At 46.0% G+C, this 576,716-nt stretch overlaps 14 protein-coding genes and 1 long non-coding RNA gene across 23 annotated transcripts in view; 9 read left to right on the forward strand and 6 right to left on the reverse strand.

Moving 5' to 3' along the window:
• The first annotated feature begins 11,826 nt into the window (after positions 1-11,826).
• Positions 11,827-73,800, forward strand: LOC126533501 (HEAT repeat-containing protein 5B). Of its 4 annotated transcripts, none has more exons than XM_055071936.1 (42): positions 11,827-11,927; positions 13,148-13,284; positions 14,146-14,360; positions 15,740-15,848; positions 17,318-17,467; positions 18,556-18,727; positions 19,503-19,657; positions 22,694-22,940; positions 24,244-24,393; positions 25,777-26,027; positions 26,651-26,762; positions 28,278-28,430; positions 30,031-30,130; positions 30,644-30,753; positions 31,765-31,928; positions 35,293-35,325; positions 36,100-36,174; positions 39,816-40,022; positions 41,106-41,174; positions 41,686-41,807; positions 42,448-42,607; positions 43,476-43,665; positions 44,664-44,833; positions 46,545-46,686; positions 49,365-49,604; positions 51,105-51,359; positions 52,559-52,662; positions 52,770-52,847; positions 52,960-53,028; positions 54,366-54,539; positions 54,867-55,077; positions 56,093-56,377; positions 58,511-58,673; positions 60,579-60,694; positions 62,767-63,066; positions 63,335-63,580; positions 64,398-64,421; positions 66,594-66,742; positions 68,587-68,809; positions 70,002-70,147; positions 70,863-71,064; positions 72,945-73,800. In XM_055071936.1, the coding sequence occupies exons 2-41, from the start codon at positions 13,156-13,158 to the stop codon at positions 71,037-71,039; spliced, it is 6,345 nt and encodes a 2,114-aa protein (XP_054927911.1). In that variant the 5' UTR covers positions 11,827-11,927; positions 13,148-13,155; the 3' UTR covers positions 71,040-71,064; positions 72,945-73,800. The 4 variants fall into 4 exon arrangements, with proteins under 4 accessions (XP_054927911.1, XP_054927913.1, XP_054927914.1 ...); XM_055071937.2 differs by lacking the exon at positions 11,827-11,927 and adding an exon at positions 12,152-12,290; XM_055071938.1 differs by lacking the exon at positions 64,398-64,421.
• LOC126533499 (MAP3K12-binding inhibitory protein 1-like) lies at positions 73,607-78,211 on the reverse strand. The gene is made up of 9 exons (XM_050180669.3): positions 78,081-78,211; positions 77,884-78,015; positions 77,260-77,340; positions 76,862-76,970; positions 76,712-76,777; positions 75,869-76,027; positions 75,696-75,793; positions 75,361-75,420; positions 73,607-73,936 (listed from the first exon to the last, which is right to left on the reverse strand). Exons 1-9 carry the CDS (start codon positions 78,123-78,125, stop codon positions 73,829-73,831), a joined length of 858 nt encoding a protein of 285 aa, XP_050036626.1. The 5' UTR covers positions 78,126-78,211; the 3' UTR covers positions 73,607-73,828.
• Positions 78,212-79,587: 1,376 nt separating this feature from the next.
• On the reverse strand, positions 79,588-136,372 carry LOC126533502 (uncharacterized). The gene is made up of 31 exons (XM_050180674.3): positions 136,210-136,372; positions 132,046-132,134; positions 131,792-131,897; positions 130,717-130,786; positions 129,139-129,422; positions 127,858-128,024; positions 126,523-126,604; positions 125,753-125,824; positions 125,580-125,666; positions 123,487-123,633; positions 121,222-121,363; positions 118,380-118,492; positions 116,954-116,992; positions 116,414-116,554; positions 113,974-114,099; positions 113,640-113,816; positions 113,177-113,365; positions 111,693-111,802; positions 109,831-109,911; positions 108,174-108,287; positions 107,734-107,806; positions 105,271-105,411; positions 103,132-103,230; positions 101,365-101,538; positions 99,961-100,059; positions 98,488-98,688; positions 96,584-96,789; positions 94,194-94,263; positions 91,466-91,571; positions 88,701-88,870; positions 79,588-86,958 (listed from the first exon to the last, which is right to left on the reverse strand). Exons 1-31 carry the CDS (start codon positions 136,255-136,257, stop codon positions 86,575-86,577), a joined length of 4,107 nt encoding a protein of 1,368 aa, XP_050036631.1. The 5' UTR covers positions 136,258-136,372; the 3' UTR covers positions 79,588-86,574.
• Positions 136,373-137,227: 855 nt separating this feature from the next.
• Positions 137,228-159,417, forward strand: LOC126533496 (2-oxoadipate dehydrogenase complex component E1). The gene is made up of 22 exons (XM_050180665.3): positions 137,228-137,493; positions 138,330-138,444; positions 138,512-138,647; positions 138,736-138,846; positions 139,004-139,115; positions 139,207-139,304; positions 140,751-140,814; positions 140,881-140,954; positions 142,075-142,331; positions 143,469-143,544; positions 144,131-144,322; positions 148,011-148,112; positions 148,380-148,511; positions 148,598-148,718; positions 150,213-150,364; positions 151,049-151,205; positions 153,104-153,204; positions 153,707-153,808; positions 154,782-155,027; positions 156,430-156,493; positions 157,258-157,343; positions 158,766-159,417. The coding sequence occupies exons 1-22, from the start codon at positions 137,391-137,393 to the stop codon at positions 158,868-158,870; spliced, it is 2,706 nt and encodes a 901-aa protein (XP_050036622.1). The 5' UTR covers positions 137,228-137,390; the 3' UTR covers positions 158,871-159,417.
• Positions 159,418-164,257: 4,840 nt separating this feature from the next.
• LOC126533491 (amino acid transporter heavy chain SLC3A1-like) lies at positions 164,258-184,798 on the forward strand. Its single transcript, XM_050180662.2, has 13 exons — positions 164,258-164,421; positions 166,299-166,533; positions 168,993-169,251; positions 170,771-170,941; positions 171,124-171,266; positions 173,182-173,304; positions 174,215-174,289; positions 175,583-175,689; positions 176,570-176,765; positions 178,701-178,832; positions 179,849-179,911; positions 182,613-182,801; positions 183,578-184,798. The coding sequence occupies exons 2-13, from the start codon at positions 166,348-166,350 to the stop codon at positions 183,743-183,745; spliced, it is 1,812 nt and encodes a 603-aa protein (XP_050036619.1). The 5' UTR covers positions 164,258-164,421; positions 166,299-166,347; the 3' UTR covers positions 183,746-184,798.
• Positions 184,799-186,763: 1,965 nt separating this feature from the next.
• Positions 186,764-193,576, forward strand: Lipt1 (Lipoyltransferase 1). Its single transcript, XM_050180664.3, has 3 exons — positions 186,764-190,496; positions 191,023-191,130; positions 192,287-193,576. The coding sequence occupies exons 1-3, from the start codon at positions 190,011-190,013 to the stop codon at positions 192,866-192,868; spliced, it is 1,176 nt and encodes a 391-aa protein (XP_050036621.1). The 5' UTR covers positions 186,764-190,010; the 3' UTR covers positions 192,869-193,576.
• A 1-nt stretch (position 193,577) lies between these two features.
• LOC126533490 (tRNA N(3)-cytidine methyltransferase METTL6) lies at positions 193,578-197,061 on the reverse strand. Its single transcript, XM_050180661.3, has one exon. It carries the CDS (start codon positions 196,862-196,864, stop codon positions 195,989-195,991), a length of 876 nt encoding a protein of 291 aa, XP_050036618.1. The 5' UTR covers positions 196,865-197,061; the 3' UTR covers positions 193,578-195,988.
• Positions 197,062-197,217: 156 nt separating this feature from the next.
• On the forward strand, positions 197,218-239,597 carry LOC126533489 (dyslexia-associated protein KIAA0319-like protein). Of its 2 annotated transcripts, XM_050180658.2 has the most exons (22): positions 197,218-197,316; positions 197,944-198,139; positions 199,767-200,123; positions 201,752-201,818; positions 202,088-202,169; positions 202,916-203,116; positions 204,008-204,182; positions 206,378-206,566; positions 207,788-207,880; positions 211,505-211,637; positions 212,041-212,105; positions 212,892-213,052; positions 214,422-214,681; positions 215,583-215,731; positions 221,393-221,544; positions 223,658-223,867; positions 224,762-224,856; positions 226,211-226,359; positions 227,500-227,622; positions 229,247-229,337; positions 231,913-232,007; positions 232,883-239,597. In XM_050180658.2, the coding sequence occupies exons 2-22, from the start codon at positions 198,052-198,054 to the stop codon at positions 233,035-233,037; spliced, it is 3,090 nt and encodes a 1,029-aa protein (XP_050036615.1). In that variant the 5' UTR covers positions 197,218-197,316; positions 197,944-198,051; the 3' UTR covers positions 233,038-239,597. The 2 variants fall into 2 exon arrangements, with proteins under 2 accessions (XP_050036615.1, XP_050036617.1); XM_050180660.2 differs by lacking the exon at positions 199,767-200,123.
• Positions 239,598-239,942: 345 nt separating this feature from the next.
• On the forward strand, positions 239,943-420,114 carry ttv (exostosin glycosyltransferase 1 ttv). Its single transcript, XM_050180657.3, has 6 exons — positions 239,943-241,648; positions 368,147-368,468; positions 405,101-405,349; positions 412,025-412,234; positions 413,332-413,492; positions 413,893-420,114. The coding sequence occupies exons 1-6, from the start codon at positions 240,735-240,737 to the stop codon at positions 414,257-414,259; spliced, it is 2,223 nt and encodes a 740-aa protein (XP_050036614.1). The 5' UTR covers positions 239,943-240,734; the 3' UTR covers positions 414,260-420,114.
• A 3,031-nt stretch (positions 420,115-423,145) lies between these two features.
• Positions 423,146-443,361, forward strand: hpo (serine/threonine-protein kinase hippo). The gene is made up of 12 exons (XM_050180656.3): positions 423,146-423,473; positions 424,108-424,234; positions 424,616-424,750; positions 427,229-427,291; positions 428,507-428,671; positions 429,788-429,955; positions 431,328-431,465; positions 432,323-432,442; positions 434,642-434,819; positions 436,505-436,698; positions 439,446-439,886; positions 441,701-443,361. Exons 1-12 carry the CDS (start codon positions 423,460-423,462, stop codon positions 441,857-441,859), a joined length of 1,902 nt encoding a protein of 633 aa, XP_050036613.1. The 5' UTR covers positions 423,146-423,459; the 3' UTR covers positions 441,860-443,361.
• A 3,340-nt stretch (positions 443,362-446,701) lies between these two features.
• LOC126533541 (uncharacterized) lies at positions 446,702-457,921 on the reverse strand. The gene is made up of 4 exons (XM_050180708.2): positions 457,754-457,921; positions 453,590-453,777; positions 448,948-449,028; positions 446,702-448,422 (listed from the first exon to the last, which is right to left on the reverse strand). Exons 2-4 carry the CDS (start codon positions 453,746-453,748, stop codon positions 448,342-448,344), a joined length of 321 nt encoding a protein of 106 aa, XP_050036665.1. The 5' UTR covers positions 453,749-453,777; positions 457,754-457,921; the 3' UTR covers positions 446,702-448,341.
• A 41,694-nt stretch (positions 457,922-499,615) lies between these two features.
• spri (Src homology 2 domain-containing protein sprint) lies at positions 499,616-548,934 on the reverse strand. 2 transcript variants are annotated; one of them, XM_050180655.3, is made up of 19 exons: positions 548,649-548,934; positions 543,997-544,102; positions 538,298-538,359; positions 535,675-535,815; positions 530,987-531,174; positions 530,476-530,567; positions 526,967-528,480; positions 525,075-525,219; positions 524,926-524,998; positions 523,465-523,567; positions 520,795-520,884; positions 519,734-519,849; positions 518,642-518,717; positions 514,381-514,512; positions 512,629-512,686; positions 510,874-511,112; positions 510,538-510,685; positions 510,370-510,444; positions 499,616-508,227 (listed from the first exon to the last, which is right to left on the reverse strand). In XM_050180655.3, exons 2-19 carry the CDS (start codon positions 544,025-544,027, stop codon positions 508,094-508,096), a joined length of 3,417 nt encoding a protein of 1,138 aa, XP_050036612.1. In that variant the 5' UTR covers positions 544,028-544,102; positions 548,649-548,934; the 3' UTR covers positions 499,616-508,093. The 2 variants fall into 2 exon arrangements, with proteins under 2 accessions (XP_050036612.1, XP_050036610.1); XM_050180653.3 differs by having other exon boundaries at positions 538,173-538,359.
• Positions 548,935-549,809: 875 nt separating this feature from the next.
• LOC126533475 (uncharacterized) lies at positions 549,810-555,201 on the forward strand. 3 transcript variants are annotated; one of them, XM_050180647.2, is made up of 2 exons: positions 549,810-549,827; positions 550,626-555,201. In XM_050180647.2, exon 2 carries the CDS (start codon positions 551,208-551,210, stop codon positions 554,985-554,987), a length of 3,780 nt encoding a protein of 1,259 aa, XP_050036604.1. In that variant the 5' UTR covers positions 549,810-549,827; positions 550,626-551,207; the 3' UTR covers positions 554,988-555,201. The 3 variants fall into 3 exon arrangements, with proteins under 3 accessions (XP_050036604.1, XP_050036603.1, XP_050036602.1); XM_050180646.3 differs by lacking the exon at positions 549,810-549,827 and adding an exon at positions 549,855-549,990; XM_050180645.3 differs by lacking the exon at positions 549,810-549,827 and adding an exon at positions 549,999-550,163.
• Positions 555,202-559,746: 4,545 nt separating this feature from the next.
• LOC126533482 (uncharacterized) lies at positions 559,747-572,192 on the reverse strand. 2 transcript variants are annotated; one of them, XR_008612900.2, is made up of 7 exons: positions 571,568-572,192; positions 571,411-571,479; positions 571,159-571,276; positions 570,459-570,728; positions 569,662-569,797; positions 567,331-567,450; positions 559,747-560,628 (listed from the first exon to the last, which is right to left on the reverse strand). It is a non-coding gene; the product is annotated as an uncharacterized lncRNA (long non-coding RNA). The 2 variants fall into 2 exon arrangements; XR_007600002.3 differs by having other exon boundaries at positions 567,331-567,431; positions 571,568-572,186.
• A 501-nt stretch (positions 572,193-572,693) lies between these two features.
• The window catches only part of LOC126533524 (uncharacterized), a 5,977-nt gene continuing 1,954 nt past the window's right edge, over positions 572,694-576,716 (forward strand). The window contains exon 1 of the mRNA XM_050180693.3: positions 572,694-576,716. This exon is cut by the window's right edge and continues 1,954 nt beyond it. Coding sequence (XP_050036650.1) covers positions 576,027-576,716 — 690 coding nt within the window. The 5' untranslated portion in view covers positions 572,694-576,026.

A 576,716-nucleotide genomic window follows, 5' to 3' on the forward strand; every position in this document is an offset into this window, starting at 1 on the left:
CCCATCCACCAGTTGTTGAACGCGACGTCGGCACATTTACTCCAGCACTAAAATGTCGGGGAATGGTTACCCGAAAAAGGTCGCGTGAGCCTAAGAAGCATTCCTCTTGTGCTAGAAAAGCAGCGAGAATATTTTTTGGTTATATTGCCCGAATATTCCTCCGCCTGTCTAGGGACTCGGCTTTGTGTGTCGAATTCGATGGGAACGAGAAGAAATGGGGTTAACTGAGGGGCCCGATTTTTATTAATCGTATCATGAGAAGCCGACAAACGAAGGCACCAAGGAAAACATATGGGAAATTACTTGTGCTTACTCGTTTAATTAAAGAAATGATAAAATAATGGCAATGAAAGTGGATGAAAAAGCAACTTGCCGCAGATGGGGAACGATCCCACGTGTTCGCATTAAGCGTGCGATGCCCTAAAGCTCAATGGGAGGCGCAACCCTGACGCTATTAACAGCAGACCAGTATCTATGGGCGTATGTTTTCTCAGACTAAATAGGTAATTATGGTTCCGGTATAGAAGTGCTGCGACTGAGGCTATAGCTCGTTGCGCATTGTAAATGTTCAGTAAGTGAGCTGTTTTGTAATGCACGACTTGAAACAAGAAAGTGAATGAAGCGCGAAATAACTGTAGGTTTCAAAGATAGGACTGCAAAAACGAATTACTACACAAAAAAAGTGAAATACGCTGCCTGCACTTTTGATGAATCTCAACACAATAGAACTAGAATTGCGGTTTCAAGAACTACACAATGAAACTTTAGAATTTATTTTTCTCTGCGTAAATAAATCATTTCCATTTCAGACGTAACCAATCACCACGCTACCTTTATTTCTTTGGATTCGCGTGAGTTTTGGTGTGAATATGCGCATTTAGTTTTCTTTTTCTTGCCCTGGCATTCATATGTGCTTCCACATTTAGTAGATCATCTCGCGTTTGCTTCCATCGCCGATTGCATTGCACTGAGGGGGCTGTGACAAGCTGCACTTAGAGGCAGCTTTTGCCCACAGCCTCTTTCATTCTTTTTATAGAAATAAAATTTTATTGTATTGCATTGTATTGTATTGTAGAGTATTCTATTTACATGCGAGTCACATACACTCAAAACAGCACACTCAGACATACAGAAAGCTTCCTGGCTCTCTAGATTATAAATAATAATCAGTCAATCAATCAATCAATCTTTATTTTGTTGGCCAAGAAACCTCCGGACGCCTAAATGCAGGCGCACAAAGAAACAAAACAAAATGTCAGCAGATAAAGCAACTACGGCCAAATGGTGCGCGATGAAAAATAGATTAAAAATTAAGCAGCAGAAGAAGACAAACAGGTACACACTCAGCAACAATCTAGCAATAACACAGAATTTAGAGACAGAGTACAGACGTTCACAACAGGTCACGCAACTAATAAAGGAGCTTGAAAGCCAGAGGTATCTTGCATAACGATAGTAACAAGGGTACTGTAGGGTAGTGGTTGCAGAAAATAAATATTGTTAGGGAACTCCATAAATGTTGCTGGGACATAGACAAGCCTAATATTTTTACCAAATATCGTTTTACAGTTCTGTACAACAAAGCTATAATGTTTTGCTTTGTTTTTTTCGTAAACTGTATTTGGCAAACCGTATTTCGTTAACCGTTTCATATTCACGTGTGAACACATTTCCAGAAGGGCTGCAGAACTATTGTTTGAGTAAACAGCGATTGAAAGAACGGCCGTACCGAAGAAACAGGACAAATTCACGCTGGCATCAAAAATATAAATTATGGGGTTTTACGTGCTAAAACCACGATCTGATTATGAGGCACGCCGTAGTGGGGGACTCCGGAAATTTGGACCACCTGTGGTTCTTTAACGTGCACCTAAATCCAAGTACACGGGTGTTCTCGCATTTCGCCCCCATCGTGCGCTGGCATTTGATGAATGGTTGGACGTAATAGGTTGCGACGCACTTTTTTAAATATGCTATCAATTCGATGCTGCCACCGCCAAGAACAAAATGGGATCAATATTATGTCATATCGCGGGACACTGCGCACGAGAGCATGCGTGATGGTGGTCTTCACAGATGTTGGTGCAATGGTTTTGCATGTTGTAAAAAGCAACCATCTTCAGTAGGCACAAATTAAGGACCATAAGCTAACACTATAGAGCGTTTCAATGCGACACCGGCGTTTGCAAAATGGAGGACGGATAAAACAGTTGAATGACCAGCCAGCAAGATCCCATTGAGTTAATATGACCAACTCTGGACGAAAAACTTCCCGTAGCGCCCATGCACTGAAATCGGTTACCGAAAGGCATCCTGGGCCGGAATAACGTGAAATTGTTCCAATATGACAACTATTAAATGGCGCCTAGGAACAGAAACGTCAAAACTACCGAAACCACCCGGAACCACTGCCCGAAACTAACGGTACATATATATATATATATATATATATATATATATATATATATATATATATATATATATATATATATATATATATATATATATACGGGTGTCCCAGCTAACTTGAACCAAGGGTTTAAAAATGAAATATTGGAGTCAGGAGAGTGAAACTAACTGCATATTGGTGATAGGCATTTGGCGCACCACGGGAAATTTTTTGTATCGCAATTACTTAACTAGTAATTAAGATAATTTTTTTAAATTTTTTAATATTGACTTTAGACACTAAATGTGATTCGCAAAGTTGGAGAGCACTTTCAGAAACCCGCATTCCATTATTCGCCATAAAGAAAACCTTACGTGTACCTCTTTTTCCGAGCTCGAAAGAAAGCCCGCGAAATACAAAAAAAATCACGTGACGAGCACATTTGCGCGTCGCGATCGTGCTGCTCTCAACCGTGCTTTCAGTGAACGAAATCAGCTCCGGCCTTTATTCGACGGCCCCGTTGCAGCGGCAGGCCGATATCTTGGCGGGGGTTTTTCGTCCGCGTCAGCTAGTTGGCACCCGGCGACGACGACTTAGTCCCAATCTGATAAGATACTGAGATGGCGAGTCTGCTTTGTCACTCAGAAGCAAAAGAGAAATACAGGGAATAATGTTTCGCCGCGAGGTGTTGGCGGCTGTGTGTTGCAGTTTCCTAATGAGGATTTTGAAAGCTGGAAGCAGCGGTGAAGCACAGTTTGTCGTGTGCTCTTCTTATGCCACTCTCATGCGAGACTGAATCTTTGGTGTAGTGATTACTAGCACTGCAGACATGCCGTTTACAAATGAAGAGAAAGCAGACATGGTTCTGGCTCTAGGTGCATGTCATGGGAACAGAAGGCGCGCTGCAGACCTTATGCAACAATGGCACCCAGGCAGGCGGCCAAGTTCAGTAACGATCCTGCGTGCCTTCGAGACGCTGCGACGGATGGGCAGTTTTACGTCCACACGACACAGAGCACCTGTTTTTGACGAGGACTTCGAGACGCATATTTTATCGCTGTTCGCTCTGGAACCCCAAGCAAGCGTGCGCAGCGTGAGCGAGGATACCGGAGTCTCCAGGTCATCAGTTTGGCGAATACTGCGCAAACACCGCCTGCATCCGTACCACGTACAGCTTCATCAAAATCTGTTGCCACGGGACTTCCAAAACAGGACCGATTTTGCTAATTGGATTCTGATAAAGATGCAGGACGACCCGGATTTTTTGAACAAAGTGATATGGAGTGACGAAGCTAGTTTTTCGCGCAATTCACAGGTGAACCTGCACAATGCTCATTACTGGAGCGATTCAAATCCCTACTGGGTTTTACAGACGCAGCACCAGTACCAGTGGTCATTTAGTGTTTGGTGTGGACTTTTCGACGGTAGTTTGATCGGGCCTGTGTTTTTCGACCAGACGCTGACAGCAGATCGCTACACCAATGATATCCTCAGAGGACCCGTTGACGACTTCCTTTCGGATCTACCGCTCGCCAGGGCCACAAATGTGTGGTTTCAACACGATGGCGCCCCCGCGCACAGCAGCGCCAAGGCTCGGACCTGGCTCGACGCAGCGTTCCCGCAGAAATGGATAGGACGACTAGGTCCCGTGAACTGGCCAGCCAGGTCTCCTGATATGACACCTCTGGACTACTTTTTGTGGGGTCATATCAAGGACAAGGTGTACAGCACACCAACTTCCACACCGCAAGACCTTAAAGACAAAATAACGGAAGTCTGTTTAAACATGCCTGAGGCTGTCATACGAAATGCAACGGCTGATTTGGTTACAAGATGCCATAGCTGTATCGTCGCACAAGGTGACCTATTCGAGCACTTTTTATAATTGGTAAGAAACCGAAATGAAATGGAGTCAGGACAACCGCATGCCACGGCTGTCATCGCCGCACAGCCAAGCCATAAACCGCCACTTTTATTTTCTTTGCAACTGGCAAATAAAACTCCTCTCATTTGAAAACTTCGAGCTTGGCAGTCTTTATCGCGACTGCAAAGCGCAGCGCACTCGCTGCAATTTACACCGTCACGCGCGAACTGGCTGACACGGCCGAAGAAACCACCACCAAGATATCGGCCTGCCTCTGAAACGGGGCCGCCGAATGAATACCGGAGCTGATTTCGTTCACTGAAAGCACGGTTGAGAGCAGCACGATCGCGGCGCGCGAATGCGCTCGTCACGTGGTTTTTTTTGTATTTCGCGGGCTTTCTTTCGAGCTCGAAAAAAGAGGTACACGTAAGGTTTTCTTTATGGCGAATAATGGAATGGGGGTTTCTGAAAGTGCTCTCCAACTTTGCGAATCACACTTAGTGTCTAAAGTCAATATTAAAAATTTTAAAAAAATTATTTTAATTACTAGTTAAGTAATTGCAATACAAAAAATTTCCTGTGGTGCGCCAAATGCCTGTCACCAATATGCAGGTAGTTTCACTCTCCTGACCCCAATATTTCATTTTTAAACCCTTGGTTCAAGTTAGCTGGGACACCCGGTATATATATATATATATATATATATATATTCGAGTGCCGATTCGAAGTGCTCTGGCAGTGCTTCAAAACTTTTGTAACAAAGCTATTTTAAGATAATGGAGGTGAGGGGGGGGGGGGGGGGGCTCCCGCCTATGGGAACAGCATGATGCCGTATGCATGGCTTTTTAGCACCGGACAGCTGAACAGGTGGCGCCACCTCGCGGAACCACCGAATAGCCTGGGTATGGTGGCTAGTCAAATGCGTTATATATTTCCAGCTAGAGGCGCCGTAGTAAGCGATATTTCGAGCGACAGAATATAAATACCTTAGTATATGGATAAACGAAGGCAATAGATATATGGAAACACAGGAAAAGACAGTAACAGTGAAGGGGAAGAGAAATTCAGCCATAATGAAGCACAGAGCGTTCTGGGGATACAATAGGTACGAGGTGCCCCGGGGTACGTGGAAAGGTGTAATGGTTCCAGGACTTACGTTTGGAAATGCGGTTGTTTGCTTTAAATCAGGGGTACAATCAGGACTCGATGGGAACCAAAGGTCAGTGGGTCACCTCGCATTGGCCGCTCACGGAAAGACTACAAATGAAGCTGTGCAGGTTGATATGGGCTGAACTAGTTTTGAAGCGAGGGAAGCTTGCAGTAAAATTGAGTATGAAGAACGACTGAGGAATATGGAAGAAAGTAAATGGGCTGGGAGAATGTGGAGGTATCTGTACAGGAAAAGCATTGATTCACAGTGGAGGAAAAAAACTAGGAAGCTTACCAGCAAGTATGCGGTCTGTAGGGTGGGAAACACAGGAACAAAGGAGGTCAAGCGGAAAGTCAGAGAGGCTGAAATAATTTCATGGGTGGCGGCAATGGAAAAGAAACCTGCCATGAGTAAATACTTAAGAGGAAAAAACCAAATCAGGAAAGAAACAATTTATGATAACTCAAAGGGAAGCTCATTACTTTTCGAAGCGAGATCGGGATACCTTAGAACACGCACATATAAAGCGTGTTCCAAGGAAGAAGCAGCATGTGCTTGCTGCGGTAAAGCTAGGGAAACTATGGAGCATGTTTGATTGGAATGTGAAGACGCCTACCCAGCGGTCAATTTAAGCTCCACTGGCCTCCTTGAAGCTCTTGGGTTCAACGGGAGCAGTGGCAAAGCAAACATGTCCGCAATAGGCATTAGTAAGAGGCGATTGGAGGATTGTTGGAAGAAAAAGTAGGGAAACGACAAGAAACGGAGACGTACAAAAGAACAGTTCGCAATAGGGGATCAGAAAATTTGGTTGTAGGAGTTCATAGTGTTTTATTATTATTATTATTGTTTAACCTAGGTAGGCCATTGGGCAATATAATAGCAAGAGCTGGGCGGCGCAACCCACTGCCCCGTTCCAAAGGGGACGCTCATAACATCCATCCACATCCATCCATCCACTTTTAACCTACAAACTAGAGTGTACTAGACTACTACAAACTTTCTCCTACACTAATAGAAGCTTTTTTACTACATGACGAAGAGTACAAAATTATGATTCATAATTATACGTTGTACTCTTGTGTACTTACACTGTTCCTTGCTTTTGTTTGTTCCTTTTTTTTTTTGCCATTATAAACGCAGAATAACGTTCAGCATCATCGACCACCCACGTGACCTTTGGCCCTGGATTCAGATTATGCTGTGGTTATTTATTGTATGGTACTAGACAATGATCGAGTGCCTACAATGGCGCTCTCCCGCTGAGGCGCCGCGTGTGGAAAAATTGTGCGAGGGCGCTGCGAACGAACTGAATTGGGGCGGAGACGCGCTTCGCGGCATATTAAATATAATATCTCTGCGGGCACTCAGACCGATTGCGCGCGTACGCTCCTATAATGGCGCTTTATTTCAACTGCAAAGTTATACTGACACCTTTTTGCTACGTATACATATTTTATGCATGGGTTATGCAACATGACATCTTCGATTTTGCTGTCGTTGTCAAGTTCGTCGTCTGCTAGCGAGCGCGCCTTCGTTGCACGGACGCCCAGTTTTTTTCTCGTAGAAAGTCTGTACAGTAAATGTTTTTATAGTTTTACTTGCTTCAGTTCGCCCACGACTCTTGTCTGCCGGTACCAATTGTAGATTTAGCGAGCTTAGCTGCTATATTTCACACTGTTGTCTAAAAGTAACACGTAATTTTTACCACAGAAGCCGCCTACCGGCAACGTGAAGCTACGTAAGAAAGAAGGGAAAGTGACCAAAGATAACAATATCATCGGGAAATAAACCAGGTTTATTAACCGCGTGGCGCAAAGAGATGCCTCAAGACCTCGAGCGTACCGGAATCTTGGAAGAACGCTAACATAATCCTAATCCATAAGAAAGGCGACGCCAAAGACTTGAAAAATTATAGACCGATCAGCTTACTGTCCGTTGCCTACAAAGTATTTACTAAGGTAATTGCAAATAGAATCCGGAACACCTTAGACTTCCGTCAACCAAAGGACCAGGCAGGATTCCGTAAAGGCTACTCAACAATAGATCATATTCACACTATCAATCAGGTGATAGAGAAATGTGCGGAATATAACCAACCATTATATATAGCTTTCATTGATTACGAGAAAGCGTTTGATTCAGTCGAAACCTCAGCAGTCATGGAGGCATTGCGGAATCAGGGTGTAGACGAGCCGTATGTAAAAATACTGAAAGATATCTATAGCGGCTCCACAGCCACTGTACTCCTCCATAAAGAAAGCAACAAAATCCCAATAAAGAAAGGCGTCAGGCAGGGAGATACGATCTCTCCAATGCTATTCACAGCGTGTTTACAGGAGGTATTCAGAGACCTGGATTGGGAGGAATTGGGGATAAGAGTAAATGGAGAATACCTTAGTAACTTGCGCTTCGCTGATGATATTGCCTTGCTTAGTAACTCAGGGGACCAACTGCAATGCATGCTCACTGATCTGGAGAGGCAGAGCAGAAGGGTGGGACTAAAAATGAATCTGCAGAAAACTAAAGTAATGTTTAACAGTCTCGGAAGGGAACAGCAGTTTACGATAGGTAGCGAGGCACTGGAAGTGGTAAGAGAATACATCTACTTAGGACAGGTAGTGACTGCTGATCCAGATCATGAGAGTGAAGTAATCAGAAGAATAAGAATGGGCTGGGGTGCGTTTGGCAGGCATTCGCAGATCATGAACAGCAGGTTGCCATTATCCCTCAAGAGAAAAGTGTATAACAGCTGTGTCTTACCAGTACTCACGTACGGGGCAGAAACCTGGAGGCTTACGAAAAGGGTTCTACTTAAATTGAGGACGACGCAACGAGCTATGGAAAGAAGAATGATAGGTGTAACGTTAAGGGATAAGAAAAGAGCAGATTGGGTGAGGGAACAAACGCGCGTTAATGACATCTTAGTTGAAATCAAGAAAAAGAAATGGGCATGGGCAGGACATGTAATGAGGAGGGAAGATAACCGATGGTCATTAAGGGTTACGGACTGGATTCCGAGGGAAGGGAAGCGTAGCAGGGGGCGACAGAAAGTTAGGTGGGCAGATGAGATTAGGAAGTTTGGAGGGTCAACATGGCCACAATTAGTACATGACCGGGGTAGTTGGAGAAGTATGGGAGAGGCCTTTGCCCTGCAGTGGGCGTAATCAGGCTGATGATGATGATGATGATGATGCAAAGAGATGCAAATGACCAATCTGGGTAAATTTTACTCGCTTTGGGCTGCCTGCGACTCTTGTCGGCCGGTACAATTTGTAGTTTCAGCCAAGTGAACTGCTATTTTTAACACTGTTTTCTAAAAGTAACGCGTAATTTTTACCGCAGAAGCCTACTAAGGGTACATAGGCATATATATCCACGACATATATGTAAGAGAAAAATTATCAACTATTTCAAATGCGCTGATTGAGAAAGTGACAACTCCCGACCGGAATAAGCGTGTTTTCATAGAGAATGGTGTTCCTTTTAAAATCTGCACCAGCCCCAGGTGAACCGGTCGACTTTCCGAGAAAAGGAATCAAGGTAGTGGATGTTAATATGAGCAGCAGTGTTAGAGAAAATATATTGCCTATGTACTCAAACTGAATCGGGCAGACCGGGAAGTCTTTACTAAAGTAATCTCCGTGGCTTAATTGTCTGGCGATCTACTTCAACGTGCCAACAGGTGAAATGAAGTAGAAACATATAGTCTAATCGAATGGTATTTGCTATTTAGATCGTATTCGACTTCAGTATTCACTATTAAAAATTATCGAATAGCCGTTTCCATTCGAATGTAACGCATAACAGCACTTTTGAAGTCTCGAAGGTGAAAGACCGATGCAATTGAGGACTCTGATTCCGAATGATTGTGCTGCTGACTGTCATGGCTGTTGCGCAGAGGCGCACCAGTTCGTGAGAGAATTGAGGCGCGGGTGCTAATCGGTTCCGCTGAAGACGTTCCTAGCTGTCATCCAATATAAACGCTCCTTTTTTGGGGCATCCTGTGAATCTGCTAACTTCATTCAGGCAAGGAAAACATTTTGACAGCCTCCCCATATCTGTAACCCATTAAAACTGGGCGCCCAATGTGGTACCACACTTATCTTCTTCAACGAACTCAGCAGCTCTACAAATATGTGCACGTGTATGTGAAGCATGCCGTTCCTTTAATTGCTTCATTAATATCCTTATGATGGTGCCCCTGATAACCGAAAGCCACCGTTCATAATACAGAAGCTGCTTAGTTGAACGGTCGTACAGTTGGGAACTGCATTTCATTTAGGTATGACATATAATAAGTGTAATATGTTTTTCTCAGAAATCAGATTAGAGAATAATTTCATTCGTTTACACCCCTCGAAAAAAGCCGAAAGCCGCAGCTACCTTCTTTATATCTTTCTTTGTTTAATTAAACAAATTCTGGCCTTTTACGTTTGGCGATATGACTATGAAGCTCCCTGTTCACTTCTCACCGCCTGGGGTTCTTTAACGCGCAGCTGAACAGAAGCACGCGAGTGTTTTTCCATTTCGTTCCCGCCGAATTCCGCGACCTGGTTTAAACCGTGAGCTCGAGTTAGCAGCGCAATGCCATAACTACTATGTAGCCACTACCACGCTGCCTCTTTTTCTTCTTCTCTTTTTTTTTTTTTTTTTTTTTGTTAAGCATGGACTGGATAAAAAGTTTCAGACTGCTTACGGGCCAAAGATTAGCATATATATAATGGCTACCTAAACCTGTTTTCGACGCCCGAGGGCCGACCGCAATAAAACGCGAACCGATTACTCCGCATTCTGTTACGCGAGGAAGACACAAACATGAATGCAATGTGGCACGGCAGTTTCTTTTTTTTTTTTTTTTAGTAAGAATACTTCCCGCACAGTACAGGGCGCCGGATGGGGTAGATATGCCTTATTTGTTTGAAGCGGCAAGCAGGCAGTTTACATATTTCTTCCCTCTGCATTTCGCAAGACCTATTAATGGAAAACTATATGCGCAAAAATATACACGAGGGATACACACTGCTTGAAGAACATGAAAAACTATTTGTTCTCGAAAGGGAACCATACAATAGCATAGTAGAATGAAAGCCGACACTGCGGCCGCAATGCACGCGCATTCACCGGGAGGTGATTACAGAAGAGAAAGAAAGAAGAGAAAGAAAGGCATCTATTCCGGAGGCACAAATACATGTCATATGCAATTATAAACACCGTTTGAGCGGTCTGAACGCAGAGGCCAGCGCGCCAAGTAATACGAATGACCCTTCCGAGAAGTATCGCCATGGTATCGCCAGCTGTTTCGAACGGCGCGACCTTGATGTGGCCCAATGCACTTCGATTGCGGCGCCGCCACAGTATTTTTCGTCGTCGCGCGCCAGTGACAAACTCTATCTCGTTCGGCTCACTACAAAGCATGCGCCGCCCCAGCCGCTCGCCCCACTCCATAATATTCTTACACCGTGGTCCCACTTAACCGTATTCTAGTTATGGTCCCTAAAATATTGCTTAGTCTACCGTCCGCGCGCTGCGCTGTATGGAGCGCATAGAGTTTCCTTCAAGGAAACTCTATGATGGAGCGGGCGGGGCGCTCTTCGGATGAAAACGCAGATGGCAGAGAGCGCTGCGAGCAGTCCTACTGTACATTCATCCATATATCCTGTAGGATATGTGGACGAATGTTATGATCATTTTCTTTGAAACGGAGCGGTGGGTTGCGCCACTAAGCTCTTGCTATTATACTGTTTAATGTTCTACCTATGTTAAAGAAAGAAAAAAAAGCACTATGAACTCCCACACCTCAATTTTCTGATCCCCTATTGCGAACTGTGCTTTTGTACGTCTCCGTTTTTTTTTTTTTTGTCGTTGTCCTACTTTTCTTTCATTAATTGTAGAGTTACTGGTAGCAGCGCCACCGTCATTCAACAACAGTCCTCGCTCCCGTCGGCGGACGGTGAAACTAGCCAATACGCTAGGGCATATGTTCTAGGGACCATAGAGTTTCCTACAAAAATTGTAGGAAGCAATATGCTAGGGATCATATTCAAGCATATTTTAATGGTGACCACCATAGAGTTAAGTTAGTAGTCAAACTCTATGTACTGCCCTCTCTGAAACGCTGTTTTCTGCAGCTGACGGCAGGCGGCGAAACAAGTTTGTGCTTGCGCCGTCGCGGCAGCAGCTTGAATTCCCATAATCGCAGGCAAATTCGCCCTTTTTTCTTGAAAACCAGGCAACTAACTCTGCCAAGTGTCTTACTAAAAAAAGTAAACGCCAAAATTTGATCGTTCTGCAAATTTTGAGCGAGAACAGTGCAGCGGTGAGCAGCGCAAAATCTATTTTCGAACACGCCGAACAGGACCCCGTAAATACAAAATTGAACACTAGCGCCATTATTATAGATTTGAACGTTTTGCACGACGGGAAGCCATGTACCGTCCCAAGCAAAAATGGACTCCTTAAGTTGCTAGCTTGCTGTACCGTTTAGTTTAATTGTTGCAATTTTAATTTTACTACCTCTATAAAAGGTATGTCTCGTTGACAGTCATTGCTACCGCATAGCTTGTATTTGTTTCGGGAACTTAGATGAAAGCTAGAACAAATTGCCTGGATTATAAACAACGATTTTGTTAGTTGACGTTCGAGTTGCTTATCACAGATGGTAGTCGTCTGCATGTGTGACATTAATAAACAAACAAAATTCTCGCAAACGTTAGCCAGAGGATTGCCGAGTGTCCGCTGGCGCCGTTATTTTGACTCTTTATAGCCATCGTGGACACCAACGTTTGTGAATACTCGTGAAGTTCGTGAGAGGAGAAAATCGTTTCTCGAAAGCAGAGCGAATCGTCACACCTGAGATGCGAAGACGCCCACTGAATTTTAGCAAAGGCGTAAGAAGGCGTCATATATGCGGTCGTAGTTGCATGCTTTCAGCACGATGATCGTAATAAGTGCGAGGTCTCTGCATGTTGGCCACGGATCGTACGATTCGAACCGAGCTTAGCGCATGCTCTTGCCGGATGTCGAGAATATATTTCCTTAAATTTGGCCTCATAGCCCAGGTAGCTATTATAAGTACATCCTGCATCTGGCCAGACGTTATTTGTAGGCTGTTCTTGAGTAGGATAGTCTGCTGAGCTTGCTTGTTCGCTGCATGTCCGCGCGGAATTGATCGGTAGGACTCGGAAGCAAGCGGTAGATATTTGACAGCTCTTTTCGGGCGATGTCGCCGCTAACCTGCTCATTGTGAGTCGTAATTGTCAGTGGCCTTAAAAAAGAAGAAAAAAAAAAGGAAAGGAATCCCGGAACTGTTGCCGAATGCAAATCAATGTGCTCGTCTGCTAGCTTGCGCTTCATTGGCGTGTCGTCGATGTCTCAATGTCGTCGCTTTCAGTTAACGCAGTGTCGATGTATTTGCAATGGCCACCGCACTCGGAACATACTTTCGGTATCGCCATTCGAAGCTGTGTGTATGACTTGGCCGAAGTGCACTTAAAGCTGTAGTGATTAACTCTGGCGTACGCCAATATCACCATTCGAAACTGTATGTTGAAGGTGGCGGAAGTGCTACCAAACCATGCAGCTTTCTTGCCCCGTTTATTGCCACTGGAAAAACGAATATATCTTAAGGTGGCTTGTACGTTGAGCATGCAGATATTAGCTGGCTGAAGAAATATTTGTTCAATAGTGGCAAACGTGCTGTTACCGCACTCAAGCTTTAAAAACTGCTGCTGCTTTCGCTTCGCAGAATTCAAGATGATGGAACTGTCTCACAGCCTTACCCTCAATGAAGAGGTCCTGGCACAACTTCCTGAAGTCAAGCGACCAGTCTTTGTCTTTGAATGGCTACGTTTCCTGGACAAAGTGCTTGTGGCTGCACAAAAGGTATCTTGGTGCTCTCCACCAGCCCTTGTAAAGCACCCTGCGTTTTGCAGTGTTTGAGCATTCTGCCGTTACCATTGTGGGACTCACTTCAATAACTGTAGAGTAATTCTTAAAGTGAAGCACGGTTGCCTGTCAATGCTTGTATCTTGCATGTTACATGCAAGATACAGGTAATTTTAGTTTCACTTGATGATCATCTCATCCATATCAAAAGGCTTGGATTCTTACATGATGATGGCACTGAGTTTCTACTTCCATGTGCTTCTTCACTTGTCCGAGTGATCGTTGTGTAGTTTGCTGACTCAATAATGTCATGCATAGAGATCACAATTTCAGAACGTATTAGCATGAGAGCATTTATTAGAGATAAAAGACAAAATTATTTTAAATTACATTTCTGTGTCATCATTATCTGATGTTTACGATCGGAAAGGTTGAAGTGGCTGGGAGAAAAAGCTTTTTATTACCAGCTGAAGATGGCACTGACCTAATTCAAATCATCTATGTATGCCATGTTCACTTCTTGACTTCTCTCACATACAGCGCCTCTTTTGTGTACTTGCGAAATGACAGTTTGAGGTAGCGGGATGAAAAAAAAGAACCTGGCATCGTAAAGAATGGAGCAAATTAATGCACTTTCTTTAGTCTAGCAAATGGTAAGAAATGCAGCTTGGCAGATGCATCATAGGTATATGAGATTGCTGGAAATGAATGTTACTAGGATCGTACATCATGTGCACACATTGCGTAATTTGTCATGTACGGTACAAAACTGGTCACGTATCGATGTGCTCATGTTCCTTGTCTCGCTTAATGCAAATATCCCATGACACGCTTTTACTTTGCTTCTTTTGCGGCTAGTCGGACATCAAGCAATGCCAAAAACAGCTGGTGGAGCAACTTGTGCGGCAGATGCGTGAGGGTTCGCCTGGTCCCCCAACGCGTCGGATGCTGGGCCGGTGCCTGGCAACCCTGTTTAGCGTTGGAGACACTTTTTTGCTGTTTGATGCCGTCAACCAGTGCAATGACATCCTGCGCAACCGAGATGATTCGCCCAGCTATTTGCCTGCTCGCCTGTGAGTGCCTCACCTTTCTTCTCTAGCACAAACCCACTGTGATCATAATGGATTGCCCAAGTTTTCAAATCAGTAATGCTTTAAGACAGAGCTTTAGCTTGGGTTCAAGTCTGATTTCCTGATTCAAAAACATGTGAAATGCAGAAGTGCTCTCTTTAGACTATGCCTGAACTGATATGAATATATGAATTAAATTTGTTGTAGTATTTCAGAGAGAGAGAAAAATTATATAGTACATTGTAGGAAGCAGCATATTGATTTATGGCTGCAGATTTTTTCAAAGATTGTCTAAATTTGGTAAGCATATTTCTTCTTTTTTTGTGGTTGTTGTTGAAGCACAATGTTTCAGATTTGATAACTCTGCACAAAAACAGATATTGCAATTCTGTAAACTGCATCTACTAGAGTGCTTCAAGGAAACACGTATGATGTATTGGTTCACAGGTTGTGTTCACAGCTTCTTTATGGGGGTTTTGCAAAAACTTCTGTTTATAAATTATCGATACATATCAGGGCAGTGTGTAATACATAAATTTTCTTTGCTTTAGATGTTCCAATAGGTGCAGTTTACAGAATGGTGATACAGTAAATTGAACTTCCTTTAAATGCAGTAAAGCTCATCGAATTTGGTTAAGTGAATGCCATATGAAACAACTTCTCTGTTCACTTGTATTTAGATAGGAGTGCCCATTGCAAAGCCTCCTCCTAGAGTAATGGCTTCTTTGCACACCTATAGAAGAGATGGTGAAGGATCGCACAGCAGACATGTTATGACACAAGCATGGGTACTGTCGCTAATAATGATATCTAGTTAGACTTCCTGTGTTAATATACCAGGCAAAATTATTTAAGAAAGCTTGTATCATTTCATCGAATTTCTTGGCAGATGTTGCAATGACGTCATACAGCTGGGTTTGAAAACATCACTGGCATGCTTTACATATGATGGGAATATGCACAATATGAATACTATATGTTTGTTCCTGTTCTTGTTTCACACTTTTTATTTGTGTCTGTAGGATTACTTGTCATCCGTACAATCGTCACACAGTGAGTAATACGAAATGTTTACCTTACTAGTCGAATGTGAAGCGCTCCTCAGAGGTCTAGCTGCTATGCATACTTCAGCATCTATTTGTTTGAGTACTTCTCTTCCATGTTTTATGGTCTGGTCTGAAACACTGGAAACTGCAGAGAGCAGTCACGGATGGCTGTGCTTTTCAGGAAGGAGTTTCAATTAAGTGATGTAACTGTGACGTGTATCAGCTGAAGCACATGAGTGGTTCACTGTTCGCACTGCGTCAGCTGCACCAATCCTAATCAGAAACTTCTCCTGATGCCCATAATAAATGTGGTGCCACATGTCATTATCTTTCAAGGGCCGCCATTACAAGCACGGGTGCTATGTACGAGAAGTTGGGTCGGATGATGGGCCGCAGCTACGAAGACACAGTCCACATTCTGCTGAAGTCGCTTAGGAATGCTGAGGTAGGATCGCTGTTTTTTCCCACACCTGTGAAGAAAAAGCATTTCTGTTTTGATGATTGAGTTTGTTTAACTGCAGTATTTGCACTTGTAGTATATGCACATCTTCGTTTCTTTGCTTCGTGCCATAAAAGATTTTGAAACTCGGAAAACGTCTTGGTCTGGCCCACACCACGGAAGCAGCAGAAGTAATGATAATTAGTTGTTAATACATATGCTGAAAGTTTGGTCACCATCTAAACAGACGTGTCGTGGAACAATATCATGTAGCTGCTTGTCTTTCGCTTGTTGTGTGCAGTTTATTTTGTTGCTTGTGACATTTAGCACTTGTTTCTTATTGTTTGCCTTTGTTTCATTTTGCTATGCTGCTGCTGCAGCTACAAATATTTTATCAGCTCTTACATGTCTGATTTTGTGTTCTTGGTGTTCACTGCTACACACGTTGCCTCTCTATAATATTTATCTTGCTTTATGTTTATGTATTTCTCGTATTGTTAATGCAGAATATTTTGTTATTATTAATTTACATATATTTTCCTTTGTCCATCAAGTCATTCTTATATTGCCTAGTGCCTCACACAGGCCTTTGAAGAAAGTTAACTGAATCACTTGATTTAGGGACTGCAAATGATTGAATAATTGAGAAATTATGTTCCCGAAACTGTTTGTTTGGCTCACATATTCGGCATTCTACTTCTTCTCATGCAATGGCTTCCAATCAGTTGTCACAGGTCAATTACTGTGTCCTGTGTATGATGTTTTTCAGTGGGCAGTGTTACTCTTTTCTGCATTTCTTCTTCTTGGAGTGTTCTGTTGGTTAAGTAAGTCGTAACACATAGGTAAAGCATACAGCAGCCATTTATACTCATTTCTCTACTAATGAAGATCACTAAGTATAAATTCGAAGGTGAGGACAGAAGTAGAGTCAGGCAAGCAGCATGAATGCTCATTTCTGCATTGTTCCTAATTTTTGAATTCGTTGTCATTAATTGCATCATTAATCATGGGCTAGTTGTCTATTAAATAGCTCAACAAGGATAGAACTCCTTGCCTTGTAGATTTCTGTAGTCTGATTGCGGTCCTTTGAACATAGCACCAGAGTTTGCCCTCAAAGACTGCCTTTGTGTAACGACAGGCCTTGGTGTAACGACAGGCCTTTGTGTATAGGACTACTGGCCGACCAAAACTTCAAAAGAAATTTGTTGTATCTGGGACAACTGTGCGTTAGTTGCACGCACATCATAAACAGCACATACTTTAGCAATTTTTGTTTGTCACATTTTTGGTAGTCAGGTACTAGGGCCTTTGCACTTTTTCAAAACCCCCTGCATCACCTTTCAATGGTAAAATCTGTGCGGCCTCCTTACATGTTAGTGGAAGCTGCATGCTGTGCTAATGAAATCCTGGGTGTGGCCAGTGTCCTTGGCCCACTTTGAACTTTGGTGTGCTCAAGAGTGCTCCCTATGGTACAGTCACAGTCACGCTGCGAGACAATGCACACCATGGAGAAGATGGTGGCAGGGATGGGCGTGGCAGCGAGTCCCGTGCACAAGGACATCTTCAAGGCCGTGCGCCACTGCATGACTGACCGGGTGCTGGCTGTGCGCTGCGCTGCTGCCAAGGTATGAAGCACCTGCCACTAGTATGGCGTTTCTAGAATTTACCTCGGCGGGAAAATGTAGCGCTAGCATCCATCTGTGTTCAGAATGCAGCACGGATCAGAGACTAGGCATGAGTTGGCCACGTTTTTTGTTAAAATTAAGGCAAAAAGGCATGCAGAGAACAAATAGTCATGTGTTTGTTGTTTCGTGTTACTGTTTTCTGTCTTTTTTTCTGTTTCGTATCCCTGTTTGGCTTCCTGTTTTCTTGAAAGACTAAAAAAGACAAAATGCCTTTGCACGCAAACATTCATTTGCATTTTTGTTGCCCCTATGTCTTGAAAAACCAGTAGTTAAACCCTCTGCTTTCCTCATTCAGCTTACACACCCGCTTATTCTCATCCATTAGGGTTGGGTGAGAGTGGTAAATGCTGTTAAGGAAAGCAGTTGTTACCCTTGTTGAAGACATGTTCACTTGTCAAAACGTTGGCTTCATTGACATCCCTTATTCAACCACTGTCGATCATTTCAACATCTTTTTAAACATAGTGCAGGTATTGTGGGAAGGTTAGTTCGGAGCAGCCTTAGAGTTAATGTAGTGTAGCGCTTCGGCTATTTGTCCCTCACAGTGTCACGCTGCCCGAGGCAGTTCTGTCAGCCAATGAGTGTTGCTTATGCAGTGTATCAGCCAGTCCTGGACACTTCGGTGCAAAAAATAAAAGAGGACCAGTGGGCACAGGTAAGGAGCACTGTGAAGCGGGGTTTGGCCTGCTGGATGCTCATTTAAGTTCATGGTTACGATGATCACTGAGAAAATCACTTGCCTTGGCTGCAGTGGATTCTAAGCTGTTAGACAACTCGGTACCATAGGTCGCCAAACTGACTCACAAGTCGACTTACTCGCTCAGACGGACCCAGGAATCTGAGATAGGCCGGCTGAGTAGAATTCTGGTGAGTCCTAAGCAAAAAATGTACTTTGTGAGTGAGTCTGAGAGATTTGCCAAACCAATGCTTAGTACTGTGTTTCAAACATGACTTGGCTTGACTTAAGTTGTGTGCCAGATGCCGTGTTCATCTATGTAAGTAGGATGACCTTGTACTCTCCTATGCAGTGCTTGCTGGAGATGGTGTGGCACGCTCCCTTTCTCTACACAAGCGACTTGGAGACAGTGGCCTCCATTTGTTTCCGGGCCTTCGAAGGCTCCAACTATGAAGTACGCTGCACTGTAGCGCGGCTTCTTGGAACTGTGGTGGCCATCACCCAGCAGGCCTCTCAGGCACAGGGTCAGTTGATACACCCAAATTGCTTAAATCGCCTGCACAGTTATCCTAGAACAGCACTGATTTGATATCAGCCCCTTTTAGTCAAATTTTACATCACGTCTGTTCAAAAAGCTTGTATTCAAGTAGCAGCTGGAAAAAGCGTTCTGTCACAATGATTTTTCAAAAATTTTCAGTAACAGACAGGTGACAGGCATGTACCTTTTTTTTTTTTTTTCAGTGCTTATTCTCACCTTGGTACTGCTCACTCACTCGTCTTTATGTTGCTGCAAGAATGCGCCAAAGCCCTTGTCATAATATAATGCTGTTTCTTTTCTGCTTTTTGCTATGGAGCATTACACTCCCAACCGCAGTGGTGCAACGCACGGTTTCCCACATAGTTGTTGAGATCAGTCACAAAGTACCTTTGCAGCAAGTACCGAAACCATAATGGTATCACCGAACTCCAATTCATGTGTTTTGTGCCACCATTGCTATTGGCTGAACTTGCACGGTTCCTGCAACACATTGTGCAGTACTAGCAGTTGCCGTACATTATCATGACTATTACCTGCTTACATAACATACTTATTCAGGGTTCCTTTAAGAATGAAGTGTGGGGTCGAGTTAGTAGATCATGGCAACAAATTTACACTGCGAGCAGAGGACAAGGACTCGAGGGACCCTTTATGTATTGCCTTCAAATATACCACGTTTATTCATGACACATTGGCTCATGTCATCTTTGAGTACTCACTCTTCCTTTAATCGTGTGGTTGGTTGTGGCTAACCTTTGCAGTTGGAAAGAACAGACTGGCCAGCTTGGATGAGGTGTTGGGCCTGCTTGCCTCTGGTTTCCTTCGTGGTGGCATCGGTTTCCTCAAAGGCAGCGCGGGCGAGATGATCAAGGGTGGCTCATCTGTCAGCCGTGAGATACGAGTTGGCGTCACTCATGTGAGAGCTCACTGTCTTGGTTATCTTTGTGATTATGTGTGGCTTGAAGCCTTTCGTGCATATCGCTCCGTTTAACATATTTTGTATCTACATGCTGCTAAAGTTTCACATCTGGATATGTTTGAACTTTTTGGTTTACACTTATGAAACGGATTATTCAGGCTCGGCGGGGATCGGTCGAAAGGCTGAATTACTGGCACCGCCATAAGGCAAAATGGCGACCGTGAATTGGGGTGGAAGGGAGCTCCAACGCGCGGAATACGAGTTATATCCCGATTTTGCCTTTAAGTGTGGCTTCACGGCAACGCGAATTTCGCCTTATAATGTGGCTTTGCGGCACGGCACTGTAAACAGACGCATTATTGTGTCCGCATGGATTTTTGTGAACTCTTTTGTGCCTGTTGTTTATGCTGTTTAAATGTTAAGTGCTAAATAAAATTAACCGACTTGCCCATGCCATCATCATCATCATCATTTATTACTGGCACCGCCATAAGGCAAAATGGCGACCGTGAATTGGGGGGGGGGAAGGGAGCTCCAACGCGCGGAATACGAGTTATATCCCGATTTTGCCTTTAAGTGTGGCTTCACGGCAACGAGAATTTCGCCTTATAGTGTGGCTTTGCGGCACAGCGTCGCGCGCTGCCGTAAAGCCATACTGCGAGGCAAAATTAGTGCTGCCGTGAAGCTACATTATAAGGTTAAATTCGCATTGCCGTGAAGCCACACCTAAAGGCACAATTCTTGTGTAAGGCAGAGGTTAACTTCGAGGCTGAAGATCCTGGGGGAAAACCTCGTATTATCTTCAAATAAATACAGTAGCTAGAAAGTAGCAAAATATTTCTTTTTCTGAGTAGCAAGCGCTTTTGTGCAGTCTGCTTGTAAAGATAGTAGTCTAAATAGTAGTAGATAGTAGTGCAGTCTGCATATAGATAGTAGCTCATAACATTGAGTAACTTAGATGTTGTTAGCTTTTATATTTACTTTATGCAAAAATGTACGGCTTGCAACAATGGGATTGTCACCATATACCTGTGGCAGTGGTCAAATTTTGCATATGGACAAGCTCTATTACAGGGCAATGGGCATGAAATGAAATTTATTTGCCAAATTATACTAATGTATAGATGTGGGCTGAAGTCACCACCAGTGAATCCCTTAGCATACCTGGCGATTTGGCTTATGATTTTTCACAGCTGCCTTATCTAGGCTGACACCTTTGTACTGCTCAGCAGCTGTGAAGAGACTGGGCATGTCATGGCACAGATTGTATAGCTGTGCCTTCTGGACTTCTCGTCACAGAATTGAAATTGTGGGTCCAACATTTCAAACAGTGGGCACGAAGGAAATCCTAACATTGTAAACAGACGCATTATTTTGTCCGCATGGATTTTTGTGAACTCTTTTGTGCCTGTTGTTTATGCTGTTTAAATGTTAAGTGCTAAATAAAATTAACCGACTTGCCCATGCCATCATCATCATCATCATTTATTCAGGAAAAAGTTATCACACAGAAGTGTATTCAAACATCCAAATTCCTAACCAACAGCTAGATGGGACCCATTCCATGTTTGCACTGTGGTAAAATACAGACAGGCTAGTTATCAAGCTACCTGTGTTGAAAGTTATCATTTTTTGCAGCTTTTACTACTCTACTTGATGTACTTATTGTTTAAAAGGCTAAAATACCGCTTTTATTCCGCTTACTTCATCACTATATGGTTCTTCCCAACCTTGAAACAAAGGCTCATGCAGAAAGCCCTGGCATCCTATTAAGTGCGCCCGTTAGGCCATGCATTCTGCCAAGATGTCAGAAACACGTTCCACCCTTGACCAGTGGACATTATGGAAAACCTGCAAGTGCACTTTTCAACGCTCCTTCTTTGACGCACCCAAGATGGCAGACCTAGGGCTAGAACAGTAATTGAAGTATCAACATGGGGGTCATTGACATCATCGTTTGTTCCCCGCACCATCCAATGTTTTAACTGCGCAGTTTAGCCAGAATGCAGCCGTCTTGGTTAGGTGACAGGGTGACGCGTGACAAGACCGCCGCATCCAGCTACCGCCTTTTTTGGCTCACCCTCGCACGCTTTCCCTCGCACCTACAGCATACAATACACGGTTGCAATGTTATCATACGTGGACTTTATACAGAACATCATGGAGACACCAACAACAATGGTGGAAATTCTCCTGGGGTGTCCATATAATTGGTATCGCAATAATATCTTCCAGACCTTCATATACTAAAACTGAGCTATACTTGGTTCTGGCATACTAATTTGCAGTTCCCTTCAATATGAGTATACTGTACTGTATATCTTGATTTCTATGTACCTACGTTACTGATAGCCTGCTACATTCTTGTCATGCAATGCTAGTAGACTCCTGAGCATGGGCAGCACCGTATTTTCTTGCCCACAATTTGTAAGCCTTAAATTCTGTGAAAAAGTTTCTGATATGTGATTCAATATGTTAAATTTTTTTCTTGATTTGATTCTAAATTTACTATTTTGGTATTCAGACATTCCTACTTTCAAGTGTTTGTCCTGCTGTATCGTATAATGAATTATCTGCAGCATGAACTAGCCCACCCAAAACAAACTTCTGCACCTTGAAATCAGAATCAACCTTATTCACACCATATCCTTCAAATGTGTCACTGGGCTAGTAGGTAATTTTGGGTAAAAGTGGAGACACACTTGTGGGAGAGTTAATGGAAGAAATTTACAGCAGAAGGAATATGAAGGCTTTTATCGGCTATAATTTTTTGCAACAGTGAACACTTTCTAGGAAAATGACTGTGATTTGGTTGTTTATATATGTGGCTGCAAATTGACTGCGATCTTTCTACTTAGGTGTGAGGCAGTCTGCACCCCATCCTTGCTTCTTCATAGATTTAAATGTGTATTGTCAACGCCAGATAGACTTTAGTTGCAAGTTAGCATTTGTCCTCTGCTTTCTTTCGTCCTGTGTGCGTTTATTAAGCCTGCAACCACTGCACCCTTCCTCCTCCCCCGACTACTGGTGCAGGCATACGTGGTCCTGTTCCAGCGGCTGGGTGGCCTGTGGTTGGAGCGCCATCTTCCAGCCGTGCTGAGCCACCTGCTGGAGCTGGTGGGCCATCCGCGTGCTGTGCAGACACACGTGGATGCCGTGTACAGCCGCAAGTGCGTCTCGTTTGCACTGCGCTCAGTGCTGGGGAAGATGCTCGGAGACAAGGCCCAGGCGGCGGCCTGCAAGGACCTCGTTCAAGTCATTGTAAAGCACCTCAATTCAGGTGAGCGTCATTAGTTCAGTCAATTGCTGTTTGGTTCCTTGTTGGCAGCCAATTAAAAAATACTGCTCATTGTGTGTTCACCACCTAGAGGGAACTGCGTGTTTTATGTAAATAAAGCTAAAATCGACATGAGCCATGTCTTGCAAGGAAATCTTGTTTGCAGCTGTGCATCCTACGCAGACTAATGTTGCCCCGAAGTTTTGTTGCTGTTGTTGTTGTTGATGTGCAGTAAGAGTTGAGTAACAAGTGGTTACAACAACAAAATCTTGCTCCATGCTGCCTCATTGCCTATCCCTCACCCCAGTGGAAGCTATCATCTGCACGTCTTGTTGAAGCCCTGAGTCACAGTTTGCACTATTTTTGTTTCTTGTTTGTGCTATGTGATAAGCATGCCCTTCCAGTTACGACATTCTTTCAGTGCTGTGTCACCACCAGCATTGCCAGCTGCCACAAAGTTCGTCACGAGGAGCAGAATGATTCCACCGCAGATGTATTCCATATTAATGAGAGCACTGAAACCCAGTGAGGTGGTTCAGTGGACTTGGCATTCCTTTACTGAGCTTGAATTTGCTACGAGTTTAATTTCATGATGCACGCCATTTTTTGGCCACATTGCAATTGGGAAATAAGTGCAAAAACACTCACATGCTCATGGGCGCACATTAGGGAACCCCAGGGGGTCAAAATTTTTCTGGGGATCTTCACTACCACGTCTTTGGTAGCTCTTGTGTTGCTTTTGAGTGTTAAGCCCTGTCAATCAATGGCGTCACCGAATGGTTGCAGAAAATCATTTGGTACCGATTGTGGTTACTCGGTAGTCGGGTGTCTTCAGCATTCCACTGCTGAACATGGGATAATGGGTTCAACTCACCAACTGACAAGGAAGACTTTATGCAAAGACCCATTTGTGGTCTGTAGAATGGCTGTTGCCATTAAAGAAAAAAACTTGTGCACCCTGTTTAGGTGCATGTTAAAGACAATGTTAAACACCAGATGGTCGATATTGAGACAGAGCCTTCCACTGTGATTTAGCATCACCATAAATTAAATTAAACCGATCACTGATGAGCCACCTGTTTGAGCCACCCATCTGTGCAGTAAGTAAAAGACTGTCACAAAACACAGGTACACTATTAAAACTGAGAGCCTCATTGGAATTCAGTAGTACATAGCGTCACTACTTCATTAGTTTCAGAAGAAAAAAAGTGCACAGGCTTTTGCTTGAAGTTGCGATAGCAGTCGTCTGTTTGGTGCCTCTTTAGAGCGAATGTTTAGAACACTGTGTGTCCTTCTGCCCCTTCAGATGCAGTGCTAGAAAACAACAGTGGCAAGGACGGCCAGCAGGAAGTGGCGCTGAGCCAGCACATCCTGGTCTGCGCCCTGCAAGAACTTGGCTGCCTGGTCGAGACCCTGGGCACGACTGCTGTCTCAACGCTCTCCGACTCTTCTATAGGTAAGGCCTCTGCTATGTCACTTGGCATTTTCATTTGCTTCATTGTTTTTAAGCTAAACACGTATAGGTCATTGTCTTTTCTTTTTTCAGCATTGTGCTATAACGATATTATGCAGTGCTCAGCAGTATGATAAACAAGGCTTGTTGGTTTCCGTTCATACTGTCTTGTGCTGTGCGTTAGATGTTACGTGCTGTGGGAGACGGTACAACTGTAATGCTAAACAAGATTTTTTTTTTTTTTTTCGGTAGTGTGTGATTTAAAACTTATTCAAGAAAACTTCCACTCTAGAATCTTCCATGTGACTGGGACTGACAACCACATTACACACCTTGCTCATAATTACCTCTAGAACATTTGTCGAAGAGCTCAGTGAGTTCAGCTGATTAGAAAGCTCAGGAATATTTTTAAACATACTACAGATCTTGACTTTTTAAAACCCAGCCACTCATACAGAATGTCCAATGCTTTACTCTAGTAAATCCACCTACATTAAATCAACATGCATCTGCCATGTTACATGCACATTGATGCAAACTACTATAATGGAAGGTTAGTTATGTAGAGTTTTGCAGTGCAAGAACAACTAAGGTTGTGATGGGCCGCACTGTAGAAGACTTCATACCGTTGCTCGCAACTGAGTCTTACCTGGTCATTATTTTTGTGCAAGTATTCTTAGCCTTTGCCTATATGGAAAATTAATCACTGGACCCAACTGGCAGCATAGGACTCAACTTGAGACTTGCGCTGTCACTCGGCAACTCCGGGCTTGAGAGAAGGCAGACACGCCTTTCACAGCAGTTTGAGGGCTGCTTTCGCCATGATTTGAATGTAGTAAACATTGCATAACCATTTGATTGAGGGCAGATATTCACATAGGGCCCTGGCATGCTTGGGCTTAGGGGAAATGGATGGACATGGAATCCTCAGCAGAGCTAGAAACGAAAAGTTAGTGTAATTCCCCAGTTCGGTTGGTTTAAGAGCCTCTGTTTTGGCACGTTTGCTTTGAATTTGGACCTTAAATTCCAATTAAGTATGTGTTGTATAGTTATGATATATCAGAAAAAGGTAGGTTATTGAGGGAGGTGTGGGCTTCACAAGTAGTGGGTCTATGCTGTTCAAAATTGTATACGCTCTAAAGTCTAATTCCACCACTCAACAACAGTCATTGTGAATATTGTGTGCTTTCTTTCTCTTAAACTGCACACCATGCAATTTTTGTCAGTAATACCACGAGTGTCTTGGCATTCTTAATATTATTGACAAGAAAATACCCGGTACGCACATGTTTGATGACGAAGGACGTTTCGCACCAAAACTCTGCCTTAGGGGAAGTGGCATGCAGTTTTTAAGAGTTCAGTGATGCATGACTGGCTCCATTGCAGGCTTGGTGGAGACAGTGGTGTCGGTGCTCATTCACACCAGCCCAGCCGCACGCTTGGCGGCGGCATGGTGCCTCCGGTGCATTGCGACTGCGGTGCCCGCTCAGCTGACACCACTACTCGATCGCTGCCTCGACCAGCTGGAGTCTATGAAGTCGTCACCAGACGCAATCGCTGGCTACTCGGCGGCGCTTGCTGCTCTTCTTGGAGCAGCACGTCACACGCCGCTGGGTCTGCCCCACAACAAGGGAAAAGTAATCTATGACATTTCCTTTTTCTCTTGCACCGTTGGCTTTTATTGAGCTAACAGCCCTAACAGAGCAGGGAGCACCTGCATATAAAAATTCTGGTAACACAAAATTCTGTAACAGCCAAATTTACATTCAAGAGGCGATGGTAGTTTAACATTCACATAGAACATAAAGGTGTTCTACAGGACGAAACGTTCAGCAAGAAAGCTATACGGTGTGTACTCGCAGCAAAAGTTGAACTTAAGCTGATTGAACAGGTTGAACTGATTGGAACATAAAGGATGACACGCTTTGCTTTAGATACATACAGTTCAGATTGGCAATAAGCATGTATATTTGTCTCCAGCTTTGATTTTCATTAAGCGTCTCTCCATGTATTGAGCTTCATTTCATTCTGTACTGCAATTTACAGTTATCTCACGTCATGCTTATGTTTAACATCTGTGCTAGCAGCATTCATTAGTGCATGATAATGCAGGTCCTGGAACCTGTGCTATGCCGTCCAAATTTTCACTGGTGCCGAGTGCACAATGCATTCATGTTAAAATGGTATCTGTGCCCCTATTGTAGACAAAGATGGGAATGACGTATTGCACATTGTGATAGCTGCCATGGTAAATGTCCAGATGATCTTCAACTTGGCTGAAGACCTGCTGCGAAGCGCTTCGCAGAACAGCCGACTGTCTCTTCAGCGCACGCAAGCTGGCTGGCTCATGATGGGTGCCGTAATGACATTGGGTAAACTGCCAAATTTGATAACTTGACATGCATTTGCTTTCCTCCTTCTGCTATCTCTCTGTAGTGCCTTCACTGCATGTTCCAGAACAATGATGTCCATGTCACATTCGCACTTTCAGCAACCATTGAAACCAGTTGCCACAGAAAATTCAGGCAATGGCCATTCAATCAATGGAGCTGATGCAATGGAGCTCTGAGCTCGCAGATTTCAGCAAGCATTGTTTTGAGTAGTCATTAAAAATGGTCATGTGACATGGGTATAAGAAAGCAATTCTGCCATGAAGTGTGACATCTGTGTCACATAGAAGTTTTGAAGTCATCTGAACTAATTGCTAATGAAGTGCCCGTATTGTTGACGTTAACAGCCATTATCCCCGTAGCCACTATTTTCTAGCTCACGCAATGTGCTCATGTGATGAGCTCACAAGTGCAATAAAAGCAACTGTAAAATGTGAAAGTCATTAAAAAACAACCATTCTAAAGAAAAAAAAATTTTTCACTTGCTTTGCTATAGTACACTATTCGCTTTTGGTTATGCAGAAACTGTCACTGGCATAGGTAGTAAAGTGTACTTGGTCTAGTTGACACAATATCATTGTGACTATCAGCTTTCTTGTGTAGATGAGGCAGTGCTGTGAAAATTGACAGAGTTTCTAAGCCTTAAATGCCATCATCTGTCTTCTTGTTGATAATAACTGCATGACACAGTTATGCTATCTCTACGTACCTCATTTAGTTATGCTAATAATCGTGCACCTTCACTGTGTGTCGTCATTTCTTGCATTAACCATTGAAAAATTCTCCATCTATGTCACACATGTTACATGATGGGCCCAGAATAAATATTGCTACTTATACGTGAGGAAAAAGTACAGGTTTCTGTGTAAGGCTTGATTTCTATGATGCTGTCAGCATGTCATTCACTCTGTTGTACTACTGGTGGTTGTAATACTCTTTGACCAGCATGACATTTCCGGCTTCTCCTTCTCCTTTTTTCTTTCTTTTTTTTTCTTTTTCTTTTTGCTTCAAATTGAGGTCCAAGTTTTACAGCCCTATAAGAAAAAAAGAACACTGGCGAGCGTCATAGTACACTAAATAATTTACTCTGATAGTCTTGTTTTTATGAACTAGGTTCAATTTCTGTGCTAGGTGGTGGGTACATCATGACATCATGATATACTCATTTGTTTAAATCTGCACGTGAGCGCACCCAGAAAAAAGATACGTGGGGCACACTCATTGTATTTTTTATATGAGCAACATCATCGTACCTAGCCTTATTGCTACACGATGTTAACAAATCTTGCTCTCTGTCAAGACGTCAGTGACACCTGGTGAGGTGCTTAGACACCAACTTTATTATCAAATTAAGCTATCTCAGAAGTTTCCCAATCTTCACATTCACTAAGTGCCATAATTTACGTGCGATAAGCATGTAGTAGAGTATATGCGACTTTGAAAGTACATGCCAGTGTTCCTTTAATTTGCGAGCTGTCGCTCTTGTTCGGTGTCCAGGCCCGCCCGTGGTGCGCAGTCTGCTGCCACGAATGCTGCTGCTGTGGAAGAACTGCTTTCCCCGTTCCACCAAGGAGCTCGAGTCCGAGAAAGTGCGGGGGGATGCGTTCACCTGGCAGGTGACCCTTGAAGGGCGTTCGGGGGCACTAAGTGGTAAGTGGGAATTCTCTTTTGGCACGCGTGTAGCAGTGTTTGTAAGATTTTACTTTTTTTAACAGTCACCAATCGTAGCCCCAAAGCACTCCATCTTTTAGCAAGGAGTTGCTAAGCGATGATGATCACTTGCTCAGAAGTTTGTCTTTAGGTTTCCGTTGTTCCCAGATATCGTTCTTATTATTTTTTATTCTATAGCATTGAATTACCTTCTACATTGGCGAGTCAATGGTCAGAATGTGAAAAGGAAAAAATAAGTCCGATCTTTTCTTTTCTTTTTCTTCTTTTTTCTTTTTTTGATATATGGTATCAGATCTCAAAATTGTGCTTTGCCTGGAGAGCAGCTTTCATGCACCCAGATGGCTCACTAATAAGCTCTTAAATGTGTTTTATGCTCTCTTTGGATATGAAATGGGGATGTGGCATTGAACTTAGGCAGAGTGTCTGGAGAAATTTTACCTGCACAATTTACTGGCTATTCAGATCACTAAAAATAATGTCACTAGAGCTCCAAAGAACTAATTAAACTTACCAACTTTCTCGCTGAGTGGTCGACCTCGGTGTGTAGTACAGTAAAATATCATTACTTCGACCTTCGTTAACTTGGCAAAATAGAATAATTCGAACTTGCCCTTTGGTCCCAGCAGGCGTATGCATTATTTAGTGACATCAAACTCTTGTTAATTCGAATGTATTTGGCTGCACACCGGTTAATTCGGGCAACTCTCGGAGCGCAGAGCACCCCAATTGTGCTATGCAAAAATGCAAAAGCAGCACTCTTCCCTAAACATTAAATTATAGGGTTTTACATGCCAAAACCACTTTCTGATTATTAGGCACGGCATAGTGGAGGGCTACGGAAATTTCGACCACCTGGGGTTCTTTAACGTGCACCCAAATCTAAGTACACGGGTGTTTTCGCATTTCGCTCCCATCGAAATGCGGCCGCCATGGCCGGGATTAGATCCCGCGACCTCGTGCTCAGCAGCCCAACACCATAGCCAATGAGCAACCACGGCGGGTAGCACTCTTCCCTGAACTCTTCATGTGTATTTGTGCATTTATACATTCACCGCTGCACGTGACACGAAGTTCACCTCGTGCATGTGCCAATACTACCATGGCACGCACTCTGCCATCAAACCCGCGGCAACATCGCGATGGATGGACAATCTGTTGCCAACCAGCTCACTTCCAAAAAAATAATCAGGGTGTGTGCACATTAGTGAAAAGCACGTCTACACGAATGAAGACTTGGGTCTTGCGCCGCCGCCAAACGCGCTGCGCTGCTAAGGAAGTCGTGAGGCCCTCGCCACTGCAAGCACTGATCAGTGACGAAGTGTTGAGAACTGCCACTTCACTAATTCTATGTGAACCAGAAGCAAGGATTGTGAATTTATTCATTAAATGAAGGTGGATTGGGGTAGCAAGCATTTCTTTAGTGTTTTCAGATACCCTCAGTAATTTGACACTGTGATAATTCGTCCGCTTTTCTTCTTTATTTTTCTGTTCAATGAGATCCGACTTAGCCAAGGCTTTACTGTAGTTCCTTTTCTTTATTCATTTCAATGCAACCATTCTTTCTTTTTCATCCTGCAAGCTATGGCAAGCTTCCTGAGACATTGTAAGGAGCTGGCTTCTGATGACATTGTGCGAAGAATATTGTCTCCTGTCGAGTCTGCATTGCTCATGCTATCCGGGTAAGACATGACGTGAAAGTCATTTTTGTCCGTTGCGTGGGGCTGACTTGTCTAGCTGCACGTTGTGCAGTAGTTAAGTCATTGTTATGCTAGTGAGGCAGTCCTGGAATGAATGTGTTAAGGAACAACGAACCATTGAAACATTTTACTCGTTTAGGTTCTGGGCAACCAAATTCAAAGTAAAATTTTAAAAATAATAACTAAGAAGAGATCATCATCGTGTCAGTGTTTTCAGCCTAAACATATTCATCATAAAAAAAAGTATCACCTCATCGGTCAGGTGCACTGCATACAATGCAGGCAAGAGGAATGAAAGAAAATGTAGGGACTAGGGAAAACTAAGAAAGCAAACTACATAATTGGTTTATAAACATCTCGGAATCAGCAATGTTTGTAATAATGTCAAGAAGACCATTAAACGCAATAGCTTGTGGCAGAGTGGGTGAACTAGACAAGTCTTATTGAAATAATTATGGGACTTCCATCTTGTGTTCTGTCTTGCACTTGGCTTAGGATTGGCCCCACAATCAAGTCATATGGCCAGCACTTGAAGGCCAGTGCCGCCATGGTGCGACTGCGCCTCTACGAGACCATGTCCTTGCTACCAGCACAGTCATACGAAAGTGAGCATGTCGACCTTTCTGCCCGTTGCTGCCCATACAACTTGGACACATTTGCATGGTCGCCTTGTCTGTGCTTCATACATTCATTAATTTGTCTGATTATGCATTTATTCAGTGCTATATCAATCAAACCAGCAGTGTTTGGCCTGAGTGAGGCCATAAAAGCAATATGGTACAAAGCACATGTAAAGATGAGGGTAATGCTTCTGGTCTGATCAAGTGACACAATCACAGATGCTAATGATCAGCCTGCTGTACGGATATGGCATTTTTCACATGACCTGTCTTAAAACAAAGAAACCCTCAACCTCTTCATGGAAAGCATTGAGTAATGTGTCTTGTGCCGTAGGATTATATATAGAATAGTCTCCCCTAATCTCTCAAGGAAGGAAGCTCAACCTGATCTATGGGCTGGTGGAGAGGATGGCATCTTGTTGGCCATTGACACCATAAAATCGCTGAAAGTTGATTAATACAACACGCAACTGGCACAACAGAAGTGTTGTTGCAAATGATGCAATCAGGTCAAAATAAGAGTGGCATATTAATGAAAATTGTTTCGTTAACAAATGTTCAAGGATAGTTTAGCTTCCATATGCAAGCCATTTTCGCTAAACTCGCAGAGCATCCTCTAACATGTGTCAGCAACACAGTTTCGTTTGGCATCTTGCATTTACTTTGGGATGTTGTCCAGTTGACAACTTCGGCAACAACCGAAGTGCTGTTGCGGATGACGTATTCAGGTTAGAAAGTAAAATCAGCATACCCATCAAAATTGCGTTGTGAACAACTATCGAGGGATCTCTCAGCTTCCATGTGGAAGTCTTCTTTTTTTTTTTTTACTAAACTCACAAAGTGTCTTTTGTAACACAAAGCGTCTTTTTTTTACTAAACTCACAAGCGTCTTTTTGTGTCACGAACAAAGACATCTTCGGTGGGTGTTCCGCTTCCGTTTTGCCATGTCGTCGTCCAGTTTGGCGGCTTGTCCAGCCAGTCGTGTCCCACTTGCAGGCAGCTACAACAACCTGCTGCGGCTGCTGGTGGCCGAGTTCACGTTGACAGAGAACCAGGCCAACACGACGACGTCACTGCTGCGCAGCCTGTGCCACTCAGACGACAGCGTCATCTTGGGCTCCTGGCTCCAGGAGACTGACCACAAGGCCATCGAGGACCAGGTGGGACGACATCCCTTAGAAGGGCTGACTGTTGGAATAGGCTCTTGCGTTATAACTATACTCGTGGAAGACTTTTTGTGGCAATGAAGGAGAAGGTACTGGGGCAGAGCTTCTGCGCATGTGTTAATGCACCAAGTGTCCGGCAGCATTCAACGGCACTTTTGATTGCTTGGGAAAGATACTGGAATCAGCCTAGCTCCCACACACGGTGGTTTAGCATTTGACCAATCACGGTAGAGAAAAGCAGTTAACTAAGTCATATTGAACACTCAGTGGTGTACAGCCAACATCCCAATGTTTCTGGCTTCCTAGGAACCTCGGAATGTTCCAGCAGGTTTGCCAGCTTCTGTGAGTGACAGCACGTTATTGGGCAAGTCCAGGTCCAGAACGGTTGGGAGGGTCTGGCAAAATTAACTCAAATTGAAACAAAAACAATAACAGATATTAGCTGAGCTTCTTGAGAACAGGGTCTAAAAGTTTACCTTGTCTCCCTCCCTGTTCATGTTTAATGTTTGCTCTTCCTGTTCGTGTGTTCCTTTGACTGCATACACATTTTGCCACCACTAGGGCTTCACTATTTACTTACCCATTCATTTGCTGCTGGCTCATTGTTGACAGATTTCTCGCCAATTCATTCAACTTAGTACAGCCGCCCGGTTTTTCGGACATGCCCGATAATTTGGACGCCTTTGCAGCACAGCCATGTACCCCATAGGGTCAATGTATAAGAACATGTGAAATTTTGGATGCTGAAACCCTTCGCCGTCCGATATTCCGCACTCTTTGCCGTGACCGCAGGTTCGAAACGGCATTAATCGAAACCACCACCGCCGCCGTTTTGATTATCTCGCAGCATCGAACCAACACTCCCACATGCAGATCCTCTTGCCACATCAGCAGCAAAGCTACGCCCAGCTGCTTCGACGTTCGCTACCAAGCTTTTGTTTTTCATTGAAAGAATTCGCCACTGTCAGTAACGGCGCCGACTCCGCCTTTGTCGTCCTCGCCGATTTCTTCAAGTTGCAGAAAACGCGGCAAGGGTCAAGCGTTGCGCAATGCCGGTTCCCTAAAGTCAGCTTCGCCGCAACACAGCGGAGTTACGCAGTGAAGCATACGCGAAGTATTGCGGTGAAGCATATCAAAAGTTGAAGGGGGCCGCCGTCACGGGGCACAGTATGTGGCCCTTAATTATGCACACTTGTGTCTGCCATCTCCCGTTATGTTAAAAGCACCGACACGCATAAGAAGCGTAGTGGCAGGCCTTTATATCTATGTCAGATGTCCCTGTGGTGATTTGAGCCCTTAGGGGTGGTAAAAGGCATGCGTTCTTGTGGCCCCTAGGGTGTCCAAAAAATCGGAGGTTGACTGTATTGACCTGCTTGTCCTGCACTTGTTTATACCCCTACTTTTTTTTCTGGCTTTCTCATGTAATTTATTTGTTGTGAATTGCAGTTTAAGTTCACATATTCAGTGACGCACCTTGTTCTTAACTTCACAGGCGCTTGTGCACATGATGCATGGCACAATCTTGTCAAAAGTTTTTACGCTACCACGCAAAAAAATGGGCATGCTATTATTAGGCTTCGTGCTAGGGTCTCTGCAGAACTTTGTTTTGCTACAAAGTGTCAAACATTGAGAGATACAGTGGTCGGGGACACTGTTCAGTTGTCTCAGTGGAACAGTGTACCTTAACTTCGGCACATGACATGCATCTTGTAACAAGGCCGTTTGCCACGTCGTGTCAGTTGTGAAGTATCCTCGTAACTTTTGCCATACTGTACACACAAGAATTACATGTTTAGAATTTAAATATACGTGGAACTTTAAAAAAAAAAAAGACTTTTGCAAATGTGATTTTTAGAGAACTGTTTGTGAGCACCAGATGCATAAAGCAATTTCAGGAGAAAAAATGTTTGAAGCTGGTAAATAATTCTGAAGAGAGATGACTAAGCTAGATGATTACTTTTCAGAATGTTTACTCTTCGACTTCACCTGCTGTACCCGTAAGTAAAGTGCAAACAGCAAACATGAGGTGCTGTATCCTGCAGACAAAGAATTTGAGTGACTATGATTGTCGACTACTTGGTATCCATAGGCCGACAAGTTTGTACTCTTAAAACTGCACTGTTGCCTCCAACTACAGTGGAACCCTGATTACGCGTCCCATGATTTTACGACATCCCACTTCTTATGATGGATCAGTGCAGTCCCGACAAACTCCTCATAGAGATAATCCATTAAAAACCTTGACTATTATGTGAGGTTACATATGTCCCGTCGCTTACTGTAGGCATGTGACGACCCGCGCAATGCAGCGAACCCAACAACAGACACATGAGAAGTGCCTCAAGCCTCAAGCAGCTTCCTAGTGTCACCATTCCCTCCGTCTAGAGGAGAAAAGCGCACCTTCGCATGCAGAAAGTTCCGACTGCTTTCCGGGTTCCCTCTTAGTCTTTCTTTTTCCTTCCGTTTCATTTCCTGCCCTCTCATTGTTCATTTCCCTTCCCTCTCTTCACATTGCTCAACTGCCACTTGCCTTTGTCCATTCGTTTACATCTGATTGCGCTTTCTCTCTCTCATCATTTTTTATGTTGACTGCCCACCCAGGCTCCTCCACGTGTCTTCTCAGCAGCGCCTTTGCTGTCTCATCGCACTTTCTCACTCTTGACGTTTTCTCTCGGCAATACCGGCTCCTGTCACCGAATTCGTCCATGTATACGGCCGACAGCGTTTTTAGTACTGTGCCAAGCTCGCTATCTTCACACAGTGTCAGTTCCCAGTCTCGCGAAAGTGAAACCACCTCTGAAAATGATCACCCAGGAATACTGCCTCAACGCTTGTGGAAAATGCGATAGCATGTGCAGAAATCGAACCGATTAGCTACCAGAAGGCATGCAGATTGTATCAAATATGTCTGTAGGTGACAAAAGAAAACATTTTGTCATGCTGGGAGGCACTGATCGCCGTGCACGGTACGCTCAATCCCTCCAATAAAGTGTGATCGACAACTGCACTGCTGCATTCTTTTCGCATTTGCTTCTTTTTGCCTCTATTGGTTTCTGAGTGCTGCAGGGTATCAGCCTATAAATTAAAATCGAAGGTCCTTGCAACTCTGTCACACAGAACTATGTATCACAGATATAATTTTTGTGGCTTGGATTATACAATGTTTCCACATGGCCCCAAGAAAGTCGTGTAATCGAGGTTCCACTGTAGTTTGTAAAGATCTGTACTGCTTACCTAAACTTGCTAAGCTGAATCATGTGACACCAGGAGGCAAACAGCTGTGTTGAGCAGGTACATATGTTGTGAGTAACGCTAATACCACTGGGAAGAGTTTGACCAATTGAATAAAACTTTGTAGATGGAACCCCACAGGAAGTCGGACAAGTCCTTTGTGAGTATTGGCCGATTGCTCGCCAGGCGTGCCCCTGCTAGTCGCCGTCCGGGCCACTGGGACAGCATGTGGTTCCCTGCATTGCGCAAGCGACGTGGATGCTGTGTTGTTGTTGTTGCATGTGCCATGCATGCTGAACAGGCTTTTTTGCACATAACGTCACAAACCTTGTTGTAGAAATGCATTTTGTTGTTCGCCCTGTGCCTCCTGACAGCAGCGAATGATGCTGCTGCTTTGCGATAACCATAATTAACTGAGAAAGCGCTTGGTTGTTTTCTCATGGCCTGGTGTCATGCGCATTCATGTGTTTCTTTTTTTTTCTTCTTTTTTTAAAATCTAAGTGCAGCTCCTCATTCTACTGTGCATCCTGCAACTTGAGCTAAATGTCAGTGCGTTTTGTTGTTATCGCTGTTGGACCATTTAGCCTGTAGCATTTCGCCAAATGTGTAAATGTGGTATGTGCTGATGTTTTATCATTGTTTCTTGGATGCTTATCACAGTGTCTTTCTGCTTTGTTGCGGTTAATGTCTGATGACAGTTGGTTTCTCCTTTTAGTTCCAATAGGAACAGATTACTAGGTTATATATCTTTGCGGTATTATTTGGAGTGTTAGTTCCTGCGTTCTTTTTATCTGTCTGTGATGTTACATGATAAGTTGTCAGAAGGCACAGTTACTGCACTGCCGGATGAGGCAAAGATGCATGTGCGAGTAGTTTCCTTTTCTTGCCTTAATTTTCTGATTCCCAGCTCACCTCTTGTGTTTTTACCTTGCAGTTGCAGCCGAATAGTGCTTCGGGATCAGGGGCTTTGGAGCATGACACCACTGCACTGTATAGGTCGCTTAACAAGGTACACTCTTCACCCACCACTGCATGCAGAAGTTCTTATGATGTGGTGACATGAATGCATTCATTTACAGTTGACTCATATTAATTCAAACTTCTGGGGCCTTTATTTAAATTAGCATCTAAAACTGGTTAATAATATTTCATGAAAACAGAGTTATGGGCCAATATACCAGCAGATATACCGCGTAGATGGCTTATAACGCAAGTTGACGGAGTCGCGAATATCCGCATTACAAGTGGTGCTGCACCATAAACAAAATAACATCTTCAAAGCCAGCGGCATGGTCAATACATGTAAACCAAGCAGGCCGTGTGTATCTGACAATCGAAGCATGCGACTGGGATGTTTGCGTGCTTTTTAATTTGTGAACGGTGAAAGTTTACAACCCGAGAACTAGCCTTTACAGACGGTTGTCGCATGAAGCAGTTGAACATGGAAAAAGAATGCAATAGAGAAAAAGTACTCGCTTTCTGCACACAAACTAAATAAACCAAAGAGTGACAACGCACAGACATCCGGTTCGGAGTTTGGCGCTGAGTGCATGCTGCCTACAAGCGGCCACAGCAGGGCATGGCCTCTGAGATTGGTCCATGTGCATAAGCTTGATCTCAGAGGCCATGAGAAGAGCCTTCCTCATCGGCTAGGCAACTTCCACGCGTCCACTTCTGCAAAGCACCTTGTACTGCGTAACATACAGAGTCCATACATTCTGGTAGAGTGCGCTGTCGCCGAGGCAGGCAGGCAGGCACACTGTATTGTTAATTTTCTTTTTTTGTCTTTTTTCGTTTGCTCCACGTGTCCTCTGCTTGCTCTGGATTGCCCTAGTCGCTCTCCCGTCCACTACCAGCGCATCCCCTTGAGAAACATGCCCACTGCCTTGCTTTCTGGCGAGATTTTCCAGCACCCACATTATAACCAGTGTCTTGTCATGCGCGGCTGCACTATCACTGGAATGCATTATGTGTATACACTAATTTCTTTGGAAGGGTAAGAGGGAGTCGGAAAGCACCACGTTATATCTGGTCCTGCACTATAAGCGGCTATGTTATAAGAGGTCTGAGTTGTGCCCATAAAACATTGGAGGTAGCTGGCCATGGCTGGTTTCCACGGTAGAGGGAATATGCTTGCATATCCAATATGTCAGAGCCAGAAACACATGACTGTGCTGGAAGTACCTGCTCGCAGTGGCAACAGCAAAACATCTCCAGCAACTTGAGTAGTGAATGTGGGCACACTTTGGCTACTAGTACATTATGAATGTACGCTCATGAATCGTTTTTGACTGTGCCTGTCTGTCCAAGGAATTCAAAAAGTTGGACTGAACTGAAAGTCCTCTTTGAATTGATCAGTTTTAAAAATAAAAATGCATTGAAAACACATCGGGGGAGCCAATGTTTAAGACTTATTCTTGTAAATCACGAGTCAGCTGTAAGTGAATTGCATTAAATGTTAAAGGGACACTAAAGGCAAATACTAAAGTAACGTGGACTGTTTAAATGCCATTCCAGAAACCTCGCAATGCTTGCTTTGTGCCAAGAAGAGACTTAGTTTATGAGAAGATTGCATCTGAAGGGTCCAAATACCTTTTTTTGAAATTCAAATCTCCGCCACGTAACTGTTGCATGGTGACGTTGCATATGCCATCACCACCCTTTGCTGCCATCAGTGAGTAAAACAGCCTCCGACAGACGGCGATACCGAGCCACGACAGAATGGTGGGCTCGCCGCTGCAACTGCGTTTTGGTCAAGTGGTGTGGACCGTTTGGGCATCCCGCAACATCACATGGAAGTTGAATTCTCTGCTACTCGCAGTTTGTGCGAGTTTAGTGAGCCAGCAAGACCAGCGCAGCACTATGCGATAACGGAACTACTGAAACGCAAAAGCGCGGCAGCGCGGAGTCTAGCGAAAACGGAACCTTTCTACTGCCCACGCCGTTGCCAAGGGTAATTTCATTGAGTTCTTTTTTGTAAAAATAAAATTTTATTTCGTCTTATAATACAATATAATGATGTTTTCTGCAACGAATGGTTGAGTACTAGTGGCACAATTTAATTGAGGAGTGCTTTTGTCACCGGGCAAGTACTTGAACGTCTCTGGGGAGTCTATAATCATGTCCTGCATTTACCTCAATTTCTCGATTATTAAGGCTCTGTTCATGATAATATTGATGCCTTAGAGATTCTCGAGCACTAATCTATCACTTTAGCTTGACTTAATATTTGCCTTCAGTGTCCCTTTAAAAACAAGTCTTGTTCACTCCCTCAAGTGTGAAATGTTTGTCACTTTGTTTTCGCAAGCAGGTGACCCATGTCAATATTATTTCAGGCAGCTCTTCATTAACTCCAAATAGCTGAATAACATCGGCACACTACATGCAGTTGAAGCTTCAGAGGCTATGGTGAATCTCTTTGAGTACACCATAAACTACAGTAAATGTTGGGCAGGCAGTAATAATATCGGTTCAGGTTAAAGGGGAGAAATAATATGGATAATTGCTAAAGGAGTATGGGTTGAGTAGAACAGCCATTGTTTATATTTTATTGTAAAGCCTGGTACCTAGGTATTTGCTGCCTTGGGATTCTGAAGGTGATGTCAATAACCACCTCTCACCACCAAGTCACCTTCTGACATGCCATACGTTAGCTTTGTGTAACGATAACTGAATTGCCATTTCAACCTGCCATGGCGGCACAGTGGCTGTGACATTGGCACTGCTGAGCCTCAGGGCGCGGGATCAAATCCCGGCCTCGGCAGCCACATTTCGATGGAGGTGAAATGCAATATCGCCCGTGTATGGTGCATTGGATACACGTTAAATAACCCCAGGTGGTCAAGATCAACCTGGAGCACCTCCCCTCTCTCTACGGCATATAATCATATTGTGGTTTTGGCATGCAAAACCCCAAAATATTTATTTTTTTAATTGCCGTTTCAGAGGCATAACCCACCGATCGAGCCTGCCTTAACACTTCTTTTTATTGACCACCACATCAGCCACGTAACACCTCTCTAACGAAGTAGGAAGTTGCAGAATGTTTAGAGTGTGAAAGGCACCGCATCTGAACCACCAGTGTCATGAAAAACCAAAACCAGCTCGTTGCTCTCTTTAAGTCATTCCTGGCCTTTCTGTTATTCCTGGCATCCTGCAAGCCATAACCCTTCACAAACATGCGTAATGCTCCGCCCAACGATGTGTCAGCTCTTTTCTTTCTCTCTCTCTCTCTTTCTCAAGTACCAGGTATAGCCACTACTATGTGCACTACTTGCTGCCCTCGATCCAACACAGTGGCTCATCAGGCTGCGATACGTGCAGAGCACTGGAGACAGTGGAACACATACTTGCTGCTTGACCCCTTTGTTAACATCACTTACCAACAAGCCATTGAGTGAAAAAGTATTGCTAGGCATTTGGTCAGACATGATATCAATGAAGCAAGCCATCCAGGCTCTCTTGAAACATTTAAGTAACACAGGCTTCATTTAAAGGCTGTGTTACTTCATGGTCCCTTCGGACGTGAACGTGTATATAGTTGCATACCTCCTGCCTACCTTCACTGCTCGGGAATAGAGAAATGAATAGTGAGAGAAAGATGACATAGGGGCTACTCCTGGAGAGGTGACATAGGGGTTGGTCGCACAGGGTGATGCTTTGCCGGGCCCGCTTCCCTTGGGAGTGGCAGTGATCGACATGTCGGTGGTCTTGTACGGGTTGGTGTTCCCCCACGTGGCGTTCAAGCATCGTCTGCAGATGCTGGACCACTTCTCTGAGTGTGTGCGCCACAGCAAGGCCACCCGCCAGGAGGCCGTCCAGATCAACATCTTCACTGCGCTGCTGAGTGCACTCAAGGTCCGTATGCCACTACACATACGCTCTCTGATTTTACTAGGAATAGCCTGCATATGGCCTTTGACAGCTAATTATCCAGCTGTTAGCAACATATCGCATCTTGTGTTGATGATGAAGCCTCGCTCAATATAGATGGCTCATCCGGTGTCACAGCCCGCTCATTTATGCTCGTTTCACTGTGAATTTTGTTGAATAACATCTGTGCATCAAATATCCACCTGTTTCACGGAGAATAAATCTTGAGTACATGTTTCTGAATGAAAAACATAGATTTCGCCGGGGAAGGGAGTGGGGCATTGTCCATCCAAGGAATACGAAATGCTCGCTCTAACAATGCGGAATGTGTGACAGTTTTGCCATTTGGACGACGGACTGTACCATTCTGCCTTCCACTTGGAAAATAGCCCGACATTGCCGCGGAAGATAAACAGCTCTAATTTATTCTGGACTAAATGGGGACAAGTACTGCAAGTACTGCATAAATTGCGGGTGTTGCTCCTAGTTTTTCGCTCCGTTTCAATTTCTGCTTCCTTATACATGCATTTTGTGTAATCTTCTTAAATTACTTTTGTTTGTAGGACTTGTACAAAGCCCCCCCTACTCATGCCTTATATAGGGGCCTTGTAAGATATTTTTAAGTACATAAATAAGCATGGTACTAATGGAAAAGAGCCTGCTCATATAGACACCCTGTACAAAACTTGAGTACAAACAACATGGAAGCCTAACCAGAAGAGCACATTACACTGGGGACTCCTTTGTTGCATGCAATACTATTCAGTATAAGCGTAGCACAAATAGAAGCCAAACAACATGGTAGATTGGTGGTGCCATCTCTGAGGAGACGTGCAAAGTGGCTTGATGAAAATGTTGTCAAGCACAATTATGACAGTTACTTTTCCCCTTCCCGATTACTTGTATTAGACTAAACAGCCATCCAATAAATGAAACATTTATTCAGTGAATCAGTCAATCAGCCAGTCAATCAATCAATAAATGTGGTTTCTCATGAAATGTTCTTGTTTTTTCTCACATGGTCCCACGATGCTAGTACTACACAGTCATTTTGGCAAACCTGTGCAGGCACTGGCCGAAGCAAAGACATCGCTTGGTGGTGAAGACGTTCGCAAGGCAGCAGTTGGACTTATCCATGTAAGCTGAAACTAAGTGGTGACAGACGCTGCTTTCATAACACAGTACTTTTGAGAACTGGGCAATAAAAAATGTATCTTAATTTTCTTTTTTTTTTCCAATGCCATGCTGCTAACCTTCAATTTGTTTTCTAAGCATCATTATAAAACTTAACAAAATGGTTTGCACCAGCTTGAAGGAGAAGAAAAAGTAGTAGAGCTTACATTTGTGAATGGTGCAAATAAAATGAGGAAAGTACACAGTGATTTGCTTAGGAACATAGTCTGGTCAAAAAATTCACTGCAATGTTTGCATATGATCAGAATAAGTGACTTAGTGCAGGATTACAGAAATCAGAGAATTCTCTCTCATGCATGTGAAAGTTAAAAACCCTTAGCCTTTCTTTTTTTCAGAGCTTTCAATTCTTATAATCCCAGAAATTCATTGTTCTTGTAGAAAAGGAGGATCCGAGTTCGCTTGTCCTGCAGTTGTTGCTAAGAGTGATGCGTTGGCTGCTCTGGTCTCGCTGCAGGGCGCTCTGAGCCATCCAAATCCAATTCTACGCTGTGCTGCTGGAGAAGCTCTGGGACGCATGGCCCAAGTGGTCGGGGATGGCCGCTTCGTGGCCGAGATGGCTCAGGACAGCTTTGACAGGTCAGTGCAGAGGGCAGTTAGCCAAGGGCCCGTTTCACAGAGAGCAGCTGTGAACACGAAACGAGTCGTGTTGAGCCGGCACCATTTGCCATAGGGGGTGCTGACCCGCCAGCCATTTACTTTTGCTTTTCGTCTGTACCCCTAACATCTGCTCATGTTGAATAAAGAACTGTTAACTCTTGTTATTATCTACATTACTGCTTTCTTCTTGCATGATGACACTTATTATTACTGCTAGAAACACTGCACCCTTGTGATTTGAAGGTACTGATTTGAAGTTTAGGGTGGCACAGAGGAAGACCAGCTTTAGGAGGACATTGAAACATTCAAATTAAAAAGAAAAAGAAGTGTTGATAGTGGGTCGCCACTGGTTGCGTTGTCGTGCATAGCAGTCTGAATGCAGTTAGAGGCTTCAGTGAAAAACCTTGAGTGCAGTGAGACACAGGGTGTAGTGCTGTTGAAGCAGCCATAAGCCTGCCTCGTGCGAGCTTTACACCCTGTAAAAAATTAGAAAAAAAAATAAGTAAGTGCGTGCCTCACACGAGCAAACACGTTAGTCTACGAGAGTTCTGACATTATGTGGCGTTCTGGGCACTGCAATTCTGCCAGTACGATGAAGAGAGAAGGGCTCATGCTGCAGGCTCAAGACTGCCCGAGACGCTGTGTCACGCACGGGTCACTCCCTGGCACTTGGCTGCCTGCACCGCTACGTCGGCGGCATGGGCTCTGGCCAGCATCTCAACACGAGCGTCAGCATCCTGCTTGCTTTGGCGCAGGACATGAATGCCCCCGTGGTTCAGGTAGGGCTTTGTAGCATCTCTTGCACCTTTGCATTCTGGCCTTGCCTCCATGCAACATCAACGTTATGTACCATAACCAACTTCTCTAGTGTTTCTAAATGCATACCGTGCTCGCAGATGGCTGTGCACACTACATATATTCACCTCTGACTGAAATTTAAATGTGAATCGACTGGTCTGCAACTCGTTGGTTCTGTTGTCTGGTGCTGGTGCACATAACACATTGTGCATCGCCAGCTGAGTAGTGCAGCGGAGATACAGACATAGGATGACAACATGTGGCACTATATCCACACTCAGGCACTTGCTCCACAGTCATCATTTTGATCTTTGTACACTTTTTTATATTAGACATGCTGCACATAGTGACATATATTCCATGACATCACACTGAAGGTGACACTCAGGCATGAAAATTCAAGGTCAGTTCCTTGGTAAATAGCAGTGATATGAACGCAGTACTTACACATTTGTCACGTAAAGTTAGTATATCTTTACCAGTCCAATTATGTCATGTAGTAGGCACTCTCTAAATTTGCAGCCACAACATTGATGAACTGCCAGTGACAGTACACCAAGAGCAACTAACACGCAAGATAATTAGAGTGGCAAAGGTCATACTCAACTCGGGTGATGAATGTGCGAGCACTGTTTTTGTATTATTATCTACAAAGGAGCCCTTTTCTTGAATGTTCATGCACTTGGTGCCATGTTAAGTGATTTCACGTCTGTCCACCACATACAATGTGTGGTGCACAGACATTGAAATAAAGCAGTTGGAAACTAGCAAAGCTTTAGTATTGTGACATAGCATCTAGCCTAAGCTGTTTCTTTGGTTGGAGTATTGGACCATCACACGTGTTTGCAGGTCTGGGCATTGCATGCCCTGGGCCTCATTGCGGACTCCGGAGGGCCCATGTTCCGCAGCTATGTGGAGCCGACGCTGTCACTGGCACTCAAACTTCTGCTCAGCATGCCACCCACTCATGTTGACGTGCACCAGTGCATTGGGAAATGCCTCTCGGCTGTGATCACTACGATAGGCCCCGAACTGCAAGGTGCGTTCACTGGCGTATTTATCTCGGGGATGACCCCTGGTCTGACTTCATTTCGTTCACTTGTGCTGTGGGTGTTCATCAGTCTAGGCTTGATTAGTTCATTTTCACCTGTACTTGAGCCATCGTGGTGGCATAGTGGCTTTGGCGTGGCACTGCTAAACATGAGGTCACAGGGTCATATCCCGGACATGATGGCCATATTACGATGGTGAAATGCGAAAATGCCCATGTCCCATGCATTGGGTGCGCAATAAAGAAACCCAGGTGGTGAAAATTAATCCGGAGTCCCCCCGCTACAGCATGCCTCATAATCATATCATGTTTTTGGCTCATAAAACATCAGAATTAGAGTTTTCTCCTGTTTTGGAAAATAAGATATAAGTTTCTGTCATTTCTGTCAATGTATTGGCCTTCCTCTGTTTAGTTCTGCACTGATCTCTCAACATATACAGTCAAACCTCAATATAATGAACATTGATATAATTATCATATCTAATAAATTACTTCTAAAATTTTTCTTCTGATATCAGCATATAATGAAATTATGTGATTATAAGAAATATCGAATATAATGAAATTAGATTTGTCAGATGCAACATCATTACGACAATGTTGAACTCTCGTAACAGGAGTTGTGGAGGTCTCCATTCCTTTCAGGTTTAGTTTGCCCGGAGCAAATCTCTGCTAGCAAATATTTACCATTGGGGTTTGTTGTATGGTGAACAAAACTGTACCCCACAAAATCATGCTTGACATCCATCATGTCCATTCTGTCATTTACACTTGCATTTCTTTTCTTTTTTTTTTCTTTTCTTTTTATAATGCACCTCAATTTTAACGTTTTCATGGTTATCCGAAAAGTCCAGATGGAGGCAACGTCCATGGAATGCCTGGTATCATACCCCTCTCATTTAAGGGTGCCACGCCTTGTGCGTTCAACTCGGCGGAAATTCGGTGAATTTAACTCGGTGGTGACCCTGTGCTCCTTCCGCACGCAGGCAACACCAACTCCATCAGCACAGCTCGTTCTTCCCTACTGGTCGCCTGCAGCATCATGCAGGACCATGGCGACGCATTGGTGCAAACTGAAGCCATTTCCTGTCTGCAGCAGCTGCACATGTTTGCACCTCGCCACGTCAACCTGTCGTCTCTCGTCCCTGTGCTCTGTGTAGGTGCTTTCCCATGTGTCATGACTGCGATGTGTTGTCAACTCACTGGCAACTGGGACACCTTGCAACATATCTGGAGATAAATTGAGGGTCAAAGTTGGATTAGATAGCAATAACTTCAATTTGAACATTTGTGCTCATCAAGGAGCTGCGATGCAATCAGAAGGCACAGCGATTTTCATTACTATAAATGCCTGCTTGTGCAAGCTTGGCATCAAGTTTCAGGGCCACTTGTATAAGTAACTTTCTCTCTCTCTCTTGCTTAATTAAGAAGATGCAACAACTTGTTATGGAGTGCCTGCTCTCTTGTGTAGTTCTCTTTGTCTGTATTTTCAAAGTGCAACAAATAAGTAGTAGTTGTGTGATGAAGATAAAAGTGTTCATTGGCCTACAATATGACCTACATAAGCTCTTGAACCCACATTGCTACATCTCATTTGTTCTTGCAAAAATTATAATATGGTTCCAAAAAAAAAATCCTTCATTTGAGCAGTGGTCATTCAAGAAAAATACTGAGCTAGATCAATAGATTATTTATTATTTTACCTATCATCATTTTCTGTGTGTCATTATACTATAGTGAAAACACGGGAAAGGCCTTGAAGAAGACAAGTCCGCTTGTCGAAACGTTGGCTCCTGCTTTCACCTTGTTCTCGCTTTTGCTCATTATACTACACTGAAATCTCATTAGAACCCACTTAATTCAAACTCACAGTTTATTAGAGCTGACACTGTGGTCCTGTCAAAACTATGTGTAATTCAATGTGCAGAAAGGCCCGGTAATTTGAATGTGCTAAGCATTTGCAGTGGTTAATTTTGAATGTATTGTGCTGGCGATCGTGCTCTCAGCAGCGCGAACTCGTGCAGCAGTGCCTCTGACCCAGCAGGGCAGCTGTGGACCAGCTGCTGCTCCCATCTCCCATTGCAAGTACCGTGTTTTGGAACACTGACAATTTCAAAAATTTCAAATTCGCGATGCGGGTTGTATGCAAATTTTGCCTTGAGGTGCTGCTTTGTAACAGCACGCTTCACGCTTTCATGAAGCCCCCCATTTGGAACTCGTTACTCATCTGTTAGTTCAGTGCACACACGCTGCCTAACACAGCGCTGCACATAAGTCCTCCATTCAAGAAGCTTCCTTTAATTCGAACTTCATTCAACTCGAACAAATTTTCGGGCCTCTTCGAGTTTGAATTATCGCCATTCAACTGTATTAGTACTTTGTTGCATCGAAATTTGCCGCTGAAGGTCCTGTTACTGCATCTCAATTTGAACTGCCTGCACAAAAACGGACAAGTGGACATAATCTCCACTGCTGACGTCACATGAGAGGGGTACCACAGTCCACAACAGGTGGCAAGACTGGGGTTTTCCATTTTCATCATTCTTGTCACTTACAAAAGCTCTGTCCTTGCTACGAATGATCAGTTCATTACCACAGAAGCCTAATCTTTCAATCTAGCTTGACCTAATATTTTCCTTTAGTATTGCTTTAAGCTACATGACTACTTAAAGGCTGCAGTTGCTTTAAAAATAACCATATTTGTGTCAGGGACAGCCACTTCTCTTTATCAAATTTCAAAGCTCTCACTCGGGATACTAAAAGAAGTGAAGAATGGCTCTGTCGATTTGCGATTTCTTTTCAGCAAAGTGCGAACGTCTAAAGGAGTTTGTGTTAAACTGAGCAGCGAAATTCTTTCACTTCCCCAGAGTGCCCTCAACTGCCCGCACCTGTTGCTGAGGAGGGCAGCCGTAGCATGCCTGAGGCAGCTGTCTCAGCGGGAGGCCCGAGAAGTGTGCGAGCATGCCAGCTCTTGGGCGAAGGAGAATGCCACACTCAATGGTGGTGCCGGTGGGTTTTCTTCTTCATTCAGTCACTGAAAAAAACATTTCTCTTCGCTGTATAAACCAGGGGTGGCCAAACTGCGGCTCCTCGCACGTACAAGTGTGGCTTGCAGCTCTCTGGCATCTGTGGCCCCCTCTCCCTCATATATCTACCTCTAAAGACTAGCTTTCTTTATGTTCTAGAAGTGACGCGCACATAGGCAGCCAAACTTCAAGGTGCTGGCTTTGCGAATGGGCAAGTACAATGAGGAGGCACACTGAGCAATCGCTGCATGACTGGCAAACATTATTTTTTTTATACCTCTTTGCGTATGCAACTTGCATGCCTGGCCACCCCTGGTATAGACCATAATCTGTAGCACTTGTAGGTGGCTGTCGTATTTTGCTGCAGCTGCGAGAACTGGCAGGATGAACAGCTGTGATAGCGCTCGGCCTGTTCTTATCGCACGCTTGCCGCCAGGGTTAACTCGTGATAGCTTTTTCATCAGCTGCCCCATCACAATACCGCAGCCCCTGAGCGAGTCGTAGTGACAGGGGACGAGATTAGGCACGCTTCCTGCAAATGTAGGTATGAGAGTAAAATATTATGATCTATACATTCCCATGATTGCTGCACCTACAACTTCGAACTGAAAAAAAAAGAAGAATTCGAAGGAACATTGAAGGATTTTACTGGCATATGAGAAACAGTTCTAACCTTATGTGTCGGGAGAACTTCTCTCTTCATGTGCAGGAACAAGGTTAAGTGCTAGGTTCGTTGACACACAATCAGCTACCACAAAAACTGACAAAAGAAATTGCACAATATACAAAAAGTGTGCAGTATCAATGCTAGACTTAACAACTTCATCGTGTTGATGACATAAACTTGCTCGGTAACAGTCCTTGGTCGGGGGGGGAATGCAAATAGCTAGAGGCATCAGTGGGATTGGCTGGTCTGCCTGCGTCAAACTTCGTTAGATCTGCCATCCTGTTATTTGTTTTTTTCCTCTTTGATGAAGTCACAAGTAACAGGACTGAAAAATAGGCAAGTTGGTCTTGCTACGTATGAAACTGAAGTGCACTCAAGAGACAATGAACAAAGGCATCATTTGTGCGTGTCCCTTTGTGTGAAAGGCATCTTGTAATGAATAGCTAAAGATAGCCCACACTGCAAGAAAGCCTAAAGGGACACAGTAAGAGCAACAAGGTTGCTGGCATGCGTACGTAGCCAAGTGTTAAATGTGTACCATGATCACTGGCTCTGGGAAGCAGAAGCTGCTGCAAGCTGAGGTTTTACGCAAGCCCTCCTGGTGTTAGTAACAATGGCTCAATATTAAATTCATGCCAATATTCTTAGCTTATGTAAAGAGACAGCTTTGATTTTGTTGTCAACATAACATATTTTGCCTGTTTAACCAGAATGCTAAAGATTCTCTTGTGTTGTATTGCAGCCTCTCCATTGAGGCAAGCATCAGGTGCTTTAGTTTTATTACATTTAAAAAAAGTTTTGGCAATATACTTCTTCTTGGGCACTTCCTCATTTCTTTTCAACCTTTCTGAAGATAACAGATTTTGACTTCGTCATATGTTATAAGGTTACTCTGCGATCACCGCACAGATAGTGCACCGAACGCAGGGTATGAACTACAGGGTTTGCAGTGATCCTTGGATCTGTTGAAAACCCTCGAATGAGAAACTGCCATTTTCAAGGCCTTGAAAGCCCATAAGTTTCACAAAGTGCTTAAAAATCCTGGACTTTGGGCACCCGCACACTCCTCCCTTCCCGGGAACAAAATAGCGCACAACCTGGCTCGAGAACTGACAGGCCGAGCAGGTGACACGCAACAAATACTGGGAACGGAGAGAGACCGGATGACCAGCTTTAACGAGATCACCAAACACTATAAATTGGGAAGGGCCCATTTCCCCCCGGCACACTCCTCGTTAAATAGACGGCAAGCGACGGCATGGCGCCTCTTACAAACAAATACATATCCGAACCCGGTGGCCTACCACCGCTACTACCCGGACCTTTACACGGATAGATGTAGATTCTGTGAAGAAAGGGCGGACCTACAACACATTGTTTGGGCTTGTCCTCGTACACCCATACAGAATAAAATAATTAAGACCAGAGAGCAGTGGGAGACCGCGTTGCTCAGCTGTGCACCGGAAGACCAACTCAAGGCAATCCAGCAGGCCGAAGATGCCGCCAGGGCCCAAGGGCTCGAGGCCGTCATTTAGGTAGAGGCCTAGGTCTCAAATCTGCTGTGCACAAATAAAGTTTATTCCTCCTCCTCCTCTTGCTTTCGGCTAAGCTTAGTTGATTTAGTTGTGTACCTGAGTGCAAGGTTTATGCAAGCCAATCAGCCAATCTAAACCAAGTCAAGCTAATCTAAACTTATAAGCATGTTTGTGGTGGAGAGCCACCTTATTTGTAGTGGCTGTTGACGGTCTTTGCAATAAAAGGCTTGGCGAGCACCTTTTTCTGGTTCCATGTGCTATAGAGAAAAGCATTTGCTCTTTCTTTTTTTTAAGACTTGTTTTGTATTCAAGCTGTCATCTGTCACGGTGCTTTATTCTTTATAAATGCTTTGTCAGCTTCTTGGTATTCCTTGAAAAGCCTCGAACTATTTCTGCAAAAGCCGCCGCAAACCCTCGAACAAGTCTTTAGACCTTTGTAATTTGGCTCCTTGCGTGCAGGTAAAGGTGGCTCCAACCAGCAGCAGCAGAAGCAGCAGCGTCAACGTTGGGCAAGTGAGGGGGCACCGCTGCCCTGGGAAGCCGAGCTGCCTGGCGTGCTGTTTGCACTGCTCGACCGTGAGACCGACCCGCGGCTGGTGTCCCACCTGCACGACTCGCTGACCAGCATGCTGCAGGCTATGCTGGACGACAGCCTTGGGCAGTGGCTGGGCCTCTGCAAGGATGTCCTGACAGCTGCCGGTAAGGTGACCGGCGTCCCTTGAGAGGTTTTGATTTCCCTGTATGTGCTTTGTGTAGGACAACAGCACCAGCTGTGTTAAGAGTAACATTAAATGGAAAAATAGCGAACTGAGTCATTTGACATACTTCTATTTCTAGAAAAATTAGAGAAGAATTAATTACTGAGATATGGTAAACTTCAGTTTTGATGCTTGCTTAGCTGTTCAGTGAGTCAGAAGCATGCACCAAACGGTGCCGCAGAACGGAGGTGTTAAAATCACCTATTGGTGTAGGATGACTTGTGGAAGCTTCTGATCATCTCTGGCTTGCTCCAGCACTTTTTGTTCATTGCTATACCAGTAGTGATCATTCTAAAGGCTTCCAGTGACATTGCTACAATGCTGAATGACTTGAGATTGTCTGAATACTGAATGGCTGAGTGAATGACTGAAGTTGTTCTTTCAATTTAATTTTTCTTTTCCTTATTATTTCTACTTTTCAATTATAAAGTACAGTTAATTTCCCCCTGTGCTTTTCTTGGCTTCATTGTCTCTTGGCTTTATGTACAGTCAAACCCACTTATAACAGTTTTCAAGTGCCATGAAAATACCATTGTTATAATCAATATTTTTTCATAACCAGGTTGCTCAAAAAAAGCAGTGAATACAAACATTTAAGCATTTTAATGAGACAGAAAGAAGTGCAGCAGAAGCTATCTATAGCGTTACTGGTTTTAACAGTATACTACTCTGATGTAACAATGAGGAGCTGCTGCACTGTGAACATTAGTGTCTGTTCTATGGTAAACTAAACCACTTACTACGATGTTCCCATGCCTAATTATTGGTTATAACAATTAAATCTGGCTACTGAGTGTCTCTACTAAAAAGAAAGAGAACCCGATATCCAGGAAAAGAAAAAAAAACGCAGCCACTTCTCCACACCACCCTTTGTGCCACGTTCCCTGCAGGGCAAGCCTCTGTTTTCTTTTTCTGTTTTTTGTTGTTTTTGTTGTTAAGGCAATGTGACAGAGGCATGCCATGTGGGGTACACAGCACAAAGACAAGCGTGGCAATGTGGCTGCTTTTTTTTTTTTTTTTTTTTTTTTGAGGGTTTCGCATTCTTTTTCCTTTTGGTGCACACACCCAGTAGCCACATGTAACTGTTATGGCCAATAAGGCGACATGGGAGCATTGTAGTAAGCAGTTCATTTCGCCAAAGGACACATAAAATTTTAAGTGTGCATGGACTGCTCATTGTTATATCCAATGTATTATTAAAGCCAGTATCACTATAAATCAATTTGACTGTAGTTTTAGCCAACAAAAAAAACTTAAGAGTTTCTTGGTTCCCCTAATGAAGAGAGGAAACAGGCTTTACTGATATGCTGGAGATCTAGCTCTAGACTTCAACAAGAAGTATGTCTCGTTTGTGTCACACCAACAAAAGAAGCCTTAGAATTGGTGCGCGTGTGGTGACGTACGCCCAACAAGCCACAATGCATCTGAGATATTGCTGCAGACACAACATCAGCATCTACTGTCGCTGCCGCACCCGAGCGGGAAGTAGACGCCGAAGGTGCGGACGAGTTTGACGACGACGAAGAAGCCATCAAAGCGGGTGAGGAGCCAATCTCGCACCCCGCCGTTGGGCCACGATGGCCCACCAAGGTGTTTGCGGCCGAGTCACTGCACAAGATCATCACGCTCTGCGAGGGTCACAAGGCGCACTTCGACCTTGCCCTGGCGCGCGAAGAGCGCTCCCTCAATCCGAAACGTAAGCATTTTCACACATGCTTCAAGGTCTGCTGTTAATCAAGTCTTGTGTCTGTTCCCGAAATTAAACAGTGGAAGATCATTGTATAGTGGACTCCCTTTAAACGGACCAGGGAAATTGGTTCCGTTTATCAGGAGTTCCATTTGCTGAGAGACGAAGTTCAATACAATTGCATGAGTACAGGACCGACCAACCACAAGGATGGGGTTCTGTTTAAGAGGCAGTTCCGTTTAAGCAATTTCAGTTTATCCCTATCCCTATCCAACGCAAAAATACCTTCATTATTGCCAATATTCGTTACATGCTGATACTAGCGAGAAACATTTTTTTATTTAATTAATTATATGTGACATCTTGTTATGTCCATGTACATTACATCGAGGCTGAACTGTATATGCATATCAGTGCAGCCATTTGAGTACTTGTTGCTTTATTTACGTATATTACATTGGACTCCTTGCTTGGTTGCTTCTACCAACTAAAGTCAAGTGAAAAGCAGTTAATATAGAACACAGGAGAACAAGTAGAGATGCTCTAGGATATGTTGGATTGAACAAATAAGAGGCCACTTTTGGTCACAATGAAAGAGAGAGAGAGAGAGAGATTGCACATGTTCAGGAAAAATGAAACTAGAGTGGGAATAATGTTATTTGACATCAAATTAATGGAAACATCCCATATGTGTTCTTAAAAGCCTGTACACAAAGGTTTTCGTGATTTTGTTTACTGTTGATGTGCATTGCTTTCTATTTATTTATATGTATATATATATTTTTTTAATGTTCCCTGCAATGTCATGTTGCAAGTTTGGAGTCTGCATTCACCAGTGCTGGTTATGTTGTTTTTACTTTATTTGGGAGGCTTGGCTGTAGCATGTTACCTCATTTGCGCAAACTCACACTTCAGTTAACAGTGTGCTGCAACTTCAGAGTAATTTGTATAACATATTTTTCTTCTTCTTCTTCTTCTTCTTCTTCTTGTGGCACGCTTTCTAGTTCACGGCCTACCCTATTACTAATCGTAAAGCGTACGACTCACAGTTTTGCCTTTGAGATGGCCAATGCCTGCACTGTTTCTTTGTCAACACAGCCATTTTGCAGAGTAGTCTTCCAGCAGCTACAATATGCTGAACTTTCTAGGTAATCTCTGTAAAGTGCACTGTTATCTTTGCCAACAAGCATTCTCGATTTCATTTGCAGAGGACTTCTTAGTGCTCCACCTCTCCGACTTGGTCCGCATGGCATTTATGGCTGCCACTTCAGACAGCGACCCGTTGCGCCTGGAAGGGTTAAAGACGTTGCAGGTTAGTGGACGTGCCATCTGGTATTCTGAATGGACTCAATTCCAGCATGCTCGTAGTCATAAAGATAACCTGCCTGACATGAGCACGGTTGTACTTTGTTCCCAAAGCTCATCATTGACAAGTTCTCGCAAGTACCTGAGCCAGAGTTTCCTGGTCACGTCATTCTGGAGCAATACCAGGCACAGGTGAGTCACTACCATGCATCACTAGTGCCAAGTCTCGCTCGTTTGGTGATGACCGACATTGACTCTTTACCCGTTTCTGTTTTTGTTTTTTTGTTTTAATGTTTGGCAACAGGTTGGAGCAGCTCTGCGTCCTGCATTCTCACCTGAGACACCGTCTCACGTCACAGCCATGGCTTGTCAGGTATGCTATAGCACGGCTGTGCAATACATCCGTGAAAGGAAGAGCTTGATGTAATGGCTTCTTTCAGTGGAGTTGAGTCTACTTTCAGTTATGCAGAAGGAAACAAATTACATGCATAATGTCTAATGCATTTTTAACATGGCCCTCACATTCCTGTCTTCGTTTTGCATCTTCTAGTACTGATGCGCAAGCTTCTGTGATAGCACCACCATGTCAAGGTTAAAAATAAAATATAATAAAAATAAAACTTTCTATAAACATGTACGACAGATGGCAGAAACGCGCAAGAGTGGTGGCCTTGTGCTGCGGTGCGAATATTTGAATGGAAAATCACGACAGCAGCGGTGCACAAAGTTCCAGTAGCCATCCCTCCCATCTGTGGATGCGCGTTTCGCAGTGCACTAACAAGAACCCAGACTGAGCAAACCCAGAGAGATGCAAATATGAAATATAAAAACAGATGGTGGTACTATCTCGGAGCTCTCTCGTGTTACTCCGCCCATCCAACTGGAGGGAGTGGAGGACGTACTGGTACATCAGTGGCATGGCGAGACAGAAATGCAGAAACGTACTGGTTCATTTGTGAAGCTGAAAGGGTTACGTTTTGGTGAGCCTCCTCTATTGGCCTCCACGCACGCTCACTGTTCTTATGTTGTCTTAGTCTTATCATGCTTTCGACGTTGATGCTTCGTGCATGGGGTTGGTTTGGAAACTAACTTTGGAATCATGGAAGTATGTCAGGCTACTGCTTACATTGCAAGTGTCTTTTTTGGAAGTATGTTGCTTTGATCAGGCCCACGCAGGTGAGGCAGGCTCAGTGTTGTAGCCACAAATTTTTTTTTATATTACCAATTGAACAAGACCTTGCAGCACACTCTTGAATAGTGTAAAAACCAAAAGCAAGAACTCTTAAAAAAATTTCAGAAGACATCTATTCACTTAGGATCACGGTTACTTTAGCCATGTTCCTCGCCTGTAACTTGAGATTTGCACTTGCACATTTACATGGTACTGTAAGCCACCTATTTAAGCTTAATGACCTCTTGGTTGAGCGCACCCCTGTGTCATTGTGCATACTATACTGGACGATGAAGACGTTGAGCGCAAGAAGAGGTAGAATTTCATTTTCTTTCAGAAAGATGGCAGTATCCTTGGACCCTGATCAAGCTCTGCTAGATTACTGAAACAGTATTGTGTCTGTGTAGTGCATTGTGGCACAAAATGTGGCACAGAGCCAGCCGCAATGGTGATGGCAGCATGCAAGGACCCACTCATGAACACTAAGGAGTGAGAGAAAAGAGAAGTGCCTTGAGCCCCCATGCATTGTCCATGTGCAGGTTTGCAGTGCCTGGATTGGTAGCGGTGTGGCACGCGATCTGAATGACCTTCGACGAGTCCACCAGCTGCTGGTGTCATCGCTGACCAAACTGCAGAAGGGGGCCAACTCGCTGTTGTACAATGAGGGTGCTTCCACCCTCGAGAAACTGGCCATCCTTAAGGCATGGGCCGAGGTGAGCTGGCCCAGAGGCACCAAGTTTACCGTGGTAGTTGTTACAGATTTTTCTCGCATCAGTGTGTCTGTTCATTTGCTGTGCCGAAAGACTAGCACGATCGCTTTACCTTGGCAGCGATAAATTTAAATGTAAGATATCAGAGAAAGGAAGTGCCACGTATATTGAGATTGAGCCTTTAATGTACCTCTAATTTTACTGTTCCTGGTATGCTCCTGAAAGATAGTTCAGAGCCAAAAAATGCAGCTGGGAGACTAAGTATTCACTGCATGGACCATTTACCAAAGACACTAATCGCTAACAGTGACCTCTGTGATGTCTTTGCAGGTGTACATAGTTGCCATGGAGAAAGAGCATGAGAGAGGGGCACCCAAGCGTACCTGTGGCGATTCGAGTGACCAGGAGGAGTGCGATGCGAGTGAAGACGACACAGCAGGCAGGGAGTCGCTGCTGAAGCTGGTCGCCCCCGAGCTTCTCTGCCTGAGCCGCTACTGGCTGGCGGCACTCAAGGACCACGCTTTGCTGTCTCTTCCCGCGGGTGAGCCAGCTGGTGTCACAACTTCGCCGAAACGGAAATGCGGGCTAGCTTGTCTTGCAGATTGGGTAAACCGCCGTGGGTTAGACAAGGGACAACCACAGAAACTAGACGCGCAGGGCGCTAATATACAGCCGCACTGTGTGTTTCGTTTCTGTAGTCGTCCCTTGTTTAATGCAAGCTGGTGTTGGCATTCTTGAGCGATCATTTTCCGGGATGTGACCGCTTTCGCAAGATTGCACATCGTTTGGCACTAGACGCGTTGAAGTATGCGATTGACTGCATTCCTGGCACTTTGTGAAGATAGTGAACTTGGTGCAGTGACAGAAACACCATCAGCCATATAGCGCACCGATGCGTCCTGTGCCAGATTACGGGAAACACAATTGTGTATAAAGATCAAAAGTGTATACAGATTAAGAAATTTTGAGCAAATTTTGTCATGAGGGTGTAAATACAATGTACTTTGCTGTGACAATATGTGCGGGAGGGCAGTACACTGCACGCAACTATTTCCGGCCACTTGTGGAATTTGCGAAAATGCGCTTGTTCTTAACAAACAAATACACCAGTGGCAAGCTTCCTACAACAATGTGCTGCACAATACCCCACCGGTGGAGAGCTTTTGTGTCGCCCTCCATAACCAGAATCTTAGATAAGTGCCCGATTCAGACCACAAATAAAAGCTGTCAGCAACAGCTCACAGAAATGCCAGGCCTGAATGCTGCAGTAGGTGGTGTCCAAATCTATGCCGCAGTGGTGGCTTCCTCTTAGCAACAGAAGCGGATCTCAAAGGCATGACTTTTACTGGCTACAGGAGCCAGCAGAATTTGCACAGCCGAAAACATGTCATGGCAGCCATGTTTTAAACACTGCCTGCAGCATGTGTTGCAAGGAATCGTAAGGTCGCTTATGCAGGCAACACAATGGGCTCACAGATATTTTGGAGCTGTGCCATAGAGGCCAACGCCACAATTCTTTCTAGATATTTTAGAAGACACGATCTCGTCTTTCGCAGAATTCTCAAGCCAGTTGCCTCATGATGGCGGTGCTTTCTACACCTCCGACACGGTGGAGTCAGCAAGACCCCACTACCGGGACGCATGGCCGCCTATTCTGCACGCTGCATCGTTGTGGCTGACACAAGGTGGTGGCTTTGAAGGTGGTCTGCACCAAGAGGCGCCACCGGACGGCCTAGGGACAGGAGGACTACGCGGGGGAGCATCATTCCTGCACCTGTCTCGCAGTTCACAGTCTCAGACACCCCAGGAAATCAACCGTGACTGGTTCTACCTGCTCTTTGGTAAGTCTGCGGTTTACTTGCTTACACCACCTGACACGTTAGAAGGCTTTGAATAGGGCTTGGCAGCGTAAAGCTTTAGTATGGGCTGGATCTGAACTACGGTGAGCCCGTAATAATACACTGCTAGACTGAACATGTCGGCATAACTAATAATCTGTGAGCTCATAATAAGTCAAACGATTAGATTAAACATGTTGGCTTGACTAATAACAGTGCCATGTTATTCTGAGGCAACAACAATACACGCACTGCATTAACACATAAAGAAGATAAATTCTTTCTGGTGTGCATGCGTTTTGCAGCTGCCTTGATCCAGCGCTACACGCACCCACATTGTTTTGTACAACTTGCTGTACAAAACGGCTCCTTTGGAGAAAGACAAAGTCATGGCTGAATATTGCATGAATCTTTATTGCATGCGAAACAAGTGGCCTTCATGATCTTTTTCCTACATCACCTGCATTGTTTAAAAGTAACGCTATGTATTTTACCTGTGTTTCCTGATTATAATGTACTATAGCGTAGAAGGGGTTATGAAAACTGCAGATTTTGAAGAACAGGTAATGTTGAATATGGGTGGGTAAAGCTCGACACAAAGAAAGTACTGTTGCTCTCATTGACAGCACTAGGCTTACAGCTTATCTTGTTCTGCACGTTTGTGCCGTAGGCTTTTACTTATTTACGAGTTCAGACCAGACGGGTTGATTGCGCATTTGAAATAGCATCCCTTAAACTTCTCTTACTAAAAGGGGAGCGTAAATTCAACTGTTGGGGTTTAATGTCCCAGAGCTGCACAGTGGGCTATGGGGAGTCCTTAGTGAAGTCTTTTAATTAATTTTAACGCGATAGCCTTAAGGGCCCCGGTCACATAAAAACCTAGTGTTGGCATCGGACGTCCCTCCGGCAAAAAGATTTTCAAACCACCTATACCCAGGCCCTCCATGTGGGGCAAGGAACCTACTGAACTAATTGCATTTCTCAAGCTAAAATACGTAGAAAATCATAAAGTACAACTTACACACAACCTACAGACATGATAGCTCTCAGATTGTAATTTGAATATGCAAGAAAACATCATTCTGTTATGCAAAAACTCAAACAAAGCCCTTTTTCACCGTTTCTACAATTCATAGACCGCCGACAACATCCACCATTTGCACGCACCGGCACGTGAATATCTTGATGTGTGAAGTCCATGTAGTGGTGCCCCTACTTCCTTGAAACACTTCCAGATGGTGCTCGCCTCCACCGCATCGCAACCCATGCAAGAGGCTGCATTTTTACCAGAAAGCTTGCCTTTGTGCATAGTGTTCGCCTTGAGCATTTCCCGGTAAACATTACAGTTACATACATTGCAGTTGCCGGGAAGTGTGAGAAGCAGTCAGGGTTCTTTGAATGCTATCGCGTTCCACTCTTAAATTTGACGCTTAAGCGTCCTCCAAATTTTTGACCAACTGGTGCACATTAAAGACGTCCTATCTTTACGTGCTCTGAAGACATGGTGCACAAGTGTATTTGCGTTCAGCCCCCGTAGGAACATGGTGGCGGGGAGTTGAACCCGCAGCCTCACGCTTGGCAGCAGAATGCCATGGCCACTGAGATGCTGCGGTGGGTAGCGAAAGTAGAAATCTGGTTTACCTGGAGAATAAGCAAATGTAGAAGGTGGATGGTGGCATAACCTTCACTTTCAAGTTCCCAAGCCTGGTGACCTCAGATATTGTGGCATTGTGACCAGCTGATGGGAGTTTAGTTCCTATGGGTAAAAATAATTCCGATTAATCAAACAGTACAAGTAAGAAAAGGATTCAACTTGGCCACTTTTGCAGGCTCTTATTGTAGTACAGGAGCCCAAAACAAGGATGAAAAGAATGCTGCTATGACGGTAAAGATGAGGTAAATTCAAAAGCTTCGCCTCAAATTGCTTTCCTAATGGTATGTTTTGTTTTAGAAATGAATGTGTCACCATTATGTATGAATCTAGCCTGATTTGCCTGCAGTGTCCCTCTAACGGAAAATGAAACATAGGTAGTGCTTTCTTTCAGCCTTGTTTGGTTTTGATGCCGACTTGGGTCCCCGTGAAGCAGCAGCAGATGCTTGCCGTGTTGATGCCTTGTTCTCTGTCGTCTCTTCCAGGCATATGCATGGAGGCCCTGTGCGGGCAGCGAGTGTCCGACACGCCCGAGTGCGTTCCCATCTGCCTGCAAGCATTATACCAGCTTCTGAGCCACCCCTTGCCAACTGAGATCCTGGGAAAGGATCTGCAGCTCTCGGTGGAGCTCTGTCACGTTCTCCACAGGTGTGGCTCTTCACACATTGCAAGAATAGAAAACTGGTAGCAAGCTGGATTGCGTTTGTGATGTGGCAGGACAAATAAGAGACGCAGACTAAAACGAATGGACGGCACAGGTGCTTGTCTTACCCCTTTTTTTCGTCTGCGTCTATTATATGTGCCGCTACATCATGAATGTTCCAAGGGTCTAGCAGGAGTCTCTGTGGTTGTGGGCCATGGAGACATGCAGTCAGGAGCATCAGAAGTGCTTGCTGGCTGGAGAAAGGGTGGGAGAGAGGGAGAGGACAGTCTCTTTCTACTTGCCATCCGTGACCTGGAAGTACTGGGCACACAGCATTAGAGAAATGAAAGGCATGCAAGATAGATGACGATTATTGTTTTGGGACAAGGTGTGCCCTAAGTGGTGTAAACTTCAAGTTCTCTGAGTGAATGGGAATCATCCATAAGTTCTAAGCCTACCAAAATATTTCCTGCAAAATTTACTGCAGGGAACTGTAGCAGTGCGATCATTCAGCAATCATGAGAATGACAGGTAGTACGCATAGATTTGTCTAATCATCATGCTTCACACATTATTGCAGCATTATTTATTATGGTTTGTGTTCCTAAATTTCACAGTAATCATATTTTTTCTAAATGCATGAATCCAGTAAGACGCTGCACGCAAATGCATAACCATTGTGAGTTGTTGCATCTGTAATGCTGTACTTTGTCAAAAATGATCAATTTACAAAGTGACTATGTAGTTGTAAGGCAGAGGGATGAAGTGTGGGATGTCTGGCGCTTGCGTCGACCGGAGCTGCAAGTATGGCGGTTCAGCATGGCAATGATTGACAGTCCGTGGATTTGATAAAACTTCGTCTTTCTGATGTCAGACGGCTGCCTTGCGACTTTGTAAATGGATCATCTTCAACAAAATATTGCATTCTGTATGCAAAAATTCACTACGGTTATGAATGTGCACATACTAGCATCTTACTGCCTTCATGTGTTCACAAAAATAAAATTGCTGGAAGACTTAAAAACACAAATTGTAATAAATCGTGCTGAAAGAATGTGTGAAGCCCCAAACACAACAATTGGACAAATCTGTATAATACGCCATCATTCTAGGCAGCTAAATGACTGCATCGCTAGAGTTCCCGAAGGTAATTTATTGCAGGCAGCCCCTGCATCGCTGCTTACAACTCACTGATACATATAGACTAAATAGTAAATAAGAATTGTGGATGTTTAAGTGTACCAAATCTGTGCTGGGCTATGACAGAAGCCACAGCAGAGATCTCTAGATTAATTTTTGTCTACTTGTGATTCCCTAACATGAACTCGGCTCTTGAGAAATAAGCAGTTTTGCATTCTGCTCCAGTTGGACTGTCGCTGCCCAGCCTGAATGTGATTCGGCGACCTATTGCTGAGCAGGAATGTCACAGCCACTGAATAGTCGTGGCAGGAAGCACACACTGCCGTTGTTGCAGGATCTGTGAAGCATTACTTTTCATATAGCAAGGACAAAATCCTGTGAATACCTGAAATTGCCCTGTAAATGCTCTGTTAACAAACATCTCACACAGTTCTTTGAATTGCTATATTATTCTGCCCTTCGTCATTGATTAAATTTTAGTTATGTGCACATAAGAATTTGGCTTCTATCTTCCCGTTTTCATCGCAGGAATTGTACGTGTAGAAGCAGCAAGCCGGGAATGTGTAAAATCGATTTCGTTCCGAAGGTCTTTGTGGCCCTCATAGGGGTGTAGATGCGTGCTTACAGCCATGCTGCTCATTTTTTTCTTTTTTTCACTCTGCACATTTTCTCTGTGTCAGAAGCTTGCATAGATGTTTCCGGTTCATTGTTGAAATTGTAAAGCGCGGTAATTGCTTTTGCTTAGCATGCATCTAACCTTGTCACTGCAGGATGTTGCTTGCCAGGGACAGTGCGGAGTGTCAGCTGATGGTTATGAAGATAGCCAAGCTCATTGTGGCGGCCTGGCAAGAGTCTTACGATGCTGAACGAAAGCAAAAATTGAGAGGTGAGAGCTTCCACCTGCTGCCTTGTTTTACCAGTCGGTGCTCTAAATACTGCAAAAAATGCCCTTGTTCTCGTTTTTCGCACTGTTGCCGCACCTTCCAAGCTCGAAATATTGGAACGCCAGGTGTCTAAAATAGAGTAGTTTCACATTGGACTATGTTAATGCATCATCTTTGTTGCATTTTGTGGTGGTTCATGAAACATAGAATTTCATTGTCCACAGCTTTGTTTGAGAAGGTGCGGTTTGTAATGCCACCTTGTGAGGTGTTAGCTCCATCTGTGTGGCATATCAGAGTGCACAAGGCAGCATAAGCTAAGTAGTGAATGATGCCTGTTTGTACTGTGACCGAGACTGACCCATTCACACCAGTGTGGCAACTCTAGAGGTAACTACACTGGGAACAAAGGAACTGTGTGGTACTGAGAGCCTGTGTTATTCTTTTTTTCCCCACGAGCAAAAACATAACCTCAATCACTTGTCAAAGGTGAAAAATGGAAAGTACAACGAAACACACGAGTCAATATTTTATGGTACCTTCAAGCAAGACAAGTTCACTGGCAGATGGAGTCTTCAAGTGATGGGCAGTAGTCAAACAAGAAATGACGCTAGAGCCAGTGTTTCAACAAGAGATTTAAGTAGTCCGTGTATGTGTAGCTCAGGGGGCGAGGAACGCTGTGCTGTGTTTTGTACTGTGATAGGACCTCAGTGACTTGACTGTTTCAGTGCAACAGAAGGTAATCTCAGGCCTGTAATTAGCACACAACTGAAGAAGAAACTGAATTTGTAACAAAAGCTGCGACTTCAAAATGTTTGTATGGTCCTTGGTCAGGGCACCTTATGGGGTAACAAATCTGTGACAAATAGAGTAGGCATACTATCTATTGGCATTTTTTACATTGTACTTACAACCAGTCATGGCTATGTTGTTGAGATAATCAAGATAATTTTGATTATATTACAATTCTTATTACAATCCTTTTCATGTTTTGTCAGTGGTCTAAACGGCACTCTGTTCCCATTATCATGATCAGCTGGTAGAGGGTGGTGAATGATAATAAAGCAGTAGAGTTTAATTGAGGAGAATCCTTGTATTATTCCCACCCTGCATTATACTGCAAGAGTGGATAGGTAAATGAATAAGAACTGACCACCTTTCTCCAGAACTGCAAAGACATGACAGAGTTGGATATTCACCCTGGTAGTATTATGTGCCATCAGTGTGAACGACATAGTCCCTCAGTGAACTCTTTCGGCCATAGCCACTGCTGTCAGACGATTAAAATCAAAACACCCTACTGCCTCCTCCATGTTCAGTCCCTCTTTAACAAGTATGTGCTGATTAATGTTTCACATTTGCCTAAGTATTGTATTTACTCTATTCTAATGCGCATTTTCTTTTTTCCTTTTTTTTTTCGTAAAACATTTGCTAAAAAATAATTTACACGTTTAGTGTGATTACGAAACAGAAACTGCTTTACTTGCAAGCTATCACCATTGGCATTTAATGTTTCTGTAATTCCAATCCAATCCACACATCACTGCAACTGTGGAAGCTGCAGTAGCTCTGTGCCTTTTCCACAAGTTTGTTATGCTATATTATTTTCTAAACACTATAGTTAGGCTGCCATGGTATTCAAAGCATTTAATTTAAGAAATACAGTATCCCAATTGCTACAAGCAGCACCGAAGACGAGAGGCTCTGGTCGGTTGGTAGTGATAAGGAGGACTTCAAGAGCGACAATAAGCAATGTTCATTCTACTGTAGCCCAATACAATAAGCAAATGAAAAGAAGTTGCCATTACTGTCTCTTAACATAAAAAGAGTGAACAATGAAAGGCATCGCATTTTGAATTTTTCTTCAAGTACGAAAACCGGGGTGCGTGCTACAATCGAAGACTGCAATTTTCAGTTGTAGCAGTGAAAATCGAACTCACGTCAGAATCTAGTAAATGTAAGTGCATTTGACATTATTACCTTGGATTGCATGTTCAAACTGACAGCATAGCACTAACCAGTTTTTTGCCACATAACGCTGCAGAAACTGAAGCTGTTCGCAATTTTTCACTTGCAGAGGTGGCCCCGGCGAATCAGGAGCCCCGCGGCCTGGCCGAGACAGTGCTGGCCACTGTGGGCGAAGGTGGCGAGAGTGGGGAGTTAGTGGCCGGCCAGTCAGTGGTGCACGCCCTGCTAGAGGTGTGTCTGTGCCTGCTGGTGCGGCAACTGCCCCAGCTCAGCCCGCAGCTGTCCTCGGCGCTGCATGGTGTACGGCACAGGGCGCTGGGCTCCCGGGCACTCGACTCGGAGTCGGGTCAGCTCATAGCTGCCGCTCTGGGAGTCGTCGCAGACCTGCCCCAGCTCTGCTCTCCTGCCGGTAAGGTTTACGTGCCTCCATCAACATTTGTGATTTAAAGGGGCCACAACAGCGCATTTTCCAGCTTGAATTACGCATTTCATAATTGCATAACAAGGTTTGATTGCTGTATTCACATAGCCTACAATTCGTATGACAAGTTGGGTGCAATGTTTTTTATTTATTTATTTATTTATTTATTTATTTATTTATTTATTTATTTATTTATTTATTCATTTATTTATTTATTTATTTATTTTTTCTGATCCCCTGCCTGGATGTGGCGCAGGCTGCATGACGGTGGTTCCCACCATCCTGTTTCTTCTGACGAGTGTGCTCAAGGAGGTGGCCGTCCAGCCCGGTCAGCCAGTCTCCACGGGGGGCCTGGTGGTCACCATGGCACCTGTGAACTCAGTCCTTCAGGGGCTCAAGGCTTTAGCCCTGCTGCCTCTGCACCAGAATACCGAGCACTCCAAGCAGTGGGTGGCTCTCTTGCGAAGCACCCTGTCCCGCATCATCGACTTCACCAAGACCAGTGAGCTCTTGGGCCATTCCTTTTCCTCCTCAACAAAACGCACTTGCTGTTTTACTGTATTGAGCACCGAATATCATATGAAATGAACCTAGTGAATGCAAACTCTTGTGCAAGATGAACAGATTGGGAACTGTTGTGCAGTTCCTGTAGATGCTGTATACATCAGTTAAGCTGAGTCTGTGATAAGCCAAGCAGATTTTTTTACATTTCTGGTTCCTTCGTGTCTGTACTAAAGGGAGTGTAGTAGATTTAGTATCTTGGACAGCGCAAAAGGATGATGATAGGAAAGATGCGCAACAAATGTGCTGTATCATGCTTGCCTTCACAGTGAATTGCTCAACATGCCCTTTTGCACCTTCGGTGCTTTTGCTGTGTGTGTGTTCTCCATATTGGCTTTTTTGTGTAGAAGGTGTATCGTCATGTGTAGCATTATTAACTGAACTACATTTTATTGATAATGAGCCATAACATATGTATGCTAAGATTCTAGGCTATGCTTCAGAGCTCCCAGTCGTGTCAGGTTACTTGTTCATTTATTGTGTATTCACTATTTATTGTGTGTATTAACCACAACTGCTTGTTATTAGCTTAAGAATATCGCACTACTTATAAACAAAAGGCAAATGAACGGCAATGAATGCAGAGTCAGCATAAATGTGCGCCTTAGTGCCGTGTCAACATCAATTCGAACGCATTGAGCCCATTTATTCATACGTAGTACCAAGTGCCACTTTTGTGAGTGCCCCTGCCTCTTCTGTGTTTAGAGCATGTTGCACCTCTCATTTGTTGCATTGTGTTTTTTGCATGCTGTCTTAAGGAATTGAGCTCAGGCTCAAAATGGGTAAGCAGGTTTTCTTCAACCAATGAAACACACATCCAAGCGTTTCTGTAATTGGCAGATCTTTTGTCACATAGAGGTGGAATTTATTAACTTAATGGAGCTGCAATTAATTAACGAGCCAACTGGATGCTGGTTAAGGTGATTATTGCATGCAGAAAACTTCTTAATCTCCTAACCCTGTAGTGTGAACATTGCATCTATCTGCCCAGTGGGTCTATGCAAACTATACCAGCTCTTGTATTGCTGTGATATGAAAAATACTGAATGACCCCTGTGGTATCATTCTGCCTAAATTGTACAGTAGAACCTCGTTCATACGTTTCCGGGAAAAATGCGAGAAAATAAAAATGTACTAACCAGGAAAATGTACAATCAAAAGTCACTAAAAAAATTGACTCAACTGTGGTTGACATCTACGCAAAGCGAAGCGTTGCACGAATCATTTCACCGCAAGATACCAACACACACCGAGTTGGTGTGTAGTCTGATATGCGCATTATCAGCAAGCTTACGTTCGCACTCCTCGAATTTGGCCTGGCCGGCAGATTCTTCAACTGGGACATTTTGGCAGGAAGTTTTGTCGGGCCCACTCACGAATCACTGCGGCACGAAACGCCGACACACGTAGTGGAGGCCAAGTGACCCGAGACGCTCATTATTGTTTTCGTATTATGTGTCATTTTAAGATGGCGACGTAAAACCGAAACGAAATCGAGCTGGTGGGCAACTAGGGAATATGATGCCACCAGAAGGAAACATGACACTTTGTGCCACCAGTAGCAGGGAATGGCAATGCGTTTGGGTTATCACCTGTTAAAGGCATGCAGTAAGCTATGACACTACGCCCCACTCGCTGTGAAACAGATGGGTTAAGATGCTTATCGTAGTAAGGCCGGCGGCGATGGCTGTGAATGCGATGTGCAATAAATCGCGAGGAGATTTACTGGTACCGAACTAGGAAACTGAGTGCGCGCCAGCATTTTCACGTGAGATGGGCGGGCGAGTATTGTGGGAAACTGCTATGGCAGGCGACTATCGTTCTCGGTCGCGTGCGCCTTGCACCTTTGCTCATATACATGGGACCTAGCGGCCAGGAAACATATCACACAATCACACTTTGGCAACATACTGAACGTTAGTGCCGAGAAACTTTGTTTTCTGGGAACATACAAACTGGTTAAAAAAGGCCTAATTGTACTAGGCCATTTTTCTGTGTTCTCAATTGCAAACATTGGCACAGAGAAATCGTACATAATGGGATTGCATCAACGAGGTGCTACTCCATATATATGCATACCAGTACTCTTTAAGCACAGCCATAACTGTGAGGCTCAGCAGAGTTTCAGCAGCTGCTGATTCCTGCTGTTCAATATCAAGCTTGACAGTGACTTGCAGCTCCATTTGAGGATCCGTGACACAAATGGGCATGATGACATAATACATTGCTCACCCAGCTGGTTGTATAACAAGAGTGAGCATATGCAAGCAGAATACTAGATAAACACATCTTAGCATGCATTTATATTTATTTTTTGTTTAATAGACAGTTATAGTTTAGCATACACAACTATAGCGTACGCTATAGTATAGCGGATGCTAAGCAATGCACATTTTTGGAAGCTTTAGCTGGCCTGCGAGATCCTCAGATATCAGGGGTCATGTGCCATCGTTACGGCTATCTCCCGACTGTAGCGATAGGTGGCGCTGACATCTCAAACGTTTCTTTCATTAGGCTTCGACTCGTTAGAAACGGGAAGCGATCTTGAAAACACCACAGGGTTATCCATAATACTCTGTCGTCTAAGCAGCCTGAGACTAAGCGAAAGCCGTTTACACAGTCATCTGCTACGAACGAAGTGCATTTTACAAAAGCAACGCCAAATTCAATTCGAAGCAGGCAGCCTGGACCTCCACCATGTTTCACGCAAACTCCACAAACCATGCAAAGACGCTAATGCTAAATCTGAGAAATAGCGTGCGTACGCTATGCGCTTTGGGTCGTTTAGCGTTCTGCGCTTACGCAGTGATGACCCGCTATTTTGTAGCGTTCGCAATGGTATACCATACGCTAAACTAAAACTGTCTAATGATGTCTGTGGTTGTTAGGGTGATAAGGAAACGCAAGGCACTATAGCCACCATCATGCAAATCTGCGTGTCATGTTGGGCACAGGTGAGGAAACGGGCAAACTGGATGACATCTCTATGCTGCTGGCCATCGCTATGTTTGTGCTGAATGCACCCAAAGAAGTGGTTCAAGTGGCCAACCTCCAGTACCCTTGCATCAACCTCTTCAAGCACGGACTGCTCAAGGAGGACATGGTGGGTTCCTTTGTGTGCTTGACAGGCTTCAGCCCCCTTGTGCATTCATCGTGGGTCTTCACATAAGCACCATCTCAGCCTACGTTTGCTTTTATAAAAGACTTTGTTGCGGCAACGGGCTTATACTAGTGTCTCGTTTCTCATGTTCGGCTCGTTCGCTGTGAACAATCCTCCAACCAATCCATGTGATGACGTGTGTCATTCCACTTCCCTCCCCATTTCCCTCGTATCCCTAACTACCCTGTTCGAGACAACTGCTGGACCAACAGGAATAAAATTTGCCACATTTGAGAGAGAAAGGTAAATAATATAGTGACTCTGGGAAGCAGAATTTTGATTAAGGGCTTGGAATTCTTTTGTTTTTGTTTCTTTAATTCCCTAAAATTGGTAGGTTTGAAAAAAATTGATGCACGTTGTTTGCAAATCTGTAATTGTGCGCTAAAAAAGATACCGCAGTTCTGTAAACTGCATCCATTAGAGCATCTAAAGCGGACAAATTTTATATATGAATTTACAGCTCACTTCAAACAGTTACAATGATTATGAGAGCTTTGCAGAAGTCCTGCTCACAGATTAGCTATATATTTCAGAGTGCTGTATAATACATCAATTTTGCCTGCTTTAGATGTATTATCGGGTGCACTTTATAGAACTGTGATGTTGTGTTTCATTGCAGAGTTACTGAGTTGTAAACTTGGTAAATTCTTGAAATTCTCCAATTTTCAAAAACTTTGCTAAGATAAACTGGCAGCCTAAATAAAAAATCTGCTTCCTACAGTCACTAGATCTCAACTTGTTCTTTTAAATGCCAGAAGCTTTATCAAAATCAGCACGGTGGTTGCTGAGAAAATCAATTTCTTTGTTCCCGTAGGAGTTCCCATAGTTCTCATAGTGCGATAGGAGTTCGCAAGCTAAACCTTCCTCTTAAATGGCATCCCCTTAAAGTGACATTAAATGGCAACAGCAAAGCTTACTCTATGAAACACTTTATGTGGCATCTAAGTGACTTAAGCTGCCATACTATGCTGGGCATAAAATGTTTAATTATCATGGTCTGATTAACTCTCCTGCCTGTTAGCGCTGGTGTTTCTTATTGGGCTAGTCGTTATGTAATCGTGATGACTGAACATATAAAAAAAAAGAGGAGAATATTACAGGAAACAAGAGACACAAGATAAGCAGTATTTTGAATTGTATTCATCTTCCCTTTCTTGCAATCCTGCTTCCCCACCCCCTCACTTTTGAAGATCAGCATTGAGATTGCCAAGTTATAGCTGAAAAGCCATGTGCGACTTCACAAATTCACATATACGTTTCAGCTAGCAACACAGTCCTGTAGTAATTTTCTACTTCAATTTCGCACGTGCAGCATATCTATTGAATGAGAAATTTCCCGTGAACTCTCGTACATTTGCTTGGGAGCAAAAGATTGAGGGACTCAAGACTCGGCTCTCATTCATTTTTCAAAGTGCTTGTTCAGAAGATGCTGTAGTTATGCAACCGAAGATAAGAAAAGCACAACATGCTTCAGTTAAATGCTTAAAGGCAGGATTGCTGCGGTTTTAATTTTCCTAAAATATTCATGGGCTGCATGTTATTACTTTCACTGCATTCGCATACTTCTTGGCATTGCGTGGTGCACAACACGTTCACAGACAGGTGTTGCCATCCAAGGTCCTGTCACAAATCACAGCAGTACATGTGCGGCGGTTTGCTGTGCTGTGCTATGCATTTCCATGCTATGCTACGCTGCAAAGCTATAAAAAAAAATACTCAATACAATGGGATTCCCGCTGTAAGTGATGCTGGAGCTACAAGAACTGTTCGTTCTATGTGATCCCTAGGTCCAGTTATGGTGCGTCCAGACCCTGCGGTCCATCTTCCAACACCAAGATCGATCAATCTCAACGCCATACATCCATAGCCTGGGGCCAAGAGTGGTGGAGACGCTTCTTCACTGTGCAGACAACCTTGGCAGTTCCACAGGAAGTGACCTACGCCTCAATGTTGCGCTGGAGTGCCTTCAGACCCTGGAGACGCTCCTAGCGGCGGCACCGACCGACGGAAGTGAGCCCCCCGATTCTTTTGTTCCTTGAAGTAGAGGGTCATGCCACACAATCGTGTTAGCTCATCCCCGCATGAACGCTTGGTGCAGTGATGCTGGAGCACGGTTTGGCATTGGTACTGCACGGGTGCAATATAGTACTTGACTTTCGTGCAGTAAAAACGGGAAAAAAAGAATTGTTCGGGAACCATCGACAATGATTGTCAGTGTCAGCTAATAGCCAAACGCTTTAGAAAGCTATTCATTTTTTAAAAGGAATGACGGACTTGAAGGCTTTCATTTGTTGCAGTGAGGACATTTAGGTAGTGCTTGTTTGCTGCAGCTGCCACAAGGGCAGAGGGCAGTGGGAGAAGACAAGGAGAATCCTTCCCGAGTGCTTCACCACAGCACCTTAACTTTCAGGTGCCCCAGAGCGCTAGCGCAACAGTATGTGCCGACAGGCCCAGCTATTCACTTACACAACTATAGACGATGTTATGAAGGCATGTCTTCAACGGAGAGAAGTTATACTTCCACACTGTCGTCCGTTTCTGATCTTCACAACCTTCCCAATAACCGTGGATTATTTAATCAAGTTGGATGAATTGGAAATGATGCAGCATCATTAGCATACATTAGCATATTAGCATGCTGATAACGCTTTTCATTCAGTGGCAAATCAGTTCTGTGGCAAACTCTGTTCATGAAGTGAACATTCAAAAGTTGTTCATTTAAGAAATATTTGTGACAAGAATTTTTTTTAATTACCAGACCCATTTCACGCCTTTCACAAGAAGTTTTGCTGGGGTGCCTTAAAGGCTAGGTTGCTTGTACACACAAATGCCCATGACAGTATGGAGAATGATGGCCACCGCTGTAGCTCAATTTCTAAAGCACCGCATGCACCATGTGAAATTTACGAGTTCAGTAGCTTTGGTGACAGGTTGCATTTGTCTTTCTTTGTGTTCAGCCCAATGTAAACCAGGAAGGTAAAGTCTGCTTACAAACCAAACACACATTATTTGCCCTTATTTATCTCGTGCTCTCCTTGGCTTCTGGGGCTGTCGGTTTCCTTGGCGCAATTTGCATCGCTTTTTGGGGGGAACGTCTTTCATTTCATTTTCATGTGGTTTGCGTGACAAGTTTTGCCCTTTGTCAGTATTTTTGAACCACACTGTTTCTAATTGTAGATCGGCTCTCCTTTCTGAATTGCAGAGGCCCACATGATGCTGCTGTATGTGCCCGTGCTAGTGAACTTGCTGCTGGACCCTGTGACTCACCCAGCTGCCTCAACCGCCAGGAGGAAGCTTCACCAGGCAGCTCTCGGCCGTCTCACTCGAGTCGGACCCCAGTATCCACAGGTACAGTGGCACATCTTTCCAGTAATTGAGGTCATAGTACTGAATTGTCACAAGCCAGAAAGACAACAGGGCGTGCACTACTTATTCATAGGGCACCTCCTGTCATCTTGTTCGTTTTCAATTCAGCACTACGACCTCAATTACTGCAACGAACCAACTAAGCCAAAAATATGTACTCCTGCACCTCTTTCCACCCGTGTCCTTTTATACACATTTAACCCTGTGTTGGCTGTTGGCCTCCGAAATTTTGTGCAGTGTGGCATCTCTGAAAGGGTAGGATTTTTATGAAGCCCGAGTACGCATGCTGGAATTTATGCAGATGTTCTAATGCATCCCCTTTTACAGTTTGTGGGGAGCACGCACGAACCTCTGCACTAGTGATAGGTAAAGGCATTGTGAACATGGGAAATGAGGCAAAAAAAAATGGAGACATAAAGTCATGAGAAGTGTGTTTAGATTAAATTAAATGTACATTCCTTTTATTCTTTATATGCATTTCTCAGTGTCATGTCTACATTGAAATTTCGGCGAAAGGAAGCATGTACATAGTATTATTGCTGTTTATGGATTCTTTTGTAAACAACGCTAAGTAATTTCAAGAAATCAGTGCTGTTGCTCGGACAATTGGCATATTTTATTAGCTGCTTGTGATTTTGTTGCATCATTGTATAAGCACCCGGCACTGCGAACAAGTCAACCATCATGGTTCTTGCAGGAGTTTCGCGCAGTCATTGGCCGGTTGCCCCAGCTGAAGTCCAAGATTGAGAGTGCAGTGCGGTCTGGCAGCAGAGGTCCCGAGGGTGAAAGACCGGAGACACCGAAGACAATCCCAAACAACCAAAGTGCTCCCAGCATCAAGCTGAAAACGGACTTCAGCAACTTCACTGGCTGAGACATGCCGACACTGCGCATGACAGGTGCGATAAGAATCATATGAAGCCAACAGACAATCAAAAACATGAAAAGCTTAGGGAAAATTATTTCTTTTTTTTTAAATTGAAATGTAGAAATGATAAATCGGGGTTTATTGGTCAGTTGCCTTCACGTACTGTGCAAGTTCATGTACTATGCAATGCCTGCTGTAGAAAGGATGTTCTACATCCGTCGCCATGGCCGTGCGTTGTGGTTCTGGCTAACAGTTACAGGCCTAAATCTAGTACACGTATAATACCCAAAAACGTGGACAGGAAAACAGCGCTATAGTAGTTCGATTGGTCTGAGCGCCGCACGCATGAAGCGAAGACTTGGATTTCAGGTGGTTCACCTGCAGCAAGTTTTCTTTTGTCCACTTTCACTTCTTTTTATCTTATCATTTCTACATTACAATTTTAAAAAGCAAGTGCCTTACCCTACGCTTGCCTTGGTTTCATTGCATGTTGGTTTCATATGGTTGTGATTAACGAAAATTTGGCCCATCGGTACCCCTTCTTCAAGTGCGATAAGAGAGTTTTGTTTGTTGGCAAGTTGCTGACTTAAGACTGGCTGCTCTCGCATCCCCTTTCTTTTCTATTAAGCGAGCCTTTGTGCCATATTTTGTGAATACGTGGGAACTTGGCTAGACTTCAGGGGGCATTGCTTGTTAGGCTTTAGCTGGCCTAGCTTCAGCACAGCAGAATGCAGGCATTAGTATAATGCCTTTGCAAGGACATTAATTACAAAGACCATGTCATTGAAGTTACAACTGAACGAATTTGCTTAGCACACATCAAAGACATAGAAGCATATTATGCCAGTAACTATTTCAAGAACCATCATCTGCATATGTGTTCTTAACAGCATTCATTCAGAGGAATTATTGCAAGCACAAGATATCAAAAAGCCTGCAATAGAAGTGGGCGTCTGGTTTACTGAGCACTACTTATGCTTCACCTATAACATAACAATGATTGTTGCTGGGCTACTTGGTTCATCTTATTCCCCGAAGTTAAGATGCATCTAAGGGAGAAAAAAATCTTTAGCACAGGAAAGAGCGTCACTTGCAACTAGTTTATTGAAAGCAGACAGGATCATATCTATAGGTGAAGGTGGCCAGGCGTGCACATAGGCTTGTGCACAACACTCAAACAAGTTTGCTTCATTATCCAATCATACAGTGCAGAAACTGTCATTCAGTGCTACATAAAGCCACAGATGTATCGCTGACATAGACGTCACGTTTGATGTTCATATACGTATTGATAACTGTATATATTTCATTCAAGCTGCATTCATACCTTCATGCCAACTCTCCCAGTTCTTTTGATAGTTTATGAATTTGGGCTCGTTTTACAATTTTGTGCATGTTGGGCCAGTATTTACGAAAGAATAAATTCTGTTCGCGAAAAAGTTATGCTTGTCAGCCTCTGGACTTTTTGTTGGAAGTTTTCATCTTCTGGTAGTGAAAGAACGCAAGAGAGCTACTTGTTTTGAGAATGTTTATACAGACAAGTTCCTGAAGCAGGTGAAATGGGCAACAGCAAAGTCACTGAGTAAGCCACTACAATCTGGGGATGTGCTGCTTGTCAGTCTTCGTCGTTGCGAGTTTGCTGCTTGTAAAGGTAAATAGTCGTTGATAAAGTTCACGTGTATCCCTCAAAAGAAATGTGTTCAGGGCATGCTTGCAAGGATCGTCTAGTCATTTGCAGTATCAGTTATTTCAGGGGCAACTGTATCCAGTTATTAAACATAGGTGTTTTGAATATCTGTTGTGTATGTAACATGTTTTTCAATCTGGTGAGCACGTAATTTTCTGGGCAGCAAACTATGACATTAGAACCATGTATAGTACTTCAATTGATCAAGCATTGTTTCATTTCAGGTGCGCTTCATTGGTGCAAGCAGAGGCAAACTATCTTGTGCTAGAGCAATAGTAGTGCCAACAACCAAGAGCTGTGTTATTTGTGGCTAGTCCCAAATGGCAACAGTACCATTGGAGAATTCCAGTGGCACCCAAGCAAGACCCTTGCAAAGCACACAATTTTAATTTCCAAGAGAAAACTTGTCTAGGCTTTTGAAGATGACCACAATCGTCTTGTTTGTTCCTGGTGTACATCCTTCACATTTGCAACTATATTACAATACCTAGAATGACGTCTATATAATTAACATACATTGGTCTGCTGGTCGGACACATTTGTGAAATTTCTACACTTTTGTGATGACATTTTTCTAACCTTTCAGCCCCTTTTCATTCTCGATGTCTCATGATCTAAAAAACACCCTCGTGGTTTTTTTTTCAACACTGCCTCCTGTAACGTGTGGTGTGTACAACACGTTTTTGCTGCTTAGCATTATACTAGTTAGTTTTACATAACTGATATACATAATGCAGCTTTACTGTGTTTAGATCCTTATAGGTATGAATATTGCAAATGTTAATTCTAGAATATATCGTAAATGCGTGCCACTTTCACCCAAAATATACTTCCCCTTTTAGTTATGTCTTAGAGCCAGTCCCTAAAAGAAACCAAACCATAGATGTTCTGTCTGTTGCACATATTTTATTGTGGTAAACGTATTTGGATTTATTTGCAACTAATGTAGGCTGTTACGCAGGTACACTGGTGCTCAAAAAGGGCCTCCTAGCATATCTCTGTTATACATTCTCTGTGGCTAATTGTTATGAAAGATGTATAGAAAATAGAATAAATACAGTGTCACAAAACTGTACAGAATGACGTTTCCTGTCTTCGCTGCATTGAATCACAGTGCCATAGATGAAGTGGATGGCTCCGATGCTGCTTCTGCCTTTTCTCTCAGGCGGCTCTGGAGGAGATTGATCCTGCTTTCAATCTGGGACATGCTCCAATCCTGTTTCCAAGGAAAACAAAGAAAGAACTAAATTCTGACTTGTCAATTACATATGCATGATTACAGCCTAAAGCATATATAGTGGGACTGAAAAATATGAAGAAATTAGCCGAATGTTGAATTATCGAGGGCATCAAGAAAAAAATAAACAAATGCTTACTATGTCAACACGTTTCCATTTACTGAATGAATGAGCCAATCGTGTCTCTATTCTGTACAAAAGCAGTCATTTCGTGGCTGATTAGCCCTTGCAACTTCCTTCACAGCGCAGCCGTAGCGTGCGTCTTCATCCAAGACAGACCTTTTATACAACCCACACATTCCGATTATTTTTTCGCCTGTGAGCTGGTCGTCATACATCACGATGCAGCCGGCTTCCTTCATCCTCTAAAGCTTATCAGAATGAAAGTACCGTTTGCCACAACCACTGTGGATGAAACCGCGGCCGACTAAGCGGTAAACGCAAGAATAAAGGCTTTAGAGGCATAACTAGGCATGAAACTTTCTGGTGTTGTTGTCATTCACATACGATTTTCAATGATGACTATGGCAATGCGGACTTCGTTGCTTCGTTTCGATGGACGCTAACGCTATTTTCGCTCTTTTGCATCACACATTTGCGGTGCTTTGGCGCTCGCCGAGCTCCGAGAGTTATCCGAATTAACGAGAGTTTCATTGCATTAAATAATGTATACCCCTGCCAGAACCAAAGGACAAGGTTTTACTGTAGTAACTATTAGTTTTGGACTCCCGCCACTCGAGGTGCTGTCAATGTTTATTGAAGGAATTTCAAGCATAATCAAAGCACACAACTGCTGTATTCTCCATTTCAGTGCTTGTTGAAAAGACACATCTGGTTAGCACAATTAACCTTCTACTGCACTTTAAACAGAAAAAGCATTTAACAAATCTTGGCTGTGGCTGTTAATAGTGCACCAAGTTTGAGGATGCTAAGAAAAATGTTTAATGTGTTTTGGGAATCTCAAGTGCACTTGAAAGCAACCATAAAGAAGCTCTCGACTGGCAGAATGTTCGGTGCTCTTTAACTGGTTGGAAAAAAGGCAAACTGCTTAGAAAATAAAAATATAGTTCTCTTCATTCACGTCCAATAGCGCAGTGTCTCCGTGAGTGGTGCAAAAGGTCTCAAACCATCGTTAGCAGGCTAACAATGCACAATGGCACAATGGGCGCGGTACGCAAAGAGTTTTGAAAAGTTCACCTGTAGCACTGAAGTTAACAAGACACTAAGAAAACATCTCAAGACAAATTTCTAGCAGAAAAGCCAAGATTCAATTTGAACAACGCCCACACAGAAAAATTTGCATGTTGCATGTAATCTGTTGGAGCACTATTGTTTGGTGATACTGAATCTGCATTCACTGTGAATATGAAACAAACTAAGCTTTTAATGCATGTGGACTCGCCTCATACTGTCTTGAAGCGTCACTGGACTGACTAGCTTGAGCAGAAGGCGCCATGTGAGCCTGCAAAATATCATATACAAATAACAGCAAGTTGGCTCACTTAAATAAAAACATTCACAGAACAATAACAAAAGGTATGTCAATAAAGAACAAGAGACTGGCAGGTAACTAAGAGTTCAACAAATACACAAGACAGTTGCTAACATATCTCTTTGTTGCAACCTGCAGACAATTATGACAGCTCTAGACTTTCAAACTTGTCTTTTCATTGCTATCAGGTTCCACATGACGTAATACGCATGATGCCAACCACTTCATCACTAGCATAGCCTTACCGTCGTACTGAAGTAGTCTGGCGATATTCCTTCAAGGTACAAGATTCTGTCCTCCAGCTGTTTGAGCCGAGCATAGACGTCATGGGGCACAGCACACCCTGTGAAACAAAACAGTTTACAATGTGGGTTGTGTTGGAAATCGAGCAAACATACCCAATAAGCAAAAGACCTACCAGATTTCAGCTTCAAGTGGGACTCCATGTTACGCAACCTTTCTTCGATTCCTTCTGGTATAGTGGCCGAATGCTCTTGTTTAACGGGGCATTGCGTGTGGCTAGTTGTAGGCCTCATGAGCTTAGTCATCGGACCCCACTGGTTCACAACCCTGGAAACTGGAATCGGGAAATATTCATATCTGCTGTTCTAGGAGCTTGTGCAATAAAGGCTGCATTTAAAGCGATGCTAGATAAAGATAGGAACACAAATTGGATGCATTACATTTCTGAAAGTGGTGGTTTGGCATGTCAAAAAGCAACACCAAAGTAGAGAAAGGCGTTGTCACCATTTTGAATTTCTCGCACCAACTCCTCATGACAGCATACAGTGGGGTACTAGTTAAGGGCAGTCAGTTTACTAGTGAACAGGTAGCAGCACTGCTTTGAAAAATATATGAAAACTTGACCTGGGCCAGTATCCCTGGCTAATCACCTTTAAGAACACTTTCACTTGTACAACATATAGTGTGGCACCTAATTGGAGTGGCAGATATCAAGTCAAACGTGTGTGATATCCCAGGAGTGATAAAACTACAGTATAGACCCACAAGGCGTCTCCCATGCTAAATACATTAGCAGTCCACCAAAACCTTGCTGCACAAATAGGGTCCGAATGTGCAAAAATGCTGCGAGATCAGCAATGTAAAACTGATATCAATGGTGCACCTTACGCATGCAATTAAATTGCAATTCAGGTTCATTTCCTCCTCTAATAAGTCATCTTCCTTTTACTGAAGGAATGCAGATGGACTTATGAAAGAACTACCAACATATCCCTCGCTTTAATAAGAGTAGCCCAACCTTTTACATGGCTGCTTCCACCAGACCTGGGCACAAAGACAGAATCAACCCGGGCACAACTTTGTTCTGAAAAATGAAAGTCCGATTTCAACAAGGTGCAAAGCTGCCAAAGTGAATATTGACTATTAAAACTGAGAAATATCACTGAACCTGCATCGCCGTCGACTTCGCCTGCTTTTGAGCAGCAGAACTCCTGGACATTCCATTCATCAACTTCCTTCCGTTTTCTGGTTATAAATGCTTCAATCCTATCGTTGATCTGCAGCCAACAAAGAAGTAATTCATTTTATTCCAACTGCTATGCTTGTCACTTATGGCATATTTGACTGGTTTTTTTAAAGTGCTCCGACAACTCTAAAAAGGTCGCTAAAGACAGCTACCAGGCTTTACTACATGCATAAACATGCTCCAGTGGTGATGTCAAAGCTGTATTATTGCAACTAGATTTACTTAATCTCCTAATATAGCTTTAAAGATTTCTTTCACACTTTCCTGGTACTGTCAAACTCTATGGGATGTACCAGTTGTGTGTGCCATTAGTCACTTACCACTTTCCGGTCAACCTGGATTTGAACAATCTTGGGATCAACTTTCGGGGTGGGCTGTTGGGTGTTGAATGGTAGACTGTCCTGTTCAGAAGGAAAGATGCAGACAGAAGACCTCGTGTGCGTGCATTTTTTTTTCTCTTTCAACACTCAACCAATCTGCATGAGTAAACCCTTGGTTGTATTTCTTTTTGCAATGATATATTCTCAAAGTGAGACCATGGTTCTGCATCTTCTTTGTTCAGTGCGTGTATGCGCTCTGACGACGTACGAGTTTGGAAGTTAGCCTAGGCACTTTCCCATGTGAATGCCATAAAACCATAAAACAAGAGTGCACTGAGAGGCACTTCCTCATGCCAGGCGGCCCCTATCGCTTTCTTGAGTCTTTAATGTGCACAGCGCCCGCTGTGATGGCGTGCGGGAGCTTTCTTTTTTTTTTTTTTAAACTACTAGTGTTGTGCCACACACGTGAAACGGACTAGCATTAAGTCACGAAACTTCATTTGTCCGATCTCCTTCACTATCCCATCATACATCGCAGCTACACGTAAAACTCAAATAAGCTTCGCGTCATTCCAAAACGGCGTTGGATCTGCGAGTGTTTGTTTGAAACGCCATTCGTCATACCCTGTACTCCTGAAAGCGACGAATCAGCTCGTCTAATGCCGATCCCAGAGAAGCGGAGCATTCTGTTGACGCTTCTACACAAGGAGTGTCGTACTCGAAGCGAAACGAATGCAAAACGCCGGCCTCTAGGAGCTAGAAAGAGAAGGCATGATGCAGTGGGTAATGCTCACATCATACGGTATGTACCAAGTACTTACGGCTGAAAACACTTTCGTACACTGCTTTAAACAGGCTTCCACCATGATGTTTGCTTATGACAGCGTATCGATTACCCACGGCTAACGAACACGTCAAAACACACGTGCGCATTCGCTTGTAAACAATCAAGCAGGATTAGATTGCTTTGACTAGGTTCGGAATGACTTCGGCATCATTTCTCGCACGACTTGTTTTCGGTCTTAACAAAAGCACTGTTAAATTTTACCAGAAAGTTGGTATAAAGGGTCTTGAAATTGAAGATGTCTAAATAGTTCTGCTTTTTCTTTTTTTTCTGCCAACATAACGTGCGCTTTGACCGAGTTTGTGACGTCATGAGGCGGCAACGTCAAAGCATGTCAAAGTGGGCGTTACGAAGTCAAAGGTTAAGTCCGGTGTTGCGACCGCCTGAAGCGTGCCTGACAGGCCAAGTCTGGCATTCTAACGTGTTCTAAAGTCATTCCGATTTCCCTCTGTCGCTGCCACCCGCACCAGCGTTTGCTGAACCCAACCTCTGAACATGCACAGACAGAGTCACCGAAGATCTCATAGGGATAGAGCGCAGGCTGGCGAACCTCGGCCGCAATACAGGCCACCGCAGCAAGGTGCCGAGCTGAAAAAAAGGTACAGTGATGCATTTTCTTGGCGAGTCCTTGTCGCGGAGGCTGTCGAAGCTCGGGTGCGGGAGCTTTCGTTTTAACCTGTAGCGCAAAATAAGTGCGCCTTCGTGAAAACTGTTTGCGGGGACTTTCCATAGAAGCTGCAGAACTTCGTTATAACGAGGTTTCACTGTACAGCCCATAAGGTGTTGCGTGCGATCGATAGTACTGTAAATCTGTACGGTGCCTTTGTGAAATTTCTATGCTACATTCCCTGCCTTCCTGCTCCACTAATCGCCGAGTGGAGGTCCCGCTATGACGAATTTTCTCAAACTTCTACGAACACAGAGATGTAAAAGCTCGCAGGAATCATGGCTGTTTTAGATAGTGCGACAGGACAAAGACAAAGCAGGCGTGAACTGAAAGGACATGAACTGTCCCGTCACCTCTCTCAGTTGGAGTGCATTCGTGTATATGAATCCACTCAAACTCGCTCAACTTTCTATTCTTTTTTGCAAAGCTCAGCCGAGTTTGATGAGCATCATCCACGAGAAAAAATTTGGTCTGGCAAGTCGTTGGTGAAATGTGTTCTCTGCACTGATCCAGGTTAAATAACAGGTAACATTGATCTTTAGCTATATGGCAAACTTTGTCTTCAATTGGACCAGACATCAGCATCCTTGTTTACAATGATAATGGACTGTGAATGACATAAGCTGCATGTGAAAGGTAATCCTTGCAGCTGTTTGTTATGGTCTTAGTTGGTGTGTGTGTGTGTGTGTGTGTGTGCATGTGTGCGTGTGTTTGTGTGAACACTTGCTTTACTTATATTACTCTTTTTCTTTTACGAATGCAGTCATTTCACTGAACTTCTTTCACAAAGAGTGCCATGACATTAAACAGAACACTGTTCAGACCACAGAAGACTTTTATTTGCTGTTCATTCCTCTCAGAAGACCCAAAGCATGAAAATACATTTAAAAAAAATCTTCAGGCAACACCTACAAGGCAACGAAGTTCTCTTTCTGAGCTCAACAACTTAATTCTCACACAGGCTTCTGAAAAGCAGAAAACGTGACAACCAACAAAACTAACGACAATGAGCTGTACATCTATTTACATATAAAATCTAAAATAAATGCAAAAAACAAATGTATAATGTGAAGCTGTCATAAATAACATGATTTGGTCAAAAGCTGAAGCAGACTGCAGCCTTGAGAATGAAACGTTCAGGCAGACACGCATTATAATCTGCATCACAAGAAATGTTTGACAGGTCAACCTGATGGACTACACAGGCACAATGCTCAGATGAGAGCAGTAAATTTCTTTGCTTCTATATATGTATTAAGCATATTAAGCACAAGGCTTTAGCCAGCATCACAGCAAGGAATCAGAAAAACTGAGGCACACCACTGAGAACAGCACTTCTAAGCTATAAGAAAGAAAAAACTCCTTACTCTTCGGAGTCACTCACATCTATTGAAGTTGAAGGAGCCCTTCCCTATTCAAAACGTGCAACTTATGGCAGTGATATATTACCTCCTTAGGAGCGCTTTAGAGGTCAGGAGAAGCCACCACGAAATGGTGCTTCCCAATGCTTCGAACCTGCAACACCGCAAAAACCATAACACTGCCTGTTCATGTGATTACCCTGTGAAATCAAATTGAATTAAATGGAAAACAGTCCCATCGAAGGACCCAAAGCTGTCAGCATTCAGCAAAAAGATCACGCGTTTCCACCAGCACAAAAAAAATTAGTCTGCCATTCAAGGAAAGCAAGCACTAACCAAAAGATCATTGCATAGAGTTGCTGTAGACTAAAGAGCGCAGACAACCCGAGGGGGGGTCCAAGTACACTTACTAAGCTAAACAGCAGGCACAAGCAGGCAACTGGTCTAAACTTGTAGCACTGTGCGTTTCCTATAATAAATTACATTTGTTCTACGGACACTCACTACAGGCTGACTGGTATGCTTACTGCCTCATAATACACATACAGGCACAACCTGGAGGAAGCTGTGGGCAGTTTCGATAAATGCAGTGCAGACCTTTGTTCACAAAGCAGTGACAAGCTTACAACATGCACGCTACTACACATACTTGACTTTCTGAGTGTAGTATCTCCTAACTGCATAACATTAACACATAGCAATAGCCACAATTAATATATCTTATTAATATAGCAACAATTGGCAGACCCTCAGACAAGGGAAAAGGGGCAGGCGACATCATCTGTGCGTATCGCTTCATCTCTAAAAATAGCAAGAGCAAAAGCACGACACAACAGTGTCAGCCTGATATACTGCACTTTCACTAGGGGTTGATTTGAATAAAGTTTGCATTTTAACGTCAACAAATCCTGCCTTAGAAGTTCCATGAATTGCAGCCAAATCACAAGAATGCTACAGTACAGCAGCACCTATGTCACTTGGCAAAAGATATGGAAGGACCTCTAACCGGCTTAGATATTTTGGATTTCCCAGCCACACTTTGCATCAGGAAGTGATGTCTCTACAGGTAGTGTCCAAAACAAGCACACCAGACGTTTCGTCACCAGCAGCGCCTGGGGCATTACCAGCATATACCGGTGCATATCGCTGCATTGACACATTGATGTCGGCAAGTTTTGAGGATTGCTTTTGAAAAGCTGTGCCTTTGATGCTGCAAAGTTTATGCAGTGACAAGAACTCTGCCTTCACAGTGCATTGAAGCTTATGAACAAGGCGTTTTGCCCATAAACGGCAAGCAGTTGCAGCCATGGATGTCAAAATTCTGACTTCTAAAGGTCCACCAAGTCAACGCTAGGGCAGCACCACAGTGCTGCAATCCGAGGCCGCATGGAACTGTAGCACTTGGAAAGCTACACCATGCTGTTACTAAGTCCGAAACCACTTAATAAAAACATAATGCCACTCCCTGGCTTGTTTCACTGTTACGAACTTTCTGCACGTTTGAAGCTACCTGCATTAGGTTTACCTCAGATGCAAGAGCCAGAGGCTGCTTTGTCCAGTTTGGACGCCAGATATTTCTGCGGCTTCCACTCGGCCATCAGTCATGCGGGACTCTACGGGAGTTGGTGCTGAGCTGTCAGCATAGTAAATGCGAGACGCAAAGAAAGAAAGGTACACATACACAGTACTGTTTGTGTGCGTGTGTTTTTGTGCACTGTACATAGAAGATCCTGGATCACTCACTTGCCTGAGCCACCGCCCTATAATAGCAAAGATTGAGAAGAGTGCCACTGAAACGTTGGGCTCACATGAACACTTTCATTTCTGTAAACTCTTGTAGGTGCCAGGCGCAGGCGGGTGTGAAGACAAGTACTAAGAGAAAAGCATATGCAACAGTGCAGAGAAAAATTTTGTTGCTTTGAACCCCTGTCACTCGTGGACACACTCCTGTCAATTGCATACAGACCAGGCCTGTTTGTTAAAACCAACTGCACAGATTGTGCAACCACACTCGGCATAGCTTTGTCACAACAGTTTAGAATATTAACTATATTGGCAGCAGATGTGCAACAAGAAGTCGTAAGTACCGTCTCAACATGTTATACAAAGTCAGACCTCGATATAACGAAGCCGAACTTACAGCGAAGAACTTTTTTAGACTGTGAATTTCATTTTAAAGTTTCAGCAGTAAAAATAATTTCATAGGTTCCCAGAACATTCCTGGTAGGTAGCATCTTGTCAGTGAGCACTTATAAACAAATCGCAGAAAGGTCATGCCATGACTGCGCGATTACGAGCACAGGCAAATGGAGTGCACATTGTACCAAGAGCAATGTATCGATATGGCTCATGATATGCAAGATGTGCAATTGTTGCATCGCGCACCGATGTAAATTTTGGACACCATTGTTAAATGCACTTAGTGCCCATAGCTGTCATTCATACAGAGATTTGTTCCCTCTGAGATATAAAAGAAAAGTCGCTGTTTCGTCTGAAAGGTGAAGCACGATAGCAATACCAAAGCATTAGACACCTACACGAACTAAGGTTCATGGATTTACCGGCCATACAAATTGCAGTAAACGTTTGCTTACTAATTAAATTAACAAGCATGGTGTCACCACACACACAAACAAACATGAACAGATATCACTTTATCGCAACAAACGCTTGCTGTCACAATTTTTGCATGATGAAGAGTGCCGGTAACAGGGAGCAAATGCTTTGTGCTGCCTTTAGCTTCACCATGTCTCGCAAACTTGAGATTACATGGCCTCCAACACTAGGTATGCAGGAACATAATGTGCGTCAAGGTATCAGTCATCTCGGCTCACCCTTAGCCTTTGCACCACAGATTAGCTCCCAAGATATGGTGCGAGGCCCGTGTATGCACTTAGCCGTGTGGACTGCCATGCACAGCCACATGGCAGGGCCAGGCTAGAAGAGGTCGCTCGCAAGCTCACCTGCCCCTGCCACCCCACCTTCTAGCGCACCTTAGCACATGCTTAATCATGTTTCACATGCTCACCTTCCTCCCCCCACGCTGTAGGAACCATTGCTGGAGTGAAGCATGGCTGACAACACATGCTTATGGCTCTAAAAATTGCTTCTGGTGCTTTTAACATACAAAAGCACGACCTTCGAGATTGGCTACAGATCGCAGCTGCCTTCACATGGCCTTTGAGATTGGCTACTGTTACTTAGCGCTGCTTGCGTGCCTCACGGTCTCCTCACATTCTTTACCAACCCGACATGGCACAGCAGTGTTTCCTGTATAACTGCGCCACTGCGTGCATGCTTTGAGGATCCCAATTATCAGGTCCCTACAACAGTGTTTTTGCTGCTCGAGCTTTTCGTGCGGAAAGATGCGTGCAAGCGATGACTTCAGCTTCAGCCAACATTTTTATAGTTTTCTGCAAAATTTACTAGCCAAAGAGCCTCCTACTAAATGCTTCAAATGGCCAAAAACATTGTTAAATCAAAACAGTGCCATGGAAATACTTCGTTAAATTGCAAAAAAATAGATATGTAGTTTTCAATGGAACTAACATTGGGAAACGAAAATGTTTCGTAACATAGGGAGTTTCAATAAGTCGAGGTTTGTTATATCGAGGTCCGACTCCATAAGATGGTTAGCAAAATAAAAGTTTGCAGCCACGTCAAAGTCAGCTGATATGAGCAGCAGATAACATGCTTTTATGACATGTTGTGCACCATCTTAGCTTGTTACATAGCAAGCAACAAAGAATATGCAGCAATAAAAGCCTCACCTCGACTTTAAATTCTCTGTTATCCTGCACAACAACACTCTCACAACACACATCAAAGTAAGCTAATTTTCGTTGTGGCAAAGTAATGTGGCTTTCCCAATACAGGGCCAACTCATAAGTGTGAAATGAACACAATGCATGTCTGAACACATTGTTCCTTGCAAGTGAAAAATGGTGGCGCAAACTTAAAATGCATGAAAAAAATAAATAAGTAGGTTCAGCTAAGAAACACATATACACTTGAACAAACACACAAGTAAAGGCACAGGAGAGAGGGGGGGGGGACTGTTGTCATGATATGGTTCAGTGCACACTACAAACCAACCTTGCACCTTTCTTTACCGGCATGCTTGTATTCTATAAAAAAAAAAAAAATTCCTCCCCTCAGCTAATCGGAGGAAGGGCATAACCTTGCACATAGTCAAATGGCTCAACAAAACAAGGGTTTGCATGAGCATGAATTGCACCTTGCCATTAGTTTACAAAGCCAAGGAGCCAGGGTGCAAACCTAAATGAACTTGATAATTGGCATTTAATCTTAACCATAAGATTAGGCCATTCATTCAAATCATCTCACTCTTAGCTCGAGACACAGGACACTTCAGTGGCCAACACAACAGATGGCTTTTGACGAAGTTTGGCAACAACCCGGAAACCAAGGCACTAAAAGGCTGCTCCAGTGTCTCGCTTACCTGCTGTCTAAATCAAGAGCTTTCACAACATAGCAATGAACACATAACATGTGCAGTAGAATGAGCCGACTGACGAAATACACACAGTATGTCACACATAAATGAATTGTTGAATGTCTTAGGAACCGTAATGAATGCAGCTTTTCCAGAATAAATTGTGACCTTGAAATTAAGGATATTGCCAGTGGCCAGGCCCTGCTTCAATGTTTCCTGAAACTATTATGTGCCACTAACTTTCCTTTTTTATCCAATGGAGAAGCCACTTCATTCTAGGCACTGGGCTTCACTAGTTGCAACACTTCCTATCTTTTGCTTCCCGAGTCCACGTGCACATATACATTCCCAAACTTGTACAGCGCTATGTGGGATCTTTAATGTAACAGCCTAGGATGCTACACAATTTCAATACAAACAGCACGCATTCTGTTCTGCCTTGTGCATGTCTTTTACCAGTGGTATCAAAAAGCTAATCTTTGATTGGTGCGTCGCACATTTCATGAATTTAAAATCTCTAGTTCAGCTGTTTTGTGATCACGGATAAGCTCACCGTGCCACGCAAGAAATGGCGAGAAATAAAAGAGCAAACGCCAGTTCTTGCATTACAAACAAAACGCACTGCTTAGGCACAAGATTGTACCACATAGCGCGTTGTCATTTCACGCACCTACACATATTTTGATTCAGAAGCATACGGTGCCGTGACGTTTTGATCTTGAAGCTTTAGACACTTACTGTGCAACAGTTCTCACTTGAAAATGCTGAAAAACAGCAAGCAGCCACATGGTATGAACAAACGGTGATAACCAGGCACTGCATTCTGTCCCAACAATGACAAACAGTGTTACCGTTGTGTACCTGCAAATTGTGCATTTGTTGTCAGGCGTCACTGCAGATTAGATGCACTTCTTAATTATTCTGGATGAGCAGGGCAGATAATGCACATAAATGTGATACTACACTGCATCTACAATGAAATGCCACTTCTGTTGCAAAGTTCTGAAGGTAAATGAGCCAGCAGTTTAAGCCAGAAACGTTGCACATTATACAAATTACAGCCACCACAATAGGCATGTGGCTGCTGCCACAATTTGGCAGGGCATATGTGGCGCATGAAGGCTTACGATATTATGTGATTGGGCATCTGGGTTGCACAATACGGTGAACCACGTCTTCCTTGCTGTCTAGTGAAAGATATTTATCGGCCACACCTCGAAAAATTGAAATAAAATGTGTCCCTTGTTTTTGTCTATGAAGTAAATGTGTGCACAGAACGTGGGTACAGAAATTATTCACTCCTAAACGGCGGTCGGAGAAACTGTGGGATCTGGATATAAGAACCAAACTGCATGGTTGATGCTTTGGCGCAGTGTGGAAACTCTCTTAAACCAGTACGAACAAAGAACTTCAAGTTGCTTCATTTCATTTTTTTTTTAAGTAGCTGGGTGCGTACTCTGTTTTCTGTTACACCTTAATTCAGCTATGTACAAACTTTTCCGAAGTTTCCACCATATATGTTTATTAATGCTTTGTTGTGGTGAGCAAACCTGTTATGCAATTCTTCACTAGTACATCACCGACCGTTTGTTAGCAGAGGTGAAATTGCTTGAGCCCAAAGTCTCAGTGACTCCCTTATGGATGCTGCACCAAAGGGGTGGACATTACTCTCATCATATTAAATGATTATTTCACTCGGGAGTTTCCTTGCAGCTGCAAGGCTCAACATGATAGCCTACTTCAAGTATAAACCACTGGGTTTTTAGACTTCCAAATAAGTGCCGAGTGCAAGCAGATGCCAGGATTTCAGCCGTTCACTCGTGCGCGTTAAGCATCAACACTGCAGCTGACACTGATTTACACAGCACACAGTTGTGCAAATAGTGATGATAGAAGCTGCTCTAAACAAAAAAAAAATGGCTTCAGCGGCAATCAATAAAGTAGCAGGAAGAGGAAACACAGCCACATGTGCCCAGCTAGGTCACCTTCAGACACAACCATACTCGTACCAAACAGCGTTTGCTCGTTTCTCCCGGCTGCCTGGCTGATTGGCGTGGTCAGTTGAGCTCTGCGAGGCATCAAAATCTGTGTTGTCATCTAGAAGCAGTTTCTCCTGTGACGTGCAAAGCCTGAGAGGGGCTCGCAGGCCAGGCGAATTGCCGACGCCACTCCCACGCAGCCGTGAATACATGGAGTGTCGCAGAGCAGGAGTGCGCGAGAAACCATGTGGTGTAGATATGTGAGGCTGTGCCGTGGAGGCCGGGGATGCGGCAGCAGGCTCCGAGGCATTGACGTGAGTCACCAGGTTCACCGTGGTGTGGTTCTCAACGGTGACATGTGGGGCCGGCAATGGCAGTGGGCTGGATTGTTGCTGTAGCATGGCAATAAAATAAAAGAGATGTTTTGCATGAAAGCGCTTAAAAAGATTTACATTGTTCCATGTATTTGTCCTGCATTTACCAATGTGTAAGGAATGCATTTTGATATAAGGAAACTGTAGACTGGGTAGCAGAGAACATGAAAAGGGGGACAAACACAAGCGCTAACCAGCACTCATATTTGTACTATTTTTCATGTTTGTTGCTGGCCACAGTCTACACGACCAAACTAACTAGCCCAAACTGTCACCTTGCAAGGCAAACCACCTTGTTTGGCAACCTTTATTAAAGGGTATCCAAGCTTCCAGCCTTGAGCACAAGAATATCCAAATCGTCTTGGAATGCTTCAAGGAGAAATACTCTCCATCACCTCGTTCAATGTTATGGTACAGCTAAATAACACTTCGCGTGCATCGACGGTCTCCAGTTCACTGTCTAAAGGGTTAATATCAACCTTTAGATGGCACACATAGTCTCCTCGCAAGATCAGACGGAAATACTACAACACGCTTTCGGCTGTGTAGCTGACATCCGAAATATGGAAGACACCCCCGACATGCTCACTGTAGAGATAACAATGATTGTTGAAGCCCTGCGTGTGAGAAACCAAAACTGCCTCCCTCTTTTGCACTTCACATTTTCACGGACGGCCAAACAGTGATGTGGGCGTAAACATCAGCTAAAGGAGCGACGAGTCATCTGACCCACTGAATCAAACAAGAATGACAGCTGTTGATAACCAACAGCAGTATCACAACACGTGTATCCCAGGGAACAAGGTGGCACATGACATGGTGAACGAGATTCTAGCTATCATCTGATGTGTTGACGACAGTCCCAGTCTCTGCGCCTGGATTCCTTATTTGTAGCATACATACCTCAAAGCTGTTATCGGAAACACATGGCACATATACCAAATGACCCAGATCTACTGCAGCCTGGACTAAAACTAAATTTTGCTACAGTATAGCAAATAAAGGCCTTGCATAAAAAGTTCGGCAGCATGTTGCACTCCTGTAACACGTGAAGGCGAAAGCCTGCTGCACACATGGTAATGAACTAAGTTATATGATCGGAGGGGTCAGGCTTCTTGCAAGACATAACGAGCCGCAGTGTCGAGGTCGACCCCCTCAATGACACATGTGAGCATTTAATGCACTACCTAAAGGTGCAGCATGCTTGTCGCCAGTAAGTGTTACAAATGTGGAAGACTAGCCAAACACTATTACGTTGCATCCTCTCAGCAGGGGAAAGCAGCACTCATGGTCGAACTTCTTGCACCTGCCACTTTGCACGTCGCACCTCATTTCTCACTAGGCGAGCATCCTCGGCCGTAGCATACTTCAGAGGCCTACTGCACAATCCACTAGGCCCCGGGTGAGTGTCCTCCATCGCCGTCTCTCTCGCTTCGCAGTCGACTGTCGCCACAGCCACCGCTGCATGACGTCAGCGATTGAACACTTATTTTTCTGTCCGCATGCTCATTTCCCTCTTTAAACGCCGCTCACTTGAAGAAGGTCACTTTTTTTTTTGTATCACTTAACTAGATGTCGCATTTTTGTCAAGGCCATCGTGCAGCGAGCCACTTGAGGCTTTTGCCTTAACTTGTGATGCAATTGCTTTTTATGCAGTCTCAACTCCCAGAGAAGAATAATTGATTCAGTACATGTCAATAACGGCAGCTTCACAGCCATCATTCCAACTGATAAAGATGGAGCCTACAATTTGAGCTTACCTTTGGCGTGCTTAAAGGCGTTGAGCAGGTCGGCGGCGCATCCTGAAGCACACAAGAGTTGGAAAAGTGGGCGAGGCTGCTTTCAGGCGACGAGCCGTGGCAACGGGCAGATTGGGACAGGGGCCCAACATCACGCACAGGAATTTGGTCATCTTGAGGCGTGCTCCCTGCTGACGGGAAACTTGGTGTCACAAGTCAGTACTTTGCAAACACAGAGAGCCATTTTATATAAAACTTTCGCTTAAAAGAAGCTCTGGAAGCGAAGCACCTCTTTATGCTTGTAACTTGCTGGATGCACCTAAACTGTACTTGGTTAAGCTTGCCAAGTATTCCTGTGCCACAAATCTTTAAAAAGGAGTCAAAAATTTCATCTTTATAATTATACCCACCTACTTTACCTAGAAACATGCTTTGTCAAACAATGTAGCGCTCCTCGGGTGATCGAGCAGAGATTGTTACTGCTTCATGTGTTTGCACAGGATTCTGACATGTACTCTTTTCTACTTTTTCCCATAACGTTCAGCTCAATACGGCAGCAGACACCTTGGAATCAAAGCTGCGCTAGATGACCTCCGCAAAAGTGGGGCAAATGGAGATGCTATAGGGAGCCAGCATTGTTAAGAACGGCCAGCTGCAGTGCAAGTTTGCCACCCAGTTACGACTACGGCGGCAACATTCCGGGAGCGTCGCCGCCAACCTCTAGCCACAGCATGACTAAATCGACTTTGTGTCGGGGAACAATACGCGCATCCTCCACTCTCCGTCGCTTCAGCTAGGATGCGTTCGATGAAGCAGGCTTTGTGCTGAAACCGCCGCCAACCTCTAGCCTCATCGCCGTTGTGACGGAATGAGTTCGGCGGGCCAACTATCGTTACCAAACTCCCCAACGCGGACCTGATGTGCTACGGGTGCGCGAGTTGCCACGGGAACACCGTTTTGCACTCCTTCCCACGCACCGACCAAGACGCAAGACAACGCGCTACCCAGAACGGCTCAGAGTTCTATGAAATTCGTGTGGTGTCGGTTTCAAACCATAAACATGTGTGTGTGTGCATGTGTGTGTGTAAACCGTCCTGCGGAGAGGCGGCTAGTTTGCGATGACTAAACGAACGTTCGCATCACCTTGTATCGCGGGAGGACCGAGTGTTTAAAAACTGCTGTTGTGCGGATGCTCGACACACTTCTCTCAAGCAGTCATGTTAGACTGATGTACTTTCTCAAACAGTCATGTTAGACTGATATAAATACTGTAAATAAACCCATATTCCTCGTTTTCGATGAGAAGCAGTGCTTCCCTTCATCAACGTCCTAAGCGTGGATAAGTTGGACGACTGCATGGGCCAGCTACCTTCGAATTCATGCCGGACTCCAATCTTGACAACGGATCACGAGCGATGGGATTGAGCCCCCAATCATAACAGCATTCACAGGAACAAACAGAAGCGTACAGGGATTGTTGTGCTAAATTTAAATAGAACGCCAACTCCATTGCTTGTTTAGGATAGCCTAAGCAAAGGCATGCAACCAACCTCCTCTTCTCACCTTGCCAAATGCTAAAAATTACCACTGGCTTCAATTGCCCATCTTCCATGACTTGGACAGCTTCACATGATCAAGAACTCTCAAAGCATGGTAGCACTTATTAACAGCTTTCCAAGTGGGCAGACGCATATGCTGAAGTTGTGCCATCATTGTAGACTCTCCTCAGATACTTATGACCAGATGCACGCAGGTCAGTACTTATAAGGTGTGGCGGTGTAACTCTCGGCCCAAGCATACTCTGTTTTGAATACAGTTCAGAAGGCAGCAACCAAAACAAGCACTGTGGTGTAAGTGTGCAAAAATACACAAGCCTAACAATGAGAGTATGGTACTGGTTTGTCACGGAGAAAACCAAATGCCCCTGACTATCCTGTTTTAGCTGAAAGAAGAAATTTCATTGACCTACAGTCACCCCTTCAAAAGTATTCCGCTGGCTCGTCAACAAGAGGGTGCCATAATTATTCCAGTAAACACAATTTCTTTTTAAAGAGCAGCAGTTGTTTTCACCTCTTTACTGTGCTTAAGTGAAGGGAAAATTACATCTACAAAAAAATATCTTAAAAGATGTGCACAAGTAAATATCAACCCTAGAAAGAATTTCACTCATTCTCTCAAACTGACTTTGCTTCTACTAAGGGTGTGCCTGAGCTTAAGGACACCAGATCACCCACTGTGTTGACTCAGTTGCTATGGCACTGTGCTACTGACCACAAGGTCGTGGGTTCAATTCCTAGCCGCAGCAGCAACATTTCGATGAGGGCAGAATGCAAAAAAAGATACACTTCTGCACCATGTTTTGGGTGCACGTTAGGGAACCCCCAGGTGGTCAAAACTAATCCAGAACACACTGTGAAGTTTTAATTTAAAATTAATTGGAACATAATTTAACTAGATTGATTATGACCACAAGGACAACAGCAACAGGGATGCCACAGCCAGAGGCTGTATTTTGTAACCATTTATTTTCAATTATTCTCGCCCTTCATCATTGCCTCGGCCAACAACAACCATTACTGCTCGGATCAAGCACTGAAAATGTTGGATGATAAGAGAAAAACAGAAAACGAAAAGAAAAGGATGCTTATAAATATGGCCCCAGGAATTCTACCTACAACTTCAAGCCACGACCAGTAAACCGTCACAGCAGACGTCCCATCCTCTACTAGCATTCTTATGTTTCATACAGATATGTCAATATCAGTACTATAAATGCACTGGCTTACCCCAGGGATTTCGGCCATTGTAGTCACCGTACTCGCTTTGAAAACGGCTCTGAGTGCACAGGCCATTGCCTATGGAGCCAATGGGCACACCGAGGACATCACTCATCTACGCACAACAAAAACAAACACACATGTCATCAGAGGTCTTCATACAGGAAGGTTCAACGCACAAGTGAACAACTGCGTTTGAACAGTACGACTTAGTTAAAGGGACACTAAAGGATAATATTAAGTCAACGTGGACTGTTTAAATGCTGTTCCAGAAACCTCTCAAAGCTCGCTTTGTGCCAAGAAAGGACTTAGTTTACGAGAAAATTGCATCTGAAGGGTACGAATACCTTTCTCGAAATTCAAATCCCCCGCCACCCAACCGTGGGAGCAGTGACGTTGCATACGCCCTTTGCTGCCGTCAGTGAGTGAAACGGCGTCCGACAGATGGTGGTACCGAGCCATGACAGATAAAGTCAGAGTGGCGGATTCTCCGCCGCAGCTGCTTTTTGGCCAAGTGGTGTAGACCGTTCGGGCATCTCGCGACATCACATGGAAGGTGAATTCTCTGCTACTTGCAGTTTGTGCGAGTTTCGCGAGCCAGCAAAACCAACGTAGCACTACGCGATAACTACTGAAACGCGAAAGCATGGGCGGCACACAGCCGAGAGAAAATGAAACCGTTCGACCGCCCGCGTCATTGTCAAGGGTGATTTCAACGAGTTCTTTTGTCTAAACATGAAATAGAACTGGACAAGTAGCATTTTATTTAGTCTTATAATACAACAGGAGGATGTTTTGTGCAATAAGTTGTTGACTACTAGTGACAGAATTTAACTGAGGAGTGCTTTCATCATGGGGCAAGTGCTTGAATTTCCCGGGGGAGTCTGAATCGTGTCATTCATTTACCTCAATTTCTCGATTATTAAGGCTCTGTTCGCATTAATATTGACGCCTTAGTGATTCTCGAGCATTAATCTATTACTTTAGCTTGACTTCGTATTTGCCTTTAGTGTCCCTTTAAAGCATTGAGAAACTACATAAGACTTTTCTTGGAATAGTAATGTAAAAGTGGCTAAATACAAGTCATGAGGCATGTCGACCTTTGCACACTTCACAACATTTACAATGTGCATATTTGCCAAGTTAAAAAGAGTGGGCTGGATGAAAGTAGGGATGCACTACAGTACTTGGTGTCAACCTAAGATTTTAGTAAAGGCTTCTTCTACAAAACCGCACTCAACCAGCTCTACCTGCCCTCAGAGTCTAAAGCATCGCTCCCCAGATACAGCGATAGTTTCCACATAGTAAGGGAGCATATTTCATATTGTTGGTATTCTCTGTACAGTCACAAAGTCAAGGCACATAGTTTGTAAGTGCCTGCAGATTATCCACCAGGAAAACTATGCTGCTGTAGAATTTCAAAACAGCACAGCGCATGATGCAACAGTTATGTTAAATATATGATGAACAAAGCTGTTTAAAGCGTAAGGAATATAGTAGATTCAGTCAATGAGTAGTTAAGTAGATACATACAGTGAATTCCATGATTTTCTGACAAATTTGTGTACAATAGTCAACCGATATGAGAGGCACACATGGTATGTTGCACTTTCTTATACGGGCAGAGCAACCATAGGCAAAACACACAATCACAGACGTGAGCTTGTGGCGACACCAAGGCAAAATAATCGCAATATATTCACTACATCAAAAGGCAACTTTCATGAGCAAAATTCATGAAAGGGAGGATATAACAAGGAAATCCAAAAGAAAGATTAAACATATCGCATGTGATAAAAAAGCATCATTTGATGAAAATGAAATAACTTGGGAGAGAAGGCTATCTCACTCGCTGATGGTAAGTACAAAAAAATTAAGAAATACATCAACACTAGAAGGAAATTCTCTTATTTTTGATACGTAATCCTGTCTTCGAGATATATATGTTGGTGCAATAAGGTATTTCTCTATTTGAATGCCAACTTTGAGATGATAAATATGATAAGAGTAAATCTTAGGTTAGGTTACTATGTAATTGTGTGTACACGAACACAAGAAGTCTTACAAAACATTTGGCAGCTCTCAGTGTCTTTCAGTGTCACAGACAAACCTGTACACAAGGGCACCATGTCATGTTAAAGTTTGTTTTTCCTGTGATATCGTGGAGATGACCTAATTTATTTGGCTGGTGAATTTTGATAAATTGTCTAACTGTAAGTTTATCAAGTACAACAGTGGCAAATTCGCTTCTGAATTCTCGGGTTACCACCAATTACTGATTTGCCTACCACTCCAAAGTGCAGCAAGATCAACAGGCAATCATACCAAGGGTAGGGTCACCACTATTGGCGCCACTGTACTGTCAGCTCAGATGTGTTAGAAACTGAGAGCACATACACATTGCCAAATCAAAAATGCTGCAGGATCATGCAAAACATTGTGGATGTTTAATTTAATTTTTATACCACATCTTGCATTAATACAAAAGTGTAGAATTAAGGACACAGTGAACCACTGTTTACATATCAATCGTTTCTACTGAGGAGAGTTGCATTAAACTTCATAACTGCATGACCGAGATTGGATTTTAAATTGCAGACCACCTTATAAGCATTGCTGCAGTAGGCTACGAATGGGAATGAAACTTCAAAAGAAATTCAGGCACAAATACTAAGTAACTTAGTCACTTTAATTGACTTTTTTTTTTCATGTAAAAAACAAAGGTACGTACACTCACTTGAGACACATTACAGCTCAAATACCCAGATCTTGACTTTGAGAGAGATTCTTTTGACAGAGATAAGTTCCTGAAAAGAAAGGAAAAAAGTATATTAAATTACTGCGCAAGTTAAAACATGTTGGACAATTCATGGCACACAGAAAGCGACTGCCAAAGGCACTTGAGCTACAGCTAAATAACACCCCATGAGCAAAATAACCATCAACCATTTAATGTCTTAAAACTTCCCGCATCCACTTGAAAGCTGCAGAAAGCTAGAAAGGAAACCTGTGCGGGTTGCCCAGAAAGAAAGCTTTGTTTTTAAAAGAAACTCGTTGGGGTCCAGGAAATTTTCATCCCACGGAAACTACAAAGAAGGAAACTCACCCCGCAAGAACTTGAGTTTCCTTCCTAACTTTCTGCTGCTTTCAGGTAGATGCCAACTTTTCCTTTCATGAAAGTTTTTCTACTCTAGCAGTTTTACACAGCACTCATATGGTGTGAAGCTTTTCAACATCTACAACACTGCGTCACTGCATGCAACATGGCACAATATACAAGGGCAACGTGTTGCTCAAAGAAAGCAGCGCACAATACCAAAGGAGCAATTCTGAAATCTTGACATGCAGCAAAGCTTTATAGTAGGCCTGCGCAAATGCTCGAATATTCGTTTTCGAATCAAATAGTGGACGTTCCAATAATTCAACTTGCAAATCGAATATCTACTACTGTATTCTATTTTTCGAACATACGGTTTTTCGAATATTCAGTGAAAGACCAGGCTGTAGCTTGTGCCTCGACGGGCACAGCGTTCCCACGCTTTGCTATCTCTATCGGCACAAGGTTCGTTTTAGTCAACGAAACCGATTGAAACTAACACAGCGTGGCGTAGACAGAGGCAAGAACAAAAGCAGTGCATGTGAAAAGTCCGAAAACATGTGCAAAGATTGGGACATTTAGCCACCGGAAGGCAGACAGATTGTATCGGATACACATGTTCAGGTGTTCAAAAACACATATTCAAGCAATTCGGAGCTTTTTACCCAGCATGCTAAAGTACACAGATGAACTTTGCATGAGAGCATGCTCGCAGTAGTTACCAGCTGGTCGCCCACGGACACAAATGCCGAACACCGCTATGCATGATCTCATGAACAATCACTGATTGTTCATGAGAACGAATGAACGATCAATGAACGATCACTGTAGGAACATATTAGTAACAAGCTTTCTGCGACGGCTTGCAGCCCATTATCACGTCGGTTGGCGGCGAATTTTTGTCATGGACGCCACACTGTCCAGCCCATTAGGCCTAATCGGAGTTGCATCGTCAGGTGTTGGCAACTAAAGCTGCGGTTTCAGACCTAATCAACGCAGATGAATTCACGGTGGTTGCACGAAACTCTGAAAGCCGTACGGAGGCCCCTTGTTATGAACGTTGTTCGTTTGTGCACATCAGTCTCTTCTCACAAATTCGAGCAACCAGTCACATGACTAGCTTTGGATTTACGTGACAAGCTTGAAAATGTCATGCTACTAGTGTGCTAACCCTTAGTTGCAGATGCATTTATGTGGCAAAAGAAAGGGGGGTCGCGTCACGTAAGCTTTCCGTGGACCTCCCAATTTGAAAACCTACGGCAGGCAACAAACGATGGCGAAACCTAAAGTTAAAAGGCAACCGCGTGTTACTGTCGGTGCTGACCACAGTCAACCTGTGCGTCGCCGATGACAGCACAGAGCATGATGTGCAGTCCCCGTTTAGCCTGTCGTGCAAATTCACTTAGATAAGCCGACAATAACCCACAGAAAAAACATGCCATACAGATGGAAAAACCATTTTGTTTCCTCAAATATAATTGAAAAGCAAAACTTTCTAAGTAATACAAGACTGCCATTAAGCACAGCACAGCCCACTACTAAGTTGAAAACCTCATTGGCATTCAGGACAACATAACCTCTTTATTTCTTCAGATTCTTTATTTTTTCAGATCGTGGTATTTAACAGACATTCTATCAATAAAAAATATTTCTCAGACCTTCATATACAAACTGAACTGTTATCAGTGCTGGCATACGTCCATCTTGATTCCTAGGTACGTAAGTTACTCACAGCTAGCAACATTCTTGTTATGCAATGTGAGTGGCCACTTGACAATGTGCAGCACCGTGTTTTTTTTTTTGCACAACATTTGTAAGCATAAAGCTTTGTGTTAAATTTTATGATATTAGAAATTCGATATTCGGCTTTCTTATCTTGCTTGGTTCGACTGGCTTTTCGATTCAAAATCTACTATTCTGCGTTCGCACAACCCTACTTTATAGCACCGGCTGAACACAGTATCACTGACAAGCTGACATGTAAAATAACGTGAGCTGCAGAAAGCAAATTCAGGAAGGTCAATGCTCACCCATCCAACTTCCGTGCATAATCTCGCAGGCGGCCTTCAAGGTCATCCCTAAGCGACTCAAGCTCGCGCAGAAGGACCCTGTCCTCTTGTATTCCGGGCAGTGACGATTCAGGCAGCACATTTCTGCAGCGACTCAACAGGGACGAGATTCCAGACAGGAGCCTCCTCCTCTCATCCTGCAACTCTCCTTGGGCCTGTGCAAGCACCTGCACATGGCATTCAGTCTGGTTACGCTAAGTTCAGATTTAGTGAAATCTCGCATTATGTGTCAAGCTGTACTGCAGTACTATTCAGCAATCCCACTTCGATGGGAGTGCGATAGTGCAAGTTATGTGTACTGGAGTGAGTACAGCACTACTACTTCAGTGGCACGCAATGATGCAAGTCACGTGTACCAGAATGAGCACAGCATTACTATTTAGCACTACTACTTCAGTGGGAGTGCAATGATGCAAGTCATGTGTACTAGAATGAGTACAGCAGTACTATTAAACCTCTCAGGGTCAATGACGTAAATATACAGAAGGCTGGATCGGCCAATTGAAGAAAAGACAGTCTGGTCTTTCCGAGCAAATGTGGTTAGAAGGGGGCTGTCATTGAAGGCGTTGTCCAAGATTGGAAGGACGGATTATGCATGGCCTAGCCGATTATAATGCCTGCGACATTTTTAGCACAGATGAGACAGCCTTCTTCGACAAAGCCTTGCCAGATATAACCATCACATTTAAGAGGAGCCCGTGCGTTAGTTGTAAATGCAGCAAAAACAAGATAGCTGTTTTGCTGGCCGCCAATGTGACCGGCATGGATCAGCTACCACTGTTAGTGATCAGCAAAGCCAAAAAGCCAAGATGTTTCAAAAGCACCAAGAAACTTCCCATAAACTGTCACGCCAATCGAAAGGCATGGATGACTTCGGGGATATTTCAAGCCTGGCTGCCCGAACTGGACCGCCACTTTACTGCAAAAGTACACAACGCACTAACTGTTTTAGATAATTGCGGTGCACACAACAATGTGTCGGGGCTCAGAAACATAAAGATGCTTTTCTTGCCTCCAAACATAACGGACTTCCTGCAGCCTCTGGATCAGGGAATTATTCAGCACGTGAAAAGTGGATGCAGAAGACAAGTGCTAGAGCACACGTTGCTCATTGTGGATGCATGGAAAAAATATGACGCAACTCTCCTCAGTCCAGTGCACATGGTGGCACATCTGTGGGGCAGCACGCCGCATACAGTAATTGTGAACTGCTTCCTTAACACAGCGGTGTTGTCCATGATGCTGATGCCTTGGCAGCTGAGGATGTGGATGTTTAGGAAAACAGCGAGGAAGAGGACAGTCGCTTCAACAGACTCCTGCCTCCAGAGGTCTCGCTGGGTAAATACATCCAGATCTATAGTTACGTTGCCGGTCACCTCAACGACAACGAAATACTTGATGTTGTACTCAGGGATGAATACACCAACTCTGATCGCGAAAATGCACCCATTGTGGATGTGTGCGATGAGCTGCTGCACCACACTGCTAAATAGGCCGATGACACATTTAATGTTTTGGAGGACATCTGTGTCGTTTCTCCCGGCAGTCTGCGCGCACTGCACCATATACAAGAACTCCGGAAAATTGTGCTTTCCATGCAAATTTCTCTGCCGGAACAACCAACCATAAGCAGTTATTTCAAGAAGTAAAGGTATGTTGATAAAGGTAAAGTAAAGGCATTTATGTTAATTTATTAATTTGACATTCAATTAATTCGGTCATTTTCTCCAGTCCCGTTAAATCCAAATGAACGAGGTTTTACTGTAGCATCACATCATGTTCATAAGCTGGTTGAACAGTACAAAGCAGCAGCGTTACTAACGTTTCGCGAGGCCATGTTCCAATTGCATCACTCATGCACTTGCCTCGTAACTGGCAACCAGTCGTGAGAGGTCCACCCGCGCTGCTACAAGGTCGCTGCGGCTCTCCTCAAGGTCCCCACGAAGGCGGCTGTGGTCTGAGCGCAGGTTGCTGTGAGACTCCTTCAGTGCCCGGTGCTGAGTCTTCAGCGCATCAAACTCGGCACGCAACTTCTCCTCAGCTTGTCGGGCAGCATTCAGCTCCTCCTGGAGGTTCGCATGCAGCAAGACAGACAGTGGCTGTGGCATTCTGCTGCTTAGCGTGAGGTCACAGGCTCAATTCTCGGCAGCAGCAACCGCATTTTGACGAGGGCAAAATGCAAAATACTCGTATATGTACTTAGATTTAGGCACACATTAAAGAACCCCAGGCGGTCGAAAATTAATCCGCAGCACTTCACCAGCGGCATCCCTCATAAACCACAGTGCGGTTTCAAGGCCACATAATTTAAGACAGTTAAACAATCGAGGTTCACCTAAATGGAGGCCAATCCAGTACTGTAAATGCTCAACCCCCACAGTAATTGTGCAGAGAACGGCCATGTCATTGGGCGAGGCCCAGAGCTTCATTCAAGCCAGTACTTTTTGATCCTTTCCCAATCATTTCAGATTTTTCATCTGTTTTCAATCAGTATTGCACAGCACTAATAATATATCCAACATTTATAATCAAACTTAGTCAGTGAGGAGTTCTCACTGTGTGGGCTCAGCCTGAGAAATGGCAGCGAACTATTGAGGAAAATCTTACAAGCCAAGATGCTCAGCAAAGGCACAAACACATGTTGGGGCAAACTGCTGTTGTACAATAAGAAAATGCTGTTGTACAATAAGGACACTTGGCATGCATGTGTTCCTAAATTTAGGCAAGGTTTGAATGGTATGTTCCACCTCATGTTAACTGTATTATATGGACATGTTGCATCACATATAAACTGGTGTTAATAATAATATATTTAGTGTCTGAAATGGTCATAAAAGTCAAGTGAGAGAGAGTAGCTTAATTCAAAGAGTGACATAATTAGTGTTATCTACTGAGATAATAATGTTTGTTATAAGTGTATATTCGTTGCACGCTAACATTAGCAAGAAACATTTTATATTCACTTCGTTATATCAAACGATTCCTTATATCTGTGTTCATTAATGAAATATTCAGGTTTGACTGTATGTCAAAAGCAAAAGGTCCATTATGAGCTGTGCACTTCCGTCCTCCCCACTCACCCCCCCCCCCTACACACACACATACACTCGTGTTGAAAATGCAATACTGGCAGCTCCTACACATCACACTTCCATCTAGCAATTTTCGTATGAGTCTATACGGGTGAAATCTCAAGCTCGTGTGTCTTGCCCAGCCTGAAACAGTCCCACCACAATGAAAGGCGAACAGCATCACAAGTAGCTGTGCATGAGAACAGAGCCAGCCCCTTTACAGCTGCATCTAAGTACTCTGCAACATCGTACAAAGGGTGCACTCGCCTTTAGTTTGGAGTTTTCAGAGCGCAGGTTTTTTGCCACTGGTTCATCTTGGGCCAGCCGGAGCACTTCACTTGAAAGGGTCGCATCCTCGAGTTGCTCCTAGGAAATTAATACCAACACTTGCATTATAGCATCCTCAGATCCCATGTCCATAACCATGGACACATGCTTTTATCCTTTTAAAAACAAAGCTTAAGCTTAAGTGAAAAAACATTGCTTTAGCTTGAAGGCATATGCATACGGCACGATGAACCAATGGTTTAATCATCTTGTTTCTACAGGTTTTTTAGATAATCTGATACTACTTTGTGTGAGACCACTGTATCATCACCATTGACAAAAAGCACCCATTCAAGTAATGTCAGATGCCACAAGATGACGCTGAAGTGAAAGATGGAATATTGGAATAGTGAGCCACCACATGTCAAGCGGATGTAAAAGGCTTTGCCAGTCATAACCAAGGGTTCAATTCCTGGCCAGGGAGGCGGCATTACGACGAAAACAGCATGCAAGAACGCTAGTACGCTAATCATTGGGTGCACTTTAAAGAACCCTAGGGGGTCAAAACTAACGAAGAGCCCTCCACTGTGGTGTGTCTCATAGCTCCTGTGTTGCCTTGTGACGTTAAGTCCATGAATAGTATATAGCTCTTGACGTCGCGCACACAGCAAATACATTCTTTTGCATGTTGTTCAATTTCGTTTTCTGCTTACTTGGAATTTGCAACTTTCATAACAAAACCCCCAACAAGTTGTCAATGCTGCCCTTTCCTACCAAAGCTGCTCATCAATGCCCAGAGACAGATGTGCATGTGGTAAAGCTTTCTTGGGCCTTGTCATGTAGGCTCCATGTCATGTAGGCTCTATGTCACGTAGGCTCCATGTCAAGCATCAAGTGCCTGGTGTGTTCTATTTGAATTATAGCTCAGTGGTCAGCGGCAGCCGAGGCTTGCATCCAGACACTGTGGCCTGGATTTGTACCCTGCCTCCACCAGGAAGCAGGCTTAACTTTGGTTGCTTAGCAAATGGATGGCACGTTGACTTTTAATGGACTCCATTCACTTTTCAAAATAACTTGTTGTTGGGCAAGTTGGTTGATACTTGAGGAAGCCATTGTAGCTCAAATAACAGACACAAAGAGCAAAAGAAAGGAGAGCAGGGGTGCTACACTCATCATTTGTGAGAGTAGCGCACCTGCAGTCCTGTGTTCTGTTCTTTGCGTCTGTCTTAGTTACGCTACAATGGCTTCCTGTGTTGTGTTGGATATGTAGTAGCACCTCTTGGGTTGCAAAAGAGCTTCTCCAGGATTTCAAATGACTTCCATTTGGTTATTTTTTCTCCCTCCCAAGCATCTACCAATGAGCTGGGAGAATGAACAGCAAGTAGTATGGCAAGCATCGCCCACCTTGAGGCTTGCATTTTCCTGCTTGAGCAACTTGCACGAGGCCTTGACGCAGCTGAGGTTTGACGCCAGGGCCTGGTAGTCGGCCGACAGTTGCTCATGCAGCTTTTCCAGCACCTGGTGGTCACGCATCAGGGCCTCCTTGCTCTGGCCAAGTTCCGTCTTCTCTACAGAGAGCTGGATGCAAACAATCGTATAGCACGTCACTACACAACACTTTGCTCCTCACCTTTCTCGAGGGCTGAACAATTTCTGGGCAATGTTCGAAGTCTTTTCACAACAGTAAATGACACACAAGGCTGCTCTCAGACCCCCGTCATGGCCATAAAAACCACGTCCTTCCTTTCCTAAACACTTCACACTCTGTGGGTGCCACTCATCCTATTGCACAAACTGCAGTAATGCTCACAACATTTCTCACTTCAGTTAGTCGCACATTTTACAGAGATAACTCTAGCCTACATCTCTTATAGTACGCTCGACTTTTCACTTTTGAACATTCTAGAAAACTCTCGTGGCATGCTCTACATTCAGGTGGTCAGAATCAAACACTCGGAACACATTCGCATTGTTCATTCACAGCACCACACTCCAGCTGTGAATGCTCCAAAGCTCACTGACCTGTCACACGACTGCTACAATTTCAGCTGTTGGGCAGGGCATATACTGCAGCCTTTCTGACATAATTTTTCCTGTGCGCGTGCCTTGTGCATCCGTTTACTAAAGGAGCAGTGCTGATGTGTTCCCATTGGCTCTCTCGGGGTGCTGTGGTGAGCAATCAAACATTTGGCTTTGGCAGACTTCCTCCAGTTTTGATCTCTAACATGCTACATATCATTCCAATTCATATCGTAGCATAGTAAGAACCAATCAAATGAAGCATTACAAGTCAGATTCCTGATCCTGACGCTTTTCAACCATGATGCCCCTGCACCATAACATTGTTAATAATCCTTTGCCCACAAACATTCAATGAACTCCATGCACAATTTCTCGTTTTGGCTGAGTAGGTAAACGAGACGGGCATAACTGTGATTTCGCTGTTTTGTTCCATCTCTTTTACCTACTCAGCCAAAACGAGAAATTTTGCATGCAGTTCACTGAATGTTTGTGGGCAAAGGATTATTAACATAATCATGTTTGTGCTGTTTTGTTCCTAGTTTCTCAGTAAGGCTTTCAGAAATTATGTGCTCCATGGCACTTCAGAGCAATGCTTTATTTTCTATTCAAATGCAGAGGGGGTCGGCAAAGGCATTGGCGCAGTTCTGCTTATAACTTAGCACAGTCTATCTTTCACTGTTTTCCCATTTTGTAACCCTTCCCTCTGTCTCATCTTCGCACTGTGGAGGCTCATTACTACCTCCTGGGACATCTGTGAATGCATAGGAGATCACAGTGGCACTCTGGTCGCACTGTGCCCTAGTATTTCATGTAAGACACATGGCACTGGCACAAGGTAACTTATTTTAACAATATAAAAAGTACAAAGTATGGAATAAATAACTGCGCTGGCCTAACATTACATTAAGACATGTGAATTAGAAGCTACAAATTGACGGCTGCACATTCCACTAGTCAAGCGATTGCGCGCCTTTCTATAAATATAGAGTTTGTTGAAAGTGGGAACAATTGCACTTCTGTAGATGGCGCGTGCAATATGGTTAGTTCCCTATGCATTTTCATGTAGTAATATGCCTACACTGGCGTACATTTTAGCGCAACCTGAGCAAGACACAATGAGAGAACAAAAAATCAATAACAGCATCCTGCCTGATCTCGCTGAGCCTCTGCCTTCAGCAGCTGCTCCTGGAGCTCTGACACTTTCTGCTGCAGAGCTGTGTGCTGTGATCCTAGGTAGGCTGCCTCCACCTGCACAAACAGCACAGTCCCATGCCAACGTTCGGTTTAGACACCAACAGCCTCTGAATCGATGCTGCTCTGAGCAATGCCAGACCATAGAAGACCTGTTATTCATTTGTGACTGGCTTGTAGTATCCTGATTTCGCAAAGCACTTCCGATCGTGATTGAGAAATTCGATCCCGATTGGGCTGGGTACGAGCTCGACTGAGATCAAATTTCTCAACCACACTGGCTCGATCGCAATTGAACATGTACTATGTTTCTGGGGCATAAAACATAAATGACGCTTTCCCAGTGCAAGGTTTAACAGCCAAGATGGTTCAGCAATTCTGCTCAATTAGTCTAACATGTAATATGCTTCCCAGCAGTGACATGCTGATGCATCATTGCTGCAAACAAACAGTTGAAACTAGTATCATGTATATTTTTCACTGAACTCTTCTACAGAAACAAAATACTTCACCCATCGCACAAGTTGTTGAAAATGCAAGAGCACTCCCACAATTTAGCATCATAGAATAAATATTGGAGGGAGAACTGCTGCTGTTGCTGGTACCTGCAAGGGACTCCACTATGGCAGTTAAATCAGCAAGAGTTTGTTTCTTTGTTTGTTTATTGATTTCTTTTTTTTCTGTACATCAACAGAAATCGAAGCAAAAGCAAAAGGCTATACAGCCTGACAGAGGCTTTTGCTCCGAGATACAGTTCAGCACGCAGTCATAATACAAGTAGAGAAACAGCAACAATATGCAATAATTAACATAAGATAATCAATGAACAATCTAAATTGTCTCTATAGATATATAAAAACAAAAGAAAGCAGAAATATCACAGAGTACATACATACGACAGACATATATTGTGACAAGCAGCAAAAAAAGAAACAATGTATGCTCAGTTCCCGACACAATTACAATTAGGCTCATTCTCTCAATGTTTTAACTTGCACTGCTTCTAGAACTTTCAACAGAAGAAATCACCTAAAGTAGTAACTTTCCTGGAAACCTCTTTGATACTTGTATTGATAAGCCTCAAACCATAGAAGTAAAAGCTCCTTCCGCGAGTGTTACTCTTGAAATGTCTAGATCTAGCAACACGCATGCATTATCTGTCACTTAATGCACTAAAAATTCTGTCTGCTGTAAACAGAATTAATTCTGACTATTCAACACTTTAGATGCTCTAAGGAATGCCGTGTAGTAGACAGACTTAGAGTGACAGCCTAAAGGAAGCCACAAAACAATTCTCAGACAAGGTAATGGCGAAGTAGAGTTGCACTGGTTTGTTCCTTGAAGTGCTTCCCTGTGGTGGAGCTGAGAACACCTATCGGGCAAGCACTCAAGAAACTGGAGTAAGTCGCAAGTTGCTCACTAAAACTGCTAGTCTTATTCTGGCTTTGTGGTTCTCACGGCCATTAAGCATAAAATTGATTACTTTAGCAGTCTTTCAGTGTTTCTTGCAAATGAAATTCATCTAAACTTTCAACTAGTCTTGATGCAAAAACTTCCATGTACAGTCGACTTCTATTAATTCAGCCCTGATGGAACCGACGAAATTGATCGAATCATCTGGCGTTTCGAATTAAACAAGATGCAGAAAAAATACCAAAACACGCCAGTCGCTGCCACTAAAGCGGCCGCTATCGCGGTCACCACAGGGGTCAGGTACGTGCATGCTGACCAGTTGAGTTTGAATTATCCAGCAAAGGCCAATTTTAAGATCGAAATAACGAAATTTTGGGCCCATATAAAATGCATTGGCGAGGCCAGGACCTTGGGCGGAAAATGAAATAGCCAGTCGAATTAACTGTGCTTATAAGTCTACTGTACTTATATATAGAGGCAGATTAAAAGAAAAAACCTGGTGGTGTAAATTAATCTAGAGCCTTATACTGCGCCATCTCTCTGACACATCGTACAGTTTCAAAAATCCCTCAATAGCTATTTGTTGAATGAGTGCAGCAACTCTTCTATTAATATCTGCAAGAAGGTTCACGGACATCGGCACTCATGCCGCATGTCTGGGGCAACGGGATCACACATACACACCTGTAGTTGAGCATGCTGAGCCTGCAGCCCCAGGTGGCGCTGCTCTCCGCTCGTTGCTCGCCCTTGCAGGGAGGCTGTGTGTTCCTGCAATGCTTGCAGCTGGCTTCGCAGGCGCCACGCTTCTTCCTCAAGACAGCCATTCTAAGCCAGAGCACAGGAGGTCAGAAAGTTAGAATAAAGGTCAGGTGAAAGCAAATATTCTGATCAAACACGGTCGAGCCTTCATACAATGAACATAGATATAACGAATTATATCATATGATGAAGCATATCTAAAATGCTTATTGCCAATTTCAGCATGCGATGAATATATATGCTTACAACGAATACTGGATATAGTGAAGGTATTTTCATGTTCGGCGCAACTCCGTTATATTGTGGTTCGACTGTATGAGAAAATGTACTCCTTTACAAGCAAATACCACCACTTTTCAAAGCAACTTTGAAAATTTCTGCAAGCATGCACTTTTAAGCATTTCTGTCTGGCTGTTTAGGCCTCTATGCCTTTAGGGGAAGCCAGCAGCCAATAACCACAGCATTTACACCAGCCACCTTTGCCACTTATAAACAGGTGGTACTTGTTTGCTTAAAAGTAAAACAAAAAAAATAGAACGTTCAGCTTTAAAACTGCCAACAAACCAAGAATACCAACATTGAATTGGTTAGGTTACAAATTAGTGTATGTTTCTATGTGTGCCCTCACGCAATAGGTGCCACGAGGCTCCCAGGACCGGAAAACTGGTATTCTCTAAACTCTTGATGGCAAAAGCTCTTTGGAGCATGTGACTGTGACAGTCATATCCAATGTATCTGACCCAGAAATGTAAATTTTCTATGGCTACCGACCTATAACACTTCCACATCATGCAGCTAAATTCTAAGCGGAGTGGTGAAGTGGCAGGGAAGTTAAGCTTTTTCAGGACTTTCGAGGTCTGAAAACTTTTGGAGTTAGCTGTACATTACACCTTCAAAACAAAAATATGGTGCCCATACCTTGACACATTTCTTTACTGAATTGAACTAATCTTATTCGTAACAATGCTGTGGGAGACCAGGTAAAAAAGCTGAATAAACAGCTTGAGAGGACCTGGCCCACACACACATCGACATAACAATGGCTCAGGGAAAAATATACAAGCTGATACACTGTTGAGTAAATACATATTCCACAGGCACATATACAGACGTAGATATAGATGTGCATACGTGTATATACCAGGTGTTTCATTTTAATGTTAATAGAGCTTTTAAAGCTTGCCTGCAGCATTTAGCACAAATCTAATTATTAAGCTGGAATACTGAAATAGGTATACATTGCTTGTACTGAAAATCAATATGCAAAGCTGTCAAAGTAACAAGATTTCGCTAATTAACTTCCAAACCAATTACTTTAGCACACATTTTGCACTCCATGAATTGAAGCCAGTTATTTAACAAGGCAACTAGCACCCGTTTCGATATAAGTGCAAACTTGCTGTAAATATGCACTGTTGTTCCACTTACTTTTCTGAAAAATGCTTTTTATGCAGTGAAGCTTGAAAGTTACTGGAACATCAATGCATTTTACACAAACCGGGAATGCATATCTAGAAACTGGTGTCATCTTCAGAATTCATTCCAAGTTGATACGAATTTAAAAGTCACCAGCTGCAATTTGTAAATTGCAATATGTGGCATAAAGTAATTCGTCTGAAAGTTAATTAGCAAAAATTTGTTAATTCAAATATTAACTTTCACTTTTCTTGCAAATAATGGCTGTCTCTGAGAATAATCTAGCTCAAGAAACAGAATTGTGCTACATGTCACAGGCATTCTTTAAAAGTTCTGTTAAGGTTAAAATGAAACACCCTGTATATACGTACATAGTTACGCAACCAACACTTCTTATGTACTGTGCTGCCAAAATAAAAAAAGCAAGAGAGCAAGAAACAGTGGGAGCAAGCATAAGCACAAATACATTTATAATAATGGTTTCCTTTCCAGTAATACACTTTGTAGTCCTTTCAGTGAAATTGTGCGATATTGAAAAGCTGTTCCCTGCTAATTGCATTTAGTAATTTAGGTAGCCGAAACTGAAGTATTTGGTCTTCATAATTATAGTGGCACTCTATGTGCTAATCTTCCAGTTTGCATGTATACTACTTTGTTACATTATTTTCTAGTCAAGTTAGTGTTTATAAGGCAGTAATATTATTCACTAAACCAAGTTTGTATTAGTAGCACAAGTTATAACTGTACATGGAACTAACCTGAATAATATAGTGCTTTAAAAAGGGATACTTGCAGAATACCATGTTTTAAAAAAAAGAGTACTGTTCCATGCAAGGTTTACTGTATTGAATTAGGCCACAGGAGTAAAAAAAAAAAAGCATCTGTCTTTAACAATTGCTGCACAGCCATAATGTACAGCAAACTACATTTGCTGATTTGGTACATATGAAGAACACCTACATGCATACGTACCTTCTTTTCAAGAGCAAGAATGCTCTCCTTTAGTTCCAAGACTTTCTTCGAGATCAGCTTGTCTCTGTCCACACTGCACACACAAATGGTCTCCTTGCACCAAAAGTCAAGAGTCTGCGCAGGGTACTCAATACTGTGATAAAGATTTGCTCAACATGTGTAGAACTTTGCAGTGTAATCTCTAATACAAAAATTTGTAGCAATTGCTTTTTTTTTTACTTTCAGTACAGCACTGTGAATGAGTTTCGCTAATGAAATTTGAGTAAGCAATCAAGTAACTTGTCTTTCCTCTTGAGTAGGTTAAAGCAGAGCTGCCACATCCTTTTCTTCAATGCAAGCAAATAACGCATTGTGACGATCTAGCTAAGGGAAATCAAATATTAAGGAACGTGATGCTGGTTGCGATAATGTCACTCCTTCATAACTGCTGTGGTCCATACCTGTTGGACAACTCAGGAACACATTCAATCAGCTCGGTACTTTTGGGCAGGACAGCCTCTCTGTCAGCCTTGGATCGCTTGTCTTCTGCACTCACGCTGGACAGATTCTCAACCCTGAAATAATGAGTGGCATGTCAGTTTTTTTTTTTTTTTTTTTTGAAAACTTCTTTCAAGTTATAGCACAATGTGCTGACTACATGTAGCCATGATGAATAACATGTTGCAACAATTTCAAGCATTAATTGTTACAGCCGTGCATGCATTCTTTGAAACTCATGCTGAATCAGCACTGGTGTGTTCACAGGTAATATGCTGTCGTGGGAATTCGCATAGAGCAATCAGTTCTGAAACCCTTGATAGTAAGAGCAACAAGTTCTTATGGTTGACCATGGCTAGACACTGCCACGAAAGTAGGCACACCAGCAAAGCCAAACATCCCTCCACTGTGAGAGGGAACTACTATCACTTCTGCAATGTCTATGCACAGCTTTTCACGTTTATGTGAATCAATATATTGCCGAGTCATTGCTGTTTAACATCACTTGCAAGTTGCAAGACTGAGCCTTCAGTTCCCATTTTTTTCACTTCCTTCATGATGGAAGACTTCCGAAGTTGTCTTGGTTTTAGTTTTTCCCAATGCAGAAACCTAGCACATGGCTTAAGCCACAAAGCCACCACATTTATTTGAAAGGACATTACAGAAATTAGGAGATTTTAGACAACTGCACCCTTGGGAGAGCACTGTATTGATAAACAATCAAGTCATGCACAACAATTGTTGCAAACTGTAGCGTACAGTGTTAAAGACAGATGCAACATGCACAGAGCCTTTAAGAGTGATTTTGTTTGCTTCTAGTAACCTTGCATGGCTTTTTCTTTTCTTTATGCACCTGCGAAATGGTTTGCATGATAGAAAAAACAGTTCACTCGCCATCCCGGCCCTGCGAAAGCGAATGTCCAGCGAAGCTGTTGCAAAACCACCACTACAGTTATGGGGAGAAGCGGGGGGGGATATTCAATGCTTTGATGGTTCGGGTGCTTGTTTTAAGCTTGTTCTGTATTGAAACGTACGCTGTTCTGCATGTTGTATGGGTGATTTCAACGAATGTAGGCACTGTTTGCTTCACTTTGCTGAGCGCTTGTCGCCTCTGCATTACGGGGGTATGAGCCATTGCATTTTTTTGCTTGCTTACTGGGGTATGAGCCATGCTGATGATAATAGATGCTTGTTTTGAGCTTGTTCTCTATTGAAACGTATGCTCTTCTGTATGTTGTATGCATCATTCCAAAGGATTTAAGCACTGTTCGCTTCACTTTGCTGAATGCTTGTAGCCATCACGAGGGGTATGAGCCATTACATCTTTGTTAGCTTAGGGGGGTATAAGCCACTGCTACTGATAATTTTTGTCCACACACAAAATACACCGACCACCAAGAGGCTCACAGCTTCGCTCTAAAAAAGCACACTAGCAGACTTGCCAACGTCAACCATCACAGATCATCATCAACTATTCATGACTATGTTACATATTGTAGACTATCTTTTATCTAGAATTTTTATTTTTCATATTTCATTTATCTTTGTTTAACTCTGTTGACAACACTATGGCACTCGGACAGGAATAGAGACTGCAAAATAATAGTAAGAGTCACATACTCTTCTAAGACAGCCTTGGTCTTCTCGAGGCAGAAAAGAGGTGTGAAAGTTGGTTCCCTCGGAGACTCCTGTGTTTCGCGGCTGAGAACAAAATAAAATTTGCACATCAAGACATGAACATCGCGAATGCCACACACTACAGAGGCAGTTGCCACAGCTCGTAGCTAAGATGGCTACAACAACATTTGGAAATTATGAAAAAGCAAGCTTACGATATGTATGTAAAGGTTTATTGCACTGCTCTTCCAGAAAAAAGGGTGACATAAGAAGAGCAATGAGGGCACATGACTGCATGACGTGGCATGCGCAGTCATGTGTCCACTGTTTTTAGTGGTGCCTTTTGTTCTGCAGAAAGGCCTAATAAAACTGAACCAAAACTTAGCCACTGCTGAAGCCTACTGAGGGTTGTAAGGCACAGATCTAAATCACCTAGGCTCGAAATTATAGCGTGACACACCATGGCAAGCCCAAAACACAAGCATTGTCAGTGCTGGAACACAAAAATCAGCACCAGAACACACGCTTCATTATGAAGTGCTCTGCCCTCAGTTACACAAGAAACTTAGCAGGAGCTGGATCCAGCAAAGAAAGAACACGACTCCATAGGAGTCGTGTCATAGGATTTATGTGTTCCACAGGAGCCAGAGGCACCCAGTTGCCGTGTAGCAAAAACAGAAGAAAAAAAATCATGAGCCATTCCACTCTGTGAAGTTGGATGACCAGCAAAGCTGTTCAGCGCACGACACAGAGGTGACACTGAATTTTGAACAAAGGTACGAACTCATTTTTTGTCTTGATGGGTGGTCATCATGACGCAAGGTATGCACACACATATATTGTCTTGATCGGTGGTCATTATTTGTCTTGATCGATGGGTCATTATTTTTTGGCCATGATGGTGGTGACCATGGCCTTGTGGCCACTATGGTACGAACTGAGCAGCTCGGGTACAACTTTGGACACATTCTTAGCATGAGTCAAATCTATGCACAACCGGTAGTGAGTGGTGGGGTTTGCACACACACCCTACAACTGAAACCAAAGTGTCTATTCAGAAAGCCCTTTGAAATTTAGCGTAAGCTCTTTTAAAGTTTACCACTTTAGCGGCATGGTACCAGTGTCTTTTTGCTGCGATGTGTGCTTCACAACGTTCGTCGTATTGCATAGCTCGCCGCTTGCGATCCGCTTCTCCAGCGCGATCTTTGGTGGTGTTTGCCACCCGCCGCTGCCATTAACATTCCCGTTCCTGTTCCCTCTATCTTGCCTCGTAGGCAATGTTGCTCTTCGGGAGTCCTAACTATATGTGGCCTTCCCATAGCAACTGGAGAACACAAATGAACTGCGCAGCTCGGCAGCTGCTGGTTTTATTATTGTTCTCCAGCATGAACGACTACCGCCACCTCGGGGAGCCGGAGGAAACTAGCCACGCTAGTGATTGGAGCGCAGACAAACAGAGAGCGCACTGTGTTCTTATTGACAGAGAACGAAAATATGCGGAACCCTAGCCATATCAAGCTTCGCTGTAAAAGAAGGCAACACGGCGATGCAATGTTCTGGCACAAACACATTTCCATAGAGGTCAGTGGAGGCCAGAGAGAGACTCGATGCTGGTGTGGCTAAGCATGTATAACAGTAACATTCAAGTGCTGAGGGAAAGGTACACCAGAAAACAAGAAGAAATTTCTTTTTCTCCTTCTAATATCTGCACCTGTGCTATTACTGCAGTTCTTTAAAGAGTTCCTGTAAGAGAACGTTCCTTATTTAGTGCCTCAGAACTGTCACCTCACGAAGTTTGGCTGACTGGAGTTCAGGGTTCGCTTGAAGCGGTAAAAAAAAAAATGTGCTCTTTCTGCTGGGCTTACCTGTTTTCTCTCTGTGTTTTCCACAGGCTTGTCGTCAGCTCCAAACTTGTGGCAATACGGTCCAGCTCGCTAGTTAGCTGTTCATTGCGTAATTTCTCTTCTACCAGTTCCTGCAATGTGTAGACCAATTTTAGTAATAAGTATGGTGGTCTCATCTTTTGTCTATTATCAAAGTCAACATCATCTTTCTTTTTCTTCTTCTCTGCATCCCCCCCTCCCCCCCCACTTCCGCGGAACTCCGTGTCTTCTTGCGAGTTTAATTATAAACACTAAAATCATCTTGAGCACTATAAGCATCATTCGTCCACCCGGAAATGAAACTGTGCACTCTAAGGCTTCTCACAATGTCTTAAAAGGAAGCTTCAGCTCGGTTACTCCTATTTAAATACTTAGTAAATGAGAAATTGTTTTTCCTGGTAACTGTTTATCGAATTTGATGATTTCTGTTACATTTAACAAAAAAAGTTAATTAATGACTGCAGGAAGCAAATTTTCAATTCTGGCCGTCAATTTCTTAATAAAAATTGTTGAAAACTGCCAAATTTGAACAAACAAGGCTATCAAGTTTATAACTGTAACCCAGCAATCAAAGGAATGCTATAAAGATTCTGTTAACTGCATCTTAAGCAGACAAAATTAATATATTATACACCGTTCTGAAATATACCACTTTGTGGGGATAACCTTTGCAAGACCACTGTAAAAATAGTGACCAATCCATATATATTGTAGATTTATACAGCACATTTTTCTGCTTTATATGCTTTAACAGATGAAGTTTACAGAACTGAGATATCCATTTTTGGTGCAGAATTATGATGTGTAAACTTCATTTTTCTATTTCTTATTACTTACCAATTTAAGGTATTTCCTTTAAAAGAATTTGAGCTCTAAATAAACATTCCACTGTCTACATTGACTAGAATTGAACTTTAATCTCTTATGTGCAAGAAATTTCATTAAACACAGCCAAGGGATTATCTCAGAAAAGCACATGTGCATTTTACATGTATCTGAATAGGCAGGATCACAGTTGGCCTCAATATATCGCTTTCTAGAGCACTATATTAATGCTTATGTAATCTTATGTATCTTTTGATAAGCAGTGAAAAACATATCAGGAAAGTTGTCTACTGAATTTTCAAGATGCCTTTTGTAGGCAGTGGGGTCTAAATACATAAAACCTGAAATTATTATATTAATGCAGGAGTGAATTGGGTGTACACAATTATCAGTGGTTCTGTTAATCCTGCTGCTCATGGATACCATGCGATAACAATTACGCATGTACCTGCAAGTCACAAGCCAGAAATTGTAATGCAAGTGAACTAGGGTGAAAATTGAGGGTCACGATACCGGTTTCCATATCCGAGTGCTTTTTCCTGGCCAAGTAATTATAGGCTAAAACTATACTGAAAGCAACACTATAGATAACTCCCGAATCACCCCGAGTTAGCAGCACCCAATCCTGCACAAATGCGCACCTGTCGTAGATCACTGACAGCCTTTGCTTCCAGCGAGGCCTTCTGGGACAGCTCTTGGCAGCGCTGCTCCAGGTCTTGGGTGTGCGCAGCTGCAGCTGCTGCCTTCTGGGCCTCCCTGCGTAGCTGCTCGTTCTCACGCTCCAGGGTGGACACACGCGAGGACAGCTCATCCAGTGACTGATCCTTGGCCTGCCAAATTGATAAAGTAGTCTGTGCAGGTGATCACTTCTCGCATGGCTGTGGCTCTTAATGTTACAGCAGTTTTCACATCAGTTCAGAAGGCGTCGAATCATAGCACTCAATTAGCTTGTTGATGGTGCACCTTGGACCATGGCAGCTTTAATTTAGCACAGACGCTTGCGAGCGTCGTTTGAGCACCTACTTCTGGTACTTATTGGGAAACGCAGGTTATACAAAACTTCCAAGTTGGCCCTGTGGTACGACGTTAAGGATTGTCACAAACCTGAAGCGATGACCGAAGCCGACTTGCTTCGCGATCCAAGGACCGGCGCTCCTGTTCAACCCGGTGAAGCCACGTTTCCAGGTCTGCGCCTTCCAATTCAATGCTGTGCATCCGTTGCAACTGGCTCTTGAGCGACTCCAACGTTGACTGCAGCTTCGCGTTCTCTGCTTCTGCCGCCTGCAGCATGAGCACCGCGTTACGAACAGGACTGAAAAACCCTCGCAAGTCATGCAAGGTTCGCTGACAATGACTTCACATTTCTGTACTAGGAAAGTTCCCAATTACAATGCAAATGCTGCAAATTTCATTGTTGTAAAGGCTGTTGCTGCCTTACCTGAAGCTCGGTCCTACATGAGGACAGCCTGTTCTGTGATGCATCGAGGGCCTTCTGCAATCTTTGCGCTTCCAAATTTGATGCCAGGGCAGCCTTTTCGAGTTCTTCCATTTTTGCGCACTCGCTCTGAAACAAGCAGCAAATATTAGACCTCGCATATTGCAAAAGGGTGCAACGTTGGGCTAATTGGTTTGTTTTACACCTGTGTCAAATAGCTACTTACGATCACAACCGAGCCCAATCCAAATCAAATTTCTGGGCCACAATTGGCTCCTTTCCACAGCTTCTGTGGAAAGGAGCCAATAGTGATAAAAATTCTTGATAGCGATCGAAAGTGTCCCGTGTGACACCAGTATTACAACTAGTAGGAACGGTGCAAAAAACAATGGAGACAAGATGGATACATGCAATTACTTTGCCTCCTCCATCATCATATTTTTGTGCTGCTCCTATTCCTCCTCGCCTATTGGTTTACATAAAAGACATCAAAGCCTAGCAAGGGTTTCATATGTGGCTTTCCTTTAACATGTTTTCCCAAGATTATTCAACACGGCAATTTATTTAGCACTAGCTGCATTATGCCAAAAATGTGGCATCAAGACTGTGCTGTTAGTCCAGGGAAGAGGCCTCCAAATGAAGCCTTGAGCTGCAAATCAACCATACAATGCCTAATAGTGTGGCTAGCATTTCCTTCTGTCTGGTATTATGCTTTCACAGCAATACATTGTAAGAAACATGCAACAAGAGTGTGGCACTATCCCACCAGCCATATGTTCAAGTGCACACGTAATAGCTGAAGCAGACAATGGAAAGCACCAGCAGCGCACACACTGTGAAAGAGGTATTGCTTGTACTGTCATAACTGTGCTGATAACTGAGACATTACTTAAACCACTGTAGTAGCTGAAAGAGGAGCCAAAACAGTAATTGGGCAGTGCTTCGAATTTTTAGCAGGCCTTGTTGGATGCGCACAAAACACACGCAGAAACTGTGTCGATTGATTGACTGTTGGAATTTAACGTCCCAAAGCAATGCATATGGCCTATGGGAGACATACTGGGAAGGGGGGGAAAGGGGGATGATTTAATTTTGACCATCTAAAATCAACATGCACCCAAAGTACTGTACATGAGTGCACTCTTCACCCTGACAGGCATGCTGCCACACTGATCAGCAATCTATTCGGAGATCTCACACTTAGTAGCAGAATGCCACAGCCAACTAAGCTATCTGGCTGGGCACAAGCTTTTTTTGTGTAATGATTATATAATGGGCAGGTCGGGTGCTGCTTTGTTTTCTCAATTACATCTTCAGAAAGCAGAAGGCAAAAGCGTTACTCGCATGTTTGATCTTTAATGTTCTTTTTTTGCTTTTTACTCTTCTCTGAAATATTTTTATCCCCTCCTCCTCCTCCCTATAAAGAGTAGCAGGTCAGGGGTCACATGTATGCCGGCACAAATATCTGCCTTCCAATAACAAAGCTTCTTTTTCTCATGCTAAACAAACTAGCATTTGGATCGCTGATTTAAATCATGCAGCCTCAAATGCTAGCTAGTTTGGCAAATAGGATCTGTGGAAATCCAAGAGAGTTATGAAATGAAAACAACATAAACTGTCCTCCAACCAAGAGCAACGCAAAGGTACAAAGGAAACCTACATGTGTTTTCCCGAAAGCTTTGCAGTTGAAGAAAAATTCGTCCTGGGTCCAGGATTCGAACCCGAGACCAATGCCTTACCAGGGTGGTCACTCTACCATCCACGCTAGCCAGGAGTCTAGCAGATCGCACAGTGAGGCCAAATTTAACCGACAACTCAAAGCGCAGAGACATTGAACATGGCAAATCAGTTCTGCAGAAATGCATAAGGCAGAGGTTTGATGAAAGAGAAAAAATTACATCCACCTGACAGTAGCAAAAAGCTGCAAAGCGACAGCCCTGAAATGAGTGACCAAGGAGGGCAACGCCCCTGAAAGGTTCCAGGTTCCAACTTATCGACCAGGACAAATTTTTCTTCAATTCCTTTGTGCCTCCGTGCTACTGTCAGGTAGACGACAATTTTTTCTCTTTCATGCTAGCTAGCTAGTTCGTGTGCAATGTTACGTGAACAGTTGTTGGCTAAACTTGCACCGACAGTGCCCAACTAATTGTGCACTTAGGAACTGTGGTACCAGTGAAGTTGATATGCTGCTGGCATAAAATAGATGATTTTGCTCGGTGAAGCTGTTTATGGCCCATCACAGTTGATTTACATAAACTCAACCTTCACAGGACATTAAAGGTTGCTTCAAATAATCCAGAATTAACAAGTGCATTGAAACAAGCATGGATGCCCTTTAGAAGCCTTGAACGTAGCTAAATTGACAAATAATAAACCATGTCAGTTCTTTATTGACACCACTACACGTCATCAGAAGGCCACATCGAAAGGACAAGAAATTCACCTTGCTGATTTCAAGCTGACGCTGTAATTCTATTTTTTCTGATTCCAAGCCTGCTATTCGATGACGATCGGCTTCTTGTTGCTGTTCTTTTGTTGCGTTTTCTTGTTCGAGTTGTTCGAGTCGCTCGTTGGCCATTGCACACTGAAAAAGAATGACATTAAGCTACCAGGCCTGACATGATAAGATGTGAGTGGATACAAGTAGATTATATCTGAGTAAGGAGAAAGCAAGCCATGAAACTCAGAAATAAAATTAGAGCACAAAATAAATTATGAGATAAGATTATAGTAGCTCCAGTTGTAATTCACCAAGTGGCCAACACAAAACTGTATTAAGAAGTTGCACAACTTAATGCAATGTTACGAGTTTTATGTGTAAAGTTAGAAACTAATATGGAAGTTTTTCTGCAAGTACTAAAATTGAACAGTGTCACTGGAGTGACTACTGCTGTATCTGTATCTTTTACCTAATTCGTACAGCATGTTTTGCTTGTTACAGCCACTTTTTCAATGAAAAGTTTGCTTGTAGGTGTTCCCTTACCTGTGTCTGTAGTTCATTCTTTGTTGGACTCTCTTCCATCTACACAAGTACACATGCAAAAGGAAAAAAGGAATACTCAGTAAGGAAAAATGCGACCTGATTATACAGCCAAAATGGCACCACACCAAGTTGATGCAAGGCAAGGGAAGTAATTTTGGTTAATGCAAACCCAGAATTGCAAGACATTATTAAACCAAGCGTCGTCCTGCTTTCTTCGCTCAGATGCAGCTGCAGTTACAGACCAATTTTTCTGACTCGTATCCACACAGGGTGGCAACACTTGCTGGGCAACAGAGTTGAAAAAGATGGCATGTTTTTTTAAACGTACAGACAGCGTCGTAACTATACAGCACCGACGATTTGGGACTTATTTGGGGCGCCATATATTTTTACATCTTTGACCCTTAAAGGGTCATGAAGCGATTTTGATTTAATCCACAGCCAAAGCGAAGACTTTCGATCATGTGCAGTATCAAGATTTGCGCTCAAGCCATGCAGGTCAGAATTTTAATGAGGGCAACCACACCTGCTTTTTTAGAGTACTGCACCGTCGGCTCGTTCAGGAAATCAGACTGGTGATAATGTGTGCACATGCATAGCTGGCAGGTGCCTTCGTCTTATCGTAAACGACGTGCCAATGTGCAGCACTGCACTAAATGTAAATTGGATTGTGTGCTCTAAAGGCACAATGGAAAAAAATCTCGAGCACTGTTGCCAAGCTCTGAAATGAATTTGTGGACTGTTGGTGAGGTGTACTCGGGCATGTTACGAAGACCTCACTTTGACATATCTGCAACAGCATGCATTGAACTGTGCACCAGAGAACCTGAAACTAATGATTAACGAAGAAATTTGATATTATCATGCTTTTTAAGTGTGTTAACAACCTTTCCAGTTGTTGATGGAATAAAATGCATTAAAAAATGTGTTTTTGTTGTTTTGTTTTTTTGGACTGCTTGATATATTAGACACTTTCAGTCCCCCTTCTAAGTCTGAAAATCAGTCAGTTGCTGTACCCGTATCTGTCACTTTGCTTAAAAGAATTTTCAACCCTTCAGTACATTGATATTAAAATAACATGAAGAGTACAATAAAAAGTGGGTATAAACATGAAAATTGTCACTTTCATGAGCATGAAACACACAACACAGGGCACCTGGATGATATACTGAAGGCCTTTATCATAGCGCAACTGACAGTGGACACAAGAGTGACACAGAACACACACACATACACTGTGCGTGTGTATTCTGTGTCGCTATGCCTGAAGCCTTCAGTGTGTCATTCCAACATGCCCGACGAGCAACCTTAGTCAACCTGGATGACGTCAAGCACGTACAACAGCCCAGCTATGACTGCTGAGCTAAAGGCAGGTCACAAGAAAATTGCTTCCTCATGTGAACTCCAAAACAAAACAAGAACAGACCTGTGCTTTCATCTCATCAAGAAGGACTTGCAGGCGCCTGTTTTCCAGCTCAAAATGCAATACCCTGGTCTCAGAATCTGTGTTCAACTGCTCCAGCAGGCTGTTCTCTGTGCCTGCATGAAACGGAGGGCTTCTAAGTGCAAAGGAATTTTTTCACATTGCTGGTCAGGTTCAGACTGCTCCACAGACATAAAAGAACATAATTTTGTGGTTAAGATCAAAAACCACTCAGCTGTAAGCGATGAAATGTTTCATAGTGGCCCTCACTAGCTTTTATCGTCAATATGGCACACCCCTCGCGCAATGGAAGCAACCGACTGTCATTATGGTGAGGCACGCATTGTTTGCGAAACACAGCAGTTCACTACAACTTCGAATTGAAACAATGAAGTAGCTGTTTACAGTGCAAATGACAATGCCTAAAGTATATTCGAGGCACTGCTTAGGCTGCCTTGAAAAGGAAAATTCAAACACATTCTGCCTCGCCATGTGTCAATCCTGTGTTGTTGAATTATACAAACTCTGAACTATTTCCTCAGGGAACCACGCATACCAGCCTCAAACAAGACACCACAAGGCTCACATGAATTCACTTGACTTTTTACTTCTACTGGAGAATAATGATATCTTCAATATGTCCCACACTACTAATGAATGAGGCTTCGGCTTCTAGGTGGCTGCAGCCATACGGTCCAAAAGACATATTTCACTCAAATATTTCGCCCCAGCAGCCTGCATCAGTCCTCCAAACAGATTCGTCATGTCTGCTTCTCAAGCAAGAAGCACTAGTGCTTGCAATTGCACCAGCAATTGGTCAAGTAAGTTGAACATGTAGCACGGAAAGGGAATAAATATTGGTACATTCCTTTCCATGTGCTACAAACAGCTATAAGCCTCAATCAGCTTTACTTCCAGTTACCGCCACTTAAAGGGCTCCTGAAACAGTTCGGACAAATTTTGTAGACACATAGGGTACAGCTAAACTTAATCATTCGTGCCACAATTTGTGTGAAACGTCTCATATTAAGAAAGCTACCGATTATTACAAGTTACCCTCCTCCACAGTCAAGCATTTTCTCCTCAATTCGTTCACTGAGTGATCAGAGCTAAGCTCTGCCTTCACTGGCTCTGCGTCATGATGGCACGTCGTGTCGTCGACTTCCGGTTCTCTAGGAGCGGGTGCGCGAAGCCTCTCCAAACTCTCCGCCAGCTGCTTGGCAGTCGACCCTAAGTGAGAGCTATCAAAGCAGCGTGCGTTGCGAGCATTCTGTTGCAGCGCCAAACGTGTCTGGTATCCTGGTAACCACTGGCTAGCTGAGCGTTTCGACAAAACAGTGGAGGCATAAACTCAAGCTGATGAAGGAACTTTAGCGTAGACGTACCTGAGCTGCCTGATCGGTCTCCACGGTCCAGCCACCCGTTGGAGCAGAGCTTAGCCAGCCAACCAAAGAGCTAATATTGCTCTAACCAAGTGTAAAACATTTTAAACATTTACAAAAGCAATGTGTTAATGATTACACTCCTGCAGAAAATTTACACCAGCAGCAAAGTAGAACACATTTTGTTACTGCTACTGTTTGTGGTTAAGCTCTGTGCCACCAGGTGGCTGCACCGTGCAGACCATTCACATTTGCGCTTCTGTTCATCCCATGAAACGGCACGCAAGGGACACGGCCAAGCCCTGTCCCCTTGCGCTTGCGTTTACCCTAATACTGGACTCACGAAACGCTATTGTGTTAGTAATCTTCTGGTGTAAAGTGACGGCCGCAAACACGCAAATCCTGGCGCCGATCGGATAGCGGCAGTCCGATGTGCTGCAGCCAGTCCGCTCATCTGCTGCCTTACAGAGGGACACGATGTCGCAGCTTGACATATTGCCAGTCGCTACGTTTGCAGTCCACAATGCAACAAAGTCGAATCATAGTGCTCGCGAAAAGACTGAGACCAACTCTGACCGCGGAGCTCTCGTCAAAATGGAGCATGCTGTGACACAAGCAGACAACGCTTGCTGTGTGCCGGAAGTGCTTAAGTGTAGTGAGAAATTGCGCTTGTGCATTCTCTTTCTGTTACTTTCTTTTTATAAAAACAAATTAACTAACATTCCAACTATTACGAGCATCATTTGTTCACCATAAAGGTGGAAAAATTATAGATGACGCGCCCTGGGCAGCCAATCAGATAGCTCGCCCACATGACGTCAATTGGGTGATTTACGTTATGTGGGTAGGGGCGGCTGAAAATTCCACCGAGCAGTGTGCTGCGATCGGCAGCGATGTACATATTTAAAACCTTATAATAAATTACACACTTTACACGGAGCACTTAGATGCATCAATTAATGATCAGATGGACCTACTCTAACGACTCAGTACACTTGTAGAAAATTGTCAACATCATTTCAGGGTCCCTTTAAAATTAACCGGTGAAGAACAGCCTAATTTTTAGAAGCAGTTAAAGATGCAAGTGTTGCTGCCAGAATCTAAACTGCAGCGTTAGTCAAGTTTGTTAGCAAAGTGTAGATCTACTCATGAAAAACATGCAATGGGCTGGTCTGAGCTCCTTCAAGTGGCATATATTGTCATCTAGGAAATAAGCTCCTTGAATACATTTTCGCAAACGAAGGTGTCGTAAGATATATATTTGAGAGAGCCGTCATAAGTATACAAGCATAGGGAACGAGAGTGAACAAACAAAAACACTGCAGAAGGCGCCCAGGCACCGCCCAAACGGCAGCAGACGACAGATGCGAGTCCGTGCCCTGACGTCACGTGAGCGGCACCGCAGCACCCCTGTAAGTCGTTCTCAAGTCTAATAGCTGAGCATCCATTGAAACTTCACTCACGTGGCGATGTGGCCTGTGCTCGCAACCTCTGCAGCTCCCCTTGGAGTTGCACATTCTCGTCCAGGGTAGCCTGGTGCTCAAGCCGCAGCTGTGCATTTTGCTCCAGCAGCTTCTGCACCTGGCTCCGGTCCAGATCACGCTCCTGCCACAGGGCACATCATTCCTTCACTGCCTGGCATATCATTGTCATCATCCACACCCCGACAAGTACTTCTATGAATCTGCAATTTCGCAATACCATTCCATGCAAGCAAACAACCTACTGGTACCTAATGTCACAGAGGCATTTGTGTTTTTTCCTGTGGTGCTGTGTGGTAGTGAGTCATGGACAATGCAGAAATACGAGACGAAAGATTGTGTTCAACTTTGGTGCTTGTGTAGAGAGCATGGCTAAATGAATCAACTATTCATACCTAAGTGAGATAAAATATTATTAAAAGCAAGAGTCACAATACACATCTTAGTGAGCTGAAGGAAGTCATGACCGATGGTTCCACTAGAGGTCAACTATCCAAGGTGCCACCAGAAGTCAAACAGGATTTGATGGCAGCTAACAACAAGCTAGAGCCCCATGTTTATGCCACTAATTTCAGACCTTTTAATTCCATTGGGCACTATAATGACTAGAAAGGCTTCAAAACAAAGCTAATTTATACAAGTAATTTTGTAAGGTATATACTCACTCATACTCACACTTGTCAGCACTCACTCACATTCCTACTCATGCTCACCAACACTCACTTGCGTGCATAGTTGCTTCTATTCATACTTACCAACACCTACTCATGCTCATACTCGTGTCAACTCCTACACACCAGCGTTCACCTAAACTCACCGACAGTCACTCACGTTGTACGTACATCTGCTCATGCTCCCCGCCACTAACTTTTGTTCGTACTCGCATTAACCTGCTGCACTGACTCCTGTTGGTACAGTCGATCCCAGATATATCAAACTCGGATATAGTGATCTATTGTCCATATCGAACAGTTGAAAGGTCCCCTTGAAAATCCCGTGCAAAAGCGTACCAATGTACTATGCGTATATTGAACTCCCATTCACTGCCACATTTGATATATTGAACACTACGGCCCTGCAAGTGCGCTTCTGACGAATGCGCGATCACTTCTCGCATCGTCGTAAATATTTAATGCTGACAAATTTGAAATGGCACTATCTTGGGCGATACTGTGAAACAAAATATTGAATATTGATATTATAGATATTGATATTGGACTTTTTAGGATGATCGAGAAGCAAGGATAACTGGTTCCAACAGAAACTCAGTTCCAAAACCTGACACAACAGTGCGCCTGGCTCGTTGCCCATATATGACGACCTGCTGTTTAAACGGCACATATTGCAACAGACACACGGCCAGGCATGTTCACGCACGATTTGCAGTACAAGTGCACTGATGGCGGCACAGCACGTGTCCATACAGGCTAGTTTGCTTCCGCCGTGTGTCAATTTTTTATTTTCTGGGACAAAAATGCATAACAAGCACTTCGACGTGTGTGAGGCCCACTGTGATCTTGCATCCGGGCGACATAGGCTTTTAGGGTTAGCGTTGCGACAACCATTCCACAGCGTGAGCGACTTGAAACGTTCATAAGCATAAAATAGGCCAACTTTTGTGCCATCAGCACGGCCTTGGAGAAGCAAATCAGCAAGTTCCTGCTTTTCACAATCTCGGGAAACTGTCCAAGACGTGCGGAGATCTCGAATAAGCTTAAGGTATTCATATTTTATATTTTGAATTATCGATATGTCAAACTATTTCATGATCCCCTTCAAGTTCAATGTATCCGGGATTGACTGTACTCGCATCCACTTAAACTCATCAGCAGTCACTCCTGTTCATACTTGCGTTAGTTCACACCCTTTGTCGCTCGCTAATGCTAACCCTTGTCTCACACTTGTGAAATGGGTGTGGAGTGTATATTGGACAGTGTACTCGTGAGTGAGCATGCCAACCTATAGGTGCTTCCAGGGCATACAATTGCTACCACATACAGCAGGTGAGAGCAGAACAGTATAGTAATAAAGATATTCTATACCAAAACACCTTATGTATCCTGGTGTGGCTAAACTTATTGTCTGTAAGTGGCTGTAAACAGAATTTGCGACTGGCAAGGCCATATTCCAGACAACCACCAGAGACATTTGTGGTCATACGTGGTAGTTGCGTGAGACCACGCTTTCCGAACAAACAAACTAGCAATCAAGCACACAAACAAGGGAGAGCGAATTGACTGCTCATACCAAGGTGCATTCGCTGAGACGAGCACGAGCCTTCAGCAGCTGAGCTTCCAGCTGTACAGCGTGCTCCACACGGCGCCGACTGCCTTCCAGTTGTTCCTCCAGCATGGCCTTCGTTTCGCCCAGGATGCGCTTGTCCTCGCGCAGTTCCTGAGTGCACCCACAGATTCTTAATCACATCACCATGACATAGCTTAGCAAATAGTCGGCTACATACAGCCTCATTGTGCATGCAAAAAGGAGCAGATAACAACACTGGTACCTCTCTTATTTTGCTATGCGCTGCTCTGAACAATAATACTTGCCACATAATGTTTGAAAGTTTAGCCTCATATATTAACTCTTTGCATTGATGTGTTAAGACCCTCTCGACATACGAAAATACTTGTTCTGGTCAGATGTTTGGAAGTGCAAGATATGTGCATACACTCATGTCAGCTGGTTGTTTCCTTACATGTTTGTTACAGCACCTCTTGGAAACTTTTGCAACTGTTGACAAGTGCATTTCGCAGTGTCTGCGTACGAGAGCAACAATTTTTTGTCAGCACACTTCAAGGAATTCACACACTCTTCTTGTGGTGCAAAGCACCAAGGATGGCAACGTTTCCTCTGTATCCGTCTTAGAAAAGAAATCTAGCTTAAGTTTAGCAAATTTAGCTGCGAGGAGCAATATAGCCTACCATCAGACAACCAGCAAACGTCCTCAAAAGAGAGCACTGGAGAAAAGTGACGTTGAGGACCCTAGAGAAAACAGTTCCTGTTTTGATCACCCCCTACGTGATGCTAGCTGGAGGCTGTACTCTTCGAGATCCTCAAGAATAAAGAAAATGTTCTAAAATAATTCACTTACTGTATGTTTGCTCAGACGAGAGCTCTTTCTGTGCAGTGTCCAAAACACTTGAAATAGTTTGTGACCGGAACAACCGCAAATAGTGTAATTTCTCTTTAATTTGTCATTTCTACACTTCAATTAAAACTGCCCATGGCTTTCCCTGTGCTTTCCTTGTCTTCATATGGTTGCCCTCCAAGGGTTATTCTTGCATTCCAGGAAAATTCATGCCAGTATAGTTCCTCTTTTGCTTTTTCTGCTTGCACAAAATGGGGAACACTGCCACCAAACTGTCATGATGCCATGCTCTGAAACTTTATTGCTTTCAAAAGTCACATCTGCATCATGCAGTACTAATGCAGTTGCCCTGATCTACTCATAATCTAAAATATTTCTAAATATTTATAACTTGTATAAAAGCCTACTTGTCTTGCTAATATGGCAACTTGCTAAATGTGCTATAACACACATGTGAATTACAGCCTTGCAATACAGGCAAGTTAAGCATAGCGTTAGATTAACAGAACCATATGTAAAAACTAGAAAGTAACATTACCCAGGTCAAAACAACAAAAGCTTCACACTGTATACCTGACAGCAGCTGCCAACCTATCTTCCTTTGAGCAGCGAAATAGCTTCGCTTTGTTTTAGCAAGAAAAAAAAAGGCCAAGTGTCACACACGATTCACAAGTGCATCATAATGGCACACATTATAGTTGGCTTACTGCCTGCTGGTCTATCACATTTACCAGCACAACTATTTACGCTGGGCTGCTTGCTGTGAACTGGCATGTCATAGTATGACATGCCAGTTCACAACAAACATGACATGTATGGCATGACTCTAAATTGTGACACTTCCTGAGCATGCCCAATTATATACTGCTCTTCCAGTGACAGTGCGGTAGAAAGCACAGTGATATGCCAAGGGAAAATAGCATACTGTTGTGTTATTGGCCTTAATACAATCACAAATTTGACGTGCTGAATCTGCTGAACTTGCTTGCATAAAAAAATGTTTGGCATTTTTTTCTTATTCACTACTTGAACAAGACATTAAGTGGGCAACAATGTCCTCTTTGTGTTAGAATGTCGTAAGTGTGAAATAACATTCACTTGCTGAAAAACAAGCAAAAATGGACCATCAATTACTGGCAAGTCCATCTGATATTACACCAACTCCACCCAGGGCAGAGTCATGCTGAACCCTCTGCCCTACCTTCTTTCTCCCCCCTCCCACCATACGAAAATGACGTCTTCCACTCACCTCCACTCTACTCCGAAAGAAGTCGAGTTCGCTCATCTTATCTTTGTACCTCTGTATTTCACTTTCAAGCCTATCCAGCTTCAGCACCTGTAGGGAATACAAGCTTCACTCTACAGCTGTTCCACTTCCCACAAACATTTCTTTAGTCAAAACAGTCCCACAAAAATACAGACCTTTTCCTTGAGAATGTCAATCTCATCCCTGTAGGCCTTGGCTGTTCTTGCATCTTGTACAAGTTCCAAGTTCTGGAACATTAAAAAAAAAAATATTCATTCACAATTAGTTCAGTTCTCAAGAAACTGAAGCTCAAGAGTAGAAAGACATAAGAAGTCTTCATGCAGGCCTCTGTTTTTACCACAAAGCAAGGCAGCCAAGCATCCTTGCTGACCAGGGCTATCAAATAATATGGGTGTCACACAGTGCATTTTCAATAATGATCGAGCCTGATTCGGATCAAATTTCTTAACCGAGATTACCTCTCTTCCACGGCTTGCGCAAATGAGCCAACTGCGATAGAGACATTTTATCCCGATTGGGCTCGATCCCAATCGCAAATGCACCAAGTGACACCCGTATTAGGTTGAGCCGCAACAGCGTGGTAACACTTAGCACACACCAAGACCGCCACATGTGACTTCAGAAGTAATGTTAGTTTAAATGCTACAGGTAGCTTGGGCACACAAGGGTTCTAAACTCGGCTAGTTGTTTTGCGTTTAACATGACAAAGAGTGTAGACAGGTGAACAAGCTGGACAGGGTGCATCTGCCCTGTTTGTTCACTTGTCCCATTGTCTGCGCTGTTCACCATGTTCAGCTTGAGAACTTCCCACCCTGCATGAATTCCAAACGCCCACTAGCACACATGTATACTACACAAATTCCCTCAGCTCCTTTACACATGACAGAAGCGTCAACAAAGAGGGAGAAAGAACATGACTGGTTACCTCTTGTCGCAACCTTGCAATCGCCTCCTTCAGCTGACTGAGCTCCTCTTTTTGTTCGGACAGTACTTCGAGCTTCTCCTCCCTAAAGCACAAAATTAATTACAGCTCAAAGCATGTGCCAGGTAAAGACCATCGATGAACACTGTAGAACTCTCACAGAAGACCAGGACGAAACATGATTCAGCGAGGCATTGCAAATGCTTGGCTGCCACTTTTCCTCTATTAACCAGAAAGCACATGAGTATTTGCCAGGAAATGGTGTTTCCACCTCAGCAAAACCAAACAAGGAACAGGAATAAAACACAGGCAGCACACCGGTCATTTGTTATATGGCCTGCATATGCCCAGAACACAGTGAGGCAACAAATAGCATAAAGATGATGCAGAGTAATATTAGAATAACTGCTTCCATGAGAACTAATAAATTAGTTGTTACCACTCAGCATTCAGGGTTACAATACCAAGTTATCCACAAGCCAGCATTTCTGCAAGTTGAAAGCAAGCTGATTGGCCAGCAACCAGCTGCCAACCGGAAAAAGCATTACAATGGTCAAGCCAGTTTGTTTGTGGCTATGAAAAAACTGGCCTTACAGAGAAAAACAGTGACAACTCGCATGTCCTAGCAAACTCAACACCACACAAATTCATCACAAGTCATGAGGTTTCAAGGGAATGAAGACAGCCAATGCGTAATACATTGACGTTTGATCGTCATACAAACTTGGGCATATGTTGCAGCACAGAAGAAAGAGATCACGCAAAAAAAAATGTAGTGTAGTAAATAGCTTTTTCAGCTGCTGGCAAAGACAGTATGTTGTTTTCTCCCTTCGTTTAGCTAAATCTGTTTTTTTCAGTGCCCAGTTTTTCTGACACACTTGACCCCTACCATGCCACGTTAACTGATTATCCCGAATTCTGATCAAAAATGGTCAAATATTCTCACTGAAGAATCTTTCACAAAAAACAATGCTGACAATATTTTAGGTGCTCATTTTTACAACATGTCAACCATTTATTGCAAAAGTTAAGCTTAACAGTTCCAGCCAAAAAAATAAAAAGAAGATTAAGCATATCATTGATAAGCAAATCCAAACTGCAAGAAAATTAAAAATATCAACAAGCTGAGCTCGTCCTTGGCTGTTCTAACCAGAAACACATGGACGGACCCAACTTGTCCATGGCAGGGAAGGAATTAAAGCACTAATGGTACTAATGAACTAATGTTACACACTAATGGTGTATACCAACATAAAGTATGGAGTAAAGATCAAGGGTACATTTAGCTGAATATCTAAGTGGCTATGAGGTCAAAAAGTAAGAGGGTCGTAAACTCACAGCTCCTGTTGACAGCGGCGAAGCTTGGCCTTGGTGTCGGCTAATTCCACGCCTAGCCTCGAGTCAGCCGCCTGGGGTGACGCAGCATCAGAGCCACCCCATACCTGATCGCCCGCACCATCGACACTGCCACTCGACTCCTGTTCCAAGGTCAGGTTCACAAGGCGCTGGAATGTCAGACAACGTGATGTGAGCTGTATGTTTGGGCAAGTTGATCGGAGTGGGCACCAATGCAGAAGACACGCAAAGTACAAATTACCCACATGGGTGTTGTGCAGGCGACCTGCATCTCACATCTTCGATTTGCTGCAACTACTGTAATTAAGATGCAGGCAACGAACTTTACTACTACAATGGCTACGAACTACCAATGATTTGTGCCGTCACTGATGAAAGCCCGATGAGTCTGATATTCAGAGGAATTGTGGGTTATGATGAAATATGATTGTACAGTTCAATTTCTCAATAAAGCATCATCATCGTCATTTTAAGTTATGCCGCTAACATAAAAATGTGCATGAGGGTATGCTTACGAAGCACAAATGATCAAAAATCCACTCAACAATGTTGTGGGCACTAATTAATCTGGCATGCGGACATACAAATGGTGTGTGTGTGTGTGTGTGCGTGCGTGCGTGTGTTTGTGTGTGTGCGTGTTATACAGCAGATGGAGGAAAGAAAAGCACTTTTATCATGTGTAGTGCATATAAACAATAAAGGACGCAAACTAGAACAGATAGCATATATAAGTCAAATTTCAAGAATTGAAAAGTTCAATGGTTCTAGTGTTAAGAATTAAGGTAGCAGTTTGTTCCATTCTTTTATTGTTTAAGGGCAAAAGTACTAAAAAGATATTTGTTCTTGTGCCAGACGGGACAACAGGCAGCATGTGGTGATACTATTTGGTTCCACATTTGTGGAACCACGACAAACTCTCTGCTCATTTACTTGCCAGCAAAGAGGAAATGGAGTTGCCAAACCTTGTGCTATTCTAGCAAGGTTTCAATGGTAAGCTATTTCATGATAGCTGTTCATAATAGCAATAATTCAGTACTTGAAGAAAATGAAACGCAGCAGTAGAAATAATCACGGAAAGCTGCAATTTTCAATACTTCAACTCGTAATGTATGACCACATATACAGTACCCCAAAGAAGACACAGTGAGCATTTCAGTGCCCATTAACATTTTCAAAACCAGCAAAGGCGTTACACAGCATAATGGAAAAGGCAGAACGAGCAGTCAAAGCAGTCAATGCGCTAACTCCACTGCTCAAACAAACCTGTGCTGCGCTGTCTCGTTGTCGAGAGAGAGTGGCTACGTGACGGACTAGAGTGGCATACATGCGCGGCCGGTCCGCTTCGGGCAGGGTCTCCAGTCGGCCCCAGTCCCGTGTCCAGACTGAATCCGGATTGTCGGTGATGGAGGCGATTGCTTCGGCCAGGGAGGCCTGGGTGGCCAAGTCGAGCCTTCGAATGGCTTCAATGAAGCGTCCTTTACGGCCACACTGTACTGCACAGCCCAGCATCAGCAGGAGCAGACGACTCAGCTCCTGCTCACTGGTTTCTGTAAAAGATAATTCCACTTGCATTACGCCTCACTTCCTTTCGCTTTCACTTGAGATGCACTCTACTGCCGCAACTGCATACAGGTGCAGCACACTCCCGCTATAATATTGTTCTTTGCACAAGATGCTTAACAAATTTTCTTAGATTGTTGCAAGATTTAGTTTCAGGCATACTGCGCAATGACAATGTAGAATACTGAAATAATGAAAGCCATCTTAAGTCCTAAACTTGGCAACCACCAAATGCACTTGCTGCTGTGGCCACCACGATGTTTTTGTATGCGCACGCAAGTTCGAATAATAATGATGATGATGATGATGATGATGATGATGATGACGACGACGAACGACGATGATAAGCTCTTCATGGCCTACATTTTGCCCCATGAAGATGTGCGATATGGGCCTTGGCAAACAGTAAACTTCAGTTGGAAAAATTGCAAATCGCCAACATGAAGTGTATAAAGTTTTACATATAAAGTGAAATAAGCCTCCATGAACTGCACATTGTGAAAGCAACATAACATGTGGTGTGTGCACTAATGGCATGTTTGACTGGCTGCTATCACACTCTTTGGGCCACAACAATGCGAAACCTGCTCAAGATCACGCACGGCTGGAGAAAGCCTGCCCAAGCAAAATGGGCAGCTGCTCGCCAGAGCAACTGAAACCGGGAAATGGAAACACATCACTGCAACTTCTGCTGTAAAGAAACAGGGTGGACACGCAAGGCCCATGCATAACTCCCACCTCGGACACCGTCGCAACAGAAACTACAGCAGCCATGTGACCGAAATTCTATGGGGTATTGGTCGCATTACCAGGATGAAACTTGGTTTGGATGAAACTTGGGAGTGCTCCAAGCATTCAGTTGGTACTAGACGAATGTAGAGCACATTGCAAGAGTGTCGTAGGGTGCTATGAAATGACTAGTCACATGTGCCGTGTGTAAGGGTTTAAATTGTGCCCATGACTTAAGCTCCTACACATTTTTTTTCCTGCTGTGCAGCAATCACGGAGATTCACCTCTAAAAATATTCAGCTTATCTAACTTTCTGAAAGACCCATCTTCTTTGGTAGTAGTCTTCATCTGTACCTTACATCACTGAAAGAAACTGGGACTAATATTGGCTTTTTTTTTCAGTACTTCCTGGTGCAAAAAGAAAAAGAAACGAAGATCAGTAAACACCTAAAACATGACTCATTGATACAAAATTTTTTTCACTGTGTTAAAATTTTGTTCACATGTTCTAGAAGGTAACGATACTGAACAACATCTCGGCTGTCACCTACCATCAAAGGTTGCTTTGGCAATGCTGACCACATTAGGCAGGTGCATAACTAGCACTTGTTCCAGGACCTCCTGCACCAATAAACAGGGTCATAAGGTTAGGCGAGCCACTGTTGCACAAACAACAAAATATCTGTTGAATTAGTAGTACTAGTAAATTTTTTTTATATACGCAATATCGAGGTAAACATAGAAAGTTCTGATGCATTAACACAGCTGCTCAATGTGGACACTTAACCTATTCTACAATTTTAAACGATTCACAACTCATTGATGCACAGCCTGTGATGAAATATTGATAAAAGGATGACAGAAGCTTGATAGAGAGCTTTATTATATCGTAAAGCAGCAGCATGCAACATGCAAAGTAACATTGGAATCCCACAGTGCTGTAACAAAATGCGGAGCTAGCTTTGTGCATTGCTGGCATCTGCAATGTTGAGATGTTAGTGACAAACTTTAATGCACACAAACATTTTTAGTGGGCATACTGTTCTGCTCAATAATCTCAGAAAAATGTTGGTAGCACTTGCTTTTGCTTCACTTAAGAAGAAAGTATGTGTGCTAATTTAATGCTCTTCGTGACATTTCTTTTTGATTGGAAGCACTTCAAGTCTGATGAAGGACATGTCGCCCTAACTACCGTGACGCAGGATGGCACGAATGAACTTGTCTTCGTACTATTTTTAATATGAATTATTCTATGTAGAAGCGAATACTTTTTTTGAGATTCACAATTTTGGTACCACGACTGGCAATGATGAGACAGCAAGTTATTTTGTATGAGCACACAAGAGTATTTCATTTCGCTGTCACAAGATATGGCAATGTAATCTTTTGCAACCTGCGACATGCAAAACTACACTAAAACTTTCATCACTAGTGCTTGAGCTTGGGCTTATAAAGCATTATGATGACGGTCAAACGAAGTGCTTTCCTGTCGCACTAAAAACACTCTGGTATTGGCCGCAGTGGGAACGAAACAGAGGAGAGTTTTATACTCTTCTTAAACTTGCGGCATCTACACTGCATCCTAGCTTTGTGTCAGTGCTTTCTCCAAGAAAAGTGAAGTCTTACCTCGTAGAACACTTTGATGTTGTGCAGCAGCATGTTGAGATTTCGCAGTCGAGCAGTCATGTCAGTAGCTGGATTTATTACACCGGAGTACATGGGATGGGCGTCACTGCAATGTGAAAGATGCAAAGACAAAAAGAAAAATTGCCTCAATTTCCCCTCTCCCTCGAGTCCTCCGCTCAACAAGCATTACGCCTTTTGCGGCTACTTTTCCACTAAACACAGCAAGAATAAAAGAACAACGGTGAGCTGCTTACATCTGCAGCCAGACGGTGTGCAGAAAGACGCCATCACAGAGCTGCTTGAAGTCCAATGGCTTTCCATCATCATCGTAAAATGTTTTGACCTGCAACACAGAAAACAACAGCTAGCTTGTGATGCTTGCACTGACTATAGGCTGCCTTCCACAGTTATGATGAAGCCACCTGATTATATAAGGTGGCTTCAATACTCTCCTTGTTACGAGCTGACCTGCAAGGCCATGAAAACATGTTGGCCTCTCGTAAACACTTTCCAGTAAATCAAACGAAACTGGTGCAGTTCCGAAGTCGTCGAATTAACAGATGTCTTGGTTCTTCAGAAAGTCTTTGTAACACATCTGCCCTTCAAACCTTGACTGCAAACTCTTAAGGGCAACAGCTTTGATAACACGCTTCCAGTATAACTGATGTGCCCCCACCCACGATACCATATCACCACCAAACTTTTATGCACCAGTGGTGGTATTCAGATTTCCACTTCCACAGACACTCCCTGAAATGTGCACTTTGACTCATTGAAGCAGCAGGAACAGATTACCTGGTTCAATTGTGAAGACAAGCATTCATGCAGAGTCATAAACAAAGGAACAGTGGTCTCAGCTGTCATATTGTGTGTCAACTTTTGTGTGCAATTGAATGTGACATTGCAAAGTAGACCTACTGTAGTTGCGTAGGAGCTACAGCTGTAAAGACGATTGTAGAACTCCTTTCCTCTTTTTCATTTTTGCACATATGCAACAGGTGTTTGTAAATCTCAATTAAAATATGTTTGTTTGGGAAGTGCTTGATTCCTAACCTTAGTGCATAACAACCACTTATACAGCTTGTCAGCAGGGAAGGAATAACACTCATCACAGCTGATTTGGCCCAACACTTTATCCTTGTACAAAGCAGCAAGTTACATGTACATGAACATGAATGTGTACTTGCTGTAGTGTCACATAGCTCTATTAAATTGCACAACTGGATTCATATTCAAAGGGGATTACTTAAGCAGAGTGAGCATAGCAATGTCCTCCATAATTAAGCTATGAGTAACAGTGGAATGAGAATTTCATAGTTTTTATATGCAGCATGTCTTTGTCCATGGTCTCCTTCATAATACTGTTACATGCCTTCCACTTTACCAAAAAAACATCAATGAAAGACTGCATGCAGGCATGAAAAGTGTCTGGAATAAGAAAGTCTGACTCAAAAGCAATGAAATACATTTTTGCACTCTGTTGCACTGCAGAGCTATAAACTCAAGGCATTTTCACTTTTATGAAAAGAACATTAGATTGACAAGTCCACAAAAAAAACTGAAAACAATAAATTTCTCAGCTTCAATTAAGTGTTTAGTAAAGCTGACTGTATATACCAGAACAAGAACTAAAGCAAGGCCAAGATATGCAGTAATAATTAGGCTGTGATAAAGGTTGTCGGGATTTGACCTTGTTAATTCAGCAATACTATTGCAGCTATTGCTGTATAACACCCTTGCCACTGGACGGCATAGCTTTACATATGTACTGTCAACATCGAATTTTTATATGATGCAGACTCTGCGAAAAAGTTATATTTCTCCTCAGTTCATGCAGCCTTTAATTGAATGAAAGTGTGTGTTGGTTGCTCTCAGTTCAGACTGCAGCTCCGAATTTGGGGCTATGTTCCCAGACTTTGCAAAAATTCCACCTTTTTGTAGATTCTAGCACTGTAATTTTTTTATGCCAATATTATATTGCAAGGAGAAGTAATCAAGAGCGGTCAAAAAAGGGATTTCCATGGAGCTAACCCTTCGACAAGGGAATTGGCTTCGTCAAGGCCCTGAAGAAGCCACGCCCCCTTGTTGAAACATTGACTCTAGTGAAATACTCAGCAGACTTGTTTCTGGGCAAGTTGGTGTGGGTTTCTATGCATTCTTTTTAACGCCACAGCACAAAAAGCAGACATGACGCAGGTAACACAACACATGCATGCACAAACACACACAGATGCTTGTGTGTGTCTTGCTCTCTCAGAGGTGTCTGCCTTTCAGGCCATTAAACAGCGCATAGAAAATTCAGCGACATCCCTTGTTTGGTCCAGTACAGCATCTTCAACACCACTAGCTGTGGCCACCTCCAACACACTTAAAATAACAAGACTGTCTTCCCACCTTACAGAGTGAATTGGCAGTGAAGTGCTTTAGCAGTCATTTGTAAAAATTGCTCATTTCATCTCTTTGCTGTCTTTACGTTCAATAAGTTGCTAGCCCAACTTGGTATGTAAACTGAACAGCTGCATGGCAAGTTGGTTCATGATACTTAAGAAACCAAACATTTGAAAAAAAAAAATATATATATATATATATATATATATATATATATATAAGAGAACAGAGAAAGTGCACGATGTACCAATGCTGTCGTCTCTTTTAAGCATCCCATTTTCTTTTCTTCTCTCTTTTTTTTTGTGTGTGTGAGTGCTCCTTTAACACTCAAACCTTGCAAGTCGCTCTGATCATGTGCCCTGGCACAACGACATGCTGCAGTCCCAAGAAAGAATGAGAAGAAACTTTTAAAACCCACCAATAGCTAATTTCATTGAGTATCAAACACTTATCTTCTTGACACAAAAATTTATTTCTCTTGAAAATTTCAAGCAATTTTTACCCAATTACGTTGTTGGATACCTGTCTCAGTTTTATCATCACAAGGCTGGGCTGATGCCTTCCACCCACACGCAATCTGTTGAGACGATGAGACATTCAATCATATTTTTTTATTGTGTCCTCGTCTTCTCTATTTTTCTTTTTTCATGTTTAGGAAAAACCTTCCGGAAGCATGGTTTGGACAACTTGAGCAAATTTTTTCATTGTGGATATTTTTTCTGGCAGCCTCCTCTCTTTGACACTGACGGTTTGGACACCTTGAGTAAGTCTTTTCATTATGGATATTCTTTTTCTGGCAACCTTCTCTATTCAATGCTCTCATAAGGATGTTTGCTCAGCCGTGGATAAATTTTTATTAGCTTGAAGGCTATTTTCTTGATACGTTGTTCATATGTTATTTTTCAGTCCTTCAATTTTCCTACATTTCCGCTGCCTTTAGTGATAGCTAAACGAATTTTCTAATGCCATATCCGACTTTTGGCCAATCCCCCAAAGTAGTGGTTATGCGCCATCAAGAAAGGAAGACCAAACAAAACCGCGAGTGGTTCAGCCAAGCGTAAACTTAACCCAGGCGTAATCCACCGCCTAGCAAGTGACCCTTTCGCTAACTCATCGGTCGGAGACTCGCGTTGTCTTTAAAGAAAAAAAAAAGAAGAAGGCGGCCCTGTAGCTCGGAAAGTCGCGTACCCAACTTAACCTGCTGGGTACCGAGGCGTGTGAAACGGCGCAGGCAGGCATCCGCTCGCATAAGCCAAGAACACTGTCTAAAAACTGCACATTCGACCGCTATTTATTTTTATTTTTTTCACAGCATTAAAAGGCAGTCCAAACGCACGTCTGCTGCATAAGGAACAATCGGTAAAATGCATCAGCGAAAGGATAGCGCAGATCGCACCGCGGAGAACGAAGGCGGCGAGATGATCAACTGGAACTGAAAGTTGTAAACGAAAGGAGCGCAGCGACCGAGCTCGACAAAGGCATAAAAGCCTGCAAAACCCGAAAAGCACCATGTGCTTGTCGCACACCTACGGCAAAGGTGCCTTCAAGAAAGAAAAGAATAAATAAAAACCACGCCTGAAAGAAGCCATTGTTTTAATTGTCGCACCACGTCGGTAACTCGGAACCAGCTCCTTGTGCAACTACACCGACCAGAAACAGAGCTCCGCATACATAATCCCGCCCGGAGAAGTCAATGCTGCGCTCGTTTCAGTTTCTTCTCACAACTCGCACGCGTAGCTCAAAGGAGAAATAATGGGTATACAACAACATAAACAAACCCTGCACCTGACGCTAAAGTTGACAGCCCGTTGTGACAGGAGCAACTTGCTCTAGTTTATAATCGCGGCCACAGACGTTGAAGAACTTGGTTCGCCAAAGAAGGCATTTGTTCCGACCTCAGGAGCACAGAAGGTCTCGATTTCGATCCCATGCGATGTTTTTTTTTTATGTACTTTCTTTTCGCGAACTCGAGCAGCAGCCCCCCGAGATCGCGATCGTGAGACGGCACCACGCAAAACTAGATCACTCACCCACGCAGCTAGAGGGGACTGGAGGAATAGTTCTTCGCCATTAGCCATCCTGAACTTGCGGTACTTTTCCACCTTTCAGGCTCAGATCGATGGCAAGTAAACGCCAATTTCGTCCCTTTTTGCTGAAACCGTACTGCCATCGTCCATGTTGGCTGAGGAACCGACAAGTAGCGCCAGTGAGCGGCGTCCGCAGAACCATAGTTTGTGGAGAGGAGGATCGCGCCGAAGTCGTACGGATTGTACGGCTACGGTAGCTACGGTATACGGACGTACTACGGAGATGCAGAGCGGAGCGACGATTTTTGAGTAGAGTTCGTAGTGCTAGCGAAAAAGAAATGAGCCGGAAAGAAATGACGCGTGCTGTGTGGTTGTCTTGGTTCTTTACCGTGTCATTCTTGCGCTGCCACTGTTAGGACAGTTGTGTATAGAATTCATATGATTAAATGTTTCTTCTTATTTCATACTTGCTACGGGCGTTGCCTGTCAGGTCAAAACGGTCATAACAAACGTGACGCCTGGTCAGTTTCTAATCGCAGCTTTTAAATTCTGATTGCGGCCGTAGAAGCTCGCGTGTGCTGACGCTAACCGGTCCTTTCATTCGGTTGACCCGCTAATAAACCCGTTATGTATATGCAGCCTATCGTTCGCCTACGAGCAGCCGCAAGCCCATTTTTTCCCCGTTGTATATGAAAATTGTGGAAGAACTCCGGCAATCATGAATACATGCGCCGAACATCATATATCTGTGGGTGCCCAAGTTATGGCGATGATATGCAGCTGTAGAGGCTGCTGCAGCCCGCCGCGCCGTTGAGCGAGCGACCGCAGACAATGGAAGCCCACCTGCACCCTCGGGGGCTGAAGTTTCAAAAGCCACAACGCAAATAAAGATAAGTGCGCTGATAAGGTTCGTCCCGATCGCAGGACAAGAAACGAAAGCTGCGGCTTTCCGCACTGGTTGCGCGCTCCCAAGGACGCGTCTCCTCCTGCGGTAGTATACGTGTGTGAGAGGGAAAACGAGCCGTGTAGCGGCGGCGGCGGCCGACGACGATCGTCAGCTCCCGTACTGCTGGTGGTGACCGACTCCGCGGCCGCAAAAGAGGTCGTTGACGCCGCGCCAGGACTTCGCTGACCAGCCTGCTGAAGCGACTTGGAATGAGCCACTGAGTGATCAAGCAGTCATCATGAACCGATTCGTGCGCCTAGACGTGGCAAGCAGACGATTTCTGCGATGGCACGTTTTCAGGCTGCAGCGAATGAACTACACGGGGGGCTTCTCCAAAGATCGTACGTAGAACACCTGCAACACTGCGTATATCCGCCACGCGCGTTTATGGACGCGTGCGCAACAGGTGTCACGTATGTACCGACATGATGTGCGAACCGCGCGGGTTCGCGAAGCACTGACTAGCGCTTCAAAATTAATGACCGATCGTGCGACCTTCCCGCCGGCGAGAGGCACGCGGCGCGCTTCGTTTGTGGGCGGCATTATATGTTGCGCCTCTTTCTATAATGCACCTGTCGTGAGAAGCACAGGTGAAAAGCATGTATGCGTAAAAAACGTCTGTATTATTGCTAATTAAGTTCACGGATAGAGACCACAAGAGAATGAGCAAATTTATTTCAACTTTTTCGCAGAGTGCTCCGAGTAGCGTGTACTTGTAGGATTCTAGCTCCAAGTTAATTGGCACACACACACTACTTTCATTCCCAACTCATATTGCAGTTTATCTTGCCACCGCAATGCATTATTGATTTCTGATCTGCAATATTCTTTATAGTTCAAAGTTGTACCTGGGAAACACAAGTATATACATATAATATGCATAACGTGTTAATTAGCTTTCATTCTCACTATTTAAACGAAATGTTTTTATGAAAAACCTGCTGCATGCATGGTGCAATATATAGCACGCTTATACTCCAAGCTTTGACAGTCTCACATTTTCAAGAACATTACACTTGTATAACCCATTATATGGCAATTAACTCAGTTCAGTTACGCACATTCATGGTTTAAAGCAAATGTCGCTATACTCACTAGCTTGCTACAAAGCTTAAAAGTGCTATCCAGCTGTCGTTGCTCACTTCAGCCTCGTTATGTACTCCATCTAACTTTCCAGTTGTAGACACAGCTGCTAAAGAGGATCAGAGGATCTGTGCACTCATCAATGCATACAGAAGGCATGGCCATAAAATCGCAACCATCAACCCCATTGACACAAGACCTTCAACACAGTAAGAGCACCTAGCTTTAGCATTTGAAATGTGTTTATGCTAACTGCGTACATTATGTCTGGCCTAGGTATGTCAAGGATCTTGAACTGCAAGCACACAACCTCACTCCTACGGAAACTGTATCCGGACAAAAGGTTGAGAGTATTGTGGAAAACATGAGAGCAGCTTACTGTGGTCCACTTGGCATGGAGTTCATGCACATGGTATGTGGATATTTAATTGCAAGTGAAAGTTGCAAATTAAACGAGCTATGAATGTATGTTCATTCGTTAACCGTTATCCCTTGCTTAGGAAGAAGAGAGAAGAACATGGCTTGCAGATCGCTATGAGAGTCTCGTTAGTCAAGGAAGACCGCCTATTGAAAGGCGCAAAAAAATGGCAGAGATCTTGCTGAAGTCACAGGTAATGTGCCATTGATGTTACTTCATTTCGTTTCATGTCATTACCTTAAAGACACCCTAGAAAGGGGGTATTCCATAAGGGGCATGATATGCAGAGAATAGAGATACACAGATATTCCCATAATACAGTACATTGAAATTTCTTTTCAACCTTTCAGGTCTTCGATAATTTCTTAGCAGCAAAGTTTTCGACTGTGAAAAGGTACGGTGGAGAAGGTGCCGAAAGCATGATGGCTTTCTTCTACGAACTGTTTTGCCAAGCACCAAAAAGTGAGAACCACTTAATTAGTTCAATCTTGCAATTAATCTTGTTGAGAAAGGTCACAGCATGGGCATACATTGTGGCGTTTAACATTTGCAGCTGGAGTAACAGACATCGTTGTGGGCATGCCTCACAGGGGTCGGCTTAACTTACTCACAGGACTCCTGAACTTCCCACCTGTACAAGTGTTTCAGAAGGTATGAAGTGTCCAGATGCGAAAAGCTATTTCTCATTCCATTTGCCATCGCTCAATACATTCAGTTAAAGCATAAACCCCATGCAAATGATCTTGCATGCGACTGCGACAAACGATGTGATGTGTCGCCTACAAGTCCTACCCACTGCGGGTGATGACTTGGAGCGACGTCTTCCCGGTGTTGCCGATGTGAGGCTAGCAAATACGCGCCGAAAATGCCGTGATGCATGCTTTGTTAATTTAAGTTGATGTGTTTTACTGTAAAGAGCAGCGTAAAAAATTTCTGAAGGTCTTACAGTAGGTTCTTATCCTTGCACATATCAAAATTTAGTTGTTTGCTCATTCTGTGCGACAATCGATAGTACTTGACTGATATACATCTAGTTCCGGCTTCGCGCTGATGGCTAGTCGCTCATAGCACTTCCAGGTGACGAACAATGAATTCTAGATTTCCAGAACCGAGCGATCGAGAGACAAAAATGAGCGATCTGTTCACGCAACGGCCTGTTTTGTCGCTCAAAGCCGTTGCACATCGCCGTCGCGCACGAAATTGGTCTCATGGGGTTTGGGCTTAACAGCAGTGAACAAAAGGAATGTTTCCATGTAGCAATACTGTTACGAAGTAACATAACATCCTGTTATGCAAAATCAAAGAAAGCTTCATCACAATCTAACAATACCATCACAGAGTCATTAATGGTGGTTTCTTTTACTCATAAACTCCTGAAAATGTTTGCTGAATTTATCACTGCAACTTTGTTGTGAATAGGGCATGACTATAGGCAGTGGCCTTGGAGGAACAAGATATCAGACTTGAGATCGAAAAAGAAAACAAAAATAAATTATTGCGTTGAAGGCATCTGCATTCATTTCTTACACTGCATTTAGATAGCAAGCTTCTTACTATTCCTTTTGAACAGCTATTGAGACTGACATATGAATTATATTCCATGTTACTTGGAAAACCCCTCTCCATGCTTGCCTTTCAGTGGTGCAGGCATAGGGGTGGCGGAGTAAGGAGATGTCACTCCAAACCCTTCAGAAATACCTCAGGCTGCTACATCTGATCCATATACATTAATTGGATGCAGGCAATCTGCTGGAAAACTGCTCCCAAAATTTTCCTATGCTACTGTTGTCTTTGCTCTCCCCCCTCCCTCCCATTCTTTTTTCTTCTTTTATCACATTTAAAAGGAATTCGAACGTAGCATAGGTTGATGTTTATATCATATTTAGTGCATAGCTTAAGTGATATACAGACATAATACAGGAGAAGGCCAGGAAAAGCTGTGTACATGCAGATTTAATTTTCTGTCAGGTTATAAAATACTTACTACTGTTTTTCAGAAGAACAGGTCTGTGTACATGTGATCATCTAAATGTAGTGCTATTTGCATGTCATACTTTTCCTTAACTCCTCTCCCCGCACCTTCCTATGTTTTCACAGATGAAAGGCATGCCTGAAGTTCCTGCTGGCATCAAGGGTTCTGGAGACGTACTTTCGCATCTGAGTAAGGCGTCAAAATTGAAGGTGTGAGTCTTTGATTTGCAGAAGCAATGTTTTCCATTCATTGCAGGCACATCTGTGGATTTGCAAGGTTACCCTGGTCCCGTCCACGCGACTCTGTTGCCAAACCCATCACATTTGGAGGTAATCTGAAAAGTTATCGGGACTAATGCTAGCATGTATTATGTGTCTCTGCGGTGCTATTCAAGTACTGTGAACGTTTGCCCGCATGAAGGTATTTGTTTCTTTTTGTTTTTTGTTTAGCATTGTTGTAGAAGCACTATTATCACCACAAAGGCTGTCATAATGAGTAGGAAGACAGCTGTATTTGAATTTTTTTTTAGTTTGTGCCAACTAGTAACTGCTAGCACCCGAAGCATTGCTGCATTTTTATCTCTCTCACATCAGAGCTTGAAGGTTAGGAAATTGGTAAACACAGGTCATTGGGGAAATGGACAGTCTTAGCCACATGACTTTATTTTTTGTTTGTTGTCTTGCTACGCTTCTATAGTCTGAAGAGGAGTGGCATCCTCCTGTACTTCATGCCACATAAAAACACTACCGTAATTTCACAACAGACGTACCAAGTATTGTACCTGCCAACTCTCCCGAATTTTCCATCAGCTTTGAAAATTTGGCCTCATTTCGTGAATGTTGCACAGCTTTAAGAAAAATAAATTATGCTCACGAAACCCTCGGTTTATCGGTCCCCAAACTTTCCATTTAAAGTCTTCTGGGGGTGAAGGAATGCCAAAGGGGCACTTGCTTTGAGCAAGTTCATACAGAAAAGTTCCTGAATCACGCAAAATCATTAACAGCAAGGTTACTAACACTGTTATCTAAGAACAATGTGTTCCTTGTCAGGCTTTGTTGATCCATGTTTGCTGCTGCTTGAGTGTTGCATGTAGAAGTAAATTATCGTTAATAATGCTTGTATGTGTCCTGCAAAAAGTGAGTGCTCAGGGTAAGCTTTAAGGAAGAATGCTAGCTATTCATCTCCTCGCCATTTCCCCTGCCACCCTTGATTCATTCCACGGGCTATTTACGAATTTTAATGTTCACAGATTGGCAGGTATGCAGTATGACAAGCACTTGTAGCCGTACCGGCAAGGAAATGCATCCAACCTTTTGCACCAAAGATTTGTCAGAAAACTTAACCTGAACATGCCTATCATCTTATGCCTATTATTCACTTCATTTCCTCCAAACACCATGCCCATGTGTGAGCACAAATCGCTACATCCTTTTTCTCACTGTGGATCAGGGTGTGAGTCCCGTGGCAGTGGGAAAAGCACGAGCCCGCCTACAAAGTTTGGATCCCGCGAAGTACGCCAAGGCTGCCTGGGGCGGCAACTTTCCAGCGCTGGCCGTCCAGATCCATGGCGATGCTTCCTTTGCCGCCCAGGGCGTCATTATGGAAACTGTGGCCATGTCACGGCTGCCAGAGTTTACCGTGGGAGGCTCCGTTCATTTGGTGGTCAACAACCAGATTGGATTTACCACACCGGCCTCCTATGGCAGGTGACTGGCTTCCTACCTTGTGAGGTGCTGTGGAAATTGCTCTGGCTTATTTGTTCTCAGTGTAAGCCACAAACGCGGATAAATATTAGGAAATAGAGTGAGTGAAACAGCGGTAGAACATTGTTGCTTTCATAATTTTCATTATTGTTAGCATTATTGTTTATTTATTTATTTACTTATTTATTATTTTTTTATAAAAGTACTGTGACCATGAAGTGCAAGCAGGGAAGGTGTTACAAAATACATGAGTTGAACAAAACTCTGTGTAAATAAGAATAGATACAGTTTTGTATGTTACAGATCACGGAGCTATGCTTCAGTCAATTGGTTCCAATCTGCTATCATTTGCAAGAAGAAAGAAAGCCTAAATGCATCTGTTTTGGTGAGAATCGGTGCAAGCGAATGAGGGTATAGTGGTGTCTAGTGTGCCTGGTTATCATGGGTGACAGATATAGCAAACAATCTAAGGCTGGGTAGAATCTAATGTGTAATCTAATGTGTTATGTAATGTCATGTGAATCTGATGTGTAATGAGCAATCTAAGTGGTGAATGTAATGTGGCCTAGTGGAGAACAGCGCAGGGGACTGATAACCATATAAATGGTGCCGCTAGCCAAGTGTGCATTGCAGCCGACCAACCTGGTTGTCAATCCTACTCCAGGAAGAACACTAATAGATTGCAGGGACAGCTCAGCTGCCCACAATGCTTCAGAGCAGTTACGAGACCCACATGCAGCCCAAACTCTTTTCTTTTCCCTCCACTGTCATTGGCAAAAATAGTCGGAACGTGCTTGCATCTTGGCTAGTGTGTCGCATCAGGAATGCATTTGGAACACATGCATGTGAACACTTGGATGAGCAAGCTTGTAGTTTTGGGGATTAGCATATTCTGAATTGGAATGCAGAGCCGCTATTTTATAGTAGCGGTGCCTTTTTCTATGCACTTTTTCACTTTTGTGAGTGGCCAAAGAGACGCTCTGCCTGGGGCCAAGCCTTGCACGCAACCATTCACGAACGCGAGTAGCGCGATAAGGTATTAGCATAGAATAAGGCAGCGCTACAAAATAGCGGCCCAGATCTCCTCGCATTCTGCTATGTGCCCTGAAAACGACTTTCTTTTTTTTTCTTTTATGACAGGTCGTCAGCTTATGTCAGTGATATCATGAAGATGATTGATGCTCCAGTTATACATGTAAATGGAGATGATCCAGAGGTATGCACAACTTTTCCAGCAGTCTCAGAAACAAAAAGTTTCAAAGGGCCAGACGAATAGCCATTGTTTAACAAAAGTACAGAGCTATTTGTACAGGCTTGTGTCACATATGTGTACGGGATACATTTTTGACACGAGGTGTGATGCCATTTACAGTGCTTCACATCAAAATTCCTGTTGCCGTCTTTGAAACTGCAGGTTCAGATCCCATGGGTGGTGCATTGTTGTTTCTTTGACTTTCTGTCCATTTTTCCATGACACAATTATGAACATGATCATGATCACCATCATATGAGCATCTTTATTGAACTGAGATGGTGTCACTGGCCACAAAGCTTTTCTCCTTTTTTTCTTCTTCTTTTTTAACCTTTATGGCATTTCTTACCATTTAAATAATTAGACTTAAACCCTTTACAAATAAAGTTACTTCAAATCACCTATACTTTGCTTGGCTGTTGACTGCCAGCTGTTTTCTTAGTTACTTCTCTTCCCGGCCCTTTTGCAAGTAACCATGCTCATTGAGTGAGCTCTAAATTTCCTAGCACTGCTGCCTCAACAACACCATTATGAATCTTTCCAATTGCAGGCTGTGGCCTTAGCAACCCAGCTGGCCATGGAGTTTCGACAGAAGTTTAATGACGATGTTCTTCTGGACATGTTGTGCTTCCGGCGTTGGGGGCACAACGAGATGGATGACCCCACGTTCACCAACCCACTCATGTATGACGCAATTCATGCCAGGGACAGCGTCCCAAACGACTATGTGAAGCAGCTGCAGGTGAGCCATGTTTTGTTTGGACAAGCACGCAGGAAAAAACAGCTCTCTCATGAGTACGTGTTTTTGTGTGCCTGTTCTTTCTTTGTCCTGTGCACAGAACCATTTCATCAAGAGAAGGAACCTCTGATTGGAGCACCATGAGAGTTTAATGTTATGTAGAGCATATAAGAGCACATAGAGAAAGACACGGATTAGGGAGGATTAAAAAGTTACGCTCATAGTTGTGTGACATTGAACTTGGAGATGCTCAGGTTTTATTGTGACCATTGAAATGTGTTGACATCAGGAAATTTTCATTTCAGCCACTTCATGTGATGCTAGCACACGACGCATTGCGAGTCACTCGAGGCATGCTGTCGATGGCCAGAAAGCAGTTCCTATACTCATATTTTTCTCGCTATGTGGCTAGGACTATTCATGTGGGCTTCACCCAGACTAAATAGGCAAAATTAACTTGTGGATAGGCTGCACTTGTCAATGTCACAAGTGCCTGGCGATTGGGACCTGGCGTTTCCCTACACACAGACCTAACCACACGAAGTCAACAGATTTTGAAGCCAAAGCATAGGGGAAATTACCCGTGGCTTTTTATTGAAATGTAGACTTGATCAGGTAAAGGAAAATAAATGTCTGCAAGAAAAACAACTTGCTGCTAGTGGGAGCCAAACCTGCATCTTCCACATTTCATGTGCTAGGCTCTACCAACTGAGCTATGTTGAGAGGCGTTTTCACATCCTGGTTGTTTGTGCATGTGTATGAGGTTTGATTGTGGGAGTGTTACCCAGTGCAACTCAGCCAGTGCCACCATCAGCTGAAGTAAAACATCTTTTTAAGCGCAGGCATCATTCTTATGTTATAATTTCCACATTTCAATTCACTCTTTCCTTACCATGGGAAAATTGGCCATAATGATTTATTAAAATAGTACTATCATGGTTACAATGTCAGGCTATATATCAACCAAAAGCTAAATAACTAATTTCTAAATATCTTAATATTAAACAGAAATGTTAGGGCATAATATGTAATATTATTTGTGAAAAAGATAACTTATTGAAAAATGAATAAAGCATTTGCATTATTGTGTTGGTAACATAAAAAGAATAAACGAGGGAATAAACCTGAACCATAAAAAGTGTTTTCACATCAATTGCCTATAACACAGGAAAGTCATAAGGAATATGAGTTACAAAAAAATGTTTTCTGCCTAGTGGAAACTGCCGAGTAGGTCTGAGGGTCTCCTCCGTCGTTCGAACCAAAATCTGATGAACTCCATTTGTCCTCAGAGTCCGCTGCTAGATATATTCAAACAATCATTTGAGGATGCAACAGAATCGCGAGAACAGCTTCGTTCGCGCAAAGGTCTGGCGACCGAAACGTTTGCCATCTTCACAATCAAGTGATATGAACCACTCTCTTTGTACCCCCATTAAAACTTGTCGCCGCTTGGAAAAAAGAAGTACTACTCAGGAAACAAAGATTTAGTTCTTAGACAATAAACTAGGTGGAAAAGCAAGTCCATAGGAGTGCCAGTAAAGGGCCTGACCCACTTGTTATCGAAGTGGCGAAAGGCATTTGAAGTGAAAATAGGCTATTTCAGAAACACTTTGCCGCAAAAAGTACTTCAATTCATTCAGCAGGAGCGGAGTTATTGTCAATGAAACACGGCCGTCTCTGTGATCTTGTTCCTTTTTCAATGCCTTGCACTGCGAAGGCTACGGCGCAGTGGGGTGTGCCCACAACGCTTCGCCTTCTAAATGTCACCGTGGCGCGCAGTTCAAATTTCAATTTGGATGTTAGCGTAGATGCCACAACTTCCGCCTTTGGTGCCTACGACATGCTAAACATAAGCTAAACGGGGTTGACCTCAGCAAGCCACAGTGCGCTTAGCCAGTGAACTCGTGGCGGCACCCCGCGGTGGCAGCAGCATCTGTGCCATGTAGCCGACCGCAGCTTGATGTCAGCTATTGGCCAATAGCAGCTGTCTAAGGGAATGACAAATTAGTGCATCCGATGGCAAAATAGTGTGTCTAGAAGAGAGTGAGGACAGGGCCTTCTGTTGAAAAGAGCGCTTTTGAGAGAAAGGTGACTTTGCAATCTGCTTGTGAGATCCTTGCACCGCGTATGACAGCAAAACTTGACTGAGATGTTCACAGCAGCGTATGCTACCCGTGGACTATGTTATTTCACCAAGCCCGAGGAGTGGTTCAGGGCCCGTCTAAATTTTCGCACCGCGCATATGGGACATATATGACCCATACTCAATGGGCATGGTAAGGAAGCAGTTAAAGCCACAGTTGATTTCCCCTTGGCTTAATTGTCTGTTGCTTTCGTAAGATTGCATCTAAGAAAAATAATTGAGCCTGTTGGTTCCCCTGCTACTTGTGGTGCTGATCAGTGCTTTGTAATACACATGGTTAAAGTAAAAGAGCCCAGCTCAGTAAAATTCTAGCTTCTTTTACATAGCGACGTGACATATCCTTCACAGATGTAGTATGCTAATCTGAGCAACTGCTACATCGAAGACAGGAAAGCTGTTTAAGGGAGTCCTGCAGACACTTCATCGGAAGTACCAGGAGTCTGTTTGCTGGCTGTTATTAGTGATGGTTCGTAGTTGACGCCGCCTGCCCGCTTTCAACAATGGCCCAGTCATGTGGCCACTTCGGGGCTCCACACAGTTTGCATTGCTGGCTGCTCTTCAATTGACATTTAACGCTGACCACACCATCACCATGCCGTCACCTTTCGCCACTGCATCCACACAAACTCGTAGCTGACCTCCAACGTGGATCCTGTGAAATGTGGTGTGAGAAACAAAAATTATGGATTGCTGGCTAAAAGAAATGCACAACGGTGGAGTTATGTATTTGAGCTAGGCATACGCGAGGTAACTTTCATTGTATAATCATTGATGATAATGTTTCAAAGCACCGATTCAAGACTCTGACACAGGTTGCATTGCTGGCTTGATACCATGCATGCCACCACATGCCGTCCTTCACAGCTGCCCAAAAACTGCTGCAAAACTCCCCTTAACCATTTAATGATGGCCCTTGTAAATACCCCAAAAAAATATTTTCAATCTAAATGTGCAAAAAATGTCAAAAATAAGCTTAATCAACGAAAAGAAAAAATATTTTGCCCAAACTTTTTCAGCAATAGGCGGCATACTCCAGGCAGAAAACTGGAAGTTGGCTTCACCCCAGGCCATCTATGGCCTTGTTTGGAATTTGTACAGAAGGCTCTCATTGCATGTGAACCATAGGTGCACATTTCATTCATTTTACATCACGTGTGTGACGCCACTGCAGCCGGATATTTTGCATCGGTCCGTCTCTTCTGACTGTGCTTTCAAAAGAAAGCGAGTCACATGCCAAACTTCTTCCTCGTCCTATATTTCTGCTATAAACGAACAAATGACGCTTGCTGCCTGTCATTCAGTGTTGCCCGAAGACGTGTAGCAAGAAACCTCTTACTCAGTACTGAAACTTGGCAAAAAAAAAAACATTTTTCTGGTATTTTGCCTGTAGGCAACACTCGTCGATCAAGGGCTAATATATTCGCTGTAGGAAGTATCAACATTTCCTGCATATTGAAGCTGGCTAGTGCTTAGCTACATGTATTCACTTGTTGCTAAATGAAAACAGCGCCCTTGAAGTCAGTTCCATGCTTGCTTCCGCTGTTGCAGGAAGAGGGGAGCCTCGATGCCTCTGAGAAGCAGCAAATTGTGACCGACCACATGGCATTCCTGGGTGAACACTTCAAGCTGATTGAAAGTCACACTCCGCCGGTACGTCCACCACTGATCACTGCGTAGAGTGATTCACTTCATTGACAAGTTGTTGGAACATTCCTTACCTTATATTTTACCTATTTCATGTAGCCAAGTACTACGTTGAATGATACGTACCATAAAATTCTATCTTGCTGCATAACTTGAGCAAGAAGAAAGCAGTGCTAGGAGCAAAATCTTTTTTGATGGCACACATCTATGTATTTGAAATATGTCCTTAACTAGCCTTATGGCACACGTTTGTAAACCACCTCTTATGTTTAGTTCAGCAGGTTTCAAGGCAGGTGGAGTGGCATCTCTCAGGCTCCTTCAGCTGTCACCTATTGGGACACGGGTGTGGACCCAAATGTGCTAAAGTATGTGGGTGCAAGGTCCGTACAAGTGCCTCCTGAAGCAGTAAGTTTTAATGCCATGAGCAAACGTCCTTAGTCACTGCCTTCTTTCATAATTTCTTATGAACGCCTTGCTTTTATTTCTTCCAGACAGTTCATCCTCACCTTGTCAAAGTTTTCGTCAATGAACGGCTTCGTAAAATTGAAGAAGGCAGAGGCCTTGAATGGGCCACTGCAGAAGCGCTCGCTCTGGGTTCCTTGCTTTATCAGGGTGGGTTTCTGAATGTTCTAAAAATGTTTAAGGACCTCGCCAGGTTCCAGCATTGCAAACAAACAAGCGCAGTGTGTAGGTTGCACAGCCATGATCGTGTCTGCAAATTATTTTCCACTAATGTTACACGCAAAGACAGCTAAATATTTAAACGTTCTCGTGCCCTTGTTTCGAGAGCAGTCAACCTCCTTGCAGAGATGACAGTTCTTGCCTTCACATTGGGAGTCCTACCTACAGTACACGAATTGTTAGCAGCAACGAAAACTACCTCGGGATTTTCGTGAAATGTAGAATGTGCAAACTTTGCCGGAAATGCATCGTGTGGCAAAGAAAAGAGAGGAGAATAAAATGAATGCTGGGGTTGTGTTGTAAACATCACGTGGACTCTTAGCTCCAATATGAGAGAAGGCAAGGAAATGATGTTCACTTGCAGGCACTGGTCAAGACAGTGAGAGCAAGCCTGTACTGCATAGAGTGCAGCTTGGATGCCTACGCCATTGCCTAGCAACATTTCATTTGCTTCTGTCTCCATTGTTACTTAAGCCCTTCTTTAAAGCTGTTGCAGTAGAACATTTTCCATGGATAGTGCTGTACAGCTTTCTATGTACTACGACGACAACTTCAAATGGTGTTTGTTGAGAGATTCTCTAAGGTGCAGTCGCAAGCAAAAGTTTGAGGAGCACGGTATCGGTAAAAACCTAAATTTCTTCTAGCACAGCTCCGTAACGTGCAACTGCTTCAATGCATTGCATTGGTCGAACACACGCTTGTAGGCTGCACCGCTCGATTTCAGCTAGCATGCCCAGGCTGCGAAGAAAAAAAAACATTTTCATGGCATTTTTGGTTTTCAAGCTTTCGCTTGCGACTGTACATTTAATCTACAGTGGTGCACTTGCTCTAAGTCATAGCTTAGCATAGAAGTTACACAGAAGGAAAAATTTGTGCAAATAACAATATTACATAATAATGTTGTCGGGTTTTCAATGATGAAGTTCTCCCTGGGCCAGGATTTTGTAGGAATGCTTTTTCCCACGATATTTCTTTTTACGCTTTTTGCGCTTCGTCAGTGGTCAGAATGACGCTCTGCCCACTTTATCACTGGGATCAGTAGTAACAGCAGTAGCTTGTTGTAAAGAGGACCGAAGGGGACGAGAAATGAAGGTCCACAAGAATCGTAATTGTCTGGCTTCTGAGTGGACATCTGAACTGTCCTGTGCCTGTGAGAAAGATGCAGGTGAAGAGCAAAAACAGGGGATAGAAAAGTTTAAGTAAAAAATCAGCCGGCCGTGAACAGTAAGAGTGGCGTAGAATCGAGCAGAAGGCATGGCTACTAAATCACAGCCCTAGAAATTTCCACTTCTATAAAAAAGTCCATCCAGAACTTTCAAATTTATGACACAAAGAGCCTGTTTGAAGTGGCTTAATCCTCTTCAGCAGTAATCATTTGTACACAGTTATCGTAACAGTGCTGCCCTTTACCTTCTCTGCTGGCAGGTTTCAATGTTCGCATCTGTGGCCAGGATGTCGGTCGTGGCACATTCAGCCAACGACACGCCATCCTTGTTGACCGTACCAACGAGCAACGCCTGGTTCCCCTCAACAACCTGAACCTCCCACCTGAACGTGGTCCACAGGGGCATTACGAAGTAGGGCGTTTTCCTTTTTATATTACCATAAACGCTTTTTATTGCACCACAAACATGGATAAAGGCAAAGATGACTCCACAGTGCTGATTTATTGAGAAGCATGATATATATATATATATATATGTATATTTTGCTGAACCTTAAAAAATTCTTTTAAATCTGAAAATTTAAGTAAGATTTAGGGCTTATGCTAATTTTGTTAATTAGTGTAATTAGTGTTTCTCAGGCGCGATGTCCTCTTTGTCGCTGTTATTATCCCTTAAACGCACTTCATTATCAACATCGATGTCCTCTGAATCAGAGGTCATAATAATAATTAAGAAGCCCTTGAATTTCTGCACAGTTAAAAAAAAATGCGCAGGCTTTTTGCGCTGGTCCGCCATGTTGGAAAATGAGATGCAAGCAACACTGACAGTTGATAAGCTTTCTCAAGCTATCTGTCGTATAAAAAACGTAACCTACAGTAAAATCTTGGCTTAACCAACTTTTGAGTAAATGGTGCAACGAGTCCGTGGATGTTTCACATACACGAATTATCTTGGGGACGACCAGCAGTGTGCATTGGTGGCCAGATGGGTATATACTCGGGCATGCCACGTAGCTAAGACAGAGAGCTTTGCATAAGCAGCTCAAAATGCAGCAATTATGCGGTAGCTCCCAGTAAGATTGCTTCTGTTGTGCAGGTTGTGAACAGTCCCCTGTCGGAGGAAGCAGTGCTTTCCTTCGAGTATGGCTTCAGCCTGGAGACTCCAAAAACCCTTGTAATATGGGAAGCCCAGTTTGGCGACTTCCACAACAGTGCACAGGTCGTCATTGACACATTTGTTACATCCGGTGAAGGTTAGTTCAATATCATCATGTCGTGGGGAACAGTACATGTAAACTGGGGTATTTTTTATTCATTTTTTTCTTGTCAGTTTAGGGTGGGCGTCAGAGGAACTTTGCATCTTGGACTGCTTTTCATCTTGACGTATCAAGCAGAGCATGAAAACACGACACAAAGCAGCAAAATAAATGGACAAGGTAACCACTCTACTCACAGATACATTTTATTTCGAAAAAGCAGAGTTGACATACAGGCACGAAAGCACCACCAAAGTGTCATTTTTGGAAGACCAGCAAAAAAGGTAATAGAATCGCTTTCGAACAAGAATATTTTGTTCCTTTTCTGCCAAAAAGTGCCATTTGTCATCGCACCATGGTGCTCAGGTTCGTGTGTGTATGCTAACTCTGCTTTTTTTTCAAAATGATTTGTAGTTGCGAGTGCTGAGGTTTTCTCATCTGTGCATTCTGATCCTTTGTGTCGTGCTTCCATCTGCTGCTTCATACATCAAGATGATTGGTCACCAACTCGTCCAACTGTCAACTTTGTTAGACTGCTTTGTTTCAATATGTCATGAAACCAAAACAAAATAGGGTAGTTTGTTGCACCACTCCCGTGTTCTATCGCGCATGCATTTTCCCTGCATTCATTGTTTCATGGCTAACGAATACTCTTAAATTCACGGCGAAAAACATGTGGTAGACCTCTTGCACAAATGACAAGCTTGTCTTCTTCGCAGAGACCACCTTCCTTGACACGGTTGCATAATCCATTCGTAATGTAGACACTGAATGCACACGTGTTTGTTTTATTTTGCTTTTGGTAACAGACAAGTTCATGTTCAATCCGCGAGGTTTCTCATGCTCATCTTCAGTGCACCATTACTACTTATCACAGTGCCTCGCGTATAACCCACACTAACGATTCAGAAACTGAAGTGCAAAGTGGGGTGCAGATTATGTGTAATGTTTGCTTTCAGATAGGGTTCATGAGAATAGAGATTGTGTTGCCAAAAAGCCAAATTGTAAACCCACACCAGAATTGTTTTCTAAGTTAATAGAGTTAGGGAAGCCAAGATCTAAAATGAAACAAAACTTACATTTTTGCAGGGGGATGACAGATTAATCCCTGGAAGCCTGTTTCAGATAAATGAAAATTAAAACAACTTGATAACCTTCATTTCTGGTCATAGATAATACTATATTCATGCCAAAAAACAAAACAATAAAATCGTATTTAAGTTAAAAAGTTATTAATAAAGTAATTAATTACTTTGTAATTGCCTTGCTGAGCCACCCATAACCAAAACTTCATTCCAGTATGTCAAATGCTACTGCAGCTTTTGTTCTATGTTTCCCACTAAAACAGCTTTTTGAGGTGTCAAACTTTCCACATCGAATAATGTATGTTGGGTGTTGTGGTGTTAAATTGATACACGAGAGAAGAGCTGTGTTGTGTTTAACAGATACACTAAAGGTTATTTTTCGAATAAGGAAAAGCGTGCCAGAATAGGTCTTTCTATACTTCAGCATATAACCCTAACAAGCTAAAGTAATTCACCTGCTGCGGTGGTGCAGTGGCTACGATGTTACGCTGCTTAGCTTGAGGTTGCAGTTTTGATCTTGGCGGCTGCATTTTGGTGGGTAGGAAATGCAAAAACACTTGTGTACTTCAATTTAGGTGAACATTAAAGAGTCCCAGGTGGTCAAAAATTAATCTCCAGACCCCCACTACGGCGCACCTCATAATCAGATTGTGGTTTTGGCACGTAAAACCCCAGAATTTAATTTTTAAGCTAAAGCAACTTCTCTCTCTCTCTCTCTCTTATTCATTCCAACCTCTACAACATCAGTGAATCAAGGTTGTTCCAAGTATAAATGAACAAGCGCTTTGTGGTGTTGTCATCTGCTTTCAGCCAAGTGGTTCCTGCAAAGTGGAATGGTTGTATTGCTGCCACACGGCTTTGATGGAGCGGGCCCTGAGCACTCGTCATGCCGCATTGAGAGGTTCCTACAGGTAGAGTGCATTTAATTTATTTGTGGAACTTAAATTGAAAGTTTTTCGTTACGCTTTATTGGCAAAATGGAGCGTACACCATTTGTAAGCCAGCTACTGCAAATTCTCTCTATTTAAGCACAGATTGGTACGCAAAGCACTGGTGTTATCAATTTTATTTTCTTCTTCGGAGGTGCGTGACACTTGACAGAAAAGTGCACTGAATTATGCTGATAGCTTTTAGTAAAACAATGAATAAACTCTAACAGCAGGATTGTACCACAGTATGTAATGTTCAGAGAAATGCGGCAAGAGTGACATTCTGCTTTCACACAATGTCACAGTGCGCAAAAGCAAAAGAAAAATTTACAGCCCCAAATCCTAAAATCTGCAACACTTCTGCCCAGTCGCACAGCAGCTCGTTACAAGTGTAGCACAATATTTTACTCATCTCTGTCACCGCTGCCGGCCTTTTCAGTGCCTTCTGTGCGGATTGGCTCACGGCTCGCCTCTGTCCTTTCAGATGACTGACAGTAAAGAAGATGCCGTGGACGGCGATGATATCAACTTTGGTTTTGTGAATCCCACAACACCAGCTCAATACTTCCACCTTCTGAGGAGACAGGTGCAATAACTAACTTTTTAGATGTTTCCACTTTCTTTCTTTCCTTTCTTTTTTTATTTTGTGAACATGCATTTATGTGTAGTCGCGTGCAATGTCCCAACTCCTGTCACAGCCTATATGAAGACTAGAGCAGCGCATTTAAATGAACGAACCGGAGCCAGAGCACGCGCCAGAACATTGCGATGCCCTGCTCCCATGTGACGCTTCCGTATCATGATGTCGCGCAACTCACACACATCTCCTGCAAAATGAAATCAAAAGTGATTTGTAGAAAGTTATATTGAATTATTTAAGGCCACTCTGAGGGCTGCCATATTATTTTTTTCTGGGGTTTTTGAGGACCAAGACAGTCATTTCACAAAAGAAAAAGAATGAAAAGTAATAAATGTCATATTAGTACCCCTTTAATGTGATTTTCGCATAAATAACAGTCAGGTCAAACTAGTACTATAGAAATAAACTCGTTTGCCAGATATGGCAGTGATTCCACGCTGTAGTACTAGTAGTAGTAGTTCTTATTTATTTATCTACAAATACTGCAGGTCCTGTTCAGGCCCAAGCAGGAGTGGTTACATTAATGGTAATAAACAAGACAAGAAATAGCAAAAAATTAAGAAATACAGAAAATGAAAAAATATACAGGGGCATCAGCATCTGCAGTTTAGAATTATCAACTATAAATATGTAGTACTAGTAATAGTAGTAGTAGTAGTAAACTTTATTACACTATTAAGAGGTAAAGAACCAGGTGGAGAAAGTGGTCTTCACCTGCCGATGAGCCAACTCCTCAGCCTAGAAGTCCAGCAGCAGACAGCGCCCGTCGTGCCCATTCCACTAGCCATAATTGATCGTGCAAGCTTGAGCTGAACAGTGCTGCTTCCCGCTGGTCTGTGTATGGTAGGATTAGGAAGCGATTGCAAGTTTAGAGTGTTTGACTCCAAGCTGTAATTGCATGGTCTGGTGCAATCTGCAGATGGTGAGGAACTTCCGCAAGCCCCTGGTGGTGGCTTCTCCAAAGATTCTGCTGCGTCATCCCGAGGCCACCTCCTCCCTGGAAGACATGGCACCCGGAAAGACGTTCAGGCCTGTCCTCTCGGACCCGGAGCCCAGGCTGAACGCCTCCCGAGTCTTGCTGTGCAGCGGCAAGCACTACTACGCGCTGGCTAAGCACCGGGCTGAACTAGGCAGAGACAATGACATTGCCATCATCCGGCTAGAGGTAAAAAAAAAAAAACAGCAGCGTTCCGTTGGATTTTTGCTCGTGGTAACCTGTACTTGATCTTTCATCCTGAGTAACCGATTGCCATCCATCAGTAGTGTGACAGCAGAGCCCACAGAAGCAGAGAGTCTCAGATGACTGGAGTGTAGCAAGAGAAACAAAGTACCGTAATGAAGGTGCATACACTGCTACAAGCTTATGTAGGTGTGGAGAAACGAAACATCTTGTGATAATCTTGAAAGGACAGCGCAAGACGTCGAAGACAAAAGGCAGGAAACTTACAGGACAGCGCTGGTGGAAGGACTTGTCAATGACATGGTGGGGTGACTTGCCACAGCACACGCTCAACTGTCAAGGGGCTATAACTTTAACGTAACTATTTCCTCACTGCAATACTATGTCTGACTGTTACAGGCTTCCTGTTATGTTTGTTTTTATTTATTATTGTTTAGGAGAATACTAGCTGCTACAAATACTGTGATATCTCAAACTTTAGTCTAGTTGGCCACACGAATTCAATTCAGCGCCGTCCTGTGTGTTTCCTGCCTTCTGTTTTTGTCGTCTTGCACTGGCCCTTCAAAATGTTCAACCGGTACCAATTCGCCCAAATGTCGATTTTTCAACATCTTGTGAGCCCAGCCGCTGCTGCAAGCCACAACAAACCAGTCTATGTTTGAATTTACGGAACCAAATGGGAACAAAGTAGAGAGCAGCCTTAGTATAGTGACTGTGCTAAATGATTTTGCTGAATGACCGAGCAGCTTAATAGTGACCGCGCAGCTGTTGTCCTTGACAAGACAAGCAGCAGCCACAGTGGAACAATTTATATAGGCTCCCATCCCTTAGGAGGAAAAATTGCGGAGATGGTTAAATGAGGGATCGGTCTGGGTGCGCAAGGTATTATGTGACATTAAAATTTAAAACAGCCCCAAAGGTCTTTTCTCTTCTTGCACCTAGAAGATGCTCTTCTGCCAAATCTGTTGTCTGCAGCCCTACTCTGCTTCCGTGTGCCTAAGTGCCCGCATTGAGTTGTTGTGATGCCACTGTTTTAGAGCTTGTTCCATTCACTCTAACCGTTGAACATTCATTCTAACCATTCCACATCAGGTTGTCGTGAAGCCACTGTGTTACAGTTTGCTCCAGTCAGACCAACCAAAGTGGAACGAAGACCAGGCAGTTTAAGTCAGGCTGTCCTCTTTCAGCCTTGTCACAAAATTTGCCTAATGATACGAAATAGCTTATATCATGAGAGAGTTTGTTGTAAGTGATGTGCTTTTATTGGTGGGCTCGACTAAGTGAAGGAAACTTCTGCAAAGCGAACTTGATGAGGTGCTGTGTTCTGAGAGCAAGTTTAACTTGTAGTTTGTTTCACCAACTTTATGAATAAGAACTTTGCTTTCAGGCTCTGTGCCCTTTTCCGGCAAAGGAACTCGCGGAAGAGCTTTCCAAGTATACTCAGGCAAAAGGTGCGTACACACATAGATTTGCTTCCTACTACAGTACCTATCTAGAATGCTGACTTGCCACAGCACATGCCCAACTGTCAAGGGGCTGTAACATTTACTGTAACTATTTCCTCACTGCAATACTATGTCTGATTGTTAGATGCTTCTTGTTATGTTTGTTTTCTTTGTTATTATTTGAAAGGATACCAGCTGCAACAAATACTGTGGTATCTCAAACTTTTGTCTAATTGGCCACACGAATTCAAATGAAGCAGTAATAAGCACCATGAAGGCTTTCTGAAGTCTATTTATGAAAGCTTCAACAAGGGTTAAAAAATTATGAGAGAGACCATTTGTCATTTTACAAGAAAAATGACAGTTTGTAAAGGCCAGACTACCATGGAACCCAGTTTTGTTGTGTGTGCATTTGACCTTTTGTGCAAAATTTTTACTTTGTGTATTGACGTGGCATGACACTTTTCACTCTTTTCTTTTATATTGGTCTATTACTCAAAGGCTTAGCCATGACACAGGAATGATCTTGAGCTCCTTCAATTTGTTGTCGCAAGCTGCCCAGGGCAATTCAAGATACTGATTTCAGCCAATGAGTGTTCGTTTACGCAGCATTGTGAATAGTCCTGGGCAGTTCAGGATGACAAATCGGACAGAAGCTCCAACGTTTGTTAGATTTGAGTAATAAGAAAGGCCAGTTTACTCTGATTTGTACAGTTCAACATGCTCTTTCTTCCAAGTGGAGCTTTATTCTTTATCAATGACCTGTGCAGAGTTCATCTGGTGCCAAGAGGAGCACAGAAACATGGGGCCATGGTTTTTTGTGCAGCCACGTTTCCAGAATCTTCTAGGGAGGCAGGTATGTCCCCTGGGCAAGAGTAAAAGGCTGCAAATGTATGTACAGTGTGGCCGAGTGCCTTTTCACCAGAAATCTTCGGCTCTGTGTGTGGTAGATTATGAGAGTTATGAGAACAGTCTTTCTGCCAAGTTATTTGCAGTGGTCCCACCTGCAGCCAATTCACTTGCAACAAATTGTACTGAATTTTACAGACAGAAGTGTGGATATGGTACTTGTGACACGGCTAAGTAAAAAAGTTGTCCTCAAGTGTTTTTTCGATGTGCCTGAAAGTTGGCTTCTCTGCAAGAAGGGGCTTTGTGGTGGAGAAGCCCACTTCACATTTTCCCATCGTTTGCGTGCAATAGTTCGTTATACATTGGAACTATATGTGTGTATGTGTAACCAGCATAGATACTTGTTATGTATTTATCATTTTAAATCGATAGCTAAAACAAGGGGCATCAGCTGGAACAGAACTATGGCTCGTTTCATTCCTAGACCAGCACTCAACTGATTGGGCCATGAAGACAATGGGTTGCCAAAAGGACATTTATAGAGAGTTTTAGCTCGTCCTTGAACGTTTTATCTTTTGCGAAATATTTGCTTACGTTCACGGGAACAGCCACACTGGTGGCACCATCTGTGGCACGCTCTTTAACCAGATGGGCACAGAGCTATTAGTTGGTTTGACTTGGTAATTAGTTTGACTGCTGTTGTAAGGCATCTGTAACAACATTATCATTAATATTCAGTCCTTTTAAATTTTGTTTGATGAGAACGCCTGCGAAACAGAAAATATTTTCCAACACAGTGTAGTTGGACAAAGCATCACAAGATGTCGCTACCTCACTGCTGCTCTGTAGGGCGTAGGGGGTCCTCAAGCTGCATTCGGCAGCTTTTTCCCTTCCGTCCTCTCTCATTTCTGTACTTTGTTTTGAGAGAAATAAATATCTATCTATCTATCTATCTAACATTGCCACTACTGTCCATGGCTCCAGTAACCTGGTATTCCGTAAAGCTCCTATCTTTATGTATAGACCAGAATACTGGTGTGTGCATTGCGTGTTGAATGCTGGTGACAATTTCAACATCTAGTAGCAGTGCGGTTGGGACAAATAATGCACAATGGCACTGGCTAGAGAGAGCACACATTTCAGAACCTTTCCAAGGGAACTGTCCTCGTCCTCTTGTGCAGCCATTTATGGCTTGACTGCATAGCGTGATGCACTGTCTGCCAGCAGTGCTGCTTACAGTATGTGCCAGAATGTGCTCGCATTATTTCGTGAACAACTTGCATTACAACACTACTGATTTGGCTCTCATCACAGTACAACCATGTTATGACACGAGCCTCTTTAGATTTCTAGGATTCTGACTGTACTGACAAACTGTGTATTGCAATTTCTCTTTTTCTTTCTTTGTTCCCCCCCCCCCCCCTCTCAGATCAAGTATGCTGGTCGCACGAACTTGGGTGTCCCTGCAGTAGGGGTGGGTCAAGTGCACCAGAAGGAGTGCCAGGAAATCTTGCAGAGGGCTTTCGCCAGCTGATGTGATCGAAGCTTAGTGCAATGCTCGGCGTATGTGGCATTATGTTTTGACAGAACTTGCGTGACATTACGCGAGCCCGCATTCTTCTCACAGTCATTCCAAGCACCAAGTGCCTCGACACCCTGTGCTTTAAACGTGTGATGCGCAAGAATTCCTCCTCATTCTTCGCCTGAGAAGAAACACGTCTGGTAAATCAGTACAAAGTTTGCGCAGCTTATTTTGCAGCTTTCAGAGACTCAGTTTGTCTTTGGAGTGTGCCATTTTATCCTGTGCCTGTGTGTTGGGCAGTGTGTTTGACATGAAGCCTACACATTGCATTAGTGAAAAGCAGTTGAAATAAAAATATCCAGTAGATCAGTGCAAACTTTGCCCGATCGATTTTGCAGCTTTTAATGGTAAATCAGTACAAACTTTGCCCTACTGATTTTGCAGCTTTTAAATAATTGCTTTGCCTTTAGAGTGGGCCATTTTATCTCATGACCATGTGTTTCCATTGTTTGGCATGAAACCTACACGTTGTGCTAATAAAGAAAGCAATGAAACTGTACCTTGATTCGTGGAGACTTTATGCTTAGCATAAGCTAGAACACTATGTTACATTGCAGGGATACATGTTTGGGAAAAGGTGACGAGCTGCAGATGCAAAGCTGATGTTGAGGCAGAAAAATTACCCGCAGAGTGACTATTTAGCTTAGCCAATATACTACTGAGGCCCGGCAGGAAGATTTTGGACTACCATATTTTGGTATGACCTATTACAGCTTGAGGAGGCGCAGCCGCCATCAGACTTAACCCAAACAACGGACGCATCAATAGCACTTTAACTTCAACAAGTGCTGGCTACGAGGTGGAAACATTGAATGCTTTGAAAGGAAGACTCACTACACTAGCATGCACAAGGCACCCCAACCAGAAATATCCAGCTCCAACCGTAGGAGAAGCGAAAAAGTGCTGAGTTAAGGAGTGTTTGGGATACGTATGATGCCAACTGCGCATACTTAGTTTTTCAGTAGCAAGCCATTTGATGTGATTTATGTTTCCTGCCTTAGGATTGGGAAAGCATGCAGCTTTGCACCTTATGATGACCCCTTTGTTCACTGCAGTGTGTTTTGCGACAGCACAATTGCAAATGAATGGTGAGAATACAATAACATGAAAGCGGTTATTTGTTTATACACGTTTTGTTTGTGCACCTAAATTATCAACTTGCATTTTTCTTTATCTTTCACCTTTTCTAAGTTTGTATGAATGTTCACGCTTTCTTCTTTCGATGACCTCTGAAAGTCATGAATTTCCCCATGCAATAATAATCAATGCCTTGATGCCGCTGCACATGTAATGGCTAATAAATAATTGAATAAATGAATAAGACTGCCGATACAACATGAACAGAGATGCAGTCTCTATGCTAATGCTGTTCCATTCCTTTCATAATTATGTTATGTATCTTGTAAGATTATATAGCCATTAAGGATATTTGTGGATGTATGCACAGCACAGTCCTCTTTTAAAACGAACATGTAAATGTGTCTCTTTTATATAGCAGGTGTTCCTGCAAAGACTTTAACCAATCTTTAAACATTGCCTGTGGCAGATAGCACAATTCCGATCCTTGAGCTGGATTGCTCAAACAAGCGGACATTATTTGCACAAGAAATCAAAATGCATAATTGACTCATTAACAAATAATTACCAATTATATTTTAACTAATTATCTTATGGAACATATACTAATTTACCAATTGTAGCTGGGGCATTTGCAGGGCGGATCTACTTGGAATGAATTCTCAGGGTGAGACCAGTTTCAGAAATTTTTCAAGGAAATACATTGGCAGTACAGTTACTTTTGCATTTGAATTCATAAAACAGTGTTTTGTTGAAAAAGTAAGCGGAATGACCGTGCATTTTAAACGCACATTTGATGCCGAATATCTGGGGAAATGGTGTCATTCACAGAGTTCTTTTCAAGTAGATATGCCTTGCAGTCTCACCAGCTGTAATTTATGAATTACAATGTGTGCAATAAGGTAATTAGTTAAAAATTTAATTCCTGACTTTTCTGTTCATTAGTCGATTATGCAGTTCAATTTATTGTGCATGTTTGCCTTTTCGAGTGGACCGGCTCAAGGACTAGAATTGCACTACCTGCCACAGGCGATTTTTAAGTATTATTTAGCCTTTGCAGAAACACCTGGTATATTGAGTGTGCTTCATGTGCAGGCAGAAGCAGTATGATTCACAGGTCTCATTGGGAAACAGTACCACCTACTACAATTAGCTTGCTGCCATGGGTTTTCAACACTCATGCTATCTCATTGTAGCTGTGCAATTATACACACCAACTTCCACCATCTCAGTAGCGTCATGTGGGGAAGCCAAATCCCAGACGACACAAGAGCCAGGCGGCGAAGACAAGCATTAGGGGACAAGATAGTGCCTAGAATTCCCAACACGTGGTTCTCGTACTGTAGAATCAACAAGACAGCCAGGGCTAGCCATGCTGGTGTGCCAGAAATTGCTACACGTTACCATTGCATTTACAAGTAAACAATCATACAGTTCCACTAGGCAAATGATGTGAGGAAACAAAGGAACACATGTTCTACTCTTGCTGCAGGTCGTGAGGTGCTTAAAATGCAGCAGGTTCATCAGGCCATGCTCTTGTTTTAGACACTCTCAACTGACCTATAAAGACAGTGTGTCCAACCGAGTCTGTCTCTCTTTCAAGCTATATTCGCTCCAGCGGAAATTGAGACATATCAATTGCATACATCATCGTTATATCATCATTTCAGCATAAATGTCTTGTGATATATTGACATTCTGGTACCACCATATATATTGATATTGTAGTCTTGTGATATATTGATATATGATCATATTTTGGCACCATGATATCGTGGTGCAACGACAGCCTGTTTTGAACTCAAATGTTCTTGTACATTTGTGGTCTGGACAGTTCAAAATTCATGCAGTTAACACCTTCTCACATGAATTGCTGGTGAAATGGTATAACTGTTTAAAACAGGGCTGTGCAATATATGACCCACAAACTGGATGTGACCCACAGGCAGATCTTTAGCAGCCTACGCAATATGGTGTGCTGGAGCTACAATCAGTGTGTCGCAATATGAGAAAAATTATTTTTTTCACCGCACACAATATATACATGCCATGAACTGTTGGTGGCCTCAAACACAAGCAAACAGATGTGGGGGTGTGGAATCTTCCTTTCGAAACAAATATCCAAGAAGGGCGCAGGACCTCCGAACATATTCGTCAAGCTACATCTAATTGCAAGACTACAGTACTGGGGCAGCATTCGTAATTAAATAGAATGCGTGCTTTCCCAGCATATTGAATGATTGCAGGTGGTAGTGCCTGCAAACCAATGCTTTTGATTGGCGAGATTACCTTACTTTTCAACCTTGGCAAATGTTTGCTCACAGAGCAACACATCTGGAGTGTAAGTGTCAATCAAGATCATTTGTATATAGTAACATTTGCGCAAGCAACATCATTTGAGGCTTTGTACGAGCCCGATAAAAACAGCATGCCATTCTTCATTGACACAATTTAGAAATCCATCTCATGCTTAAAAACTTAAATGTAAATGGTGTTTTTTTTAAGTGAAGCTTTCTATGCCCCCACCCCCCTCTGGGTTCTCTCTTCGGTAGCGTCTATGTGTGTGAGCAGACATTATGTTTGGTGTCCCTGAACAAGAGCAGTCTTCTTTCTTCAATAACTGACGTGATGTTACAACACATGCAGAGGACAGCAACAAGTGCAATGACGCCAAACACAGACTGCCTTTCCGCAAGCAAAAGTTGCAATGTTAATTGTCACTGAAGTATGTATGGCAAGAAAAGTTGGTTTTGGCCCTCACTGATTTTTTATCGTGTAGCCCTAGTTTAAAGGGACGTACAATTAAGTAGCTGGCCATGAAGAAGATCATGCTCGGAATGTATAGCGAAAACAAAATCTTTTGCATGACTACTGCAGAAGTTAACCAGAGGAAATGGCCTTTATGTAAATCTGTTGATGTGCCCATGCTTCCATGTGCTTCAAGTATGAACATGCAGGAACAGCTCATGGGTGAGCAACATCACCAGTGGTGAGGCCTTGCAAAGAAGCAGTGGCAAGTATAAATATGTAAAGTTTCTTTCTCCAGCACAATATGTACTGGTATATGCTCCATGTAACCTTGTGTATGTGCTTGTGTACATATCAGGCTTGCAAAAACGTGCAGGCAGCTGTAATCCACTGTGCAAGACCTATAAGAGCTGAAACTTGGGTGAGTTTTTGAGAGTGCATACTTGACTTGAAGCGCAAGAAAACATGAGGACAAATGAAAGGAAGACCAGACAGGCCGAGCACTATAGCGCTCATCCTGTCTGGTCTTCCTCCCCATATTTTATTGCGCTTAAAGTATGCAGTCTGGTGAGGCTCAGAGATTATTATTTTTTGTCACTTGTTATCGCTAGAATTTGTCAAAGTGTAAACTATAGGTTCAGCGACTCATATTTGTATATAATATGGTAAGGATGAGATATTTTACCTGCAAGCAAATGATTCTGTATTATGAGAAGTATATAACCATGCTTCATAGTAAAGTTGACTGTATGTGAACGGTAGTCATTGCAGAATCCCGCGACTGAATTTTCTCGGCGCTCGTTAGATGCTACGACCGTTTGCTCTGTCGACAACACGGCGCACCTTTAAGTGGTCCACTTAACGACAGGTGCGTGTACGCCGGGAGCTGCGATAGGGTTTCTGGTAGAGCTAACGCCGGGCCATCGCCCGCTCGTACTCGAATGACCGGTGATAAGAAGCACGCTGCATGTGTTCCGTGATGCCTCTCACTAAAAGCGTGCAGTGTGGGTCGAACCGCCAAACCCGCAAGGCCAGCCTCACGCGCTGAGGGGTCGTATGCCAGTTATTCGCGATAGGCGGTGACCACGATAAGCCGCTGCCCAATAATAATGCGATTTTATGCAATGTGAGGCTGCCCACCGATCGACTCACTACAGGTGCTACAGGCGGCTCAACATCATGTCTGCAGAGATGCACCGTTTTCGCTCCGCGGATTTAAAGAGGTTGTTTCCGCTTAGTTCCCTAGATCTCGGACTCTTGCGGGGCGACCACGTGCGGTACTTATTTTAGCATTTTGCCGTTACTTCACGCCGTTGGCTCGAAAAAAGCATCTCGCCATGTTGTAAATGGCAATGCGCAGTTGCAACGGCCGTCGTAGATGTGTACTACATTTAGTGATTTAGTTGCTTTAACAGGTTATATGCATTCGTTGCGCGTAGCCTAGTCGGCTAGGGAACTTTTGGCGCTGACGATTGCATCAGACGCCGGGTGTGCTCTCATTCGCGTCTCGCTGCTGCTGCTGCTCTCCCCCCCATCTCTCCGCCTATCCGCCCGCAAATCCGTGGGTTGTCTCCGTGGCCCTCGTAGACGGCTGTAGACCTCGACTGGTTCAGGGCGGCCACCGGCTGGCTTCAAAGCGAGGTCGTACTTAAACAAGCTTAAAGATCTACCTGCCGTGGTGAGTGCGCCACACATTTCCGCGCTTTAGCTTTTTCTTTGGAGCTAAAGATGGTACCAGTGATGTTACCAAACCGTTATAATTACGACGATCGAGCCGTAGATGTTAGGACTTGCCCCTGAAGTTCTCCGAGCTTCCACACGCCCGTGCTCGCGCATATATGTTTGTTCCGAACGCTTCTGTCGCATGCAAATTTCGTAAGCGCAAACTTCATTGGAGTATACGCAAAGCTAAGACCAAATAAGGTCTACGCCCTTGGAATGCATTGAGGTATGCCGGGTTCAACCGATGGCTTGACTGAAATGTTACATTTATATTAAAAAGAATGACTATATCAGCTAAAAGAGCTCCACTTGCAGTGTAATCTTCCACTTTAGGTTTTCTTTCTTGCCCGTATGCCTCGCTAGAGAGCCATCCAGTTGGGCAATATGTGCCGTCTCGTGACTGGGTGCTGCAATGCTTCTCTTTTCTTTTTCTTTTTTTCGTCTCTTTGCGCGTGCCGACTTTGACGTCGGTTGAATTGGCGTCGAATTGACCCTGTAAAACGGAGAACAGCTGCGTAGTACCTTTGCACTCCCGCACTGTAGCATTAAAAAAACGCAGACGGGACCAATATTTTAAACCTATTCAGATATAACATGCATTTCATAGATTGAGTGAGTTGGAAATTGAGCATGTCATTCCTTCAGTATTTAATTTTGTTTGCTGGTGAGAATGTTAGTGAGGTTGGTTGATATCTGTATCGTTGGCCCTTGTACCCACGTATGTGGCACTTGTGTAGCTGTAGAAACTTGCAGCATTCAGCTACTGAACTACCTGATCAAACGTTTCCAGATGGTGCCAGATAAATTTTGTATAGTCATGTGGTTCCACAGAGAATCTACTGAGTTAGGAAAGCTGCAATCGGAGAAAGAAAATTGGGAATTTTGAGCGCATGCTTGTATAAAGCGGTAACATTAGGTTTGGCTAAGATATGGTTATTTTGTTTGAGCACTGTATTTATGTAAATGTGACCAGCATTTGTATAAGCACCCAACGACATGGATTACAAACATCTTAGGCCGTAGTGCACCTTTCAGATTTCTACACAAAAAATAACTTGCATTCTTGTTCAATGTATGTTCTTTACTGAAAGCTAAAGGAATTATTAGTAGACAGCACAAATATTCCTGTGTGCCACGTAACATCACCATTACTGTACACCAGTAGAAAATTGTTAAATGGATGGTACTCTTCCCCATCTGCGATTAGAAATTCTGCACAGATGGGCACAGTTACTCTTCTATCTCATACTGAAAGGCAATAGTACGGCAGCTAATCAGCCAATCCAACAGATGTCGGGACAGGGCATTTGTAGCTTGGGAATGCAGGAATAAGATTCTTAAGTTCTCACCAGACAGCTAATTCACATGCACATTGCAGGCGAGTTTAGCATATATGTGTACACCATTACCTATAGTGCAAGCCATTCTGGTCAGTAAAGGTGTAAAATTTAAAAGACAAAAGTATTTAATGTGTAGCGTTATGACTTCGTGTTCATATGACTTTTCTCTCCCAACATTTGCAATGAACCATTGTGACAACTTTCCAACAGAGCAACATACCAGGCTAGTTGGTGCTTTACCATCCTGAGTGCATTATGCCTGTATGTATTTGTTTCTTGTCTATTATGGTTGCATTATTTGTAACGAAAAATAGCTACTGAGCAGCTTTGTGCTATGTCAGTTGCGCCATTTGTGAATCCTAGACGTCTTTGTGATCTGACCTTGAAATTCACAAATCCAAAGGAAAATGAAGTCGCTCGCTAGCTGCCAAGTCAAAATTTGAAAAAGATTGTGCTTCACCTGTTGTGAAAATTATCTTCTTCTTTCCCGCAGTAAGTGCTGAATTGCTAGCTGAGGAAATTTGCGTGAAAAAGCAGACATCATGGAAACAGTTGAAAACGAGAACTATAAACCGCCCCACGCCAACGAGGATGGCCTCGAGAGGGACGAAGCGGTCACCGAAAAGCTGGTGGCCCAAGGGGATGGCACCAAGATCACCTTCACCAACAGCAAGGCTGATGGAAAGGACCGAAATGGCGATGCCAAGATTGACATTCAAGGTGTTGAGGTATGAACAACTTTGTCAGCCTGCAAGATCGTGACTCATTTGCATCATACGATCACTCCCACATCATACATTAATTTCTTTTGCTGGGAGGCCAAATGAGACCCAGTGACTGTTTGCAGCTGTTGCTTTATATATGTGTGTACTGGACAAATGAGACTGCTGTCAGTAAATTTAAAATTAGGTTTATAGTTGTTTCCAGCATACTTGACGAGAGTTGAAGCATGTGGTAAAATATGTGTTGCCACAGCATTTGAAGCTTAAGCAACCTAAGCCTCAATTGAAGCTGAAATCATAGTGTGTGCTGCTGCCAGACCTAAATTACGCAGGTCAATGTGCAACTGTAGTAGAACTTTGTGTGATGGAGCCCATGTTATGCAACCTGTATTAGGTTCAGATATTACAGAAGACTTTATTTAGTGACCAAGGATATAATTATAGTATACTATGTGCACTTGCTTTCTCTGTTTTTAATGTTCTGCATATTCACATACAAAAAACGTTTCTATATGTATCTGTGCACAGTACACCCCTTATGCAATAGTACTGCGACACTTAAGCCTGTGAGGTATCCTAAATTAAAAACATGCCATCGTCTTTTCAGCTTGTAAAGTTTTCAAGATCTCACAAAATGTGCCTCTGAGCTGTGTAGTCAGGCTCTTTCTGTTTATCCTCAACTCTAGCACTACAGGACGAGAAGGCTTGCTGTTACAATAGACGTCTGTTAATTCGACCCTGACGTGACTGACGAAATTAAATTGATCTAATTATCTGGCAGGTTGAATTAAGCAAGGTCCAGGAAAAAAACCCAAACACACTGCTGATTCATTTGGCAGTATTTGCGCGATTTTAACATGCCTTCAAATAAAATGCCAGTACACATGCCTTATATATGTTGAAACTAGAAAACAACGTTCTAAATGACATTATAGCAACTAAACAAAGTATAAATCTAATGTGCACCCTATATTTTAGTAAGAAAAGTGGGCAAGGGTGTAATGTCAGCTGCAAAATGGGGCCAGTCTCCTAAAGTCAGCTTCACCGCAATACCTAAATTTTATGCGGTAAAGCATACAAATGCCGTGACGGCAATTTTGGTTTCATATCAGAATGCCAGTTTCGGCTCACTTTTCCTCGGGAAAAAAGAAGGCTGTGCATTGAAATTGGCTAAATACCTTAATCAGACATTGTGAGCTACAGTTATTGCTAGAAAATCTGCTTAGGGCAGGCCGAAAATAGGCACTTTTGATGGGAGATATGTGTTCAAAGCATTGACTGTCCCCTGCGCACCGCTGACGCAGAAGCTGCCACTAAAGGGATCACTATTAAGGTCACCATAGGGGTCTGACGCGTGTGTGCTGACTGGTCAAGTTCAAATTTTCTGGCGAATGCCTATTTAGGATTGAAATAACAAAAGTTTAGGCCCGTAGAAGTGCATGGTCACTGGCCGGGACCTTTAAATGAAAGATCAATTTAACTGGAGTTGAAATAATGGAAGTCCACTGTGTAAGCTTTGAGAGATGAGCAAGGCCTCAACTCTTTCAAGCACAGAAACTTGCTTCCATAATAAATCCCAATATTATTGCAAACTCAGTGAGAGACTGCAAGAAGCCCTCCTCGAGTAAAGATGACATTTTTCATCAGGAGCAATGGAGATATGAGATGGCAAACATATGTAGCCATTTTGCTGAAACTCCACGAACAGTTTTCATGTTCCCTCAAAGAGGGAGCAACACTAAGTTCTGCGCACTCTTAGCGTCTTTCACACCACCTTCACATCAGGGATGCAAGAGACAGTCTGCAGCTTTTGTCGAGCTAACAAGAAATGTGCTTGTACAGGCATCAGGGCAGAGCCATAAGGTCAGTGCTGCCCAGAAATACATGCAGTAAGCCTTGAGATTACTGTTAAGACTTAAGTAATGAAGACGACCGTTAGGGCAAAGGGGTGGCGATTTCAGCTAGCCACCATGCATGAAAGAGTAACCCCTTTATTCTCAAACGATTCTCGATTCGACCCCATTCTTCCACTCCATCTAGTTATGCACAGCATCGCCATTTGACTGATTAAGATGCTACGCTTCTCATTAGATGGGTGTCCAAAACATGGTCGACCGTGACATACTTCAGACTCCAGGAACCTCTTTTGCCACTTGCAGTAGGCAATAGCATGGCGTTCAAGATTGGCTTTCATAGCACCAAGGTGGCCGTCGCGGGGGTGGGATTTGAAGACTACACTACATATTGCCCCAGAATGTCAATGAAGTGTAGTGTTCAGTTCTGTCGAGGGGCGGGCGCTGCAATCCACTCTCGTAGGTGGAGCTGGAGTATCGAGTGAACGAACATTCTGGAATGGAGGGGTTAGAATTCCCATCACATTGGCCAACAGTTTTGCTTTCAAGCATAATACCTTCCGGAGAGGTTGACGCATACTTTGTCCTGTGTCTTTCTCTTCCCACTTGCAGAGCCAGTTTGTAGGCCTGAGCAAGGAGGAGCTCATGAAGTACGCCAACGACCCGTTCTGGGTGCGGCTGCGCATGACCATGTTTGTGCTCTTCTGGGTCCTCTGGCTGGCCATGCTGGTGGGTGCCGTCGCCATCATTGTGCTGACACCGCGGTGTGCTCCACCACCACGCTTGGCGTGGTGGCAGAGCTCGCCTGTCTACAATGTGGAAGTGGGCTCCTATGCCGATGACGACAATGATGGTCGCGGAGATATCGCGGGTGAGTTGGCTGGATCGGGGTTTTGCAGCGTGCACACACTGCCTCTTAGACAGCACGCAGGAGCATATCGTAAATCTCTCGCAGAAACACCATATGCCCTGAAGGTGCAACATACAGGTGTAGTATGTAGTAGACAAGGTAGTTGGCGCAACATCTGTTACAGGTAGGAGCAGTTTTTCTGTGATAAGCAAGCTCTGCTCTTGGGTGGTGCATGTATAGGTAACTGTTCATACTAAACACGATATTTTCCTTGCTACTACGAGATTGCAGCAACTTCAGAGCTTACTGAGAGAACTCAGAAACCAGATGTGATCAATCAACTCGCATTTGAAAACTGGTACAGGGAAGCGGAGTTTACTCTGCAGTAGTTCTGGAATAATGCACACAAAGACTGGGGTAAAGACTTCCCTTACAACTGCATTACATAACATAGTTACATTTACATGACTCTTGGACAGCCTCAATTGTAGCGCACACTCAGCTCTCGTGACTGGAGAAGATAATGTGGCACCTAATTCGTAGCACAGCCGTTGGCTGAAATTGATTCATCATTTCTGCTAACACTGATCACACTTGCACTCTGTACTGAACACACAGTGCATTGCTGGCCTTTCGTTAACATCGTTGAGATGTGGAAACTTAGCAAGAAATTAATCCAACCTTCGAAAGCTAACGTTGCAACACATGTAATGCAAATAAATCTTACGAATTTATCTTTGAGAATGCAAGCAGTGATGCAGTGGTACAGCAAAGACCGAGTACCATTGTGTAAATTTTGTGATAATGCAGTGTTTTCTATTGCAGTCTTGGCCTTGGCAAGTTATTCTTATGCATGCCACTTTTAGTCAATTTCTTCTTTAAAGAAGCCCATGCTATAATTTATGTGATTAAAATATTATCTGACCAGGACACACAATAAATATAATAACCTTTTTTTTTTTTTAGGTTTGGGAACAGCTTCGTGTAGGAGCTCTGTGAAAGTTTTGGTGGCCGTCCTGCCTTTATTGAAGTGCGTTGAGTGTGAAGAATGGTGTTTGAAAATTCTAGCATGTAAATTCACTTCTATGTTCACTAATAGAAACAGCATTGCCCTCAAAGGGACAGATAGCATATGCAAATAATGATTGCTGGTAATGGTAGGCAATTCCTGTTTTACTAAGTTTGAAATTAGAACTCAAACCTCTGTCCATGGCAGGAGCAACAGGTTTGCTTAGGTGAATTTTAACAGGAGCCAATTAGAGCTCATTTATGTGTAGTCACACACGCGGGCACTAGTATGAAGGCAGCTGTACAAGATGACTATGTGATGATCACTTGAGCTTCTTGATTTGGCTCGCAGAATAGTCAGATTGTATCTCAGTAGCATGTAAGTCTTGTCCTCAATGAAAAAAATATCTATGTATTGAAATGAATGCTGTAGATTAGATCGAACTGTAGCCTTTAAGTTGCTATTGTCTGGTACGCTCGTACACCGCAGTATTAGAGAGTGATATACTGATTTAATTCTTCTACACTTCAGGACTGACATCCAAGCTGAAGCACATCAAAGAACTTGGAATGGGCACTCTGCTGCTGAGTGATATATTTTCCAAGGATGCAACTGGGGCCACAAAGGACTACCTGGCTGTGGACCCAAGCCTCGGCTCATTAACCGACGTGGAAGCTTTGCTCAATTCTACCAAGGAGAAAGGTCTGTTCAGCAGCTGTTGTTTCCTGTGTCTTTCGTTTCTTCTTTTTTTTTCTATCGCACCTAATTGCTAACAGTTCTAAAGAGTGTGAAGGTAGCAGAAGGGCAACCGGCTGCTCAGGTCCAAACTTGCCTTGCCCATACATTGTCGGCACCATTTTGATGTGGCAACATTCTTATTGCAGAACTCCATGTGGTCTTGGAGATCAACCCTGCCTACACCAGCAGAGACCACCAGTGGTTCCAAGACAGCAGTGAGGGCAAGGAGGGATTCCAGGACATTTTCATTTGGGAGCAGGGCGAAGAGGCTGCGCCACCAGAAGGCGTGGTGAGTTCTGGTTCAAGCCGTTGCTCTCGGTACGCTTGATGTCACCTTTGAATCTTTGAAGAGGGAGTTGCTTCTGGGTGAACAGATGCAAAAGCCTGCAGCACACTGCTGAAGGACTGGAACACATAGTGTTATGCTGTGCCTTCATCATTGGGATCATTCGTTTCACTAATGCAGCTGTCGCCATTAATGCTAATTCGTCTTTGCTGTTGTTGTGTGCCCAGAAGTAGCGACACAACAGGTCTTGCAGCTTTTTGCGAGCATGCTGGCAGAGTGCTGCGAGCCTTTGCTTTTGTGCAATGCTTGTTGCTGTACGTGGGCCTACGCTTCTAAACAAAAAAAAATTTTTTTACACTGGCTTCCTGTGACAGGTGTTGCATGAAATCTGAGGCCTGTCCGACAGTTCTAAACAACGTACATATGGCATTTCATTACACTGGCTTCCTATGACTGTGGTTGCATGAAATCAGAGGCTTGGCAGATGCTTTTAAACAACAAACATTTCCTTACATTGGCTTCCTGTGATGGGTGTTGCATCAAATCGGAGGCCTGGCTGATGCTTCTAAACAACAAACAGTATTTATGCTACTGGCTTCCTGTGACGAATTTTGCATGAAATCGGAGGCTTGCAGCACCTGGCCCGCATGTCCATGAGGTGCCGATAAACTGAGCAATCACTGAGGACATGAGAGCAGAGGTCATATTTTGTAGCTATCCATTTCATTTTGAATTCTTATCATTCACTCTGTTGAATGGCGGATCCCAGCGATAATATCAGTACAGCTTCATTTGAGCTAGTGACGAAGGTTGAAAAGAACAGAAAACTAAATGGAATGTTATACAATGCAGTCTCGGGACGCGGAAAATTCCTTTACTTTGCACGTGCAATAGTTTTTCACAGCCGCAGTATGTACTGAATCCTTCCTCCAAGGACTGCAAGCCATTCGGTCTACTGTTTGACTTTAGTTCTAGTGTAACACAGTCAAACCCCAATATAACGAACACAGGTTCAGCGAATTATTGGATATAATAAAGCAAACTCAAAATGTTTCTCGGTGATATCAATATGTACGAATACATGCTTACAACGAGTGCTATCGGATATAACAATGGCATTTTCGTGTCAGGTGTGGCTTCGCTATAAAAAGGTTAAACTGTAGTACAGGCCTTCAACTGAAGTGCAATTTGCTGTGTTCACAGATCTCTGGAGAATGCAATGTGCGAGGCAGTAGGGGCAGAGTACGGGCACTGCCGCCGATTCGGCAGTGTACAGCCTGCTTGGCATGTTGCCAGGTTCCAGGAGTTTTTAACTCCTACTACCTTAAGCTATCTGCTACCTTGAAACTACCTGCTACCTTAAAAACTCCTGCAAAGCAGGAGTTTTTAAATGTTATCTGCTGCTTTGGACAGGTTGCCAGCGGTATCACGAGCCGCCAGATTTCAGCCTAATCGGCGTGAAATGATCTGTAGATCTTTGTTACGAACCAAATGTGTCCACTTATGAGAAATTTTTTGCTTCATTAAAACAAGATTTTCAAGTGTGTGGGTTTCTATGGGAACTTCCAAGGGCAATTACAATTACTATGTTGTATCCATCAGTTCATGATAATCAGTGTCCTTGTAACAAGGTTTGACTGTATGTCTAGTGGATAGGATAAAGGCAGTGGCTGCTGCCTGGGCAATCATTTTGGCTGATAAGCGGGTGCAACGTTAGCTGAACTACACTGTGTGCCTTTATTGTCTTTGTCTTGCGTATGCACTGGAGATGCTCCTAGCATCCTCTGCATGCGCACAATGTTCAAAGGTTGTTGATTTACAAATGACACATAGGTTACACTAGTGTTTGACGATAGTGTGTTCTAGCGATCCCCAAGTGCTTATGTGCTGTAAATAATCGAAAACTGGTGTAACGCAGATGGCGTCTGGCGATTCCGCGTGGACCTTTGACGCTGGCCGGAAGATGTTCTACCTGCATCAGACTTCCTCTGACACAGCCGATGTCAACTGGAAAAGCCCCAAGACTCTAGAGCTTTTCACCGTAAGTTCAGCGACTGAAGGAACTGGTACATCTTGGCACAACTTGGCGTATCACCAGGGTTACAGTGCGCGCAGAACATAGATAAGATGTACCAGTTTAGCAGCAGTGAACAGATTGTGCACTTTTGCTCATCCATGCACGGTCATCAACGCAACTTGCTTGCTCACTCATGTTGCAGAATTTGCAGAAACTTTAAGATCATGCACCTACATACTTGACCTGGCAAATCTAGTAACTATCACTAGATAGAGGTTGATGTTCCAAGTTACCAATTTGGCCTGTTTCCCGTTTCAATGATGTGAGTTTCGTTCCACATAAACTTGCACACTTTATTTTCCTGGCTGGGTTGTTGCATGTTCACTGCGAATATGAAAGCACTGTGAAAGGCAAAGTTGCAATCAGAGATATTGCTCAGTCTCTCCTTTCGCAGTTGCAATGGCGCAGTGCTGATGTACAGAAATTTGCCGAATAATTTTTAATCTGGCAGTAGGCACATTTGAATGGGGCAGGACGAAGGTTTCCTATGTATCATATCAGTATAGTTAGGCAGACAGTGAAACTTTTAATAAAGTTTGCCGTGCTTTGAGATTCTTTTGGACTTGCTTAAAAACCCTAGGTGAGTGAAGTTGATCTGGAGCTCCCCTGCCCTGTGATCACTCAGAACAATCCCATAGCCTGGAATAGTAGTCCATTTGGCGATAGTTATTTTTGTGATCCTTCTTGCTGTACAAATTTATAATACCAGGGCATCTCCAATGCTACTTTTGTTGTTGTTCCTATGATCAACATATCTTCGTCAACCGTGCAGATAAGAAATGCTACAGTACATCAACATATCTTGGTCAATTGTGCAGATAACAAATGCTACAGTACATGTGAAAGCACACTGCGTTTTGGTTTGTCATTGCAGGGTGTGCTACGCTTCTGGCTTGAACGAGGTGTGAGTGGTTTCCTGGTGACCCACACTTACCTGGACCACCCCTCTGTAAGTTGCGTTATGCAAATTCTTTATGTGTCAAGTTGCATGTCTTTTTGTGGCTGGTTTCATTATTTTTGCTTATTTTCTATTTTGGCAATCGAATTCGATTGGACACAATATAAGACTAGGCCTCCTGCTAGGCGCATTTGCCATTATATTCAGTCATTGTTTGCCATTATACTGAGAGTAACTAACAGCACTTTGCCCTTACTGTATGCATGCAAGAGCTTATTGGTAAGCTGAGTAACAACCTGGTGTCCAAGTTGAAAAATAGTAAGAACAGGGTGTCACAAAGTGTAAAGTGGGGAAAAAACAAACGTTTGCATCTAAGCATGTCGTTACTTTCTTGTCAGTCTCACCGGAGCATTTGTGCTCGGTGAGAGCACAAATGCGGCTCTGCCTTTCTGGCAGAGCTGCAATTTTTTTATTATTATTATTTTTTAATATTCTTTTCTTGGGATGAATATCTGTATCGTTTTACACCTTTGTTTTTAATTTGGGGACGCCATTTGATGACGGCTGTGGTCACTAAGCGGGGCCAGCCATGTCGTCCAAGCTATATGGCACCCCACCGGTTCACTGCTTTCACCGCAATCTGCACTGCATGCGTTGACGCTCGTAACGGCACTATTAAGAGCAGACCTTCTTGCGAGTAGTTTATGAGTGCCTACTGACAGGATACTATCCACGTGGTATGTTCTGAAAATTTGTGAAATTATTTTTACTGCTGAAACTTCAAAATATTCACATTTTAACAAAGTCTTTCACTGCAAGGACAACTTAGTCATATCAATGTTTGGCTCTAGTAGCATCACAGCAGTTCAACAGCCTACTTTGCATTAAGCCCTAAATGGCCACCCTGACATAACATGCTTGAGTAACCGGAAATGTTTTCCTTGGGATGGGGGATTTTTTTGGCTTCCTTTGGGATTCCGAGCTTTTGCCAGAGATCTCTCGGTGTTCGACAGAAATAATATTGCCCCAGTATGTGGAAATTGCAATGGGTGCTTTATTTACAAGTCATTGTGACTGCGAAAGGGGATGCGAGGTCTGATCGTGGCGGTAGTGACTTGCTTCTTGGAGATCCACGAGTATGCGAGGATGTTCGGCGGCCGGTGTCTGTTATAGCGACTTTACAGTAATTAGCACAATGGTCCAGCTTTGTGCCTCTTTAGAGATGCACTAGAAGTGTAGCTTTATAAATCAGAAAAAAAAAAGAATACTTTTGAGCCCCCAGTGTTCTAGTATTGACGAGAGTGGAGAGATGTGCTCACTCTAGGGCATTTGCCTCCTTGTCAGACGACCAAACAAGCCACCCTCGCCACGGAACAAGATGTGCTGAGCATGCTGAAGGAATGGCGGCAGGTTCTCGGCAACTACTCCAGCGCCCACGAGACTGAGCACAGGTGAGCACTGGCTGCACACTACGACGCACATAAGTGCGAAGCCAGGTTGGTTTTATAAAGCTGTCTCGCAGGCTTTCTTTTAAATACTGAAAAAGAGCCGCGCCAATGTTTGTACACCGTAAACAATTAAAATTGAAGTTTTCAAATGCGTTCTAACCTGATGATGAAGTGAACTAGCGCATGAGTGGACACAGGACACGAAAAGGCGACAAGGACAAGCGCAACACCTGGTATTGACATATCTGCTGTGACTGTTGTTATTGAAAAGTTTACTACTAGTTAGAAACTAATATGATAATAAGGCACAAATACTGGAGCCTTCTTTAGAAAGATTGTAATAACATTCAATTGGTTTCATTTGCATAGAATATGTTGTTGTTCTTTAACTTAGTGCATGATAGCTGGAACGCCCTGGGTGTGCGTGCACACACATACGTACATACACACATGCATATGCAGGGTACTAAAATAATTATGGAACCTTCAAGCTGCTACAGTTATGAAACCTAATGTGATCAGTCATCAGTCTGCTCCTGTCACTAGGGTAACTTTCGTGTGCTAATTACCTGCAAAATTAAAGAACCTTCATTTAAAAAAAAAATATTTACGAATTTATGCCCTTAATTTATAAACTAACATCATCTTTTATTACCCTATTAATCTCTACCCTTTTCGCAGACAATTGGTGACTAAGGTAAAAGCAAATGTGCGGGCTCTAAATGAGTGCATGAGAGTAACAGATCCTGGCCTATATATAGAAACGCATGTGTGCTTAAAAAAAAAAGAAAATTAAATAAGCTTCTAACGCCATCATTTAATGAATTCGTCAAACAAGTTTCAACCTCTTTTGTGCAAAGCTCTGTTCCTTCAATCTGTCCAGGGTGCTTGGTGTCCAAGTGGACAAAACAGCATCTGAAGCCTCGCCGTTGTATGGATCGGCCGATGAGCCCGCAGCCGATCTGGTGCTGAGCAAGCCTTTCGAGCGGCTTGTCGACAAGTCCAACGCCACCAGTCTCCGAGTGTTTGTGCAGGGAGCCCTGGATGCGACGCCAGAGGGCATGTGGCCATCATTTGTGGTGAGATTTGTCACGGTGCAGACATTGCGACTGAGCTAGAACTGGTGGGTTGCAGCGATGGCACTATGCTACCAATTACAAATTTTTCTTTGCAAACTCCGCATGGTCTGTGGCCTTTGCTTGGCCTCATTGGCTTTGTGCCACAAGATTAATAACGGGGTTTGGACTATTTAATATTGTCACGTGGTGGTGACATTGAAGAACACAGTAGCAGTACTGTGAACAACAAAACTAACTTTTATTGGGCAAACCTGAGCCCACAAAACAGGCTACAATTATAGCACAACGATAGCAGTGAACACGGTCGGCGATCGTCGAAAATCTGATCAGCGGGTCAAGTGTGTCGGCTTTTATAGATCATTCGTCGAAAGTTCCAGATGTGGGTCCCAGTAATCGCTGGAACCCGCATGCCTTCCACAAAGTTCTACACCATTCGCGTCGCACATACATCCAATCAGATTACGCAAGTTTCGGCGACAACAGACAGCGGATGGAACCATCTATAACATTCCAGAAGCTTCCGACACATGCAAGCATGTCCTGCACTATGTGATAACATTTGTTAGGCGGTGAAACGTGTCACCCGATAAAGACAAGTACACGTGACAATATAAGCAAGTAGCACAGTTACTCAGTACTAATGTGCGGCCAATTTTTCGTGCCTAGAAATGAAAAATGCAATGCCACTGATCGCAACGCATACCGCAATTTTCATGCTTAGTAAAATGCTAGCAACTACGCCTTTGCTTGCTCCCTCACCAGAGAAATAGTGATGTGTTTTTGCATGGAAAAAGAAAATTTAGAACTATGAGGTTGCTGAAAGTGCGATTTGGATGCCAGCTGTAGGTGGTGTTCAATGATGGCAAACTTCCAGCACTTGCTGCAATTTTTAGAACCTGCAGTACGGTGTAGCATGACCTTTGAGATCGGAAAGCGGGATTCAAGATTGGGGGGTTGGGATTTGGGCACCTCCTATTGCAGTATTGGCTTCGCGCTTGGTTTTAACAGTGACGATACGTACTGTATCTTAGGGAATTTTTCTGAGAAAAAAAACAAGTGTGTGTCACAACCAAGTAAATATGATAATTATTGACTAAGGCCCATGTTTGTTTTTGTGAATGTAGTATATAAACCAAAAGGTGCCCAAATTTCAGAAGCATTTTGCTTGGATGCTTTGTGAAATCAGACTTGAGTGGGTATAGTTAAAAAGTATCGTTTGATGATTGCAAGCCTTACCTGCAGGCGCACGGTTGGGTAGAGCAAAACAGGACAGCGACATGCCAGAATTGCATTGTGCTTTTGGGGTCACATGTCATATTCCCGGCAACAGTGTGAGGCTGCAACTCTTCCAAAACTTTAAAATTTAGCTGACTCTTCCATGCGACTGCTGGAGGGCAGGTGGTAGCGCCTCAAATATTTTAAGAATTCGCAAGCTGCTCTTGTTACAGTGCTGTTTGAAGACATGCCTGTCGTCATTCTTGCAAAATAACTGAGCTGAATCGATTTATGTCGACTTCTGGTGAAAATCCAACTCTGCAGACACATCTGGTATCAACAGCTAATGTGGAGCAGTTTACTGCGATTGCTGGTGATGAATGCCTTAGTGTGTACAAGTGCACCAAATACAACAGGCCTTACTTCAATTATTTTGTGTTGATTTCTTCTCATGACAGAAACAGAAAGTGCCTAGAAGACAAAATGCACAAAACAAGTGTCTGCCAAGCTTGGCATAAAGTAAACACATGTGATTTGAATCGCTGACTTTAAGCTATTCAACATTGCGAGCCAGCAGGGCCATGAGATGCGTTACCAGTTCTTTCATCTGCAAGAGAACAGAGCGAAGCGATGAACGTGGTCTACAGCATAATAAATGTTAAATGTACATGCTAATACAGTTAGCTGAGGCCATTCGGTGCTTGCATTCCGTCTGTGCAGCTGGGCAGTTTCAGTTCTGCCCGCCTCGTGGAGCGTGCCGGCGTGCTTCTGGATGGCCTGCACATGGTGGCGGCCCTGGTGCAAGGCACGCCTGTCTTCTACAACGGCGATGAAGTTGGACAAGAATGCAGCGTAAGTTGTTCAGGCGACTGGCGGGGGCTTGGTAGCGACTCTGTGGGCGGCACATACGAGGCACAACAAACGCAGATGTGTCGGCTATCCCAGGCACGCTTGTAGAAGCGACGGTAGAACTTGGAGAAAAGGGTGGTAAAAGTAACAAACAGTACAAGAAAAGGCTAATCCAGCATCAGGCAAAGGACTAATCCAGGTGTTGCAGCGGCGAGAAGTTTGGTTCAACGACTACGAGTGCAAGATCCGTGGTAGTCTTTGAAACGCCTGAATGTGAAACTACCGTTTTCAAGGCCTTGAATGCAATTAATTTTGAGAGGGTCTTAAAACTAAGCTTAAAGAATTTTATTTGTGCACCTGACCGCAAGGTTTATGCAAGCCAAGAGCCTAGCCAATCCAATCTGCTTTGCATCTTTGTGGTAGGAAGCCATCTCGTTTGTGGTAGCTGGTGATGGCTTGCGAGAAAGGCTTGGCGAGCATGCTTTTTCTTTTCATTTCGTGTAGAATAATAAATTTTAAAAGAAACATTTCTTTGTTTAATACAGCATTTTATGTTCAAGCTGTCCGTACCTATAATGCTTTAATCCTTGAAACTGCTTTGTCCGTTGAATTTTTCCGTAAAGCTGCTACAAACCTTGTAAGTCAGATGAACTTACTTTGTGTACACGAAACAATGCTAAAAAAAAACTTGCAGCCTCCTATATTATTATTATTATTATTATTATTATTATTATTATTATTATTATTATTATTATTATTATTATTATTATTACTATTATTATTGATGCATGCAGCTGTGGGGCTGCCAGCATGATTCTTAATCAATGCTGGAAAACTCATATTTATACCTGACAAATGTGTTCTGATCTCAAGTTCTTGGTAAAAGTGAAATTAGTTCACTTGAGTGATCCTATGCATCACATTGGCTACCTTGCCGATGCTTAGGTATTGTTTCAACTGAGCCTTTGTTCTGAAATCTTATGTGGACGATGCTCCCCGTCGTATTTTGCTTCCAACAGGCAAAACCGTGTCCGATGCCATGGTCTGAGGAAGCAGCAGCCACTCCTGGCATCAGTGTGGAGGTAAGAACCGCAGAGGTCATTACCGTCCGTGAAGAGCTGTTTTTCCTTACACTGAAGCATCACCTGTGCATAATTTATATTCAGTTGAGTCTCGATGTAGTCACCTATCGGACGTAATAGACCAGAGAAATCAGTGAGGCATAGCGCACATAAAGAATGGGATGACATGTGTGAGCCAGCCCTCCATATCATTGCATGACAAACAGGTATCCTTTCAAGATAACAAAGGATAGCAAGAAGTCCATGCTTATCATTTTTTTCCTGCAAATGCTCTTTATTGGGCTCTGGTGCCTTTGTAATGCTACCTATGCCCCTCCCTCTTCAAGAACTTGTGCACAATAAGAGTGTACATCCAGTATTGTTGTTTTCCTTAACCCTTCCCTTCAAAATAAACATTCAGTTGATAGTCAGCGCTCGTGTTCTGTGGTCTGCCTTCAGTCTTTGTGTAATTTTTGGGCTGAATAGTTAAACAAAGGTAATTTTGGGGGGGGAAAGCATGTATGCTTATAATGAACATCGGATGTAACGAAACTATTTCTACGTTGAACGCAGATCTATTGTAATGAAGTTTTACTGTCTTATGAAAAGGAAAAGAAAATATACTTTTTGTGATAACTTAGGTAGCATTTGCGGTGGCATCGCTTTTCTTCTTTGATCGTCTTTATTTGGTGGTAGCTCAACTAAACGGACACAAATTCATAGTTACTGGTTAGCGTGCATTACCATTTAGTTTTTATATATGTCACATTTCCGTTAGATATCTACCAGCAGGATTTCACTGTATAACAGGATGTTATGATAGATTGTCCCACTGATCAGCTAAAAATATTATGCAAGTTGTGCATGATTCATCATGATAGCTGTTTGGGATGGCTGAAGTACTCGGCATCAGTATATGTGCCTTTCAAAAATTCAATCGGCTTGTGAGACGTAGTATCAGTGTGCACACTGCAGTCTGGGCACATGTCTGCATAGCATAGAAGCTAGCATTATTAACGCTAAAAATTTACACATGAGAACATGTACAGTACTCGGTGATTGAAACGTGATACTTGGGCCGCATGGTAGCCATTATTTTTTATTTTATTTCTTTAACGATTAATATTATTTTCTTCTTTTTTTGTTTCATTTACTGAGCACTGTACCTGTACCTATCAAATTTCACACTAAATTTTGCATCAATGAATCTTACCTAATTGCGTTTAGCCTTTGTCACCAGGGGCCTAACTGCGATCGCATTGTGGCTAACAAAGATGTTATGCCAAGCTTGAATTGCGCACTCTGCAGCAGGTCAGTGAGCCCCCATGTCGGAAATGCCTCCACATAATCTAATCTTGGCGCATGCTCGGCCCACAGTTCGGCCCACAGTTCCGCAGCTACCGGTTGTTCGTGGAGGCTTCGACTGTGGTGGAGCCTAAAGCAGTTAACTACTCTGGTGCTACAGTGAAGCCTGATAACAGTTGAACTGGATTGTTTAACACCTGAGTAATAGAAGGGCAAAACAAGCTGTAGCCATGTGCTCAAGCTGTCTTCTCGTGCGCTTATGTTCACTAGATTACTTTTGCTCTGTACTTGCTTGTCTACCTCATCTAATTGCACAGAATGAGACTTGGGAAAACTCATTGTCTACAAAAGTGATTACACTATAGCCAGCAACTGCTTATGTTAATATAACTTCTCATTTCCTGTCTTCATTTATTCTGTAATTCTTTTGTGCAAATAAAGGAAATAAGTATTTTTGCCTTCGACATGGCCGTCGTCAGCCTTGACCAGGTCTGATGGGGTTAGAATGCAAAAATGGATGTGTACTGAGCTTTCAGTGTACGTTAGGTGACCCCAGGTGGACATCATTGGCCTACAGCCCTCCGGTGTGGTATGCATCTTTGGATTAGAGTGAATTGGCAGGGGGTGGGTGCCCCTTCGTTCGTTTGCATTTGTTCCTTGTTCCTTCATGGCGCACCAACTAGCTGAAAGCTGTGACAACTTTCGGTCTGCTCAGTTTGTCATCCCGGACTGCGCAGGAATGTCCAAGACGCGACATACACCAACACTCATTGGCTGAAAGCAACACTTTGAGAAGTCCCCGGCAGTCCAGGCCGCTAAATCGAAAATACATATGCTATCAGTCAGTCAATCTATCGACAGACAGACAGACATTAGTCTTTATTTTTGTCTTATGTGCACAACATTCAGCAAAAAAGGGTGGCAAGAGAAAAAGTTGCACTATTGCAGCTTGATTGTGCTCCTGCCACCCATACAGCAGCATTCGTACAGAAATTCATACACATGCGTTTAGAATTTCAATGTTCAGGTTAACCCATCGCATCTACACATCTTGGAATAACTGTCTTGGAGTGAACCAGCGTAATGTAACAATCCTATTACAGTGCCATTACGTTTCATGCTTCAGTGGTACAAGCAGTGATCACGCCCATGTAATAGTTGATTGGCCAGCCATGGTGAATGGTTAGCAAAGAATACAATTGTGCGATGGGAATCGCTACATTATACCAGCCCTATTGTTACTTTCCAGTGTGGTATCTTGTAGCACGGCTGTTGCTTTACAATCTGGAGCACGTACCTTCGTTATACTAACACCTCTCGCATGCACCACATTAGCTCAGCATGCTTGGTTCTCGGTGTCGAGAGGTCCATGGCGTGTCGTGCGTGTTGCCGCTGAGCATGCTGCCTTGCTTTACAGGCGCAGACGGGCAACAGCTCGCACCTGGAAGTGGTGCGTCATTCGACCGCGCTGCGGGACAAGCTTGCGGTCAGGCTGGGCAGCACAGTGACATCTGTGCTGGGTGCCAACAGCACGGTGTTTGTCATGCTCAGAGTGCGCAAGGGCACGCCGGGCTACATGGCTGTGGTCAACGGAGACCACGAGAAGGTACGACACCCACAGCTGTCCTGACACCAATAGTTTGTGTGACGCAAATGTTTCTAGCATGTCACTTTTGCAGTAGCCTGCAAGATGGACAGGAAGAAGGTTCATGAAACGGAACGTTGCCATCCACCCCCACCTGCTGCACAAACCCTTGCAGCTTCTTGCTATAGTCGGGTGTACGGCAATTTTTCCTTGTCATAAACATTTCTAATGTCTGGAGAACTTGGAAAGGGCCCCCCCAGTGTAGAATTGACTTTAGATCTCCAAGTTGATGGTTTGTAAACTCGGTGTCCGAGTGGCCACTTCCTAAAGTCACTTTCAGTAGCCATTAAGTTACTCTTCAATTGAGCCAATTAAATAGAGCAGAAGTACTTGTCTTGAAAACTCCAAGACCTTTAGATGGCAGCAGTTGCCATGCCTTGGCACATATTTGGTTTTAAAAAAAAGAATGAAGTTATTTACCTCAATAAATGCAGGTGTGCAACATCAAAATGTATAAAATTTGATCAGTAACTTTGCAAACACAGTCATCCTAGCAGTACAAGAAATGTGCTTTTGCTTCTTTCGACCAATTTTAGGGCTCTGTTGCTTTTGGGTGTTCAAAGCTCTTGTTGGTGATACTGGCACCTGCAACAGTTCAGGGAAGAAAGAAATCGCTCAGTTTTCTTCTAGATTCGAAATTAAACTTTTGCAAGGTACTACTTTTGATTCTTGAGAATAGAAGTGATACATTGTTTTCGTTGGGACAGTCCAAGCATTCTTCTGTTCCCCCTGTGCAGGTGACAGTGAACCTTGCTGATGCAAGCAGTCACGTGCCCGAATCCGGGCACATAGAAGTGAGGAGCACCAATTCTAACAAAGTGGTGCAGTCCAAGGTCAAGCTCAACGAGTTCATCTTGGAGCCGCACGAAGCTGTCATTCTGCAGTTTGTGCCGATATTTGAGTAAAGCGAGTAGCTCACTGCTCATCTGTGAGACTCGCCTCAAATATCTAATGTTATGACATAATAATCGGCTAACACCTGGGATTGCACAGTCTGCTGGTCTCTAAATAGTTGGATTGCTATGATAATTAGGGTCCATCAAGGTTCCTTCTTTTTTTTAGATGTCTGCATTCTAATTGGGATGTTTAAAGCTAAGTTTGGCTTTGATTAGATTGCTTATGTTTGTTTCTTAAAACATTTACATGTTTTGTTTTGAAATGTGAAGGTTTCATTAAATGACTCGCCTATCCGAGGGTACCAACTTTGTGAAAGTATGGCTTTCTGGATTGATGATCGGTTGTTTCAAATATCGTCTGTATTCTGAGTGTTTGAACTCGCTAGAATCTTGAGCTGTTGTTACATCTTTGGGCACGTCTTGTTAAAGTAAGCAGGTCACTAAACATTGGAGCTCTCACTTTCAGTGGGGAATGTTCACAAGAAATTTGGTACACTGTCTGAAGGCACTGATAGTGTCGTTTGGGTGGGATGGAACAGTGTTCACATTCCTGAAATATTGGTATGATTGCCAGTGAGAAAAGACTGCAAAAATAATAATTATATTATATAATAACTTTCGCATTCAGTGCGGTATTGCTTATCACTCCTGTGTTCAGCCCCTGTCCTCCCCCCCTTTTTGTACCTTTTTGAATATCTTGCTGCAAAAATGTGCAATTTCTTTATCACATTGCTGTACTTCTATCTACTTATTTATGGGGCCCATATGTCGGCCACAACATTTTGGACATTATGAGCTGGGAGATACGTATGTTGACACAGGTTTGTAAGAAAAATGTGCACAACATTGGATATTACTTGAACATAAGGACCCGGAGGAGAATTTGGACAGAATTATAACTTATGCAATGATGAACAAATTTTGTAATCTGGCATCCTGTCCTTGTTTAGTAATCCATGCATCTTGAAACCACTTGTGACCTGCCAGTCTGTGCTCCTAGTGTGTCAAATGTGCCTAGCACATTTGTGTATGAAAGCAAGAATAAACTTGATTGCAGCATTACACTGTGTGCCTATCTTTCGCAGTTACGCTTCTGGAGTTGCTCTTATGTAGAGACGCCAAGCTTTGCTTCATATTTTGGTGAGAACAAAACAGGTTTACATGCGAAATATAGGAATGTATCTACAATGGCAGTTGATGCATGCGTAATCAGGCAGCCTACTGTGCTGCAACAATTTTCGTTGCCAGCGCATGTCGTACTGTCTGTTCTCTTCACTACAACGCCACTCTCCCAATGCGGCTGCTCCATCCCAGTGCAGGCTATGGAGGAGTGCGTATGGTGAGGGGACGTTGGGCTCGAGTGTGGTGATGCAAATAACATTGCTGCTTGTGTTCAGGGGCAGGGACGGTATGCCGGTTGGAGCGAACTCTTACATAATTTCAGAAAGCTTGCACAAGATCCGTTAGACTCCCAATAACGAGAAAGCAGTTTTTTGTACAAACTGACACAACACAAAGGTGTCGAGAAGAGCAGAAAAGAGACTGGCAAGAAATTGGCATCTTGATGTGAGCGACCAAAATGGCATTGAGATTTTGGTACCTCGCAAGGCAGTGATCATTCCACTGTCCATGTCTCCACACTTGTCGAGACATGGACGACCACTAAATCGCACCAACAGAATTGCTGATGCTTGTGTGATGCATGATTCAGTGCTCGTGTATGAGCACTTGTTCAATGTCTCAACAAGTGCGCTGCCTTTGTAATAATGGCCAACCACCTAGACTACCAATACATATTTCCTGAACATGGCGGAGAGACAGTCGATCGCAAGCAATTTGTCAGACCTGGCTGGCCATGGCGACGGCATCACAGGCGTATGAAGGGGCAGTTGCAAAGGGGGGCAAGGAGTGGGTGTGGCTGGCCCCCCTTTATGTTTCCTCCTGCACTCCAGTCACCCTCTTCCTGCCACCACAGAGTGCCAAGCGATGAAGTGCTCTCCTATCCCCAATTAAAGTAGAGGAACATGATTTGGGGTGAGCTGGAGTATGTTACATGACTTGTCAGCACAAGAGCTTGACAAAGACGAAAAAGAAGAGACGATCGCAGGTGCTGTCTAGGCGATGTCCTTGTCCAGTTGTTAAGGGAAGTAATGTCTCCCAAAGGGGAAAGTAGGGTCGTGGTCAAATGGCTGTGGCAGCATTGTGCCTCATAGTTCAAATAAAGACCCTGCCATGTGTGCAGATGTACTGTCTGTGCGATATTCATTCTGGCAGTGGCAGGAGGGGAGCTTGAAAGGCAACCTATATGTAGTATTGAGGAAACTGGGGGTGCGCGTGCCCGGTGTGTCACCCCGTGGCTACGACACTGCTGTCTGGCATCGCTGTCTGTGAGTGAAGGGAAGTGAAGATGAACAAGAAGAAAGGGGGTTAACCGAGGGGCGCGATTTTTATTAATCATATCATGAGAAGCCAACGAAGACACCATGGAAAACATAGGAGGAATTGTACTTAATAATTGAATTGACAAAATGCTAAATTAGTGGCAGTGAAAGTGGATTAAGAAACAACTTGCCGCAGGTGGGGAACGATCCCACGTCTTCGCATTACGCGTGCAATGCACTCGCACGCGTAATGCAAAGATGTGGGATCGTTCCCCACCTGTGGCAAGTCGTCTTTTCATCCACTTTCACTGCCATTAATTTATCATTTCTTTAATTCAATTATAAAGTACAGGTAATTCCCCCATGTTTTCCTTGGTGTCTTTGTTTGTTGGCTTCTTATGATGTGAAGATGAAGTGCCACGCCGAACTTCGGACAAATTTCGATGTCGAATACCTACATTAAACCATTATCTGCATAAATCTGGTCTGGCGCCCTCCTCCTTGTGCTCGTACTGTGGCAAGGATAGTTCTTGTCACGTCGTCGTTTTTCATCATTAATATAACATAATTTAGAAGGACAATTTCATGGTGCTTGATTGAATCTAATAATACCCGCCGTGGTTGCTCAGTGGCTATGGTGTTGGGTTGCTGAGCACGAGGTCGCGGGATCGAATCCCGGCCACGGTGGCCGCATTTCGATGGGGGCGAAATGCGAAAACACCCGTGTGCTTAGATTTAGGTGCACGTTAAAGAACCCCAGGTGGTCGAAATTTCCGGAGTCCTCCACTACGGTGTGCCTCATAATCAGAAAGTGGTTTTGGCACGTAAAACCCCATAATTAATTAATTAATCTAATATTCCCGATATTCTTCCACTGGGAGCCTCTGCTAAAGGACGTACACCTGTGAGCAAAAGTATACGGACCAGGAACTGCATGATAAAGCTTTCTCCCGTCTGTGAATGAAACTTGAAATGAAAGACTGCAGTCCAAACTTGGCATTATGAATTTTCCAGTGCACTCGTCAGTTTCCATTTATGCATGTTCGTTATGAAGAAATCTTGTTTTTTCGGCGACTGTATGGTCCATATACTTTTTCTCACAGGTGTATGTACATTATCATAGGGATGTTGGTGCAGCTGTTGTGAGGAAACGATTTCACTGCTGTCTGTAATTTGTATCTGGCTTATTAATTTCATTTTTATATATTCGAAATTTCTCAGTAGTGCTTCTTTTCAGACTCGACTAACTATTTTCTTAACTCGCCCGATTCCTGCCCAATCCCCCATATATATTGAGTATGAGTCACCCATCGAGGCAGACAGGCTTTGGACAGGCTGAGAATGAAACATCGCGCTATACGACAGAGGAGGTCGAGAGAGTTAGGCTGCGTGCTATGAGTTCGGAGGAAGACCGCGAGCGTGGCAGGACGGAAAAGATGGTCCAGGGTGCGGGAGCAGCGGGCCCGCCGACTTAATTGAAGTTCGCATCGTCATGCTACTACCTGGGAACGAAACCACGTAGTTTTTTCCTGTAGCTTGCGGTTGGCGAACATCGCAAGGACGTCCGACCCAGGCGGCACAGCGTACGTCTAGTGCCGTGCCCAAGCTCTGGATGACGAACGCAGAAAGGGCATCTGGCTCTTCTCTGACTCCACCGTGCTCATCGTGACACGATTGTTGGACACCGCTGCCTGATCAATGACACACCGGCGTCGACTGTCTGTGCCTCTGTTGCATGACCCGGTGAACTCGCCACACTCGGCCCGGTCACGTTCGATCGCAATTGGCTCTCTTACGCAATGCGGTCAATAAGTTCAACCCGGATCGGGCTCGATCGCAATCGAAAGTGTGAAAGACTGACTAGAAGTTCTGTCTCTCTTCATGCTGTGTACTTGGTCATCGTGATGCGCAGTTTTCTTGCTTGCTTCCAGGATAAATACAGTGTTTGCTTGATTTAAAACGGTCGCGTTTCTACCAAGACAGTTATGGCAACTTCGTTTTTCTTTTTTTGAAAATTTAACATGAGTTATCCGACCTCGTGACAGACGTCTATCCTTCCTGTCCTTCACCAAGCAAATTCGCAGTGTAGGTGTGCCCAAGTTTCAAAATATTCTTCGGCCCACAAAGCAATATGTAGCAGATTTCAGTGCTGCAGCCCCAGGTAGGCTCTGAAACGCTATGACTAATTAGCAAAAAAAGCTCCTCTTAAAACCCGACCCTACCACGCGTTTCTGATGAGCCACGTTAACTATGTAGCCTCCGCGTTGCGCTGGTCTAAACAGGATGAGGCCAAAATCGACGCCCTCATGCGCAAAAGCATCAAGCGCGTGCTGGGTTTACCACTCACTACTAGCACCGCGCGTCTCATGCAACTAGGCAATGCACAACACCCTATCAGAGGTGATCGAGGCCCAACGAGTGGCCCAAATAATACGACTCTCATCATCGCGAGCGGGGAGACGCATCCTCGAATCCGTTGGATGCGGTCACCAGGAAATCACGGAGCGCAACGTGACCCTATCACCCATGGTCCGAGATACGTTCAAGGTAGATCCCATATGCCTCGTAACGTCCACCCTCAATACAATGTAGGGCGTCGGGTAGCCAGGGCTCGTTCCCTGTTAAAAGCGGCTGCGGCCACTCCGAATCTGGCATGTTTCGTTGACGCCGCCCAGTACGAGCGCTCTGATCACTATGCCGTAGTTTCGGTTGACTCCAATGGCACTCTCGTTAACTCAGCATCCGTGCGGAAGGTTTCTGCAACAGTAGCCGAGCAGGTTGCTATAGCTATAGCACTGAAGGACCCTCTACGTCCCAATATCTTTACAGACTCTGCAGCCCGAGCTTTCGCCTCCGGCTCGATCTCAAAGGAGGCGGCGGCCATCCTCGGCAGCGAGGGGGCTGCTGGTTTTCATAGCATCAAATGGTTCTCGGCCCATATGGGAATCAATGTGCACTCTGAGGTTGTTAACGCCAATGAGTTGGCCCATTACTGTGCGCGAGGTCTTACACACCGCGGCGGTTCAGGTGGACTCACGTACGGGCGGCGACTTAGGACTGTACAGGGATTCGCTTCTCACCTTCCATGAAATCTTGGCACATTATCAACTTAATCGGCGGGCCTTTCCGCTACCACACCCTAAACTTAATAGACCACAATCGTCGGCGTTTCGCATGCTTCAAACGGGGTCATTTCCCTCCAGGGGCCGATTCAGTCACTTCGCGCCTAATGTAGAACCCCACTGTCCAGACTGTGGGGAGGCGTACTGCTCCTTATCCCATGTGCTCTGGCAGTGCCCTGCGTTACGCAGCTCATCGCTAAGCACTCTAACCGACTGGGAGGCAGCCCTTAAGAGTGGCGACCTCTCAGAGCAACCACGGGCTGTCCAGAGGGCCTGCGACAGGGCGGAGGACCACGATCTTCCGACCCCGACGTGGGTGCGGCCCGCGACGGCTACGGGAACTCCCTGAAAAGGGAGGTACCCTAACGCCGGTTCCTCAGGACCATTAATAAAGTTCTTTGTCTGTCTGTCTGTCTCCTCTCAAAACTGTGTCCGTGTAGATAAAGCTATTCTACTCAAACGCCGCGCCAAGTTTTAGTTTTGCTTTTAGCCATGCATTTAGCCAGCAGATATCAAAACTAATGGTGTTCTAATAATACCAAAGCAGTCAAACGCATTTGAACAAGACCGACTGTAACATGCAAGTTCTTTTTGATTGGCTTTTAGGCGAGTAATACGGGGCTCATATTTCGCTACAAAGCCCATGTGACCCATGCGACCCATATGCGCATACGTCTCAAGGTCGAACCAAAATGGCAGCGCCCATGAGGGAGAGCACGCCTGCTGCTATCGCCAACTTTCGTTGGTTCACTCGCGATCGGCTTATCGAAGATGAGGACTCCCGTCTCAGTCGCTCGCATTCTGAGACGCTCTTCCACCTCCCTGTCCACGTCGCCGGCGTTTCTTAGCGACGACAAGCGAGCCAGGGCTCTCGTGTCCACGTCGCGGTGCATCTACCGCAATCTCGCGCTCGAGCAGTGGCTCTACGAAAATGCCGCGTTTTCGCCCGGCTCGCCAGGCGTGCTGCTCATGTGGTGGAACGCGCCGGCGGTGGTGATCGGGCGTCACCAGAACCCGTGGGTCGAGTGCAGCCTCAGCACGGCCGCTCGGCTCGGTGTCACCTTGGCGAGGAGGAACAGCGGCGGCGGCACGGTTTACCACGATGCCGGCAATCTCAACTGCTGCTTCATGGGCCACAAGCGCGGCTACAACCGCAAGGCAAACCTGCAGTTTATCGCCGACACGCTGAAGGCAGTCTGGGGTGTACAGTGCACGATCAACTGCCGGGACGACGTGCTCGTCCAAAACGCCTTCAAGGTGACACGGCTCGAGTGCAAGAAGAGCTGCGATAGTCGGGTTCACCTCTGTTGCTGTAGAAAAAAAAAAGGTTTTCCTACTGCAGTTAGTCGACGATGAGCCGATGGGAGCGGAAAAGTGGAGTTGCTGAGGCCTCAAGCTAGTCTAAACAGTTGTACCGGACGGTAACAGGACAGTGTCCCGGCGAAACTAAAGTGTGTTCTCGGGATCAGGACACCAAACTAAAAAAAAAATACACTACCGTTGTTTGCAAAAGCGAACTCTCATTTTTAGGGATTCAGTATAATAAACGAAGTGCAGGCCAGAAACCTCATTAGCAAAATGAATAAACTTGTTCCATTCAGTAGCCCTTAGGAAGAAAACAATACACTTATTTGTTGCACATTTCTGAGGTTCCCATATGTAATTGTTAATGCGCAACTGGTCATCCGTGCTTAAGCATATAGAGCTTTTGCAAAGAAGTCACATGTGAGTCTGTGTTCAGTTGGAAATCAGTTATCAAGGGAACCATGTTTTTGTCCTACAGATATCTGGCACAGCAGCCAAGATAGGCCACCAAAAGGCATACCATCACTGCACAGTACTTGTCAATGTGAACACCACTGTGATGCATCAAGTCCTAGGAGGACGCTATGTGAGTAATCTTGCCAATTGTTCAGCTTTGCACAGTGTTAAGGAGCACATATTTTTAGGGTCATTATAAGGTCGATTTGTATTTCATTGCCAATCATGTTTGCGAGTCTACATGGCAAATAGTGTAGACAAGAACGACGGAACATATGCGCTGTGCAGTCTTGTCCTGTCATCTGTCGCCATGTTATTCACATGCTATTCAATTTCATATTCGTACAGTTCTGCTCTGTTCGAGTTACTGACCTACCTGGTGTCATTTTGAGCACCCCTAGTGAACTTGTTGGCGTCTTCTTTTTCTCTTCCTATTACAGGTGAACCTTGGCATAATGAACACGGGTATATTAAAGTAAATATAAAATGTTTCTGAACAATATCTTCCAGCAGGTAACGAATTTATGCATATAATGAACATCGGATATAAACAAGATATTTTAGTGTCGGATGAGACTCCATTAAAACTAGGTTCGACTCTACTTGCGATTCCTCAGTCTACCTTTCCCGTGCCTTTTAAATCCCCTCCCCTTTGATGTAGATGAATGTTGTGCACCTTCCGGAGGAAGTTGCCAGTCTGTCTGCATCTCTTATGTCTCAGCTTCAGGTAATATTTGCTAGCTTTGTTAAATGTCATGTTCAGTTAAGAGGCTACAGATGTGTAGCACTTTTTTTGTGCAGATGCTAATGACGTAATGTACATCTGCAGCCTTGTAAACAGTCAAGCTTCGTTTTGACGATGCTGCGTCCACTGCAAATATATTCTTTATATCCGATATTCGTTATAAGTATTCGTCAGATGCGATATCGGCAAGAAACATTTTAGGTTTATTTCGTTATAACCAGTAATACGTTATAACTAAGTTCTTTATATCGAGGTTCTACTGTATATGGTGCAGGCAACTCTCAAGAACATTCTGACATGGCCTCGAAGTTACTGTACACCTATGAAATAGCAATAGAGTGCATTTCAAATATACTGAAGAATATTAGGCAACATCATTCTAAGCGAGGAGCGATTGTAGTACAGCCACAAAAGCTGCAATTGTAGAATGTGTGCTAGGCAATCTACGATTTAGGATCATTGTAATACTTGAGATTTGCTGTGCACTATGAAAGACAGCATAATGTTTTTTCTTTACCTTTTTTCTTCCTTTACTGTTTAGAGTAACATTGAGAGCAAGGCAAGTCCAAGCGTGCGAGCATCTGTCAAGAACATCAAAGAGCTTTGCCCTCGTCTGACTGTGGAATCCCTGTCGGCCTCGCTTGCTACCAGGTTCAACCGCCAGCATCAAGACGAAGCAACAAACAGAGCAGAGAATCATGTTCTCCATTTTGTTGATCCATTAGAAGAACACTTCCCAGGTATCGATGCCATGTGTGAAAAGCTTCAGAGCTGGAAGTGGATATTTGGAACAACACCCAAGTTCACCATCAGTGGAAGTTTCCTGCTTCCTGCTTCACAGGCCAGTTCACTTGATCTTGGGGATGCCTTGGGACTTAATGCGGTGCTGAAAGTAGCGCTGACGAGTTACCACGGCCTATTGGAGGACATACACATAACACCGTGCCTTCACAACCAACGACTGCTGTCTGTGATATCTGACAGGGTTCGTGGTGTGCGGTTTTTACAGAGTGACATTGCTGAAACATTCAAGAAAATTAAGGACAGCAATCCTGACAACAGTTACATAGTAGAATTTCTAGGAAAGTGTTGTACCACTCTAGCTGGAAACGCCCAGAGGTGACTGTTTGGCTGCATACTAGTTTATTTTTTTGTATTGTCATATATGTCAACAGTTTCGCGTCACAGACGTACAGACCCAGTGGGGGTGTCCATAATTGCGCTCATTTTTCCTGGGAGCTCATTAGGGTCACTTGTGCAATGGAGATGGCAGTTCGGTGCACCACTCGAGCTAGAAATGTCCAGAGGCAATTTATTTGCCAGTGTACTAGTCCATTCTTTAAATTGTGCTTAATATATTGTCCAAGGGAAAAAATATATTAAGATAGCTTTATATAATAGATGTGCAGACCAATGAAGTTGCCAATAATTCTGCTACTTTGGCTGGCAAGCTCATGTGGGTCGCTCGTTCAGTGGATACGACCACCCCTTTTGCTTAAACTTGGAGTGCCCAAGCTGGGTTTCATGAACTGCCAAAACGAATCTGACCACATCCCCCCTGGGGTGGATTATCAATTACTAGATCATTTGTGTGCTTCTCTTGTTCTCATTTTAAACTGTTCAATTCATTCATTTCAACAGTTATCGTGAGGCATTGGATAGGCACATCTGTGGGAAAAAGCATGTGTGTGTGTGTGTGGAGTTGGGGGATTCAGAGGCACTCTGGGGAGACAAGTGGGGCACACCATATTATGCGCGAGTTGGCGATATGTGCTCCGGGAAGTGTTGGATGGCTTTGATTACCGCTGATAAAGAACACATGCACAACGCACTACAGGCAGACATGTTTGAATTCTATGATGTCCAAAAGCCCCCAAGGTGTAGCCAGCCTTGTCGCATACATGACTTCATTGGATAGAGGGCACTAACTCTTGCTGTATAGCGATTACAGACTGTTGGCAGTAACAAGCATCCTATACTGTATCTTTGCACAAATCCTGAAGACATGGATGAGTGCATGGGCAGAGAACGACGCTGTCACAGAACTACAAAATGGGTTTCTAGCTGGCAGGCGCCTAGAGGACAATCTTTTTATGCTGACTCAAACAGTGGAAGTAGCCCGCAAGGAGTTGAGAAGCCTCTATGGGTGCTTTCTGGATGTATCAAAGGTATATGACAGTGTCCCCTATGATCACCTATTTTCCATAGTATTACAGACACACGCATGCCTGAAGTATAGATGCTGGCTGTACAAAAACAACACAAGTCATTGCACGCTTTAGTGGAGTCCATTCCCAACTAGTAGTCGTGATGCGGGGACTCAAGCAGGGCTGTCCAATGTCACCGATGCTACATATTTTGTATGTTTCTGGACTGGAGCGAGCACTTTTAGCAGCTGGAGGCGACTTTTCCTTTAGGCACACGTACGACGCAAGCCCCATGACTTGGGAGCTGCCTGGTTTAGTTTACGCTGACGACACAGTCCTCTTAGCAGAGAGCCCAAATGGCATTCAACAGTTGGTTACGCTCTCTGCGACCTGCCTACACCACCTCAACCTTAGCTGTAACGCAAGAAAACCTGCCATGTTGGTGCTCCTCAGGCCCACAGGCCAATGCCAACGTACACCTGCCTGGAGGTGAACCAATACAGTGGGCCACGGAATACCGGTACCCGCGTTGTGGTGTTCAGCGTGATAAATGATGTGCTGGCGAGTCACAAGGAGAACCTACGCAAAACATCACAGAGAGCAGCAAACATTCGATGTTGGAAAAGCCTGTGGGGGTGCTACCGCTTCCTGATTGTTTGAGATGCGTGGCAATCTGTGCATGTCCCTGGCCTCACTTTTGCAAATTCAGCTGTCTAGGGAGTGGTTGGAGCGAGGGCAGCGAGAGGTGGGCCATCTGGCCCTTGGCTGTCATGGGCGCATTGCAATTGAGGCCATTCAGGGTAATCTGGGTTGGTCCACGTACGAGGCATGTGAAGCAAGGAGCAAGCTTTCCTATACAAGGACGTCTGCATCTCATGGGCAACACACGATGGCCCAGGCATGTGTTTAGATACACCTACATAACAGGCCAACAAACCCAGTGGTGCAAGCGGGTTCAATTTCTGCGCGACAAATATGAAGTTCTTGCAAAACCAGTATGCGAGGTTTGGGAGCCCAAGTGGACAGTGGCCATAAAGACACAGGTGTCTGAAGAGGGGACCATGAGGTTGCGAAATGCAATGGTGGCAAAATCTACCTTGCGGATGTACAGCACTCGCAAAACCAACATTAAAATGGAGGAGCTGTGCGATAACGGTGGCAGTATGCTCCTCTTTGAGGCACTGTGCATGCTTGTGTACTGGCGCCATTTTGACCTGTCCGTTGACCCCATATGTCAGACTTGTGGCCTAGAGGAAGAAAACCTGGAACACCTAGTCCTCCGGTATGCTGGTTTGTGCCCACGACACACAGAGTGTGGGAACGGGGTGCAGTGGTGTCTAATGCAGCGTGAGCAATGAGGGACAAGACTGGCACAGTGGTGGCACATGACTTGGCAACAACACGGAGTGACCAACTCTGAGGGGAACAAGTGAAATCCAGCGTTTCAATATCAATGTCTGTGCATCAGGTCGGCCTGTGTGTACAAAAAAGCTGGGGTCAGCCCTCTCTAACCCCTCTCTTTCCTTTTTCTCCTCCTCCCCCTTTTTGCCAGATATATATTTTCTACGGCTAGGGTGCTTTAAAATAACCCACTTGTTACAAGGGGTTCATCATCATCATAGCCCGTTTATAACGCCCCAAGGCACCCGCCGTGGTTCCTTAGTGGCTATGGTGTTAAGCTGCTGAGCACAAAGTCGCGGGTCGAATCCCGGCCACGGCGGCCGCATTTCGATGAGGGCGAAATGCGAAAACACCCGTGTACTTAGATTTAGGTGCACGTTAAAGAACCACAGGTGGTCGAAATTTCCGGAGACCTCCACTACGGCGTGCCTCGTAATCAGAAAATGGTTTTGGCACGTAAAACTCCATAATTTAATTTTTAACACCCCAAGGCCAGAAAGTTAAGGAACACCTGGCCTACACCTACACTGACAGCAGTTACACCACATCTTCGCGACGTCACGTTACTCACAATCTTAACACACTTTGTGTTGATCAACAAATGCACTCAACACATGCACTTTGTCATGAAAATTCAATAAATGTCATTACTTGAACTCCAATGCATTATATCTCTCTACAAAAACATTGACACGTCAGCTGCTTGCGGCAATATAACTTTCTTCTTGGGAGTTGTTTCGTGGCTTCCTGAACTTTGCCTGCACAAATATGCGAGGCACACATATGCCTTCCTTCTTGTTTACCGTCTCACGACACACGTATTCGTTGCTCACTACTTCGTAGCCGGCGTCCAAGAACAGCCTTTCTAGAAACTGCTCTGAAAAGTAGAAGGCCCTTGTACCATCTTGGCGCACGTAGAAATTGGTGTCTATCTTGTGGCCGGGGGCAAATCTCAGCATCGCTTGGTCGAACAAGCCGTAGTCCCTGAACAGAACAAGGCCCCCGGGCTTCAGCGCTTCGTGCACGTTCCTCAGCGCTTCGCTCATTTTATCGGGTTGAATGGCGGATAGGACGAATATCATGGTGACGACGTCGACGCCTTCGCGGGGAACGTTATCGACGAGGCGCTCCTTGGTTATGTCGCACTGGAAAGCCTTGATAGCGCGCTGGTCGTACAACGAGTGCGCTTTCACGAACTGGACAGCGCGCGGAGAAAAATCGCAAGCGTATATGTAATAGCTCGTCCTTTCCTCGATGAGCGGGAATACGAAATTGCCGACACCGCAGCCGATTTCCAGTAGCACCGGCCTCTCGCTATCCGAAACGCTCGGCACGTCTGAACCGCTGGCGGCGAGTTCCTCGAACTCTCGCTTAGTCCAGTGTCTGTCCTTGAAGAAGCGAGTTTCGTTTCGCTTGTAGAAGAGGTCCCAGTTTTTCTGAGCTTCGGCTTCGAGCTTGAGTCTCTTGAACTCTGAAACCAAAACCGTATCCTTCGCGAGCTTGGCGGCTTCCTCTTGTGTGAGCGTCCGCGCGTAGTGGCCTTTCAACTCGCTGTTTGATGTCTCGGTCATGCTTTGCAATGGAAGGATGCTTCACACTTGTTCTGGAGTTAAGAGAAATGTTCGCACGTAACCAAAGAACACAGTCACACGGTGTACTACCAGTACTACGTGATATTGCATGCGGTTGACCATTCAATTGACGTATCTCCCGTGGAGGCTGCCATATTGCTACCATCGATGCTGCTGGAGATGCCAAAGGTAAGACTGATAAATGTTCTGTCATTTTGCAACGACAATATATTCTGTCGAATTATCCAACAAACGGGTGATTTTATTTGCCTATAACGTGAAAGTGCTTTATATTCAGCTTTGCGTGGTTTGCACAACAAGAAGCAATGAAAAGCTTTGCGGGAAAGCATTCATAGCGATTTCGCCCAGCCGTGCGGTGATCATCTGCTGCGCTTTCTGTCAAGCTAATGTATAGGAACGAGAAGTTTCTTCAGCTTCTGAAGCCGTAACCGGTGAGCTAACCGCTTTCACTCACAAATGCTACGTGGTAAACGCGCAAAAGCAAATGCAGCATCGCAACGCAGCATGGGAACAATTATTGTGGTTGCCGTTTGTCGAGTGTTTTGCCATGTTGACTGACACTTATCGCGGCAGCCTAGAGTTGCGAACTCCACCGCATCGTTTTCTCTTGCGGTCGCTTTCGTGTCCAGTGTACAGAAATTCCGATTTGAGTGCGTTTTACGAAGAAAACGTTTGCTCCACTCTATTTAGTGAGCGCCCGCTGCCGCAATTAAACTATGCGTATAGTAGAAGGAATCCGGTATTAGCGGTGTGTCTTTCGCGTCCTTGATACACTTTCGCATGCGCGCCCAATTCCCATATGGCGATAGATTTGGGTATTTTTATATTTCTGGCACTGCCTCAGTATTTTTCTGCTAATATTTGAAGAAGGTGCTGCTGTTGGCTTGCTTATACCAGCACGCAGAAACTGGGAACATTTTTTTAAACTTTATTTCTTGATTGCGTGCAGTGTTTTAAGATTCAGTTAATTGAGTTGCTGAGTCTGCTTAAGCTGCTTATGTGTTCTACATTACGTACGTTTCGGTGATTTAACGCGTGCATCCTCCTTTGATTTGCAGGACTGTCGTCTGTTCAAAAGTAAAGCAAAGGAAGTGGAGCTCATTTCATGAGTATAACCAGTCCTTTCGCTACTTTAATGTCGATGTGAACATTGGCTAGCAAGAACAATGCTTTTTTGGAACATGAGGTACCGGGGTACAGTTCTACAGATCATCTGGCTTTCGTCACTGCTTGTCGTCAGCAGTACTTTGGACAGTGAGTTTGGTGGTCACACATGTTTCTTAATTCTCTGTGTTTTGTCCTTTGAAGTTCCTTTATTTGTTCTCTTTTTTTCGTTCGCGTTATTTGGCACATCATGTCGGTCATTCTGGAAGCTCTCAGTATGTTTAATTGTGCATGCATGTTTGCTAGGCATGTTGATTGCTGGACAACCCAACCGTATCCTGGCTTTTACTAAAGTTTGTAATCAGTACAGTGTTGCACATTTAGTACAGCAATATACGTCACAACTTAAATTTAACATAATGGATATAGCAAAAAGATATGGTTGTGTTTGGAATTGTCTGTCAGTACCGATCTGAATGAGGGTTTGGTTTTAATAACTACGTATTCCCAGATAGTTCTTCGTATAGGCTATTTTAATGCAGGAGTAAAAATTGAATAGGCTATTTATTTTAATTGTCATGGCTGCAATTGTGGTTGATTGGCTTGCTTTTGTTTGTTTCAGTATACATGTGCAAATGTCATGTAACTGGCAATCTGCTCATAAGTGCATGAATCATTTACTGTATCATGTCTAGCTAACAAAACTCTGTAGGTCCATAGTAAGGTATTTCGTGTTAGTTGGTCTGTGGTTTTTTTATTGCCAGCATGCTGAATGTACTCATTCACATTCTTTATTGAATCACATAGCAGTTGCTAGATGTCTTGAAATATGTTAATGAACAACACTCTACTTATCATGATTTTCATTCATACATTACGGGCCATACTTTCTAATGATTCATTTCATTTTCCATTCTTTTCGCCTTTTGTCATTAGCTCAGACAATTACATGCCACTGTTATCCCTGGAATCAGCAGGTGCGATGCATAATAAAAGGAATGGAAAATAGAATGGGGCATTATAAAATGTACAATTCCTGCTTGTGATCCCAGTGAATAAGTTCTTTGGACTCTGTCTGTGGCTTACCAAAATGCAAATAGGTTAACTATGCTCGGTAAACCCTTTTTATGTGTGTTCATACCTGGGTGTTTGCCGATACCTCTCACCTGGGTATTTCAAAGCTTGTAAAGCAAGTATTTCATTTTATTTACCTGTCATTTTCAATTCCCAATCAAAGTGTCGTGAACATGATATGAAAACATTGTGTAAACAAATATTTAAATTATGGCATTTGTACTTGGCAGACAGTGACAGTGTAGGAAATGTTAACATGTTCCCTCTCTTTGTAAGCTGGAGGTTTTACTGTATGTGAACCAGAGAATACAGCCAGTGCTATACTCGGAAATATTTTGCTGTATATTGACCCAAGACAGGGAGGAAAAAGGGGGGGGGGGGGCATGTACCCGTTGTGCCCCCCCCTCCCGGCTTTGCAATTGGGTACAGCGTTAAATGCAAGAAAACTGCGGGCACGCAACGCATGCTCAGAGAACTTTCAATTGAAAAGAAAACATGCTGTTGCTGGTGATACCTTTCATTTCTTTGAGAATATTCTTGTACATTGCAATTAAGTTACTGCCCAGCGGTCCGGAATATCTCTGTCTATGCTTTGCCTGGTGCAAAACGTATAGCTCTCCACAGGAGCGCATTCTGGTTCGTGACTGCACTTTTACTTTCCTCCCACCCACCCCTGTTGTGTATCAACTTACCCGACCCCTAGATGATCTCGAGGGTGAGGACTTGGCAGCGGAAGAGGAAGAAGATGAGGATGAATTCGGCGGTGGCGATGCCGGTGGCGGGTTCTGTCCCGACTCGCTGTTCCCAAAGCTCACGCTGCTGCGGCATGTGACTCCGCGAGGCAATGCCAGTGCGGGCCGGTTCACCAAGGTCGCGCACGCCTCGAGCCTTACGGACTGCACCAAGGCCTGCTGCGAGCAGGGCGCTTTGTGTAACCTCGTTTTTCTGCACGGCAGTTCATGCTTCCTTGTACGGTGCCACTCAGCAGCTCTGTGCCAACCTCAGCATCGGCCAAGCACCAAGTTTGACTCTAGCTTTATGGTGATAGTGCGTCCTCCGCGTAAGTCATTGCAGCAGTCGCACGGACAGAGTTTGCCAAAAGTTACGAAGCCACTGCATGCAATACTGCAGCTGTCATTCAGTGGTCCGAACGCCACCTTGATCAAAAATGAACTTTGGCTGCATGAACACAGGGAAAAATAGTAAAAAGTGTTCATATAGGGTAGCACATTTACGTTGGGTGGAAGGATCATTTGTTTGCTGCCATACACTAGAATTTAACTTCCGAGTTCCTTGATAATACAATATTTCTGTTATAACATTGCTGAAGACCGTTCTCAGCACTGCTAATAGCACTTTTCACTGTCTGTGTAATGTGTTTTCTCTGCTACTGTGTTCTGTTTGTCTGGTTCCTTAAAATCATATTAATGTCTTAAATACTATGTTGGCATTGTATGGTGGCAGGACAGTGGCTTTGAAACTTTTAGCAATGGTCTCATCTAGCCTTGGTTCGTTTGTGGGGCAGGTTGATCGCCTTGCATCCACCTTTACCTTCATTTGCTTGGTTTGTTTGGTGTAATTCTCGAGTTTCCTGTTGCATTACATATGTGCTCACTGTTTGCAGATGAGGACTTGGTTTATATCTTAGGCATGCCGGTGCATTCTGTTCTGTTTATCTCCATGCTGAGTTTTTATTTTGGTTTAACATTCTCTGTATATATTTCTTTATTTTAAACATATTCATGGTTGGTGTCTGGATCTGTTGAGGACAGTTGTTGAGCAATTCAATGTTTTCGGTTGTCTATAGTACGCATCAGAGCGTGAGATACTTGTGTGCAGAAGTGCTGATGTTTGTTGACTTGGCCCTCACCGCCTGTCAGCAGGCATTTACGCCTGGCAGCTTTCTTGCTTTCCACTTGAATTTCTTCAGTTTGTGTCTTCTTCCTTGGTTACACACAGTCCAATTCGTTCAACTTCTTGCATACTTTCCTTATGGAGTGGTGCATTATGTTGTTGGCTTTCTCATTGTAGGCCTCCTTGTTTGGTTCCTTTGTTGTCTGGTAACTTGTGTGATCAGGCACTCACACTTTTTTTGTTGTGTACTGCTTCACGTGAATTGTTATTCTGTTCCCTGTCTTTTTCTTTTTTTTTTCTTTTGAGCTCGGAAGCAGGTGGCCGAAAAATTCTGTATTTCCTTTTGAATACTTGTTTGCTACTTTCTCATGCTTTCTTTTCTTTTTTCCTTTTTTGCTGCCAAATCTTTTGTTTCTGCCTGAGAGAGGTTGGCTTCATCCTTGCCATCTGTTTTTTTTTTTTTTTTTTAACAGTCAGCATGCAATATCTGTGTTTGCACCTCCCTTGCTTTACTTATTTTCATGCAAATGTCTTGTTTTTCAGTAGCTGTAGGTTTTTCGGGCACTTGCAGATGTTGTCGCCTTACTGCCCTCCCTTGATTGATTTCTTATGTGAGAACGCAGAACGGCACAGACTTGCTTTTCTCTTCTTTCAGTGGTTTTTGTCTTACTCTCTGCTTGTCTTAGCTTCGAGATATTGATTATACACCTAAAAGTGTTTAGTAGGTAGCACATTTACAAGATTAGTTTAAACTTGATTTATACATGGTTCTGTGCCACTGCACGTGTCTATACTTATAACATTGTTTTCTTTTTATCTCTCTCTCTCTTGAAGAAAAAGGCTCATCAGATTCTTCACATGAATGGACCACTCATTCAACGCCAAACTCCGATGAAGACACGTAAGCTATATATTCATTTGACTCCTGGTTGTCTTGTCTTGCTGTTTTATCTGCGCACTGGCATATGTACAGTCACATATATATATATATATATATATGACATATATATGACATATGTATAGCATGTCGGGACCACCGTGCCACCTTGGGACCGCTTTGACTTGTGTTGCAGCTGATATTGAATGTGATTGTAAATGTCGCACTTATCTTCTGTAGCGACATGCTCGACTGATATGCTTTTGGTTTTCAACATCCCTCTTTTTTTTCAGATTATCTAAATCGCATGGTTGGAAAAACAGCAAAGGAAACGGGGACTCATCCGAAGGAGCGCTGAATAGCTCAAGTATATTGGTAAAGTTGCTTCCATGTTGTTCTTTGCGAACTTTTTTTTGCTGCAGTGGGTTGAGCCAGCTGCATGACCTACTACGCTGGACATTAGTATTTCATGCAAAAAGTAGTCGGCACTACATAGGACAGGGGCACAGATTAAAAAAAAAGGTAGATGGACAAATTTTGGAGAGAAACTGAATGCTGGTCACAATAGTCCTTGCATGTTGCTGTCAAGTAATATATGGCTATCCATTCGTTTAGACCTTTTTTTACTTTGAACAGTTATAACTGCTTTGTGAAACACAAGATGCAGCTTCTACAGCTACATGCTTGGAATTGAAAGTTCATCCTTGAAGTTGTATGGGTTCTAGAATGCTAATAAATGTCAACAAATGAGGTATAATTGGCATTGGAGATAACATGAGTGGCCTCCTCAACAATGCATAAAGTCAGCCTCTATGGTTTGAAGTCGACATGCCACTAACGGGACAGCTATGTTATTCCATGGGTAGCGCATTGGTTCTCTCTACTGTTTCAAGGTGTGGCTTTGCCTGCAGCTTTCATGCTGTGAGTTAATCGATCCAGCTGCTATGGACAGCTAACTTGATATTTTTGACGAGCGTTGCAGCCTTATTTTATATAGAGTGAGTGTATGTCAGGATGTTTCGTTAACATATTAAGGAAGAACCAGGAAGAGTTTCATGCGTCACTTACACGGGTCTGGCTGGTCTAATTTCTGTATGCATGCTTTGCATGGCGACTGGAAGGTCTCCGCCAATCAAGTGGTGGTGGGGGACACTGGACGCACGTGTGTCTACGGAATACTGCAGCAGTGTCTTAAGAACGAGGAGTGTGTCACGTCTGGTCAGCGGCGGCGCACGGGCACATGCCGCTGTCGGCAGGGCTTCAGCCGGGATCCGGTTTCGGGGTCCTGCACGGAACCCCGGAACACCTCCCTTAGCAACCAGGTACGTGGGTGTCTGCTGGGGAACTGAAGAAAAGACAGTCTTCTGAAGAAGAGCTTCCAGTGTATTGCACTGAAATTTAGTGAGATGGATCGGTTCATTTTCCAGTTGCTCATTTACAGTGAGTTGACTGAGCTTGTAATTTGTGAATCTGTCAGCAGTGGCTTTTTAACTTTCTTTTTTCTCTGTGCACATTTCAATGCAAGGCATACCACTGCGAAATTTGGAAACAGTCTTTGAAGCACACATACACCAGAACTTTTGGATTACAATCCCATTTCCCGTATGTGGCTAAGTGATCAGTCAATAGCTGCCAGTTTTCACCCAGTGTTAGTGACTTGTTCAATTGTTGTGTTTCATTTGCTACTTTTCCTTTTCCTTTTACTTAGTGTTCTCATTTTTTTGTTATGTTCTTTGAGCTATGTGCTATAGTTACAAAAACTTTCTGTGATAGGTTTGAATTTTCTCAGACTATGCACTGGAATTCATATTTGGCATATTTAGCTGTTGCAATCATCTGTTTTACAAGCTTCTGTCAGAAGAGTGCAGTCTGATTGTAGTGTATTCGGTTACATCTGTTACATTGACATTTCTCATTTTCTCACAAGAAAGTTGTTTTCCATCAAATGTCTTGTCTATCATGCTACTGCAATCACCCAGATCTACTCCCCTGAGCAACAGTATTGGACAAAAGATTCCGTGATAAATCTAATTTTCTTCTTTGCCTACAAATGTAAATTGAAATTGAGGACTGCTCCTCTGATCTTGGAATTGCGGACGTTACAGTCCACTTGCCATTTCCCGTTTTTGCCTCTGAATTAGGAATAAATTCAGCATTTTCGGCAAGCCGGGCAGTTCATATACTTTTTCTCACTGGTTTTTCACCATTTGCAGGCTGTTCCCACTGCATCCCCATTATCATCGTCCACAACAAAAGCAGCAGCTGCCGTCTCGCCAACCACGACGACGCCCTATCCTCTCATTGTGTCAGCCGGGGAGAACAAGGAACTTCACCTTCCTGAGAATGAGGTGGTTCTCTCGGCATATGCTCTCCAAGGAGGTGGAGATGGTGAGTCCAGTTGCGAATGTCTCTAAAGGCCTCTGCAGAAATCACCTTGAAGTTTTGCTTTCTCTAGTTATCAAACCTGCTGTGTGCTTAACAAAGTCGGTTTGATAAATTCTCTAGTACAATGAAGCCTTTCATAGTGAGTAACTTCAGGGGGAGCTGAGTGTTTACTATGTTGGAGCGTGGTTCTACTTGGAAGTTCTTCAGAGCCTCACTAACTACTGAGGTTGCCTCTTTGCTGGAAGAAAACATCATAGCGAATAAATAAACAGTAGCTAATGTGTAACCTATGTAAATTAAGTTGTGTAGTTAAGGGGGCCCTGAACCACTTTTTATCGAAGTTGAGAAAGACATTTGACATGAAGATAGGCTATTTCAGAACCACTTTGCCGCAAGACGTACTCCAATGTGTTCAGCACAAGCGGAGTTATCGGCAATCAAACACGGCCTCAGCTGTGCTCCCCTTCCTCCTCCAATGCCTTGCATTGCAAAGGCTATGGCGGAGACGTCACCGTGGTGCGCAGTTCCAATTTCCGATTTGGTGCCTATGTCGCGCTAAACGTAAGCCAAACGCGGCTGTCCTCAGAGAGCCGCAGTGCCCTTAGCCACTGGACTCGTGGCGGCACCTCGCGGCGACTGCGGTGCAGCCGAGCGCAGCGACCAATAGCAGCCGCTTATTGGAGTGTGCTTTATGACAAAATAGAGCACACAGAAAAGAGCGAGGATCATGGGGTTTTTGAAATGAGAGCGTTTGAGAGAAAAGTGACGTCGCGCTCCGCTTGCAAGCTCCACAGACCGCGTACGACAGCAGAACTTGGCTGAGATGTTCACAGCAGCATATGCTACCCGCAGACTATGTTATTTCACCAAGCCCGAGGGGGGGGTTCAGGACCCCTTTGAAGTTCACACCAGTGCTCAGACACCGGTGCTTTGACAAGCTATAAGGGCAGTTGCTTCCAAGAGCTCTGTGTTGTTGCCATGGTTCAGTTGTCATGCCATTGACATAACAACTGGGAAGGTTAATAACAAGGGTAGTTAAAGAGCATTTATTCCTTGCCCATATTAAACCTTTCCTCACTTAGGCCAACATTTCAGGTGTATTTTTGAGGCACATTTTCAAATAAAAGTTTTGTTTTTCGCATTAGTCATGTCATTCGTAGACAGGATGACGATACAGCAATGAAGTTCTTTCTGCAGAATAGCAAAGTACTCTGTCGGATGAGTTGATGCATAGTTTATCCAATGTACTGTAGAAACCAGAGAGGTGGAGGAAGTTTCATGAAAGGGAAAATTATCATCTACTTGACTATAGCACGAAGCTACGAAGCTACAAATTCAATATGGTTTCCTCAGAAACCCGTATTGAATTTGTAGCTTTGTTGCTTTGTGCTACAGCCGGGTGGATGGTAGTTTTCCTTTTCAGGATGGCGGTACAGGACTCAGGCTGGTACCTGTCTTCCTCTGTTGTTAAGTGTAAAATTCAGACACCATTGATAATATGTTATTGGTGCCAGGTTTATTCATGTTTTGTGGCAGAAGAGAGGCTCGGTACGCTACAAAACTGACGTAATAAATGAAGCAGGTCACTGACCTCAGCCAAACAAAAAGATGTTTCGAGATCTGTGTGCAGGTCTGTTTTTCACAATGTAAATGGACTTACAGTTCTTGAAAAGTCAATTTGTTTTGGCTCTGGTCTGTGATCGGCTCTTTTTATGAGGATTTCACTTGGTCGAACGGTATTCCATCGAAATCTCGACAGCAAAATTAATGCTGCCACTGCACTTACCAAGTTGAGATACAAAAGAGAAAAAGTTATGAGATATTTATGTATTTCATCTCTTTCTTCTTAGTACAGGGATTATCACTGCTTGTTGCTGAGCTAGTTGCTGTGTGTTTTCTTGTAGTGTACAAAACGCAACAGACTATATGAAGAGAAAAACAATCGGACAGGAAAGCGAGCATTTCTTCATTCCTGTGCCATTAGAATGTACAATACTATTTGCGACATGTGTGCCATCTGTTCAGATATGCCTTCTTTACTAGTGAATTGCAACAACGTTCAAGAAATTTCAAATTACTGTAGCTGCATCTTGTGCAGTGCAAAGACTTTCCAAGTGATAATCCTGTGAAAATGAACACCAGCAAAATGAATGAATGACGCGTGGCAGTGGGATGACAGTGTTGACTCTCCCTTGCAGTGAACCAGTTTCGGTATCAGTGGACACTGGTTTCACACCCCGATGGCGAGGAGACTGGGGTCATGCAGGACCAGAACACCCAGGCATTGAAGCTGTCACACCTGCGGGAGGGACTTTACACATTCCGTGTTGCAGTGACGGGAAACAACTCCTACGGTGAAGCCACAACCAATGTGACAGTTCTGCCACGTGAGTTGCAGAGCTTTTTTTTTTTTTTTTTTTTTTTGTGTTTTACCAGGCAATTTCCAGCGATAGCTGTTGTGAGCTCACTTCCCTGCTTGTTTTCATTTTCACCACCGTCAGTCACTGGAATCCAAAAATCCGTTGCGAGAAATTTTCTTTTTTTAATTCTCGTTGTGTTCTGAGGATTTGAACTTATGACCAACAGATTGGCAGTCCAGGATTCTACCTGTCTGCCATTCTGCCGATGCTACAGCAGTGGGGAATCCTGGTTCGAGAGTGCGATCAAGCCAGCAGCTTGCCATGATTGGCTGACGCTTGTGCAACATCTGTGTACTGGATAGAGCTTGCATCCGTGCCTTTGTGTTCTAGCAGTTCGCCTTTTCAGTGTGCAGAGGCAGTCCTAAATTAAGTTTTCTTCTTCATGTAGTGACAATCATTGAGCATCTCTGCTTCATTTTCATTAGTCTTCTTCTAACGCTTGGCTTCTTCTCAAGTTTGCTAGATAGCATGGGCATCGTCTTTTCTTTTTCTTCGAGGCTGAATATGAAATGTGAATTTGACAAAAGCTGAATGAATCCAGCAATAAGAAGCAAAAGGGTTGTTTTGGTTGAGATGAGCGGCTAAGTCCCGATAGGTAAGAGGAGGAAGAAACGCCGAGTCTTTCGACTTCACTACCCGTGGATGCAACTCTCATAAACAAATACGACTCACACTTATTTTATTTCTTGAAAGGAGTTTGCTGACTTATGCCTGCGAGTGTTTGCTACAACCAACATCGCACAAAACAGTCTAGGCTTACTGCGCATTAGATTTCACAAACTATCGCATCACTGCACTCCGCGTTACATGCAAAACTAATTCTTTGAATGCAGTGCGCTCATGTTTTGGCAGAAAGCAAACTTTTTCAGTGCAACTCTTTCACTTCACTAGTCTGTAAAGGTAAGATCTTAAAGTTTTGTGTGCATCATACACTGCTGTGTTGGCTTATTGGCACTATCCTAGTGTAATCACTAAGGGTTGCCTTATCATCTCATTGAGCTAATTTGCAAAAATGTTTATGTTAGCAGGCTATTTCTACGTATCTGACACACTACTAGCGGTCAATGTCAAGATCTCTTGTTTTGAAACATGCTCTTGTTCTCAATTTCAACTTTGGCTTTTTTTTTTTCAAGTGCAGTCTCTGTGAGTGTTGGCTTCGCATGAATTCCAGCAAATTTTTTTGTGCAGCAAAACGCATCAACAAACCTCCTGTGGCCATCATTCAGCCGGACAATGTTACTGTCAAGCTTCCCAGCAAGGACACTGTCTTGGATGGCTCATGTAAGTACTTAGACAGCGTTAGCAGTTTCCAAACTATGCATTGTTTAACTGATGGAGGATAGTACGTGTTGAACAGAACAGGCTGTACACGGGTTTTCACATTGTGTGGCATAGTTTCACTAGTGATAGCTGTATCACGATCTCCATTGGCTGTCATTGTTGCTACCTCCTAGTGCTTCTTTGTTGTCTAGTCCTGAACGATAAACAAGACATGCCACTTGTCAACTTCTTTAAATTTCTGGCTCCTTGCTTTATCAACAACATTTATGAAGTTGTTCCTCTATGCCCCCAGGGTAGTTTCCCTGAAACTGTGGTCTTTCAGACTCCCAACAGTTCTTGGAGAGGTTAGCAGCATCTGCGGGGCTGCTTCAATTTTGTGATGCCCATTGGTGAACATTGCCTATTGAAAAGTTGAGTGAGAAGACTGGAGAGTCACGTGTGATGACCTCTCTGCTTAACTTATATCTGTATAGCCAGAATTCTTCAGCCCCAAAGCAGCAAGCCTGCGGACAGTACCACATGGGGGGAATAACTAGCAATTAGTGTCAAGCATAACTGGATCTACCGTCAGGCTTTTCGAGAAGGACATGAAGCTGTAGTCTGTGTAATAATTATAAATCTGCGTGATAATGTCTGCTTTGCTTAGTCATTGTGGCATTGCCGACAATCGTCTCATTGACAAAGCTGCCTAATCTGCCCATGAAAACGCGCAGTTCATACTTATTCCATTATCACATGTAGACATAACCAAGGAGCTTTATCTAATTGTAAAAATTAAATTATTGGCTTTTACGTGCCAAAACCACTTTCTGATTATGAGGCATGCCGTAGTGGGGGACTCTGGAAATTTTGACCACCTGGGGTTCTTTAATGTGCACCTAAATCTAAGTACACGGGCGTTTTCACATTTTTCCCCCATCGAAATGCGGCCGCCGTGACTGGGATTTGATCTCGCGACCTCATGCTCAGCAGCCCAACACCATAGCCACTGAGCAACCACGGCGGGTGTTACCTAATTGTACATCACATCTACTTTCTTGAACACTTGGTAGAATTTCACTCATTGCTTGTGCAATGTTGATTACTCACTTTGGCTTCAATTACCAGCAGCTGTCTTGTGCAATGCAACAGTGCTGTGTTGCACATGGCAGAGAATAGGTAGCCTTTATTAATTCATATTCCTTCCCCATATGAATGACAGGTTGCTCCATGTGTGAGCATTGCAGGTGTACACAGGTCATAGAACCCATGTTGTCACTACCTCTGCTTCAACATCCAATGTCAGTCTCTTCATTCAGAGTGAAATAAGCTTACTAGGTGCCCAGCTCTGCAAATATCCTGGGTACACCGTCTCACTAATAATCATACATAAATATTCAGCATATGCAAACTTCTTCTTCCCCCAAAACTATTCAAGAATGAAATGAATTACTGGAAGAAAGTGGCTGACAAGGAAAATGTAGATGTGTTAATTAAGATGTTCAACTGTTTAGTTGTGTAATTTTGTTTTTTTCGCTGCTTGTGTCCCCACTGTTTCTCAGTATTGTATACATTTTCTGCATGTTTACACCTGCTTGGACTCAAGTGACTGTGCGGTATTCATAGACAGAATAAAACTACCGCAGTGCTGTGCCTGCATTAATGGCATTTTGAAAATTGACAGACTTGGGAAATTGCTTATACAGATGCTGCATCTTTTACTGTGAGAGTAAGTTAGGTTTCCCTTGCCCTTCTCTTATTTCTGTCTCCAGTGGTTCTTCCCAGTGCAAGGTAGCCAACAGGATTGCCCGTCTTGTTAACCTATCTTTCGTCGCTTTCTCTCTCTCTCACCACATTTGCCTACATCACTGAGGGCAAAAATGCATAAAGGGAGAAAGCAGAGCTGACATAACAAACATGGAACTTTGTCTTTAACCCTTTGAAGGTAAACTTTTTTTTTTTTTTTGCCAAATATGCCCCCCCCCCCCCTCTAGGATCAATTTTTTTTTTATTGCAGATATAAAATCTTCAGCGTGATTTATATCAAAAAGAATGAGCCTGAAAAATAAAGAAGTTTTAGTAACCATGAATTGACAAAAAGTTTTTTCGTAACTAAATATGCATTGTTTTTTCATGAATACAGATAGGCTTGTATAAATACTTATAATGAAAACAAAAAAGTAGATACAATGGAATAGATATATTCGAATTCGACACTTAGGCAGTCGTCTGCATCAAAGGAATTGGCGCTCAACTCGCTTGCAGAAGAGCAACCGGCACGTTTGTCAACAGTGTAATCAAACTGTGTATATGAGTGCACGCAAGAAAACTATGGTTGTGCGCCCGTCACAAAGACTAAAAGAGACAGAAACTTGCAGTAATCCTTCATCCCATTGCCAACGAGGGGCAATCATATTTTGTGAATCTCAAGAAAAGTAACGCAGGTAGGGCAGCATCGTCCATATACGGTGTCACTTTTGTATATACCAGCGCACGCCTCTGAATGGATGTAATCACACCTCTGCGATCAATAAACAAGCAAGCATCTAGTACTGACCTTTTGAAAGATATAAAACCCAGATATCAGTTTTTTCCAGTGCGACCAACAAACAGCCCAGAGAGGCTCAAGCAAAAATAATGGCCACGTGCCCACGCACGTGTGGATGCACGAGCGGTTGGGGACGTGCCAGTTTAAGAAAACCAAGAGGCTACTGACTGGGGAAAAAAAAAAAGAAGTCTTTGTATCCACTATTCACACAGGGTGGCAGCACCTGCTGGGCAACAGAGAGTTGAAAGATTGGCACATTTTCGAAACATACAGATGGCCTCGTAAACATACAGCACCGACCGCTTGGGACTTGTTCGTGGCACTGCATATTTACATCTTCGACCTTCAAAGGGCTAATTCAAAATGACATCAGCAACCTCAGTCCATTGTGTGGTTCTCACCGCTAACAGCTGTCCGTGGCTGGCTAATCTAGCATGTATTAATTGAGCAATGCATAGTGCACACCTAAAGTACAATCCTGGAAGCTACAACTATGACAGACGTTGCTGGCATATTCTTCCTTGCGTGGCATAACCATAAAAATAGTAATAATAAAAAAAACATAGTCAAGGGGCTTCCCAAACAACTTGTGAGAACAGTGCCAAGTTCTCTATATGTCTCTATGACGGCTGAAAGTATGAGTAACTGTACTAAGCGCTGCCATTCTAAGCCAAGCTAGAAGACTACTAACTACAATATTAATTGCTATGAATAAAACCCAATCCTTGCATGGCCAACAAATGGAGCCTGTAGTTTAAAAGTGTACTTGGGACATGTGGGACAACCACCTCATTTTCTGTCTTGTTTCAGTGTTGCGTACGAAGACCACTTAGGGTTTCATTTTAATTTTTCACAGCTTTTACGCTAGCTTTCTAAGCACTTTGATGACTATGGCAAAAATATGTTGGTGGATTTGTGCTTGGCAATCTCTTCGATGCTTAGAATGGGAGTGTGTTTACATGATGCCTACCGACTGGTATTGAAAAACTGGTGTCATGACATCATGATAACTGAACAAATCTCATTTGTCAGGCTTATGTGTCTTTTTGTTTCTTGGGTTCTGCTCGTTCTACAAGGATTTTAATGTTCTTGTGCAGTCAGCACAGACGACGACAAAATAGTGCAATACCACTGGGAACCCGTGACTATTCCGATTGGCTACAGTCCCAAGCTGAACGACACTCCAACAGTCCAGCTGAAAGACCTCATTCCCGGATTCTACCAGTTTATGTATGCACCTTTTTTTCCTACCTAGAAGCTAATGAAGCAATGAGAGTGCAATCTACGCTTTACTTCATCAAAAAAAAAGAAAATAAGAAGAAGAAAAGAAAAAAAAAAGATGTAGACTTAGAGTTAGTTCAGCAGGTCTTGTGTAGGAATGAATGTGAAGATAGAACATTATGTGAACCAGGAGGAGCTTACATTGTTCTATTAGATAATAACATTAAAGTGAAAAGGATAGGACTAAACAATTGCTTTAACATGGGTGCTTCATGTTACTGTAAAAGTCCTTCTTTGTTCTTTACTTTTGAAGGCAACTGCATGTTGTAAGTATTGTACATTCTGATAACTTTTATGTGAAAGCTTGAATTGCTTCAACTAGAGGTTCTTATTTTTTTTTCTTTGTCAATAGGCTCAAGGTGACAGACTCTGATGGTGTCACAAACACTACCAGTGCAAATGTGACTGTGCTAAAGGGTATGTCATATTTCTGAGCAGGCATGAATACCATGTGTTGTCCTACTTGTTTGTTCTTGTAGTGAAACCCTGAGGGTTCTAGTGATCAATGACATGTTCTGATGTGAAAGAAGCAGAAAACAAAAGGCTCATTAACTGGGGGATCAATAACACTGACAGCAGTCAGTATGATGATGAAAACAGTACAAGTGAATTAGTGTATGTGTGTCAAATAATATTTTCCATAAAGAAGTTTTCAAATGGTAGCACTGTAAACCAGTTAGGGAACTTTCTTGAACTGTTGGTTTTTCTCTTAGGCCTCTGTGGGGTGATATTGAAAAGTGATGGTGTGAAGTTTAGAAATGCTAAAGTAAATATAAGTGTTATGTCAAATATTATAATCATAAAGGTAAGTATTAGTAAATTGCTCTTCTACAATACCAGACCAGCTTATTAACTCTTGTTGGGTGTTAATGTGAAGGTCAAAAAGTGAAAGTGTGCAATCAGATTGTATTCATTTTGCAGTTTCTTACTACAAAAGTTTGTGCTGTTGTCGAGCAAGACTGCTTTTACTGTAAAGTCAAGTTAGCCTGACCTACTTCATTGTGCCTCAGTGTAACAACACACACACGCACACACACACAGAAACAAAATTACTAACAGTCAAACTGTAGTATCCCGTCAGGTTTCGTACTTCGAACAGCAACACATGTTGGTTGGTGCCTGCTGGTTTTTATTGTAAGTCCATCTCTTTTTTCTTAAATACTAATAATGTTACAATGTTAAGAAACAAATGATTGATTGCAGAGATGGACTACCCGCCAACGGCCAATGCTGGACCACAGTCTGTTGTCTACATGCCCAATAACGAAGTGACGCTGAATGGCAACCTGAGCACTGACGACAAGGGCATCAAGAGCTGGGAATGGACAAAAAGCCCCGACACGGACAAGCACGTTGACATGGAAGTATGTTCTTCATGCAGTTAGCTTTGTTGAGTTTTCCTTAACTCACTATAGTTTTCTGGTGGAATGGACTGTTAAACTTAGCCAGAAAATAAGTGCTTTGTCATTCCTGTGTGTATGTGTGTGTGTGTGTGGTGTGTGTGTGTGTGCGTGAATCATTATTACTTTTTTGAGCTCAACTGCCAAAGGAGTTACTCTCCGAGCATCCACTACATATAGATGAAAAATTTGCTGGAGTTCCAGGTGAGGTAAATGGCAGTGTTGTATACAGGGGCTGTCTGGGTGCTGCAGAAGCAACTTATTATTGTCTTCCGATGTCATCTCTTGCTTTCTTTTATGGTGAGCATGCTTTGATTTTATGCTTCTTTTTTGGAAAAGTACATTCCCTTTATGGATATCATAACAAATTAACAACGAATATCTGTGATGAACCCAAAACTGAATCGCCTTATTAGGTAAAGTCTGTGTGCTTATGATTTTTGGCAACTTGAGGATTGGCACCACATATGGCGCTGCCATCATGGAGGTCTGTTGCGAAGTCCTCCTTGTATAATCAGCATGCGCAGGCAGAGAATATGCTGATACATTTTGTGTGTTGGTGTTATGGGGTTTTCTAGCACACTTGGATGTTCAAGGATGTTTGAACATCAAAGGAGAAAACCTGCACTGAAACCAAACCCAGCTCACACTATGCACAAGGCACTGAATGGCAAATGTGGTGCTGATGTTATTTGGGATTCTCTTTCCAGTAGAACTTCACGCAGGATGGAAATTATGGGAAGTGCAGGTGTCGTAGTTCGCATTGCTTATCATTCAGCCCCCAATAGATGCGCAGCTGCAAAAATGCATAATTCAGTGACATGAGGTTTCCAGTGAAGTTTCTAAAACTCTGCTTTCCATTCACTACCTACTTGAAATGTCAGGGAGTTGCCAACTTGTGAGCGGTTGCTTATAATTATAAGCTCGGCCACATTGTAGGACAATGGCCATTACAACATCATCATAAGATTGTTCACGAAGGTTGCGTAGGAAATCAACACACTTATCTAGTCTTGCACTGCAGCATGACAACAATGCAAACTTGCCGAGCTATGACAGAGCAGGGGCTAACAAAACTTGCCGAATGAAAGAATTGAGTGCCTGCTACAGCAAATGGGTCACCGAGGCGTCATTCCAGAAACCCCATACTCCCATGATGGTCGAACAATTGCAGTGCCAGATTGCTCTCACTCGCACGGAAACTGTGCCTTGAAAGGGCGCATGGCTCTGGATGTCAAAAGTGAACATGCATGCCTTAAATGTTTCCCATGTTGTTAGACTGGCGTGGTTGCTGCTGCTGTTTGTGTTTTTAATTTACTTGTGGTGTGCGCAGGGAACCACCAGCCCATACCTGCACCTGTCGAACATGGAAGTGGGCGTGTACAAATTCCTTCTGAAGGTCACCGACACAGCCGATCAGACAGCAACAGCCGAGGTGCACGTGTTTGTCAAGCCAGCTTCCAACCAGGCCCCGACGGCGGACGCTGGCAAGGACGTCCGCGTCTCGCTGCCCATCGATAAGCCGCTCGTGCTGGACGGCAGCCACAGCTCGGACGACGTGGGCATCACATCGTGGCACTGGAGCCAGATTCAGTAAGGCCATATTTTGGGATTTTCATCCAGTGTTCTTGTGGCTGTTGACTGTCTGCCTTTCTTATGGTGTAACATAAAAAAAAATGTGTACTTCTGAGGCATTGGCGCAGTAAGGAAACAAGTCAGCTACAAGCAGCTCAACATCCGTGTGCTTAGATTTAGGCGCACGTTAAAGAACCCCAGGTGGTCAAAATTTCACATGCATGCATGCATGTGAAGTGCATGACAAAAAGTGCATGACAAAAACATGCATGCACGAAGTGCATGAATATTTTTTGCATGCACTTCGTTTATGAAGTCAGGGTTTTGAAAAGCTTCATCTAAAAGGATGCAAAGAGGAAAGTTAGGTTAAGCAACAATCAGCAAATTGTATTTCTGAAATAGCAAAATGGCCACTCTTACTCTGAGAGGAGCCCTCGGAGGCAAAATATGGGTGTCAGTGATGCCCAGAAGTTTCCACACCATCTCGCCAAGACATTATGGATTTTGGCAGCATCTGCTAAGAGCTAGCAGTTAGTTGTGTACCACTAAAGAAGAAGTGCATTGCATTTTGAAAGGAACCAAGGACATTACCTAGCACATTTTGAGAACTTTTCCTGTGCCGAAACAGCTAAAATAAGAAAGTATACTTCTAAATCCATTGTGCCCCTGTGACATATGGGTGCTGCAGTTTAGGCATGGAATTCTGTCCTTTTTCCACTGGATTAGAAAAAAAAAATTATAATAAGCTTTTGAGAGAATTTATTTTCTGTCTAAACTGATTTTGTGTTGGTTGTTTGTAGCCCTTTAGGCATTCCAGAGCATACTCTTGAGTCATTTATGTGAAGGGTGCCGTTATGTTGAAGCCTCAGCATATTGTGTCTCTCTTTCTTACCTTTTCAACCACTATCCCATTAACCAGGGGCCCCAAGCCAAGCCTGATTGAAGCGCCCAACAGTTCAGTGACAAAAGTCTCGAACCTTGGTCCGGGAGAGTATGTATACAAGCTGGAGGTCGTGGACGCCAACAATCTGACCAGCTCAGACAACGTTTCCATCATCGTTACCCAGAGTAAGCCATTTTGCAGCTCTTGGTTTAGAAAAGTGGGAAGCAATCAACTAATATTTTTTGTTGAAATGAAAGAACAACTCATTTTGTCGTGGAACGAGAGCTGGATGCTAGGTTTTGGTGACATTTGCATTGCATGTCATTTTTTTACTTGTGAACTGTCATTGTGGCCTTAATTTTATATATATTGTAAGAATTTATGCGGACTTCATCTTCATCTGTACAAAGTCACCATCAATCATCGGCTCGTGTTCGTTTTTGCATCGGCGCCATTTTTCCTTGTTGGAATAAAGCGTCGTCTCGACCGTGGTATTTCAAGTAGTGGAGGCGCTTTAAGATCCCTTCGACCTCAATCCACTTCAAGATCTCTCCTGGAGCTACGTTCGGGACGCCGCTTACGCCAAGAGGCCGCCATGTCGCAAGACCAGACCGCAGCGTCCACCATCTCGGTTCAAGTGCCAGCCACCCCCAATCCCAGCCCTGCCAACAACCGGTATCGCGATCCAGAAATCTTCTCTGGCTTGCCTGGTGAGGACGTTGAAGACTGGCTCGACAACTACGATCGTGTCAGCGAATACAACAATTGGAACGAGACATCGAGGTTAAACAACGTGCCATTTTACGTCTCTCAAGTAGCCAAGACATGGTTCCTGAATCATGAGAGAGACTTCCGTGATTGGTCGTCTTTCAGGGAGCAGCTACGGCGGATTTTCGGCACACCCACGGTTCGTTCGGAAGTTGCGAAAAAGAGGCTGTCTGAGCGCGTCCAGCATTATGGCGAGTCGTATACCTCGTACATTGAGGACATCCTCGTGCTTTGCCGCCGTGTCGACAGTGCCATGCCAGAACCTCATCGCGTGCGACACCTTCTTAAGGGTATCGGATCTACTGCCTTCAACGCACTCGCCGCTCAAAACCCTTCGACGGTGTCGGACGTCGTCTCCGTCTGTCAGCGCCTCGACGCCCTGCAATCAATCCGCTTGCAACCGGACTTTTCCGACAACCCCCTGGCAAACAGTATTGAGCTCCGGTCTATCATTCGAGCCATAATTCGTGAGGAATTGCAAGCGCATGGCTCACCCCCTTGCAGCAGCGCTCACGTCCAACCTGCTTCTACTGACCTGCGCGGTATTATTAAGGAGGAATTGGCCTCCCTTCAGAACGCCCAGCATACCAACGTTTCTCCTTGCCCACAACCGGCTTCTTACGCCCAGGTTGCTGCACTGCCAGCCGCGCCATCTCCAATCACACCACCTGTGCCTGTTCACGATCACCTGGCACCTTTAGTCACCCGACTTCCGAGCCCACCTTACTACTCTGCCTGGCGCTAGTCGAGGCCTATCTGCTACTACTGCGGCTTTCGAGGACATATCTCCCGGTTTTGCCGACGCCGCCAGCAAGACGAACGTCGTGGTTACGCGGCTTCTGAACGCGATGAGCCACCTCCTCGCGTTTACCACACTTATGACGATAATCCTCCCGCTCGCCGATCTCCATCTCCAGCCGACTTCTCCAACACCGCATTCAACACACGTGTCTCGAGACGCCGCTCCCCATCGCCGCTCCGACGTTCTGTTTCGCCACTTCGACCTGTCTCCAAACTCCATGTCCAGCGACCGGAAAACTAACCAGTGCAGTTTTTGGAGGGAAAACTGCATCGCTGCGAAGTGCTCCAAGTCCTCCTGAACGTCCTTCGAACATGTTATTGGTGTCTGTGGAGGGTGTGCCTTTGTTAGCTCTGATTGACACGGGAGCTACTATATCTGTTATGCGTGCGGACCTGTGCTCTCGTCTGCGGAAAGTGAAGACTCCTTATATTGGATCATCCCTGATTGGGGCTAATGGAGCAATCATTCGACCATCAGCCCAATGTACAGCACGCGTCTTCATTGATGGTATCTGTCATCACATTAAGTTCGTGATTTTATTCCCGTGCGCTCATGAACTAATTTTAGGTTGGGACTTTCTCTCGTCAGCGTCCGCTTTAATCTCTTGCCGTCAACGTGTAGTCCATATGACCGAGACAGTTCATTGCAGCGAGAGTGCCGATGAGCCACGACTGCGTTTTCTCACTGCTGCCGATTCTGTACTGCCTCCCGGCCACGAGCAAGTCATAAGTCTCTCCTCTATGGACATCACCGATGGCGACGTGTTCATCACTCCTTACGGTCGCTGTCTTGCCCGTGGGATTGTCTTCGCTTCCTGCCTGGTGCGGTTCAAAGAAAGCTCTGCGTTAATCATCGCATTAAACGCGACCACTGAGATAATCCTCCTACCTCAAGGCTCCACAGTGACCTGTTATGTGGATACCCAACCAGTCTCCCTGCTTCCTCTTGCCGCCTCGCAAGCTCTTCCTCAACAGGACAAATCTGCTTCATCTGCCCTTGCTTCCGTAATAAGTCCTGACCTTACTGTTGCTCAACATGAAGCGTTGCTAAAATTGCTTACGAAGCACCAGACCTCCTTTGATATGGATACTTCGTCACTCGGACAGACTTCCGTTGCCTTCCATCGTATCGACACCGATGGCCAGACTATTGTACGCCGTCGTCCCTACCGAGTCTCTTTGGCCGAACGCAAAATCATCGAGGAGAACGTCGCCGATATGCTGAAAAGAAACGTCATACGTCCCTCCGCCAGTGCTTGGTCATCACCCGTTGTTTTAGTGCAGAAGAAGGATGGATCGGTACGATTTTGTGTTGACTACCGTGCGCTAAACAAGATCACCCGTAAGGATGTATATCCGATGCCACGTATCGATGACGCCCTTGATTCGTTGCAAGGCGCGCAATATTTTTCTAGCCTTGATCTTCGCTCCGGATATTGGCAAATTCCAATGCACGAAGCGGACAAAGAAAAGACCGCCTTTTCTACTCCGGATGGTCTTTATGAGTTTAATGTAATGCCTTTCGGTCTATGCAATGCTCCCGCCACATTTGAAAGAATGATCGACACGGTTCTTCGCGGCCTCAAGTGGAAAACTTGTCTATGTTACCTCGACGACATCGTCGTGTTTTCCTCGACTTTTACTGACCATCTGCAACGCTTAGATGAAGTGCTCACATGCCTTTCTAATGCCGGACTTCAACTAAACACGAGGAAGTGCCGTTTCGCTAGCACAACGATTAAAGTCCTGGGTCATCTCGTTAGCAAAGACGGCATCCAGCCCGATCCGGATAAAATTTCCACGGTTCTCAACTTTCCACGCCCACTTCGTGCAAAAGAACTGCGCAGCTTCATTGGACTCGCCTCATACTTTCGACGTTTTATCCGGAACTTTGCCAGCATTGCCTCGCCTCTCCACAAGCTCCTTGCTAGTTCCAGTTCCTTCGATTGGAACGATCAGTGTGAAGCCGCGTTCCAAGAACTCAAGCGCGCACTAACATCCCCACCTGTTCTTTGTCATTTTGACGACAAGGCGCCCACATTAGTGCATACTGACGCCAGCGGTCACGGAATTGGTGCCGTACTGCTGCAGCACGACCACGAATTTTGCGAAAAGGTTGTCGCATATGCAAGCCGCACTCTCACTTCCGCGGAAAAGAAGTACTCGATAACCGAACAAGAGTGTTTGGCTGTTGTCTGGTCCATTCAGAAATTTCGTCCATATCTCCACGGTCGACATTTCACGGTTGTGACCGACCACCATGCCCTATGTTGGTTGTCGACGATCAAAAATTTGTCCGGGCGCCTTGGCCGCTGGATACTCCGATTACAAGCATATGATTTCAATGTCATATATAAGTCCGGATGGAAGCACCAAGATGCCGATGCTCTTTCACGATGCCCATTACCACCATCATCGGAGCACATCACATCACCTTGTCAAATTGGCCGCACGGAGGACGCTTCGTCTATTACACTGATTTCTTCCTTGACTTTATCAAACCGCCTTTCAGTGCTTTCCACTCACCAGCGCGCTGATTCCTATTGTCATGGTATCATCAATCGCCTTAGCGGTGTTTCGTCTCCACCCAATGCCAGGCTACGGAAACAGCTCAAACTGTTCAAGTTTGAAGACGACGTGCTCTACCGGTACATTTTTCACCCGGAAGGCCATCGATGGGTTCCCGTTCTACCGCGCTCTCTTCGCGCTGCAGTTCTGCAGGCCTCACACGATGACCCTACGTCAGGCCACTTGGGTTACCACAAAACACACGAGCGCATACGCAGCCGATTCTATTGGCCAGGCCTTTCCACGAGCATAGCTAGATATGTTGCCTCGTGCACGCTTTGCCAACAACGTAAGCGACCTACTACTGCTCCGGTCGGGACCCTACAACCACTTCCTTGTCCAGCACAACCCTTCTCTGTCGTCGGCATTGACCTTTTCGGGCCACTCCCACCTACTCCAGACGGCAACCGATGGATCGTCACTGCTGTTGACCATTTGACCCGGTACGCTGAAACAGCCTCAATACGCTCAGGAGCTGCCTCAGAAGTAGCGCCCTTCTTCTTGCAGGCTGTCTACTTACGTCACGGGGCGCCTCACGTTCTTTTGAGCGACCGAGGCAAGGCATTTCTTTCAAGCACTCTTAATCAAGTTCTGCAAGCGTCCAACACCGTGCACAAGACAACGTCTAGCTACCACCCTCAAACCAACGGCCTAACAGAGCGATTTCATCGCACGCTGTGTGACATGCTATCCATGTATATTCAACCTGATCATCGTAACTGGGATGCGATTCTCCCATTTGTAACGTTTGCGTACAACACGTCTGTTCAACGGACCACCGGATACTCTCCGTTTTTCTTAGTATACGGCCGCCACCCAACCTCATCACTCGACGTTTCTTTCTTCTCTGGCCCCGTCAACGCTTCACCATTCATTTGCGACCAGTTTGTGTCTCGTCTTGCCCAATGTCGTCGTCGCGCCCGTATGAACGCTGCAGCCAGCCAAGACTATCGCAAACATCGGTACGATGCCTCTCATCGTGTCGTTTCCTACCGCCTTGGTGACGATGTGCTCCTATGGACCCCTGCACGAACACCCGGTTTATGTGAGAAGCTTGAGTCTCGATATCTTGGCCCCTACAAAGTCATAGAGCAGACCTCGCCGGTGAACTATCGCGTTACACCTGTTGAGGCCCCAACCGACCGACGCTGCCGCGGAACAGAAATCGTGCACGTTTCTCGCCTTAAGCCCTTTCATCGCCGTTCCACTGTCTAATGTGCGGCCAGGCTGGCCGCTTCCGTCCACGGGGGAAATTAGTGTAAGAATTTATGCGGACTTCATCTTAATCTGTACAAAGTCATCATCAATCATCGGCTCGTGTTCGTTTTTGCATCGGCGCCATTTTTCCTTGTTGGAATAAAGCGTCGTCTCGACCGTGGTATTTCAATATATATATATGGTGATGTGTTTTTATTGTCACTCTTTTTTAAACAGTGAGCCATTTTATATTGATATAGCACTGTATAGGAAATCCCTGGCTTCTAGGCACTTTTGCATGAGGAGTGAGTTTGACTGACCAAGACCGAGTGTTGAAGCTTAGTTCTATTCGGCCAATTTGCATCACGGCTTAGTTTTTGGTTTGTTGTTGCTTAAAAAGCCATCATTCTATCACCCTCGCTGTGTATTTTTGTCAGCTGTGCCGTTCTTCCGCTTTGCAACCAGCTTTTGCACGAGTGGTGCTCGTGATAATTGCCTGCACTCATTTGCAGACAAAAATGCTCCACCCAAGGCCGATGCTGGTGGTGACCGTACCGTTTTCCTTCCTGTGGATGTTGTCTCCCTTAATGGGTCACGGTCGGCGGACGATGTGGAGATCATTTCGTGGCGTTGGACACGAGAACCTTCGTCGTTGGCAGCGGGGGTGAGAACTTTGGATTCAGGCTGGCTTCAAACGTGCATATTAACAGCTGGATGGAAGTCGAAAACGTTGCTTCTGCATTGATTTGTTATTGCCCCTCATATCTACACCTGGCCTTTTCCTCAGTTAAAAGAATGGGCTTTATGAAATGTAGGTTGTTACACTCAAATCTGCTTGCATTTACCGTTTTGCAGTCTAGGAAAATGAAATAACCGCAAGTAAATTTTCCAGCCTTTATTATTCTATGTGCCTGTAGAGTTCCCCACTGCTTTAGTGGCAACTGGAACTCTCTGCAATCACAGCAGAAAGTCTTTTTTAAATGGCAGTCTTCATGTTTATGCACAGTTATTATTGAAACAGTAGGTATAAAAGTACTCTCAACTAATTCTGCCCTTGTGCTTAGAGAGCAGTGTTACAGTTGTGGGAGATATGGGTTTCTCCTCCGTACTCTTGGGACAAAGGAACGACAACACAGTAGTGCAAACAGTCACAAGGGCATTTATTGCACCTTTCATAGATCAATGCCTGCTAGCCGAGTTGCTATCCCCAAAACATGCCGATGGGCGCGCGACAAATCTAGAAGTCCGACTTACCGCGACCGCATGGCGAGCGAATATGTTCGCCCCATGCTGGATCCCAACGCCTGGTCGTTCGCGTGTACAGTCACGCGAATGGTGGCACGTTTGAAGGCGGCCACGCGAGACGGTCTCGCAGAAGCATGGTCGGCGCACGCGCGGTGGGGCACGTCCGCTCCCGCTCGCTTCCCGAACCCAAAGAGAGCAAGCGCCTTCCTTTCGGCGCCCAAGTAACCTCGCCTGTCGGCGGCGTTAGCAGCGCAACACTCGCGCCATCTCTCGCACTGCGCCCCAACCACATCGACCGCCGCGGGCATCACGCCGGCCACGCGGCGAAGCCGCACTACAGGAGGCGCGCTATGCGGGAAAAACATCAGGGGACGCGCGAGAGTCGCGCATCCCCACACAGTATAGACAAAAGTAACCATCCTGACGGCAACCTACAGGCTGTTACCTAGTGTGAGGTGATTCCCGTTTATTATTATTACTATAATTTTTTTTGGCCCATGCAAACTACTGTATCATAACTGTAACTACTACCTTTAAACTTCCTTGTTCCACCATTTAGGTTCTTGAAGAGTTCCTCTCAAGGCTTATTTATTCTGGTCTCTTATATACAAATACTGCATCATGAACTGTTTAAACGCCTCCATATCTCTGTTAGGGGCTAATAAGGGTACAGCATATAGCTGTAGAGGCAATAGACATGCTGCTTCTTTTCTAGGTTTGCTCATACATGGCGTACTGCATGATCAACTCTTGAAGGACCCACATAAAGACTTCCAGTTTCTCATTCTTTACCAGCGTGGCATTGTCATCCTGTCCAGTATTCAGGGTTGCGGACGTTCGTGCACAGCTTTAAGAAGATATTATGCAGATAAAAAATTCTGTTTAAAATTTTCTTTTCACTTACCGAAGAAACCGCCACACATTTAGACACTATGAATGATAGCTGCAAAATAGGAAGTCCTTAAAACACAGACAGCCTCTTTAATAAGAATTAAACTAATGTACATCAAACTTTGTTCTGATTTAGGTGATCCATTGTTTGGATTCAGTCATCAGACAAGGCAGCATGTGTGGCTGATATCCCCCACTTTTCATACTGCTTCTCTATTGTTGTTTTTCTGTTTGGAATGGTGTTAAACAAAATAAAGTATTGTCATCTAGGCTAGGTGTCTTTTTTTAGGAGGGTGCTGCCTGCTTAGTGCTTGGGCAGCAGTGCTAATTTGAGAATCAGTGGTGCCTGTGGATTTCATTTTTCTTTATTCTCAAAACTTTTGTCCCACAACACTAATCATTATCTGTTTAGCTTGCTCTTTCTTCATGCAATGTGTGTTGCATTTCTGTCATTGACGCTAAATGCTGCAAAAGTATTCCAAAAACACCCACCATGGTAAAAAGAGATGTCTGCTACAATGATGGCAATTGTGTGACAAAACTGTGCCCTAAAAGATGTAAAACATTACGGGTAGTGTTTTCACCTTTCATAAAATACAGATGTACTCATACCGAGGATGTGTGCCGTCTTTTCTCTGCAGCACATTTTGGAGAACTCTAGCTTCTCGCCGATTCTGCGTCTATCGGAGTTGATCCCTGGCCGGTACATGTTCACGCTGACCGTGTCCGATGCCCAAGGCGCCACAGGGCAAGACACCGCGTCCCTCATTGTGAAGCCGACACCAAGCCTGGCACAACAGGTGGAACTGCTCTTGGATGTCGACATCGAGACGTTCACTCAGGAGCAGCTGGTTAGTATTTGCTATCACGTTGAGCTGCTTCTCGCCTGCTTCTTTAAGCGTGCCAAATCTGTGTATCTGCATTTGCCTGTGTTTCTGTGATTCTCCTCCAGATTGGGCTCTTCGATTCAGTGCGCTTTAAAAAACAGTATTAACCAACCAGCCCCATTTATTGATTTGCCTCATGGCTTAGTTTCACTACTCTGTGCACCCTCCGCTAACTTCCAGATAACCAGAATCGTGTTTGGTCTTTTTCAATATTAACCCTTTGTCCCCTTATGAAAATACCATTGAAAATCCATATATTCACCCACTGCTCCTTTTGAGTACATATAGGGGAGCTCAGTTTAATGCTTTATTTAAGCATGGAAATGTCACGTACATTGGTCTAGAAATTACAGTTTTTCATTAGGCCCATAAGCCCTGAAGAAATATGGCAGCAACATGCATACGCTGGCAGCAACAGTTGTTGCCGTTGGTAAGCAAATGGTGAACATTGCCATGCATTGGCTTAGTGCTTTTTATCCATTGAAAAATCGTGAACTTAATCTTCCAGCTGCTGTGCCTGTGCTCTAGGGTTTACTACTAGTAGTACTGGTGAAAAGATGCATGTTCCCTCTGTAAACGTGTTTGAAAGGACACTCCAAAAGCGCAGTGACATTTATGTGCCCCTAGATATGTTGAAAGGCACACATAGATAAATGGCATAAACAAATGTAGCTCCCAGAGCTAGTGAAACATGATGAATGTCACTTATAGAGGCAGGAACATGGTTCCTGTCAGCTATGCATGCTGGAAAGAATAATCAGGAAAAAAACATGGCAGCACTCCGACTGTATTTGGTTCACCTTTGTGTGAGGCGAGGTGATGCATTTGATGGATGAAGAAATCATTTCACTCTTACAGGACACGGTGTTGAAGCAGCTTGAATTGCTGTTGCACGACGGAGAGTCGCTGCGAGTACACCTGGTGGACCTGAACTACCAACAAGACTCTCGAAGGTAGTGTCTGCTTAAATTAAGCAAGTGCTCAAAAGCGTTATATGGCCGTTATTCACAATGTTTTCCAAAGTTCTGTGAGAACTGTATTGAGTTGATTTCCATTGAAACGAGCCATCTTAGGGGTGATATGTAGAGCGAGTTTAACGTTGCTGGATTAATTATGAACATTATTGATATCAGATATCATGTTCGGTGTGTTACCCACTTAGCACACACGTCTCCTGTAGCAAAGTTCTTTTCAAGCTTGTAAACATTGAGGACCTTGTGAAGCGTTTACCAGCCTTTCAGGAACATGTGCATGTTTGTGCATATTTTTGCATATGTGTGCTGGGCTTGCGCATGCACATGGCCCCGGAAAGTAGATGCCAAGCTGTGTAGAAAGAAGTGTAAATTTAATGAAACACAACATAATCTAGTCCATCTCGTCTTACTACTCTTCTTTATCTAGTCTGCTTTCTTTCTCTCTTTCACTTTCTTTTTTCTTTGGTACCTGTATTTGGATTTTTATGCAACATTGAAATGGAATGAATTGGATAAGTCGCCTTTTGTTGCTCGTTGTGTGCCGACTTTATTGATCCTTCAATCAGACATGCGCTTAGCACACTCTGGTCCAATGTTCATGTTAAGAGACTTGGGCAGAAGTGCATCTGAACCTTTTCTCCTTTCTACAGCCAAATCTTGCATTAGCCATCACCACATTATGAAATAGGCAGGTGCTGGATTAGTACACAGCAGTTTAACAAAGAAAGGTGATTTCTGCATGATCTAATTTGCCGGTTGTACTTGTTTGTTCAGTTTGACTGTTGTACTGAACGTCGCATTTCTTCGGGAGACAGGTATGATTGACTATTCTGCAATGCAAGGGTTAGCAATGTGTTTTGTTCAAGGTTATAGGCCTAGAAGCAGTACTTGGCAGTTTCGTCCACAATAAATGAGACATATATTTAGTCAGAGGAGAGGCTGCATGTAAACAGCAGATTTGTTAACCCAAAGAAGCAGCGGCGCCATCTATACTCATATGGTGAAACTCCTCTTGCAGTTATGAGAAATACAGAATGGCTTCACCTCCCTGGTAGCACCACTATGGCTTTCACTGAGGAAGCGTGTTTGTTTGGTTTTGTGCCTGAGTATACAATGCATGTTTCTGATTTACTCTGGATAAAATGGGTAAGGGCCAAACCCAAACATGGAATAAACAAAATTGGCTCCCAAGTGTTGCTTGTGTATGAAATTTGATTACAAATGAGCAAGTAGTTTAGTGGAGGTAGCCATTTATACCTGTCTCCCCCGTAGTGGCATGACACCTGCTATGATTGAGAGTGGCTTTGTTCGCTCCCATGACCGATCATCCCAGGGTCCGAATCATCTTTGTGGCGGAGAAGGAAAATGCCAAGGGCTCTTGGGTGCTGTGTCGGGGTCCCCTCATGGTTGCTCGACTGAAGCAGAGACTGAGGACGCACAGTGCACTGCTTGACTGGGATGTCATCTCGGTGGACACAGTTGGTGAGAGCAAGTTTCACCAATGTCACATTGCACAACACTTCACACGCGTCTCAGGTTTAAAAATTAGTCAAGAATTAATTGCGGTCGATTAATTGTATCGGTTTTAAAAGCGAAGGTGCATGTGGCTGCACTGTTACAAAAACAGGGATGTGTGCCCACATATTTTGTGAGAAAGAGAAAGAAATATGCAGCAGCACCAATATTCCTTTCCTGAATGGCCTCACAGCTGAGCAACTATTGAGTAAAAGAAAAAGTCGCAGTTTCTCCCAAAAGCGAAGCATCGATTGCGATAGCAAATTATTGGACAGCTATATGAATAAGGATAATAGTTTTATTGGCCGTATAAACTTGTGAACATAGGCATACTAAATAAATTAACAAGCATGCTGTCACGCACGCACAAGCGAACATGAACACATCTCACTCAATGACCGCGCAGACTCGCTGTCAGAATGCTGGAGTGAGAAAGTGCGGCAGCAGCAGCGAGCAAATTGACCTTCGTGCTGTCTCTCCCATCAACGTGAACCAAGCCGCGAAAACAAAGTGCAAGGTGGACTCTGCCCCGTTGCAGATGGCTTTCAAGATAAAGTGGCCCGCAATAGAATCCCCCGCCCTCTTTACCCTTCTCTCCGGAGCCTTGTGCATGATGGAAGACTGCACGTTTCCTCCCCAGTTTCCTCCCTTGAGCACACAAGATTGAGCCATGATCGCCGGCTCACCCTTGCGCCCTTTCACTCGGGCATACAGTATGCGGCGCGCTGTGACGATTTTATCGCCCTTGGACTTTATGCGGAATCACAGCGACAACGACTGCAATAATGTGTTTGGAATCTCCATATAATTGATAAAAAGAATATGGCAGCCTTGCCACTTTACTCTCTGTCGAAAGCTTCGAATCTTCCTACATGGTTTATAGTGCTGCGAATCTAGGATTACCACTATGAAGGTACATTTTGTTGGCTTGAAAAGAAGAAAGCTTTAGGCTTTGTATAGCTTCCAACCCAAGGCAGTGTCTTTTCTTTGATGGTTAAGCCTGCACACAAATGACCCGGTGTTCTTTTTTGTGTGTGCATGTGTGAGCATATTCACATACCACGTCGTTTTAATGCCGATTTCTTTTCCCCTGATAATTCTGTGCAGTGTGCCAGAACGAGTGCTCTGGGCACGGTACATGTGACATGTACAGCAAGCGCTGTGTCTGCGAAGCTTTCTGGATGGAGGACTTTGTCCGTGCCAGCCTAGGGGACCGTGAGAGCAACTGTGGTGAGTACCACGTAATTTACTCCATGTTGCTTTTGAGCTGTGCATTGTAGAGAACGTAGGTGGAAAATGTAATACTGATAGGGAGTTTTAGGTTGTCCGTAAACGTATTGTCTTTTGCAGAGTACCTGGGTTACCAGAAAATTAGATGTGAGCAGCCAGGTTGGTTGTACAGAAAGAACAGCGCTTCAAGACGGGACACAAAGGAGGAACCGCTAACAACTGCGTGTTAATTATCTTTCTAGGCCTTATATGCAGTACATTAAGGCAGTACATAGGCACTGTATATAAGGCTAAGCAAGATAATAACACACAGTTGTTAGTCAGCGCAGTGTGTGTGTGGTTCGTCCTTTGTGTCCCTTCTTGAAACGCTGTTCTTTCTGTGACAATGAACCAACTAGCCTGTCACTCAATCCTTGCAGGTTGTACAGAGTTTAACCAGAGAAGACTTGGAGCTATTATAGCAGTGACCAGCTGTATATTCTACATAGCTGCTGGTGTAAATTTTCGGCAGTCATGTGATCATTCCTGCACAGTTTTCTTTACACTTTTTTTACAAGAACACTCATGTAACACAAAAATGAGTCTACCATGTGTTTGAACAAAGTGCCTCAAGGTGTCGCTACCATCATTGTTGCTGTGGCTCACGTCTCCGATAACCCAGTATGTGTTCAGGACAAGGTTCATGTGTTCATGTGAAGGTTCATGTGTTTAAGGACAAGCTAGAATTTGCTAACAACAACAACATTAACTATAATAATAATAATAATAATAAAAACAATTCCACCAATAAAATGTTCCACTAGTAGAAAGCACACACTGTTGCATTTGAAAGCACCTGCTTTATACTATTACAAGCTTGCACAAATTGGTCTTTTCATGCTTATCAGTGTGCAGCAACAAAAGTTCGGTGTTCATTATTGTGACATGCTAGCATGTTGTTTTTGGCAAGTTCCGTAGAACATTTAATAGCTTCGCACGCTTTCTCTGGGGGCTCAGTACCGGTGGCATTCTCCGGCTGAGATTGCTACAGTGGTGGGCAAGTGTTGTCACTATTGTGAGGTTCACAAGCATATTTTGAAAGAAGTCAAATTCCTTGAATATAACCCAGAGCCCCCTAATATCGTACATTATCTTCTATAACCCAGCTGTAGGTTTGGGACTTACGTGAATTACTTCACCAAAATTTATTGCTAATCATGTGAATTTTCAACCTAGCAGTAGCAACAACTTCTTTTATGTATGTCTGCTTTCTAAATGGGGTCAGAAAAAGTTCAATATTCGTAAACGCTCGTCACAAATGTTCACTTTATTCCTGCATGCCGCGACTCTTCCGCCATGCTGTCCATTCGCGCACACTCACACCACCTAGTCCTCTGCCTGGCATCTACAGTCAACCACGTGCATGGCCTCCAAGAATCACACCTTGCCTCTCCTCCCTTAGAGCTCTTGGTTTGCTTATGCCACCACTCTCTCCTCACACAACAGTCTAGCAAGCTTTAGCAAAAACTGGTTTCGAAAATGCTTGGGCATTGTGCACACTGTGTGCTTACCTTAACGAATATTGAGCCTGCATGTTGAAATTGGTTGCTAAGTAGTTGCCCCGCCTGTTCCTTTCCCCTTGCAGACTGGAGTGTCCTGTATGTCATCATCATTGCCTTCCTGCTGCTCAGCGTCCTGTCCACATCCCTGTGGGGCCTGGCCTGCTTCTGTTCAAGGTGAACACGCTCGACCCAGTTGCAGAGGCAGTGCCCAGAAATTTAGCTGTGTGCCGCTTTTCAACCAGAGCTGTGTGTCTCTTTAAACAGGGTTTCATGAGGAAGCAGCTATGTCAAGGCATCCTGGTGACTTGAAAACAGTCGGAGGAACTAGGCTGGTCAACAGTGCCTCATATTGTAAACTGTCAAGTGCTATGGGACAAGTGACATGAATGATGCAAATAGGATGCAATGCAAGCAGGCTAGCATTTGTATTTGTTCACATAGCCTCACTGCGCAGATAACGAAATATGTGAACAAACAAAGATTACAATGTGTCCTTAGAAAGTAGTTCACTATTCCTACTTCTCCTTTATTTTATCTCTTAATGAAGTGAAGGACAAAAGGAAAAATAAATGCCTTTGTCATATCAAGGAAAAAGAAAGATCTTTCAAAGAACTTAATTTGCAAAATTTTCTGCCAAGCAAATTGAATACAAAAATATGCAAAACAGGGATGACACAGATGAACTCTGGCTCTAGAGTCGGGGCCGACCTTTGGTAGGCAAAAGCAGATACCTTACCATGCACCTCAGGTACTGCTCTGGTCATCGTCAAATTTGGTAATACCCGCCGTGGTTGCTCAGTGGCTATGGTGTTGGGCTGCTGAGCACGAGGTCGCGGGATTGAATCCCGGCCACGGCGGCCGCATTTCGATGGGGGCGAAATGCGAAAACACCCGTGTACTTAGATTTAGGTGCACGTTAAAGAACCCCAGGTGGTCGAAATTTCCGGAGTCCTCCACTACGGTGTGCCTCATAATCGGAAAGTGGTTTTGGCACGTAAAACCCCATAATATATATTTTTTTTAATTTGGTAATGGCGCCATGTTGAGTCAATCAGAGAAGCCATAGCAACCCTCCGGGGCTCTTTGATTGGTTAAAACTGCCACCATTACAGGGATTTGACAATATCCCAGAACTTGAAAATGTCCAGAGTAGTACCCCTGGATGGAGAACAAACCAGGGTTGACACCACAGATCACCACCTATGTATGCCGGTAGCCACTTGACACTCATATTTATTCACTATGTCAAAGGTGCTCCTTTCTTTTTTTTCCCGCTCAGGCCTGCCTAGCTTATTCAGGCTCCCAGCACGCAGTGCTGCTGCAGCTGCTGCCATTGCAATTCTGCCAGTCATCATTGTGTTTGCTGGACTGAATATAGGCTGTGGTAGCAGGCGCTTGGTTTTTCAGTGATGGTTTCTCTCGTGTGCTCTTCGCGTTGCATTTTAAGCCTTTGACTGGCAAGTTTCTTTTTCCGACTTCTACTACGCCCCTGCCAGGTTTTTTTATGTGTGTTGGATCAGTGGAGATCTCATGTTTCGTAGAAGGCGATTTTCCATCGCCGTTTTCTTCCATTTCAGTACTTGTGAACAGTTCATAAATTCTTTCACCTGTCGTAGTCTGGACAGTTGGACAAGCCTTGTTGGTCATGTCCACAACTGCCCTTTCGATACTCAACTCCGGACAACCGTTTTTTTTCTTGCTGACTCAGTGGACATCTCGTGTTACATAGAGACTGGTTCTTCGTTGTTGTTTTCTTCCGGTTCAACATTCATCAAGTATTCTCAAATCTCGTACCCCTGTCAAAGCGCAGATGAACCTATCACACTGGTTCACCATGACTGTCCTGTCATGACAAAACAACAGAGTACCGAGCCATTTGCTCCACCTGCTGTCAGAAATTTAACTTACAAGGTTTCCGCGTGCTTAGGTGACCTCTCCATAAATGCCCAGGGAAAACACAGGGAAGGTGGGAGATGGAAACTCAAGACGATAAGCAAAACGAGAACAAGGTGAAAGCTTGGAGAAGACAAGTCCAGTTGTTGAAAATGTTGGCTCCTGCTTTCACTTTGTTCTTGTTTTGCTCATCCTCTCCATGGATGGCGTGACAGGTGTGCAATGTTATTTTTTGCGCGAGTTGTTTGCAGGGAGGCAGGGAGCGCGCTAAAAACACAGAATGAGTATACTTGGGCATGGCAGTCCAAGGGTTAAGGCTAGTTTTCACTTCATCAGGAATGGGATGTCATGGCTCATTTTCGCACATGGCCCAAACCTTGACATTGCTGTCAGCTGCCTCTTGAAAATGACTGAAGCCTCACTGTTTTTCTTCTCTTTTCGTGGTGGTAAGTTCTGTAGTGACTGCTATAAAATTTTGTAATATAGCAGAATATTTGGAAGAAAATTTGATCATTTTATTGTTCGATTATAATTGCAGTGCTTATCAACTGATGTATTAGTTTCGGGAGAGCCCTAATTAGACAAAATCAAGACAAATGCAATAAAAGCTCGTATCTGTAGGTTTAGGTGCATAATAAAGAACCTCGGGTGGTGAAAATTAATTCAGAGTCCCCCCTAAGGCATGCCTCATAATCAGACTGTGGTTCTGGCATGTAGAACTCCAGAATTTAATTCATTTGTTTGCGCTGTGAGGTATGATTATTGAACATGATAGAACAAACAAGCAAGCAGAAAAAAGATACAAGAGAGACTGCAGAAAGGTTCACTGAACAGTAACCGTATTGTTCCCGAACAGGATGCAATTCCGGCGGCCAAGAATCAAGAGGAATTACACACTGCTAAAGGATTCCCGTGACATTGAGAAGGACAGTCTGGACCTCATACCCAAAGGTAAGCTGGCGCTCGCATAGCTATCAAAGGAAGAACCCCTGTCAGCTGAAGTTTTCACAATTTCATTCTGTGCTGCAAGTTCAGAATATAGTTTCTGGGCAATGTGGTTTGCGAAATAGGCTGCCAGTAGATAAGTGTGCTTGGTTGTGGGGGAGGGGAATAACTGGAGATCTTTTTTTTAACCAAATTTTATCAAATTTTCAGCAAATTTGTGTGTGTAGTGCAAATTGCATTAGTGTAAAGGTTTAATAACCTAAAGTATGCTCCTGAGTTAGCAGTCATGTCTGGATTGATAAGAGAATTTTTGGCCCTGGCTTATGTTGTATGTACTATTTGGCTGAGTGGAAGTTATTTTTAATTTTAATGTGCATTTATTTGCTGTGCAGTGTCTGTAATGTTGGCAGTTTCTAGTTGAAGTTTTACCATTGCGTGTCTAAAGTCTTGCAGCTATGTAATAAAAAAATGAAATAAATCACAACAATTGAAGTAAAATATTGATAATTTACAGATACTGAAATTTTAATTGACTTATCTATATGTTTTATGCCAATCTAATGGGCACAGTAGCTGCTAAATATAGACACATTGATGCATTCATATATTTAAATACGAAGGTTGCTTCGAAATCTCCCACTCAAGGTTATGAGTACCTTTTCAGGCCATTTTCATTATATGTATCGCACCTTGAAATTTTGAAATGTGCACAGTTCATTACAGTTTCTGTGATGATCACCGTAAGGCTGCAGGGTATGTGCGAGTCTCTGCCTCCATGTCGTTTTGTTTGTTTGTTCATTTTTTTTTTTTATTTAATAACTGCAGATAAACAGGGCCTTTTGCACCATTGAAGCTGTTTGTGATGTTTTAAACTGATGCAGGCAAGACATTGACAACAAGCTTGATGGCTTCGGATTCGGATTCGGACACGCTTTTCGAGACACGCCCCCGACCATCAGTGGCTGTGAAGCCGCTGACTGGCAACCACCGCACAGGGATGTCCAATGGAGGTTTGAAAAACAGGGTGCATACCTGAGGGCAGCACCTGACCACTACTGGGGACTCCCCATCTGACATTTTTGGAGGGAGGAGCCAATCCAATCCATCCCACCCATTCCAGCCAAGGTGCTTGCTGGTGTGGCTCAATGGCTGCCCATGTGGAAAGTCGGCCTCTCTCGAAACAGTAGAGCAAAGAATGGGGCTAGTTTGTACAAAATACGACCAGTTGTGTTGAGTAGAATGTAAAAAACACTATGACGAATGTTTGTATGTGAACGAGTCAACCAAGAGGTGCCACAAAAGCCTGCTCCTTTGGTTCGTGCATAGTCGTGTGTGTTTTGTATTACATTGTATTTTGTTTAGTTCGGCTATTATGGTAGCAGGCCCTCTTGATTATTCAACACGTGACTACATAGGCGTTGGTGGAAGGGGGCAATTGCACAGCCATTCACCTGCAACTGGCACTTCGCTTTCATGACACCATTGGTGACAAATCGGACACTAATGACTCATTATATCGAAGTAATAGTGAAGCAAAAACATTGGCACGTTCGACACTTGTTAGAAGAGTATACATGATTTAGAGCAAATAAATTGTCTGTTGGGCTCATGCCAAAACGAAAGGAAATGTTAGAATTAATTGTGCAGCAACCGTCGATGATGTTTGTCAATGTAAGTGGGTTTGCTGAATGCTTCAAGAAAGCTATTCGTCTTATTAAAGGAATGGTGCTGTTGATGGCGTATTTTTGTTGCACTGAGGATATTTAGGCAGCGTTTGTTATTTTGTTCCGTAATTCCACAAAGAACAGAAACAGCACATCTCTAGCCGTAGTATAGGTGGACAGCACGTGTGTCTCAAGGAGCTGTAGTAGTTGATGTTCAGCAGTGAACGCACCCTGCAACTTAATCACGCAAATGCATGCACCATACGTGTTTGTGCCTTTGTAGAAGTGGTGAAAGTCCAACCTGTCCACCGACCACAAAAACAGGCGAAGGAGCCAAAGAAAGTTATTCACTTTAAAGAAAATTTAGTTCTTCTATATAAGCATGTAGCATTCTTGCCTCCTCTTTACCTTCTTCTCTGAGTTATGTTAACTATGTTGGGAGGAATTCATGCACATCTGTGGGTTTTAAATGCCTTGTTTTCAGGGTCAGGCAGTATGGAAGACGCATGTATCTTAGATACTATCTTAGATATTCTTTGGGTATCTTGTACCAGTATCATGATACATCTGGGAAGACGTGTATCAGTATCTGTATTTCCAGTACATGAAGGAATGTATCAGGTGTCTTAGATACAAGATACTGCTATCGCAACATCGTCATGCGAAACTACACATTGGCTGGACTCAGCCTTCAAAGCTGATACTGCTGCCATTAAGCCAGCTGAATAAAACTAAAGGCAGCGACATCCTTTTATCTTTCCGCCAGAGCCCTCCTGCGAGGGCAGATGATGAGGTATGTGCATGCCTATTGGTAGAGCAGAGTCGCGTGGTGGCGCTCGTGCCATCTCAACAAACGGTAATACGTTTACGGTACCAGGTAAAATTCCACAGTGGTATTTGCGCCATCGTGCAGAGGCTTCTTTTTAACATTCTCGTAATTAGATGGCGACCCACTAGCTGGCTGGAAAGCAGAGCAACGACTACCATCAATTGCAAAAGTGACAAGCAAAAATAGCTGATGTCGCAGCATATAAAGAGCTTTCATGTTGTTAAGCAGCTAAGGCAACCCCAATAAATTGTTTCGCAAAGAAAATATTATACCTTGAGCAAAAAAGACAAAATTGTTTATATACTAACAGACATTTCATTAAAATGATACGAGGTCAGTCTTAGTTAAAGGATTTCTAAGGCAAACATTTTCGTTCATACTCATTTGCTGCTGCATTAAGTAGATCTGTAATAAGAAATTTGCGAATGTATCAAGGTATCTTTAGATACAAATGGGAAGTATCGTATCAGGTACAATAATCGGCAGTAGTATCTTATATCTGTATCTCAAATACTTGTTGCCCAAGTATCTTTTATCGTATCTTGATACAAGTGCAAAGTATCTTTGCCCAGCCCTGCGTGTTTTTGCCTGCTTGTGAAATCACAGCACAGAGCCTTGGCACATAAAGCGCACAAACAGAAATAGGGTTTGCCGAAACGCAGATGAACTCGAACTTTCTTCTCTGGCACGTAACCACTGTACTGTATACAAAGGACCCCCGTACTAGGTTTGGTCATTGCAAATAGACAAGTGCCGCGCGCAGATGACATGCTGGCGATCATGCCTGCAAAGTAGCAGACTGTCGCACGGAATGAAAATATCTGAAATTTTAAACAAAAGCCTGCATGCCCGTCCTCACGAGGGAGCTTTGCTTCCTGTTGAAGAATCAAGGCTGCACGCGTAGTCAAGGTCAATGCATTCGCAGCAGGAAAAATGCACCTTGAAGGGTTTTTTAGTACTTGCACCTGTTCTCTTTTTCTCGAGTGTGAAAGTAGTTGCGAGTGAATAGTTGTGCTTATTTATTATGATAGTAATTAATATTTTCTTTTGCCTTTTGAACTTTGCGCTCTCACAGCTCTTAGTGATTGCACTAGTTTGTGCTGCCTCACCTCTGTCACTATACATTCGATGTGTTCATGTGTATTGTGTAATGCTGACGTGTGAAAATGGGGTCACAGATAAAATGCTCTTCTTTACACTTAAATTAGCCACATTATACTTGGCAAATTTATGTGAAGCGCATAACTACCTATAGAGTCGAATGTCATCATAACGAAGTCTCAGATGACGTGAAAATGCCTTCGTTATATTTGATGGTCATTATAAGCATATGTTCATGACACGCTGGCATTGGCTAGAAACAGGTTCATTTCATGATGCCAGATAATTTGTTATATGCACGGACCCAGTCAAGCCTTCTTAGACTTTTTGTCGGTGCTCCAAACATCTGATGGATGTTGAACAAAGCGCAATTGAAAATTGAATTGAACATTCGTGTTTACTATATTGAGGTTCGGCTGTAACATGATTTCTTTGAATGCTGTTTTCATTCCTTTCATTGCCTTACGACAGAGCACAGAATCAATATCAAACCCCCTCTAGGCTGTGTTTGCATGTTTGGTTGCGTTGAACCATTTAAGCCTTGCCTATGGGCTTGAGTTCTACAGCAGCCCTAGCAGGATGTCATCCCACAATGCCCGGTCGTGCACTGAATTCGTTGCAAGCTGCTGCTTTAGCTAACCTCTTGGCTGAAAGGTTGTGTGCAGTGTGCCAGGGACAGGTGCACCTCAGAAGCTAGTCCAATTTGCCAGCAGTGTGGCATGCAGAGGCCACTTGCAACTGCAAAACTCGTGTGATAAAGTACCACCTCAGATCATGCCAGTTGTTCCTGTGCGTAGAATGGTGTGACTAGTTCGTAGCCACGTGTCTGTGTAACTGAGCGCGAGTTGTGAAACATTTAGTATAGCGGTGTCTTTTTAAAAATTTTGATCTTTCTGCCTGCCTTGGCACAGTGGGAGAAAGCATCTGCATAAAAAGAAGTCCTTTTTTGTGTGTGTGTGCATGTGTGCTGAAAGTTTTTAAGATGGTGGAATATGTGTGTAGTCATGTTGTTTAATATGTGTTGTGTACAGCATCTGCTTGGTGTGCAGCTGTCAAGCTTGTTTTGTTTTTTGCACTTGTTTTGCTCTTCTAGCCAGATTTCGTAAGGATCTTTTGTGCGTGTGCACGCATGTGATCAATGATTGAGACACTAGTTTATTGTGAGTTGCATGCTGTGTCTATAGAAATGATGCACGGTGTGTGGGATGCCACAAATTTGCTGTATTACTGTGCTAGGTGTTCTGTATGTTTCAGTGTCCTCTCCTTTTTTTCACCTTTTTCTTTTACAACGGCAACACACTGCAGCATTTGGTTGAGACCCTTTCGTAGCACAGCAAGCTGCTTGCCATTCGTTGTTTTTTTAGGTGACAGTTTTGCATGTTAGTCACTGCCTGCATCCTTACTACAGACAACTAATTTAGTGAACAACTTTTTGGGCAAGGCAATATTGTTTGGATGTGCTTGAACAATACTGTGCTCAAGCTATGCCTGGTCAGTGTACTACTAGAGCTGTAGGTGTTTCATTGCTGTGAGTCTTCAGCAGCATTTGTATAGTTCGTGCATTCTAAATGCTCACACGTTTCTTGCCTGTGCCGAGTTCTGTGCAATGTAACATTGTTAATATGGATGTGCCTTTAATTGGAACGACCTTCAGTTTGCAGCACTCAGGCTTGTTTAGAAGATGGACTTGCTTGGCATCTCTGTACACATGATTTCCCAATAATTCAGTACTCTATGACGATTCTCAGGTTTGCTACCCATATCTTAAGGTATTCCAGCTAATGCTGTCATGTCACAATGTAGATATATGTTTAATGAACACACTGGCTGGAACAAATGTTTTGAACAAAGTAACAAGCTATGGCCCATTTTATATGCACTTTGGCAGCAGCGAGCCTGTGGCCCTCAAGAAACTTGCAGTCCCATATCCTATCAGTCTATTATATCGAAAATTTAACAAAAGTAACTGTGTTTTCAAGTTAGCTCAGTGTAGAAGATGCCCTTTATACATTTTCGAACAAGAGAAACTCTTATCATGTCACAAATGCAGATATCCATAAATTTTCGTGTATTGTGCTGCAAATTTGATTTGTATATTTGCGATTATCTGCAGATAAAAATGTCAAAATCTGCGGTGATTCTGCTTTGCGGCGCAACTGTGGCTCCCCATTGTCTGTCTTGCCCGCTCCATATCTGTGGTGAAAAATCGGAAGCTTGCCAGTGCCTGTGCTTGTAAACAGCAACATCCCTGAAACTGTGGTAGTAAATGGATACCATAGTATGGGTTGTTGCTCTTGTAATAACTCTTGTCATAAAATTTTAAGAGGTTCGACACCCTATTGTAACACATAGGCAGAGAAATGCTCTAATGCAAGTGACTTGCATTAATGTTGAAGTTCCCGTGGCTCTTTTTAAAGAGACATTGGCAAAAAATAGAATGGCTGGAATGGGCAGTGTCCTGTACTGTTAAGACTTCTTTACTGGTCTCCTCGGTCGTCCGAGCCATTCTCAATCAACACATACACTCACTTCTCCATGCCTTAAGCAACACATAATTGCATAACAAATCTGAATGTCTGGATGTTGTTTCTAATAAGAAAGCACTTTGAAATATAATTGTGTTTTCTTCTTTCCCTTTCTTTTCTGGTTCTCCAGTCAGTAAAGTAAATGGCTCTGATGCTAGTGTTTCTGAATTTTGATAGCATTTCCCTTGCCTCCTGTACAACACTGCCTTGATAAAATTTAAGTAAATTGTTGTTAGAGATGCTAAAGGGCAAATGCCATTTGTGCGGTGCCTATAGTCTGGTCGCAGTGCGTTTAATGCTGACTTGGCAGGCCATTTTACTCATATGGGTGTCTGTCCGAGCTGTGCATTTTAATTTGAATCTGCCTTTTGTTGCTGTTACGCTGCTGTGTTCTGGCTGTTTTAGACATTTTGGCTTCGTAAGCATTGCTAACTGGGGAAGCATTTCTGTAATAAGCAGCCTTCATTCCTCAAGGGAAGCATTTAAACCACAATAAGCAGTAAGCTGAGGCAACAGTTTTACAAAGGTTTGTTATGCTTGTGTGATGACTGTGAATTATCATGCGAGTCAATATTTATATAGTTCAGCTGCGCCTTTTATGCAAGTGCTTTGTTAATATTAAAGTGGTTAACAGTGACTTTTTGAACTTTTCGATCAAAATAAGGATGATTAGTCTGAAACAAGTTAATGTTCTATTTCAGCTTTAACAGCCCCTGTGTCCATCCTGTGTATATTTATTAAGTTTTGTCGGTCCACAAGCTGTTGGCAGGACAGATTATGGATCAGATATCAGGCATGTCGTTTCACAAGCAAGTTTATCTATTGAGCAAATTAGCGTCTGACCTACCAAGGTCACACATGGACATTGTATTAAAAAATGTTCATAGTACAGTTTCATAGTTATTTAACCAGTTTTGCTTTTATTAAGGTAAATAAATATACAATATGAGTTTATTTATTTCAGTAGTAGTCCTTCCTTATTGTGAATTTTATTCAGCTGCTTGCTCAGAGTCTCAGTGTACTGTGATTTGTTTATTTGTGCCTACTGTGCGGACAAACCTTGTTGTAAGATTTGGAATGCTTTACCAGAAATGCAACAAAGGCTTGGGAAGCTGAACAACAAAAGTGTCAAAAGTGGTGCTCTTTACAGTAATCGTGACCACATGCTTGATTTGCACTGTGTGCGGTTTTCAGCATAATCGACATTGACATATACACTTCTTGTTGACATAAGTTCTTGTTAAAGACATTTGGCAACATGTAATTGCGGTGTGTTTATTTCGTGTGTGTGCCATAGTTGTGCGATATCATAGCATTGTGATATCTGTCAAAGTTGTGTGCTCTCTTTTTTTCTAGTGAGAGGTTGCATGTACGCATGAGTGAAGAAAATATGTGTGTGTGCTTGAGAAACTCTAGTCGTAGGGGCTTTTGTACTTGGGAGGGGAAAAAAGAGAAATAAATGGAGTGTCTCATGAAACCGTGTCATTAGTTGACTTGCATGCACTGAGCGACATGGTACGGTAGTCATTAATGGACTAACTTGCATGCACATTACTTTTGCCACTTTCGACTGGTTGTTTCTGAGCGCTCCTGCAAAGCATCAAATGTCGTAAACAGTGTGACTAAGCTTTATCATGGGCATAAGCACGCTCTCGTAGTGTTAACGAATTCGGACTAATGCTGCTAAAGTCATCTGTCACCGTAATAACAGCTTTATCGTAATTTTACACGATCATCGGAGCGCTGAATCGAATGCACTCTCAAAAGACGAGCCCAATATGTGCCTGTAGTGGCATATTGTACTGTAGCTAGTGCAAGCGCATCTGTGGCCCATATATGAGAGGCGGTATGCACGTCGTCTAGACTGAAACCGATACTCTGCGACTTGGCACAAAGAGCGGAAACTCGTGCTCTCGCCTTCCATCTTTGTCAGCCCAAGACAAAGGGATATGCGAGTCAAGCACCTCAGGTAACACAGCAGGCACAGTGTAGTAGTGTCTACAGGAAAAGCGGTGTACTAAGATAACCGACGCCTTGGCACCCGTGACTTTTTCAAGGGCAAGAAATGAGCTCATCACAGTAGCGGTGCCCCTGCTGTTAGAAACTAAGAAACGCGGCCTATTAGCGAGAACTACGTGCGCTGTCCCGCCAGATGAGGTATTCCTTTTCTTATTTTTTTCGTTCCCGCATTCACTGCTGCGGCCGCAGGCTAGCTTATTTAAGGCCACTATCACCGCTGTTGTGACGTGATTTGAGCATTTCACACGCATTTTTGCCGTCAGTTTGACGTCCTGCGCGAACGAACGGACGAGCTGAGCTGCAGGACGGCGCGGCGCGGCTTCGACGGTGTCGCCCCTAGCGGCAAGCGAGCAAAAAGTCGCGAACGGACCGCGCCGGCGTTGTCGTCTGCGCGCGCCAGCAGCTACCGCTCGCTCGGCGAGGAGCAGCGCCGTCAAGATGGCTGCGACGTCGTCTCCGGCGGCGTCTCGCGCTCGGACTTCGAGGCCGTGTGGGCCGCCGCTGACAACTGGGATGCCGTGAGCCGGGGCGCCTGCGGTATTGGGGTGCCGCGCGCGCGATCCGGGACGCCGGGGGCCCCCGGTGTTCGCCCCTGATGCAAGCCAAAAAGCGTTACCTGTTCCTCTTACTGGCTGCTTGCGTTTCGGCCCTGGTGGTTCTCTGCTACCGACACCTCGTACTCAGCGCCCATGGACGACGCGAGACGTACGGGAGCGGTTCCCTGCGACCGTACGCGGACAGTGGCGACGTCGAGGACGTGTCGGTGTCCCGGCGGCGCCTGCGCGAGGCTCTCCGCGGCGGCGGCACCTCGACGGACTCCGCCACGGTGCCGCCGGACTCCCGTCGCTGCCGCATGCACTCGTGTTTTGACTTCTCTCGGTGTCGCGGCCGTGAGTTCAAGGTGTACGTCTATCCCTCGGAGTCGGACGCACCGCCCGCGTCGGCGGTCTACCAGCGAATCTTGAGGGTGATCCGCCAGTCTAGCTACGCGACCACGGACGCCTCGGAAGCATGTGTGTTTGTGCCAGCTGTGGATACGCTGGATCGCGACCCGCTCAGTCCCGACTACGCGCGGACGGCCCGGCTGACCGACTCTCCGCTGTGGAACGGCGGTCAGAACCACCTGATCTTCAACCTCTTTTCGGGCACCTGGCCCGACTACAGCGAAGAGCTCGGGCTCGACATCGGGCTCGCGATGCTCGCCAAGAGCAGCATCCCGGAGTCGGCATTCCGGCCAGGCTTTGACATCGCGCTGCCGCTGTTCCCGAGGGCTCACCCGGAGCGCGGAGGCAAGCCGGCCATCCAGGGCGCGGGTCCCGTTGACAAGGGCTACTTGCTGGTGTTCAAAGGCAAGCGCTACGTCTACGGCATAGGGTCGGACACGCGCAACGCGCTACACCACCTGAACAACGGCAGAGACGTGCTCTTGCTCACCACATGTCGACACGGGAAGCAGTGGATGGAGCGTCGCGACGAGCGTTGCGAGGCAGACAACCGCCTCTACGACAGGTGAGTTTGCGTGCTGCTGTTTTCTTTTCGCCTCTGTCTGGCGGCCGCGCTAACTCGACTCGCACAAACGGATAGCTGCGCTTCCGGTGAAACTCAGCACCATCGTATGTGTACGCATAAACGATGCTCCACAGCAACCCTTGCAGTTATCCAGCACGTCACAGTACATTCCGTGCTGGTATTCGGTGTCGCTAAGAATTAAGGCGTACGGAGTCTCCTCAATGTTAGAGCTCGTGTTGATCTGAGCCTTATTAGAGGTCAAGTTGACAGCGATCTCTATGTGCGTGCAGCGTCTCGACGCAATGATTTCTGGTCCCGTTGCTACTGAAAGCCTCTAGATGCGAAACACCGGATGGGTGTGCTCTTCTCGCAGTGCCGTCTGCATCGTTCTGGGATTCATGACACGCGCGCTGTCGGCGACGCATGTGTTCGCCACATGTCCCGACGCAGCGAGAGCCGCGTCGCTTTGAAACTATATTTGCGGTTCTCGTTTTGTGGGGGAACCAACGCTTGCTCCAACGTCACGTGGGCCGTATTTTCGGCTACATCTTCGATGTAACCAAAAGTTGAACCTTGCGACTTTAGAAACGCAGCGCTCAGTTTTCTCGGCACGCTTGAGTGACATTTAGGGATCATGTGAAACTCGACAGTGTCGTCTGCGAACGTAGGCGCTTTTACGACACACCCATCGGCGATGACGATGATGATCAACGTAAAAGTAAATTCCCCTTTGATGTGGGGCGGTGGCGTGTGCCACCACGTTTTAAGCATGTGCTGTTTAAATTCATATCTAACTATCGTTAGATGTGTTTTAATTTCAGGTCATCGATGTGTGCAATAAGTCCGTGACATTTTGAGACTATATGCCGTCGTCTGCGTGTGTCAGCGACCCGACACGTTCAAGGCTGAGAGCAGCGCTCAAGCGCACCACTTGACCCCACATCGTTTTGCGTGGCCCGCTAGCCTGACCGATAAACTGGATACATTTTTTTTCTTGCCTACCAAAGTCTTAGAAACGCTGCTCATCGCTCGCCGCTGTCGTCAGAGCCGCTGGGACAGATATCGATGCACGTGGTGATAGGAGAACGTGCGGTAAATATACCAGGTGTTTCTGCGAAAGTTTTTAAGTCATTTTTTTTTTCTATCTCCTGTGGCAGATAGCGCAATTGTAGTTCTTCTGCTGGTTTACTCGAAGAGGCGGGAATTGCATGTAAGTGAAATCGGAATGCATAATCGACTAATTAACAACAACAACAAAAATCACTACTTCTGTTCTTAACTAATTGCCCTACGTGCCGGCACGTATTGCAATTTACGAATTATAGCTGGTGAGCCTGCAAAGAATATCCACGTGAAAATAATTCTTTGGATGACGTTTTCGAGATAAGCGCCATCGTACTTGCAGTAAAAATGCACTGTTGTTTCAATTACCTTTTTTTTTTAATAGAACATCGTTTTATGCATTGAAGCTCGAATTTAGCTGGCAAATTTATTTCGTCGCATCAAAGTTCGGAAGTAGTGTCGTCCTGAAGATTGCTTCCTATTGAATTCCGCCTTCCGGTCTCCCTGGTTACAATCGCGAAATTCCGATATGTGCCTTAAGGTAATTAGTCAAACCCTTAATGAGTGAACTTGCGTTAATTAGTCGATTGTGCCTTTCGATTTCCCGTGCAAATGATGTCCGCCTGTTTGAGCAATGCAGCCCAAGGTTTAGAATTGTGCTGTCTAGCTGTCACACGTGATCTTTTTCTAAATATCACTTAGATGTCTTCACAGAAACAACGAATATATATACATACATATATATATATATATATATATATATATATATATATATATATATATATATGGAGAGAGTCATATCATGGAGAAGCCAACAAACACTGACACCAAGGACAACATAAGGGAAATTACTTGTGCCTAATAAATGAAATAAAGAAACGATAAACTAATGGAAATTAAAGTGGATGAAAAAACAACTTGCCGCAGGTTGTTTTTTCATCCACTTTAATTTCCATTAATTTATCTTTTCTTTATTTCATTTATTAAGCACAAGTAATTTCCCTTATGTTGTCCTTGGTGTCAGTGTTTGTTGGCTTCTTATGATTTGACTATATATATATATATATATATATATATATATATATATATATATATATATATCCACGTGGCGCCTGTTGCGGTTTCACAGCGCAATCTTCACTGGGACCCAACGGTTCTCGATCCCGCTGCAGTGTCATTACAATTCGTGCAGCTGTGCGCCTCTTGTATGATTTGTGAATGAAAACTGGCCTTTAGTTCCGGCGCTGCATCGTTGCATCACGATAAGCATTAAAAAAAAAAAAGAGTAATCGCGAGGCTCGGCGGGACAGTCTATTCCGACGATTCAGCATCGTTCGGGAGGCCTCTCTTCCCGCGCAGCTGGTTTCAGACTTCCAGCGAGGCACGGGGTTTTGAAAAGGAAAGAAAGAAAAGAAAAACACGGGAGGTGAGCTGCGTCCACTCGACGCGCTCCGTGTTGCGAGCCAGAGGATGGAAACTTCCAGAAATGGCCCCGTCGTTTGTTTGAAATAAATTGCTAACGCAGGAAGTTGCCATCTGCGTGTTTGTGCGGGGTTGTATGCCTGCGATTTACCCGAGTCTATACTTTTTTTTTTAATTATTACGGGGCCCTGGACTCTGTTCGCTAATCGTTTATTTTGTGTTTGCACACAGTGGAGGTCTTTTCGATCAAGTACAGGCCGTCCAGAAGGCCCATGATACGGCGGTAAGGTTAAACCTTACCGTCCCGACATGGGAGCCGCCTGCGTCAACCTAAGGGTTGATCTCCAGGACATTAAATAAAGTTCATCATACCATACCATCAGGGCCGAGGATTATGAATGCGAAATAAAGCTTGCAGGCGTGTAAATGCAAGCAAGCACAAAAAATAAAGGTGAAAATCGCTCGACAATATATATATATATATATATATATATATATATATATATATATATATATATATATATATATATATATATATATATATATATATATAAAGCCCACTGGCTTAGTGTGGTGTGGAATGATGCCAGCTTTGTAATGGTACAAAACGGAAAGCGTGACGAGTGAGTTGGCGGTTGGTCGCGAAATCTCGATCGCGCATGCGCACAATCAAGTGCGTGTATACGCGGGCGTGTAGCCCCCGGCGATCCTGTGCGGTGACGCCCGACCAACGAGATGCCAACTGCCAACAACAACGCGGGCAAACTGCAGCGTCAGCACTCTCTGAGCTCTCACGGGTTCCTGAAGGTGTCAAAAAAAAAATTATGGGCACTTTGCTGAGCTAAACTGCGATAGGCGTTGCTGTTGTCTGAACTGTTCTGCGAACCGACGCCGCCGTGGCCCCGAGCATTGGACGCAAGCGCAGCCACACTGTAAAATAATTTACACCCTTAAAAGTGAAAAAGGGTGTAAATGTCTCTATAACTCACACCCTCGGGGTGTCAGTTATATAAATCACGCCCTAAGGGTGTGAGTTATAGACACATTTACACCCTTTTTCACTTTTAAGGCTGTAAATTGTTTTAGTGTGCATACGGCTGCAAGGTTTGTCGCCGATGTGCGCGCACCCCCGCGCGCATGTCCGCCCTCTCCCACGCGCCCACTCGCATAGCGCTACTGGCATGGCGCCTCCTCTCCTTGCTCCCCCCCTCGCCGGTGATCACCGTTTTCCTGCGTCCACCACGGACTGTGCACGGACACTCGTGAGCCGCTAAAGGCTTACGCCTCTAAAAAGTGTGAGCCAGCGGTAGCGCGACGGGAGGTTTTTCGACGGGAATCGAACCCGCGCAACTTCGTGTTCGGTAGCGCGATGCGTCATATATATTTGCTCGCAGCGCGTACCGCAGGCCTTGCTTGCGGCCCAAGCAGGTGGGGGCAAGGTACAGATATAGAAGCAATAATAATAAAAAAATTAAGTTCTGGGGTTTTACATGCCATAACTGCATGCGATATGATTATGAGGCACTCATAAGGAGACCACACAGTTCCTCGAGCGGCCAGTTGCGCGGTAATTTTGCGCGTATTCGCGGACTTCTTTCGCGCTCGAAAAAACTCTCATGTAGCGCGTATTGAGCAACAAAAAGCTGCAGCGGGAGTTTCTTTTTCACGTTGCTCTAAAATTTTCTCATTGACACTTTTAATTAGATTATAATATTCTAGAAGCTAATTAATTAACCAATTAATACTATTAATGTAATTAAGCGGAATACAACGTATACTACCTTGGTTATGTCCAGCCACGTGGCACTTGCATATTTAAAAAAAAAATCCTGGTGCGTGATAATTGGGACACCCTTTGGGGTGACGTTCCACGTTGCTGCATGCCGCATGCAACGAAGTAAGTATACTTCATTGCAGTTTTGAATTGCGTGGCGGTATTCGGGTGCACAGAAAATGTGTGCGCCTGAAGACCTCTCCATGTGCTTAGACTACCCGCCGTGGTTGCTCAGTGGCTATGGTGTTGGGCTGCTGAGCACGAGGTCGCGGGATCGAATCCCGGCCACGGCAGCCGCATTTCGATGGGGGCGAAATGCGAAAACACCCGTGTGCTTAGATTTAGGTGCACGTTAAAGAACCCCAGGGGGTCGAAATTTCCGGAGTCCTCCACTACGGCGTGCCTCATAATCAGAAAGTGGTCTTGGCACGTAAAACCCCATAATTTATCATTTTATTTATGTGCTTGGACTTTGCCGTGGGTCGACTGGATGTTTAATTAGGGGTTTTCTTTTCTCTTTTGCTTTTTGTGCAGCAACAGTGGAAAACTTGATTTCAGTCTGAGGTTTTTTTTTTTTATTGTTATTATTAGTGACGGCCCTCGTTTTGACGGAGCGGTCACTCGTTGCGTCAGTCGGTCGTCAGTATATGTCGCGGCTTAAGCACGCAGTGGCGCACAGAATGTCTGCACTATATATACTCTATATATGTGGACATTCGCAGTTCTACGTGGAAGTTAGAGAACCCCGCGCAATGCAAGCTAAAAGCATCTCGCGTGTTAGAGGCTGCTGCATCATCGGCTGTCTCAGTCGGCAAGCCAACAATTGATAGACTGCGCTTCTCCGAGGACAGCGGTATATATGGTACATGCAGCACGTCGGCGATATGGCGTGACGTTTCACATTTCCGCTGCTTTCCGAAGAAAGAAAGCCGTTGCTGTTTCATCGCTGTTTGCTGTTTCAAGCTGTTTCATCGCGTAATAGCGTAGGAGTGGCGCGCCTCATCGCGTAATAGCGTAGAAACGGCACGCGCGTAGCCTTTTTTTTTGCAGTGCGCTTCAGAGCCACGTGACCCGTATAGCGCGGGATGAGTGTCACGCTAAGGTTTCGATTTCCCTTGAAACCCGACTCGCACAATGTCGGGACTCGGTGGATCTTCGAATATAGGAAAGGTGATTTTATATGGCTGGAATGAACCTATATGGAGTTGCGGTATATATATTGGCGTTTACCATGCTTGCAGGCAACGTAATGCGTAGAGCAGATAACCGGCGGGTGGACCGTTAGAGTTTCAGGATGGGGGCCAAGTGGGGACGGGAAGCGCAGTCGAGGACGGCAGAAAATTAGGTGGGGGTGATAAATCAGAAATTTTGCGGGCGGAAGTTGGAATAAGCTATAGCTTATGATAGGGATAATTGGAGATCGCTGGGAGAGATCTTCGTCCTGCAGTGCAACCTTTATAGAAGCGTTACGCAAACGTTATATAAACGTTACCGCAGTAGACATTTAAAAAAAATGGGCTGATGATGGTTGGCATTTACCACTGCGCTGTGTTCCTCCTCGCACTACGTGCATGCGACACTAGTTGGTCGATATTTATCCCGAGCTCTGCACTCACTGTACCGTGCGTCCCAGCTTACATTAGCCAAGTTGTTAAAAAAAAGAATGTTAAAAAAATCGCGATGAGAAACGCGATTGTAACACTTGCGATGTTAGGTTGGCAGAGGTCCGACGAGACGAGCACAGTGTAGGTTTTAAATTCGTATCCTGCACCAAGCTTATCTTAAACCATTTTTTATTTTATTTCAACAGCTTGGCTAACGTTAGCTGGTATGATGCCTCTCATAGCTCGGACGTTGCATCGGGACATTCTTAAGCCACGCGAATCAATCAATCAATCAGTCACTCACTCAATAAATTTTATTTTCCTGTGAAGAGAAACATTAGCACATATTTTACAGGTGAACCCCAGAACTCAATCAAGAGTTGTGAGAGACCTGCCGTGGTTGCTCAGTGGTTATATGGTGTTGGGCTGCTGAGCACGAGGTCGCGGGATCGAATCCCGGCCACGGCCGCCGCATTTCGACGGAGGCGAAATGCGAAAACACCCGTGTACTTAGATTTAGGTGCACGTTAAAGAACCCCAGGCGGTCGAAATTTCCGGAGTCCTCCACTACGGCGTGCCTCACAATCAGAAAGTGGTTTTGACACGTAAAGCCCCATAATTTATTTTTTTAGGAGTTGTGAGAGGGGTTCATGTAATTAGTACATTAACAACGAAAGAGCAGCAAAAGGTAGGGAACATATTTATTACCGCAGAAAAGCGGCATATATACGTCTGGTTATTTCAACTTCAATGCAGGAATGGAGAGAATGTGAAATGAGTGGTTACTGAGATAGGCCTTTAATTACATTGCACGAGAACGAAGAGGCACTGTTCTAGTTCAGTTTCAGAGGGATGCATTTATTCATTTATCGTTTTGAAGGGGATGAATTCCACAGTGTGGAAGTGCTACAAACGAATGAGTTAAGCCAGTCTTATCTTCTCTCGGATTCTCGAAGCAGTTTGAGTCATGAGCGCGCTCGATCGCTCACCGCACTGTCGTCGCTGCGTCCTCGCGAGTGGCCGGATGTTCCGGCGTTATGTATATACGAAATGTCTCCCTCCTTCTTTCTCTGGCGGGGGAGGGACGCTTTCTGCGTTCGCGCAATTACCGCGATGCAGACTCGCACTGCCCACACCGTGCAGCGCGCGGGGCCCTGACCCGAAGATACGTGCGAGCTGCCATCGTCCGCTGCGAGGGTGTAGAGGACGGCCGGCCGCCCGCCCGAGTGCGTGGACGTGGTCATCGTGCCAGGCGCCCTGCGGGACACGTGCCCGAAAGTGCGCCCCACCCCCTCTCCCTCTTTCTCCCTATTCTTCCAGTGTTATTGCAGCGTTGTCCCTGCCGTCGAACCCATGGTCTCTTCCCCCTCATACCCTTTCTCTTGTTCTTTCCCCCTCCGACAGCGCGGTTCAGTTGTGCGCCAGCGTGTGCGACCGCGGTTTTCCTCTTTTTATAGCCACTTCCTCCGTCCCCTCCTCCTTCTCCTCCTCTCGCATATGTTGTTCTTCGCTGCCGTTCAGCGTATAACGAGCGTGAGCTTGATGAGCGATGCACGTTGACCGCGGTCCCCCCCCCTTCTTCCCGAGGTCTTTCGAACGTGCCCCGGCCCCACCGGTCGGGACACTGCGCCCCTCCCCCCCTCCAAGTGCGCGTAGCATACGTGCCCCAACGACGGCCTAACCCGGGCCGAGCCCAGGTCTCCGGCAGGCCCTTTGGTGAAACGCCACTTTCGGAAAGGACAAAGTGGAGTAGTGTTTCTCCCTTTCCTATAGCTTGCTCACTTTTTATAGCCATAGCAGCAGTTGTCGGGACACTCGCGGCGCGTTCGCGCAGCCGTCGCCGTGATGTCCTGGTATCAACGGCGCATGCGCGTAGAGTGTTGGTGGTACGTTTATAAGGCGTCCCCTGTGTCGGTAAGAAATTCCGAGCAATAACTAAACCTCTTCGTCACGTTTCTAATTCTTTGGCGATAACGCTGATGCGTTGGACGAATGATTGGATTCACATCGACGTTACGTGTGTGTACGTGTGCTCTTTTAGGCGTCTCGAGATTCTGCTGATTTCACTGATGTATAGCCGTAACCTCAAATCCGTGCAGGGAGTTCTGCGACCCCCCGCCCCCGGAAAATTTTCATTTTCTAATCGGGCCTTTGACATTTAGTAAAGCATTTAGTAAAGGTCATTTAAAGTTGGCAAGCGCATGTCATACCCGGCGAAGACGCGCACGAAAAAAAGCTTCGCTGGTGTACAGGGCACGTATATGAAATGCATGCCGCGGCGCTCTTCCGGCATTCAGCTCCTTGCTCGGTTGTGAAATGGATAGACGCGCGCTTCTCAATTTTTCGAAAAAAAAAAAAAAGCACAGGGGGCAACCATTCGCTGAAAGTTCCTATGTATGCCCTGGAGCCTCCTTGCTCGCAGGTTTCTGTTTAGGAGCGCCGTCAACGCCACTGCGCCGAAACGATTAACACGTGAGCTTACGGGTACGTATACGGTGTCGACATCGCGCAGTATGCTTTCGAAACGACGGTCACACGCGCGGCGTTTGCGTGCGAGCAGCTCGTATATACACCAGAGTGCGCTATTATAACCCATCGTCACCGCGCGCGGAATTGTGGAAACGTTCGTGTGTTTAGACCCCCCCCTCCCTCTCTTTCTCTGCGGCGCAGTGCCATCGACCGAAAGCCGAGACGGGCGCGCGATGCCCTCCGTATACTCGTTCGTCCTGTCGTATACACGGCGACCGGTTGATGTCCCGAACGCGACTCTGGGCGCTCGCGTTCCGGAAGCCGTTATGCAACCGACTTCCGAAGCCCGTGCAGAGTAGTACGTGAGGGGGGAGGGGGAGAAGGAAAAAGAAGAAAACGAACCACCGCGTACATGCATATCTGGGCAGAAAGGCGCGGCTGCTGTTTGCTTTTACCATCCCGGTATTGGTGGATCCGCTCGGAGATTAAGCTAATCCCCGGGCCGTGAAAGGAAAGGAGGCCGAAGCATCGGTACATCCGGCAGCTCTCTCTCTCTCTCTCTCTCTGTTTTGCTTCCGTGTACCTGCCCCGCACGCATAGGTGACACTTTGCGCTAAGTGCACGACTTCCTGTACGCGTGTGCGATCACCACCAGATCGTGTCTGGCTGGCATGCAGTTAAGCTGTTAGCGGGGTGGATCCTAATTATATTTATCGTTTCGCGCTGCGCGCGTGAAACGGGAAGACGTGACCGCGGCAGTTCGTGACGGAATTAGTATATTATAGTGCGGTGTAGTAGTAGTAGTATATATCGTGTGGTAGTATAGTATAGCGGCATTTGCCGCAGCGCGCGCGATCTGAGTTGTCGCCGGGACCTTGTGAAACTGTCGATGCTTCATATAGCTCGTGAGTATGAGGGTCAGGTTTTCATGTTTATTTATTTATTTACCTATACAGCGGATAACCGCGTGGTCCTTGCAGAAGGAATCTACCCAAGTAACAAGCAAGAGTCGTAACAAGCAAGAAAAAAAGAAAACAAATATGCAGTAAAGGCAAGCAAGACGTGCGATATTTATTGCAATCACAATAGAGGCCCTCTAATTTGCTTACGAAGCCATTTGCATTATGTACACTTGAGGGTATAGAACGTTCCAATCTGGCATTGTTTTAGGGGGGGGGGGGGGGCATATTTATGTGCATTCGTACTTGCGAGAATCGGAGAAAGTGCGCTTCTATGGTTAGGCCTATGGTTGTCCTAGCAGTGCGTGTCGTGCGCAGTTAGGCATAATTTACCTTAATATTCCCTTCAAGGCAGTTGTGTAAAAAGTTCAGCCGACTGATCCTTCTGCGGTATTCTAAACATGGGATGTTACATTGGTTGAGTTGGTGATTCAGTCATTCTGTACTTATATTAAAGATGAAGCGCACTGCCTTTCTTTGCACAAGTTCAAGCTCTCGAATATTGCTTTTGTTGTAAGCGTCCCAAACGATATCGCAGCATATTCGCGCTTAGCTTTGACGCAAGTATCGTACGCTAGAAGCTTCGCGTATAGGAGGGGCAGTTTTAAGCTTCTTTTTTTAGAAACCGCAACTCTTGTAACGCGTAAATAAACATAGCCGATATATGCGACGACCAGGTAAGATTGTTATCCACTGTGACACCCAGATTCTTAATGAGGGATGGGCCAATTATGAAGCTTCGAATAGGAATCGAATATTAGACATTAACGATTCATATCCACATTCGGAAATGAGCTGCTCTGTGATTTCTAACTATAAAGGTAGCCACATATTTAGCGACAACGGACTGTTAAAGTCTTGTTACTGTTCTCTGCCTGCTGAACAAAGTATCGCAAATTATCAGACGTAAAACAGCGACAAAAAGTTGTCGAAGCGATGCAGGAACAAAAATGGGTTATGTAAGCTTTGTTTCCGATTCCGCGACTACATGAAAACATGGCATATTTGCTTGCAGTCTCTAATTAACCGATTTTGGTATCCTGTTTTACAACCAGTTGTGTCATTCCTTGCAACGGGCCCTCTTACATGTGTTTATGGCACACAAATCCTTCAGCAACTTTTTTTTTTTTTTTCCACAACTGAATTTTCTTCTCGGCAACCATTTATTTAGCGTTTTTCGAAACCTGCTCATACAGCAGCAATTCATTCTTAGAAAGCAGCTTGTTTGATTGTAACTCTAAAGATGTAGAGAGCCTATTCATGTAGTGTTCTAAATGAGAGTTAATTAGTGATATTGTGTTTAAAACTGGTCCTAATTATTCCTGATCGCTGTTTTTCTCTCATTGTAGTCAGTACAAGCATGGTGCCTAATTATACTGAGATAAATATTCCAGCTGCGTTTGTCTATTCGATCCTTAGCGCTCGTATTCGATTCGTATACGAAAAATTTGATATTCGCACTCCTGTAATTTATATACTTCCAGTATGTCATGCTGGTTAATTGTATAAACGTGTTACGGCTTCTATTTCTCATGACACGCAGCGGTATACACATCTATCTGTTTAATTTCGCGTCCCATCTAGTGCATCAGCATTCAATGGCTTGTACATAAATTTTCTTGCATGTGTCTTGAAGATGATACAGCACCGGGAGCTTTCGCGGGAACCTCGCATTCGGGGCACGCGGTGAAGAACCTCGTCGCAGTGGCTTGGAAACTTTTGACGGTATATACATGGGCGCTACGTGGCTGTCGCTCGCTCTCGTATCTGGAGCGTGCACGCGGTTTTTCGGTCGCTTCGTACGGAGAGGCCGGAATGAAATGGCCGCGTGAGGGTTGCTTGTCTATGTATATACTCCATCTAACGAATCTTTTGCAGCACTGTGGAAGCTGCAAGACTCCTTAGCCAATAGGAAGGCCGAATGCCCCTCGAAATGTGCTCGTCCGCGCCGCGTCGTCTGCTCAGCGACTTCCGAATGCGCGGTATACGACGTCCGTGCGCGAAGGTCCTAACATGTCTCGTATAAATAGTTGTAACGTATATCATGCACCGAGCAAAAACAAAACTCTCTCATCCCGCCATTTGTCGCGACTGTATTCTTCTGCGCAAGGATATCGCCTGTGTGCGCGCCTCGTTCTTTGGACAGTGCTGCTAACGACTTGCGAGATAGAGTAGTGAAGGCAAACCGTCGAGCAGACGACACTCTCAAATGGTACGTAGTATCTTGAAGCGCTGACGGGCGGGACTACAAGAAAGGAAAGCTGCGGTATGGGTAGGTACGCGGTGCTCACCTGTACACTGTAAAAAATGTTTACACCCTTGAGGATGCTCCCTTGTCGGTCTGGTAACGCCCTTACCGTTATAGAGCCTTACGAAATTTCGTAGACGACGACGGAGATCTTGCTAGACGTGCGATGACAAAAGACGTAGTTGAAAACTATCTAATCACTCTGACAGCATTTGGTGCGCAGAAGTATCCGAGAGGATAGTTTCATGTCTTTCCCCGCAAAATTTTTTTGTCGGGATGTTTCTTTGCGCCTATAAAGGTGTCGGAATGATTACGTAGTTTTCAGCTGCGTCTTTTGTCATCGCGCGTCTTGTCGGAGCTCTGTTATCGGCCTCTATAAATTTTTGTATACGGCCCTAACGGTAAGGGTGTTGTTACCTGTGCGACAAGGAAGCACTCCTAAGGGTGTAAAAATTTTTAGAGTGTATAACTGAATGGAACATTTATCGAAGAACGCGCGCACACATGCACGTGCAGCACAGCGACATAACACTGGCGTCCTACAAAACCGAACAATGGTTTAAAAAAAAACCTGTCTACTCAAGCATATGTCACATTGTCGGAACAGTGCTGTTTCTTTTCTTTCCTGTCCACCCCCCTTTTTTTTTTCTCGAGGATGATGAATCATCAACTCATCCTTGGACTGCGCCAGGAAATTTCTCTCGTCCATGCCGCGAGTTCTCTTCTGCAGACGGTAAAACACCGTTAGCGGGACGGCGCGGTCTCTAGCTATGCGCCGGCGATGGCGACGTGCGTGTCAGAGCGTCGTTGCGCAATAGCGCGGTTGGAGAAGTCGCCAAGGCCGTCTCTCCTTTTCTCGCAGCCGTGGGAGAACGCGGTGTCGCGCGTCGCATACAAAAAGAAGGCGACCGCGGGTGACGCGTGCATACATGCGGGGGGACCCGTTATCTGTTCCTTTGTGCGCCGTTCGATCTCCTCGTTTGAGCTGTACGGGCCCTATGTACACACTTCGTTTCATACCTGGTAGCGGGCGACACAATGCGAAGGTTATGGAAGGCCGGATTTGTCCCCAGGTTGTATTCGTGACTGGTGCGCCAGGTGCGAAAGAAATATGTATATGTATGCGTCGCGTAATTCGATGCAACATTGTAATTTTTCTTTTGTGTCGCAAAATAGGGCGTTTTTATTACGTGGGAAGCGTCGCACAGAGCCTACTTAACGTATATACCACCGAACTCGCGGTGTGACATGTTTTTGCTATCATGGGCCACCGCCCATCGCTGGCTCTCGCGACCAGATCACAGTGGAATCACAAAAGATGCACCAATACTACGTATATAATTTGACGTAATGGTAGGTAACAAATTGTAGTTGTGTAATATACAAAGTGTTTATCCCACAGAAAGTGTCGCAGATATAAAAGAACTGCACTCTTTACGCAAGACGCGCACGAACGGTGGAAACGTACTGTGATCTCACGCATAACCTCGCAAAACGTCACCGATGGCTTCTCGGGTGATTCCGCGGCGCCCGCTTGCCCGTGCGATCGCCTCGGCTTGCAACTTTCAACCGGCGTTCCTTTATTTATTTTTTTAATATTTAAAAAAATTTTTTATGAGATTCGCTCATGCGCAGCCGCCAACCACTTTGACGCCTAAAGTTTTGTCTAGTGGAACGTCTGTGTCTTGTCACTTTGTCCCTATAGATTTTGCGCTGTGCTAGTTATGCTACTCGCGCGCAGCAGTGGCAGCGCTAGCATCAGAGACGCTCTCTCACCTGAAATCCCCTCCCCCCCCCCCCCCCCGTACCGCACCACGCATGGGTCGACGGCGCGCATCAAACCCCCATCCTTCTCGGCTCACCGCCTCACGCTTTTCCTCGCACCTACAGCATATGGCACCGCGGGGCTTCGATAAAATCTCATCGCACTTTAACATCACGGCGACGGCGCAAGCTCGCCGGTCTTAGCTGGGCCATGTAGTGTCGGTACATTGCTATCACAAGAAAACAGCGCGTATTGTTACCAAATAGACATTAAGTGGCATCGTCCAATTAAGAGCTGCCGGACTGGGTATATACACTTGTGGCTGTCACTAAAATAGAGAGCGGAGCGGCGAATCGTAATTTTTATCGCCGCGCGCGCAGCTATGACGTCATCGTCCCCGCTTGGACGGGTTCCCAAGATGAGCGCGGACAAAAGAGGCTCTCCCCCTTCGTATAGTATACACACGCCCTTCAAGTGGTGCGACGCGATTTATCGTCGCCTGCGTCACACCGCGCGCGACTGCCGAACTCTGTCTTGGTGGTGTAGGCACTTTTTTTTTTCTTTTTTTTCTTTAATGGAGAGCACTTGTGAAACTGCACGGTTTCGGGGACCGTGTTCGCGAGAACCGTCTTTCATTGACCGGAGCCTATCGCCGAGCCGTGCACGCTAAACTCGGCCGTCTTGTCGTCTGCTTTTCTGCCTTTGGCGTCGTCTGCACCCATCTCTTCTGAGCGTTTTGAAGCGGCGTGAACCGAACATCGTGTGAGCTGTGCTTGTGTGCGTGTGTTCATGTGTGTGTGTGTGGAGGGGGGGGGGGGGAGTGGACAAAAGAATAAAAAAAATACGTGTTCACGAAGCGGTCTGTTCTCTTACTAATTTGTGCAGGGTGGCTATAGATATACCTACGCATGGCGCGGTCGCGTGTGGTAACCTTAATTCTGAACTATGAGCGAACGTTCGTCGTGGATCTTGTAGAGGTGACCAAAGTCTTAGGAGAACGAAGGGCCGCGCTACGGTCTTCAGCTCCGGTTGATAACTCAAATCTCCTGCATGAGGGTGTCCAAGCTGACTTTAGCCAAGCTGTTTACAGAAAAGAAAAAAAAAAAAAGGTTTAACGAATGTGATGTATGATACAATTTATGAGTCCGACGGTGTTCGTTACTCAGACATATGACGACCTATAGCGCCGCAGGTGTTATAATCGTATCTTGCACTGTGTTTTAAACTTTTTTTTTTGTTTAAACAGCTTGGCTGGCGTTACCTTGGACACAGATAGTGTCGTGAAGAAGTATGTTAGGCTGTGTGTGTACACGTAAGGGTTGTCACCTCTTTGACTAGATCGAGACGGAAAAGAGGGCGAAGTTTCAAGAGAAGCGTAAAAAAAGAAAAAAGAGAAGGTTAAGTAGACGTATACAAAAAATGCTAGAATGAAAAGCACGTATAGCAAACCTAACTAACTCAAGCAGGCTAAACGGCTATTTGCCATAATGTTTAAACACAGCGCTACCAACACAGAGACAGAAAAGGACACAGACGGCGCTGACTTGCAATCGCCGTGTCGATCCCATGGCGTCGTGTGTGTCCCATTTTCGTTTCCGTGTGCCGTGTAGGTAGCGCTGTTTTCTAAACGTTATGGAAAACCGCCAACTGGCCCAATCTGCCGGTCGACTATTTGCCACCGCCCCGTTTCAAAGGGGATCCCATTAAATCATCGTCACCATCACCGACGCACAGCTTGAGCCATTTGAGAAGAGATGCCGTGCCGTGAAGCCCGCTCATATCGGCCTATACCACGTGGCAGCGCGTACGAAAAAGACCGCCGCGCGTCGGACCTCGGTCTCGAGCTGGTCCAGTGCTCAGGGCTAACGAACACATCCCATGCGATACGGGGACCGCGCTTCACTTTTTTTTCTTTTTTTTTCTTCTCTCGACTGTATCGAGACACATCTTGAAGTGCCTTGAGCTCATCTCTGGTTCCCCGACTCCAAGCCTTCATGTCTCCCCCCCTCACCCCCCTTTTTTCTCTCTCTCTTCTGGTTCTCGTATTAAATTGCAATGAACTTGCACATATAACAGAGTTGCCGAGTAGGCGCGAAAGGAGATGTCGCTTTTGTCCTCCTCTCGCTATTTGTTTGTGGATTAGTTGGCTGAAAAACTCGGGCTCTCGTGATAGTGTAGGGGTTGCGACTGGGGGGAGCACGAGCGTTCGGCGCCGTGGAACACGCAACGTGATAACGAAACTGCCGCCGTTGGCTGCTGCGGTGTACTATACGTTGCAGCGAGCTGCGTCAGCGTTACCGCTGGCGCCTTAGAACCAGCAGCGGGACAGGCAGGCTGCTGCAGAAAGCGATGGGTCGTGGCTGGCAATGTCACCCCACCTCCCAGCCTGCGACGCGCGCGTATCGGCCCGGCATCTCCCCAGATTCCGAGCTTTCGGATAAGCGTGCCGTGGTGCCGGCGGCGCCGCTCGCGTGGTCAACCCTTCTCGAGTTTCCTCCGCCCGTGCATGCGAGCGGTCTGTCACAGTGTACGCTGCCTCGGTATAGCCCCGTTTGGGTGCGGGCAAGCGACAGCGCCGTATCTTGGTGCGCTCTCTCTCCGCGTGTCCCTTTAGTATTCATTATGCCTATCTCTAAGGCGCAAAAAAAAAACAAAAAAAAAACACGCGCAGCACGCAACAAGAGAGGACAACGGAACAGAGCGCCTGTCCTGCGTGTAGGCGCTCTGTCCCGTTGTCGTCTCTTGTGTGCTGCGTGTGTGTGTGTGTGTTTGGCGCCTTAAAGATAGGTATAATGATTCAATACCATCTTGCCCAGCAAGAAGTTCTCTTAATCACTTTAGGAGCAGCGACACCTCGCGCTCGTCTGATTCAGCCGCGGGTTTAATTGACTGTCGATAAATTTCTCGAAGTTGCGTATAACTTAATTACGAGACGCTCAAGGGGGTGACTTCGTTGGAACGAACCCGAAGGCGGGCGTAGACGATGAGTTCTTAGTGAGACGTCGTAATTACGCAGTAATTAAACGACGATTTATTGTACGGTCGGTAACTCTCTCGTGTTATCGCAAAAAGGAAAAAAAAAAGTTATTATCTCGAAGAACGTGCACGAGTTAATTACCCGCTTGAAGTATCGCGTGAAAGGAAAGAAAAAGTATTTCGCCACTGCTGACGGAACGCGGCCTCTATACCTTTCCACAAGCCATTCTTATACTATGGGAGGAGGCTTGGTATAAACCGGAAAAGACGCACAAAAATAAATACCGGTGGCGACGCTACCGGTAAGTTCCCGCACTAGTGCGTCGTGACGTCACTTATATTGACGTCTCCTGGGGTCTGGTTAATTTTTCTTCGGTAGAGGTCGACTGGCAGTGTATTCTAACCAGCCCGAGACAACTTATCAAGCTTCAATAACTGTTGCTGAGCCTCACGACGACGCAAATAACGAAAAAAAAAAAAATAACTCGTCGAAACCTGTGACGTCATTTTGACGTACCGGCATAGGGATTTCGGCGCCAAATTAAAAGAAAAGAAAAATAACTTGCTTTCGTTTTTTGTCCTAGTAAACAACCTCTGACCGCTAAACAATAGCGAATTAGTATACTGTTGAAAAAGAATATCGGATAAACTGATGGTCTCGGCGACGCAGCGTTCACTACTCGCTGTTTTAGCTGAAGGCGAACCAACCACGACTTGCAGGATAATCTGCCGGCATGAAAACTTATTTAATTAAGCCCCTGAATGCGGCGGCCGTAAGCTTTTCCGGGCGCGTTGAAGCGGTGGACTGAAGCAAGCTTTTGCAGCGGCTTCGCCTGACGCAACTCCCATCGTGTATCGAACAATTAACTTTACCCGCGCTGGTTTACGCTAACGCGGTTCTACTTTGTAGTACTTGAGCAGATTGTAAACAGGCGCGCCCCCGCCTCGTCTTTTGTTTCGTTATTATTATTACTGTTATTATTTTGTTGTCTTCCGTCAGGTGCGCTTATAAATAGTTGAGGTTTGGACGTCGAAGCATGGTTTAAAATAGAGCAGACGTCATTTCTTTTCTTTGTTTCCCTGACAGCATATACTTTCATTTCTTTCAAAACGGAGCGGAATGAAGTGGGGTTGGGGAGGGAGGTGCGGTGATAAAATAGGCTACTAAAGAAAAGTCCATTCGATTCCTCTGCACTTTCTGAACTAGTAGTTCACGATGTGCTTCGCTCCGCTGTTCGTTTCACCAGTTCAACGTGGCGGCGGCGTCTGCACGTCGCCCTTCGCTTCACTCAGTGCGAGCTTCGGGCAGTGCGAGTTCAAGGCAGTAATTCCTGCGCTCGTCAGAGAGGTATAACAGGGCTGCTTTCGTGCGTCAGGTGTCGGGCCCGTGCCGGTTCTGCACGAGTAGTGCACTGGTGCTGAACTGGTGCACGAACTAGTTCAATAAGCGCAGGGTGAATCGAGCGGACCCGAAGATTTCGCAGGCTGCATGCATGCCCGCGGACCGAGCTCTCATTTCGTGGCTCACTGCAGGTATTTCACTGTGTCACGTGCTCGCATTGTTTGGCAGTTCGTGGCTCAGCGCGAGCTTGGTCAGGTTTGCGTAAGCCTTCGTCACTGGACTCTGGTGTACTTGTGGCGACTAGTTTCCCTTGGAAACAAGTTTTGTTGTCCGTTACACAACTAGCCCAGTGAGAAAGAGCGAGAGAACGGAGACAGCGTTTCCTCACTTTTGTTTTTTCTGTGCGTGTGCCCGTACACTTCAAGGTTAAAAAAAATCACGCAGAAACTCCTCTGGGTGTTGTCTTGGTATGAGTAAGCATATATATATATATATATATATATATATATATATATATATATATATATATATATATTATATTTGTCGCTGAAGTGTTGGACAAATTGAGGCCACCACGAAACAATTACGAAAGAGGAAATCACGATCTCAGAATTCGCGGTATTTGTTTTACTGTCGCCTTTCGTTATTATTTTTCTTGGCCGAACGAAATACGATTATCCTAACACGTATATAGCGCTGATATGGAGCGATATCTTTTTTTTAATTCCGATTTATAAAAGGCGCCCAGCAAAGGAGACAGCGGCTCTGCGTACGAGACTCGTTTTGTTTACTTAAATGGAAACCTTCTCCGCTCTGCTCCGATGCCTCGAGGCGAAGCCTGCCAACCGCGAGCGCGTTCGCTCGCAGTGCAGCTTCGCCGTCCGCGTCTTGCGTCTCGTAAGTGCGCCTCCCTCGCGCGAAGGAATAGCGACAAGGCCGCGCGTAACGCTTCTGCGTGCAATTAGCGTTTTCTCGACTTTGTCACGGCGTCGGGCCACGCGGCAACAGCTTGTAGCCGTGCAGAGGAGAGACACGAGCGTATTACTTCCGACGCCGCTCGTGACGAGCGCCTGCTTCTTCACACGGCGCGTGTGTCGTGGCGAAGGCCTTGGCCGCGGTGGGCGATAAGGCGCGAAGGCGCGGCGAACAGCATCGCCACTTTCTTTCTTTCTATTTCTCTTTCTTTCCTTCTTTCTTTCTCTTCCACATTTCGCTTTCGCATTGTCGTGTTGAGAGTTCGAGTTCCCTTTCCTTTTTTCGCTATTGATGTTTGTTTTGTCTCTGCCCCCGACCCCGCACTCTCTTCGGCAGTTGGCCTCCTTTGGTGGCAAATACGGGCTGTTTGTCAGTCATCGCCGCCGCCGTGTTGGATTTTGTCTCCCCCCCCTCCTCCTTCTCCACCTCTTCTTCTTCCTGCCCTGCGCAGCCCGCGCGTTCCCCCACTTGCCTGCCCGGCTTTCGGAAGTCTGCGCCGCTCGTTGTGGGGGCGGCTGGCGACAAGACTTCTCCCTTTACGCGTCGGGCCCGCAGACCGGACCCACCCGCCCCAGCCTTGCGTCGGCAGCGACTTCCTTCTCCCCCTTCTTTTATACGTCTTGTACTTTTTTGTTTTTGTTCTCTTCCGTTGTTTTATTCTTTTCACTCTCGTTCGCTTTCTTCCATGTACGGGCCCGAGAGGGGCACTTTGTGCCGAAGGTGGGGGGCAGGGGGGGAGGGGGGAAGGCGTAGCTGGTCGAAAAGGAAAGCTTAAAGGGAACGCATCCATCGCCGTGCGCTCGCCGTTTTGGGTCGTTTTACGAGAATTGGCCGGCCCGCTCGCTGCTGATGCAGCAGCGTGTAGGAAAGGACGCTGCTTTCTGTCCGGGCGCGGCAGGGGCTGCCACTCCCCCTTACCTCCCCCTCCCCCCAACCACGGTTTGCCCTCTCGCCTGTCCCCTCGTTGCCGCTGGGGAATGTCCTGCTCGTTTCCGTCTTCTTTTTCTTATATGGTACTCAGGAGATGTTGTGGCCTTTATAATTGGCGCCGGCTACTAATTTTCACATAGATTTAAAAAAAAAAGAATTAAACGTATTAAAACTAAATGTCAACTAAAGTGCACTAATTTCCACACTAAAACTGAAAGCTTTGGCCTGCCTGTGTCTTTTCCGCTAGAGCAGTGGTTAGTCCCGTTCAGAAAAAGAACCAAACCAACAAAGTCTTGAGATCACGTGGTATTTCTGTCCTGTCACGTTAATTTCTCTCTCTCCCCGGCTCTCTGCCCAAACTCTGGTCTGCCAGCGCTTCTTAATGGAAACAAAGTGTATGGTCTTGACGTGCGTTCTTTAACGTTCCTTATATACAACTCTATAATTAGAGAATTTTTTACTTAGCGGACGCAAAGTTCGGGGACGCGTACTGCCGGGTTTACAAAATAATGCAAAAGAAATAAAGAAAGCAAAAAAAGGTACAAAAGAATGCAAGCACGGAGTAGAAGTAGCAATTGGTTGTTTATTTCAAATAATTAGATGAACAAAGGAAAAGTCACGGAAGCAAAAATTGCTGCTGACTGCGCAATAGCTGTCTAGCGCAGTCTGGTGACACCTGAACCGTAGGGAGTGGCGCAAAGGTCCCATTGCATATACGCAAAGTCTACAACTCCCTATTGTCACATCGGCTATATTACGAAACGAGTAGCTGGTGCAGGACAGTGCGATAGCTGGAGATCGCCGGGAAAGTAGAACTTACGCAGCCCTTCAGTGACGATATGAATGGGCTAAGGACGATGACGATTTACGTTGTTTAAATTCCTTGAAATTAACGAGGTAATTAAGCCAAAGAAGTGAACTGGGTGAACCACAACGTGTATGAAATTGAAGATGTCCATTCAGTATAGGTCGCGCTGTTGAAGTTATTCTGAGCGCGCAAATATATGCATATGCAATCAGCGATTCTAAATTGCAGCAACTGGGCACAGAGGCGACATATATGGAGCAAGCTAGAGACGGACATTCAGTGTCAGAGGCCCCCGACGCTGTATCGCTAATCGTGTGTTGTCTCTATAAACCCTTTTTTATGCTTACAAACAGGCTTCCCCGAAGACTTCCGGTTAAGCCCTCTGGAACGACCGAAATTACAATAGCCTATAAATTTACAGAACCCTCCTGCTGGCATCAGTTTTGCAATAAAGTTGGAATGTTCGACAAGTGAATTTTATATATTTCAGTGGAACAAAGAAGCCCATACATGAGATCGACGCATGGCGCACTTTCTTTATATCTGAACACATGAAAGAATATGTGCCCACAGTAAACTTGCGACAATATACCGGGTGTCCCAGCTAACTTGAACCAAGGGTTTAAAAATGAAATATTGGAGTCAGGAGAGTGAAACTAACTGCATATTGGTGATAGGCATTTGGCGCACCACGGGAAATTTTTTGTATCGCAATTACTTAACTAGTAATTAAGATAATTTTTTTAAATTTTTTAATATTGACTTTAGACACTAAATGTGATTCGCAAAGTTGGAGAGCACTTTCAGAAACCCGCATTCCATTATTCGCCATAAAGAAAACCTTACGTGTACCTCTTTTTCCGAGCTCGAAAGAAAGCCCGCGAAATACAAAAAAAATCACGTGACGAGCACATTTGCGCGTCGCGATCGTGCTGCTCTCAACCGTGCTTTCAGTGAACGAAATCAGCTCCGGCCTTTATTCGACGGCCCCGTTGCAGCGGCAGGCCGATATCTTGGCGGGGGTTTTTCGTCCGCGTCAGCTAGTTGGCACCCGGCGACGACGACTTAGTCCCAATCTGATAAGATACTGAGATGGCGAGTCTGCTTTGTCACTCAGAAGCAAAAGAGAAATACAGGGAATAATGTTTCGCCGCGAGGTGTTGGCGGCTGTGTGTTGCAGTTTCCTAATGAGGATTTTGAAAGCTGGAAGCAGCGGTGAAGCACAGTTTGTCGTGTGCTCTTCTTATGCCACTCTCATGCGAGACTGAATCTTTGGTGTAGTGATTACTAGCACTGCAGACATGCCGTTTACAAATGAAGAGAAAGCAGACATGGTTCTGGCTCTAGGTGCATGTCATGGGAACAGAAGGCGCGCTGCAGACCTTATGCAACAATGGCACCCAGGCAGGCGGCCAAGTTCAGTAACGATCCTGCGTGCCTTCGAGACGCTGCGACGGATGGGCAGTTTTACGTCCACACGACACAGAGCACCTGTTTTTGACGAGGACTTCGAGACGCATATTTTATCGCTGTTCGCTCTGGAACCCCAAGCAAGCGTGCGCAGCGTGAGCGAGGATACCGGAGTCTCCAGGTCATCAGTTTGGCGAATACTGCGCAAACACCGCCTGCATCCGTACCACGTACAGCTTCATCAAAATCTGTTGCCACGGGACTTCCAAAACAGGACCGATTTTGCTAATTGGATTCTGATAAAGATGCAGGACGACCCGGATTTTTTGAACAAAGTGATATGGAGTGACGAAGCTAGTTTTTCGCGCAATTCACAGGTGAACCTGCACAATGCTCATTACTGGAGCGATTCAAATCCCTACTGGGTTTTACAGACGCAGCACCAGTACCAGTGGTCATTTAGTGTTTGGTGTGGACTTTTCGACGGTAGTTTGATCGGGCCTGTGTTTTTCGACCAGACGCTGACAGCAGATCGCTACACCAATGATATCCTCAGAGGACCCGTTGACGACTTCCTTTCTGATCTACCGCTCGCCAGGGCCACAAATGTGTGGTTTCAACACGATGGCGCCCCCGCGCACAGCAGCGCCAAGGCTCGGACCTGGCTCGACGCAGCGTTCCCGCAGAAATGGATAGGACGACTAGGTCCCGTGAACTGGCCAGCCAGGTCTCCTGATATGACACCTCTGGACTACTTTTTGTGGGGTCATATCAAGGACAAGGTGTACAGCACACCAACTTCCACACCGCAAGACCTTAAAGACAAAATAACGGAAGTCTGTTTAAACATGCCTGAGGCTGTCATACGAAATGCAACGGCTGATTTGGTTACAAGATGCCATAGCTGTATCGTCGCACAAGGTGACCTATTCGAGCACTTTTTATAATTGGTAAGAAACCGAAATGAAATGGAGTCAGGACAACCGCATGCCACGGCTGTCATCGCCGCACAGCCAAGCCATAAACCGCCACTTTTATTTTCTTTGCAACTGGCAAATAAAACTCCTCTCATTTGAAAACTTCGAGCTTGGCAGTCTTTATCGCGACTGCAAAGCGCAGCGCACTCGCTGCAATTTACACCGTCACGCGCGAACTGGCTGACACGGCCGAAGAAACCACCACCAAGATATCGGCCTGCCTCTGAAACGGGGCCGCCGAATGAATACCGGAGCTGATTTCGTTCACTGAAAGCACGGTTGAGAGCAGCACGATCGCGGCGCGCGAATGCGCTCGTCACGTGGTTTTTTTTGTATTTCGCGGGCTTTCTTTCGAGCTCGAAAAAAGAGGTACACGTAAGGTTTTCTTTATGGCGAATAATGGAATGGGGGTTTCTGAAAGTGCTCTCCAACTTTGCGAATCACACTTAGTGTCTAAAGTCAATATTAAAAATTTTAAAAAAATTATTTTAATTACTAGTTAAGTAATTGCAATACAAAAAATTTCCTGTGGTGCGCCAAATGCCTGTCACCAATATGCAGGTAGTTTCACTCTCCTGACCCCAATATTTCATTTTTAAACCCTTGGTTCAAGTTAGCTGGGACACCCGGTATACTTCCGTTTTCGTGGCTAACTTGACTGTCAGAAACGCATGACCGGAAGTTTTTCTGGGGTCTTGAATGCACTGCTGCCACAGCGTGGACAAAAAGGGTCTATAGGCAGTGCGAACGTCACTCCTTGCAAGAAGGACGGCCCGGGAGCCCAACTGTGGGCCTCGTAATTTCGGAAACGCTGTGCTACGGTCGTGCAGACACCGTTTGGGGTTTCAGCAGCGCACCAGCTTGCGGCGCGTTTCGTTGATCGATCTGGAGCGGCGGCTTTTCACTCGGCCAATGAAAGTGCATGTTCGTCGGGACCTGGAAATATATGCTTGAAGCACGGAGTCTACAAACGCCATCTCGCGTGGAATGAATTTGGATAGACGCGCTCCGCTGCACGCACGGCGCTGTGCTTTCAACGAACGTTTATTTTATTTATTATTAATTTTTTTGCCGGTAGGCAGGATATTTCATACCGATCACACGCCGCAGAACTGTAGGAAAAACCAGACGCAGAGACTGCGTCTGTTATCACGTCATTGTCACCCATTTGCGGCGTTTTCCTGAAGCGTGAGCTCTCTCTCTCTCTCTCTCTCTGCGTATGTACGCTAATTTTGACCATCTTTGGCCGTTCTTTAATGTGCACTTAATCCTCACGGTATTCACTTTTTTTTTTTGCTTTCTCGAAATGCGGCTGCGCCGCGGCCGGGATTCGATCCCACGTCCTCGGGCGTATAGCAGCGCGACGCCAACGCCACAACGCCACCATGGCGGCTAACCTTGTGTCAGTCGAAGCAGAAAATCGCAGCCCTATAGTCACGGCTGTGGGGTGCACCAAGTTGACCTTGAATTGCGCGGTTGGCACTACTAAGGTGTCCTCTAAAACAGTGTTTGCAAAAGCTCGTTGATTTAACCGTACAGCTTCTTACAGTTACTACGGGGAACTCTGGCGCTGCGATCCTTCAGCCACTATGGGGACGATGGGTAGTGTAGGGACTTGTCTGATCTTCGCGCTTGGGGTTTCAGATGTTCTTGTGGCTTCGCTTACTACGTTTTGTCTGGGCCTAAATTGGCGTCAATTTCAAAGTGATTTAATTTTTCTTTAATGCGGAAGGTAATAATACTCTGAAAGCACGCATAATCGCTGCTAATTTCAGTGGTTCCACGTGTCGATGCATCCGTGGCGTAATGGTTTCGATATCGGGCTTCTGTGTGTCCTGTGTTCGAATCCCGGCGTCGGGCAATTTCAGTAACGTTTATTTAATTATTTATGACACAGTCATATCTTTAGAATGATCACTTTGCAAAGTGACGAAGCCACTTAAAAAAATCCAGAAGGACAAAGTTTAGGCGAATCCACGTACTACCCATCATTCCCATGCTGACGGAGCTGCCCTGCTTGCAGCTCCCGTATAGACACTGGAGCCACAGTTCCCTCTAGTAATTGTATGCAACTCCATCGGTATATAACACCAGCAAGAAATGTTCCCAGAATAAAACACTGACATACACAGAAGGGGAGACGATCACACCGCCAGCGGTGTGTCGTCTATACCTGTCGTTCGTGCAAATCGGGTGCTTCTCGATCGTATTTTGCATCGGCAGTTCGCGCGTGGATTTCATCGACGTGTATAAAACAGCGGGGAAGCGTCGGCGCGTGCTTCATCCACTGCGCATGCGCAGATCGGCTCGCGAGCTAAAGTTAAACGTCATGAGAGCGATTTTGTGCGCGACTGCGACGAGCGACGGATCGGGCCGTCGCTTGAACAGATCGCTCGGTCTTGTCGCTCGATCGCTCGGTTCTGCAAATCTAGAATTTGACGCTCGTCGCCCCGGAAGTGCGATGAGCGACTATAGTCAATAGCGCGAAGCCGGAACTGGATATACATCCCTCAAGTACTACCGACCGTCGCACGGAACGAGCAAACGATTGAATTTTTATACGTGCAAGGATAACCTTGCACGTATAATACCTTCAAAAATATTTTATGCTACTTTTTACACTAAAACACATCAAAACTTGAATTAATAAAGCACGCGTCACGCCAGTTGCGACGCGTATTTTGCTGCCCTCATACCGGCAACACCGCGGAGACGTCGCCGTCGCTCGAAGTCGTCGCTCGAATGGGGTACAACTTGTAGGCGACGAGCGAACGCGACAGCCATCTCCATCGCGTCGCTTGTCGCCGTCGCGCGCAACATCGCTTGCATGGGGTTTATACTTTAGTGCGCGACGTGGTTCGGTTCGTGCTTACCGCGTGCTTTCGTGCCGCTTGCTGCCCGTTAACGGAGCGCCGTGCCCGGAACGGGGCAGCGGGTGGCCCATTATCTGCCCGCCGTCTTTCTTTTTTTTTTTTTCTCCCCCTCTCTCTCTTTCTCGCCGACTCGCAGGCGCCGCTGCTCGAGGAAGGAAAAGTGAGAAGTGCGCGCGCATGCTTGAAGGACGCTCGGCTCGGGCGCCGTCGTGTCTTGTTTACGATGCGAGCGAGATTTTGCCCGTTAAACAGCGTCTCCGATCGATTGCCTGGTGGATGCGCCAGACTCTGAGCGCTTTCAGTCCCCGTCAGGTGCATGCATATATATATATATATATATATATATATATATATATATATATATATATATATATATGTGTGTGTGTGTGTGTGTGTGTGTGTGTGTGTGTGTGTGTGTGTGTGTGTGTGTGTGTGTGTGTGTGTGTGTGTGTGTCTTGAGGAAATCACGCTGGCCCTGGTAGTAAAATGAAGAAAAAAGAGTACGACGTACGTTGAATAAGCACAGTATATTGCACTGACGTTTCGGCTGGTAGACGGGCCTGTGACAAAGGCTGGTCCACCAGCCGAAACGTCAGTAAAATATGCTGTGCTTATTCAACGTACGTCGTACTTTTTTTTTCTCCATTATATATATATATATATATATATATATATATGCATGCTATACGGGGTGATTGTTTTTAAGCATCCCGGAATTTTTAAAGCAGAAAGATGTCGCCTGTGGCAGATAGCGTAGCTCTCGCCATTGAGCTGGATCATTCGGAGATGCGGACACTACCAGCACGAGAATTCCAAACACATATTTAGCGAATTAACAAAACAACAAAAATCACTAAACAACTTCCTAATTAGTTACTTAGCGGCGCATACCGAAATTTACGAATTGTAGCCGGTGGGTTTGTCAGACGTGTCAACTTGAAATGGATCTCCTGGGTGACTCCAGTTTCCATGTATTATTTCGCAATGTGTGGGACAAAATACGTGGGCCTTCCATTTACTTTTGCGCTTGAATGCGTAGAAGAGCGTTCTGGTAAAGAAAAAAAAAGCTGAGTAACAACAGTGCATATGCTATTACGGCGAGTTCGATGGTGCGTATCTCCAAACTGGGGTCCTTCCGAAAATTAATTCTAAGTGTGATACGCATTGTAAGCTCACCGGCTAAAATTCGTCAATTGCAATATGTGCCGTAAAGTAATTAATTCAAAAGATAATTTGCGGGGCCTTGTTAATATGTTGAATATGTGTTTCGATGTCTCATGCAAGGAACGTCAGCCTCTCTGAATAAGCTATTAGCTCAATGGCTAGAATTATGTTATCTGCAGCAGGTGATAAAAAAAAAAAAAATCCGGAAAACTTAAAAATGATGACCCCGTAGTTAATCCCTGTCAATCGAAAATTCGTTTCGCAACATTCCTTTCATCTTCGCAATCTTTATATATTTTTTGGTTTTTTTATTGCTGTGCATCGGAAATTTAGTTTCACAACATTTATCGCATCTTCGTAAATCACGAAAATAATCGTACAGCGCGCTGCAGAACGAATTAAGGATTTTCAATTCCTCAGCGAGTTTTGTCAAGTTTGTACCGAATGTGGACTCCCATGTGCAGTGAACTCTCTACGGAAGCGTCAGGTACGATAAGAGTCAACTGTTTAGCGCGTCTAGCATACTTGAAAAGGACCTATCTAGCTATACTTGAAAAATACGTCTTCAGTGAAACGTTGCGAAGAACACTGAAAGAAGCAGGTCCGCCACATGGCGAGACTTTGCCGATCGAGATACTGGCGCCGACAGCAAACACCCAGCCTTCTTTATACCTTCCGACTCGTTCTGTGCTAAACTGCTTTACATGCATGTATTCACGCTTGCAGCGCAAATCCAGTAAGTAGTGTTTCTAGATGAACGTGCGGCGCGCTTTGCATATCATTATGTTCATCGATGCTTTTGCTTGTGCTGCAGTATGGTGGCGTGTACGCACAGTTGGGCTCGCAGCGCGTGAAGGGATTGTTGGAGGAGCGTTCCTATCTGCGGGGTCGTCAGTTCTCTTCCCGCGCGGAGTTCTGCGGGCAGGGTTCGGATTCTTCAAAATACACAGATGAATACCGAAGAGAGATACCGCCGATATATATGTATACCTCATCTATTCCATGTCAGCCGAAATGTGCCAGAATTTTGAAAATTTTTTTGCATAGGTTACCGCTAGTGAACTCACTGGGACGTCTGCAACCACGGGCTGATGGGGGCGATGACACGCTGCTCTCAGCGTAATTATAGAACGTAGCATTGTAAAAGACGCGGCGTCGCTAGTTCTGCGAACGGTTAGTCACGTGTAGGAGGCACGCGCTGACGTCATCAAGGCCGCCATATTGTTGTATACAGTCAGCTACGTGAAACAACAAAATGGCGTACGTTACGGCACGTGCATATGCGCTGACGTCATCCAAACGGCCATATTGTTGGCAAGTTTAGCTGTATATGGTGAAAATTTGCGCTTTATCTCGAGCCTCTTATCTCCAGTAGCACAGTGACGCTGTGAATGGGACAACAAAATGGCGTTCGTGACGTCACGAGAATATCCTAGCTCCTAGCGCTTATGCGTTATGGAGTTCACCGCGGGCCTGGCTCGTAAACCAAAAACAGCGATGTCGTTTTGAGTGTGGAAAAGACATGGTATATACGGTGCTTGTGCGTGAACCACAACAGACCGTAATCTTATATCGTATGCGTTTTCACTAGACTAGATTTGACTGCGAATATGTTGGGGCCAATGTGCGAAATGTTGCGTATTTTATTTTGCCAAAACCTGTAAACGAATACTTTATTTTAGTGCAGGAAAGAAAGGAGCCGGAAACGTCTGAAAGGTAGAAAATGCGTTACATAAATGCCTTCGTAAGTCCGCACATTTTATAATAGAAGATAAATGTCCCGAAAACTGTTTGCATAATTTGACCCTTTATATAGACACTGGCAAATCGGATCCCTATTTTACAATTCGAGTAGAAACGTGGAACGCCATTCAACGGGCCCGTTATATAAGTAGAACCCAGGCCGACAGAAGAACGTACACGGAACGGCACTCCAGAAGCTCCAACATATAGCTATATCAGTAGGTGAGCGCGAGGGCATGGGTTCGATTTCAAGAAGGCTGCTGCTGTCGTATTCTGTCTCTGGCTGTGTTCCAATACTCGCCGTTGACGGCGAAGTAGACGGCTGTGTGCATAAGCCGTCGACGAAAAAAAAATCTTCAAGAAGGCAGCATCGAACTGAAAAAACGATGCAGGCAAGTACTTTGTTCTCCAAACAAGGTGGCGGCTGAGCAGAAGGCTTGCAAATGCGACGGGAGGGTTCGCGCGTCCGCTCACAAGAAAACGTAGTCGTGCTTTTCAATGCGCTTAATACAAGCTGTACGTTGTGTTCTTCACACGTTTGCACACGCAAAGTGTTAAACTGTACAGCTATAATATGCGCTACTCTTAGGGTTTTTTTTTTTTTTTAAATGTCGGAGTCGAGATGGCATTGCATCGCAGAACCGTCTTACAGATGGTTCCAGAGGCCGCTTCCAGATGGTTCCAATGGATTAGTTGCATGGGCTCGAAGCCATCTTATCATCTCTCTATTTGTAGACTGTCTCCGATGCTGGCCAGGATTGGATCACTCCCTAGCTCTGTGTACCTAATTGGAAACTGCATAAAGGACACAGAAATGGAGACCGGCTGGTTGAAACGAACCGAGAGCTCTCCACAGCTACGTTACTCGGGACCCAGGGGTAGGACGCAAACCCATTCGGTGAATACTTGAAATGGGAAAGGCAAAATTATCAGCCACCTTATATACTGTATATGGCGAGAAATTACGAAGGAAACCCATTTATTGGATTCTCATAGAGAAAGCTTTGTTGTTGAAGAAACAGGTCCCGGGATCGATTCCACTTCTTGCGCACAGGGGGACGTTTTGTTCCACCATTCTGGCCAAACCTTTGTTTACACTTTACGTTGTTGATTTGGAAAGGGTGGAAATATTGGCGAATTTTTGCAGGTGCTCAAGGTTTTATAAGAAATCAGAAAGAAAAAATTCCGCGCGATATTTAGGTTTTTTCCCTTTCCCTACTATTCGCACCGTAGTATCATTGTAAAATAATTTACACCCTTAAAGTTAAAAACGGTGTAAATGTGTAACTCACACCTTTACACCCTTTTGGGTGTAAGTCTGTGAGTTATAGGCAGAATTACACCTTAAAGGGAAAAATGGTGTAAATGTCCCTGCAACTTACAGCTTAACACCCTTCTCGGGTGCAAGTCTGTGAGTTATGGACAGATTTGAATCCTTATTAATTCTTAAGGCTGCAAATTATTTTACAGCGCATATACCATGCCGTATTTAGCGCCAGGGTTCTCCCTCGAGTAATTTCTTCTTTCTTTTTTTTTTTTCGGGAACTCTGCGACGAGCAGATTGCGCTGCCCCCCCCCCCCCCCGCAGCTTTCCCCGACGCCCCTCGCCCGCGCCTTTCTCGGACGGCCGCACAACACGGCGCACGGCAACCACGGGTTCGAACCGACGGCGCACGCATCGCCGCCGACGCCTCGCCGCCGGCTTTCATTATACGCGAGCGCGCGCGCTAATTCGTCGTCGCCAATTCTCGGGAGGGCCGCGCGCGCTCGATCGTGGAGTACGCCAAGCTGACGAGAAAAAAAAAAGGGGGGGGGGGGGGCGCTCTCGTTGCTCAATCGCAGCTTGGCGCGAGCGACTGCACCGTCCTCGGCTCCTGCAGCGAAAGCGGGCGCACGCACGTAGAAGACAATGGGCCGCGAGCGCGAAGGAGACTACGCGAGCGACCGTGGCGTGAGGCGCGAGCACGTTCGAGGCGTATACGCGTGCGCGGACGCAGTGTTCGTTAATTCCTCGCGAAAGCGACGATTTTGCGTCGGGCGCCTGCTTTTTGCAGGTGTTGCGACCTCCGTGTCCGAGCGCGGGCCACATTGCGAACGGTTCCGTGGCTGATGACGTGCCGGGTGCCGGGCGGGCGATCGAGCGGTCCCGAGGCGACGCGTCCAAGAGATGAGAAGAAGGGGCTGATTTGCAAATTTATTACGCGATGAGAGTTTACGTGTACTAGCACGAGTACTACTACTACGAGCATGAGCAGGAGCATATGTACGCGTATAGGAGCACCCGTACGACTATAGGAGCACTATAGTACGAGTCGGAGCACTGCTCCCACACCACTCCAGATCCACTGTCTAAGCACTTCATTCTCCCATTCCCCTCGTCGGGGAAATTCACTGTTCTTCTCGGCCAGCCACAATCGTTGAGCCGTTCGCAAAAATCCCGCCCATCGCGCCGCATCGTTCCGCCAAACTGCGCCTCCAACGTTGCACGAATGCCTCAACACACGAGGCAGCGATGGGACAAACTGGGAACTCGATGTCGAAGTCGATCCCACGGAAGTCCTCGACTTTGCCCTCTTTTATTGGGCCATTCGTGAAGGTCCGCTTGCCAGGGTCAGGTTTCGGTAGAGTGGTAAAGAGAGAGAGAGAGAGAGAGATAACCCTTTAATGAAAGGCAGAGATTTTAGCCGGCATACAGACATCGCTGACATGCAATTCTGCGTGGGGAAGAGAATTGAGGAAAGAAAGAGAGAAGAGAGGCACAAAAAAGGAATAAGTCTTTAAAAAAAGTGGGCGCTGAGTTTTCTCACCCATGGACGACGGCGTGCTATGGTAAAGTCCTTCAGTGTATGCACCTTCTTACAATGAGGTCACAGAATTTGCTGCGTGAAAGGCACATGAGGGTGACAGAGGAGAACTACAGTTTGTACAGGTGACCAATGTTTTCTAAGTATGTGAATAAAAAGTTCATCGCACGCATCTGTTGTGAGAGGCAGGCTTTATAAAGGGCCTAAGACACAGTCAAATGACAATGGTCTCTGTGTGAGCGAATGCATGCAATGTTAATAGAACGCACACTCGTCGGCATACGCTTGACACTCAAACAGGATATGCTCCACGGTTTCAATTGAGCCACAGTTGTTGCACTGTGGACTTGTCACTTGACCGAAGTGGTACCGTAAGCCGTTTCCATAGGCGAAGTTCAGGCGAACACTATGAAGTCGTTGATGAAGACGTGAAGTCGTTGCTTCCACGAAGGGCGGCGCCTGTTGTCGCCTCGACGTGGGCCCATTTGCGTGTCACAGTCCACGTCGGGTCCAGTTTAGTCCAGGCGGGCGCCCGTCTCGCCGGTCAGCTTTGGTTACGCTGGTTTAGTCGCCAGCTCCCTGGTCCCGAGAAAGCGACGACGCAGCGTGAAGGGCTGTTCATAGATGCGCTCTTGCCGGTGAATCGTTAATCGTCGAGAGGAGATGCCGGGTATAACAATGCTGAACGCCAATCGGAAGAGAGGTCAACCCAGTTTTATGCCCTACGGCTTGAAGCTCGATGATGACAACGACCGAATGTTGCATAATATTCGATTTGTCATTTATTTTTAATTAATTGATTGATTGATTTCATTTCATTGAATATCCATGTGGGCCTGTTGGTAATCTATACTTAGAGCAGCGCCAACCGGGGTGGTACTCTGGGTACGTCACTTTCGGAGATAGTTTCACGTTCGCGAGATTCGGCGCTGGACGCGTCGAAGCGTGCGGCCGACAGCGGACTTGGCACTGTGCGAAGGTATAAAGCGAGTTTTGGCACAGCGCCACACACAGCGCTGTCGAGCCGTATATATGCGCGGACGCTTACAGAGAGCCGGGTGTCGCGAAATCTCGCGAAAGTGAAACTCTTGTCTCCGAAAGTGATCGCCCGAGGGTACGGCCCCAGAAGAACGGCGTTTGAGAAGATAAGAGGAAGCCCTGTCTTCGCTCGTCGATTCTCGTCCTTCTGTTTGAGCTGTCCCATGCCAAGTATTGGCAAATGAGTTGTCTGGGAGCCCGGAAGGTGGAGGAAAGTTCAGGTTAGGAAAAAAAAAGAAAACATGTCATCTGCCCTTGTATGACAAGTGTTTGCTTTCACGAACCTTCCTCCACCTTTCGCGGCCTTCTGGAGAACTGATTTGCCGTGTTCTGCTTCGTCCCTGTGCTTCGAGTTCTGCTAGCCTCCCGGTTAGCTCGGACTACTTCGTTATATCCATTGTTGCATGTGCTGCACCATGAATCTGTACGGGTACTTAATTTACTGAGTCATGGCCGTTATTTCGTTATATGACGTTTCGCTATAACGACGTTTCACTTGTATATAGACCGCTGGTCCATTATTTCCCCCCTTTTGTGGTTTCCTTTATTGTCCGATTGACTGTTATTATTTGATCTAGAGGAGACATTGCGAAAGCGCTGTTGCACTCTCCATGATACCGGGACGTGCAATCATTTCACATGTGCGGAAAGTAAATTATAGGACGCGTCTTTACGTTTCCGTGTTTGTCTTAAGTGTGTGCGACATTTTTTTTACCCGGATAAAGTGTATAGGCCGTTTTGTATCCACAGTTTCTATAGCACACGTTTGTCACGCGCTGCTTGCAAACACGTTGATTATATCAATTTCCTAGGAGCAGCGTTGAAATGTCGCGCTCCGAGTAACCACGGAAAAAAAATGTGCGTGTCATCGTTTCTTTCTTTCCCCATCCGTGCTTTCGTTTTATGGCACTGTAGTGTCGCTTATAATTTCGGGCCTGCCTTTTTCTTCTTCGCGCCGCGACGTGCGCTTGCACGTTAGGCTGCGCAGCATTGCAGAGAAGCGCGCTTGGCGCGCGTAATATACGTACGCCGGCGGCAATTTTCACGACGGGTCGGATTTAATAGAAAAGGAGAAACACACAAACAAACGAACAAAGATTTGGAGGGGTGATTCGCCGAGATTTGCGAGTCACTAACGTTCAGTGAACAGCGTTTCGCTTTAATTTGCATGCCCGCGCGGAATTCCCAGTCGTTCGCCATCGACAGCGAAGAGAGAGAGAGAGGGAGATAAGGCGAAGCGAGGGAAAGTGCAATTGATTCTCGCGCCGACGCTCGCGGTGCGCGTGAAATATCGCCTCTCGCGTTTTCCCCGCGGCCTGCATCTGCAAGCGGGAGGCGCGCATACGCACGCATGGCATCCCCCGCCCCCCCTCCCGCATGCCTGGTTGAACGCTTGTTCGTTCACGCGCCCGCTACAGAAATGCGTGCGCGACGCGCTGAACGAGGCTGCAGCTGTTTGTCTCGTGTCCCGCCACCGAAGATCGCGTGTAATCACGCCCACGCCCGCCGCTAGACGACACGTATATAGTGTCCTCGCGTTATATCCGCACTTGTTTGCGTTGTCGTTCATCCGGCGTCGTTTACTCATATAGCGTCGCGCCAAAAGCGGGGGTGTGCATACACTTTGCGTGACCCTGCGCGCCTCGACCCGGAAGATTTGCCGTGACAAAACGCCACCGTTGCCGCAGCTGCCGGGCTACGTTATAGTGCTCGCGTTATTCGAGAGCTTTAGATTACGGGACGCAAGCGGCTTGGGTACGCAAAACTAGGGGCGAAGGTACCGCGCATGCGCCGACCAGGACGTAAGGGTCTGCGCATGCGCAGTACCGTCACCCCTAGTTCCAGCGTACCACAGCCGCTTGCGTCCCCTAATCTAAAAGTCTCTATTCGCACGTGTGTATAGTTCGTGACCCCGCGTCTCGGAAGACGCGCGGCCGTTGAACTTGTCTGAGCGGGACTTCTTTGATCGTCGATTGGTACGCCGCAGTGGATAGGGCTGCTGCACTGTACGCTCTTTAAAAAAACATATACACCCCCTTTGGGGGTTTATTTTTGGCCCGCAACGATAATCGTCGTCTGCCTTCCTTGCGTTTCCTTTCTTGAGAACTCGCTAATTTCCTGTCGAGAATGCTGTGCCACGCTGATAACGCGCGAGCCGTTCGTGACTCGGAAGTACCGGGCTCTCAGCGTTAAAGAAAGGAAATGCGGGCAACACAAATGACGATTATTGTTGTGGGACGAGATAAACTCCAAAGGGTGTAAATGTTTTTAAGAGTCTGTGCGAATTCACACCATTAAGGGCGTAAATTGAACGCGTACTCTTCCGCGATCTGATTTAAGTTTTGGAACCTGCGCGCGGCAACCGGCGTCTTGTTACGACTCGCCCGGTTCGATGACGGCGACGTTTGTGTTGCGTGGTACACGTTTCGCTGTAGTTTGTTCTGCGTGTTTGCCGGAATTTATGCGAAGCGCTTCCGGTCGTCCGAGCGTTAATAATATAAACCCCGTATGCACGTAGCCTAATAGCCGGATGTTTGCGTTTTTCTGGCGATGACCGCATAGTTATCGAATTCATACCAAGCGTTTTCGTCGTGCTGACATTGGTTATCAAAACAATTTAAGTCCTTCCGGTCAACCCTGTCCTTCGAGAAGGAACTAATGGGACCCTCCCTTCGGCCATCGAGAACAATGCGAGTTCGTTGCCTTGGGAACTAGATAGGAACCTTTCGGGGGCCTTGAAAAGTATACTTACATACATGATAATAGGCCTCGCCGTTTCTAAATCGATCTCGTTCGGACTTTCATGACGCAAATAAGTCGTTACGTATTGTTTTTGCAAAGCTGCGTCTTGTCACAACACGGCGGCCTTCTCGTCTCCCGCGACGCTCACGGCCTTCGGTCACCTCCACGTCGCATAATGTGTATACGTTGGTCGCCAGAAAAAAAAAAAAAAAAAAGACGCAGGGCTTCAGGATCGCGACGATCGTAATTGTTGCCTGGAGACGCGTGGCCCGAATAGTAAAGCTCGTTCACTTTTAATGCCTCGTGGCGCCGGTTTAGCGCTTGATGAAGGCGCAGCGAAGTGATTTATTTCATCTTCCACGTCATCCCCGTTTACCGCGGACCATTTGCAATTGAAGGCTCGGGCGGAATCGCGTAAAACCGCGTATACGGCATTTATAGACGTGATCGCGCTTTCGTATCAATGAGGTATATAATTACTGTGGACACGCAAAAAAAAAAAGAAAGGAAAAAGCTTACTCGCGTTTTGATAGTGCGTGTCTGACACGGAAGAATACACACAGTTACGCGTATCGGCGTTCATATATGCTACTGTGTACACGCGCATCCTTGCACCTCTCCCTGCGAGAACGCATAACTACCGAGTGAAATCGGCCCGCGATGCCGGGCGAACGTGGAGCGTCTAAAAGCTTTAAGAGCGTCAGCTGCGAGACAGCCCGCGGGTGGCAGCCCTTTAAAGGATGGGGGGGAATCGCAAGGAGGGACGTTGCTATTCTGAGGCAACTCAGGTGGATGATGGAAGCTTCGTACGCTTATGTGGCGTTCGGAGAGCACTCGCAACCAAAGTATACTCGCATTCCAACTTCTCTTCGGCGGGTTCGCTTTGGGCGTGTGTCCACTTCGGCGTGTTTACTTACTTCGGCGTGTGTTTGAACGTGTATATACCTTGCCTTGTGCGCCTTCCTCCAGGCAAGCGCTTCCGGGTACACTTCAGTATAGGCGGAGGAGGGCATTGTGGCTGAGAGCCAAGTTCAGGCTGGCCGATTTACGATGGGCGTCTGGGTATAGCACTGGACACGGGGCTTCTTCGGTCTGTGTAGGCGCGCGAAAGGAAAACAAATGGGCCCGGCAAGGGAAACGTGTTTGCGACCCGGTTTCGCGAGACTGACGTGTTCGCGCGCATTGCAGCATATGTATACGAAACGTGGCCTCCGAGACCGCACCGCGGCGCGCACCTTAAAAGGTCGCGCGCCGATGCGATCTCGGAGGCATATATAACAACCTGCGTGGAGAGTGCATAAATGCGCGTCGGTTCGTGCTTGATCAGTTTTCCCCTTGATTTACACCCAAAGTCACACCTCGATCAGTAAACAGTTATTGTCGTTAATATTGAGACGTTGCGTTATGTCGAATTAACCGGGGGGGCTTAATTGACACTGATATCGTGAGACAGGACCGACTAGGCTGTAGAGTGTATCGCGCGCGCAACAGTTCCGCGATCTCGACTTCCCTCTTGTTGCTTCGCGACATTCTCCCAGCGACAAGTGAAAAAAAAAGAGCGCAATCAGGAGCATGGACTTTACATAAAGTAAGAACTATAAGACACAAGCGCTTCAAACTTTTTTTCAATAATGACGCCTTAATGATGCCACGCGCCTGTTCGATGTTCTTAGCAGAACGTATACATTATGAAAGTCCTTTACTTCTTTTCACCTTCGGACCGACGCGCAAGTAAGCAGATGTAATATATAAATGCGCAGATCTTGCTGACCTGCATGAGGACTGCTGTGTGCTTTTTGACTTGAATTAAACTAGTTTGAGTGAGTGAGTGAGTGAGTGAGTGAGTGAGTGAGTGAGTGAGTGAGTGAGTGAGTGAGTGAGTGAGTGAGTGAGTGAGTGAGTGAGTGAGTGAGTGAAAACTTTATTGAGCTCAAGTAATCGCGTTCTTCTGCGGCTGGGGCGGATTCCTCAGGGGAGTCTTCCTCCTTGTGTCTTCCCCCGGAGGTCTTCACCCGCTGCTTCGTCCGTCCTCTGTCGCAGTGGTCGGCTGCCCTCCATGGTGCAATGAGAAACCCACATTATGCCACAGAACATGGGCATGTCAGCAAACTGACGCAGTCCCAATCTTATCGCACCCAAGTGCCGAGCCATGGGAGGAACTGCCGTCCAGGGACCGCTGCGAAGACCAGCTAAATGTCTTGGGCGGCGTGCACGACGGACAGCAGAGGCCAGCGGTACTAGCTTGAGAAAGTTGCTTTGTCAGGCTGGCTTGCAGATTTTCTTTTCTTTCTTTCGTTCTTTTTGACGTGAAAATTCTTTTAAAAAGAAGGGCTCGAGAGGGCTTGCTTGCGGAAACCGTTATAGCGGAAGCTTGTACTACAGAACTATAGCTAACATCTCCGCAACCATACCATACTGACGCAACTTAATTGGTATCAACGTAATTATTGTGCAGAGGAAAATTAAGAAGCCATAACTCGGCCATGCATGCGTCGCGGGCGTAGGTGGCGCTGCTGTCGCGTCACGCATGACGCAATCGGAGCTAAATTTAGCCTTGCGCGCGGCGTTCATGGAGGCCTAGCTCGACAGTGTACATGCGTTTGTCCGTCGGTGCAGGAATGGTCGCATCTGAGAGGGCTCACTATGCCACAGTTAGGTGTAAACTTAACCGAACCTAAACCGGTGTTCATCAAGAGTTGAAAGGCCACCAGACGTGCACTATGTTACCACAGTTTTATGCTTGCTCGGCTCTCTCTCTCTCTCTCTCTCTCTCTCTCTCTCTCCAATCCCACCACTCCGTAGTGCCTTCCAGCGTCCCAGTTCAGCATATTCTCATCATCATCATCATCATCATCATCATCATCATCATCATCATCATCATCAGCCTATTTTATGTCCACTGCAGGACGAAGACCTCTCCCTGTGATCTTCGATTACCCCTGCCCAGCACCAACCCATTCCAGCTATCGTTTTCGAATATCTTAATTTCATCACCCCATGCACCTAGTCTTTTGCCGTCCTCGACTGCTCTTCCCTTCTCTTGGCACCCATTCTGTAACGCTAATGGTCCATCGGTTGTCTAACTTACGCATTACGTGACCTGCCCAGCCCAATTTCTTTCTCTTAATGTCAATTGTAATATCGGCTGTCCCTGTTTGCTCTCTGATTCACACCGCTCTCCTCCTGTCTCTTAACGTTATGCCTAACATTCTTCGTTCCATCGCTCTTTGCGAGGTCCTTAACTTGTTTTCGAGCTTCCTTGTCAGTCTCCAAGTTTCTGCCCGACATATCAGGACCGGTAGAATGCATTGATTGTACACTTTCCTTTTTAATGATAATTCTAAGCTTGCAGTTAGAATCTGACAATGTCTCCCGAATGCGCTCCAACCCATTTTTATTCTTCTGTAAATTTCATCATGAGCGTGTTCTGCTGTAACTCATACAGGCAACGCAAGCAAATAAATCTTTGCAACGGAAAGAGCGCAAAGAACGGGCTACGAATTCAGGAGACAGACGCATCGCCGCTTCCGTTCTGTAAACGCCGCGTACACCGACTAACCCAAAAGCAAAAGTCTTTTCCAAAAAAGTGTGCATCGATATTTCGTTTCTTAAGCTCTCCAGCTCTCGAGAGCGGCCGTGCGTGCAGATATAGTTCTTCCAGCGTGCTGCATCCGAGCGATCATTTGGCATCGAGAGACGCGAGGTCTATGTATCGCTCCGTCGTCAAAGACAAAAACAGTCCAAACGGGCCCTATCGAAAGAACGCGATGTGCCGCAATTCAGAGGTACTTTTTTTTTTTTCGCGGCGAATGCACTTTACGCACGAAGCGCTCGCCATTCTCCCATATCCTGCTTCGCCCCCCTCCCTTTTCTCGCGGAAGATGATCCCTTCGGCGAGGCAAGTGACAGTTCGCTGCCTTCAAAGAGTTGCGCACGCGTCCTCTCCCTCTCTCGTCGCTTCTCCCCACATTGCGCGGACTGGGAAGCTCGCGACTTGGCTCGGCTCGGCTCGGCACCGCGCCCCGCGGCGCTTGGATCATTTCCACTATTCTTCCTCCCGTCTCCTCCTCCTTTCTCTCTTACGTCAGGCCTAGCGACGCGTGCGGAAGCCGGGAGGAGCACGCGCGTGGCCCGACTTCGTCTCTCTTTTTGGCAGCGAGCAATTGGCGCGTGCTGTACTTCGCCGTGACGTGCGCGATCGCAAACAATGCAGCCTCTGCCCACGTTCTGTAGGAACGAGCGCCCGACGCCGTCGCGTCGCCTCGCGGATCTTCGTCGAGCCAGCGACCCCCCCCCCCCCCCCCCCCCCCTGCGGCGTCTCACTCACTCGATACATTTCTGAAGGAAGAAATTGTGGGGGAGGTGCGCGGGTCATAACGCTGTATAGAGTATTTACGTAACGCTTGAACGAACGCTTGAAGTTGTGCTTCGCGATAAATCCGGGCTAAAACATATTGCACTATGTATATTTGCACGACTCTCGTCGGACCAGTGTGTGTAGGTCGGACTCCCCCTCCCCGCCAAGAATTCAGCTTTTTTTTTTTTTCGCTAGGTACCGGGAGTGTCAAAATATTGCGGGATGCAGGGTCTGATAAGAGGCAGAATATTATTTCCTTAGCGTGAGCAAGCAGCCTGTATTTCAAATGTGGTCCGTGCATCTACGACCGACACATAATCTTTTACTGTTTTTAAAGGCTAACTGCAACGAAATTTCAGTCTGGCTAAATTAGTAATAAGTGAGTGGTAGTAAATATTACACAAGTAAACTTGGCAAAGTTGTCAGGGCTGGTACTTGTCTAAATTATTAGCAGCGCTCTAAATAGCGCCTAAGCAGGCGACGCGCTTGCTTGCATGCTGGCTAGCGGATATGATGTAAATGCAAGCACTTGTTGCCTCCGTGATTTTTTGAGCGAGCGAGCGGCGGCGCCTATAATCTTGCAGGTCATGCCGATGGTTTGCGCGTTCTGAGTCATGCGTCACTTCCGGGTAGCGGTCATGGCGGCGCCTTTTTTCTTCTCACTTTTCTGTATCAAAAACGTGTACCCTCGCGAGCTTCACGTGACACATCCACTCGCATTTCGAACGTGAGATGTTGCACGGACGCTGCTCTCTATATGTATACGCTATCTGATACTACAGGCTTTTTACGTTGTCGGAAGTTTTGTTGCAGCTGGCCTTTAACGGCTGTAAGCTATCACTGGACATAGTCTACAGAACCCGCGTTCCGCAAACTTTCGACCCTTACATGTCCCGTAGACTTTTGTGGCCGACTGCACGTGTGGCGTCGGTTGACGTCCTTTTGGAGGACCCCATAGCATCGCTCTATACGCACTCTTTACGAGCCAATGTGTGCGCCTTCGGTCATGTCGCATCCGTCCTATGATAGGATCATCGTCCGCCTGTTCGCGCGTGAAATCGTGCGCTGCGACCAAGACGCCGAGCGAAGGTTAGAGGAAGCTGTCGCCGTCTGTCATCTGCCGCCAAGGCGGCGAAGGCCGCTGCTCTTACGGGAAGGCCGGAGAGGCTTTCAACCGGCGACAGCGCGATTCTGAGTCACCGCCTTCAGCTGTCCGTGCCTCCTTTACGGTTTTCTGCCATCCAGGTGTCTGGCTAAGCACTGCGGGCGCTACGGGAAGGGACCGATAAAAGTATTCTTTCGAAGCTTTGTTTCCGTTTACTTTGCGGTAATAGCTTCTTTATTAGACGACAGAACTAAGAAATGCAATAAGGTGTCATCAGCATTTTCTGTTCCCAGGTAGTCTCGCTCCCAAGGTCGAGGTTATTGTATATTTTTTTTTCAACATGGCTCCCAATGCCGCGCATGCCGTACGTCAGTGTGACGTCACAGATTTCAAACTGATATCTCGTATTTGGGGCCTTGCGGCTCCGTAAAAGTTTCTGAAACTCGCTAACTTCACTCTTTGGCTCGTTTAGAATACAATGTAGTCCATTTTTCTTTTTTTTGTCGATGAAGAACGAATAACTAGATCCCCAGTCGGTGTCGTCACAATTTGACATCACGGCGCGCTAGTGCAGGAACTTCGAGGCGGGGTCGCCACCTGTCTCTCGTTTTATGCGTCCTTTTCTGGCTATTAAGTCCGACTCTCGCGGTAATGCAGTGCGGTTCAGTTTCTGTACATTAGAAGAGTAATTTACTAAATGCAGCTAAACCTATTTCTCTTTTTAGTCTCCCTTTAAATTTAGTCTAACTTTTTTTAGACGTTTTACAATGTAAAATAATTTACGCTCCTTTTAAAGTTAATAAGGGTGTAAATCGGTGAACAGCTCACACCCTCGAACTGCAAAAGGTGCGAGTTGTAATAGACAGGTTCACGCCCTTATTTACTTTTAATTAAAATGGTGTAAATTTATTTTACAGAGTGTAGACTTTACATTTGAGGCTTCGTGCAGCAACAGGATTGATGTCTGAAAGGAGGTCCGGATCTGTCGAGACGGGGCCGGATTTCCCATGAGTTGCAGTTTGGCGTTTCGCAAACAGGAATCGACAGTGTGCACTAACTAGGCTGCGGCGACATGTGAGGCGGTGCGCGCTGCTCCGCGAAATTATTAATGTTGCACGCGCGAAGCGCGTGCGGCATAGAAATGCAAATAAGCGGCGCGAGGCTTTTTTGGAAAAGTGTTATCAGGTCGTGCTTTCGTGGTTGCTCAACGCTGATGCTTCGAAGCGACATCAAAGTGACAATTTCCCTTGAAATGAACGACTCTTACTTTCTTGGTTAAGCGCAAATATACAGTGAACTCATTTGCGATACCCTGCGCTATGTGTACATATATGGTTGCGTTCTGAGCCCGTCGCGGTGGTTCAGGGACTGCAACGTCACGCTGTTGAACATGAAATGAGGGTTCGGTTCGCGGGGTCGCATTTGGATGAGGAACACACGCACACGCACGCACACACGCGCGCGCACCACGCCACCCGTCGTGGTGGCATTAGCGGCTGTGGTGTTGCGCTGCTTAGCACGGGGTCGCGGGGGATCCGAAATCTTGGCCGCGGCGGCCGCATTTCGATGAGGGCGGAATGCAAAGACACCTGTGTGCCGTCATTCGTTGCACGTTAAAGATCCCCAGGTGGCCAGAATTAATCCGGAGTCCCGCCCCCACTGCGATGCGCCTCATAGTGAGAGCGTGGTTTTGACACGTAATACCCCAGATTTTAATTTTAACTCCAGCATAGGACCTCTTTCATAAACGGAGGCGGACGTCTGGGACTGAAGCGCCGGCAGTCAGCTAATTGCAAAAAAAAAAGAGAGAAAGAAACAAAAAAAACAAGAGAAAGAGAGAGAGAGAGAGAGCATATGCTTGGGGCATTTGCGTTACAAAACCACGATCTGATTAAGAGGCAGGCGCCGTACAGTGGCAGGCACCGGATTAATTTTGACCACCTGTGGTTTCTTTTAATCTGCACCCAAATTTAAGTGCGCGAGCGTTTTTCGCATCCCCCCCCCCGCCATCGTAATTCGGTCGTGATCGAACCCGCGACCTCGAGCTTCGCTGCGCAACGCCATCCGGGCCTACCGTCGAGGGTGCATTTCAAAATTTGAACGTATAGTTCCTTCAGGGGCGCAGTGGCTTGAATATACTATGGTTAAACTCGTTCGTCGCTCAAGGCGACGTGCACGGCGCCATTTGGGCGGCTTTTTCTTTGCCCGTTTCGCGACTCTCTGCTGGCGTGTGTTGGCACTTTGCCACGTGGCTTCTCTCTCTCTCTCTCTCTCTCTCTCTCTCTCTCTTTGTCTTTTCTTCCTTCCTGCTAGGAAAACTGGCCGCGCACAATCTTGAAGTGCTGGCCAGACAAGGAAGTTATAAAAAAGTTCATAAAGATACAAGGCTGCATATGCAGTGCTATCTGGCTATTCCCGCCATCTCTTTTCTTTTAACAATGAATCTTTCGGTAGCGGGTGCACTCTGTTATTTGAGCTGATGTATGCAAACTTCGTTCTGCTGCGCAGAAAAAAAAAGAAATTTGCATAAGAAGGAAAAGCTCCGTCGGAGCTTAGTAGCGGGTTCTGCTAGTTTCTGGCTTCCATTTTCATTCTTTTCTTTTTTTATAACGGGACGCAACGAACATAAAATTGAGGGGCGAAATCTGGAACGGAGAAAAAAGTTCGCGTTAAACTGCTCGTCGCGTGCGGACCGGTTATATGAACGCGACGTATCCGTTGTTCCGCTGGCGCGCGCAGATCCTTAAAGTCAGACCCCCCTCCCCCAGCGCGCGCACTTGCCCGGTGCGCCGTTCTTGCTGATAGCGAGTTGGCGTGAAAAAGAAAGGAGCTCCGTTTCAGGTTGTGAACTCGAACATCCTATATATGGCGGGTGATCTGGGCGGTTTCGGACGACCGAGCCGAGATGCTCGAATTGCGTGCTATATTCGTGCGCGAGAGAGTGTGTGTGTGTGTGTGTTCCAACACGCGCACACGTACACACACGCGCGCACGCACGCACTTTGGTTTACTTGCCCAAAAGTTTCGGTCAGACCACTGACCGAAATCGTTGGGCCAGAAAACCGAGGGTAACCCGTGAAGTTGTGTTTCTCATCTTACTAAATACGCCTGGCCCACCGAAAAATCCGGTCGAAATATATAAACGAAAAGAAGGAAAACAGAGGGGCTCGAGTTTTGTTGATCACGACCGTATAACGCCGGCAGCTACAATGAAAAGCCAATGACACACACGCACACGCACACGCACACACACACACACACACACACACACACACACACACACACACACACACACACACACACACACACACACACACACACACACACACACGCGCGCGCACGCACACACGCGCGCGCACGCACGCACACGCGCACGCACACAGAGAGAGACAGAAGCTCCCGTTTGCAATTATGGTTAAAGAGCAGAGCGCCTGGCTTGGTCCGAGATGTGAATCACGCGCTGCTCCTTTTTTTTTTGCATTTTTAAAGTTACCTCGATAAAGGAAAAGTCCACTTTGCGAAGGTTGGAAGAGAAGCTAAAGAAGCGCCTGTACGTGCTTGGCGGTTGCGTGCTTTCTTGAAACGTCAGCCCTCGCAAATTTCGCTCATGCGAGGGGCAAGGATAAGACAGCGCTATATGGCGCGATGTCGACTGCATACAGTGCGCGTTCCAACATTTTTGTTTCACGGCTGTTCCCCGTTACGGGCACGGTCACGTGACCGCTTCCGGCGCTGTGGGACTGGTGGTGACTTGCTAACGGTCGCGGCAGAGCATGATTGCACAGCTGCCGGCGGAGCGAGGCGAGTGTGTGTGCACCCGCCGTGGTTGCTCAGTGATGCTATGGTGTCGGGCTGCTGAGCGCAATGGTCGCGGGATCGAATCCCGGCCACGGCGGCCGCATTTCAATGAGGGCGAAATGCGAAAACACCCGTGTATTTAGATTTAGGTGCACGTCAAAGAACCCCAGGTGGTCGAAATTTCCGGAGTCCCCCCACTGCGGCGTGCCTCATGATCAGAAAGTGGTTTTGGCACGTAAAACCCCATAATTTAATTTTTGAGGAGAGAGTGTGCGCTTAGGATGGGGCCGGGTGCACAGCGAGCAGCACAGGTTGTGTGCGGAGGAGATTATTTTAGTGAGGCATTGTGCTCTCGATTGCTGCACGGTGCTCTTAGCCATGGGACGACCTGCATGGCGAACTCGGCGATTGTCTTCTAGCTTTTAACTAATTAACGCGCCATGTCTAAACTCCGTGTTCACGCATCAGCCAATAACGTCGTCAACAGTGGATGTCGTTGATGCCGTGAGGATGGTATTGGCCGCGGGCGCGGATCTAGCCTCGCTATAATCACCGGCTGCAAAGCCTATACGCAAGTTCTCACATTGATTTTAAGCTATCTCTGCACCATTGCCCTGATCGTGCGCCCATATCCCTTAGAAATTCGAAGTCGCTGACACATTTGGTTTTTCCCCCGTGTCATGCTGGGTAACGTGTTCCGCGCGTTCCATTGTGCGACTTTAAACTGAAACAAAACGAATGTTTAGATCCTTTCACGTATCCCCTCGTCGCCCGCACATCACCGTTAAATCCCTCCAATCCTTCCACCGCGACAACGTGGCGTCGCGCTTTCCTCCTTTTCTTTTTTCGCTCGTGTCAGCCGTTGTTTGGAATGAACAGGGGCGTTAATTACCAGCTACTAACCGTATTTTACAGATGGTCGCGCCATCTCTTAACAGACAAATGAACTAAACTGGTGTGCGCTGATTTGCGTGGGCGGCGAAGCGCGGTATATAAGGATGGAGGCAGAGAGAGAGCGGCCTGTACGTACAGTCAGCCGCGAAAGTTTACGAGACGCGGGATTTGCGAAAGAGCCAAACTTTCGCGAAGCCTGCGTACGTAGGCTCTAATTAAAACCGTTGATCCGTAGCAGTTCTTGCGAACTACGCTGCGATCCATTAAGTCAGAAGTGTTGCGCTTTAACAGAGAAGAAATCCGCATTTTTCGTGAAACCCGTGCCCCGTAAACTTTCGCGGGTAACTGTATACGTATGTAGTTCTCGTGCTGGCAGAGGAGGCGCCCGTATCCTTTTGCTGCTGCTACTGCAGCTTCCCTACAAAACGGACACGTGAGATGGGTCGGATTTATTTTCCGGACAGAGAGCTTCCGCGACCGGGCATATGATCGAAGAACTCTGCAAGATGATCGGTGGCGATCAATCAGGCACCGAATCTCCCGCGGGGCAGCAGTCGAGAGTTGGCCGGGCTCTGGGCAAGAGACGTTGCATGCGGAACAGCTTTTCGCTCCCACACGAAAAAGGAAAGAGGTGGAGGGGGGGGGGGATGTGAAAGAAAACAGATGGCGTCTCGCTAGCGGACTGGCGGAGCCACTCTTTCTCGCCTCGAGCACACGGGGTCGTATCTCGATGGCGCACACTGGGAACTTGCACTGCCTCAGTCAAAACTATGCAGCGCTGGCGAAGGTCGCCTAAGCGGCGACTGAATTCAGGAAGCACGTTTGCTTTTAATTTACGATTCATTCTATGATTTCTTTTTGTGCACGTATACGTAAGCTCGCTGCTAATGGTAGGCTTACCGGCACTGCTATCGTAAAACACTCTTATCGCGACGCCAAACATTTGACAAAGCAGTTGAGCTCTCGGCCTTAGGCGTTCGCCGTTATTCGTGCCAAAAGGCGCGCATGTTCAAAATAACAAGTGAAAGAATCAAGCTAGCTAGATGTATAGAGCACACTTCACTTCTTGAATACGTACGTTAGGTAACTCCTAATGCGACTGGAGGCTCGGTCTGCCGATATGAAGCGATGATGTGTACCGTAAGCTTCACTTCTTGAATGCGTATATTAGGTAACCCAATGTGACTGGAGACTCGGTCTGCCGATATGAAGCGATGTGAACGCGGCGAAAGTTGGGCCACGTCGCGTTAAAACTGGCGCAGCAACTCCCCGTGACGACTTAGTTTGTCGCAGTTAACAGTCTTGTCGAAGCTAATTGGCAATTTAACCATTTATGAGAATCACGTTTCACTCGAAAACGGAATTAGATCTGGCAACTTATTCTGACTTTCTGCGCAGAAGTGGTCCTCAGTGGCCGTGTATATACACTGTTTGTGATAAATGTCGTCGTGATAAATGACCGATCCCGGCGATAACGACTGCGAGAACAATGAGAACTGAGGCAGCTCGGTGTCTCGTCCCTCAAAACCACATCATTTTAAGGAACAACGATCACAAGGAACGCACAAGAGATATGGACGGTTCTATTTATTTGAATTTGATAAGGAAAGACACACGCGCACACTCACTCACACACACACTCTCTCTCTCACTCACTCATCACTCACTCTCTCTATCACTAACTCTCTCTCTCACTCCTCACTCTCTCTCACTCACTCACTCATCACTCTCTCACTCATCACTCACTCTCTCTCTCACTCTCTCACTTATCAATCACTCACTCTCTCTCTCACTCATCAATCACTCACTCTCTCTCTCACTCACTCTCTCTTCGCAATCGCGTGGCTGCAGCCTTGGCAACGCTGCACTGTATTCTTCTCGAGGTCGAGTGCAGATTCCCGACTGCGTCTATGCGGCGCTTCCTGACGGAGGCTGGGGCGTCGCTTCGGCTGCCGAGTTGGCGACGACGGAGCTTCCCCTCCGCCTGTGTTTGTCCTCATCGTCTCTCCGAGCCTCTTCTTCTGCACTTGGACTTCCCGGCCCGCCGTGGGGGAGTTTTCTCCCCCTTTCGTCTTCTCTCATTCTGCATCTCTTGTTCCTATATCGTGCGTGAAGACAGCCGTACCGCGTGGATCGAGTGCGTGCGCTGCAGTCCGGTCGTATAGCCGTAGTGTTCCCGCATGTATAGTCGTATGGCCTGAATTCGCAGCCATCGGTGCTGTGTTGAGCAAGCCCTCGCTGGCCCTCAAGGTCATTTCAAATGAAAAACAAACAAACAAACACGCAAACAAAAAGAGCGTACATTTTCGGTTCTTAAATAATTCAATGCTTTGTATACACACACATCTTGGTCGTTTTCGTTGTTGCTTCTTTGTTCATGCCTCTTCGTCGCAGCTGCTGCTTCCCGCTATACGAGACGCAAAGTCAGATTGATAAGAGAAATTTAACGGATCCTCGAGAGGTTTACTCGGCGGCAGGCCTAGCATGTTACTCCGGAAGGGTAGGATGGAAATTGAAACAACGTGCACACTTCACAGCAAAGAATACACAGCAAGATAGCAAGGTCGGCGAGTTGGTCAGTGGTGGTTAAAAGTACGACGAAAAAGAATACACAACATACATAAAGCTTAACGCTCAGCTAAAGTGTCTCATTAGAGAGCTTTAGCAGAGCGTTTACGGTCCGCTCCGCTCAGACCGGCCTATCACAACAATTGGCAGGCAGCCGCTCAGCAAAACGCTACTGGGAACACTGACGCGCGTGCGCACAGCACACATAGCGGCAGCGGAACGTGAGACGCTGACCACGTTCCGCTAGGAACCTGATTTAGCGGTGCGTCAGGGAGCGTGTAGTTGCTTTCGTAATCGTTTTACCGCCAAGCTGAGAGCACGTCAGTGGCATCTCTGGAAGGCGCTCTTGTTAGATAAGCGAAATCAATGCATTCTGTGCAGCCACCGGCGCGCGTGAAACGTGTGCGGAGCGGAGCGCAAGCAAACGCTCTGCTAAAACTGTCTATTGAGACCACTGTCTCTAAGAAATCCGATAGCTTTCGGCGCCAATTTCTTCGATTAGGCGAGCAGCGTAGCAGCCTTTCGTTCCAGCCTCAAGAGGGCGCGGGTGTCCTTCCGTCCTCGCGGCTTTCCTCACCGTTCCTTTGATCGAGAGATTGGTTTGGGCGTCGGTGTCGGCAACGAAAGGCAGCCGGCGCTTGGACCCGGTGTCTACGCCGCGGGCACGCCGCGCGGCATCCCCCCCCCCCCCCCCCCCGGCTTTTGTGCGCACGCGAGAGAAAGAGCGACGATGTGAACCGTGCAGCGTACGTGGAAGCAGGCGCCAGCGTTGAGGCTGTCCTGGCAGCTCTGGCGCCGCTTTTACTTTGGCTCGTATCTCTGTAACTTACTTTCGTGTTCACACTGCAGTCTGTGGTGACGGAAGTTAACAACTCAAATCGTTATAGGCGCATACGCGCATCTTCGATATTCGGCATTGTGCACGATGCCCACGATGAACCTATATGGCAAATATAGGTTCCTCGACGAGTCGTTGTGAAGTGCCGAAATCAGCTCTGGTCACCCAGATATCCCAGATTCGCACCATTTGCTGCCTCGAGTTTCTTTTTTTTTCCATGTTGTGGTCACACTTGAAGCGTTGTGCCGGCTGTCATGTGCGCACGCTATGTAGCATCCTTCCTCCTTTAAGCTCCGTCCGAAGTCCGAAAAAAATAAAAATAAGACGCTCGGTTTTAGACAAAGGCATCACCGTCTTGATCTGTTTTTTTCTTGTCTTTTTTTTTTCTATAGCCACATTGACCCGCACTTGTCCAATGCGCCGGCTCGTCGCGCGTCGACGTCAGGCGCGCGAGCAGAATTCACAGCACATGCGCCATCTCTCTAGTCTTTCCACGGCACTGCACGGATTTCGGTGGGACAGGGTTTCCGTCTTTTCGCTATATGTATGTGTTCCGACTTCGCCCGTCACCCTGAGAAGCGAACAATGGAAGTCTCGCAACGAAGTCGGAAGAAGGACTCGGCTGCAGCCATATATAGGGAGCGGAGCGCGCGCGCCGGAGAGAGCCCGCAGCTCGATTGCCGCGCGGCTCTTTCCTTTCTTTCGTCCACCGTTCCGCAGGCAGCGCTGCCAAATGCATGCCGCGAGCCCTGGGAAGCAAAATGAAGAGAGAGACGCTCGATCGTTCTTTCGCATATACGCGTCGAAACGTCGTGATCGAACGCGTAACGCCTTTTGTGTCGTGCGCCGAGCGGGCCGCGGCGCGGACACTTTGCAAGCGTGCGCCCACGAATTCGTGGCCGCTCTCTCTCTCTCTTTCTTCACCCCCCCCCCTCCACCCCGCCTTCCTCCACCCATCCCCAACGAGCGTGTAACTCGTGCCTTTCGCTGATTCGGGTCGTGCTTTCGCCTTGGAATATATTGCGTCGAATCCGCCTTGGTTGGCCGCATAATGCGCGCTTGCATGGGGCGTGGCATGCAGCAGCGCCGAGTAACTTTTTCGTGCGTCACAGCGTTACACACCTGGGTTGTGAGGGGCGCCGCCTAGCGGGAAGGCTTTGAATTAATTCTTTTTTTCGGCATCTCTGGGTTCACCGTTATAACGTGTATTATATAGGTATACGCCCGAATCTCGCCATGGAGGCGTTTTTTTTTTTTTTTTTTTGTTCTTGTTCCGCCCGCGTCGGAAATGCGACCGGGCGTTCAGCGAGAGGGACGCCTCAGCCGCGCTGAATTAACCATCAAGGAGGGTTCAAAACGGTATACCGTTGCGTCCAACAAAAGATGCGCGTTTGGGAAAGATGTTGGTTCGGGTGTGCACATACTGTGCGTGAACGTTTGGGCGTCAAGCGGCATTTGGGTCAGCAGTCGGATAGCGGTCTCTATAATTGCGTCCTGTATAATGCAGGTGGCCTAAGACTGCATGCTATGTCTTTTTTCATATCTTATAAGTCGAACCTCTTTATAACGAAATGGGATATAATGAAGTGGCATTCTCCTTGAAATCCACATGAAAATTCGTTGTGCAGTACTTGCAGTTATCGTTATAACGAAGTAATGGATATAGTGAATTCTGGCTTCCCCTTCCGCATCGTTATAACAATAGATAGATAGATAGATAGATAGATAGATAGATAGATAGATAGATAGATAGATAGATAGATAGATAGATAGATAGATAGATAGATATTGTTTGAAGGAAGGCCGAGAGGCCGGCCTGAGTCTGAGTGAAACCTCGTTATAACGAAGTTTTACTTAGTCGATTTGTGCCATCATGTCAATGCTGCCGAATTCCTCTCCTAGCGAACTCAGAAGGATAACTTCTGTATACACGGCTATAAAATCGACAGCTGTAAAAATCGGAACACTATTATTACGAGAGCGCGTCACACATCCTTTATTAAGTTGTAAGTTATACAAAACTCTTGTCTCGGTTTTTTCCTATTTTGGGGGGACGGGGGGGGGGGGTCATGATTAGGTAGCCTCTCACTCCGTAACCGCTGTATATGACGCCCCAATTCTACGAACGTGCAACAAATCATGAATTGTAATATATTTTAATGGGACGTCACGAAAATTGGTGGGGGGGGGGGGGGGGGAGCTCGCGTTGCATCGCCGATGCGTGGGTTGGTGGATGCAGTAGTCGAAGTCGCATCGTCATCGCCTTGTCGAAAGCTTTAGATGACGGGATAATAAGGGGCGAGAACGTTATAAAGACGCTGCGCGTTCTAACAGAAGCGCAACAGAAGGGTATATGAGACACGAGTTCAGAAGACTACAGCGCAGGACTACGCTTATCATCCCGTATGATATTTCTTTTTTTTTGGTGGGGGGAGGTGGGGTGGTGGTTAAGGGTGCGTGTTATAGACCGGTCTAAGCCCTCATTCGCTTTTAGGGGTGCAAAATATTTTAGGTGCAGAATGAAATAGGACAGAATGGCTTATGCGGCGTGCGCCCAGTCTTCGGCGAGACGCGGTCATTTGTACGGCTTGCGACTATGCGACCAGGCTGGCCGGAATGTGTGCGTAGGTGATTTGTGCTCACTATACCTCCAATTTTCGTGACGTGCAGGTAACTTGTAAGCATGGCCCTACGGCCGTCAAGAAGCCGCGCGCGCTCTTATATTGCACGCATTTCGAAACGGTCACTTCAAAGGAGGATGTAATCAGCGGTGATTTTTTGCGCGTTCAAAGAATGCTGATACTGCGCTGTATAGAGTTACAAGGTCGGCAGCTATATGATGAAGCAAAAAAGAAAGAAAGAAAAGTCAGGGTTACAAGGTCGGCAGCTATTTGATAAAGTAAAACAAGAAGGAAGAAAAAAAAAAGTCGGGATATAATTTCTTTTTTTTGTCACTACCTCCTTTGAAGACTAATCGAGTACATGCGCGGTACAGAACAAAAAATAGCGCGCACCTTTGAATGAACGAATCGCCGACGTGCTGACGTCGCACGCGGCGCTTTTTTTACGCGAGTTGAACAGCGTGCTAACGTCAATACTCGGGTTTTGAAGGGAATAGGACGGTTTTCCTTCTCGCGTTTGATTTATACGCATGTCGCTCCGGAAAACCTCCCGCTATTAGTTTTTTTTTTTTTCTTCCTTTCTATCCGAGGGCGGACAAAATGGCGAACGCGCTATAGCGCGCGTCTCGTAACGTTGGCCCAAAAGTATAGTAGCGCACAGCGCGCCCTAGTCAGCTTCTCAATCTTGCAGGCGCGATGATTTTTCAGGGGGTCCTTTGTCGATCGGCGACGAGCAGTGGTATGGCGGTGACGAGCGTCGTTTCCAAAAATGAAAAAGGAGAGGGAGGGAGAGATTCGCTGCTGTCGCGCGGTGTATGCCATGTTGCAGAAAGGGGAGGGGGCCCGCGGTCTTTAGCTCCGCTTCGCGATGGAGATAAGCGGGATGAATGGGGGAGGTCGGGCGCGAACCCCGCGCCGCCTGTGTCCTCCCCCTCCCCCTCCGACCCATCTACCTCTCCGTCCCGGCCGCGCCGCTCCATCGCTACGCGTCGGCCCCTACACGACGACGTAGAGGGGGAGGTACGGCACGCCGATAAGGATTGAATGGCGCGGAAGAGGAGGTTGTCGGCGCGACTCCTTTTTATCGCGGGTTGCGCCTCGCGAGTCTTGGAGAGGCGGGAATGACGTGGTGGCGGCGGCCTGCCTGCCTGCCCGCCTGCTCCGGAAATGTTCGCGGTCTCCTTCGAGGTCTTCTTGCGCCCGGTAGCGAGTGTGCCCCCCCCCTCCCCCCTCCCCGGAAGACTTCTTCCAGGCTTGGTCCGCGCTTGCTCGTTCGGCACCACCGCGCGTCCCGACAGGAAAGCGAGCAAACTGTACTCATTTTTGTTTTCCCCTGGAGTTACTGCATATGTGTCCCTCACATACAGTAACTCTACCCTTTCCCTATGAGGTCTGCGAGCTCCTGCTGACTGCACTCCGAAATTCCGCGTATTTGGCGGCGGTCTTGTGCTGGCCTGTCGTGACGAGCGCCGAGTTTAGTAACACGGGCTAACTTTTCCTCCTTGCACCGATGCCCATAGGTGAAGTCCTCGCTCACGATGTACCGGGCAGGTGAATTGGCTGGGACGGTTGTCCTCCGAGCGGCCTATGCTGGCGGAAGCGCGACGAGGTGCTCTGAGAACGGGCCAGGGGACGTCCGAAAGATTCGTGAGATACCTGCAGATGCCACGCGACTACTCCAGAAATGTCGCCGGAGAAGTCGCCGCACGGCGTCTCCTAATGCAGCGTTTAGGCTAAAAAAATGACATAGCTTGGTGGCAGCGGCTACTACCCCGTTTCTAAGCTGTATATTCTAGTACGATCAATATGGAGGTGAACACTGCAGATGACTCAGCTTTCCAGAGTGCTGAGGATGGGGAGCAGCCAACGCCGTGGCGAAGATGCGGCCAGTCGCGCGGCAATGTTGCGTGTATTCGCGCGCTTCTATGACGGTCGAAAAAAAAAAAAACACTTTTGTGTTACACGGATTGAGCAATAGAAAGCTGTATCGGGAGTTTCTCATGTTGCTCTACAATTTTCTCATTGACACTTTCGTCTAATTATAATAATTCATAAGATGTCGAACTAATTAATACTAATTACGGCATTAGGCGGAATGAAAAAAAAAAACTCTATCTCCAAGCGACTGCAATCAACATCACCTTTGTCCTGTCCAGCTCCGTAGCATTTGCATATTGTAAAACTTCGGCGCATGGCAGTTGGGAAGCCCTGTATGATGATGATGATGAGGAACCTCGACCTCACCCTGTATATTGTGCAGCTCTTGTGACTGCTTCCTCTTCTTCGTGTTCGCGAGACGAACGCTTTTGCCCCTTTCTGTGCTATGCTGCGTGTCACCTAGCATGGATTTTCTTTCGCTTGCTGTGTGCCGCAGCACTCCCACGGTGTGTCAGCTCGCACTGCGCCCCCCACTTTTCGAAATTAAGCGCCCAATTTCGAACGCTCTTTGCACACCCTTTTTCCCGCTTACTCGTCCACGCATGCAGCTCGTAAATGTCAGCGCGGCCTTGCCCTTCTGGCTCGTATGTCCCGACCTTAATACGACGGGAGCGGAGGGTAGTAGAAGGAGGAGGAGGGGAGAGGGGTTTGGGCGTGCTCGCAGCAGCTGCGCATCAGACGGGGGACGTCTCCAATTGCTCATTACCGCGATGCTGACCTTCGCTTTTACGTGGATTTTATCTTTCCTTATTTCTTTTTTTTTCTTAGGTCGCTAGCGGTATCGCCTGTGTGCGCATAGCGGCAGAGCTTGTAGTTGCACTCGGTATATGTAGCCATTTAAGTAGGAACAGCGTGCATAAACCGGCCAAGGAAGTTCCATCGGTTTCCGCTTCAGTTTCGGTTTCCGCAGACAAGAAGGCGGCTTCTTGTCTGCGCGTCAGAACGAGAACACGCCTCGATATCGCTGGGCGCCCTATTTATGTCAACTTTTGACGAAAAGTCGAAATGTTACTGCGATACTTTCTGTCTTGAAGAAAAAAAAAAAAGGAACTGCTGAAATGAAGGAAGTCAGATTCACGTCCTTCTGTCACGAATTATGACTGAGTGTTTTTAAGGTTTCCAAATATAACCAGAAACACGGCGCAATATACGCAGAAAAAGAAATCTGACGTTTAGCATGGATATTTATGTAAGGTCAGAGTAGACGTCGACTAGTCAGTAGCAATTACGACTAGAGTCAGTAGTGATTACGGCTAGACGTCTAGTCGTAATTACGTCTGTCGTGCGTCGTCTGGTCGTTCGCAACGTGGTGGACGCGGTTTAAACCATGAAACCGGGAACTCAAGGAGGTGCGACGTGATGCCATCGCATTTCTCTCACATTTACCGCTAGATCCCGTTGGGTCTTTCTCTTCTTGCTTTTTTTTTTAATCTTGTCGTCGCTAGCCGAAATATTCAACTGAAGTAAATTACGTCTCATGTACTACGCCCGAGCGGTGTGCAAACGTCTTTAGGAGGGCGACTGCCGATGTCTCTTTAGCGCGGCGGCAAGTCCCGAAAGACGATGTGATCTTCTGCGTTGTCAACAAGTTTCTAACGAAGCGGCTTATGTCCTTTCGCGTCGCCATAATGACTCACTATATACTGGCTCGCGCTGCCTCTATGAGCGATGATCGGGCTGCACCCTCCTGCCACCCCCCAACCCCTCTCGTCGTATCGTTCTCTGGCCTCTCGTGTTCGGGCCGTCGCGCTCGCGGCTTAGCGTCGAGAGGAGACTGCGACACTCATCTTCGCATCAGTGCTAATCGCGCCCGCGTATAAATCTCGGGGCAAACGAGGGTGGTGCGGACTTTCCTCCCCTGTTCGGCGCATAAGTGGGCCCAGTTTCGAGCCTGTGAAGTTAGGCTGCTTTCTTTCCTTTTTTTTTTTTGTGCGCATGTGTGTGTGCGCGTGTGTGCGGGGTGGGGGGGGGGGGGGGGGAAGGGGTGGCTGAGCCGGCTGATTTGAGTGAGCAGACACGCTGACTTATTAACCCGACACGGAGTACGTTTCTGGCTCGTCGCTAGGCGATGTTCCGATAGTCTTCAGTCCGTCTCGATCTCCTTAGGGTTTATCTGTAGCGCCACACTGTTTGGTCTAAGAATGATCGTAATAAAACTATTGAAAAACGATGAGTCCACTATAAAAGGCCACTGGAAGAAGAAGAAGAAGAGAGAGAGAGAGAGGCAAGGATGTGTAAATTTTCGCCGTCTGAAAGAGGTATCCCCCCCCACTGTTTTAATCTAACGTTTTTAATAAGGATCTAGCGGGAAAACATGCTGGGATGGGTAAATGTTCGTCGGCTGACAGATTCTTTCTTGCTTTCCTTTTTTATAGTAAGGATTTACGCAAGCGTGCGCTAATTACTCAGAATTGCGGCAGCACCAAAGGAATCTGCCCGGTTATAAACCACCATTGCCCCCCAGAGAAAAGTACAGCGATCTGCCCTCGGGGTTAATTTGAGAAAAGATCGAGATGGGAACAAAAAAAAAGAAAAGTTAATGATTGTCTCGGCCTTCAGTGCGTCTTCATTCTCCCGTCCGCCCAGCGGTTGCGTTGTTGAAGCCGTGTATTACGTCGCAGGAAATCGGCTGAAGTTTGCGACATAGCCTTCCAGTTGTCGGAAGTGTTGCTAAAGAAATGAGAAAATAATGCTCCGAGAGAAAGCCTTTAACCTTTAGGTCGGTAATTGCGTAAGAAACCGGACTTTTCTTCTTTTTTTTTTCAGTCCTATCCGAGCGCAGAACACGATATTGGCCTGGTTACGGTAGTCAGTGTGCTGTTTTCATCCAATTTTCTTTTCTTCCTTTCTTTCCTGTTTTCTTTCTTTCTTTCTTCGATGAAGGACCACGAGGTTAAGCAAGAGTTGAGAGAGAGAGAGAGAGTTATTCGACTGATAAACTTGAGACGCGCAGGCAGACGACAGTGATGACTCTATCTGTCCTGTCGTCTGTCTTCCGCTCGCGAGTTTATTATTGACCACGAGGTGCTGCAGAAAGAAGTACAACAGAGAGAGAGAGGGAGAGAGCTAAGGAAGGCAGGGATGTTAACCAGTCAAGAGTCTGGTTGGCTAACATGCGCTGGGGGGAAGGGAGAAGGGGAAGCTAGAGAAGGGAGAGAGAGATGATATAGAGACGTGCACAGTCAGTCATTGAGTCAAAGTCGCTCGTGGAAACCAGTCTTTCTCAGAAAGAACAAAAGTGCCTTCACTGCCTTCTGAGCCGATGATCGGTGGGGACGGTGGTCTAGTACTTATTGTCTGTTCACTCAAGGGACGATCATCTAGTTTCCTCCATGTGTTGGACATAGATTATCTTCGTACTTCAGATTGAGGACAGAAAGCACAATATAAAAGACAAACGCGCAGCGTAAGTGCTGCACCAACCGAGGTCGGCGGTATGTTCGTCGTCGTCTGCGCTTTGCTTCGTTTTTAGCGTCGCTTCTTGCGGTAGCCAGCGGCAACCCTAACTGCTCCATCGTCGTCAGGGGGGTTGAAACGAACGGCTGCATGCACTCGCTCGTGTTTTGAGCGGAAACGACGCCCGAACGAAGAAGGATCGACATTTGGGCGAGTTGGTACTGGTTGAACATCTCTGTGTATCTTTGTACGGACATAGGTTTGTGTACGCCTTCGAATGAAGTTAGTTGTGAGTTCAGCACTGTCCTGCGTGTTCCTGCCTTCTGTCTTCGTCATATTGCGCTGCCCCTTCAAGATGTTCAGCCAAAACGAAGCGCCATTCCTGCATGCCTTCTGTCTTCGTCATATTGCGCTGCCCCTTCAAGATGTTCAGCCAAAACGAAGCACCAGGGCGTGAGGAAAAGCCGAGGATGGCGCATCGCACGTTTTAGCGACCAAGCGTGCACATCACTGGTCCTGCGTATAGGCAGACGATCCTGACAAAAAGTTTCTTTAGGACAGCCTGTAGAAAGTCCACTGACATTTGTCTGCAGAGGGGACTGACTGAGTCTCTAAACGAATTTTGTAAACTTCCGTGGACAAGTTCTAGAAACTGTTTACAGGCTATAGTCTATGGACAGGCTTATCGCCTTACACTGCTCATCGAGCATTGTCTACAGAATGTTCATTGACGGTCTAATGACTTGTCGTCTTACAATTTTTAATGACTCGAGTATATTGAATGTTTGTTTGCAAATGTCAATTGGTTTTCTATATATACTGTTTGTAGCATCATCTCACACTCTTCAATGACTATTGTTCACAGAATGCATATTGACAGATTCTACGAAATTGTTTATAGATGGTCTGTAGACTGGCTAAACCTGTTTTTGTAAGGGTTAATAATGTATGATCGAAACTCCACCATTCGGTCGGGATTTCGACAGAAAAGTGTGATTCCTTATACGCGGCAACTGGGACGACGTGCGCTTGGTCACGGCGATGAAAGCGAATAGTCGCAGTGTACTATAGAATGTAAGGGTAGTGGGGTCAGAGGCTCCCGGACGCGTTGAAGCCGCCGATGTCAACTTGGAAACGGGGCTGTATACGTTGATATTGACGGTACATTCTAGTACACTGTAGAATAGATTAAAAAAAAAAAAAATGGAGGCCACTTCAGTTTCGCCTCAAGAGTGGAACGCGATGACCATTCGAAGATCCCTTACTGCTTTTCATGCTTCCCGGGAACTGCAGTTTATGTAACCGTAACGTTTACCGGGAAACACTGGCTGCGAACGCTATGCACGAAGGCGAGCTTTCCGCTCGAAACGCGGCCTCTTTTTGCGTGGGTCAATCTCCTGTTATTGTTTCGCACTTTTAATCCAGTCTGAGAAGAGCTAACATGAAGGACATGCGCTGTCGGTGTTCTTTTTTTTTTTAATTACATTTGTTTGTGGGCTGCCGTTCTCAAAATTCTGAGGAATAACTTTGTAAAGAATGAAAGAAAGTATGATGAGCAACGTTGGTGGTAGAGACGTGGTAGAGACGTGGTTGAGTACGCGTGGTTCCGAATTTGGTTCGGAATCCCTTTTGCCGAAGTGACGTCCAACGCCGACGCAGGACGCCAGATCTTGTGCGACACGGGCTCCTTAACGCTGTCGCGTTGAAATTGACGGTGCATTCGTTCACTGTAGCGTAGCTCTAAATACGTCTTTCGGCGCTCTCGCATCCTCCCACGCGCTTCTCGGGTCGTCCGCGCATGCGCGTCTCACCAGTGACGTGGTGTTTTTTCAGGAGACAAAAGATGGCTGGCATTTCTGGGCTTGCGGCGTTTTAGCTGTGCACCAGCGTTCGGCGGCGCGCTCGCTCGCCTTCTCGGCCTGCGACGACGGCGGTTCGCCCAGCTGGTGAGCTTCCTGCCCGCTGTAGAGTCGCGCCGCGTTATTTTTGTCATCCTCTCTCTTTCTCTCTCTCTTAATCCTTTTGCGAAAGATGTTGGCGTGCGCTTATACAGCGAGCTAGCGGTCAGCGCACTCTTCGATCGGCGGAAATCATAATTCCTCTGGCCTCCTTTCACCTCTTTCTTTTCTTTTGCCTCGATTCCGTGCGCCCCCTTTGACTGCAGACATATATCGGGCGGGTCATGGCCTCTCGACGACGTCTTGTAAGTGCTTCCGCTGCGGCTGGCTTTTTTTTTTTTTTTCTATGTCAAGGGCTCCTCATTTATCTAACTCTGCACTTTCTTGAGGAACGATTTGAGGACCGTGGCATTGTAGTACGGTCTCTCTTCCCCATCTTTCATCCCCCCCCCCCATCCCGCTCCCATGTGTAGGGTAGCAAACTGGTTAAGCTAAACTTGTTAACCTCCCTGCCTTTCCTTCTCCACTTGTTCCTTCCTTCCTGTCGGGGAGTATGCATGTGCCGCTCAAGCAAGGCGAATGGAATCACAGACACAGTTCACAGGCAACCTGAACAAGGAGCAGGCGATGTGACCTGTATAGAGCGCAGAAGCCGCAGTTGCTGTCCTGGTTGGGTAACGTTTGCATCTCTTCGAGAAATAACCATATTAGCAGTTTCCCAGTGTGCCTACAGATAGAGTGCAGTTTGATGGCTTTGCTAAAAAAAAATTGCTTCCGGATGTTGAGTTCGTTTATAGGACCCTGTCATTTTGTTTTCTTCCCCCCCCCCCCCCCCTTTATCTTTTTTTTTTAAAGTAAATGGCTTTACTTCGATTTCTCATTGGCCTAACGGCGCCGCGTGTCCAACGGTGCACACGGTCGCGGCCACAGCTCTGCGGACGCGTCCGAGCAGCGCGGTCATTTGCGGATTCAATTTACGACGCTGCCTGACTTCGCTCGGCATAGGCCGCAGAGCCACCTCTTTTTCAATAACGTTCATTCATTAATTCATTAACGTAGTGATCATTCATTCATTTCTTGGGGACGTGGGAGGGGGCCCTTGCAGGAATCGATACGTCGTGGCAAAAAGCGCGCTGTCAGCGCCAAAGACACCGCGTGAGCGCAAATAGACGATGAGCCTCGCGCGTCGCGTACGCACGAGCACGCGATGTTCATACGTCCAGCCACGCAGGTCGTCGCTCTTGGCCGTCGTCGACCGGACGTGGTGTCGAGTGCACCGGTGTACTATATGTGATCGATCGCTTCGAAATTTTGTGGCTGACGATGATCGTCCGATACTCGAGCGGCTCCACATGTCGAACAAACAAAGCGTCCTCGACCATTTTCTTCTTCTTTTCTTCTTCTTCTTTGCGGCGACTGTCCCGTCTTGCGTGCTGCCTACACTCGACTGCACGTATACGGTCGAGCAGCTCGACAACGAACGCCTCTCTAAAACGAAATGATCTGTATTACGAAGGAACAATTATCTCCTGGTTCTCTTGCGAGATGTGCGGTCCGCGAGCTATGCGATGAAGTCACCTGTATACATTACGAATGATTTCGGAGTCCCAAAGCACTTCGTTAGAGAGGGGTTCGACTGTGTACCGCGCGTGCGGGGCTTTTGAGAGCTCGCGGTGAAATGGATCGCTCGTGTTTCGCGGCCGGTCTCGGGGCCGCGGTCACCCGCGATGCAATTTCCGAAGGGACCGTGACAGAAAAAGTGGTCAGGCGTCGACCATTTCTTTCTCTATGCGTCGACATCGACCAGCTCTCTCTCTCTCTCTCTCTGTTTATCCTTGCCACCCTGGGCAGCAGTGAGCGCGCTCGGCGCGGCGGCGACAAGCACCGTGTCGACCCGTTAACGTCGTACGTAAAACCGATAATCGTGTCCCGCCACTCGCACTGCTTGTTTTCTTTCTCTCTCTCTCTAAAACCGCGCAGCCTCGTGGAAGCGTGACTTGGCGTATATATAAGCCGCTGTTCTTTTTTTGAAAGCACGAGATATGCGCGTGGCAGCGCGTCGGTTGTGGCGTCGTTGCGCTTCACGGCAGAGAGAGCGAGATAGAAAGGGAGAGAGAGACAGTTAATTATAACGTGGTTGTTTGGTACGGAGCTTTTGCTTTGAGATTGACATTGGCTACCGGGTATTGTCACCGTTGCCAACCATATCACGTTACGGACGTCAGAGCCTATGCGGTCGAGCGGCTCTACAAGGAACGCCTCTACAACGACATGACCTGTGTGACGAAGGAATAATTACGTCCCGGATCTCTTGCGAACTGTGCGGTTTGCGACCTTTACAACGAAGTGACCTCTATAACGAATGATTTAGGAGGCCCCATGCACTGTCTTATAAAGGCGTCCGACTGTATAGGAGAAGCAGAATACAAAGGTGAGCTAGTTGGTGAGCGATCATCACGTAAAAAAAGACAATCTGCGCGACAAACAAGACAAGAGAGATGCGGGTTTGTGGACAATGTGTAGAGGGCCAGTCATTAAGGCACGTATAGATGCAGTGCTGGCTGAATTGTTTTAAGTGTATAGACTGGTACGGGTGGACTCTGGAGCTGTGGGGCATTCCCAATGCGGACGTGTGTTGCGAAAGGTGGGGGAAAGTCCTTCCCCCCCTCCCCCCGCGGTGAACGCGAAGTTGTCGGCGTTCGAGCGCGTGGTGCAGCATTCGGGGCCACCGACTGTCGGTCGGTTCCGCATGACTTTGTGCTGCACGGTTTTTGCCCGAGACGGTGCGCGGTCGGCCGGAGACGGAACACGAAGCGCGCGATGCGAGGGGAACAAAAAGGAAATAAATAAAAATCGCGCGGTTCCTGTGGAAACACCTGCGCCGCGGCTTCTCCGCAGGACACGGCGCGCTGCTCGCGCGGCCTTTTTTTCCCTTTCTTTCGCCGCGCGCGCGCGCTTTGGAAGTAACGGGACCAAGAAAAAGGGGTGGCCCTCCCGTCCTCCCCCCTTTTCTTCTGTGCCTCGTCTAGCGTGTGGTGCGGTCGGTCCTTAATAGCCGGCTCGTTTCGACCGCGGACTCTCGGCGGGAGAGTGGGCACGAGAAGGACAGAAAGAAAGAAAGAAGGAAAGAAAGGAAGAAAGGAAGAGCGAAATAAAGAAAGAAAAAAGCCGATAAAAGGGAGGTCCGGTCAATTTTTGGACTGGGCGTTAGGCAGGCCGTAAACGAACCGATGCATCGATCGCGCTGCCTGTCGTTCAGCGGCAGCAGCAGCAGAGCCCGACGCGTCGCTCCCTTTCACTCTCTCTCTCTTGGGCCCTTTGTCTTCTTCTGCGTCACTCTTCGGCGTGGCAGCGCACCCAGAGTGACGCGTGTACGCGTTGACGAGCTGCCAGCGAAACTGGGCAGGCAAGGGCCGCGATCTTGTAGCGGTTCCTTCCGCTCGAGTCTATATATGCCACTCTTATCATGCACCGTTCACGGCCGGCTGATCTCGGTGATAACGCGGCAGGGCGGCTGGTCCCATTGATAGACTCTGACCAATCGCGAAGCAGGAATAGCATCGGAAAAGTGGTGTCGCTACAGAAACTAATCGAATGCGAAAACACACCCGTGTATACTTGGATTTACGTGCACGTTAAAGAATCCCAGGTGATGCAAATTTCCGGATGTGTCCCCCACTACGGCGTGCCTCATAATCAGGTCGTGACTTTGGCGCGTAAAACCTCATAATTTATTATTTAATTACGAGCGACTACAGATTGAGCGCGACATCACACCAAATCGCAGGCGATTCAGCGCGTCTCTAATTCCGCGAGGCGCTCAGCGGAATGTGACGAGAATGCTCTTAATTAATTGGTCCGCGTTAGCCTAATCACGCGCAGATTCGCAGCTCACAACTTCGTCGGTTGTTTGCTAATCAGTGTAATGGCGCAACATGCTCTGGGGCGCGCGTACTCGACAAGAAATCACCCGGTGGGAGAGAAGGTCAGGAATAAAGTGTGCTTTTTGTATTTTAATAGCCGCGCGCGATCTTTTTTTTAAATATTGCCTGTTGCAGTTAGCACAGTTCTAACCCTTGATCTAAATTACTCGATGAGGCCGCCGTTGCTCCTACGAGAAATCAAAATACCTAATTGATAATTAACGTAATTAATTCCACATTCGGCTTTTTGCATATTTGATTCTACGAATTGTGACTGGTGAGTTCGCAAGGCGTATCCACTTGGAGCGAATTTTCAGGACTGCATCAAGTTTCGAGATATTAATCTTCGAAGCGTCCGACGAAATTCACTGGCGTTCCAGTTACCTTTGAGCTTCAATGCATAAAAAAAGCTTTTCCTTTAAACGATAAATGACGTGGAACGACAGCGCATCTCTACCGCAACTTTGACGGCGCGTATCTCGAAAGCAGTGTCATCCTCTGAATTCGTTCCAAGTGGAGATATGCCTCGCAAACTCGCAAAGATCAGTTCGTAGATTGAAATATGTGCCGTATAGTAAATAAAATTTTAATTAGAATGGTGCCATTTGTCACAGGCAATTTGTTTTTAAGATTTGATGCATTAAAAAAAAGCACTCTACATAAGAATTTGAGGAAGAAAATGCGTACGACCGCGCTCTGTTTTGTGTGTGTTTTCACATTCTTCTCCATCGACGTGCTTGTGGACGGGCTCTGCTTTCCGTACTGGAAGAGCCGGCCAGGGACAGCTTCCTAATTTCCATACGCCGCAGAATTTCAGTGAAGTTAATCTTAAAAGCATTGACGAGCAGGAACACGGAGGAAAGATTGGCATCGGGCTATTTGCATTGAAAACGAAGACCTCTATAGCCCCGCGAGCGGATGACGGTGTCGGCCGATTAAGAATCATGTTACTGCCAATTGTACATCCATTTACGTGCCAACTGGGTCGCCAACGTTTTCTTTAAAAGCAATTTATAGACCTTGTAAGCAATGTATAAGGCCAATTAAACGTCCGCGCGCGTGAGACAAAGCGAATACGGTATACGATCAGCACATTTCGGTCAATTTCTTTGTGTGTCAGTAAGCAATGCCTGCGCATGTTAGGGTGCCGTGGCGATGCATATGTGTATGGATATTTTCCAGGGTAAAAAAACAAACAAACGCAAAACAAGGACTAGTCGCGAATTGAGCAGCTGTACCGTTATTTCGCCTGTCCTGTCTTGTTTTCGCATGCTCGGTTTCTATCTGTGAGCACGTTTGCCAAATATCCCAGCGGACCGTTTTCTTTTCTTTCTTTTTTTTTTTTAAGCTGTATGATCAGCAGCGATGTAGGTCCTTATGTCACGCGAAGGCTATCGCCGGATTGATTGATCGAAAGCTTTATTTGAAACGATGGCCTATGGCCTAAGATAGCCCCCCCCCCCCCCCCCTACCCTACCCTACCCTTATAGGGAACACAACCAGGGCTTTAATATTTCTCCCGGCGTCTCCTCGCGTCGTTTACCAGTCGTCGTAAGTGATGCCGTACTGGGGGTGGCGGAAGGTCGGCCGGGCGTGTTTGTCTTTCGAGGCTGGCCGTGGCCGGAGGGAACGATCGCCGTCCGCGATCACGCGGCTGCGCCCCTCCGGTGCCACTGCGCCGTTGTCGACCGCGCGTTCGGTCGCCGTTCTTCGTTTTTCTGGTGTGTTCCGCGCTCCCCCCCTCCACCCCCTTTCTCGGCTCCGGCGATCTTCCGCAATCGGGAACCGATCGATCGATGTCGTCCCGGTGTGCTGCGATCACAGCGGCGGTCTGATAGAGAGAGAGAGAGAGAGAGCGAGCGAGAGAGAGAGACGTATAGTTGGGCCGGGCGGGGGAAGGGGGGGGGGGGGGAGAGCGAGCGGAGCGGGTGACGGCACGACAACGGTGCGAGGAGCAGGCGCGGTTGGACGCGTACGCACGCACGCACGCACAGGCATGGCTTGTCTCCGACGGCTTGTCGTCTTCGTCCACCGCGACTCTCTTCTCTCTCGCGTCTCCCGCGGGAGAAGGTGCCGCTGATAGCGCGTGGCCGCGCAGCCCCATCTCCTTCGAGGTGGCCACCGCGCGGTCGGTCGTCAATCACTGGCCCGCGTTTCTCCTTTCCTCGGCGCGGTGAGCAGCGCGGAAGGAGACCGACGCGCCCACCGATGCGCCCTGCACCGACGGACTCGAAGACGGCGCGTGTCACACAGTGTGGAAACCCGATGACGTAGCACCAACGGCGCGCCGCGCTTGCGTGTAGTACGTGCCACGCGCGGCGTTGCGATCCGTGACGAGCAGGTGCGTTCGCTTCGTTTCGCCGGATCACTGTACGCGAAAGGAAGCGCCTGCTCTCCGCGCGTTGCGGGAACACGTCGTGGTGCTGCACCCTGCGCGCGAGAGGGCCTCCTGCACGTTTTTTTTTTTTTTTCAGCTGTGTTGGAGGGTTGGAAGACTAGTTTCAACGCGAGAGCGTTAAGGAGCACGTGTCGCAGAAAGTCCGGCGTCGGTGTCAGACGTCGCTTCGGCAAAAATGATTTTTTCGAACCACATACCCAGACCGTTCATTGGATGCAAGGAATTCACTGAAGTAATTGAATTTCTCAAGCTAAAATACGTAGAAAAATCGTAAGCTTACGACTTAAACACAACCTACAGACATGATAGCTCTCGGATTGTAATTTTACTATACGAGAAAACGTAATTCTGTTACGCGAAAACTCAAACAAACCCCCATTCCAGCGTTTCTACAATGCACAGACCGGAGACGGCGTCTGCCATTTGCGCAAGCCGGCGCGTAAATGTCTCGGAGTCCACGGAGCGGCGCGCCCGCTTCCTTGCAATATCTCCAGCTGGCGCTCGCCTCCGTCGCATCGTTATCGCATCGCGGCCAGCGTTTCCCGATAAACATTACGGTTACGCTCCTGTTGCCGGGAAGCGTGAGAAGCAGTCACGGATGTTCGAATGCTATCGCGTTTCACTCTTGAAGGCGAAGTTTAAGCGTCCTGCTATTTTTTAGGTACATTAGCTGCTGCAAGCTTACTTGTTTTGCAGGATTCTGCAGGACCAGGGCTTACACAATGCGCAAGGAAAAAGACGTTGCAGGTGTGTGTGTGTACACGGCAGGATGGTGTGCGTTCTTTTTCACGCGTGCTTCTTACAAACTATCAACTATGCTGCACTAACTGGCCCGACTTTCTTGATTTATTGCCTGACCGCAGTACGCTGTCTCAGCGGTTTGTCGGTCCGACCACGCACACGCACAAACACACGCGCGCGAAATCCAAAGTCTTAGTGAATAAAAAACTGCAATACGTCAATAATTGGAAGGCGCGGCGGAATGGCCATCGCTTGTAATGGGGGATCTTGAAGGCCACTCCGGTCGCCTCTCGAATCGAACAGAGACAGCTGACAAGGCTCTCGTGACCAGGCGGAGACGTCAAGCAAAAGCTGTTTCTTTCTTTCTTGGCTCGCTCCCCAGATATTCTAATATTGCGCGTCATGCGTGTAGCGTCTTCGCACACTCACCTACAAAGCCTGTTGTGAGCAGGTGTTTGAGAGTGACGTCAGGCATTCACTCCCTCTCCCTCTTACGTGTGGCGTCGCTTTGTGCGTTCCTAGTTTTTCCTCGTTCTCTCTCTCTGTACGGCTGTGAGGAAGTTCACGTTACACTTGGGGCACATGAAATTGGCCGTCCGGGACGTTACGCACCGGTCTACGTGCTTCTTGCTGGTGGCCCCTATAACCGAGGCGCCATGTTGCGTAAGAAGTTCAGTCGATCACACGTCGTCGTTCTGCTGCCAAACAAACGATCGACGCCAGCAGACAGGACGGGCACTGCACAAGGGAACTACGCCACAAAGAAAAAAAAAAGAAAGAAGCCGTCACTTACACCACAAGCTCTGCGCTATACAGAATGATTCGCATTAGCGTAGTTTCACTGCTGGCATGTTCGTAGGTATCGTGCCGAAGTCTTACTTATCAGGACGCCTTGTGCTCTAATGCGCTTCCTGAGATCCAGTCATGGTTATAAGGCGTAGTACGCCTTTTGAAAATATATCCAGGTGCCAAATGGATGTTTTCATTGTTGTTGGGGTTTTGCCTATAGCTTCGGTATGGGTATTGCAGCAGCTGTGTTCCAGTCAGGGAGAATATCGCCTGTCTTCCAAACGTCACTGAAATGAACTTCCCGAGCTCACAGTGCCTCGTCCAAATGGTGCGAGTGCCCCCCCCCCCCTCTAGGAGGGGGGGGGGGGGCACTCCTAGGAGGGAGGGCTATAGATATACCGTACAAATTATCGCGGGATCTGCATGATCTTTATTTTTAAACCTAGGTCGGAGTCCTTGCTGCGGTTGATCGCGATCATTCGTGTTTGTCTATCGCTCGTCGCCTTTCCCATAATCAGATTGCTTGCACGCGCGATGCATTCTGGAACGTACACATGTACGCGAACACCATGCGTTTATACGCTGGGATTGCGCGGTATGAATCGTGTATATATGTGCATGCATATATAGCTGACGCTCTTCGACCCGCCGGTCAGGTTTTGGGCGACCGACGATCGTACATACATATACTCTCCCCTATCGTTGCTCACTCTTGAGTGTTATACCAGTTTGTTTCCCTCGGGCACAAGTTCGCCCAACAAACGAACTTCCTGGAGTTAGTTTAACTTGAAAAGGTTATAACTTCCCAACTCGCGTGCCTCTGGCAGTCTCTTCTTCTTCTTCGCCGTCGTTGTCGCACGACAGCGTGCCGATATGGACGTCGCCGTGTGTCGCGCGGTTTGCTTCTTTCTCGCGTTTGTTCGCGTTATACCGTGTGGTTCCAGCTAACGTTAGCCAAGCCGCTAAACGAAAAAAAAAGGATTTAAAGGACACGGTGGAAAATACAATTATGAGACCTACGGTGTTGGGTCGTCTCAGCCTTCTGACAAGCGAACACTGCATGGGTCTTGAAATCGCATCTGGCACTATTTTTTTTTCTTCCGTGTTTTTTAAAACCTTTTTTTCCCCTTTTTGTTGGACAGCTTGGCTAACATAAGTTTGGAGAAGGGACGCACGTACAGGCGTTGCTCACATATACGCCGCCGCTCGAGAACGACGCAAAGCGATAACACAGATGAGGATAACACAGACGGGATAACACAAAGATAACAGAGAGGATAACACACCGCCGTGATCGCGTCGCGCGTCTCGACATGTGTATACTACGAGCCGCGTTGCCGCACCCGTCTGTACGTGTGGTCTGGGCCAGTCTCGCACGATTCGCGGTTTCCAAATAGCGCTGCAGGAGTGCGCCTACATAGATGTGACGCATATCTTTTTTTCAGCGCTCGACGGGAAGGAGGCGGCACGTAGGCCACAAGCCCCCCCCCCCCCTCCCCCTCCACCCCCACCCCCCCCTTACACACACACACGCGTCGTTTGCATCGCCGCAACCTGGTCGACGAAAACGTGTACGGAGGGGCTTTAGGCGCCACACCTGATCCCGTCCCGCGACCTTGACCTTTCACCGTTAGCGGAATCGTTTTTCCGTCGGCGTACACGTGTAGGTGGGACGCGTGGGATCGATGCACAAGGGTGGGTTGATTTTTTTTTTTCGTTTCTGTAATCGTTCGTTCAGATATCTACATTTCGCCCAAGCGCAGCTCGCTTATGAAGTACATAAGTGTGGAGACGGTATAGCATCGTATGCCGGCGCTTTATAAATCGACCCGTCGCCTCTCGAAAGCTCCGAGCACGAGGTCGCGCGGGATGGAATCCCGGCCACGGCGGCCGCGTTTCGGTGGGGGGTCGAAATGCGAAAACGCACGTGTACTTAGATTTAGGTGCCCGTTAACGAACCCCCAGGTGGTCCAAATTAAGCCAGAGTCCGCCACTACTGCGTGCCTCATAATCAGATCGTGGTTTTGGCGCGTAAAACCCCATAATTTTTTTTCCTCTCTAAAGCGAAATCAGGAACAGGGCAGTGCGGCCCACTGCCCAAGCAGAGACCCCGTATTATTACGTAAGGGTTCGTTTGGCGATTTATTCTTTTCGCGTTGCCTCATTGGCTCCGACTCTGCGCGATCGACCACAGCGAAGGTGGCGTCCGAGCCGCGGTGAGGAATCGCGAAATCAATTCTTGCATAATGCGACTGTAAGCTGCGATTGATCATAGGGAATTGATCCCCGTAGAAACAGAGAGAGACAGATACAAACACACTCAAGTTACGCAACACGTCGAGACAGTAAAAGACGGCGTACGGTGGTCGCACGCGTGCACACACGCATCTGTGGTGCACGAAAAATCAAGGACAACGGGAAACTGCGGGGTGCGAGAGAAATTTTTTTTTTCTTGTGATAACTAAACGTTATTACAAGGAACTGTATGATTTGTTGAAACTCTTGTATTTTGTATACTAATCTGATACGCTGTTATAATCCGACGTATAAAGGCGGCCACTCCTGCCTGCATGTTTATGCATGTGTTGTTACTATTTCTGCAGGGATCCATATACTATAGCACGATATGATTGGAATGCAGATGCTTCTCAACACGTTCCTTGTACGGCCTTACATTGTCTTATAAATATTCGAATTCGAATAGCTCACCCCCTCTTCGTCAGTTTCGTTTCGGATGGACGGTGCAGCAGCGGCGCCCTACCAAGGGAGGGTCCCACCGTTCCCCCTCCTCCTCTTTTCCCCCAGTGGGTCACTGCGCGGTTTTTGTGCTGCCCGTGGTTCAATGGAGAGGTTTAGGTTAGGGGACGCAAGCGGCTTGCGTACGCAAGAACTATTGGCCACGGTGCTGCGCATGCGCGGACCCCTGAGTCAGCGCATGCGCAGTACCGTGGCCCCTAGTTCTTGCGTAGCGCATGGTACTGCGCATCTTGCATACTGCGTTCTTACATAGGCCAGGGGTCTGCGCATGCGCAGTACCGTGGCCCTTAGTTCTTGCGTAGCTCATGGTACTGCGAATCTTGCATATCGCGTTCTTGCGTAGGCTGGGGTACTGCGCATGCGCCGTACCGTGGCAAGGCCTCTGCGCCTGCGCAGTGCCGTGACCCCTAGTTCTTGCGTACGCAAGCCGCTTGCGTCCCCTAAACTAAAACTCTCTATTAGAGAGTTTTAGCTTAAAGGACGGGAACGGCTTGCGTACGCACTAACCTAACCTAAACTAAAACTATTGGAGAGGTTTAGTTTAGGGGACGCAAGCGGGGTTTGCGCATGCGCAGTACCGTGTCTCCTAGTTGCGTACGCAAGCCGCTTGCGTTCCCTAACCTGAAGCTCTCTAATAATTCAGCGTGTGCGTGCGCGACGTCGCGTGCCGACGAAGATGACGCCTCTCCGGATGTCGCGTCGCCGGAGAGACGCGCCGGCACGGTTGACGGAAGAGCGTGTGGCACACGCACGCGTGAAGCCGCAGGAAGCGGCGGTGCGCTGGCTCCGGTGGCGTGTGGACGTGCGCGCGCGCCTACATACATACTCCTCGGTGTGTTGTTGTGACAGGTGGGCCCGACGCAGCCGTTGCCGGATCACGGTGCCGTCTCCGCTTCCTGCGGCTCCGCACTGTTCTCTTTTTCTCGCCTCGGACGCACGCTCCTCTGAAACACGCGTAACTGCGGCGCTCGTTGCGCGGCCGCAGGCTCGAACGTGTAGGTAACTGCTTCCCGCCACTTATTGCGCCCACAAAGAGAGACACAGAGTCAGGTAGATAGTCAGAGAGAGAGAGGGAATAAATATTTTGAAGCTTAATTTGTCTGAAAATAACTCTCATCTACCGTACATCGCGCATTTCCTTTCTGAGCATGTCGTTTGGGACCTGGAAGTGTAGCGGACGCGCAGCAACGACAGAAATACGCGCACGTATAGGTGATCACTGTTTTGAGATAAGGTAAAAACCCCCCAATGTCTACAAACTTTTCTTAATGCAGATTTAATATAAATGAATCATTTACATCGTTTTTACTTCATCTTTCTTTGTTTTTCTGTTATTGCGAGTATTTTAGGGTGTTCCATTTTTTTCGTCATCTCTCCGCCGACTACTTATTGTGTGCCTTCAGAAGGGGCTTTATTTTATTATTTTTTTCTGATCGCGTTGGCGAACTTGATCGGAAGCCATTGCTTTCCCTTGTGAGTGACGGGGGAGATCTGCACGTACCGTCGTAGCGTCAAAACACCCCTGGCACCTGCAGCCATGGTCGTCGTGCGGTAATCTTTTTTTTATATTTATTATACGGTTTTACGTGCCTACACCACTTTCTAATTGTGAGGCACGCCGTAGGGGTGGACTCCGGATTAATTTGGACCACCTGGGGTTCTTTGACGTGCACGTAAATCTAAGCACACGGGTGTTTTTGCATTTCGCTTCTATCGAAATGCGGCAGCGCCGTGGCCGGGATTCGATCCCGCGACCTCCTGCTTAGCAGCGCAACACCACGGCCACTAAGCAAACCACGGCGGACGAATGGCGGCCGTGACATACCTGCTCGCATTTTGGGAATGGATTATTTATTTATTTATTCAAACATCCCAAAGCAACTTTGAGGCATCGAGAGGCGACGTAATAGCGGTCTACGTAGACTCTGTCCGACGCTGGCCACAATCGAACCACATCCTTAACCAGTCTCTATTTGATAGCAAACTGCGAAAAAAGGCAGAACCGGTCATCTTACCGCCCTGACTTTCTGTCAACCGCGGCTACTTAGCCCTGGAGTAAGACTGTGCAACATTTATACACGTTCATTCACAGTCCAACACAATTCTTGACTGAAGGGGTTATATTTCAAGGTTTCAATAGATCGACAGCTTTAGTATAGCGTATACGCAGAAGTCTAATATATATAGCGGGTTCAAAATGCGCGCGCTTAGAATGTTTTTGCTATTTGATCTTCGTCGCAGCAGCAAAACGTAAGTGGCGAAATTGTGTTTCTCTTTGATCTCATCTCTCTTCGAGGGGAACGGGCGACGTTTTGTCGTCATCATTGAGATCGCGACCGTCTGTTCCGACGCGACCAGGCCTAACAAGGAAACCACCGAAGGTGCTTTGATTTCTACATTCCGGGCGGCGCACTAGCGCATTTAGCGCTGGCCATCGGATCGCCGTGCGGAATCGCTCTATATCTACTCATCGCGTACCTCATCGTATACCTACCATATATATTTATGGCAGTGTATAAGTGCGTATATGTGTTTATATATTTGTGTATATATGCCCATGTATGTGTATATATGTATATATGTGCATGTAGTCATTTTCTTTCTTTTTCCTTTTTGTTTTGGAGATAGTTATGCCTCCTGCACTGCATTATTCGTCACCGTGTTTTTTGTTATGTAACCTTAATGACCACTGTTTGTATTATCCCCCCCCCCCACTTTAATGCTCTCTGAGCGAATGTGGTACTGTATAATAAATGAACAAACAAATAAATAAATAAATAAATCGTGCAAATGCGCATAGCGTGGCCGCGCGTAGCCATTTTGCGCGTGTCCGGTGCGTGTCAACATCCGAGACGCCACGCTTAAAGCCGTCCCGAAAGGCGATTCAGCACCACTGTTATCCACTTATGCATGCACAGCGCGCTCCTACGCTCTTGGAGGACGCGTATACTATATCCACTCGCGAACGGGGCGAAACGCGATCAGAGCGGCGCGCGGAAAGGTCACCTTGCGTTGGCGTCGCCTCGCAGACGGCAAACGCGATGCGCGGCTTCCGTGGGTCGCGACGCGTCGCGGGCATGCGATATCTGAATCACCCAGTGGCGCGCTTATTAATACAGCGGCGTATTTGTGTAGTTATGTTGTGGGCGCTTGTACGTCATTGCGGCGGCTTGAGTTGCACCGTATAACTCGATGTAGCGTGTGCGCATCTGACGTCACTGGCTCCCCCTTTCCGCATCGCCCGCCTCCTCGGCGGCTTCACTGGGCGCGTTGCAGCTCTCATTGTGTGGCTTCGCTGCTGTAGAGAGGGGGGGGGGGGGGGCGGGGGAGGTTAGAGAGAAACTAAAGTACGGTTAACGATCCTTTCGGTCTGGACGAGACAGACCGCAACGGGAGGTGTGCAGTAGGTACGAGTGTGTGTAGGCGACGCGGCCCATCGAAGGCAACAGCCGAGTGGTCCTTCTCGCGCGACGTGAGGTGGGCTCGCAAAACATTGTGCGCGACTTCCTCGAAGCCAGTCGAGACTCGCCACCCGGCTGCTCTGCGTGACGTAACAGTGCCGGGGTGCGGGGCCGTGTGATGTACGCCGTCAAGGAAGTCGCTCGATCGTGGAACTGTGGATAAACTTTCACGTATAGTCGCTATGTTTTATATGCGTAAATAGTTGCCTTCTCTGCTCAGTGATATCTCTCCCGGACCTTTTACTTCCCCCTTCCCCCATCCCTCCGCTGTTGAAATCTTGGAGGCGACGCGTGCCGAGACTTACGTCACATCCGCTAACCACCGGGTGCCCGCGACGTCGTCTGCTGCAGGCGCTATTTAAAAGCTGCTAAGAATAAGACTAGAGAGCTACGAATCCCGAAGCTTTGCCAAGAGTGCTTTGGTAGTATGTATAGTACACGTTTATGACCGCTTTAGTGCAAGCGAAAGTTTGTTTCGGTCGGCCTTTCTAAGTTTTGCTGCGATAATGCACCACGAGTCATATTTTGCGGAAACCTCATAGCCTGCACCCCCCCCCCCCCCCCTCGACCAACCTCGTATTATTTTCTTTCTTTCTTTCATTTCTTTCTTTCTTCCTGCCGTCTTGTTCACCTGCCTTGGCTGCTTCTTCGCGTGACCTCTCGGAGGTACGAGCGAGAAGGGAGCGAAAGAAGACCAGGGCCGCTTGCGTGCGCCAGTCTGCGCACCGGTCACTTTCATCTCTCTCTCTTGCTCCACGCGGCGCTTTGCTCCACTTTTCTTGCTTTCTTTTTTTTTTCTCTCTCTCGTTCCCACGCGTCGGCTTCTTTCTTCTCTGTCCGCTTTTTCACTTTCATTCGTGTAATCTCTCCCCGACTGGCGCCATGGATCGGTGTGCAACTCTGCGGTACCGTCGGTCGGAGCGCGTGAAAGGGTAAAGGCGACTCTCGCTGGACACATTTGATGGAAACGGGACGGAGACGACAGCAAATAAAAAAAACGAAGCCTGCCTGCGCGCTTATATCGATGTCGCGCCGACGGGACGGAATCGCGTACTTCGTTCGCTGCTGTTAGTTTTCTGCAGCACTTATAGACAGCAGCGTCGTTTCGTATATACGCGGCCTGCGCGCCGTCTAAAGTTTTTTTTTTTTTTTTTTTTCCTTGCTTAACCAGTGCTTCGTTAGGCGAGCTGCGGCTGGCATTGGCTGCTGGGATGATCGAGCGCACCGTTTCACTCAAAAGCGCGTACGCGCGTCCGTGTCGTCTGTCGGGGAAAGCAGACGACGCATCGTGCGCCTTGAGGTCAGAAGAGTACATTGTCGTGTTCTGAAAAAAAAAAAAAAAGGAAATAGGAAAGTAATGAAGAAAATTACACCTTGCGGAGCTGTGTTAAAAGAAAACTTAATTTTTTTTCGCTGATGCCGTGGTCTCCAAATTTCTGCTCGTGGACTATTTTCTGTGGCAATGAAGGGAAAGATACGGAGGCAAAGTGCGCACTAGTGAGAGCGCTCCTGAAAATAGTTCCACATTCTCATCCGCCTTAGCGTAAGCTGGGGAATAGAAAATATAAACGCCTTATCTACAACAGCAAAATATGACAAAATACAGGACTGAGTGTTAAATTTGGCCCATCTTCGCCGTTCTTCTCTTCCTTGTGCGGGCTAACGAAAAAATTTCGCCCGTGATACCTGCGCCGACTCAGTATCTATTCCGAGAAACCGAAAGCACTGTCAAACGCTGGCCGGACTACTTGGCGCAGTGACACAAGTGCAGAAGCTCCGCCTCTCTAGCTTCCCGTTCATTCCCACAAAAAGTGGTCCCCTAGAATAGTTGATACCCTGCAAAGGACGGTCGATTTCAGGTATGCCGTAGTAACGTCCCCAACTTGAGCACGTATAACGAAGCATGTATAGTGTGACCACACTAATACTTAACAAACGACGTTTAAAGCTAATTCGCCAGCAGACAGACAGTCTAGCTGTTGCGTTTGACGGATGCATTTTAGTTATACCGGTTCTATACTGGCTTGCGTAAGCGAGACGAGTTTATATTTAATAGCGCCGCGTTTTGAAGACGACAGTGCGCAGCTGTTTCAAACTGGAATGGGCCACTATACTCACTGCAGCATTGCTTGCATTGCTGCACGGTTATTTCATTTACGTCAGCGCACGCCACCATCGTGGGGCGCCAGCACATCTAGAAGCTGCGTCAAAGAAGGAGCGTGACAGCGCGACAGGCGTGTGTCTTGCGCCGAGCGATTAACCAATAACGGCGATGATCTGCTGGTGAAAAACGGTGCCCCCGGAAAAGCGAAACAATGTGCGTGCACGCGTGATAGTGTGGTGCTGTCACGTGGCCATGTCCATGTTTCGGTAGTACTATAGCTAGCACTGTGAGGAGCTGCCGTCCACGACCTCACGCGTGCGGACTATCTATGATGACCGTCCCGGTACACACGTTTCTTGGCTTTTTTCATTTTTTCCCGCCCAGTATTGCACGGTTTTAGCGGGATATACTTGTATAAGCGCCGTGCGGCGTCGCAGCCTTGTCCCCGGATGGGGCTTTCTTTTGAACCCGTGCGTGCGCTGCCCGCCTTGTCCGCGAGGGACGGATGGGCCACGGCTGGCTTTTCACCCTCCCGTCTCGTGTCGACGTTAATGAGGTACGAACAAGGAAGAAGAACGAGAGAATAATGCACTTTTAATAAGATTTCAGCCCCCCAATGATGGTACTAACATCGTGTAGCGTGTTAAATACTCGCGTGCGCTTCATACGGCCCTCTCTCGGCTGGGCCGGTTGCTGGACAGAGAAGCTTGGCGGCAGGGACGCTGCGAGACAGTGAAGGCTAACCTCCAGGGAGAGGCGCGGGCACGCCGCGCACTTTCTGGCCGCGCGCGCTACTTCGCAGTCTCCCCTTCCTCCCACCTTCCCTCCTCTTCGCCACGGCGTCTACGGTGACCTCTCTTCTTGTACCAGCGCTGGGTGTTGGCTCCCTTCTCGAATGTATTCGAACGCTTTGCATTTACCTCGGTGACCCCCTTTTCTTTTTGTGCGTTATCGTAATCAGGTCTTGCACCGTAACATGGAAGACATAGATCGCGTGATGCGCTTGTCTGTTCTGGTCTGCACTTTATGGCGCTTCTGTGTCATTTTTCCTCCTTTTTTGTTCTTTGGACCCGTTGCCGATTGTTGAAATCAGTGTGGAGCCTAAAAGAGTTGCAAATACCGCATAGTTAAGTTTGTTTGTTCTTGCTTGTGCGCCAGCTATCTTTAGAAATACGTACCAAGAACCAGCTTATAGAGACTGTATAGTGAGTTCTATTTCTGTTGCATTGGTCGCGTTGACTTGCACATGCAAATCACGCCCATAGTCTCTGGGACGTAGGGACTAATCGTGGAGACTCGAGGGCTTCTGGCATTAATAGCTCGCACCTAGGCTTTGTAAGCAGCGTGAGGGTCATTTGGGGAGGGGCGGGGGGGGATATGCGAAGCGCTGGAGGTAGGCTTTTCCGCGCTATTAGGTTGCCCTACACGAAGATGGCCGACTTCCCGCCCGCTCGCCGCACCATTCATCTGAGCGTAGACTTGCATGTGCTGAGGACATATATTAAGGAAGATATGGTGCCTGGAATAGCGGCCACCAACTCGTGCTTCATTTCCATTTTTAGGGCGACTTCCTCCATCATGAACGTAAAAGGGGTTCCAGCAAGTACGGGCGCGGGCACAAGTAAGAGGAAACGGACAGGACTAGCTTCTACGTTCACCGTATTCAACGCCTTATACGTTCACCATGCACCAACTGGCCAAGCAAACCACACTACTATACTCAATCATGTTTGGATCGAGCGAGATGCGTGGTGGAGTGCGCTTGCAGAATTTCACACAACCCCTATGAACAGCCGAGGGCGTTCTCCGTCATCTGTGCAGCTCGTATGCCGCCGTTGTCTGTCACGGCCTTCACTAGACTCCGCGCGCTGCGTTTGCCTCACACTGCGGATCGAAACGAGGCTCGTTCGATACCGATCCCTTATCTTCGCTGTCTCAACTCCGCCTCTGTCTTTCCGCTAAGATCTACATGACAATCGGAAGGGCGGGGGAGAGGGGGGGGGGGGAGCGAGGCGAGGGTGCGCCCGCTCTTTTGCGCAATATATATATACGTACACCGCCGGAGGCGGGCGTAATGGGAGTTGTCCCGTTATGACATCCCGGGGTGGCGTCGGAACGAGGTATGTCTAGATGCCGCGTGTCACTGTGACGTGCGCTTTGTCCTGCGCGTTAATCGGGCCGCAGGGCGATACGCGTGTACGCTTGCCTTTTTTCTACGCCCTCCCCCCCCCCCCCCCCCCCCCCCCCCCCCCCCCCCCCCCCCGTCGGCGTCGTCGCACCTGCTGTCACGCAGGTGTCGCTGACACAGGTGTACGTGTCGAGTTAATCATCTAAGTGTGTGCGGCCGCCCGGCGATGTTGTACGGAAAGAGAGAGAGAGAGTAGTCATAATAGCGCAATATGGATCTTTATTCTGTCTTTTTTTTTTGTGCGTGTGTGTGTGATTTTGCTTTTAGTTTCTCGCGTTGTAGGGTGCCGTCTCGAAGGTCAGCTCGACCGTTCGGTACGGGAAGCGTGTGAGCACTAGCCAACGAGTTCGGTGCATTACAGCGTACACTTCCCAAGCAGGAAACAACTACAGCGGTTCTGCGCTACGAAAGTCGCAGCCGTGTTCGGCGGCTGACGAAAGAAGAAAGAGAACGCGGCGCTTCCTCCTAATAGTGGAGTCGACGCTATACCGCACTTATATAAACAGTGAGTGCTTGCTTTCCAGTTCAGGGTGGTGCTCCAGCGGATCGATTTGTACTTATACCCTTCGCGCAAAGCGAACTTCTTAATCTCATCTGCCCACCTAACTTTCTGCCGCCCCCTGTAACGCTTCCTTCCCTTGGAATCCAGTCCGTAACGTTCTGTATGCCTTGTGATAAGGCATACTGAAGAAGTTTGCGCCGAGGCACGAGGACAAGCTGAGTTAGCACGAGCGCTAACTCGCAACTGAAGTTTATTGCAGACACGTGCACGAATAAATAGGAAAAGGAAGAAAGCGCCAGAAGGAAAGAAATAAAAAAATATGATTGCAGTATCAAGCACACTGCCCCGTTCGTTCCTTGTGTCAGTGGTGTTGGTCTACAAGTTGCCATTATCCTGTGGCGCATTGCACTTCGGCCAAACCAGACGATGCGTTAGTGAAAGATTGGGAGAACACCGAAGATTACTTGGGGGAGATTTCCTTTATAACCTCCCTAAATTGCCGCCCGTATGGCAAGAACGACAAGAAAAAGATCCAATGCAAACCGTTTTTCGGCAAAACAACCATTCCATTCAGGCACAGGAATCAGCTCGCGCATGAGCTCACGGAATCTCTATATGCGTATCAACGGAGATAAGTGCGTCAGTCAGACTTCTGTCCGCTTCTCTGATAAGGAGTTTCGGTTCCTGGTAAACTCAATCGTGTACACGGGGTAGCACGCGATGTTCAAGATGACAGCCTTGCTTCGTTCTGTTTCGGCTTTCCTATATATTCGTGCATGTGTCTGGAATAAACTGCAGTTGGGAGTTAGCGCTCGTCCTTGTTTTTTCTCGGCTTGTCCTTGTGTTTCCGCGCAAACGTTTTCTGTATGCGTTTCAACCGACTAGCCCCAACTTCCTGCTCTCCTTGTGATAAGGGCCCGCACGCCTTCCGAATAAACTACACCCGTCACTTTCCGTCGGCGTTAATTCTTTCTCTTCCCGCATAGAAATAGAATGGACCAAAATGTCCGGCACATCAAGCGAGGTTGGATCATCTTGCAGCCAAAAGCATCATTTTCCCGAGGTGTCCGTCGTGGTCGCGTCGATGACCATGCACTGACGGATGCTCGGTGCGGTGGTGTACACTTTGTTCAATGTTTAGTTGGAGGCTCAGCGATCGGGGTAGACTGCGAGTCGTACACTGTATTTTCCGTTTCATCGTCGTTAAAATATACGAGAGCGTAAGGAAACCTCGTCCTGGATTTTTTTTTTTTTTTTTTGTTAGAGCCTTGGCGCACTACGTAAAGTCAGGATGACGTAACAGTGCTGCCGTCAGTAATAGTGTGGACAAAAGGGGAATTATCTTTGTGTGGCGTTCGTGAGATCGCCGATGCGATTGCCACACAAACGGGGCATCGCTGGTAGATTTCTTTTTTGTCGTAGGACAACCATTATATTGGATGGAAGTTTTTCAAAAGTTCCCTCTTCCTGCGCCTCATTAAAAGTGGTGCGATGATGGCCCGACTGCCACCGTCACATTGTGGTGTTTATTCCTTCGCCGTTGTTTGATCGTCGTATTTGCATCGTTGGTATTCCTTCGTCGCCATATATATGCATGGGATCTGCGCGTTCCAGCACCGCAAATTTACATTGAGAGAGGCATGTTGCCGGCGAGAAGTATGCCCAATTCAGTCGTGCGCTCTCTGCAGGGTGTCCCAGCTAACTTTAGCCAGAGTTCAAAAATATCCAAATGCCACGTAGCTGGACAGAACAGAGGTATTGTTGTAGGCCGTCGCTTGTAGATAAACTATTTTTACATTCCGCCCAACTAAATAATTAGTCTTATTTATTTATTCATTAATTTATTTGTTAACTTCTCATATATCATAATTAGATGAAAAGTGTCAATGAGAAAGTTGTAGAGCGACATGAAAAACTCCCGATAAGGCTTTCTGTTGCTCAATATGTGCTGCATAAAAGTGTTTTTTCCGATAGTGAAAGAAGCCCGCGAATACACGCAAGGTGCCTCGAACGGCCAATCGCGCGGCAACTATAGGCTGCAAGAAGGCTCAACCGAATTTTCAACCTTTGTTCATAAGTCGTTCTTTTGCGCAGTGATTGTCTGAATGCCCCAAATGACACTCTGCCAGCACTGTGACCTCGCACTGTGGTCTCACGCATCCTTTGTATTCTACGGACCACGCAACTCACTGGACCACCGGCTTCTTCAAGGTCACTGTGTGTATATAGAACGACGATGTGTGCCGCGCATCACAACTAGTAGATGTTTCCTCTATTTCTCTGTTGAATGTGGGGATGAAAAGAAGGGGCGAATATTTCTGTATGCTTTGCGGATGGCGCTAGTTAGGTACAGAAAGCACGCGATCTTCATGCAGCGACATATCCCCCGCTTTTGCTAGGTGCGCCCGTGCGTGGTGCAGTTACGGTTACATAGTGTCTCTCGGCGGCTCTGGCGTGGCTTTTCGAGGCAACCAGTGCCGTCCGGCAGAGATTCCAGTCGCGTTGCTCGCGAGAGGCAACCGCTCTGCACGTGTAGCGTGCGACTCGTGAACTGTGCTCGTTAAGTGATCTGACCTACCGCGATCACGTCGGGGCTTCTCACCCCCCCCCCCCCCCCCCCCCCGTTTTCCCCCCTATAGCCGATCGTCGATGCGATCAACTTGGTCTCGATCCGCTTAATGAACGGGTGGCATCCCTCGAATTATCGACATCGCCTACGTATAGGGGGAGATATGAGGGTTAGGATTACGCTATGCGTTGCACGTGTGCGATTGCACCGGGGGGAAGGCGGTGGAACTAGCGGAGGGAAGGACGCCTGATGGTTCACTTTCACGGATCGTTTGTCGAGCGACCGAGCCCGAGGCGCAGTTGGCCATTACGTGACGCGCCTGCGCGCATTACGCCGAAGCGGACGGAGCACAGCGCCCCTCTCCTTCCGTTCACTGATGGCGATGAATAATGAACGCCCACTTCGGTCATCGAGACACGTCCGTTCGACGCACCGGAGAAGCCTTGCGCTGCGCTCCCTCCCTCCCTCCTTCCCTCGTGGAGCGGCTCACCTTCGTCGCATGGCGAACGCAGTCTCCCCCTACACTCCCTCGTCCGCCCTGACCTCGGCTTCCCTGTACGTCTGCCCCTACGCGTCGCCAGGTTCGGCTTACCCGCAAGGTGACTCGTCGCGCGACGAAGCACGCTTGCCGGTGGAGCTTCCGCCGTGAGTACGGTCCGGAGAGCAGGGGCACTTGTCGTTCGAAGCGCGTTGGAGTGTCGAGGCGCATATGTTACATTACAACGCTGTCAATCGATGCAGAAGGGTTGATCTTATACGTGTGTATGCGTTCGCCTGTGACTCGGTGTAGCGAAGACCGGAAGAGACGAAGCGCTAGTGGCGATATAACGCGAAAGCCATTGAGGTGAAGCGCCTAAGGCCGTTGGGGCTGCTTTCGCTGGCTTCGCCCGACGCGAAGGAGCAGATATGGGGAACGGCACAGAAGCCGCGCCGCGGCCCCGAGCCATCTTCGCGAAACGCAAGTTTCAAGACACGTTGCTGAAATATGCGGCCTTCTCTTTCTGCAAACATTTCTTTCGGGGCACGAAAGTACTCTCGTTCGGGCGAATAATAATAATAATAATAATAATAATAATAATAATAATAATAATAATAATAATAATAATAATAATAACGGAGGCTGATTATAATGTCGCTGCCCTTCACAAGAATGGAACTGATGCAGCCGAGCTCCTGTAAAACGAGTTCTTTACGCTACTGTAATGCCGAATAAGTGGAGCGTTTTGTTGAAAAGGAAACAATAAAGCCGGTCTGAATATTTCGATTGACGTCAGCAAATGCGTGGGCAAACTATCGCTTATAGACAACGTTCATTCATCGCTCCCTCGCTGTGATGACGCAAGTTGAGGCTATTGTTTCGCGCCGCGAAAGAGGACGGGCCGCACGCAATACGTGTAACGCAGATTTCGTCAGACTTTGCTCAGCGTGGGTGGGCTGAGGGCTGTTATTTCTTGAGAAAGTCGGAACGGCGTTGAATGGAAATGAATGTCTGGGTTGTTCTATACATAGTTCTTTCGTCTGCCGTAGGCGCTCGCCGGGTATGGTATGGTGTAGGGTACGATTAACTTTATTCAGGTCTTGAAGATCAACCCTTAGGTTGACGCAGGCGGCTCCCACGTCGGGACATAAAGATTGTGTTGGGCAATAAAAATTAATAAAAATGAAAGAATTAAAACAAGAAACTAAGCCCTGCCTGCTGCACCTAAGTATTGCAGGCTGCCAAATTAGAAAGGTAAATGAAACTGACCGTGGTCAAATAATTTTGTAAATGAAAAAAAAAGGGGGGGGGGGGAGTCTACCACCAGGGGAACCAAAGCCAAGGGAACGGATGGCTGCGGGCTTTATTGAACTTGTTCATAACCACAATACATAGTAACAAGTAATGATGTCCTGTCTTGACTTACACAGGTCTTCTTTTGTTTCATACTGTTGCATGCATAGTTATACAAAATTTATTTTTTGCTGTCTTGTCTTTTCTTGACTTACAATAATTTTTTTCTTATGTCTTCTGTTGATGTCGTCTTGTCTTTCCAGTTGTCGTCCTGTTTGTCTTGTCCATATCTTCTGTCTTCGTGGCGTCTTCTTTCAAACTAGAATACAATTTTTTTTTTCTCTACCCGTTCCACAGCCTCCAGAAGCACAGATTGACATGTCTGCCTGAAGTAACTAACTCGGATTGTAATATCTACTAACAGAAATGATCCCTTCTCCGCCTCTTTCTTCCTTACACACGTCGGGACAGTAAGGTTTAACCTTACCGCCGTATCGTGGGCCTTCTGGATGGCCTGTACTTGATCTAAAAGAACTCCACTGTGAATGACTCGTCGCCACCAGTCTCTTTCTTTGTGACAGCTAGTCTGTGAAAGATACAGTACACTGCCAAAGCATATGATAACCCGCCGTGGTTGCTCAGTGGCTATGGTGTTGGGCTGCTGAGCACGAGATCGCGGGATGGAATCCCCGCCGCGGCGGCCGCATTTCGATGGGGGCGAAATGCGAAAACACCCGTATACTTAGATTGAGGTGCACGTTAAAGAATCCCAGGTGGTCGAAATTTCCGGAGTCCTCCACTACGGCATGCCTCATAATCAGAAATCAGTTTTGGCACGTTAAACCCCATGATTTAATTTTTTTAAAGCATATGATCCAGAGTAATGATGTCATTACACTTCTCGGTATTGATTGGTACCTCTATTTCTGGATATAGTTTGTTAATAAAGTTTGGACTCGGATAAGTTCTTGTCCGTGACGGTCTCAGAGTCACCGCTTGAGCTCTAGCTATTGAGCTTAGCGTGTGGCACTGGGAATTCCCTTCTGTTCATGTAGTAATGATTCGCGATTTCATTATATGTAAGTAATTGGTTCCCTGTTCTCCTCCTGGATATTGTTATGGTTCCCGGTCGCGTAGCGCACGGATAGTAAGCCCTCGTGCAGCTGCGTTAGCCATCTCGTTTAAATTCTTCCGAGATGGGTCGACAGACCCCGCGTGTGCAGGAAACCAACGGATTTCGATCCCTTGGCTGTCCATCTCGCCGATCAGCTGGGCAGCCCTTTTGGGGCGAGATTTCATTTCGACGCTGGCCTGGCGCGCGCTGCTCTGCGCTAGATTTCGGCGGGCTACTGGCAGCGCAGTCCGCGCCACGCCTTTTTTTTTTTTTTTTTTGATACGGCAGACTTCTCCGGCTGCTCGACGGAAACGTATTAGTACTTCTTTTTTTCGCTGCGAACGCTTCGTCGGTATTACGCTGCGCGAGAAAACCCACGCGTCTGAATATTCGGTGTCACTGTGGTTGGTTAGTAATTGGGTTGTTTGAGTCGCCTCTTTCTTAGCCGGGCTGGGAGCTTGCGATAAACGGGGATTATGTGGAGCGTGACGCGAAAGCTCTAGCAGCTATAGTCTTTTGGTTAGCGGAAAGTTTCAGCTCTGTGTGCGCGCATTGCTGTTTGCGAAGAGAGCTATATGGGAATTAGGCAAAACGCCGGGGGGGGGGGGGGGGGGGGGAGGAATAACTACCGCAAATGATAACAAAATGAGTCGTTAGTCTAACGTGCCGAAACTGCACAGTTGTTTATGGAGACGCCGTAGTGAAGGAAGGGGGGAGGAGGGTCCATGGATTAGTTTTGACCACTTGGATTAGTTCAGCCACCAGCATCAAAGTACGCTGCACGATCATCGGGAATATAGGTTGGTTGGTTGAAAAACGTTATTCATGGCCTGCAGGGCGCGTGTTGACGCGTAGCGTGTGATTCCCAAGTCGGGACCGTCAGGCCAAGACTGTCGGCCGCTCCGCGGCCATCGGGAATAGTGGTGCTTATATAATCTTTTCTTTTGGGGGGGGGGGGGGGGGGGGGGTCGGGGGTCATTAAAACTTCTTCTTTCAACTGGAAAACATTAAATCGTACTGATTATACCTTGGCATTATTCGACCGATCGAGACGTTTACTTCCGCGCAGGGTGCCCTAAAGGAAGAAAAAAAAACTTGAGTCTTTGCGCATGCATAGTTGTTTCAGATGCGCCTCCGTTTGAAATGTGTGCCGGCCGCTTTGTCACTTGCACTCCGGTCGAAATGTCTCTTTGCCACCCCCGGCGTGTCTGCTAACCTAAACTTTGACCTGGAAAGGAAAAAAAAAGAAGAACGGATAGAAAAATACGTTCCTTTTTCTTTCTTTCTTTCTCCCCCCTCCCCCCGCCGCTCCCTGCGTACACCTTCCTTTCCGCGTGACCCGGCGACTACTAATTAGGCGCACTGTTCGCTTTCTTTTGCCTCCACATCTCATTATCTCGCCTCCGGCGCAGTGGCTTCTTCTTCTTGCTCCTCTGACGCGGAGCGCTTTTTCTTTCTCGCTCTCGAAGTCATGAAGTGGCGGCTTTCAGTCAAAGTCGGGTCGATACAAGCCCGAACACTGCCGGGCTCTTACCGTGCGTCTGCAGCTGTCTCTGCGCGTATAGCACGTGCGGATTACGCGTGCATGCAAATAAGTTCCGGAGCAAGTTGAGAGAGAGAGAGAACACTCATTTCGTATGCCGGTGGTAGGTGAACCCGGCTTTGTTTCAGAAGTTAGACGCCACTCAATCTCACTTTCTCTTATTTTTCTTTTCTCGTTTGTCTTTCCGCGCTCTTACGCATTTGGGATAAAACTGTGGCGGAATGAAGAACGGTAATGGAGAAGTGGGGGGGGGGGGGGGGTGTACTTTTGTCGCGCCCTAATATTTTCAAACGGGGGCAGGAATAGACGGTGCGAGCGTGACAATTCGTTTAACTGTCGATAAAGTTACAGCACCACTTCCTGCAGTTTGGTGCAACGCGAGCTCTTTTTGTTTTTCTCGCTGCGCGGACGCAAAGAAAGAGAAAAATTAGCTTTGCGCTGCCATTGAGAGATGAACGGTGGCGACGCCGCCCGCGCCTTCAAGTACCTGCGCCTGTTTCCCGTGACGTCACGGATTTTCGCGGCGTCCTCTCAGGGCCTAGTCAAATTTTAATGCGATAACGAACGGGCTACACGTAGTATTTTAAAGGAGCCGAAGACTGGACTTAAGCGAGTTTCACGAAGCTTTAGTCACTCGCAACTGCCCAAAATGCAAAAAAAAAAAAAGAAATCTGTGACGTCACATTCGTGTACCAACTCTGGCATTCCAGGGTGAAATCGAAAACGAGAAACGGAAATTTAGTCTGCACCTTCTTTTCTGGTGATCGACCTATTATCCCGAAATTGACGAAAATGGCCTTGAAAGAATATTTTTGAAAGAATCATTCCAAATTGGATCGTGCCTCTCATTAGAGAGAGATAGAGAGAGAGAGAGGGGAAGGCAAGGAGGTTAACCAGACGCACGTCCGGTTTGCTACCCTGCACTGGGGGTACCTTTAAACCACTGACTTACGAGACAGGGCCACACCCAGTGTCTCGATGCAGTGGAAGGCACGTGATGCTTAAAGCAAGATGCGAAATGGACGTCAATGCACAGATTCGGCACGATTTTGAAGCACGTGGCCTGTCCGAGCAATTTTGGCAAGAATGGGGTTTTAAAAAGGAAACGGGAAATTTTCAAGAAAAATGCCCAAAGGACGGCGCGCTCGAACCCTCCTAAACTATGCGTCAGTCGCTGGGATAAGCGCGTTAAATTTGACTGTAATGGCGCCGCATCTGCGCGGATTATTATGTGCGCCAGACCGCTCAGACCGTGGCGCCGAGACTGCGCAAGCTGTCCCAATTTGTATCTCTGGGTTGCCTAAAAGATACGTCAGGAGCAAGTGACCGGTTGAAGGCTTATTAAGGCGCCAGTATAAAATCTAAACACTGTAAAAAATAGCCCTCACTTTAACGGTCATGCTTCTTTTTAAATCATTTTTTTAATCATTTTTTTGACGAGCCATCGGCGTCATTCCGACCAGATGTTTCTGTCGCAGTTCTATTCCCTAAGGAAAGAGTCACGGATACCAATATCGCGGATACCTTACGAAATGACGACCTGCCGTCGTTTTGACGGTCAAATATGTTCGCAAATAGAGCTGCCAAGGTATTTTCCCGTCAATTACTGCCCCCCCCCCCTTTTTTTTTTTTTTACAGTGTAAGCTGTTTGTAGGGAGAGGTATGTTGGAATTTGGTAGCGTCTTCTTTTCATCGTTTAGCGATCGGGCGCTGGTATATCCGTGATTTACAACTTAGGACGCCGTCGAACAACCGACTTTTGTTCGAGCGCGGACATCGCCTGTTAGCGTCGCGCGAGTCTTTATAGGGTGTCCCAGCTAACGTATAGCCAAGCTGTCAAAAAGAAAGAAAGAAACTGAAATTGCGATGCTAGGCCAATAATAAGGCCTGCGGTGTTTCAGTCGTCAGATCCCTGACAAACGAACACCGCAGATCTTGTATTGTGTCTAGCACAGTATTTTTTTTTCTTTCCTTTTTTTGTTTTAGTGGCACGAACATCGAGTGACAGTCTTGTTTATTGCGCAGCACTTCCGGTTCACCTCCTGAGACGATCGGGGAGGAAATCCCAAATAAACCAGAAAAAAAAAAAACGAAAACATCCTACAGTACAGAATTCATGGGTTTCATTATGGGTTTCATTGGAGATATGATATCAGAGCATAAGTTTAGTTACAAGTTGATTTACTGAAGTGTCTTGAATAGTTAGAATTAATTAGAAAACACTGAGACCATCGGAACGAAATTCAATATCGATCGGAAAAGAAATATAGTACAGTACAAAATTCATGGGTTTCATTATATATATGGTATCGGAGCATAAGTTTAGTTGCAAGTTGAGTTACTGAAGTCTCTGTAGTAATTAAATTTAAGTATAAATCACTGATTACCGCAAACGAAAGCACAGAATCGTATCGAGAATCGCCACGTCATCACTACTTTGGCGAAGTTCCTGGAAACCCGGAAGTAGACAACGGAAGTAATGACGTGACTAATTACGTCACACACAAGAAGGTGGCATGATATTGACACGTGTACTTATCTTTATCGGGCGACCACGTTTCGCCGCTTAACAACTGTAGTCGCACAGCGACGGACGCGCCTGCATGTATCCGACGTTTCTGGAAAGTTATCGATGCTTCTACCCGGCTGTCTGTTGTCACCGAGCCTTGTGTTATCTGATGTCATCGCGTAACGCGAATGGTGTAGAACTTTGTGGAAGGCACGCGGGTCCAAACGATTAGTCTGGAACATTCGACGACTGCTCTATAAAAGCCGACGCGCTTGACCCGCTGATCAGATTTTCGACGATCGCCGACAGTGTTCGCCGCTATCGTTGTGCTATAAGTGTAGCCTGTTTTTGTGGGCACAGGTTCGCCCAATAAAAGTTAGTTTTGTTCTTCACAGTATTGCTACTGTGTTCTTGAACGTCACCATCACGTGACATCTGGTGGAGGTGCTTTGCGTTCATGTACCGGACGCCCCCACAAAGCCGTGACTCAAGCCCTCACTCGGAAGACACCAACGTCGCCAAGAACCAGCGAGGTAGCCGCAGGCTGCAAGGACTGCCCCCGGAGCACGGACTTTTGCCTGAGACGACTAGGAAGATGGCCACCACGTCCACCCCAATGGCAGCCCCAGCGTCACCCGTCGTGCTGCAGCAGCCCAGGGAGCCTCCGACGTTCCGCGGTTCAACTTTCGAGGACCCGGAAAGCTGGCTTGAGACGTACGAGAGAGTCGCTACCTTTAACAACTGGAACAGCGACGACAAACTGCGATATGTCTTCTTCGCTTTGGAAGACGCGGCCAGGACGTGGTTCGAGAACCGAGAAGCCACCTTAACGACCTGGGAACTCTTCCGCAGCAGCTTCCTGCAGACATTCGCAAGCGTCGTACGCCGAGAACGAGCCCAAGCGCTATTAGAAACCCGGGTGCAGCTCCCTAATGAGACGACCGCAATCTACACGGAAGAAATGAGCCGTCTCTTCCGCCACGCCGACCCTGACATGCCCGAGGAGAAGAAAGTCCGCCTGCTGATGCGTGGTGTGAAGGAGGAACTTTTTGCCGGAATGGTACGAAGTCCACCGAAGACCGTCGACGAGTTTCTTCGCGAGGCCATCAGCATCGAGAAGACACTCGAGATGCGAAACCGGCAATTCGACCGCCGCACAAACTCGACAAGCTACGCCGGAGTTCAATCACTGGCCACCGACGACCTGCGCGAGACTATCCGAGCGGTCGTGCGGGAGGAGCTACAAAAGCTATTCCCACCATCACAGCCTCAAGTGGCTTCGATTGCCGACGCCGTCCGTGAGGAGCTCCAGCAACAACTTGGAGTAGCCCCTGTATCGCCGCAGCCTGAGCCGCAAGCGATGACCTACGCCGCCGTCGCACGCCGTCAAGGTCCCCCTACGCGACCGCGCCAGGGCCCTGTCACGCCGCAGTTCCGTCGTCCGCCGCCGCCAGCGCCAGCACGACCACCCGTCGCCCAGCGCACCTACGCAAGGAAGACGGACATTTGGCGAGCCCCCGACCACCGCCCGCTCTGCTACCACTGCGGTGAAGCAGGGCACATCTACCGCCGATGCCCATACCGGGAGATGGGACTCCGAGGGTTCGCCGTTAACGCGCCGCGACCACAGATTGGCGAAAGACCTCGCGATATCGCCGACTACCTCGCCGCTACTCAGTGGAGCTCTCGACGACCGTCGCGTTCGCCATCGCCAGGCCGCTACCTGTCGCCGCAGCGCCGACCATACACTGGCCCAGCCCGGGGCCGGTCAGCGAGCCCATATCCGGAAAACTAAAAGCAGCAACCGATGGAGGTGCGGTTGCTGTTCGTCGAACTGACGAAGATCCTCCGCCGCCGACGAAGACACCGACGAAACTACCTCGACGACATAACGACACGCCGCCGTCCCGACGAAATCAGGAAGCCAAGACTACACCGATGAAAGAAGACTTGACGACGCGACGTTCCAACTTCAGTTCAACACGACGCAGCCGTGATCCGACGCCAAGACCTAACTGTAATGCAAGACAGAGAACCACCGACCTCGACGTGCTTCTCGACGGCCACGCAGTCACCGCCTTAGTAGACACAGGAGCCGATTACTCCGTCATGAGTGGACACATCGCCGTCCAGTTGAAGAAGGTTAAGACTGCATGGGAAGGCCCTCAAATGCGGACCGCTGGAGGACACCTGATTACGCCGACAGGAATGTGCACGGCAAGAATTACCATCCACGACCGGACTTACCCTGTCACCTTCGTTATCCTCCAACAGTGTTCACGAGACGTCATTCTCGGCATGGACTTCCTGGACCAACACGGCGCAATCATCGACCTGAAGTCGAAGTCAATAACGCTGTCGGAAGATAAAGCGATGCCGCCGGAGAGCCCTCGTAGTCACCACGCCTTGAGTGTGCTCGAAGATCAAGTGAGCATCCCGCCGCGCTCCAGCATTATTATTTCCGTCGGCACTGAAACACTCGCTGACGTAGAAGGCGTCATCGAGGGCGACCAACATCTACTGCTCGACCGTGAAATTTGCGTCGCAAGAGGGATCGCTCGACTCCACGGAGGGCAAGTGGAAGTTCTGCTAACCAACTTCAGCCAAGAGTTCAAGCACATCAACAAGGGCACGACAATCGCATACATCGAGGAAATTGTGGAAACCAGCAATGCCTTTGTCCTCTCGGATTCAGCCGCATCTACCCCGATGAGCATTGTCCCCGAACCAGACTTCGACGTGAATCCAAGTCTTCCTATGAGTAAGCAGCAACAAATCAGAAGTCTTCTCCGACGATACAAAGACTGCTTTTCGACGTCATCGAGGATTCGACAAACACCAGTTGCAAAGCATCGCATAATAACCGAAGAGAGCGCTCGACCACTCCGCCAGAGCCCTTACCGAGTATCGACGCGAGAACGTGAAGCTATTAGGCAACAAGTCGACGAAATGCTGCGCGACGACATCATCCAGCCGTCGAAAAGCCCGTGGGCCTCTCCTGTAGTCCTGGTAAAGAAAAAGGACGGAACCCTACGCTTCTGCGTCGATTATCGTCGACTGAACAAGATCACGAAGAAGGATGTGTACCCCCTTCCACGGATAGACGACGCATTGGATCGGCTCTGCAACGCTAAATACTTCTCGTCGATGGACCTCAAGTCTGGCTACTGGCAAATAGAAGTCGACGAGAGAGATCGCGAAAAGACTGCCTTCATCACGCCAGACGGCCTCTACGAGTTCAAGGTCATGCCATTCGGACTGTGCTCGGCGCCTGCAACGTTTCAGCGCGTCATGGACACGGTGTTAGCCGGACTGAAGTGGCAGACGTGCCTTGTTTACCTGGATGACGTCGTTGTCTTCGCCGGAAATTTCGACGATCACCTTATGCGGCTTGCGACAGTGTTAGAAGCCATCAGGGCATCAGGGCTCACTCTGAAGCCGGAAAAGTGCCGTTTCGCTTACGATGAGCTTTTGTTCCTAGGCCACGTGATCAGCAAATCAGGAGTACGCCCCGGCCCACAGAAGACAGCTGCCATAGCAAAGTTCCCGCAGCCAACCGACAAGAAGGCAGTGCGCAGATTCCTTGGCATGTGTGCCTACTATAGGCGCTTTGTCAAGGACTTTTCACGCATCGCTGAGCCGCTGACAAAGCTAACTAAATGTGACGTCGAGTTCAAGTGGGAAACGCCGCAGGCCGACGCATTTCAAGAACTCAAACGACGCATGCAGTCGCCGCCCGTACTTGCGCACTTCGACGAGCACGCCGACACCGAAATACACACTGACGCCAGTAGCCTAGGCCTCGGTGCCGTCCTAGTCCAGAGAAAAGATGGACATGAACACGTGATAGCTTACGCTAGCCGGTCGTTGTCAAAAGCGGAAGGCAATTATTCTACAACCGAAAAGGAATGCCTCGCCATCATTTGGGCTACAGCGAAATTTCGCCCTTACCTCTATGGCAGGCCATTCAAAGTGGTCAGCGACCATCACGCGTTGTGTTGGCTAGCTAACCTAAAGGACCCTTCAGGACGGCTGGCGCGGTGGAGCCTCAGACTACAAGAATACGACATCATTGTAACATACAAGTCCGGAAGAAAACACTCAGATGCCGATTGCCTATCACGCGCCCCCATTGACCCACCGCCGCAAGATGACGACGATGACGACGCCTTCCTTGGCATAATAAGCGTGGAAGACTTCGCCGAACAACAACGAGGGGACCCGGAGCTAAAAGCCCTAGTCGAGTATTTGGAAGGGCACACCGATGTTGTCCCTAGGGCATTTAAGCGTGGATTATCTTCGTTCACGCTTCAAAACAACCTACTCGTGAAGAAGAACTTCTCACCAGTCCGCGCCAGCTACCTTCTTGTTGTACCGTCAGCGCTGCGTCCAGAGATACTGCACGCCCTACACGACGATCCAACCGCTGGGCACCTCGGATTCTCCCGGACGCTGTCGAGAATACAGGAAAGGTATTACTGGCCGCGTCTGACCGCCGACGTCGCCCGTTACGTCAAGACATGCCGAGATTGTCAACGACGCAAGACACCACCAACAAGGCCAGCAGGATTACTACAGCCGATCGAACCTCCTCGCCGACCATTCCAGCAGATTGGGATGGATTTGTTGGGGCCGTTTCCGATGTCAACATCCGGGAATAAGTGGATCGTCGTGGCGACGGACTATCTCACCCGCTTTGCTGAAACTAAAGCTCTACCAAAAGGCAGCGCAGCCGAAGTGGCGAAATTTTTCGTCGAAAACATCCTGCTGCGACATGGTGCCCCAGAAGTCCTCATCACCGACAGAGGAACGGCTTTTACAGCAGAGCTCACCCAAGCCATTCTGCAGTACAGCCAGACAAGCCACAGGAGGACAACTGCCTACCATCCGCAGACGAATGGTCTCACGGAGCGCCTGAACAAGACCCTCGCCGACATGCTAGCAATGTACGTCGACGTCGAACACAAGACGTGGGACGCGGTCCTGCCGTACGTAACCTTTGCGTACAACACGGCGGTGCAAGAAACAACACAGATCACGCCGTTCAAGCTGGTCTACGGCAGGAACCCGACGACGACGCTTGACGCCATGCTGCCGCACGTAACTGACGAAGAGAATGTTGACGTCGCTAGCTATCTCCAGCGCGCCGAAGAAGCCCGACAGCTCGCCCGCCTGCGAATCAAGAGCCAGCAGAGGACCGACAGCCGACACTACAACCTCCGACGACGCTTCGTCGAGTACCAGCCTGGCGACCGTGTTTGGGTCTGGACCCCGATACGCCGACGAGGACTCAGTGAGAAACTACTCCGACGCTATTTCGGACCCTACAAGGTCATCCGACGTATTGGCGCTCTGGACTATGAGGTCGTGCCAGAAGGCATTTCGCATTCACAGCGGCGCCGCGCACGATCTGAAGTGGTCCACGTGGTGCGCCTTAAACCCTTTTACGGACGCTGACGAACTTCGTCATTTTTGTTCTTTTCTTTGCTACGAGTGCTTTTGTTTATTAACTTCGTTTGTTTGCAGCATCGGGTCGATGCTTTTTAAGAGGGGGGTATTGACACGTGTACTTATCTTTATCGGGCGACCACGTTTCGCCGCTTAACAACTGTAGTCGCACAGCGACGGACGCGCCTGCATGTATCCGACGTTTCTGGAAAGTTATCGATGCTTCTACCCGGCTGTCTGTTGTCACCGAGCCTTGTGTTATCTGATGTCATCGCGTAACGCGAATGGTGTAGAACTTTGTGGAAGGCACGCGGGTCCAAACGATTAGTCTGGAACATTCGACGACTGCTCTATAAAAGCCGACGCGCTTGACCCGCTGATCAGATTTTCGACGATCGCCGACAGTGTTCGCCGCTATCGTTGTGCTATAAGTGTAGCCTGTTTTTGTGGGCACAGGTTCGCCCAATAAAAGTTAGTTTTGTTCTTCACAGTATTGCTACTGTGTTCTTGAACGTCACCATCACGTGACAATATTTAACCGGCTAATTAGTGGGAAAGAGTTGCCTCCGAGTTCGGTTCGTGCGCTGCGTTCGCCTAACGTTAACCTAGAGAACACCAACGTCGAGGTGCGTGTGCCGCTAAGAGACACCTAAATCAAAGATTAGGGTCGCCTACCGTTTTTCGAGCAGCTTGGCTAACGTTAGCTGGGACACACGGTAGACGCTTCTGCCGTTCTGCCAGCCGCTGATAAATAAGTGAGCGGCTTCTTCGGAGCCCTCCACAGACCGTGGTCCGCCGCGGCCTTCTAAACGTCTCTGAGATGTTTCTCGTTTCCTCTTTATGAAAGATACGGCCGAGAGAAAGCAAATGGAAAGAAAAGACAGGAAGAGGGTGGAGAATAGGAGCTGTAAATTACACACACACACACACACACACACACACACACACACACACACACACACACACACACACACACACACACACACACATATATATATATATATATATATATATATATATATATATATATATAGAGAGAGAGAGAGAGAGAGAGAGAGAGAGAGAGAGAGCGACCGAGACCTATAGACAGTGGAGCCCACGAGGTTCTGCCCGGGCGCTCGCCAAAGATGTCCGGTCGAGCGAAACAAACCGAACCGGTCGGGCGCCCGCTGCGTTGGCCGCAGACTACCCGTTGTCCTACGTTTCTTTCATCCACGAGAACGGTGTATATAGAGACAATGCGCGGGCGATATCGTGGAAGTATAAATGACGAGGCGCAGAAGAAGAGAGAGAAAGATGCCCGCAGTGTGGGGTCGGGCTGCGGAATTAATCACGAAGTAACTCGAGACACAGTGCAGGGTTAGGAGCGGCTTTCCCCTCCAACCCCCCCTCCGGAGGAGGTCTTCTCGAGTATAAGCCCCCCTTCCTCCGCCCAGCCATTCTCGGAGGAGCTATATAGTCTTGCGCCAATCCACCAAAGTATACGCAGTGCCGCAGAAGAAGCACCAGCGCCTCTATATAGCCTCGGTCGTGTGCGCCCAGTAAAGTCAAGTGCAGGAAACCCAAGCGGAAATCGATTCTCAATGCGCCCGCTTACGCGCTCGCACACTCTCTCCCTTTCCTCGCCGGCGACTCTCTCGACGCAGTTCGACGAGCGCTTGTTTTTCCAGCGCGAGGGGGAAACGATGATGATGCCCTTCCCGCCTTCTCCGGCTTCATCTTACCGCGGTGCCGCCTCTCATATTCTCTCTCATACTTTCTCTCTCTCTTTCTTTTCCTTCCTTTCTTTCTCTTCCTTTCTTTCTTTTTCTTTCTTTCTTGCTTTCTTTCTCTTTCCTCCCTCATTACGTTTACGGTTTCGTCTTCGTACGTAGACGCGAGAGAAGCACTGTCATAAGGGGAAACATCGTTCTCGTAGGAAAGAAGGGATAAATTTTAGAGATCTGTTTTTTTTTTATCTTCGTTACCTCAGTGACGCGGACGCCGATTAAAAGCGCCAGTGATTGCCTAGTCGGCGGCAACGGATCGAGTTAGCGCAACGGAGGAGACGCAACCTAGTGGACTATGTGTAAAGAAATGGCTGGGTGGATGAGCGAGGGAGCGCGAATCGTTCATTGCGCGAGTCATTCAGCGAGCGCGACGCTGCGTTGAATATACGCTAACGCGTCTGACGACTCGAGTGAAAGAAGTCGACGCGACGCAAGAACAGCATGAATCGTTCAATCTCGGTTTTCTTGTTTTGCAGCCCTTTGTATGAAGGTTGTGTCGACATCGTCAGAGCTTTAGAGCTTCTGATTAACAGTACGGCCAGCCACTACAACAGGGAGCTTTAGAAATAAGGAGACCCGAAGTTGAGGGAACGCTATCGCGAGGCAATCAGCGGCGAGTATCTAAGGAACCTTCGGTTTGACGTTGACATTGTCCTATTCCGCTACACTGGGAACGAATTACAACAAATGATTGACGACCTCAACCGAGAAAGTGTAAGAGCGAGGTTGAAGATTAATATGGCAGAAGACATCGGTAATGTTGAATAGCCTGGCAAGAGAACAAGAATTCACGATTGCCAGTCAGCCTATACAGCCTGTACAGGAGTGCAATTATCTCGGTCAATTAATCACTGGGGACTTTGATCAGGAGAGAGAAATTTACGGAGGAATAAAATTGGGTTCGAGTGCATACGACAGGCATTGCCCAATCCTGACGGTCGTTGGAAAGAATTATGCACAATCGTTGCATTCTACCGGTGCTAACATATGGGGCATAAACTTGAAGGTTAACGAAAAAAGCTCGAGAGTTAAGGACCGGGCAAAGAGCAGTGGAACGAAGAATGTTAGGCGTAACTTTTAAGAGACCGGGAGAGAGCGGTGAGGAAAAATGCGCATACCGCTATGTTCGCTATTTTAGTCGACATGAAGAGAGAGTGAGAAAAAAAAAAAAAACGGAACTGTACAGGCCATGTAATGCGTAGGGTAGGTAAACGGTGTACTATGAGAGTTACAGAATTGGCGCCAAGGGAAGGGAAGTGCAGTTGAGGACGACAAGAAACAAGGTGGGGTGATGAAATTGGGAAATTTGCAGCCGCAAGTTGAAATCAGCTAGCGCAAGACAGGGATAATTGGAGATCGTTAGGAGAGGCCTTCGTCTGGGCAGTGTACATAAAGGCAGACGGTTGATGCTGCTGATGATGATGATGATGCTGATGATGATGATCGCGAGGCGTACTATAGACCGCAAAAGGAGTTAAAAAGTCACAATTTCGCCCGAAACGCGAAGCATCGATCGCGATAGCAAATTAGTAGACAGATATACGAATTAAGGGTAATAGCTTTATCGGCCGCATAAACTTGTAAACAGCATTCTCTTACTAACTAAATTAACATGCATGGTGTCACGCGCACACAAGCAAACATGAGCAAATATCACTCGACGTCCTCGCACATTCGCTGTGAAAACGCTGGAGTTAGGAAGCGCGGAAGCGGCAGCGAGCGAAACGACCTTCGTATTGTCCCTGGCTTCAAGCGAACTAAACGTTGAAAGCACAGCGCATACGAAGCTACCGGGTCTCGGCGCAGGTACTTTGTCTGCATCGCAGATCGCTTTCAAGGTGCGGTGGCAGCGCCCTTATAAGCAGCAGCCGCGGGAGTAGAATGCCCCCCTCTCCCTTGCTTCCCCCCGTGCTTCGCGCGCAGAAGATGGCACGCTTCCGGCCACCCCGCCTTCCTGCGCGCGAGATTGAGCCGCTGTGGTCGTCTGTCCCTCGCAAGCTTTCACTTTCGTGTAGGGCGCGCGACGACGATGTTATCGTGTTTGGACTTGCGTGGAACATCACGGCGACGGCGACGACAGAAATGCGCTTGGGGTGTCCATATAATTGCTGTTGCAACAAAAAGAACTGAAAAAGCGTACGAAAAAAAAGATTTCGGGTTTTGGGGGCGCGCAAAGCCGCTCGGGGATGCTATTTCTAATGTTCCCTAATGCCCGACGCGTTAGCTAAAGGCCTCCGAGATCAGACGATCTCGGAGGTCATGGTTAGCTCAGTGACGTTGCGCTGCTGAACACGAGGTCGCGGGCGCGATCCCAGCCGCGGCTGGCGCGCATTCCAGTGGGGACGAAATGCAAAAGCACTCGCCTATACCGTGCTTTCGTTGCACGTTAAAGAACGTCACAGGGGGTCAAAGTTCATGCGGAGCCGACCTCATAACTTCCTCCACTTTCGTAACGTTAAACTCCACGACGTTTCTTTCTTTCTTTCTTTCTTTTTCTCAACAGTAATATTGATAAACTGGGCATTGCGCGACGGTGACGCTGGTCTTCAAACATCTCGAACAGCGTCGTCCGGTTCTTGAAGAAGACGCCCTGCGTGACTGTAGTTGGCGCGAAGACCCACTCGACGTGACCGCACGTCCGTCCGTTTCTCCCCGGCGTCATCAAATAGAGCACTCAGGCACCCTTCCCTCGATTTGGGAGTTATTCGTCTACGGAAAAGCCCACATTGGCAGCACTTCCGTCGTTTTCTTTTCTTTTTCGTTTTTCTTTTTCCCGTTAGCGGCACGCCCTTCCCGCGTTATCCCCGCATTTATCGTGTACGCTGTATATAGAAGGTCGCCTGCGCAGACTACGGTATTTCATATAGAAACGTCGACGTAGGAGAAGAAAATAAAAAGAAATGCGGGCGAGGATCCGCTTGCCTCGGGTACTACTACTGCCATACGCGCAACATCATCGAATCGCCCCGAGGAGTTGGGAGAGAGAGAGAGAGAAGGCCAATAAAAAGGTTGTTCTGGCGTAACGGGCTACGCGCTCTGCTATTCCGTTATCCCTCGACTCTCTCGGTCGTGGCACACGCGCGCACGTTGATTCGCGGCGAACTGCGCTTCCACGTATACACTTATGCTTCGATAAATCCGTGCAGCACAGCTGCAGCAGGTACACGAGGCCCGCACGGGCAAAGAGCTGCGGGATGTCGATGGCGCTCCCGCTGCTTTTTGCCGTCGAGAAGACGACGCTCACCGAATCACTCGTTAAGGTGCCACAACGTATCCATCGCGGCACGTCTTGGAGCGTCGTCTGCTCGCCGTTCGCGAAAGCAGACGAAACTCGTGGCCGCGGATATGGCCGCAGGTCGTCGATGCAGTGCGCTGCAGCGGTGTATACAGGCGCTCTGACCGGCACTGCACGGTTCTGTTAAGTTTGCGACGCTTAGACGAGCGCACACGGACCCGGAGAAGCTCGCCAGCTGCGCTGTCGGAGTCAGCCCCCTCCCCTCCCTGGGCGCCGGCAAAATGTATTCCTGAGGGGGGTAACGGAAACCGCGAAAGGGCCCTGGCACAAACACCCGCCCGGAGGAGCCTCGTGCAAAGGTAATCACGCGAAAGCGAAGAGCCAGCGAGCTAGCCATACAGCGGCGAAGGGGGGTACGACGGAAGGAGCGGTCGAAGGAGGGCGTCTGTCTCTCTGCAAGGTCTCCTACCCCCCCTCCCCCCCGTAGAAGAAGCCGTCTTGCCGGTGTGCGCGCTCGAAAGGAGTCGGTGGGTGGTGGCGGGAGAGGAGATGACTGGGTTGCGGGAGCAGCAAGATCTGCATCTTTTACGGGGCGCGCCTCTCTTCTCCCTCGTCGTCGAATATATCGCGCACTCGGGAAAGAAGCTCGCGCGCGAGCAGGGCGCGGACGTGCTCGGCAACGCGAGATGAGGTGAAGGAAGAAAAGGCGGCGCGGAGTGGTACGAAAACAAAAAAAAACAACATAAACAAGAAGAAGGAGAAGCGCTACGATAAAGGATCCGAGAGATTCCGGTCGAGAGCTCCTCGCCAGTCGAACCAAAGGCGCGTGAAAAGAAAACACGGCACGAGATGGGGGGGAAGTATCGAGGTATAGTGGGGGAATGGGGGTGGGCGAAGATGTGCGTAAGAGGGCGGAAAAACGAATTCCGGGATCGCGTCGGCCGCGCGCCCGCTTCGCCGGGAGGTGAAGACGACGACGACGAGAAGACGCTGATCGGAGGAACGGCGGCTCGGGGCCAAAGAGAGGCGCCCACACGCAGAGCACGTGGCAACTGCTGCTGCTGCTGCTGCAACAGCAGCCACGAGGAAGGACTGAGATGGCGCGAGCTACTACACGGAAAGCAAAACAAGCGCCCATAAGACGCAGCGCTGTGTTTCGCTCGCGGGGCGGGCGATGCCACAATGCGGGACTGAGCAGCAGACGCGCTCTTCTCGCTAGACATGCGCAAGAGAGACAGAGAGAGACAGAAATAAAAAGAAAAACAGGACACGTGCTCGAAAAAGACACGGTGCTCGCTTGCCAAAGGAAGTGCGCGGCGTCGGGAGGCGGCTTGCTTATGGGCGGCGGGAAAAACAGAAACCTCGTTTCCCATTAGGACGCAGCCGCTCCCTTCCCGTGTCGAACAAATGCGTTCCCGATAAGACATTCGGCGAGCGAGCAGGCGAGCTCCTCTCGTGGACGGGGCCAACGATGCCAGTGCATGTGGACGAGCTTCGACTCGGTGATCGGGTTCTCTCGGTGCGCGCGTTGCCTGGGGCTTTCCGTGCCAGTTGTGTACGACGTTGAATGAATGGCACGTTCGCGTGATTAGTGGACGGCTCTGAAAGCGCTCTTCTTCTATAGCGGAGCGCGTGTTTTGTGTATACCGTGTCGCTAACACGATGGCGGCTCAATTACGCAACTTTTATAGCGCAACCCGTCCGTATTTCTTCTGGTCCACGACCTATTATATGTGTACTTGTAACTGGGTCGGTCCAGATGGCTGTGATTGTTAGCTATACGCAGAAGAAATTCATTGAAAACTCCACAGCAGATTGCGTATGTAAAAAAAAAAGTTATAATTATTCGACCTGCCATTGTAGCTCACCGGCTGTGGCGTTGCGCTGCAGAGCGAGCGCAAGGTCGAGGGTTCGATCGCGGCCGGAGCGGCCGCATTACGATGTGGCCGGTATGCAGAAACGCTCGTGTATTTGAGGTTGAGGTCACATTAAAATAAAGCTTGGGGTGGAATTTAATCCCGAGTCCTCCATAATAAGGGCCGTGGCTTCGGCACGTGTAATCCTAAAATTTAACGCGATAGGGTTCAGGGCCCCGTGTCGCTGATAACCAGGTGTCGGTGGCGTTTTCCGTAATTCCGTACGAGAAAAATCATCCCGACCACGCAAGCCCTCCGCCTGGCGCAGAGCCGTTACTGAACTAATTGAATTTCTCAAAGTAAAATTCTTCAGAAAATTCGTTAAGTACGACTTCATCACAAGCTACAGACACGATAGCGTCGGACTGTTATTTGAACATACGAGAAAACATAATTCTGTTACGCGGAAGCCCAAACACAAACCTCTTTTCCAGCTGCCGTGTGAAGTCCGTCTTAGTAGGAACGGCGCGACCCGTTCAGTTCCTTGCAACACCGTCCAGACGGCGATCGCATCCGCGGCAGCGGTGGCGCCTGCTATAGGGAGGGGGGAATGAAAAAAAAAGAACCAGAAAGCTCGCCTCCGTGCATAGCGTTCGCCGCCAGCGTTTCCAGGAAAGCATTGCGGCTACGTAAGCTGTATACAGTTGCCGGGAAGCGTGAGAAGCAGTCGGGGATCTTTGAATGCTATCGCGTTCCGCTCTTAAAGGCGAACTTTTGAATTCGTTAATAATTATGTGCACCGAATGGTTGTTCGCGCCGGCACGGACAGGTCCCTAGCGCAGAGCACACATGTAGCTTTTCAGGATTTCGACGTACATTTTCACTTGGATTGGTTTTGTACACGAGGTAATCGCGGAGTCACTTCACTGAATAGCAGCTTTCTTTCCCGCCATCCACGCCACGGTTTTTTGGTTCTTTGTACGTGTCAGAGCAATGTAATATTATTTTGGTGAAAATCGAACTCGCACTCGAACGCATCTTTCGCATTCGTGTTGTCAGTACTTTGTTCGAAGTGTGTGTCAGCTTGAATTTTAACTGCTGCTGTCTTACTTCAAGCAATACCTAGCAGTTATGCGATTCAGGTAATTTGGCAAGAGCCCCTGTGCGCGAGGATAACCTGAGAATGAACCCGTGTATAAGTCACAAAATGCTTTTTTCTTTCGTTGGCGTATATGGTAACCTCTATACGTAGTATCCGCGATGCTTACTTCCGTTGGGTTCTTTCTTTTTTTATTCGTCAGAAGTGACCTGAAGTTATTACGTTTTTATTTTTTTCCTTGTCTTGTTGGTCTTGTTGCACGAACTGGTGACTTTTGTGTATTTATGTGCTGTTCTATAGATGTCATATCTTTCTATTCCCGCACCTCAGATAAGTCTTGTCGTTCCCGAACTTGCCGTCAAAATTATTTTTCTCATTTACTGCAGCTTATATTCGGATGTCAGAATGTTCAACCCGGACTTCTAATGCGAAGCATTATTGTTGGGATCGATCCTTGAGTTTCTTAGATACGTCGCACCGGTTAGTCTGGTTTATCTACATAGCGGCACTACTGGTTTATCACTGGCGTTACCTACTAAGTTGTGTCAGTGAGCACGATGGTGTTCTGAGTAATGAATCAATAAATCACGGCACGAGATCTAAAAAAATACTAATAAATTCTGCGGTTTTACGTGCCACAAATCACGATACGATTACGAGGCGCGCCGTAATGGGGTAACTACGGATTAGTTTTTATCACATGTGGTTATACAGCGTGCGCCCATTGCAGGTTACACGGTAGAGTGAGTGAGTGAGTGAGACAACTTTATTTGGTCTACAATAGACGCTAACAAACTCAACGTCACGTGGCTATAGGCCCACCCGGGGAGATTTTTTTTTAAAATTTCACTCCCATCGAAACGCGGACGGCGGGACCTGCAGATTCAATACCGCGCCGTCCTTCTTGGCACAGCGTGAAGCGCCAACGCTGCTACAAAGATACACTACAAGGACACATGTACACTACAGAAACTACAAGGATACACTGGCTGTACGACATCTACTGCGAGTGACACGAAGCCTCTACGTATAATTTTGCCTCGTATAGGCGGCATCTCCGAAGCACGCGCAGCTCCTAATGAAAATAGGGCGCGATATTTAACGGCTTCTTTGATTCCCTCAAGTTTCTGATATTTGGGTTACCCCATTCTTGTGTGCACGGGTATAAGGTGCCCATTCTTTGCCGAACCCCCACAATGAGCATAATGAGTTGGAATCGATCGGTTGGGGCAGGACAGGGGTAATTGGAGATCGCAGGGAGAAGTCCTTCATCCCGCAGTGGACATAAAATGGGATGATGATGATGATGATGATGATGATGATGATGATGATGATGATCATTCGCCAGTGTGACACAATATGGAATGCTTAAATATATTTGTAGACGCGTGTCGTATGCTTCTCTGTTCGTGTACCTGTCGTCATTATATTCTTTGCTCGAAAAGCATATGTCGGCTTATATAGTCCTTGTGACGTCGCTTCGTCGACGCCTCATGCATCAACCCGATTCGGTGTTTTTTGCATTTCGGCGTACACATCGCGTGAACGATGCGTATACACACCGCATAAACGATGCGCGAGATTAATGTTGCGGCCCGCGCGACAGCGCAGCGTTTACATTCGACTATAAACCAGTCGTCATGCCGTCCCGCGCGCCCCACTCGCACACCTGCTCTCTTTGCACAACCACGTTTCGTCAGTATGGGTAAGGCTATACCTGCAAAGTGATTCGCATAGCATCGATTACCCACATTGCGTGGAATTCGCATACATTTTCTCTCTCTCTCTCTCTTCTCAACCTCGTGACTCGACCGCCACTAGCTGGCTATGCCCCCCCCCCCTCCTCCCGCTTTTTTTTTTTCTTGCAACTTTCTTTCATGCGGCCTCATTTTAATGAAGCCCTTCTTCACCCTCCCGTGACTTCGTGGCGTATCTCTTGTTTTTTCGCGCTTCGATCTCCACCTTATCGCGTATTTTGGGGATGTGGAAAGGAGTGGGGGAGGGGGAGAAGGGGTAGTGCCTCCTTTGTCTACACATACCGGTTCGAGTCGTACCGCGTTGGTTGGCGCACGGGCGCACGCGCTAACACAAAAGCGGGCGAGATCGTGGCGGCGTCAACGGAAAAGGTGCGTCCGGGCATGAGATGACTAAATAGGAATTCGATAAAACGGGATCGCGAGGCGGGGAGACCCTGCGGCGGCTGTGCGCGATGGAATGGCCTGGGCGGACTGCATCCAAAGCGGGCTTCTTTTTTTCGGAAAGCTAGGGGGGAGGGGTGCGGCAAGCCGGGAATATATATAGCGACGCCCTGGCGATGTGTAAAACAGAAAGCGGACGCTGCCGTCTATACCGAGGGAGGCGTGCACTCAGTGGGACGCGAGGCGCGCCCGACGCGTTCAAATCACGCCTATATATATTCAGGGGGTCCCACGTGACTTCAGTCAAGAATTAAAAAATGAAAGACGCGTCGGAAGCGAATTGAACCGAACGCATACTATTCGCAGTAGCCTAGAGTAACTCGGTCAATTATTTGTTTCCCGCATAAATGACCAATTAATTAATTTTAATTGCCCAACTTTTGAATTATTGGCTGAGGTTGCCCAAGTGTGACACGCAGATTTGTATAGCACCTTCGGAAACCACCGATCGAGTTGTTTACGATACGTGTCACGTAGTCCTTTCTTCCGGGTTGCAAAGAAAGCCCGAGAAATATGAATGAAAAGCCACGTGACGGAGCGCTTGCGCAGTGGTGTATCGTGCTGCTCTTAAGCATGCGTTCGGTGAACAACATGACAAGACAACGGGTGCACTGACCAGAATAGGGGGAGGAGGAGTGTTGCCTGCTGCAAGCGAAAGGGGGACCTATGGCCTTGCGAAAAGGTTGCCTGAAATATCTCCTCCCGAGGGCTCCCTACCAAACGCGATAGTTTCTGAAGCCCGTGACACTTCGTCCGTTAACGTGACACCACCTGGTAACACGAGACGTGAACAGAAAACGGACACGGATACATGTACGTCAACCAGCACCTCTGCCATTTCTGAAGCCGCCCTTTTATTGTGAAGCCCTCCGGGGATGACGACCATGCACCCAGTGGTGGTGACATGCACGTACAGACGAAGACGAGAATTTTCAACCGCGTACTCAATGTATTCGTACGGCGAGCGCTGGGCGAACTAATAGTTGTTAGTAGCGCGAGATCCTTGTCCGTTTCGTGTCACGTGTCCATCCGCGTGTGGAACCATCGTACCGCAGCCCCGTAGTCGTGGCAAATCAACTAGCCCCATACGTCGAAGCACTTCCGAACTTTTTGATTTTTTCTTTTTAAGCGTAATTTAACTAAATACCGCTCAGGCTCATTGTTATCCGTCGCGTTTCTTTTAGCGCTCTCTCTCTCTCTCTCTCCGTTGTCGCGGTTCCCGTCGCGGGTGCCGATTTGTCTCGCCTGCGTTTAGCGCCCGGCACGCGTTGCTGCTCCCCTCCTCGCACTCCTTTCTCGCAACGCGCCTTCTCGTTTCATGCAACCGCGCTGTGTTCTCCGCACGCAAAGCCCGTCCTTTTTTTTTTTTTTTTTTCGTGCCGTTTCGAAGCCGCTCGCTGCTGCTGCCGGCGTGTCGTGCGCGGCGCGCGCTACCCTTTTGATTGCGCCGCCGCCGGTCCGCAAAAACCAAGGCCGACGAAGCTTCGCATTGTGCCCTCATTTCGGGCGCTAACGACCGGTTCCCTCCGCTTCGGCCGCCGCGTCCGCGCTCCCATTGTCGGCGCGCGCCCCTCACGCCTCGTCTCTTCTTCCCTCCGGTGACATTCGTTGCGAAAGCACCCCCTCCCCCCCTAGTGGCCGGGCATCGGCGGTGCCCTCCGGTGGCGCGGTCTCTCTATCGGGAACGGTCGCGCCGCGAGCAACGTATATGAAGCGACACATATATATGTATTTTTTGTCTGACGTGAAATTTGTGGGCGATTGTGCAAAATGGAATGATCCGCGCGCGGTATTTGCGAAACGGGACAGGAAAGTAGACGTATAGCGTGAAGCCTGAAATGTTGCCTGTCCCGTCCTCCTTGAGTTTCTTTTTTCTTTTAATCTTTTTTTTTATTAACCTGACGAGCTCACGACGGGGCGGCGCGTTTATAGCAGGTCGCTCCAGTGCCATTAGCGGTGATACACCTGGCGATGAGATTCGAACCGATTCGCGTGCAAAAGTGCTCTTATTGTCGAGTGCGTGATACCGTGCTATATATATATATATATATATATATATATATATATATATATATATATATATATATATATATAATTCCGTTGCCCGTTGAGGTTCCGACCGCGTAACGCGATAAAAAGCGTAAACCTGCCTTTTACGATTTTACGACGCGGTTACACGCGCTGTGTTTGCCGCCGAGTTATGCATCAGAAAGGACGTAACTCGCACGCTTACCGCGAGTAACCACGCTCACGCAAAAAGAAACGCTTCTCTAACGCTATAGCGTGTCTGCAGATAACCGCGCGCGCGGTGTCTCGTAATCGACACGACCCGCAGCTGCGCCGACTGCGGTCTCTCTGTGCAGTCAATATTGAGCAGGACCCGATCTGTCGTTGGCGCTCTGTAGTGTTACGCGGTTTGTTCGTGCTCGTCTCTATTTCTCTCTACCTCCCCCTTCCGCTCCCTTTATCTTTTTATCCCTCTTCCCCCCGTGCAGGGTAGCCAACCGGAACTGCCTATGGTTAACCTCCCTGGCTTTGTATTCATCTTCTATCTATCTGTCTGTCTGTCTGTGTCTGTCTGTCTATCTATCCATCCATCCATCCATCCATCCATCCATCCATCCATCCATCCATCCATCCATCCATCCATAGCAGTTTAAATGCGCTGTTTGTAAAGGGCAAATGTTCTTGTGGGGAAGTAATAATGACGTTGCGTTCTTTTTCGTCTTATTCATTGGGAGCACGAGTGTCTCGCTGTCCATTTGTAACGCGCTACTCAAATAATATATGAACTCGCGCGCCCGTTGGACTGAAATGCACGCCGCTACTGTCGCAGCAAAGAGAAGCTGTTCCAGCTGGACCTTGCAGCGGGCGAAGTTGTAAACGAATGCGATCGTTCCGTTCATTTGGCAAAAAAAAAAAGAGAAAATGGTTATAGCCTGGAGTATTTGGTTCCGGTCGACCTGGGCCTAAAGTTGTAATCTTCGGATGCCCCCCCCCCCCCCCCCCTCCCCATGTATAATATGGGCGTGCTGAATTCTAACGGTCGCGGTTGGTCACGTAGAAGTAACAGTTAATGACGATTGGCACGCTGCGGTTTGGAAGGCTACGCAGTGTTCATGAATAGCTTGTGGTTTGAGGCTTATAACGTCGAACAGCTACACTTTCTTTGGCTGCGAGATTCAAGAATTAGCTTTTTTTTTTTGTCTGTAGCGCTTTCTTATTTTTCTCCTTAGTTACGTATTTTCTAAAAAATCCTTTTTTTTAAATCCCGCGCGTAAACCTTGCATACATGGGAAAGCGTTTAATACATCGATAAATAGTTTATCGATCGAGAGCTATTACGACGTAACAAGGTAAAACCCTCCTGGCCGGTGGCTCCGTTCGTACGACGCCATGTGTCACCGTGCATGTGGCAAGCGATGCCTGCAATAGCTCGGTATCAGCATGCAGTAGCTATAAACGAACGATAACTCGCGCAACTATGGTGGCGGGTACGACACAGGGGGATGAAAAAAAAATTGACCGGCACCACCGCAGTCCTGCCAGGTACTGGAAACAGTCGTGTAATACGCACACCGCATATACCACTACACCGTGCGACATCGTCCATTACCTCGCCTAATGGTTTTCTGAACCACCTTGTCCAAATAGATCGAATTCGGGTTACGAATAAATTGAGTAAGGAGGGATATATATCACGCACCACAGAGATGGATAACATCTTGGTTATTGGCGGGTGTCATAAAGGTCCACTTACCACTTTGTTCATTTCAATGTGTTCTATGCTGCCCCTTTGCGAGTTTTTGTGCGAGTGGGTGAGGGGTGCGTTTTCCTTTTCTCGTTTATTTATTTTTGCTCGGCTAACCTCTCCGCTTACAAATGAAATTTCACTCGTCAGCACGCACGTATTGGTTGCACTGGATTGCGCGTATTCTGCCGCGTACTGGTTGACAGACACGCGGCTTCTCTGGAATACGTTTTTTTTTTTTTTTTTTAACACGCAAGCTATGTGCACGGAGAGTGGGCTGGGCGGCCAGGCATAATAACGCAGTAGCAATATTCTGAGCTGTTTAGCGGCCAAAACCCAAATGCAAAAAAAAGAAAGAACAATGGTCACGCTGTGCGGCGTGCGCCATAATCAGATTGTGGTTTTGGCACGTAAAACCCCAGAATCTAATTTTTTGTTCGGGAACTTTCTCTTTCACAAACGCTTCTTATAACCCGACAGTCTGTAGGACTGTCGGCGTGATACACACTGTAAAATAAATTACACTCTTAAAAGTGAAAGGCGTAAATAGGTCTATAACTCGCACCCTTACATCCAAAAGAGTGTGAAAGTGCGAGTTAGACACTCTAAAACATGTTTACACCCTTTGGGGTGTATATCTGCCACAGAACTCTAAGAAAAGTTTGCACTCTTTGGAGTGTATATTTGCCACACAAGGATAATCATCATCTGCCTTGCCCGCATTTCCTTTCTTGAAAACGTTGCGCTCGATACTTTCCTGTCGGGAATGCTATGTCATGCTGATAACGCGCATGCCGTTCGTTACTGGGAAGTATACTGGGCTCGCCGCGTTAAAGAAAGGGAATGTGGACAAGACAGGTGACGATTGTTGTTGTGTGGCAAATATACACCACAAAGGGTGCAGCTGTCTTTAGAGTGTAGAGTGTGGACAGACTTACAGCCCTACTCATGTGAAAGGGTGTAAAAAGGGTATATTGGCACGAGTTACGGACAGTTTACACCCTTGTTCACCTTTAAGGATGTAAATTATCTTACAGTGCACTCCGATACAGCCCGTATGTGTGCATTTCAATGTCACGTGTGCTGGTTGAGACTCGGTGCACAACTGTATGCGCATCAGCGCACGCGCGAGTTATGTTTTCCCACGCGCGGCTTGCACCTCCTCGTCGTCGTCATCGTCGTCGCCGGCGCATAAATGTCGCGCTCGAGCGCGTGGGACGGGTGTGTGCCCCCGGCCCGTTGGAACGAACGCGGCTCGATGAGGCTCGATGATGAGCGAGACGCGACGGCGCGCCTCGTTGCACTGCCGCCGCCCGAATTCCGTGCACTGCGCCCGGGCGGTGCGGCGTGGAGGAGAACTGCAGTGCGCACCGGGTGACGTGTTTGGTTTACGTGTATACACCGGACGCTGTGTATGTGTGGCGTTTCCGTTATCGGACATCCGGTTAGGTTTAACGCTCCTGAACTGCTGCACACTGGTGGGTTACGAGGCAGTGGCGGTGTGTGTGTGTGTGTGTGTGTGTGTGTGTGTGTGTGTGTGTGTGTGTGTGTGTGTGTGTGTGTGTGTGTGTGTGTGTGTGTGTGTGTGTGTGTGTGTGTGTGTGTGTGTGTGTGTGTGTGTGTGTGTGTGTGTGTGTGAAAGGGGGGCGACTCCGGATTGATTTAGACCGGCCATGAATTATTTTTACCGTGCACCTAAATCTTAAGTACACGACGGTTTTTTCTTTCTTTCTTTCTTTCTTTTCTTTTTTTTCATTTCACCTCCGTCGAAATGCGGCCGCCGGAAATGGAACCCGCTACCGTGATTGTGCTTAGCGCTTTTACGCTTGCTGCTCGATACATGTATCAACCACTCTGGAAAAGTATCTTGGTACTCTGTGTGTGCGCGTATTCTACATATATATAACGATGTGTGCGATCTCTTAATATGTCCGTGCTGCTATGAATAATTGCGAAGGGCGCAGCGTAGCTCATCAACCTATGGCAGCTTTTACCCGCCGCTTCTCTGCATGTTTGACAGACAGACACAGATAGACAGTCAGACAGACGGATGGACGGACGGACGGTTAAACCTGGATTATGGTGATAGGTGGATAGACACTTGCCCTCCAAGCTCCTTTTCTGTCTATAATCAAGGCTCTTTTGAGTGCAGTTTTGATGGACGGAGGGTCGGATGTTGTTTCTTGTTCTGGTTCTGAAAAAAAAAAAAAAAACACGTCTCGTGTTCTTGCTCGTTATGTTTGCGTGTAGGCAGGTGATCGCGCCTGTTTCACACAGTGAGATTTCGCGCGGTTGCGATGTCTCATTTGAGTCGTGTGAGACCCGTCGGTGCTTCTTTGGCGCCTGCGATTGTATGGTGTCGGAGGCGCCGAATGTTTTCCCGCGACATCACTTTTGGGCGCGCCGAGAACTGGTAACAAATACAAACACAGCTGTTCAACCACGCCATCGCGGCCTAGCCGCTTTTTATTTCATTTTATTTTTTTTGTATAATAATACGTTCAAACCTTTCTTTGTAAGGCTTTACGATAACACACTATCTTCATGAAGCTAATTCAGGCAGCGAAGCCAGAGAAAGCATTATTCACCGCGTTTCCTTTTTAATTGTAACGTAGGACTGATAAGGGAAATGAAAGTGGACGAAAAAAGAAGAAAAAGAACTTGCCGCTGGTGGTAGCCAAGCCCATCGTCTTCCGCTTTGTGCGTGCGATTCTAATTACTGTTGAGCTATAGCTATACCTCGGCCGTATAATCCTCCCATCCGCTTCATGTCGCAGTTAACAAAAAAAAAAAAAAAAAAGAAAAAGACAGAGAAAGATCTTTGGTTTCTCTTATTTTGGCTCGCTTACCGTCTGACTTGTTTCATTCAGTTTCCACCGAGGCAGACCTGCATAATAGGCCTCTAAGCCAGCAGTCGTCAACCGGGTGTCGCGCGAAAGTGATTATCGCATTTGCCACGATCGTGGCGCACTCCAAAAAAGTGGAGTTCGAGTCCGCGTGTTCGGGTGTTGTAGCTCGGAAAAAAACGACGTGGCAAATTGTTCCACCTGCGAGTGTCAGTTATAAAAGCTACACTTACCCCCAAAGCTACTTCACTGCTGTAGGGAAAAAAAGAAAAAAAAAACAAGGCCGTTTTGTTCAGTACAGTTATATTTGTATAGTTTATACGATTGGCTGTTGTAAAGTCTTTTCCCCCAAAATAATTAGCACTTTTCTCTTTGTCGTGCGTCACTTTTCAAACCCTCGAGGGCGGATTCCTCATTTTCTTCCGAGTGATATTGCTTCGTTACAAAGTGAACAAACGCTTTTCTTTTTTTAGTCGATACGCTGTATTCTGCATTTCCGCGTCCAGCATCCACCTGCTGTCTTAAACAGCAGAAGATGTTGCCCTCGGCGGATTTAGCTTTCTGAGATATATATATATATATATATATATATATATATATATATATATATATATATATATATGAGAGAGACAGGGCAGAGGGAGAACCATAGGGTTCAATTTTGTTAATCATGGCCATATAAAGCCAAAAGGCAATGAAGCCAAGGAAAGCTTCGGGGAAAGTATCTGTAGGTGAAATTGAAATGTAGAAAATAATAAAGCAAAGGAATGAAAGTGGACGAAAAGATAACGCGTTGCCGGTGGGGTGTATATATATATATATATATATATATATATATATATATATATATATATATATATATATATATAGTGTGTGAGAGAGAGAGAGAGAGAAAGACGATAACTTTCTGTAGCCACTTCCCTTGTTTTTTTGCTTATCAGCGCGACACCACAGCCACGGGGCTGCCTCGGCAAGTACTGTCAAAACTAACTACTGTAGCGCTACGGCGCATACCTTCTTGCAAATCCTGCCCTCCCGTTTTCCGAAGCCACGCGAGACCACCGAAGCCACTCCCGCCGTCAGCCGCGCACATCGCGTCGTCTGCTGTTCGTGGTGCGCGGCGCGAGCTCGTTCTGCGGATCGGCCGACGAGACCCGTAGCTTTCGCTGCGCTGCACGGATTTATTGGCCAGAGAGGCGTGCATTCCCCGACGTGTTAGTGCGCGACGTCGACCGCACGCCGAGCGCGCGCGTAGCTCAGGGCAACGGTACGACTCTGAATTGCTCCACTGAACAGCAAGCTGCACGTCTCGGTTCCCAGAAGAATGGCCTGTTCAGTCGAATGTCTCTCTCTTTCTCACTCTCTCTCTTTCTCTCTCTCTCTCTCTCTGTCTCTCTCTCTGTGGAAAGCAACAGCGATTGCTGGCGTCACTAACCTCTCGAGGTTACCGCCTGAATTGGGATGCTGAATCTTACCGGTGCTCTGCACTTTAGAATGGTGCACGTCTCCATTGTGTGTGTTAAGCTGCGCGCGATTCGTTGACTTGTTAATTTACGTCGAGCTGGGTGCCAGTTTCACAGCGTTCGAGTGCGCTTGTCGAAAACGAAAAAAAAAAGGAAAAGCAGTTTTGTATGATCTCGCCCATCCTGTAGTGCATCGGTGATATCGTGTCTTGTTGCTGACGTCACAAATAGTCGCTGATACGTGGCGTAAATTTGTTCCACCTTGCCGCAGGCTACTGACCAGTAGGCGTGATTAAAAAGAAAGCGTAATGATATATATACGGCTGTCACGAGTGAAGTTTTGATCCCCGTTTAAGGGGATCCGGATTCAACTGTGAATTGGGAATTGCATTTGGCTGTTGGAAGCTGGAACTCGACCGTTCTGGAAAATGGCTGTGTAACAGCTAGCGCTCCATCTTTCTGTCGAGTTTCATCTGCCTAGGCTTCAGCACGCACGAAAGGGCCCCTGGGTTAGGTATATGTAAAATACCTACGTTGATTTAATTATCAGAATTTCACGGTGTATAGGCGCCTTTCTGGACGCGGTATTGGTGGCTGCCTTGTAATCATTATCATCTTCATGATAGGTCACGGTGTCTTTGTTCTCAAATATTTGCAGCGACCATCCATCCGGATGCCCCGTTATCACGCAGTGACGCACACAGTAACGGCTTCGCGCGTGTCAGAATGCTTAGTTATCGCTCTTCAAGGCACGACTTTGTATCGCGATCCTCAGATAACTAACGTTGACTCGTTGAGTCAGTGCCCACCACCCGGAAAAAGAAAAGAAAGCAGATGCGTCGGGGCTTTCATCCGTCACTAGTGATTGGCCACAGCTGCAAAGGAACCTTTCTCGCAGTCTAGTCTTGCAGACTACACACGGTTGGCCTTTCGCGAAACCGAACGTTCTGCGAGCCTGGCCTTACCGCTTGTCAGCCCAGAATGCCACAAGGGCACCTCTACAATACCTGAAGGCCTTAGCGCCCGTCGGTACTGACACGCTGCACCTTGTCTGTAGTGCGTGTAAGTGAGCTTAATTCCGATCCCCTCTCTTACACTCCTCCATCCCACTCTCCACGCGTATTGTGTACGAAGGTAACCGCCCTGTATTCCCCGCTTCTCTCTCTCTCTCTTCTCGCGGCCCTTCCTACGACTTGTCCAAGCTGCCAACTCTCGCATGCGTCAGCGAATCAAAGTCTCACCCGTCGCGTCATTGAGCATCCCCAAACTCTCCGAGGCCCAGACTCTCCGGTTAGACGCCAAGTTTCGCGGGGGGAGAGGATGCTGGAGAGAAACGCGTCGTCACTTCCGGTTGTCCGGCTGCCAGCGGTGCGGAATCGCGCACTGTCTTCCCGTACTGGGCAGGGCAGCTTTGAGCGTGTCGGCGCGGAGGGAGCCGTCGTCGTCGAGTTGGCCTGTCCGGTCCGCTCTGGTGCCCTCCCTGATCCTCCTTTCTTTTCGGACGCGGTGGGGCGTGCTCCGAACGAAGCCGACAAGCAGCGCGCAACACGCTACGCGTCGGAGTGCCTTCGATCTCCTTCTCTCCCGTGTGGACGCCGCTGAAGAAGTCCCGACACTGTGGAGTAGCTTCTCGCTGACGATCTACTATAGAGAGCAGCGTGCTATACACGTTGCAGCAGTGTCCCTACTCCGATTTCTTTTTTTCAAGTACGCACTGAGGATATGAGTGTGCTCAGTCACTGAGCAACTACTCTACTGATTTTGATGGATTGAAGAAAGTGGGAATCTAATAAAAAGCCGGAAACAGCGTTTTACTTTTCTCTTCTATGCCTTTAGCAGGCCTTCGAGCCAACCCGAATAAGGACGCCTATACGATAACGTTTAAATAATGATAAATATTACTAAAAATAAAAGCTACATTCCTAACTCTGATCCCACAACGACACCATGGAGATGTCAAAATTCTGCAAAGCCGTTAGAACGTCTAATGCGGAACCAGATTGATTTGTTAGGCGTTCGTTGTGCACATGTGGGCCTAAAATGTACGTATCATGCATCGTTGGGAATAAGTCGTTTGTGGAACTTTATCATATTCTTGTCGCCAGCTTTCGGCAAAAGTAGCATGAACTTGACGCCCATTGACACACGAATGTGTCGTCGCAGATGACGTGACGTGCGTTACGGATGACTGCGAAATGACGTGAAAATACCCGGATGGCAGCGTGCAACGTGTCAACGTGCTCCACGATGTTGTAGTTTTGCCTTTTATGCAAAGAGAAGCCGTTTTTGTAATATGGAACACAAGGAGACAGTCGTTTTATCCACATAAACGAATGTGCTGCTTCTGCCATCTAACAGTGGCATGTAAAATTATTATTTTTTTCACGTTTGTAACATACCAGTAAGTAAAAATACTCAGAAAGGGATTATGCCTCGGAGCTGTCTTCAAGTCTCAGGAGGCTATGTGTCTAATATTTAATCGCAAAACACTGACAGTCTTTCCGTAGAGGTTCAAGTTCACCGATGATACGAGAAAGTGGAGCGAAAAAAAATGTCTGCGCCTCTTTAGAGATAAGTGCACGCCGGAGGCGAACTTACATCATCTCGGAGGCGGTTCAGCGATTCGTTTCTCTTTTGCCGCGCTCGCAGTCGTTGATCTTAGTTGCTCTTGCTACCGCTGCTCTTCAAAACGCTCGAATTAGGATGACCTCTCCGGGGCAAATGCGTTAAGGGCGCTTTATGTCACTTTGTTGCCACGCGGGGTTTCCTCTGCTCCCACTAGATGCGCGGCCCCGCCGCACCTCTGACGTCAGAGAGACTCCTTGTTGTGTCTGGCAGAAGAGCGCAGCCGCACGATCGTCCTGCCAGTAGCAGTCCGTGTGCTCCGCGTGACTTCGGCGCGCCGCCTGTTGAACTTCAACCCTGCGGTCACCCCGCGAACACGTGATCGTCGCCAGGGTGTTCCGCCTAGGTGGCGTTGGCTCCGGTTTCCCGCGCATTGCTCCTTCTCTTCAAGGGCATCGTGCGGACGAGCCTTTCCACGGTGCCTACGAAGGTTTATTGCCTTCTGTTGACGACTTCAAGGAAACGCTGTAATGCCGCCTTCTTTGTGCTACCGTTATAGAAAATGTCTGGTCACGCTGCCGATCTCGAGAATGTACGTGTAAACCGGGATCCTGCGAATTATCTTGCAATCGTCAGGCGATTTATTTCGCATGAGTCCGTTCCACGTGCGTTTTGGGGCGTAGCGGTAGTGACAGCGTCGCCAAGACGTTTGAAAGGGAAAAGGGTAGAACTCATTGCGCGGAAGTTTGATCATCTTCGGGATACCACTTCAGCGTTACATCCGGTCCAGCGTACGAACTGCGACGCCGAGACGGTGGAGGCCCAATTCCTGATTATCTGTGGCTGTTCGTATTGCACACTTCGTTGCAAGGAGCGGTAAACTCGCTGCGCGGGCGCCTCGCGGTGGTCGCGAGCGCGTTTAGACGGCGAACAAACTCGACTGATTCCGGCAGCAGGCACTGCGCCGCGAGGCCGTGCACCCCATATAGCGATCGATGCGCGTTCGAGCGTTGCGCGCGCGCTGGTGTGGTCTCGAGGCACGCAAGGCGCGCGCCGATGGGACCCGCTTCGCCGCGCGCCGCTTCGTTAGCTAACGAGCCGGCTTCCGCGCCGCTGTGGCGCCAGCTTGTCCCATTGCCGGCGGGTGCTTAAAGGTACGTGCGTGCGTGTGGAGCTGGCCACGTGCGCGCACCAACGTGCGAGGTATACCATGGCTGACCGTTGAGACTCGGCATAACTGTATAACCGACGAGAGTGATCGTTGAGACTCGATGTAGCTGTAACCGACGAGAGCGGTCCTTGAGACTCGGTATAACTGTAACCGACGAGAGTGATACCGGTGAGATTCGGTATAACTGTTTAACCGACGAGAGTGATCGTTGAGACTCGGTATAACTGTGTAACCGACGAGAGTGATCGTTGAGACTCGGTATAACTCTAACCGACGAGAGTGATCGTTGAGACTCGGTATAACTGTGTAACCGACGACAGTGATCGTTGAGACTCTGTATAACTGACGAGAGTGTTCGTTGAAACTCGGTGTAGCTGTTCGCATCCTGGTATTCTTAATGTTAGCAAGTTTCTGTCATTACGTAGTACGTTATGAAGCGTCGTTTATTAAAAGCGCAGGTAGAGCATCACGCACGAGCAAAGAGGTAGTCGCCTCGCATGCACAAGGCTCCTCAGAAAGCGCGAATGATCTCTGTACAGCCTATAATTAAAGTACGGCTACCTAAGTGACGAGGTCTGCTACACTACGGTATATCTCATGTTCTGTATCTATGCTGTATGCCCGCGGAACTGAAAACTTACCATAATTTCGCTTCAATCGTATACTTGTTTGAGCGCAGTTGACGTTCTGCAGTATTCGAAAAGTATTCGAATATATGCGCATTTAAGCCAAAGAGGAACAGGCTACTTCCTCTTGCGCCCAAGTAACTCCGCCGTTAGGTGGCGTTATCAGCGCAACACTCGTGCCATCTCGTAATATGCTGCAATCACACCGACCGCTGCCGGCGCTTGGCTACGCGGAGAAGCCGCAGTGTAGGAGACGCGAAGCCATGCGGAGAAAACATCATCAGGGGACGCGTGAGAGTCGAATATCCCCACAAACTATATATAGCTCGAATTACTTCCTTGGGAGATGGTATGGGCGTTTGGAACTTAAATGTGAACGCAAATTATAACGTGGACGAAAAAAGAAAACAGGTGTGTAATTTTTCAAATTACGCTGTTACTTTTCTCCCCCCCCCTCCCGTGTTACTTTGTGCTCACTTTTAATTTACAAGGCTGAGGTTTATTTAGAGGTCTGCACAAGCGCCATTTCTACACCATACGACCTCTTCTGCACAGCTTGCGTTTATGCGCCAAGGTAGGAGAATGATATATTTTGCGCACAAATCACAAATTGGACAAATTGTTCACTCAAATCGGGACCTACGGCTGTACACACCGATTGCTCGCAGGTCCGGATGGGTCCCTTGGCAAATGCACGGAGTAACGTTCGAGAAAGTTCGCTGTCTGGATAGTTGGTACATGGTTATTTAGAACGAAAACGGTCGAGACTGTCGGGGCAAATAAGAAATGCACACGGCTGTCTGTCTCCTTTGTCCCGTTAGTCACAGGGTTATAGATATCCCAAAAGAATGGTGGCTCTAGAAAATTCCGACAACAAATGCATGTGCACTATGCAGTGACTTAGCGAACTTACCTCACATGCTCTGGCGATGTCCCGCGTTACGCGGTCATGAAAGCAACACTTCTTCACGCTGGGATGCGGTCCTACACAGCCCCAACTTCGAAGAACAGTTATGGGCTGTCCAACGGGCCCGCGACGCGGCGGAGAGGCTCGGCCTCTCTGTCCCGACGTGGGAGTGGCCCGCTGCGCTCTAGTGCGCGCCCTAAAGGACCATAATAAACTATTTAATCCATCCCTCCATCTAGAAAATGATGATTTTTCACTCTAAAAATAAAAACTTTGCCCTCGAAAAAGAATTCTCGCTACAGAATATGGCGTTATTGTTGTTTTACTTCCTGTAGACGCGCCTTCGCCGTGTCGCCTCTACGAAAAGCGGCGGTTTACTCTATCCGACCCGTTGAGCAAAGAAAGGAGGAAGCGCGCGCTTTCTCTCTATTTTCGTCCCGTTCGTCGGGTTGTTGAAAACCATCTGTACCGTCAAACGCCTTTGTAACGAAGTACTTGGGGCCTCCGACATCATTCGTTATACAGGTCACTTCATTGTAAAGGGTGCGCACTACGAAGCACACAACAATATGGGGAAGCGGTTATCCCTTCGTTATACAAATAATTTCGTAATATAGAGACGTTCGTTGTGGTGGCGCTGGACTGTATGCACAATGACTGCTGGGAAGACAGCTTCGAGCCCGATCAATGGAACGCGCATCCGCGGAAGTCGTCTCTGCGATTCGACGTCGCGCACCTAGCTTCTAAGTACCTCGCGAATCAACGAAGAATATAAAGAAAGCTCGTAATATCGTTTACTTAGCGTGTGCGGGCCTGTGAAGAACGCAACGCATAGCTTATGCATGTTAAAAGCGAGTAAGAAATCGTGGCACACGTTTCCTGGCGCTCAGGAGACCCTCTCGTATGCAGAGTTTCCGAGTACTTTTTTTTCTCGGCCGCTATTATGGTTTGGACAGGCAAAGTATAGCCCGCATCGTTTTTTCTTTTTTTTTTTTTTACTTCTACGTTGTCTTCGCGTATCTAAACCTTGCTGGCCGGTTTCGTCAGAACTGGAGCCACGGACTTAAGATGGCCGTTGTCCGCTTAGCCGTCTCTACGTAGCCGTCTGTTACACGGCGAGTATAATACTCTTGGAGCACAGCCGTTACGTATCCCACTTCTTCGTCTGCTCCGCGGCGTCCATCGGGACGTGTGTACTCGTTACCGCGTCTTTTTGTCTGTTACGTACAGCTCTCTGTACGGCGAGTGTTGAAACACAGCCTTTATGTACCACTGTTCCGTTCGGCAGCCAGCCCACTGCGCGTGCCCGTTATACCGAGCCTCTCCGCTCAGCAGCCCCCCCCCTCCTACACGCGCACTTTTCGCGTCCGATAATTCGCCTCATCCTATTAGCGTCGCTTCCCGAAACACGCCGTGAGCGCTGCTGCCTCCGTTGCTGTACACACGTAACGAGCCGGCGCCAACGGGTGCAGTTCGTTAACTCGTCGACGTTTACTGCCTCATCGACGCGATCGCTGGCGCCTCCCTCCGGCAGGGCGGTGGGGGAGTGCCTTTGGTCATGGAGCGAGGCAAGGAAGGGGTTAGTAAAGAAAGGAGGGCACACCACACACGCACGCACGCACTGTGCTTGTGTTGCGTTCTCTCTCGCACTGCAGGCTGACGCGGCATGGTTGCGAAAAATGGGGCCGATTCTGTAGCGATCTCCGCCTTCATCGAGCCCCCCGGTTCTCCTCGGATACTCCGTCTTATTAAATGGCACGGCTCGAGGCTGGCTCGTTAGTTAACCGCCGCGCCGCGCGGCTTGTAATCAATTTTCGCGCGCGCTGTTTCTGTAGGCTGGATCGCAATTTAGGCACATCGAGCAAACGTATCAATAAACTGTCGGGGGGTGGGAAGGGGGGAAGCACCTCAGCGAATGTCTCGGTAGGTTGTGGATTTCTGTAATACAGTGCTACTAAATAAAGAGGGGAGGGAGGGGGGTAGACAGAGAATCCTTTTTTTTTTAACTTTTAAACACACGAGCAAGTGAGTTATGACCACGGCTCTATGATTTATAGGTATGATTAGACGGATTAATTTAGTGCATTCATTATTTTATATTAACGTGTCTGTGTAAAGAACTCTGTCGTGTTCAACAAGTTGGACTTTGTGTCGCCATGTATTGAAGGCGTCCCTGGGTATAAATCTCTGTTTGTTCTCTCCACGGCATAATGTTCCGAAATGACGGTGCTTGTGACGCATGCATGCTATAACGAATTGTTTTGGAGAAGCCGCGATGGTGTAGCCCCGTGCCTTTAGTGTGTTCGACTTCTTCGCAAATATTCTAATGAAATGAGTCTTCGAGCATATTAACGCTGTGCGAAACCCGCGCTTGTCAAATTAGCTGGTGTTCTTTCCCGTACCTCTGGACTCGAGATTGGAAAGCATCGCTGCCGACTTCAAAACGCTCTTGGCTTCCGCTCGTGATTACATGTTCGCTGTCCTTTGTCGACCAATTTTTTTTTTCACGTCTTTCTCAAATTGTGATCTATCTATCTATCTATCTATTTATCTATCTTTTTTTTGCCGCCTTTTTTTCGCTTGGAAAGTTTGACATCTCTGTTGTTCATCAATGTCAAGAAATTGCTAGCGAGCTAGACAGACAGGGAAAAAAAGGAAAATAAGAATAAAAGGAAAAGCAATGCGTACAAAAGCAACGCTCACGTGCGGTTGTGCCCTGGGCAGCAGCTTTTGCCACGGAAGTACCGAGGCGTGCGGAGAAGGAACCTTTTGCGAAAATAAGTTTGCGTTTCGCGACTTTTGTGCCCTCGCATCCCTCGCCCTCCTTATTTTTTATCCTTTCTTTTTAAAACTCGTTTACGCGCTTGAGTCGAGGGGGCGGCCAGAAAATTAGTTTCGCTTGGAGTCCTCGGCCATTCACTCTGTAGCTGTCCCGCGCAGTGCGCATATTCCGTCTCTTAAGGCGAAGACCCTTCCGCAGTTCGCGATGCCAGTTGGGTGCGCTGGGACGGGCTTTCGAGCGCGGCTGAGAAGCACTGTTGCCGTGTTCCGGAGCCCAAGAGACGCTGCTATGTCGTGCTTTTGGCACCACACCATTTCATACTATAGGGCAATGTGACCGCTTCGAGACAACATGGATGAAGACCTCGATGTCAAGACTTTGAAAACCGAGTGAATCGCATACAAGAACCAAGAATCATATATAACGTCATTATGAAAACTGGGGACAAACAAGAAACAGTCGGAGGGGAGGATGGTTGTAGTAGTCAAGCGATAGCTTCCTAGTGGACTCGTTGAGACATGCTTCTGGGAACACTTAATGCTTAGTAGTAGTAGTAGAAAACTTTTAATGAGATCGTTTAAGAGATTCGCGGATTCGAAGCCTCCGTCGTCTTCTTGGCGCCGGCGACTTGAGGCTTCTCTTCAGCAAGGTTGGGCCCCTAGTCCAGGGCTCCACTGAGTCGCGCTGCATCAGCAGCGTGCCGCACTAAGGCCCTTTGGGCCGCGAGCTCGCTGCTGGTGAGCCGGCTCTCCCATTGCTCCGCACTCGGGAATTCGTGTTGGTGGAATGCTTTATTTCGTTCGCACTCCCATGTGATGTGGTATAGTGTGGGTGTGTTGCCGCACCAGGGGCAGTTTGCTCTGTATTGTGTTGGTGACATCTTGTTATAGATGTACAAGTTGGGGAAGGAGTTTGTTTGTAGCCTACGCCACCCGACTGCTTCCTCCCTAGTGAGGGCTTTGTGTGGTGGTGGGTACTTGAATCTAGTCCCCCTGTATAGTTGTAATGTCTCTGTGTATCCCCCCTCGCATGCTAGTAGCTGAAGCTCCAGAACATCTGACATGCCTGCTCGGTATGTAAGCCCTCGAGCTAGGCTGTCTGCTCTTTCGTTCCCCGCTACTCCTGCGTGGCCTGGGACCCAGATTATGTGTTGTATGGGTGTCTGCTCAGCAGAGGCTGCTGCCCCACTGATTATCCTGAGGGCCATGCCGCTAATTCTGCCCTTCGTATAGTTTTTACACGTGTCTTTCGAGTCTGTTAAGATGTTTAGGGATCGGCCTTTCCTATAGCCTTCTGCTACCGCCAGCGCGACGGCAATTTCCTCGGCCTCCGTTATGCCCACGACCTCCACTGAGGCGCATGTGGCCATGTCTCCTGTGCTATTAACTACCACCGTAGCGGCTAAGCGCTTCCCTGCATGTACGTACATGGAGGCGTCCGTATAGACTGTGTTCTCTGACCGGCCTAGCCTCCTTTCTAGCTGCTCGGCCCTTGCTGTTCGTCTGTCCTCGTGTAGGTTAGGATCCATGTTTTTAGGCAGGGGTCCTACATTAAAGGTCTTTCTAAGGTCGTCCGGTACGTCCGCGTATCTGTCTACCAGTCCGCACGTGTTCCGACCCAACCTTCTCAGGAGCGCCCTTCCCGTAGAGGAGCCTCTGAGTCTGATGAGTTGTGCCCCCAATTGAGCCTCGGCAAGCTCATCGAAGGTATTGCTGATTCCGAGTTGGAGTAGCTTCTCGTTTGATGCGTTTCTGGGCAGGTGTAGAGCAATCTTGTATGCCTTCCTGAGAATACAGTCGGCTTGCTCTCGCTCCGCCTTTGTTGTTGCGTGGTAGGGCAAGGAGTACATAACTCTGCTAACGATTAGGCTGTTGACGAGTTTGAGGGTATCTTCTTCTTTCATCCCGTACCTTCTCTGGGAGACTCTACTGATCATTCTGCCAACCTGCTCCGCGGCTCTTCTCAGCAGGCTGATGGTATGGCTGCATTTTCGGCTGCTCTGCAGCCACATGCCTAGGATTCGTACCATGTTCTGCTCTGGGATCAATTGCCCCTCTAGAACTACTTCCAGCGAGGCTTTGGTAGGATTTCTTCCGATCCTGATGATTTCCGACTTCTCCGTCGAACATCTGAGGCCTCTCTCCCTGACGTAGGTCTCTACGCAGGTCGCAGCTTCTTGTAGTCTGTCCTGCTTCTCCCCTAACGATCCTTGGGTGACCCACACCGTGATGTCGTCGGCGTACATCGCGTGTTGGATCCCCGGGATTTCCTTGAGGCGTCTTGCTAGCCCGATCATCGCCATATTGAACAGGACGGGCGATATCACGGAGCCTTGGGGTGTTCCTTTGCAAGGCGTGGTGAAGACGTCGCTTCTCAGCTCGCCTAGTCCCACGGTCGCTGTTCTGTCGCTCAGGAAGGCCCTGATGTAGTCGTGGGTTCTTCCCCCGCAGTTGGTGTTGTTGATGCCTTCCATGATGGCGGCGTGGCTCACGTTGTCGAAGGCTCCCTTTATGTCGAGGGCCATGACAACGTTTTCGCCACTTCTCGGCATTTTCTCGAGTACTTCCTCCTTGAGTTGGAGTAGTACGTCCTGCGTAGACAGGTGGGCTCGGAACCCGTACATGCTGTCTGGGTACAGTTGGTTCCTCTCTAGGTGCGACTGGATCCTTCTTGTGATTACTTTCTCGTACATCTTGCCCAGGCACGACGTGAGGGAGATCGGCCTGAGGTTCTCGACCTGGAGTTTCTTGCCTGGCTTCGGGATCATTACCACTACCGCGTGTTTCCACTCGGCCGGCACTTTTCCTTCGTGCCAGAGCTTGTTGAAGTAGGCTGTGAGCTGATCTATGGCGCCATCGCTGAGGTTTCTTATGAGCGAGTTCTTGATTCTGTCCGCCCCCGCTGCTGTGTTTTTTGTTGCCGACCTGATCGCCTCGACGACTTCCTCTCTCGTTATGGGCCGATCCATGGTGGGATTCTCTTCGCCCTGGTACTCTTCTTGGTAGCTTTCGACCTGGTCTCTGCCGTAGCATTTGACCCGGACTTCCTCGAGTAGCTGTTCGTCCGTGCCCGTGTACTGGTGCACCAGCCTCTGAATCGATTTGCCGCTTTCTGATTTGTTCTTGCTCGGGTCCATGAGGGACTTGAGGATCTGCCACGTCCTGGCCGTGCTGAGGGTGCCGTTCAGCGCGTTGCTGAATTGCTGCCATCCTTGCCTAGCCAGCTGCGTTGCATACTCCTCCGCTTGTTTAGTTATTTCGGCTATTTTAATCTTTAGCTTCCTATTGAACTTCTGTCTTTTCCAATGCTTGGTGAGGCCGCGTCTCGCCTCCCATAGCTTGAGGAGCCGCTTGTCCACCTCCGGAGTTTGTTCGGTTCTATCCACCTCTTTAGTATAGAGTTCTTGGATCTGTCTGAGTTGCTGGCTCCACTCCTCCGCAGATACAATGTCGCCCTTGATCTGCTTGCAGTGTGCTCTGAAGGCGTCCCAGTCCGTTAGGCGGACCTTGCCTATTTTCCGCTTGATATTGTTTGCGGTTGTGCTGATCCTTATTATGTGGTGGTCGCTTCCAAGGTTCTCGAGCAGGTTCTCCCATTCTGCTTGTCTGGCGCCCCTTACGAAGGTTAAGTCAGGGCACGTGTCTGAACTGACGCTGTTCCCCTGTCTAGTTGGGTGGTGTTCGTCGGTTAGCAATTCGCACTCTGCCTGTTCTGCTGCAGCGCAAATGCCACGTCCCTTCTTGTCGTCTTTATTGTAGCCCCACCTCGGGCTCTTGGCGTTGAAATCACCTGCTATTACTAGGGTGTTGTTCCCCGCGAACTTTTTCGCCTCCGTAAAGAGCCTAATAAAGTCCCCATCTTTCTGTCTGGGCGGGCTGTATAGGTTTATAACTTAATGCTTAGCTCTCTCTCTCTCTCTCTCTCTCTCTATATATATATATATATATATATATATATATATATATATATATATATCGCACACAAACATTTTTTATATTGTTTTTCGCTTCGGTTGCCACGCGGCATAACTTCGATATTAAATTAAATATAAGCATGCGGGTCCGTTTGTTGCAGACACTGCAACAGTAACACATTCTTTAAGGCGTTGATTATTTCTTTTAGTCAGTATACCTCTAAATGCATTGATGCCCAGGTTGACAATTTCCCAAAAGCATCGCCCTTGCAGGCCGGGATCATCATAGCAGGAACGTCAAATCCGTATTCTAGCCTGATATCTCGGAAGCGCTGCTAGTCTTTGGGATTTCTATTAAATAGACCAGAGTTCACTATACTGCTCGGCTTAAAACTCGCAATTACAGCGTGTCCCTTAAAACGAACAAAGAAAAAAATATTTGCTAGCACATATTAGATAATTAGCCTAATTATCGTTGCACGTGCCCTGGCTTTCCTTTTTTTTTTTTTCGTCCGCCTGTCGCTAGGTAGTATATGTAGCTACAAAAAACGGCAGAGACATGGATATATCTTTTTCTATCCTGCGTAAAAAAGTAAATAAAATAAAGGCATATAAGTTCGTTTAACTCGCATTGCATGCCAGCCCGTTCTTTGTCCGGAGTTCGAGTTATCCTTGAAGACTCGAAACGGAACACTCGGGTCTATTCTTCCGGCTGCTTTGACGAAGAACTCGCCGTTTCGAAGAGTCGGCCGCTGCCTTTTACGCGCAGCGCTCCCCGCGTAACGAAAGGAGGAACAGGCAGAAGCAGAGATACAAAAGGCGGGACCCCCGAGCGGATCCAATTAGTTTTCTCCACCCCCCCCTTCGCCCGGCCTCAAGGCCCGCACGAGAGACGGTTTGCATGTCACTCAGGCTTATTCTTCTCTCTGGCCTCCCTTCTTACTGCTTTTTATGCAAGAACGTACTGTATGCTTGCGTTAGCATGAATACAGCCCTGCACCTCTCCTTGGCTTCGTATAGGTGGCCTTTCTTCTTCGAGCTTGAAGGAGACGGCTGGTTATTCCTTCTTCACGTGTACCGCACCTTCTCTCCCTAAACCCGCGCAGGGTTGTGTAAGCTTGTGCTTGTCAATTAGGAAAAGGGCCGTACGCCTTATCTACCTCGTCAGCGTTATGCGGCCTCATCGTTTCGTCTGTAGACCCAAGCGTGCGGACGGGTGATACGTTCCATCCGATAATACGAAACTGTACCTGAACGTGCTGTTAAAGAACCGTATAGATTCCTTCTGAAATTACTACAGGGAACTCTGACGCCGCATGCGATGGTACAGCAGGCGTGAGGTTTGATGTGTTGCAGTACACGGATTTTCGTTTAGTTTTCGTGTTTTGTGGCTCCGGATGTTCGTGTGGCTTTGTTTATTCCCGTTTAATATCCGCTTTCACTGACCTAATTTTCCGAGCAATCGCCTTCTTGTTTGTTTGTTTTTTTTGTCCGAGACGCAGTAGGCAGTAAGATTCAGCGCACGGGCTTAATCATTGCGAATTGTGTGGCATTTACATAACGCACTAGTTTGTTTAAAACTGCAAACCGACGCCGACTCATTAACCATTGACCTCTCCAGACCCGACGTTACGACAGTCCTCTCCCCTGCGGTGCGGAGAGCCTATATTTTAATGCGTTAACATAGTAGTATCAGAGTAGAAAAAAGTGTGTGTGTGAAGTGTGCGAAACTGGTCACGTGGTGGAGGTACAGAGGATATATATATATATATATATATATATATATATATATATATATATATATATATATAGTGCGGCTGGTGGTGCTCTGGTACAGACCACGGTCAGCCAGTTCCACTTCGCTCCTCGAAGAGGCAGGACGTGTGTTTAAAGTGAGTTACTGAACAACACTTTGCCTGGTAGTGAATTAACCGTCGGTTTAACTTATGCATCCGGGACCTCAAAGAAGTGCGACGTCATGCTAACGCATTTCTCTCTCTTTTACCGCTAAGTCGCCACTGGCTGTTTTTTTTTTTTTCCTTTCTTTTTTCACTGGGTTGATCTCAGTCGTCAGGAAAATCACTGTGTCACGGTTGACCCAGTCTTTACGTTCAGTATTCCACGCGAATCAAAGTCGTACGACATTACATGCGCACGCGTGACCGAGAGGCTCGGGATGGCGTGGTTCACGCAACGTTATCTTCATAAGATGGGCCGCGAAAACGCCCCCCCCCCCCCCCCAAACGTTCAAGAATGTGAAACTCCAGCGACGATTTCGCGCTTCCTCTGCGAACTGCCCCGTGGTTGGTTGCCGCACAGAACGACGACAGACGGCACTTCGTAGCAGAATAGTGAGTTCTCGAATCGAATCGACTTTTCAATGTCGTATTTCGAATGCTCGCGGCACCCTTAATTGATACAGAACGAATCCTTACACATACTTGCCCCCCCCCCCCCCCCCCCACCTCCCCCTGCCATGCTTCGGCGCGCCTCTCGAGCTCAACTGCGCTGCACGATCATTGCAAGATGGGCCTGCGGCAATGTCAGCGGTGCACACAGCTCATGAACGCGCGGAGTTGTTACGAGCGTGCCATTAATTATTTCCTTGCGCACTTCTCCTGGGGGACGAGAAAATAGGTGCCAAGAGCTTGCGAAACGCGCACGTGTGTGGGGAAAAAAATAAAGAAAAGGAAAGGAAGATAAAAAGATAAAATGGGGAGCAAGCTCTGATGCGTGGATCTTGCTTGGCGCATGCCGCTCTCGTCTTCCGCGTCCTGACACCGTATATCCCTTGCATTATACCCGTGCGGTTTTCTCCTGCGAATGTACGCAAAGAGCAGCAATAAATTGCTCTTGGGGTGTGCGCTTGCGTACAAATCCTTAATTAAACGATGCCTCATCCCCGGCTGTAATATAGTCATTTTGTAAGGCCAATTTTGTGCGCTTTTGTCCGCGGTGTGTTTGGAGAAAGGCGTACGCACATGCGAAGTTTGTGACGTTTAGGGAAGCGCCGACGCGAATGTGTTGTTTAATATCCCCCTTTGATCCTTGCTCCCCTGCGGCCGGGATTCGGGATACACGTTTGCGCCTACATAAATAGCCGGTGTTGCTCTTTAATAGTTTCTTCGCGGGACTCCAGGGGCCGTGTGAGGCAATTACAACACGTCCTACATTTTCCTCTTTGGCGAGTGGCATCGCGTGCAACGTTGTGGAGAGACTAGCAGGACCTTGTGCAATGGCTGTGTTCCACAAAAAAAAAAAATAATAATTTGGTGTTCAATAGCTTTTAAAAAAAAACAATTATTGGAAATGGTTCTTTATTTAGGCTCGTTAATGAATGTATAAAGTTTCACATCCCTTAAATAGGAACGAACTGTGTTATCCGGCTACTAATCTGTTGTTGTTTTAGGTTCCAGGAACAAATACTACATCTGCGCTCTGTTTAGCCGAAGGAAAATAAAGTTGTAACTTTGCGCAATATTTATAACTGTAAGTTTTCTCTTTTCGTATTCCCTCGTTAGATATGATTTTGTGGCAATATTGGTTTGCTGTCTTATTTGCCACAAATAGAATGGACTAATGCCTATTTTTATGTATTTTTCAGTATCGTATATATACATCGTGAGCGTGTGTTTGTAAACTGCTACACGCGATGCTTCCCAAACTGCTTCGTCAAGTGAACAATTAATGCTTTGTGCTTAGGCTCACCATGAAGGTTACCCGTATGTAGACATGAAGGCAACGATAAATTGAATTGAATTCAACTTTTTAGATAATATTACCTCGTTGTTTTTTGTTTCGGATTCTCAGGGTTTTTTATTTCTAGCTCGTAGCGGCAGCGCATTGAGTGATACAATAATTCGATGACCGAATTCATTTGCGTAACGAATCTGAGTGTATATGTACATATACACTTTGCCCCGCGCACCTCCTAAAACTGCCGCATCTCCCCGCGCACCTCCTAAAACCGCCGCACCTGTCTTCTCTCTCTCGCTGCCGCAGGTACGACTACGGCTCGCTGATGGAGAACGCCACGTTCTGCCTGGTTCCCCGGGGCCGTCGGCTGGGCTCGTTCCGCTTCCTCGAGTCCCTGCAGGCCGGCTGCGTGCCCGTGCTGCTGGCCAACGGCTGGGAGCTGCCCTTCGGCGAGGCGCTGCGCTGGGAAGGGGCCGCGCTGCGCGCCGACGAGCGGCTCCTGCTCCAGGTGCCGGACACGCTGCGCTCGATGCCCCGGCGCCGGGTGCACGCCATGCGGCAGCGCAGCCAGCTCCTCTGGGAGACGTACTTCTCCTCGGTGGACAAGATCGTGCTCACCGTGCTCCAGGTGAGAGAGAGAGAGCTCTCTGCCTCCTGCTCTACCGCGCGGTCGGAGCGGCGTCGGTCTTAGCGTCTGGCACGCGCCAAGTATAGAAAGTAAGACACTTGCCGGGTTGTATGAACCCCGAATCGGCGGGGTATAACGCACGCGAGGGCCGCCATTTTGTAGCGAATTCGCTCGATTCTATACGCCACTCTTATCGTCTACTATTCACGGCAGGCTGATCCCATTGTTAACGCGCGGAGCAGAGCGTCGCTCTGACTAGACTGACGAAACGCGAAAAGGAAGGGTGTCAAAAAAAGGCATCGCTACAAAAATCGCGGCCGAGTTGGGTCGGGTGTACCTTTCTCTATATATATCGGCATACTTGCAGGTTTACGGCGAGACATTGTCAGTTAGTAACCGCGCGCAGCGCCTCCATGGTTGACGGCTGATGTTTTCGATGAAAGTTTGACAACGAGTGTTTCGACAACGCTTATTGGAGCGGGTCGCATGCAGCGCGAACGTGTGCGACACGTGATGCTTTGTCGCAATCTTTTTCAAGACGTGTCCACCGGTACCGCACCTTGCGCGCTGTATAGGCTTGGTGGTTATAACGACGTGATCCGGCGTAATGGCAAAATGTGGATAGTGTATATATACGTGCGCGACAAATGCCACGTACCGCGGCGACGGTGAAATGTTGTACGTGCCTCGGCAGAGATAGCGCCTAAAGAGAAAAGTGCCCGCGGGAGCTGCGGAAGAATTGGTTCGCATATACGAAAAAGCGCACCTGCAGCATTTATTGCTTCAACTGGAGTGGAATCCCCAAAGTTCACAGCTGGACGCTTATTGAGAAAGCAGCCTGTCCTATTTTAGATGAGAAGATACCCCTCGAATTAGCATGCATACAAACTATAGTCCATCAAGCTTCGTTCAACTGCAATTGCCCCGAGAAGCGCCCATATATATATATATATATATATATATATATATATATATATTATAATACCGAGACCGATCAAGTTGTCCAGCGCTGTTTATTCCACCAAAGGCAACGCCCCCAGCTCACGCGCGAAGAAGTCGAAGAACAGTGAAGATGATGATGGCTATGTACAAATGAAAACGACGAAGTACGTTAATAGTGCTTACACTAACTTCCCCCCGTCATGGAAGCGGCCAGCCTGGCCGCAGATTAGAGATTATCTAAACGGGGAGTGAAGGGCTTCATCCGCGAGACGTGAACAATTTCAGCATTCCGGCGGCGCCGGTCAGTGACGGAGTGTACTGGGCGAACGAGATAGTTCACTGCAGATGTTTGCTGCACAACGGTGTATGGGCCAATGTAGCGTGGAAGGAACTTCTCACAGAGGCCTGGGGTGCGGACTGGAGTCCAAAGCAGGACTTGGTCTCCAGGGTGAAAACGTAGGTCACGGCGTTTGTTGTCGCAGTAACGCTTGCGCTCAGCTTGGGTAGCTTCTGTGCTTTGCCGGGCGATTTGACGGCAATGTGCAACTCGGGCAGCGAAATCTTCCGGAAGCGACGCGTTAGGCGAAGAAGGTGCGAAAAATAGTTCTCGGTCGAATATGGTGGAAGGAGATCGTCCATACACAAGGAAGAAAGGGCTGTAGCCGGTAGTTCGTTGAATAGCAGTGTTATATGCGAATGTCACAAAAGGAAGAATTTTATCCCAGTCAGTGTGGTCAGGACGGATGTACATGGAAATCATGTCAGACAGCGTACGGTGGAAGCGCTCAGTAAGGCCATTGGTTTGCGGATGATAAGTGGACGTAGATTTGTGGACGGTATTAGTGGCTCGAAGAACTTCCTCGAGGACTTGTGAAATGAACGCCTTGCCACGGTCACTGAGAAGAACGCGAGGAGCCCCATGGCGCAAGACGATGGCGCGCAAGAAAAAGTCGGCGACCTCAGAAGCGGTGCCGGATCGCAGAGGGGCAGTCTCGGCATATCTTGTTAAATGGTCGACCGAAGTGACAATCCAACGGTGACCGGAGGGTGTCAACGGCAAGGGACCATATAAATCAATGCCAACAAATTCAAAAGGTGCGTCCGGGCAAGGGAGAGGTTGTAGTAAACCGGCAGGAGGGGATGTCGAGCGTTTGCGGTGCTGACATGACGCACAAGAGGCAATGTATTTGGCCACCGTTGAGGATAGGCCAGGCCAGAAGCAGCGGGTCTTTATGCGGTCGTATGTCTTGTGGAAGCCTAAGTGGCCAGCCGATACATCGTCGTGAAGTGCCTCTAATACCCGCAAACGAAGGCAGCGAGGTAGAACTGGGACCCACCGGTGACCTGTTGGGTGGTAAATGTAGCGGTGTAGCACGCCACCTTGAAGGCGGAATTGTCGAAGTTGGCGTCGCAAGCGGCTGTTGGGCGGTTCGGCGAACCCACTAAGGCGATCCATGAGAGCTCGACAGTAGGAGTCGGCCCGCTGAAGCGAGACGAAATCAGAGCGTGATGAAAGCGTAACTTGGTCCAGGGATGTTATCGAGAGTTGGTGAGAGGCAGGCGTAGCATCGGAACGACGTGGTTGGGAAGACGACGGCGCGTTACCTGGAGAGAGTGAGAGTGGGCAGCGAGACAATGCGTCTGCATCATGATGGTGTTTTCCAGACTTGTACGTTATAGTGAAGTCATATTCCTGCAAGCGGAGTATCCAGCGTCCTAAGCGTCCTGACATGTTTTTCATTGATGACAGCCAACACAGAGCATGATGGTCGGTGACGATGGTGAAGTGGCGGCCGTAAAGGTATGGGCGAAATTTCTGAATCGACCAAACGATAGCCAGGCACTCTTGCTCTGTAATGGTGTAGTTCCGCTCAGCTGGAGAAAGTGTTCGGCTGGCATATGCTATGACTTGCTCTTTAGATGCTGTATTACGTTGCAGAAGTACTGCGCCAATATCTTGTGCGCTTGCGTCAGTATGGAGTATGGTGGGGGCACGATTATCGAAGTGGCGAAGCACTGGTCCGGAAGTAAGATGCCGCTTAAGAGCTTGAAAAGCCGACTCGCAGTCGCTAGTCCACGTGAAAGAGGCACCGGTAACCAGTAGCTTGTGTAGAGGAGCTGCTATTGCTGCGAAGTTGCGTATAAACCTACGAAAATATGACGCCAAGCCGAGGAAACTACGTAGATCTTTCTGTTGCTGGGGGCGAGGAAACTGAAGAACGGCACTAATCTTGTCGGGGTCAGGCTGGATGCCATCTTTTGAGACGACGTGACCCAATACTTTTATTGTTTTGGTTGCAAATTTGCATTTTTTTGTATTGATCTGGAGACCAGCATTCGCAAGGCACTTGAGAACTTCGTCTAATCGTTGAAGATGTTGGCTGAAGTCAGACGAAAAGATGACAATATCGTCCAGATAACAGAGGCATGTCTTCCATTTTAGACCACGAAGTACGTTGTCTATCATGCGCTCAAATGTGGCAGGAGCATTGCAAAGGCCAAAAGGCATCACGTTAAATTCATAAAGGCCATCCGGTGTAGCGAATGCGGTCTTTTCTTTGTCAGTCTCGTTCATCGGAATTTGCCAATATCCTGATCGAAGATCAATGCTGGAGAAATACTCCGCCCCTTGTAGTGTGTCCAAAGCGTCGTCAATTCGAGGTATTGGATATACGTCCTTGCGTGTGATCTTATTGAGCGCTCGATAATCCACGCAAAAGCGAACTGAGCCATCTTTCTTCTTTACCAGGACCACGGGAGACGCCCATGGGCTAGATGAAGGTCGTATTATCTTCCGCGCAAGCATGTCAGCGACCTGTTGTTCAATGACCTTTCGTTCGGACGGCGATACACGATAGGGGCGTCGTCGTATTATAGCGGAACCTTCGGTTTCGATACGGTGTGTAGCCGCAGGAGTTTGGCTCAACACAGAGGAACAGCTATCGAAACAGGCTTTGTGTTTTGCCAAGACCACCATTAAGGCTTCGGACTGCGCGGCTGTTAGGTCAGAACCAAGGACGGCTGGAGGAGGGAAAGAATCATCCAAACCTGAGGTTGGTGCTGGCGATGAAGAAGGGCAAAGCGTGACTAGAGAGATTGGTTGAGTGTCGGCGAGGGTTGCCACAGTCATCCCTTTGGGCAGCATCACAGGATCTGGGGTCGTGTTGCAAGCAGACAGAAGGGCGCGGCCGCGTGAAAACCGGACGAGACAGGTGGCAATGAGAATTCCGCGAGAAGTACAGCGGGAAGAAGGGGCGACTAGGGCGTCTCCGTCGGCGATCTGACTGGACGTTACGGCTACAACGTCTTCGTGACCAGGACGCAGGACGTAGTCTGAAGCGAGGACCAAGTTCACGCATGAAAGTGAAGAGTCCGCAACAGGTTCAAGCTCTGTATCTGTGATGTGGACAACTTCTTCTCTACATGAAATGACGGCTGAAGCAGAATGTAGGAAGTCCCAACCAAGTATAAGTTCATGGATACACGTTGGAAGGATGATAAACTCGATGTGGTGGCGTATGCCGTCGATGAGAACACGAGCAGTACACTGTCCGTCAGGGTGAATGAATGCATTATTAGCGCCACGCAAAATAGGTCCAAGATAAGGCGTTTTTACTTTACGGAGCCGGGAACACAGATCACTCCGAAGAACAGAAACGGCGGCACCGGTATCGATGAGAGCTGATGCGGGAACACCTTCGACAGTCACAGAAAGCATGTTGGCCGGGCGAACAGGAGGAATTTTTGAAGACCGATAAGAAGCAGTTTCCCCTCCAAAAACTGCAACAGTTAGTTTTCCGAGTGCTGGTCGACAAAATGGGAAGTGGGACGAAGTGGTGATGTAGAGCGCCGGTAAGGGGATGGAGAACGACGTCTGGCCGAACGGGAACTATGAGGCAGATTGGGAGCAGCTGGTGGAGACGGAGAACGCTGTTGAGGGAATGAGTGCGGTCCGGGATAGTAGTCGTCTGATCGGCGAGTGCGGTCTCTTTCGTGCTCAGCATAGCCTCGCCTTTCATCCTGCTGGCGCCGGCGGCAGAAGCGAGATATATGGCCGCGTATGCCACAGTAAAAACAAATCGGACGAGGTGGACGCCACTGAGGGTACGATGGCGCAGCAAGTGCTCTGGTTCCCATCGAAGCCAAATGGTCATAGGAAACGCCAGTAGGCACGGAAGTCACGGTAGGGGTGGGTAGCGAAACAACATCCGCGTAGGTAGGGGTGGAGCGCGCTACCGGAGCAAGATGCGTCGTGGGTGTAGTCATCGCTGTCAACTCCTGCTTTACGACCTCGCGCAAGTCGAAGGTGGGGGTTGGTGCGCAGGCAGCAGGGGGACGCTTTAGGTCTTGTAGTTGAAGCTCCTCGCGGATGATGGTGCGGATAAGAGCACGTAGATCTGGAGAATGAGCAACCTGAGGATCGCTGCTGTCATGTGGAAGACGAATAGACTGCAGCTCGTCGAGGCGTTGACACGTTGAAGTGATGTCTTGGACAGAAGCCGGATTTTGTACGATTAAGGCGTTGAACGCGACAGGCCCAATGCCTTTTAAGATGTGGCGAACGCGTTCGGCTTCCGTCATGCTAGGATTCGCACGGCGGCACAGAGCCAAGACATCCTCTATGTATGAGGTGTAAGACTCTTGGGGAAGTTGGCGGCGCGTTCCCAGCTTCTGTTTGGCGACTTCTGCACGGCCAGACGAGGAAGCGAAGATTTGCCGCAGCTTCGAGGTAAACGTGGTCCAATCCGCGATGTCGGTTTCGTGGTTGAAATACCACGTCTTTGCAACACCGGTCAAGTAGAAGGCGACGTGCCTCAATTTCTGGGTGTCGTTCCACTTGTTACAAGAACTCACGCGGTCGTAGTGGTCGATCCAATCGTCTACGTCATCACCGCGGAGTCCCGCAAAGACAGGGGGATCGCGCTGAGGGCTCGTCACAGTCCAAGAGGGCGCCGCAGGTGGGGTCGTCTGTGTGGTAGGGTTTGAGGCGCCGGAAGGGCCGGGGTCGGAAGTGTCCATTGTTGTAGGGGTAGTTGGGTGCAGGCGGCGACCGGAACGGAGCTCCAGGGAGGACGGGAACGCGAGAGGACGTCGGGATCTTGACGTACCTCCACCACTTTATAATACCGAGACCGATCAAGTTGTCCAGCGCTGTTTATTCCACCAAAGGCAACGCCCCCAGCTCACGCGCGAAGAAGTCGAAGAACAGTGAAGATGATGATGGCTATGTACAAATGAAAACGACGAAGTACGTTAATAGTGCTTACAATATATATATATATATATATATATATATATATATAGATATATATAGCGGCTCGCAAGAAATGTCTCCATCGTGTGTCGTCCAAGTGTCAGCGCGCCTTATTTTCCGTTTGGCGACTCGTTGGGATAAACCCACACCTGCACCTATATACCGTCGTCACGAACACCAAGGTAAAAAAAGAACGGTGACAACTTCAACGTACGCGTTGCAACCTACATTAGACGAAGCTTTCGCGAAGCGTTTAAAATATAAACGCTACGAAAAGAGACGCGTGATTCGCGCAGCTTTAGTTTATTTGCAACTACGCGCAACGCATGTACGGTTCGCATTCTGATTCCGCCATCGTAGAAAGTTTTGCGTAATTGTGCCTTCAGGTAACACGCGAGTAACTAACTGCTCATGCTCTGCGCTGCGTTTTGCAGCATTTTATACATTTGGCGAATGCGTTGCCTGCCCGGCAATACGCCTCTTTGGGCCCGTGGCCTCGTGCGTCTGGTACGTGCAAGGCCACAATGGCGCTGGTGCGTTTCTTGAAACTCGCCAGCCTGTACGACCGCCTGTGACTGACTCGGCGATGAACGCTTGTGTGTGTAACAGTGCAAACTGTGAACTTCTTTGTTCCTTCTCCTCTTTCAATCACCTTTTCCCCTTCCCCAGTGCAGGGTTATAGCCTATACCAGGCCCAGCCTGGTTAACCTCCCTGGCTTTCCCTTATGACTCTTTCTCTCTCCCTCTTCTTGGCTTTGGAAATGATCTGCCTTATACGTACCACGCTCCGAACCAACGCAAACCCACGCTTCGCCATCCACGAGCCTTCTAAAGGCATCGCTTTAAAATGCAACAACAGCGGCGAAAGACTCGAGCTGCGCGCGTGCCTTTCCACCCGTATATTTAACGTGTGTCAAATGCGGCGCAGTATATCTACACTTTCGTGTGAAGCGAAGTTGGCGATTTCGCAAGATAGGGTTTTTTTTTTTTTTTTTCGGAATACTGAAATGCACACGCACGCGCAAATTAACAGACACACAAAAAAAGAATGACGAGATACTACATTCCGCGAAATATTCTGCTAACATTTTTGTTTTTGTTTTCCGCGCGCAAGTTCACGAGCATCATATATTGCACTGAGGGGGTGCGGGATATATATATATATATATATATATATGCACGGAGCGGTTCGCATGCACGTACACTACAACGATTAAGTGCGGGCACGCGCGCTCCTCTACAATTGCGTCGGCACCTTTTGAGTTTTTCTGGCGCGTTTTCCCGTGCACCCCCCGAAACTCCTGTGAGCGACCGTTATACCCAGCGTCACATGCTTCACCTCGCGCGTTTCGTGCTGTACTACAAGCTATAATACACGTCTGGCTAAAATGCGTATAGGTCTGCATGTCGTGCTCTTCCCGGAGCGCGATGTGTCGGGAAAACAGCGGCAGTTAGTTCGTCCGCATACCGTACATTTTTTCCACGCGCACGTGCACGTACGCGCATTTCACGTCGTCGCAACTTTCGCACGGTGCGTTTCGATTCTGTAAAACAAGCAATGAAAACGAAGAAGACATCAGGGGGCACGGAGGGAAGGAGGGAGGGAGGGAGTAGGTAGCGAGAGTACGTATACGTCGCGATGATCACGGGAATGGCGTTTCATTCGCCCAAATTGGCTCGCGACGTGTGGGAGGGGGGGAGGGGGGGGGCATTAATTCCGGTCACGTCCGTCGTTCGTGAAGCTGCTGCTGCTGCCGCTGCTCGTCGACTTTTGAACAAACCATAAAGCGGACGGACGGGGCAGATCCGAGGAACGGTGCGGTGATGCACCGTCGACACTGCAGGGGAATGTAGAAAGGAACTATGTAGGGGTCGTTTCGTCGAGTTGCGTTGCTGTTACGACGACTGTCCACTGGAGTCCATGGCCTCCAACCGGTGGCGCACTTTGTCGTTCAGAACGCACGTGCAGCAGCAGCTTTTCTCATGACTACTGCTACTCTCTCTCTCTCTCTCTATCGCTCGCTCGCTTTTTTGCGCTTCGTCGCGTGTTTGGACAGCGATCCACGCGGACGATGTGACGTGACTTTTCTGTGACGGCTGCCAGCCCCTCTCTCTCTCTCTCTCTCTCTCTCTCTCTCTCTCTCTCTCTCTCTCTCTCTCTCTCTCTCTCTCTCTCTCTCTCTCTCTCTCTCTCTCTTCTTTTTTTGTTTTTTTTTTTTTTTGTTTTGTTTTTCTTGACGAACTGGGTTTTCCGACGACTTGTGAACTGCGGACGGCCCGCACCTATACTGTTAGTTACGTCACGCCAAATTGTCATCCTGATGTAGTCCCGTATGTGGTGTTGCCGGCCGCCGTCGCGTTCTCCTTTGCGTAATTCGCGGCGGAAATTTTGTCATGGTACGCACATCTACTGCTGCATTGCGTGCGTGCGTTTGTGTGTGACTTCGAACACATACAAAAAAGAATGGTGGCCTCAATAAAGAGCACAACTGCTCAACACGACCGGGAGATTTTAGCCCTTCGTTTTAATCGCAGCGAGCCCAATCAGCTTCCGTGCGGTGGACTCGATAGCTCCTGAGGTTCAGTTTGGTTTTGTTTTACTTTACAGCTTCCTCGCTCTCTTCTTTTGCCAAGTTCGCCCACGGTGTTTGCCGAACTCGCTAACTATGAATTGGCCAAGATTTTGGAATTGTTGACACTCCAGCGGCCGCGCTTCTTATATACATCGCTGCTAATTAAGAGCCACGGTTACCCCGAACAAAACGTCGCCTAATCATAGCGTCATCACAATATACACGTCTCGCCGCCGCTGAGAGCTGGTGACCAACTTTTCGTTTTACGTCACCATTCCGTGGTAGCACTGGTATGCCTCCAGAACGCTAAGCGATATTGCAGGGGAAAAAACATATGTATATTTTTTTTCATTGTTTGAGTTTGTAACTTAACAATGAGGGTGCCCATGTTTACATGTGCTTGGCTAATTAATACGTCTCGTTTCGGTTGAATGGTTCCAGCCGCTCCATGTACCATTAAGCGCTACATCAGGCAGGACTGCGGCGTCGGTTTCGTTATCGCGGTGGCCGACGCGACCCTTTCAACCGTGAATGCAAACTCGGACGCGTTCTACGCATAGGAACAGCTCTATTGATTTCTTCGATTTGCCATCGGCAAGCGCGCAAGATAGAGTGCCGAAAAGCTGTGTCTCTCTCGTTCCGACGCGAATCGATTCGCTGTTATCTCGTACAACTGAACTGGCAGCAGAAGCAAGTTGTGTTCCGGCAAGATGACTCAGTCTAATGTGGCCCAATGGTCATGTTGCACTTGCTTTTGCGCCGGTGTAGATAAAAACTTGATAGACGGGTTGGACCCCGACATTTCTTTTGACGTCGAAACAGGGATATATCGTGCGAGCGCAGTATCAGCGTAACGCGGATGTCCCCATTAAGGTGCCAGTTGACTTTCGCTTTCTATGGCTTTCGGGTGCATTATGTTAGCCTCTGCAACGCTGGAAATATTAGGCGCGGCAGAGTTTACCCCTGATACTTGTTTTGTAAGCGTGTGCGCTCGCTTCAGTATACATACTGATACGATCTCGACCGGTTGAGGTGGGTCTTCACCGCAGGAATCAGGAAACGACGACGAAGCGGAACATCGCGATGATAAAAAACAAAAATAGAAAACATTGTATTCCCTTCTTTGGTACAAGGTTGTGACTCTTATCCGAGTCTCGAGCGGTTTTCATTAACATGGGGGCCACGCGGACGGCCTTGAATAACCCCTTGCGGTCTTGTGGTCGTCGACGTCATCTTCGGGAGCCTGTGGAAGCATTAGTGCTTTCGTCAGGTTCTGCCGTCGAGCTCCTGACCTACGGATTTTCGTTCCTTCGTCCTTCCCTTTGTGTCAGCTCGGGGAATAAAAGGGGTGACACTGTTTCGGAGAAGAGGGCAGTTATGTTGACACGGGGACGCCCGCTTGAGCGTTTATCACACTTGACAGGTTGATGTCCAGACTTACTGTAACAGCCTTTTCTGGGACGAGGCAAATAATCTCGTCATATGGGAACGTACGCCTGAATGTCTCTCACACGCGACAGGTCGATCATAACTATAACAAGCAGAAATAATCCCAGATGATAGTAAATGCCTCGTCGCATAGCGCATTCCCGAATGAGAGTTTAATATACCCCATTCATATAGAGTTTTAGTTAGCTCCATCTATCACAAGAGTTTTTATGGTGTTCAAATGGGAGTAAATATTACTTCATTTCTTGCTGGAGTTTCTTATTTCTTAGCTGTTCCAATCGGAGTGCATAACACTTCATTTTCAGTCTCTCAATCGTACATAGCTCAGCTAATCGAATTCTAATTCATTAGCGAATATACTAAATATGTTATTACTCATATAACACTTAATTTTCCGCACAAATGCGCTCTCCGTGGCCAGAAGAAATAAAGGTGAACAAGTTCTGACTATCTGTGATCCGGTGTAATCCTAGAAATCGTAAAATACTGCCAAATCGTCGAATTCTGTAATGGCGGCATCTTTTAGCCAACCAGAGACGCCGTAGCAGCCGTCTGGGCCAACCACAGCAGACAAGATGGCGAACTCGACAATATGGTGGAATTTGACAATGCCCGACGTAGCACTCCGGAGCTGTGTTCGGACTTTGCGGGGGTTTAGAACCATGTTCGTAAAGAGCGATTCTAGAGTTGCTTTGCTTGTTTGCTATAGCTATATAGCCTGTAGCAGCTTGAAAAGCTTACTCTGCTCGTACCTCCTATTCCGTTCCGAGTAATATTCTGTCCTTAAATGCAAATATCCATTTACGAAACTGTTGGCAGAAGAAATGCGGTGCCGATGAAGATTTAGCTCAGGCCGGTGCACGGATGCATATAGGCGCTAACAAATATGGCAAGAGAGCACGCGGAAGGTGTTATAGCTCTTTTTGTCATAAGGGAGTGTGCCATACTGCATTCGGTGCAAACAGGCAGTCTGCCTAGAGGGAAATTAGAATAGGCGGCCCTATAGTGTACCGTATACCGCCCGTGATGGGGAAGTACTTCGAGGCCCGAGAAGGTACCCGCTGACACTTGTCACTCCTACTGCGCGCTCTGTGCATCCGGGTGGGTAGTTGGCGTCTCCATATCGTGAGCCTCTCTTGGATAACCGACGTGGGCTTGCTTAGTAAACCAAACAGCTCTCGACATTGTACAGACCATATCGAAGCACCAGTGAGATGTCGCTTTGCACCCTCGCGATAGCTGCTCTTCGAGGACGGAAAAGTATAGTTATTACTCATTACGAACGACCCAGGCAGGGATGCGTACAGCTGTGCGCAGTGCAAGTATAGCGCCGGTCGGGTGCTGAATATTTTGCTGAATTTGATTGTACGTTCTTTTTTTTTTTGTAAATGTCGATGACAGTGACGTTCTTCGGACTGTTCCAGCATTCTTGCACACGTTGAATGCCTCCTATATATTGCATGGTCGAGAGAACTGAAGTTGCCAGATGGTGAAGGTGGTAGGGCTACATTCCGGGGTAGGCTGGCTAAAGTTGGCTGGTCATGTCATTTCATGATCAGTTCATGTCTTGTCTTGAGAGAGGAAAGTGGTTCTCTCGCCATGTACAGTTGCGCTCTTTATGACCGTGGACACGGAAATGCGTGCCACTCGTTGCACGCAGAGCACTCTGGCGAGCGGCCAACATTATGCCCTCGTAGTTTGTAGGCTTAGCGAATGAATTCCGTGATCGCGCATGCGCGTCGTCTGCTGAGCGTGCGACCGTGCGTTCCGTCATTTCCAGATGCGCATTGAGACGACGCGCCAACGCGATTAGGGAGTGCGTCCGCTGAACGTACGCATGGCCTCTGAGATCGCGGAGGCCATGACTCACGCTATACATGAGGAGGCCAGCCGCTCGCCAGAGTGCTCTGCCTGCGTCGAGTGTCACGGGCTCTTGTGATCACGGTCATAAAGATTGCGACTGTGTGTACGTCGAGGGACGGTTTCATCGAGCAGTCGGAGGACGCGGTTTCGCAGGGACCTCTCGAACATATACATTGCTGCTGTGTGTGTGTTTGTAGGGGGGGCTGCTCCAGCTTGTCGTCTTATAACACCTCCCTTCTGCGGCCGTGTGTGCGGTATCCTCCGTCGCCAAGACCTCGGAAGGAAACGCCGGGGAACAAACAAGCGGCGGCTTTCGGGAACTGCAGCTCCGTAAACTGGCGTTGACACGTGCCGTATGTCTGTGCAGCCGGGCTCGGCACAGAACCGCGCAGCGTTGCTAAAGCTACGAAGTGTGCGGAAGCTGTCATTGGGGAGCTTGTATATTCGTGTGTAGCGGTTGAGATATGTACATTCATTTGCGCGCGCTTGGAGCCGGCGCGTATATCGCCATCTCGGGTGTGCTGGAGGATTCGAGTGTCGTCTGCTCCTGCGTGTTTTGAAAGCGCACAACACTAGCAGACGACGACCAGACGATAATTTACGCACCTTGGGCGCTGTTTGTTTATGGGAGCCTGCTAAATATGCAATGTGAGCGTGAAGGGAAACCGAGGGACTCGATTTTTTGTTACGCCCAAGTGAAGCAAGCCGACAGTATGCTCCAACTTAGTAACGTCGGGATGTTCCACATCCGTAGCCACTGCTGTGGATCACGCTGGCCAAGAATCCAACGACTAGATCTGCTATACGCGTATACGTCAAAAAAAGAAGAAAAGAAACGATGTAGACGCCAGGACGGCCGTGGGCGGTAGCTCAATGATAAAAAGCACCGCTCGCGTAATGCCGGAGATGTGAGTTTTGTCTTCCACTTGCGGCAGGTTGTTGTTTCGTTCGCTTTAGTTTAACTTCCCTATTGTCTTTGCATTGAGATTTTTTTTAAATGATGTAATTCCCCCTGCGCTTTCTCTCACGTCGTTATGTGTGCTTCATAACGCGCTACGCGAGGCGTGATTTCGTGGCGAATCCGCCAGCGATATGACGCAAGGACGTCGTGCACGGAAGCAACGACGCCCCCGTCCAGTGCATTGCGGGCGCGTTAAGCATCCCCTGGGGGTCATAATTATTCCGGAGTCCTCCACTACGGTGATCCTCGTGATGAAATCGTGGTTCTGGCACGTATACGACCCCAGAATTCGGTTCAATTCAACGCAGACGTCGTGTATAGACCTGTCTGGTGTTGGGCAAGCGAGCTAACTTGGCCGCGCACACCGCTCTCCGAGAAGAGACAAGTAAGCTCGTGTTTCTTTTTTCTTCTTCTTCTTTTCCTTTTAAGGCCAGCCTCGTTAGGTTAGGTTAGGCTACGGTATGGTTGCACGCACGCAGGCAGATCGACGTATAGGTAGTCCGCCGGCGCATTTCCTGTATTCGTGATCGTCGTGTCTGTGCGACTTCCGAGACGCTGCATCGTTTTCGCCAGACACGGCGGGGGCGTCTCGTCGCCGACTCACCCCTTACGCGCGAGTGGGGGGTGAAAGTGAGGCGAGCGTCTTGGAATAGGGCTCTTCCTCTTCGCCAACGGCCGGGAGCCGCGGGCGAGGACTTCCTGCGGCTTACCTACTGCGCCCCCCGCTCGGTCTCCGGAGAGAGATTGAAAGGACACTAAAATCCGCGGCTTATGTCTGCCACACTTTGTTTTACTTGCCTCGCTGTCGCCTTCGCGCGGCCTTATCGACCTAGCTCTGCGGCTGCAGCCCGGCCGCACCTCGACAGTCCTTGCGGGCGTTGTTGCGACGACGGTGCATGCAAAAGCCGCTTGCTGCTCGTCGCTGCTGTTTACTTTTTTATGTGCTGTAGCAATCTGGGACTAGTTGGTCGATCGTACTCTTGCGGAAAGTTTCTTTTTTTTTTTTTAAGACAGTCTATAGGCATTGCTTTACTGCGTCTATATAAACTTTCTGTGGATACAGCTTATAGATCAGTACATAGACGTTCTGTGGACTTACGGTATTTCTCATGTTTATCCAGTATCGATTGGCTGTGAAATAGACTACTTCTATAGACCAGTCCACACGCTAGTTTATAGACAATTCGTATAGACCAGTCTTTATGCAGTTTAGGTATGTGGCCATGCCCTTTTTGTTAGTATCGTCAACATTAATATAAAATGGACACAAAACCCGCGGCTTGTGTCTACTTCATTTGGTCTCCCTTGCTTCGATGTCGCCTTCGCGCGACGTTATCGAACTCTGCGGCTGCGCAGCCGTACCTTGGAGGTCCGTGAATGTCTGCTTGCATGCGTGCGTGCGTGTATAGTGCTATGTCAGGGGTTGCGACGATGGGGCATGCAACGTCCGCTTTCTACGCATCGCTGCTGGTTTTTTTTTTTCGTTTTGTTCTTTAAGGCTGTGGAGATAGGTTTGCATAATAAGGCTCACCCTACGAGCGACGGTCGGGAAATGTCACGACGCTCCTCCAATTCGCAACGCACAAAGGCGCTGCTGCGGCAGGGTTCGTCGACTCTCCGACAGTGCAGAGAGAAGGCTCCAGAGTCGGATCGCCAACAAACGCGGGTCTATTAATAGTGCATGTTGTTGGGCGAGTCGGCCGTACATCGTTAAGCAAGGTGCTACGGAATACAAACATTGACGAGAAGAGCACAAGGTCGCGACACTGCGCCTGTCCTTGTGCTCTTTTCGTCCATGTTTACATGACGTAGCACAAGCTTGCTTAACGGGTTTATTAAACCAAGATACACCACAATGCGATAGTCACAGCGCTTACGGGCAAAGGCTCACCGCAAGGCCGATCGGGTACGCGCGCCTGCTTCGCTAGCTAGGGCTAACTGGTATAGCGGTCCACCAAGCGCGAGAACGAGAACGAGGTCCCACGTGACCAACTCTTTGCGGGCCTGTCAGCATGTGTTTCGACGATGAAGCAGATGAAGCGCTCAGCGGAAGAGAGCTCGGGTGCAGAGGGCGCCCGGGGGCCGCCACGTACTCGGGATCGAGGCCAATCTATAGACCAATCAGGGCGCTTCTCGGTGACGTAGGCTCGCGCGGTGACTCGACATTGGGAGAGAGAAGCACAGTTTGCGCGGGAAAATTATCTCCGGCGCGCTAGCCGCGTCCGCCTTGTTCACGTTGCCATATTTCTGCGGCGGCTCCCGGAGTGCGCTCCTTAATATAGTCCAGCGTTCTCTTTCGCGTTAGCTTAAGCTGGCTAAAAGATTGACCGATGATTACGATACTCCCTAATGCGATATTTGAGTGCAGCGCGTGTTTTACTTTCGCGATATATTGGCTGGCGCGGACAATCTGTCTCGTGCGGAACGTTGCAAACGGAGCGAAGTGTGACGCAGTTGCCTCGGTAATCGGGAGATCTTGAGAGGCAGCGCCTGAGTGACGCGCGGGCACGATTCACAGCAGCCGCCGCCGCAGACAAGCATCCCCTCATGCAGCGCTTTGTTTCCATATACGGTATCGCCGGACGCGCTCGCCGCATGCCATCGGCGAACAGACAACGGCGCGCTACTCTGGCGCCATCTCGTAGCGGTCGTCGCCGCAGAGCCCGTCTTGCGCGGTACTACGCATTTCTTATCGCGCTTTCGCCATACCCTCCTCCGCTTTCCGCCTTATGGTACCGCTGCACCCTCTTCCGCTTTCCTCCTCGCGCTCTTTTCGCTGTTGCAGTCTTCCACTCTCCCCCCGCTGCGCTCCGCTTTCGCTCTTTCATCCTCCGCTGTGCTCGTTCGCTCGGTTACACCGAGGGACGTCGACGCTAAAGTCAGGAACGGGCGTCTAAGGGCTGAGTTCTAAAATAAACGCGTCATACTTGCAACAGCGAAATAATACAAATACACCATTGAGTGTTAAATATGACTTAACTTTTCGCTCCTCTCTTTACGCGTTTGGGCAATTGTGGAAAGCGTCGCACTGCTTAGTGGCTATGGTGTTAGGCTGCTGAACACGAGGTCGCGGGATCAAATCCCGGCCACGGCGGCCGCATGCCGTTGGGAGCGAAATGCGAAAACAGCCGTGTACTTAGATTTAGGTGCATGTTAAAGAAACCCAGGTGGACCAAATTATTCCGGAATCCCTGGCTACGGCGTGCCTCAGAATCAGATCGTGGTTCTGGCGCGTGAAACCCCACAATTTAACTTAATTTAATTTGAAAGCGTCCGACGAAGAACCTATCATGCGTGAAATCAGCATATTTTCGAAGAGCAGAAAGCGGCTGTCAAACTTTGCCGGCCTACTGGGCGCAGTAGCACATGTGGCAGAGAAGCTGCCGTGGAAATGAACGCGGCGCATATGCATTTCGTCGCGAGTGCTTATCAAAACCGCTGCCTATACCTTCGGTTCTGTGCATTGGATCCGCCACGCCTAAGTGATCGCCTCGGCACATCTCGAAGCATGTGCTATGCGGTGTACACTGCACGGTTCTCCGGGACAGTGCACAGCTCCGCCAGAGCGCTGTCGCAACGCGGGCCCGGGCCCGCGTATACCTTATGCGTTATGCTGTAGGCTCTCACGCTCTCGCCATAACCCGTCGCCGGAAGCCGATTGAGAGAGGGGAGAGTGGGCCCCTCATGTCTTGGCACCCCCTCTCCCCCGACTAAGAAAAAACAAAAAAGTAAAGCACTGGGGCGCCGCATTCCTGTCGTTTGCGTGGCCGCATCTGTTTGCTGCCGCGCGTTCCTGCGCGATCGCTTTCCCTGTGCTCCTGCGTGCGCTGCGGGGAAAACGACGATCTTGTCATTTCTTGTTGCTCGCTGGATGGGCGCGGCTGGGACAGAGTGCGCAGGCCTTGCTCCCTCCTCCTTCACGACTTTCTTTCTGTGGCGCCAGCACTTTCTTCTACTTCTTCTTCTTCTTCTGTCACGCGAAACTTTTTCCGAAAACCTCGCAGCAATGGGAAAGTCGAAGCAGTCAGTATGCGCGTTAAGTGATACAAGAAGCCGCGTTTGCATTAATGCGGCAATGTGTATAATGTGTGCCCGGATTCTATGCGCGGGAAATGCGGTGCCGACGGTGTGTATGATCGCATCGCATTTCCGGCGCATCGAATTCCGTGTAAGCGGCGGCGTGCAATGCGCTTGGAAGGCGTATCGCATTAATTCGCCGGGAGAGCGTAGATCGAGACGGGTCGGCTCACGGCGGTTCGTGTCAACGCTGGCGTGTAGTGTCACGTCGAGTGAGCTCTATATATAAAAAGTGAGACGGCCATCTTAGTGTGCTGTCCACTGAACGGCGGGGAACGCAGACTCTTGGAAGCAGGTTCCGGCGTGTTTAGGACGAAGGCCCGGTCGGGGGACGAGCCACGCGTAAGCGTTGTCGCATAGGTACTGCCGTAATGCGCTAAGAAGTGCGACGCGCTACTGTTGCATTCGTGCAAGCACGGTTACCGAGAGCGACAACGGCACCGTACCAGGGATGTTTAAAAAAAAAAAAACCGTAGAGGAGACGATGTCTTTAAGGCGCGCAAAGCCGCATCTGGAAATTCGCCACGTGGCGAGGATTCGAATAATTAAAAAAAAAAAGGATGTGTAGAAACCATCGGCGATTACTTTCAGTGTAAGCGAATAGCGGAGCACTTCCAGAAAGCATATTCGCTTTATTTAAGTTACTTTCTTACAAACTTGCGTTTTGGGGCACACCACGACGCGCTCGCATATACGCCGCCCCGAGTTTTCTGTTGGGTGTGCCTCCAGTGAGTGAAGTCAGCCTACAGTGCTATAGAGAAATGCCTGAACGATAGTGGGATTGAACCTCAACTCAAAGAGTCCAATGCTTTGACTATTAGGCCTCGCGATCACACGTATCACACTACGTCACACTACGTCTCGCTAAAGTAGCGCTTCGAAACGTCTCGGCGCGTGCGTCACGTGCCAGCTTTTCGCATTCGTCCCTCGTGACAGCTAGCAGTTTGAGACGCGGTGTCGGACTGCACTGCCTTCGAGATCGGCCCAGGACAACGGTTAGATACAAGGAGGAGAGAGATGGTCCGATCAGCTGAAGGAAGTTATTCGCTTTAATAAAAGAGATGGACACGTTTGTCTTGGCGCGGAAGAAGGCAGGAGGTGAGTGTCGCATGGTGTGCTGGTCCGGCCAACACCACTTACAGACTAGTTTATACTACACGTATCTCGCAAGTCGTTTGCAGCACTGCGGAAGTTGCGGCGCTCCTTAGCCACATATACAGGAAGACGGAGTGACCCTCGAGATGTGTTCATCCGCGCCGCGTCGTCTGCTCACTGCCACTGTCTGTGATTCGCGGTATACCATCGTGCATGTGCAAAAGGTACCAACATGTGCACGTATCGATGTGACGCATCATGTACCAAACAAGGACAAGACTGTCAAACCCGCCGTTAGACAGACAGTTACGCCCGGAACTATATTGCGCTGCGCAAGAATATTACCTGTGTACGTCTGGTATACCTTCGGCAGTGCTGGTCGAGGCAGTCGGAGAGATCTTCGGCGGTAATATAACAACTTCTGTTGTTATATTACCAAATTTTCCGATGGTGCCCGGAGAGGAGCCCTTAAGTGGCGAGGATCGGCTCGGCGTTGCCATTCTTGGAGTCGAGGTGGCCTCGAGTGTATAGGACCGTTTCTATATATAGGATTCATGGAACAGCAGTTAATAGTGTTTTGTTTTCTTTCAGCTGCTTTCGATTTGTCTCTTCGATGCGTTCGTTTCCAAAACGCACGGACGTCGTCAACCTCTCTGTAAACGTCTCTTGGAATTCCACCTCCGGATGCTTCCCTCAACTTACGATTGTCGTTTGTTCGCCGTATAAATGGAACATGTATTAATCGATTCGCCTATATAAGCGTACGCACCTTTTGTATATATACAGGCACAAAAAGCGGCGGTCCGTGGTGTTAGCCAAGAAGTTTTGAATGTCGTATATAAGCGCCTGTATATCGGTCGCGAACTGATGACTGCGCACTGTGTGTGGCTCCCGTTTTCCCAGCAAGGGCGCAGCAGTGCCCGTCGCTGTACAGATCCCCGTCTTGTTTCTTCCGCGTACAACCGCAGCAATCCGAGCGGGAGACATATATGACGACGCCTTGCGTGCGTGTGTCCGATGCCAGGCAGCAGGGCGGCCTTCCTCGTTGTTGTTTCCTTTTTCTCTTTTGCTTTGCTTCGGCTCGTCCTCCGCAAAGCCGTTCGTAACTTGGTCCCCGCGCCTTCGTGGCTTCCGCACGGCGAGCTTCGACGGCAACGCGCTGCAGCAGCTGCCGCCGCCCGCGACCGACCGAGCGGGGGAGAAAGCGAACGGCCCGCGGCAGCTGCGAAGGAGACACACTTTTTCTCGGCCTTGCGCCAACGTCGATTGTCTCCACCGCCGCGCTCCTCTGCGCCTGGCGTTTTGGTTTCGTCCCTGAGCTTTTTCTTTTCCCCCCAGTTACTCTGCTTCTTCTTCTTGCAGTATAGTGTTTGCACGCGAAGTCGCCGTGGCTGGCGCTCTGGGCCTGACTCGGCAGAGACCGCCATCTGCACGTCGCGTTATCCTTTGATATCGACGCTTGTGTGTGTGTGTGTGTGTGTGTGTGTGTGTGTGTGTGTGTGTGTGTGTGTGTGTGTGTGTGTGTGTGTGCGTGTGTGTGCGTGCGTGTGTGTGCGTGTGTGTGTGTGTGTGTGTGTGTGTCTGTGTGCGTGTGTGTGTGTGTGTTCTTTCGCGCGGCATATATACGCACACGTTTCGTGTGCCCATGCAAGCTCGGCGTTCTTCGTATCCCTCCCGGATTCCCTCCGTTGTTGTTTCCCCGTGCACCTTCGTATTGCTGTACTCGCAAAAAAAGAAAAAAAGAAAGGAAAAAAAGGAAACCTGCAGCAGCGGAGCGGAAGGCCGGGTACGCGTCAGCGAATCGGAGAGCCCGCGTGTTCACTGCAGAACGCTCTTGCGCTATATATGGAATTGTTCGCGAGAGCAAAGTCTAGCCAATCCCGATGCCGGACGTGTTATCATATTATTAGCGAACGAGGCGACCGTGCCGGTGGTATACAGAGAGCACTTGCGTGCGGATGGCTCTTGTGAATTCGGCCTCCGGGAGGATGGGGTTTAGTACGCAAGGCCATTAACGCCAAGTACGTGACTGGCGCTATCCGATGACAACGCGCGAACAAGTTTGGGAACAACTTTGCGACCAACGTTGCGCCGCGGTCAAGTTCCGCCATGTTGGCGTATTGAGCCATTCAGGGAGGTTCTGTAAGCCTATCAGAAGTGACAGTACGGCGGAATTTGGGCAAATTCTAGAATAGCTGTATAGCGCCCTCGAACTACTCTGGCACGAGTGATGTGGAGTTCTAGATTGTAGCGTTTGTAGCTCGGCACCCGTAGACCATTGAACGAGGACGCTGGCGTAAAAATAAAAGCTACTCTCTCTCTCTCTCTCTCTCTCTCTCTCTCTCTCTCAGACCATGGTACATGTACCGCTCTGCACCTTTTTTTTAGCATCTATCACATATATATACACACGACTACTTCTGCACCCTTTAGAACGCGCGGCCAGATTTTATCGTGCTTGCTTGGTCGCTTGCGCCGCGTTCGATCGCTGCAATTCCATCGACGCTGCAGCCGTCTATACGAAACGCTGACGCGGGACGCCTGCCACCTCAAACGCTGCACCAGCAGTGTTGTCGGAAACGGCGCAGAAGCGCGCGCCCGAAATCGAGAAACTGCGAGCGATCATCCATTCTGGAGCCGCGGCAGCAGCGTGTGCCGATACGTCACAAAGACTGCAAACGTGTTCGCTTTGTTTCCTCCCCACCCCACTCCAATCTTCTGCCCGGTATTAAAGTCGACGTGACCCCCTTGCAGGGGGACCTTGATGCACTTTTGCCAGCCGTGCAGACCACGGCAGTGTTTGTATCGCATAGACGCGGTCTGTGTACAACTGTATCGATGCTGCCAGTCGATTGAACGGCGGACAGAATTGATTTCGCCCAGTCGTCTATATACTTGCAGGCGCGCCGCCGGGTCCGAGGAGAAAGCCATGCCGTCTATTAATAGTACGACGGGCGCCGTATACACAGCGTGCGCAAAACAAGCCCCCTTCCAGTAATCGCGCTATACGGCCCAACGGGGCAACTGCGAAAGGAAGAAACGGTGGGGATGATCGGGTGGCGGGTTCGGGTTTACACAGTCCGTCTTGTTCGTATAAAACCGTTCAGCGGCTCGGAAGCTATCGATGGTTCCCGCGAGTCACAAGCTGGATACAGAAATGCCCAGTCGGTCTCGTGTAAAAAAAAAAAAAAAGTTACCGATGATTACGTTATACCCCACAACGCGAAATTTTAGCGCAGCTTTATACGTGTTTTCATTTTGCGGTATATTGGCTGGCGCGGACAATCTGTCTCCTGCGGCACGTTGCAAACGGAGCGAAGTGTGGCGCGACTGGCTCGCTAATCGGGAGATCGCGAGAGGCAGAGCGTGAGTGACGCGTGGGCGCGATTCACAGTGGCCGCCGCAGACGGACCTCCGCTCATGCAGCGCTTTGTTTCCATATATGGTATCGGTGGCGTCATCGATGAACAGACGACGCGTTCATGCTCTGGCGCTATCTCGTAGCCATCGTCGCCGCAGAGCCCGTCTTGCGCAGCACTACGATTTTTTTCTCGCGCTTTCGCCACACCCTCGTCCCCGGTTTCCTCCTCGCGCTCTAACGCTATCGCCGTCTTTCATCCCCCGCTGCGTTCCGCGCTCGCTCTTTCGTCCTTCACTGTGCTCGTACGCTTGGTTACGAGGGACACCGACGCTCGTCGCAGGAACGGGCGCCTAACTGCGCTTTGAAAAGGGCCAAGGGCCGTGGAAGTTATCGAATGTTCCGGCGAATCACGAGACGGGCCCACAGAGCTTATCCGCACGCGAGAGCGGTTCGCGATACGTCGCCGCCTCGGATACTATGTCGTTGATTGTGGCGATCAGTAAAAACACGACAACAGCATGCTCCGATATACATAGCTTGCACGTGACGTCATGGACGCAGCTTTTCACCGTGCTGGGTCACAAACATGGCACCTAGGGTGACGTCAGTACAAGCCATCTATAGCGGAACTATCTTAGGATCTTCAGGAAGCGATCTTGCCTGCAAATAGCTGCGTGCAACCTCCACAACGCTGCACCGGTCTTTTGAGCAAGCGGGACAGTTTGCACACGGTGCCATTTGCTTTCCTTCTTCTTCAACCCCTCTCACATGCAGACGAACGTTCTTTTGCTTTTCAAAGTGGGGTTGAACAAAAAAGAGTGGGGCAGGTGGGGGGAGGTTGGAGTAGAAGCGTCACGAAAAGAGCTGCGGCTGGCGCGGATCAGGGCAGATACGTTCTTCCTCGCGGAAAACAAACGATTTGCCCCCGCCGGAGGATCTTGTGTAAGTGGCATCTACAAATCGAGGCTCTCCGCCGCGGACCGTCTTCCATCTGGAGCGTGCACGAATCTAGAGCACCGGAGGACCTTTAAGCCCATACTCCCCCCCCCCCCCCCCCCATCAGGGCCCATATTTGGGAAGACAAGGCGGGCTACGTGATGGCTTTTGTCCTTCCTTTGGTGACAGTCGAAAACCGTGCAGTGTCGTGGAGACTGGCGGCCGCCTTGCAGGAGAGATAGAGAGAGAAGGAAAGACTACTCGAACTGTTTCTATGGGAGAATTACGGCGGGCTGGCCAATCACTACGTTCATGCATGAAACGGCGGCAGCCTTAATTGATTGGCCATCATATATATATATATATATATATATATATATATAATGTAGACGTCCTTTGCAAGGGGCATCCACACATCCATGCGTATAGCAAGGCTATACGAACGGGGCAAGTTGGTACTACTCCATCGCAAAGCGCGCGGTTTGTGCGTTACTGAGATACGCGGGCACACGTAATGAGTGAGCGTGCAAGACGACGCGGACGAACCAACAACTGTTTACTCTTGCAAATCTTTGTGAACGTCTCACTTCCCTATCCGCACAGGTGCGTGACCTCCCACTTTAGGCGTGCGCGGTGGCCACGGTAGTCTTGCTTACATCGTTCTTCTAAACTTCAAGCTATAGCATTTATTTGAAACAGCCGATTGTATTGTGCGTGACACTTGCGCATCACAGGCACACGAGGCACGCGTCAACCAAAAGATTGCACGATTCAATGAGTTCACGTCCTTACGCACATACCGCCGTGGCCAGTAGCAGCGCTGCACTGAAAACTAAGGCGAAGGAAGGTGTAGTCACAACACAAGCGCCCGTATACGTTTTCGTTTTTAGTGTGTTGTTATTAGTCATGGAGACAATGACAACTTGCCCAGTTTTCCGTCCTCTAAGGATACCTAGAAGTGACACCTATATTTTTCAACGCAGCGCCAGAGACGGACAGCTGACGGCGTGATTTACTTAAGTGCGCCTGAACTGTATGACCAGTGAGTCAGCGACGTGCGCAACGCGCACTGAATGCATCCGCAGCGCAGCAATTTACAAGCGCCGCAGTTTCGCAGCCTCGTTCCAGGCCGACGCCTTCTTTCGCAATCAAGCCTCCTGACGAGCAGCAAGCAACCTGTGAAATATTGCGAGCCGTTTCCTTCGGCTGAACAGCAGATGTTGTGAGCCGGCCGCGGTCAGGTTCTCGAAGCACACGTAATCATGGCGCTCCAGGGAACGTCGGCTCGGTTGCCAAGACTTTCTCGAGCGCAGCTTCCTGTGCCCGAGACTATACGTACGTGCCGAAGAAGTTTGGCCGTGCCTCAGAGAGAACCGAGTGGGTCGGCGGTAAAGCCGCGGCCCGTTCCTTTTGGGAAGATGGTTAGGGTGAGGCTGATTCTGGCTGTAGCATGCCAGCATCACGCGTAAAAGAAAGAAGGTGCGGGGCAAGAGAACGCGGTAACGGAATGCCATTTACGTGCGTGCCGTAACTGCGTTAGCTCGGAGAAAACGTCTTCTGGCAGAATTGCAGCGAATTAGCAACCACGGCAGCTTGTCCCTGCTGGAATTGAAGAGGGCGAACGAGAGAGGGGAAAAAAAGCATCACCTTTCGCATCCCGCGAGCAAATAAAGACAATGGAAAGACCCCCAGTCTGAAACTGGCTTTTTTTTTCTCTTTCTTTTATTTATTTATTTATTTATTTATTTATTTATTTATTTTTGAGCGCATCCCGATGTAAGCCGATGGGGCGGGGAGGGGGAGGAGAAGGGGCTCAGGATGATGCGACTGGAACGCTCGTCCCGGATGGTGAATGTGCGTTGGGAGACTTCGTGTAATAAGACGACGATACTCATCCCGGAAAGGAAAGCCGGACCCGTCGGTCTTTGCGGAGCCGCTATAAGGCTGGCGTCTTTCGGCCCCCAAATCACCGCAGCCGCGGCCGGATTGAGGCCCTCCGCAACGAGGGCGATAAATAACGGAGCGCGAAGTAGAGAATCTGGCCCCGCTGGCCGCGCTTAAGATGACTCTCTCGTTCGTTCGTTCGTTCGTCCGTCCGTCCGTCAGTCTCACCGAGACTTGGCCGTATGTGTGGCACCGTCGTTGCCAATTCGCCGACGCCCTCCCCATTTTCCCCCTCCCTTTTTCGGGAAAATAGGCCCACTTAAACCTAGCGGCACACCGCTGCATTGCGCGCTGAATGTCTCGTCGTTGCTGGGAAGCAGCTTTCCGGCGTCCGCGTGCGCACACAAACGCAAGGGAGCCTCATTTCCTCCTCTTTCTTTCTTTCTTTTTTTTGCTTCTATCGCGGCGGCCCACTCACACGTGTTTGCCCCGTGCGGTGAACGATCGTCGAGCGCACTTGGGCAGAAAGTGTGATTAATGCTGTCTGCGAGTCGAGTCATGGTCGCGAGTTCGAACACGGCACTCCTCGTGAATGGGGAGAAACGAGGACGAAAAAGTAGTTGAGAATAGTCGCGGCCCTCCGAGAGCGGGCGGCGCGCGGATCTCGGAGGTCACGGAATAGTGCTTGCCTGAGCGAGAATCGAGAGCAATGTTTGCGGGCAAACGATGTGTAGTGTCTCTTGTTCCCTGCTGTTCGCGTCAGTGTCTTCTGCTGGAAACTTTCTTCTGCAATGAGTAATGTTGCAACGTTACTTATGGAAGACAACGGGACATCATGAGAGCGTACCTGCATTCTCGCCCAATTCTGCCAGCACTTTCGCTTGGTTCCGAGGCGCTTCAGGAGCCATACAAGGCTCCATAAGTGATTCAAAATTGAGCAGTGATTCGTTCCACGTGCAGTGCAGGCTCACGAACACGTGCACCCAGATATAGGAACGAATAGGACAACCGCCGACGTAATTAATTGAACGGTCACACAGTAGCGGAAAAGAAGGGAAACGGGGAACTTGCCTGCGCATGCGAGGATAAGTTCTGTCTTTTTTTGAGTTTCTCCTTTCTCTTCCGATTGTGTCAGCGATTACACGCCCTGCATTGCAGTAACACGAGACTTAATGTTCCGGCGTATGGCTTGAAAAAAAAAAAAATTTTTTTAAGGCGGCCGCAACACTGTGGTGGCTACGCGACTTACAAAACGGCCCTGTTCCGTCGACCGCGTAGCTGCTTCGGCGCCGGCGGTCTTGCGCAGTAATTATGAAATAAACGCCCCTCTTTCTTTCGAAAAACGACTGCCGCTTATAACGCCGTCCTGCACGCTGCAGTCTTTCGTCATAAACACGTCGAGCCATTGTGAACCGCGCAACGATGAGTCTCGTTAAAAGAGGGCGGAGGGTGGGAGTCGAGGGATATACGTTCCGGGAAGGAAAGGGAAGCGCGCGCTTCCGGCAAGGAAGTACTTCCTCCGACATTTCCGGTTTCCCCATCGCCGTTTCTGTGTAGCCGCGTGTGTGTGTGTATGTGTGCGTGTGTGTGTGAAGCGCTGGGCGGCCGTCGATGTAATGGACGTAGCCGAGGGAGGAGGCTCCCTGCTGCTCGTCAACGCGACCCCGCTGCGTCATTCACGGCGAGCCTCTTAACAGCACGGGACCGGCGAGCTTTATATACGTGCACCGGCTGACGGTCATTGTCTCGTCCCTGGATGTGGGCGACGGATCGCGGTGCGCAGCTATTATCGCCTCGCCGCCGATCGTGCGATTATAATGGCGGAGACTTCTTCGTCCGGGCGTTCGGAATGCTTGGTTGTGCGCCGGATGACCGCGGCGGTTTCCGTTCCGAGTGAAATCTCCAGGGGAGAAGGGCCTTTTCGATTCGCGTCTGCTATAGTTCGATTATTATTATTATTATTATTATTATTATTATTATTATTATTATTATTATTATTGCACGAAAGAGAGAAAGTTGGTCGCACAGCGAAAGAGCTATTGACAGCCCTTATTTTTCATTGCTTATCTATAGCGAATTACTCATAATTTACGAGTTTCTCTCTCTCTTTTCATTTTCGTCTTGTACTCCTTAAAATTCACTTTCGGCAGGACAGCATTGTAAGAACAGTCGACGTGTCCTCTCCGTACGTATTCGCTCAAGACTCGCTGTGGGAGAGGGAAGCGGTGCGGAGCCAGGTCGTGGTGACGGCCAGGTGCGGAGATGTGTCGGTCACATGGTATGGTCACAGGTCACGTGGTATGGAGTAGGGCGGCGGCGGAGAACCTAGAAGGGGTATGACACTTGGAAGGATGATGTACAAGTCACGCATACCTCTCTCCATGCCTGTATCCCGGTTTCGCGTATAACGTGATGCGTTATACATAAAGCTAAATTAGCCACGCCTATCGAGAGGTCGCTGCGTGCGCGGCATATAACCGTCGATTTGTTAGTTCTTTATACAACTGTCATGCAGCGAGATGGTTTCATCACGTGACCGCGTTCTCGAAATCGGTAACGCCCGGACTCAGTGGTGCTGAGACGGTGTGTGCTGCCGTCCCCTGTGCTGCGTGATAGACATGGCTGCATGTCCGGGTACCTTAATTACTACCTTCGTTTGAGGTGTACTTTTGATGGTGGTGCTGACAGTGTCCCGTTGTGTGTGCATCTTGCGGCCTTGTTTTTCATTTTATACGCCGACATGTATCCGCCCCGTCGAATGTTATGTAGTCGGAATGTATGGGCATCACAGGATGTTTTTTTTTCTTTCCTTTAAGTGCAGCAGCTCTCGCCCAGAGAACGATTACATGAGATTCCAGAGGGGAGAAGAGCAGCTCATCATTTTCCCCATATTTTGTTCCCTCATCTTTTTCTGCGCATCATCTCTTGCGCTTCAGAAAGATTCTATGGTAAACATCGACGCACCGTAGCCCGACTTACCACCTTAGTGAAGACAATTATATCTTTCCCGAAACGTTGGCTCCATCAAGTCTCATCTTCCAGCGTAACCTGTATTGTAGGATACTTCTTTCGAAGGGTTATACCGTCAGCTATTCGTTCGAAATCCTTGCAAAAATCGGTATAGACATAATGTGTTTCTGTTTAATTTCTGCGTATTTCAATAGAATGTCTGTTGAGACGCAATTGAACATTAAGCCTTATTTCTGTAAGCGAATGCAGAATATAAGGTGTCCAAAACGGTCTCAGTCAACGACGATGCCTAGCTTATCAATCTTCTTAAGATGTTTGTCAACATCATTAAGTCTCTGATTGCCGGTCGTCAGACACCAGCAGCATTAGCCGCAGCGAGAGACTAAGCACTTCAGTAATGTGGTGTCTGAAGACCGAGTCGGTCGATAATATATGCTTTGCCACAGTCGTCGTTGTGTCTCCGAGACTTATAGCAAAACAGCCGCACATTCAAAATCGGCGTCGCAGATGTCACCTCTGTCAGTAACTGCGAAACGTAGGACCGCTCGTACGTATGACGATGCTTTTGAAACATTTCGTTGATGCGTGACGTCCGTGCACAGTGTTGCTTCCCGTGTTCGTGGTCGTAGCTTACCTCGTAATGCTAATGCTAGAGCACTGTTAGTGAAAATTAAGAGTTGGCTCTGTGTTGGTGCGCGAACGCTTGTATCGTCAAGGACGTGTGGACAGTCCGTCGTGTACGTCCTGTGACTCCTGTGAGACACCTCATTGAGCACCTTATATTGGGGTGTCCCGCATTTGTCACACAACGCACACTGATAATTAAGGAACATGGACTGATTGGACTCAAGGGTACGAACCTTGACGCTTGCCTGTTTCCGAGAGGGAGTGCTGCTCAACGCGACCGTGCAGGCCCATATATAGAACCTTGCTAACTTTCATGCAGAAAACTGATTTGGCCTCCCGTTTATAGACATTTTTTTCCGTGATCCTACTTTCTTTTGTCTTTGTCTCTGTCATTTTCTTTACTATTTCTTTGTTTCCTATCTTCTCTTTTCATTCCCTCCTCCCAAAAGAGTAGGCAGGCGCTGTGCCCCTCCCGGTGGCAGTTGGCTTGCTCCCTCTGTTTCCTTTGTGTGCTTGTATGTTTTCATATAATAATAATAATAATAATAATAATAATAATAATAATAATAATAATAATAATAATAATAATAATAACCCGCAGCCCTGAATTGTGAGCATAGGTACCGAACGCGCTGCTTGAGGTAAGACGGACTGGTTAGGAACAACGTTAAGAACCTCAAGCAGCGTGTTTCACCATGAATTCTTTTTACAGAAATAACCCAAAGTCCGTAAATGAACAAAAATATAGAATAGCGATGGGCCGAGCTTACTTCGTAACTCAACGGTGTTAAAAAGAAACAATATCGCAATTCTGTAGACTGAAAACGTACGGACGTCTAAAGCGGGCAAAATTGATTTATTTTACAACTCTTTTAAGTATACCCCTAATTTGTGAGTGTCACTTTTGCAGAAGTCACTTAAACAATTTAATGATGTCACGTAAAAAAAAAACATCAAAAGCGCTTGCTCTCCCGAGTGTTTGCGAGCTGAGGGGAATGCAAATAACAATTCGAATTAAAAATGACACTACCTTAAGGGTGGTGCCGTATAAATTTACGGTTATCTCAGCACATATGCAGCGCAATAAAGAACGCGGCAGACTCGTAATAAGATGGGACAGGCGCGTCCAGTCTTCCACGTCTGTTGTCGGCTTAATTGGCACCGGCAGACGGTAATAGATTTCTCGCGGGCCCGGAAAGCAAGCCGATAAGCTTTTCACCCTCAAGTTTCCCGTCTCGAGAAGCAATCTCCGTATCGTTTCGCTTTGTGATGGCTTTGCCGCCATAGCTTTCGTGGTTTCGTTTTCTGCTCGCCGTTCTAGGCGGTAGCAGCATAGTATTACGCTTTATTACACATTTAGGAAGTAAGGGGTCGGGTGGAGAAGGTGATCGTCACTCGCATGCGAGCAGACTCTCTCAGTCCAGAAGTCCAGCAGCAGCCACATGGCCGCCGGCCCAGCCAGCTCGAGCTGGGCAGTGCCGCTTTCCAGCAATGCCCGAATCCGTTCTGCATTCAGCATCCAGACACCAGCGCAGCTTTTTGCGTATACAAGACGAGGACGATTGAGAGGCTGAGACGCACACACGAGCGTAGACTCACAACACCTGCGCAAAAAGATGCCTTCATGTCCTACCAACATGCCCAAACCGTCACCTTAACGAGATCCAGACACCCTACGCCGCATGGCTATGTATTGCGTTCAACTGCTGGGCGAGGGGATGCGCGTTCGACTCCCTGCTTCCTGCGGCCATATATACATTTTCGGTGAAGCACAGGGATGCCAGTGTAGTGAGATGTCATCATTTACTTTACCGACATCGATCCGACATTAAACGAGTCCGGCGTTGTTCAGTATATGCGGTGTCACCCGTAAAGTGCAGCATTGGGACTAGTGTATACGTTTCCTTATATCAGACCCGTCACCGTGCAACGTTCCGGAACCCACGCCCTTTGTATGCGCGCCGTTGAAGCGCGCCACCTTGGCGCGAAAGCCGTGCAAATTAAAGTAGCCTTCTATATACTCTGTTGCTAAGGGACTTTAACACGCACGTTCCATTTTCTTTTCATTTTTGTCTCCCTCTTACTGTATTCTTCTGCCTTCCCCCACCCACTTTTTTTTTTCGTTTCTTTTAATTCCCGGCCTCTTTGGATCCCTTTCTATTCGGGAGGACACATGGCACGAAATGCGTCGCGGGGACGAGGCGCAGAAACTCTCTCTCTCTCTCTCTCTCTCTCTCTCTCTCTCTCTCTCTCTCTCTACTTCATGTTTCAGTTCAGCGCTTTCGCCCGCGCGCGCCCGTACGTACCCTCTTTAAAATTGCACCGCGAGCGGGGGGAAGAGGGGGAGGAGGAGAGGGTAGCGTGACGTTCTCATTCGGCCGATAAGAATGCGAATTTTCCGTGGCAAGAATTCGGGCAGCAGCGCGCGCGCATGTCTTTTGAGAGAGCCTCGGCGAAGCGGTTGGTGCATGCGCCGTCCTCCATATCTCTCTCTGTTGGCGCCATCGCGCGCGGGAAACAAAAATAAATATCAATGATCCAAAGCGAGCGGGAAAAGCGGGGGGGGGGGGGGGGGGGGGCGAGGAGGAGACAAGATGATGCGGGCGTGCAATGGTTCCCGAAAGAAGAATGAAAGAAGAGAGCGCCGAGGAAGCCCGACATGCGCGATTGTGCACGTATACGTATAATAAGATTATTTGCGAAGAAGAGACCACCACATCGCTCGGGAAACTGCAGGGGAGTAGGGGAGGGGGGGTCGAGGCGCCCCCCGCAATATGCGGAGAAAGAAATTCGCTCCGAGAAAGAAAATGCGACGCAAGGAAATGAAACGGTCGTCCTCCTCGCGGACTTGAAAAAACCGCGCCCGAAATTTCTCTTCTCGAAATGAGCGAGCTGCGCCCGACCGCGCGCGCTGCCTCTCTGTAATACCGTGCAACGTATCGTCGGCTTATATAGATACGATATGAAGGGCACCAGTCCCAATCATGGACGGCCGAATTCGCCTCCTCGAGTATAAAAGAAAGCTCGATGGGCGAGCGCTCGGTCTTCTTCTTCGAGGTCCCGAACATATGCGACAAGCTTGCTTGTGCTGGAATGTGGCGCAGTATTCGCGTCCATGTGTGGTCGCCCTTACGGGTGAGGTAACTAAGGTCTCCGGCGCGCCGTTGAAGACATCCGTATACACTGGGTATCCCACCGCCGTCACGTTATAGTCGAGCGTTATGGTATCTCATCGATACATCCCAGCTCGTTGAAACCGTTCGCGTTCGATACACTCGCGTGAAATATGGGTTCCCCCCCGTATGATTTACCCCCGTGTCTGAATCCTGCAGAACAGCGTTCGCAGCGCTGATCCGTTTTAGTGCGAGAAAAAGCAGCACATGTCTCGAGCTTCTCCGTTGTGCTCCTTTCATTCGTCTCTCCGCGGTGTGGTATATACGCGGCCCTGGCGTTTGCCCTTGGGGCAACATTTGCAGTCTTCGCCGCCCCCACTTTACTCTCGGTCGTATATACCACCCGGTCACTGTTTCCTTATTCTCTAGCTTTTTTCTAGTCGCTCCGGAAGTCCCGTGAATGGGCGGGGCAAATAATATCTCGATATCTTCCGGTTCTTAGTGCGTAGACCGACCCTTAGCCTATCTGCTCTTCTCGTAGTTCAACAGCTTCTGCAGCCGCGGCACCGCGTCTTCATGATATGCCTGCTACGTCTTTCTAAAATTTCTTTCTCGCTGCACATTTCCCCACGGGATCCTCGTGTGTTGCATTTATTCGCGCAGCTTCTGGGCGGGCAAGTAGAGGCTTGCCGTGATTTGCCGTTCCATGGCAATTCTTTCTTGAAACCTTGCTGTTTTCTTTATTTTTCTCTTTCTTTCACTTGCAGTAGCTATGTCATACTCGGTGTCTGCATTTGGTTCAGGAAGCCTCTTGCCTGAAGCCTCCTGTGTGCCTCCGAGATGTGGGATCACGCAATTACTTCCGTATATAGCAAATTATGCTTAGTTGCTTGCCCGCTGGTTTTTGTCATCTTGTCTAAAGCCTCGTTTGGCCACATACCTAATTACGCAACAGGGGGAGGAAGGGGTGTTTGGGGAGGGGAGCGGTAACATATGCAGAGCTGTGCGCCGAAATCACGGAGGCAACAGCCGTCACTCACTGAAAGCCCCTAAATGGGAGTACCTGTTCGATGGCGCCACAGTACCGCAACCTGAAGCTGCGATTAACGAGCAGGAGCACGTATCAGTGGCGTAGCCAGGAGGCGGAGGAGGTGGGCACCGAGATGCAGCCCTCCCCACCCCCCTCTAAAAAAAGATCCTGGCTGCGCGCCTGACACGTCTGTCTGTCTGTCTGTCTGTCTGTCTGTCTGTCTGTCTGTCTGTCTGTCTGTCTGTCTGTCTGTCTGTCTGTCTGTCTGTCTGTCTGTCTGTCTGTCTGTCTGTCTGTCTGTCTGTCTGTCTGTCTGTCTGTCTTGTCTTGTCTTGTCTGTCTGTCACAAGCTTCGGAGATAACATTCATATTCGCCATTGTATTGTAGGCTTAGCGCACAATTTAAACAGGCAATCACTCTACATTGTTGCGGTACGCCGACGAGCACGATACGCACTGTTTCGCTTACGCAGACAACTCATGCGAAGTTGAGCGTGTTCTGCGAGCGAACTCGAAGCATCTCCTAACGCGGCTTGTCAAGGCAGGATCCCACGCAACTTTCTGCAGCAACTTTGCCTTTGTCGCACAAATCGCCTGCAGGTGCCCGTGTGAACGCTGTCTGCATATACTTCGCTGTCGTGATGCCAGCTGTCGTGGTTAGCTGTTCGGTCCTGTGCCCTCTTGTCAGCCAGGTGGCTTCGATCGAGGCCTTAAGCCTGCCGCTACAGGTATAGTATACGCGCTAAAGAGTGGCGTCTAATTGAATTGGTGAATTGCACGATTTACAATGTCTGTAACATGTGTTGTAAACCCTGAGCCATAAAGCCAGAAAAAAAAAACGCAATAACGATACGCGCTGGCACCTCGTGGCGTCTGGAGTTTGTGAAGCTTCCACTCGAGACTATATATAGTCTCGAGTTTAACTATAAACTATAGTTTATAGTGTATCCATGTATTTACAGGCAAGGGTGCTATTAATTACCTTACAAAGGAACCAAAACAAGTTGTGAACACTTTTTCTATATATGAACGAAAACGGTCCAGACGTGTATGCGTACGAAAACTTCTTTAAATCCACGACGTCACCTTGTAATGCGCCGGGGCTGCTATTAAAGGTGCGAAATTCCGTGGTAACATTTCCCTTCGTTTTCTTAGCTGATAACCAGCATTTTATCGCCGATAAATAAAATTCGAATCTTGAATTTAAAAAAAAAGTGCTTCACCACACTAAGCTAACTTATAGTGTGGCACATTACGTTACGTTTATAGTGGCCTAATCCTGTCGCAAGCATATAAGACACTCCCAGTTTCATACATATTCAGTGTTTTGTAACGTAAGCCTGGTTTCCAGTAAGTGCTAGCGTAACGTCGTCCTATACCGGCGAGGCTTGTCTGAGTGCGCGTGCTTGCGCTATGTAAGCATACCTCCGTGCGCCTCTCAGTTAACGGCTAATAAAAATTCGGAGAGGCCGCGCGCTATTCGAAGGAGCCGCGTTTGTTCTAAGTCGTTTTCCCTGTTTCGTCGCTTTATTTACTTTTTTTTTTCGGGGGGGGGGCGGGGGGGTTGCCTTTTTTTTTCGCCGGAGCGATAACACCGTGAACGAACTGCATTTCACGACGAAGAAAGCACGACTAACGCGAGTCCGCGGGGAATGGGCGCAGCTTATATTATAATGGGCTCTGGTGCGACTTTGGCCGAGTTTGCAAAGAAACATCCGTGTTGTTTGGTCGGGAACTGCGTAGTTACGAAACTGCGAGCGCTCATCAGAATGAAGGAAGATGAATAAAGCAAAAATAAGCAGCAGGGAGAAACATAGGGAGGGGGGGGGGGGGAGGTAAAAACTAGCGCATGAAATTTTTTTTTTATGCCCGATGCGGAAGCAGTCGAAACGTGACACATGCGAGCCGAATAAATGAGTTCCATGGAGTCAGCGATATGGAGAAGAGAACGGATTTTATATGAAGAAAGAAAGGGGAAAAAAAAGAGACTGGATGGATGTTTGGGCGCCTCATTTGGGCAGCGGGATCACGTACAAGCGCTTCTTTTTTTCTTTGCTGAACTTCTTCGTCCGGAGCGAATGTTCCTGTCATTTTGGCGGCATGCAAAAAAAAAAAAAAGAAGAAGAGAAGGTTCGGGGACCAAATTATACAACCTCACGTGTCTTCGTTTCTTGACGCTTATTCGGCCGTTTTCTGGACGTGAAGAACGACTTTTCCGAGCGTCGAGTGCCTGTACTTGCTAAAAGGAGTACGGCCGTTTTATGCCGGCCGTATACCCTGAGAAACAGTTGAGCTTGAACAGACATTTCACTGAAGGCAACACAAAGTCAATATAAGCTTAACATTATCTCAATAATTATTTTTATAAGGGGTATACACTGCTTTATTAAAAGCGAAGCTTTTTCTTTGCGAACCTCTCGGGGTTTTTGTGACAGTGCCTGCTGCGGCATGGCTGTTCTCTAGCCGAATCCAGCTAACCAATCACAATGGAGGACGCACGCGACATGGCCGCTTAGTTCCTTGTACCACCACTAGATGGCGCTCCGCTCTGCGCATCCGCGGCGGCGGCGGCGCGCGGGGGAAAACAAAAAAAAAAGAACCAGAAAGCTTGCTTTCGCGCATCCGCGGCAGCATTGCATTAGCCTCTCTATACAATACCTGAATAAATCCTTCAGTGTCACTTTGCGCGGACATTTCTGTAAACACAAACACGTGTTTCGACTGTTCGTGCAATCGCACAAAGCTTCGCTGTATGTAGATTCCGACTCGTTGAATCTGCTGCAGTTCTTTAGTGTTTTTTTTCTCCAAGTTTTGAGGCGCCCCTGGCACCCTGCGTCACACGGCAACGAAGTGCTCGGGACCCTCGCAACAACCGAAGACGGACGATAAATAAACAGCAGGAACAGAAAAGACAGGAGAGGACAAATGTGGGAGGCCGTGGTGTCTCGTCCAGGGCTGGGCGACCAGTGAAAGTGGGTGGACCGGGCCAGGACGGCAGCAAGAGCCCATAGATTCCTGGAACGAGGAAGCCGCCCACCTGATCGATATCCCTTATAAAAATAATTATTGACGCAACGTTGTGTTTATGTTGACTTTCTATTGCCTTCGATGAAATGTCCGTTGAAGCTTTAATTGAACGTACCGCATTATTCTTGTCAGGGGAGATCGAATAGAGATCTCTCTTGCTAGTTGAGAAATAAACGTTTCTTTCTCTTTTCTCTCTATATCATGGCGAGGGTAAAGCTGGCTTCAAACAGCAGTGGTGACTTTCGCTGCTTCATATCTCTAAACGCGTCTCTTTTTCTCTTCGTGTTCTTACTGTTGAACGCTACGCGGGACTCGGACGTTTGGTGCACGCATGCTCCAAGCAAGATGCTTTGCTTGCACTGTGCCGCCGTGTGTGGATCCATGCATTTGGCTGTGCCACCTCGTGGACCAGTTTCGGTATTTATGCATGTTCTTCGTCTGCAAATAAACAATTGAATTGAAGTGGAACGAAGTGAGCCCTGAGGTGTTATACGCGCGCCTTTCTGACCCGTGAAAAGTGTCCGAAAGTTACTATTCCCTTTTTGTGTTCTGAATATGAATATTTTACATCAAGCGCGTGCTCGTGTCGGGCGGTGGGAAGTGTACATCATCATCATCAGCCTGGCTACGCCCACTGCAGGGCAAAGGCCTCTCCCATACTTCTCCAACTATCCCGGTCATGTGCTAATTGTGGCCATGTTGTCCCTGCAAACTTCTTAATCTCATCCGCCCATCTAACTTTCTGCCGCCCCCTCATCCATCCACCACAATTATCACCCGTAACTCTGCTTGGAAAAAAAAAATAAATCTAGAAGTTGGTCAATCAACTTCCAAAAGCATTTAATTTCAAAATTTCACAAACTTTTTACAAACGAACAGAAGCGCATGGGTTCGTCGCGAATTCACTGCTGCAGTACCAGCATTGAGCAGGGCTGCATGCGGTTACCTGATGCCTTTTTTGGAAAAAAAAAATTTTTTTTTGGCGCATGTTTTGCGGCAAGGCTGCTGAATACAGACCTCAAACGGCAGCTGGAAGAAGACAGTGTTTGAGCTTCCGTGTAACACAATTATGTTTTCTCGTATATTCAAATTACAGTTCGACGCTATCATCTCTGTACGTTTTCTGTAAGTCGTACTTAACGAATTTTCTGACGCATTTTATACTTTCAGAAAGTCAATTAGTTCATTAACGCCTCTGCGCCACGCATAGGGGCCTGCGTGGTTCAGGATGTGCGGTTCGGGATGATGGCGTTCACGCAAAAAAAAAAAAAAAAAAAAAAACGCGCGGAAGCCTATAGCTATAAAACAGCTTCGCTGTAAAATTGAAAAAAGGAAAGACTGAAATATGCAGACGGCAGTTAAACGGGATAGAATGTTCTATACGTGCGGGTGAAAATGTTCACACCCGCTTTTATTTATTTTTTTCCCTTTCGTAACCCGTAGTGTCGTTTGTCAATCTCTCCCTCACAGATCGTGCGCGAACGGGTTCGCGGCTGGGAGTCTCACCACGGCGTCGTGTGGAACAGCCACCCCGGCGCCCTGCTGACGCTGCGGCGGTTCGCGGACACCCTGCGGCCGCTGCCTTTCCACCGGCACCGCAGCGGCGACGCGGACGAGCGGGGCGGCCGCTACACGGCCGTCGTCTACTCAGCCATGCCCAGCGCGCAGCCGCTACAGAGGCTGCTCAAGAGCCTGCTCCGCTCCGCCTGCCTCGCCAAGGTTTGTCCTCCCTCCCCTACCAGGGGGCCCGCCGGGTTAAGGTTCAATAGAGTTCCTGTGTACGCTAACAAAGGTATGGTAGCATATACAGTAACTCTAACGTTCAACTAACGTTATTCTAGTAACATTGCCTCGCCAAGGTTTGTCCTCTCTCCCCCACCAGGGGGCCCGCCGGGTTGAGGTACGACCCAACGTCCTAACCTAGTAACGTTGGTTCAACCTATAGGGGCCTATATGCCTATATGCTATAACCTATATGCCAGCGCCGCCAGCGGGTCTTCGAGGCACACTAGCTCAATCGGTCAGTAGTCGGAATTAAGCAAGATACGTTTAGAGTATTGGTGTGGACAAAAATTTAAAAAATAGGAGGGAAGAGGTTGATACAACCGGATCCGTTGCAGGTATCGGCAGCGGTACAAGTACAGTGTACTAGAATTATTCTAGTACACTGTAGTACAAGGTAGACGGTAAAGTTTTGAAGAAGAGTAAAAGAAAAAAGGGTTAATGAGATGTATTCAAAGATGCTGGAATAAAAAGCGTGTATAGCATACTCGAATAACTCGGACAGGCTAGGTGACTATTTGTCACCTCCTCGTTTCAGAGGGGATGCTAGTAAATCACCATCATCACACTTCGTCGAAGTACACTGTATAGCCGACGTGACAGCACAAGCGAATTATGTCATTTTTTTATGTTGACATAGTCGCTTTGGTGCAGAAAACATAGTCGCTTTGCAGAAAACTAAAGTAATGCTTAACAGTCTCGGAAGAGAACAGCAGTTTACGATAGGTAGTGAGGCACTGGAAGTGGTAAGGGAATACATCTACTTAGCACAGGTAGTGACTGCGGATCCGGATCATGAGACTGAAATAATCAGAAGAATAAGAATGGGCTGGGGTGCGTTTGGCAGGCATTCTCAGATCATGAACATCAGGGTGCCATTATCCCTCAAGAGAAAAGTTTATAACAGCTGTGTCTTACCAGTACTCACGTACGGGGCAGAAACCTGGAGGCTTACGAAAAGGGTTCTACATAAATTGAGGGCGACGCAACGAGCTATGGAAAGAAGAATGATAGGTGTAACGTTAATGGATAAGAAAAGAGCAGCTTGGGTGAGAGAACAAACGCGAGTTAATGACATCTTAGTTGAAATCAAGAAAAAGAAATGGGCATGGGCAGGACACGTAATGAGGAGGGAAGATAACCGATGGTCATTAAGAGTTACGGACTGGATTCCGAGGGAAGGGAAGCGTAGCAGAGGGCGGCAGAAAGTTAGGTGGGCGGATGAGATTAAGAAGTTCGCAGGGACAACATGGCCACAATTAGCATTACGAGTGTCAAAGTGGAAAAAGTGTACCTGTGTGTGTGGGGGGGGGGGGGGGAAGCCGGCCTCGCGGTAGTGTGTGTGTGTTGTCGCATAGGCGAGGAGAAGGAGCTTGTCCTTTTTTTGCTTTTTCTGCGCAGTCGAAAGAAACCGTTCAACTTCATTGTCGTCGCGACTATCTTTTCGTCGCTTTTTTTTTTCTCTCTCTCTGCGCATCGGCGCGCCAAGGGAAAGTGTGCGGCCCGGATTCCCGCGAAGTCTCCCCTATCGTAGGTCATCAGCGTCGCTGCGTCCGCCGAGTCGATTCAGAGAGACCCGACGCGAATTCGGCAGATGCCCATCGTCGGCTATCCGCGCATGCCTGGGGCATTCTTTTCGCCGTAGGCTCCAAGTCGAAAGAAAGCGACAGCGCGCCGCGATTGCTTTCGTCGTCAGAAGTCGGTGTGTGTACACGATCGGGCTGCACGGTCGTCCCCGGAGAAAGCTAGTGACAGCCCACTCACACGGCGCAGTGCTGTTGTCGGTTCTTTCTTTCTTTCTTTCTTTCTTTCTTTCTTTCTTTCTTTCTTTCTTTCTTTCTTTCTTCCATTGCGCAAATCGCTTGAAGAGAGAGAGAGAGAAAAAAAAGAAAAAGAACCGCGTAGAGTTCAGTTCTTCATTACGCCGACCACGATGCTTTCTCCAGGCACGGCGTCACCCTACAAATGCATGTTACAGTTATGGTATACCGCCGCGGTAGCTTGCAGTGCTTGACTTACGGTGCTGCGCTGCAGAGCTCGAAGTCGCGGGTTTGGTACCGACCGCGCATTAAAAAAAATTATGGGGTTTTACGTGCCAAAACCACTTTCTGATTATGAGGCACGCCGTAGTGAAGGGCTCCGGAAATTTTGACCACCTGGGGTTCTTTAACGTGCACCTAAATCTAAGTACACGGGTGTTTTCGCATTTCGCCTCCATCGAGACCGCGCATTTCGATTGGGGCGCGAAATGCTAAGGCTCGAGTGAGCGTAGACTTGGGCGCACGTTGAAGAATCCCAGGTCGTTGAAATGAATACAGAACGCCTCCCTTACGGCGTGCCTCATAATCAGATCGTGGTTTTGGTGCGTAAGATCCCAGATTCTCTTTTTCCTTTTTTTTTTTTTTGCAATCGTGGTATATGGGAAAAAGAAAAGTAGGCTTACTTGCAAAACACGGACACAAGAGACAGCAGGCCAGCATACACGCCGGCTATCAAGTGAAAATGTCGCACTGTGGCGGGAAAAGAAGGCTTAAAAAAAACTGCGTTTGCTCGTAGGACGGCAGTGCGTCAACCTGTCAATCACGGGCGCACAGGTAAGCACCTTCGAGAGATAACGGTTTAGGCATAACGGTTCCTGATTATGCAAGATATCCGAGGGCTAACATACTACGCACGCGATACCGCTGTAACGTATGCGAGCAGTTTCTCATTTTTTTTTTTTCTGAACAGAACTTTACTATCGGCAATTTATTTGTGTTTGTGTGTTGTCAGACATAAAAATGAAGAACTACGTCTTCTGGTCGTGTCGTGCATGGCGTGTCGTAATGGTCGAACCTCGATATAACGATGTTGTACTTGCAGCAAAAGAACTTCGTTAAATCGCGAATTTCGTTCATTCGAGATTTGAAAGTTTCAGCATTGAAAACAACTTCACAAGTTCCCAGAGCATTCCTGGTGGATAGTATACATCTTATTAGTAAGCGCATATACATAAATTGCAAGGGGATCGGGCCATAATACCGCGGTTATGAGCGCCAGCGCTTGTGGTGGGGATGGCGCCGGGAGCAACGTATCGACGGGGCTTCACGGCGTCCGAGATCTGCGTCTGTTGCGTCGTGCGCTGCCCTAAATCTCGGAGGCCATGGCTGACCGCGCATAGTGCCCGCAGCCGGAGGCCGCAAATTAAAAACCAGAAGTGTAAAACCATTACGACTCGCCCTTTGCACTTGCCACGGCGGAGAGATTTACTCATGAGAGGAGGAGCAGAAGAGCGAGTTCCTACCCTTCCTCATCGTGCGCTTGGTCACGTTACCGTGCGTTCACTCTCTCCCTATCCCTCTTGCGCAGAAGGCATCGTCAGGTCTCGCGTTTCTCCGCACGCCCCTCTGCCTCTGCAAGTTTACCGATGCGACAAATGGCGCAGCGCTGTTTTAAGGCGGTGTTGCCGCTCAAACATTTCATGCAGAAAGATCTTTGAAATAACTTCTGCCTCGGCCATCATTATAGTTTTTTCTTAGATGAACTAGCCATACAGGCTTCAAGTTCGTGCTTAAGATGGCCGAAAACTTAGTTCAATCGCGAAAGAAAATACACGGTTTTCAATGCAACTAATACCGGAAAATGAAAATAGTGCGTTACATCGCGAATTTCTTTACGTCGAGGTTCGCTATATCGAGGTTTGAGGTATATCGAGGCACGTGAACAAGTCAGCCATCGATTATCTCGCATGAAGATGAATTGACGTGTTGCCTAAACCGTTACATTACGAAAGCGCCCACGCGTGTCCGTGATTGACGGATTGGCGCTGCCTCTCATCCGCTTGCGTAGATTGTTTTTCTCTTCGTTTTTGTTTTTTTTCCCGCCACTGTGCGACATTTTGTGTTGTCCTTGTCGCTCATCTTTTACCCGTGTTTTTTGTACGCCCGCATTTCCCTATACCAGCTTGCTGAGCCTTCCGTCGTTCTAGCGCACTTTTCAGTGGCTCACAACGAGTTTCTAATATAGATTTGTAGCAGTTGAATGCGAGCGGCGTGTTCAGATCCTAACGGATATCAATATGAATTCGCTTCGGACTTGTCCGAGACGCGTGTGTATGGCTTGTAGACAAGAGATAATCAAATTTGAGACCTGGGAAACATATCCTGCAGTGGACGTTTGCTAACAGCTAGCTCACGTGTTGTCTTTCTTCCCTCCCCCCCCCCCCCCCTCCACCGTTTTCCCGCCCCATTTGTCTTACGATGACGACGATGAATACAATTATGTACGGGCATGTTTTTCGAAGCGCTGGACGACTTGAGCAGGGAACGGGGAGGAGTGCAGTGCTCACACCCGCTCTGCTGATTGGCCGACGGCAAATTACGTCACAAGTACGTCACAAATGCGCGGTGGTGTTGAAACTTGTTTCGGTGTTTTGTGTTCGACAATAATCGTGGCGGGTGCAGGTCGCGCACAACAAATGTGTGCAGAAGGAGAGTGCGTTGAGCGTGGGTTCACGTCGATTAAAAGATGCCTTTGAAGTTGGCTACGCGTGCGTCCCTACTTTAACCCTCGTTTATAACGCGTTATCTACACCGCATTGACGTATGCCTAAAGACGGGAGCTGTGCTTTGGATTAACTATCAAAAGCTACGAAAGCGAAGACGCAGCAGCGTTCGCAGTTTTACTAGCAGACGCACGCTGCTTCGCCATTGTCTCGGAGCGGCGACGGGTGTCAGCTTGCCGTAATGAATGTAGAGGATGTCTCCTTCTCGCGGGCGGGGTGTCATTTTGAAAACGTGGTACACGGTGCGTACAGCGTACGTCCGCAGCGTTGAAATTAGTGGTAGCGCCCTTGCCCTGGAACGCAACGAACGAGAGACTGCCGTGGAGGAAGGAAGCTTCCTCGAGGCAGACGACTGTGCCCATCACACGGCCGGACGTTGGCAAGTGTGTAGTAATGAACAGAAAAGATGGCGTCTTCGTTTTACGCAATCGCTCGTCAATCGAGGTTCGTGCGGACTGTTAAAAGATGCGGCAATATAGCTGCTTCTTTCGGGAAACGAGAACGTTTTTTGAATATCTTCCGGCAACGCAGCAGCGGCGAATGTGGGATGCTATCGCTGTCAAATAAAAGTTGTCGAGATCTTTTTTTTTTTTCGCCCCCCTTTTTTTCCCGCTCTGAAGGGAAACCGTCTGCGCATGCCTCGTGGTATGCCCAGCACTGCCAGCGCTGCACTGTTTTAGCGAATAGTCCGCAGCGGGAAAAAGCGGCGCTGCGGTCGCTTCCCCAGCTTCGCGAAGGAGGGAAATCGCTTCCTCGTCTGTCTTAATTTCCGGTATCTGCTTCTGGAAAAGAGGACTGGCCGTCGTCTGCTGTCCGTGTGCTCGCTTTGTGAGAGAGTGTAGGGGGGAGGGGAGGGGGGGAGTTTGCGCCGCTTCGGGCCTCACACTTTTCTTGGCTGTCACTTCCCCGCTCCGCGCAGAGACGATATTTGGCAACCCTCTTGGGTTCGCCAGGATGCTTCTTTCTAAACCCAGCTAGCGAACGAGCATCTGAAACGCTGCCTATACCGCTTTTTCTTTCTTTGGCAGCTGTCCTGGTTAGAAGTAGCGTTGAGTGCTACATTCGTCTCCGGAGTGTCTTAGCCTGTTTGAGCCACTTTGGGTCTACCTATAGCCTCTTTCCACGCTATTCGATGAAAAATAAAATCCTTCAAAATTTATCCGATGCTGGGCAGACCGAACCCGCGTCGCACGGCTTCCTCAAGCGCAACCGAACGTTTTAGCGCGGCGCCACTAACGCCCTCGAGCAGCGAGGGAATAATTCTCAGTGTTAGCATGTACCGGTGCGCCACGCATCTCGGAGGCCACGCATGGACATCGTGGATGGCGCAGCGTGTCCAGAGGGGAAGCGCAAGAGAGCAGCCCAGCTGCATTACACGGCTCATACATGACGCGTTCCGACGGCGGCAATACGCTGTGCAGCTACATTGCTTGAATGCTATTTGCATTAACATGTACAGTCATTGTAAGATGGCTTCTGTCGTAACTTTAAAAAATTCATTTGCATTATTTCTGCAACTTTGTCACTATAGCCTTCACTGATCGCTGTGGAGATGACAAAATGCTGGGTGTAAAAATGTTGCCCAAGACAACTGAGAACATTTTTCTAACAAACATTTAATGAAGGCCAAACTGCAGAAGTCTTCAGGAAACAGACTATGCGTTAAGATGAAATTTTGTAGTAGCTTGTGCATCGATCCTCAGATTTGTGGTCCATTAGTGTCATAACCTGTATTTGCCTATTTCCACACTCTTAGTCAGTTGCCTCATTGAATGAAAAATACCCTGCTTTAGTCACTGCTATTTTTCCTGCTTCATTCAATACAAACTCTGGCATTTGTATTTCAATTCCAGATTAAATGAAACTTTCACCCTACCAAGGACGACTTATTGATCTTGTTTTCTTGATGAACCATCAATCAAATTCCTATCTCTTTCAAATCACATATATGGGCTTGTAGTGTCGATCATGCAGCTGTGCACTTCGGAATCATTGATTTGAAGAGTCTGTCATGGGACCATGAGCAGTGAATGACTGTTGGCTTTCTGTGGGGTCCTTGTCCCCTGCAGGTTTTGGTCATCTGGGGTGGAGAGTCGCCGGCCCCTGTGGTGGCCAAACTTCTTCAGGGCGCTGGCCTGTCTCCTGGCAGCAGCAGAGCCCCTGTGCACGTGGTGGTCCCACCACAAAGGGCCATCAGTGCTCGCTTTGCACCCCACCCCCTCATCACTACCGACGCTGTCCTTGCCCTGGACGAGGATGTCATGCTCACTGCTGAAGAGGTGAGAAACCTGCTCTGTACACTCGCCGTGGGACGGATCGAGAGCAGTGGTTGTAACTCAAGGAGATGACATGCATGCGTCCTTGAAAGAATGGCAAATTGTATCTCGTACCTCATAGTTTGTATGTCATAGCTTCATGACAACTTCATCATAAGTTCAGCAAGGCTTGATTACTGATGTCAGAAACATGTACCTGTCATCATGTCTTTTTGTACTTTGTGTTTATTTGGACAAAGACTTGTGCAACCATTAGTTGGGCAAACGTCCCGCTCAGAAAAGTGCACTTGCATGCAGTCGACTCCCATTAATTCGACCCTTGCGGAGCCGTAAAATTTAGTAAAAATATCCGAAAGGTCAAATTGGCAGAAGGCAGCAAAATGTTGAACAATGCCATACTGAATGGACAAAGTAGACTGCTGAATATGGGGGCATTACACTATGGAAACAAGGAGTCGAATTAACCAAAACGCTGTGCTTCTGCCTTCAAAGGAAACAAGTTTTTCTTCCATAGCAGTGTGTATTTTCTTGCCAGGACTTTCTGGCGCATTCAAATTAAGCGAAAAGTCAAATTGGCTGAGGTCAAACTAACGAGACTCAACTGTATTGGGAAAAGGGTAGCACAGATACATCCATCAGCTATATGATAGTGAACAGCTAAATTTGCAATGCAGTACACATAGCAGTTCAGTGTCTGTGGTGCTCATAACAGTTTCATGAGGTGAAATATTCAGTGGAAGAGCTATTTGGTACATATTTGCTTGTCCAGCTCGAATCTTATGTGTTATCAGTGCTAATTGTTGCTCGAAAGCAAATTTGGTGACCCTCTCTTGCTGCTCACGAGTGTACTGGTTTCACAAAATATTTTCCCAGGGGTAAATGCAAGTTGTGACATCAGAGGGCAGGCTAAAGAAAGAAAGGAAACAAAAAATATCTACATGTACTACAACGTAAAAAAATTTTTTTTTTTAATGCGGCAAGATGAAACTGGATGGCAAAGGTGCATAAAAACACTTCTCTGTCATTAAGTTGCTCAAATGTGCATTAAACGACTGAAGCCATCAGAAGTGCTTGAAGGAAGTACACCTTGGTGCTTGCAGATGGACTTTGGGTTCCGGGTGTGGCAGTCATTTCCAGAGCGCATTGTGGGCTACCCGGCTCGCTCACATTACTGGGATGATGCTAAGGCTGCCTGGGGCTACAGCTCAAAGTGGACCAATGAGTACTCCATGGTACTCACAGGTGCTGCCTTCTACCACAGGTACCGTGGCATGATATTTCTGTCACACCCCAAGTATGTTCACATTTTGATCTAAAGAATTTAGATGCATAGGCATCTAAATTCTGACTGTGCTCCCCTCTTTGGAATGCAGTCAAGCCAGGATACAGGAGAACCATGTTATAATGAAGCCACATTCTGTATTAGAAAGCCTTCATTATATCCAATGTTCATTATAACCATGTATTTGTTGAATGCTAATATTGGTGATATGCATTTTACATTAACTTCATTATATAGGATTAGATCATTCATTATATCTGTGTTTGATTTATGTGGCAGTAAATGCAGTTCTTTGAATGACTTTTTAAATTTTCTTTGACCAAGAAAGGCAATGGCATTGCTTACTACTTGCCCCGTACTCTGCATTGCCTTGGCTCAGGTACTACCATGAGATGTACACCTCGTGGCTGCCGGAGAGCCTGAGACAGACGGTGGATGCTGCCCACAACTGTGAGGACATCCTCATGAACTTTCTTGTGAGCCAAGTGACCCGGTTGCCGCCCATCAAGGTGACGCAGCGCAAGCAGTACCGGGACACCGGGCAAGGCTATCCATCATCGTGGAACGACCCGGACCACTTTGTGCAGCGCCAGGCATGCATCAACGCTTTTGCCACTTACTGGGGACACATGCCGCTGGTGCGCTCTTCGCTGAGGCTGGACCCTGTGCTGTTCCGGGACCCCGTGTCAAACCTGCGCAAGCGGTACCGCCGCATCGACCGTGTCGTTGGTGCTGGCCGGAGCTGAGAACGAAGCCGTCCCTTTTAGCACCAAGCATTTTGTGTGCCCGATGTCAAGACGGAGAAGACTCGAGTCATGTTGTGTCAAGACAGAAAGAACGACACTCAGCATTACGTCGCTCCAGTTCCAATATTTTTTGTTTTTTCCTTCATCATCAGTGTCATAAAGTTCATCACCATTGGTCATAGGAACAGTGGGTGCTTCTAGTCCACATTTAGCCTTCTATCACTGATCAACTGTGCGCTTGCTGTATTCTGTTTTGTCGGCAGAATCACCTAGGAGACTCGAGTTCAGGTTCTTGCAAAATATTGTCGATCCATATAATTGTACTTTGCAACTGCATCAATCAGAAACAGGCCCTGGCAGAATATTCTGGCTGCCATTGCAGGACCTGCAGAAGGAGATTCCATCTGCAACAGCCATGCTAGTGACGTACGAGGAAAGCATTTGATGCCATTTCTTTCGCAGACACAGCACATCGTAATGCTGGGACTTCCTTACAGGTGCTATCCATTGCAAAAGTTCTCAGGCCAAAGCACTCGCCAGTGGATTGGACTGGAAGCATTATGGCACCACTATGGTGGCTGGCGCCGCAGGAGCCACGGACGCCAAGGGGCGGTGTTCTCAAGCAACCACTTTCGGGGATGCGATTACTACCGTGAGATTTCATGTGGCTGGAATCCAGATACTTCGAAGTATTTGGCTGACAGCATTTCTGGCACCTGTGCCAAGCTCACTGTATTCGCACAGGGGCACAAATGCTATTGGCCGTACGTAATTTGATGCATCGGATGCCAAATCACGTGAAATCTTGCAAAAGTGATCATATCCCCAATAGTGAATACCACCCCAGGTGTCTCCCTAGCACGTTAGATCTCAGCACCAGCAACTATAGCGCCAGCATGTGGTGTTATGTCCAGTCTGTTTATGAGCTGTTTTACCTGTGAACTTTTGTAATAAGTAGTGCTTCAAGCTTTCATTCTATGCCATCTTTTGATGTTTTCATTTGTTTGGTCCTATGTTCACGCAACCCAGAAGTGGGGAAGCATGTGAAATTGCATAGGCAATCCTGCCAATCTACAGGGCAGTGCGTTCTTTGTTGCATTTATTTGCCCTCCGTATGGCATTTTCTTTTCAAACGAGCCTCAAGAGTTTGCTTTTTCTTATGTGATAGCGGGAATGTTGTTTTCTTTGTTTTGTTTTTTGTTTGTTTTTTTGCTTGCATTGCAGATGTATTTTTCCTCTTGATCTGCAGCCATATTGACATGGGCCTTTCCTTTTTGATACAGTGTTTCTAAGCAGCTTTAGCGTAGCACATTGAGTGAACTTGGCAAGTGCATACAGTACTGCATTAGCTTTTGGCAAGTTTTTCTGTCTTTTCGTGTGATACATGCTTATTTGTTTACTTAATTTCATTTATCATACAGGGTTATCCTTTGTCTCTGCACTCGTATCACAGATGTGAGGGTACTTCTTTTTGTGACGCGCATTATTCCAGGTTCACTGTGACGATGCACTTGTGTGTACATTCATGCTTATGCATGCGCCCTCATGGGTTTATAGTGCTGCTTTTTACGCTCACGGAACTTGCCCAGGTGCCAGAGGAACTGACTTTGCTGTAGGCACAGACAGGGTTGGCGCATGTGACTGTTAATGCTTGAAATGCTCCTAGATGGTCAATCTCTCACTGCCTAGAACAACGAAGCTACATACAAGAACTTTACTATCGGGCTTCAGGAAGACCACGGCAATGAAAACTATCGGCGCCACTTTCTTTTCTTTTTTTTTAGTTGTTGTTAGCCCAAACATACTTTCTTTCAGAGATCAGTTTGCAGCAGCAAGTATACTAGTTGCTGTCCCTAGCATCACTTTTGATGCACTGATCGAGAAATTTTCCGTGCCAATGCCACCTAAATTCACTTTACGTCTAAATGTGTCAAAGATTTGAGTCTCCTTTCTCTCTCTCTCTATCTCTCTCCCTCTTTTTCCTATCTGGCCTCGCCGTCAAAGAAAGTTACTGCATCAGTTTCCGGCCTGAATTTCATTGGCATGTGAGGGAAAGGAAAGGGAACACCTATTCCAAATTACTTCTACCATAAATATTAATGATTGTTTTTAACATAGTTAGCATTAAAATATTACACACTTATGTTTAATTTGAATGTCAAGCTTGAAATAGTAATTTTGGCAGCAGTGTTTCTACTTGGAAGAAAGAGGGGGGTTGCCTTTGAGGGAAAAAAAAAAGGCAGGAAAGGAAATCAAACCTAGTGGGGCAAAGTTCTTGTTGCAGTGGTCCCTTTAAGTCTTCTTCTTCTTCTTATCTCATTCTTTTTCACATTAAGCAAGCTCCATGTTAATCTGGGTAGTCTGCCCTTGCAGTTTGAATGTGCTGCGTGCAGTATCAGTGGAAATGGGTTTCGTAAGCAGGGCTTTTTCTCACGAGTGCCCGTGTGCCGCTCGATGTGCTTGACATTTAATCGCTTCAGTGTCAGCCCAAGTGAAGTAGGCCAATGACTTCTTTTTTTGTGCCAACAACGAACACAGCTGTAGCGTTTGCTTTGCCTGTTTGCCATAACTCGTAATTCTTATCAAGTTCATATTTGAAGGGAGTGTTATTTGCTATGTTTGTTTTGTTTTTACAGCTTGTTCTGCAGCTTGTTGGTCGAGTTTATTTCGCAGGTGTCAGCTGGTCATGTCAGGTGGTGATGTGGATGTCATTCTTACTTCCTCCCACCCATGCAAAATGGGTGGGCCATATTGCTCGACCTGCATCACAACCGTTCTCATTTGGTGTCATTGTGCGTCATCGCCGACTCATCTACTTAATGTTCATCATATAGAGGCATGCACCTTGAGGAAGGCTTAGTGGAGTACAGTTTTATGAATAACTGTAGCAGCAACAGCAATCATACTCTAGTGGCCCCTTGAGCCCCCTCATAAACTTCGGCCACAGTTTTGCAGAGTGGCAAGTAACCATGCGTGGAAGCAATATGCAGTCAGTCTTTCGTGCCATCACTGGATGTGGTGGCTTTCCTAGCAGCCATAGGTAAAGTTTCAACTTATTGCACCTTTTCTTGGTGCCTGCTGGCACATAGTGTCAGGTACTTAGGGCAAGGTATGTACTCTGGTCAAGCTGCAAGTGGACTCAGTGCTAGGCCCTAGTACCGAGCTGTAAAAGAAATCAAAATGAGTGTTGACGGCATCCAGCAGGGAAATGATAAAAAAAAAAAAGTATAAAAGGCCTGCAATTTGCATTTGTCCTCCACTACATCCATAATGAATTCGGAGACAATAAATATAGCAGCTCTATTAGCCGGTGAAACAAAAAGGAATCGAGCATGGTGCAGTAAAAAAAAATTTTTAGTGAATTGTAGGCGTGGGGAGCTGAGTAGCAGAGTGGCATATTTGTGAGCTTTCAATACAAGCAAAGGTTTTGGATCCTGTCATCGTTCTGGCTCCATGATACACCATGCCATTACTAGTGGGAGCATCCTACCTTGAAACGGTGCCTTAAACATCCCCGGGCAACCAATTTCGCTTTTCATCTAAGGTCTGGGTATGAAGTACACTCTTCTTTCACCTGTTCCAAGCAATCAAGTTATGCGAGCATATGGACATTCCAACATTGACTTAGATTTAAGAGTTCACAAGAATAGCTCTATTGCATATTGTATAAACGCCTCTAGAACTGTTAGTCATTCAAAGCTTAGTCACTAAAGTGATAGCCAGAGCTCTAAATTGAGTTTGTTGGAGTGGCATTCAAATAAAGTAGTGATTTGCACTTACATTTCTTTTTACCAGTGTGTATTACAGTCAGTAGCGTGTGCCGACTCTCATGACTTTGCTTTCATTTCCCTTAGGCACAAATACTTGATAGATAATGCAATAATTAAGGCACGTGAGGAATAGCAGCGCATTTTGAATGCAGGAATACGTTCACTGTGGCATCCATGTGTCCAGATTATGCTTAACTGCTGGGTGCTCTTGTTTTATGTCACGTAGCTGACAGTGAACTTAATCCTTACCGTGTCTTGCAGATGCTTTATTACTTTGACTTGTTAAACAAACAGGCTAGTCGAGGACTGATTTAACAAACGTCTTGGTTAAACAAATGCACAGACAAGAAAGGAAGCAGGATCAGGAAGCTGGTGGCCTAGTTCAAGGTAAAATATGCATTCATTATTAGTTGCCTCTGTTCATTGCCAAAATTGGCATAAATTAGCGCATAAATATTCTTCATAAATTCATTGTGACATGAAAGACAAATATGTGCAATACCTGTCACTAGAGGCATTGGAGGATTACTCTTGAACTCGCTTTTGTACTTTTTGGGCGGTCTTTCTCAAGGTACAGGAAGAAAAAAAAAGGGGGGGGGGATGCTCCCGTCCATCCAGGCCAATGTTACGACAATCTGTTGTCTGCTTACAACAATGAAACGCTCTCAAGCTATGTTCAATTTGCGGCATTTTTTAAAATTTTTTTCGGCCAGACAGCTCTCCTGTCAACCTTATTTGTTGCCGCTTTTTCTACTGCCCTGTGAAGCATACTCTGATTGTCGTGCTCATGTGTTTCTACTCTGCTTGGCTGGCCAGCGCTTCCCCAAAGGGCGCCCAGAAGCCAGGCAAGCGCAACGAGCCTGGTACAAGTGCAGTGTCGCAGTTTTTTATACATCAATGTATCTTCCACTCGAGAAGGAAACGTTTCCATTTTGGCACCTTAGACAAAAGTTTGTCAGCTTTTGACTTTGTGTTTTATTAGCCCAGAACAAGTGCTACGGAGGTACTACAAGCCTTTCTCCTTACATGGTGAAGTGCTGTGTTGACTCCTTTGTCTTCTCATTTGATTCAGTGTACTTGAAACGGCAGCTTACCCGATTTCATTTTTTTTTCCTTCGCAGCTATCGCAATGACTGCTTCTTCTGCTTTACTCGCATACTGTAACTGTTTTTGTGTTTCTGCAGGACTTCTACTGTTTAGAGACAATCTAAGGAAACACCTTGGGCTTTCAGCACCCGTCGTCTGGCGCAATGCGAGACGGGTGCCCCTGCAAATATTTACAAGTTCAGATACCGTGTAGGCAGAGTGTAGTCGCAGTTGACACTGTAGTTTCCCTCGTGAAATCTTTGCCGCCCTTACTTCTGTTTTTCTTCCCCGGCGTCTCTTGTGAGTTTCGGAACACGTGTCAAACACGTGCAAAGCCTAATACATTAAGCTTTTCAAAGCTGTTGCACTTGGCTTTGAGCAATAACGTTGTTGCGAAGAACGTAATTTATGGATCAACCGTGTCCCTCGCCAGAGGAGGCACCTGAACACCGCACGTCCTTCGACTCATTTTCTTACACATTTAAAAACATGTAACCGTAGCTAATGACAGTGGTGTTTCTTGTTTGTCTTTTTTTACCGAGCCTTTAAACATAATATTTTAAATCTAAGTGATGTGTTCTATCCCTTTAAGTTATTCAAAGAGGCAACTTTGCAGGTTTTGCAAGTTGCTTTAGCTATCTTTGTTGTTCTTTTGTAATGAACAAAAGTAAAGCTATGCCTCTCTCTTTCTCTACATTTTCCCCCCTTCTTGCACTCCTTCAAGAGTTAATCGGGAGAATTGATGTGACTGAAAGTATTGAATTTATGGCTCGAGTAGAATGTGTGACTGCTGCGGTGCTGTCACTGCAAAAGAGTGCTTGGATAGGAGTTATGTTGTACACTATTGTGAAATAATTTATCTCCTCAGAGTTTGTGAGATGTGTATGATGCATACGTAGCAGCACCGTTTGCACATGAGTGAACAAATGCAGCGATGCTGCTCTAAACATGTATATTTCCCCTTTTTTTTTTCTCAAATAAAATATACTGCAGCAGCAACTGTGTCCTGTGTGCTGAATGCCTGCTGGTCTGACATGTTTGTCTTATATCGACACCAGGCGGCGTGTTCAGAAGCTGAGTCTGTTTTATCTGTGTATAGCGTATTACACTGCAGGTTGGAAACTCTGTTTATCCTTTCAGAAGTTCAGCTTAAGAAAAATGTAATACGTACACAAAAAACTATTAGACAACTTTTGCATTCTTTTGTCACTTACTGTGCATAGGAGTTAACTCTGCATAATTCTTTTCACATGCTACATTTATATGGAAGCAAGGAAACAACATTCACCTTTCATGGGTGCAGTTATAATGACAACGGCATGACGTCAACAATGATGTGATAACATCAAAACGACTATGTTGTGATGCTGATGTCACACTGGCAATGACACTTTGTTAACTGACGTTTAAGAGAGCAAACAGCTGCATGTCTGTGGGAGGAATACTGAAAAGAATGACTGCTGTACTGAAAGTCGCACTGAGAATGACCATGCTTAATTTTGCAAAGGGTGTCGAACTGTGTGCTATCATTTTAACAATCAGTTTTGGCAATTGTTCGCAAATCTGTTCCTTGACTATGCCAAACCTTACCTCTGCATCCTTTTGAGCTTGCTCGCGAGAAACGCTTTAAGTTTGCACTTTAAGTATTACGTTACATCGACAGCAGTGCGGTGAAGCTCTGTTCCCTAGCACACTATTGCATCACGCAGTAAAAGCACTCCAAACTATCCAAGAAAGCAGCACAAAAATTGTTTGTCTCAAATGAGGGATACCGCAGCTACCCTAAAATATTCTGTCTGCGTGTGGCGGTGCATAGGTTTGCAATTCTGTAAGTAACTGCGCCACGTGGCGATGACCACTGAGGCACTGAAGTCAAGGAAATCACGTAGAGCAGAAGTGACTTTGCTAACTTCAAAAGTATAATTCACCCTGCGTTCGCCTGGTGGCTTCACCGTCAAGCTATGTTCAGCACCGTTGCAGGCAGCTTTAGTGTTTCTGGGGGGGAAGCTCTCTGCGGCATGCGATCGCCCACTTAGATTTCAGCCGTGCTTGGCATCATCATTACATGAAAACCGGCCCCGGTAATCGCGCACAATATTAAGCAGGTGCAATGTGCAATGTGTGTATGATCGCCTTCGTAAACACGCTAAAAAAGAGTGAAGGAAAATACTACCGGAAATAATAATACGCAAACAGGGCAGCTGCGGTAGTGTAAATATTTTCGAAGTCAACTTTTCGTGCTGCATTGCACGAGCTTTGTTGATGAAAATTAAAGTAGTTCACATGTGTTCTGCATGTCAGCCTGCTTGACGCATATATTCATCATTATTTTCTGTGCTGTATACCTGCCATGGTTTTTTGGAATTTGCATGCTTGTTTCTAACTGATTGGCTTTTTTAACGCGAGAGCGTTAAAGAGCCCATGTCGCAGAAAGTCCGGCGTCTGCGTCCAGCGTCGGGCGTCGCATCGGCAAAATAATTTTCGAACCCCACCTACCCAGGCCATTTATGTGACGCAAGAAATTCACTGAAATAATTGAATTTCTCAAGCTAAAATACGTGGAAAAATCGTAAACTGCGACTTACACACAACCTGCAGACATGATAGCTCTCGGATTGTAATTTGAATATACGAGGCAGGCAGCCGTATGCCATATGCCGTGGCCGACGAACGACCTTGAGCCGCCGTTGCCTAGCAACGCCGCAGCCGCGCTCCAACAGATGGCGCCGCCGTCGACGCCTTCGCCGCTCGCTCCAGAGATGTGCTCCGCTGGGGTAGAGGGAGAGGAGGTGTCGCCTCGTCGCGGGGTATAATATATATATATATATATATATATATATATATATATATATATATATATATATATATATATATATATATATATATATATATGCGCGCTGTTATGGAGAGCGCGAAAGGGACGCAACAACGACAGAACGAAGCAAGGAAGAGAGAACGCGCTCAAGAGACACAGAAGAATGCGCCGCACGACTCAAGCGTCATAACGAAGATGCGGCTAGAAGTCGTGCCACGTCCCGGAGTGACTCTTCAACTGCGGAAGAGAACGCTTTGAGTTCTCGAGAGCGTCGGAATGAGACGCTGCGTAGACGACGTGCCGAGGAAACGGAGGAAGAACGTGCAAGAAGACTCGAGACCACAAGCGTAGCCATGCAGCTCTTGCTTTCGCGATTCAACTAGGGTCAACCAGAGCTAAACCAGAGGCAATTTTCTTTTTCTTTTGTAACGTGAGATAGTTATGTTATATAGTACCCACCGTACCCTACCGCTGTTTCTCCCATTCCACATTAGCAAGATGTCCCCCCATCTGGTATTCCTGCTTTTGCGGAAACCGTCAGCAGCATGGGCAAAAATGAAACGCAGGAGATTGGTTTGCAATCAATGCTTTTTTTTTTTTTCTCTAAATCTTTTGTGTTCTACCTTTGCTTTGCATATTTTCGTCCTTTTTTACATTGGTCGGTTTTGCACCAGATCTACAACTGTCAGAGCTGGTCGCGTCTTTCCATCAACGCTTCCTTCTAGAGATGTTCTCGCATGTTTCTCTGGATATGATCTGGTTTTCTAATCATTTTCTGACGTCGACGAGTACTTCAGCAAAAAAGAAGTAACTTGGGGGGGGGCGGGGTCAGAAATCTCGAAAGGAAAATTACTATTTTAGGCTGGACGTGTGTGTAATTTAAAGCAAGTTGTGAAGTGCCCACATGATTCGTCACTCGGACGCGCATAAATGCTCCCGGTCAGACCATATCACTCTCATGACGCAGCCGTAGCAAAGGCTGTTATCAAAAGGACAGCTCAACGGTAAGAAAGGAACTCCAGCCACTCCTTCAATAAAGCGGCATTAGATGAAATGGCGCTAAATGAAACGGCTTCGATTTAACAATACTGAAGCCTGAAAACATTTTAAATTGCGCGCCCTCTCTACCATCTTTTATTTTTGTCGACTGTAGCGCCACGCTATGTCTGGCTACTTTATTGAGTAAATGGCGGACCTAGCCATAGCATGTCGTTTGTGGCGCCGCGAAAGGCGAAAGCACTCGGCATAAAGAAAAACTCGCCGGTGCTACCAAGGCGAACTGCCCATCCACCGCTCTGTTGAAAGCGATCGCGAAGTCGTTTGTTGCGGTTGTGTTTTGATGTGTACGTGATGTGTCTCGCTTGATAGTGCACCCTCAGTGTGGTGGAAGTTCTAACCTAAAAGCTTCGTGGGCATCGGAGCATCGCTATGGGTGGCTTGCTGTGAATGACCGTTCGTGGAACTGTGTTTTGTGACAACGTGCTGTGCGGCGAACATGCCCTCAGGAGGCAGGAACTTGAGCGCTCACGATGTCGTCTAAAAGGTCCGTATTGTTTGCGCTTTTTCGGTCCCTGCCCGTCGAGCTTGCTACCGAAAATAGCCTAGGAACCAATGGTTTATTCGGATTCGTTTCGCGTTATTCTTCACTGACGAACATGCGGCGAGTAGTCGGAACTGGCCCTGCCGAAATCACCGTCGTCCGGCGGTGGCAATAGGCGATCGTAGAGCCCGCATCCGGAAGCTGAGCTTTCTCTAAGCCGTCCGCCTTTTGCTATCGTGAGCGCACAGGCGGCTGGGTGAACAGACTGCAAGTTGGCCGTAAATGGGCTGCTAGCCAGCCGCCGTTTTTATTTCCTGTGAGCGACATTCCTGCCAGTCACGTTTTGTAAACCGTTTACACTTCTACGGATATCACGAGAACGCCTCCGGAACGAGTTCCGGCCTGGATTACGCCTCCTTCACGAAATCTCTTTCATACTAGGGTACTTACATGCTTTCGCGCTTGACGTTGCTTGAACAGGTGCGAGCGGGCTTTGAGTATTTGATTACTCACGATCGAGGTAACATTGCTTCATTAACATAAGTTCTTGTGCCTTGTGCTTGGGAGCATGTGCAGCTTGGTGCTGATCTGGGCATCATTTCGAACCGTGCCTCTCTTGTTCCATGCAATGTCCCAGCGAACTAAAGAAACTAAGCGAAGAGAGCCTGACCCGGCAGCCAGAAGAGGTCTTCGACATCATCTGTAAGCTCGGCGAAGGCAGCTATGGCAGTGTCTACAAAGCGTTACACAAGGAGTCTGGACAGGTAACGTGTTGCACAGCGATCATTTTACTGACCGTAGTTATTCACTGCTCTACAGTAGGTTCGCCAATTAGGAGGAACACACCTGACTAAAAAAAAAAAAACGGTTTTTACCGTAGATAATGGAAATTTAATAATGGAAACACTAACGTGGATTAGTTTGATGTGCAGTGTTTATACATGGACGTTCACAGTTTCTTGATGTGCACAGTCCACATATTTTTGTGATTAGTCTTCACGTTAAAACAATATTGATGATTTCTATTAAATCATTAACATGTTATAAATATGAATAACAGGCACCAAGAATTGGTTGCGGCAAAGATGTAACTGATCCTTGCATGCTGATAGATGCTGATAATGACCTGAATAAATGCCATTTAGGTGCTCGCCATCAAGCAAGTGCCTGTGGACACAGATCTGCAGGAAATCATCAAGGAAATTTCTATTATGCAACAGTGTGACAGCCCATATGTGGTCAAGTATTATGGCTCATACTTTAAAGGGTCTGACCTATGGGTATGTGTTTGTTTTTTCACTCTCTCACTTTATCCTTATGCCAGAAACTGGCACTTTGCTTTCTGCAGTTTTTCATTTGCTGTTGGTCGTCATTAGGTCCCTGACCCCTCGTTCACTCTTTGCTCTTTGTATGATGTGAGATCAATTATATGAAACGATGGCTATTCATAATTTTGCTGTGTCTGTTCCATATAAGTTTTTATTATTATGCCACTAACTGATAATATGTTCTACTAAAAGCTTCCGTTGATGTAGCATGGTGTTACCAATGCCATAAAATGTGCACCTAGAGCTTGAGCAACAGCTTTTCTCTTTATATCAGAATACCATGCCTTTTAATAAAGCACAGAATCGGCAAAAGTAATAACCATGTTATGGCAGTAAATTTGGAAGAAAGCAGAATGGCCAAAAGATTGGCAAAGGTCAACTTTTATTCCCTTGATCACACACACACAAAAGGAAGATACGGCTAGTAAGTTCTGTAGGAATCTGCGGGACTTTCATGAAAAGGAAAAAATGTCATCCACCCAACATTAGCACAAAGCTACAAAGAGAAACTGTACTAGTTCATCCAAAAAAGCTTCGTAGTGGAAAATTTGTCCAAATCCAAAGATCAAAACCAGCACCATTGCCCTTCCGAAACAATGAGATGGTTCAATTCCGAGGCAAGGATGAATTTTTCAACTACAAAGCTTTCTTTCTGAGTAACTCGTATTGTTTCTCTTTGTAGCTTCATGCTAGTTTCAGGCACATGTTTTTTTTTTTTCTCAAGTACACACAAAAGCGAATGTTCAAAGTTTCTAGCCACTGCTCTAATATCTCATGTAGGAAAAATCTTTGCACTAAAACAACTCAATCATGGTCAAAGCCATACATGGCAACTGACCAAATGCGCTTTACAAAAGGATGTGCTAGCAGAGAACTAGTAGCAAATAATATAAAATAGATAATGGAAAATTTCATAGGATATTTAAAAAAATCCTTTGTATTACTGTTGCATCAATGGTAGCAGAGCATTTGTCTTGATTAGTCACTCAAAGCTCTAGATGTATATTAGGAAAGTGGGGATGCTCGCCACCACATTTTATAAAAATCTCTACGTCAAGTAGTTATTAACTCAATTTTGCTGAGACAGCCTTTGTTCAAAGTTCAAAAATGTGTTAAGCAAGGCTATACTTTTTTCACATATCTATTTAACTGTTACTGAAATATGTAGTTTGAAATTCTATGCCAAAGGAGGGTGTTGTAGGAGGGGAAATTAGTGGAACAGAAATAAGAGGACTTTCAATATGGAGATGTCATTAATTTAGTGACGGAAAGTGTTAATTACATATCACTACTTAGCGTTAATTACCTAAAAGATTGGAAGTGTAAAGGCAGCCCTCTTGTTAAACCTACATAGAGCTAAAATGATGACAACAGGTCACATTAAATTTTGTCTTACAAGTCACAATAGAAGTGTCTTAGCTTTACGCTTCTAGGGTGACCCCTTGACAGTTTGTAACTTTGGGACACCCCGTCGTGTTATTCAATTTGTACTTGCTCATGTACAACATTACTGTACTACAATCTGACAATATCTGATAAATCTCTTACTATGAAAGGAGTCTCGGTAAGTTATAAAAGACGGGAAAACACAAGATTAATGGCTCCCCTACCTTGGAAGTTTTCGTACCAGCTCGCTGTGATGTCATGTATTTTGTTGGCAACTGCTTAGGCCTAGTTAGTTGTTTATTGGCAAAGGTGGACAAAATTGTATTCTAAGGGAGCCAAAGATTGCACTTAGCAAGTCTAAAGAACTTTCACTGAGCCACAATGTCCCAAATATGAAAAAAGAAAAGAAAAAGAAAAACGAAACTTTTAAATACATGATGGCATGCTGAAGTACAGGCACTAAGGCTTCGACATGAAATTCAGTAAAATGGAACTTTGACTTCAGTTTTCTCTTCTAATCAACATATTACTGCGAAAACAATGAAAGTATAGTTCTGAAAGAATACTATTATCAGTCTAGGCTGGTCTAGCACTTCTATTTAGTGCCCATTTAAACAAAGCACGCTTTGCACAAGTATGAAAGTGTGCCTGCAGGTATGAACCAGCTAGCCCAGCAACACATAAACTTGCTCCTGTTGTGAATCTTCATCTTCGCTTTTCAACCCATTCATTTAGAAAGTCAAGCTAGTTGATCAAGGTGAAATAAAAAGGGAAGGGTAGATGGGGGAGTGAAATGCAGTAAATTAATTGCTTCAAACCACAGTGGCCTTTCAGTGTTCCAAGGGCCGGTACGATGTGCCAGTATCCCTTGTGGAAGCGATGAAATAGCGAAGCTCATCAAAACTGTCTATTGTACATCTTGTAAAGGTGCAATTGAGGCGTTACATTTTCTTTACAATAAAATTGTTGCAACCATTGTTAACTTTAGCATAAATGTACAGCAGTTGTGTTTGTAGGTCTAACAGTTTTTCCCTAATTTGACAGATTGTTATGGAGTACTGTGGTGGAGGATCGGTATCGGACATCATGAGGTTACGGAAGAAAACGGTAAGACTGTTTTCTACTCCTTGTGGTGACTTGCCAAATAGGGTCTCATTCGCATTTCTTATTTACTAAAAGCACTTGCAAGCATTACAGAGCCTGTTACGTTGGCTCTGTGAATACATCATCTCCTAGTTGACCTGCTGCAAATTTGTAAACAAAGAGCATGCTCAGGTACATCTGGAAGTACGTAGGTTGTCCTCTTTCCATTGTCCACTGCAGTTTGGTTCGGTGATCACTTCTTGTTTGGCGATTGTTTTATTTTCTATACAGAAAGTATAGAGAAATGCTACCTTGTATGCCCTTGTTAACAACATGTCGACCTTCTCTATTTCCGATGGTCTCATCATTAGTTACAGGATGGAGATGGGGATCCAACTGACGATTAGTGCCTGGGCCACTCATAACATGTTTTCTTCCTTCACCCTGTAGTATCTGTTGGTAATCCTGCCAATCATCCACAGTACCTGCCCTGTCGATCTTGTTAACTGATCTGTGGCCTGCTAGCACAGCCATCCTTCTGCATGCGTAGCCCCAGCACGTGTACATTATCGACCGCAGGGATGCTATTTTTTTACATGTGGATTTCTATGTTTGATTTGGGTTTACTCTTGCTGGGACTTCTCTGGAGTATCAGGAGCCCTGACTTTGTCGGCAATACTGTTAGGTTCCCTGTTCTCCCATATCCCTGTATTATGCCTGTTGCTTTCTGGAGTGCTTCTTGTTTTTTTTCCTAAAACACACACAAATACAAATGACACATGACGCATGTGTCGACATGATACCCATAAGTGTTGTTTGGATTTGTGTGCATTTTATAACCTCTGTGAAAGTCACAGCAGTGCTACAATTTTTTGTGCTGTAATGTTGGACTGGAATTAAATAACTAAGATAAACAAACTGTAACACAATATTTCATATTGCCAAGTTCACTGATCAGTGCAGCTGGTATGTCTTTGTTTAGAATCAAATGGTGATGCCTGAGCAAGTTCAGCAACTGGTTATGTGTTGATGTTTCATCATATCAATAAGTGGTCACACAAAAGGAAAAGTTTTGTTTCATTCTTGCTGTGCGTGTTTTGTTTCTGCTAGGCAAGACACTTGTGATTCCTGCTGCTGTAAGTGCCAGAATTATTTGTCAGAGTCCAGTTCAGGATATGGAACTGCTATAACTTCTCTGGTCTTGTGGCATTCACATGTATGTGACATGTCTGTGTTCAGCTCACCGAGGATGAAATCGCAACTATCCTGTCCGACACACTGCGAGGATTGGAATATTTGCATCAGCGGCGGAAGATACATAGAGACATCAAGGCAGGCAATATTTTGCTCAACACAGAAGGACATGCCAAGTTGGCTGACTTTGGCGTTGCTGGCCAGCTCACAGTAAGTGCATGCTTGATTGAACTTGGTTCACCACAGCTGGAGTTGGGCTGTGGAAGACATCATGGTGGTTAACTGCTCATTAGTTTTGGTTGCTGGTGGTCATTAAGTGCGTGCTAAAAGCTAATTAAGCAGGCGCTGTTGTAATCCACCCCATCACAGTGCAGTTACCATGGCTGCAGCAGTGAGTAAAGGGTGAAAGTAATTCTAAGCCTGATATTTTGGCTCTATTAAAGAGACTTAAAACATTTTAACTGCCTGTAGCATTGCTTATAAGTGATCCTTGTATAGAGTCTCGTCAAAAGCCTAGAAAATCATAGAAATTGGTACTTGTAAATGAAAGTTGTTCAACTCTGAAAACTTATGAGACGTGCATCTGCAACAGCCATCCCTTTATGCATTCATTGGTGCATTTGTGCAGAGTTTCGGGCATTGTGATTGAATAAGCTGCAAACCAGTGAGGGTAGTGCTTTTTATATATAGAAAGCTGTCATATCAAGGAAACCTTGCTTGTGGAAGTCAACTGTGTGCTTACCACTGAAGCATGTAGCTACCACTGTTGGTGCAGAACACAGTTTTTTATTGGAACTTACACCACTTGATCGCATCATTTCAAAGCACAGAAACAAAGTGCCTATACACTGTGTGAGGCTAGCTGCAAGGATGGCAGACGTTCCTGATCTGTGCTTGATTTTTTATGCATGTGAGAGAGGAGGCTGACAGCAAACTGTTTGCCTTCCTCCTACACCCAGCTTTTTCTTTGTCATCTGTCTGGGACTGAACTAAAGAAAAGTTATGAGGAAAGGGTTGGCTAGTCATCGCTGAGATCTGTCATTTTGCTTCTGGTTTAGAGGTTTGCCGAAGGTGAGGGGCAGAAACTAATGATAGCATAAAATACAGGACAGAACACTCATCAAAAATGAAACAAAGCCTTAATCATGAAGTGGCAGGCAGCCTGCATAGTGTTGTTTGTACTTATTGAGACAATCTGCAGTCATCTATGTGACAAAGATATACATGAACCAATGCACTACGGCATCTGTCTGTCCCCTAGGTTGCAAGGCTATTGTTCTTCTGTTGTAACATCAGAGATGTGAATCCCCCCCCCCATGTCTGCAGGACACCATGGCAAAGCGCAACACTGTGATTGGCACACCATTCTGGATGGCGCCAGAAGTGATCCAGGAGATCGGCTACGACTGTGTAGCGGACATCTGGAGTCTGGGCATCACAGCTCTGGAGATGGCTGAGGGGAAGCCTCCCTATGGGGACATTCACCCTATGAGGGCAAGTCATGGCGGACGCCTAGAATGTCATTGTTAGTAGCTGTCTGGTGATGTGTGGCAGGTCTTAGGTTTCAAGTTTTTGGGATCTTTCTCTGTCAGAGACTGAGCTGAGACAAGAGTGCTGAAGATAACAACAACAACAAACAGATTGGAACAAAACACAGATTGGTTTGAGTTGGAATCGGGACGCTTTAATCAAAATAATTTTTGTAAATGTGTGCATACACACACATTAACAGACTGGTTTGTAAAACAGCTTACAGCACTGAACTGCTTCACAAACCAGTCTAGTCCAGTAGAATTCCATTGTTGGCCTAACATGTAATCAGGCAATGTAGTGCACAAGGGGCCTAACAACACAACATAGGTCTTCCGACTCAATTTAATCGAAATGCTAGCTTTTTATGCGCAAATGAATTAAATTCTTGTTATGTGAAAATTAATCTATGTGCCACATACATTACAGTGTCAGGCAATTTAATTGAAGTAGTGAGGAAATAGTGTTCACGCAGGACCGTAATATCAGTAACTGATCAACAGATGTCAAAATGTGCAGACAACAAAATGTGCCGACAGCAATAACCCTATTACTAAATTTATTGGCAGTGATAAAGATGATTTTAATTGCCAAAGAACGAGGCCAACTCGAAACACGAAGATAGTGATGGCAGTTTGGTATTTATTCAAAGTGAGGAAAATGGGTGTGAAAGCGTTACTACTAGTGTAAAGTGAAAAAGTTTTACTACTTGTATTTACTACATGCTATACAAGATAAGTGTATGTAATTGAGTTGAAAACAATATTGCATGAATGTTTATCTCACAGGTCAGCAATGCTCTAGTTGTACAGCTTTTCTTGGAGTTCTCTTTTCATTAGTGTTTCATAGTTACTTTCTGTGCTTTGGCACTGGTGCATTAGTCAAGCATTCTAATTATGAACGCTTCATGTAAAGACATAAGGTTCTTGAATCATTATCCACCTTTGTTTGCATTTTTTTTGTGACCTCATGAGTAAGGCAGTCCGTACTACTACATTGCGTGCCCCTCTCTTGCAGAGCTTATTCGAAGCACACTTTGTGAGAGAATGAGCATTACAGTATTGCTACTCCATCGTTAACTGCTATGACTATGTTAGAACAGGTAATTGGGTGAGTTGGTTAAACATTGTAAGACTTGAACGTGCAAATAGAAGGAGGAATACAGAGGACATAGAATGTCGTCTGCGCATCATGTGCATTCCTGCTTGCGGCATCAAGTACTTGTGTATCCAAGCCTTGTGCTACTACTACTACTACTACTACTACTACTAATACTAGTACTACTACTGCTGCTACTACTACTACCGCACTTACTTAGTAAAAGTTCATGTTGCAGGCAATCTTCATGATTCCCACCAAACCTCCTCCATCATTTCGGGATCCAGACCGGTGGTCGCCGGAATTCATTGATTTCGTCTCGCGGTGCCTGGTCAAAAACCCAGAGGAGAGGGCCACAGCATCGGACCTCCTTCAGGTAGTGTGCATTCAAACGTAAATGGAGCATTCAAATGTACCCTGTTTTCGCTGCTCTTTTGAGCCCCTAACCAAAAGTGTATGATGCATGGAAGAGAGTCGAGTCACTACAGAACTGGTGCCATGCTGTGCACTGGTGGCATGGCTAAGCTATAGTGACATCTTTCGTTGTTTGTTTAGTTTTATGTTGTACGTCTTCTGTGTTGAACATGGGGAACATTGCAGACGACAGGAAAAGTTACATGAACGGGGCAGATGCATCGACTGCCAACTGATCTTTAATTGGGGTCATACAACGTATTAGGCACACCTGACACATTGCTATACATAAGTGGCTTGGTCAACTGGCAAGAGAACGCAGTGAAAACAAAATAATTAGAGGGCAAAGTCCAAGGTGGGAAAAATTAGGATTTAATGAATGTGAAACTAGAGAGGGACCAACAACACAACAAATGTAATAGACTACAACAGCACTGAACAAAATAAAGCAAAAAGATATTTGTAATTGCAAATAAAAATGGTTGATGCTCAGCGCAACAAACCTGCTGTTATCAATTGTCCCTTCATCTGCACGTTTGCCTTGCTTAACAAAGCCAATATTCTGCTTTAATTTTGCTATTGCAAAATATGCCCTAAAGTTATTAGAAGTATAATCAGAGCATTTTTAGCTCATTAGCAAAATTATTGTTAGTTTTTCTTGCTGCTAATGCTTGCTTAGCCACATAGCTCACCTGCAAGAACAACAGGACCCTAGATATGACTGTTTCTTTTTTGAGGTGTCCTACATAAGGAAAGCACCTGGTATTGGGTTATGAAGCTTGGCATGGCCTTTATCGTTTCTTTGCAATTTGTCTACAGCATGTCTTCATCAGCAATGCAAAACCTGTGGCGATCCTGCAGCAGATGATTGTTGAAGCCAGGGACATTCAGGAGGATGAGGCATTCCGCAAGGACAGGAGAGGCAGCACCGGTGAAGCGGTCAGTATTTTTGCTATGCTTCTCCAATTATTAACCCTTTGAGGGTCAATTTTTTTCACGAGATGCAACCGCCTCGGGTCAATTTTTTTTATTGCAGATTCCAATTCTTCTTAGGGAATTATTTCGTAATTTTTCTAGGGTAACCGTAAAGTGAGAAAAAATATTTTGCATTGGTATATATGTACTCTTAATTCATGAATAACAACGATAAAAAAGGAAATACACTTATAAGAATTGAAAATTTTATGCATGGTTATAGTTCAAGGCTTTGAAAATGCACACACGAGAATATTTCGCAAGACTCAAATGTTCCTACTCTTACACTAATATGTACATCCATAGCGTAATCGAACTGTGTAGGCGCACCCAGTCAAGAAAACTGTGTGGTTGTGTGGCCGTCAAAAAAGCAAAACTTGTGACAAACTTCCGCTAATCTTCATCTTATCGCCAACCAAAGGCAATTAGTTTTAGCGAGTCTCCAAAAAAAAAAAAAAAAGCAATGGAAACGCATGCACGGCGGCATCCTTCCTATATGCACCCCTGTGAGCACTAAACGAGCAAGAAACAAGCGTTCACCCTTTCAGCAATTAGTAATGAGATAGACATGAGTTTTGCAATCACAAGAAGCCGAAACCGCTCACAGAACAAAACCCAAGCCGCTGCCCACCCATGCGTGCGCCAATGCACGAGCAGTATTATATAAACGCACGGGAGCAAACTAGCGTTAAAACAAACCATGCAACAGAAAGTGAGAGAGGAAGGTGCACGAAAAAAATTTCCTGTATTCCCACATAGTGGCAGCACATGACAGAAAAGAAAAAGTTCGGAAATTGGATTGGCGCGCTTTTTAAGTATACGGATGGCGCTGTAAATATACGGCACCGACCGTTTTGGAGTTCGTTCGCGGCGCCATATATTTACGTCATTGACCCTCAGAAGGTTAAAAAAAAATTTTTTATGAGCATGTGTACAACCATTGCATTCTTTCGGTACTAACATAGGGGGCAGAAACTTGGAGGTTAACTAAGCTGCTTGAGAGGAAGTTGAGCACCGTGCAACGAACAATAAAACGAAAAATTTTAGGCATGCCATTAAGAGACAGCAAGACAGTGGTGGGGATTAGAGAGCTAATGAGCGCAGCCGATATTCTAGTTGACATTAAGAGAAAGAAATGGAGCTGGGCAGGCCCTTGCTCCTTGTTGCTGCTTCTAAAAGATGTACCAAAGAGGTTATCGGTGAGCCATCTGGGAGCATCAGAACCACTGTTCTAAGCAATGCACATTCTGGAGATGTGATGCCTTTCAGAAAACCAAGGGTTGTTTTCCCCGGTTTCTGGCTGCTGACTTGCCACTAGAGGAGGCGATTTAAAGCTATAGTGAAGAAAAGGTAATAATGAAGACATCTACACAATTAAGGCATTAAAAAAACAAAATTACAAGCAAGTAATCACCATAATTTCTTTGTAGTTCTGCTAAACGTTGAATGTTTTTGAGCCAAAGCCTGGTCACGTCCCCTCAAGAAGTTACGAACACTTCTGCAGGAAATGTTTCAAGGGAATGGTTTCGCATGTAGTGATGCATTCTTTTTTCTTAAAGAAAAAGGGGTTGTACAGCTCCTCTTCGGAGTCGCCTGTAGAAGAATGGCACAAGTGACTGCCCGACGCAAAAAATTGTGTGGCGCTAACAATTGCCTTGAAACGCGCCTGTGGTGCTGGCTGCCTAACGATGGTCTCAGGCTTCTTTAATATGTATTGGCTTACTGTATAGACCTGTGTAAAGGCCATTTCTTTACAATTTTGACGAGGTACGGCCCTTACGCAGAACTGAACTGTTTGGTCAAAATGGTGCTGGCCCAGCCGGCGACTTGTGTACACCCGGGCTCTTGCCATCTAGTAGTGGCATGCAGAAGTATGCAGCGCACGGAAATTTGCCGAAGCGCATGCATGGCATCGAGGCACTATAAGCAATTGCTTCTCCATCGGAAATTTTTTTTCCCCACATTTTGGGTTGCCAAGTTGGGGGTGCGGCTATACGGTATGTCTGTCATTGTGCGGTGTTGTGAAAAAGGCCATGCAAGATGACTATATGGAATGAAGGTAATGTTAGGCCTCCCTTTACAAAACCCTACTGTAGCTTTGTTCACTTTGCCGTTGATGATTGGTCATTGAAGTAACTGATTACCGTGTTCTTTGTGCCACAGTTTCTTGATGATGACGAGGTGGATGCTGGCACGATGGTGAAACTGGACGCTGATCCAGGCACTTTGGTTCCTGACAGAGGGGCTGGTGGCGATGCCCCAATGAACAGTGATCTAGAGTCAGACCTTGGTACGTTGATCATCAACAGTGATGGCGAAGAGGATGACTCTACCATGAAACGTGAGGCCTGGACTACATTCTTTTCCTGTTGTTGTGATTACAGTTGTGTTTGGATTGCTCGGGCTGGGTAAGCTAATGTGTGCTCTGTGTTAAAGCTTGAGAGAGATGAGTTCTAGCTTCTAGCTGTGGGGCATATCACGAGATCAAAGGACAAGAAACAAACGGGAGTGAATGCTGCCCTCTCTAGCACTGCCGCAGAGTGTCACAAGTGCTCTGGTTGATGAAGTGCCGATGCCACGCTGGCATTGTCTGGCAGCAGGAAAGGTTAAAAATTAAATTAGTAGTGGGGGACTGCGGATTGATTTCGACCAGCTGGGGTTCTTTACCTTGCATCCAATGCATGGCACACGAGCATTTTTGCATTTCACACCCATTGAAATGCGACTGCCGCGACCAGGATTCAATCCCGCGCCCTCAGGCTTAGCACCGCAATGCCAAAGCCACTACACCACCACGGTGGGTAGCGGGAAAGGTAACACACCAGTTGCCATTGTTGCCATGGCAGCCATGCAATGTTGCCATGTGTGCTTTTATTTTTGGCTAATGATCGCATTAACTGAATAACCATTGCTCTGTAATTTTTGTCACACAGGACACGTCTTCTGTACGGGAGCCACTGTGAATGTCGGCATTTAAATAGCAATATGGGCCTGTCATATTCAGATCACAACTGTTCCTATCAGTTTATGCGTTTTTCTTAGAGCAGTTGAGGGCAGAGTTTTGACGAAGCACTCGGTGTGACTTGAGGTTCAGGGCACGTCATAAAAAGGGAAGGATCTCATTGCTACAGTACCGGTAGTGCATATCCCTGTCTAAGCCTGCACAGGATTTTCTGAGTGTCCTTTGTAGAAATTCTAACCTAAGGCATGTTTCTCATGTTAGCTTGCCATGAAAATACATTTCTCAGGCTTACTTGTCTTAGTTGGCTTTTGTCGCGGTATTATTTATTTTCTTGTTTAATGTCCTCGAGCACTCTCGCGACCCACCACTGAGTACGTCATAACACATAATAAGGGGACATTACATATTCAGTGGATCACGGCTAACAGTTGAGGAAAATGCTGCAATAGTATGTCAACTTAGTGCTGTTCATACTTGACATGGCGCCAACCGTTGACCGGAACTAAGACAGCTTTTATAATCGTGTACAAAGAGTAATTTTCAAGACCAAATAGAATACGAATGTAATATAGTACCAAAAATGAATTCAATCGAATATTGAATTGTTTCTAAATAATGAACCGCCATTTTCACCATTAATGTGCTAAAACAGTGTTGACATGTCAGTAGTCACTGCATTAGCAAGTTTGTCATTATGCGGCCCATTATGAAGTACGCCTTATTAAAACCTCAAATGGAGCATTATAAACAGATAAGCTAGATTCTTCGGAGCATACGTGGTAGTGAAATGGCAGAATGCGGGTTTCTAAAAGGCAGTCTTGCCAGCCTGTTTGCATCTGCATACACTTTCAAGACTAAAATGGATATGCACGTTGACTGCAGCAATGGCAGGGCAAAGAAGGTGCTTTTCTTCATTTGGTAATGGTCGCTGCAGGTGGTGTCACTATAATAACAGATGATGTTTACAGTCAAGCATACTAAGATTTAAGGAGGCTTAATATTTGCGCACCCCTAAGGTTGTACCCCCTGTGTAACGATCCGACCGGCCTATCTCATTGTGGCAGGTCACGACACTTCCACTGGGGAGCGCAAAGAGAGCTATCGGCCGTACTTTCTGGACCACTTTGACAAAAAAGAGCGGGAGCAGCAGGGAAGCAGTGGAAGCAATTCCAAGGCGTCACCGCGGCACGACGGCACTCCGCACCCAAACTATTTTCCTCAGGACCTGTCCAAGGCACTGGCAGCCACTGCGCCACAGGTGAGCCAAGTTCAGGCTTTGCTTGCTTTGAGTGCTTTGTCATGTGCAGTAAAAGCTCGTTCGGGGCGTGAGCATGCGCGCACCCATGCCACGTCACGTTGGCGTGAACAACAACGTCTGTACGTACTTCGAAGCACTAGTGCAGCCAACGTAACTGGACGCGGCCAACACGGTCCTGCGTGCCCGACGTCGAGATGGCTCTTCCTCCAATCGCACGTTCGTTGCGCTGACTGGCGCGGAGAAAAAAAAATGTCGCAGTTTCGCCTGAAAAGCGAAGCATCGGTTGCGATAGCAAATTAGTAGATAGCTGTGCGAAGTAAGGATAGTAGTTTTATCAGCCGTATAAATTTATAAACATTCGCTTACTAACTAAATTAACAAGCATGGTGTCACACGCACACAGGTAAGCATGAACACATCTCGCTCGATGACCGCGAAACTCGCTGAGAAATGCCGGAGTGAGGACACGCGGCAGTAGCAGCGAGCGAATTGACCGTTGTACAGCTCTCGCTTCAATGTGAATGAAACGTAGAAAGCACGTTGCTTACGAAGCTACCGGCACTACGCGCACTCTGCAAACATCGCAGATCGCTTTAAAGATAGTTGTTTGATGTATTGATACTTTGTTGGACGAACCGCGGCGGCTATTTAGAATTAGGGAGCTGTGAATTAACGAGCTTTTACTGTAGAAGCAAGAAGATTTTGTTTGGGTATAAACAAGATGTGGTCTAGACAACTTGTAATTAGCGGTGTGTGATTATTCGAAATCTTGGATGCAAATCATGTCATGTTTGACTTGAAACAATGCAGAAATTAAGCACAAAATCTTTCTTTTTTTTTTAAGTGGTTAAAGTGAACAGACAGTTAATGTGGTGTGGAGGTCTACATCTCGACAGTTCAGAGTTTTAACAATCTACATTTTCCAGTGCAGGTATTGGGCATCACGCATTAGCTTCTCTACTGGTGCAGGACAGCTTGCAGGGCAACATCCACTGTACTCTCCTTTCACTCAATAAACCTCTCAAGTTTGAGAGGTTTAGCACCCCATGTGGGCAACAGGTTGGAGTGAATTCGCCGAGTTTTCCAACTGCCCATATTAAAAGAAGAGAGAGAGGCCAGGGAAAGACGCTGGCCATTAACAGCTCGTGTTTTCTTTAAGACTCGCAAACTCGGTGAATAAGCAGAAAAAAAAAACACAAGATTTAAAGGAGTAGCCAGCACCCCCAAGACTTCTCTGTTTCAACAGACCTTTTCTTTGCTGACATGCAACGAGATTGAGAACCTAAATAAGGAAATATATACCTACATGAACTGATTGGAAATATACCGTATTTACTCGAACCTAATGCGCACTTTTTTTCCCGATAAAACGGGTCCAAAAATTGTGTGCGCATTAGAATCGAGTACAACCCTAAATCTGCTTTACCATATCACCATCGGCATTTCAAAAATGGCTGCCTCGTATGCACTTCAAGCCTAGCTGCTGTAGCTTTCTCCATGTGCTGAAGTATGTGTGCCTAGGCAATGCTTCCTTTGGCTTAGGTTAGTGCACCGTCTGTCTTCCCGTTTTCTGTGTTTGCTCTATCAGCATGGAAGTGCCGACTGCAAAGACATGCTGAGTTCATCACGATGTCGCAATTAAAATGAAAGCGATCACAGGTGCGGAGACAGACGGAAATCGGGCCGCATCACGGGCGTTCCGAGTTCCTGAATCTTGAGAGCGCGCCTGGTGCAAACAGGAGAGGCGTTCTACGCCGGCAGCTGCTACGTACAGCGCGGCTGCGCGGCCCCTATCTTGAAAGCGATCTGCAATGGAGGCAAGATTCTACGCATCTGGGTGCACTGTGCTGTGTTCCCGTCGCTTAGTTCGTGTTGAAGCGAGAGGCCGCACAAAGGTCACTTCCCTCGCTGCTGCTACTGCACTTCCCCACTGTAGCATTTAAAGAGTTTCCGTGATCATTGAGTGAGACGGGCATGTTTGCTTGTACGTGCGTGGCACCATGCTTGTTAATTTAGCTAGTAAGCGAATGTTTAAAAGTTTATACGGCCGATAAAACTGCTATCCTTACTTTTCGTACAGCTGTCTACTAATTTGCTGTGATAATCGATGCTTCGCCTTTCGGGCGAAACTGCGACTTTTTTATTTATCGCAACTTTAGTCCATTGGGAGTAAATCTTGCTTTTTCCAAATGAGAGAAAGTTGTATTTTTGTATGAAAGAATGAGGTGGCGCGGTCCTGTAACGGACTTTTTTTTTTAGGTCACGGCAAACAGGTACATGTTACAATCGAAGGCACTTCTTTTTTCTTTTGATCACGGGAAAGGGGCGCGTTAGAATTGAGTAAATACGGTAGCTGACACAAGGGCGTTTATTAAATTGTAAACACACAAGATGACATTGTGGTTGGCTTGTAGGTGCACCACATGACTTTGCTTCCTTATAGCCCTTGCTAATAGGCAATGCTGGGGGGAGGGGACACTGTTGCCGCCAAGGTCTTGACTTGATGGCCAAAACGAAACATAGCATTAACACTCATGCATTGGTGTCATGACAAAGTCGGAAATCATCCTCACACCCAACTCTACGTAACTCAAAAGCTCAGCTTGTATTGAAAGGGTCCTTTGAAGCTGTGAGAGTAAATGTGCAAGTTGCAGGACACAATTCATGAAGCATGGCACTTGTTTAGGCAGCATCATATGATGTTTGGTCGTTCCTTACTTAACGTGCACGCTCTCTCTTTGCTGCAGGGCCTGATTCGGCCACCAGCAACAAGCCACACAGGCAGTGCCTATGTGCACCAGGAAGTTGCTCAGGCGGTGCCCACCTGTCAGGAACACTTCGCGCAACAGCTTCAGCGGCAGCTGAACCAGATGAACACGCCCCTGCCAGCCAGCGTGGCATCTCAGGCCGAGCTCCTGCTGCAGCAGCAGCAACAGCAACAACAACAGCAACAACAACAGCAGAGACTCTTTCAGCAGCAACAGCAACACCAGCAGCAGTTGCAGCAGCTTCAGCAGCTTCAGCGCATGCAGCAGCAACTACAGCACGGACAGATGCAACCGCCCCTGCACAACCAGATTCAGCAGCCACAGCAGCAGCTCTCTGCCGCCCAGTCACCCTCTCACATGGATATGGTGCAAGTACCAAGGTTCCAGCAACGCGGCTACATGGAAGGTGACTTCGATTATGTGAGTGTAGTTTATTATTTGTTTCCTGTGTGCCCTGTCCATGCGCAACTTGGCTAACTGTGAAAGCTGTAAGAAGAGGAAGCTTACAGTGACTAAAATCACCATGGTACAAGGTTGGGGGCACAACCCACAATGTTGCACTCCTGAACACAAGTTTGTAGGTTGGATTCCCGGCCAAGGCTACTGAATTTTATTAAGGTGGAATGTACAAACGCTCGTGTACCTGCTTTGCGTGCACGTTAAAGAACCCCTAAGGTTTCAGAATTAACCAGGAGTCCTTCACTATGCTGTCCCTGATAGCCCACTGCACACCTTCGATACGTTAAACAGGGCAATTTTGCAGAGCATGCCAATGGTTCAGTCAGCAATTGGCATGAGATGAGAAGGTAAAATCTAAGCAATAGGCTGCACTGGCCCATGAACAAGTATGAAGCATCGGCAGTTAGTGTCTTCAGAAATATAGAACTCTTTATGTACTACCTAAATAGAAATTTAATGCTAGCTTTACTTTTCACATCACAGTGATCGACGGGTGTTCCCAAGTTTCATTGTACTGTACATGCCAAATCAAAACAAGATTTGTCATCTGCTCTTATCAGATTACCAATTTCATTGTTGTTGTAGAACCTATGGACAGAAGCAGGCTGTTGCTTTTCACTTTGAACTGCAGACAACGTTGACACCGCTTTTGAGTGGTTCTGTAGGCTAATTGATGCTTGCTGCAAGACGCAAAAGGGTGCAGGACACATAATTTTGTTGCAGCAATATACACAGTACGTAGCTTGGTCGTCTGGCACCCGGGGCCGATAGCTCTTCTGTCATCACCCCCCCCCCCCCCCCCCCGGGTGTAGACGAGAAAGGCGAGAATATTGACAATTTTCGGGTGTCTTCAGACATATATGACACCCCCACTACTGGCCCCGTGCACCTGCCCTCCCCCCCCCCCCCCCCCATTGCTACGCCACTGAATATACATCAAGTCAACAACCAATTTGCCCGGCAACAAATTTTAATACATTATAGTTGAGTAGTGACATTGTTCCATTGCTGCCGTTCAGCAAATATATTAGCGATGCATGCACGATGATCTTTTGTGGGAGCATGTTCCTAACAAATGTTAGCTGCAAGCTCTTTACTTATGTCATGCACTTCGTCTCTCAAAGTGACTTTAATTTCTTGTTTCTTCATGTACTTCAAGTAAATATATTCATCACATTTGCCATGTGGGCGCTATTTTTCGCAGACCACATGAAGAAAATTTAGCCTGCAGGTTTGGTAGGCTTGTAGTAACAGCTCCGACATTTCCAAATTTGAAGAAGTAATAAGCTTGCAAAGTGGTATAGATTGATACAGCGAAAATTTTCCTTCAAACGCAGCAAGTGTAACAAGCATAGGTTGGCACACTCACAAGTGCGCCAACTTGATCCACACTTATATCTCGGGGTTTGAGTGGGCGCGAGAGTGAACGGGAGTGAGGGCTGGTGAGTTTGAAGGTACGTCAGTAAGAACAGGAGTGCCGCTTAATGTGAGTATGAACGAAAGTCAATGACAGTAGGTCTGAGCGGATGTGCGTATCAACATGAGCGATTGTCAATGAGTGCCGATGAGTGGCTACCGGTAAGTCTGTATGGAAGTGAGTATGAATGTGAATGACTGCCTACGAGTGTGGGTGAGTACATAGAACCCAGAAAAATATTAGTGGGTATGAGTGGGCCGACCTATGAATGCAAAACAGTATTATGTGCGTGCTTTGTGAGCATATCTTAGTCAGTTAGGAATGGCAGTCACATGTACACTTTCTGTGGCTTCAACAGCTCAAGTATCTCAGCTACGAAGAGCTTGGTCATCGCATGTCCAGCCTTGACTCGGAGATGGAACGGGAAATCGAAGACCTTCGCCGCCGCTACCATGCCAAGCGACAGCCTATTTTGGACGCTATGGACGCGAAGAAAAAGCGGCAGCAAAACTTTTAACTCGGGACTGCCTTCGTCCTAAAGTGGATGTCTTGTGCTTGCCTTGGACACTGCCTTTGAACTGAAGATGAACTGGTTCGAGCCTTGTCTTTACAAAGTATCTCATCCTGGGAAGAAGCTTGAAGCAGTGAGCATGTTTTAGTAATACCTTGCCCTCAACGTATTTTAACTTAAAAGCTGCATCACAGATACCCCGTGCTCATTTTCCCATCGCAGTGCTCTCAGATTCTCACTTGGAATACATTTTGCTGTCTTGAAGAGAAAACCAAAACTGATAAGACACTACTCACTTGAGCACTCAGGGCCTTTTACCTGCTAGCATATTTTAGCAGGCCACTAAAAGGGGTACTTATGCAATTTTACTTTATTTCTGTTCCTTGAGCCATACTCTTGTAGTTTAGTTCCATTTACTGGCACTCTTCTTTCATGTTTCAAAACTTCAGTGGCATTTTTTTTTCCACCTTAGAATATTCTAGTCCAGGTTCCTGAAGGCATTTCTAGAAGAAAACTGTGTACTGCAGTTTTCGCAGGCAGCCTGAACATTGCACCATTGATTGTAGTATACATGGTCATTGAATTGATTGTGTTACGAAAAGGAGGTCAGAAGTCGAAATTTATCTTATTTAGCTGTTTGCATACTTATCCGAGCTCTTATTATGTTTGCAAAAACAAACCCTTTGCACATCTGACTGGAAGGGCAGGTAATGACTTATGTGTGGTTAACCAAATCCTGTGTTAGTAGAGCAAAAGCTTTCAACTTGATCGCTACATCTAATGACATCATCGTGTGCAAAATAATTGTTTGGTTTGCGTTCTTTTAAGATCAGCAGTAATGTATAGTCTAGATGAGCGCATACCTGAGGTTATGTGCATTTGGACCTGCTTTAAGCAACCAAGGCTTTTACCCTTCGTGTGTCATGTTTTTTGTTTATTTTTATATGTTGATCGATATACAAACTGGTCTTATATTGCCTTTACTTCGATAATAGGTTTTAGCTATGTTTTTGGGCATTTATTAAGTGGAAAGTGCATGTTGAACACTCTTGCAAATTCTTTGTGCTTTTTATTTTGGTATTTCTCAACTTGGACAAACAAGCATCATGCTGTCTCTGTTGCCATGGGGTCCTCTGTGACCATTGTACCTTTGACTCACTTTCACAGGTGTGCCTAGTCGTGATATGTACTTCTTTAGAAATGTTTCGTCATGCCACAAGTGGAAAAGTGAACTGATTTTCATTTTGCATACTGTGCTTTAGATGTGACTCTTTTTTGGACGGCTGCAGATTGTGAAACCTTGTACATATGCAGATTTATAGATGAGCTGCTAAGTAAACCTGGAAGTGCCTTGTCTTTGCTATATTGTAACAGTGATGGATCGTGTCAAGAGTAGACCATAGCTGTAATCTTTGTATGGCTGGCAGGCATTGCTGGTAACAAAAAAGTATGAATTTCTAGTGTTTTTTGTAGTGCACTTGGAACAAACATGATCATCTGACTGCTGATGTATTGCGTGGCCTCTTTATGCTGGGACCTTTCTCAGCTGTTCCATGTCATTGCTTTGTAGTTGCATTGCAGACTACCAGTGAAAATGGCCTTCTACAGGACATTTCGTTCATGGCATTGAAAGGGTTGCTTGTGCTAATCCTAATGTATTGGATAGCAATTAGTTACATGTTGCTTTCTGAATGATGGAGTATCTACTGAATATGTTGACATAGTAAGATGATATACATGGAATGTCTTCTACCAAAAAGGCATTAGCAGTAGTTGAACAAGGAATGTCAATCACTTCAAGTCTTCTTTTACAGTGAAGCTGTTGTGGAGAGTTCCGCAACAGTTTTCATTCGACGAAGGCCGGCATGGTTGATACCAAATGTAAATGCAATGTGACACATGTAGAAGGTCCGCATTCGCTTTGAAGCACAATGATTAGTGATTATAAAATAAAGGTTACCTACTTTATATCTCGTTCAAAAAGACAACTTATGTACACAGTATTTTTAACCAGCAATTCTGAATTTTTTAATCTCGCGTCACGTTACACTGCCTCTATGTTGGAGGTCAACTAGGTCAACAGTGGTACAAACTAGGTGTTTGTACCACTGTAGTGGTTAAAGTTGGCACCAGTTGGCGTAGCCTGCATGGTAACCTTCACTAAGAACAGCCAGCCATGACCAACAACTGCTGTGTTCGAGCGAGGCCGTGAGCCAGCAAACACAGTCCTTGTATTTCCCAAGGGTGTGATAACTCGCTTACAGGGCTTCGCTGTCTTTGATGTATGAATTCTCAGATTGGCATATACATCTGTGAAGGATTTTTTTTTTTTCGTTCTTTTATCAGGGAGGTGTTTGCTCTACATTTCCCTGCACTTCTTGACGCATGCAAGGTAGCTCACTTTACATCAAAACGCAATAACTTTAAGCAAAAAAATAATTATAAATACGCCAGTACTGAAACTGTAGTGGACAGCTCGGAGGGCCATTTCTCATGACATCACTGGTGACACTCCAGCAACAGGTGAGCCAGTAGTAACATCTAGAGACAAAAAATAAACGTTCTTGCATACTGTTGGCAGATTCATGAAATGAAAAAAAAAGTTGTTTTATGAAGGTTTCATTTCTGCGAAAACCTTTGTGGAAGCACTGACGCTAAACACAGTTGCTTTAGGGCAGTAAGATTCCACACTTTATTTTAAATATGGCTTCACAAGATGCTGGTACTAGTGTTGCTGCCTCCTCATGATAGGGCAAGCACAGGGGGCAGGATTAGGAGTGCGCCAGTCAGTCGTCAAAAAAGAAGAAGAAAGCGACCTGTAAAAGTGGTGCCGAAATTTCAAACGCCATGCAGTATGTCGTCGGATATTTCGAATGGGGTCCGGGCACGCATTGTCACAAACATGGCGGCCATGAACGAAATTGCCACCGTTCAGGTTGTCACTTTCGTTGGCGAGGCCGAGATTTTCGCCTACTCGGGGCCAAACTGCACCTTTGTTGCCGACGAAGCAGTTTCTGGTCAAGCCTCGCAGCGTTAATGGCCGTGACGAAAATGAGATGCCCCTGAAAACTGGCTGTTATTGTTCGTGCGAGTGCAGTGTGCTGGAATACTGATTTCCTAATACACTGTGCTATAGTATACTACGATATTAATACTCTAGTATGGTACCAGTACATCAGCCACCAGGAAAACCAACTCCATCCAGTGCTGCGAGGGTTACAGCCACTCAGTAGAGAGCTTTAGGTTAGGGGACGCAAGCGGCTTGTGTACGCAAAAACTAGGGGCGACGGTACTGCGCAGACCCACACGTAGGGGTCTATGCATGCGCAGTACCACGGCCCCTAGTTCTTGCGTACGCAAGCCGCTTGCGTCCCCTAATCTAAAACTCTCTAGAGCCACGCTGCACATTTCGGGGAAGGGAGGACGGCTCTTTGATGGAGTTTCCGTTCAGTCAATGTTGTGCAGAGGGCGATCAGTGGTGGATAATAGAGGGGCGCTTCCATCTGGTTCTCAGTTCTGGGTTGCGTTTATCAGGGCTCATATCTTGTCCCCAAACAGCCGTCTCATCTGTCTTGCTTGCGCTTCACTTCTTTAACACTTTGCTGCCTGTATCTCTTAGGTCGAGTACGACATGTTCGTTTCAGCTTGGCATACCACTCCCGAGTCTTGAAAGGAAATCACTGGGTGCGCAGCGCTAAGTGAAGGAAGAGAGCGCAAGGTATAGATGAAGATTATTGTTTGCGGACAAGATAAGCCCCTAATGTTTCAAGTTTTTACGATATAGCTTATATTTATTTATTTAGCAATGCTGTAGGCCTTGGCAGGCCCATACAGGGGTGGGTTACAGGGGTATTCACAGTTTCAATCACTGTATACAATCACTATTACATTGCATTGCATGGCATTAGGGAGATAGCAGCAGTAAAAGCGCGGCCCTCACATCGAGCCGCGAAATCAGTAGCAGTAATGCCCCTCCACCCACGTGCCACCGAACCTGGTGGGTGCAAACGTGTACACGGATGGGTATCAAGTAGCAGCGTAGAAGGTATAACCTTTAGTGAGTGCCGAAACGTCGCAACGTCCTTCTCCCACGTGACCACCTGCGACGAAAGCCTGCAAGGTCGCGGGGAAGCTGCTCCTCCCAGCCAGCAGGGTGTGGCACTCACTCCTCCCACCTTTGGGATCAGCCCACTTTTCCCCAGTCCTATCATCGTGGCAGCTAGGGCTTCGAGATGCTATGGGACATTGTACCGCCTCTGTGGTTGGCCGGTGATGTAAGGGAAAAGGTTGTAACATAGGATAAATCAGTCGTCATGCCATCGTCATCGTGCCTTTGTCACCATTTGCTTGCCTTACACCAAGGAGGCTATATACGAACATCGTTGCCTCACACCATATTGTAAGTATCACTTTGCTGAAACTCATATTGATGCTATAGGATAGCCAGCTATCTGCAAAATACCTCGCATAACATTGATTCTCACACTGCGTGGGAGCTGCATCTTCTTTTTTTTCTTTTTTAGTCGGGTTTACATTGCCTGCCAGTGCCGACTGACTGCCGAACCCCTTTCCGAGGTTTGGCGATCGTTCGGGTTCTTGCCAAGTAGGCTGAACAAGGATTCCGTGCACGCTGACGTTCAAAAAATTAATAGATGAATAAGTAAATAAACATTAAAAAAATGCATTTGGTGGTATGTAAACCAGGGTCCCCAGGCACACCAGCCTATAGTGCTCTAACCATAGTAGTCCTCGTGTGCTTTATTTTCTTTGTGGCTTATGTTAAGCTGTTTCTATAGCGACACATGAACGGAACAAATACAGCGATAGAAACAAACTGCATATATAGCCTAGTTTGAGCGTTGCAGGTTTTATTTTCTTCATTTGTAGAAGGCTCTTCAGGTACACTTCATTGTGTGCATGTATTTGAATGTGCATGTATACAAATGAACATATGGATTCGAAGAAGTAAGAACCGGACTTGCCCATGCTGGAATTGGAGCAAAAAAATATATAAATAACGATGCAGACGCACGCGTCGCAGTGCAATTTTCCGTTGCAGTGTAGGCCTCAACAAAATTGGAAGGTAGCGCCACCCTCTCTTGTTCTTCAACTGGGAGAAATCTGTTCCCACAGGTGACCAAATACGAGTCCTTTAATGTCCGTTTAAAGTCCGCGCATAATTCTCATCTTTACCGCTCTTCACTCGTGGCAGCAATAGCACTTTGAGACTATTGAAATGCGCGTTGATGCTTAGAAACGCACAAACACTTCTAAAAGGGCTGGATACTAAAATAATTTCGGCTCGTGTAACGTTGTTACAAAGAATCACAGGGCGACATTAGTGTCCCTGTATACTACATTAGTTCCTATGCCTTCTCCTTCAAAGCAACATCAAGCTTTAAACTTTACTTTCTCATTTTCCGTCAAGACATTGGCTCAAATGAAAAGTTCTAAGCTAGCTGTTTACATCAAAACCATCACCTTTGTCTCACGTGTACGTACATCGATCGTATCTTATCTTTCTTTTTATTTCCTTTCCCGCCCTCCTCATCCTCAGGCCTTTCTGTAGGTGCCTACATGCATATACACTGGTAGAACTACTTGCATTTCAACAAAGAGCTCATTCTCTCTCTCCCCCAACTCTTGTGTGTGGTAGAACTTGCTGAAAACAAAAGAAACGACCGCATTGCGTGGCGGAAGATTTGAATGGCTCATGGTTGCTCAGTTTTTACCGATCTGTTCTGCTTGTGGCAGCCATGCGCTTTGAGAGGATTCAAACGTGCGAACGCATCTAGAAGCGCATTATTTCGCACCATCGCTCGTGGCAGCTTAGCACTTCGAGACCATTGAAATGGTCATTTGCGCCAGTAAAACAGTAAAAAACGACACGCTTAACATGAGTGCGAGACAAAACAATGTTTCTTACACAGATTCTAACAGTGCGTCGTATTGGGGCAATTCCTTTTTTTTTCTGCTCAGCAGCATCTTTTGATAACAAACATCAACGAAAACAGCATATTTCTTTCTTTTCCTGCCCTGGGTTGCCACGCGGCATGATGTCGTTATAATACTGTTTCATGCAGACACTGCACGATCGACTTATGAAACTTGTGACTTATATGATTGTACAAAGGGCTCTTACCGAAAGGGTATGTTTGGAAAGCCTGAAAGGGTGTCGTGGTGTTCTTGATTCCATGCATACTTCTCCGAGTGTCGTGTGACAAGCAACAATGTGAAGGATGCCATGTATGATAGAAGGTGAGCATAACCGCGTTCATGTGTGCACAACTTGGAGAACTTGCGCTGCTTCCAGTGTCATACTCCAGGCCTGCAGACAGAAGAAGCGCGTCGCGTCCAGGGTGAAGCGCGCAAGCGAAGAATTGCCACTCCTCTGGCCTCGTCTCGATGCGACGTCCACAGCATGCCCTGGTTGGGAACTTGCACCTGGCAGGGAACCCAGCGTGGTGCTTGTAGTGCCATGACTACTGCTAGGCATCGGTTGACGTCACCGCCACAGGCAGCGCCTTGTCGGAGAACATCTTTGAGTTTCGGATCCGCTCTTCTAACACCTGCAAGTGGCAATGAAAATCGGTCCATTTACAACCTGCTTGCATACGCCAGTGCCTTCATGGTCTAGTTTCTGCCTGTGAATTGTTCTTCCCTTTAGGCCTCCCGAGTATCTAAGCATCATTGTTTTAAGTTGAAGCGCGAAATTCTGAAACAAGTTCTCAGTTTCCTATAGTAATGAAAATAGACATGTTCAATAAAATTGGTAACTAAGTGGGCTGCTGATTTAAAAAAAAATATTTTCAAACCTCGAAGTTGGACTGCCCAAGGAGATATGACCAATGGCGGACTGTTGGTAACTTGACAACGATAGTCTATTCCGCCACCGTTCACAGGTAATGCTCCCGCCAGAGGGCCTTGATTAGAGTCGCAGAAAAAATCTCAATGGCTAGTGCCGCTAGTTTGATTCCAACGCGTAGTTTTGAGGCAGCTATGTTTTTCACTCGTGGCGACTCAGCTTGAAGCCAAAGAAGACAACAGGCCTTCCTTTGCGAACGACTGAAGGAAACTGTCACCGCGGTGCTTACCTCCTGGCGCCTCTGCTCGGCCTTGGCCTGCTTCTGACGCAGCGCCTCGGCAGTCACCGTGGGACAGTCGGCAGGTCGCCTCTGCGAAACATGCATCCGTCACCGGCAGCAATGTGGGCTATACAGCATGCTATTTTTCACGTGCATAGCGTGAAAAAAATATTGGGGGTTGCTAACGTCACATGCTGTCTCGCGATGACTGTCTCGCGTCAGTGACATTTCGTGTGCACTGGTGCGATATTCTGCTATTTCGGTAGCAATTACGCGGACACCCATGTTCATTATCGGCGTCGCCGTGATGTTCCGCATAAAGTCCAAGGGCGATAACATCGTGGCCGCTCGCCGTATGCCGTAAGTGCGAGGCTGAGCCAAGGATGGTGGCTCGATCTCGCGCGTGCAAGGTAGGAACGTGGGGAGGGGTGCGTTCTACTCCGGCGGCGTATGGCGCAGCTGAGCGCGGGCGCCATCTTGAAAGCGATGTGCGATGGGTCGAGTCTATGCGCGCTGAGGGCTGATAGCTTCGTGTGCGCTGTGTTCTCGCCGCTTAGTTCGCGTTGAAGCTAGAGGCAGTACGAAGGTCAATTCGCTCGCTGCTGCTGTCGCTCGTCCTCACGCCAAAGTTTTGATAACGAGTGTCACGGTCATCGAGTGAGATGTGTTCGTGTTTGCCTGTGTGCGCGTGACACCATGCTTGTTAATTTAGTTAGTAAACGAATGTTTACGAGTTTATGCGGCCGATAAAGCTATAATCCTTACTTCGTATAGCTGTCTAATAATTTGCTATCGCAATCAGTGCTTCGCCTACCGGGCGAAACTGCGACTTATTTAATGCACCAGCATTCTTTGGGTGCTTCACGCACCTTACGGGGGCTAACTGTCTATGTATCGATGTCCCTAACCGTTTTCCCGATTACCTGGGTCTTTGGGGATGTGCCGCTTTTCAATGAACCTCTTTCACACCAACGCTTTAGCGAGCTGCACCATGAATGCTCCAGGTGTGTGCCGCTCTTCAATGAACCTAGCTCTCGCCAACTAAATTGGGTCACTGACTTGCTTCGAAGGTGGCAATATACGTTGTGTCGCTATAGTGATTCCATGCTAAACGCATTACTATTGAGAGAATTTTGTGTTTAATTTAATGCCGCGGTGACTTTTTTTTTCACGTTAGTGAGTATTCATGTGCTTATACGTATATATATGCCATCACATCGACGTTTCAGCATGAGTAGCCCCTAATCGCAGGTGACGCGCTGACCGTACATTACGCGTGATAGCTATATTTTTCAACTTTATGTCATGATGTGGATTTTAGTGGAAGGATTTGATCATTTTTACATCTATATTGTTCTCGTGTTAGTGATTCTTACTTCTTTTGTTTTAGCTTTGATTTTGGAATAGCGGACTCTTCAGTAGCCAAAGAGAGATGAAGAGGAAAGGCAGAGAGGTTAACCAGTAACTAAACTTCCCATCGAAGTTAGTAGGCAATATTAGCACAATTAATTGTTCAAGTGGTGCGAGGATTCATCATGCGCCTTATATAGGACTGGCGCGAAGGAACAAGGGGCGAAGAAGACGGGATGAACGTTGCATTTCAATTGAAATTTTTACTGCACAGAAAAAAGTGAACTGTACGGAGATATACAAAGCTGCGGGCAAGTTTCCCGCGTAATTCTGTAGGAAAATATTTAGAAGATCTGAACGGGAGAAGGAACGTTAAATGTATCGGCACACGTTCAGTGGCATTGTCCAGGAAAAAGTGCGGTTATTTCGAGATTTGTGTGACGGCTGCGTCTGCATGCGCCGGTGATGTGCGTCGACTGAAGTTTATTCTGCGCTCGTTACGTGCGAAATTCTGTGCTGTTTTGCATATCTGTGTGGAGATCGCGTTTGCGCTGTAAACATTTTAGTTGAAGTGTAGCGTTCGTCCTGTCTTTTCTCTGTAATCTCGATCGCGCACGTTCGCACTGGTTCTAATTAGGCGCACACTGGAATAATTGAAACACGACACCCAGTCGGCTCAAGTGTTTCGTTTTCCGCCATACTCAGTTCCCGGCCAGCGGTCTTGACTCACCCGACACGCAGCAAAGTACAACGGTGAACTGAGCAACGGTACCAAATACAAGGGTATAATGGTTATACTGTCACGTTTCAGACCATCTTGTGCGCATAAAGCCGTTACGAGAGTATAAGCGTACACAAGCGCCACAGCGATGCTTGCTTCGGAGTTTATAAAAGGCTTCAAGAAGAGGATCCGGTGAAGTAATCCCTTGTCGCTCCTGTCACGGTCAGGGCGGGCTATCCCGCAGCAAAAGGGGAGCCATCAGCAATCTCCCTATATTCTTCCAAAGGATTGATATCGCCGCACAGTGCCAAGACGGGCAAAACGTTCCAGCGCAAAATCAGAGCACTATAAATATGCTACCTTTCATACGACACAGAATGTGTGGAAGAGAAACGGGGAAGAAGTCCTTTGGCTACAAAACATGCTGGTGCGGTGCGCGATCGAACCCGGCAGCTCACAACACAGTCCCAGGCTCTCCTGCGGGACGCAGGCACTGGTTGTGTGTGTGCAAAAGAATAATGCCTCCGCCACGTCAACAAGCATACCAGTGCCACTTTCCAGTACCAGTAAATGCTCAGTGGAGCACCACCTGCTGCGGGCAGTGCAGAAATGAGCAGCGTATACCCTGCGGTGTATACAGAAAATCCTGGAAGCACTGTACAGGAACAGCGAAGCGGTAATTCACTGGAAAGGTAGGATGACACCGCGAGTAAGATATCCAAAGGGCGCTTCCCCAGGGATGCCCTCACCTCTGCTTTTCGTGCTCTGTCGCTGGCATAGAGGCGAAGTTAGCGGAAATAGACATGGGTTTTGACCTCGGCTACTGGGATCAATAAGCCGTCTGCCCACGTCTCCCGCCTTCTGTGTCGGTGGCATCGTGCTTCTGGCCGACAAAGCGAAAACCTCCCAGCTGCTGATGGATATTGTTCAGAGGAAGCACGGGTCCTCGGCCTACCTTTATGCTCTGCTAAGTCGCCGTGCACTCTGGTGAACCAAGACGGATAAATGTACAGCGCCGAAGTTCACTTTCTCCGAGGCAACCATGGCTATATAGGTATCTGGTAGGGACGCTGCCTGCATCGCCGAACTGCAGGCGCTCAACAGTACACGAGGCCGAGTTGACCCTGAAGATATCTTCATATACGATACATTTTAAAGCGCGCCATTCTCGGCTCCAGGGAATTCCTCATGGACTTTCAACAGCATTGAGGTCACCGTGGAAAGGGGGGGGGGGGGGGAACTGTGGAAGACAGTTACGGCGCCAGCGTTAAGTTTGTGACGCACATCAGCGTCTGTGACACGCCAATCACTGGAAGCCCGACAGAGGGAAGCGGGCAGTGCGGGACTGAGAGTTCATGGTGGGTATATATACGTATACCTAAAGAGGTGGTATATACGAGTACAAGGAGACGTCGACTGGCCCTCTTTCGAGGCGCTAAAAGAAGTCGCAAAGCTCGCGTAAGAACGAAGGCTGAGCAAGACATACAGGACGGTCGCCGAACGTACGTATAAAGGTATTCAAATATCTCCACCCGAAGTGCACAAACACAAGATGGCATTGCGCACGAAGCATCTCGCAGTGCGGTATATACACGGTGTCCCGCAAAGCCGCCTGCCGAAACCACCGCGACGGTATAGGAAAAACAAAGTGCATGAGTCGATCACATAAACAGGGTCGAACAGAAAAAAATTGGAAAGTGACAGCAGCCATGGAACCCGCTTCGAGTTTCTATAAGAGCAAGGTCAAGCAATAATTTGAAAGTGAACCGCTGTACGAGAACTCGGAGGGAAGTAGCTTCCTATATTTAGCCAGACTTGGAAATGCTGTTACATGTACCCCGATACGAGCAAAATACACGCATATAGCCTTGCAATTCCTGCCCGCTCTGCAGCCAAGCTATCGGGAGTCCACCCCTCCCGGTGGCACGGCGTGGCCGGGCGGAACAGGTCTACACCCTTGCTGCCTTGCCTGATGCAGCGCTGGTTTTTCGGGAGCCGCGAGTGGAGAAATGCAAACGAAGATTAAAATACAGCACGGTGGAATTGGACCGAGCTACCTGCATGGTCAGCTGCACCCATACTCTCCCCGAGTGATTTAGACGCACAGCTACCTTGCAATATCCAGAATTTAATCTGTCGATCGCCTGTTACAAAGGGCAGGGCAACAATGCTATCATCACATCATCATGTTATTTGCCGCAAGTTAAAACACACACAAAAGGAAGACACATAAAGACAACACACAGTCTTCCTTTTGTGTGTGTTTTAACTTGCTGCAAATAACATGTTTTTTAGCAAGCACCAACTAGGCTAACAAGCAGTTCTATTATCACATCATCATCGCCCCCGGAGCTCACCAGGGGAATGAAAGTGGGCGCGTATACACGTGAAGGGGGCCGTCAATGACGAGCCAGCGTTGAAAAGTTTATGTGTAGCGCCCGATTTATTAATCGGGGTTTTAATTAGCGCACCGGGCGAACTGCTTCGGGCGCGTAGGAAGACACTGCACTGGAATCGCGGTAGTGTATTGACTCGACGACGCCTTTCTTGTGCAAAGCAGATGTGCGTTGTGCAGCTCACCTGAAAGCGCTCGGGAGGAGCTGCCGGCGGCGAGTCGCCCAGGGGAACGTCGAAGGCGACCGCACGGGGCTTCTCTGGGGGTGCGGGCTGCGCGGGCTGTGCGGGCGGTGCGGGCACCTCGGCTTTCGGCGCCGCCGCCTTGGCCGCCCCGCAGCCCATGGTCGATGTCCGCGCGTGTGGTGGTGGAGCTGCGCGGCCATGCGTCCGTCAGTCGTCGCGACGCGGCAGGTTAATTACGTAATCGCATCGCTGGTTCCCATGGCACCGAGGGATTTCCCCAACTTCGCGGCCACTTTGTTCCGAGAAATGCACGCAGCACGGCTCTCGAAATCAAATAGCGCGGGGACAAACAACGAGGCTCCGGTGCCTTTCTAGCGTGTGGCAGTACACCGCCGTTTCGTAGCCTAGTTTCTTTTTTCTTCTTTACTGCCAGTTCTGAGAAGGTGTTTTTATCAGCGCTTTTGTGAGGAAGGGGAGGAGGAGGGGGTAGCGGCGATCATGTGAAAGTGAACACGGTTTCACTCGCTCTCATGCCGGACAGCTGTTTGTACGCAGCCACTGTATGCATGGCCTGAACTATGCGGATCGACGCGGTACCTTTGCAATCTTGTATCCTTTCTTCAGGGTCCAATTAATTTACGATTTCATTGCAGCGTTGCCTCAAAGCTTTTCATTTCCGAAAATTAGGAAATAATTCTATCTGAGCATACATATAGATATATACATGAGGAAAGTAGTTCTTCGAATTCGTGTTAAAGAAATTAAAAGAATTTCAGGCGCACGTATAAAGGCAAAAACATTTAATTTCAACGCTTCGGCGCTTCTTGATGAAGGCCGGACCCCGGCCGAAACATCGAAATTAGATCTTTAATTTTTTTTTTGCTTCCTACGTGGCCTGCACTTCTTTGAATACATACATACATACATACATACATACATACATATATATATATATATATATATATATATATATATATATATATATATATATATATATATATATATATATATATATATATATATATATATATATATATCTTGTGAGTGTGTTGTTTGGCGACGGCAAGGTTCCACTATATGGTTACGCATTCATTTCACGCTGCAGGCGAACGTAATCGCTTTCACCCGCCGCGCCGATCGATCGACCTATAAACCAGCGTCTCGCCTCCTCGTCTGAACGTTCGTGGTGTTACAGGTGGCAAAACTGTTGCTGCAATCAATGTGACAAGTATAAGAAAATGTACGCGGTGACGCATCATTGCGAGTGATTGCAGTGCGATTGCTGATTGCAGTTAACTAATAACATACCACTCCAGTTTTGCCACGAAGTTGCAACACCTTCGAATGCTATATGGAAAAAGCTCGCCAAACAAGGCAATCGTCCCCAGTCTGCTTCATTTGTGCTTGTTCGGCTCATAAACGTTGCCTATGCATTGTGGGTGCGTCAGACTTAAGTAATGACTAGAATCTTACACATGCTTGCAAAAAAATAAATGTTCACCACCAACAACGTTTAAAATAGCAAGCTTATGCGTGCCCCACTGTGCGCGCCTCTGCGGTGTAAAACTTATTATACGCAGTTATTCGCGCTTTATTATTGTATGTCCCATTGGTGTAGTAAAACCTCGTTATAACGAAGTTGAAGGGGAGCCAGAATTATTTCGTTATATCCAGTACTTCGTTATATCCATTGCTGCATCTACTGCAGTGTGAATCTCTACGGGAGATTTCGGGGCTGGCAACTTGCAACGTGCACGTGCAACGTCACGTGCTTTTTCGCGGTTATGCGCATGACCGTTATGTCTCAATACTTTTCTAACAACTTTTAGTGCCACGCAAAAATCGCCGTCTTATTCGGCCTAATAGTAACGCTGTTATTAGCGTTGTATACCTGTTACTAGCCTTATGTAACGGCCGTCAAGAAAATAGGAAAGCGAATGACTGCAGGCCACCCATTTCTGTGACGCTCGTAGCCAATAACATGCGTTGTCACACAAGTGTGCCTATCTTTTTTTTCCCTTACGCCCCCCAAGACAACTGGGTATACGAGTCTTGACGGAGATCACGGCAACTTACTTGACCGTTGACGGCCAAGTAAGTATTCATGACTGCTCAAAGAAAACAAAAGCGTCGAATTTAGGCTGGTGGAGTATTCGGCTTTTCAATTCCTTATGTCTGCACTTGTCTGGCCGATCTTCGGGAGAAAAAACGAAGACTAAGCTTTCCCGTTTCTCCTTCTTTTTTTTTAATTGCGCGCCCAAACTGCGGAGCCCATGATGGATATTACTGTGACGCCACGAATTTCACGGTATTTCAGTATATTTGGCACACTCTTTTTTTTTTCTTTTTGTCTCAGGTAAGGTCTCCAATGCTGACTGTTTGGTCGTTTGCTTCCTTTAATCCTTTTGTGTGTCTTCGTTAGAACACTTGTATACGTTATAGTGCGCGTATGCCTTCAAACGTTTTTCAACGTTAAACAGGAGCGATTACGTAAAAAATTAATCCCGGATCCAAAGTCGAATGCATGCGTAACTCTGTTGGATGTGGGGTATAGAGTGTCTACTCGTGCCGTCACCTTTAAGCTTCACACTAATTCCACCCAAATCCCACCATATAGACGTTTCCGCCGATCAGCGTAGAGGGGCTTCCGACTTAAACCGCGTTTTACCTTCGCAGACGACTTAAACAACCACGAGTTGACGCGAAAATTGAGGATGTTGCATTGCAACATGCCAACCGATACGATGTTACACCTTCCTATAGATGTTTGGAGAAGTAAAAAGCGCTTTTTATACAAGAAATGAGAGCTGGTTAGTTCCTCCACGTGCACGCATGGACGCGCTGCCTTCAGCATCTAGCTACACTGCAAACTAAATTACACCCTCAAGGTTGCATAAGGGTGTAAATGTGTCGATATCTCACACCCTTATACCTAATTTAAGAGTGTGAGAGTTGCAGGTACAGACCGATTTACACCCTTGTGCACCCTTAAGGATGCAAGTTAGCTTACAGTGTGGGAGCCTTGGGCGTGCGTATGAGACTTCCTACATCTAGCCGCGGTGCTTAGAAAAAATGGTTATTCACATTCGGTAATAAGAACCGACCGCTGTATTGTGTAAATGACCACCTAGCGGACATGTCCATTTCGGCTGTTGCTGCAGGACCGATCGACTGGGCTGGGGTACCGGCGAGAAAGAAACGGGCGCCCACAACTATAGTTTCCTTCGCGCTGATTTAGCTCCAGCCACTCAGCGGTGGCCGAAATGGACAGTCCGCTATCGGTGGACACTTACAGAATAACCACAGATGCGTGCAAGAAGATGACAGCGATGTAAGAGAAATCGACGCGAAGACTCGGCCGTATGGGCGGCGGTCGGACCACCTTACCAGACGCACTGGGATTTGAAGGCTGGAGCGTTGAGCCTCTGTCGCAACCACCAAAACCACATTCCATGAGTGTTTGAGGCAATGCCATCAGCCGTGAACTGCTGCAGTGACGACGCGGTTCGTTATTGTCATACATTTCTACTTTGACTTTTCACCTCATATTATGGTTAACGTCAAATCATTATCATCCGTTGCTTTATAAGGATTGTGGACGCTCGATTTGGGGCATGGGCTATAGTGCACTAGAACCTTATTTTATAGTTCACGGTAACAATAGGCCAAAAGTTCTCTCCTTCCTGGTGTCTTCTATTAAGCTTCCAACGAGGAAAAGAGAATGCTTACACCGACGCGGATCTAATTGGCCAGGCATCTGACGCGAGACAAACTGGCTGCACGGTGTGGAACTAAAGCTATAGCGCTCCGTTTGCTTCATACCGACGTAGTGTAGTAAACACGTACACTTTTTAACGCATGCAAGTAACCCAGTTTCGGAACGGCCTCTGGTGGCTTGTGCGGTGCCTTTTGGGAAGCGCATTTCTGAGAGTTAGACGCAGTGGCAAGCGAATCGACAAAGAAGCGCCCACGTACGTACACGACTGCAGCAGCAACAGGCTCCAAGCACTTGTTGCACGCGTGCGGACTCTTCAGCGAAGTCGCAGCGAGCGTCGGACGATGTATGCACAGCCTCTCAATCTGTGCACACTTCCGCTCATATTCGCGCTGCGCGTTCGAGGGAAAAATGAAACGCCAAAAAACGAGCAATGTGTAGAAACGTACTGTTGCAAACGAAGCCAAGCAGTTACGTTCCCTCATGGCTTTCTTCGGCGACCCATGGCGTTCGCGAAGAGGTGTTTCCGGGCCCAGATAGAGCTGTTCGCAGTATGTGTGTCGCGCCGTTGGACGATCGAGGCGAGCGTGAAGAGGGCGCCCGTTTTTGCCAGTCGACAAGAGCGCACATGTCGATGCTGTTGCTAGGACGCACGGGCGCGAAGCGCGTGTTTGCAAAAGTATGTCGGGGGGGGGGGGGGGGGGGGGGGGCCCGAAAAGACGCCCGGTCGATCCATCGGCGGCCAATCGAAGTGCTGCAAGTCGATCTGCCTTCCCGTTCGCGCCACTTCCGCGAAAAATCGATGTGTTCGCGGTGTGTCGCACGCTCGCGCACGGTATGTACGAAGGAATGCCACGCCTCGCACTCGCGGTTTCTTCGACGTGGGTCCACGTACGGCTAAAGGAATGCGATCGACCCGGTATGCGCGATTCGGAGGGTCGCCTAGCTGCAAGCAAAGGCGGCAGGCGCTTCGAATCGTGCAACCGGAAGAACGCACATGAGGGAGATCAACCTGAATTCCAGGCTTGATGGTCCGGCTTTAGAAGGCGCTGACAGAAAATGTTTGTCCTGCTTTTATTACTGTATTGGACAGCCATCGAGCCAGTAATTACATTATGGGGAGTCATTTCCCCGAGAGCGCCACATATAGTTAGTCACGAACGTTATAATAGTATAGCTTTTAATACGACCATTTGAAAACTTGCGACAAGAGCAGCACTAGCTAATTCCAACGCGAAAAAGTTTAATCGAAGTGCCACCAAAAATGACATCATAAGTCTTCTTTTTCATGTCTGCAGCCGGCGCAGATTCGAACTTGCCCCGCATTTTGGACGGGTCGTACAAAAGGTGCTGTGATTATTCATTTTTGGCGCTCTCGGGCAAGCAGAGACTTAGTACGTTTCCGCCTAGACCCTTGGAGACAATACAAGTGGACCCCGCAATCGGCAACGTTGTAACGGCCCGGACCGCATAGCTGATGGAACCCCCCCCCTCCACCCACCACGCATGTCAAAACCACTCGGACCCGCTGATGGACCCCGCATTGCATCTCAAAACTGTCTGGAACTCATCGCTAATGCCGCCCATTCATGTCAAAACGGATCTGACCTCATCCCTGATGGACTCCTCCCCCTCCACCAACGCATATCAATACCGCCCGGACCTGTTGATGGACCCCCCCCCCCCACCTTTCCATCTCAGAACTGCCTGGAACTCATCGCTAATACCCCCCCCCCCCCCCCATTCATGTCAAAACCCCCAACGCATATCCCCAACGTATATCCCCATTCTCCCCAAACGCATATGAATACCGCCAGGATCTCATCGCTGATGGACCCCTCCCCGACCCCCTTCCCAATAGATGGCAAAACTACCCAGACCTCATGACTGATGGACCCTTACAATGCATGTCAAAACCATTCGGTCCTCATCGCTGATAAACCCGCGCCACTGCATGTCAAAACGCGATAAATAAACTAACAGGCCTAGATTGATTTTCTCGAAAAAACATGAAAAAAAAAACTCGGTACCCTTCCACTCTGTAAAGAAGGATGACCAGCGAAGCTGTGTGTGTGGGCCCCCTAATGGCAAACCGCACCTCCGCCGCGGGTCGGTCCGGCATTGCACCATCTTCGGGATCGGCCCACGTATGGGGAGTAAAAATGGGGGAGTGCTTAACGCCTGCTTCACCTCCGCCGCGGGTCATTCCAGCATTGCACTATCTTCGGGATCGGCCCACGTATGGGGAGTACTTAAAGCCTGTTCACCTCCGCCGCGGGTCAGCCCGGCATTGCACTATCTCCGAGATCGGCCCACGTTTTTGCTTACTGCGCCAACAACGACACAAAAATTTCCTTGCACGATATAGGTATACAGCTTGGCTGTGAAAAATGGTAAGTCTATAACAGATGAAAATATCGTCGCAACGAAAGAAAGTTATCTCGAGAAAGAAAGTTATCTTTGCATATACATCACTCACTGCGCACGTGCTGATGCCTATATACGCCATACGTAAGCGAATAGGCTCCGATTAATTTTCTCGAAAAAATGAAGAAAATGGTGACTTTAGCCCATGAAAATATTGACACATGGACCTATCTTTTTCGGGTGAGCGCTGTTCACCGTCCAACAAATGTTACCGCTCAGCGCGGGACGCGCCTGCATGTCACGGATGTTTCTGGAATGTTATCGATGGTTCTATTCGCTATCTTCGTCAGCGAACCTTGTGTAATCTAATGGCATGTATGCGCGACGCGAATGGCTTACAACTTTCTGGAGGACACGCAGGTACCACCAGCGATTTCTCTGGAACGTTCGATGGTTCGTGTATAAAAGACGACGCGCTTGACCGGCCGATCACATTTTCGACGATCACCGACTGTGTTCGACTTGTTCCCTCAGCGCTTCGTCCAGAAGTACTGCACGCCCTACGTGACGATCCGACTGCTGGACATCTCGGATTTTCCCGGACGCTATCGAGGATGCAGGAAAGGTATTACTGGTCGCGTCTGATCGCCTACGTCGCCCGTTAAGTCGCGACATGCCGAGAGTGTCAGCGACGGAAGACGCTACCGACAAGGCCAGCAGGAATACTACAGCTCATCGAGTCTGCTTGCCGTTCATTTCAGCAGGTAGGGATGATTTGTTGGGACCCTTTCCGACGTCAACATCAAGAAATAAGTGGACCGTCGTGGCGACGGACTACCTCACTCGCTTCGCTGAAACGAAAGCTCTACCGAAAGGTAGCGCAGCGGAAGTGGCGAAATTCTTTGTCGAGAACATCCCGCTGCGACATGGCGCCCCAGAAGCCCTCATCACTGACAGAGGAACTGCCTTTACAGCGGAGCTCACCCGAGCCATTCTGCAATGCAGTCAGACAAGCCACAGGAGGACAAGTGCGCGCCACCCACAGACGAATAGTCATACGGAGCGCCGGAATAAGGCCCTCGCCGATATGCTACTAATGTACGTCGACGTCGAACACAAGACCTGGGATGCCGTTCTGCGCTACGTAACATTCGCTTACGACACGGCGATGCAAGAAACAACACAGATCACGCCGTTCAAGCTGGTTTACGGCACGGACCCGACAACGACTCTCGACGTCATGCTGCCGCACGCCTCCGACGAAGAGAATCTTGACAACGCGACCTATCTCCAGCGTGCCGAAGAATCCCGACAGCTCGCCCGCCTGCGGATCAAGAATCAGAAGAGGACGGACAGCCGACACTAAAACCTTTGAGGACGCTATACGTCGAGTACCAGCCCGGTGACCGTGTTTGAGTTGGACCCTAATACACCGACGAAGACTTAGCGAGAAGCTTTTACCCTGCTATTTCGGACCCTACAAGATCATACGACGCATTGGCGCACTCGACTATGAGGTCGTACCAGACGGCATTTCGCTATCACAGCGGCACCGCTCACGACCTGAAATAGTCCACGTTGTGCGACTTCAGCCGTTCTACCAGCGCTACTACCAGCGCTACTACCAGCGTTACTACCAGTGCTACTAAGCCGTTCTACCAGCGCTAACTTTAGGATTTTGCGTAGCTGACCTTTGGACTTTCTTCTTTTGGACTGTGTTACTTTGGACTGTGTTACTTTTGACTGTGTTACTTTGGACTTTGTTTCTTTGATAAGTGCCCTTTTGTGTTTCGCTGTCCTGTTATGTTTGTAGCATCGGGACGATGCTTGAGAGAGGGGCATTGACACGTGCACTTGTTTATCTCTTTCGGGCGAGCACTTTTCACCGTCCAACAAATGTCATCGCTCAGCGCGGGACGCGCCTGCATGTATCGAATGTTTCTGGAACGTTATGGATGGTTCTATCCACCGTCTGTTGTCCCCGAACCTTGTGTAATCTGGTGACATGTTATCGCGACGCGAATGGCGTACAACTTTCTGGAGGACACGCGGGCACCAGCGATTTCTCTGGAACGTTCGATGACGCGCTTGACCGGCAGATCAGATTTTCGACGATCGTCAACTGTGTCCGCCGCTGTCGCCGTACTTTAAATGTAGCCTGTTTTTGAGGGTACAAGTTCGTTCAATGAAAGGCTAGTTTTGTCATTCCCAATTTTGCTGCTTTCTTCACGGTCACTATACAACGTGCCAATATCGCCGCATCGACGGAAAATAAATTGTCTGGAAAGTGCTCGTTCTTTGCGTAAATCGATCCCCGCGCACGCGCAGATGCCTATTTACGCGATAAATAAACGAATAGGCCCAGAATAATTTTCCCCCAAAAATTGAGAAAATGGTAAGGCTATAGCCCATGAAAATATCGCCGCACCGACGGAAAATAAATTGTCTGGAAAGTGCTCGTTCTTTGCGTAAATTGATCCCCGCGCACGCGCAGATGCCTATTTACGCGATAAATTGACGAATAGGCCCAGAATAATTTTCCCCCAAAAATCGAGAAAATGGTAAGGCTATAGCCCATAAAAATATCGCCGCACCGACGGAAAATAAATTGTCTGGAAAGTGCTCGTTCTTTGCGTAAATTGATCCCCGCGCGCGCGCTGATGCCTATTTACGCGATAAATTACCGAATAGGCCCAGAATAATTTTCCCCCAAAAATGGAGAAAATGGTAAGGCTATAGCCCATGAAAATATCGCCGCACCGACGGAAAATAAATTGTCTGGAAAGTGCTCGTTATTTGCGTAAATCGATCCCCGCGCACGCGCAGATGCCTATTTACGCGATAAATAAACGAATAGGCCCAGAATAATTTCCCCCCAAAAATGGAGAAAATGGTAAGGCTATAGCCCATGAAAATATCGCCGCACCGACGGAAAATAAATTGTCTGGAAAGTGCTCGTTATTTGCGTAAATCGATCCCCGCGCACGCGCAGATGCCTATTTACGCGATAAATAAACGAATAGGCCCAGAATAATTTCCCCCCAAAAATGGAGAAAATGGTAAGGCTATATAGCCCATGAAAATATCGCCGCACCGACGGAAAATAAATTGTCTGGAAAGTGCTCGTTCTTTGCGTAAATCGATTCCCGCGCGCGCGCTGATGCCTATTTAGGCGATAAATTAACGAATAGGCCCAGAATAATTTTCACCCAAAAATCGAGAAAATGGTAAGGCTAAAGCCCATGAAAATATCGCCGCACCGACGGAAAATAAATTGTCTGGAAAGTGCTCGTTCTTTGCGTAAATTGATCCCCGCGCACGCGCTGATGCCTATTTACGCGATAAATTACCGAATAGGCCCAGAATAATTTTCCCCAAAAAATCGAGAAAATGGTAAGGCCCATAAAAATATCGCCGCACCGACGGAAAATAAATTGTCTGGAATGTGCTCGTTCTTTGCGTAAATCGATTCCCGCGCAGGCGCTGATGCCTATTTACGCGATAAATTACCGAATAGGCCCAGAATAATTTTCCCCCAAAAATGGAGAAAATGGTAAGGCTATATAGCCCATGAAAATATAGCCGCACCGACGGAAAATAATTTGTCTGGAAAGTGCTCGTTCTTTGCGTAAATCGATCCCCGCGCACGCGCTGATGCCTATTTACGCGATAAATAAACGAATAGGCCCAGAATAATTTTCCCCCCAAAAATGGAGAAAATGGTAAGGCTATAGCCCATGAAAATATCGCCGCACCGACGGAAAATAAATTGTCTGGAAAGTGCTCGTTCTTTGCGTAAATTGATCCCCGCGCGCGCGCTGATGCCTATTTACGCGATAAATTACCGAATAGGCCCAGAATAATTTTCCCCCAAAAATGGAGAAAATGGTAAGGCTATAGCCCATGAAAATATCGCCGCACCGACGGAAAATAAATTGTCTGGAAAGTGTTCGTTATTTGCGTAAATCGATCCCCGCGCACGCGCAGATGCCTATTTACGCGATAAATAAACGAATAGGCCCAGAATAATTTCCCCCAAAAAATGGAGAAAATGGTAAGGCTATAGCCCATGAAAATATCGCCGCACCGACGGAAAATAAATTGTCTGGAAAGCGCTCGTTCTTCGCGTAAATCGATCCCCGCGCACGCGCAGATGCCTATTTACGCGATTAATAAACGAATAGGCCCAGAATAATTTCCCCAAAAAAATGGAGAAAATGGTAAGGCTATAGCCCATGAAAATATCACCCCACCGACGGAAATTAAATTGTCTGGAAAGTGCTCGTTCTTTGCGTAAATCGATTCCCGCGCGCGCGCTGATGCCTATTTAGGCGATAAATTGACGAATAGGCCCAGAATAATTTTCCCCCAAAAATCGAGAAAATGGTAAGGCTATAGCCCATAAAAATATCGCCACACCGACGGAAAATAAATTGTCTGGAAAGTGCTCGTTCTTTGCGTAAATTGATCCCCGCGCGCGCGCTGATGCCTATTTACGCGATAAATTACCGAATAGGCCCAGAATAATTTTCCCCCAAAAATGGAGAAAATGGTAAGGCTATATAGCCCATGAAAATATCGCCGCACCGACGGAAAATAAATTGTCTGGAAAGTGCTCGTTATTTGCGTAAATCGATCCCCGCGCACGCGCAGATGCCTATTTACGCGATAAATAAACGAATAGGCCCAGAATAATTTCCCCCAAAAAATGGAGAAAATGGTAAGGCTATAGCCCATGAAAATATCGCCGCACCGACGGAAAATAAATTGTCTGGAAAGTGCTCGTTATTTGCGTAAATCGATCCCCGCGCACGCGCAGATGCCTATTTACGCGATAAATAAACGAATAGGCCCAGAATAATTTCCCCCCAAAAATGGAGAAAATGGTAAGGCTATAGCCCATGAAAATATCGCCGCACCGACGGAAAATAAATGGTCTGGAAAGTGCTCGTTCCTTGCGTAAATCGATCCCCGCGCACGCGCAGATGCCTATTTACGCGATAAATAAACGAATAGGCCAAGAATAATTTCCCCCCAAAAATGGAGAAAATGGTAAGGCTATATAGCCCATGAAAATATCGCCGCACCGACGGAAAATAAATTGTCTGGAAAGTGCCCGTTCTTTGCGTAAATCGATTCCCGCGCGCGCGCTGATGCCTATTTAGGCGATAAATTAACGAATAGGCCCAGAATAATTTTCACCCAAAAATCGAGAAAATGGTAAGGCTAAAGCCCATGAAAATATCGCCGCACCGACGGAAAATAAATTGTCTGGAAAGTGCTCGTTCTTTGCGTAAATTGATCCCCGCGCACGCGCTGATGCCTATTTACGCGATAAATTACCGAATAGGCCCAGAATAATTTTCCCCAAAAAATCGAGAAAATGGTAAGGCCCATAAAAATATCGCCGCACCGACGGAAAATAAATTGTCTGGAAAGTGCTCGTTCTTTGCGTAAATCGATTCCCGCGCAGGCGCTGATGCCTATTTACGCGATAAATTACCGAATAGGCCCAGAATAATTTTCCCCCAAAAATGGAGAAAATGGTAAGGCTATAGCCCATGAAAATATCGCCGCACCGACGGAAAATAATTTGTCTGGAAAGTGCTCGTTCTTTGCGTAAATCGATCCCCGCGCACGCGCTGATGCCTATTTACGCGATAAATAAACGAATAGGCCCAGAATAATTTTCCCCCCAAAATGGAAAAAATGGTAAGGCTATAGCCCATGAAAATATCGCCGCACCGACGGAAAATAAATTGTCTGGAAAGTGCTCGTTCTTTGCGTAAATCGATCCCCGCGCACGCGCTGATGCCTATTTACGCGATAAATAAACGAATAGGCCCAGAATAATTTCCCCCCAAAAATGGAGAAAATGGTAAGGCTATAGCCCATGAAAATATCGCCGCACCGACGGAACATAAATGGTCTGGAAAGTGCTCGTTCTTCGCGTAAATCGATCCCCGCGCACGCGCAGATGCCTATTTACGCGATTAATAAACGAATAGGCCCAGAATAATTTCCCCCCAAAAATGGAGAAAATGGTAAGGCTATAGCCCATGAAAATATCGCCGCACCGACGGAAAATAAATTGTCTGGAAAGTGCTCGTTCTTTGCGTAAATCGATCCCCGCGCACGCGCAGATGCCTATTTACGCGATAAATAAACGAATAGGCCCAGAATAATTTCCCCCCAAAAATGGAGAAAATGGTAAGGCTATAGCCCATGAAAATATCACCGCACCGACGGAAATTAAATTGTCTGGAAAGTGCTCGTTCTTTGCGTAAATCGATTCCCGCGCGCGCGCTGATGCCTATTTAGGCGATAAATTGACGAATAGGCCCAGAATAATTTTCCCCCAAAAATCGAGAAAATGGTAAGGCTATAGCCCATAAAAATATCGCCGCACCGACGGAAAATAAATTGTCTGGAAAGTGCTCGTTCTTTGCGTAAATCGATCCCCGCGCACGCGCAGATGCCTATTTACGCGATAAATAAACGAATAGGCCCAGAATAATTTCCCCTCAAAAATGGAGAAAATGGTAAGGCTATAGCCCATGAAAATAGCGCCGCACCGACGGAAAATAAATTGTCTGGAAAGTGCTCGTTCTTTGCGTAAATCGATCCCCGCGCACGCGCAGATGCCTATTTACGCGATAAATAAACGAATAGGCCCAGAATAATTTCCCCCCAAAAATGGAGAAAATGGTAAGGCTATATAGCCCATGAAAATATCGCCGCACCGACGGAAAATAAATTGTCTGGAAAGTGCTCGTTCTTTGCGTAAATTGATCCCCCCGCGCGCGCTGATGCCTATTTACGCGATAAATAAACGAATAGGCCCAGAATAATTTCCCCCCAAAAATTGAGAAAATGATAAGGCTATAGCCCATAAAAATATCGCCGCACCGACGGAAAATAAATTGTCTGGAAAGTGCTCGTTCTTTGCGTAAATTGATCCCCGCGCGCGCGCTGATGCCTATTTACGCGATAAATTACCGAATAGGCCCAGAATAATTTTCCCCCAAAAATGGAGAAAATTGTAAGGCTATAGCCCATGAAAATATCGCCGCACCGACGGAAAATAAATTGTCTGGAAAGTGTTCGTTATTTGCGTAAATCGATCCCCGCGCACGCGCAGATGCCTATTTACGCGATAAATAAACGAATAGGCCCAGAATAATTTCCCCCAAAAAATGGAGAAAATGGTAAGGCTATAGCCTATGAAAATATCGCCGCACCGACGGAAAATAAATGGTCTGGAAAGTGCTCGTTCTTCGCGTAAATCGATCCCCGCGCACGCGCAGATGCCTATTTACGCGATTAATAAACGAATAGGCCCAGAATAATTTCCCCCCAAAAATGGAGAAAATGGTAAGGCTAAGCCCATGAAAATATCGCCGCACCGACGGAAAATAAATTGTCTGGAAAGTGCTCGTTCTTTGCGTAAATCGATCCCCGCGCACGCGCAGATGCCTATTTACGCGATAAATTGACGAATAGGCCCAGAATAATTTTCCCCCAAAAATCGAGAAAATGGTAAGGCTATAGCCCATAAAAATATCGCCGCACCGACGGAAAATAAATTGTCTGGAAAGTGCTCGTTCTTTGCGTAAATTGATCCCCGCGCGCGCGCTGATGCCTATTTACGCGATAAATTACCGAATAGGCCCAGAATAATTTTCCCCCAAAAATGGAGAAAATGGTAAGGCTATAGCCCATGAAAATATCGCCGCACCGACGGAAAATAAATTGTCTGGAAAGTGCTCGTTATTTGCGTAAATCGATCCCCGCGCACGCGCAGATGCCTATTTACGCGATAAATAAACGAATAGGCCCAGAATAATTTCCCCCCAAAAATGGAGAAAATGGTAAGGCTATAGCCCATGAAAATATCGCCGCACCGACGGAAAATAAATTGTCTGGAAAGTGCTCGTTCTTTGCGTAAATCGATTCCCGCGCACGCGCTGATGCCTATTTACGCGATAAATTACCGAATAGGCCCAGAATAATTTTCCCCCAAAAATGGAGAAAATGGTAAGGCTATATAGCCCATGAAAATATCGCCGCACCGACGGAAAATAAATTGTCTGGAAAGTGCTCGTTCTTTGCGTAAATCGATTCCCGCGCGCGCGCTGATGCCTATTTAGGCGATAAATTAACGAATAGGCCCAGAATAATTTTCACCCAAAAATCGAGAAAATGGTAAGGCTAAAGCCCATGAAAATATCGCCGCACCGACGGAAAATAAATTGTCTGGAAAGTGCTCGTTCTTTGCGTAAATTGATCCCCGCGCACGCGCTGATGCCTATTTACGCGATAAATTACCGAATAGGCCCAGAATAATTTTCCCCAAAAAATCGAGAAAATGGTAAGGCCCATAAAAATATCGCCGCACCGACGGAAAATAAATTGTCTGGAATGTGCTCGTTCTTTGCGTAAATCGATTCCCGCGCAGGCGCTGATGCCTATTTACGCGATAAATTACCGAATAGGCCCAGAATAATTTTCCCCCAAAAATGGAGAAAATGGTAAGGCTATAGCCCATGAAAATATAGCCGCACCGACGGAAAATAATTTGTCTGGAAAGTGCTCGTTCTTTGCGTAAATCGATCCCCGCGCACGCGCTGATGCCTATTTACGCGATAAATAAACGAATAGGCCCAGAATAATTTTCCCCCCAAAAATGGAGAAAATGGTAAGGCTATAGCCCATGAAAATATCGCCGCACCGACGGAAAATAAATTGTCTGGAAAGTGCTCGTTCTTTGCGTAAATTGATCCCCGCGCGCGCGCTGATGCCTATTTACGCGATAAATTACCGAATAGGCCCAGAATAATTTTCCCCCAAAAATGGAGAAAATGGTAAGGCTATAGCCCATGAAAATATCGCCGCACCGACGGAAAATAAATTGTCTGGAAAGTGTTCGTTATTTGCGTAAATCGATCCCCGCGCACGCGCAGATGCCTATTTACGCGATAAATAAACGAATAGGCCCAGAATAATTTCCCCCAAAAAATGGAGAAAATATAGCCCATGAAAATATCGCCGCACCGACGGAAAATAAATTGTCTGGAAAGTGCTCGTTCTTCGCGTAAATCGATCCCCGCGCACGCGCAGATGCCTATTTACGCGATTAATAAACGAATAGGCCCAGAATAATTTCCCCAAAAAAATGGAGAAAATGGTAAGGCCCATGAAAATATCACCCCACCGACGGAAATTAAATTGTCTGGAAAGTGCTCGTTCTTTGCGTAAATCGATTCCCGCGCGCGCGCTGATGCCTATTTAGGCGATAAATTGACGAATAGGCCCAGAATAATTTTCCCCCAAAAATCGAGAAAATGGTAAGGCTATAGCCCATAAAAATATCGCCACACCGACGGAAAATAAATTGTCTGGAAAGTGCTCGTTCTTTGCGTAAATTGATCCCCGCGCGCGCGCTGATGCCTATTTACGCGATAAATTACCGAATAGGCCCAGAATAATTTTCCCCCAAAAATGGAGAAAATGGTAAGGCTATAGCCCATGAAAATATCGCCGCACCGACGGAAAATAAATTGTCTGGAAAGTGCTCGTTATTTGCGTAAATCGATCCCCGCGCACGCGCAGATGCCTATTTACGCGATAAATAAACGAATAGGCCCAGAATAATTTCCCCCAAAAAATGGAGAAAATGGTAAGGCTATAGCCCATGAAAATATCGCCGCACCGACGGAAAATAAATTGTCTGGAAAGTGCTCGTTATTTGCGTAAATCGATCCCCGCGCACGCGCAGATGCCTATTTACGCGATAAATAAACGAATAGGCCCAGAATAATTTCCCCCCAAAAATGGAGAAAATGGTAAGGCTATAATAGCCCATGAAAATATCGCCGCACCGACGGAAAATAAATGGTCTGGAAAGTGCTCGTTCCTTGCGTAAATCGATCCCCGCGCACGCGCAGATGCCTATTTACGCGATAAATAAACGAATAGGCCAAGAATAATTTCCCCCCAAAAATGGAGAAAATGGTAAGGCTATATAGCCCATGAAAATATCGCCGCACCGACGGAAAATAAATTGTCTGGAAAGTGCCCGTTCTTTGCGTAAATCGATTCCCGCGCGCGCGCTGATGCCTATTTAGGCGATAAATTAACGAATAGGCCCAGAATAATTTTCACCCAAAAATCGAGAAAATGGTAAGGCTAAAGCCCATGAAAATATCGCCGCACCGACGGAAAATAAATTGTCTGGAAAGTGCTCGTTCTTTGCGTAAATTGATCCCCGCGCACGCGCTGATGCCTATTTACGCGATAAATTACCGAATAGGCCCAGAATAATTTTCCCCAAAAAATCGAGAAAATGGTAAGGCCCATAAAAATATCGCCGCACCGACGGAAAATAAATTGTCTGGAAAGTGCTCGTTCTTTGCGTAAATCGATTCCCGCGCAGGCGCTGATGCCTATTTACGCGATAAATTACCGAATAGGCCCAGAATAATTTTCCCCAAAAATGGAGAAAATGGTAAGGCTATAGCCCATGAAAATATCGCCGCACCGACGGAAAATAATTTGTCTGGAAAGTGCTCGTTCTTTGCGTAAATCGATCCCCGCGCACGCGCTGATGCCTATTTACGCGATAAATAAACGAATAGGCCCAGAATAATTTTCCCCCCAAAATGGAAAAAATGGTAAGGCTATAGCCCACGAAAATATCGCCGCACCGACGGAAAATAAATTGTTTGGAAAGTGCTCGTTCTTTGCGTAAATCGATCCCCGCGCACGCGCTGATGCCTATTTACGCGATAAATAAACGAATAGGCCCAGAATAATTTCCCCCCAAAAATGGAGAAAATGGTAAGGCTATAGCCCATGAAAATATCGCCGCACCGACGGAACATAAATTGTCTGGAAAGTGCTCGTTCTTTGCGTAAATCGATCCCCGCGCACGCGCTGATGCCTATTTACGCGATAAATAAACGAATAGGCCCAGAATAATTTCACCCCAAAAATGGAGAAAATGGTAAGGCTATAGCCCATGAAAATATCGCCGCACCGACGGAAAATAAATTCTCCGGAAAGTGCTCGTTCTTTGCGTAAATCGATCCCCGCGCACGCGCTGATGCCTCTTTACGCGATATATAAACGAATAGGCCCAGAATAATTTCCCCCCAAAAATGGAGAAAATGGTAAGGCTATAGCCCATGAAAATATCGCCGCACCGAAGGAAAATAAATGGTCTGGAAAGTGCTCGTTCTTTGCGTAAATCGATCCCCGCGCACGCGCAGATGCCTATTTACGCGATAAATAAACGAATAGGCCCAGAATAATTTCCCCCAAAAAATGGAGAAAATGGTAAGGCTATAGCCCATGAAAATATCGCCGCACCGACGGAAAATAAATTGTCTGGAAAGTGCTCGTTCTTTGCGTAAATCGATTCCCGCGCGCGCGCTGATGCCTATTTAGGCGATAAATTAACGAATAGGCCCAGAATAATTTTCACCCAAAAATCGAGAAAATGGTAAGGCTATAGCCCATGAAAATATCGCCGCACCGACGGAAAATAAATTGTCTGGAAAGTGCTCATTCTTCGCGTAAATCGATTCCCGCGCACGCGCAGATGCCTATTTACGCGATAAATAAACGAATAGGCCCAGAATAATTTTCCCCCCAAAATGGAAAAAATGGTAAGGCTATAGCCCATGAAAATATCGCCGCACCGACGGAAAATAAATTGTCTGGAAAGTGCTCATTCTTCGCGTAAATCGATTCCCGCGCACGCGCAGATGCCTATTTACGCGATAAATAAACGAATAGGCCCAGAATAATTTTCCCCCCAAAATGGAAAAAATGGTAAGGCTATAGCCCATGAAAATATCGCCGCACCGACGGAAAATAAATTCTCCGGAAAGTGCTCGTTCTTTGCGTAAATCGATTCCCGCGCACGCGCTGATGCCTATTTACGCGATAAATTAACGAATAGGCCCAGAATAATTTTCCCCCCAAAAATGGAGAAAATGGTAAGGCTATAGCCCATGAAAATATCGCCGCACCGACGGAAAATAAATTGTCTGGAAAGTGCTCGTTCTTTGCGTAAATCGATTCCCGCGCGCGCGCTGATGCCTATTTAGGCGATAAATTAACGAATAGGCCCAGAATAATTTTCACCCAAAAATCGAGAAAATGGTAAGGCTATAGCCCATGAAAATATCGCCGCACCGACGGAACATAAATTGTCTGGAAAGTGCTCGTTCTTTGCGTAAATCGATCCCCGCGCGCGCGCTGATGCCTATTTAGGCGATAAATTAACGAATAGGCCCAGAATAATTTCCCCCCAAAAACGGAGAAAATGGTAAGGCTACCATGAAAATATCGCCGCACCGACGGAAAATAAATTGTCTGGAAAGTGCTCGTTCTTTGCGTAAATCGATCCCCGCGCACGCGCTGATGCCTATTTACGCGATAAATAAACGAATAGGCCCAGAATAATTTCCGCCCAAAAATGGAGAAGATGGTAAGGCTATAGCCCATGAAAATATCGCCGCACCGACGGAAAATAAATAGTCTGGAAAGTGCTCGTTCTTTGCGTAAATCGATTCCCGCGCGCGCGCTGATGCCTATTTAGGCGATAAATTAACGAATAGGCCCAGAATAATTTCCCCCCAAAATTGGAGAAAATGGTAAGGCTATAGCCCATGAAAATATCGCCGCACCGACGGAAAATAAATTGTCTGAAAAGTGCACGTTCTTTGCGTAAATCGATCCCCGCGCACGCGCTGATGCCTATTTACGCGATAAATAAACGAATAGGCCCAGAATCATTTCCCCCCAAAAATGGAGAAAATGGTAAGGCTATAGCCCATGAAAATATCGCCGCACCGACGGAAAATAAATTGTCTGGAAAGTGCTCGTTTTTTGCGTAAATCGATCCCCGCGCACGCGCTGATGCCTATTTACGCGATAAATAAACGAATAGGCCCAGAATAATTTCCCCCAAAAATGGAGAAAATGGTAAGGCTATATAGCCCATGAAAATATCGCCGCACCAACGGAAAATAAATTGTCTGGAAAGTGCTCGTTCTTTGCGTAAATCGATCCCCGCGCACGCGCAGATGCCTATTTACGCGATAAATAAACGAATAGGCCCAGAATAATTTCCCCCAAAAAATTTAGAAAATGGTAAGGCTATAGCCCATGAAAATATCGCCGCACCGACGGAAAATAAATTGTCTGGAAAGTGTTCGTTCTTTGCGTAAATCGATCCCCGCGCACGCGCTGATGCCTCTTTACGCGATATATAAACGAATAGGCCCAGAATAATTTCCCCCAAAAAATGGAGAAATATAGCCCATGAAAATATCGCCGCACCGAAGGAAAATAAATGGTCTGGAAAGTGCTCGTTCTTTGCGTAAATCGATTCCCGCGCGCGCGCTGATGCCTATTTACGCGATAAATAAACGAATAGGCCCAGAATAATTTTCCCCCCAAAATGGAAAAAATGGTAAGGCTATAGCCCACGAAAATATCGCCGCACCGACGGAAAATAAATTGTCTGGAAAGTGCTCGTTCTTTGCGTAAATCGATCCCCGCGCACGCGCTGATGCCTATTTACGCGATAAATAAACGAATAGGCCCAGAATAATTTCCCCCCAAAAATGGAGAAAATGGTAAGGCTATAGCCCATGAAAATATCGCCGCACCGACGGAACATAAATTGTCTGGAAAGTGCTCGTTCTTTGCGTAAATCGATCCCCGCGCACGCGCTGATGCCTATTTACGCGATAAATAAACGAATAGGCCCAGAATAATTTCACCCCAAAAATGGAGAAAATGGTAAGGCTATAGCCCATGAAAATATCGCCGCACCGACGGAAAATAAATTCTCCGGAAAGTGCTCGTTCTTTGCGTAAATCGATTCCCGCGCACGCGCTGATGCCTATTTACGCGATAAATTAACGAATAGGCCCAGAATAATTTTCCCCCAAAAAATGGAGAAAATGGTAAGGCTATAGCCCATGAAAATATCGCCGCACCGACGGAAAATAAATTGTCTGGAAAGTGCTCGTTCTTTGCGTAAATCGATCCCCGCGCACGCGCTGATGCCTATTTACGCGATAAATAAACGAATAGGCCCAGAATAATTTCCCCCCAAAAATGGAGAAAATGGTAAGGCTATATAGCCCATGAAAATATCGCCGCACCGACGGAAAATAAATTGTCTGGAAAGTGCTCGTTCTTTGCGTAAATCGATCCCCGCGCATGCGCTGATGCCTATTTACGCGATAAATTACCGAATAGGCCCAGAATAATTTTCCCCCAAAAATCGAGAAAATGGTAAGGCTATAGCCCATAAAAATATCGCCGCACCGACGGAAAATAAATTGTCTGGAAAGTGCTCGTTCTTTGCGTAAATCGATCCCCGCGCACGCGCTGATGCCTCTTTACGCGATATATAAACGAATAGGCCCAGAATAATTTCCCCCCAAAAATGGAGAAAATGGTAAGGCTATAGCCCATGAAAATATCGCCGCACCGAAGGAAAATAAATGGTCTGGAAAGTGCTCGTTCTTTGCGTAAATCGATCCCCGCGCACGCGCAGATGCCTATTTACGCGATAAATAAACGAATAGGCCCAGAATAATTTCCCCCAAAAAATGGAGAAAATGGTAAGGCTATAGCCCATGAAAATATCGCCGCACCGACGGAAAATAAATTGTCTGGAAAGTGCTCGTTCTTTGCGTAAATCGATTCCCGCGCGCGCGCTGATGCCTATTTAGGCGATAAATTAACGAATAGGCCCAGAATAATTTTCACCCAAAAATCGAGAAAATGGTAAGGCTATAGCCCATGAAAATATCGCCGCACCGACGGAAAATAAATTGTCTGGAAAGTGCTCATTCTTCGCGTAAATCGATTCCCGCGCACGCGCAGATGCCTATTTACGCGATAAATAAACGAATAGGCCCAGAATAATTTTCCCCCCAAAATGGAAAAAATGGTAAGGCTATAGCCCATGAAAATATCGCCGCACCGACGGAAAATAAATTCTCCGGAAAGTGCTCGTTCTTTGCGTAAATCGATTCCCGCGCACGCGCTGATGCCTATTTACGCGATAAATTAACGAATAGGCCCAGAATAATTTTCCCCCCAAAAATGGAGAAAATGGTAAGGCTATATAGCCCATGAAAATATCGCCGCACCGACGGAAAATAAATTGTCTGGAAAGTGCTCGTTCTTTGCGTAAATCGATTCCCGCGCGCGCGCTGATGCCTATTTAGGCGATAAATTAACGAATAGGCCCAGAATAATTTTCACCCAAAAATCGAGAAAATGGTAAGGCTATAGCCCATGAAAATATCGCCGCACCGACGGAACATAAATTGTCTGGAAAGTGCTCGTTCTTTGCGTAAATCGATCCCCGCGCGCGCGCTGATGCCTATTTAGGCGATAAATTAACGAATAGGCCCAGAATAATTTCCCCCCAAAAACGGAGAAAATGGTAAGGCTACCATGAAAATATCGCCGCACCGACGGAAAATAAATTGTCTGGAAAGTGCTCGTTCTTTGCGTAAATCGATCCCCGCGCACGCGCTGATGCCTATTTACGCGATAAATAAACGAATAGGCCCAGAATAATTTCCGCCCAAAAATGGAGAAGATGGTAAGGCTATAGCCCATGAAAATATCGCCGCACCGACGGAAAATAAATAGTCTGGAAAGTGCTCGTTCTTTGCGTAAATCGATTCCCGCGCGCGCGCTGATGCCTATTTAGGCGATAAATTAACGAATAGGCCCAGAATAATTTCCCCCCAAAATTGGAGAAAATGGTAAGGCTATAGCCCATGAAAATATCGCCGCACCGACGGAAAATAAATTGTCTGGAAAGTGCACGTTCTTTGCGTAAATCGATCCCCGCGCACGCGCTGATGCCTATTTACGCGATAAATAAACGAATAGGCCCAGAATCATTTCCCCCCAAAAATGGAGAAAATGGTAAGGCTATATAGCCCATGAAAATATCGCCGCACCAACGGAAAATAAATTGTCTGGAAAGTGCTCGTTCTTTGCGTAAATCGATCCCCGCGCACGCGCAGATGCCTATTTACGCGATAAATAAACGAATAGGCCCAGAATAATTTCCCCCCAAAAATTTAGAAAATGGTAAGGCTATAGCCCATGAAAATATCGCCGCACCGACGGAAAATAAATTGTCTGGAAAGTGTTCGTTCTTTGCGTAAATCGATCCCCGCGCACGCGCTGATGCCTCTTTACGCGATATATAAACGAATAGGCCCAGAATAATTTCCCCCCAAAAATGGAGAAAATGGTAAGGCTATAGCCCATGAAAATATCGCCGCACCGAAGGAAAATAAATGGTCTGGAAAGTGCTCGTTCTTTGCGTAAATCGATTCCCGCGCGCGCGCTGATGCCTATTTAGGCGATAAATTAACGAATAGGCCCAGAATAATTTTCCCCCAAAAATGGAGAAAATGGTAAGGCTATAGCCCATAAAAATATCGCCGCACCGACGGAAAATAATTTGTCTGGAAAGTGCTCGTTCTTTGCGTAAATCGATCCCCGCGCGCGCGCTGATGCCTATTTACGCGATAAATAAACGAAAAGGCCCAGAATAATTTTCCCCCTAAAATGAAAAAAAATGGTAAGGCTATAGCCCATGAAAATATCGCCGCACCGACGGAAAATAAATTGTCTGGAAAGTGCTCGTTCTTTGCGTAAATCGATTCCCGCGCGCGCGCTCATGCCTATTTAGGCGATAAATTAACGAATAGGCCCAGAATAATTTCCCCCCAAAAATCGAGAAAATGGTAAGGCTATAGCCCATGAAAATATCGCCGCACCGACGGAAAATAAATGGTCTGGAAAGTGCTCGTTCTTTGCGTAAATCGATCCCCACGCACGCGCAGATGCCTATTTACGCGATAAATAAACGAAAAGGCCCAGAATAATTTTCCCCCTAAAATGAAAAAAATGGTAAGGCTATATATAGCCCATGAAAATATCGCCGCACCGACGGAAAATAAATTGTCTGGAAAGTGCTCGTTCTTTGCGTAAATCGATCCCCGCGCACGCGCTGATGCCTATTTACGCGATAAATTACCGAATAGGCCCAGAATAATTTTCCCCCAAAAATCGAGAAAATGGTAAGGCTATAGCCCATAAAAATATCGCCGCACCGACGGAAAATAAATTGTCTGGAAAGTGATCGTTCTTTGCGTAAATCGATTCCCGCGCGCGCGCTGATGCCTATTTAGGCGATAAATTAACGAATAGGCCCAGAATAATTTTCACCCAAAAATCGAGAAAATGGTAAGGCTATAGCCCATGAAAATATCGCCGCACCGACGGAAAATAAATTGTCTGGAAAGTGCTCGTTCTTTGCGTAAATCGATCCCCGCGCACGCGCTGATGCCTCTTTACGCGATATATAAACGAATAGGCCCAGAATAATTTCCCCCCAAAAATGGAGAAAATGGTAAGGCTATAGCCCATGAAAATATCGCCGCACCGACGGAAAATAAATTGTCTGGAAAGTGCTCGTTCTTTGCGTAAATCGATTCCCGCGCGCGCGCTGATGCCTATTTAGGCGATAAATTAACGAATAGGCCCAGAATAATTTTCACCCAAAAATCGAGAAAATGGTAAGGCTATAGCCCATGAAAATATCGCCGCACCGACGGAAAATAAATTGTCTGGGAAGTGCTCATTCTTCGCGTAAATCGATTCCCGCGCACGCGCAGATGCCTATTTACGCGATAAATAAACGAATAGGCCCAGAATAATTTTCCCCCCAAAATGGAAAAAATGGTAAGGCTATAGCCCATGAAAATATCGCCGCACCGACGGAAAATAAATTCTCCGGAAAGTGCTCGTTCTTTGCGTAAATCGATTCCCGCGCACGCGCTGATGCCTATTTACGCGATAAATTAACGAATAGGCCCAGAATAATTTTCCCCCCAAAAATGGAGAAAATGGTAAGGCTATAGCCCATGAAAATATCGCCGCACCGACGGAAAATAAATTGTCTGGAAAGTGCTCGTTCTTTGCGTAAATCGATTCCCGCGCGCGCGCTGATGCCTATTTAGGCGATAAATTAACGAATAGGCCCAGAATAATTTTCACCCAAAAATCGAGAAAATGGTAAGGCTATAGCCCATGAAAATATCGCCGCACCGACGGAACATAAATTGTCTGGAAAGTGCTCGTTCTTTGCGTAAATCGATCCCCGCGCGCGCGCTGATGCCTATTTAGGCGATAAATTAACGAATAGGCCCAGAATAATTTCCCCCCTAAAATGGAGAAAATGGTAAGGCTACCATGAAAATATCGCCGCACCGACGGAAAATAAATTGTCTGGAAAGTGCTCGTTCTTTGCGTAAATCGATCCCCGCGCACGCGCTGATGCCTATTTACGCGATAAATAAACGAATAGGCCCAGAATAATTTCCGCCCAAAAATGGAGAAGATGGTAAGGCTATAGCCCATGAAAATATCGCCGCACCGACGGAAAATAAATGGTCTGGAAAGTGCTCGTTCTTTGCGTAAATCGATCCCCACGCACGCGCAGATGCCTATTTACGCGATAAATAAACCAATAGGCCCAGAATAATTTCCCCCCAAAAATGGAGAAAATGGTAAGGCTATAGCCCATGAAAATATCGCCGCACCGACGGAAAATAAATTGTCTGGAAAGTGCTCGTTCTTTGCGTAAATCGATCCCCGCGCACGCGCTGATGCCTCTTTACGCGATATATAAACGAATAGGCCCAGAATAATTTCCCCCCAAAAATGGAGAAAATGGTAAGGCTATAGCCCATGAAAATATCGCCGCACCGAAGGAAAATAAATGGTCTGGAAAGTGCTCGTTCTTTGCGTAAATCGATTCCCGCGCGCGCGCTGATGCCTATTTAGGCGATAAATTAACGAATAGGCCCAGAATAATTTTCCCCCAAAAATGGAGAAAATGGTAAGGCTATAGCCCATAAAAATATCGCCGCACCGACGGAAAATAATTTGTCTGGAAAGTGCTCGTTCTTTGCGTAAATCGATCCCCGCGCGCGCGCTGATGCCTATTTACGCGATAAATAAACGAAAAGGCCCAGAATAATTTTCCCCCTAAAATGAAAAAAAATGGTAAGGCTATAGCCCATGAAAATATCGCCGCACCGACGGAAAATAAATTGTCTGGAAAGTGCTCGTTCTTTGCGTAAATCGATTCCCGCGCGCGCGCTCATGCCTATTTAGGCGATAAATTAACGAATAGGCCCAGAATAATTTCCCCCCAAAAATCGAGAAAATGGTAAGGCTATAGCCCATGAAAATATCGCCGCACCGACGGAAAATAAATGGTCTGGAAAGTGCTCGTTCTTTGCGTAAATCGATCCCCACGCACGCGCAGATGCCTATTTACGCGATAAATAAACGAAAAGGCCCAGAATAATTTTCCCCCTAAAATGAAAAAAATGGTAAGGCTATATATAGCCCATGAAAATATCGCCGCACCGACGGAAAATAAATTGTCTGGAAAGTGCTCGTTCTTTGCGTAAATCGATCCCCGCGCACGCGCTGATGCCTATTTACGCGATAAATTACCGAATAGGCCCAGAATAATTTTCCCCCAAAAATCGAGAAAATGGTAAGGCTATAGCCCATAAAAATATCGCCGCACCGACGGAAAATAAATTGTCTGGAAAGTGCTCGTTCTTTGCGTAAATCGATTCCCGCACGCGCTCTGATGCCTATTTAGGCGATAAATTAACGAATAGGCCCAGAATAATTTTCACCCAAAAATCGAGAAAATGGTAAGGCTATATCGCCGCACCGACGGAAAATAAATTGTCTGGAAAGTGCTCGTTCTTTGCGTAAATCGATCCCCGCGCACGCGCTGATGCCTCTTTACGCGATATATAAACGAATAGGCCCAGAATAATTTCCCCCCAAAAATGGAGAAAATGGTAAGGCTATAGCCCATGAAAATATCGCCGCACCGAAGGAAAATAAATTGTCTGGAAAGTGCTCATTCTTCGCGTAAATCGATTCCCGCGCACGCGCAGATGCCTATTTACGCGATAAATTAACGAATAGGCCCAGAATAATTTTCACCCAAAAATGGAGAAAATGGTAAGGCTATAGCCCATGAAAATATCGCCGCACCGACGGAAAATAAATGGTCTGGAAAGTGCTCGTTCTTTGCGTAAATCGATCCCCACGCACGCGCAGATGCCTATTTACGCGATAAATAAACGAATAGGCCCAGAATAATTTCCCCCGAAAAATGGAGAAAATGGTAAAGCTATAGCCCATGAATATATTGTCACGTGGTGGTGACGTAGAAGAACACAGTAGCAATACTGTGAACGAGAAAACTAACTTTTATTGGGCGAACTTGTGCCCACAAAACAGGCTACACTTATAGCACAACGAAAGCGGCGAACACAGTCGGCGATCGTCGGAAATCTGATCAGCGGGTCAAGCGCGTCGGCTTTTATACAGGATCGTCGAATGTTCCAGACTAATCGTTGGGACCCGCGTGCCTTCCACAAAGTTCTACACCATTCGAGTCAGGCGAATAAATCAGATAACAGTAGGTTCGTCGACAACAGACTGTGGATAGAAGCATCGATAACTTTCCAGAAACTTCGGATACATGCAAGCGCGTCCCGCGCTGTGCGATAAGATTTGTTAGGCGGCGAAACGTGGTCGCCCGATAAACATAAGTACACGTGTCAATACCCCCCTCTTAAAAAGCATCGTCCCGATGCTACAAATATAAGAGAGCGACACACAAAAGGACACTTATTAAACATAAGTAACAAAACAACGAAAAGAAATCAAGTCTAAAAGTCAGTTACGCGAAGTCCCAAAGTTCGTCAACGCTGGTGGTACGGCTTGAGTCGCACAACGTGGACAATTTCAGGTCGTGAGCGACGCCGCTGTGACAGCGAAATGCCGTCTGGCACGACCTCATAGTCCAGTACGCCAATACGTCGGATGATCTTGTACGGTCCGAAATAGCGACGCAAGAGCTTCTCGCTCAGTCCTCGTCGGCGTATAGGGGTCCAAACCCAAACACGGTCACCGGGCTGGTACTCGATAAAGCGTCGTCGGAGGTTGTAGCGTCGGCTGTCGGTCCTCTGCTGGCTCTTGATCCGGAGGCGGGCGAGCTGTCGGGCTTCTTCGGCGCGCTGGAGATAGCTAGCGACGTCAACATTCTCTTCGTCAATGACGTGGGGCAGCATGGCGTCGAGCGTCGTCGTCGGGTTCCTGCCGTAAACCAGCTTAAACGGCGTGATCTGTGTTGTTTCTTGCACCGCCGTGTTGTAAGCGAAGGTTACATACGGCAGGACCGCGTCCCACGTCTTGTGCTCAACGTCGACGTACATCGCTAGCATGTCGGCGAGGGTCTTATTTAGGCGCTCCGTGAGACCATTGGTTTGCGGATGGTAGGCAGTTGTCCTCCTGTGGCTTGTCTGGCTATATTGCAGAATGGCTTGGGTGAGCTCTGCTGTAAAAGCCGTTCCTCTGTCGGTGATGAGGACTTCTGGGGCGCCATGTCGCAGCAGGATGTTCTCGACGAAAAATTTCGCCACCTCGGCTGCGCTGCCTTTCGGTAGAGCTTTTGTTTCAGCGAATCGGCTGAGATAGTCCGTCGCCACGACGATCCACTTATTCCCGGATGTTGACGTCGGAAACGGCCCCAACAAATCCATCCCAATCTGCTCGAATGGTCGACGAGGAGGTTCAATCGGCTGTAGTAACCCTGCTGGCCTTGTCGGTGGTGTCTTGCGTCGTTGACAGTCTCGGCATGTCTTGACGTAACGGGCGACGTCGGCGGTAAGACGCGGCCAGTAATACCTTTCATGTATCCTCGACAGCGTCCGGGAGAATCCGAGGTGCCCAGCAGTGGGATCGTCGTGTAAGGCGTGCAGTACTTCTGGACGCAGCGCCGACGGAACAACAAGAAGGTAGTTGGCACGGACTGGGGAAAAGTTTTTCTTCACGAGTAGGTTGTTTTGAAGCGTGAACGAAGATAATCCACGCTTAAATGCCCTAGGGACAACGTCGGTGTGCCCTTCCAAATACTCGACAAGGGCTTTTAGCTCCGGGTCCCCTCGTTGTTGATCAGCGAAGTCTTCCGCGCTTATTATTCCAAGGAAGGCGTCGTCGTCCTCGTTATCTTGCGGCGGCGGGTCAATGGGGGCGCGTGATAGGCAATCGGCATCTGAGTGTTTTCGACCGGACTTGTATGTTACAGTGATGTCGTATTCTTGTAGTCTGAGGCTCCACCGTGCCAGCCGTCCTGAAGGGTCCTTTAAGTTAGCTAGCCAACACAACGCGTGATGGTCGCTGACCACTCTGAATGGCCTGCCATATAGGTAGGGGCGAAATTTCGCTGTAGCCCAAACGATGGCGAGGCATTCCTTTTCCGTTGTGGAATAATTGCCTTCCGCTTTTGACAACGACCGGCTAGCGTAAGCTATCACGTGTTCATGTCCATCTTTTCTCTGGACTAGGACGGCACCGAGGCCTAGGCTACTGGCGTCAGTGTGGATTTCGGTATCGGCGAGCTCGTCGAAGTGCGCAAGTACGGGCGGCGACTGCATCCGTCGTTTGAGTTCTTCAAATGCGTCGGCCTGCGGCGTTTCCCACTTGAACTCGATGTCACATTTAGTTAGCTGTGTCAGCGGCTCAGCGATGCGTGAAAAGTCCTTGACAAATCGCCTGTAGTAGGCACACATGCCAAGAAATCTACGCACTGCCTTCTTGTCGGTGGGCTGCGGGAACTTTGCGATGGCAGCTGTCTTCTGCGGGTCGGGGCGGACTCCAGACTTGCTGATGACGTGGCCTAGGAACAGAAGCTCATCGTAGGCGAAGCGGCACTTTTCTGGCTTCAGAGTGAGCCCTGATGACTTGATGGCCTCGAGTACTGTTGCGAGCCGCCTAAGGTGTTCGTCGAAATTTTCGGCGAAGACAACGACGTCATCCAAGTAAACGAGACAGGTCTGCCACTTCAATCCTGCTAAAACCGTGTCCATCACGCGCTGGAACGTTGCAGGCGCCGAGCACAGTCCAAATGGCATAACCTTGAACTCGTAGAGGCCGTCTGGGGTGATGAAGGCGGTCTTTTCGCGATCTCTTTCGTCGACTTCAATTTGCCAATAGCCAGACTTGAGGTCCATCGACGAGAAGTATTTAGCGTTGCAGAGCCGATCTAATGCGTCGTCTATCCGTGGGAGGGGGTATACATCCTTCTTCGTGATCTTGTTCAGTCGACGATAATCGACACAGAAACGTAGGGTTCCGTCCTTTTTCTTTACCAGGACAACAGGGGATGCCCACGGGCTTTTCGACGGCTGGATGATGTCGTCGCGCAGCATTTCGTCGACTTGTTCTCTTATAGCTTCACGTTCCCGCGTCGAAACTCGGTAAGGGCTCTGGCGTAGTGGTCGAGCGCATTCTTCGGTTATTATGCGATGCTTTGCGACTGGTGTTTGTCGAATCCTCGATGACGTCGCAAAGCAGCCTTTGTATCGTCGAAGCAGACTTCTGAGCTGTTGCTGCTTAATCACGGGGAGACTTGGACTTATGTCGAAGTCTGGCTCGGGAACTACGGTTGTCGGGGTAGATGCGATAGAATCCGAGAGGACAAAGGCATCGCTGGTTTCCACAATTTCCTCGATGTATGCGATCGTCGTGCCCTTGTTGATGTGCTTGAACTCCTTGCTGAAGTTTGTCAGCAACACTTTCGTGTTTCCTCCGTGCAGTCGAGCGATCCCTCTTGCGACGCAAATTTCACGGTCGAGCAGTAGACGTTGGTCGCCTTCGATGACGCCTTCTACGTCAGCGGGTGTTTCGGTGCCGACCAAAATAACAATGCTGGAGCGAGGCGGGATGCTCACTTGATCTTCAAGCACACTCAAGGCGTGGTGACTACGAGGGCTCTCCGGCGGTATTGCATGATCTTCCGACAGCGTTATTGACTTCGACTTCAGGTCGATGACTGCGCCGTGTTGGTTGAGGAAGTCCATGCCGAGAATGACGTCTCGTGAACACTGTTGGAGGATAACGAAGGTGACAGGGTAAGTCCGGTCGTGAATGGTAATTCTTGCCGTGCACATTCCTGTCGGCGTAATCAGGTGTCCTCCAGCGGTCCGAATTTGAGGACCTTCCCATGCAGTCTTAACCTTCTTCAACTGGACGGCGATGTGTCCACTCATTACGGAGTAATCGGCCCCTGTGTCGACTAAGGCAGTGACTGCGTGGCCGTCGAGAAGCACGTCGAGGTCGGTGGTTCTTTGTCTGGCGTTGCAGTTGGGTCTTGGCGTCGGATCACGGCTGCGTCGTGTTGATCTGAAGCTGGAACGTCGCGTCGTCAAGTCGTCTTTCGTCGGTGTAGTCTTGGCTTCCCGACTTCTTCGGGACGGCGGCGTGTCGTCATGAAGTCGTCGAGATGGTTTCTTCGTCGTCTTCGTCGGCGGCGGAGGATCTTCGTCAGTTCGACGAACAGCAACCGCACCTCCATCGGTTGCTGCTTTTAGTTTTCCGGATATGGGCTGACGGACCGGCCCCGGGCTGGGCCAGTGTATGGTCGGCGCTGCGGCGACAGGTAGCGGCCTGGTGACGGCGAACGGGAAGCTCGTCGAGGGCTCCACTGAGTGGCGGCGAGGTAGTCGGCGATATCGCGAGGTCGTTCGCCAATCTGTGGCCGCGGCGCGTTAACGGCGAAACCTCGCAGTCCCATCTCCCGGTATGGGCATCGGCGGTAGATGTGCCCCGCTTCTCCGCAGTGGTAGCAGAGCGGGCGGTGGTCAGGAGCGCGCCAAATGTCCGTCTTCCTCGCGTAGGTCCGCTGGGCGACGGGTGGTCGTGCTGGCGCTGGCGGTGGCGGACGACGGAACTGCGGCGTGACAGGGCCCTGGCGCGGTCGCGGAGGGGGACCTTGACGGCGTGCGACGGCGGCGTAGGTCATCGCTTGCGGCTCAGGCTGGGGCGATACAGGGGCTACTCCAAGTTGTTGTTGGAGCTCTTCACGCACGGCGTCGGCAATCGAAGCCACTTGAGGCTGTGATGGTGGGAACAGCTTTTGTAGCTCCTCCCGCACGACCGCTCGGATAGCCTCGCGCAGGTCGTCGGTGGCCAGTGATTGAACTCCGGCGTAGTTCGTCGAGTTTGTGCGGCGGTCGAATTGCCGGTTTCGGATCTTGAGTGTCTTCTCGATGCTGGTGGCCTCGCGAAGAAACTCGTCCACGGTCTTCGGTGGGCTTCGTACCATTCCGGCAAAAAGTTCCTCCTTCACACCACGCATCAGCAGGCGGACTTTCTTCTCCTCGGGCATTTCAGGGTCGGCGTGGCGGAAGAGACGGCTCATTTCTTCCGTGTAGATCGCGGTCGTCTCATTAGGTAGCTGCACCCGGGTTTCTAATAGCGCTTGGGCTCGTTCTCGGCGTACGACGCTTGCGAACGTCTGCAGGAAGCCGCTTCGGAAAAGTTCCCAGGTCGTTAAGGTGGCTTCTCGGTTCTCGAACCACGTCCTGGCCGCGTCTTCCAAAGCGAAGAAGACATATCGCAGTTTGTCGTCGCTGTTCCAGTTGTTAAAGGTAGCGACTCTCTCGTACGTCTCGAGCCAGCTTTCCGGGTCCTCGAAAGTTGAACCGCGGAACGTCGGAGGCTCCCTGGGCTGCTGCAGCACGACGGGTGACGCTGGGGCTGCCATTGGGGTTGACGTGGTGGCCATCTTCCTAGTCGTCTCAGGCAAAAGTCCGTGCTCCGGGGGCAGTCCTTGCAGCCTGCGGCTACGTCGCTGGTTCTTGGCGACGTTGGTGTCTTCCGAGTGAGGGCTTGGGTCACGGCTTTGTGGGGGCGTCCGGTACATGAACGCAAAGCACCTCCACCAGATGTCACGTGGTGGTGACGTAGAAGAACACAGTAGCAATACTGTGAACGAGAAAACTAACTTTTATTGGGCGAACTTGTGCCCACAAAACAGGCTACACTTATAGCACAACGAAAGCGGCGAACACAGTCGGCGATCGTCGGAAATCTGATCAGCGGGTCAAGCGCGTCGGCTTTTATACAGGATCGTCGAATGTTCCAGACTAATCGTTGGGACCCGCGTGCCTTCCACAAAGTTCTACACCATTCGAGTCAGGCGAATAAATCAGATAACAGAAGGTTCGTCGACAACAGACTGTGGATAGAAGCATCGATAACTTTCCAGAAACTTCGGATACATGCAAGCGCGTCCCGCGCTGTGCGATAAGATTTGTTAGGCGGCGAAACGTGGTCGCCCGATAAACATAAGTACACGTGTCAATATCGCCGCACCGACGGAAAATAAATTGTCTGGAAAGCGCTCGTTCTTTGCGTAAATCGATTCCCGTGCGCGCGCTGATGCCTATTTAGGCGATAAATTAACGAATAGGCCCAGAATAATTTTCCCCCAAAAATGGAGAAAATGGTAAGGATTATAGCCCATAAAAATATCGCCGCACCGACGGAAAATAATTTGTCTGGAAAGTGCTCGTTCTTTGCGTAAATCGATCCCCGCGCGCGCGCTGATGCCTATTTACGCGATAAATAAACGAAAAGGCCCAGAATAATTTTCCCCCTAAAATGAAAAAAAATGTTAAGGCTATAGCCCATGAAAATATCGCCGCACCGACGGAAAATAAATTGTCTGGAAAGTGCTCGTTCTTTGCGTAAATCGATTCCCGCGCACGCGCTGATGCCTATTTACGCGATAAATTAACGAATAGGCCCAGAATAATTTTCACCCAAAAATCGAGAAAATGGTAAGGCTATAGCCCATGAAAATATCGCCGCACCAACGGAAAATAAATTGTCTGGAAAGTGCTCGTTCTTTGCGTAAATCGATCCCCGCGCACGCGCTGATGCCTATTTACGCGATAAATAAACGAATAGGCCCAGAATAATTTCCCCCCAAAAATGGAGAAAATGGTAAGGCTATAGCCCATGAAAATATCGCCGCACCAACGGAAAATAAATTGTCTGGAAAGTGCTCGTTATTTGCGTAAATCGATCCCCGCGCACGCGCAGATGCCTATTTACGCGATAAATAAACGAATAGGCCCAGAATAATTTCCCCCAAAAAATGGAGAAAATGGTAAGGCTATAGCCCATGAAAATATCGCCGCACCGACGGAAAATAAATTGTCTGGAAAGTGCTCGTTCTTTGCGTAAATCGATTCCCGCGCACGCGCTGATGCCTATTTACGCGATAAATTAACGAATAGGCCCAGAATAATTTTCACCCAAAAATCGAGAAAATGGTAAGGCTATAGCCCATGAAAATATCGCCGCACCAACGGAAAATAAATTGTCTGGAAAGTGCTCGTTCTTTGCGTAAATCGATCCCCGCGCACGCGCTGATGCCTATTTACGCGATAAATAAACGAATAGGCCCAGAATAATTTCCCCCCAAAAATGGAGAAAATGGTAAGGCTATAGCCCATGAAAATATCGCCGCACCAACGGAAAATAAATTGTCTGGAAAGTGCTCGTTCTTTGCGTAAATCGATCCCCGCGCACGCGCTGATGCCTATTTACGCGATAAATAAACGAATAGGCCCAGAATAATTTCCGCCCAAAAATGGAGAAAATGGTAAGGCTATAGCCTATGAAAATATCGCCGCACCGACGGAAAATAAATGGTCTGGAAAGTGCTCGTTCTTTGCGTAAATCGATCCCCACGCACGCGCAGATGCCTATTTACGCGATAAATAAACGAATAGGCCCAGAATAATTTCCCCCGAAAAATGGAGAAAATGGTAAAGCTATAGCCCATGAATATATCGCCGCACCGACGGAAAATAAATTGTCTGGAAAGCGCTCGTTCTTTGCGTAAATCGATTCCGGCGCGCGCGCTGATGCCTATTTAGGCGATAAATTAACGAATAGGCCCAGAATAATTTTCCCCCAAAAATGGAGAAAATGGTAAGGCTATAGCCCATAAAAATATCGCCGCACCGACGGAAAATAATTTGTCTGGAAAGTGCTCGTTCTTTGCGTAAATCGATCCCCGCGCGCGCGCTGATGCCTATTTACGCGATAAATAAACGAAAAGGCCCAGAATAATTTCCCCCCAAAAATGGAGAAAATGTAAGCTATGAAAATATCGCCGCACCGACGGAAAATAATTTGTCTGGAAAGTGCTCGTTCTTTGCGTAAATCGATCCCCGCGCGCGCGCTGATGCCTATTTACGCGATAAATAAACGAATAGGCCCAGAATAATTTTCCCCAAAAAATGGAGAAAATGGTAAGGCTATAGCCCATGAAAATATCGCCGCACCGACGGAAAATAAATTGTCTGGAAAGCGCTCGTTCTTTGCGTAAATCGGTTCCCGCGCGCGCGCTGATGCCTATTTAGGCGATAAATTAACGAATAGGCCCAGAATAATCTTCCCCCAAAAATCGAGAAAATGGTAAGGCTATATAGCCCATGAAAATATCGCCGCACCGACGGCAAATAAATTGTCTGGAAAGTGCTCGTTCTTTACGTAAATCGATCCCCGCGCACGCGCTGATGCCTATTTAGGCGATAAATTAACGAATAGGCCCAGAATAATCTTCCCCCAAAAATCGAGAAAATGGTAAGGCTATAGCCCATAAAAATATCGCCGCACCGACGGAAAATAATTTGTCTGGAAAGTGCTCGTTCTTTGCGTAAATCGATCCCCGCGCGCGCGCTGATGCCTATTTACGCGATAAATAAACGAATAGGCCCAGAATAATTTTCCCCCTAAAATGAAAAAAAATGGTAAGGCTATATATAGCCCATGAAAATATCGCCGCACCGACGGAAAATAAATTGTCTGGAAAGTGCTCGTTCTTTACGTAAATCGATTCCCGCGCGCGCGCTGATGCCTATTTAGGCGATAAATTAACGAATAGGCCCAGAATAATTTCCCCCCAAAAATGGAGAAAATGGTAATACCATGAAAATATCGCCGCACCGACGGAAAATAAATTGTCTGGAAAGTGCTCGTTCTTTGCGTAAATCGATCCCCGCGCATGCGCTAATGCCTATTTACGCGATAAATAAACGAATAGGCCCAGAATAATTTTTCCCTAAAAATGGAGAAAATGGTAAGGCTATAGCCCATGAAAATATCGCCGCACCAACGGAAAATAAATTGTCTGGAAAGTGCTCGTTCTTTGCGTAAATCGATCCCCGCGCACGCGCTGATGCCTATTTACGCGATAAATAAAGGAATAGGCCCAGAATAATTTCCTCCCCAAAATGGAGAAAATGGTAAAGCTATAGACCATGAAAATATCGCCGCACCGACGGAAAATAAATTGTCTGGAAAGTGCTCGTTCTTAGCGTAAATCGATTCCCGCGCACGCGCTGATGCCTATTTACGCGATAAATGAACGAATAGGACCAGAATAATTTTCCCCACAAAATGGAGAAAATGGTAATACTATAGCCCATGAAAATATCGCCGCACCAAAGGAAAATAAATTGTCTGGAAAGTGCTCGTTCTTTGCGTAAATCGATCCCCGCGCACGCGCTGATGCCTATTTACGCGATAAATAAACGAATAGGCCCAGAATAATTTTCCCCCAAAAATGGAGAAAATGGTAAGGCCCATGAAAATATCGCCGCACCGACGGAAAATAAATTGTCTGGAAAGTGCTCGTTCTTTGCGTAAATCGATTCCCGCGCGCGCGCTGATGCCTATTTACGCGATAAATTAACGAATAGGCCCAGAATAATTTTTCCCTAAAAATGGAGAAAATGGTAAGGCTATAGCCCATGAAAATATCGCCGCACCGACGGAAAATAAATTGTCTGGAAAGCGCTCGTTCTTTGCGTAAATCGATTCCCGCGCGCGCGCTGATGCCTATTTAGGCGATAAATTAACGAATAGGCCCAGAATAATCTTCCCCCAAAAATCGAGAAAATGGTAAGGCTTATAGCCCATGAAAATATCGCCGCGCCGACGGCAAATAAATTGTCTGGAAAGTGCTCGTTCTTTGCGTAAATCGATCCCCGCGCACGCGCTGATGCCTATTTACGCGATAAATAAACGAATAGGCCCAGAATAATTTTTCCCTAAAAATGGAGAAAATGGTACGGCTATAGCCCATGAAAATATCGCCGCACCGACGGAAAATAAATTCTCCGGAAAGTGCTCGTTCTTTGCGTAAATCGATTCCCGCGCACGCGCTGATGCCTATTTACGCGATAAATAAACGAATAGGCCCAGAATAATTTTCCCCAAAAGAATGGAGAAAATGGTAAGGCTATAGCCCATGAAAATATCGCCGCACCAACGGAAAATAAATTGTCTGGAAAGTGCTCGTTCTTTGCGTAAATCGATCCCCGCGCACGCGCTGATGCCTCTTTACGCGATAAATAAACGAATAGGCCCAGAATAATTTCCCCCCAAAAATGGAGAAAATGGTAAGGCTATAGCCCATGAAAATATCGCCGCACCGACGGAAAATAAATGGTCTGGAAAGTGCTCGTTCTTTGCGTAAATCGATCCCCGCGCACGCGCAGATGCCTATTTACGCGATAAATAAACGAATAGGCCCAGAATAATTTTCCCCCAAAAATGGAGAAAATGGTGAGGCTATAGCCCATAAAAATATCGCCGCACCGACGGAAAATAAATTGTCTGGAAAGTGCTCGTTCTTTGCGTAAATCGATCCCCGCGCACGCGCAGATGCCTATTTATGCGATAAGTAAACGAATAGGCCCAGAATAATTTCCCCCCAAAAATGGAGAAAATGGTAAGGCTATAATAGCCCATGAAAATATCGCCGCACCGACGGAACATAAATTGTCTGGAAAGTGCTCGTTCTTTGCGTAAATCGATCCCCACGCACGCGCTGATGCCTATTTACGCGATAAATAAACGAATAGGCCCAGAATAATTTCCCCTCAAAAATGGAGAAAATGGTAAGGCTATAGCCCATGAAAATATCGTAGCACCGACGGAAAATAAATGGTCTGGAAAGTGCTCGTTCTTTGCGTAAATCGATCCCCGCGCACGCGCAGATGCCTATTTACGCGATAAATAAACGAATAGGCCCAGAATAATTTCCCCCCAAAAATGGAGAAAATGTAAGCTATGAAAATATCGCCGCACCGACGGAAAATAATTTGTCTGGAAAGTGCTCGTTCTTTGCGTAAATCGATCCCCGCGCGCGCGCTGATGCCTATTTACGCGATAAATAAACGAATAGGCCCAGAATAATTTTCCCCCTAAAATGAAAAAAAATGGTAAGGCCATGAAAATATCGCCGCACCGACGGATAATAAATTGCATGGAAAGTGCTCGTTCTTTGCGTAAATCGATCCCCGCGCACGCGCAGATGCCTATTTACGCGATAAATAAACGAATAGGCCCAGAATAATTTTCCCCCAAAAATGGAGAAAATGGTGAGGCTATAGCCCATAAAAATATCGCCGCACCGACGGAAAATAAATTGTCTGGAAAGTGCTCGTTCTTTGCGTAAATCGATCCCCGCGCACGCGCAGATGCCTATTTATGCGATAAGTAAACGAATAGGCCCAGAATAATTTCCCCCCAAAAATGGAGAAAATGGTAAGGCTATAATAGCCCATGAAAATATCGCCGCACCGACGGAACATAAATTGTCTGGAAAGTGCTCGTTCTTTGCGTAAATCGATCCCCACGCACGCGCTGATGCCTATTTACGCGATAAATAAACGAATAGGCCCAGAATAATTTCCCCTCAAAAATGGAGAAAATGGTAAGGCTATAGCCCATGAAAATATCGTAGCACCGACGGAAAATAAATGGTCTGGAAAGTGCTCGTTCTTTGCGTAAATCGATCCCCGCGCACGCGCAGATGCCTATTTACGCGATAAATAAACGAATAGGCCCAGAATAATTTCCCCCCAAAAATGGAGAAAATGTAAGCTATGAAAATATCGCCGCACCGACGGAAAATGATTTGTCTGGAAAGTGCTCGTTCTTTGCGTAAATCGATCCCCGCGCGCGCGCTGATGCCTATTTACGCGATAAATAAACGAATAGGCCCAGAATAATTTTCCCCCTAAAATGAAAAAAAATGGTAAGGCCATGAAAATATCGCCGCACCGACGGATAATAAATTGTATGGAAAGTGTTCGTTCTTTGCGTAAATCCATCCCCGTGCACGCGCTGATGCCTATTTACGCGATAAATTAACGATTAGGCCCAGAATAATTTTCCCCCAGAAATGGAGAAAATGGTAAGGCCATGAAAATATCGCCGCACCGACGGAAAATAAATTGTCTGGAAAGTGCTCGTTCTTTGCGTAAATCGATCCCCGCGCACGCGCAGATGCCTATTTAGGCGATAAATTAACGAATAGGCCCAGAATAATTTTCCCCCAAAAATGGAGAAAATGGTAAGGCTATAGCCCATAAAAATATCGCCGCACCGACGGAAAATAATTTGTCTGGAAAGTGCTCGTTCTTTGCGTAAATCGATCCCCGCGCGCGCGCTGATGCCTATTTACGCGATAAATAAACGAAAAGGCCCAGAATAATTTCCCCCCAAAAATGGAGAAAATGTAAGCTATGAAAATATCGCCGCACCGACGGAAAATAATTTGTCTGGAAAGTGCTCGTTCTTTGCGTAAATCGATCCCCGCGCGCGCGCTGATGCCTATTTACGCGATAAATAAACATATCATTTTTCATTCCAGAGTTGCAAACTTGATAGTTTGGTTTTCTGAAAATTTGCGATTTTTGAGGAATTTTAGTAAAATATTTATGACCCAAATCGACAATGGGAAACCAAAAGTCACTAGATTTTAAGTTTTTATTTTAAGTGCAACCAACCTCGTCAAGTTTGGTGGAGTGGTTGCCGAGAAAAACGAAATATTCTTTCACATGTATTTAGATAGGGGCACGCAGGCTAACAGGAAACTTTAGCTCGGGTACTTCTATCTAAATACATGTAAACGGAGAATTAGTTTAACGCGACAGCGTTAAGGAGCTCGTGTCGCAGAAAAGCCGGTGTGTCGTCGGCGTTGGCCGTGAGCGATAAATCCCGGGAGGCACTTCATGAATAGAAAGCAACTTGCAAGGTGGGCTGGGTGGGAATCGAACCTGGGTCTCCGGAGTGTGAGACGGAGACGCTACCACTCCGCCACGAGTTCGATGCTTCAAAGCAGTACAAAAGCGCCTCTAGTGAATGCGGTGTTGCCTTAGAAAGGAGCCGTAAGAAGTTATACTGCGGCGTATATCGGTAATTACGAACGTGTAACTTACAGAAGTCGCAGTTACACGAGTAGCGAAGTGCGTTATTTCCGCTACATTCCTTCTGCGCTTTCCGCACACGCAGAGCCATCTTGCGGCATACACAGAAGACCCCCTCCTCTCAATGTACGGCGCTGCCCCGACAGATAGCGCGCCACGCGCGCATTGGGGCTGTGCGGGGACCGGTGCGAGGCGCGTCGCGGCCCGGACTCCCTCTCCCCTGACGACGCTTCGCCGTGCTCTCTCACGGGTTGCAGAATCAAGCGTCCTTCCTTTGTTTAGATCACTATCTGTCTATCTCTCTGCCCGTGCCGATCACGACGTTTGGCTGGCGTACATCGTTTCCCCCTCCGAGACACCGAGTTCTTTGGTTCGTTCCGCTTGCTCAGGCGCACGTTTCGTTGCCGCGCCGAACGCTGCGTTGCTCGACGCTCACCGCGTGATTGCTGGGTGAAAAGTCCGATGCGGGGCGCCTCGTAATTGATCGTTGCGCCGTAGCGCCATGGTAGCGCATCGTCTTACACGCCTTGGCGGGTCGACGGGAACGCTATCGCGTTCCACTCTTGAAGGCGAAGCTTAAGCGTCCTCCAATTTTTTAAAGCTTCCTTTTAAGAAGCTTTAGCTGGGGCTCAACTGCAAAACGCAAGAGGAAGCTTTAGCTCGGGCCCAACTCCGGCGCGGCCTATTCAAATACATGTAAAAAGCAAAAACGCTTTCTTGAGATAACCACTGGACCGATATTAATGAAATGTGTTGCATTTGAGAAAGAAAGTTAAATTCTTGTGACTGTTGGAAGCGGAATTTCGATTTAGGTCCTGTATTTTGTTAAAAAGATTGTTAAAATTCGGAAGTTCAAAAAACATGGAAGCACGAAGTTTACAAATTAATAGCTGTCCGACAAAAACAGATATCGCGGTTCTTTAAACGGCATCCATTAGATAATTGAAAGCGAACAAATTCGGTGTGTCATTTTATACCTTACGTGAATTTGTTACGTTGTGTACAAGGGTCCTGCAAAAGCTGTATTTCCATATTGCCGAGTTCTTTAGATTCACGTGTAACATTAATTTTGTCTAATTTAGGTGCACTATTATATGCAATTTACAGAATTGTATTATCATTTTCCGTTGCTGAGTTACAGAGTTGTAAAGTTGATAGTTTCCTTTTTTGAAAATGTTTTACTTTTGCCAATTTTTAATAAAAAATTGACGATCTAAATTAACAATGTAAAATAAGGTCACTAGATTATAGGTTTTTCTTTTAAATGCAAGAAACCTTGTCAAATTTGGTGCAGTGGTTGCTGTGAAAAAATGAATTTTCGTTTACTGTATTTAATAGGAGCGCCCGAGCTAAAGCTAAGGTGGAGTAAAGTGAATAAAGGTGAAGTAAAGTGAATGGAGGTGGTTTAAAGTCGGTACAAATTAGAGCAAGGTTGCTTAAGGTTGGTACAAACTGGAACAACGAGGATTGAGTAACAGTGGTGGACACGTCACTTTCCAGAGTGGATCTGCCTTCCCTAAAATTTCACTTACCTTTTTTCTCACATCATCCAATTGGCGAAATCGGCGTATTCATCACGTAAGTAGGCGGCAACACTTGTTTTAGTCGCGACAGCTACATGCGACGGCGCCGCACTTTCCAGAGAAGTGAGTGGATCTGCCTTCTCTGAAGTTTCGCTTACCTTTCTGCCTTACCTTTTTTTCTCACAGAACTCAATTTGCGAAATCAGCCCATTTATCGCGTAAACTAGGCGGCAACGCTTGTTTTACTTGTGACAGTTATGTATGTGACGGCGCCGCATGCATACGGTTCTAACCCGCCGTGGTTGCTCAGTGGCTATGGTGTTAGGCTGCTGAGCACGAGGTCGCGGGATCGAATCCCGGCCACGGCGGCCGCATTTCGATGGGGGCGAAATGCGAAAACACCCGTGTACTTAGATTTAGGTGCACGTTAAAGAACCCCAGGTGGTCGAAATTCCCGGAGTCCTCCACTACGGCGTGCCTCATAATCAGAAAGTGGTTTTGGCACGTAAAACCCCATAATTTATTTTTTTTTTTTTTTTTGCATACGGTTCTCTGTGGACCAAGCGTTTCACGTTTTCTTGGATATTCCTTAGGTAGCTACATTAGGTGCCCCAAGTAGGCATCCGATTGTGGCCAAGATGCTTTCCTTTGCGTTTCTTCATTTCATTTCATTTCATTACCCTCCCCTCCCCCCCCCCCCCACACACACACACACACACAAAAAGACATTGTTGCCGCGCAGCGAATTGTCGCATGCTGAAAGTTCGATTTTGCAACTACTTTTGCGAAAAGTAATGGGCCATGGGACTCTTCACTTGCCGGATACTCTTACTATATTATTGCGATAGCAGTTAGGTGGGCACTCAAGGCGCATTCCTGTCGTCTCCGTCATTTTCCGTATGAAGTCTAAGGGCGATAACATCGCCAGCGCGCGCCGCATGCTGTATGTGCGAGTGAAGGCGTAACAGGGGGTGGGGTGGTGGTGGAGCGGGAGCCGACGAAGCGGGAAGGAAGCGCGCCGCCTTCCGTCGCGCGCGATGCATCGGGGGAGTGGAGGAAGGGGGGTGCGCGCCTTAGGATGCCGTGATCTGTGAATTTGTGATTGCGCAACATGTTTATTTGCCTTATTTGACGCATTATACAGGGTGTTTTAGCTAAGTTTAGCCAGAGTTTAAAAATATGCCGATGCACTCTAAGACGACGCGACCAAAAGCATGTTGCTCACTTTTGTATGCATTGTGTAGCTATTTTTGTATTTTGTTTAATTATATAATTAGTCAAGATTGATTAACTTCTGAAGCAACGATGCTAGGAAAAAAATTCCAATTAGAAAGTTTCAGAGCGCTTTGCAAAGTGCCCGAATAAGCAGTTTCTGTCTTTCTATCTATTAAGTATTAGTGTTTTTCAGCTCACTGCGTATTCCCGCGAAATACAAGAAACACAACGTGACATGCCCGCTTGCGTGTCATGATTGCACTGCTCCCAAGCTTTCCGCGCACAAACACCCATAGGTGCACTAGCTGCCACTTAAAAAGCGACAAAGCAGCGACGCAAGCGTTGGCTGTTTGATTTAAGCTAGCAACAGTTATCTCCCGTGCTGTGTAAAGCGACTGATGGACGTGGTTGTAGTGGTAGGTGGTAATTCCAGACAGCGATAAACAGACTATCGTGCATCGGCCACTAAAGCGCGAGCAATTTCGTGATGCCTTTTTCCAACCAGGAAAAAGCAAACATGATCCTTGCCCTAGTAGCTGCAAGCAGACAGAGACGGCAGGCTGCAAGAATATTTCCAAGCTGGCACCCAGCCACGCGACTGAGCCCGACGACAATATTCAACACCTACAAGTCGCTGAAGCAAACCAGCAGCTTCACAAGAAAGAGGCAGAGAGTTTGAGTCATAAATAATGAGGTTCGCTCCAACGTTTTGTCTTTCATGGTAGGTAATCCACACGCTAGCACGCGCTGGACTGTATCCTTATCACCTGCAGTTGCATTAATGCCTGGAGTCAAGGGATCTTCAAAAGAGACTCAACTTTGCGAATTGGATTTTGATTCAGGAGGAGCAGGATTCCGACTTTCTGACCAAGGTATCCGGACTGATGAGATGAACTTTTCCTGAAATTGACAAGTAAATATACACTATAGAAGTGAGCAAAATCCCCACTGGCTAGGAATATCCCACCACCAATATCAGTGGTCATTTAACGTTTGGTGCGGAATATATGACAGCACACTCATTGGCCCAATGTTTTTAACAACACACTGACTGGCAAGAGGTATGTCAGTTCCTCAAAGGGCAGGTTGAAGACTTCTGCTGCAACATGCCACTAGCCCAGCTTGACGCAATATGGTGTCAGCACGACGGGGCCAGTCAAGCACCACAGTCAAGCACAAGCAAGCCTTGATGTTACTTTCCCAGGGCAATGGATAGGGAGAAACGGGCCTGTGCTGTGGCCGGCAAAGTTATCCAACCTCAACCCTCTCGACTTTTTCTTCTGGGGCTATATCAAGGATCCCGTACACACGACGGAAATAACGACTCCAGAAGCCTTACAGGAGAAGATAATTGAAGTCTGCCACAGCATTTCACCGACGGTGATCAAGGCAGCGACAGCAAGCATTCTCAGAAGGTCCCAGTGTTGTATTGCTGCGGAAGGTGACCTCTTAGAGCGCTTGCTGTGAAAGCGCATGAAAAATAAACGTAAATTCAGTGAAAGACTGCGTCTGGTCATTAGTGATACTCTTATTCCACTATTTTCAGCCTTCTGAAAACTGAGCTTTTTTTATTTAGGGATGTTCAACTTGCTTACAGCTAACGCGAAATGACGGACCTGTTGCTTCCGGCAGCACAAGCAATAGCCACTGCGTCTGCTTATCGCTATAACAAACTTTTGCGAGGGGAGCACATCACTGGCGTAAACTGCACAGCCGACGCATACGCGGTTGCCTCGTCACCTTTTAAGTGGTAGCGCGCCTGTGGCTGTTTGTGCGATGAACGTTGGGGAGCAATGCAATCACGACGCGCAAGCGGTCATGTCACTAGTTTTGTAGTTCACGTGTGTCATCAGTAAGCTGACATACACTAATACCTAATATATATATATATATATATATATATGTATAGAAAGACAAACTGTTTATTCCGATGCTTTGCAAATCGCCCTGCAATTTTATAAATCGAATTTTTTCCCTAACTTCGTTACTTCAGAAGTTGGTTTATTAATATTGAATAAAAATAATTAAGCAAAATACAAAATATAGCACGACACACTATGAACTAAAGTGAGCAACATGCACTTGGTCGCGTCATCTTTGAGTGTATCGGCATATTTTAAACACTGGCTAAAATTAGCTGAAACACCCTGTATAAAGTGACTTTTGCTTAGATACGTAGATTTATTGGTTACGTATAAGTATATTCAAATATCTTGTTGCGAGGTTTTGTAGATACATGCAGTGAACTTTGTTTCAAGAGACACTTCTTTTTTGCTTTTTAACAATCTTTATCTTGGCATTTGTGTATTCTATTCTACTTCGAATTTCTAATATATATTTTGCAGAACTGCTGCTTTATATATGTGAATTCTGTTGAGAGTACGATTTCGGTGCAATTACAATACGCAACCGGTGACAGCTGCTCCTGAGCAGTACATTGGTATGGACAGCGTCACCGAGATTTTTCCCTGGCCGTTGCATATGTACAAAAATGTAAACAAGGCTTTCGAATGACAAAGTATCATTAACATATTTGTCCTCAACTTGTTCATTTCACGGCCTTAACATTTATCATATCAGCGGCATGCACTGCTGGTTTCGCACTGATATAGTTCTAAAGTTCGTGTGACATTTTCTTTCTTAATAAATAGACAAACAACATGGAAGCATTGATATCAGTTATTTTTGGCACAATTTTTAGGACATAAGAATATATTCTTTTATGAAAAAATACATATTTTAATTGTCTTGACAGTGCATAGCATTCAAGAATTTGTTAGCAGCATCTTGGGCAATTGCAATGCAGTTATTATTCATGAATTTGATCCCTCGACAAATTCTGTGAGGAGGCCAAGCTCCAACGTGAGCCCACCCCCGAACGAAATTTCTGGCTACACCACTGGAACTTATGGATATCCTTTAAAGAAAAGCAAATGCTATAATCTGTGCATTCTGAGAAACTTGCAGGATGACAAAGAATTAAATCTGAGAAAGCAACCAAGCAACAGGCGGTGAAGTGAGAAATAACAGGTGCAGTGTTGATAGAATGGAAGACATTAGTATGGATTGAAGAGCAAATATTGTGCATAGGGCAGGAAACTCGTGACCATTAAGTTGACCTAATGGGTGATGAGGGAAAGGAAGTAACTGCTGTAGAAGCTTAGGTGGAGTGTATTAGGCAATTTTTTGCAGGCATAACATGGAATGGAGTCTTATGACACAGCACAGAACACGAGATCACTCGGATATGTCTTTCCCCTGCACAGCACATAAAATACACTAACAAGGCTGATCAGCTCAGTTATCTACAGATAGTTATTACCAAAACGGAGAATTATGGCAAATTTACAAATTTTTCAGCCAAGTTGCTGTGGAACTCATTACCAGTTCATTTGAATGCAGGATTTTACTTTGACATGTTTATTAAATGAAACCTCTGCATATCATTGCATTCGACATAATCATTCCACCAGTTACCATTTTTTACAATAACTATTCTATGCTATGTAAAATAATTTTTTGTGTCAGCTATTGATTGCAGCAATACTTTTTTATCATGTCTAGCTGCTGTGTACTTAGGTTTTCTAGACAATACTTTGCAGTCTGTTCACTGCAGGACATCCAGGGTATAATACATACAAAATGTGCACATTTTGTCAACTGATTACTGCAATAAACTAAGTGGACTGACACCAGTAACATTTCATAAGCTGCTTTGCAGAAGTTTTGACAGAACCTACATATTGGTTGAGGTGCCAGTTAAAGGGTTAAAAATTAGAAACCAGGAAACACTGCATAAAGCTGCCTGTCTGAGCATACAAAAGCCTTTTTCACAGCTGACGGGTTACCTGCCAGGTGCCAAAGCTAAGTCTGCGAAAGACAACGATACATGTTCCCACTCTTCCCGCCACTTCAACTGCGGGCGAAGCCATCTACGGCAGAAAACAGACAACCGACAGTTTGCCAGAGGAAGTTTAATCGGGCATTGAAGTGATACCCACGAAATAGTCATTGTAACCTTAGCTTGTTCGCCTGCAAACAAGAACACCACTGCCAAAATTACAGCCAATCCAGCCCAGTCACAGCAGTCAAAAAGCAGAGAGAGATGTTCGTTTCAAAACAACAAATTCACAAAATGCAAGGTGGCAGGAGTCATGTAAATACTATGAGACGATCATAATAAATCATGCCCAGGAAATAGACATGGCTGCAGCATAGCAGCAATGAACACTGCAGTTGCATGAAACAAACAAGCTACAAGATAAAAAGCTGTAAAAAATAGTCATGTACAGCACACTTTATATACCTAAAACTTTGCAGAGGCTAAAAATGTCAGGTGCACAAGAAAACCTCACACTCGGCTTTGTCGATCACAGAAAAAGTTGACATGAGGAAGGCAGCCTATATACCAGCACAGTAGAGTATTTACGAGTACGCTTGTTTAATTACATGCACCATTTCTAAGCATGAAACACAGAACAAGACAAAAGTGTAATACATATAAACAGATCACCAGTGCCAGTTATGCTAAAAAAAAGATATCAATAAAACATGAAATCACAGAGCAGAATATGCCATGGCCAGCAGGACGATTAGCAGTTGCATATCAGTAATGTGACCAGACAGACTGATACTATAGGTATAACATATCTGGCGTTTCATGCGTGCTGTTCTGATAGTGGAAAGTTGTGCCCTGCTTTAGTCCTCATGCCTTGGCCCAAGCTGTACCAGCAAGATAGGCTTGTAATTCCAAAACATAGGCACTGGCATTCAATGCTGTGAGCAAACTAGCAATGTGATCTTGTTAAATTGACCTTGGCAAAAGTATGCAAAAATTTACATGGCCTCCTTCAATGATTAGAGAGCACTGGCACTAGCCTGTTTACAACCAAAGCATGAAATTTAACTTAACCAGCTAGCTAACAGTTAAGCAGGGTGCAAAGGCAGAGTGGAAACAAAACACTTCTGTGTCGTGGACGAAATAAATCTGGTACTTGTTTGCATGCACACAGCCAGTTCCAAATATGTCTATGCTAGAACCAACGCATATAAAAAAGAGATGAAATTTTTGGCAAACTACACTCATTGGTAAGTCGCAAGGCTTCACATCTCACAAGCCTACGATAGAGTGACCCCCCCCTCCCACAACTTCCTCCTCTTCCTCCTATAGTTTTGTAATCCAAAGTCTGGTCACCATACACATAAGGAAAATTGCACATTGACAGATACCAAGAGCAACAAGCTTGCATAATGTTTTTCAAGCAATGGTATTAAACATGACATACAGTCTTTCCATCACATCAGTGCAGTAGCATTCACATAATTTTATACTGCTCTACCCAGGGACAAGCTTTGTACAATAGAAGCATTAATATGGACAAACCTCCTATAAGTGCTCGATGAGAAGCACAACTTCCAAAAACTGTCAAGCATTTATTAAATTGTTAGGTGTAACAATAGATTCTCCACTACAGGCACTGCAGACAAATTCAGCATGACCAGCAGCACTTTACATATTTCTTTCACTCTAGTAAAATAATTCCAGCTCATCCAACTCACTTTACATACTATAGTGCTGGAAACACGATTTAGGTTTCCTCGTGACCACTATGTGTGGGAGCGGCAACGCAGCAAATAGCTCCGATTCCCAAATCATTATATGTTGTCGACGATAATTGTGAAGAACCACAATATGCTGCACTTCTTAAGTCAAACTTGCTCATGCCTATTGAACATGGCAAACAAAGCAGGCTTGCACGCCAGTGTTTCATGCCATTTTGTCACACTTGTCAAGTATCCTGCCCCACAATTTGCCGAGCATCTATAGAAAGTATGGGGAAACTGGGAGGCTTGGCAGGTATGCATTGTACTTGCTTCTGAAAGGAGTAAGTCCACCGTATAGTGGGCAGATCAATGTTTAGCTTATACTAGGGCTGTGCTCTTAATTGATTGCTGTCAGCGATAATACTTGAGTTACAATTGTTGTCTGGCTTGATGCCTTGCTATACAGGAAGGCACACTCGGAAATTGTCATTTCTGCTGTTGCTTCAAGGTCTCGCTACAAAATTTTAAGACATTTCGCGAGCTAGCACTCAAGATAGGTTCTCCAGTAACCGAAGGCACACCAGTGAACTAAAGTCATGCAGTTGGACAAGGTGTGCCTCTCAAGTTGATTTTCATCAAGTGTGTGCACATTGAGAAGGCAGGCACTGACCATCGTAATGCAAAAAAATAAATGCAACTCTGTTGCTGTACTGTTGCCCTCTGGGCATTAACTCACACTTTCGCACCTGTATCACGTACACTGAGAGTTATCTGCTTGGTGCCATATTTTCGGTGCAGCCAGAAGCTTGATGATGTGATTTTGAGGCAACAGTTGCTGGTTGTCAGTTTTACCTGCTGCCTGGTACAGTATATTCAATAACACAAAGTTTGGTAAAGAACCTTTCTCGCCTGACTTTTTTTTTTTATGTGAAAGCATTAAATGGCCCTTTGAGCGAAAAAGCATTCATGTGTCATCTGTAGAAGCGAAACGGCAGATAAATTCTTACTGACCGCGACGCCACGTCACGAGCGCACCTCGACGGAACAGAGCAGGCGAAAGGGTATACCTGCTGCTGCGCTAGCGTGCCAGGTGTTGCGTGAGGGAAGAGGGTATCACCGTGGCACCACACCAGCCTCACTCTTGGAGGCCTGTGTCGTCAGCATGTTTCTTGTCTCTGCAAACTCTCACCTGCATTCTAATTGCAGTTCGGTAAGGCTAAATCAAAATGCACCCAGCACCCCAATGTGCTCGCTTGCTCGTGAGGTGCTCATAACTCGAAAGGCCGCGCAGCGGTGTTCAAGTTGACATGAATGCTTTCGCAGCCACAACTCATGGGAAGTGCATAGGTGTCTTTGGATATTTTTAGCCGAGTCCTCTGAGTTAGGGGTACAAACTGCTGTGGGCAGCTCGTTCATGGTACATAAACAATTAACATCCATCTGCTACTTTGTAGCAATGCCAGCACAACACACACCTAGCAATCCACACACCTAGCAAAAAAGTCGCAATGCACTGCATGCAGGCTACTGTATGCACAAGAAAATTTGTCAAGACATCTTAACTAAGAGCAGCAATAGTTATGGATATTATGTACGTATAATTTGCAATTTCAACGCTATTAAAGATCAATCCATTGAAAACATAGAACACTTTTAGCAGCGCTAGCGCACAGCGCGTGAAAAAGATCAATGAGCTATTGCATAATTTTTATGTTAAGTTACAGTGTGAAAAAATAAAAACCAGACACCTTTTGCTGAAGATTTCAAAAAGTGCACTTCCACCAAACACTCCTCAGCAGGACACTGATATGTCAATGAAACTAAATTCCATGGAATAAAGACACTTAGGGCATGAAATTCCAGTTAGGAGGCATTTTCACCTAAGCCAAGAATGTGACTTGGTGAAAAACATCTGCGAACTGTATGTGAATGCATTATGGTCCTCGTATCAAAATAGTGCATACTAGTTATTTCAAGTCCTCTCCAGCCTTTAGATGCCTTTTGGCAAAATACCAGCACTACGTGCAATCCGAAAAACACATTGCTTAATTTGCCATGTCAGTGCCCTGCCCAGCAGACAACTGTAATATCCAGAAGCAAGGAAATGGTCACATAAAAGAAACAGTAAGTTTTGTTTCCAAAGTGGGACGGTCGCCATTTCACACTGTTGGCTGTACACCAGATGCTATACGCTAGCAGACTAGACACCTACATGAACTGCTACAGCACTGCTGTCTTAACTGCATTCAGCCAGCAGTCATCAAGAGCACTTATGACAATGAAATCCAGCATGTGATTTGCTATTGGACGGCAAGCATGCAGACATAGCTTAAACAAACACCGACATTTTGTGCAAACCCAGTCTTAGGCATGTAGAGCTCCTGTATTCATAGATGTTACAAAGATGGGGTGCTACTAGCATTGATAGCGACTGTTTGGTGGTGGGCAAAGAAGAAGCCATCCAAAGGGTTTCACTGCTCTTTGCACAATGGACAGTGCTTTTGTGGGGCAAGGAAAGACTGCCAGCGACAGAAATTTTAATCAGCTGCCCTGGGGTCTGCATAGACATCTACGCTAATAACTATGTACCACCGCGCCAAAATGTGAAGGCTTTGCGTTAGAAATGTCTCATTAATTGTGTGGTAAACACAACTGTGTTCACAGCATGTAAATTCTACAGTATTTCATTGTGGCATTTTGCACTGTCACATAATCCTCGGCTCATACACACCTTCCTTTTAATGGCAAGTTACATTCCTTGATGGTTAGGTTACTGTGGCCAACAAAGTAGAATTTAGCTTGTGTCAAAACAGCCATTATAACAGACACGTCTGTACCATGTCACTGTTACTTTGCTTTGTTACACAACCATCAGCAGTTCAGTAGAAAATTCAAGGAAAGTGGTTATGTCGTTCCCACATGGTGCCATCGGCTCTGTAAAAGTGCGAAATCTTACAAATGCAGCCTCGAGATGATAATTTATTTACACACAAGGCAAGCACAACATGCAAAGCGCTAGAGACACCCTTTACTAAGCCCTTTCAGGTCTTACTCTTTTCTAAGCGCACAATCTGGCTTAGAGAAAAGAGAATTAGCATGGCAGCATGTAGCATTCATCAGGAAGAATTCCTGCTAGGTTTCGTTGTTGTGCGCAAGCTCGCCTACCCTGAATAATTGTATATGATTTACCATTGCACGCAAGTTTCTTCCTTAAGTTGTCACTTCTCTACGTCATTTCTGCTCATGAAATTTTCACTCAAGGTGATTGATACAAAATGAACTTGTGCATTACTTGCAAGCACAACATAATGACAGGGTCATGGTGACATGCACCACTAGTATTGCTTTACAAAACATTCAGTGCTGCGCTGTCTTCGTACCTCAGATGCATGCCATTGTCAGAATGTAGGACTTGGAACGTGGCACTTAGAGGAGACCTCATTTGCATGGGCCCAGGAACACTTGTTCTGTACATGAACATTTACATGTACTGTACATTTCTTTTCTAATCATTGCTTCTATTGTGATCACTTATATGGACCATTCTGAGCACAATTATGTCAGAGAAGATGAGTACTCTCCTTAAGTACAGTCAATAATAAAAATAAATCACAGACACTAAACATTTAATCGAAAGCATGGATGTGGTTGCAAGGCTGCAAATATTTACTAGCAACTGTATCATGCCACAATGCTGACTATGTGTGCCTTGCTGCATTTGGTTTGCTGTGGCCTTGCTAGTGACTGTGGCGCCCCGTCCTGTGTTTAAAATGTGCAGGAGGAGAAGCTGTGATAAAAAAAAAAAAAAAAGCTTGACCGAAAGGCTGCACTTTATTATTGCCCAGTATCTTTCTTATGAACTTGCTTAAATGTTCCACCAATCAGAGGATGAAATTATTTACACATTTTGTTCATGTTTTCAAGGCTGGCTCTTCCACGTGGTGCATGCAAAAATAATGTAGCTGGAAGCGGACTGCCAAGCTGCTAAGATAACAACCGCCAAATAAACATGACGCAGCAACTGTTGCGTACCTCGGATAACAAAAGGCATCACACCCACATTGCAGGAGAGAAGCCAGACCCTTTGAAATGGTTCAAGATGGAAAAAGTTGGGATTAATCATTTTGAGAAAGATTCAAGCAGCAAAACTTAAGTGCTTACAGCTTCGTCAGAGCACCTCTCTATTATGCACTTCACAAGTCAGAGATGTATCCCATGTTCTTTTCAACCAGTTGTGCATAACTAGTACAGCTAGACAAACTTCCAGAGGGGTTTCTTAAAACAATGTATGTTAAATCCAACATCTCACAACCAATTAAAACCAGCTTCCTTACATAAACATCCAAGCTGAGTAACTGCTCATTTGCCAGATGTTGCAGTTTCATTTCTTGATTATGTTACGAAACAATGAGATTAGCTAAACAGGCAAATATTACACAAAATGGGCTATTAAGACAATGAAACTAATCTTTGACAATAGCCAAGTATCACAACCTACTCTCCTTCTTATGGCCATTACTTTTACTAACAAAGCCATGAACATAGGACCAAAATAAAGTATCTTTTTTTTCTGTTTTTTTTTTTTATTAAGGAAGAGAAAAACACCCTGTATGTGCTACGAAAAAGTAACAACGCAGGCTTGCAGCCATGCAGCTTCCAGGCTTTCTTTGTTCAATTTCATTGTACCAACTTTCTATTTTCTTGTGTTTTTGCTTAAAGGCTGCTTATAGGCTGCTAAAGATGAGTAGTCGGGATTGCCAAAGTACTGCTGCAGTTACACTTGGTTTGAGAGCCTGATGCAGTAAAGCTTTTTCGTACCTGGCACTAGTGGTAGTAGAAAATATGGTCCAAAGCTGTATTTGTGGCTTCATAGGCACAGTTAAACCTCAATGTAACGAGTTTCAATGTGTCAAATTTTTGATGTAATGATTCATTTTTACATTTCATAACTCGATGTCCATAGAACGCCATTTTTAGGCTCAACATAATGTGTGTTTATCTACGATTTCAATACTTCACTTCCGTCTCAAATGAGGAGCGAGGCATTAAATGGAAACCGTGTTGCGGGTGGCTGTGGCCAAATGATTTAACTGCATGCGGTTGTTTGCTGACATATTATGATGGTATTATTATTCAGACGCAAGCTCTGACATAGCATGACTTGCAAGTTTGCGCAGTAAAAGACTACTGCAGTCTTCAAGCGAAAAGTGAAAGAAGTGTTTTACTTGATAGTGCTTGTGCACGCTTCAGGTGGTGCGGCAGTGATGAAGGCTCATGGTGGAAACATGTACAGTGCTTACAAAGTGCAAAGCACATGCATAATGTTTAGTGTGGCATGCACTGACAGGCGCTTCCTACGGAAAGCAGCATACATATGCTGCACAAACATACAAGAAAGGGCACACTGGAGGGCACTGAGATACGAATTTTGCTGATACTTAGTCACTGGCCTTCCTTTTGAAGATCAACTTTGGACACAGCCAAAAAGAAGACAAATGCACATATATACACCGCACCAGCAAAGTGCTGCTCAACGGTGAAGGCATCCTTGAACGTTGTGTGAGGTTGCACGACTTAGAAAAGCCACAAAAGCTTTCTCGCAAAATATGTATGGAATGTTGCAGTTGGTAACACCCTCTTACTTTTCACAGTGCATACAAATTATGCAAGAAGCATGGAAAGCCTTGGTACTTGGCACACATGAAGCTCAGGACAGTGTGCAGCTGCAAGAGCCGTCTCTTACAAGCAGCATGGCTGGAAAATGCAATGGGACAAGCTATGGGGCACCTGGGAAAGAAATTATGTGATGATGCCAACGCTTAAGTCTATATGCTTCCTGCCTATGGACTATCGACTGCAGAAACAACCAAAGAACAGAGTGATCCACCTCTATGCATCAGGTTGATGCTGCGCAGAGATGGCTTTGTATGTGCCACCTGTCCGAGCTGGCAAGGCATGTTGTCAGGAAATAGGAATGCAGCCCATGTAGAGATAATTTGTTATATATACATTTCTTACGAGTTATTCAGGCGTGCAGTACAAGGGTTTTTGTCCTTACATAAAAATATACGGCATTACGATCTAACATAGCTATGTGATGATTTTTCTGACTTCGTTATATCAAGGTTTAACTGTATTATTCCTTAAGTGCAACTGCATGCATGAGTATTTGAACCGCAAGCCTATATACCCTGTATTAATTCATCTCGATGTGGTAGTTGAGTTTAAAACACTACTTTGCACTTCCCTGTCAGAATATATACCTGCGCAGCAGCGTCCTTCAAACTAAAAAGTTGTAGCCTCCACAATAAAGCCTGTTTATCACACTTGGGGGGGAACAGGCAGCAAGGCAGGCCATGTACTACAAATTTAAGCCTATAATTTTCACTCTGGAGGCTATGCTCAAACCTCTTTGTCATAAGGAAGAGTGGTTCATATGGGGACAGGAAACATGATAAAAACAAGCATTACAAGATTTTCTCAGGCAGTGAAACCATCTTGGAGTGTTGGCCTAACAAAGTGGGCAACTAGCCAACTAGCCAGCCCATTAATGGACTACACAGAGCATAATTTTGAATGCACGCTGCGTCTTACTTGCTTTGAAATATTGTACACCCGTACCTAGAGAACATTGTTTCACACATAGCTCTGTTCTCAAATAGGAATGGTAAGCTTATGCATGCCAGTAACCGGGGAACACAAACAAATAATTCTGCAACCTGTGCACTTCTGTCTTTTTTTTTTTCTTTCTGGCAGAGTGAACGATCTACCACCAAATAAGCCAAAAGCGAGAGCACATTGCAAGTCCGCAATAGCAAAATGTGCAATGCTGTAGAGCTTTGTTCGGAAGCACCCCACTGGCCAGCCCAGACCTGGTTGACCAAACAGTGGTTCAAGCTGGCTTCTCACTGAACGGCCACACGAACTTGACGTCGTAGCGCTTGTAAGCAAAGCGACACTCAACACCACTCGTGAGAAGGTCTGCCTTGATTGCCTGAGGACAGTCGTTGTCAGTCAGCTGTGTCTCTGCAAAGGGAAAAGAAGAAGAAATTGCCATTCTAAATTTGTGTGAAGGTTCCTAAGCCAGTATTTTTGAAACGTAGCAAGCAATGCTACAAAGGCTAAAGAAAGGCTTGTCCCACTCTTTGCATTCACGACCGATAAATAGTGCGTCACAAATGAAGGAAAGAAATCGGCACATTTTATGCGATTTGATGTGGAATTAAGTCTCATACAGTCAAATCTCGATAATTATAACTCGAAAGGGCTTGAAAATTGTTTGAACAAAGCTGGATCGAATTATAAGAAGCTCATTGAATAGAGGACTTACATGCAGCGCTGGGTTAGGTAGCCCATGTGCATTGTGCGCTAATACGTAAGTGACAATTTCCGGAAGTGTGGCTTCACGGCTGGGCAGTGCCTGCTGCTGTGAAGCTACACTTCTAGGAAACATTTGCATATAACCTGCACCCAGACTTTACTGTATAATTAAAAAAATTGTTGGTCAGGGTTATTCATGCCAAAATATGGTACTTGCAACGGAACACTGGTGCAGCAGCCAGCGCAAAGCCGCCACGTGAGTTGGCACACTGCTGAGAGCACGATCTCCGGCGCACCACGTTCGAATTAACCGTTGAAAATGCTTACGCACTCGAATTGCCGAGCGTTTTCGCACATTTAAACATGCATAATTTTAACAAGGGTGTGGCGTCAGTTTAAATAAACCGCAAGATCGTATTAACAAGATTTCACTGTCCTTATCTGTGACAAAGCATTGTGCATTTCTTATAGGAAAGGCGTCGGCGGACTGAACCCTTTTACCGATTGAGTGGAGCGAGATGTTTCTGTGACCAGTGACGACAGCACAGCACTTGTGCGCATGACTAGAGCACAGTGCCACATACTTCACATTCTGGTAGCACAACGGTGCATGAATATTACGTCATATTTGACGTAAACTTGCATCCACCAATTCCAGTTGTAATACAGCCAAATTACATTAATTCGACCCTGACGGGACTGACAACAATGACCGAATTATCCGGTGGGTCGAATTAAACAATATGCAGAAAAACGGCGCATGACTAGAGCACAGTGCTACATACTTCACATTCTGGTAGCACAACGGTGCATGAATATTAAGTCATATTTGACGTAAACTTGCATCCACCAATTCCAGTTGTAATACAGCCAAATTACATTAATTCGACCCTGACGGGACTGACAACAATGACCGAATTATCCGGTGGGTCGAATTAAACAATATGCAGAAAAACGGCGCATGACTAGAGCACAGTGCTACATACTTCACATTCTGGTAGCACAATGGTGCATGAATATTACGTCATATTTGATGTAAACTTGCATCCACCAATTCCAGTTGTAATACAGCCAAATTACATTAATTCGACCCTGACGGGACTGACAACAATGACCGAATTATCCGGTGGGTCGAATTAAACAATATGCAGAAAAACGGCAAAACACACATTTTATTCATTAGCAGTATTTGTCCAATTCTTATCACACCCCTGAATCAAATGCGCACCCCCACTTCTGTCCAAAGTAGAAAACTAACAAATAAATGACATTAAAGCTCCTAAACATAGCAGAAATCTAACGCGCACTGCATTTTTAGCAAGAAAAACGAGCAATAGTGTAATATGTGTTGCACAATGACAGCCGGTTTTCTAAAGGCAGCTTTGCTGCAATAAACTCATGTTATGCGGTAAAGCATATGAAAGCTACGAAAGATTTTGATCTCTTATCCGACTGTACTGTCAGGCAATTTTCGGCCCAATGTCCCAGAGGGGGAAAAAAAAAAAACAAGGTGTACATCAGAATTGGGGAAATACCGAAATCAGACACTGTGGGTTACAGTTATTGCTTGAAAATCTTCCTCGGGCAGGTTGAAAAAAGGCGTTTACAAACGGAGATGACGTGTGTTCAGCAATTTCACTCTTCAGCAAATTCAATCTAATTAACCAGAATCGAATTGGAAGTCATCTGTACATGAAGCAGTTAATCCATACAAATCATCGCGAATCAAAAACAACCGCACTGCAAAAATGCGCAGAGTGAGACTTCCATGACCGCACCCCTTTCGAGACTTCTGCCGCATTACCTTCTAAGAATGAAATGGAGTACAGAGTAGTCGTATGCACCCACCTTCTCCTTTGACTAGCTTAAAGAGGCCATAATCTTCAGGATTTGTGACCCTGAACTTGTGTGCTATCATCTTTCCTGCAAAGAAAGGAGTAGAAAGGTTGCACTGACTGATGTTTGCTGATGGGCAATGTTCTTGGTACTTGAACTAGACTGTCTCTGGGTACTCACGAACTTCCTTGGCAGTCATGTGGGGCAGCACAGGCAGCGTCTTGGCCACAATGCTGCCACTGAGCTCATCCGGGATGACAATCTGCATGAAGCCCTGGAGGTCAGCCATTCGAGGGTAGCGAAACATGGGTGGCTGGGCAGAGGCCTCCTACAACCAGCAACAGACACCAGGGGCGTGACTGCTTGACACCAATTATAAGTGCATGGAACGGTTCATGATCAAGGCTCAGCGTTTTTACTTCGAACTGTATAAGTGAGCAGTAACGCATTTTTGAAAAGTTTGGTTTCCTCTGAGAAGGGAAGTATTACATGCTAAAGAAAGGTGGCGAGACACACCTTGCCGGAAGAACCTTGGGTGGACTGCGGGGGTGTGGTCATGGCAGTAGCAGCACCAGCCTCATCATCATCTCGCAAAGACTTGAGGACGTGCACAGCACTGCTTAAGGTGGTGAGGTAGTAGCCGCCTTCACCAGTGAGCAAAGAAGGGTGCAACAGCCCCCACATGTAGTCGGCTTCCACTTCCGCTGACACCAGGCCACATTGCACCAGAACGTGCAGAAAGATGGGCAGGAAGTCTGCACATACCAATCAGCACTCTTGTGAGGTGAGCAGGCAAAAGTATGGTAGACAAGGGGCCACGTAAAGCGACCCAAGCAGCCAATGAAGCCAAGAAAAGCTAAAAACGAAAAGAAAAAAAAAACTGTACCGATGCTAACTGTACACGAACTATTAATTTGTCAATTTTTTTAATGTGTGAGCATTAGGAGTGCCTAAGTGGAAAGAAGTGTTGGAAGCTGGTCACATGGTAGAGGGGTGCATGTGTGCGTGTGTGTACGGGGTGATCAGCTCTAGGTTCTCTGCAATTTTTAAAAAATCACCTGTAGCAGATAACGTAGCTCTAATCCGTGAGCTAGGTACCTATATTGAGAGGTCGACATTACTTGCACGAGAAATCAAAACACAGGTTAAACGAATTAAAAAACACTGATTAACTTCTTAATTACATTATGGCACATGTTCCAATTTACAAATTGTAGCCGGCGAGCTTGCAAGGCATATCCACTCGGAATGAATTTTCAATATGACACCAGTTCGTAGATATGCACAATCAGACTCACCGAAAAATTCACTATTGTTTCACTTACGTTATTTAACAAAATGCTATTTTATGCACTGAAGTACAAAAGTAACTGGAACACACATGTATTTCGTCCTACACTTTGGAAAATTATATCTAAGAACTGGTGTGATCTTGGAGATTCATTTCAAGTGGATTTGTCTTGCAGGCTGTGTCTGTTCATTGTGCTCGTAAAAATGGATGTCTACCTGATTTATAATCTCTCAAAGCGTCAGTGCTAATGCTGGCCATACATACAAATGATGCCACCATACATGAATGATGCTGCCATGCCTGCATTTCTTTTCTTGAGGCTCGCGAGAACTAACTGCCCCTCGTTGGTGATGGGACAAAGGATTGATTACTGCAAGTTTTTGACTCATTTGGTTTTTCTGATGGATGTACGACCATAGAGTTTTCTTCCATGGGCTCACATACACAGTTCGATTACGCTATGAAAATGCGCCAGTTGCACCTCTGCGAGTGAGTCAAATGGCAATTGCTTCGATGCGGACTACTGCCGAAGTGCTAAATCGGAATATATCTATTATAGTGTATCTACATTTTTATTCTTACTATAATTATACTTATATTTAAAAGCCATCTCCTATATTCATGAAAAAACAATGCATGTTTACTGATGCAATTTTTTTTGGTGACCTTATGGTGACTCTAAAAAAAAATTTACCAAAGTTTTTTTAAATAGGTCACTCAGAATATTTTAAATCTGCAATAAAGAAAACCGACCGTGAGGGGTCACATTAGGTGAAAAAAATTGACCCTCAAAGGTTAATTTGCACACTGCACACAGATAAGCAGCGTTTTCTTACTATGTGCAAAAAGTGCTTCAGGGCCGCTTTAACTTGCATGTCCTCTTATGGGCTGCTGAGAGCCAGTTTAATTATCAGTTTGCACTACATGACTTCAACTTACGTTCAGCAAAAGGACGATACAAAAATCCTTCTTGTACTTACCATCAGCACCCAATGAAAAAGACTCGCCCTCAGGTTGCGACTTGCGGTCCCTCTGCACCTGTACCCATAGAAACGCTTGAGCGATTATTAAATGCATTGCAGAAGACAAGGCTCAGAAGAGCAAACTGCTTATAAATAAAGCGGCAGAAAATGGTGGTCCTGGAAAAAAAAATTACTGAAATGGAATAAATATATAAATTCAAAATATAAAAGAAGTAAAGGGAGAAAAGAAAAGAACAAACAAAGCACTAAGCAACCCAAAGCTTCCCAAAGCCGTTGACGAGCATTTCAGCCAACCAGGTTATAACTTTGATGAACTTAAACTCAACATCCTAGAGTGGGTGGGGAGAGGTTCCTCAGGACACAATAAAGTTATTTCCTCCTCCTCCTAGAGTCAAATTTCCGTGCTGTGTGAGACAAAAAATACAGAGAATCATACCTCATCCGTAAGTTCAAGACATTGCAACCAATATGCATAAACATTTCACAGGGAGCTTTAGAATTTATTCGCTATGCTAAATTTCAAGCTATAGGCAACCGCACTTAATTATTTTTCATTAGGATGCGTAGTGTTTTGTTTTATATTTCCTTTCTTTTCTTTGTTTTTTTTTTATTCATATATTAATTGCATTTTCAGTAATTCATTTTTCAAGAGCACCATTTTCTGCCGCTTCTTTTATTCTCTCTTTCAGAGAGGCGATCGCTCACTGACCTCCAGCAAAACAGATGACCCCTCCTATGGTCCAGGCCCCTTCCATGAGAAAACCCACGGCCGGCTGACACACGGGGCTACCTCACATTCCTCTACCTATGTTGAAATAGCACACCTTTCTTTTCAGTTCTGCACCCTCATTGCTAACACACCTTCGGTCGTTGCCTCACCCACCCACCTTACCCCCCTCCCCTTTAGAAGACCCCTACCTGTATATACTGTGCCGACGAAAGCATATGTCGCCCTTAAGAAGACAACTCCACCAGTCGAAACAAGGGCTCCCACGTTTACTTTGTTCTCGTTTTACTCACTGTCTTAAATTTCCATCTCCCACCTTTCCCGTGTTACCCCTATTTTTCTTTGAGTAAGCCTCCTCTTCTTGCAGTAATACCTTGTAGCAATCCTCCTTATATTATACTCGGCAATGAAGTGGCACTCGTAAACCCAAGATATAGCCTCACGAATGAAACCAAGGGCACAGCAGCAATTTTGTTCATAGCTGTAGCATTTGCGTCATCTTGCACACGAGTCACATCTGGAAAACTAAGACAGATTCCATGCAGAAGCCAAAATTTTTTTACTACAGTGAAAACTATGGTGGTGCCGAAGCACCACCAGCTCAACGCGCGTCGGCATCTCATGCCGCAAAGATCTGCACAACGCTGTTGCGTCTGGGAAATTTTTGGTTACTTTGGGCCATACGTTTTCCCTGTTAGTACGCTTTTTCGCACATTTTTTTTTTTTTTTTTTTTTTAGAATGTGTGAAAGAGGTTCTACTGTAATTCAAGGAGCACACTTATTTTCATGGTGCTTTAGGGCCCTCGAATTTCATTTTCAATTTTATTGCATAACTGTTGCTTTGGCTTGGATATTTTTTGGCAGACATTCTTGCATGCCATCATACTTGCACATGCAAGTGGGCAAAGAACTTCCACCTCAAGTTGCTCTTCATTTGTTACTAATGGAATCAATTGCAAAAAAAAAAAGGAGAAAGAAACGAATGAAATGATAGGGGAGAGGATGAAACGAAGGCCACTCACACTGCTATATATGACGGATATGGCTGACAGAAGATTCTCCAGCTTCCTCAGTGGTGAGTAGGCCTTCTGCAGCTTGACCAGGAAATGCTGCACCAGCTCCAATGTGACGCCCCGTGGTGGCTCGAAGTCACTCTGGTTGGGGTGAGAAATATTGCATGACAACCGCCGAGCATACCTCCCTCTGCGCTAGGTTTGCTTCTTATTATAATTCCGTGTTATAATTCGTCTTTGCTAGCTATGTACAGTAAAAGCACATCTACAATCACTACCATTGCATCCTGGAATAGTTCGCCTGTTCCACAACCTGCCTATAGTTAAACGTGGTTCAGAGCTTCATTAAAAAATTTTATATGAACCTCTGGTAACTTACCCTATTAATTGCTCGTGATTTTAAGTAGTTACTGTTCTTTTATTGTACTTTCATTGCCACATTGTATTTTTCCTCATTTTTTTCACAACTTTTACACTGTGTCACTAGCTTGTCTGTTTCTCTACTACTCAAACTGTATACACTTTGCCTTTTCCAATGTTTTATACACTTACACTGTATTGCAGTAAAGCATTGTCTGGTTCCATATTTAGCAGTAGCTTTGCTTGTGTTCTCTCTGCTGTTAGTTCATCCTGCTATTGTGTTGAATTGCTGCCAACCTATAGCAACTTATACAGTTTGGTTGTAATTTTTAACCGAGGGTTACATTCTTGGCATCGCTACTGTGGGACCCTCGCCTGTATACATGCATTTTGCAATTTCTATTTTTATAGATAAACTCAAACTTAAAAAACACACACAGAGCTACATTAAAGATATCCCCATTGCTAGACCACTAAGTGGTATAGGGGCATTATAACTGAACTTGTGCCTGGTTATGTGGACTTCGTTGAGCTGTCATAAGACAAGCTTTTCGTCCATGTTCCCTGCATTTCTTTTGTACGAAATGCAGAGATAAAAATGAATGAGTGAATGAATGATTGAATGAATGGAGTGAATGAATGAATTTTGCTGGGCTAGTCGGTGTATACTGATTGGTTCAGCCAGTGCGACACCACACAGGGACGAAGGAAGCGGGGATGACACGGGACAGTGGTGTTCTTTTCTTTCTGTTGCCCAAGTGTAACATTATGCTAGCTGAACCAGTAACTAACTGCTATGGCTCACTTTCAGCCCATTATTAATCTTTCTTTTATTTTTAATGGAATGTTGCCCACAAAGGTGTCAGGTTTGAGTACCTCAATTATGACTTGGAATGTACAAAACAAGCAACTAGCTATGACAGTGCATGTGTCAGGTCTATTTGTGACGAGATAAGCACAGAGGCAGGTGCGTTCGGGGGCCATCGAAGGTGAAGGAGTCGAGAGACAGGGCGAGGGGAGCGAAGTCGCAAGGAGGGGTGGGAGGGAAGCGAATCTGCATTCCCGCCAGGTTGATGGATGGTGCTAATTACCTCTGCCACCTACCGTATTTATTCGATTCTAACGTGCCTTCGATTTGTAACATGCACCCATTTTCTGTGACCAAAAAAGAAGAGAGAGAGAGAGAGAGAGAGAGAAAAAAGAACCTGCCCTCGATTGTAACTCGCATCTGTTTGCCGTGACCTAAACAAAGAAGAGCCCTTTACAGTACCATGCACCTCACTCTTTCACACACAAATACAACTTTCTCTCATTTGGAAAACCAAAGATTTATTCCCAATGCACCAAAGTTGCGATAAATAAAATGTTGCAGCTTTGCCTGAAAGGCGAAGCATCGATTGCGATACAAATTAGCAGACTGCTGTACGAAATGTAAGGATAGTAGTTACATTGGCCGCATAAACTTTTGAACATTCGCTCAATAACTAAATTAACAAGCATGGTGCCACGGTGTTTTCGCCCATTGCAATACACATAACTTTGATGGGACCACATCGTCAGTTTGAATAAACCGGAAGTTCGAATTAACGAGATTCACCTGTGGTTGAAATGGTTTATCTTGTGGGAAGCTCCAAGGGTAAATGAAACTAATCATTAGCATCTAATTAATCTATGACAGAAGGTGAATATCAGAAGTCCCATGGACATTTGGAGCCAACGCTGCTGCAAGACAAGAACACTAAATATACAACCTTTCATTTCTACACTGGCTGAAATACTAAATGAACAACTCCCCAGCATACACTCACATTATAACTGTTCCTTGTGCAAAAGTTTGCAACCAAATACTTTTAACAAAAGTAAGGTGCCTCACACTAAGTGGCTCCATCCTTGCAGCTTCATGCAAGCCTAGACATGAGTGTGGTATCCTGTGTTACTACATGCTACATGCAAACATGTAGGTTACTACATGCAAACAACACTGCTAGCTGGAAAATAACATACACTGACACCTTCAGCACTTTATAATTAAAAGCACAGGCTTGCTGTAGCAGCACTCTCACAAAACAAAACAAGGACAGGCAAGTTTCTAATTTGACTGAGCAGTGTCTAGATATACCTAATATGTACAAACATGAAGCCAATAGTACCTATGGTTGCCAACTTTGTAAGTGGACAAAGATGGCACTACATTTGGTATGGTGGGCAACCCTAATAGCACCATCCTCCCTCATACTATGCTACTGAGATGTGTTCAGAGAACTGGCACTAGCACTGGCATTTGATAAGCAAGAATTCAGCCACTTCCCTATTGCAAAAACCAGCGCCACTGGGACCCAGTGCGCCGGATTATGGGCCCAGTGCAGCGCGCTGGACGCTGGGGCGCTGGGAAGGCACTGGGAAGGCGCGGCGTACTGGGAGGCACTGGCTACTCGTGCGAAAAACAGCTCTAGCGCGTTAAATATGCGGTGCCTGGGCACCGTATATATTTTTTTGAATACAGAAAGCAAGAAAGAGCGCTTTAGTGCAATAAAAAAAGAAAAAAAAAAACGTAAAAAGTAAAACTGCTCCAACAAGGATTCGAACGTCCGACCTGCAGATTCCAACCCCGTCACCTTACCACTACGCCACGCCATCAGACGGAAATGCCCGGATAATTTGGTATGTTAAAGCCGAGAAGCAGTTTGTTTCGCAGAGCTACGTCTGGTACAGACATGGTTGATGCGCTATCGCCCAGCAACTAAAACTCACGTCTGTACCAGCAAGAAAAAGTTGCTGTCCGTATTCAGCAGTATGCTTGGAAGTGCCATGCCATCGATTTTCACTTGCGATTGCTATTTTAATTTCGAAAAGAAGTCCTAAATGAACCGCCGACCCGGGATGGTGTATGGCCTGTTACTGCCGATTTCGACAGCCATTTCTTGTTCTTCACGCAAAGGATATGCACCGTTTCCTTAGTTCAGTGATGCCTTTCAGTCAACACGCATGTCTAGTCATAGATATTCGTCAGAGAAGCGCGGGCTAGTGCTGGGAGCCTTCGGCGATAGCACACATACCTGGGTTTATGACGCGTCACATCTGCGGTCACCGCTTCTTGTGCTGGCACTGTAGACATGAAAAAATCCTTTATTTAAGAACATCGATGCGAGAGCTGAAATATAGAGTGATTTATCCGTGTTAGATTTCTTGATTTCTGCGCCTAGACACGCCAAGAGGACGGACTCGGCGGATTCGCTAGGCCTAAGCTTCGGTGGGGAGCGATCTCGGCGCGGGTAGTTAAAATAGCAATCGCAAGCGAAAATCGATGGTGTGGCACTTCCAAGCATACTGCTGAATACGGACAGCAACTTTTTATTTCTGGTACAGGCGTGAGTTCTAGTTGCTGGGCGATAGAGCATCAATCACGTATGTACGAGACGTATCTCTGCGAAACAAACTGCATCTCGGCTTCGACATGCCAAATTATGGGTGTATTTCCGACTGATGGCGTGGCGTGGTGGTAAGGTGACGGGCTTGGGATCTGCAGGTCGGACGTTCGAATCCTTGTCGGAGCAATTTTATTTTTTTACGTTTTTTTTTCTTTTTTTTATTGCACTAAAGCGCTCTTTCTTGCTTTCTGTATTCAAAAAAATATATACGGTGTCCAGGCACCGTATATTTAACGCGCTAGAGCTGTTTTTCGCACGAGTAGCCAGTGCCTCCCAGTACGCCGCGCCTTCCCAGTGCCTTTCCAGCGCCCCAGCGTCCAGCGCGCTGCACTGGGCCCATAATCCGGCGCACTGGGTCCCAGTGGCGCTGGTTTTTGCAATAGGGTTTCTTTCTTTTCTCTTGATTATTCACCTTTTTTTCGGTTACAACAAAACAACTTCATTTCAGCTTATATTGCAGACGAAGTTAACGACTTGAATACCTTTATTCCAAGCTCCTGAGGTGTTTTGGTGCGGGCATACTTCATGCTGTCTGACAGCAGCTTCAAAGCACCAGACCTGGAAAAATGGCAACACCAGAAAAAGATGCTTTCTGGTAGGGCAGTATGTCACCAGAAGTACTAAGAACAGCCAGACATTGTAATTTCATCTGAAAAGCCATTCATAAGTGTTTACCTAGATGCAATGCAGCAATGAACACACTATGTTGTGCTGCAGTGAACACAGCATGGCCCAAAGCTTGTAAAATGAATTAAAGTAACTTTCTGAGGTAGCACTTATCAATATTAAAAAAGTTACTGGAAAAGTGGGATGGCTACTGGGCAGCAGTTCCTGCTGTACAATTTTAACATCACAGGAAGAACACTGTGTTCAAAGCATGTCAGGCAAAATATCTGACAACCTTCTTGGAAGCTTTAGCTATTTGTTTAAAGAAACCAGTCCAGAATGCAGGCATGAAAGAGACAAAAGCATCCTCTCTACCTTTAGGTACTACAATGCATCTTGCATCCTTTATGTAGGCAAGCCAAGAAATGGACAACATTCACAGCGCTATCTTTTCATGCTATTTACAGGGCACTTTACAATTCAAAAACATTCAGAACACATAAACCTTTGAAAAAGAAAGAAGTCAATGAATTCATTTACCTCAGAACTGAGTTGTGCACTTCTATGTGTAATCACCACAATGCAAAAGTACCTTCTTATTCCCTGTTGCAAGGTGAAGTCAGAAAAAAAAATCCATGTTTTCATGGCTTGCATTCTCTGAAAACACTGCTGGGTGGCTACATTTTGACATGTCCAACCTTATTTATTTGGCCTATTTGGCTAAACTGTACTGTCAAACAGACTGCTATAGTTAACTCTAAGATAAGCAATGAACTTAACGAGTTGGTATTGCTTCATTATGAGAATGTGTGCCTGGGGTACAAATAAAAGAACCCCAGGTGGTAAAAATTAATTCAAAGCCCCTTTGCATCCCACCTCCCCTTGGGCCCATGTGTTTATAGACTGCAAGCACTTCTGGTTGTTAATCCCCAGAAATAAATTCTTAATAATAAAAACAGTGCACTCACTGCGTGTATTGCTTGACAAAAAGCTGGTACAGGTAGCGCCGCAGAGGCTTGATGACCAGGCGATGCAGTGACACTTCGATGATTGCATCAATGTTCATGAACTCATCTGGTTTCAGCTAGAAGAAGAAGCATTAGCAATAGTTCACTCCACATGGTAACAGGCTCATTCCACTACGACTCCAATCGTGTCAATGCTGCTGGAGACTTTCAGTAGCTGCAGTCTTTCGTGGACTGTGCAGCAACAATAGTTTGATCAGCTTTAATATTCAAACAACATTGCCTATGACATTTATTTGTTTACTCTTCTGAATATCTGAGAGCAACAAAAATAAATTGAACTCCTGAAGCTTTTTACAGCATGTTCATCATAACACCAAAAGAGCCAGCAAAATCAGCAACATGGCCAGTACCTCTGCACTCAACAGAAAGTTGCTTGGCACACCGCGGCCCACTGTTAAAAAGAACACATGAATGTGGAGCATGTGAGAATTTTCTTCTCTAGCAAGTGGCTTTGCAGCAGATATGACTTGCGATTGGTAGTGCTAACACCTTCCGAGGTTCAGCAGGCACTTCAAAGTACCGACATCAAGCATGCATACATTTATGTCAGTTATATTATTTGTGTGCTATATGCTGTCCAATGTCCTCGAAGAACTTCAGATGGGCTAGCATTACTGCGTCGGAAATAACAGCACTCTTGATGTTATTTCGCACTGGACTTCCAAAATAAATATATATATTTTTGGCAGATACGTTTTTCAAGGGCTATAAACTGCAATTCTTGAAATTTTTATTTTAGCATAAAGCTTTTACATCAAGGACACATGTCCCTTTTAAATACACTTGCCATTTTCCTGTACTCTGTGCATAGCGTACTGCAAGTGACAAGCTCAAGAACACTGCAACAGCAGAACAGAATTAGTTAATGGGCAGTTTCAGGAATTGGCGCCCAATTTATGATTAACTTCACATGGCAGCAACAGAAGTGGCTTACTGCAGAACACCTCAGCAACTTCTACACATGTTCAAGACTGGTACAACAAGCCTTGTACAGGACTTACCTTGGACTGTTCTTCTTGCACCAGTTGCTCGAACTGGCCTTCTCCATGCTTGAGCAGATAGTTCTTCATGCCACTCATGAACTGCCGGATCTGCAAAAAGCATAGCCAACAGGCACATTTGGGATCTGGTTAAAAAATTATAATAATAAGCTGACTGCGTCACCAGACATAATTTCAAGCCAATAATGCCTAAGCACAGTTCCACATCAATAATAAATATTAGAACCACTTATTTGCCTTTATTTCTGGCCATAAATAGTACATTTATGAGAAAATAAATTTACTCGTGTTAAAATTGAACTATTACAGAACTGATTGATTTGTAATCGGCTTACTGAAGTTTTCCAAGAACTTGCTCCAGCATGTAAAAATGATAGGCTATAGGCTAAGCACAACTATAGGCTATTCCTTAGGTTTTCAGTGCTTAAAAACTCAACTTTGAAGTATCAAACTCATTGTAGCATATATGATACATTGGGCATATCAAGGTTATTCTCTTTTTCATTTGTAACCCAGTTCAGACATTTAACTTCACACAACTAGACCTTTCTGCAACTAGCTTCAGAAGGGAAGCACTTCTCTGCCGCACAGCTTATCCCTCATCACAAAAGTTCATAGAAGGTGGCACAATTTTTCTGCTCACATTTGATCATCATTGTCATATCCGCATACCTCCCGCTGATTTCACATGACTTAAGTAGCCCGCCAGAACACTTAAAAGTAGGGGGTGTGCGAATATTGAATAGCAGATTTCGAATCAAATATCAAATCATATCAAGAAAGAAAGGGAAACATAGAATCCAATATCAAACATGAGAAAACTTAACACAAACGTTTATGCTTACAAATTTCGCACAAGAAATATGGTTTTGCACAAACTAAGGATCCTACTCACATTACGTAACAAGAATCAAGATCCATAGTATGCTCTACTCTTATTAAAGGGAACACCAAATTAGTACGCCAACGCTGATAACTCAATTCATATAAAAAGGTCTGGAAAATATGTTTTATCGATAGAATGTCAATAGAAGAATAAAATGAAGTGCTTTCTTCCCTCTCAAGCTGAAGAGATAGCGAAGTTGTCCTAAATACCAATGAGGCTTTCAGTTTAATGGTGGGTCATATACTGTACTTAATAAGTAGCAATATTCTATTGCTCAGAAAGTTTTGCTTTCCATTTTCTTCCATAATACAGGAGGATACAGGAGGCCAGCTCGTTAAAGGCCAATCTGCATGACAGACAAAAGCAGGGAATGCATATCACGCGTAGTCATTGGCGCCACATGGGTCGACCGCGGTCGGTGCCGACAGTAAAGTTCCAAAAGTGGGAGGCCCATGGCAAGTTTGCATGGCAAGTTTGTTCGTTAAAAGCTGCAGAGTTGTGGTGCCCGGAGGTGAGCTACCCTCCCCATAACAGGTGATTTCCCACTGCCTTGCACAGCCTTCACAAGCAAGATTCCTTCCCCCCGTACTTCCATGCCCGAGTCGAGGCCATATTACATTTACATCAGGAGCCCTGCCAACTTTACAATCTGTTCCTTTGTTGCTGCGTGGTTAACTCGCAGTGCAGGCTTCTCGCGTACGAAACCCGAACCTTTCCCAAGTGAATGTTTACAGTAGCCGTGCCTTGTAAAACCACAGCGTATCCAATGCTCCACGGTCACATGTTTGCGCTTGCCTGAGCTGCGTAAGCTGACGCCACAAAGAATGTTAGCAAAATTAAAAAAATAAAAGTTACTTCAAGTTAATTTAGAGGACAAAGTACTTATCTGCTTGCATGAGCGTGTGTGTGAGGGAACGACAAGATGACAAGGAATTTTGTCGCTATTTGCTACGGGACAAAGAAAAAGGGAGAGAACTCGTAGACATTCGGTTTACAGGTTTTGTATTCCTCTGAACTTTAAACTGTGTAATGAAACAATCAGACAAATAACAACTGTAACATTGAATAATTTACCAAAGAAACTTGTGATGAGGGCAGGACACTTTGGGCAGTGCGTTGACATAGAGGCAGTTATGCATGTTGCATTGACTCTCAGGCAGGAAGCGAGCCTCGCTCGAGAGACAGGGTGCACAGGCTTTCGTTTGAAATTTCAGCAGTTTTCCCAGCATACAGCGATGCGTTACCTCGCACACACAATCGTCAGCACACGACCTACACACTGCACTTGCCTGACAATTCCCAAACTTAGCGATGGACCCTTTAGGTGTCACTTGCTTTATGCTTGCTATAACCTCTTATTGAAGTAAACTGCAAGCTTAATGAGAAAAACAAATGCAAAGAACATGGTAATGCAAAATCTGACATTCACATGCAACTGCAAAATGCCAAGTGGTGTGATCCCAACCATAGGCCATCAGTTATGCATGGTACACATGTACAGAGGGGTCCACTATTATATGGAACACTTGAGTGCATAGCACGTCCAGATTTTCCTCTGTCGCAACAGTGCAATCGCCTGGATTTGCAACACACAACTTGTAGTCAATAGCTCCGACACCTTTCGACACACCTGTGCAGTGCGCCGACATTGCTTCCACAGCCACTTGCAGCTAGGGCACCATCAACGCGAGAGCCGCACATTTTAGTGTTTCCTTTAACAGTGGACTGCACTGTAGCTGACACAATCTAGCATGACAAGAAAAGGGCCAACAGGAGATGCTCACATTTCGCATGACCACAGCAGGAGATGTTTCACTGCTCTCGCGTGTGCACTGGATGAAATTCTCTATTGTCATGGCAAACGTTGTGTTCCTCTCTTGCACCAATCTAAGGAAAAGAATGGAATATTCAGCATGGCTTAGTGCAGTCATAATCATGGTAACATGTAAATGACTGAGCAAAAGAGAAATCAGCTTCTTGGAAGGTGCACCTTAGATTGGAGATGCAAAGATTCTTTCCTCTTTTTTTTTTATGGGGGACGGACCATGCTTTGAGAATTGGCGAGTCGCCCTTTCTGTATTTCATTCATAGCCTTTTATTTTGGTCTTAGCCTTCTCAGCCTTCTTATTAGCTCTTGACGATGAAATTTGTACTCATGCGTGGGGCTGTTCACTGCACATGGCCTGACTACATTGTTTCGCACTTCAGAAAGCTGCACATTTCGCATGAATGCTGAAAAATAAAGTGGCGTCATGAGTAATGCAAAAGAACTTGCTAATGCAACACATTTCAGGCTGTCTTTAGGTACAGAAAGAGTGGAATATACAGTGTAGGACAAAAGAATATATATTCCGCATTTTCGCTCTTCGGAGCTAAACCACTCAGAAACTTTGCGCTGCATCATCTCAGTCCACTAGCCTGAGACAATAGCTTCTTGAACACTCACTGCAATGTTATTCGCATCACATAGCCTACTTAATGTCCACAAACCTTGCATATTTGATGAATAAATATCAAGGAAACCACATGTGTCGACCAGCATATAGCAAAAAACGCAAGCAAAAGAAATCGTTTGATGATAACCAGAGGAACTAGCCTAGCGACAAGTTTGGCGTGCTACTTCAGTGTTGTAAATAATGAGAGATAAAAGAATGAGAAAAAATGAAAAACTTGTATGCACACATCAAAAACAGAGCACACAAACGAAATTAACAAAGTCGTGTGTGGTGCAGTAAACAGCGGTAATGAACAGTATGTTATGCATAATTTTGCTCCTGCTAACAAAACTAAACATCCTGTAGGACAAGATTAAAGAAGAACGAAAAACTGACACCTTTTTAAACATAGCTACGAAATTTTTTTCACGAAGAACAAAATTAAATTTTTTTGTTCATTACTACAACTTCCTCGAAGCTGAGCATGACTCCTGGAAAATTTCTCAACAGCGTGTTTCACACTGCACCAAACTATAATTAATTTTGCCTAAATATAGGTGTCTTTTCATAACAACCGCTTTGTTGACTTGGACAAAACTCCAAAAATTTAACAGGGGTTCATGTTCAATAGCTAAGGCAAGCAGAGTTGCCACTGAGGACTTCGTCATCGAGAATGATCAATGCAGAATAACTTTTATTCAATGAAGGTCATCACACAATTAAGTGCTTTGCTAAACTCCTACACGTAATGAGAATGCTTCGTACACCCACGCAGCCTGCTCAAACTGAGTAAATCCAGAGTCAACTTACTTGAATATATAGCTTTTAACATCGGCGCCCACCGTTGAGTCCCTCTTGTACAGCCCTCCCAATTTCCTCGAAGCTACAAGACAAGGGACAAGATTACAAACACGATGGAGAGCCATGTGTTATGAAAGTGTAGGGCTTCACATACTGACCCAGAAGCATATCCAGATGTTCCTGAAAACCACTCGACCGCTTATGCTCCAATGCCAGGGTTGGACACTCGGAAAGGAGCAAGTCCTCACCACTGACTGCCGAGGCTGTATCAAAGGAGTCGGTGGATATCTTTGACTCTTCAGCCTAGAAGAACAGTGGCAAAACTTTGCAATCAGGCTCAGGGCATGTCACTTCTATGGAGGAACACTGATTTACCCTTAATCTCTTACCTTCAATGACCAGTAGAGAAAAAAAGAGAAAGCAAGAACCAGCGAAGGTTATGCTCAAGTTCCTACCATTTTCTCTTATGAATCATACATGAAGAGGACAAATAAATTCAGCAGGGTGTGCGAATAGCGATTTTTGAGACAGAATAGAATATGAATCGGATAGTGCCAGAAGCAAATCGAATTGAATCAAATAGCAAACGGATTTCGAACAATGAATGGCCACTATCACAAGTAATATAAAACAATGTTCACATCCCAGTGTTCTTAAAGTTAGCAAGTTTCTGTTATTAGATAGTATGTTGTGAAGGATTGTTCAATAAGAGTACAAATGGAGCATTAGGAGCCAACAAGTACATCCTTCACATGCTCTTCAGAGAATGTGAATTATCGCTATACAGCCTGTAAAGTATGGCTACCTAAGTGATGTAGCCTACTACACTACGAAAGTTCTCATGTTTTATGCCTATACTGTGCCTGCGACTGGCCTGGGACTTGGGCAAACAATGGCACATAAGAACCAGATGATTGCACATCTCACAGTGGCTACACATTTTTGCAACAAGGGAAAAGTTGGGCCATGAATCCTTCACATGGTGCCCACACAGACCTGTACAACTAACACTCATTAACTAGTTAACAAATTAATTTTTTCATTATTCAAGCTTTAAGGAGATTTAAGCTTGTCAGGACATTGCAGCCCAATGTGCAATTTATGTTACACTGATTTTGATACCTTAAGATTTTGACATAATCATAGAAAAGTTAACACCTAGCCTATAGCACACATTCCAGCATATGAGTGCGCTTTGCAAATGTGAACAGTACTGCGAACACATTATTATTTAAATAATTAACTAATTAATTAGATACTACACTAAAGTTCTTAAAAAGTTCTTACTCAAATAAGGTTTCATTCTTATTTTGTACAAACGGCCAGAAATAAACGTGAACATGCTCTAATTTTCCTTGATATGGAACTGTGTTTGAGTCTTACTGGGTTAAGAGATGGAAGCTTGAATTTCTAACCACAAGACATTGCCAGCTGCCATTAGACTGGTTAAAACCAGTCGACTGCTACTGATGGGCAGAAAACAGTGAAGCAAGGGTTTCATTAAGAGAGCAATCGTAGTTAAGCCTACCAACATAGCCAAAAAGACACAAAGGAGAGGGGTGGGGAAGAAAAAGGCAACACCACAGATGAATCACAACAGCACGGCACACAATGTGAAAGATCGTGAGATCGATCCCTCTCATTGGCATGTCTTCTTTTAAACTAAATAACATCTCAAACATACGTAACTAATTTATCACTGCCTATAAACCCTTGCATCTCTCCCATAACATAGTTGTGATTGCATTCCCATACAGGTGACAGAGCTGTAGCTGCAGCTCCTACAGGACAAATATTTATTTTGTCCCTGTAAAATAAAGGCCCTTTTCTCACACATTGCATGAGCTGGAAGAGCTGAATGTTGTTGGCATTCCTTGTGTGGCTAACTGCCTCATCTTCTAAGAAGCCTTAGATATAAGCAAGATCTTGCAATATGTTTGAGCATAATGTGTCCAGACATATTAAAAAATATAGGCAAAAGTGACTAAAATTCAAGATGTCTGCGTTTTGTGCACTACAAAACTCTGGTAGCTTATGCCAGATCTCTGACCTTGCTTTCCGGGGCATCCGGAGAAGACTCCACCAATCGTAGAAGCCTTTCCCATCGCAGACTGTCCCAAGGTTCACAGAACTCTGTTAATGCATCGTCCTCACCATGGTTGTGCTTGCTGCTGCCATCAGTAGCCACACTCTCAGCTACCGACACTGCATCAAGGTTGTCATAACGGGATGCTCTCAGCACGTTGCCTTCTGTCAGCGTAGGGGCTGGAGGCACTCTCAAGTCCGGCATGGAGATGCCAATGATCTCTTCCACTGTAGACACGTTTTCCTCAAGCCCGCCAACTTCAGAGTCGTCTACGTCCTCGGTGGGAAACTTCAAGTCTCCAGCAGTACTGTCGTTATCCTCATCACTTGATACAAGCCATTTCCAAGAGGGGTCTACCGACCACGACCGGCCACAACGACTTGGAGGTCCATCACCTGAATTACCATGCAAAGCGGGTGCAGACACTGCCAACAAGTGGTCCGAAGTGCATGAGTTCGTATCGTCAAACGTGGTAGTCAGGTCAGAAGAGCGCTGTGTACTGCTTCGCAAAGAGTGAACATTAGGTTCCGAATGCCGCATCAGGGGTCGTTCTCGGTGTGCTGATGCAGACGGCGACACCTCATCAATCTGCAGTGGTTCAACTGCAGAAGACACCACAAGGAACAGCGAGTCCACCGGTTCACTATAGAAAGGGCTGGAAAACTGTCCTGTCTGGGCTTTATCCTTAACCATGCCAGGCATAGAACGAGACAAGCTCCGCATCTGTCCAGCAACATCGAGTCCCTCGGGCAAGGAGCCACCGTGTACTTCTGTCTGCGTGGACTGGCACACAAGACTTTCAGGCTTAAAGGTGGAGAGTACAGGAGCAGGACTGTCGCTCCCACGCCCATTGGCTGTGCCCCAAATGTCTTCATAGTCGCTAATTTTGTCAGCGAGACTGCTGGAGTAGTAAGTTTCCGGTGAAGACTCTGGGAGTTTCCGCCGCCTGCGTGGCGATGGCTTCATGAGGCACCGAGGCTTTTCCTCCTCCGCTGGAGGAGACGGCTTGTTCTTACTGGATGGAGACTTAACAGGTGCAGCTTTGCTAGGTGCAGCTTTGCTAGGTGCAGCTTTGCTAGGTGCAACCTTGCTGGGTGCAGCCTTGCTGGGTGCAACTTTGCTGGGTGCAGCTTTGCTAGGTGCATTTTGAGTCGAGTCCACACCCACATAAAATGCTGACCTGCCAGCCACTTCGGACACAAAGCCAGCCTCACTTTCTGCAGGTGGGGAAGGGGAATCAGGAACTTGAGCTGCCAATTCACCAATGTCCGCTGTCGAACTCTGAAGTGCAAGAAAGTTTGGCCTGACTGCAGCCACTGGAGAGGTGACCACTGGGTTGACAGGCAAGGTCTTTTTGAAGCTTGACACATGGACATTAGCATTATGGTCTGGGTTGGGAGATGCCTGAGAAGAGGCACATGACACGCTGGACCCCGCACTTGACGGAGCAGACTTGAGCAAGCTGGACACCCACAACTCTGAAAACACACATGCGAGGAAATCACCACATGCATAAATAACACTTGGGAAGCATGTCAATAAACAGCAGGGTCCCAATTAAAAGTGATTCTATAATATTTTGCACATGTAGTATTACTTGAGGATTACTGCAATGACTTCTTAATATATTTTGTATGTGACGTTAAATAGTTGGGTACATTATGGCTGGCTGAAATAAATATGTGTGCAGGCCCTTAGAAGCTTCTATCAGAAAAAGGGGTAAATATCTGCCACTGATGTGATGCAGGTGTAATGTTTTTTTCCTTACGTTTGCCGAGAACTGGCAGCTGTAATACAATGACTACGAACACTCACAAGAGTATTTCGTAACTGTCATGGTACTTACAAAATACCTACAAAACGTTGCAGAAGATAAACAAAGTTCTGCACGTTTGAAGCACTTTGTTTTTTGAAACCAAGCAAAAGCCCGAATCACCAAATCTTTTGTTTGCACTCGGAAAGAGCTGCTTTTCAAAATCTGCTATGAAAAGCAGTGGTACTTAAATACTGATACAGCGGAGCCTCGTAAACTTATTCCCTACTGCACCCCTTGGGAATCATTAGCCAGCTAACGATGGTTTCGAGCGCCGTTTTCGAGACATTCCACGGAACTCACAAGTACACTTCGCCATCTATCTTATAGTAGAGCCATTACAGTTTCATTTTCTATGCAGTTCACTTTCTTTCCACCTGGCGGCGATTTTTGAACAGGCTGAGAAGACTCAGCAGTTTGAAAGAGATGGCAATTTACTGGTCGCCATGAACCCCATCACAGCACGGATGCAGCACCACGAACGCAACGCTATTAAAAAGAAAAGAAAAAAAAAAAAAGAAGAAAGAAACGACAACACATGTTGCTAGATGAGAGACGGACAACATCGCAAACTCGCCGTTATATACACTGCTTTCAGACAGTGTGCATTAATGTGCACTCAGTTTTATATATGATACAACAGTGTCAAATGGCTCATTGACCGCAAAAGGCGGTGGCCAGCATCTGTATAAATTCCCATTGGCTGCAATGCCACGTCACAAGCGCACCTCGATGGAGCTCCCGTTGTCTGCGATGCAACAGACCAAGTGTGCCTCATTGGAGGAGAGCACGCAAAACGAAACACCAGCGTGCTAGGTGTTGCGTGGGGAGAGAGGGCATTGACACCACATCACCCTTGCTCTTGGAAGCCTGTGTTATCTGCGTGTTCCTTGTCCATGCTAGCTCTCGCCTGCTTCCTAATCGCACTTCACTAAGGTCAAATTAAAACGCGCCATGCGTCTGAACGCGCTCGCATGCCCGCAAGAAGTTCAAAACTTGAAGGGCCACTCAGCGACGTTCAATAGGACCTTGATGCTTTTGCATCCACAACTCGTAAGAAGTCCTTAGGTGTCCTCGGATATTTATAGTTTTGAGCAGCTAGCAACCACATTTATTTAAACAAACCAATGATCGAGCACAAAAAAAGTTCACAGCCTCGCTCCCACGCTGAAACTCATCTTAGCCTTTTCTCATACTTACACTTTTCTTTCCCTTATATGAGAAAGCCTTATAGCGTTAAGTTAAAGTTGGTTGGTGAATGCGGCCCTAAGTAGATTAGGTGAATCAAAAGTGGCTGTATGCGCAGCAACATCTGAAGTCACTGTTAATCGTAACATCAGACTTAGAGCAAACGGTTTATGCTCCTAAGAAAAACTTCTATTTCATCTGGAGCCAAAAGCTGATTTTTGACATTAATTGCACGAACAGCAAGAACATTATAAATCAGGTGGTGTCAGCAATCAGTTTACCCAATAGAACTGAAAATGGTTTGTGACATTGAAGTATGCATCACAAAAACAAGTCTGCTGGAGAGAGAGAAAGAGAGAGAGAAGGGAAGAAGGAAAGGCAGGGAGGTTAACCAGATTGAGTCCAGTTTGCTACCCTACACGTGGGGATGGGAATGAGGAGTGAAAGAGAATGTGTGACTGTGCACAGGTACCTTGGCCCAGGAGTGACAAGGCAGACAGCTCCTGCCGTGTAGTTGCCTCAAGCAAAACCACTGGGAGGCATAGCTGTACAGGTAATTCATCACTGCAGAAAGAAAAAGAAAAATGGCTTTTTGTTGACTTTTTTTTTAATTAGAGCAATAAGACTGAGGACATTGGAATCACGTAAGAAGCAAGGTCCCTTTTTGCGTTGTGATGTGAATGCGTGATGAACATTCTAGTTTTATAATGTAATGAACTGTTAATTTGTCGGTGAGCCACAGTAATGCTTGCTGTGCAAGCGGGAATTTATGCCAAGCTGCATGCTGAAATCAAGAAAGTTGCGCTTTTCCCCTTTCTCACAATGAAAATTGGGCATGTGTTACAGCCAAAGGCACATTGGCATCCTGTACATATGGTAGTAACGAGCTTTCAGTACACCTAGTCTTAATTTATAGTGCAAGAACTTGTTTAAATTGCTGGCAGGCTATGCAGCAGTGCCTGCCACACAATACAAACACCTACCAGCATTGGCAGTAGTGGCAGACGAGCACAGGTATTGAGGCAAAATGGTTCTCGGACCCTTCCAGGCAGTGCTTGGCCTCGGCCGTGGCTTCAATGAGGTAGTGCTCGATGTACGGCCCCGCGTCAACAGGAAGTCGTACGGACAGAGCCAGAGTGCCCTTCTTGCTGGACTGGCGCACTATGAAGTTCTGGTAAGAAATCAATGTTTATGGGCTACAGGCCTCACAAGCAGCACACACTTTGCATATGAGACAGCAATGCCAATACCATAACGTGCGGGCAATACAACATAAAAGGGAATCTACATGTATTATGTGCACAAGGTTTATCTGAGAACTTAAGGACTTATCTTCTGCCCTACCGGGCCCAATGGGCATAGTTAGCCTGCTAATGATGGTTTCAAATGCTAAGCGCATTGTAAGTATTTCCAGCGAAAAAACACAGACACATAATGCAGTACCAATATAACACCAACGCTTTGCACTTAACGCAGAACCAACTATCCCAACTCACAGCTTTAAGTTTCAAACACTGTTTTCGAGACCTTCTGCGCCGCTCATGGACCCACTGCGCCAGCAGACGTACACTTGCAGAAGTAAACTTTTGTTTTATATAAGGTTCATTATATCCCCACTTGGAAGTGATTTTTAAACGAGTTACGAAGTCACACGCATGCTTGTCAGAGTAACAAGTGAGAACGATCGCCTCTGGAAGTGGCATGTGTGCTTCGAAACATTGCAGCTCTTGCAATTCTGCTGTGTCTGTCGTCGATTTTATCAAGGGCCCAAGCAACAGCGAGTTAGAGCACACTGCCTTTTCATCTGATGTTGAGAGCAACAACGATGAACATCAACCCGTAACTTGAGGATGCACCGCTAATTCAAGCTTCTCCACCAACTGATGCCATTCATCACTAGCCAGCTAACAATCTGACATACTGACAGCTGGTTATCTGTTGATGATTACAGAAAATGTTACTGCAGTAAAATGCCACAGCAAACAAACGTTTACTGCAATACTTGCAACATTTCCCCATGTTTCACATCGAGGAACTGCTTTGCTGCATGGCATGGCCAACTGCAAGTCTTCCAGTTAAATTTTATTGCGATAGCAATTATATGGACACTTTCATATGAGGGTCAAGGGTGAAAAAATCGTCACTGCGAGTCATATGCTGTATGTGCGTATGTGCGAGGGTGAGCGGCGATCGCGGCTAAATCTTGCACATGCAACAAAGGATGGCGGGGACAAAGCACATTGCCTTTGGGAAGGGGGAGGGGGGCACGGAGGGGACACAAGTTTTACTCCCGCTGTATCTTGAAAGCCATCTGCGACAAGTACGGAGTCCGCGCTACGCTGTATTTTTGCGACATAGTTCGCGTTAAGGCAAGCAGCAACACGAAGTTCAATTCACCCGCTGCTGCTGCTGCTGCGTTTTCTCACTGCAGCATTTTGACACAGAGTTTCCGCAGTCATCGAGTGGGATGCGTTCATGCTGGCTTGTGCACGTGTGGCACCATGCTTATTAATTTAGTTAGTATGCCTATGTTTACAAGTTTATTCGGCAGATAAAACTACTATTCTTACTTCGTATAGCTGTCCACTAATTTCCTATTGCACTCGATCCTTCGCCTTTCGGGCGAAACTGCGAGTTTTTGTAGGGCAAGTAGCTTTTAAGAAAAAAATATTCGTTTATTCACAGATAGTGGCGAATAAATAGTGAGACATTTCGTATATATCAAAATTTTCTTCGATTTTTTTTAATGTACAAGCATATTTTATAACTTTGTTCAATTTTATTCCACAATCTTGAGTTAGGCAATTTATATTTTTTTCTTTTTGTGACATAAATCTTGTTGGTAAAGGCTGTATGCCTGAAAAGCGGATACATTCTGCTTTGCTTTTATGCACTGCGTAAAATTTTGAGTGCAATAGTTTTCTCAGATGAAAATTAAGTCCGACCTAGAAAAAAACGGCCATTTTCCGCATGGTACAAAATAGTTAAAAATAATAATAAAACGAAGTAATGATATTTCAAACAAAGTTACATATATATGCTCAGAATATATTATGTATGCTGTTTTTCATTGCAGTTTCTGAACAATTTTTAGTAAACCACCTTAAAAAAGTTTTTATTCCGAGGTTCAGAGTATAAAAACTGCGCAGAGGGGTTGTGGAACACCATTGCGCAAGGCTTTAGACCGATTGTGACCACCTGACCACCATTTTTCTTTAATGTGCACCAAAAGTATGGTACACTATCATTTCTGCAGTCCACCCCCCTGTAAACCACCTTAGGCCTAAAAAGTTCACTAAATTTGGCTTCAAAATGGATGCAGGCTCAGATCACACAGTAGTTGTCGCTGTTATCCACTACTTACACATCAGTAGCCTTTGGCAAGTTCTCAGTCTATTTTGATTGCTTGTTATATGATAAAAAATATAGGATGTTTTCTTTTAGAGGTAACAAGAATTTAAAAAAAAATTGCCTGTCGCATGTGGCACAATTATGCTCCCTGAGCTAGATTAGTCTAAAGGGAGGACATTATTTGCACAAGAAATTAAACTGCATAATTGACTAATTACCAAAATTTCACAAATAAGGTTTTCAACCAATTGATTTACAGCACATGTCGCAATTCTCAAATTGCAGCCAATGACTTCGCCAGGCAAATCCAATACAAATTCTGAGAATGACACTAGTTTCAAGATATCTGTGTGTGATGAAATTCATTTGCAAGATTTCAGATTGCATTGCAGTTATATTTGTGCTTCAATGCAAATAAAGCAGGCATTTTGTTAAAAAGGTAAGAGAAACCAGCCTGCATTTTTACTGCAAGTACGACGGTGCTTATCTCAAAAATGGTGCTAAATGAAAATGTTTTTCCAAATGGATGCCTTCATTTTGTAAACTGCAATGTGTGCTTTAAAGTCGTCGTCATCATCATCATCATCATCATCATCAGCCTATTTTAAGTCTAATGCAGGACAAAGGCCTCCTTCTGTGATCTCCAATTACCCCTGTCCTGCACCAACCGATTCCAACTAGCCCCTGCTAATGTCCTAATTTCGTCGCTACGACTAGTCTTCAGCCATCCTCAACTGCGCTTCCCTTCTCTTGGCACCCATTCTCTAACCCTAACGGTCCAATGGTTATCTAACCTACTCATTACATGACCTGCCCAGCTCCATTCTTTTCTCTTAATGTCAATTTGGGTATTGGCTATACCCGTTTGCTCTCTGATTCAAACCGCTCTCTTTCTGTCTCTTAACGTTATGCCTAGCATTCTTCATTCCATCGCTCTTTGCACGGTCCTTAAGAGGAAGCTTTAGCTCGGGTGCTCCTATCTAAATACATGTAAAAGGATAATTCGTTTTTCTCGGCAACCACTGCACCAAATTTAACGAGGTTTGTTGCATTTAAAAGAAAAACTTAAAATCTGGTGACTGTTGGTTTCGAATTTTTTAGTTAGGTCGTCAATTTTTTCTGAAAAATTGGCAAAAATAAGAAATTTTCAAAAAACGAAACTCAAGTTTACAACTCTGTAACTCAACAACTAAAAATGATAATACAATTCTGTGAATTGGATCTAATGGTACATCTAAAGCGGACAAAATTGATATGTTACACATGAATATAAAAAAAATTTAGTAATATGGAAATACAGCTTTTGCAGAACCCTTGTAACCAACGTAACAAATTCACCTAAGATGTAAAATGACATATCCAATTTGTCCGCTTTGAATGATCTAATGGATGCCGTTTACAGAACCATGCTATCTGTTCTTGATGCAGAGCTATGAATTTATAAACTTTGTGCTTCTATTTTTTTCAAACTGTTGAATATTTGAAAATCGTTTTAACAGAATTCAGGCCCAAAATCGAAATTCTGCTTCCAACAGTCACTAGAATTTAACTTTCTCTCTCAAATGCAACAAATTTCATTAAAATCGGTGCAGGAGTTATCTCAGAAAAACGTTTTTGCGTGTTACATGTATTTGAATAGGCCGCGTCGGAGTTCGGCCCGAGCTAAAGCTTCCTCTTAAGAGGAAGCTTTAGCTCGGGTGCTCCTACCTAAATACATGTGAAAGGAGAATTCGTTTTTCTCGGCAACCACTGCACCAAATTTGACGAGATTTGTTGCATTAAAAAAAAAAAGAATCTAGTGACTGTTGGTTATGGTTTTTTTATTTAGGTTGTCAATATTTAGGACGTCCTGCAGAACGACGCCGGTAAAGTGCATGCGTAAGAGGGGAGGGCTAGCACACATTTACTTTATAAATTTGCCTTGAGCACAGAACCTTTGAGGGATACATACACACTTTATTAATGATGATTTACTTTTAGATGCAGCACACAAGCAACAGCAAACTTGGGTCAGCAGAAACTAACAAGCAACTAATTGTTTTTAAAACACAGTAACTTCTCCAGTGATATTGCTGTTGCTGATTTTGCCTGTTTTAGGAATGGACTGGCTAGAAGCAGGTACCCCTCTGGCACCCTTTAATCATTATAAGACGACTTCAAGGGTGAGACGGGTCATTGACGGAAACTTTTTCACAAGCAGAATGTTTCGTAAAGTTTGGTGCAACCTTTCTAAAATTGTAGAATGAGCCCAAATTTGTAAACTTCATGTAAACGTTTGGAGAGCTGGTACGATACTGACAGCACCACACTGGCCACTTACCCCGACTTCCTTGCCTTGCAAGTAGTGCACAGCACCGGTACGCCCCACGTCTGGCAGAAACCAGATACTACTGGTGCGAATGAGACGCTCCAGGAGGGTCATGGAACAGTGCGCGTCATCCGCACTGCTGGCTGAAGAACCCTGAAGAATCATTTTTTTCCAGATTTCTTTAGGCATAGGTCACAGCACAGGCACAAATGCTACTCAGATCAACAGGTAGATAAAAATCTGTCGGGAGAATTTCCTTGCCGGAATCGCTCGCTAAACTGCTAGCCATTTGCTCGCGAAGTGAATCGAATCAGTTAGATATGCGTTAAGCATCGTTATATCGAATTTACGCCATTCTTATTTATTAGTTGGAGAAAGCACTGTGTTATATTCTGAACTAAGGCAACAAAATATTTTCCCCATTCTTTGACAGCTTAAAGTACAGCGAGCTAAACCACTCAATGGCCTAGCTGTGCACAAGTGTGCCGACTGATGCGCTGTAGCGTGGTTCAATCCGTCAGTCCTGCAGGTCTCTTTAGGCCGAGATATTTAAACCACTGGGAAGCATGGAATCGTATTTAATGACCACTCTACACATTATTTTTATAATGCCATTTGGGTTTCAACATTTACAATGATTCTTGTAGGCCAGCCTGCAGCCAATTTTTCCGTGCGATACACGACTAGAACGAAACACTTTCCCCAAAACTACAAAACTTGCCCTTTGAAAAAGTGTGCTGCTACATGCGATTCACCGCATTTTTACGGATGTACAGGTCAGAAATGCTTTTCTACAAGCTCCAATTTTTTTATTATGAAGTGCGGAAATGCGAGCTAACATGATGGACAATGGCAGACGCGCAGTCACTATGCGTGTTCGGCTATTCACGACTTTCATGCAATGAACATCACGTGGCGGATGCACTACAAAACACTCCAGCAGAGTTTCCAAAATTTCAGCATACGCTGTGTAGCATGGGAAACTTGCAAATGCATTTGATTTTGCTACCAGGGTCATGTCAGAAAGAAAAGTGGGGATTAGTAGTGTGGTTTAGTGGGGATTAGCCAGATAAAAGTGATGCAAAGTGTTATTCCACCGCTTCGCAAATGCCGATGCCTGGCAACGTTGGGCGTGAAAATTGTGCAATTAATCCACAGATGACAGTTGCAGCAAGCACACTCTCACAGATCTTTCACAATTACATCTCGCGAGGCACAATTATTATTCTCTGCCTTCTGCCTAATGCTACGAAAACACGGTGGCAGAACCAAATTTCTACACGACTGTAGTGCCTGTTTATTGTTGTTGCACAGTTGCCTAGTATGTGCAAATGCTGCTAAATAAAACGCTCAAAATTTATTCCTTGAAACTTGAATGTGAGACTTACGAGTAGGCACAAAATCTGCTGGCCTTTTCTATCTTTCCTTTTTTTTTTTTCAGGGTGATAAGTACAACAATTTTATACAAACAGTAAGGGTGATGACCCTACTACTTCGCACCACATCTGCCATATAGGTTAGCTGTAATATGCAACAATCAGAGGTCAGTTTCTTGGCAACTGCTGCGTTATTATGGTTGTTATCTGGCATAGTTCTATTTGCTGAAGCTCACCTGGAGAGCAGTCAGAATCACGAGAGTCCTCGCATACACATTAAGCAGCTCTGTCAGTTGCAATCTACTGTGTTTCTTACAGCAACATTTGTTTTCAGTTTCTTTCTTTTTTTTTTTTTTACCCAAGCAAATTCATGTACCATGGATTACTGAGATATGACAGAACAGCAAATTGGGAAACAAAATATTCATGATATTATGCAACAATCGGCCTTTAGGGGTATTCCTTAATAAATCAAATAAAAATAAATAAATATCAGCAAGATTGCAGACATCTGCCAAGCACACACATTGGGTGTTGTTAGACAAGAGAGCAGACTAGCTTTCAACCTCCTTTGAGTCTGTGCTGTCAGTAGAATGCCAAGCTTTGCTATTAGTGCCCAGTTTCATGCTGAACGTGTGCAAAAAGTAAAGAATACTGAAGCTGTAACACTTGCTTAATGTTGCCTCTTTGCATTTTAGACACCAAAAGGCCTTTCTTGGTGCCAGTGACCATCACGCTGTTTGGTTCCACAGGCGAATCTCAATATAATCAACACAAATATGACGAATAATCAGATACAATGAAGTACGTTAATCTAAAATGTATCTCACCGATATTAGGATGCAATGAATATATGCTTATAGTGAGTATCGGGTGTAACGAAGGTATTTTCACATCAGATGTGACTTCCGTTATAACAAGGTTCTGCTTTGCCATTCTAGTTCTCAGCTGACGTGAATCCGCAAAAGCACAACATGCAGACCAGTCATACGAAAGAGTAGTAGGGTGCCTTGTCACAAGACCAGCCAGATATGTGGGGCATTCAAGGTGAGACGATTCCCAAGTGACATGCTGTCATGCTTTGCTGAGGCAAGGGAGGACACGCGTGTGGGGAAGAAGGAGTGAGCCCAATACCTGAGGAGGGAGAGGAGGAGGCTTGGAGAAGGAGGAGAGAGGAGCAGCACAGTGAGAGGCATACGTGCTGCCAGTCCGCACCACGGGGGCACGCGGTGGGATAGGCGGCGGAGGCGTCTCCCTACCCTCCGTTCCTGCGGGCTCCCGGGCGGCTCTTCGTACAGGGGGACCACAGCCTCCGGAGACTCTGCACACAATGGTTCAGGGGCAAGCAATGTACTTGGCTGAACTTGCAGCTCTGCGCATCACCTGGCTGTGATTGCACAAATGTCCCCCTTTTCTTTTTTGGCAAGAGTACCGCAACAATGCGCTGCACTGTGCCAAATTTATTTATTTTTATTTATTTTCAAGTACTGCAGCCCTATTCAGGGCTATTGCAGGAGTGGAGTACAGTAAACATAACAGAAACAAAAGCAGTAGAACATAATAGATAATAGAAAAAACAACAACAAGGGGAAGCAATCTTATCGCACGAGTGCTTCTACAAAATCACGTAGTGTCAATTCACGAACAGAACCGGGTAATTCATTCCAGCACTCGACAACTCTCGGGAAATAACTGTTATTTCCTATAAATGCTGTAGAGTTACGACATTATTCCTCTCCTCTCGAAAAGGTCTGTGGTCTGCTTAGAAGATGGTCACTGCCTGTGGCAGTAGAGTCATGTTACCCAACGTGGTGAACAGTGCGGACATCAGGACAAGCGGTATGAGCGGGACAGATGCACTATCAACTGATCTTTATATGGAGTTGTGCAGTGTTTAACCCTTGCAGAATAGATTAAGAATTTTCAATTCTTCAGGGAGTTTTGTAAGGTCTACACAATGTGGACTCCATGTGAAAACTTACTACAGGAACATCAAATAATATAACATCAACTATTTCATGTCCAGCAGGCTTGAAAAACACCTATCCAGACACTTGATAATGCCTACTGCAAGACATTGTCAAAAAAATTAAAGAAATGAACCCGCTGCATACAATGACATATTGACACCCGGCTACTTGCCCACTAGTCTTACCGAAGCATTTTGCCCATCTTATTAAACTTGCAGCACTATTCCAGTTAGAAGAGCTTCAAGATGTGTGCAACACATTTTAATTATAGTTGCTTTCATGAATGTTTTTGCTGTTGATGCACTATCTTGGTGTGCACAACTTTGCACAAAGTGCCTGAAAGGGTTAAGGCGGATGACACAAAGCAACAATGCTGCCATAAAATAAAGAAAGAAAAAGAAAGGGAGGTTTCCTTGCCGACTGACCAAGCATCTTATAGGCAACAGTGTGCTTTTGTGTTGTCTGCCTTACATACTATATGACTCCAAACGAAAGTCAATTGATAACACATCTGTCATGTTGGTGACCTTTATAAATAGCCCAGCTTAGAACCCTTGTGCCATTACACCTCTATGGAATTGCAGCATGAAGAATGTCTATAAAATCGGTAGACTTTGCGAACTCCGCACTATGCTCGGACAACAGTGCAATACACTGCCAAGCGGAAGTTTAGCTCACTCAGATGGACACACGGGACAAAAAGACAATCCAACAAGACCTGTACATCCTGCACAGAACCTACGTCACTCTCCTACTATGCACATGGTTTCTGATTTTGTTCCTTACCATCAAAAGCTGCATGCCAAAGGAACCAGAATACCAAAATGACATGTTCTGTTAATTCAGTCATTCCTGGTGTACTTAAATATGCACAATGCAAAATAATGAATGACAGCATTAAAACCAAAAAGCAAAGTTTTGCTTTATGCACTCTTCTACAGAATACTGTTGGTTGGTGATGCTATGAAAATCTGCGTGCTGTCATGAACACTGACACTTTACCTAGGTTGCTAAAAAATTTGATGCCTTCATGTTATCGAAAACTTGCATGAAGATACTCGCAGCATTTTCATCTGCTTCGAGTGTGAAGTGCATTCTTCACAAATTAACTGGCCTCACCTAACCACCAGCATGCAGGAGTGCATCAAGGTTTTCCTCAATTATTGTTTCTATGAGTAGTATTGTTTCTATTGTTTCTATTTCTAAGTCTTGCAAGATTCTATACTATCAGTGGCGCTGGCAAAGCTCTGTTCGTGTCCACAGAAACAGCATTTGCTTCTCGTGCAGCTAAAAGATTGCCTCCTCCAAATCTGCTGACCTGGGCCTTTCGCTGGGCCAAATAGCAGGTGCCAGTAGTGGCTGCGTAAGTTCAGCTTGACCAAGGGCATTTTTTGCTAGCAGCATTCCAGGCAAGTTGGTAATCCATTGCTTAAATGATATTGCACAACATAAAAACGACACAGACGTGAGAGAAGACGACACACCAAGCGCAAACTTTCAAGCTCGGCAGGCTTTGCAGGCTGACGGATCCAAATGCCGTCCCTTCCGATAAGTGCAGAAAGCATCACCGAAAAAAGTTTGTCGAGTGTGTACGCCGGGTGGTGTACAACCTCCTGCTTTCATGTGGGAAGAAATATATCGGACAAACTGGGCGTTGCCTCAATGATCGGCTCCGCGAACACAGCAACAATGTAAAAAAACGGCTCTGGTGGTTTCTTGGCGATCCACCGTCGCGATCATGGGTGCAAGCCTCTTGAGGATCAATGCACGATTGTTTCCCGTGGCAGTACACAGCTCATCTGTGAGATATCTGAAGCGCAGATGATCGCGAAATTGGATGATGAGTGTGTTAGCTTCCCGTCTCTGGATCTCACAGAAAAAGAATTAAGTTACTTGGACGCGGCATCACATGACACGTAACCATGTTACATGAATTCGCACTTCATTTCCTTGTAAGCGCATGCGCGATCTACGTTGCCTGCCATGTATAAAATGACGCAATGGCACAATAAACTTAGTTGAAAGTTTGCGCTTGGTGTGTCGTATTCTCTCACGTCCGTGTCATTTTTATGTCGCGCAATATCATTTAAGCATTTTTTGCATTGAGTCTATAGGCAACCAACCAAACGTTCACACAGTGCTCCTCCAATCCAAAAATAGCCTAACTGGATTCATCTTAACAGGTGTCTACTGTACTTCTATATAAATAATAGTGGTAGTGGTGGTGATGATGCTGCTACAGAATGGGTTACCGTGGCAGCCTTGGTCACTAATTGCTCTGTCTGAGCATCTCTTTCCACGTCCAATATGTCACCGTTAGTGAATCGATCCAGTCTCACAGAAATGCGAGTAGAATGCGTGACACTTCCTTGCACACTATTGGCAGTCCTTGGCACCCCTAAAAGGAAACGTACACCCGTGCTTGAGTAGTTCCTTTTGTACAGAAGCCTGTCATGTACACAGTAGCTGCTTGTTGTAGTAAAACTGATTGTAGTGGAGAGTGGCTCCAAATTTGTGTCTGTCTGTTGTTCGGCCGTGTTTGTCATCTCGTGTGGCGTGTATGCATTGGTAATGCTGGGCATGCGACGTGACATCTCTTCTCAGCAAAGCAGTTCCTCGCGAACCCTCTGCCGTATAGTTGGTAGAAGGTCAATTCACGAGCTCACATCCACACTCGCCACCGTTGCGATGCTAGCCATGCGGCCAAACTTCAGAGTTATCCATCTCATCTTCAGCATCTTATAGCTTCTGCAGTGATGAATGACATCAGACGTGGAATTCTAGCTTTCTCTGCCAATAAGAAGTTGTAAGTGTATTCAGCTATTTTTTTGAACAAACAGTTAACTTTATACACTTTGGATATTCAAGGGTTGACTATATTGCACAATTTAAGCACTTTTACAACATACATAGTACAGGTATCGCCGGGAACCAGGGGCCTTTGCAAAAGTGTCTGTACAGTGTATTTTATTTTTTTGCACTGAAGTCTCCAAAACATGCTTTGAGCTCCTGGACAAAAAGCTCCTATGAAGTGACCGTGTCTTCATGGTTCTCGTACCAGACGAGTGCCGTGTCGGTAAGCGAAAACACAACATTGGGCAGCTGTGCGGTGGAATCCCAACAGTTGAACAGGCTCAGCCTTTGGTACTTCGTGAGCCACTCGACAACATATTCTCCGGCTTTTCCTTCAAAAGCGAGTGGCACCCAGTAGTAATGCCACGAAACAGCCAGCGCAGGCCTCGAAGCGGCGTCAGAGCCTTCAAAAATCTGGCCAGCCTCTTCAGGTATGTCAAATGAGGATGGCGGAAGCCCGGTGGCAATTCAAATTCTTCGGTGAAGTTGTAGGAGGGCAAGCTTAGTCGTTACGAAGCGTATTCCGCATGTCCATCTAACTGTTACGAGCACAAGGAAAATATTTATTTAGGTCTTGAAGTCGGCTACAAACAAACAAAAATGGCCACTGCGCCCCCAGTTGTCCTTCTTTCCTTTTTAGATCTCTGCATCTCTTTTTCGCACTTCGACGTAACAATATGTTTTCATTGCTCAAATAAAAATGAAATTATTTTGACATGCATTCTTTTTCTCTCTCATAAGGCATTAGCAACTGCCACATCCAGAGGCTCAAAAGCAAATAGGGGCAGCATTCAAGAGCAGTTGTGGATGTTCGCTAGTGATCAGGACCTTTGCAATGATCACTGTACCAGAAAAACAAGTGCAAAACAACAATGTTCATTGCCAATATTCCGTTTTCAATATATAAACAAGTTTGGGAGCTCCTGCTTCTGTGACAGAAGTCAGCGCCAACATGTTGACGGGACGAAGCAAAAAAAAAAGTGTGTGAGCGAGGCTCTGTTCAATGTCACAGCTGGGTGCTCTAGGAAAAGGCTGCACTTCGAGCGAGTGGACAACATACAGTAGTGGACAAAAAAAGACATCTTACTTTGAACTTTGAGCCTTTATGTCAGAGTGCTAGCCTCTTGAACTTTTGCTACCCTGTTATTCACACCACAAAGCCTACCCATATTGTACACGACTTGTGTATTCCAAGAAGGTATCATAACGAAACTGTATACATCAACCAGTATGTCCGAATGTATGCACGCTGTAGTGAGAGAAAGTTAAGTAACTGGTGATGCTAGCCAAGTGAAAAGTTGCGCATGCTACTGCAGGTCTAATATGCGATAAGGGATGAAAGAGAGGGAGAAAAGAAAAAAAAATAACCAACCCTTATGTAAACAACTGTGAGCACCATGAAATGAAGAAATGAGATGTCCAGCTATTGGCACTGGCAATAAAAAAACTTTTTTCCCTTTCTGTCCCCCTGGCAACAGCAGTGGACATACTTTTTGACACTATCGAAAGAATAGCAGTTGATAGCTTAAAACTGTAGGGAACAAATTTTTTCCAGAAAACAACAAGGTCCTATCCCCTTGTTCCCAACTGTATGTTGCATATGAGGGTTTTATAAGCACTGAACTAGCAGTGCTAGTGAGAGAAATAAATAACTGGCGACGCTAGTCAAGCGAAAGGTTTTGCACGCTACCACAAGTCTAATATATGATAAGTCCTCTGTGAAGTCTGTTATTTGATCACAGGACTGTTTGATCATCTCACAATGCAGCTGGCTCCTGCTTGTGACCGCTGCACATTGACCAACATTTCCACATCTGTATGAGCATGTTCATAACTAAATCTTTGGCCTGTCTAGCAGCGTTTATAACCAGGTAATTCATTCCCATTATAATGACACTATGCTCAATCTTGCTATGCTCCAATTATGTTGTGCACCTCCTGGAACTTCTGCACACAACCAAGTTAAATGAAAGGACGAACTGAGTGCCGTCGGGCAGTGACTGTAGTAAACAACAGTGATGGCAAAAGGACTGTGTTGTCAAAGCTATTCACATGCATACAGCAATCTGGAGTTGCTGATAGCTTTCTCACTTCGTACTGAGCTCTCATTCAACAATGCAATGCAAAACTGGTACCTGTGAACACTGGTGTCATGGGAGAGACCATGGTGACTTGTGCACACAGATGACACTGTGTCAGGCAGCTGACCTTGCAGCATCACCTTTGGTCCACATTTACAGCCTGCAAGAGACAAAAGTGTACGCACAATCATGGCGCAGGAATATATGGGAACTGTGGTCAGAGCTGCAACTTGAATGACTTAAAAATGTTTGAAATACTAAAAATTGCTTTAATACAAAATATTTGATTGTTTATTACAGTAATTTACAGACTGTTCTGTAGAGACACTGTGAACAGGCACTCTTAGATATGATGATCTGCATCACAAATGCAAATATCCATGAAATCTTAACTTAATGACAGCCAGAAATTCGGTTGCTGTTATACACTGGTTCAATAGACTGAATTGGTGGTGCTACAGTTACAATAAAGAATATTAAAGAAATCTGGCCTTGGAAACTGCTGAGCAACTGTGGTATATTTTAAAATAAATTCTGCCCGGGACGCAAGTGAACAATCATGAAATCATTGGTGTCTCTTGTACAATCGTAAACAGGCTCTAAAAAATTGGGCATTTTACAATAAAATTGCCAACATTGGCAGGATTTAGTGCTGTAGCGTTGGAACAGGAAAGGGGTCCAAGAGAAACTTCACACGAAAAAGATCATGCGTCCCAAGAAGGTACAACAGTTTGGATTTGAATGTTCACACTTGTTTCAGTCAAATAATTATAAGGTGGAAAGGATTATGGTAATTTAGGACAATAAACTTCCATGTGAGCACAGCTAACTTGGTACGTATGAGACAAACAGCACCTAGGGGAGAAGAGTTTGAGTACGGGCTTGTTGGTATTCCATTGCAAACTTGACTTATAATGCAACTGTAGATAAGGGGACAGAAAGAATGACAAAGACAAGCATTGTCTTCTTTGTTCTTACTGTCCGCTTGTCTATGTATGCGCTGTAAGTCATGCTTGGGGAAAAGCCACCCCTGAAAAGATAGGCTTCCAAATTTTGAACTTCCATTCTGGTTGACTCAAAATACAGGGAATGCTTATGTACAAGACAGGCATATGAAAACTATAACCAATGTTAATACTACAGGTAGCATTTAGTCTTCACAGCTGAAGAACATCATTTTCATTCATGAGATCAAACCTACAACCAATATGATCCTAAATTTGATTTTTTTCCTTTCACATGTGAAGTGTTTACACAAGACGACAGGCTTTTGTGCACAAACTAGGGAATGGTGACAAGGGACAAGACAGACACCCAGAAAAGCTTGTGTGTCTCATCTCAAATCACCACCCACCCACCCACCCACCCACCCACCTATTCTTCCTCCCCAAACGCACACATAAGCACACAAACACACTAGCTCTATCTCCTGCATGTCCTACTTTACAAGTCTTACTGGTAACGCTCGGTAGTTTCTTCTTTGGTTCTCCTTAATGGTGTGCTCGAACAGCAAAATTATTTAGTCAAATCGAACAGAAATATTCCAGATAGACGACCTTCAAATATTATAACGAATACAGGATAATTCCAATTTCTAAAGAGTGTGAAATAAAAAGGCTACATGGGGTCAATTGGGGAAATAGAAATAACACTTCTTACATTAATTGATACATGTAATACCATTAACTAGATCTCAGGTCAGTTGAGAAGCTTTTAAATGAAGAACAGCTGAAAGTTGCACCAGTGATAATTACAGTAACAGAACATAGAAACAGCCTAGCAGAGATGCATTTGAAAAAGAGTTTAGTGTAATACCATGGCAGCAAACATTGTTTTAAAGGGTGACTACATGGTGAAATTGGCCAAAAAATAAATTGTGTTCCCTAAATCGAGAGAATCTATCTCTGCTTGCATCATACCTTCTTCCTATAGATAAAACAACTGTGGTTATCTTTTATAGTATTCGAAAAGGTTCGAATATTTGGCAATTCTGAATAGTGAATACGAATACGAATAACAACGACTATTCGATTTGTATTCAGAATATTTCCACACCATTAGTTACACTTGATGCAGAGCATGTCTAGCTGCAAATAGTACATGTGAGTTAATCACCTTGGTGAGTGCTAGTTGGTTCATAGTAAGCTGAAACAGCACAATGCAACTAAACAAGAAAAAAGAAGAAAACATCCATTACAGGACACATGCTTGCATATACTTGGAAAGTATCTATCCAGCCACTTTAAATGTATGCCTCATGTGAAACATTGTGAAAAACAGTGAAAGAAGTAAAACCGCTACATGATGGCACACTGACATCGGGAGCAAACACCCAAACGCCTAGCTTCCGACTAGTTTTACTAAAGCGCTTAACAAATATTTAAATTTGCAGAAAAGATCCAATTCGAAGAGTCTCTTGATGTATGTGACATGCATGCAGCTACAATAACCGGCATGCCTCTTCCAGTGTGACACTGAATTGCGTGTCACTTAACAATGAATGTAGCCTTGACAAATTCATATTTGTTCCTCATCAGGATATTCTTTCTTCGCTGGAATGGATAGCTGCTCAGTTTGTGACCGCTGCAGATGCAGCTAAACCATCAGACATCCTCTACCACTGCGCTTGCTAGAGGTTTCAATGTCATCCTACTACGGGCACATAAACAACAAGGTGCCCAATCTCACACACATGCAAAGGTTCTGGGTGCATGGCCTCACATGTCTTCAGCCAGAAATCTATGCATGCTCTAAAGACATTTAAAACATTAAAAGGCCTGATAGATCGCTTACAGGCATGTAGTGTCTTCCAGTGTGCATGCGAGCTATCTGCTCTTTTGCTTTTTGCTACTTTCTGCTTGCTCCCCTTTTACCATGAAAGGAAGCAAACTAGACACGTCTGGTTAACCACTCTGCCTTTTCTTGCTTTTTTTTCTTTCCTTACTGCACATATCACTGATGTAAGACTGCACTCAACCCATACTGTACAAAGCTACCTTGCCCACAGTGATTTAGTGTCCACCCTACTCTACCTCATACTGTGGTCAGTTTAAGCAACATCCTGATATAGGAAGGGATTTGCTCAGCATGGAAATATGCATATGGGTGCATGATAAAGACAAGCACAAGAAAAACAAACAATCTTAGGAAGTCTATGCGACTCTGTGAGGGTTTTCAAAACTGGAAAGGACACCCCACTGCTGGTAAGGCTTTCCCCTTAAATGCTGCTAGAGCATACTTTTGTTCTAGTTTAGACTAGACTGTGTTCATACGCATCTGAATTGCATGCTCTGAGCCCTGGCACATGGGCATGTGTAGTGTACACTCTATACTCCCCTAGATGTTGCCATAATGCACAGAAACATAAGGAATTTCTTCAACACAAGTGTGCAATGGCAAATTTAATGGCTTCAATGGCAGCAGCAATGAATGACTACAAAGATAAAGTGCTTGTACGCTGTTACGTAAGATCAACACTGATATTTGTGAACAGATACCATTATTATTTTTTATGCTAACGCTGCTGTGATGCAAATAAAGGTTGTAATTTAAACTTATTGACACAGGTAAGCAGTGGCAAGTTCAATCAGTCCAATGGCAGCAGCATTGAATGCCTACCAACGTAAAGTATTTGTATGCTGCTACAGGAGATAAACACTGGCGTTTATGAACAGCTGATTAACATTATCCCTACTGTGTTGGTGCTGCTGCGACGCCAATAAAGGCCGTATTTTAAACTTGTCGACACAAGTACGTAGTGGCAAGTTCAATAGGTTCAACAGCAGTAGCGCTGAACCAGGGCCATGTATCTGTATGCTGTTACACGAGGTGAACACTGCCATTTATGAACAGCTGATTAACTTCATTCTTTTTGAATCGGTGCTGATGTCATGCCAATCAAGGTTGTAACTTGGGCTTGTTGAACAAAACCGTTCAATTTAGCGCAACTAGCAATTAGCGCTAGTTCCTCCTCTATGTCCATGCACTGTTTGTGCTAACTTGTATGTTGCTGTGATTATGGCTTGCGCTTCATTCTAGCAACAGTTTACTTCAGCATAACTTCCGCGACACAATTTAATATTGCAACTTTTCGAATAATCCTTTTCAAGGACAGATGATTGCAGGACGAAGAGTATGCCACTACCCGTAGAGCACGGTAGTGCGTTCACGCTGGTGTCACTGATCGTGTGATCCGCTTCCCGAGGCGACGCTAGGCACTGCACCGCAGTCTGCTAAATAAATGCATCTGCAGAATCAGATACAGCGCCTATTCTTTTTTAACGCGAGAAAGGGTCATACATACAGTACGGGTTGCTCTGTCAGAGTAAGCTGAGAAAGGCAGCACGACTATGCGGCGAACGTGCCGCGGCTGTGAAGTTATGTGTGACGCACGAGTGACCGCGACGGTTCCAGCGACGGAAGCGCTTGACCGCTGGCTGACCAACATGACACAGATGCCTTTTCAAAGTGCGGTGCGAGCAGGAGACACGTATTTTTGTCACCGCCTCATGGCATGACAGCAACGACAACGCTCCCTGCACTAAAAAATATGCGCAGCACCTGCGCGGTAAGCGACATCCGAACAGCTATCCGGTGACAAAAAGCGAACGGAGCATTTCACGTTTCGACATACTGAGCGGTGACAAACAGCCAAAACATGAGTTTAAGGCATAAACGACGTAGCCGTAAAATTACGAAAAACTCACCTACAGATTGCGATTCACAGGCATCAACGAATGATTCGTTAGTGCTTCCGACATTCTACGCTAAAACCAGCGTTTGCACTTGAAAATAAAGTTGGCTGATCGAAACGCACGCACAACACCAACGGCAAAATCGACTGTCACAAACGATGAAGACCGAGCTTCGGAGAGCATACAGTAAACACTCATTGAAACTACTGAAACAACGACCCAGTTGTGCTAGGACGGCCTAAACACACTTGCAACAGTCGCCTACTGCCCTCACCTATTTCCCATTTTAACTCCTCGTGTTCGCGGTGCGAATAAAAATGCGTCATGCAATGCCTCAGTGACGTCATGAGGCTGACATCTCGCACTCGAAGGGCGAAGCGAAACTATCCACCCAACGTTGCCCTGGGCACGTTACGTACGTACTTGAATCAGCGTACGCAAAGGAATTGAGTATATAGCGCCAAGTAGCTCGTAGAGCTGCCCTCTTCCTGGCTCATTCGCAGTTGAAAGTGAAATTCTCTGTATGTATATTTCTCCACTTCCGTTATTCTTTGAATCAGCTTTGCAGGCGCAATATCTTCGGAGTAACAGGAGCCAATCTCGAACGCCGTGCTTTTTTGTTCCGGAAGCACAGCAGGCTGTAGGCCCCAAAAGCGATTGCAGGCACTAGAAACACAAGTTATCGCATCACCAACGGCGGTACCAGCCATGGTACAGCTGCCACAGCAGCGGCGGCTTATCGGAGCGATTTTAACCATGTTTTTGTTTTGTTTTTGTTTTCCATGCTCGAAGGCTATCGGAGGCTATGACGGCTCGGAGTAACAAAAGCCAATCTTGAAGGCCGTGATTTTAATTTAATACAGATAGCCGCCCTGACTGTAGGCGCTGAAAGCAAATTTAAAGAAAATTGAATTATGGGGTTTTACGCGCCAAGACCACCATCTGATTATGAGTCACGGCGTAATGGGAGACTCCGGATTAATTTGGACTACCTGGTGGGGTTCAAATTAATTCATCCGAAAACATGTCGCGACCGGTGGTGACAAATCTCGAAAGCCGTGCTTTCATGTGTAGATAGGAGAAAAAGAAGAAAAAAGGCCAGAACACGTCACGGCCGCCATGTTTAGAACACCTATTGCGGTTTGTTCTTAACCATTTCCTTAATTATATATTTTTCTCCAGGTTGAAGCAGTAAGTGTTTGCTATGTAGCTCTGTGGTAGTCGGGACTAGTTTATTCTGTAATTTAGCAACGGCATTAGTAATCTGGTTCCGTGTTCACTGACGGTAAAGATGTAGCAGTCGGCGGCAGCCGCAGTGGAGTTGTGTTGTGACCGTGGAGCCATATGTCTATGCGTATGTGTTGGTTCTTTATTCTATGCATAGGTGGTTGTTCTTGATCTTTATTATTCTGCGCATCAGAGTGTTCTGTGGCTGAGTTTAGTCGTCAGCATGATTGGCATAGCTGTGATCTCATTAAGCATGTCAAAGCGCTACAGATTCTGTAGTACAGCAAGAACCTTCTCTGCGTAAGTAAATTCGGTGGTTGGTCAAGCACTATCGAGATATTGATGCCTATATTTCGTGTACTACCTACGCGCTTAAAGGGGCCCTGAAATACTTTTTGAACATAGTAATAAAACGGTGCCGATTTGCCAGCACCAGAAACCATGTAAGCAAATTCTTAGTATAGTCATGATCTAGCAGTACTTGCTGTTGGGCCAGTTGGTATATGTCAAATAACGATGAATTTATCGGCAAAAACACTATCCCAATGAGGGAAAGTCAAAAGACAGGACAAGCGCTCGACCTGTCTTTTGCTCCATTCTCTGTGATCGTGTTTTTGGCAATAAATTTATTTAGCCAGGATCTCTTGAAACGCCTTATGAAGTGGTGTATCGATACGTGAATACCTGTATATTTCAAGTGCATTGTGCTCTAGGATGTGCGTGGGCGTCGCAGTTCATTGACGCCATCCGTCTGTTTTTCAGAGACCGTGGGCCGGATGACTACTAAGACAAACAACAGTTGAAGAAGTTCCAGTACGGTTATGACCACTTGGCGACGTGATCGTATTTTCACAGTGCTGCGGTTGCGCGCAAGGAATCTTCGCGCGGACGAAGTGTTGACTGCTGCCACTTGAAACTGTCGGAAGAAGCGTCTGTGCAGGAAATCTTCATACTGAACTGTTTCAACGATTGCGTGTGCCAACGCATTCAAAGACGCGCCTCCTGAAAAAAAGAGGCAGTTTTGAAGATCGCTGTGCAGCAAGACTGGTTGATGAAGATGTGAAGCAGGTTGTGCCAGATCATAAACAGGGCGAATGATCTTGGAGCCATTGCATTCCATTTGTTTACATCACAGAAGGCTTTGTCAGCGGTATAACAAGTCGGTGAACTCAGGCGGACCGCATATTCAGTTTAGGCGGAGTTGCTGTTAGTGTGTGTTGTGCTCAACACAAGTTTATGCAAGCAAGCTGTGGTATAAATTGCTCCTTCTAACTGGAGAAAGAAAGGGGGCCAAGCTGCGAGGAAGCACCTGCATCAATATTCCCACACGTTCAGCCAGGTGCTATGTCAGCCACACGCACTCAAAGTCTGGACTCCATTTCAGAAGGTACAAAAGGTAATTACATTGCACCTCAAGGCACATCCTTGTTGATGCCTGCTTTGCAAGGTTCTGGTGGTTTGTCAGCCGGTGCCACTTATGAAGCTGAGGGAGATTCCAAGGCAGAAGCAGACACACCGAAAACAAAGTTGGTGCTCGTACCTGGGGTCTCTGGAACACTGTTGGTCACAGGCAATACACATGTTCCCAGCATGAATTCAGCTTCGTCTCGGACTGCCTTAGATAATCCAAGCAAATCTGCTTCACCTGTGGCTCAAACGATTGCTTCAGGCCAGAAGCATGAATCAAATTTTGGCTCGCACCTTCCTGCATCATTAAGAACATGGAGCGAGCTTCATGTTCACAAGCCTCCCTCCTTTGCATACAACAGCAACCGCATTGCTTCAAGAAATGTGTCAAACAGCAACACTGTTGTGATTAAAGAAAAAGCCATGGTGCCATACGTACAGAACAGTGCCAGTGCTTCACCAAGTAGGACCTCAGCAGTGTCTAGCGAGCCTGAGATCGCACGCAGAGACAGACAGATGGCGTTACTGCATTCAAGCCTCAAGGACAGTGTTCTCAAGTCTTGTTCAGTGCCCTCTTCAACAGAGAGATTGCCCGCGAATTTATTTTCAGAAAAACAAGAGTCGTGCATGCCAGCTGCGTCAAGTCCTGATCCCACTGTTAGCAGTGATGGTGTGCTTGTGAAGTGCGAGTGCGACTTTGGACCAGTTGACCAAAAGACCTTGGAAAGGCACATCATGATCGCTCATGTCAAGCCATTTAGTCATAGTTGTGAACTTTGTGATAGAAAATTCCCCACACGAAAAGAACTTAGGGATCATATTGGTTGCCACATACGCACACATACAGCTGCAGGACCAGAGGAGCCATGTGGTGTACAGCAGTGTAGTAAAAACTCCAACTTCATCCAGGAACGTGATTCATTAAGTGGAGAAAAAGCTTGCGATTTGCCAGTGAGCTGTGTTGCTGCCGATGACGATGCCAGAGCACGTGAAAAAACACCACCTTTCAACGAAGTTGCAGCAGGAAAGGAGTCACACTGGCTGCTAAGGCCAGACCTAGTGGGTTCAGATTGCTTGCTTTCTTTTTTTAAATGCACAGTCGGACAGTGCAGGTACACAGCCAATCAGGCAAGTGATTTCTCCAACCATCTTGCATCACACAGCCTGAAAGAAATGGGAGACCTTGTTTGCATCTACTGTGGCAAAATATTTGATGCCATATCAGTGCTTGTGCAACACATGGAAGGCAGTCACCGGCATATGGTTTTCCAGTGTGGGCACTGTCTTTATAGGTCAGTGCTACCCATTCACGTTCAGCTGCACCACCAGTGGGCACACGCAGGGCAGGAGCCGCTGCTGCTGTTTATGTGTACGAACCCTGTGTGGCATGCTGCACTTGCCGATGTCCCTACGCAGCGCGTCAGCCTGACACATTACTGGTGTAGTGCTCCAAATTGCGACTTCAAAAGTTTTAATCCCGAGGTGTTTGAATGGCACCTTAGGGAGTCCCATCCAAAAGTCGGAGAGTACACCTGTTCTATTTGTGATTCGTCTGCTAGTAGCCCACGGGCACTAGTGCAGCACTGCGTCACTCATGACATGGATGTGGTGCAGTGTGGCATCTGCCACCATTCTGAGCCCACGTGCAAGAGAATGCTGAAGCACCTTTGTGAACACCACCCTGATAGTCCCCTAAGACTTATCTGCCGCACTAGCCAGCAAGTTGAAGAGTTTGAAATGTGCGTGAAGACATTTCAAGGATTTGCAGAACAGCGTGCAAGTGGGGCCAGCTCGGCACCGGAACTTGCCGAGCTGGGCATCAGTTCATCTGCTGCTCCTCTGGACATGACCGTGGCATGCCGCTCATTGCCACTAGCCCCAGCCAAGAAAACCTGCCCTTTCTGCCCAGACCGTGTTGTGACCTTGGCTGATCTTGCAAACCATTGTGTTGCAGCCCACCAGATTAACCTTAAAATTTCAGAGACCTTGGAGCTCATGTTGAAGAAGCACTGTGCATCTATCGCCAAAGAAAGCTGCCTCTCCTGCCCATTCTGTAATGCAACATTCCTGAACAAGGATGAGCTTCAGGAGCACATGTATTGCGAGTTTCAATACATGCCTATCCAGTGCGATACCTGTAGTTATTCCACCTCTAACAGAACCCGCTTGAAAGAGCACTTTTCATCCAGCCATCCTGAAAAGTGCCCAGTGTTTACTACTTGTGAAAATGAAGATTTTGAGTCCTGGGTGACACAATTCGTCACTCAACAAGAAGCTCGCTGTATCGTGGTTGAGAAACCGTATCAGTGTGTCCACTGTCCAGAGCGATTCCAAAGTGCCGAGGAACTAAGACTTCACCTGTATACACATCTGAAGTACTACCCGTACCACTGTACTATATGTGACGAGTGTTTCGTTAGCCAAGAAGAAGTCGAACAGCACCAGCGCAGGACACACAGTGTAGTGGGACAATACTCAACGAAAGAAGTAAGATTTGAGAGTAAGGAGACAAAGGTAGACTGTTTAATTGATATGGCAACAAAAAAAGCACAAGAGCTTTTGGGAAAATCATCTTCGCAACAGTGTCCATGGAAGGGATGCTCGTTTGAATCTTCAATAGAAAATGAACGTGCTATTCACTTGATGGTCCACATGAGCCAGCGCAATACATGCGCTAGCTGCCAGTTCAGCTCCTACAGTGCCGATGTCATTGCATGGCATTCTAAGGAGCAGCATAGTCCAGTCTCCAGCAGTACCAGGAATCCTTCCTGCAGTGACATACATCCTGTGCCAAAGAGCAATTCACGTTTGTTTGCTTGTGGTTTGTGTAGTTATAGGGGACCAAACTCCATGTGCATTCGTGAGCACTCCAAGATTGCGCACCCTGGCAAGGCAGCCAAATTGGTTGTTCCTAAAAGGAAAGACCTGCACAGCCCAACCAACAAAAGTGTGGAGGGGACAGGGAAACCAAAGGAAGAGGATTGCGAACAGAGATGGTGCATATCTCTGGTGCGTCCTCCAAAGGGCGTCCCTCGCCTCACTCCATGGTCACTGAAGAAAGAGCAGTATTTGTGCAGCCAGTGCAATTTCCTGGCTTCATCAGAACATCTGCTACACATTCATAAGGTCAATTTCCACGTAGGTGCTCAGAGGCTTAATGCAAACGCAGCCGTCATTGCTAGAGCAATCTCCAATATCTTGACTCTGGCCACTCACCGATATTCTGTGCCAGCTTCTGGTGTTCCTTACAAGTCTTCTCAATCTGCAAGCCAGGTCAACATGACTACTCTTACACCTGGTTTGCAGCAGACAGACAGTATCTACAAATGTCGCAAGTGTTGCTTGAAGTTTCAGTCAAGAACGAGCTTCTTCAATCACCTGGTTGTGAAACATTGTACATATGCTGTGTGCGATACCTGTGGTGGGGGCCTAATGAACAATGCTCAGGCTCTTGCTCACGTAGCCAAGAAGCATCTACCTTTAAAAAGCACTTTCACTTTACTCAGAGGCAATCGGCAGTCCATATCAGCAGCAAGAATATTAGACAGCACAGGAAGCAATGTCCCTAGCACTCAACAGTCCTCAGAAAATGCCAGTGACGTTTATGTTGTGACTCCATGGGCTCCTGATGTAAGAGTCCCTCTGCAAAACTTCTCTCGTCAGCACAACCTTAATGTGCGTGTGCTTGTAAATGATTTTGGGAAGCTGCACAATTGAGGTTTTTAATAAAGTGCCTTTCCTTTGTTTCTTACTTGCATCAGTGTATGTGTCGGGGATACTTGTTGCAGATGTAATTCATCAATGTAAGTTTGTTTATAGCAGATCATTGTGGCATTCATTATCACCTGCCGAGAAAAGTAATGTTCATGTTCACATTGTTGTGTAACCAAGAACCTCGTGAAAAGATGTAATAAACATTTTTCATGGTGGTGTTGCTGCGTGCTCCATTCCCTGTTGTGCATGTTCCAAGAAGCAGCCTCGGCTAACACTGTCGTTAGTTTACATGCGCATTGCTGTAATTTTATTTCAGAATGTGGTCTTGATGCTAGCTTGGTACCACAGAGAATATATAAAGGTCATAAAGGGGGAATTGAGGGTGTCCAGTTTTCTCGGGATTTCGCTGTAATTGTGTTTGCATTTTGTGAAGGTTTCGTTAAACTTGAAAGCTCTTTCTAGATTCGGTGGGCGGTGGTGCGTGGCTGCTCTTAGTTAAAGCGATTAGTCCGGTTAATTCCGATAAACGGTACTCTAGCCTAATAAATAGGTGCGGGGTTCCTAGCACCTTGCAACTTTTTTAGGGAGACAAGTAGCTCCTAGCTGCACGAAACAGCAATAACAGGTCTTAGATGTCCGGTGCCACATGCACTCTACACCGGAAGAAGCAGTGTCTTTATCCCTGTCTGAAAAGACTGTGTAACCCATCGATCTTTTTTTCATGATTGGGATAGGGGTTTGCAATTGTTTCCGTTTAACGAGTAATTTCTAGTAAGTGCGAGCAGTGATGGCACTTAGTCAAGCTGGGCTGTAGGAGACGGGAAAGTACAAGCTTAAGGTTGCATACATTGAGGACAGAACTGTCCCGCAACCAGGCAGCGAAACAAATGGGGTAGGACATTTTTTCTTGCTTGTCAGTATAGAGTGCGCTGCTGGGAAGCTGTATGAATAGGCACAAAGAATGGGCGAAATAAACCCTGGAATGTTTTTTGTAGGTCTTTGCGTACGACTGCAAACTAACCGTGCCAAGTTCGTGCTCGACAAGCTTGAAAACGAGGTCATCCAGTACTCGTTCCGTCACTCACCCAACACCTTTGTCCAGATTTACCCTTGGAGCAGGGGCGATCGTAACGTATTAGCTGCTCTAGAGTGGCTTTCTCAAAAAACAGGCACATCCACACTACCATCACTTTAGCTGTCGTGACATTCTGGTGCTGCTTCATCTTCACCTGCCCATCTTTTAGGCAACGATATTGATGCGACATTGGAATTGTCGCAGCGAGCTTTTCTCATAGTTGCCATTATATTGAGCAAAGCTGCCACCTTCAACAACTCCTCACACCACTAGACTTGGACTACTTCAGACTCGTGTGCAGTTTCTTCATATACAATTTGTTAGTCACAGCAGCAATTTCCCACGTGGCATCCCAATGCACTTACTAGGTGGGGCCGCCCTCGGGTTCGGGACAAAACGCCCATTCCAAGCGTTGAGGTCCCATAATGGCCAAGCACCTGACTGAAAGAGCACTTTTACCTACTTTAACAGTAGGTACCTGGTGGAAGCTATGATGTGCTTCCCACAGCCACGGCAGATGCTCTCCAACAAACCATTCATGGTTGGACAAAAGATGACCAGAGACCATGCACATAATCTCTACTAGACCGCATTTCAGGATAAGCCCCCACAAGTAGCCGAGCACCAAGCCAGGGGACAGCTCTACCCACTAGAAAAACTGGTGGGTTTCTGGCGGCACCAGGATTTGAACCCGGTATACTTCCCGCATGCAAGGCAGAGTCTCTACTACTAGGCCATTGTTACAGAAACAAGAGTTTTCACAATTTAGTTGAACAGTAAAGGAACAAATTGTTTCATTCAGGGATGGATGGAAACAACTTTATAGAAAAACCGGCAAAGTTTAACAACCCGGGTTCAGGTCTCCCATGAGGGGACTTCGAGGCCTTGCCTCGTTGCCACCTCTAAAGCCTGCTGGACTGCCCTCTCTTGTCTCTTCAGGTTGGAGCCGCGCGGAGTGGCAGCCCACTTCGACGCAAGAGCCTCCGGAGCTACTGCCATTTTAGCTGCTATAGCAGGACACTCCCACAACATGAGCGAAAGCACTCGGGTATTGCGTGGGGAAAATGTGCCACAATCACACTGGACTGGGAAATGTGTGTGTCTGCAGTTGTCGCCAGATGACTGCCTGACGATGTTTCAGTTTGGGGTGAGGCTAGTCTCTGCTAAAAGCTTACGCTGCACAAAAAACATCACAGCTCTTGCACGTTGCTATCTTGCGATGGCAATAAACCCTGCTATGGTGGTTCGAAAATGTCATCCAGATATGCTTAGTGCTGTGCGAATGCACTAGCATGCTCAATGAGTGAGTGGCACATTGAAATTGCGCATGAGCTTTCTATGAATACCACTCGGCACATGTATTGTAAGTTAAGCTGTCAAAACAGCGTGGCATATAGAATACTTAACTCCAACCTTCGCGCGCTTGACGATATTTTGTACACCTAATACTTTTGCACAAAAATTTGTACACATCTGTTCATGCCAGCCACAGGCACTAAAAATGTCAATGAGCAACTGTTTGTTAACGTCTCGCTTTAGATTATGCGATTTGCCAATTCTACTGGTGGTAGTGCAACTTTCTGCGACTCCAAATGGCTGGGCCATTGTGAATAACACTGTGGATAGTATCAGCACACTTCCACACGCGCCGAAATTCCTGTGTGGAAGAGATACATGGCATAAAAGGACGTGCGACACCCACCTGCCCTGCCTCCCTCACCTGTCCAGATGAGTGGTGCTCGCTTTAATGCTTAGAAGTGAATGCCACTCATTTACTGCAATGAACTAAAGGGCATGAACAAACTAGTTCATACTACCATAAAAGCTATGCGATTGTGCTTCTAAATTAGCATCAACAAGCAATAAGGTATGCAACAGAGATTACAAGAGAACATTTATAACTCGGAACCACATTTAGAAGCCAAGAACTGAGCAAGCACATGCTAAATGGAAAAGATACTTATATTTTTCATTCTAACATTGTACTTTACAACAAAAGGTTAAATGCAATGAATTTCATTCAGGTCGGTCCAGAGGTTGTCTCATAAAATCATTTCTGCGTCTTACATGTACTATTAGAATATGCGGCGTCAAAGTTGGGCCCAAGCTACAGGTTCCACTTAAGTACAGTAGACTACTACTGCCAAGTCAAACAGTCAAGCACTGCTTTTCATCAAACACTGCACAAGACTTGCGCTGTAGCAGCGTTCATACTTGAATGAAACATAGTGATGCGAAACTGATGGAGAAATGCAAGCATACGCTTCTTGTTACTGATGGGTTCACTAGTGTGTGTTACTGTAAATGCTGTTAAGTGTTTATCACTGTATATATATATCAATCATCACCCAGCATTTGGAGTAGCATGTCATTCAGACACCCAGGCTAATATCTCCAATATATCATTAAAGCTTGTTTCTCTCTCTCTGCTCAAAGCAAAAAGAAGTGGGTCACAAAGCAGCCTTCCGAGGTCACCAATCTGGATGAAATCAGTGTCGCAACGTAATCATTGTCATCCAAGTCCTGTGCAAATTTCAACCCCTGCCCCCTTCCAAAGAAAGAAAAGACCTGTTTGTTGTTTTGCACTAAGCGCTTCAGGGGAGCAGTATTGTCATTTCTGTCACAGCTCTAAAATTAAATGCAGAGGATGCTTTGGTTCCATGTTGCAAATGGCTACTGTGGAACAAATGTCCTAAACTCTCAATATTCTTGCGAGTGTGAGCACACCTGTCACAATAAATGTCACAATCATGCTTAGGTGCACCAGTTTTAAGAGCACATTCACAAGTAGTGAAGCTTCATTTTTCTAATCAACATGCTAGGTGGAATGTGCACGCACAAACTTGGCAACAATATTTTGCAGTATACTTCTCTATTCTTGACAAAGAATGCAGCACACAATACTTTTGGGTCAAGGTGGTTCTCTGGTGCCCGGTAATCGCAGTTAGGCAGTTAACGGTACTGTTGCTTCACATGAGAAAAACACAAGCAGCGTCATCCCAATGACAGTTATGGCCTCAGTTATGGGGCATAATGTAAGAAGGTAGGACAGCCGAGGAATGGGCAGAAAGGCGTGGGTCCAGGAGGTTTATCCAGACATCCTGAACCCCCTCTGAATTTTTTGTCAAGGAAATGCGAATCCTTTCACATCAGTTATACTTAACTGCAATTTATGCCTAACCAGGTTGGTTGGTTGATTTATGCCTAATGAAATAACATCACAACAGCTGTACAAGTTCAAGTTGACATTCATACGCAGACATAGTTCTGGCCCTATGACATCACAGTAGGCTGTCATTGTGCAGGTGGTGGAAACATAGGCTACTCTTGTCATTCTCTATCATGTCGTACTGTGTGCCACAATGAACATGTAAACTAGGTGATGTTATTGTTTTCATTTATGTTGCAGAACGTGACTCGCATAGTTTTTAATATGTTGGAAAAGTTATACCTCATAGTGAATTCATCATTCTATGCTTGTCTTGGTCATTGCACCTCCCTGCCTAATGCACAGGAGGTAGGAACTTTGTCCAGTGGTTCACCCCATTTATTCCTGCCACCTCCATCAATTATACATGCACTGATATGAGAAATAAATTATTATATTATGTCATATAATTAAAATATAAAGGGAGCATAATAGGTAGAAGCACAGAGAGCCAGGGGAAAGAAGAGAAGGAAGAATACTGACAATAACCAACAGTATTTATTACAGTGACTATTCACCCAACTTACACAGAGGTATATCGCCTCCTAAGCAGGCGCAGTTTATGAGCACATGCAATCGGCCATTGAGCCGATTAATGTAAATAGAATGAGGTTCTAGGAATTTGCAGGTCATTTGTAGGCCCAAGCTTTGTTCATGGGCCAGTGTTGCATTTTTTTAAAGTGGGCACACAACTTCCCTTAGCTGTTCCCACCTCCCAGGTGCATTAGTAGATATCTGACATGAGCCTGCACTACAGCCATGCACATCCCCTCACAAGGTGTGTGACCGGCAGGTACCGGCTACACGAGAGAAAAACATTATTGAATAAGTGGCTTGGTTCTCTGAAATCCAACAGGTATCGAGAGCTGGTTGATCTACAGCGACTCCCCCCCCCCCCCCCACCTCTTTCTTCCGAATTGTGGACTAACTAGCCATTCAGAATTGTTGCTATTAGAAGGTACAGCTGAATTGTTGGAGACTGACAATTACTGAATTTGTTTGAGACTATACTAGCGAATAAGAAAAAAAAAATCATTATTTTCCTCACTTCGATAAGCTGTGTCAATTGTGCAAGTTTTTTGCAAAATTAAAGACCATCATTATCATAAACAACACCCCCCCCCACCTTATAGACAACCCCCTTCTATCCGTGCCTGGACAGAAAGGAAGGTGGACAGAAGGAGGGAAAGGGGAGAGAGCTGGGTGTGTGGGCCACTGGCTTGAACCGACTGGCCTAGAGCACTGAGCAAGTCCTGGATTGGGGCATTGACCTCGACATCCAGCTGGTTCAGGTCCTGCAGCGTTGAGATTGGCTCTTCAAGCAGGAGAGGAGCAGGATGTGGAGACGACGGTGGGCACCTCTGCACAAGCGAAACAACATGGCCGACATGTTCAGTCCGACAAAATTCAGAGTTCAGAGCCTGTTACACCTGTCCCGAGCAATGAAATGAAGCAGTGTGCTGCAGAGCTGAAAAGGCTTGAGCTGACTCGAGGCACACTGCAAGATTGGATTGCATACTTATGCAGCCACTACTGTACATAGTACCAACTCTCATCTTAACTGTTTAAGTGCCGGCCAAAACTCCAAGAGACCAATCCGAAAATATTTTCTTTTTTGCACACCTATAGATAGCAAGTTTTCTGCCGATTCCAAATATATATATAGTACACTGGGGTAGTAAATTCCCAACTTTCCATTAGTTCCAATTTATGGGATTGGCGAAATCGATCGAATTATCCGGAGGGTCAAATTAAACAATATGCAAGAAAAGCGCCGAAACACAATGCTGCTTCACATCTGGCAGTATTTGCTCTATTTTAACGCGTCCCCTAAGTACACATGTGCCCAATTTCTATGTGACCGAAGTAGAAAACTAGCATAGGAACGATATTACCGTGCCTGCACAAAGTAGAAGTTTAACACTTACCCGACTGTTTAGAAATAAAAATTGTTGTACACAGGCGGCCGGTTTCTTATAGCCAGCTTCGCCACGCGTTTTTTCAGTCAGCTCCGCCGCAATACTTAATTATTATGCGGTAAAGCATACAACCATGGCAAAGGCTGTTTTGGGTTCGTGTCCGACTGCACCACGCAGACGATTTTCCGCCAAATTTTATTTAAAAAGGAGAAAGGCGTGCGTTAGAATCAGGTAAAAAGCAGTTATCAGACATGCTGAGCAATCTTCCTCAGGTGGGCCGAAAATAGGCGTTTTCGACGAGGGATGATGCATGTTCAACACCTTCACCGTCCCCTAAGCTCCGCCGGGACAGACGCTGCCACTAAAGGGGTCGCTATCGAGGTCACTATAGGGGTCTGGCGCATGCATGCTGACTGGTCAAGTTCGAATTATGCGGCAAATGCCAATTTTAGGATCGAAATAATGAGGATTCGGGCCCACAGAAATGTACGGGTGCTGGCCAGGATCAAATTAACCAAAAGAAACCTAATTAACCGGAGTCAAATTAACGAAAGTCTCCCGTAACAAGAACCATGCACGTTGACCAGAAACTGCAGAGATAGTAGGAGCTCAATTCCGTCACAATCACTTCATGCTACAGGTATGGTTTACAGCAAACATTTGTTGAAAAAGGCTTGCAAATGCGATAAGTCAATGCATTTGAAGAGTGACTATGGAGGATTAGAATGGTTCCTTGCTTGGCTAGATGGTTCATTTTAACTTATGTGACAGTGCGGAAAAAAAGAAGGGGGAACGGACAACAATGGAGACTGAGTGAAAAGAGCGCTGTTACATAAGTTGCAAGGATAAGAATGTTGCTTTCGTGTGATAGATCTCAAAACACAGTAGGAGGCAAAGTCCCAGAAGTGCATCTGTGCAATATTTGTGAAACATCTGTGCATAAACCTTGCCCCTTAATCCCAGCAGTCATACTCAAACCTACGTTTATTTGCTCTGCACATTGTTGGATTGCTCTAGACATGGATTGGCACATTTTGTAAGTACGCAATTCTACGCGATCTGAATCTCGAAAGTAATATGCCCTGCAACATGAAACAGCACTGCAAGGAGAAAAGCATTTTGAAAGTAGCAGGAGGAAATATTGGTGCCCCGACGCCCTTTAGAACCGCCCCTGCAAGACACTGCAATGCACTCTAATTGGCCTCTCTCGGATTGGCCCTCTGGACACCCTCTTAACCCTGAGCTCTGAATCACCAAGTGCTTCCTCATTGTCATTTGTTAGGCGTGTTGATAAACTGAAAGCATATTTAGCGCCAGCAAACAAGGACGGGAGGGAGATGACACCACAATGCGCTAACTTCAACAACTTGATTTTCAGGTCCCTGTTTGCTGGTGCTAAATATGCTTCCTCATTGAGGCAGATGTTTCACAGACCCACTATATGTTAGAGTGGGACCTTTGCTCTTGCAACTTGTTGAGCTCGGTGGACTGCGACCCAATTGAACGGCAACCGCTTGCATGCAGTATTGAAGCGACACGACAAGCAGACCTCACCACGCTGTCACAGCATGAGGCAACCACATGGATGTGACATTGCGAAAAAAAGTAGCGACAGATTTGCAATGTTGTATTAATAAAAACAATCGAACATCTGTAATATAATTGCAAACGTGCCACAAGACCAACATTTTAACCAATACAGTAGAACCTCGTTGATACGTTCCTGTTACGCACATTTTCCCGGCGCCATCATTCGCAATTAAGAACTTAAAATATACCCCAATAGAGTTGCGCTCATTTTTTACCGGTTTATACGTTCCCGGAACGCAAAATTGTTCAGCACCAACGTTAAGTATTTCATCAAACTGCAATCATATATGTTTTCCAGCCGCTTTGTCCCATGTAAACAAGAAAATGCGCGAGGCGCACGCGATCGAGAACAGTATACAGCTGCCCATCGCGGCAGCTTCCCCGCAATACTCGTCTGCCCGTCTCACGTGAAAGCGCCGGCGCGCACTCAGTTTCTCATTTCGGTACCAGCAAATCTCCTCCGGGTTCGTCGCACGCAGCATTCACAGCTATCGCCGCCAATCGCATTGCGGTAAGCATCTTCGCCTATCTTTTTCACAGTGCGTGGTGCCGCTGAAAGCGTAGCGCATGCTTCTAATAAGCGATAACCGAAATGCGACGCCGTTCCCTGCTGCAGACTGCGATCGTATACGTTTTCCGGTGGCTAGACACCATGTGAACAAGAAACGGCGCGAGGTGCGCGCGATCGAGAACAGTGTATGTGAAAATCATATGAAAATGACGTCTCACATGAAAATGACTATGCGCACATTTTCTTCTTTCGGCACCAGCATATATCCGGCCGGGTCACTGCATGCCGCATTCACAACTATCGCCGCCAAATCTATTGCGATAAGTGTCTTCACGTATCTGTTTTACAGCTGCGTGGTTCACTGTGCCATTCGTAGCATACTATACACTTTTAGTAGGCAATAATCCATACTCGCCGCCGTTCCCCGCTGCAGGCGGCACAATGTGGGCATCGCATTTCGCTTCGGTGGCATCCAGCGTCGCCCACCAGTTCAATTTCGTTTCGATTTCCCGTTGCCCTCTTAAAACACCACGCAAACAACAAAACAAGTCTCCGGCCGCCGAAGCATCACCAGCTCGACGCGAAGCATCACCAGCTCGACGCGAAGCATCACCAGCTCGACGCGCGTTTGGCGTCTCGTACCGTAACGATCTACGCAACGCTTTGCATTACATAGATGTCAACAACAGTTGAGTCTGTCTGATTTTTTTTAGTTAATTCAGATCGTCCGTTTTTTCGGCTAGTGCGTTTCTCTCGACATTTTTTTCCCCAATATGTATGAACGAGGTTCTACTGCAATTATTAGATGTAGTTTTAATATGCTGTCATCGCCAGTAAAAATGTGTTCCAAGTTACAAGCGTGGAATGCTGTAGCGCCACCTGGTGGGTAAAAATCAAAACACTTCCAAAGCTCTTGGTGGCGTCTCAGGCCTAACAGCATCTAAACAAACAAATGATCTCAATAATAGTCACAACACATTGAGAATACTTCGTCCTCGTCGAGAGATGACGCAAAGCAATGGCAGATTTTATCCCTTATTTCTCGCTATCATCAGTGAAAGAAATTCCACAAGAGAGGACACTCGGCAAAAACTTGCGACAGGAAACACGTCATGCCTAGCATCAATCTCATCCCTTAGTTGACGCGAGCATTTGAAAAAAATTATACGAAATGAACTTACAGACAGCATTTTATTTTATATTTATTCTTTCCTGCTACAACTAAATGAACTTATGAATGAACTTATGAACTGAATGAACTTATACTTTGCAACTTACTTTTCTTGCTTTACCTAGCAACTAGCTAACGGCACGCCAGCAGCGCCAGATGCATGCATCATGCGCCAGACACACCACCAAAGCCAGCGAGGCCGGTTGCACACGTGAAGTTCGGTGAGCAGTCTCTTTTGAATGTAGCGTGTTTGTTGGGTTCCCGGCGTATTCCCCCTTGCGTTCCTTCTGAACTTCAACACAGCACCACTGCACTATTAGACTACAGCAAGGTGAGAAATTTTGTTTGACAGTTTGTGACGCATTTCAAGCAATTTTGGCTTTTACGCCACGGAAGCAAGACTTGCGACGCAGTTAGTGAAAAACAGCTCGGCCGTCCTGGCGTAGTTAACTTTAGTTAATGACTCGTACTGGGAGATGTTTGTGACACTTTCTATGAGCCCGAACATTATTTTAACTTTTTCTAGTTGTTTATTGGCACGCTCGCCGCACCCGGCTTTGTGACGCAGTTTAGTTTCGCTCGTGTACTGGATCTTACTGGGACAAGTTTTGGCGCTTTCTCTGAACTCTAACATTATTGTAATTTTGTTACTTTTTGGAATTTTGACGCATGCTCACCGCATCTGGTGTTGTGAAGCAGTTAGCGAAAAGCAGCTAGGTCGTGGTGAGAAATTAAGTTTGGCGTGTACTGAACCTTGCTGGGACAAGTTCGCGGCGCATTCTCTGACCCCCAAGTTTATCGTAATTTTGTTATTTACTTTTTGGGATACTTTTGAGGTACGCTCACCGTGCCTGGCGTTGTGACGCAGTTAGTGAAGAGCAGCTTGGTCATGATGAGAAAGTAAGTTTGGCGTGTACTGAATCTTGCTGGGACAAGTTCGTGATGCATCCTCTGACTCCCAACATTATCGTAATTTTGTTACTTATTGGGATACTTTCAAGGTACGCTAACCGCACCTGGCATTGTGACATAGCTAGCGAAAAGCAGCTTGGTTGTGGTCAGAAAGTTTGGCGTGTACTGAATCTCAGCGGGGCAAGCTTGCGACACTTTTTCTGGCCTCGCAAAAACATATACCTTCTTTTGGTACTCACGCTTTCAAAGACGCGACGAGCAATTGCCAGGAGTGATAACACGTGTGTTGCTTGCGCCAGCAGAATGCACAACAGATAATGCCGAGGTGCTCAAAAACGAAGAACTTGAAAATTCGGTCTTCTGAACGACTGAAAATAGGCTCTGCACCCACGCATTTGTCTTGAGTGCGAGCGGAAAGAATTTTGCCAGTGTCTAGCATGGTCTGGCTGGGAGCCTGTGCTGTGGCCACTTCTGTATATGTAGCTTACCTTAACATCGCATCGACTGAGGCCAAGTTGTTTTGTAAACGTGCAGTCACCCGTGTATTTGTGCTCTTAAAGTACACGAAATAATGAGTGGGAATGGGGAATGCTTGCAAATCAGATGTTTTCATATTTTGTGGCATTATTTGGGATGAGTCAGGTATTTTCTACGCCATGTGCAAGTAAGGCAAATTGCTTTCGTTTGTAATGTCGCCCATTAACGACTTTTGCATGCTTCACCTCTACACGCACTATTCCTAAAAGGTCTAAACACCAAAATGAAATATGCTTGCAATTTTTTCAGCTGATGCCATCCGGTGGAGCTTCATACGGGAACTACTACTGCTTACTTGGTGCCACAACATTGGATGAACACACAAAAAGCCCGGAACGAGCATTTATATACAGTAAAATAAACACTTCCTCATTTACAACATGTCTTGCGTCTGCCTTATGAAATTGCATGTGGCACAGATTCAATGGAGGCTTGTAAAGATCACGCACAAGCATTCGTACTAAATAAAACGATTCCGTGCTAAGAGCTCACATAACTGAGCAGCAGAAGCAAAAAAAAAAAGACAGACAGAAAGAAAAAGAAAAAAAAATCCGCGCTAAATAGCACAGCCGGCGCAAAGCGTGCTAGTAGGCGTTCAAAACGCACGCGCCCGAAACCAAAACCGGAAGATGTTAATCCCATTCACTTGGTGCTCTACAGTCAATTCGGCTGCTGGGCTCTATGGGAATGTCTGCTCTTGTTGAATGTCTTTATGTTATCCTTGTGGAGAGCCAGTAACGAGAGTGAATTCAGATAGAAGCGGGTGAACTGGTTACTACTATGTTGTGCAATCGCTCGGTAACCTGCGAAAGCTGCCGCGCGAACTTTTTGGCGGCAGGTGAATTTTTCTGGCTGGCCAAAAATTGGCAGTGGGACAAGTGACAGATCACCCTCCGCAACAAAAACCTGTCACTCATCACCATTACTAGAAAATTGCGTGCATGTGGTTGCACCTTTAGCCTAGCTCAGCAGCCACGAGCACTCGACTTGTCTTTTAAGAACCTTTGCCCACAAGCCGTGACTGTTGTACTGTGGTGTACCATATGTAAATGAACCTGTGTTTGTTGGCTATCTGGCTTTGGAACCTTCTGTGTGCCCTGTCAGAGTCGACGAACCCAGCCATACAAAATCACAGACTCCGACAGCCCAAGTCAATGACTGCGCTAAGCTTACATCCTCACTAAGCCCCTTTGCACAACATAACCTCAGTCATAAGACAGAACAAATGTTACCATAGGCAATGCTCATGATTGGACTTTGTGTGAACTGTGCACCGCTCGCGATAACTGTTAATTGTTACTTTCAACCTATTCAAACACTGCTATACACACACTTCATGAACATCCAGGCAGTTGGAAAAGACCCAAGTTACTGAATGTGGTAACTGAATGGTGGAACAATCTCCAAGCAGTTGAGGACTGACCTTGACATAGCGCAAGGTTTAGCACAGGTATCCATGGCAGGCGTCTTCTCCATTCACCAGCAAGTTTAGCAGCATGCTGTCTTTGTTCTGGAGCCATGAGCCTGAAATGAAGAAAGGATGCTGCAAAGACGTGAAGAAAGAGGGGAGACAGAGGGGCTCAATTTTTGTTAACAATGGCATATATGGAGTGATCGTATTTAAGTTGTTCGAAATTTTTGAAGATCACCTGTGGTAGATAGCATAATTCTTGTCATTGAACTCAAGGGCCCATGTAATTTGCCACACACTTTGGAAATGAATATCTCAAAACTGGTGTCATTCTGAAAATTCATTCGAAATGGACATGCCTTGCCAACTCGCTGGCTACAATTCGTGAATTGCAATATGTGCCATAAAGTAATCAATTAAGAAATTAATTTGTTAATTTTCTGACCAGCTGAAAATGTGGTTAGATTTCTCATGCAAGTAATGTCTGCCTCTGAATAATCCAGCTTAGGGACTAGAATTATGTTATATAGAACAGGCGATCTTTAAAAAATTTGAAAACTTACATGATCACTACACGCGCGCGCGCGCACGCGCACGCACACACACACACACACACACACACACACACATCGATATATCATCATCCAATCATCAGAATTTCAACAAATTTTTCTTGTGAACCCCTCTCTCTCTGTGTGTGCGTGTGTGTGCATGCGTGCGTGCGTTGCAGGTTTATAAATTTCATCATTTTTAAAGATCACCTGTGGCAGATAGCATAACTCTAGTCGTTGAGATGGGTTATTAAAAGAGATGGATGTTTCTTGCAGGAGAAATTGAAACACATATTCAACTAATTAAAGCAATCACTAAATAACTTCACAATTAATTCACAGCACATATTGTAATTTATAAATTGTAGCCGGTGAGTTGGCAAGGCATATCCATTTAGAATGAATTTTCAGGATGACACCAATTTTGACATATTCATTGCCAAAGTGTGCGACAAATTACATGAGCCTTCCAATTACTTTTGTGCTTCAATGCTTTATAGAGTGTTTTGTTAAAGAAGTAAGTGGAACAGCAGTGCATTTTTAACGCTAGTTGGATGGCACATATCTCGGAACCTCTGCCACCTTCAAAATTCTTTCCAAGTGGTTATACAAATTTTCAATTGCAACCTGTGCCCTAAAGTAACTAATTAAGGAGTTAATTAGTTAACTTTCATCAATTAGTTGACGATTTCACTTTCTTGAGCAAGAAACGTCCGCCCCTTTGCATAATCCACCTCAATGACTAAAATTATGCTATCTGCCACAGGCGCTTTTAAAAATTGCATAATATTTTAAAATGATCACCTTGTATATATGTTGAAGGTTGACTCTGCCTGGCATTGGATAAATTTTTGAAGGATATTTTTTTGTCATTGGAGAGCAGCACATACCTGGAGGCCCGTACCCAGTTACCCAACTTGGCATCAAAGAGGTTCATGTGGTTCAAAGAGATTCATGTGGTACATACCACATGGCACACACTCAGTGATCCGAGCTAATCCAATGGTTGATTTTAGACCGTTTTGTCACATCAGTTCAATGCCCTACCCATTACATCATGGACTACACAGTGACATAAGTTGATGTGGAAACAGACATGCAGCCTGACCAACAGGCAGAAACGCAATCCCCTAAAGTGTGTGAAGTTCCCAAACAACGCTACTTGCATCAAACATTTTGCTCATGTTGTCTTGTGTTGTGCATTGATTTTAGCACTAATTTACAGTTTCGTTGGTGCTGCATACTTATAGAATGAACAATCCATAATACAGTTACATGTCACTTATACAGTTACATGTCACTTTCAGTAAAAGCACTAGGTTACACACAGGCCACCTATTGTAGGTGAGCGACAGGAATTTTTTCGTACCTTTTGTAGCATGCCACACATCAAAGTAGTGAAGGATCCCTGGACACTGGAGCAAGATGTGTTTCTTAATGCCCGAGTGGCAGTCTGTTGTCAATGAGCTCACAGTCGTGCCTTGCTCAAAGAAATTTGAAACCTCTTACAAGGCCCTCTTTTTCCATTTAGGAACTCTCACCTGTACTTCACTATTCAAGACAGGAATGCACCAACAACACTGCTGGTATTTATATACACACGAATAATTTTTTTTGGCAATGAACAGTTTAGAAAGGTGAAAAAAAAAAAAAAAAAAAGGTCCCCCTCTTTACTGCAATGAGTCACTGAGCTGCTCAGGTAGCATGGCATACTTTGGCTGGCGAAGGTGAATCTTGCTTCCATAATAAGGCTGGGTAAGAATACATCTTAACTGCTTCTTGCTTGATTTACCTCCTTGACTTGAACTTGCTCCGTGTGTGAGGATTTTAGCACTGTGACCTGCCGCATCACAGTGACCATCTCCATAAAGCTGCAGGGTTGTATCAGTGACCCGTGTCAGCAGTGATGCCTGATGCACATTCCAAACCTGTAAAGAATTCGCCTTGGTAATCATTGTGCTTCTCACTTATTCAAAACACAACAGTGTGACTCGGGACGAGCATATAAACTGATGCTCAAAAGAATAGAAAAATTGGGCATGTTTGTGTTGATGCGTGGTAGCAGGCTGTTCGAACAGCGATGACAACTACACAGGATAAGCATTGAACTTGAGCTATAGTTTGTTTGCAGAAAACACTTGTTTAAATACAAACCAAAAATACATGAACCCATCTATCACATGACAAAACGACAGGAAAAAGGGAGGCAAACCTCAATGATAACACATACTTAAAAATATAACGAGACTTGTATGCGGACACAAGGTACACCAGATCGTGACAGGCTAGTCAGTCGAATTTACATGCACTTGGACTCAACCATAGTTCTACTCAGCTGGGCCCCCTCACTCGGGACTGTAGGACTCACCAAAACAAGTGTTATGCAAGTGTAGGTGCGCAGTTCCAGCAGTGACACCGTTGACATTCGTACTTGATAACTACTTCAAATTCATTCTATGTGAAAAACTATGCACGTGCTTGGAAATTTTCCAGTTACTTAACTTTCAAAAAGTTCACGCGCTTGTCTTTAGTGCGCATCACCAGTTTTTAGCGTGGGTTCTTATGCTGTACAATGTGAAATCTACTTACTGATCAGCAAATGTTGCACTCAAGGTACGAGTCTAGTTGTATGGCTCATGCCTCCTGTCATGCCTGTCATCTTTGCATGCTACCAGCAGGGTATTATGCGAGATGAGAAAGCTGGCCTCCTCTCTAGATGTCTGTCCCCGTTGCTTGGCTCCTTCAGCTCTTTGCACTACAATGCATCTTGACCAGAGCTGACATCACGTGCTTCCTTCTCCTATAAAACCTGCGTTCCCTTTTCCTTTGTTTTCTTCATTGTTGTGTTAACTTGAACTCCTGCAATAAAAATCGCGTTGCAAAATGCTAATCAAGGGACCATTAAAAATGAGACTAATTTTAAACATTACTGTAAATGGGAATGAAATTGCCTGTGATCAAAGTAAAGATGTCGTAAAAGTAGGCGCTTATGCCAATAAATACCAGCTATGAAGTAACACAACGGTTATATGAAATACACTTGCTTCATTAACCTGACCAATCACAATGGCATTACACTTTTGCCATTTCTGCGATACTCCTCGGTTCTTCTATCGTCAGCAACAACTACAAAAAAAATACTGCATCTCGTGAATTAATATTTAGTGTCGGTGTGCACATACGAACATGGAGAAATGCAAAAAGAAAGTAAGAAAAAGGGAGAAAAGTATTGTATATCGTAGCATGATAAGCCCAGTTCGGAAAGTGCGATTATCACAAGCCCACTCACCAATGCTAGTGCCGCGCAGACGAACTTGCGCATATTTAGCATATCGAAAGCTACTTCCACTTTTCTCGGCAGTAGTACTCGACGAAAGGCTTGCCTGTGTCCCCACGTCCCGGGTCGCCTAAAAATAACCAACAACTTGTGAAGCTGCGCGTCAGGCGCGCATCCAAATTATGCAGCGGCTTCTGTCAGTGCAGTTTCTGAGCGCCAGCGCCGTAAATAGACAGTTTTCGCACACTTTACGTAATGTACTACCTCGGTCACGTCGCTCTGGTTGGAGGTGTCGGTCATCGAATCGCTGGTTTCCATTTCGGCAAGTTCAGCCTGAAAACAAAAGCAACTTGATGTCACAGCTGTACGTATTCGCACATTTATAGGTCTTTCCTTCTTGAAAACCAAATGCCGCACTCACCGCAGCTTTATCATCCTGTAACGGTTCTTGTATTTCGGGCACGACCGACGGAACAGCGCGACGGGAAAGCAGTGCTCGGAAAGGCACTCCACACGACTTGCTCACGTTACCATTGCATTCGTAATCCTCTGGACGAAAGTGCAGCGAGCATACTACGAAATTTTTCGGCTTTTTACCATCCCACTGTCGCAGAGGGACGGCACTTAGCCACTTCGAACGCAGAGGTTCACTTCTTGGCACACTGTGGTAAGTCACATTGGATTCGCCGCTGCAACTGCTCTTGACCAAGCGGCCTGGGCCATTCCTTGGACCGTTTGGACATCCCGCGACATCACATGGACGTGGCATTCTCTGCTGTTTGCAGCATAGAATAAAAGAACAGTTTCTGCGAGTTTCGCGAGCCGGATAAACCAACTGCGCAGCACTACGCGATAACGAAACCACTGAAGCGCGGGTGTCAAGGGGGCAAAGGGTAACATCAAAAATGTATTTTTTTTTTCTAAGAATCAAATAGAATTAGGCAAGTAACATTTTCTTCTGTCATATAATGCAATTCGCTGATTTTTCTATTGTGATTGGTTGAGTACCACAGTAGAAATTATAATAAATTGCTACGTAGTCATTGGGCTATATTATAGCACATCAGGCTATTACTAAAACTCTCTTATTCGAAACAATATTTTGACGCCTAAGATCAGTGCCGCGATGATCGGTTAAAAATGTATGGTGTGATTTACGGCATATTGCATACTGCGACATTTCATTAAAGTGTTTTTCCTCTCACTCTCAAGCCCTGCGAAAAAGGATATAACACGAAAATGTATCTCTAAACGTTATAGTACAGTGTTATAAGCGTTCTTGTAACCATGGGAATGTCGCATTACGTGCCGAACTGACAGCCGCCTCGCGGGAATTGTAAAAGTGACGTGAAGTAACCACCATAGATATAGTAGAGTGTTATAGCCTCCGAGATTTAAGCGCGCGCCAGCGGAGCAGGCTTGGCACATCACGCTTGACAACCTTGGTTCCTTGATGCCGCGAAAATTCGAGTGGAGGGTAACTCTCATTTTGCGTATAGGTTTTGCATAGGTTTTGCGTGATCAAATCGCAGTCATTGCACAAGCCAGTTGGCTGTGTTGTCCGTCGGTTGGTGCATGTTGTACGTCAGATACTGTGGATACGGGTGTACATGTAATCTGTGGTGAATTCGTCTTGCCGTTTGCTTAGCGCGTCGACAAGAGAAACCCGCTGGACGAAAGGAGTTGCTTATTGCATTCGGTGTAAAACATTTTGACCTCTTATTTGGCAATTTGACCTACCTGATTCTTGGCCAGTTCCCCAGGGTGGGTGCGTACGTGCCAGTGTGTCACAACGACCTGCATATACATACAAGTGCTGTAGCCCACGCTGGCCACTCGGTGTACTGGTACCGCTTGTTCGATGCCATGCTGATGTACGCCCACGTACGGAGTCATGAAATTGCGGCGCTCAACGTTGCTTCATGGTTGCGCGCTGCCGCGTGGACTGGACCACTGATTTCAATTAGTGGAAATTGTCTGTGTCGGCCCCGGAGTACTTGGCAAATCTGGCATCGTCGCGATGCTGACTGAGTGGTAGGCGCTACCATGTTCGGCGTTGTCGAAAAAGGAAACATATTGGATATACGGTCGAAGGGGGAGTCGCCATTATCGATGTGTCAAAGATAGCTTCTTGACAGCCAGGCACCTCGTCCTTGGGACGTACATCCGAATATGATGTTCTGGACGTCTCAGATATCCTATTAAGGATGTCCCAAAGTTATCGCACATGGATCCCCCCCCCCCTTTTTTTTTCTTGTTTTTTTTTTTTTTTTTTTTTGACAAGCGCGTGAATATTTGTCTTCCAATTAGGCTCTGTCTGAATTTCCTCGTGATAGAAATATGTTTGCTCGCATGTCCAAATTACATTCCGAAGATATATATATATATATATATAATGTTTGGAGCTCGCATGTACGTCCATCCTTTGGAATTTTCTGACGCAATTTACTTTGAAAACTTCAGTTAGTTCAATAAGGCAATTGCGCTTGGCGGAAGGCCTAGAAATATGAGGAGTATGCGGCGCTTCCACACTCGTGCGTGTGGGCGTACTGTGTGCGCACAATGTATACGTCCTTGATGCGTGGGCGCTCTGCCCGTTGCATCAGCTGTCATGCAGTGTGTGCTGCGACCATAACGGATATTATGGTCAACACTGTGCAAAAGGCCCCGGCACATGTCCGTAAAATGTACGCAGCATGCATGTCTCCAAACTTCACTTCCCTCTCAGACGTGCAATGGATGTCCGCAGGACATAGGGTGCCTCGATGTCCTCCTCCCTATGTGGCAGGGGGAGGATGACATCGAGGTATTCTCAGCACACGGAAAGTGAAGACACGGAAAACGCTCCTCCACTCCGCAGCACACAAGGGGCATATACGGCCGGCAATGCTCGTCGACTCTCCAACAAGGCGCGGAGAAGGATGCAGAGTCAGACGACCAACACAGCTTGTTAAGTTGTGCACTGGTTTAATCACTAATGTACGAGGCGACCTGACATGGGAGCCTTGTTTGCCCAGTGAACCACCGATATCCTACCAACAGGCCAGCTAGGCATATGATCCATTCGTCCACGTCTCGGCATAACATCTAAAGGAAGTCCTACTAACATGTACTTTGTAAATATCAAGTAGCCGATGTCATATTGACGTCCATTCTACTTTAGAATGAGACTCTTTATGGACATTGCATACTGATCGATGTCGTAGAGATGTACGCGCTACGTCGCATCAGATGGCGGCATTCTTAGGTTTTCTTGAGGATTTATTTAAATATCGGTTAGGGGGGTGTAATTAAGATACTGTAGTTTAATTTTCCCCTGAATTCCCCGAGCTCTGTTGCGCATGAAATGTCATTCACATTGAATATGGTACGTAAATTTTTGCAGCAGTAAAAGGGAGAACCATAGGCTCAGGTTAGACACTGAAGGCTCGTAGAAAATTTTCAGATAACCTTTGTTCCGAATTTCTGAAACGCCTGTGTAATGGAGCGTTGCGCTGCTGTTCACATGGCGTCTAAGGTATGTTGTAACATGACAGAAATACTTTTTCGAACCACACATGAACAGTTGTCCCGCCCCATATAGGCCTTTTCCCCCCTTAACCTAACCTAACCACATAATTATGTTTTCTTATTTGTTGAAATTATAGTTGTCAATCATCATGTCTGTGTCTCATATATCTGTTTATCTACTCTCCCTATTTTCTGATTCAATTTACTTTTAAACTTTTAATTAATATAATATGCTCAATATGCACGCGGGATGTCCAGGAGAATGAGTATATATACGCTGCTCTTCCTTGTCGCGGGCGTGCGCATAATGTGTGTACGCGACGTATATGATCTTGCTTTGCGCGGAGGCACTCTGCCACACAGCGTCTGCTGCGAACAGTATATTGAATTTGCACTCGATAATACATCTGCTGTGGCACCTGCAAGTATGGCTCGCTAGCGTGAACTGAAAAAAAAATATCCATTAGATGTTCTACAGATATCTGCAGGCACATATATATGCGCAGCTGCGATATCCTTACAGTTAACGTTACAACAACGCGATATGGATGGGACAGATTATCCGTGGTATGTATTTGCAATGTTTGAATAAATCGAGATATCTATATGCGATGTCCAAAACATCATGGAGCATAAATGGGTTGACAGGTGCGCAGCGTTGGAGTCGATACCCTGCCGTAGCGCCTTCTGCTCGATGCAAAAAGGAGAAGCCGCGTTGTGGCTGGCGTGCGCTTCGGATGGTCTCCTCTGCGTTGTGTCGGAGAGTCGCAAGCCCTGCCGTAGCAAGCGTACCGCGCTGTGCTAGCACAGTGCGACCTGTTGCAGTCACGGCTTGCGGGCAAATGCTGACCCGCAAAACTGATCGAGTGCGCGCGACCGCTGCCTGCGCTAACCGGATAGCGTTCCACCAAGTGCGAGGAAGTCGCAGGAGCAGAGGACATCCTGCGTTACGAACTCCTGGGCATTCCTGGGCGCGGAACAATTTTTTCTCTAAGGATCTGACGCGGCGCTAGCAGAGCAGAGCTCGGGGGAGAGGGTGGCCACTGGGTGACCAATCGGGGCTTGCGACGCGATCGCGTGTGCGTCCGGACGCCGGGAGGGAGAAGCCAATGATAGAAAAACGCGGGAGAATCGCTCCAGCGCGCTGTCTCGGCTAGAGGTCTCCGCAGAACAAGCTCGTCAAGTTGTCAAGTACGTGGTAGGCAGGCACCTCGATTCCCAAAAGCTACACCGGCAATCAGGCAAGTGATTTCTCTAACCACCTACCGTCGCAGAGTCTGAAGGAAGTGGGAGACCTCGCCTGCTGCTTGCGACAAATGTTCGGTGCTATCCTTAAACTGTGCAACGCAAGTTAAGGAACGCGCAGGCATATGGCGTTCCAGTGCGGTCGCTGTCTCTATAGGTCCTTACAGCCCATTCATATTCTGTTGCACAACCAGTGGTTACATGCGGGGCGTGAGCTGCTGCTTCTTGTGAACGGAAACTCCGTGCGCCATGCCGATGTTGCTGATGCCCATACGCAGCACGTCAGCCTGGTACATTACCGTTGTAGTGTTCCAAATTGCGACTTCGAAAGTTTAAACCCCGATGTGTTTGAATGGCACCTCAATGCATCCCATTCGAATGTCAGAGAGTACATCTGTTTTATTTGTGATTCGTCTGCTACTAGCCCACGGGCACTAGTGCAGCACTGCGTGACGCATGACATGGATGTGGTGCAGTGCGGCATCTGTCACCATTCTGAGCCCGCATGCAAGAGAATGCTGAAGCACCTTTGTGACCATCACCCTGACAGTCCCCTAAGACTTATCTGCCGCACTAGCCAGCAAGTTGAAGAGCTTGAAAAATGTGTGCAGACATTTCAAGGATTTCCAGAACTGCGTGCAATTGGGGCCAGCTCAGCACAGGAACTTGCCGGGCTGGGCACCAGTTCATCTGCTGCTCCTCTGGACATGTCCATGGCCTGCCATTCGTTGCCACAAGCCCCAGCCAAGAAAACCTGCCCTTTCTGCCCAGACCGTGTTGTGACCTTGGCTGATCTTGCAAACCATTGTGTTGCA

This window comes from Dermacentor andersoni, chromosome 7 (assembly GCF_023375885.2).
Source record: "Dermacentor andersoni chromosome 7, qqDerAnde1_hic_scaffold, whole genome shotgun sequence".
Classification (NCBI taxonomy): Eukaryota; Metazoa; Arthropoda; class Arachnida; order Ixodida; family Ixodidae; genus Dermacentor; species Dermacentor andersoni.

Bases quoted from the DNA above. Each gene is read 5' to 3' on its own strand.
- LOC126533501 (XM_055071936.1), top strand. From the start codon at position 13,156: ATGATGGAACTGTCTCACAGCCTTACCCTCAATGAAGAGGTCCTGGCA. The intron at 60,695-62,766 runs GTGAGAGCTTCC...TTTCACTTGCAG, and splicing joins ACGAAAGCAAAAATTGAGAG to AGGTGGCCCCGGCGAATCAG. The intron at 66,743-68,586 runs GTGGGTTCCTTT...TGTGATCCCTAG, and splicing joins GACTGCTCAAGGAGGACATG to GTCCAGTTATGGTGCGTCCA.
- LOC126533499 (XM_050180669.3), bottom strand. From the start codon at position 78,125: ATGGTGGAAGCCTGTTTAAAGCAGTGTACGAAAGTGTTTTCAGCC. The intron at 76,971-77,259 runs GTAAGTGACTAA...TGTTGGCTGCAG, and splicing joins TCCAGGTTGACCGGAAAGTG to ATCAACGATAGGATTGAAGC. The intron at 73,937-75,360 runs GCGAGTCCACAT...CCTTGGAAACAG, and splicing joins ACGCTTCAAGACAGTATGAG to GATTGGAGCATGTCCCAGAT.
- LOC126533502 (XM_050180674.3), bottom strand. From the start codon at position 136,257: ATGGCTAATGGCGAAGAACTATTCCTCCAGTCCCCTCTAGCTGCGTGG. The intron at 126,605-127,857 runs GTGAGTTTACGA...TTTGTGCTTTAG, and splicing joins CGCCGCTGTCAACAGGAGCT to GGAGGAGAAGCTCGAAGTAC. The intron at 113,817-113,973 runs GTAAGGCAGCAA...CTCATGCTGCAG, and splicing joins CATGTAGGACCGAGCTTCAG to GCGGCAGAAGCAGAGAACGC.
- LOC126533496 (XM_050180665.3), top strand. From the start codon at position 137,391: ATGAACCGATTCGTGCGCCTAGACGTGGCAAGCAGACGATTTCTGCGA. The intron at 140,815-140,880 runs GTAAGGCGTCAA...CATTCATTGCAG, and splicing joins AGACGTACTTTCGCATCTGA to GCACATCTGTGGATTTGCAA. The intron at 153,809-154,781 runs GTGCAATAACTA...TGCAATCTGCAG, and splicing joins TCCACCTTCTGAGGAGACAG to ATGGTGAGGAACTTCCGCAA.
- LOC126533491 (XM_050180662.2), top strand. From the start codon at position 166,348: ATGGAAACAGTTGAAAACGAGAACTATAAACCGCCCCACGCCAACGAG. The intron at 171,267-173,181 runs GTGAGTTCTGGT...GGTGTAACGCAG, and splicing joins CTGCGCCACCAGAAGGCGTG to ATGGCGTCTGGCGATTCCGC. The intron at 179,912-182,612 runs GTAAGAACCGCA...CTTGCTTTACAG, and splicing joins CTCCTGGCATCAGTGTGGAG to GCGCAGACGGGCAACAGCTC.
- Lipt1 (XM_050180664.3), top strand. From the start codon at position 190,011: ATGAGGACTCCCGTCTCAGTCGCTCGCATTCTGAGACGCTCTTCCACC. The intron at 190,497-191,022 runs GTGACACGGCTC...TTTGTCCTACAG, and splicing joins TCGTCCAAAACGCCTTCAAG to ATATCTGGCACAGCAGCCAA. The intron at 191,131-192,286 runs GTGAGTAATCTT...TTTACTGTTTAG, and splicing joins AAGTCCTAGGAGGACGCTAT to AGTAACATTGAGAGCAAGGC.
- LOC126533490 (XM_050180661.3), bottom strand. From the start codon at position 196,864: ATGACCGAGACATCAAACAGCGAGTTGAAAGGCCACTACGCGCGGACG.
- LOC126533489 (XM_050180658.2), top strand. From the start codon at position 198,052: ATGCTTTTTTGGAACATGAGGTACCGGGGTACAGTTCTACAGATCATC. The intron at 212,106-212,891 runs GTATGTCATATT...GATTGATTGCAG, and splicing joins AAATGTGACTGTGCTAAAGG to AGATGGACTACCCGCCAACG. The intron at 214,682-215,582 runs GTAAGGCCATAT...CCCATTAACCAG, and splicing joins TGGCACTGGAGCCAGATTCA to GGGCCCCAAGCCAAGCCTGA.
- ttv (XM_050180657.3), top strand. From the start codon at position 240,735: ATGCAAGCCAAAAAGCGTTACCTGTTCCTCTTACTGGCTGCTTGCGTT. The intron at 405,350-412,024 runs GTTTGTCCTCCC...TGTCCCCTGCAG, and splicing joins GCTCCGCCTGCCTCGCCAAG to GTTTTGGTCATCTGGGGTGG. The intron at 412,235-413,331 runs GTGAGAAACCTG...TGGTGCTTGCAG, and splicing joins TCATGCTCACTGCTGAAGAG to ATGGACTTTGGGTTCCGGGT.
- hpo (XM_050180656.3), top strand. The intron at 429,956-431,327 runs GCAAGTCATGGC...TTCATGTTGCAG, and splicing joins GGGACATTCACCCTATGAGG to GCAATCTTCATGATTCCCAC. The intron at 436,699-439,445 runs GTGAGCCAAGTT...TCTTTGCTGCAG, and splicing joins TGGCAGCCACTGCGCCACAG to GGCCTGATTCGGCCACCAGC.
- LOC126533541 (XM_050180708.2), bottom strand. From the start codon at position 453,748: ATGGGCTGCGGGGCGGCCAAGGCGGCGGCGCCGAAAGCCGAGGTGCCC. The intron at 449,029-453,589 runs GTGAGCTGCACA...CATGTTTCGCAG, and splicing joins CTCCTCCCGAGCGCTTTCAG to AGGCGACCTGCCGACTGTCC. The intron at 448,423-448,947 runs GTAAGCACCGCG...TGCCACTTGCAG, and splicing joins CCGAGCAGAGGCGCCAGGAG to GTGTTAGAAGAGCGGATCCG.
- spri (XM_050180653.3), bottom strand. From the start codon at position 544,079: ATGCTGCAAGGTCAGCTGCCTGACACAGTGTCATCTGTGTGCACAAGT. The intron at 531,175-535,674 runs GTAAGTGGCCAG...ATTTCTTACCAG, and splicing joins TGCAAGGCAAGGAAGTCGGG to AACTTCATAGTGCGCCAGTC. The intron at 530,568-530,986 runs GTAGGTGTTTGT...TTCTTTCTGCAG, and splicing joins TGCCACTACTGCCAATGCTG to TGATGAATTACCTGTACAGC.
- LOC126533475 (XM_050180647.2), top strand. From the start codon at position 551,208: ATGTCAGCCACACGCACTCAAAGTCTGGACTCCATTTCAGAAGGTACA.